Here is a 570,096-nt window from a genome sequence, read left to right as displayed (position 1 = left end):
GCTTTCCCAGGGCATGGGGGCTGGGGAGGGAGCGAGGGCAGGCAGGCACCAACCCCAGGGATTGCCTGTTTGCCCCAGGGATTGCCCGTCCGCCCTAGGGATTGCCTGTCTGCCCCAGGGATTGCCCGTCCGCCCCAGGGATTGCCCTCCGCCCCAGGGATTGCCCGTCCGCCCCAGGGATTGCCTGTCTGCCCCAGGGATTGCCCGTCCGCCCTAGGGATTGCCTGTCTGCCCCAGGGATTGCCCGTCCGCCCCAGGGATTGCCCTCCGCCCCAGGGATTGCCCGTCCGCCCCAGGGATTGCCTGTCTGCCCCAGGGATTGCCCGTCCGCCCCAGGGATTGCCCTCCGCCCCAGGGATTGCCCTCCGCCCCAGGGATTGCTCATCCGCCCCAGGGATTGCCCGCCCATCCCAGGGATTGCTCATCCACCCCAGGGATTGCCCGTCTGCCCCAGGGATTGCTCATCCGCCCCAGGGATTGCCCGTCCGCCCCAGCGGGGACTGGTGCATTGTGCTGGAATTTGCTTTTCCTCTCCTCGTTTATGTTGGCAGAGCAGCCTGGCGGGCTCAGCAGGGGGAGCGGAGCAGAGGGAGGTGTTCGGAGCTGACCGGGCCGGGGTGGGTGCCCCTTCAGGGTGTGCTGCAGTGGCAGAGCCAGCCGAGGGCACTGCCCACCCCTCCCTGGGATGTGCCTGGCTGCCATTAAGAAGCATTCCTGCAGGGTTTAGAAGATCTCTGCCTCCACAGAGCCTCGGGGATGCCACTACTACGGAACTCTGTGTGGGGAAACAGGTTTTCTTTCCCCCTTGAGGCCCTTCACTTGTTTTACCATGGTGGGAGTTGGGCTCTGCTCCCAGGGAACAAGGGGCAGGATCAGAGGACATAGTCTCAGGCTATGCCAGAGAAGGTTCAGGCTGGACATTAGGAGGAATTGCTTCACAGAAGGGGTGATAAAACACTGGAGACACTGCCCAGGGAGGTGGTGGAGTCTCCATCCCTGGAGGTGCTCATGGAATGACTGGATGTGACACTCAGTGCTCTGGTCTAGGTGACAAGATGGTGATGGGTCACAGATTGGACCTGATGATCTCAGAGATCTTTTCCAATCTAACTGATTCTATGATTTTGCAGTTCCTCCTTCTGCCATAAATTTTGCTGAGCCAGTGTCCCAGCAGATACAGAGACATCTGTATTCTTGCCTCTGAGTCCAGCTGCTGTCCTTGAAATGTGCCAGAATCAGCTGGGACTGAGGGGATAAAATGCTTTTGCTATGCTCAGTGCCTTGTATTTGAAAGTTCTGGGCTCACTTTAGAGCCCAAGGAAAAGAACATGCAGGAACCCAGTGCCTGGGCAGAAAATGCCTGACTTACTCTGAACTTCAGGACAGATCACAGCCTTTCTCAGGAATGAGCAGGAAGCATCCTTTGCAGTTATCACAAATTTCCTCCCTCACATTACATAAAAAATTCAGGGCTGCCAAGGACAAGTGGGTTGTGTGAAACAGTGGCTGTTTTCTTCATCTCTGGAGCTGGTAAAGGAGCAACACTGCCCTGGTTATGTGGGAGCCATCTCCAGAGATAAACCGAGATCTCTGCTCCATCTCTCTTGAGTAGTTATTTCTAAAACTCCATGGTTATTTAGTTATTTCTAAAACTCCCCAGTGAAATCAGGATTGCAGCTCTTCAGCAGGAATTGTACAAGGGTTTTGGTGCGAGGAACCTTGGTCAAATTTCATTATTTGATTTTAAATGTTTCAAAAATTAAAACTTCCCAGCTGTGACAACTGCCTCATGGAAAATCTAAACTTTCTGGCATGATTTTTATTAAAATAATGGGAATCTGGGAGCTGTGTCTGTCATGGCCATTCAAGGCTGCTCAAAGTGTGGAAACACTGCTGGAAGCAACCAGAACTGTTCAGAGACTGTCTAATCCCCAGAGAGCAAGGTTTAGTGTCTCCTCTGAAATATGCTGTTTTGCAGTTCAACACCACTCAGTGACCATGGTATCCCTTAAAATAAACAGCTGGGTGAGTAAGTATGACTGTTCTGCTGATTTTCAGAAAAGACAGTTGCTTATTACCTTATCCTCAGATCCCACAGCTGCTCACAGATGAAAGTTAAGGATTTGGACCACATTAGGCACATGTGAAGATTCTGTCAGGAAAACAACTTTAACAGATAAAGTGAGATTTATTAATTTAAAATTAAATTTACTTACTCAAAGGGATAGTTATTACTTAACCTACCAGAGAGTTACACATGTGTAAAAATTAAAGTTTTGTGTTATGCCCCATCTTCATGAGGAGGCAAGTGAACACAATTTATTGTAGGACTCACAGGTGAAAGTGGACAGGCAGGAGGTTCCTGTGCCATTTCAGCTCCACAAACTGCCAGTCTGGTTTAAAGCTGCCCCTGCTATGAAGTTCAGTGCTGTCTTTCCTTCTGCTAGGCTAAACTCTGGAATACTGTGACATGGCTGCAGGAACATAGAAGTGCCTTAGTTGACACCCTAGAAGACCTTCAGAGAAGTGAGTCTCAGCTCAAGGTTGGTACCCAGATCATCACTAATTCAGAGCACCTTTTCTTCACAACTTTCCAGCAGTAAGTGATGGCAACTATGCTGTTAGAAGCAGATGAATAGAAAGTGATACAGTCCAAAAAAGGGAAAACAAGTGATGTAAGTAACTGCCAGAAGCCAGGCTTTCTCCCAGCCTCCCAGCATAGCTCCACAGGAGGAACCAGCTGGGGGATTCCACCCGTCATTATGGTTGCACAGACCAGGTTACAGGAGTGGCAGACCACAGATTGTACATATCACTAGGTATTTTTAAAGTTTTCTACCCATTAAAAAAAATTTTGTGTCTCCAGGTGGGGTTTTCAGTGTGTACAGATACAGTTCTCATATTGGTAGCTGAATATTATCTGGTTTTTTTTCTGTATCAGGATTAATTTTCATAAGCTTCTGTTTAATCAGATATTATAAGAAAATGCTTATTGTCTGCTTCCTTCTAAAGCCAGTGCAATGGATAGTTACAATCCTAATTGACAGAGAGAGGCAGTAAGTGTGGAGTTCCTGAGCCAGTGCCCCATTTTCTTATCTCTTCATTTAGTCCAATACAAATACAGTGAGTTTCCAACTACGAAAGCTGTTTGATGAGACAAAGACAGAGTTCATTCAGAAAGAAAAGAAGATCCTGAATGACATTCAGTCTGATGAGAAAAAACAACTGGCAGAGATTACCAAAGTGAAGAAGGAAACGGAACAGAGGAAAGAGGAGGTTGATCAGATTATTCAATCTTTGCATAAGATGAGCAAAGAAGAAGATATTTTCCTCTTCTTGAAGGTAAGCAGTGGTATTCTGTTTGTCTTCATGGATATGCCTATTTCAGCCAGCTGCCCTTTCTGATAATCACATTAACAATTTTTTTTATGCCAATTCTCTTTGTAGGAATTTAAACTGGCCAAAGAGAGGTATGTTCCACCTGAAAACACTTGTTTTATTCTTTTAAAAAATATGGTGTTGATAACTGGGATCAGACACTACTACCTGTGCCCTCCAGTCCTGCCACCCTGTACTGCAAAGCAGCACTGAAGGCCCCAGATGCATGAAGGGCTGGCTCAAACATCTTACCTGAATTTTACGATATCTCTGTAACTTGTACAGATTAAAGCTGAGTTTGAACTTGGATTGTAAGGATAGCTTGGAATCATCATGTACCTTGGAGCTGTGCTGGCAGCAGCACAGTCTGTGACTTAGAGCTGTGCTGCAAGTCAAATTCTAGCCTGTGGGATCAAAGTCATTTTCCAGAAACCTGGACACCATTTAGTATGTTTGGCATTTTTGTTCTATCACAGCAGCAGTTGTGCTACAACAGCAAGCCAAAGCACTGTTCACACATGGGTATTATCAAAATGCCTCCCCCTTTCTCACTATCAGCATTTGAAAGTTCCCATCCAGCTTTGGTAAGCAAAAGACATTGCCAAATAAATAACAATATATAACAATTGTAACTCCCTTAACCTTAGCAGAGAGCTGTTTACCCAATACTTCATGTTGTCAGAGCGTTCTCCTCTGTAGAATCTGTCCTAGTGAAGAAGTCTGTTACCTTTTAATGCTAAATGGTTTTCCTTGGTGAAATGACTGACTGTGCCGTAGGATTGTGAGTCAGAATTCGAGCATTGTCAGGGCAGATGTGGTGCCACTGCACATGGATCAGAACAGAACTGCCCGCTACCAAAGCCTGATAAAGTACTCCATGGTGGAACTGGACGGTATCCTGCAGAATGTGCAAGGTGAGCTGCCCCACCCTGCATGGCTGTCCCACTGGAAAACAGAGATCCATGGGGCCCACAGTCCTGGCTGATGGCCACCGACAGGCATCGCCTTTAACCAAGGCATGTACATGGCCTTGAGGGACTGGTAGGGATTCATGTGGGATGTTAGGAGTGTTGGAGAGGGGAGGGGAAAGGGGGCAGAAAGACTGTTTCTGTGGGTAACAAGGAAGAAGTCTGTTCCAAAGCAGTGTAAGGCCAGTTTCTCCTGTGTCTGATGTGGTTCCCGAATCCCACCAATTTCCCAAGTCTTTAGGTGCTTCAGTATGCTTTCAAGAAATGTCCTCTTCATTTGGCCACCTCTGTCCCCACCTAGTTTATCTCTGACCATGAAATCCAGGGGTACAGTACCAGCCCTAAACTTGAATTGTTGCCAGCTTTGTTAAACATTCTTCTCCATCTTTTTTTTTTTTTTTTTTTTTTTAGATAAACTGGCCAACCAAATTATGTGGACCAGGTAAATTCTTTTCTTTGCTTAAAAAACATTCCCTGCAAATTTCTCCAGCAGTTTTTCATTTCAGGACTGTATGTCCTGTGCTTCTCTGCTTCAGTTTCAAAGAGTTTTCAAGCAGAGTCTGGAAGGCTGTCCTTCATTTCATAAGAGGAGGGTCAGATCTATTCACATCTCTTAATCCACTGTTAACAAGATGTGGTTTGTGTTTCATGAGGCACTAACATTCAACACCATTTCTTTGCAGCAGGACTTCAGTTCCTAGTACCTCTTCAAACTTCAAAAAAGTGTTAAAAAATACTATTTATTCCCCAGGACTCTGATCTGGGGCTCTGAGACTTTCAGACAAAATCACCCAGAAATGTGAACAGCATTTTGTTGCATGCATCTCATCTCCTTTCCATAGGTGAACTGGCAGATGTGCAGCCTCAGGTCACAGCTCTCAAAATCTGCACTGGGCAGAAATCTCTGGGAATTCACCAGAGAAATTATTTATCTTCAGCCTGAGGGAGACACTGGGTTTGCTTCAGCACTCAGTGAAAGTCTGAGCCTGTTCCAAGGAAGGCCACAGAGGGGTTCCCACCAACTGAGCAAAAGCTGGAGCAAACCCAGTTCCTGAAAGGATTCCCAGACAAATCCAAATGCTGCAGAAGAAATAAAATGTGTGAACAGTATTTCTCTTCAGATAGCACTAGTCCAGTGCTCAAATATATTTCTGCTTGGCACAGTGGTGCATCTTTTCTACAAGCTTTTTTGAATAAATGTTATTTAGAAGTTATATGAAATATTTTTTTATATATATTTCTATGACTAAAGTTCAGTTTGCAAAAATATTTTTCTTAATTCATAAATTCAAAAGAAAACTACTTTCTTCACCACTTTTTAATTTTTTGAACAAATTTAGAAGTATATTTTTTAATCACTGTACATGTCAATTTATTTTTTCTGTGAGCTCAGTCTCTACAGACATTCCAATTGTGCTGCTCTAATTGGAATGAGACAGTTACTCAAAATGGGAGGGAAAAGAAATATTTCCTGGGGCAGTGCAAAGCTTTACTTGGAAGCAACTTCTCAAATATGTTATTAGCATAGCAATAAAATATGACTTTATTATTACAGTAAGTGAAGCTTTTCCATCTTGTGTATCCCTACAGCACAGAACCAAACTAAAGGACAAACATGTGACAGAATTAAACCAAATTTTTGATTCACATGTGGCCAGAAGAAAAAGAGAGGTGAAAACCAAACGTCAGAACTGAGATGGAAAGAAAAAGTTAAATATTGTTAAAAACTCTGTCTAATAATAAGAACCTGCTAAGTGTCTTCTTGACCTTCCTTGTATACATTCCATTCAAATCAATGCTGTAGCATATGCAAATTTAAAAAGAAGTGCTAAGAATTAACATGAACATAAATCTCCAGCTGGTGTTGACTTCCAGACTATGGACTGTATCATCTCTTGGTTCTCATCATACTTTTGAACTATTTGTGGTAATTTTCTTGTCATTAAGTGGTTGGATAAGCAAATAAATGGTGCAGGTAAGCAAGGCTGGGTAATTTCATACCATTACCAGGAACTAGTTCCTGAGAGCATTGTTTGTAGATGGCTGCAGTAGAAAGCTGTTAAGGACCATGCCATTATTTGGATTATTACATTCAACACAAGTGATCTTTGTAGCAATGTATTACCTTTGTATGGGTCAACCTCTAGGCAGCATTTTAACGCTTCCACAGAGAGCTCAAAGAGCCACAGAAACCACTGTGGTCAGTGGCATACAAAGGTGCTTTACTAGCTGCACCTCCATGGGTACAGGTCCTAGAACCACAGAATATCCTGAGCTGGAAGGGACCACAAAGATCATCCAAGTCCAACTCCTGGCCCTGCACAGGCACCCCAACAATCCCACCCTGTCCCTGAGAGTGTTGTCCAAATGCTTCTGGAGCTCTGGCAGATTTGGGGCTGTGCCCACTGCCCTGGGGAGCCTGTTCAATGCCCAACCACCCTCTGGGGGAAGAACCTTTTCCTAATATTCAGCATAACCCTTCCCAAGACACAGCTCCAGCTGCTCCCTCAGATCCTGTCCCTGGTCACAGAGAGCGAGATGGGAGCTGCCCCTCCACTGCTCTCAGGAGGATAGTAAAGACCATAGTGAGGTCTCTGCTCAGTCTCCTCCACTGAACAAGCCAACCGACATCAGCTACTCCTCATATGGTCCCTCTGGACCCTTCACCATGTTTTTGTCCCTCCTTTGGATGCTCTCTAAGAGCTTTAGATCTTTTTTATATTGTGGTGCACACAGGGCTTGAGGTGAGGCCGCACCAGTGCAGAGCAGAGCAGAGCACAGCAGGACAATCGCCTCTCTCAACTAGCTGGGGATGTTCTTTCCTGTGTTTTCCTGATGTAGCCTTTTCTGCACATGTCAACTCCAAAAAGGGATTTCATGGATGTGTCCAGGCAGATGGGCTCCTTCTTTGTTGCTGGACGCTGCTCTGTGCCTAGCTGTGGTTCAGATCCCACATGTAGATTCACAACCTGGGTGTTTCTGCTCTAAATGATAAAAATGCTCTACTGCAAAACAGGGTTCCCAAGAAAAGCATCTTTGAGAAACAAAGGCTAGAGCTCTGTGTGCTTTTGTTCTGTCACTTGTGATAATCAACATATACCTCATTGCAGGGATTAAAACTAAATGCAGCAAAATCTGTCTCAGATTTAGAGTAACATCTTTTATGGTTTAGATGGACTGGCCAAGGTGTAATGTATCCTCAGTGCTTGCTCTGCTGCTCACATCAATTGTCAGCATAACAGAAAGTGCGTGGCCAGATTTTGGTAGCTCAGCAGTAGCTCAAGGTGACTTTGCAGGTGTTCCTTACTGTTTGAAGCCAGCAAGACACAAAGGACAGCTGCTCTCAACCACTCAAATGAGGCAAAAGAAATGAGCCTGTCCTTCAGCGCTTTCATTACCTGGGCTTCTCTCTGGCTGCCAGGCAGTTACTGCTTTCACCCCAGATGAAGGAGCCGTGACCAGCCAATGCAGTTCAGTGCTGCTGCTGCAGACTGAGTTACTGCACTGCTGCAAAGCGCTACAGAGAGACTGACTCAAACATGGTATTTTAAGTCACTCTCTCCCCTCCATCTCACTTAGGAAACATCAGCACCTCTGTAACATCTTCTGAAATACTAGTTGAGCATTTCCTCAGCAAAACTGGCATTACAAATATATATTCCTGTGTCTCCAGCCACAGGTTATAGTGGGAGGATCGGAATTCGCTCTTCCCATCGCTAGCAGAAGGAAAGGGCAACTGGCAGCTGGGGGCTGAGCAGTTCCTGTACTTCTGGCAGCTGCCCTCAGCAGCATTTTCTGGATATGTAGCTACCTTCTTGCCTGCAAGCAATTCACATTTCTTAACACCATGATATTATTTGCTTTTCCCAGGGAAAGAATGAGGTACTAACTTCACCTTTCCCCCAATGCCAGGCATCAGCTCCCTGAATCTCTGAGCGCCTGCCAGAAATGTCTGTGACCTGTTTAGTGAAGGGTCCTCCCAGAAACCTGAACGATCCAGTTGTCACAAGTGGAGTCACATTCACAGAATGCTTTTGGAGGGGTTGGGGGCAGTTTGGGAAGGGAGTATGTTTGCAGTGGGGTGGGTAAAGGCCATTCGTGCTTTCAACAAGAGCTTGGCAGTCCTTACTACTAGATGACAAAGTCAAAGGATTTCATTTCAAGTATATTGGAATAAATAACAATTTCAATACTGCTGCTGGCTTACAAAGCTTTTGGATGAAAATTAATACACAGAAAGGTAGAATTTCTGAGTTAGATACTAAGCTGATGGTGCAGTTTATTCTCCCATATATTTGCCTTTATGCAAAGAGACTCTTCAGAATTTGAGACTTGTACTTTTAATACTCCATGCATCACATCAGCCTTGAGGAAGCACAGGTGAAAGACTAGATAAAAGCAATGTAAGAAAACAAACTGGAGTCCAGTAGTTCTTTAACTAAGCTTTCTAAAACAACAGCACTGAAAATTGTATCACCTAATTAGTTTTTGACTCTGAGTGACAATATTGGACCACAACATACACTGGGAATGTGGCAATCCTGCACAGATACTTGTGCAAAACATATCCATGTAACTGAGATACATGGTCCTGAGATATGGACAGAGCTTATTTCTTTTTTAATATCTTTATGGTTTAAATATTTTTATTATCTAAGGACTCTGATTCATTGCATCTTTAATTTTTTATTATGCCCTACTTAATTTTTACTTGGCATTTGTCTCATCCTTGATGAAAGCCTTTGGAGGGGAGGGAAATAACTCATTTTATGGCTCTTCTTTTTGGTTTTGCCAAGCATTGAATGACATGACTGAATTAAATGCATTTTAAACACTAGAATAGGCCTCTTCCTGTTACTTATTCTGATGGGTTTTCTAAACAAGGCAGACCTGCCACATCTAGACCTCTGTGTGGCCTTCTAAGCCAAGCAGGTCTGGGTGACCAGATGCCTGGATGGGGAGGAAGGTTTGTCCCAGCTTTGACAGACAGATTCCACAGATGGGAACCAGGCAGTTCCCATCTCCACCTCCAAACCTAACGCAACATTATGCAAATGCAGGCCCAAATCTCAGTGAACTGCAAGTTGCACAGGGAACAAAGGGCAAGGAGAGAAAATAACATGTTTTTGGGCACTTCCACCATAGCTCCCCCATGGAGCTGCACCAAGCAGGACCAGGGCACTGGGCAGGGAACAATCAGGAGGACAAGACTGAAAACAAGAGGCTCTATGCAAGGCTGGGGGCCAGGTGGCATAAACCAGCTGAGAGCTGGGGGAAATCAGAGAAGACTGAGAAGAACCAGGGAGAGCCACTGCACATAGGGCTTATTGTCAAAGAGGGATGATAACAGCATCCCAATTTGCTGGCTGGGACCAGGACACAGTGGGGCTGTGCAAGAGCTGCGGGGCAAAAGGTGAGGTGGGAGGGTTTCCCTGGGCTGCCCAGGAGTGTGTGCTTGGTGGAACAAAATGGAGCATTTTCTAAGATTATTTTGCATTCTGAGAAACTGGTCTCTGGAGAGTGGATATTATAAAGATGATGGGGATCTGGAGAACCGGAGGCAGTGGGTTTTCTGGGCAGACTGAGTGGGATGGGCAGATGGCACATGCTGGCATTTGTGTGTCAGCAAGCCCCAGCTCACCACTCCCTGGCAGATTCTGGAGCATGAGGAGCCCAGGGGCACATTTCTCCAAAGGCAAAGGTTCCCTTTGCACAGAAGTATTAACCATAAAGCTTAATATATCTCAAGAAAACGAAAGCAGTTGGAAGTTAAATTTTTTGATTATCTTAAACATTTGCTTGGATTTTTGTCCCATTTTTTAGCAAATCAGTGTAAAAGTAAAAAGAAAAAACCCATGATGATATCAGTGGTTTGGGAAAAAATTAATGCTTGGGACTTTTTTATATCATGTTCAGAGAAGATATTATTTCCCTGTTTTGTCCATGAAGACATGATGTGTTGGATCATCCATGTTGTTCCATAGCTTACGCCTCTAGAATGAAAATGCTGTAATGCCTGTTCCTTGGGTTTCTGATTTCTTTCCATGATTCTGTAGAGTCCCTACACAAAAGGCTCCTCTTAATGCTTTTGTCATAGATGTCACTCTTCCCAAGGATTCGCTCTGGTTGTTTTGGAGTCACCATATACTTCAAACTCAATTAAAACTCCTGTGGAAGTCCCTAAGGGGATTGGGAAGTCACAGTCAGTCATGCTTTTGACAGTAGATAGTCAGGGAAGCGGGAGGGAGCTCTTCCATTTCCTTTCCAACTTGCCTATTCCAGTTACCATGACATCTAGTTAATCCCTCATGGAGAGTGTAAATGTTTCCTATGGAAATATTTGGTATTTCTACAGCAAGATTTACAGCATTGGCCTAACACTTAAAGGCATGAGCATGGATTATGCAGGCTTGAATCTGGCCTCCCTTTCTCCAACTGTGTATTGATGGGCTTTTTGACAGCTCAAGGTTCCACCTGGAATGCAAATATTGGGCAATGTTTGATTTCAGATCAAATGTCTGCTTTTCTGTGCAAACGGCGAAGAAAAGGCAGGCAAGGCCGGTCATGGTCCCTCCGACCTTGAACCTCCAGCCTGGAGTAAAAACGGAGTCCAGAACAAAAATCTGGTGTTTTTAATACCCACATTGTCAGGGATACAGCTGGAAGTACCTCCCAGGCAGACCGCGGCACCAGCGCAAACACTTGTTTAAAACTTGTTTTTTATGAATGCTGCTGAAACCTCAGAGCAAAAAGGGGCCGTTTCCTCTGTCACAAACTGTTGCGGTTTCTCTCCCTGCGGAAAGTTTCAGCTCACTTTACTGGGTTACCAACCCTGCTCCACATTTCGACTTGAAAGCGGGAGCGCCTTCCTGCCCAGACCGGGGGCTGCTCCAAGCGGAGCGCGTCCCTCGGGCTCGTCCATCGCTTCAGGACGGGTTTTTTCCCGGTTAAAGGAACAGGAACAGCACCAGGGAGCCCCTGTGTGCATCGGCCTCTCCGGGCCGCCCCTGACGCGGTGCACACTAGAATGCAGGGCTCGGAGCACACTGGAATCCAGCGGGAAGCGCAGGGCGGGCGGAGGGCGCGGCCGGGGGCGGTGCTGTCGGAGCGGCCGCGCTCGGCCCGCCCGTCGGTCCGGCTGTCCGTGTGTCCGTCGGGCCCGCCCGCCCGTCGGTCCGGCTGTCCGTGTGTCCGTCGGGCCCGCCCGCCCGTCGGTCCGGCTGTCCGTGTGTCCGTCGGGCCCGCCCGCCCGAGGTCTGCAGGAGCCGGCGGTGAGTGGCGAGGGACGGGGCGGGCTGGGCCGGGCCGGCCGGGCCGGGCCGGGCAGGGCAGGGGGTCGGGGGGCAGCGGAGCCTCCTGCGCTCCCACTCTTAGCCCCACGGGGGGAGGTGGAAGTCCGTAAGGAGCGCTCCTGTCGAGGAGCTGGATGTGGAGGCAGTGGGACCCTGAGGGTGAACGTGAGTGTTGCACTACAAGCTAAAATGCTGCTGTAGCTCCCCTTTGGCTCTCCCGGCAGCAGCGTAAGTGCTGGTTTGGCTTCTAAGGCGACACAGGAGCTCTGGGCAGAACTCCGCGATTTCAGGAGTATAAGCAGCGTGCGGAGTTCCTCCTGGTGTCTCTGCTTCTTGCAGTTTTTTGGTAGTAATAATAAAAAAACCCCAACCAACTCAATAGCCAGCATTGTTTTAGGCACGCCGTTATCCAGCACAATCCCAGCGCGTGGGATTCCCTGAGAGCCGGTCAGGCTATCCCCCTGCATCCCTGAGGATGCAGCCGGGCTCGGGCCGTGGTGGCAGCGGGGTCTGACCTGCCCTGGGCTGGGCACTGACAGAGGAAACCCCTTTGGGCAGCTCTTCACCGCCCATTCCCTCTGCCCAACACAGCCCTTCGATGTTCCGCCTTCGGAAGGAGAAGGGCCGGAGCCTAGGAAGGACTCATGGAAGTCCTGAGCAAACTCTGCCTGACAAGTGCAGGTGGGATGGGACCTGCTGGAGCTGCTTCAGACAGGGCAGAGCACCCGACACACACTCGTACAGCTGCCCCCCGAGGTGGGAGGACTTTCCTGGAGGGGTTGGCTGCCGATTCCATGGGATCTTCCCTAGAGAGTCCGGGAGCTTGGCTTCACTGCTCGGGAGCACTGACATTTGGAGCAGGAGGAGATCACACATTTCACACAAGCAAGGTTTTATTGTCTGGCTTTGCAGGTTTTCCCGCATGGTTGAATGGATGGTGGTTATTGTGCCAGAAGTAAAGTAGTTCTGTTCTCAAATGTATTTCTTAAACGGGATATGTCTTTTTTGGTATGCACATTATTTTAAGTCCTTTGTTGAAGTAAATGTTTGTGGGTTGAATGTTTTGTTGGAGGATGTTAAGGATTTTGTCAAATTCCAAGGTGCATAGAGTGCTGTTCCAGTGCTTATCTCGGTGTTATCATGGCAATATTGAATTTCCTTGTTGCTCCACAACAATTAAGACATTATTTGAAAATGGTTGTTGTCAACAAAAGTAAGGTCAAAGATTTAGCTGTCAAAATGTTGTTATATGCTCTCCTTTTATACTCTTAGGGGGAGATTTTCCAAGGACCCAGAGGTAGTAGCCCAGCTCTGGGTCAGTTCATATGGAATTTGGTTTTATGATTCACCTGCTTCTCCTTTACAGCTCTTCAGAAACTGTTCATGTCTCTTTAGATCATGTATTTATGTGTAGATACATTTAACTTCTCATGTCTAGAAAAGCAGGTACACGAGGGTGGATAGTGATCACATACAGTGTCAACTCATGCACATGAAATGTAGAGAAATAATCTGGAAAATTGAGATGGGTGTTACAGAAAGAATATTTCTGATTGACTTTTGATTTAGTTTCCACTCTTAAATGCTCACATCCTCGGTTTAAGCTTGTGGTACATTCTTTTGGCAGGTGAATGGGCTTCACTGTCAAGTGACTGTGATCTGTGACAGAGGAGTGACGTGCAGGCCAGCCCTGTGCTGCAGGCTGTGTTCCCCCAAAGACAGATGCCAGGCAGATGGTAGCTCACCTCTGCCATGGCATGGGATCAGAAAGAAAGGCCCAGATGGACTCCAGAGTCTGTAAAAGTCATCAGATCTCCTGAACTGCAAGACCTCCTCATATTTTTAGTCACTGATAACAGTGACTGGCAGTCGCTTATAACAGAGATACTGGAAAGTCCCTCAGTTCTGTGTTGTAGTCTTTTTATCTTAAGTCAAGTTTGTGGCAACAGACACACCCTGAAGATGTTTCTCAAGCCAAAAGGAACTGATAAAAGTGAATTCTAGGCATACAAAATTGTACATAAAAAGCAGCTTTCAAAATAAAAACCACTGGAGTTCCTTTTCCAACTTAAAGGTACAGAATATCCTTCAGTGTCCTATCCGCTGAACCAAAGGGGTTTTCTCCTTTTTTTATGTTTAGGAACACAATCCAGTTTTCTTTGGCAAGCTTGGGCTAACAGTTACAAAAATAACACAGAGCAACACTGTGAGGCAGAAGAGGGTGAAATGGGAGTTAGAAATTGTGTCATTTCCTTGTATCCTGACCCGGGGAGAGGCAGGGACTGAGTGATGAAAGGCCCTTTTCATACCACGTAGAGAAAGCTGTCATGCAAGTCAACACAAAGACCCAGTATATGCTCAGAGGTTTGTAGCCAAAAAGATTTTTACTTAGAACATTTCTCTGCTGTCTGGACACGACCTAAACCCAGGCATCATCTACCATGCAGATGTTTTACAGCAGAACTACACTGGGCTCTCTGGATTTCTTGTTGGAGTTCCCTGGCACATTAGAAAACTCCAGGTCTGAGAGAGCTGACTACAAGTCCGAGATGAGGGAGAGTGGAATCAGGAGGATTTTCATTACTAAAATCTCAGAAAACAAACTCACCCAAGTAATTTGCTACACATAAAAAGTGGTGTGAGGTGATTTTTTCCCCCTCAGTTTTTACAGTATTGAATTGTTGAACTTTGGGCAAGTGAAAAGCATTGTGATTTGTAACTCTGTGCTTGTAAAATGGATGAAACTTCTTGAGCAAATATAACTCTGGAATGTGCTTAGGCAGAGTAGAGCAGACACAGGCTTTTGTAATACTCATTCTCACCATGTAGTATTTGGGGATGGTTTTGTGGGTGTTATAAATTATCCCTGAGCACACTCTGTAGTCCTGTACAGGTGGGTGAGATTAGATACCTGAAAGGTAAGGGTGGGGTCTCCTCCAAGCATGGTCATTCTGTCATCTTGACCATGTAACTTCTTGCAGTGCGTTTCCTCCTTGTAAAGATCCTGATTCTTCATATGGGTCTTCTGAGCCCATAATTAGTCTAAAACACCCTTAAGTAACTGAATTGGAAAGCATTAGACAAGGGAAGTTAGTTTGAGCACCACACAAACTCATGTCACTTCTCCCCTGACATGTTTTTGAGAGACTCACTGAATTGATAGTAACAGTGAGCATTAGGAGCTATTTCTTTACTGAAAGGATTGTCCAGCCCTGGCACGGCTGCCTGGGAAGTGGTGGAGTCAGCATCCCTGGAGGGATTTAAAAGATGTGTAGATGTACTTGGGGGCATGAGTTAGTGGTGCACTTGGTCGTGCTGGAGGAATGGCTGGACTTGATGATCTTAGAGGGATTGTCCAACCTGAATGACTACAATTCTGTGATTTTACAGCTATTTGTGAAATGGTGATTAAGTGGACACAATTTTAAGCAGACTCTTCCTGGCATCCTCAGCACTGCTACTTCCAGGAGCAATTTGGTAATTAATTCAGTGGTGAACATTGCACAGACAGTAGTTTGTTTGATGTCTGCCCTGCACAGAGAAGGTGAATGTAGCACGTAAGAGCTATGTTGCTGTTGGCACTCTGGAACTGCAGTGGTCCAAAGGGAAGCCTGGCAGTGAGTCTTTAGGGTTCTCCTGCTGTCTCTCAACTTGACTCCACTGCAGCACCAGGCCAGTGGGTTTCTGGCTGTAACTTACCAACCTCCATGTACTGGTTGTAGCAGGTGTTATGGCTGAAAGAGTTTTCTGGAGGATTCTGGATGTTTTCTGGAACTGGGAGTGCTGTATAAATGCTGACAGTCACTTGTGATTTTCAAGTTTCATTATGACTTGTGTCATCAAGACTTTGCTCTTTCTGGCAGTATGTTTCCAGTATTAAATGTGCTTTGGTATAATCAGCCTGTTTACTACTTGTGGGCAGTTTGGAGAGAGCACAAGTTCCAGCAGAAGTGTTTCACCTACCTTTCATTGTTCCCTTTAGTATGTTTTCAACTTATGTATATTGTTGTAGTCAGTTGTAATTTACTTGAAAAACCAGCTTTTAAAAGACCTGAAGAACATTTTTTCCCCCAGTGTGTCATTGGTTGACATATTGCCACTTCTTAGGTAACAAATGTTTACAGTATTTGGCAGGTGTATCACTGCATGAAAAAACCCCAAACCATAAGCTATTTAGACCAAGCTGTGCAATGCTAGAAATGTATCACTTATAGTTAATTTTCAGCAACTGAATTGAAATGACTGTTGGACCGTAATAAACCCTGTGTCTGTCTTTGCATGGTAAAACAGACTGCAGATAGAGGTTTTCTCAAGGAAGCCTCCCAAACAGTCAGTGCCCCACTGCATTCCTTTCCATTTCACAACATTGCCAGCAGCAGGTGTATTGTATGGGATATCAGCTTCCCTCTTAGGAAAGATCATTCCTTGCTTAACCGGGATGTAATGGGGAGGCACTTTCCCAGTTAGCTTGGAATTGTTTTCTCTCTGGTGAGCTAGCACTTTCAGCCCTTATTTTTCATAAATACTGTGTTCAGTCTCTGAAAAAGTCCCAGAGTGTACATTCATTTATGGTTTAATGCAGGTGGTCCTTCTTTGTGTTTTAGTAAGTCCTTGTGATGGCAGCAATGACCGAAACCAACAACGTCCATGCAGTGACTGAAGGGCCAGAAGGAGATGATGCCAAATGCAGTTTCCATCATAGAATGTTCCTGGAACCCCAAGAGAAGAAGAGGAGCATGAAGGCTCTGGTGGTTAAGCAAGCAAAGAAAACCTGCAGCTGCACTCCAACCAAAGTTAAAGACTGTGTTTTTGGTTTCTTTCCCATCTTACAGTGGCTTCCTAAATACAAACTAAGGGAGTATCTCTTGGGAGATTTAATGTCTGGGGTGATTGTGGGGGTCTTGCTAGTCCCACAGTCAATTGCCTATTCTCTCTTGGCTGGAGTGGAGCCTATTTATGGCCTCTATACCTCCTTTTTTGCGAGCCTTATTTATTGCATATTTGGAACCTCCCGCCATATCTCAGTTAGCATCTTTGGTGTGGTTTGCCTGATGATGGGCCAAGTGGTGGATCGTGAAATAGAGAGAGCTGGCTATGACTTGGAGCCAGCTGTGCTCAGCATCCCCCCCAGTACAGCAGCACATGTGAACACCACCCTTTCACCAGTGAATGGGACATCGCAGCAGGTGCTCTGTGATAAAAGCTGCCATGCAATTTCAGTGGCAGCCACCCTGACCTTCATATCTGGAGTTTACCAGGTAAGAGGAGGTGGACAGACAGGTATGATGTGGAAATAGTTATAATTCTTCTTTAGGTGATTGTCCCCATGAACACCCTGCTGGGTTTGCACGTCCTCATCTGCATTTCAGGGCAGTGCATGCAGGGAGGCCTGGAGTTGCTGTGGTCCAGGAAACTCCTCTGGATGCTCTTCATTTTTTAACAGCATTTTGTGCTTTCATTCATTCTCTGCTGTCTACTGTACAGACCTGCACACACCACTTACTCCTCTCACAGGCTGCTCACCACCTTCCTTGCTGTGGCCTGAAGTTTAATTTTTTTTTCTAGTTTATAGCTTAGCCCCCAATTTTACTGGGCTGAAATGGGGTGCATCAGCTCTTAATTCCAGACTTCAATCATTTGCCTTTTAACAAAAAAATTTGGATCTCCAGTTTCTTTTTATTTATCATTGTGTTTGTAAAACTTTGCTCTTTGCCCATTTAAAGCCAAAACAATGCCATTGTATGAAAAGGACACTACTGAGAGGATACAATGTATTTGAAATGACAATTATTACAGTATTAAAATACATTATTCAGCATTATCTTACCAGTCCATCTCCACTTACTTCCTAGAATTCACTGCTTGCTAAAATGAAAGCAGATATATTTGTTTTAAGACGTCATGCATTAACCAGAATAAGATTAGTTTTAATGGTACTGCAGAGCTGTGGTATTTGAGTTTGTGAGTTCACATTCATTTGTTCTTAAATGTCCAGAGGGCCAGCTAAACTGTATGGGAAAGGAAAAGAAACATACCTGTGAAACTCTAAAACACTGGTTTTTAGACATAACCTGGAACTTTTTCTTGTACTACAAATTCACGTTGAGCAATTTCAGAAATATTCTGGGCCTCCTGATCTGCACTGGTAGGATGGATGCAGTTTTGGAGTTATGATTTGCACTTAATATTCTTTGCAAGTGCAAGTACAATTAAGTTTATATGAAGAACTTAGATTACTTTATCTTCAGTCCCTCTGAATGTCAGGCATATTCTATTTGCTGTCTCTGCAGGCCAATCAAGAGGTCTTTACACCCTCAATTTTTTTGTTTTTGAAGCTGCAACCAAAATCACATGTTTTTTGTAGCAGAAACTTTATAATCATAAAAATCAAGTCTTCTCACACCAGTTGCCTACAGCATAACTAGGTTATGCCAATTATTGTTAATGTTTTACACTTAGAAACGTGAATTAACTTAATTACTAAGGCTGTAAGGGATGGGGTTTTTTTTCGACCTTGGCTCTGAGCTGATTTCAAGTCAGTCAAGGTCCTGCTTTCTCTTCTGTAGTACTTTGAGGTTCTCATGGAGTTCCCAGCCATGATCCCAGCCTTCTTTATTTTGCGTTAACTACCTAAGGGTATATATCAAATTGACACCTCTGAAAGTTTAATATCTATAAGTTCTGGCCTGCAGTCTTGAGATAACAGTGGAGACAGCCCTGCTGGCCAGCACAGGGAATTTTTTTCTATGAAACTTCTGTAAGAAGGTCCTTGCAAGAATGTCCTTGCTCCATTTGGCATGAAGTTTGATGGGGAGGAAGGCACATTTACCAGGTATGAAGAGGCACATGTAGAGTAGGTATACATAAAACCAGTCATTCCCATGAAAGATACTTGTCCAGTCAAATAGCATGAATAAAAATTAATGGCAAGACACAGGAAAAATTATCTCTGTTTATATGATCTGCAGCACAGGAGTTTTCAGCTCATATACCTTCTGAGTCAGATGCACCAAACTTTATGCAGTGCAAAGGACAGCTGTTACACCATAAGCTGTGGTTTTATTGCAGACTGTGAACTCCAGTGTAAGACAGACAAAGGCCACCAGAAAAGTTTTAGATCCCTGCAAAGTTCACAGAGATTATAAAAACTGACAGAGAAATGAAAAAAGCAGCCAGTATTTCAAACATGGGGTTTTTTGTCAGCCTTTCTTTTTTCCCCACCAGGATAACTAGCAGCTACAGCTGAACCAATGTGCAAACAACAAACACAGATTCAGAGTATGAAGACCCTCAAAAACAACCTGCTCTGAGTGCTGGAGACTCTTTTCTCCTTGCTCAGACCATGCCTTGTCCCCCAGGGTCATGCACAGTGGGTTTATTTTATCCCAGCTATTTCTATAGCCCCACACTGACAAAATCTAGAAGATTTGTATCCTAATCTGTTGTGTGTGATTGATTCCTTCCAGGTGGCCATGGGTTTCTTTCAAGTGGGCTTTGTCTCAGTGTACCTCTCTGATTCATTGCTGAGTGGATTTGTCACAGGTGCCTCCTTCACTGTCCTCACCTCACAAGTCAAGTATCTCCTGGGCCTGGACATTCCACGGACCGGAGGCATTGGCTCTCTCATAGTCACCTGGATAAACATCTTCAAAAACATACACAAGACCAACATCTGTGATCTCATCACCAGCTTCTTGTGCTTTCTTGTGCTTATCCCAGCCAAAGAGCTTAATGAACATTTTAAATCCAAGCTCAAGGCTCCAATACCAATTGAACTGGTTGTGGTTGTGGCAGCTACTCTGGCATCTCACTTTGGGAAGTTGAAAGAGACTTACGGCTCGAGCATTTCTGGGCACATCCCAACTGGGTTTCTGCCACCCCGCCCTCCAGACTGGACCCTGATTCCTAACGTGGCTTTGGATGCTATTCCCATCGCTATTATTGGCTTTGCCATCACTGTCTCCCTCTCGGAGATGTTTGCCAAGAAGCATGGTTACTCTGTGAAGGCCAACCAGGAGATGTACGCCATTGGCTTCTGCAACATCATTCCCTCCTTCTTCCATTGCTTCACAACCAGCGCAGCTCTTGCCAAGACTCTTGTCAAGGAGTCCACAGGCTGTAGGACGCAAATCTCTGGCCTGGTGACTAGTTTGGTAATCCTGTTAGTCCTCCTTGTGATTGCACCTTTATTTTACTCCCTTCAGAAATGTGTCCTTGCTGTCATAACCATCGTAAACCTCAGAGGAGCCCTGCGGAAGTTCAAGGACCTGCCAAAAATGTGGCACCTGAACAGAGTGGACACGGTGATCTGGGGAGTTACTATGGCAGCCACTGCATTTATCAGCACTGAGATTGGTCTTTTGGTTGGGGTTTGCTTCTCCATGCTCTGCGTCATTTTCCGAACTCAGAGGCCAGAGGCACCTCTGCTTGGCTGGGTGGCAGAGTCTGAGACCTATGAATCCCTGTCTGCTTACAAGAACCTGCAAACCAAGCCAGGAATTGTGGTGTTCCGTTTCGAAGCCCCCCTCTACTACATCAACAAGGAGTGCTTCAAATCCACCCTGTACAAGCAAACTGGGGTCAACCCAGTCTGGGTGAAGGCAGCAAAGAAAAAGGCAGCAAAAAGAATGCTTAGAGAGAAAGAGGTGGGTTCTGGTGACAACCAGACCAGCATCTCCATGGATTTTGTGTCTGAACCTTTGGAGTTTCACACAATAGTGATTGACTGTTGTGCAGTGCAGTTTCTGGACACGGCAGGAATACGCACACTCAAGGAAGTCTGCAAGGACTACAGGGAGATAGATGTCCATGTGCTACTGGCCCAGTGCAATCCTTCAGTGAGGAGTTCCCTGATTCGAGGGGAATTCTTTAAAGAGGGGGAGGATCACCTTCTCTTCCACAGTGTGCACCAGGCTGTGGACTTTGCATTGGCCACCCAAGGACGCAGTGGGACCAGTGCTTCTAAGAACTAGCTGTGGAAAGACAGCCAGTTGGAACAAAGCCTGGGAAAAAATGTCTGTGGGTCTGTATGTCTATGCAATCAATATATATGCACTGAGATCAAAAGGGCAGGGTGGTTCTTAGCATACTGGTTACTGTGCAATCTGGTTGGATGCTTTAAATTTGCCTGCCAGGTGTAGTGATTAAATAGGTGGTACTGAATTAAGGCAATTCTTAATTTGATCATGGCTAGTCTGTGAATCTACCAGTTTTCATATGGCTGTTCATCTCATTTCTCTTCTCTCTTGAATTTTCAGTCTCAGTTCCCCTCTAACTTTCGATCATCAGCACTGATGTCTTCCTTGCAACACTGTCATGGGTGGAGCAGGATTTTGAAATAGTCTGGTCATCCTGTCCAGCTGAAGAACGAGGCACTAATTTCTTGTCTCTCTTTCTGGCATTGCTTTTCCATCACCACACCCTCATGTTTGCTAAGGCATGGCTGACAGGGACTGTTTGTTCTGTTCTTTACTGTGCAGTGTTTGATTTTGTAACCTTCTTTAATTTGAGACAGGTAGATAAATCTAAACATACATGAAAGATCGTAATTATTAGCTTCTAACCAACCGCTGGTCACCTCCAGAGGCTTTGGCACTGTCTCCTAATGCAGGCAGGCCACAGGGGCCATGGTGATCTTATTTTTCCAGGCCTTTATGTGCCTGTTCATGTGGAAATGTTGCCTCTTTATGTTGATTTTAATGATTTTTATTCAGAGGTGATTCTTTAGAAAGTCTGGTTCATTCTTATGGTTAGTCAGTTGTTTTCCTAATATTTAGGAGCATTTTGCATTTGTGGACATTGGAGATGGAAAATATCTACTTCTTGAGTTTCAACAGAAAACAGTCCCTTACGGGCAGCTTTATATGCCAGGCAAACAGAATCACAGGCACCAAAGTGAAAAGGGGCAAATAGATTGTCCAGCATCTGTCTAAATGTGTCCATGTCACGCAGACTTCGTGTGTGAATGCAGGTTTTATTGACCATAGACCTTAGCCCATGGTCTGCCATGGACTTTATGCAATGGGGATGCACTGACCAAGAAATACAGTTACTGGAAAAGGAGCCAAGAAAATTCTTTGCTGAACCTTAGTTCACCAGGTCAGTGTAAATAAAACTTTTTACTTGGATTTTAAATGATACAGGACAATGAAGAGTGCCTGTTCTTCATGCTGAAATACAAGCACTGGGTAGGAAGAGGTTCTCCTTCCTAACAGCAATACAATACAATTATGAAGGCAGAATGGAGGGATTAACAGTTTTTGCTGAGTACCAGCTATTCATAGCACACAGTACATCCTTGGAAGATGGTACTTTCTCCCAGAGGAGCTTACAGACTGAATTGCAGGTGCTTCACAACTTTTAAAAGGGAAAGGTGCTATATACAGACAATATTCTCATCCATAATTGTTCAAAAATAATGAGTCAAGAGTCAAAAGGACATAAAATGCAATATGAGTTATGAAATGTTTACTGAATAGAAATATATTTTGAGTTTAGACTTTTTTTATTCTTTTTTTCTAATCAAGGACTAGTAACTATTCTTTCTATGAAAGCTGAATGTCACGTAGCACTTCACTCTAGTAGCTGGGACCTCAAGAGAAGGACAAGATAGCAGGAAGATGAGTCCTTTATATATTAACTGAACATGCTACATTTTTTAGAACTCATAGCAGTGTATAGAAATACTGGGGGAGGTGGAGGGGGCTGTAGCACATATTGAGAAGGAGCATATAACTGAGTTCTGTGTATTCCATGTCCTAGATCTGGCATTGTTAAGGAAAGAAGTCCCTGTGTATCAGAGAGAAAATGATAAAGCTTCTGCAGTATTCAAACCCCACAAATATTGTTCTGTTCAAGGCTTGTTTATAAGCAGATGTATCCCAAATTCTGCTGATTTTTTTCCTTTTCTGCATGAACTTTTTTATTCTGGGCTAAGAATCCTTTATGCGGTTTGGATAACTGTAATTACTGAATTGGCATTACCAGAGTGGATTAGCCTGAGCTGTATAAAAGCAGTGAGCAGGGTTAGTGCAGGATGGAAGTTGTGCTTTAGTTCCTTACCAAACCTGTTTTGTGTTGAGTTGCCATTTGGAGCCTCTGCATGGGAAGGTTTGTCCCCACAGGGGTGTCAGTGCCTTGGCCTGGAGGAGTCTCATTTCAGCACAATTTGTTCACATTATCAGAAAGAATCTCTGGAACTGTGAACAAAAAACTCAATGTAATTTCTAAATGCTGATTTTAATTACTGTTTTGCAAGGAGGCAGAGCTGTGCTAGAAACACTTAAAGCCCTAATGAAAAAATTACAGCATGTTGTTATAGTAAATTTTCTGCCTACCTGCAGCTACTTGTTCTCACCCCTTTTTCCCTCAGGCGTGGGCAAGAGAGAGGGTGAGAAGGAAGAAGCAGCTGGCCAGGAGACTTCAAGGCAGGTCAGCCACGACTGAGACAGAAGTCAAGTAGAAATTGCTCTGGGTGATTCTTTCCTCTTTCCCTCTCTCCCATACTCTTTCCATGCTGCCCAGGTGGAGATATTTTGACTTATAACTGTGCACAGGTTTGTGAAGCCAAATTCTAACTGAGAAGGGGAAAACCTTTATTTATTAAAGTGATGTGTTTTCAAATCCATTTTGATCTGTGCCAGGAAGAGAGAAATAGCAATGTTAATTCTGAGAAGTACATACTTTCCATAGCTAGCAGAATGGGTATTTGTAGCACCTGGGTGTTTATTTACATGAAAGTACAATAAAACAGCCATAAGTTGATTTTCCCACTAATTAAATTAGACTATAGCTGAAAGATGTACCAAAGTGATTTATGTTTAACTAGAGCACATATTATTTGGTCTCAGTGCTGTTTTCACAGCCATGACTGGCAATGCAGCCTCCAAATTCCACTTCAAGGAAAACACAAGAATTACAATGAAACAGCAGAAACAGCCAGGCAAGCAGAAGAAAAACTTCTAAGGTTCTCATTTAAGATAACATTCAGAGGTCATAGTATTAATAACTCTGTATTAATGCACACTGGCCTGTTTAAAAGGGAACCAAAATAAGTGCCATTTGCCAGAGAGTTCAGTGTAATAGAATCCTTTGGAATTAACTGAAGATTAGAGCTTATGGCTGGAATTTCTTAGAACTGTGGGTTTCAGCCATTTTCCTTTTAGGCTTAGAACAGCTTTTTAGCAGTGACATGAATTTGATTTAAGCCTGCTGGCAAGATGCACATTGTGCTTGATTATGTTTATAGACCCTTTAAAGTAATCCAGTTTCATCTTTAGGAATCTGAGAGCAGTGATTGAAAGCTGTTGCCCTAAAGAATTTGTTTTATAAAGAAATTTCATATATATATATATATATATATATATATATATATATATAATGTAAGTAATATATACACACACATCTCTATGTATATATGTGTGTGTACATAAATATAGATCTTTTGCTGCTGTGTGATGATTGTAGTAGCTGTTTGTATCCAGTTATGCTTTTGTGGTACTCCAGCTTCTGTCCTGGAAAGGGCTCTTCTGCCTTCTGCTGTTCCAAATGAACAGTACTAGATTTTTTAAGGGGAGATCTGTCATATTCACTGCCTGCTGTGCCTTCTCTCCTCCCTACCTCACAGCTGAATTTGTAAACTATAGGAAGAGAGACTCTCAGAACAATTGTTTTTGGATTTATGCATCTGTCCAAAACAGGAATGTTTCTCCCAAGTGCAAACTTCAGAACCCCAAGCTACACTGGGAGACAGTATAAATCATTTTATCTCCATTCCCAAATGTACTAATCAGCAATTATCAGTCTAAATGAAGAATTAAGAGATCATTAGCACATTCATTAATGACAACAACACTGCATTATGGAAATTAACACTCACAGCTCAGCTATACTAAAGACTCCTAGAAATGTCTTTAGCAATCTCCTGGTAAATGTCAGGCTCTTTTTTCCCACGTGTGTTGCTGCTATAAATAGCAGTGTCAGTTCCTCCTTACCTGGCAGCTGCACTAATAAATGTTTCACTTGTGTGAGTGTTTTGACATGGAAACCGTTTTAGGTTCAATTCACAAAACAGGGAAAGGCATTGTAGTGGTGCTTACTTTTGGATTCATAATGCCATTGCTAACCTTAGTCTTATGCAATTTAGTGATCCTGATTTACTTGTGAGCCATTGGAGCTCCACCTGCTCCTAATTCAGTGGAAGACCCACCTCTACCTTCTTGCATTTCTTTCTGTGTTTTGCTGAAAGACATTGCATGTGATTGACTGTAAATAGAAGAACCATTGGTTTTGTGTATGTTGCTGTTACATGTGACCTGCTGCTCGGTTTTCATGACAGATCTTTTGATAAGGCTAAAGCTTCTGAGCACAGAGAGGAAAACAACCCCAAACCCCACTCTGGGATGCTGGGACTGGGATAAAGAGGGCTGTGGGCATCTGATAGGGGAGCACCATTGTGTGTGTCCCCATGCTGGTGCCTTAGCCTGGTTTGGGGCTTGGAGAGGGTTTGTGTAACTTTGTGCTGCCCAGGAATGACAGATCAAACTGGAGATGTCTTTATTATGGGGCTACTGGGACACGAAGTTGTGCAGCCCTCTGTGTTTCTCCACAGTGAGCATAATAACAGTACAGGACCTGATCCCTTCTCAGTGCTCTGCTCAGTTCCTCCTCAGTCACTGTCCTGAGATATGTGTGTAAGGGATTTCTGGTTTTATGGTTATTTATTTTTGTCTAATTTTAATCTCAGTTTCTCCCAGGAAGGGCAGCAGAGCTGCCATGACTGTGCTCCATGCCTGTGGAAGGTTCTCTCTGTTGGGAGAAAACCCACAGCCATGCTTTTGTCTGTGCTCATTCCTGCTGGCTTTTGCCAAGAAACATTAAAATCCGCTGATGATGGGTTTGAAAAGCTGAGGTGAGGTATTGCAGGCAGGAAAATATCCTGGGTGCTACACCAGGACTTTAAACTGGTCCACACCCACCTTCCTCCCACAGCCTTGTGCTGAGGTCGGCCCTGAGCTCTGCCTGTGCTTGGTCCTAGATATAGCTGAGAGTGAAACTCTTCAGCCAAATAGTCTGTTTCAGGGCATTATCTTCTCTTGTGGGTTAGTTTTTTCTTTCATATGCTTTAGAAAAGTGATTAAATGCTTGAGGTGATTTACATTTTTTTTTCACTGACATGGCTAAGCCAATGAAGCTGTGACACAAATATCCTTCTGCTGCTCATGCCATACAAGGTGTATCTGTGTGTGTCTGTGTTGAGTGTCAATGAAGGATGCTGTTGTGGGACTAAGTATTGATGTAACTCTCCACACTAGAAGGGCTTTGCATTTCTCTGCTGGCACAGCCAAAAGGAGTCATGTCTTTAGTGCAGACTTTGCACTGTGAATGACCTTAGTAAATCCCAAGAATTACTTGCACTGGGTCATCATGTTTATAAGCCTTTGTAGGATCAACTGCTCATGTGAAAATGAACCTGATCTTTGCAATTTCAGTCAAATTTTGCCTGAAGTAGAAATAATTCTGAGTCTTGCTTTTTCTTTTGAGATAATTTCAACACTAAAAATGAAGCCTCTGGTTAGGTAAAGTGGCAATTATTTAATATATATATATATTTAGTTCATAGGATAATTAGTACCTTTCTGGTTTTTTCTAGAGATTCTATAAGCTAAGGCATATTGGTATTCTTTAATGTCCAAATACACAAAATATTTCAGCATTGAATGGAGAATCCAATCGCCATTGAGGTAAATTTATTGCTAAATATGTTTGAATTGCAGCACTTGCCAGCAATGAAAGCACTTGGCTCTTAGTCCAGCTCCCAAATGATCTCAAGACTACACATGAAGATAGGAAACACATTTTGCTGAACTTGGGTCCAACTTTTTTATGTTTGATTTTTTCACTTAAGTAAATTTTATGTATATTTGAAATGCATCTGAAATGTGGTTAACCAGAGGTAAAATCTCACTTTTTGTGAAAAGCTCATGATGCTTTCAGTCATCAGTCTTGTATTCCTGACCATCATCTCTAGTACCTTGGTATGCTCTGAGGTATAATTTTTTGAATTATTTTAAATTCAGAATAATTCTGGATATTTGTGACATAATCTTTTGCAGAGCAAGCAAAATGGCAAACTTTGCTTGGAGTTTGTTGTAGAATCAGTTTAACCAAACAGCATCTCAGGAACTGGAATAGATTACATTGGTCAGCTGACCTGACCAGTTTACAAAATAGTTTATGAGTTATTTGAATAATATGTAGGAAAGTCATATAGTATGTGCAAAGAATCACCTAATTTGGTGGCATCAGTTTTATTTTGTCAGAGATATTCTGGTGTCTGTCCTCTGCATGGTGTTGGCTCTCCCTTACACTGTCTCTGTCTGAGCTGTATCAATTGTTATTTTAAATGCTAATGTGCCTTATTGTCATTGTAGATTTGTTAGCATGAAAAATTTTCTATTAAATATGGTAAAATCATTGGGATTTCTTTAGCACAATTAAAAGATGGTATTTATGTTTTTTTTTTCTGTTGCTGGACATATACTTGGTCACAGAGTCACAGGACGGGGCAGGTTGGAAGGGACCACAGTGGGCCATCTGGTCCAACCTCCCTGCTCATCCCAGAGAACATGGCACAGGACTGTCTCCAGACAGTTCTGGAATATCCCCTGGAATATCCCCAGTGAGGGAGACTCCACTCCCTCTCTGTGCAATCTGTCACTCACACAGTAAAGAAGTTCTTCCTCCTGTTCAGGTGGAACTTTCTGTGCACCAATTCCTGCCCTTTGCCTCTTGTCCCATTGCTGGGCACCCCCAAGCAGAGCCTGGTCCATCCTCTGACACCTCCCTGCAGTCACTGACATTGTTCAGGTCCCCTCTCAGTGTCTGCTCTCAAGGCTGAACAGCCCCAGCTCCCTCAGCCTTTCCTCATAAAGGAGATGCTCCAGTCCCTTCATCATCTCCACAGCCTCTGCTCAACCAGCTCCAGGAGCTCCATGTTTCTTGTACTGAGGAACCCAAAACTGGACACAGCACTCCACCTGTGCCTCACCAGGGCTGAGCAGAGGGTCAGGATCCCCTACCTGACCTACTGGCATTGCCCTTCCCAGTGCACCCCAGGATACCATCAGCCTCCTGTTCCCCAGCTGGCTCAGGGACAGCTTGTTGTCTACCAGGACCCCCAAGTCCTCTTCAGAACTGCTCTCCAGCAGGTCAGCCCCCAACTTGCACCAGTGCCCAGGGTTGTTCCTCCCCAGGTGCAGGACCTGCATTTGCCTTTGTTGAATTCCAGATGGTTTCTCTCTGCCCATCTTTCTGACCTCTGGAGTCCCTCTGAAGGGCTGCACAGCACTCTGGGGGATCAGACACTTCTCACAGCCTTGTCTCAGTGAACTTACTGAGCAGACACCTGCCCCTTCTTCTGAGTCATTGATGAGTAAGTTAAACAATGCTGGGCCCAGTAACGAATCCTGGGGGACACCACTAGTGACAGGCCTCCAACTCACCCCTGTGCCACTGATTACAATCCTCTGAGATCTGCCATTCAGCCAATTCTCAGTCCACCTCCCTGTCCATTCACCGAGCCCACATTGCCTGAGTTTGCTCAGGAGGATGTTGTGAGTAACAGTGTCAAAAGCCTTATTAAAGCCGAGTTAGAGCAGTGAGTACTGCCTACCTGTGAAGATGCTGCAGCCATAAATTTTGGAAAGAAGAGCCACATGTGTTTGAGCAGTGAGTCCCCAGCCTCTGTTTCCCCCGACAGGGTCCCTTTTGCAACACACAGTGTACACTCAGCTGTGTGCACACACATAGGCACTCAGACAAGTTCTCTGCCCATGTAAACCAGGGCACAGATTGATGGCACATGGCCTTGACCTTGTTCTGACCCTGCTGCTCTGTGCAACCCGGCTGTGGTTTGTCTCAGGATTAAAAACAAGTAATCAGCAACGTGGTGACAATGATGTGCCATGTGCCAGGGAGCAGCACCCTCCTGTGGGCCAGGACCATATTCCTAAAACGCAAGAAATGACAGTGTTGGTCAGGTTTGGTGCTACTTATCCTTTACAAAATGTGTAGTTACAGCCTGTGATGTTACATACTCAGCCTTATGAAATTGCTGCCATCTATTTCAGTGTTACATGACATACATATGAAGCTGTCTCAGGGGAGGTTTGGGCTGGATATTAGGGAAAGATTTTTCACCCAGAGGGTGGTTGGGCACTGAACAGGCTCCCCAGGGCAGTAGTCATGGCCTCAAACCTGCCAGAGCTCCAGGAATGTTTGGACAATGCTCTCAGAGACATGGTGGGATTGTTGGGGTGTCCTGTGCAGGGCCAGGAGCTGGACTTTCGTGAACCTCGTGGGTCCCTTTCCTTTGATTCTGTGATTCTATAACAGGTTTTATGACTTGTTCAGGTCATGGCCAGTAAGAGTCAGGGCAAAACTGAGAGCAGCTCTGTGTGCAGTTCTGGGCAGTTACTGTGAACATTATGTCTTGCATACTTGTCCTTGAATTATGGAAAAGATTTTCCTGACCCAGCATGGCTCAGCTTTTACCTGAGGATATCTTTTACCTTAGGAGACCTCAGTGCACATGCTGCAATTTTTGTGTTGGTGCCAACAGAGTGGTAGGAGCACTCAGTTTCGTGGAATGCCTGCAGGAGCTTTCTCTTGAAAAGCACAGGACAGCCATTGCCTTGAGCAAAATGAGTCTGGTTCCCTCTGATACAGAGCTGAGATAACCAGATTCAGTCAGCAGCACCTTTTACCTGTGCTGTTTAAGGCTCTGCCTTACCTGAGATTACCTAATTCTTGCCATACAGGAGCTCCCCAACCCCATCTCCAAGTAGACGGTGGAGGCTCCTTTGGAAAAGTGTCCCAGGGGTCCAGCCCATGCAGAGTCCTCCCAGCACCTGGAAAGCCACAGGTTAGAAACTTGCTGAGCGCCAAGACCTTTGTTACAGCTACAGCTTTTTCAGCACATCTTCATGAAGCTTCCTTAGCTCCTTTTCTTGAACTTACTGACTCCCACCACACCCTGGGACAGTCTGTCCCGACCTTTGAGTTGTGGCAAAAAGCTTCTCCTTCTGTTTCAAGTATCATAGCAGATCCAATCTTGTCACATGGCAGATAGTTGGAGATAAGATGAGGTATTAGGAAAAAATTCTTTACCGGGTTGGAAGGGGTCCCAGTCCCAACCCCTGCAATGAACAAGGAAACTTTCAACTAGGCCAGGTTACTCAGAGCTCCATCCAGGCTGGCCTTGAACACTTCCCAGGTTGGGGCAGCCACAGCTTCTCTGGCAACCTGTGCCAGGGCCTTACCACCCTAAATGATGCCAAATAGCCTGGGCTGAATGCCAATTCAGTATGAGAGAAATGTGTCTCCATGTTTTTATTCCACTGTATTCATCTGTAATCAATTTAATCTGTTTGCAGAGCCGTTATAGCATTTTCAGTGATTAGCTTGATAATTTGGAAAAGGATCAGAAGCACTAGACATGTGTCATGCAGGGAAAAACATGGAGACAGCAGCAAAATGCTGCAAAGTTGGCAAGGAATTTTTTTGTCCTTGTTATATAAATGGGGAGTGCTCCTTGAATTCCAAGCTGATGTGCTTGGAAGTGCTCGTCCCATACTTTAGGAGTGAAGATGCTCTTTATCAAAGTTTATTTGTAGGTTCCTTGGTCCCTCTCAAATGTCAGAGTGGTGTGACTGCATTTCCACATGCAGTCAAAGGGTCAGTGACACTTTTAGTCTCACAGTATTTGTGTTTTCTTTGCCCTGCAAGCTCTGCTTTCACCCCTCTGTGGTAGCACAAACTGCCCTGCCAAATAACAGGAGACTGCAAAAGCTGCTCTGTTTTCTGGGATGTCGTAAGGAATATAATTGCTTTCCAAGAAACCACTGGAGAGGTTCTGTTCAGCTTTTTTGTCCTCGCGTGCTTTTGTTGCATTTTGCCATGTCTCAGCAGTGGGACCAATTCTGGGTTTGTCTCATTTTCCTGGTTTTTCCCTTAAAAAAGATGATTTTTTCAGGTATCTACATGTTGAAAATACATTTCCAAGTGGAACTGAACCATCAGTCATCTGAAAATTCTGTCAAGTCCCAAATCTGAAGGTAAGGAAAAGCATCTCTCTTAGATACCTGGCACCATTACCTGGCTAATTTGCTTTTTTTTTTTTTAATAAAATTGCAGGCAATCTAAGTAATGGGGGGCAGTGAGGTGCAACCATGTGCTAGGCCAGGCTGGCCTGTTTATGGAGCCAAGACATAGGATGTTACTTCAAAGGCTTTCAGAAGTCAAATAGTCATAAGGGTATTTACAAACCCTAAATCAAATTTAAAAATCCTTGTGCAGTGCAGTTAGCTCTGTTCCAAAGAAAACAAGATGCCAGCTTGTCCTGTAAAACAAAACTGATGTATTGACACAGCACCAGAGACTTGAATTTGCTACCTTTACCCACTGAAAAATACTTGAATAACAATCACAGACCCAGAAAAAAAATTATTTTGAATTTTAGGATCAAAAATTGCAATAGGCCACTACTACATTTTCCCTGTACCTGGAGGTGATTTCCACTGCTCTGTTTCTAGCTGGCTGCAGTGGCTGTGGATGATGTTAAACTGGTCACTTTGGATGTGATGCTTTCTGTTTGTCTGAAAACTGCAGGGAACGTCCTGTCTACACTTGCATTGTTCAGTATAAAACCATCTGTCCAGCCCAGCCTTGCCCAGGATGGAGCATAATGGTTAAGTGAGTTTATAGTGACAATAAAGAACAACTCTTGAAGATGCATTTGAAAACAAACAGTTTCAGCAGTCAGCTGTAGTGACCTTGCATTTGGGAGGCACCACAGCCTTGGCCAGCCCAAGGTCACCTAAAGTTCTGCTGTGGGTTTCTTTTTTTAAGCTTTCTGCTACACATTTTGCAGAGCAAATGTGAAATGTTTGCAGTTTCTGCCCTTGCATCACTTTATACAGTAAAAGTAATTTCAGAGATGTGCACAGTGTCACCAAGTGTGTTCTTACACCCTCTCTGCCAGGATGGAGAAGAGAAAGTGGCCTCTCCTCGGTGCCCACAGCGGGAATTTCCAGCACAGAGAGGACCACACAGAGAACCAAGCACTGGGACAAGGAGCTTCAGAATTGCAGGGAAAGTGGAATATTTTAAAGCTGGTTATACAAAAGCAGTGGGGAGTTTGCACACAAGAAGAGGGAGGAAAAAAATTGGAGGGAAGGATGGCTGGCAAGGTTTGGAGACGGAAGGAATGGGAAAAAGAGCTGCTTACCAAATTGGAGATGTGGAAGAGCATGGTGATATCAAGGCTTGACAAGCTGTATCAGGTGGTAAAGGAAATTGTAACAAACAAAAGAGTTGCAGAATATGTAAGAGAAGATGGAATTTGGAAGGAAAAGCAGCAGCAACCTGTGATGGCAGGGTGGAAGTTAAAGGTAACCCAGATACCGTCAAAAATAGAAAAAGTGCTTTGTCCCATTTTCATGGTGGACAGATCAGAGTCCAGAACTGGATTTTCCTAAATAAGATCAAATTCCAAAGATGGATTGTGTTCAGATGTGTTTCATCCTGGTGAATGAGCCAGCTTAAAAGACCAGAACTGGATTTTCCTAAATAAGATCAAATTCCAAAGATGGATTGTGTTCAGATGTGTTTCATCCTGGTGAATGAGCCAGCTTAAAAGACCAGCCTGGCCAGCCCTGCCCTGACTGACTCATCAGTTCTACAGTGACTGAATTTCAAGATGAAGGATTCATACAGAAAATGGAAATTTGGGTAATTTGCAAAGGAAGAAGATGGAAATTGAGTGAGCAGAGACCACATCATCCAGGCCAAGACACAAAATGAGCTGTAACTAGGAACAATGATAAAGTGTATAAAAGGATCATCCTCTAAGGACAGCAGGAATGACAAGGCTGAGGAAAGATACAGTTTGTTACTGAGAGAAGGGGAAGGGAAAGGTGAGCTATCAGAAATGCACCTGAAAATGCATGAGCTGGGGAGGAATGGCAGAAAATAAAGAATTTATATAAATAGATAAATACATGGAGCAGCTGCCTCCCTACCACGTGCTCTCATTTTCTCCTGCTGCCAGAGAGCACGGATGTTTCTTGTTTATTTACTTCTAATTACTGAGATACAGACTTCCACTGATAAGATAAATGTAGCTCAGAATGCTGGTCTTCCCCTTCTCTTCCCTTAGGGTATCTCCCCAGCCTCTAAATCAAAACCTTGTGAAAATTCCACCTCTCCAGAGCCCACACCATCTCTCCAAATGCCATGGGCTCTCAGCCCTCTCCCCAGTCCCAGAATGGTCAGTGCCATGAGCAGAGGCAGAGGCCAAGCTGCCTGACTGCCAGGCATTTATCCAGCTACATGGGGCAATGGCACATCCAGCAAAATCTAAGAGACCAAGTCAGTGGAAAAGAGATGGAAAAGGCATGGGGGAGAATGAGGGGAATGAGAGTGTGCTGAGAGGTCTGATGTAGGTTGTTGGCAGGGATCACAAGGGCAGAACTGTTACAGCTGATATTTATGAGGCTGCTATTTCCATTCAGGATGATGGAACATTCCCTTTTTTCCTGCCTGCTAGTGCAATTGCTCACCTTTACCTGCAAAAAAAAAATCCAACCCTGCACTTTACTGAATTATACTTATTTTGTGCAGCAAAATCCCTTGTTATCTGTGCTGGTCTCTAAAAGGCACATGCAAATGTGGATTGTGTAGATTTGACATATACTGAGTTCTCTGTCTACCTGGAAATAACCTGTGTCATCACACCTTTGCTGTTTGTGCAGACAAACCTCTGTTTTACAGAGCCTCTGTGGAAAAACTACCAGGAAAGAAAAGTAATTCTGGAGCAAGGGTTGCTTTTGGTGTTTTGGCACAAAAGCTTGTCCAGAATAAATGAAAACCTGAGTGGAGAAGCCCAGCAGGATTTGTGCTCACTCAGTTCAGAGAGGGGAAGAGCAGGAAGGTTTCTTTGTGTTGTTCCCCTTGCTTAGCAAACACTTCTCCAAATACCGGCAATATTATTAATCTGGCAGGAGCACTTCTGTCAACCCCTTCAATCATTCTTCATGTCCAGAGAAAGTTTGCATCAAAAATACTCTCTCAGAATAATGTTTGTTTTCAAAATACAGCTCTGTTCATCTGGCTGCCCTGTGTTCATCAGCTGGAGCAAGATAAAAGGGCCAATGGCTTGGCTAACTCAGATCTCAGGGAAGCAGTACATGGTCCAGGTTTGCAGTTGTCACCTTTGTGCTTCCTCTGTTCAGGGTCTTAAGGGTGTTCTGTGAGGTGGAGACAGGTCTGTCCACAGGAGAGAAGCTCCAGGTAGTGAGGAAACACCCAGTGTGTCTCCTGGCAGCCAGAGGTAAGAGGTTTGGGTTGGTGTGAAATGAAGGTATAGTGCACGGTAATGGGATTTCTCATTATCCCACTTCAATTTCTGAATTGCAATCACTCTCTATCTCCTCTCAGGAGCATTTTTCTCTGTGTATACTGTTCAGTTTTGACAAAAAGATATGTTTTGTTGTAGCTGCATTTTGGCTGGCAAGCTTGGAGTAGCTCTGGAAAGTGTCTCTGTTACCAGAGTCAACCAGACTGAAAAAGTAGGATGGTTTAATTCTGCAGATGGGAGGCCCTGTATGTGCATATTTGATGCAAGCCAGCAATGTAATTTACAACTTTTTAATGTTCAAAGAAAATTTATTTTGCAAATTACTTCCCTTACCCACATGCTGCATTCCTAAAAGTATCACTTGGAATATCTCAACATATTCAACATAGTTTTTTCTTAAGTAGAAGTGCCATTAAGAAACAGAAGAGTTCCTGAAGTTTTATTTCAGTGAAATAATATTGTCTGATCTAAACCCATTCTGCTGTCCTGTTTCAAAACAAAAGGGATGTTAGGAAAGAGCACGGGGTTCTTTGTAGTTCTGCCCCTGATATGGGCACCTCTGCCAGTGTGAATGCAGTTTAAACCATGGGCTTGGGTTTGTGGTTTATCAGGTCCATAAACAACAAACAAATTGATCAATACCACAGGAAAGTGCTTTTCTGTTTGGTTTGTCTGAGGCTATTTTCCTTTATTTATTTATTTATTTATCCATGCAATCTGCATGAGCCCTGGAGTTAAGCAGAGCACACTGTATGCATGACTGCAGTCCTTCATGACTGCCTGTTCTCCTGCCTTAGCTCTCCTGGTGCCATGGAGGACACGTCCAGTCAGAAGTCTGGACCAAGCAAAGACACACTGGGCTCCCCAATGCCACAAAAAACTCCTGCCAATTTGATCCATGTCAAGCTGGAGGAGTATGAGCTCACAGACTTCAGCACCAAGGAACTCATCCTAAAGAAAGCCAGAGAGGTCTGCACATGGAATCATGAAACCATCATCACCTTCCTGTGCCGGCTGTTCCCAGTGCTGGACTGGCTCCCCCACTACAACATCAAGACACAGTTGCCTGGGGACATCATATCTGGGCTCCTGGTGGGGATAGTCACCATCCCTCAGTCCGTCTCCTACTCCCTCTTAGCCAGCCAGGACCCCATCTACGGCATCTACACCAACTTCTTCTGCAACATCATCTATGTTGCCATGGCCACCTCGCGGCACAACTGTGTGGGCTCCTTCGGGGTGCTGTGCCTGATGGTGGGGCAGTGTGTGAACCGGCACCTCCAGCTCGCAGGGTACGGTGATGGCAGCGCCTCACTGCTGGGCAATGCCACCTCTGCCAGCAATGGGACAGGTGCCTGTGACAGGAGCTGCTATGCCATCACTGTGGCCCTTTCCTTAAGCTTTCTGGTTGGTCTTTACCAGGTACGACTGTTCACTCTTGTGCTGTTTCCTCTCTGTCCTTTCCCTGCTAGGAATTGCTCTGACTTAAAGATCTCTAAGCTCCAGTCTTTGTTCAGACTTGTAAGTAATTTCCTGGTGGGATTAGACCCCAACATCCTTGAATCCCTGTGAATGTAGTGATTTTAAAAAGTGAAAACATGGGAGGAGAAGGAACTGTGAACCCAGTTCCCATCACCCCAGTTCTGGAGCTGGGCAGATTAGAGCAGATTTGGGGCTGACAAAAACCACCCTCAAGGACCCTGCCATTCTCCCTGGCAGTATCCCCACTGCCTGGGCATAGCTGTCTCTGAACAACTCCAAACTTTTTCACTGGGACAACTAAAATGCAGAGCATAACAATGTTTTTATGCCACCAAGTGATACTCAGAGCTGCTTTGGTGGGGCTGCTGCCTTGGACTATCAGTGTTAACCATGTGTCCTTATTGCTTCTAAGGAGGCAGCAGCAAGGACCTTGTAGGCTTCTTTGTATGCCATCCCTATAGCCACAGACAGGCATTAATAGGTAGGTCTCTTTAGTTTTTCATACCCCAGGTTAACTACTGAAGACAAAGTCCTCTGCCTTACAGTGAATGCTCATCAGACAGAGTAGCCAGAACTGCTAAAGGGACATAAATCACCAGGAACCTCTTCCAGCTCTTTTCATCCATGCTAAAGGTATGGCTGGTTTGCTTTTCAGATCCTGCTGGGGGTTTTACAGCTGGGATTTCTGGCTGTCTACCTGTCAGAACCTCTCCTTGGTGGCTTCGTGACTGGCTCCAGCCTCACCATTATCACCTCCCAGATGAAGTATCTCCTGGGACTGAAAATCCCTCGTCATGAAGGGGTGGGGTCCTTCATCCTGACCTGGGTTGACCTTTTCAGATACATTCAGAACACCAACATCTGTGACCTGGTCACCAGCCTGGTTGCTTTGGCTATTATAGTGCCGGTCAAGGAGATCAATGACTGGTACAAGGAGAAGATGAAGGCCCCATTCCCCATAGAGCTGCTGGTGGTCATTGTAGCCACAGTGATATCTCACTACTTCAACTTCGAAGAGCGATACAACTCTGCTGTTTGTGGGGATATTCCCACTGGTTTCAGGAAACCCACTCTACCAGATGTAAGCCTATTTTCCAGCCTGGCAGTTGATGCTCTGCCCATTGCTGTTATTGGCTTTGCCATGACTGTCTCCCTAGCAGAAATCTTTGGCAAAAAGCATGGCTACACTGTCCGTGCCAATCAAGAGATGATTGCCATTGGCATGTGCAACCTGATCCCTTCCTTCTTCTACTGCTTTGCCAGCTCTGCAGCCCTGACCAAGACTCTGCTGAAGGAGTCCACGGGAACCCAGACGCAGGTCTCTGGCCTGGTCACCTCCCTGGTGCTGCTGCTGGTGCTGTTGTGGATTTCCCCACTCTTCTACTCGCTGCAAACCTCCATCCTGGGGGTGGTCACCATTGTCAACCTGCGGGGGGGCCTGAGGAAGTTTCGTGACACCCCCCGGATGTGGCGGCTCAGCAAGCTGGACACTCTGGTGTGGTGGATGACCATGCTGTCCTCCACCCTGATCACCACTGAGATTGGGCTCCTCGTGGGCGTCTGCTTCGCTCTGCTCTGCGTCATCTTCCGCACACAGAGACCCAGGGCCACACTGCTGGGCAGGGTCAGCAGCACGGACATCTATGAGGACCAGTCCACTTACAAGCAGCTCAGCAGCATCACCGATGTCAAAATCTTCCGCTTTGAGTCATCCCTCTACTACGCCAATAAGGACTATTTCAAGACTGTTCTCTACCAGAAAACTGGGGTAAATCCTGTTCTGCTTGCTGCTAAACACCAAAGGGTGGGGGCCCAAGCAAACACAGAGACAGGCAAGAGCAAGAGCTTTTTGGGCACTGGGTTTGACTGCCTGAAACAGGCCAAAAAAAGGACTGGGAAGTGTCCAGCAGATGCCCGTCTTCCCTCCATAGATATGCACACCTTAATCCTTGACTGTGGGGCAATGCAGTTCATAGACACTGTGGGTCTCTCTGTGCTAAAGGAGACATATCACGACTATAAGAAGATTGGAGTCCAAGTGCTCCTGGCCAACTGCAACCCTTCCATCCGCCACCAGCTCCGGGAGGGAGGCTGGGCTAGCGAGACAGGCAGTGAGGGTCAGCTGGCTTTCCACAGCATCCACAATGCAGTGCAGTTTGCTGAACGGTGGTACCATGTGCACCAGGAGGAAAGCAAGGAGAAACAGGATGCTCTTCTTGACCCTGAAGACCTGAACTTCCAGGTGTCTTTGTAGACCCGTGTGTGAGGAATGATTTCTAACAGGGAAGCGCTTGGTACGTACTTGAGAGCAGTTTCAGTCTTTGTGCAGGCAGAGCGCGCAGGGGAGACTGCGATGATCTGTCAGCACCGGCATGGGGCAGAAGAGTTGGGGGAGAGAGTTGAGGGGAGATTGACAACAGGTAAATCCTCCGGGAGGCATTCCGAGGTCGGTCGTGCCGGTGGGAGCCTGGACGGCGCTTCCCCCTCTGCCGCACTGCACTGCCCCGCGTGGGCGCGGGGGGGCGCGAGTGAGACGCGCTGCGGGGCCGCCTCCCGCAACTGCTGCGGGGTGCGGGAATCCCGGGCTGATTTGGCTGGGAAGGGACCGTGAAGCTCATCTCGTTCCATCCCCCTGCCATGGGCAGGGACACCTTCCACTAGAACAGTTTGCTCCATGCCCCGTCCAACATGACCTTGAACACTTCCAGGGATGGGGCAGCCACAGCTCCTCTGGGCAACCTGTGCCAGGGCCTCACCATCCTCACAGGAAAGAATTTCTACCTAAAATCGTATCTGACCCTGCCCTCTGTCAGTGTGAGGACATTTCCCCTTATCCTATCACTCCAGGCCCTTGTAAAGTCTCCACCTTTGTCAGTTTCCTTCAGGTACTGAGAGGCCACAATTAGGTCACCCCAACACTTCTTCTTTCCTGTTCCCCAATCCCAATGCTCTCAGTTGTTCTCTGTTACAGGTGCTCGCACCCCGCTAGGCTGCAGCTTCCATTGTTCTCCTGCGACATCAGTCTCAGGAGGAGGTTTTGCACGGGTTTATCCCCAAAGGTCTGTGAGTGACATGAGCTCTATGCCTGAAATCCTATTCCCTCTGGTTCCCTGGCATTAACTACCATCTTACAGCTTTTTGGGGAGAGGGAGGGTCAAGATGGGACACTAAGGCAAAGGAAAGAAGAGCTGCCAGCAAGGTCAAGAGAGACACAGAGTTCCTGGAGCTGATCCAGCAGAGACTACAGAGATGATGAAGGGACTAGAGCATCTCCCTTACAAGGAAAGGCTGAGGGAGATCAGGCTGTTCAGCCTCAAGAGGAGACAGTGAGATAGGACCTAAACAATGTCTGTCAGTATTTCATGGTTGAAATTACAGTTTTTCTCCCCCTCAAAAAGGTCCCAATGATCACCAGTCGCTCTTCATTAAACCGTGAATCAGCACACCAGTGCCATAGCCTGCAAGGGGCACAGTTCTCCCAGTGTCTGGCAGAGTCTGTACTACCTGAACCACATGTCCACATATGTATTTGGATCCTACCTGCAGTTGCAGATCTGGTGCTGTCACTCCCAGCAGTGGGGCAGGGCTGTCCCACACCTGCAGCACTTCCAAATATGCACCTGGAGGACCCTCAGCTCCATACTGGACATGGGGACCTGTCCTTTCTGCTGCACTGGGACAGAGACAGGCAGCATCCTGCTGGCCCTGCTTCTGCATCCCCAGGGTGAGCCTGTGTTCTGAACTTAGCATTGCAAAGTCCAAAAATAGCTTTGCTTCCACTAACTCCATCTGTACAAACACCTTCTCTGTTGCATATTTGATATGTGACTATTCCCCTGGCTTCATCCAAGTAACCCAGCACCAAAGACATCCCACTGAAGGGAACTGTAGCTTGGAAGCCCCGGGACTGTTGTAAATAAAGTGTATGGAAAAGGAATCCTATGTGTCTGCTCAGGAAAATGTCTTCTTGTGCTCAAAAAAACTATTTTGAATGGATCAAGGAGCTTGGTGTGCCCAGCTGCTTGCAGGTCCTTGGGAAAAGGCAGTGTCAAGTGGAGCTGAATTGTCGGAAAATCTCGGTGCAAACCTTGCAGGGAGGGACTGGCAGGTGAGCTGAGCCTGCTCTAGGTGCTGGTGCAAGTGGGGCGCAGCTCTCAAGAGCTGTAGCACCTCTCTCCAACAGTTCTCTCACGCCCTCAGAGCATGTGGCAACTCCCCAGGGAGGTTACATTAGCCATGAGTAATGGGGCAGTTTTGTGGCTGAACAGCAAGTTAGTAAAGAAGTCTTGTTACCTGCAAAGATTATGACCATCCTTCCCCTTTGGAATAGCATTGCCATAATTTTCTTTATAAGACTGTTTATGGAGAAATGAATTTGTTTTAGTTAGACTTTAGATGCATTTATGGTCTCAGTGGGGTCATAAAGCCATAGCAGGAAATCAAATCAGCACTGATAATTCCTGGGCACAGCCTGGTGCAATTCAGAGCAGATGAGATTACAGTAAGAGCAGCAGGTCCTGCAGCCCCTTGCAATGGGACCTGGCTGTTTATGTGAGCCAAAGAGATACACAGCAGTTTTTATGGGATGCCTTCCCTTGGAAAGGAGAGCTGAGCTGGCAACTTCCTTCCTGCTCCTTTCCAGCCCAGAGCAGCTGGGATCTTGCAGGCAGTCCTTGCCCTGTCTGCTTGCCCACCTCTCACATCCCATCAGTTCCAACATTGCCTTCCAGCCCACAATTCCAACATCCCAGGGATCCAGCATTCCTCCATTCCCCACAGATTGCCAAGGGAGCTCAAGGATAATTGCTATTTTTATAACAGTTTCTGTGAAGAGGCCCAGGGTTGAAAATGACACAGAAGAGAGATGAGAAGGGACAAATGACATAGTCTAAGGTCAGTTTATAGTCACTGTCATGGAAGATCAGACTGGTCTCTCATCACCTGCAGCTCCAGGTGTAGGCAGATGTGAGTAGGAAGGGCCAATTTCTGGTGATGAAAGGGCTCCTGGTGTGGACACAGGGCACCTGTGTGCCCCAGCACCCCACTGCAACAGCCCAAGTCCCCCCATTTGCCAAAGGCCCTCAACATCTCAGCTGTGGACTGACCCCCCACATCTCCCACCTGAGGACCTGCCTCTGTGTCCCACTGACAACAGGCTGCACTCCAGGCATCCCATGTGCCTGGCCCTCCTATAGCTTCACCAGGGGCCAAGGAAATGCCATGCAGCTGAAAGCAAATGTTATCCCCCCTAGTAAGCAGCTCACCTGTTATTCTCCTCCTTTCTCTCCCCCATGCTTTGCTGTGGATCTATAAATACTCCAGGAGTGTGATAAACAGAGGATTGCTGCTAAGGCTTTGTCAGCTGCAGTTGGAGCTGACTGTGCAACTGTTAATTATGTCTCAGCAGCAGCTGGACAGGTTTAAATCCTTTTGATGCTTTGAAATGTTCCCCCTGGGGAAGTTTAAGGAGTAAAGGTTGTGGCTGGTGCTGATTGCTTCCCCTTCTAGAAAGCGTTGGAGACACTGATTGCTGCAAGGGGGGCTGTTCTCGCTCCCAGTGCCTGTTCCTGGAAACACATACCTTGTATAATGGCAGGAAGTTGCTTCTGCAGATCTCTAACTGCAGTAAAGCAGTTACTGTTCTGCCAGCACGTGCTTATCTACCCATGTACACTTTCCCTAGCAGACAAAACTCAGTTGGAAAGAGAAAGGAGTGAGCTGTGGGTGATAAAAAAATGTTAGGGCCAGCATTAATCACTGGAGATAGCCTGGTGATGGAGAACTCAGCAGGCTTGGGCTAACCTGGTCTGGGTGTGGGTGAAAATCTCCTGGGGAATTCAGCACAGTTCAGGGATCCTGCTGGCCCTGTTTCTTCCCCAGCTGCCCAGGAGTTTACCAGACTCATTGCACAGCCCAGGCTGGCTGCAGGTAGGGAGAGGGTGTCCTTGTACATCCCTGAAAGGGAAAACTGTGCCATCACACACCCCCACCTCCCACCCCCCCTCTGCTCCACGGGGAACAGCCTCGATCCCATAAGGAATAACACCACTCCAAAGGGAGATGCTGTCAGCTTTCATGGAGGGAAGGAAAAAGAGAAAGGACAGGATGAAATTATCTGAAAAGGAAAATTACTCTGGGCAAAATTCTTGCAGTACTCACAAGCAGCCGTAGCTGCTGGTCTCTGTGATCTCCTACAAAATAGTGGAGTCAGCCCAGTGTCTGGGAAACCTTTCTGCATTTGCTGTTTTGCTATTGAACTACTTTTTGCCCTTTTTTTTTCCTTGTCTGGATGGAGACAATTTACTCCACTTTGTCTCTGAAAATTTTCTGCCTTTTAATCAGAAAGTCTGTCAGAGAGAAGAGACAGATCAAAGTCCCTCCTTTTCACTGCAGGCCATGGGCCCTGTGCTGCCCAGCCAAGGATCTTGTGCCACAAATCCTGTTGACCCAGGAGTATCTGCTGCCCCTGGCATCTGTGGCAAAATCCTGCCGTTTTGTCATGTTTCTCAGTTTTAGGAATCCTTGGTGGGTGCCTGAACAGCCCTGGCTCCTGGAAATCAATAAAATTCATGGAGAGAGCTGTTGCATCTTTAAAAAATGTATATGGGCCACATAGTTATGAAAAAAAAGGTACAGAAAAGGTGCTTTTTTAAGTCTAAAGGCTGAAAAAAGTGTCCAACGATAGAAAATGTTTCTTTTGTTTTCTTTCTTTAGTGACTGGGAAGTGTGTTTCAGCAGGTACAACTGTAGTTTCTATATAAAGTGGAGACAAGATTAAATGTATTGTAAAATATCTGCCAAGCCAGACAACAGCTGAGACTCACAAAGCAAGCAATGGATAACAGATACTAAAGTTCACTAAAGTAAAGGAGAAATAACAGTGGTGAATGCTGACAGTTCAAAGTTGTTTCTATTTCAGACCATTCTTGCCAAGGAATCTGTTAATCACTTTTTTATGTTGCATTGATTTATTATTTTTTAAAAAAGAACATTTAATTGCATCTTTCAACTTCCAGCAAATGATTGCCCTCTCTTCTAAGCCCTTGTTTACTCTAAATGTGACAGCTGGCGGTGTCATGTCCCCTGCCACCACTCCCCTGCCCGGTGAGTAAGTGGGCAGAGCGTGGGCGCCAGGCAGATCCTTGGGCCGGGGTCTCACAGGGAGAGGGCAGCTCTGCTGGTGTCAAAAATAAACAGCCAAACCCAAGGCGGGTAAAGGTTGTGTGAATGTGCTAAGGGGAGCGCAGGCTCACCAGCCACTGGATGGCATCGTTGTTTCACATGGATCGGAGCTCTCACTGCCCTGGCCCCTGTCCTGGAGCCGCTGCTGGAGGCGGGGCACAGGTTTTTGGGAGACTCTCTTGTTCCCTGGGCGGTGATGTGACAGTTCATGGCCTGAGTGACACCGTGCATTTGCAGATCTGTTCCTGCGGGGCAGAGGGCATTGGAAGACCCTGGTCTGTGCCATGCTCGGCTGTCCTCATGGGTGCCACCACTGCAGTTCCAGCTCCCTGAAACTCAGAGACTGGCTGGAGGGTGACACAAGCTTGGATCCCCTTCAGTGGGGCACCCAGGGGTGACAGATGTGCCACTTTTCTGCATGCCCTCTGTCATCCTGACACAGATCAAAGGGAGCTGACACCACTGCTGAAGTTCCCCCCGTGTGGTGCGCTTGGGAAGAGGGAGGACTTGAGACCTGGGAGGTGAGCAGCTGGCTCAGGTCAGTCAGGGGCCAGGGGCTGGCGGTATCCACATGAGATGTACAGGCATGCTGTAGCTCTACGTGTTTACTCAGGTCCTGTACTCACGTCATTTCACCTTTCCTTCCACCCACACCTGGCCAGACCACCATGCCTTGAAAGCAATGGGGTCATTCCTGCTCATGGTCCATGGATGGGAAGGGAACATCTCCATGGGGAAGAGTCAGGTCAGGCGGAGCAGAGGGAAGTGCCCAGCAGGCGGAAGGTGCCTACTGAGGATGTGAAGGCCCCTGAAGCAGTAGGTGCAGCAGAGGATGCCAAGCAGGTAACAACTAAAGGAAAGGAGACCTGCTCCTCTCAGTGCATTGCAGAGGATGGAGGCACACAGCTCACACCTTCAAGTGAAGATTGGGATAAAGTAATATTTGAAAAGAAAATGTTAGACCAAAGAGGTTGGTGATGCTTCCTTGGAGCGTGTAGGCAGCCCTGCTGCTAATGCTACTTTTTAACTACCTTCATAAGCAGCTCCTGCCTCTCCAGCTAAGACATACACCTGTTTATAGGCTCTTGGAGCTGTCAAGCTCCCCACACTGAGTGCAGATGAAAACAGGAGCATTAGTACCTCTGTGTGTGTGTGCAAGTGGGAAGGACCATTCCTGCTTCTTTCCAACAAGGAGCAGAAAGCACTCGCTGAAACGGGCCAGTGGCAAGCTCCAGAAATGCAGAAGGGCACATGAGACAAGAGAATTAAAACAGGAACCCCTTGCTGCAGGATGCCAAAACTGTGTTCATAATGCAGTGGGAGTAATTAATGGAAGAACAATGAATTGAGGCAGCAGTGTCCTCTCTGACTAAGGGATTTGTTTAACTGCACAACACTAGAGGCTTGGAGGGTGTCCCAGGGATGCCTATGCTTGCCTGACCCTAAATGCCCAACTCCCTCTTAACCTTTACCTTAGGTATCCACTAGTAGCCATTACAGAGATAAAATATGGGATTAGACAGACCACTTTTATTCCTCAAGCACTACAGTAAGTGGGCTGACTCCTGCTGGGATGCCTCAGGCTCCCGTGGCCAGACCACAGGCAGTCAATTCTTTCTTGTCTTCTAATTTTTCATCTTTTTTTCCCCTAGAAAACTGTGTTCATGCAAATAGCTATGTGTGGCCTCTGTGAGAGGTCCAGCAGCTGCTGCTGGTAAAAGGTGATTTCCTCTTGCTGAGCCCTCCCACCCCTGTGCCCAGCCTGCCTTCCTGTGCCCCTTTTTTAGCTGTAAAACTCTGCTGAGTTTGGGAAGCTGCAGAATGAATTTCCCTTCAAGGCTTTGAATGTGGTGCAATGCATTTTGCCAAAACCAGTGTGGAAACTGTAAAAAGGAAATGTGAAAGTGGCTGAAGGTTAAATATGGCACAACAGGTGAATTAAATTTGGGTGGGGAATTATTGTTTGTTTCTTGGAAGGAAAAATGCTTAGTTGTCTTCTGCATTTATAGGACCCCAGGTAGTTCTGCAAATACCAGATGTGCCTTTTGGTCCAAGCCATAGAGAAGGACAAGCCACATGTCTGTCTTGTCAAAGCCCAGACCAAACACGGGGGTATCACACTCTGAGATGGGCAGCTCTAGCTTAACTTTTGTTCTGCTGAGCTTCTGCAGATCACTGTCATCCTGTAAACATAAAAGGAATGTTTGAAAGCATCATTTGGGGAAGTGCCAGCCCAAACACGGGGTGCTGGAGCACGGGAAGCTGCCAGAGGCTCAGGCACCTACTGCCCTGGGGCACAGGATTTGTTGTCAGTGTGTGCTGATTGCCCATGAGATTGCCAGAAAGGGTTTGCAAACCCCCGGCAGACTCCAGTCTGTTCTCATCTCTGTGAACAGCTCTGAATACAGAATCTCCTTCTTTTTCCTTTTGTATTGTAGGATTTTTGATGGGGAATTAATGGTCAGAAATAAAGTTGATCCACCAAGCAGGTAAAGGACTTAGGAAATCAGTTTTGCATCTCCAAGAAAGGCATCAGTTTTCCTTCCTGAGTAGTCAAGGGCATTCCAGAGTCCCACCCTCTCCACGGGGACCAGCCTCCACTTACTAAATGACCTTGGCTCTGGTGGGCTCCTGTCTCATGCTGACCTGACCTGACCTGGCTGAGTGGCTGAGGCTGTGCAGTGCCCCAAACACCATTGCCACTGCTCACACAGCTCCAGCAGGAAAATCCCTAGGAAAGTCACAGTGTCAGCCTGTGGTTTCAGCATGGAACCAAGGGTGAAGGCTCCTGAGAGGCCACGGAGTGGGAAGGAAGAAGTCACTCTGCAGGGTTATTTTCGTTTGTATTTTAGTAGTGGTGCTGCTCACAAGTGGAATCATCTACGTGCTGCCATGGAAACAGCAGCTTTGGTCCCCAGCATGGTTTGCAGCCATCTATAAGGAACAATAGTTGGCCTGTTTGTGTAAAATCATCTGGGGTGATGCCACATAGCCGAGGAAAAGCCATGCTCAGACATGACAAGATGTGTTTGTCAGACCAAATGATGGGACATACAAACACCTGCAGACAGGAGTGGGGATGTCCTGTCTGGAGATGTGCAAAGCCAGTGTGAATCCAGTGGGTTTGAGGGTTTGATTCCCAGCGGCTGCAGCACTTTGTCTGTGATGCTTTTCAGTTCATGGGAACATGAGGATCTCCATGCAGGAGGATGTTGTCCTTCCTCTGCTGGAACAGCTGAGGGTAGACCTATGTCCAGTTCTGGGCTCCTCAGTACAGGAGAGACATGGAGCTCCTCGAGCCAGTCCAGCAGAGACTGCGGAGATGCTGAAGGGACTGGAGCATCTCCTTTACGAGAAAAGGCTGAGGCAGCTGAGGCTGTTCGGCCTCAAGAGGAGACACTGAGAGGGGACCTGAACAATGTCTGTCAGTGCCTGCAGGGAGGGGTCAGGGGATGGACCAGGCTCTGCTTGAGGTTGCCCAGCAATAGGACAAGAGGCAACAGGCAGAAACTGATGCTCAGGAAATTCCACCTGAACAGGAGGAAGATCTTCTTTCCTGTGCAGGGACTAAGCACTGGAACAGACTGTCCAGAGAGGGTGTGGAATCTTCCTCACTGGGGATATTCCAGAACCATCTGGAAACAATCCTGTGCCCTGTGCTCTGGGATGACCCTGCTTGAGCAGAGAGGTGGGATCAGTGACCCACTGTGGTCCCTTCTCCAACCTGACCCATTCTATACCTGCTGCCAGTGGAGGCCAACACTACTGTCCAACCTTTAGAGGCCCTTCAGCACCACCAGTACTCAGACCTGGGCGGTGTTGGGTTTCTGCGTCTTTGGGATCTATGTGCCTGGAAGGCCCACACAGGCAGTGTAGTCTCAGGAATTCACCTAAAGAGTCCACAGAGAAGCTTATTTCTCCCTGTTGGCAGGAAAAGCAGCTCAAACAGCCTCCTAACATGTGTGCACTGAACCTCCTGAGCTGAGCTTGCACACCTGTCGTCCTTCCCCAACCACTCCGACAGCCATGCACAACCCTGTCCAAGCCCTGTCTGATGGTCATGCATTTGAACAAACTCCTGAAACCCCTTCATTTCTGCCTGTCCTCCTTTTTTGAGCTCATTTTCCTGTGAGATACCCATGATTATCCCTTATATATGTGAATGTTCAGGAGGAAAGATTTTGAAGCTCCTGAGCTCAGATCCCAGAAGAGATGACACTCACCTTCTGGGAGAGTTTGCAAGGGTTAACCTGATTGCAAACGCCTCATTCAGCCAAGCAAAGAGGAGAAAAATTACTTGGCTTTAATCTACTCTGTCTTCAGAAAAGAGGGGAAAATAAATTCAGGGGGGCTTGTGGGCATCCTGAGAGCAGAAAAAGAGGTAAAATTAATCCTATCAATAATCCATGATGAATGATTCACTCAGCTTTCTTATTCAGAGTTGCATATATTTATCCTTATTCATGCGGAGATGCAGAACTCATGGAATTACATACAGGCTCATATGCATATAAATGAGGAAGCCCAGCAAGGGCTCTGTATCCCAGCGATTCATCCATGTGCTCTGTCAGAGGTAAGGAAAGGAAGGGGCTTGTGTTGCCCTCCCTCCTGGCAAGGGACACTGATAGGAAGAAGGCTTTCAAAGCCAGCCTGTCCTGGTGTCCGGTGTGCTCTGTTCTGCCTGTGGGAGTGGTGACACTGATGTCCCCAGCCCTCAGCTGCCTCTGTGCAGCTCACCTGCACTGAGGCTTCCCTCTCTTTTGCCAGATTATACTGGAATCTTTTCTCTGGTTTCAGTGGTGTGATCCCAGCCTCCTGACAACAGCGGCCAGTCTTCTGCAGTGCAGAAGGACAAACCCCCACTGGCCTCTCTCAGCACTGGGGCATGGCAGGAGGCAGGAGGTGGATTTCTACCTCCTACACAGGTCTTTTTCTTCCAAAACTTCTCTGTAGGAGAAAAGAAACAAGTGGAAAATTTTCATTAGAAATAGGGCTTTTAAAAAACAGTTAAAAGAAAATGATGCTGTTCTGTCACTCTTCTGTGGCCTACGGAGAGAGGATTGAAATGACCTCTCCCAGATGGAGTCTCATCCTTAAATTTCTGATGGATTGTTTAGTAGTTTCCAGCCCATGGACTGTAAATGTGTAATTTGCCTCCAGCTCTAACTCTCCAGCTGTGCTGCCATGGTTGCCCCTTGCTTGGATTTTATCTCAAGATTATAAATATCTCTAAAGGTCACTCTGAGAGGGTGTTTCAATGCCTGCAAAACAGTTTTGTGACCCTCACATGAAACCTGAACTATATCAGCGTTATCAACAGTGAGAGTTACACTGTTAAAAATGAATGCAAATATTACTCTTAAAAGCTAAAAGTCAGACCTGCCTTAAACTGAATTTTAAATTTGTGTATCCAGATAGTATTATAAATAACATAAGGTGAATAGATCAAAGCGTTCTGCAAATAGTGATATTCCATACCATAGATGACAGAGTTTGATTATTTAAAGGCCTGTCTGTTTAGGTAGGGTCACCAAGGTGACCCTCTTTTTGATTGCTTCACATTTGACCTGCTTCCCATCTTTGCCCAGCTGAGCAGTTTTACCAGGAGTCCAGGAACCTGGATTCATGGCACTGCTGTGGCATCCAGAGCACTCCCTTGGCCAAATAATGAATAATGTGAAGAAACAAGCTGGTGAAAACAGAGAGACATAACTCTTGTAAGGATGAGCATCAACTCAGCTAATGCTGTAAATCAGATACAGACCAGAATTTCCTTCTGCCTCACCTCTTCACAATGATTTCCCTCACAAAATGAACTGGAAAATCCCAGGTGTTCATTGCAGCATCCAGACTTTTTTAGCTTAGCTCTGGGTACCCGTAGATGCCGTGGCCCAGGCAGAGTGCCTCTTTCAGGGTCAACCTCTGAGTGAGAGCAGGTAAGCTTGCATTTAAAATGGAATAGAAAGAAAGAAGTTCTTTCCCAGTGGAGTGGGAGGGCTGCATGATCTAAGGGCAGGTATAACCCTAAGAAACTTAGTTTATTCAAGCTCTCTTTTTAATAAAATCCACCCCACGCAGCTGGGCAAAGGAAACCATGCCGTGCTCAAAGGGAACACACTGTGCACACCAAAAAGCTTCTCTGTTAAGTTGGTTTTATCTCCCTCTCTGTGCCTGAAAGCGCAGGCACTGATCTAAAGCAGCAATGGAGTTACACTCGCAGAAGTGAAGGCAGCGAATTCCACTGCAGAGTGACTGTGATTCAGTCCCGATGAATCACTCAGCCACCTTTTTTCTCAACTAGATCTTTGGATTTATCATTGTTAGAGATGGGTAAAAAGGGAGGAAGATGGAAAAAGAGGAAAAAACTCACTGCTTTATCTACCTCTCTAATCCTTTTCAATTTTCCTTTTTAAAAATTTAATTAGATTTTTTTAGGCATCCCATTCAGGTTGAATAAACCTTTGATAATCCTGGAGGGGAATCTGCATTAAAGAGAATGGGGATGGAATATGACCAAAAGTGATGATAGCACTGAGGTTCAGCATGACCTGTTCTCAGGCTCAGAACACGCAGCAGTGGAACTGCCTTGGACTCTCCTTTCTCCGTGCTTCAAATTCCTTTCCTACTACATGATTTGTGCCTGTTAAAGAGTGTGCCTGGATCCTGAGGTCAGGACTGCACAGGTGCAGTGCCAGGCAACCTCGCTTTGCTAAGGCACTGCCCACTCTTGAGGATCTTTATGCAAGGGGCTCCCTTTTGTTCCAGCTTCTCCCTTGGATCTTGATCCACCCAGACCATGCTGCAGACAGCAAAACACTCTGCTATTCTAGGTTTTGCCTGGATGGAGAGATGGCTCTGTTTGCACCTGGTACTCATGGTGTAGAATATTACTCTCCCCAAATATTGGCAATACAGACACCCCAAAGGGTCAAGAGGGGAGGAACTGAGTGGGACCTGGTGCTCATCTTAGGGCTCCACACTCTGATGTCTTCCCTTTTGTGCCATCAGGCTCATTAGTAGCTGCTGCTGGAGATCCCGACTGACATCTGTGAAGACAAGTGAGCAGCTACTCTGAGGACTCAAATCTTGTCAGGAAGAGCTACAACTGCTAGCTCCTGGAAGAGACATCAAGCCACATTTATATAAATTCAGCATTAAAGCTAGAGGGTATACTAACAGTATCTATTATTAGTAGATACCAATAATGTCCAGAAAGGTCACATTAGTAATATGGAGGGGAAAATTAAGGCAAAACAAATTGTTTCAGTAAATTTAGCTGCCAGTTTTAATATGACCCATCTCAGCTCCACCCAGACCAGCTTCATCCCCTTTGCTCTCAGTTGCGCAAGTCTGAGAAAATGCAAACTATGGCAAAAGTTGTTTCTTTATGGATCTGATAAATTTTGCTTTTCTTAATGTTATTCTTTCTCTGTCTTTCAGTTACTATAGTGATGGACAAGCACATGAATGAACATGAGGCCTGGCAGCCTGGGAGGGTGTGTTTGCCTGTAATGGCTGTAAATACTGCCAATTTTTTGATCAATCCACTGAGAATCTTTGCCCAAACCCCACAGATCTTCAAAAAATGGGTCCTATCAAATTGATAATGAGATGTGTTTAATATACCTTTTCTAAAAAAACTTGATGTATTTTGTCAGCAAGCAATATGCATTGCAAATCTGTGGGTGCTCTGGTTTCTCCTGCATGTACACACTGTTGGAGATGCCCCTTTTCCAGGTGCAAGGAAAGGTGTTGTGGTTAAAGGAGATGGGATTAATAGCTCCAAACCAAATTACTTCTCTGAACTTCTGTGTACTCTGGATTACCTGTTAGAGTGCAGTTCTGCTCTGAGAAATCCCACCCTGAATATCTCTCAGTGACATCCCTCAGAGTGACTCCCAAAGCACCAGAGGTGTTGTATGAGTGCAGCAATCTGCCTGAATCCATGCCATGGAACTCAACAGAGTCAGATCTGCCCACATTTACAGTCAGAAGCTACATCAGGATGGAGAGGCCAAGCTGAACAGCTTTGCCCTGTGAGCTGGATTTCAGTTTGGGAGTTACCCATCCCAGCAGTGGTTGGTGGGCACAGCATGGAACCCGAATAGTTACAGAGAAGGAGGGAGGACCCAAGTCTCATGCAGACCTGGAGATACTGGTGGTCGAGGAAATCCAGCAAGGCCCCGGAGCTGGAGCTGACATTGCTGCTGAGTGCTGGTGGTTGGAAAAATATCACTGCATCTCCAAAAGCGGGGCTGGTCAGAAACCCTCCCTGCAGCTGTGAGTACCAAGCCTCATGTTTACATGAGATGGTCACAGCCACTTTCCAAAGGAGAAACTGCACAAAGGCACCATAGCTTGAAACCCCAAAATGCAGCTCTAGAAGTGACAGGTGAGCACACCTGGAGATGGAGCTGTTCAGATCTTGTGTTTGTGCTCAGTCTGATATTTCAATGGGTATTTTAAAAATTCAGATGATGAGCTGGTTGTGCTGTCCTCCTCTGCAAAGACAGGTTTGTTAAAGATCTCAGGACCAGATTTCAGCTGCCAAAGCTCTAATAATGTTAAGAGGGCTGGCCTGACACTGCAAGTGAAAAAGCACTTGCAGTATGCTTGGAAATGTTGTCAGTTTTTTGAGAAATACATTTGACACTTTACCAAAAAACCCTCAGATCTTTAAAAAATCAGTCCTAACAAACAAGTTGATAATAAGATGGGCTTGCTCTGCTTCCCTTCTGCACACAAGCAAACCGGCAAAAACACAGATCCCCGAGAAGTTGCTTTGAAAGCGGGAGAGCGAATCATCAGTATTTGCCGGGGTGAAAGGAGATGTGCCCTACCCACAGCGCTCACGTGAAACGTGGGGAACACGGGCCGGGGCGAGAGAAGAGATTCAGCTGCCGTGGGGACGAACCCGACTTTCCCCCGGCGGGGCGGGGACGGGGACGGGCATCCCCCGCTCTCCGCGGGGCGGACCGGGGGCGGGCGCTCCCCGCGGCCGCGGAGCGCCGGGGCGGGAGTGCAGCCCCGCACCTGGGCAGGACCCACCGCAGCCCCCCACCTGGGCAGGATTCACCTCGGCCCCGCACCCGGGCAGAACCCACCGCAGCCCCGCACCCGGGCAGGACCCACCGCGGCCCCCCACCCAGGCAGGACCCACCGCAGCCCCGCGGGCGGACAGCGCGGACGCCCCGTCCTGCCCCGCCGCCAAGATGAGGAGCCGCACCAGGGGAACCGCGCCGAGCGCCGCGGGGCTCTGGCCCGGCCATGGTAAGGAAGGGTAGGCGATGAGAAGGGGCAAGGCGGGGGTTCCGGTGACATATGTGACAAAGTCGACCGAGCTCCTTCGCCCCGTGTGCGCCCGTGGGCAGCACCCCGGGGCTGCGCGGGGGGCGCGGGTGCGGGTGTAGTGGGTGTAGTGCGCGGGTGTGCCGCGGATCCAGGGTCTGCCGGTGCCCTTGGAGGCAGCCGGAGGGAAGGCTGGTGCGTGATGTACAAACAGGTACAGGTGGAGCGGTTCTGTGTGAGCGGGCAGCATCCGCGACCGCGACCGCCGCCGCCGGTGCCGCTGGGCTGCGCGACTCAGCACAGTGTTGGAATGATCGGTCCTGACCGGCAGGAAGGCGAGAACCATAATTGCGGCTGTGAGAGAGCAGGAGCCCGGGGTCATAGGGAAAGTCACCGGGTGGAGAGGCTGGTCGGGCTCTGCAGGAGTAGGAAACTTTACTTAAGTGAGGATGAATGGCTGTCCCTGGAAGTGTTCAGAAAACGTGTAGTGTGGCACTTGGGGACATGGTTATTGGTGGCCTTGGCAGTGCTAGGGGAGTGGATGGACTCGACGATCTTAAGAGATCTTTTCCAACCTTAACAATTCTATGATTCTGTGATAGAGGAAGGTGTTTTCCAGGACTAGAGCAATGGGGATTCAGGCAGCTCTCTGCTCTGACAGTTGTGTCACAGGGTCCATACTGGAAAGTGGTCTGGTCATATCTGAGCTCTCCAAGCTCAGTATCCGTTCCAAGCTCGCTGAGGTCAAGCATTTTGTTGCTGCTGAACCTTGCTCAGACTTACTCCAAAGCTGAGAGAAGTTTGGGGGAGTCCAGCTCATGTCTATGTGCTTGGTTCAGATGCTGGGAGTGGAGCCAGTTTGTGGATCCGACACCAGGACAGAGCTGTGTCTGTGAGTGAGAAACTGGTGTCACTTCCTCTAACCCCCCAAGGCATCTTTCCTTGCTCCAAAACAAACTTCACCCTTGGAAACTTGAAAGGAGGGTGAGTAATTAAAGCATTACACAGCTGCAAGTTTCTGCTGCTTGAGGAAGGCAAGAGAGGAGTCAGGTCCTGGTTTGCCAGCTTTAAGTTCCCAGACAGTGGTGGCAGTTGGCTTGGACTATGCTTTGATGTGTGTGATGTCATTATGACTTAATTTCTTCTTAAAAATAAAATGCTTTTCTTTAATGGGAATATTTCCCTGTGTTTCTTGAAGGAGAATGATTTTCTCTGTCCCCTGGTACTGCAGTTGACTATTTTCACTTGGCAATGGCAAGGTGAAGTTTTTTAGGAAATTACTTGGCTTTTTTTGTTGTAGCAGCAGATGATGGATAGCCTGGCTTAGGTCAGTCTCTGGGGAAGGCAGCTTGGAATGTGCACCAGTCTGTGCAGTACCACTCTTTGGGAGAAGAGCAGTAATGCAGGAGCCATAGGTTCATCCACCCCTGCTCCCAGGCAAAGGGAACTCTGGGATCTGGCTCCCTATGTCATTCCCACCAGGAAGGGGGACTGCTGTGGTGGGCAAGGAGCAGCAGCAGCATTCCTCTCCTCTGAAGAGATCTTCAGTGCTGCTTCTTTCCTCTCCCAGCCTGACCTTGGCACTGTCAGCACTGTCCAATAATGCCGTTGAAAAACAAACATATGAGTCAATGTGTGTTCTTGCTCAAATAATAAGTACTTATACACCAAGGTATGTTTAACTTATTTCCTTAAACAAGCTTTGACTGGAGATAGACATAAATAGTTTAGTTTCCCCAGGACTTTGTAAACACTGATTTAAAAGTAAGAGGAGCAAGTGCTCTGACTGCACTTCTTGGCTCATTAAAGCCTTCTAGGAAGTCTCCAAATCGTACATGCAGCTCCTGTGCGCCAACTGTGTTCCTGTGAGTGCCATCAGTGGTTCTCCCCCACCACCTCCTCCCAATCATCTGGAGCCAGCTGGCGTGCCTGGAGTTTTCCCCATTTGCTTCTCTTTTCCAGGTATTTCCTATCTCCAGGAAGTCTGAGGCAGGACAAAGAGTAAAGTATGGGTGCCTGCCAACATGGGTCTAAGCCTTTGGGTGACACCTGTCTGGACCTGGTGGAAGGGGTTGGCAGATGAATGCAGGGGAGATACAGCTTGACATGGGACAGAGGGTGCAGGAACCTGTGTTATGAGTGGGGCTGAAGAAGAGGAGATGGGAATTTTCCACTTCTCCTATAAGAACTCCTCAGGTCTGTCCTGCTTTCCACACTTCTCTGCTCCTGGAGACAGCAAGACGCAGTGCCTGGGGGGATGTGGAGGACAAGATGAGGACCACAGTGTCCCTTGTGGGCTTCCTACTGTCTCCCACATTGTAGAAGCAGCAAGTGAAGGGTATGGAATGTGTGCCAAGAAGGTGCGAGGAAGTAAAATATTGCTTTGCACATCCAACTGTCACACCACACAATATGGAAATATTCTTTGTGGGTTTGTGTTTGAAACCGCAGCTGTCATTTGAGGGAAACGCAGGAGAGTGTCATTCTTCCAACACTTGCTGGGGTGCAGAACAGAGAAGCAGAGTAGAGTTGCCTTGTGCTTGAATTGGTTCACAAAGGCACAAGTGAAAGTAATCTGAGTAATATCTGGGGTGACAGTGTGCCTAGACAATAGAACTCTTGTGTCAGGGCTTGCTGATCACTAAGCTCCTGAGGGCTAAAGATTTTCCCTCATGGGAAGACTACTCATCAGTTATCCACTTAGACCTTCCCTAGCCCGTTTGCTAAAAAATGCCGTGATGATTGTTCAGTTAGAGACCATCCTATGTTCTGATGTTGTCATTTTTGTACTTCACTCCTCAGATAGCCTCTCAAAAAATTTCTAAATCTGAAAAGACAAATTAAATGGTATTGATGTTTCTTTGTAAGCCCAATTAGTTGCTCTAGGAGGCAGAGTTTGTTTTATGCTGGCTGTAAGGATGCTAAGGAGCAGGGGCACCTTTTCTACTTGCTCTGCACTGACCCCTAAGATTTGCACTTTACTAGGCTTAGCAGATGATGGCAGCTTCTACCTTCAGGCCCAAACTTGTGGTCTGCACTTGCCCTCAGCTGCTGTATTATCTCATTCCTGCGCTGATGTAGGAAAAAAAAGTGTGGTATCATTTCTTGCCATGAATTACCAAGGTCTTGGGTAGGAAAGGAGGGCAGTTCTTTCAGGCCTCCAGAGGACTGAATGCCAGCGTATTTTCTGTGTCTGCCTCCCACGTGTTTGTAGGAATTCAGCCACAGGAAAGGTAACATGCACATGCAGGTTAGGGCCAGCTGTGTGTGTGGGCACGTGTGGCCGTAGGTATTTGTCTGGGCAGGTGGCATTTAGTTGTGAAGGACCTTGTGATGCAGTTTATGGACAACAGTGGGGCAGTGCTTTGTGGCTTTTGGATTTAACCTCCTTGCACTTCTGTTTCCTGGGATTCTCTGGTTTCTTTGCTGCATTTTTTTTTTGTGGGCCTGCCTTTATTCTGAAGGAGCTGGTGGTTGTCAGCATGATCTAACCTTTGCCTCAGCTGGGGCAGAGAGCAGATTACCTTCCACTGAAACCTTGATGTTTGGATCAGGAGATGGGAGAGGGGTGAGCCAGATGCTTGTTCTCTCAGCTAACATGAAACCAAACCAAGTATTTTCAAAGCAGATGACTTTAATCTGGTCTTGTTGTGTAATTCCATTTATTAGAACAAATAATCTAATTCAGGCCCCCCTCAACCCTCATGCCTTTGAGTGGCTGCAGACACAGCAGTTACAGTGAGAGAAACAGCCAGCAGTGCACAGGGGAAACAAATTACTCTGTAAGAAGACAAATGGAACTTTGGCAATTTTATGTGGTTAGGGAAACAATTAGAGAAAATAACTTGAGGTGCATTTGCCCAGTGGTTCATGGCTGGTCGAGATGGGTGGTGTGGTGGCAGTTGCTTTCCAGAGTGAGAGTCATCCCTGAGCACAGGGCAAGGTGGTGTCAGGGTGCAGCAAAAGCTCAGCTGTGTCCTGTTGCCACACTGGAATGGGGAGTAAGTGTGACAAGCTGCTTTCTCCCCTTCTCTCTGTGCATGGATGATGCTGTGGTGTTTTGCCATGTTCTGGTGCAGATAAAAGGGTTTGTTTAGTCACAAATGGGTTTTACTGAGCTGTGATTTGGTATTGTCTAATGCAGCAGGAATCGCATCTGGACCTGTTGTACAAAGTTGAGCAGGGAGGTCATTTTCTTCTGGGTTCTCCCCTTTGCTCCCAAGATGACTGGATCCGTATTTCACAGAGCTGAGGCAGCGGTTCAGAGCCCTGCCTTCAGTATATCTCATCCCCACCTACTCCACCCTGCCCTCATCCCTTCCATCTGTAAAGGTTCTCACCCCCACAGTATTGTTTAAAGTTGGTGAGCTTCACGTGGGCTCAACACCTCTAAAAACAGGGCTTGCTTGGTTCCTGTCCCACATGCACCCATTCCCACTGCACCCCACGCTCCTGCTGCCTCCCTCCCTCCCTTGGTTCCTGCCTTCTGATCCCTGGCTGGGCAAGAGCCGAGTTCTGCCACATGCTCAGTTCAGTGGCGGTGGTGGCATGACTTACAGCACAAGCACAGGGCTGCTGCTGGTGACAGCAGAGCAACAGGGTCAGGGCTCTGTCCCAGCTCAAGGCCAGCGTGGGGTGAGAGCAGGGCACCCCCTCAGCCATCTGCTCAGGCTCCATCCGCTCAGAATCACGTTGCTGTGAGGCTCGTTATTGCTGTGACTTTTCTCCCCCATTTGGTTTGAGATGGCACAGACAAGTTCTCCCCTTATTGTAGTTCCCATGGAGACAGATTGGATGCTGTACATTAGGGGGGTGAGGCACAGTCAGCTCTTGCCTGGGCCAGCAGCTCCCCCCATTCATCTGCACAGCATCTTTCCCAGTGGGAACCCAGGCACAGGCGCTTTGTCTTCTGAAACAAGCCCCTAAACCACATCCTCCTCTCTTATTCTTTGTGCATGGAGTGTCTGACACTTGCTGCTGCTGGGCTCTGGGGACACCTGCACTGTGGCTAGCCCTGCCTGAGGGTTTCCACCTTTATGCTTGAAAGTCCTCAAAATGAGTAAAATTTGACATTACCCCTTTCAGCATCTGAGCAGTCACCCTGAGAGCATCCATGAAAAACTTGCAATACAATCTTCAAATGCAGAAGGGTTAATTTGGACTGATGATTCCGTCTATTTTATGGTGTGCCATGGCTGCTTTATTGTTAGGAAGGTCACATGTGCCACCATTAAAGCCTTTCTCAGAGGTCTTCCTGACTGGGTCGTCGTGGTGAAGTGATTGGCAAGGTGAGATCCAGGCTGGTTTCATACAGACAAGAAAAGTTTGAGGAGAATGTTTGTGGTGATCTGCCTCTTTTTTGGTGGCCATGGCTGCTTTAACATCCGTGAAGTCAAAGCTGCCACCACTAGAGCTCTTCTCAGAGGTCTGTCTGAGAGAGCTGAAAGGCTGCAGCTGATTTTAGATGAGCCAAAGCAGTGGAACATCCTTCCCTTTCATGGGCCTTCCATGGGGTTGTTACAAAAACATGTATTTCCCTAACGGGAAAACCTACAAAGCAAAATTTTTATCATTCAGCAGAGAAGGGAAAAAGGAAATAAAATAGAAACCCAAAACCAGTCAACACTGTCCCAGGAAAAATAAGGGAAGGTTGTAGCAATGAATATAAATTAGGAGTTGGAACATGTAGGTGTCTGATAAGGGAGGCTAAAAGAGTCAGTGAAATAGTAATGAGCAGGAGGGTTAAGGATGAAGGGAAAGCATCTTCCAAGAACATTCAGGATCAACAGAATATTCCATTCGGAGTAACTGCTTTGCTGGGTTCAAATGGTAGAGTCATAACAGGAAAAGACAGATTGAAATCCAGCATAAAGGTTATTCTCTAAATCACCCTTTTCTCTGGCAAGAAGTACCATCTGCCATTGCTATCACCAAACTTCCAGGTGAGAAAAAGTACTGGCCATGTAGTCAAGGGGCAAAATTCTTATTATTATAATACTTTGCTCTTAACCTAGTGCATTTTTACTCAGTACACTTTACTGAAGGCAGCAATGTCATTATTTCATCCTTTTAGAAAGGGTGCTGAGAGAAAAGGGGATTTGTCTAAATCAGTGTTTGTGTTTAGGACCAGGTATAAACCCTGTTCTGCAGAGCCCCAGCTGCTTGTCTGTGCTCTATATCCATGGCACAGGTCATACAACCTGTGTTACTGCAGCACTGATTTATGCCAGTGAAAGGGGACTCATAGAAAAACAGATTGCACAGTTGAAAATCATGCCCATCTTGAAGCTGACAGTAATATTATCACTTATTTAATCTGTGTATTTTTAAAACCAGAAAAAGGCTTTTCTGATTGTCTCATCTGCTCCCCTACCTACAAATGAAAAACCATAGCTAAGGAAATATCTTCATGATCAATTCCAGAAATATCACACGGGGAATAATAAAAAAGAAGTAAACCAGTTGTTTTCTTTAATAATGAAAGAAGACAAAACTCCCCCACAAATCCTGTGTAAATTCTCGCTTGACTCTGTGAATTTGGAAGGTCTGGAAGGACAGGATGAAAGGAAATTTTTCCAGGCAGTGGTTTAACCCCCTCACTGGGGGATGATGAATGCTGGACACATGACCTTCATGACACAGCAGGATATCTCAGGTCTGTCCTGGCTGACTTTAGGTAAAGAACTGGTGCCCTGCTACTGCCAGCAAGAAGACATAGGAGAACTTCGATGTTTCAGTTTCTTGCTTGAATTGTGTCAGGAATTGCACAGCAGCTCTCCAGGAGTGGTGAGAGCTGCTTGTCCTTCAAGGACTCTGATGTGCACAGCCTTTGTGCCTGGAGGGGCAGAGGAGGGATAAAGTCAGGGGCTTGTATTGCCCTTCTTTATTTTAGGAGATTTCTAGGAAAAGAAAAGTGGTTTGCTTTGGGTTTTTTTGAGAAGGAAAAGTACAGTCAGTACACTGTGGGACACTTGTACAAGAGAGTCTTTAGAGCTGGATTTGCTTCTGATACGCAGTGCGTGGGTCTGGATGTCACGCTTTTGCCCTTGAGCTGAGGACAGGGGATGAGAATTTAAAAGTAAAACAGGACCTGTGGCAAGCACATAAGAGCCAGTTGCTGCTGGTGGAGGATTAAGGTCCCTTTCCCTCCTCCTCTTTACCTTCGTCCACTTTATTCTGGAGGTATCTGTGTTCTCAGATCTGACTTTCAGGTAACACTGCACATGGACCCACTCTCAGAGGCACAGCAAATTCAGCACCTGCAACTTCCAAAATCTTTCAGTAGGAACGAGGCTAAATAATCCGCCCCATCTTGTACCATAGGGACCTGTCAGAGAAGTGCAGAGTAAGCATCTCGTTGCTGGTATGAGTTTAGGAGTGCCCAATTTTCCATGTGCTCTGCTTGGCTGCATTATTTTATCGATCAGATCCCTTCTATTATGGCTCATGGAAGAAAACAACCAGCCTTCTGCACTTCTGTTTACATTTAATAAAACACCGCAAGCGGAACCTGCGCTGTGATGATTAAAACACAACCAGGGAAGCTGGAACAGGAGGAACAAGGGGATTGCGGTTTTGCTTCCCATTCAGTTCAGGATTTCCCTGATCCATTGAATAACCACTACCACTGGAGAAAGTAACTGCTGAAAAGAGGAGAAAGCTGGATTCTTCATGAGAGACCCCACAGTGTGAGAGCTGGGGGTGACGGTCTGTTGTGAAGTCAGGGCAATGTGAGCACACATATCTGTGAAGATGGAAGTGCAAAGGGAAATTATTAGCTCAGAGAAGAAAAGCGTGCCAGCCAGACAGCACAGAAAGGCTTGGGGCAGATGAAGGTTACCAGGAGCTAAGCATTCCCGCTGCATGGAATTTTGACCATTAGGAGGACTGTGGTCTGTGAGCACACTCCGTTGTTTGTTATTAGCAAGAATGATAATGGTGGCAAGCAGATTGATTGCCCCTCTCTGGCTCATCTGTGTTTATCTACATCCCAAGAACTCCCTGTCTTCCCCTCTTGGCATCATCATCTGACAGATGAGCTGTGAGGTGTTCTGGGATGTTTGGCTCTGCAGTGTTTCTCAGTTAGTTCCTTTCTTTTCCACTGCCACATCCCTCTTCTTTAGCGAACATCAGATCCTTCACTACTCTTTGGGTCTCTGGATATTTATTATTACAGCTTTTGTTTATTTAAAAACAAACACACAAAAATTAACAAGAGCCCAGATCAGGGATCCAAAAATGGGAACCCAGGAGAGACTGAAAGCTCTAATCTTGGCACATGAAAACGTTTTTAGGTGATGAAAACTTAACAAAGCCCAGCTAAAAGCAAGAAGAGCAGGAAAAGCACCCCAAAGACATCTGGAAAGAGAAATGGCAAACACAGTGGCACTGATTACCATCCTTCACTGGAGCTCAAACCCCAGACCACACAGTGCCAGGCAGGAACACTGCTGCACAGCTGGCACTGCACCAGGTAGCCCATGGCAAGGCTTTCCCAGTCATACATCCAGGCCTGATTATAAACACAGACAGTTTTCCTAAACAGATCACATTGTCTCAGGGATTCTGCTGAGGATTCCCTAGCATGTGGCAGGGCTTTTCTCTGGGAAGTCAACAGTGCCTGGAAACCAGTGCCTCCACTGGCATGTTGGCCATTCCATGGCATCTACAGTGGGATCCACTCCACTGGAATTCAGTCATCAACCATGAAAATTTGCAGGAAGTCACTGTGAGCACATAGTTCTTGGTGACAAGTTTTCACATCCCAGTGTGTCCAGTGTCAGGAACTGGTTGCAGAGGGTCTGCTTCCTGTCAGGTGGGAGTCAACCCTATCCCACCTGAGTGCCTACATCTCCTGAGTGAGTGGTTGGGAAGGTGGATTGAGTGCTAAACTCAAATCTCTCTCCTGAGACTTTCTCTAGGAGTCTGTATTCATCCCCAAGTAACTGGTGGGGGAGGATCTTCACATGAAGGTTGATGGAGCTGATGAGGATGAGCTGTGCTTAGGCAAGAATCACTGACTGCAAAAGAAGTGGATGGAGAAAAGGCTAAGAGAATTAGGAAAAGCTAAGAGATTTGGGATTGTTCAGCTTGGAAAAGAGAAGGCTCAGGGTGACCTAATTGTGGCTTTCTAGTACCTGAAAGGAGCCTACAGGAAAGATGGAGAGAGACTATTTACAAGGACTTGGAGTGACAGGACAAGGGGGAATGGCTTCAGACTGACACAGAGTAGGCTTGAATTGGGTATTAGGAACAAATTCCAGGGAAGCTGTGGCTGCCCCATCCCTGGGAGTGTTCAGGGCCAGGTTAGAGTGGGCTTGGAGCAACCTGGTCTAGTGGAAGATGTCCCTGCCCATGTCAAGGGGGGCAAACAGGGTGATCTTTAAGGTCCCTTCCAACCCAAACCTGTCTGTGATTCTATGATCAGTTTGGAAGGTATTGCATAGGAAATGACATAGAAGTTATACACAGAAAACAATGAATCAACCAAACGCACCAACTGATGTTGAATAGGAGCAAATACAGGAGCAGTGCTCAGAAAGGGCAGTGTGGTGTGGAAGGCAGGGGAAGGAGTCTTTCCTCTCAGTGCTCTTTTGAGGTTTGGTAATTGCACTTCAGGAAAGCTGTGAGAAAGATCAGAAAGTGCTCTCGGGAATCAGCAGGAGGGCAGAGCAGAGCTGGACAGGTAGATTTCAGAGTCTGTAGAGAGTAGAAAAAGAAGTAGCAGCAATAAAATGCAGCAAGAAATATTTAGGATAGATCCTGGAATAATCCCTACATGTTCTTCCCCTGGGAGACTGCATAAAGAGAATGTGGAATCTCCATCTTCAAATGTCATCTGCAGCAGGTTAAAATATAGTTGCGTCCGATCAAACAGCTCCTCCGGGTCTCTCCCAGCCCTTTTTCTCCATCTGATTTTCATCTTCATGGCCTAAGTATGTTTTACAGTCTGAAAAAAAAATGAAGCTGGAACAACTAAATGACAGACACAGCAGATTTTCTTGGTAGTGGTTTTTTTTTCCCAGTGCCAAATGGAAACTTCCTGTGGAAAAAGTCTGATTTCAGTGTTATCTGATTTTCTGTGAAAAAGCAAGGATCACAAAGAAAACTTGTTTAATGTGTGGATCTGCTGACTTGATGGTGTTCAGAGGCTTTATTGGATCTGCAAAGTTGGTGCTGACAAACAAGTTTGATGTTGGTTTCTGTTAGGACATTCTTCCTTCAGATCAAAAACGTGTTTAAATATAATAAACCAAAGGTACAGATAACAGGGGAGGAGATTATCTCGGTCCAGTGTTTCCTGCTTCTCTGTAATTAGACACTTCATGCTTGTTGCCAGCACTGTTTCTAAAAGGTATGTCGTAAGCACAGGTACTCCTGCCCTCTTCCCAAGTGCATCCAGGATGCACACCCAGGTATCTCTTGGTTTCCCAGCACCTTCCCCCTTCCTGTGAACCCAGACCTACCTGTCAGATAGAGAAACAAGCTCAGCACTTGACAAGATTTAGTCCAAAGGGACCTGACAAGAGAGATGGGGAGGAACTATGTACAAGGGCCTGGAGTGACAGGACAAAGCGGAAATGGCTTCAGACTGGCAGTAGGTTTAGGAAAAAATGAGGGTGGTGAGGCCCTGGCACAGGTTGCCCAGAGACACTGTGGCTACCCCACTGCTGGAAGTGTTCAAGGCCAGGCTGGACAGGGCTTGGAGCAACCTGGTCTAGTGGAAGGTGTCCCTGCCCATGTCTGGGGGGTGGAATGAGATGTTCTTTAGAGTCCCTTCCAATGCAAATGATTCTGTGATTCTCTGATCCTCTGATTTGTGCTGCTTCTTTTCATAGTGGGCTTTGGCAAGGCCATTCCTCATCCTGTGCATCCAGTGCCAAGTCAGGGGGAGACACTGGCTCCTGTGGGAACAGGCAGCTGGGAAGAGCTGGGGGCTGCATGCACATGGGACTGGTGCAGGGAAAAACTGGGCAGCAGAGCCTGGACATTCATTCATCTGAGAGAAATGCCATGACAAATTTCTTTCCACTCTCTATCTCCCTGTAAAATGGATTTTTTTATTTTATGTTCACTATCGTTCACTAAATGGGGGACTTTTATGAGAACACATCTCTAATTACTATCCTTAGCAATGTATGTGCAGAGTAAGGTTTTGGGCAGTCACCAATCACACCACTTACTGCTCATTGTGATGTCTCCACACTTTCCCTCTTCCCTCACTGTCCCAAAGCAATTAACAAGAAACTCAGCTGCTTGCCTGAATGGACACATTTTCAGCAATCTTCCCTAATTCTTTATTTACTGTAAAATAAGCAGGAAAAAAATGCAACATCAGTTCCTCTTCCAAGGATGGATTAGTTCTCTCATCTCAGACTCTCTCTCCCCTGCCCTCTCACAACTCTGTCCCAGTTTCTGATGAGTTGTGATGGAAAGCAGGGGGAAAACATCTGATTGCTGCCCATGAATTCCTCGAGTGAACACATTTCTGAGGTAACTAGTGTGGCAAAAGCTGAGCTATTCTGAGCCAGCACTTGGAACTGAGTGTCCTTTTCTGCATTAGACAAGGACTTGTACTAAGTGAGCTGAAATTTCACTTCTGGATCATTTGTAGCAGGACCTGATGTCATTTCCTGCCAAGCAAAGAGAAAATTAAATATCTGTTGCTTTTAATAAGGAAGGTGTTTGGTAATGGAGATGAATATTGTGAAGCAGCAGAGGGACTGGCTGAGGCAGGAGGAAAGAGGAGATTGGAGAGAGTGAAGTGAGTTTGTGTCTGACCTGTGCCTCCCTCTTTAAACAGAGCCTTGAACAACTGCTTCACCAATAAAGTACTTTCTGCAGTGAGCACAGATATCAAAACTTGGCCTCACAGGGAGGGGATCTCAGACATACCACTGATGTTTCTTTTTGATGCTCTGCACAGTTGAACAAACAGTTCACAGGTCTGTGCAGCCTCGGGGTTACACCTGAGGGAGCACCTCTCCCTGCTTTGGAAATCAAAGGAGGTGGGAAGGAAGATGTCTGTGTTGCTGAAAAGCTTTAAGCCAGCTCTGGATAAATGAAAGGCTCAGAGGGCTTTCCCAGGCTTTCAGTCTGCCCTTGTTCCTGTCCACCAGCTGGAGCTCAGCCTGGAGCAGGAGCAGGAGGAAGAGGAGGGGAAGAAAAGGAGGAGAAGAGCTGCACCACTGCACAGGGCTGCACCAGAGCTGGGCTGCAGCTGGCACTGCAGGCTCCCCAAGGGCTCCTGGGGGAAAATGAGGGCCATGCTTGTAATTCAGAAAGGCACCTCTGGCTGTCTCTGCTGAACAGAGGAGAGCATCAGCTCCAAATGTCATCTCTCAGTTGGAATCTGAAGCATACAGAAATTATTAAAAAAAAAAGTGATGGAAGCATGGTGCACTGCCCGGGGTACTGCCCACTGGTGCTTCAGCCCATAGTTGGAGTCCTCTTCACCTCCCTCCGCTTTCCCTGCTTGTTTTATATTTGCCTTTAGACATGAAGAAGGTTATGTCCTTATTCCTGAGGCAGGGAAGAGTTGTTTTTCTGAACAAAATGTGCAATTTGGGGTTGAGCAGCTCTGGTTTATCCTCCCAACTCTGTCTCAACCTCCATCTCTGAAGCACACACACTGCTGACCACCCTTTTGCTCCCTGTTTGGCCAGTTCAGCAGAGTGCTCTGAGCTGTCAGTCAGGGGTTGCTCTTGTCACTTACAGCTGAATAAAACCTCCCAAAAGAATATTTCCTTTGTTACAGAAATGCAAATAGGCAGGAATTTTGATTAGCTGTTCTCTGCTCGCTGGTGGCTGTTTGCAGGGTTGTCTTGTATGTTTTCTGATGCGTGTAACAGATCCAGGTGGGACTTCCTGGGGGACTTCCTGAGGAGTTATTCCTGGGCATGTTGTCATTTGCTGGGAGGGTGGTGAGGCCCTGGCACAGGTTGCCTAGAGGACCTGTGGCTGCTCCACCCCTGGAAGTGTCCAAGGCCAGGTTGGATGGGCTTGGAAAAACCTGGTCTAGTGAAAGGTGTCCCTGCCCAAGGCAGAGGGGTTGGAACGAGATGGGCTTTAAGGTCCCTTCCAACCCAAACCATCCCATGATTCTGTGTTCCTAACCCTCCACCAAATCAAGAGTTCGTGTCCCTATAATTAGAGTAGCTGAGAGAATGGTATGAAAAAAGAGGTAAATGGGTTAAAAAAGAGACAGCACAGAATGCTGAAGCTCAGACCATTCATGTCTTTGACATTCTTTCGGTCACAGCTGTAAAACAGCTGGATAACTTTCTATATATTAATACTTTAAGGATCTTATGCCCTATGCCTCGTGGTCCCCATGTAAAGACTGGGGGAGTAATTACCTAATGCCTGTTACTTGCATGCCTTTTGCTTGTTCACAAGAGCCACATGAACCTTCAGAGGTGCTGCAGAAGTGGAACTGGCTTGGGGAAGTTAGTTCAAACTATGCCAACACATCTGGGATCTCCAAGGTCAAGGACAGGATGGATGTGGTCTGAGGTCCAAAATCCCAGTGAAACACCTGCACAGACCATGATATTCATAAATTCATAGTCCATGTGGCTCTCGATCACAGTGGAAAGCCCTACACCCATAACAGGCTTCTCTGCAAGTGATGTAGTGACCTTGATGAGCCATTGTACTGTTTTAACAAATCCTGCAAAAATGCTTTTGTGCATCAGTGAGGATATTAGAAAAGATCTCAGAAGTCAGGTGTGCAGGCAGGTTTATTATAGAAGATCCAATCAGTTATAAATCCACATATAACTTCAACAGCAAAGTGCAGAACAGACCTTGCCTGTCCCTTCTCTGCTATAAACCATATGCTCCACAGTCTTTTTTTTTATGTCATTATTTGTCCTTTCTCACAGTTGTTTTACATCCTATTGTGTCTGCAGGAGCTTTCAGAGATAGAGGAGAATGGTGGGATTGTTTTAAAGCAGCACCATTGTGCAGCAACGTACCAGGAGGGCAATTTTCTGCACCCCAGGCAGGAGGCAGCTGGTGAGCAGGGCAGGCAGTGCATCCCCTGAGAGGGCAAAGGGCTACAGGCTGCAGCAGGAAGATGTCCCTGAGGCAGCTGAGAGCAACATCCCTGTCTTTTCTCTGTCCCTAAAGGTCAGTGAAGAGCAATTTTGCTAATACAATAAACAGAAGCATCTGATTCAGTTCCCTGTAATGACAAGGGTTGTTCTTCATGAGCATCTTCCAAAAATCTGGAAGTTTTATGTATTAGGAAGGAACTTAAAGGACTGGGGAGAGCAAACAGCTCGTGTGCTGCCTAGGGACAGAGTTGATGGGAGGTTTCAGAGAAGCATAATTAAACTTTCCTTGAATCCATCTGGAGAAAAAGACAAGTCTCACCCTGAAGAGTTTTTCCAAGAATGACAGATAGGAGTGAAAAAAAGAGCAAAATGACAAATCATTAGTTTTGAGCGACTGTGAAGGTTTCCTTGGGTTGGGAGGCTGCCACATCACTTTGGGGACTAGCAGCCTTGACTGGTTTCTCTCCCAGCCATGGGAAACCGTTCCAGGGATTGTGAAAGAAATGTCTCTCAAGCTGTCATCAGTTTTTGTTTCAAGAGCAGTGACAGTTTTCCTCATATCCAGGCTGCTTTGAGGACCCATAAGTGCTGCAGTTTTGGGTGGAAGGAGCCTGAGACACACCTAGAACTTGTTTCCCAACAAGAACTTTACTTTTGACTAGTTTAGTACTTTGCAACATCTTAAGACAAGTAGGTTTTTTTTTTAATTTAATTTATGATGGACTGTGTAAGTAGGAATAAAACTCGGATGTTTCACTAGCAGGGAATAAAATAAAATATATGAGAAATAGATCCTTTGGCAAACACCCACATCAAAGTTTTTAAAAGCAGTCTCAAAATACTAAACTGCATCTGTAGGCTGCAGCTACTCCCCCACCACTGTGTATCCCTGTATTCCATAAAAGGAGTAGAAAACGACAGAAAATCACAATAGCAACTTTTAAAGCCACTTTTTGGTTTTATATAAATAGCTACACAATTTGCAGAGAGTGCTGTATTGTCCCTGTGCATCACTGTATTGGCTGTGCTGCCATGGGTGTGCCTGGAAACAACAAGGAGGAAACTGTGCAGGCTGGAACATCTACAGATGTGCTGGGCAAGGGGTGAATTCCCCTCTGCATCTTGTTTAAGAAAAACTTGCCAAATTTTGCTTTCTTGTCCTTATGGCACAATTTGGAGTCTCTGCAGTTGTTCAGAGCTGGTCACACTCAGTCCTCATTACAAGGGTTTAGCATAAGTACTGAGACCATGAAAGAAAGGAGCTTAAACAGGTGAAAGTAAGGTAATATTAGTGAAAAATACCCGACAGTAGCTTGTGAATTAAGAGGATTTATGACCCTGCTGGCCAGCAGAAGCTTTTGCCCTGCGTCAATTTCTGTCCCAAAATGAACCCATGAAGGACATCTTCTATTTCATACTTTCAGAGACAAAAGCTGAGAAATTTGAGGCCTGTCTAAATCTGGTTTATCTGATTGTGACCAAACCTTTTTGTTGTTTAAAACTACAGAATTTCAAAATAAAGACCTTCCTCAATGCTGTTTGTGCCCTGATGCCAAAATCCCTTTCCAGTGTCACAGGCCATCCTATCCAACTATCCCTGCATTCTGAGCATGTCGCCACCTCCAGGCTAATTTAGCACAGGAGGAACATACCATGAGTCCAGGTGAGCTCAAGAATAAGGAATATCTCACTCCCAATAACTATGGAGGGTTGATGACTGAATACTGATATTTATACTGGAGAATTTTAGATGTGTATTCATTTTAGATTAAAAAATATGAACTGTAAACTTTGCTGACACCATTCAGATTATTTTCTATACTTACTTGTGGACCATTCATTGCAGTTTTTTTGGTTGCTGTAGCTATTTTTGTTAAGTTCCATGGGGCATACAAGTCACACGCTGTTGATTCCTTTGTGTAACTGAATTATCTTAATGACTAACCCAGATTTTCATTGCTAGTCCTTGCCATTGTAAATTCAGAACTCATTATTAAGTAGTGCCCAATATTCAGTTAAAAATCTGCTGTTCCCATGAGCTTTCTTACCAGTTAATTTGTTTGCTTGGAATATTTACTGCCAGAAAGTCAGAGATTCTTTGTATGTGGGAATAAAAAAGCAGAAATTTCCAATCTTCTCATGAGCAGCGTGAGAATTGCAAAATGCTTTCAAGATGATTTTTAGAAATCTCTTTTTGAAGGTTTCAGAATGGAGTGGGGCAGTTACCCCTGCTTGGGTGGTAAGGGACTGGGAGACTGGGCCTGAAGAAGCAGTGGCCAAGTGGAGCCAGGGATTTAAGGCCACCTGGCAGTGTCAGTTCCAGAGGGGCTGGATGTGAGCTGCACCTTCCAGTCTGCACAGGAGGCAGTCCAGAGAGGCTGTGATTCTTCAGTCTTTGCAGGGCACCAGGGAAAGGGACTAGAAAGCATGCAGGGACAGACCCACCAGAGATATTTTTTTCCAAAATGCGTATGGTGGGATGAAACATCTGGTGTTTGGTGGTATTGGTTCACTGCCTCAAAAATGTTGTGTGCAGAACAACCCCCCAGGCTTCTCCCAGACCTCCAGAGAGTGTGTGTGTCCCAGTACCTCCATTTTGGCTACCTCAGTCCATACTTTCAGCTCTGAGGATCTCAGCTGAGCTCATGGTTTGGCCAAGGCAGTGGCTGTCCATCAGCTCAGCACCCCTGTCCGTCACTCACTGTTACAGAATCACAGAATTGTTTAGGTTGTAAAAGACCCCCAAGATCATCAAGTCCACTCTGTGACTGATCCCCACCTTGTCACCCAGACCAAAGCATTGAGTGCCACGTCCAGTCATTCCTTGAACACCTCCAGGGATGGGGACTCCACCACCTTCCTGGGCAGCCCCTTCCAATGCCTGACAACCCTTCCCATGTGGAAATTCCTCCTGATGTCCAGGGTCTGAGTGGAGCAGCTGGTGACACTGGGGACTGCTCACACCTTTGAGTCGAGGCTGAATTGGAAATCAGTTCTGTAAACACAGCCAGAGGAGGGTGGATATTATTTATTTAGTGTGATAATGCAACAGCAGTCAGTTAATCCAACAGTCATTAGCAACAGGTCATGCTATAATTAGAGAGTGTGTTGCAGTTGGCTACCTCTTACTGTATGCCACCAGTAGGACATCAAGTGTCTGGGGTAAATAGGACTGCATGCAGATCTTTTTATTTGCTTCCCTTTATCCCAGCAATTAACATAACACAGGCTCTGAAGTGGCACTTGCTGCTCCCTGAGTTGCATGAAATCTTGAACAAAAGCTCCAAACAGCTCTCTTGAGTAATTAAATCTCATCTGAAGGAGCTTGAAGTCTCAGGAGGTACAAAGGAGTAGTTCTTTTCTCTCCTTTTACAGGAGGGGGAAAGGAAAGTTCTGCTGCTTAAGCACAGATTTATATTTCACATGGATATTTTTTTTCCTTCTTCGTGCTATTTTAAGAAACAAACTTCCACAATTCTATTGTCTGAACATCAGAAGTTTCTTTTCCTTAGACAGGCAGTGAGATTCTGGCACCTCATATGTGAGAGGGAAGAAAATGCCTCAATCAGTTAACTGCATTCAGGGGTTTCTGTTGAATCTTCCACTGAATGATTTGCTGTCTTTAAAGAATGAAGGACTGAAATCAGAGACTAGAGGTGGCAGGTAACTACTGGATAAGTGCCACACACATCACTCAGAATACAGCACTCAGCCTTCACACCCTTGGATGCTCCTGCAATGCCTTCACTTGGCAATTCATCTTTTCAGTCATAACTTTCTCCCAGTTCTTCTTTCTGTTCATCAAATCAGCCCACAGAACATCAACTCAGAGAATCACAGAATCATAGAATGGTTTCTTTCAATACCTCTGCCCAAGAATCCTGTATAGAGTTGCTGTTGTCCTGTATCAAAACCTCACAAAATAGCAGATCAGATGCATCTCTGAAATCAGGGAATACAGCAACTTATTACAACAATATTGTTTATGTCACTGAAAATATCAAGATGGCAAATCTATTCCCCTCTAATTCCCACTGATTCACCCAATTCTATTCCCCATCTTTAATTCTTGATGAATTTTATTCTTTAGGAGCTATTTTATTATTGTGCTGGATTCCATCTTGGATTGATGGGTGTATAATTACCTAGATTATCCACTTTCTTCTTTCAAAATATTGTCAAAGGTTGGACTCAATGATTTTGGAGGTATTTTCCAACCTCAATCAATCTGTGATGTCCTTGTAGAAACTTTGGCTAAATGCACTCACACTCATTCTTTCTCCTACATGATACATCTGCTGAGGGAATAACCCTAAACCTGTGGAGTGGATGCCTGGTCCAGGGTAACTGCCTGCATTTTCCAGCAATAGAAAGCAGGATTCCATTGCCATCCTTTCCTCTTGAGGGAAGCAGTGGCACTGGGTACATGGTAGACAGCCTGACAGAAAGCAGCCTACAGACATTCAGGGAGTAGCAGCCTGAAATGATCAGAATTTGAAAAATGCACTTGTGCAAAGTATGTGTGCTGTTAGAAAGAACTGTTCTCTGTGAAACCATTCAAAATGATCCACACGGCATCTCACTGATGCCAGGTGCCTGGTGCCAGGCACAATTAGTGTCTGGACAGCTTGTTTTACCTGGAGAGTCTGACTGATGAGATCTCACAGCCCACCTAAGCATGTCCTGTCATTCTTGCTTTGGAAATAACCATTTGCAAGCAGCTTGTCCCATGAGCTCATTTGTCCTTTCCCCCCTTCCCATCAGGAGCTCCATAAGGCTCCCAGCCTCGGCCCACCCAAACACAACCTTCAGGGTCACAGCATCAAGTTTATTTTAGTTTCTTCACTTTTAATAACTGGATAAGGATTCAGTAATTTGTTAATTTAAAAGAGGTTGAAAACATCAGCAGCATCTTGGAAGGTTCTGAGGTCAGCATAGTTTGACAAGGAAAGAGAATGCCTTCACATCCGTGCTTTTTAAACAGGGAAGGATCAGACCCATCTTCTGCTCAAACCCTGCCCACACAGCTGCCCTGACTTACAAATACCTGCTCTGTGATGGGATCACTTATTACTCCCACCTGGGATGATGAACTGGCAAAGTCTGCAGCAGGGATACAGGCTCTTGTTTGGGTGCCCTTGTCCTGCACTCAACTGCTTTCTCTCACTAGAAGTTGCGCACGGCAGTTGTTCCTCTCTGGCCATCACCAGAACAAGTCACTGCTTTATTGCCGCAGTTTGTAGGTACGTACAATCATCTTTTAAGTTCTTCCTGTGAGGATGGGCAGGCCCTGGCACAGGCTGCCCAGAGAAGCTGTGGCTGCCACATCCCTGGAAGTGTCCAAGGCCAGGTTGGATGGGGCTTGGAACAACCTGCTCTAGTGGAAGGTGTCTCTGCCCATGGCAGGGCTTGGAACAAGATGAGCTTCAAGGTCCCTTCAAACCCAAACAATTCTGTGATTCTGTTATCTCAAAGTAGTTCTCTTCTTGTCATGAAATACTTGGAGCAGCCTCTTCTGTAGGTAACATCAGAGCCCGTGTGGAGGGAATGTATTGTAGCACATTCCCTCTTGCATCGTCTCAGTCTCTTTAAAAAGGAATTAATTAATTAGCCTTTTGACTTTCCTTGATGGCATCAGCTTCTTAACCAGAAATGATGACGGCTGTGCACTTTATGTGTTTTGTACGCATCTGGAGAATCACGTGGTCTCTTGGGGACTGTGATTATTTTAACTTGATGCTCAACTCACTGATTTTTGAAGTGAGCCAGAGGAAGCTCAGGTTTAAGATGAGCACTCTCAGCCAGTTTTCTTCTCAGAAGCTGTCACCCTCTAATGGAGTGTGAAAAAGTGGCAGCAGAGGCATGAGTCAGTTGGGTTGGTTACAAGTATCTGCAGCCCAGAGCCCTGAGGATTTTGTCTCTGCTTCATTTTCTGAAGTGTCCTGTGGATCCACAGCATTTCCATCCCAGCAACAGGGGCAGCAGAAACCTCCTGTCTCTGGTCTGCCTGTGGCAGCCAGGAAAGGGGATGAGAAAAGCTGAACGTGATGCAGTGTGTTAAACTGGGTGGGACCAGCACCTTCATCACACGTGTGTAAGTTTATGTCTTAACCCCCCACTGCAGAGAGTTTTGGGGCAAGTTTTGTGTTGCTTGTGCTTGTGACAGCTTTGAAAATGCTCCTGTGGGAGCCGGTCTGTTAGCACCTTTGGACAGGAGCAGGGGAGGTCTGTGCCTGGAGGCTTTCACACCATGGGTTATAGTTCCAGCTAAGCCCCTGTGACAAGTTCTCTGCTGTATTTAGAGAGATGCTTCCCAAAGCTTCCCATCAATAGCGAGTTTGGTCAGACAACAGTAACAAAGCATCTTTAGTGCCTGAGATTTGAACCTTCACCTAAACCTTTTGCACAGCTGATGTCACAGAAGGTGTAATTCAGCATAGTCTGATTTCTTAGTCATAGTTAACAGCAAAACAAGATAACTGTGGCAGGAGATACTCTTGTTTCTACTGAAGTCCAGGGGTTGGAGAACCATAAACACAGCGACTGGTGTGACTTGGCACTGGGCTTCAAACAGGAGCTTATTTCCTGCTTGCATTTCACAGGCTACAAAACCAGCTTATGGCAGCAATAAAAATGAAACAGAGGATTTTTATTCCAGCACAATAAAGTTAAAGTTGTGCATGGCCTTCAGATGGGGAGTGAAACACACACACCACACAACAACCTGTGTAGGAAAATGGGCAGGAGTTGAAGGTAGTGCAGAAGATGGGTTTTACTTGAGTCCTCCCATTGTGCTATGGGTGAATCCCTGTGCCCATAGTGTGGTGGCAACCCCTCTGCAGTGAGGAGACTTTCCTGGCTTGCTCAGCCACTGTGGCTCACATTCCCCTCCTGGGCCATGCAGTGCTACCCAAGTGGGTTTGCAGCAGGACAGGGACCCAAACAAGGGACAGAAATGGGTGCAAAAAGTTCGTCTGCACAGCTGGCAAAGCAGGGAATTCCTGTATTGAAATGTGGTTTCTGGGAGGGACTCCAGGCTCTCCCTGTGATGTTTCAGCCCACTGCCCAGGAGGGAGATGGTTCCTTTCACTGCTCTTTCGCTTGGCTGTCTCAAGGTGGTAAGTGCTGGCTTTTGCTCATTAGCAGAGCTTGGAACAGCACAGCAGTGTAACCCTGTGTTAGGATGGATGTCCATGGCAATGTGCATCTTCCACAGATCATTTTCTGCTTGCTTTTGGAGTAGGGCAGTTTTTTAAACAAGAAGCTGGGGCCTGAGGCTACTGGAACTAGAGAGTTGCCACTAAGTGTTCTGGTCTAGTTGGCAAGGTTGTGATCAGTTAAAGGTTGGACTGGATGATCTTGGAGATCTTTTCTGAGAGCCATGGTCACTGCCCATCACTGCCTGTGGCAGCCTTGCTGGGGTGTGAGCTGCCCACTGCCAGGGAACCACCAGGACTTGCCCCTGAAGTTTGTTTGAGGTAGGATGGAATTATTCTGGTTAGTGATTTAGTAGAGCCTTGGTAAAAGCACAGATGCTGGGCCAAGTGTAGACCTGCTCTCAGGGTGTGTGCAGCCTCTGCAGAGGCAGAGGTGAGTTGGGGATGGTGCTGAGCATCCCATAGCTCCTGCAGTGAGCTGTGAGTTACCATCAACACCACCACACCATGTCAAAGCTGAAGAATTTCCATGTTTATTGGCATTTACAGTCTACGTTTCTCTACTGTGTAAACAACAACAGTTTATTTGACTGCAGGCACAGAAAGCACAGCTGGTGCCTTTCTGGGGCAGTGGTTTCCATACCCTGTGCTGGTGCTGGTGTGAGAAGAAGAGCAGCTGGAGACTGAGTTTTTAGGAAGGGAAAATCTACAGTGAGTTATGGGGAAGTTTTATGACATGAGCAAGAAAGGGACATGGTACCCCTGCACAAATCCCCATCAAACACAGGTGGTGACAAAGGGCTAGATGCACTCACTGACCTCAACCATCCCTCTTGCCTTTAGTCGTTGAGTGGTATCTCTTCCTGTATTATCTCTCTTTTAAGAGACCCAGGATCCCACGTGGGATATTTCCCTTGGCTTCCTATGCTGAGATTTGATAGTGCAGTTGAACACTTGGAGCGCTTTGGTTACCAACTGACAGTAATTGCTAAAGGTGAAAGCAGTGAGCTGTGAAATTTCATAACACCACTGTCATAGCAAATAACCCCTCAGGTTTTATGACTGCTTTCTCTCCTCAGACCTCTTAGACAAACATAGCATGGTATAGTCAAGGATCTTGTACAGATGTCTCTGCTTTGGAACAAAGTCACCCTTGAGCAACCCATAGAAACTTTATTGCTGTAAATATTTGATCCAAGAGAACAGGTAGGTATTGCTGCTTCCCCGTGCTCTTTCAAAGGGAACAGCCCTTAGATTGTGTGGTCTGTTAGTACTTCTTTGTTACTCAGAGATGGAATTTGACAGCATAGAATACCTTGGTGCAGGGTTGAAAAGGCACAGAGGTTACAGCTGAGAGCTGCGAGGGCCAGACTAGCGTGAATAAAAGCCCATCTGTCCATACACAAGGTGCTGCTGTGACTCAGGTGCCACCCATGGCTTCTGCATCCCTTGGAAGCATGAATCCATTAAACTCAGTGGCTGTGGTTTGGGTTGTCAAGAAAGAGACTTTGTCTTTGAGTTCAAGGAGCTGTTTTTGAAAAATAACCCTTCAGTGAAAAGATGTTTCTTCTGCATATTCTATTTAAAGCTGGACTCCATTTTATTTTTCAGGTGATGTGTCACGTCTATCTTTTAATATTTCTATTTAAGTGAAGTGCTACATTTTAACCTGCTGGAATGATGTTTGATTAAAATCAGGCCAGCAATCTGTCTCTGCTGACAACTGAGGGACTTCTTATCAGCTTTGTCCTTCATGAGGAGAAAAGAGGCAGCAGTGACAGAGGACAGAGAAGGCAAGAAGTGCTGTGGGAGTGGGCAGTACCTTTGCCAGAAATGTATGGTGGGAATGGAGCCATTTTATCTGGGAACGAATAAAATGAATCACTCTGGTAATTCTTGTTCCTCAAGTGTTGTCATGGGCAGGATATTCTCTTACAACACTTGGAGGGGTTTGGGCTGCTTTGCAGTGATGATCAAGAATTTATCTTTGGATTGGGGTGACTGTAACTTCACAGCATCAGTTTAATGTGGGCTGGGAAAATCTTTTCCAGGTAGCCTTTGCTAACAATTTCTTTTTCTGTGATAATGATGAAGATGGAGTTATAAGAAAAATCACAACCCCACCAAATGTGAAATGTGTGAAGCAAGCAACTGTTTTTTTTATTCGGTCCCAGCTTCAAACTGGCAGATGTTCACTACAGGCAGTGAGAAGCCTCTTGAAATCACAGATGTAGATAGTAGTAGTATTTATTTATGTTAGAATGATTCTTCTGGCCTCAATCAGGAATCACAGATACTGGGTAAGAGCTAAATGACTCCCTGCCCTTCCAAGAACTCACACTCTCAGATGTGGATCACTGTAATTTCCAGGGGAAGGCTAAACAGGCTTTCTCAATGTCTGCAACATCTTTTGCTCTGTGTTAGTAGCAACGTGTGTCTGCTAGGCAGCTCCACTGAAATCAGAGGCTGCACCAGGTCATCATCTCTGCACACCACACTCTGCTCTAAAAAGACAAATCTGGCAGGAAGGCAGGAATGTTTGGGCTTTTTTCTTTTTTACTATATATTTATAAAGAGAAGAGTGAAGTCAGAGAACTTTCCTTCGTAGTGCAGTTCTTCACAGAGAGCATGAGAGACTCAGAAATTGAATTTACTTTGTTTTTATATCCCCCTCCCTCCTCTGTGGTGCAGCAGAGCATGTCATGAATGGGTAATTTAGGTCACTTATAGAGTCATTGTACCAAAGGTATTAGCAAAAGTGGGTTTGATACAATGCTGTAGAAGTGCAACTAAACAAAGTTCAGTGGCAAGGTTCACTCTATTCCTTACCACAGGGATGAAATATCCAAAGGAAAATTGAGTAAAAATTGAGTTAAAATTGAGCTGTAATTATGTACACAGTAATCGGAGACACAGAAGGGTAAGGGAGACCGTCCCATGGAGTTGGGATGTTCAGGGTAGACCCCCTTGCTCTCTGAACTCCTGGGAGAGCTTAGATGTGGCTGGGTCCAATCTTATTCTCATACTTGGACAAAGGTTTATGTCTAATGGAACTGGCTACATGGATTTCATTAGTATTAGTTCGGCAACTGGCAGTCACTCGCCAAGAGTCTGTGATGAACAAGGGGTCTCTCAGCCTTGGGTAAGGAAGGATCTCTTAGGCTCAGTAAGGAATCTCAAGCCTTGAGAGTGTCCCAGCTCAAGGGGAGATCACCTCAAGGCAAGGCTCAGAGAAGCCTCACTTAAGCTGTTGTATTTAAGGAATAAAGTGTTTGACTGATAGTCAAATTGCGTACAATGGGAAAGGTAGGCATGAGACTCCATGTACCCACCACGTTCTTTGTTCCTTGATAAATGAGTCTTGGAAAAGCCACCCGCTATTCATGTGTTAATTGCACGATTGGTGTTCCAGGCTGATACACATCAATGCTCTGACATATGCTCATATGTCACTGTTCTCCTTTGTGGGTTTCCTGGAGGAGTTCTTGGCCCAGCTCCTGCTCAGTCCTTTACCTCCTCTGGAGCCTGTACCAACCTGTTGCTGGTTTGGGTAAGGGTTAGGATGCATCTGTCACAGAGCAGAAGGAACACTGTGATATATGTAGGTGAAATGAAGTGGGCTTTTCAGAGTGCTCAGTCCACCTCAGATGTGGCTTCACTTAGGGTGTCAGAAGTGGTGAAGCAACACAATCCAGCACTGCAGGAAATGGGGGTGTAAGTTTTTCAGAATGACTCAACACTTCTGTTGTCACCAGCTCAGCAGTGACAGAGAGTGGAACTTGATGGGAGTTGAGTGGGATGGAAATAAATTGGATGAAGAATGTGTCAGTGTCTCGGTTAATTGGTGCTCGCAGGGAAGATGGTGTGGCCACTGCTGTCATCTGGTGGGACATTTTCATCTCTACAGAGCAGAGCAAGGCCAGCACATAGAGCAGGGGAGTTTGTGATCCCTTTGAAGCCAAGTAACCACAATGGCATTATTTGCATCTGAGTTGATATTAATAGTGCCATGGTGGTGGCATTATCCTTGGCTCTCTAGAGACACAACACATGGGGCAATCAACAGCTTGAAGGGCTCAGAAATGGAGCCTGTTGTCTCCACTAGATTAACAGCAGCAAATGCACAAACTCATTATTAAGATGGTGCATTCATTTCTTTGGAGTCATGATGGAATCTTGATGGAGTTAAAAGTCCCATTAATATTTACATGTTACTGGAAGTAAGTCCATTTATTTTAACTTGAGCTGCAAATGGTTAGTTCTTTGTAATTACAGTACTGTTATTAATTATGTATAAGACTGTACAATATAGTGTCACAGGAAACCTGTTTTAATTTAGTGGTAAGTCAATGTTTTCATTTCGTGTAAAAGCAGAAACTAATTTACCACATCTTCTTGCTTCTTGTTTCCCAGCTGGACTTTGCAAACCTTCTTCAGCTGGTTTATTTAAACTACTTTTTGTAGCTTTGAAAGTTTGGAAGTTACTGGGAAAGTCTTAGGTGCAGTTTACACATATGCAGGTAATTTTAAATGGTCACAACAACCCTCTGGAGTGCCCAGGCTTCTCCATGGATAAGTGGCTGGAAAATTACCTGATGGAAAAGGGTGCTGGTTGACAGCTGGGATAGATGTACGTCTGTGAGAGATCCTGTAACTTACAGCTGTCCTTTCTAACTCTCTCCCCTGCAGGATGAGGTCTCTTCTGTGGACACTGAACTCCCAGCTACCCATGCCTATTGCCTGTGATGGAAGAACTGGATGTTAATGTGAGGTAGGATAAATGGCACCTCTCCTTTTGTACCACATCTTGTACAGCTGCTGAGCTGCAGAGGGGAAGAGTGTGTTTGCAAAGCTGTGGGATGGTATTTTCTGTTTTCCTGGAGATTAAGGTCTCTGCTTATGCAGCAATGGCTGGTTTGGGGATTCCTGGAGCTTCTGTGAGGATGTGGTGTCATCCTGGTATGTGTATAAGTGTCAGGTGTGACATAGACAAGTCAAGGATTTCCTTGCAGTAGGAAATGTTATGAAGAGAGACATTCCTGGAAATTTTTTACAGTTCAGTTTGAGACTTATATTTATCATAGCTGAAGGGGGTGGCAGACCTCATTTTCTCTAATTCTAGAATAGAAAGATAAATGACCCACAAGTATTTCCTCTTTATATTTTATTGAATTTTTTAATTTCATGTGACTTGTTGATTGTTATTGGGCCCATTTATTATAGGCAGTAGGTTAATGAGATACTGTCAAGTAGTTTGAAATGAAAACTCGAAACCTTAAATTGGTTAGAACAATCTGGAGAGGCCAAACTCCACTTCTCTTGGGCACTTGCCAGTGTAGGTTGCAATTCTGCTGTGCACATGGCATGACCAATGGCCTTGTGAAAGACGAGTAAAGCCTTCTTAGACCTTTGGTAACACTTTCACTGTCTCCCTACAGAGTATTTCCTATAGCCAGGAATGAAGTTGAGTGTCCTAGTTGGCATGGCAGCCCCTCCTTATAGCAGCTAAATTTGACTCCCTTACACTGTTGTAGCACAAGTGACTCTTATTTACACCAGTCCTGAAAGGCATTGTTGGCCATTCTTGTGCATTTTGCCTCTCCTTTCTTGCCTTTCCTTCCTATTTACTGCAATGCAACAGGTTGGGAAGTTGCAGTTGCCTGATGAGTCTGTTGCTCAGGAGTTTCGGGCTGATTTTCATGGACTGGCTCATGTTTCCATTGGACAAGTACCTTTACTTAAGAACTAGACTTTGAAAACAGTAGTTTTCTAATTCTCTCACTATACTCTTTGTAGGTCCTTGGGCAAATCTTTGCAAGGCTGATGGATTCTCCCCACTCTGACACCTGCAGTCCCATACACGCTTCAGCACTGGCAGCTCTTGTTGCTTTTCTGGTCCACAGTTGGGAGGGGAGAAGTGGAAGAGACAGCACGACACCCTGGCATTTACAGCCAGGACTGGGTGGGCAGAGCTGTGGTTCTGTGACTCGAGCTCTTCTCATGTTCTCGGGCAACAAGGGGAAACCTCTGCTATGTGAGTAGGTGCTTCTGAGTGTGGTCAGAGCTGTCCTGAGTACTTCGCACTGTACAAGGGTTCTTACTTCCTTAGATGTTGGGCAGAGGTTGTTCTCCTCTTGAGAAAAAAACTTTTGAAAAAATCATAAGCGTATTCAGTGCAGGTAAATAGCTTTTGTAAACCCCTTCCTACTGGAGCTGCTGGTGGAGGTAGAATCCCTTTCCTAAATCAACTGTGAGAAACAATGTATTATTTGAGTTTGTCACAGCAGTAATTGCCTTTTATTTTTAAGCTGAGCCCCTAAACCAGCTGAATTTTAGATTGATGTTAATGGCTTCCAATCTTGGCTTTATCAGCTTTAGTTTTCTCAGTTTGTTGCTGGAGGTATTTTTGTGGCTTGAAAACCTCTGGAAAGCTCAGAGCCCTCCTGCAGTACTTGTGTGGGGCTCATTAATCTTACCTTGACTTTGAGAAATGAGAAGCAAAGTGATGGAACAAGGAATCAGATTGGTTGAATTAGTTGTGTTTGTTTTGAAGCAAAGATCCCATTTTTTTAATCCAGCCACTGTTCTGAAAGCCCTTGTGCAGAGGGGCAGTGAACACTACTAGTTCTGACCACAGACCATCTTGATCATATGCTGTCTTGAGTCAAGCTGTATGTTTGAGTGAGTCCCAAATCTGAAACGCTGCTGTGTTGGTCCAAGAGGCTCCTTTCCCTGTGGATTGCAAGAAGTGGAGCTGTTTGTGGCTGTCTCTAAGATGGATTTATTACCTGAAGGTGGTACAGTGGCAGGAGGGCTGCTGGCAGAAAGAGGCAGAGAGGGTCTTAGGTCTCCTCTCCCCATCCAAACCTGGAGGGAAACAGGAACAACAGTCACAGTGGGAGAGAGAGGGTCCCAAAGACCCATCTCTGAAGCTCCAGGAGTGTCCTAGGTGAGGAATCCATGTGTGCCCTCACTCTCCCCTTGCTTGCAACACTGGCAGAGCTGGGCTGGGAGGCAGGACAGGCAGAAAACTGGGGTGAAGGCAGATGGGACTGTTTGAGGAAGGGGGAACTTGTGCTGCGTGACTGCAACAAAATAAGCATCAGATTTAATGAGACAAAACATAGAAAATGGAAGGGGTTTAGGAAGAAACTTTTGTGCTACAAGTGTCTGGTCAGTGGGGATTCATGGAAAGAAAACAGCTTAAGATTCCTCTAAGAGGTTGCAATAGAAGTGTTTATTCTAAGATATACACAAGCTCTTTTCAAAACCTCTCCAGCTTCTACACTTTGAGTCATTAAATCATTGTTTATCTCAACTTCTTTAATGACATTTTTGTTTGGATGAGAAATAGCAGGCTATAAAATGTCATTTTAGAGGTCAGAATCAGCCTAGAGCTCTCTTCCTAAGTCCCCTTTCCAAGGGAAGGTCAGATCTAATCCTCCTGTAATATCTGCAACATCCATCCAGAAAGGGATTTGCTCTTGCATTTCTGCAGACAAATGTACTGATTGAGAAGATTTTTGAGCCCTGTCTCCTCCACCTGGTCCCCCCAGCAGGGACGGTGCAGTGATCAGAGGAGCACGTAGGTGGGAGCTGACTGCTTTCATCCCTTGGTGCATAAGTGATACAACATCCTGATTCACTTACTGAGCTGATGTGGATGAGTGCACCTGCTCCTGAGGATAATGGCAGACAGTGCCAGAAAAAAAGTAAAACCTTACAGATCCTCTATGAGGCAAGATTTAACAGTATTGATTTACATCAGCTGTAGATATGACCACATATAAGTTAAATGGAATAGGGCCCAGTTCTGGTCCCATCCCTGCAAGAAAGACATTGAGGGGCTGGAGTGTGTCCAGAGAAGGGAATGGAGCTGGGGAATGGTCTGGAGAGTCCATTCTGTGGGGAGAAGCTGAGGAGCTGGAGGGGCTCAGCCTGGAGAAAAGGGGGCTCAGGACAGTCCTTCTCTCTCTACAAGTCCTGGATGGGAGAGTGGAGCCAGGAAGAATTCCTTCATTGAAAGGATTGTCAGACGTTGGAAGGGGCTGCCCAAGGAGGTAGTGGAGTCCCCATCCCTGGAGGTGTTCAAGGAACTACTGGATGTGGCACTCAGTGCTCTGATCTGGGTGACAAGGTGGGGATCAGTCACAGAGTGTGCTCCAATGATCTTGGGGGTCTTTTCCAACCTGTATGATTCTGTGATATGTTGTAAGGAACCAGTTGAAAGACAGCTTCTGGGTTTGCCAGATTTATCCTCTGCATGCTTGGGTGTTTTGGAATGGTCAGGCACAACAGGGGTGCTTCCGAAGGAATCCTCAAGCTGGGAGCACTAACACACACATGGGGCATTTCTGAATCTGCAGCCACAGACTTCACAGAGCATTTCCAACCTGCCAGTGCTGGGCACAAGGAGAGGGGCAGAGCAGGGGGCACAGAGAAGCAAGGCATAGTATAGAGGCTCACTTTCCCAGTATGGTGCTACCAGCCACAAACCCTCAGCAGCAAAGAAGTTCTCTTTGCTGAATGCTCCCTATAGCCCAGGCACTGATCCACGGGAGCAATAGCTGTTATCAGTCTGGGTACTTTTCATATTGTTCAACTTTCTCTCAGTTTCTAGGGAAACACTTTAAAGCACTATATTTATCAGAACATCTTTCCAAGCACCTCCACCAACACTTAATAATGGAACTTTTAAGTCTGGCTCCAGCTTCTACAAATTAATAGTGTGCTCCCTTACAGTAGGTGTGGAGCAAGTGAGACATGGATACTCCCACAAATAAGTTGGAGGGTGCAGAGGCAGAGGGCCAGCTCCTGTCTGTCTGAGTGTGCTCAGCACCCCCAGGGAGGTAAGGCCATCACACACTTTTGTCAAGTCTCATCTTTTTTATTAGTGTGCCCTGCGGAATCTGTGCAGATGAAAATGTCCTGGATAAAAAGCTGGCCATAAAAATGAATTTCTTGGTGTCTTTCATCACATCCTTAGCATCAGTGTCTCTGCACAGAGTGGCAGCTAGTGAAGAACTGGAAAAGGCTATGAAAGGGTGTGAAAACCATCCTAAAGACTGGGATATCCTGGACCAGACATGGGTGTATGGTTCTTTTCTAGAAACACTGTCTGGGGAACAGGGTTGTGGTGCTGAGTGCTGTGGTGAGTTGTCACCTGCTCCAGGTGGAATAGTATGTGCAGCTGCAGACTGAGACCTTTCAGTCAAGGGCATGTAAAATCACTGATCTGTGGCACCCAGGAAATTGGGGTGTAATTTATTTACAAGTCATCAGTTTTCAAACTTAAACAGATTTTTTAGAATCAGGCCACACTGAGACAGCTGGGAGAGGCAGAGCTGGTTTCCAGCTGTGGATCAGACCTGAAGCTCACAGAACCTGTGAGTGGAGTGTCCATACCTGATGCCACCAAGAAATATCTAGGTAATTTTATTTTCTATTGGAAAGAACTTCTCTCTCTGTGCATCTCTCTCTTCTCCAGAAAAGACTGTTTCTAGGAATCTTTGTCTAGGGTTTCTGCAGATGAGCACGGCAAGACATTCCTCCTGGAAGCTCTTGCACTTGTTAGCCACAAGCTAAACAAAATGAACAAACACTTCCAGAGTTCTTAGCCTGGCCTGAGAGAAATGTGCTGGTAGTGACTCCTGGGTGGGATCTGGCTTCCATCTGGGCTGAGTGTCTGCACTTAACACCCTCAAAGGAGTCCTTTGTCCTGCTGGTTGCCCAGGTTGACCTCCTCCTTTGTTTATTTGAAGCGAGAAATGTGATGAGGCTTTTGTGGAGAGTATTCAGAACATGCACTTAGCTGGAGATGAAGAAGGAGGTTTAAATAAAACAGGAAATTTAAGTGCTCTGCTCTTGAATCAAGGACTTTCCACGTCCTTGATTAGAAAGGACATCTATCTGGAGCCTCAGAACATGAGCGAGGGTCATACAAAATGAGCTGGTGAACACGTACTCAGGGGCTGGAAGGCTTCTGGCTGCCATCTCTGGAATTATCTTTAAAAAAGTTGGTCTTTATGGCAGAGTTGGAAATACATAACATCTCAAAAGTGACTTTCGTCCCGCCTGACTGGTATGTCTTGTGTCAGGGTACAGTGAACTGGTTGGGCAGTTCAGAGGCTGTTGCACCAGAGGAGAGGTTGAGGAGACACAGCATTCCCTGGGGCCACAAGGCACTGCTCAGTCAAGTATTCAGGGTGCACACACTGTGGGAGCTGAACCGCCCAAACTCCTTGGGACATACAGTCCTGTGTTGTCTTCAGAAAAGGAGTGAAAGAACCTCCTGTCTGATAATGAATGAGCTGGGAATGGGTTTTGTGTGGGGTGTCTCAAATAAAATGTGTTCCAGAAATCAGTGGATTAACTGGTCTGTGCCAAGCCTTCCATTAGCAAGGGTAACAGCAAGAAACTCTCTCATTCCTCTAGAGTCTTGAAACTGGGAAATTATCCAGGAAATATTAGAAGTTAGACAGCCAATAGCTGTATTTGTCTTTTATTGTCCAAGGTGTAAACAAGCAGTGGGAAAAGTGCACAGCCTGGGTATTTTTATATACTGCCTGATGCCAGGACTCTTCCATCAGTCTTAACTAAATGCTTCTCATTTAATAATATTTCCCTGACTACAAATAGTGCTTGAAAAAGGAGAGCAGGACCTTCAAGCTCTCTGATTTGAAAATCCTGCAACTTCACAGGCTTTCAGCAAAGAACGGGAACAAAGGTTTTCCCTGGTTCGAAAAGGGGATCTCAATACAAGAATGCTGATAAAAAATTGCCATTATGGTGTTTTGATAAAGAGTTATCTTTAGGGAAACAAATCTGTGGACATAGCGTGCACTTTTTGGTTTGTTGTTTTGGTTTTTTTTACAGGAAAATTTATAATAAGACAGGGCAACAAATGCTTTTAGCCCAGGAGCAGCAACTGCCTTGAAGAATCATGGCCTTGAAGGGTCAGTCTTAGTCTACCCCAGTTTTGCAATTGGTTATTGCAGGAGATGTCACACTGATTTCTCTGAGAAATCTGGATATTTGGAGTATGTTTAGCATGAGTATAAACCTTGATTTTTTCACATTTGTCTGCATCAAGTTACTCCCTGTTTCTAAATTACTCAGGTAAAACTCAAGAGTGTCATGTGTCTGTGTAATGGTGATCTTTCTTATGCTTCTGTAAAGTAAAATTATTTTATACAATAACCAAATTACAAATACTCTTCTTCAAAAGTACATATTTGATCCTGCTTTCAACTTCGATGGAATATGGAGGGGAGATTAATGACAATTAAGGAGAATACTGCTGGGAAACAAGGTGCTTCCATCAGCTCTCCTGAGCATTCCTGTGTAGTGTTTGTCATTGAACATGCAGCCTTCTGTATGACATGAGCTAGGAAAAAGCCACTTAGAAAATAGAGGATAATCACACTATAATTATGTAATATGCGCCAAAAGTCAGGATTGTTTTTGTGCTGTTTCCATCATCCTCTGTTTGTCACTAAACTGACATGTGGTCTGGTAGATGCAGTGGGTTTACATCTGAGTAGCAATTCTAATTAGGAACTGATCAAGACATTTCTGATTAAAAGCATGTTTGATCTTTGGTTTTATTCAGCATTTACAAAGGACAAATGATGGTTACAACTTCCCTACTGCACTTGTAGCATGCCTAAATCCCCAACTAGGCCTAAGTCAGAGGTTGGTTTTTTTCATCATTGTAGAGTATTTGGTAATTCCATTAAAATACTCTGGCCCTGCAGAGAATCACAGAATCTGTGAATGGTTTGAGTTGGAAGGGGCCTTAAAGCTCATCTTGTTCCAAGCCCCTGCCATAGGCAGGAACACTTTCTGCTATCCCAGGTTGCTCCAAGCCCTGTCCAACCTGGCCTTGGACACTTCCAGGGATGGGACAGCCACAGCTTCTCTGGGCAACCTGTGGCAGGGCCTCACCACCCTCACCAGAAGAATTTCTTCTAATATCCTGTCTAACCCTGCTTTCTGTCATTGTCAATCCATTCCCCATTGTCCTGTCACTCCAAGCCCTTGTTCATAGTCTCTCTCCATCTTTCTTGTCAGTTCCTTTCAGGTTACTGGAAGGCTACAATTAGGTCACCCTAAAGCCTTCTCTTTTCCTGGCTGAACAACCCCATTTTTTTCAGTCCCTCCTCATACAGAGGTGCTCCATCCCTCTAATCATCTTGGTGGCCTCCTCTGGACTCCTCTGGTAAATGTCCTTCCTGTGCTGCATATCTGAAAAGCATTATGTTTATGTGAAAATAAAAGGGGAATATTCAGCATGTGAAGGGGACAGTTGGAATAAAATTTGAAGACTTGAAAGTATATTATAAGTAGCAAAGCACAGTGCCAAGGTGCTGCAGACTCCAGGTGGATGTGTAAGGGTGTGATTTGTGGTTGCACAAGAGTTCTCCTGTGGTAGTTGCTCAGTGATGCAAAGCAAAGTAGTCGCAGCAGGTGCCCTTCCTTCATGTAAATGCTATGATCTTAATCTAATGCTAATTTCAGAAGTTAATTTTAGCTTATATTTTAGGTGACAGTCTAATGGGTTTTGAGGATTGTACTTACATACATCAGCCCTGCAGCGGTATCTGTTCATATGTGGGTGTAAATTATGTAACATTTGATCTGCTGCCTGGGAAAGAGCAGAGCCAGGGTTTTATCCTTCCCTGTAGGAAAAGTAGAGACAGTATTGTCTGCTGAACTGCTTCACTTCCCTGCAAAGGGAGAGGCCCAAAGGCTTAGGCAGTTCCCAGAGGCTCACCAGGGCTGGGTTTATGTCCTACCTCATTTCCCACCTAACTGTGCACACTGCTGTCCTCTATCCGTGTCAGACCTTCATCTGTAGGAAAAGCATTATAAAGCATCACATTGTCCAGGACTAGTTTTCAGCCCCAGAAGGGATTTCCATTCAGCAAAGGGAAGAACTGCTGCTGCTGTCAGATAAGGAGAGTGCATGATCCAGCTGAAAGCTCATTTATTTCCTCATTTATTTACCTGGAGCCCCTCATGCCCTGTGTGTCAGCCTGTTTCTGGGGCAGTCTCGGACACCACAATGCCAAAAAGGTCTAAAGCTATTAGAGGGTGTCCAAAGGAGGGACAGGACGATGGTGAAGGATCAGGAGGGGAAGCTGTAGGAGGAGTGACTGAGGGCACTTGGCTTGTTCAGCTGGAGAAGAGGAGACTGAGGTCAGACCTCACCAGGATCTGCAGCTTCCTCATGAGGGGCAGTTCTGGTCTCTGTGACCAGTGACAGGACCTGAGGCAACAGCTGAAGCTGTATCAGGGGAGGTTTAGGTTGGATATTAGGAAAAGGCTCTTCTCCCAGAGGGTGGTCAAGCACTGAACATGCTCCCCAGGGCAGTGGGCACATCCCCAAAGCTGTCAGAGCTCCAGGAGTGTTTGGGCAACACTCTCAGGGACAGGGTGAGATTGTTGGAGTGTCCTGTTCAGGGCCCAGGGCTGGACTTGGATGATCCCTGTGGGTCTCTTCCAGCTCAGGATATTCCATGATTCAGTCTCAGGTACATGCAGAGATGGAGCCATTGCTCTGTCTCCGTGTCCCTGAGGTCCCACAGTGTCTGACAGCTCCAGCACACACCTGCTTCCAAATGGGAGAGCTCCGAGCATGTACTGATTGACTGTGCAGCCCACACATAGCAATTTTTAAAACATTTAAATAGCCTGTCTTCATGGCTTCATCTTGACAATTGGTTTTAATCAGTGTTATCAGCTACTTTAAACACTTAATTCTCTCAAGCACTATAACATTCAGCCTCCAGCAGATATGGGGAGCGGAGGTGCAGCATTGGGGATGTTATCAGGAGTTTTGTTTCAAACCAACATAAAAGGAGAAAAATGTCATCTCTTCCCTCCTGCCCCATTGCCAAGATTTATCTGGGGAAAAAAAAAGACGCACTCAAACAAATTAATCATATGACTGAGTTATTTTGATATGTGGAATGCTGTTTATTTCTGGCTTGTCAATACTTCAATTAATTTCAATCTGTTTCTAAAGCAGAAGTGAAGTGCATGATTGACTGGAATCTGTTAGGAGTTGTCCTGCCATCTGCACAGTCTGAAGTGAAGCAGCACAGGCAGTGTAGCATTTAAAGGCATTAAAGGAAATTACATGCTTCTGGATTAATGCTGATTTCTGATTAATATTTTTAGGTGGCAGTAGAAAAAGTATGGTAACAGCTGGAAAGCCATAGATTGAATAATATCTTTTCTATTGTCATGTTTCTATATTGAGACACACATTGTCAGGTTTACTCATAAAATAGCTTATTTGGATTTTAAGTGTTTAAGACTCAACCTCTGATTTTATGCCTAGGAATAATCAGTGGAGTGGAAAAGAGAAGAGGCAAATGACAGCTTGTTTGTAGTTAAAGACCTCCATGAAATATCATGTCAGCTGGAGTTACAGAGGGAAAAGCCATGGCTTGGTTGAAAACGAAGTGAATCAAATCTTCCATGTATTCCCTGTACACAGAGGGCACTGTTAAATCAAGAAGAAAGCTCTTTTCAGGCTACCCCTGCTCTCAGCTTTTAATCTTCTTCAGTGAGAATTGGGCACATCCCTTGTTAGGAAGTGCTCACTACAGTCCCTGGCTCCCTCCAGGAGATGCTCCAGGTTACCTGTGTGGCAATTATTCCCCTCCAGTTCAGGCAAGGACCATCCAGCCACTTTTTTATCAGTTGTGCTTCTCTGCCCTCACAAGCAAAGCATTATTTGTCCAACTCTGACTTTCCCATCTCTTGCTCCCATTGGAGTGTCTGTGCAGTGCCCAAGGTGCTCCCAGCACTGAGCTGTTGATCAGTGATTTTTCCTGCTGTGGTGGTGACGATGTCAGGTTGTGATGTGTGATGACAACCAGAGCTATGTGCCTGGTCTGACCAACATGACTGATCTATGCTGTTTAATCACTTCACAAAATATGCAAAAGCACTGGAGTTCATTTAGGAAAGTTGGAGTGTTTACAGGAAAGTGAAAATTGAGCTTCAAAAAAATAATTACCTCTTTTTTCCTTCACATTAATGACTATGCAGAAGAGCCTTTTAAATATGTCCATATGTGGGTTTTAAGCATTCATTCCACATCAGTATTTCACCTTTTTCCTTAAGTGATTTCTATATGCCTACTAACCAGCAATCATTTTGCCTGAATCTCATTTCCTCATAATAGCAAACCCATCAATCTCTGCTTTATTAAACAGAGAAGCAAGCTTGGAAGCCAGAGCACTCAGATTTGATAAAAGATGTTATGCAAACCATTGATTTTAATTTACAGCAATATCCACTTCTTCCATTATTAACAACTTTGAATTACTAAGACTGAATAATTAACAAGTATTTCTGCTTGATGATAGATTATCCAAAAGGCAGATGTACAGAAACACAGCCCAGATGAACATCCCTTCTGCACCCCCAGTGATGCATATGCCTGTTTAATGTTCCCCAGGGAGCAATGCAGCATGGCAAGCAAGAAATACTCTCTCTGCTTCCAAAACTGTTATCAGAGCAAATGTTCAACTGACAAGTGTGCCAGGGTGTGTTCCTGACCTGCTGGTCTCTGCTCAGAGCCCTGGGCTGTGGCCAGCCAAGTCAAGTGATGCCAGCAGGATGCCACCACCCTGAAGGCAGGATCATCTGTGTCCACAGGATAGGAAATGTGGGCTTAAGACATTGCCCTGTTCCTGGCTGAAGCCAAAGAACCCCTCAGTCTTCAAGCAGGGCAACATGTGGTGAGATGGCTGGGCTCCTTTGGCATTTCCAGAGATTGGTTTTGATGAGGGGGGTAATTCTCTTCAGTGTCTGTTTACATGCACAGATCTTGGCAGCTGATGAGGCTGGAAGGGAGGGAGGTCTCTGGAGGGCAATAGGCCTGTTCACTGGGGAGGGTGTCCCCTCCCACGGCACTGCATGGTGGAGGCAGAAGCCCCATCCACACCTGATGGCAGATCAGCCCTGGTGTGGCTCAGGGATGAGGGAGATGTCTCCCCACTCTGCACACGCTGCAGATATAGATACAAGGTGCTCAAATAACACAGCAATGAGAATTGTTTGGGAACAGCAGAAGGACAGGCAAAGCCAGATAAGACAAAATATAAATCTAACTCAGCCTGGCTCTGTATAAACTAAACTCTCATCATCCTCTTTGCTGCTGTGCCAGCATGTACGTGCTGCCATGCTCACCTGGGAGGAAGAGGAACATCTTATGTGGGTGCTATTCAGTATGGTTTGACATTCTGTTTCACAGAGGCAGCCAGGCAGCAGCGTCAGCCTATTGTGAAGGTTATTTGGGCAGGTACAATTCCAGCTCTCAGTGAAGGTGCCTTTGATCCTGCCATCCCCATTGTTCCTGAGGCTTTTCATTCTACCTGGTACCCAGCTGGAAGGGCTGTGGCTGAGAACTGACTTTGAAATTGTTTCTTTTCCATTTCCTTTCAATTTTCATGCTGTCTTCTGCTGATGGACATCATTAATGAAGGCTTTGACATTCAGTTGTGCCTGAAATACTGATGCTTGGCCAGCATCTGACCCTCCCAAGATGTGCAGCAGCCCCTTGCAGAGGAGGGCACAAAGTGAGCCCTGGGTGATCAGTGCATCCTGCTGTGCATGGTGCCCACCAGCTGTTCCTCCTTTTCCAAAGGACTTTGCTGTAGTGCAGGTTCATGTGTCAGCAGCTTCCAGCTTCCTCCCTCCCCAAATCTACAATGCTGAACTTTTGCTTCTGAGGAAATGAGGTCTTTCAGGTTGGATGTGTGTGGAGGTGGATGGGAGAGAGTGATTTTTAGTGAGGGAAAGGAATGGCATCCTATTTCAGGAGCAGCTGCGTGGCCAGTGGCCAGTTCTGTTGGGTGCAAACCTTGCAGAGAGGTGGGATACATCCAGCTGGCAACTCTACGTAACATTCATTAATCCCTTAGTTTTGACACAGGAGATTATCTGGAATTAAAAGGTACCTCTGCTCTCACAAGTGAGAAAGTCTGCCAGAGTTAAAAGTGCTTGGGCAGCGCTCTCAGGCACATGGTGGGATTTTGGGGGCTGTTCTGTGCAGGGACAAGAGTTGGATTTCCATGATCCTTATGGGTCCCTTCCAACTCAGGATATTATATGATTCTCTTTCTTATTATACCCATATAATTGCATGCGGTTTGGAGCCTGCAAATATCTGCCTAGTGCTGTTTTTTTTTCTGTAAAACTGGTGTGAATCCAGGACATCTCCTTTCCTCTTCATTTTTTCGCTCATGAACATCCTCATCTACGTGGATGAACCTATACCCAGTGATGTATTACCTTGTAAAACATCAGAAATCAAGGAACTACTACGATATTGTTCATATTCCACATGCAGAGTCCAACATCAGTAGGCTGCAATCTGCCCCACTGGGGCAACTGGCAGTGGGAGAAAAAGTTATACTCGAGTGGCTTTTAGGGACAAAACTGGAGATTGTGATTAAGTGTGTGTTCTGCAATGCAGGCTTGGGGTAAAGCCATTCTCTACAACCTTCTTAACATGGTGCATGTGGTGGAGACAGGACTTCAGCAGTCTCTAATCATTTTAGCTTTGCCCAAATCAGGAGAGTTCAGTGAGATAAAGTGTAAAAGCCTGGAATGTTATTTAGTAAATAAAAAGTGACCCCAGAGACAGTCGAAGTAAAACAGAATAACAGTTCAAGTTTTCAATTACCTGAACAATCTCTCAACATTAATCCTGGGTGTCGAATATCAGCTCTGTATGCTGAGAAGAAATTCCCCTCCTGAATTAGTGTCAAGTGCTGCTCTTAATGCTAGTTTGTTTCTGGCCACACTTGATAAGATGAACAAACACCCCTTCTCACCTCTGTAATGTAATGGGGAAAGTTTCACAAGCAGGTGAAGGTCTAGGATGCATTTTATTCTGGATACATAACTAGAAACAGTTTTAAAGGTAAAGCAGCTCAACTATTGTAATAAAACCAATTTTATGAGGAATTAGACACTTTTTATTGCATGCTGTTTATTACCTTCCTGCTTTGCAGGCTCTGAAAAAAAACCACTAATACTTTATTTGAAACATTTAACAAGCATTTTAAGAAAGCATTTAACAAGCATTTGTACAAATGCAGACCGAAAATATGTCTGACATTTTGCTTTCATGTTATTTTTCTTTTTTCTTGTCTTCATTAAATGAAAGAATTTTTTGATCCTACGGTAGGGGGAAATTGGGCACGCACTTTTAAAACATTTTATTTCTTTTCCTCAATTCTGAAAAGGTTACCAAGTGAAAAAGAGGAAAAAGGGTGCAAGACTGCCTCTTGTTTTGTGGCAAAGTAAAGGAAAGAGAGAACAAGGGGAAAGATTATGTAGAAGATTTCAAAATTCAAGATATAAAATGCTCGCTTGAGGAAAGTTTGAACCCAGTAGTCCTTGTCCTATCGCCTCAGGAACAGAGTGACAGAACAAGGAGTGATGGGTTCAAACTAAAAGGGTGTAAATTCAGGTGTGATATACAGAAGAAATTCTTCCCTGTGAAGGTAGCACAGGTTGCCCAGAGAAACTGTGGCTGCCCCATCCCTGGCAATGTCCAAGGCCAGGTTGGACAGGGCTTGGAGCAACCTGGGCTAGTGGAAGGTGTTCTGCTGTGCATGGTGCCCACCAGCTGCTCATCCTTTTCTGAAGGAAGAGTGGAACGAGATGGTCTTTAAGGTCCTTCCCAGCCCAAACTATTTTGTGATTCCCTGGGTTAAAAATGGAAAACTGACAGAAAAGGAAACCAAAATACTTCTGCGAGGAAAATAAGATTATTTTTTGGGGTGAAAAGAGAATGAAAACATTCTTGTCCAGAGGCTCTGAACTGAACTGCCAGAAATCAGGCACATCTCACTCCTGATCTCATAAATGGACTCCTCCACTGGTATGGCTCATCCACCTCTGGGCAGCTGTGGGCACTGCAGGCATCCTCCACCTGTAGCCTTTGTGCTGGTGGATGAAAATGGATAGAAATGGACACGGGCAGAAATACTTTCTGTTCTGGATCTTGGTGGGAAGGTCTCACTGTGACAGGTGTGGGAGGCTGTGCTGTGCTCACCAACACCTGTGCCTGTGACTGGCACTGCCCAGGCCATCCCTCCCAGTGCCGCTGCAGCTCCTTCTCTTTTCTCTCTGTGTGCTCCCCAGTTCGAGTGAGGGCTTCAGCGTAGCGGAGAAGATCGTGCTGCTCACCTTCATCTCCGCTGTTATTCTGATGGCCATCCTGGGAAACCTGCTGGTGATGGTGGCCGTGTGCCGGGACAGGCAGCTCAGGTGAGCCCACACAGCTGGCCACCACTTGGCCCTTCCACGGGCAGGAATGGGGAAATGTCCCACCTAGAACACCCTATGCCTGCAGCTGAGGGCAGGAACTGCAGCCACGAGGGCTGTCTGGCCATGCATTGCCCACGGTGGTGTCAGACTCACTCTGGCCTCGCGCACCCCCTCTCATGTTTGCACCGTGGTGGTGGGATCATTTTATTTTCCATCCTCTACATTTTTACCAGTGTAGAAAACCAGGTAGATCAGTGGAAAGCAGAGCAAAGCAGCAATTCCTTGAGAAGCAGGTTGGCCTCTACCTCTTTTTTCCATCTCAAATTTCCTAAGAAACCTGTCAGAAACTGGATCAAGGTCCAGTTGCAATTGTTCTTCACTGCCTCAGCTTGGCAAATGTTGCCTGTGATTTTAGCGGGGGTGTCACAGGCAAAATTCCTGTTTTGAGGCTGCTGCTAACCCTGGGAATTGTCAGACCAGGCTCAGGAGCAGAGTGAGGTATTTAACAGCCTCTGATCGTGTTCTGCGTGGGATTTTTAATGGATTTAATTCTATTTTATTGTTGTGATTTAAAAAGTACTCTTCAAGTTAAAATTACAGCTTCAGTCTAGATTATTCTCAGTGCTTTCTGGAAGGATTTTCTCAATTTACAAGTTAAAATGAAGTCCCCCTCCTCCACCCCAAACTCATCAGTGCAAACCGTGAGACTGAGCCACATGCAGAGACCTGTGAGCATCTATTTGCCTCCCTTGTGTGAGCAGAAAGATGTGTTTGTATGGGAAGCATGGTGCAGATTTAGCTGTAAAGACCAGGAACAAGCTGGGGTGACCACATAAAGCGAGGAGCATGTTAGAGAAGACCTTTTAGTGTGATGGAGCAAATAAGCCACAAACTCAATATGAAATCTCAGAGCAGAGGCTGCTGCACTGAAGTTATCCCGCCCTAATTTTGTGATCTGTCTTACAGGAAAATCAAGACCAATTATTTCATTGTTTCCCTCGCCTTTGCGGACCTGCTGGTGTCAGTGCTGGTGATGCCCTTTGGAGCCATTGAGTTGGTTCAGGACAACTGGATCTATGGGGAGATGTTCTGCCTGGTCCGGACGTCCCTCGATGTCCTGCTCACCACGGCGTCCATCCTGCACCTGTGCTGTATCTCGCTGGACAGGTATGAACCAGAGAGCACAGGGAATGGTTACAGTGCTTTAGGTCTCTGTAGTGCTGTTGGTTATCTGGAGTAGCCAAAGGGCGAAGATGAACCTGCTGGACATTGTAGAGCAATAAATCTCTCAGTGGCTGATTTTGGAGAGCGGTGTCTGAGCCTTGATGAGTGCAGAGTAACTTGGAAAGGAATGAGATTTGTGCTGAGATTGAGCCAGGGTTCCTTTGAACACAGGGCTGCTTATGTTACTTACCAGATGTGGCACCATTCCTTCGTTAAAATAGAGAAGACTCCTTAAATATGTATTCAAAGGTGAGACTTCATAACACTTGCTTCAGCAGGGACACTGCTTTCCCTTCCTCTTCTCCCAGGCAACAGGTGGCAGGATGAGAGGAAATGGCCTCAGGCTGTGCCAGGGGAGGTCCAGGCTGGACATCAGGAAGAATTTCCCCATGGAAAGGGTTGTCAGCTTTGGAAGAGGCTGCCCAGGGAGGTGGTGGAGTCACCTTCCCTGGAGGTGTTCAAGGAATGACAGGACGTGACAGTCAGTGCTCTGGTCTGGGTGACAAGGTGGTTACAGGTTGAACTTGATGATCTCAGAGGTCTTTTCCAGCCATAATGATTCTGTAAATCTGTTCCAGGTGTTGCTCACTGCTAGGGGCTGCAGGGAAGGCTTGGCTGGGGAATGGCTTGATGTGTAATGCTGAGACCCAGAGACTGAAACACTTAAATTATCCAGCTTCATTTCTCTTGTCAAAAAAATATTTGCCTTATCTTTCAAGTACTATCAGAACTGCTGGTGCTGCTGGAAGCAGCCATGCAGGCAGATAAGCTTATATGACTGAATGCCCCATTGTGATATCCATTGCTAGATTATTGTGATATACATTACTAGAGTTTATGGAGAAAGAGCAAAAACAACAAACCCCTTGCAATTTTATGGGCTGTTTTTCTAAGGCATCCATTTGCACGTCTCCACTGGTGAAGGGTGACAATGAGGTAAATAAAGCTGGTGGAAAGAGTGCACAGGCTTTGTTGGAGATCCTAGAAACTTTATTTTCTTTCAAACTTTCCTTGCAACCTAAAAATAAAACCAAAAGCCTAAACAGTTTATGCCAAACAATTCTGTCTTACTGTTGTCGGAATTTTTTTCAGGGTAAATGACAGAACTCACCATGCAGAATAGCAAGAACTTTTCACAAGATAAATACTTAGTAAAAAACATTTTGACTGGCTATTCTAAGAATATTTAGAGCTTTTGTTTGAATTCTGTGTGGAGATTTCAGTATCTTTAAAAATACTGTTGCTTAGTATTACTAATATGGCTAAAATAACCATAATCATTCTTGTCATTGTGACAGCTGATATTCAAAGAGCATCTTTTATTCTGAGAGTCTGTGGAGCCAGACTTCAAAAGATAGTTGATTAACCTGACGTTGATGGGCAGCACAGCTCTGTGGTGGCAGAGGGGGCACCAGCATGGGCAGTTTTGTGTCCAGAGAGGAGCTGATGTCGAGCAGCTCCAGCTTCTTTCCTTATCTGGAAGTTTAGATGTCTGGGGCACAAATGGGAAGCTCGTTATCTTAAAAACGTTCACAAATTGCAACTCTCAGCCAATTACCAGGAAAGCAGATGTTGGGCACTGTGCTCTGGATGTGACCTAGCTCTGTAAAATGGTGGAGTTTGATTCTCCAGGCTCTTAATTAACTGGATGAGGTTGTGTAGAGAAGGGGGCATGAAGGGAAAATGTTACTTCACCCCCTGATCTCCCACACCTGCAGGGGATGAGGCACCTCCCCCTTTCTCCTACCCATGCCACCCTCTTGCAGATCCCCCCACCACATCATGAGCTCCTGCTGCCTGTACCTACTGGTCCCATGATCCTGAGAAAGCTTTGTCTGTGACCGCAAAAGGGTTGGGACAGCCTTGGCATTCAGAATGTGTGGCTCGGATACAGACCCCAGAGCCCAGACCTGGGGTTTAAAGCTTGCTGACGAAACTTGAATTTCTTTGGCAATTTTTAGTTGTTTTGGGATTGGTTTTTTTCCACACTGAGAACCCAAAAAGTGCTGAGAGGACAGAATAGATGGAGAGGTAGAGGTGGATGGCCCTGAGAAGAGCAGAGCAGGTAGATGAATGACTGGATGTCTGTGAAGGGAAGGATGACTCAGCCTATCATCAAGCTGTTCCCCATCCCCAGTGCTTCCCTGCTCCTGGCAGCTGGAGTAGCACTGGCAGCTCTGCTTCCTTCACAGGGTTTGATTTAATTTTTGCTGGCTGTTGCCCTTGTGTTCATTCAGACTTTATGGCACTGTGCTGCTTCTAGTTGGTATTTTTTTATGTGATTCATCTGTTTCCTGCCTTCTGTTTTATTTCAGGGCATACAACTGTGAGTTTGGGGTTTTTTTAAAGAAAACTGGGTGCTTAATGTAATCCTCAGGATGCAGTTTGGAAGTCATTCCCCTCAACATTTGCACAAAGTGTTGCTTGAAAATACTTTTATCTGATAATATCTTATATCTATTTCCATTGCTGCCTCTGGAAAAGAAACAAGCCAACATTCTCACTTTAATTCTCAAAGGTATTTGAGAAAATCTGAAGAATCCACCACAGGATAAACTGATTTTACTGCTCAGAGAGCAAAGAACTGCAAAGACTCAGAGCCACTTTCAGTCTCAGCTGAAAAAGGGTTTTTCCAAGGGAGCAGAGGTATCTCAGGGCTCACTGAATCCAAAGTTTCCTGCCCACGTGTTATACTTTTTCATCATCTCTTTGATATTCTAGTATAATAGAAAGATTTATCCTTGAATTATTTATTTATTGCATGTTTTATGCATACATGTCCATTCTTTGTGCCTGTGCAATAAAAATGATTGCACTGCATATACACAGACCAAGAAGCTCTGATAGTCTCCAATACAGTTAACTTCTCAGGAAAGGCAATTTTCTTCTCCAATATTTGCAGTACAATTTGCAATATAATTACTTCTCAAAGTCTTGGGGAGGGTGGGAAGCAACAGAGAAACAAACAAGTCCTGAATGTCTCGGTTGGTCTTGGAGGCACATCTAGCACCTCTGCCCTTCATGCAACCAGAGCATCCTCCCTCTGCTTCCTCCACCCTCCTGGCTGTGCCCCAGCCTGGGAAGTTCCCCCCAAAGGCTGTGTCTCTGCTGGACAGTTTGCCTGGTGCACTCCAAACATTTGCACACAACAAACCAGCCCTGCCTGTTGTGTGTTTGTACCTCCAACGCTCCTCTTACCAGAATTCAAACATCCCCCATAATCACTGCTAAATAAGGCCTAAAGCAAAGCAGATGTATCCACAGAGTGTTGGAGCACCAGAGTGACAGATGCTCATTGCGCCGTTTACAAACATTAATTAACATTAATGTACTGTTCAGACATTAAATTAGCACAATCCCTTGAGAGAGATGATGATTTAGAGACTCCCAAGCTCTGATGCCCTGCAGTGTGCAGAAGGAGCCCTCTCCCTGTGCCAGGGGAAACAGAGCCTGGCCAAAGGGGCACATCAAGGGGCAGTGGGTGGTCACTCCCTTTGCCTGCTTCTCCTGCTCGCAGGGCTCCAGCACATCCCTCTACTCATCTCTTTTGCACCATGTCACAGACAAGGCACAAGGGATTGATTTCACACAATCACAGAATATGCTGAGTTGGAAGGGACCCACAAGGATTGAGTCCAGCTCTTAGCCCTACATAGGACTATCCCTAAGAGTCATTTGCTCCCCAAAGGATGTCCAGGGCATGGTGGGGCTTAAACTGAGGAGCATGATGTCTTTTTCCAGTACAGAGAGAAGCAGCTGTGCCAGCGAAACATCTGCTGGCTATCCAGGGGAACGGGGAGGTTGATAGTGGGGAGACTTACTAGGCTTTAAATAGCTGTCAGTAAGTAATGATTAGGCCGTTGGCAATCTGATTATATGACACAAATTCCAGCTGAAGTTTGAACCAGGCTACAAGTCCCCCGTGCCTGTTTTGGTAAAAAGGCATCTGCTCTTGTGCACTCCCAGGTGCTCAGGTGGAGGAACAGAGAGGCAGTACAGGAAGGGACTGAACAAGGGCAAATGGGGACTGTCCACAAGGGCTCTGATGACACATAACTACAGTTATCTCTGTTAGCCAGAAATCTCACCCAGAGTTTGCAGAATTCAGGTCTGAGAGCATTAAGAAAAATACCAGAGCAGATGGCCATGGCACAGTCTGAGGGATGCACTGTCCTTTATTAATCTTTACAAACCCTCTAGAAATCTGGTAATTTATTTTGCCACTGTTGCTGCCAATAACCCTCCATACACACCAACCACACAGAGACCATGGAGGAGGCCTCTGTCTTCATTTGGCAACATACGTTTGTTTGTATTCCTAGCTAAATTTACCCAGTTCCAATTAACTGTTCTCTTTAGCATTTTTCTCAGTGTAATTATCTCAACACCAGCAGGCCGTTGTTTTTCTAATAAGAATTTAATTTTGTTAGATATAATAATTTTAGGACATTTTCTGGACTGGCGATGCATAACTTTGTTTTATTTGGCACAGTGAGAGCCCAAAGCTTATTTGCTCAGTGGGAAAAAGGAAAACAGAAAAAGCTGTTCTCTCAAAATATGTTAAAATCTGGCTATACAGAGGCCAGAACCTGGTGTCACTGAAATATCATCAACACCAGTAGTGCTGTTTTAATTTCACAGAGGCACAAATAAATTGAGACTGTGGCTCCCAAGGTTCATCACTTGGGCAGGTGTCAGCTGGAGGCTCTGTCCCAGTCTGGGTGCCTGTATGGGCATGGCTGTTGCACCATGACTTTGGGAGAGAGCCAATGGCACCCACAGTTTTCCCATCCTTTTGTGTAGTTTTTCCTGTATTATTTAAGGGAGATAAGCTAATAATCAGTATGAGTGTTCAGTAAATGTTCTTTGGCTCATTTTGGCCTCAGTGATGATAAAACATATGGTATGTATATAATTTTATATATATACCCATGACACCAAATCGTTTTAATTGTGGGCCACCCCCAGAGCCAGTCTGTTTAGTAAAGATGGGGGTGTATTTGTCTGTCTGTGATATTTAAAGAGCTTTTTGCAGGGTAGTATCTACTTGCCTGTAGCTCAAACAAAATTGCATTGCAAACCAGGGAGATACTTACAGATTTCTCCCAGGGCAAGGAATTATCTAATGCAGCTCAGTAATTATGTTTCTGTAATGTCCAGAAGGCAAAGAAAGAGCAGTGATGTGGTTGGAGCATCACTGTCCCTGAGGCAGAAGCTGAACACTCCAGGACCTCTGGAGAGGTGCCCAGGGCAGTTTTTCCACTGCCATGGGATTGAGGAGGTGCTTGAATAAATAAATAACCATCCTTGCCATGGACCACAGCTTAATTATGCTGCTGTCAGTCAGATCCAGGTCACCTGTGTGTTGAACTGCAGTGCTGGTTCTAATTGTGGCCCAAAGGGAGCCAACAAAAAAGATGGAGAGAGACTGTTTACAAGGATCTGGAGTGACAGGACAAGGGGGAATGACTTCAAACTGACGGAGAGTAGGTTGGGATTAGGTATCAGGAAGAAATTCTTGGCAGTGAGGGTGGTGAGGCCCTGGCACAGGTTGCCCAGAGAAGCTGTGGTTGCCCCATCACTGGAAGTGTCCAAGGCCAGGTTGGATGGGGCTTGGAGCAACCTGGTCTAATGGAAGGTGTCCCTGGCCATGGCATGGTCTTTAAGGTCTCTTCCAATGTTCCTTCCCTGTGACTCTGTGATATCTGCAGTGGTCATAAGAACCTTAAGTAAGGCCATAGGAGCCATGGAATTCTCCTTTTAAACCATCTGTAAAATGTGAGCACTTGATTCATTCATGTGGCAAATGTCTGGTAGAGGAAAAGTATTATAATAACCTTTGCTTTGTGGTGCTACTTGGAATATCTACAGCTCCAGGAAGGGCTTCTTGTATTTCCCTTCAGCAAAGAATGTCATTGCAGAGGCAAAGGAGAGGATGTGTTTCATTTCATCTGCTCTGCTGTAGGTAACAGGGAAGTTAACATTTTTAAGGACCTGCAGAAACGTGAGTCTTGACTGATAATAGTAAGAATTAATATTTAATTGAACCTGGTCATTATATTAATCACATGTATGTATTGCATTTTGTATTCATCCATCACACTGTCATACCAACACATAACAGATATTCTTTATGAGCCCAGGAAAACAGCTTTAGCATGAAAGGTATCAGAAATATATAGTATGTCTTTATTTCAGCCTTTGACTAAAACTATTGATAATATTAAAGATATAATTACTTTTCTCCCAGTCAATAAATAGCTGCTCAAATGCTCAGGCCATCACATACATCAAATCACCAGGTACTGCAATAATTGGTGTGACTTCAAAGACTTCTGTTGACATACAAAGATGTCTATTATCTGACTCCCGGGCTGCTGGAGGGAAATCCTGCTGGGCTCTGCAGAAGTGCATGTTGTGCTTCTCTTCCTCCCTCCTCATCAGCAAAATTGTCACCCACACCCTGAGAACGGTGCCTTGTAACCCATAACAGTGACAGGAGCAGCCCTGCTCCACTTGCTGCACACAGGGAAGCTCTGGTGGCAGCACTAGTGAAGATGAAATGAAATAAAATCTTTTGACATGTAAGTGGAGGAAAATTGCTGCTGAATCACTGGGAGGGAAGAAATATGAGAGCTTAAGATGTCATTTTTACAGGCATAATTTTTACTCTAATGACCTTTAATAGCATGAACAATTCAGTGTAAGGCTGTCAGCTGCAGAAGAGAGAGAGGTACAGAAATGTGGTAATTCAAACTGCTCAGAAGAATTGTTTTCCTGCTGTAGTTAATTAGCAATGTATTGCGGTTTTGCTTTTCTGTTTGGTTATCCAACTAGTGAGAGGGTAACTGGTGTCTTGGCTGTTCTTATTATTTTATTTATTGGGTTTCTTCTTTTGCCCTTTCTGCAAATAAATTGAGTCTCTTGTGACTTGCAGTAACTTGCCTTTGATGTCCAGCACTGGGCAGACCTTTCCAGTAGGTGACTTGCAGATAACAATTAAATGTGCCAGATATAACTCCCTTGTGTTTGGAGTCAGAGGAGCAGCAGCTGCACATAATGCCAAGGAAAGCACCATCTGTCCTAATAAACATTACTGAAAATACCTGTTTGAATTCAAAGGTCAGTTTGTTTCCTGGAAAAAGGAAATCAGAGGTGCAGGGGGAAATCCAGACGCAATAAGCTGTAGTGACAGAGGGCAAGGTTACACAAACACATTGTGGCTGTCACAGGAAGGGTTGTTAGGCCAGGAACAAAGGAAATAATTATTCTATTCCCTGAAATCATTAGATACTGAAATCTGATTGTGATGGTCCTCAGTGCCTGATAGACTGAGAAGAACATAGGTTGGGAAAGGACCACTGGAGGTCTCTGATCCAGCCCCTCCTCTCAAAACAGGGCAAACTCAGATGCATCTTCCCTCAGGGATGTCACTCAGTGCACAGCTGAGCTTTGCAAATCTTCAGTCTTGTGAGCCAGTGAAGTTCCAAAACTAAATCCTATTCCTATAAATTATCCAGCTTTTCTTCCTCCCTCGAGGGAGGGATGTGAAGGATCAGCCCCACTGGCTGCTGTGGGTGAGCCTTAAGAGAGGAACATTTCACCCACTGATCTAAAAGAACAGTTCCTGTCAAGCCCATCATTTCTTTGGAAGTGAAATTTTTCAGAGGAACAGGCTGATTTTCATGCACACGCAAAAACAGAAGAGAATGTAGGAATTATCAAATTGCAATAGTTGAATGCTTGTTTCAACATTTTTCCCCTGTGACATTTTGAATCTTGTTTCAGAGAGACTTTTAAAAATGTTTTCTTTTGACACTTTGATTTTATTTAAACCCTTTGTGTGGAATATATCACCTGATTTTATCAAAATAAAGCGAGTCAGTTGACTCCACATGACTTAAAAAAAAGTCTTAGGAAAAAATAGAAATTCTTGTATTTTTGTGCCTGTTTAGGACAAAACTCTTGGTTCCCACTCAGATCTTGATGGAATAAACTGCACATCTCAAAGGGACTCTCTCTAATAAACACTCATAAACTGTGTTATATGTGCATTCACATATGTCTTATTTTAATATGCTGCTGGCACTTAGAAAATCTCCCAGGCATTTCCTGAAGTTCATAGTCCAGCTTTAGTGTGTGGTTATTAATTTAATTTCTCTAATTCATGAATCTGCTGACCTCATGAAATTGACTTTTATGGCCATTCAACACCAAGCCTCTCTCTATATACACATTATACCTTGATGTTGAGGCTTGACTCAAAAAAAAAAAAATCTCTGACAGATCATTCATTCCCTTTAGAAACAGTTATTGAAACTGTGGCTACTTCAATGTTCGTATCCTTTGAGGCACCAAACTGCATTGTTTGTTTGCTTCCCAAACGTGGCAAATACACTTTCCAATAAGTGACTTTCAGATAATAAACAGTTCAATATCCCAGATACAGCTCCCTTGTGTTGAGATGATCATCATGTCTGAGATGATCATTATTTGTTTGCTAAGAAAATGTGTTCCTCAAGCGTATTGCTGAGTGATATATTTAGTTATTTAGAAAATCTGAGAATTTATGGGCACTTCCTGTCTCTCTCGACCCCAGTGTCCTGTGCAGGTCTGAAGACATTAAAAATCTAAAGATCAAAAAATACTTCATTGGGAACCTGAAAAAGGCTGTCAGCTCGGAACCACCAAAATTCTGCAATAGGATGATATTTGCTGATCTGGTCTGCTTATACATATATAGTATTTTCAGAGCAATGAGATTTCCAGTTATAGGTTTGCTGCACCTTCCTGATGTAGAAATCCACCTGCAAGTGGTTGGCACACGGACCAAACAAAGAGAAGAGATGGTTTCTTACCTCTTTGAGAAAACATTTTGAGTTCATAGCTAGCTGTTGTTTTAGGAGCAGGGATTTGTTGTACTTTGAGTATGAATGGATCAGGAGGAGGAAGGAGAGTGCAGGGAACATCCCTCTGATGATGCAAAGACTAGAAGCCCCATGCAGATATTTGCCCTGTTCTTGTGGCAAAACGTTAAAGCCCAGCCAGACAAGAGGTGGATTTCTGGGAGGTAGAAAGGGAGCTTGGATATGGAAAAACACACTTGATTTTACTGACATTTTCACAGCTTTGACAGACTTTACAGTAACAGCTCTTAAAGCCTTGTCAAAATAAATGTCCATTGCAGTTAGGAAAGCCCCAACAGTGGCTCAGTTAATGCTGAATGGAAGGAAGGGAAATTCATCCATCACAGTATGGACTCAGTGACTCAGGGCAGGAGGAGAGAAGGGCAGAATATGGACTCACTCCCTTGCCTTGCAGCCTCAGACAAACCACTGCATTAACCTGTGTCTAATTTTTCCTGGCTGGAAAACAGAAAACACTGGCTTTTCCTTGCAAGTCCCTCTGAAACCTTATTTACTCATGCTGTGGAAATTTCCTGAACTCCTTATGTGAGAGGCAATCGATGCAAATAGACTATAGACTCCTTTTTTCCTCTATTTTGAAAGGCAGGAGAAATGAGCTGGAGAAAAGTCTTTGCAATTTTATTTTTAGAGGACATGAAAGACTCTTTTGATGACAGTGGCTCTCTCCCTTTTCTCCTTGCAGGTACTATGCTATTTGCTGCCAGCCTCTGGTTTACAGGAACAAGATGACCCCACTGCGCATTGCTGTGATGCTCGGAGGGTGCTGGGTAATCCCAACATTTATTTCTTTCCTCCCTATCATGCAAGGCTGGAATAGCATTGGCATCATTGATCTGGTGAGTAGCTAAGGAGATACACTGATCAGCTATGTTTGGTACTGTGTATTCTTCTTTAAAAAGCAATATTCAGGGAGAGGAAGGAAAGGGAAACTGAAGGAGAAACCTTGTTATCAGTGACAGAGGGGCTGCTAAATTTCTAGAGGATATCTTTAAGGAGGTTTGAAATGACTCTGTCTGAAAACACTGACACAGGGACAGTGGTGACTCTGGGAGAGGATTTTACCCACATCTACTAATCAGTTCAGTGAATAGTCCTTTGAAAACATGCCAAACCCTAGCTGGCCCCTGACAAACACCTCAGGAATCCTTGGTTCCCCATGGCCTTTGCAGCTCTCAGGAAGTTCTGGCCACTGCCATCACAGTCCAAGGGATATTTGGAGAGCCAGGAATCCCAGACTGCCCCAGAAGGGATAGCGCTTTGGGCCAATCCCGCCAACATTCCCTGTGTTGCTGTGAGCCTTGATGGGAGAAAAAGATCAAGTTCCTCTGTGTAAGTAATTTCAGCAGGAATCCATTTTCCCCACTGCAGTCTGGCTTCACTTGCCGGTTTCTGTCTGCAGGGAAAGGATTTAAGAGTGGCAAATCTGCTCTTTTCCCGATGTAGAGTTGTAGGAATTAAAAATGGCAAACTGTGAAAACACCCTCTTTAGAAGAGCTTGTTTAAAGAGATGTGGCACCTTCTCTGTCAAATCAAGGAGCTATGAATACCTTTTGGCTCATGGACAATAACAGGTGCAAGCTGCTGAGCCTCTACACTGTGTAACAAAGCCAAAATAGCTTCCCATCAAGCACCTTGAGGTCGGGCAGCTGGTAGAAAAGGGAGGTGCATTTTGCTTTTTTAACCATATCAGGTATCTGATTTCTTCCACTGGTGTCTTGCTCCACCCTTCCGTAAAAGACACCCAGCTGTCTGTACCAGCTTTTTTTAACACCAGTGCAAGCCCTGCCCTTCCTTCTAACTTGCTGTCATTCACAGATACCAGAAGCTGCATGTTGAGAGGGAGTGCAGGGTTCCAACACCAACTAGTGTTTACTTCAGGTAAACTTCCTTACATGCCCAATTAAATAATTTTGATATTCTAATTTTAAATAGGAGATGGGATTATTCTCTTTTTATAACAAACAAGAGCAAACAGTGACAGGACAAGGGGAAACGGCTTCAAAATGACAGAGTAGGTTTACATTAGATATTAGGAAGAAATTTTTTACTGGGAGGTTGGTACAGGACTGGCACAGGCTGCCCAGAGAAGCTGTGGCTGCCCCATCCCTGGAAGTGTCCAAGGTCAGGTTGAATGGGGTTTTGGGCAGTGTGGTCTAGTGGAAGATGTCCCTGCCCATGGCAGGGGGGTTGGAGCTCAATGACCTTTAACGTCACTTACAACCCAAACCATTCTCTGAGCCCATGATTCTAACTTTTTTCCTTCTTCCTTGTCCTTCCTCCTCCTGCCTCAGATTCAGCAAAGACAGTTCAACAAAGCTTCCAACTCCACCTATTGCATATTCATGGTCAACAAGCCATATGCCATTACCTGCTCCGTGGTGGCCTTCTACATCCCCTTCTTCCTGATGGTGCTGGCCTACTACCGCATCTACGTCACGGCGCGGGAGCACGCGCGGCAGATCCAGGTGCTGCAGCGCGCGGGGGCCCCTGCGGATGGCCGGCAGCACCCGCCCGACCAGCACAGCACCCACCGCATGAAGACTGAGACCAAAGCTGCCAAGACCCTGTGCATCATCATGGGGTGCTTCTGCCTGTGCTGGGCCCCCTTCTTTGTCACAAACATAGTGGACCCTTTCATAAACTACACGGTGCCAGGGAAGCTGTGGACGGCTTTCCTGTGGCTGGGCTATATCAATTCAGGGTTGAACCCTTTCCTCTACGCCTTCCTGAACAAGTCTTTCAGACGTGCCTTCCTCATCATCCTGTGCTGTGGTGATGAGCGATACCGAAGGCCTTCCATCCTGGGGCAGACAGTGCCCTGTTCCACCACCACAATAAATGGATCCACACACGTGCTGAGGTGAGTGTTTCTTGAATGCTGCAAAATGCCTGGAGGCACTAGAAAGAGGACTTTGCTAGAGCTTTTGTACAGGATTGGCATGACTTTGAAATATCTTGATGGATTAAATGTTTAGAAAGGGAGAGGGCAAGAGAAATCCTTAGGGTGCTCGGACAAAGTGTATTTGTTGGTAAGAGGAATATGCTGACATGCAGTTTCTGCAGGGTTGTACTCAGGAAAGAACTGAGAGAATCCAGGAGTCAGATGTGCGTTTTGGTGGTGCTGTTTGGTCCGAGGGGGAACAACTTGACCCTACAGGGAGCACCTTGGAAAGGCTGCCTACTCCGTCTTCTCTAGGAAAGGGATCACAACATGCCCCATTGCCCATTCTCAGGTTCTGCCTTTGTAGGCCCTCCAGCCACTGCTGCATTCTCTGAACTGAAAAAAGGCAAAGTATGAACTTCTGCAAGCACCCTGACCCTGCTGGGGCACTTGCATGGCTGTCTTCAAGGAGGGATGTTACCACTCTGTCTCAGCAGCTTGGAAAGTGCCTTTTGCTGTAGTCGAGTCCCAGCCCACCCATCCCTGAGGGAGCCCAGGGGGCTGAGCATGCCATGGTACATAGTCCTGGGGATTGGCATTTGGGGTTCCAATGAGTTTGAAGCCCACACCTCACTACCTTGTCTGACTACCTTGGTGTGTTCACTGCAAGAGCAGAGTGTGTGAACTGTGCCCTGGGTGGGACAGAGGGGCTTGGAGGGCTCTGTGGGATGGGACACTGCTGCCTTCTCATTGAGCAGAGAGGTGGGAGGCAAAGTATGGGAGGAGGGGAAGGAAGTACAGTCAAATCCTGTAATGTCAGAACAAACTGCAGTCTTGAACAGAACCAGAGGTGTTTCTATGCAGCTGTCTAGAGGAGATTTTGTTCTTTTGGTTGATGGGTACATGAGTCTTCACACACAGATACGGACTTGGTAACCGTATTAGTGTTCAGAGCTGAACCCTCCCGGAGACTAAACCATGCACAGAGCACTTCCCAGCTGGATCTGGTCTGCTGGTTTGCCCCACGCTCCCTTTGCACTGATCTCTGAAGTTTTGGAAAGAGTCCTGAGCCATATAATGGATGGGAGATGTGGCAGGGCTTGTCACAACCTTGAGACAGGCCTCTCAAGCTTTCTAAGTCATGAAGGACATTACAATGAATTTGTCTTCTGCTGATTAAAAACTGATTGGTGACCATGGTCCCAGAGCCCTCTGTCAGGGATGGATGTGTGGCAGCATGCCATGCTCAGCCCATATCTCTGTCAGGGGACAAGCCAGATGCTCTTCTGCTGCAGTAAGGAGTGAGAGAGCAGCCCTTGTTGGGGACAGCTCTCCACCCCACAGCGAGTGAGCTGGTCCCCCTGGCTGGGGAGCTGCAGGTGTGAAGGCTGAAAACACATCCCTGCAGGGGGGGAGAGGGCTTGCTCCCAACTCTGGTTCCCTGGGATAGCACTGTGGTCTCAGGACTGCTCCCATTTGGTACAGTGACCAGCACGGTGGCTTAGGCACAGAGAAAGAGGGAGTGGTGTCTCTTTTGGATGGCAAACACAGCAACAGGATGGTTTTTATTTAGTAGACAAAGCAGAGAGAGCACAGGCAGCCTCTCTTATATGAGGGTTGGAGACGTAGAGGGTGGGATCATGTCAGCCCAGAAGGTGAATTGCTTCGGTCTGTGCTAACATTTGACCTCTAAATGTTGCAGATGACAATGCTGGTGACTTCTCATGTCTTCAGGTTGTCTCATTGCTTTTGCACTATTGCCTCTCTTTGATACCTCATTGTCCTGTCTGTGTACTGGGAACCGACAGGCTCAGGCCAGCAGTGAGAGATGGGCTCCAGAGTAGAAAATAGGGAAAGGATTTCCTGTCACCCATGTTGTTCTTGAACTCTCCATCAGCTGGTGTGAGAGACACTCACTCCTTGAATAGTACAAGACATGGTGCAAAATGTGTTTTGAGGATGTCAGAAACAGCCAGGAGACAGATCTTGATTACAGCTGTATCTGTGTGTGCAATGGGAAAGTGTATAAGAATGAAATACTCAGCTTCAAAAGAAGATTTTGATTTGCCTGGTTTCTAGGTTTGCTTTCTGAAAATGTAGAAATCGCCAGACCCCTATTTTTATCCATGGATATTCATCTATTTTAATTCTGATCTGTACCATCAGAGTTCAGGCAGGACACGTGCAAATGTTGAATTGAGATCTGCAGGGGTGGCTACAATCTGAAATTTATGCCCAATTCATTTTTCAATGGCTGAGATTGCAACTCACATGTCATAGACAAAGATTTGTTTCTCTGGCTGCAGCACAAATTGCATAATTCATTATAAATATTTGCAATTCATAGTTATAATAACCTATGGTTTGGATTATCATTCACTGAAAAGACTTGGGTATAATTCTGGAGAATGAGTGAATAGGAGAATTTACAATGAGCACTCAACTAATGTATGGCAAAAATTAGTACGATAATGACCTGCAGTGGATGCGGTTTCTCCATGGCTGTACCATGTGCTCAGGGGCTCTGTGCACCACAAGACTGAAAGCAAAACGCCAGAATCATCTGAAAAATGCTCTCTTCCCCTGTAAACAGCTTGTTTGCATATCTTTTGTCATGTGTGGATATTTATTCAACACAAACCAACAAACTTGTGCCTTTGTTGAACTCTGTACTGCACAAATGGAACCCAGGTCAGCATTGCTTGAGTTCTTGGACAAAACAAGTTTTGAAATTTTGTCACAGCAAAGAGGATGACTTTGGGTAAAATGTATTTGAGCCATGATCAGAGCAGACAACCTCTGGCACATTTGGGTCAAGGAGGTCACTTTGGTGTGTTCCCCATTTCCTCTCAGAACTGCACTGCTCAGCACAGAGCACTGGATTAGTCTCTTCAGGGAAAGCTCTAGTGAGAGGTTTATTTACCACTCATTTTCCATCACAGAGAGGTCGTCTCAAAATGTCAATTTTATTTCTCCAAAGTAAAACACATTCTGATTTTTCTCTTAAAAGAGCCAAGAGAAACGGAGTGGAAAAAAAAAAGAAACATGCACCTTGGGCTGGAGGTTCATTGTCTTCATAAATACAAAATCGGATAAATAACCCCATCGGCCCACAACCATGTCAGCACTCTGGAGGGGCAAAAACCCTGGGAGAAGTGTGCAGTAAATCCTGGTGTACAGCTGGAGCACTGCTGTGCAGGGTTATTGGTCCCTATAGGGAACATGAGTAATTGTGCCAGTAAATCTCCTGAACTGCAGCGAGCTCCGGTGTTTCCCTGCTGCCGCTGGAACAGGCACCACAGCAGCTCAGGTCTCTGCTGTTTAGAAATTCAGCAACTCCACAGATCTGCTAAAATAAAAATAAATCCATTGTGGTTGTAGGAAAAGAGAAGGTCAGAGCTGCTGTGGAGCAAAAGGATAACTGATTATAGAATAAGAGAATGATTTGTGGTTTGTGGCTCTCAGCCATCCTTCCCCAACAGTAGTGCAGAGAGGTGGTCCTGGGGATAGGGCAGTGATCACTTCCCACTTGCCATGGTGGGATTTCGTGGGCTCCAGTTGTGCCTTAGCTCAGAAAACACAGAGACTGGTTACTCAGAAGATACAGAGGTTGGTTACTCAGAGCTGGCAAGTCTCTCTCAAGGATCTGGGGTTTCAGGTGAAATACCTCATCCTGTTCTATCTCCTCCTATTCCTGTTCTCTCTGCTCCTTCCTTAGGCCCTAAGACAGAGACTGCAGAGCTTCCTGAGGCAGAATAACATGCTTGCTGCTGGGGGTCGGAAAGCCCCACCAGCTCCCACTTACCCTCCTCTTCCTCCTCCACAGCTCTGATCTGGTGCCAGTGGTGGGGCTCTCCTGCTCCAGCCCAGCCCAGTCCAGCCCAGCTGAGCCTCCAGCCTGGCCTGTCCTCTGCTACCCTGCATCTCCTCCATCTCTCCAAAGGCAGGGCCATCCCATGGTGTTTGACAAGCCAAAAGCTCTCCCAGCACAGATTTGTCTTTGGTAAAGGTGCATTTGGCCTCAAACAGGGAGGAACACGTCCCTTAGGTCTTGCATTTTCCTGTAGGAAAGAGTGGTGGCCACTGGCACCTGCAGAGATGTTTTGGAGGAAGGAAGGACCACAGCAGTGACCACGGCAAGCTCAGCTCTCCCTGCTGAAGTCCCTGAAAACCATTTCAGGAGCATCAGGGATGAATCTGAGCCAGAGCTGCTGCTGTTCTATGATGGGAAATAGTTGTCTCTGCTCTGCTGTTTTTTCTCTTTCTCTCACACACATGCAGGTATTCACAGAAATAGCTGGTTTTGTTAAGGCAGAGGGAAGTTATTCCTGGAAAGGTGATGTTTACAGGCTGTGTTATCAGGGAGGTGTTACACCTGCTCTGCTTGGAATGTTGAAAAGAGTGCAGTGCCCCAGGGGTGCACTGATCACCTGGAATTTGGCTCCAGGCTGCAGCAGGAAAGGGCTTCAGGGCTGCTGTGAAAAAAGAAAAACAACCAAGAAATGAAAGAAAATGAGATATTCCAGAACATGCACAACTTCTCTTGGACAAACTTGCAAAAGACTCGAAACTTCAGCTGGCCCAGAGGTGAAAGATTCAGGTTTGGATTCAAACTCTGGGTGTCCAGACCGCCCTTAACTTCAATGCCAGTTATTTGTATTCCTCATTCACTCTGCCAGGCTTCCTGAAGAGTCCTCCAAATTAGTTGAAAGGTAAAACCCAATATTTATTGGTTCTTCCAGAGTTTCTGTAAGGTGTTTTTTTTTTTTTAGTTTTGCTCTTAAGGAGAAATAAGGAAGCAGCAGGTGTGCACCTGGGTGCACAAAACTCACAAACATGCCCAGCAAGGGAACAAAACCCATCAATAACAAACATGCTGTTTGAGCTTGGTCTGACCAAATTTGAAATTGGAAGTGAATCTTTACTGTTGACTCAGTTTTTAAACACAAAGGATGCATATCTGTGGTTTAATTTGTTTCTTTATTTTAGCAGTAACTGCAGAATGCATGTGCTTCCAACAGGTTTTTTCCTATTACAGAAACTGTAGATTCTCTGTGATTTTTTTTCTTATCATTGAGGTATCTTTTAGAAAAGAATTTCATTGACAGGGTGCTACTGCCCAAAGCTATAAAGTTATTTATGACAAAACCAGAACATTGGGGTGAAAATTTCTGACTGGTAGGAACTGCCTGGGAATTTTAATGATCCTGCAAGATGGATCAGAGCTCTGATAAGTATTATGTCTTCTTTACTGCAACTTCACTAACCCCAAGACAGGTCATTTGGACTTGGTCTGCTCTTCCCTTCATTGCCTCAGCGCTCACTGGTTCACACTGGATTTGTACAGGTCATTTTTCAAGGCATTTTAGAGGCAAGTATGGATTGATGTGCTTGTGAGACTCGGAGCAGGGCCTGGCAGCTGAGGTTTAGGGTCTGTGTTGTTCTTTCTCCAGCAGTTGCCTTATTAATTGGACTAATAGACAGGAACTGCTGGCCTTTGTGAAGGTGCAGATAGAGCACATGCCCACTAAGCTCTTTTGGGGAAGTTTCTGAGCAAAGCTTGAGAAACACGGTAAATGATGCCCATTTAAAAGTGGGGATTTCAGTGTTGTTTCATTCATTTTGCCACAGCCCCAGGGCTGAGCCTTCTGGTCAGTGCAACCAGAGGTTGCTCAAGATGTGTTTTCCACTCTGGTGGTTTCGGTTCAGGTTCAGTTCCCTGTGCCAGGAGAAGCAGCTCAGCACCCCAGTCCGAGCACAGCTGGCTGCTTTCATCTGGCACAGGGAGGCTGGGAGATGATCTGATGGCTGCCTGTAAATGCTAATGTTGTTAAGCTTAGTCAAGACATAATTTGGTTTTCACTTAAATTTCATCAACTGCAAACCTGAAAAGGGATTCTGTAAAAATATAGGAGATAATTAGACTCAATAACAGCTAAAAAAAGAGTTTTGTTTCATGTATTTTTTTGTGAAACTTTGCCAGTATTTACAATCAAAATTATGTTCCAACTTCCCTGGCATGATTTTACAACTTGGCATCAGTCTTCTCCACAGTGACAGCCTTGTAACATTCCCAGACACTGTGACTGGAAGCTGTGAAGGATCCTGAGCAGGGCACAGAGAGCTATAAACATCAGGGGGTACATGATAGGAGATATGGGCTGAGTCAGGGAGTGCAGGGGGCCATTATACAACCTCCTGTGCAGGATCCAAGAGCAGAGGAGCCCTCGGGTCTGGGAATGTAGATGTTCCACAACAGTCCAAGTTACAACCATAAAAATAGAGTTGCACATGTTGCAAAGGGCTTGGCTGTGTGTTGTTCTGTGCAGCATCAAACCACCTACAAACTAAAAGATGGAACATGATCCCTTTTGCAAAACTGTCTTCTTCCCTTCCCCTCTCCCTCATGCACAGAAAGCTGTGTATTTGTGTCTCCAGACTTCTACAAGTATGTAGAAGGCACCCTGAGTCAGCTGGTGGCACATGAAACTCCTCCAGGTATCTGATGTGGTGCCCACAGAGGCTGAATCCACCCCGGTCAAAAGCATTTGCAATGGTCAGGATGTATTTCCAGTCTGGCAGCACACATGGAAATGTGCAGAGTGGACCAGCCACAGCTGGGCGGGTGGGAAGCTGCAGAAAAAGTCCTTTCCCTTCCCTTCCCTGATTTCCTGTTTTTACCTTCCATGTCCAGTAGTTCCTTGAACACCCTCAGGGATGGGGACTCCACCACTTCCCTGGGCAGCCCATTCCAGTGCCTGACAGCCCTTTCCATGAAGATATTTTCTGATGTCCAACCTGAACCTTCTCTGGCAGCTTGAGGCCACCTCCTCTTGCCCTGTCCCTTGTTTCCTCACTACAGCCTTAAGGGAGTTATAGAGAATGAGAAGGTCCCCCCTGAGCCTCCTTTTCTCCAGGCTGAGCCCCCCCAGCTCCTCAGCTGCTCCTCACATGACTTACAAGGAGGGGAGGCTCCATCACAGTCTGGCAAATAAAGAGCAGAATTTACACTATTAGTTGAAGCAGAGAAGCCTTGGATGGGGTGGGAGCTGATGGCAAGACATGCCAGTGGGGAGGTGCTGCCTGAGATGCAGCCCCTGTTCTGCCCCTGTGGTGGCTCTGGGAAGGCAGAGCCTCTCTGTGCTCACAGAACCCACACACTGCACCTCCAGCTTGTATGTGGGAGGACTGTTTTTTCTATTGTGGGTGTTTGCTGAAGGTATTGCTGAAGCCTTTCTTTGTATTTGTAAATGCAATCGGCTCATTGTCGAGCCTGGGTGATCCCCAGGGTAGAAGTCGAGACACTAATTATTTGTCTCTCATCTGACATCTGAGAGGTTTGGGGAAAGGTTTTTCTTCACGCCCCTTCCCTGCTTTTTCTTTCCTAGGGATCTGTGCTAAATATAAGAGCTGAGCAGTTTAATGACTTTTCTTTTGAGACTTCAAAATTCTTCTCACAAAAAGGTGAGTAGTAGAAAAAGGACATGGGGTAACCTTGACTCCCCTGCCTTGCTCGGCATCCCTTCAGCTCCCTGGGACACTGAGGCACTGCCAGCACCTCTCTGGGCTGTGTGTCTGGGCTGCACCCTGTGTCACAGGAGCCTGGTACCTTCCTTCACCCCAAACCTGCCTGCCAATAACCAGGACACTGCTAAAGCCTTGTACACAGCGCAAGAAATGCCTCACCAGAGGAAAGCGAGAACTTCTGATAAGAGAAAAGCTTTTTGTAATTTTAGTGAGTGAAATCAAGATATTTATCTTATCTCCTACAAAGGAAAGAGGGGATTAGGATTTTAAAATACCATGGTTTCCTTCAATTTTAGTAAGATAATCTTTTTCAATATCTCTGTATATTGGAAAAAGAGATTAGAGTTAAGCTAAACCCCTTTTTGTTATTTGGACTAATACAAGATTCAAGATCAGAACTTCTCTTCTGCATCAGCTTGTTTCTGGTAGGGAAGCCAAGGCACTAAAGGGCACCTTGAGCTTGGAATCTACTGAAATATCAACTAATTTTTGTCTATTTTTAATTGCATGCCTTGTGCTTTGGGTAACAAAGGCAATTGGTGTGTTCTGGTGGGGCAGGATCCCAGTCAAGGCTTTTTTTCTGATCTGAGATATACCTTTGATGTTGGTTGCCCTGTTTTCTCTCTCCCTGTGGACTGCCTGACCCCTGGTTTGGTACCTCCCTGTTTATGGTATAATTTGGAGGTTTCCATGAAAGCCCTTTCTGCAGGAAGCAGTGGGGATTCTGCACTCCATGGGCTGTCCAGGGAAGTTGGGCTCAGTCCAGCCACCCCAGGAACTGCCTGCCTGTGCCACCCTGTGTCCTGCTCAGTCTTTGTATTACTGTGTATGAAAAATGGAAAGCAATCTGGTTTACAGAAGTTAGAGGTAGTCCAGGTCCTTGTAGCCCCTCACATGCTGTCAGAGGATAGTGCTGGAAGGAAGGATTCTGTTAGAAAAGCAGAAGAAGGGAAGAAACACAGAGGTGGGATGACTAGTCCTGCTGCAGGACAAACACTCCTTCTCTGTGCAATTATTGTTGGGTTTCACTTCACTGTCTTTCTGTTTCAAATGGAAACTTTAAGTAACTTACATTAATTGTTGTCTTTTCCAATTAAACCTCTCTGGTCTTTGACATGCACGACTATTTCTTATTTCCCTCTGCTGTGCATAATGAACAGCATGTCCCCAGCTCTGTGCTGGCCTAGAACGGGAACAAGGTTTCCACAGGCAGCTCTGGAGAGCTCCCACTGTGCTCTCAAGGGCTTCAGATACACCTCCCTTGCTGGGATGCCTCAGCACTACTGCCTTTCTCCCACCTGCTTCCCTCTGCTCCAGCATCTGCTGCTTTCCTCAGTTTCCTTTCCTTGCCCCTGCAAAAAGGAGTGCAGAGAAACAGGAAAGAGAATGTGTGACAGAAGCAGGGAATTCATCTGCCTGGTGGGACTCACTCAGTAAAGATGAGCTCGGTTTCCACATGTACTTTTTCATCCATCAGGTCTCCTGACAGTAAAAGCAAACAGCTCCTGCACAGTGTTATCTGAATGGTGTTTTTCATTGCTTTGGAGGCTACAGTGAAAAAGCAGGACATTATCTGTTGGGAAAAGCTCTAAACCAATTTCACTGGAGTCCTTATCGATATGGAGCACTGTTACTGGCCTGGCTAATCTTCCTGAATCAATGAGACAATGCCAGATACTTACTCAGGTTCATACACCTCAAGTGGAAAGTATCTGCTAGAAAAATAATTCTCTCTCATGTAATGATATTTAGCCAAGCTTCTCCCGGTGTCCTGTGTTGGGAATATGGGACAGGCTGGTGCTGGGAGTGGTGTCATGAGATGGGCAAAGAGGTGAGTCGATTCTCTGCCTTCCAGCTGTAATTAGGAGTCCCATTGCCCAGAGCAGAGCATTACTGGCCAAAGCACCACGTTCTCTGCAGCTGGAATGTCTGACATCTCCCCCTGTCACATGACAAACCCCAGACCTATTGGAAACACCACATAAATAATGGCATGCAACTTAAGCAGTTGCATTTACATAAATAAACACATCCCTTGTAATACATGTCAACATACAGAATCTGTTTCCAAGTCCTTTGGAACTCTCTCCGTTCATTCCAGAGGTCCAAAATAGGGTTTAAAACTAATTTTGGTACCTGAATAAACTCTATTATGGATAGCAATTTGCTATCCACCTACTTCCCTTCTGTTTCAGCTGACCTTTGCACAGCTTTGATGAATGTGTTCGCTGTTTCTCTCCTCTCCAGAAATTAATATGTTTTATCAGTCAAAGTGTTTTCAGACAATGCAAATCAGCATTTGCAGAGAGCTCCATGTGCCTTAGGGCTAGAAATGCTATAGAAACCTAAGCCATTATTGTCATGTTCTATTATCCATTGTGGCAGCAGACATCTCCAACTCAGAGCTAATTGTTTAGGTGCATTTTAATTTTAGCTTAACCTCTTTGTTATTTTTCCTTTTTCAATATCTCTTTTCCTTTCTGCTTGCTGTAGAAGAATTTATTTAAACATTATATGCACTACCTGTTCCTCTGTAAACTCACACTGTGGAGAAGCTTCCTCACTGCTGTAGTTAAAACTGTTTCTAAAGCTGTTGGAGTGCCTGTGGCACAGAAAAGGCTGGTTTTCCTTGAGGAATTTTGGCCAGCTCTTTGGGATTTCCAGGGAAGTGTCAAGGACTTCCAGTACATCTGCTGGGATTTGATTGTCTTTTACCAAATTGCCACTCTTTGGATTCTTATTTCCAATTGCTGGGTGGCTGCTGGTGCCACCCTGCCTGATTCACAGGCTTCAGCAAATGTATGTGCCTTCTAACCCTGGTGTGGCCGTGTCTGCAGTGCTCACCCACTTGGGATATCAGTCCTTAGTGTCAGCTCTAGGCATCTTTTCATCTTAAACTGCCCATTTCAAAACAGAAAATTGACCATTTTGAGGGGCTTGGTTTTATTTCTTTGGCATAGCAAAGGTTATCCTTGCTAACATCTGCTGCTCAGTGTAAATATGTGCATCTTAAAGAGATGACCAGACCTGGAAAGTGATACAGACACAGTTTTGGCTTGGTTTTGCCACCAGGAAAGATGCATTATTGCTTTAGGGATGCCTTTGGGAATATATCCTGCCTTGGAAATACTCCATCCCCCATTATATACAGCTGAGTGAGGCTATTCCTGCATTAGCTGGTGATTTCCAGGCCTTACTTCTGTGTTACTCTTTCTATTCTCTGGCCATGACAGACAACTTCAGCCTTACTATCACCCAGCACAGAACACAACATTTTTAAGATTCAGGTAGTGAGATTTTGGAACTCACCAGCGACTCCTATCATGGTCATCTGCTGGACTGCCTTTTAATTAGATTTCAGAAAATACAGATACATCACAGTCACAGGTTTTGCAATGAGCTTTGCACAACAGAGCACTCCTTAGGATACAGCTTGACTGTACTACCTTTCCTTGTTTGGGAGGGAGGAACATTGCTGTGGTCCATCCTGCATTCTTCCTTTTCTTTGATGCTGCTTTCAGTCATAGAAGTCAAGACAACCACCTTGCTTTATTCAACCTTTCTTGGCAGTGACTGAACCCGTAGTTTCAAAGTCAGTCATGTCCCTAAAGGAAGTGTGTGGATTCTGTCTAACACTTGGTGTCACTGTGACTAACAGACTTTGCAGAGGTGTTCTTGCAGGCTTAGCAGAAGGGATGTCAATTAGGCTGTTGATCTGTGTTATTCCATAGGCCCATCAAGGCACAGCACAGCCCTTCAGTAACTGAAGAGGCACATGGTACTAAAGAGCATTTATCTTTATAAAGTACTTATGTTGTCATAGAATCATTTAGGTTGTAAAAGACCTTCAAAACCACTGAGTCCAACCATCACCAGCTTGTCAACCAGACCAGAGCACTGAGTGCCTACACCTCTAGGGATGGGGACTCCACCATTTCCCATTTTTTATGCTTTGCCTTGGTATTACATCACACGTCAAATAATGTGACAGCCACACAGGAGCATTAAAATACTCTGAAATCCTTACCTCTCTCAAAATGAACTATAGCAAGTCCTTTAGCCCCAAGTCTTCCAAGGTCTGAGTCCTGACAGCTCTTCTTCCTCCACTGAAGTGAAACCACCTCTGGAAAGATGTGTAACAGCTGTTTAAATGTCCACAGTAATATGGTTTTGGTTTGTGTTCTTCTAAGAATTGAAGGAAACACAACATGAATTTGTCACTTTGGAAGGCTGCAGTATAGAGATGAGTCAAACAGGCAAACTCAAGTACTAGTACCAGAGAAAAGAAAAATCAAGAAAAGTGGTCATGTATTATGTTAATGTTATGTATAAGTAATTTTATCACTGATTGATCTGTCACCTGCCTGGCAGAAACAGTCACAGTTTACACTGATATATTAAAGGCACTTGTCATGTATTTAGTGAGGTTCATGCCCTATGGTGCTTTTTTGACAAGTTTTTGTAGCACTGTAGTTAGTATTTATTAGCAGTGAAAGCACTCTGTAACACTCTGATACAACGTCTGAGACAGGAACTGCACAGAGCAACTACTTCAGAGGCAAGAAAGCAATTAGGAATGACACTTCCAGAAGTGTTACCAAGAGATCTTCAAAGAGCTCCATTCTGTACCATCAGCAGCATGGTGCTGTCAGCATGGAATATGGGAACATTTGCTTGGCTTCACCCCAGCAGGAGTGTCACATCCACCTCCCCAGCAAGAAGAAGCACCTTCTGCAGCACCTCGGCATCCCTGGAGCTCCCTCATTAGGCACAGCCCGTTCAGGTTCCATGATCATATGGGAGGAGGAAAACCAGGCACCAATTTCTGCTCTCTGTGACCAGCACAGGATCCAGGGAGCAGCTGGAGCTGTGTCAGGGGTGGGTCAGGCTGGATATCAGGAAAAGGTTCTTCCCCCAGAGTGTGTCTGGGCACTGAACAGGCTCCCCAGGGCAGTGGGCACAGCCCCAAGGCTGCCAGAGCTCAAGTAGTGTTTGAACAACACTCTCAGGGACAGGGTGGGATTGCTGGAGTGTCCTGTGCAGGGCCAGAGGTTGGACTTGATGTTCCTTGTGGGTCCCTTCCAGCTCAGGATATTCTGTAATTCTATTCTATAAAAACAGGTTGCAAGAGAGTAGTCCATAAAAAAACATCCCAAAGACCTCAGGGAAATGATGCACTTCAGTGACATATAATTTCTTTTTCTGTTTCTGAAAGCATCTTTGTCCTTGATGAATTTAAACCAAGCCCATAAAAATCCTTTAAAATAAGTTGTAGGCTACATTAATTTCCTTAAAAACCTCTTTCCCCCGTGCATGGGTTCATGTGGGCTTGCCTGGGAAGTTTTGGCTGTAAAACTGTGTATGCTCACCTTGGGCTTCTTACTGTCACATAATTACTGGTTGAGCAGCAAAGGCTCCTGGAGTTACCTGCTCCTCTGCCCTGCCTCGTGGGCACATCTTGTTTGTAGTCACAGGGCACACACAGACACACAGGAGTTTTATGTGGAAATATTTCAGAGCACCCCAGACTCAACAGAAGGGCTTTGATTTTTCAACAGTGCTTCTCCCCTTGGCTTCCAGGGCAGATCTGGGTGCTGAGAATTTTGGAGGCAATTAGATTCTCATGATCCACAAAATCCATACATGCATGTATTGGGAAGCAGCAAAGAGGTGGTTGGACAGAGCCTGGTCTATGGAATATCACTCAGAAATATCAGACACATTTCAGGACAATTCTAATTTATACCCTTACAATGTAAAGAAAGTTGTCTAGCTCAGATAAATTTTTAGATACCTGAAATTTGATTTCTTCACCAATCCAAATTCTCAGTTGTAGTTGCCACAGTTTTTGTCCAGCTATGACAGAGATCACACAAGGTCAGAGACAGCCCATGTGGTTAAATTAGCCTTACAAAGCTTTCATGCCCAAGCAGGACAATTTTCAGCTGTTAATTATGTTGTCACTACCATGATGCTACTTAACACCACTTCTGCAGCCTCTTCAGGCAATTCAGTGGCTTTTAGGAGAGGAAAAACAGCCTCCACATCAGAACTGATGCTGTTTATACAGGAACATTTTCATATTCATTTACTGTATCAGGCTCTTGTTGGCTGGTCAGGAAAAAAAATGCAGGGCAAGGGAGAGGGTTACAGCTGGTCAGTGCATTAAGAGGCACTGGCAATTCTCTGTTACACTTCAGAGGGTTGGTGAGAGACCAGTAGCACCTTGTTCACAGCCAAGAGTGGTATATTTTAAAAGTTCATACCAGGTGCTGGCTTGTAGCCAGGTACAATTCCAGCTTTATCGAAGATTAAATAGTAACTGCTGTACTCCTGCACTGCAGTCTGACAAAGTCAGGGAGCTCAACTATTGCTCCCCACTCTGTACTTAAAAACCCAAACCAACATTTCCAGCACACTAGAGCTGTCAAAAGGCTCAAAGATCACAAGCTAGGGATCTACAGTGGCTCTGCATTGCCTTCATAAATTATAAATTCTTAGCAATGAACATGTCAGTTAGTACATGTAGAAATTAAGTGGCCTAGTTGCTACTCCCTGGACTTTTCTTTAAGTGGTATATGTGGGTTCTTCAAAAGAGGGCTCTCAGTCAGACCAAAGGAGCTTGTTGATTCTTACAAAACTAGCAGGAGGAAGGCAGTGTCTGGGAACCAAATCCCTTCCTGGAGCAATACTGAGGAGATATTGGAAAATAGGCTCAGCTGCCTCAAACCTTATCAGTGACACAGGGAAAAAAGTATATTCTTGAAAAGCAGAATGATTCCCCAAAGGGTGTATGAAAAAGTGCACTGCACCTGATGGCTCATATGGTTCTAATCCAGTTACCAACACTCCTCTAGAAATCAGGTAGTGGGAGGTTTGGGGATGTAGCTCTAACTGTAACAGTGCTGGAATATAAGTGCTCAGTGTTTGATGTTGGGCTAGTGGGAAAGCATTTTCCGATTAACCATCTCTGTGTTTTTCTTTTCCCCCCTTAACCACCTCACTGTGTCTGTCTTTCCTCCTTTCTGCACTAAAAGTGGCTGTTCCTCTGTCTCCAAGCTCCTCCTGCTCTTCTGCAGCAGACCAGCTCCTGTCTAACCATGAACATGCTCTGTAAGTCCTTTCTTTTATTACTGCAGCTCTGTGTCTGTTCGCTATTTATTGCAACACAATTTAAAGCCTCATTTGATTTTTATCTGAAGATTTGTGGGGTAGAGGCAGAAGCCGCAGCTGAATGGGGATGTTTCACCCCAGGACATTGAGGGTGGCCTCCTGGCTGCAGAATGCTGTGGACAGCAGGGATGTTGCCTTTTGGGAGTGGTTGTTCTCAGGATGGTTGTTCTCACTCCAGGGACTGTAGTGCAACACTACAGAGTCTCGTCAGTGAGCAACACACAGAGTAAAACAAGATAGAGAAAGTTGAGATTAGATATTAGAAAAAAAATTCTTCCCTGTGAGTGTGGTGAGGCCCTGGCACAGGTTGCCCAGGGAATCTGTGGCTGCCCCATCACTGGAAGTGTTCAAGACCAGGCTGGACAGGACTTGGAGCAACCTGTTCTAGTGGAAGGTGTCCCTGCCCATGGCAGAAAGTGGAAAGAAGAGATCTTTAAGGTTCCTTCCAACCCAAACCAGTCTTTGATTCTATGACAATAACAAGCTGGGATTAGTTTCACATTAGAGCAGCACAACGCCCTCCTTACATTACAGACTGTGCTCAGGACAGGAGAGCTCTCTGTGGCCCTTGTCCAGACCACGCCTGATCCATGCATACAGGACTTTTAATAATTCACAGAATATTTGGAGTTGGAAGGGACTCACAAGAATCATCAAGTCCAACTCCTGACCCTGCACAGGACACCCCAACAATCCCACCCTGTCCCTGAGAGCACTGTCCTTGAGCTCTGGCAGCCTCGGGGCTGTGCCCACCGCCCTGGGGTGCCCAAACACACTCTGTTTTGTCTCAACCACCCTCTGTTATTCCTAGAGTTTAGATACAGCCATGAGAGGTTTGCACAGGGACGTGGAAAAGTCCAGTACCTGTCTTTAGTCAGTTAAAACTTCTGACAGCCCTTAGGCTCCCTCTTCCCTCAGATGGTGTGCAGAGCTCCAGCTGGGTTCCTGCCACCACGGGACAAGCATCATGGGAATGTTTCAGGGGCCAGGCACTTCCAGACATGCAGCTTCAACATTAAAAAGAAAAAGGAAGTAAGTGTGAAATTGGCTTCCTACTCAAGATGTTTCTGGAAAGAGGACAGGGAAAAGGAGCAGTGCTCATTTCAAGACCCAGAAGATCCTGGTTCTGACAGTGACAGTCTCCTTATCTTGAAACTGGGATGAGAAGTCACAGGGACTGATATGACCAGCCTTTTGCATCTTCCATGGGGAAACACACAGAAGGCATTATGGCCCTTTCACTTCGCCCCCACAACAGCTCCAGCATCCCAATGTACCAATCCCTTCACCTGTGCCACAGTCCTTGGCATCCAGCTGACAAAGCCACAGACCCTGAGGAGATTGCACAGTACCCACAAACCCTCCAATTGTCCCAACAGATTTGTGGCAGGCAGGGGGTTTCCTCTCCTTTTTCCCTTCAGTGCTTTTGTTTATTCCTCATTATGACACTCACATTTTGAAGAGAGGCAGCAGCTCTCAACAGTTGCTGTAAGACAGCAGAGTTCAAAGCAGAGAACACAGTTTCTGTTTCCACCATCTGTAATGTTCCATGGCCACGTTCCCTTGGTGGGATGGAGCATACACGGAGTCAGAGCTATGATCAGGCTGCAATCTGCTCCCTGTATCAGCACTCAACCTGCTTTTGAAGTTTTGCACTGCAGAACACCCAACCACTGATGGAGAATTGGCACCATTCCTTCAAACACTGGAGGAAATCATAGAATCCCAGACTGGTTTGAGCTGGAAGCTTAAAGCTCATTTCGTTCCACCCTCATGCCATGGGCAGGGACACCTCCCACTAGACCAGGTTTCTCAGAGCTCCAGCCAACCTGGCCTTAAATACTTCCAGGGATTGGGTATAAAGAACATTTCCTAGTGTCAAGGGGTTGCCAAAATATCTTTTTGAAAGCAGCCAGTGGGAGTGCATAAGCTACTAATTTGAGGTAGACAAGCACAAGTAGAGATCTCAGACACAGCGAGGGCATCCCTGGCTAAACAGGAAGGGAACACTGAGCACTTCTTAGAGAGCAAATTACTGGAAGAGAATAAACCCCACAGTAATTTCCAGCATCTGATGCTTATTGGCCATCACTGAAACTTGAAGGATTAGGAAACTGGGGTGTTTCAGAGATGGTTGGTTTGTGCCTTGGATACACTTGCATGTACAAAAGCACCCATAAAGCAGAGCTCCTCAAAGGAGAGACCTTTTGGACCTTTGCAGTGTCCAGGGCAGGGAGAGCAGTTTCCCACCATCACCCCACACCATCCCACATGGACTCAGTTCCTGCATCTCGGGAGCTGTGAACAGCAACTCTGCACTTCAGCAATATTCAGAACCATCCCCCATGTTCTGTCACCTTCTGGAAGGCCCCTGGGCTCCTTCAGGGGTGAGAAGTCAAGATCAATTTCAGCTCACTAAGCTGCTGTCACCAGTGCCAGCCTGCCTGAGCTGATGGGATGGGGATGGACAGCTCAGACAGACTCAGGTTAGGAGGCTCTTGAGGTTTTTGCATGAGGCTGGTTCACAGCTCTTCTGGGTTTTTCACTTTGAGGGATCTAAGGGGCTTCACTGAACACTCTAAGCACAAAGGTCTGAATTTCAGTTAGAAGTGTCTAACATGTCTGTTATTCCTTCAGTCCTTTGTGTCAGGTATTTGTGAAATGTCCTCCTGTGAGTGTTTTTGTCTGCTTTCCTCCCACTGGCAATTTCTCCAGTGTCATTTCCCATCATATGACCACATGCTCTTACTCCTACAACATCCCTATGTCCATCACTTTATGTAGTTCATCTTGGTTGCAGTTTTTCCAAAAATCTCAACTGAAGAGAGGATGCAAATGTGACCTACAGTCTCCAGCTCTGTGTGCTGCTGTCTCTGCTCTTCAGTGAAATTATTACCTCTGCCTTGAACAGTCCAAACTGAGGTGCTGCCAAATCCTGTGACCTGCTAACCCTTGAGCATAACACCTTTCCCCTTCTTCAGCTAATCACAGAGAGGAACGTCTTGATTTTCCATTGTATCTATGCTGAAAAGTTATAAAACCTTACCAGTCTGGTCTTAGAGGACTTTTACATGGTCTAGAAACAGAACTGAGGTGATAAAATGGTTGTTCTATTATTTGGCCTTGTTTATGTCCCCCAGTTGATTTCATCACAGTTGTTATTGATGAGATACTCAGTGAGGCTGCAGAAAAGTTATTTGAGATCATGCTGAGGTTTTTCTAAGGCTTAAAAGCACTGAGAGGAGAGCTGTCAGTGCCTGTTGTAGGAACACAGCTGATGCAAACACTCCAGGCATCAGAAAAAGTATTTTCAACTCATAACTGAAACCTTTTCCCAGAATCATCCTTGGTGACTGCAGGGTGTCACTGCCAAGGGGAAGGAAAAGCTCCTTTTTATCTTTTTTCCTATTTTAGTAGAATAGTGTGATAAGGATAATTAGTGTGATAAGGAAAGATGTTTCAGCAACAGAAATGAGGGGCTGCACAATTTTCCAAAGCGTAAGTCTCTCAGCTTTGAAGACTGGTCTCAAAGAACAACTGGAAATAGTGACCCTACAACAGCTTCCATCAGGAAAGGGCAATAAGAACGATCAGTGCTTCCTTGCAAGCATCACACCAGGATTAACTGGGAAGTGGATATCTGGCAGTTTGTGAGATAGGTGCAGCCCATCCTCCCCTGAGAATGCCACGTGCTTTTCTCCAGGAGAAATGAACTCCAGTGCTGTGCAGTATTGCCAGACTAACCCTGGAGGGGAGGGCAGTGCACCAGCTCAGCTTGAATCCAAAGTGAAGGAAAGAAACTGTGACATGGGGGGAATCAGGAAAGAGAGGAAGGATTCCTTTTTTTTCCTGAGTAAAAGAGCAAACCAGCACATGTGTGTGCTCATGTCACTGGATTCCACTTGCACCACTGCAGCAGCTTCCTTGGCCCATGCAGGAAATACCATGAAGGGCTGGTGCTTTCCCACTGCCAGGAGCAAAAAACTGTGGAGCGAGCACCTCCAAAGGCTTCTCCTCCAGACAACCTCCATGGGACCTGCAAGGGTGTTTTTCCTTAAGATGGCAGGGATTTCTCAACTGAAGTTGCACCTCCATCCTCATGTATTCCAGCCAAAGACCCGGGAGTTGTGTCATGTTTTAGCAGGACATTTGAGCACATGGAAGAGCAGGGCAGGGCCAGGCCCTGCAGAGCCCTGTCCTGGGATGAGCCGCTGCACCGTGGTGCAGATGGCAGCGCCATTTCCAGAGCTATAAACAGTATCATTGTCATAGCTCTTTGAATGGTACTGCCATATGTACTGGACAACCAGCATTTATGCTTGTAAGGGCTTTGGGCCAGCTGGATTTTCCCTCCATTGGGATGAAGCCAGTTCCTGAAGTATGAATGAAAGTAACATGTTTCTCTGGAGCAATTTCCCCTCAGTACTTATGTTTGAGCCTCCAAGGATCATCACTCTCTCTCATCAGCCTCTTAACTCACAAATCCAAAGTGTCCTGCACGTGGAGAAATTGGTGATGCATCAAAACCTCCCTGAACTGGTCCAGGAAGAAGCAGAAAGTTTGTGGAAATTTTGAGAGCAAACCAGTCAGGCTCTGCATGTTTGTCTTTAACAAGTACTGTCCTTGAAAGTGAAGTGTATTTGACTGAGTGTGGGGGAGTGGAAAGTGTTCATCTTAAACAGTCCATCTGAGGGGTTGTGTGCCTCTCTGTGCTCCCCTCTATTTGCATTGCTGAAGGAATAACAGCCATTTGCAGCAAAGAGAGAAGATCATGACAACTCGAGTCATCACAAGGCAACTTGACAAACAGAGCAGAACTCAAGGAACATCAGGGCCATGCTGACCTGGGAGCTTGGGGGCCACAGCAGGCTCAGGGCAGGCCCTGCCTTTGCTCCCCTCTGTCCTTGCTGCAAAAGTTCTGCTGCAATGTCCCAGCTCTGGGCTTTGCTGAGCAAAGAAACCAGTATGGATGTGTGAAGAAACACAGGCAGGTGTGAGAGGAGGGAGTTCCCTGTTTCCCATGAAGCCCTCACAAATATGGAGATGCTTTCCCAGGAGCAGTGGTCCTGTTGGTGTGCCCATTTCCCTGGGGTGTCAGTGCCTTTGGAGGGCTGGCTCAGACCACAGGCCATGCCTGGGGAGGCAGAGAAGGGCCGATCACAGGGGGTAAATATTTGTGGACCCACAACAGAGCTGTAAACTCTGCTGGGCTGTGGCTGAGCCTCTCACATGAAAAATGCTATATACCTCTGTCAACTTCAGAATAGCCCACAGAGATGTGAAAGCCCAGCACCAGGAAAGGTGTTTCTGAGTCTATGTGTGCAATATCAGTAATAGATTCTGGTGACTAACGAGTCTCTGACAAACATTCAGTTTACTTGGCCACTCATTTGGAGACATATTCTAAGAACTAATTAATTCTTTCAGCTTCTGGATTAAACTATTGTGCAAAACAGCCCATCAAAGAGAGAACATTATATGGTATGTTACTGTAATTAAATAAATAGATAACTGAGCTCTAGAGATGCCCACAACACTTAACTGGGGAAGATAGAAACTGAGCAATTCAAAACTGGCTTGGCAAAGTGGCTGTGATGTACTGGATTCATGAAGGCACACATTTTGTTTTTCAGAAGCATTGTGAAGGCAGCATCCACAACCAAGTTTATTTAGAGGTTGGGTTTAGCCCCTGGCAGGGACACCTTCCACTATCCCAGGTTGCTCCAAGCCCCATCCAACCTGGCTTGGAACATTTCCAGGGATGAGGCAGCCACAATTTCTCTGGGCAACCTGTGCTAGGGCCTCACTGCCCTCACAGGGAAGAATTTCTTCCCAATATCCAGTCTGAACTTACTCTCAGTTTGAAGCCATTTGCTAAATCATTGGGCAAAGTGCATCTTAGGTTGCCTCAAAGTAATCCACAGCATTGTAGGTACAAAACGGGGTTGATTTTGTAAGAGGATGGACTTGTCATTGTTGCAGTAGAGCCAAAACTTAAGTCAGTTACATTTGAAACTTGATGGCTGAAAAGCAATTTTCTGTTCCATTTGCTACATGTATCATTGCTTTGCTTTTCCTCAAGAAGGCACAAACATAAATCTGAGCAGCATTTATTTACCAAAGCAGAGTAAGGTGGAGATTTATAGACTATGTCATCTCCTCTGAAGCAGAAAATAGAGAGGCCCAGGGGCAACTGAGGAAAGGGGATCCACAACCTTCAGAAATTTGAGCTCTTTTGTTTGCTTTTGCACTTCCAGTTTGAAGGCAATATGTAATGCAATGGACAGGGAGAGTCTGCCAATTGTGGTGGCCCTGAAAGATATTCATATCTGCAGAGGGACTGGAGGAAAGCACAAAATAGCAAAGTAGCCTCATGTTAACAGTAGGTATATACAAACAGAAAGAGAAACAGAGTGGTGGGTTCAATAGTGTATCTGAGTTACTGCACAGCCTAGAACTGTGGTACTGTGGGCATCAGGTCTGTAGGTCGAAGAGCTGGGGCCACCAGTGAGAGATTGAGTATGTGTGAGGGTAAAGAAATCACCTCTGTGGTCAGCCTGGCCGAGGAAAACAGCTCTGCCTGAGGGAATTGACCTCCCAGGCAGCACATACAGATATTCTCAACTGCAAACAGTACAAAAAGGCACAATCTGATCTCAAAAAAAAGTTGAAGTCCTTACCTGGATATCTCAAGTGTTTTCATAGCTGTGTTTGACTGTCAGAGCAGCATTTTTCTCTTTAAACATCCTCCTTGAGCCTGGGAATCCCTCGGGCAGCAAAAGGCTCTAAGATGTAATTAGGAACAGATGGGCAGAGCTCAGCCAGGTGAGCAGGTGTTGTCAGGGAAAATCCTGCAAGGACATGGGCGAGGTCTCACCCTGTAAAGCAAACCTGACCAAGACAACCTTACTGGCCAAGCCTGAAGGACCTAAACCAGCATAAAATGAGGAAAAACACAGGTGGGGTTTTGCTTTATTTCTGGTTGTTTTCAGTTTTACATTTTAAACATTCCTTGTTTAAATAAAAACTGCTATTTGTTGTGCTGGGTATACTCTAAGGAAATTCTAGTAAGAATTTTCATGGAGGGAGTTTTATCTATGGATCAAACAGAGATTCTGTACCTGGGGCTTGTTGGGACAGCCCCTCTTCCCAGGCACCTATGCTGGGCTCATGGACTTTCTGAACTGCTTGTGCTGTGAGTGGTTGCACCTGTGCTAAGGAGTGAGATTTTGAAAAAGCTGATCTTACAGAACAGAGTTTTGCACAAGATTTGGTGACTTTGTGCTTATTTGTCTTATCTGAGCATATTACTCTCTAGATTTGGAATCATGATATTTAAATCATACAATGACTTTTGTCACAGCACAAATGACAAGTGTATTTATGATCTGTCTTGCCAGCATTCAGATTTAGGTACCCACTGTTGGGGTTGTTCTCTGTCACTTGCAGGTGTAACTATGATATATGACTTGAATGCCAGTGAAAATACATACTCTAAAGTCCCATTCCAACAAACTCCAGAGCTTCACGTAGGTTTAAAGGACTCAAAGTTGGCTGAGTCAAGCCAAAGACTCAATATTCATAAAATATTTTTTATTGTTTTCTGCCAGCATTTCACTTCATGTCAAGTAGAATAAATGACTGGTTTCTTCTGAAACCTAATTTCCCCACCTTGTATTTCTGCAAGGAAACTGCAAACTTAATTGTGTCAGCAGCGGAAGGAATATGACTTGATCAGTGATTATTGTGTGCATTTCTCCCTGGTGATTGCCAGGTATTTGGATTGCACTAGTTACCTCCTCCTGTGATCAAAATCAATACATCGATCTATGCAGCTCTTAAGTGTCATGTTCCAATCTACAAGGCATTTCTCTGGGGAACCATCTCAAAAGGAATTGCTGAGGGCTATTTTTACTCTGTGAAACCCACCAGAGAATAAATATGATCACTTGTTTCTTGGGTTTCCCTCATCCCCCCCCAAAATATAAGCTGTTTGCAGCTACACAAATCCTTGGATTTTTGCCTCTCCTGACACTTGGAGAAGCATTTTTGGACATTGTGTATTAAAATGTTCAGACTGAGCTTGGCATTTTTCTTTTGGACATCTTCAGGAGAGATGAAGTTCTGCTCATTGGGATGCTCTGATGAGAAACCATTTTCCTTAGGTCCTTGTTGCACACAGAAGTTCAGAGGGTCCCTGAGCCTGGAGGGGACCAGTAAGTGGCATCACTTGTATGAGATCCTCATGAGCAGATGTCCAGGCACAACTCCTGCTGAGACTGGAAAGGCTGAAGTCAGATAACAGGCTATTAGCACAGGATATTTGGGGATATAGCTAACAGAAAATGGGGACCTAGCAACTTCTGAATCAGCAAAATGAAGAAGCTGTCAAAGGCACCTCCTGTCCTTCCCAGCACACTCCTTAAGTTGATCCAACCTCAATGTGAAATAGCTCTTGGCAGGGAAGGTGGATGAGCAAAGGAAGCATCATCCTTCCTGAAGAACAGGGGAATGAAAACAGCCACCCAGCAGTATATACTGACTGGCTTGGCTTGGTACCTGCTTTAACCAAGCTGAAAACAAGAAGAAACTGTCTATGAAAGTGATGCAGGGACTTGGTGTTTGCAGGTGGGGTCAGTGTGGGGAAGCAGCAGGATGGGGAACACGGAGGGTCTGCTGCCCTCAGTGCACTGAAAGGAAACCTGGTGTGCACTGATCCAGCCAGGGCTGTGCAGAGCAGAGCGGGGAGATTTTACTCAAATTAAGCACCAATTAACACCCACTTCCCATGTCCCCATCTGTGGTATGACTTTTATTACCAATAGAATGCTTGCAAAATATGACTAGTTAAGACTTTGCCATGTTAATGTTTTTCATAATATGATGTATAAAGTTTTAGGAGTTTGTACCCAGTGGGTTGTAAGAGAGAAACGGTCTAAAGTCAGGAATGTGCTGCTTAATGCATATCATAGAAATATTACTGGAAAAACCTGGAGAGACAGGGAAAGAGGAGAGGCAACTTCCACTCAACACAACATGATGTTTGCTCTCCAGGAGCAGGTTGGTGAGCTGAGGAAAGGCAGCCCAATAAACTTTTCCTTAAGTTTGTAAGACTTACTACAACTTAACCTAAAACAGGTATTAGTCGAAATGTTAAAGGTACCAACAAGGTCATTTGCTTTAACTGTGATTAAATTATATGTTATTTAACAGGAGTTTTTTATTATTTAATTTCTGTCCCATTACTCCATTACCAGAAAATATAATTTTCAGCTCTTACCCTTAGGTGCCTTAAGATATGAACATTGCACAAGGAAACAACTCTAAGTGGTTTTGCCACTATTTCATTCCACAGCTTTGACAAATGGCTTGTGAGGTTTTTTCCTAGCAGATGAAAGGTCTTATTATGACAGTTGTGAGACCTCCATTAAAAAAAATCTTCCATTTGAATATTATTAATTGATCCTGTTCATATTTCAGTAATTGAAACACCTCACTTAAAGCCAGAAGCCTATTATGAGTCATCCCATCTGTGGGTAGTTATGAACTGCTCTTAATGTGCTGCTGTGTTTTTCTGATGCAACTGAGCACTTCCAAGTGCTCTCCTAATTATCAGATTTGAGACTCTTATGAATGTTGCATTAATTATGGTGCAAAAAATGAACTGTAGGCCAAAATCTGTAGCTAATTAGAGCATATAATGTAGTGCCAAGCTTAACATTAATGAGAGAGAAGTGGAAATAGAGAGTTAATGTGAGAAAAAGGGGAAAATGTTCATCTCCCACAACATGACACTGAATGGCCTCACTCATTTGCTTACTTGTTTACCCTGGTGTTTATAATTAGCAAATAGATTTTGCTCACTGAAAACAAATAGTTCCTTCATTGATTTTAAAGTTAGTTTAGTTTCCCTCCTTTGGTGCCCAGGTTGCTGTTTCTGTCGTGGAAACACCAACTTTTACAACATTAACAAGGAAATCTATAATGGAAGAAGTCAGCAGCTCTGGACTGATTTCATCAGCCTGGTTGCCCTGCGGGTCTGGTGTTTTTCGTCACCAGTTGTTGTCACATATATGTTCATAATACCCAAAGTCCAAGGCCTCTAACTAGAGTTGGGCAGTACATCCTGCACTGGAAAACAAGAAACATTATAAACATCATCCAGGTCAAGCAGTTGAAAGGCAGAAGCATAAGGAGTCTGGGAAAAGAGAAAACAGTGGTCAAATTCAGCAGTTGAGGTGAGGGGATTGGAAGGGACCACAGTGGACAATCCGTGAAATTCTTAATGGAGTCTGGCAATAAAAAGAATTTAAAAAAAGAAAGATGTAAATGAACACTTGCAGCTCCAAGGAAACAAATTGATTGGGTCAAATTCAGCAAATGATTTCAGCAGGAGGAAACAAAAAGGAAACAAGATGCTGAAGTGTTTTGACATTTCATTTCAAAATAATTGTCCAGGTTATTATTTGCCTGCACTTTTAAACATCCTCCTTAAAAAAGATCTTCATCTGCTGTAAACACAAAAATAAATGAACTGGAGGGGATTTCAGCCTTGGTGTGCCAGAAGAAAAGATGAAACATTAGTTTGGTACATCAGCCTAAAGCAACAGTGCTGGTGTGTCGGTGCAGTCACATTCCCTCCAGGCACTGGTGGATTCATCCCTTGTGTAGCTCCAGTGACTTCCCTGGAACTGTATGGGGAATGCCTTGGCCATGTCTGACTGGGATGATCTGGGAATGTGTCCTGGAGCTGCAGGGCATTACAAGTGGCAGCCAGAGCTGGTTTGTAAGAGTGGGAGAATAGGTGAGCTACATCCTTCAAGGATGATGGAACAATGGAAAAAGAAAGGAGAGAAACAAACATTGATAGATGCTTTCTGTGTTTCCTGTGACTTGTCAGAGACAAAGTTTTATTTATTTTGCTTTGCCTAATTTTTTATACCCCAGTGTTATGTTTCTCTCATTCATGGGCTTTGCTTACTTGGAGAACTGGCTGCTAATTTTAAATCTGAGGATGCACACAGAAGTCTTACAAAATATACTGAAGGCTGCATTATGTGGGCTGGAGACAGAGGCTTTTAAAACCTCTAACTGATACTTAGTAAAGAATGATGAGGGCTTAATTCCATCTCACAAGGTCTGAACAGCATTATTTCATTTAAAGATAATTAAGATATTCAGTATAGCTGCTCAAGAGTGGAAAAAAAATAAACACTTGTCATGAGGCAGAGGCATATTTGTATTTAGATTTGACTGCAAAGGACTTTAAATCAACATTGTTGTCAGAGCCATATAAATAATTTAGCAATCCAAATGTTTTTCCCAAGATCTGGATTTTTACCTTCCAGCTGCAATGGGAAAATTGAACTTTTGATAGTATTTCTGTGGATTTTACCCATCTCTTCCCCAAGAACTGCAGAGGTCCATGGATATTTGCTCCTCTTTATGACACGCTGGTCACCTCTGGCTTGCAGGTCAATCTGATGCAGCAAAAGGAAGATACACCTGGTGCTTGGAAGCACCTTGCTCGTGTCTCTGAATGTCTGAGAAACCCACAAACAAACACCAGGAGCTCTTTGTCCTTAAAAGATTAGATCTGTTGTTAGTTTTGCAGCACTGCATAGGAAATTGGTTTATGTTGTTCAGCAGTGTTGATACACATCAACCAAAAGACCCAATGAGTTTCTGATTTCTGCTGTATTTTCCCCCAGGAATTATGGTGAGTAGGTAGAGACTATTCTTCTTATCCTGCTATAATGATTTTTTGCTGATGGCCAAATGCAGAAGTTCACTTTAGAGCCTGGAATCATGACTCATTTAGACCAGAGATTACGGAGTTACTGGAAAGCTTTTAATTTTATGGAGTCTCTGAACCTCATAATTGGAAGAAAGGGACAATTCTACACTCATCTTGTGAAAATTTAATATCCAGCTGTATTAAAAGCAAGTGTTTTGTGAAATTACATTTAATTTGGCCTTCATGTATTCCTTTTTTTAAAACAAAAAATGAAAATAGGACAACGTATTTTTCACATTTCCTTTTGACATTTTGTGTATTTCAGATTTTAAAGATTTGTTTGCTTCTTTCAAAGTGAAAAAATATCAAAGACTAAAATAGGGAATTCCAGAGATTCTTGGATTTTATGCTTACACTCTTCTCAATTTTCTCTTTCCCAAGACTTCACAGTTTACCAAAATGTCAAAAGTGTCTTTTCAGGGAGACAATAAGATTGTTATCTTTACCCTGAACCCCTGAATCCCTGGAGGCCACTCAAGGCTCTTTCCTGAGTTCTGAAAAACATACTCAAATTTTGTTCCTGGACCACTGGAATTCAATCTGTGTGATCGTTCCTGGTGGTTCCATCATAGACATGGGGAAATAATGATGCCAACCAGACACTGCCCTGCACCAAATGGCACCTCCATCATCTACAGGTGATGGTTTACCGGGGTTAGTGCCTGCATAAAATACAGAATTAAAAGACTTTCTGCCTGCTCCTGAAACAGGAATAAAGCAAGCAGTTGCATCACTGTCTGGGATAACTAACAAACAGGTTCTCTCTTCCCCTCTCTTTTATAGTGCATTTATGAATTATGTTGTTTGCATTTGTAATTATGGGACTGAACAGATGGTAAAAGGCTTATTTCAGAGTGATGTGTTCATTGAAATAACCTGATCTGCTCAGCCAAGTGGTTGTTAACCCTAATCCCAATTTGATATCAAAGAGAATTATTTGTTCTTTCTCTTCTAAGTCTGTCTGAAAGAAATGGAGCTTTGAGAAATGGACACGATATTGAGTGTGGAGCCACGATAGTGGTGTTGCCTGTATTCCATTCCAGAGGGAAAACCACTGAGAAGCTTTGCAGCTGTGAAAACAAAATGTAGGGAAAGATAAATGGTGGACCAATGCAATGGCAAATCTAAGAAAAGTGTAAATTCTTTGTTCAGTGTGGAAGCTGCTCAGTTCCACTAAAAACATGGCTCCAGCCAACTTCTGCCTGTGTGCAAACTCTTTCTACATTCTGCCATCTCAAGTGGTCCAGCATAATAATGGTAAATCCTATTATTAAAAATGGGACTCTTCTCTCCTCACAGTTTATTACATGTTACAAAATAACATCATCTTCTATTCCCCACAAGTGTTTACTGGGTGCTCCTGCAAATAACAGCAGTTATGACAAAGAAAAACAAGAGTTGCAAATAGCAGCTGTCTCAAATTTGGGAAAACTTTAAGTGCCACTAAACCTTCAGATTTATTTCTTATTAGTCCAAATTTGTGAGAATGTCATAGTTAAAACTTCCTCCTTGGCTGACTCTTCCCTGCACAGGTTCCTTTCATCAGTCCCGTAAGGTGCCACCAATGAATTGCCAACAACCAACCCCAAATGCCAGGACAGGGATGTCCAAGGATCACAGTTTCATTTCAGTTAAGATTAATTTTCCTGAACTGTGTGAGCATGGGGCCAGGAGGAGACTCTCACAGTCCAGCTCATCCATAAGGTCGCTGTTGCAGCCAGTTCTGCAGTCTGTAACAGGGTTCTAACAATGCAATGTGAACAGCTAAGAGCAGCACAGAATTTGATACAAGGATTTTCTCTTCTATTCTTGCATTACCATGGTTATTTATAAACTATAGCAGTAATTATTTTGCATTTATAATATAAAATTTTAAAAAAATTTGCAAATATAATGAAACTTGATGCTTATCAGCTTTTTGTACAGTTCATGTCTAAACTTCCTGAGACTTTGCAGCCATTTGTGCACCCAGCTCAGACCCAAGATACCCCTGACACCACCAGTAACAGACATAGACACCATAAACACACCCACCCACCCCTTCTTCTGTGGCAACAATGCTGAACCTATTGATAGTGAGACCTTCATTTTTGGAGCAGAGGGGGAATGGCTATAGTGTCAAAAGTCCCAGGGAATAGAACATAAACAGCTCTTGTACCTCCCCTGCACAAACCCCAGCCCAGGGACAGCTGCAAAACATCACCTCTGTCTCCAGTGAATGTCAGGACAGCAGGAACCACCTTCTGCCAGTCCAGAAATGGAAGCAATTATTAATGTAAACAGGTGTACTGAGAAAGGATTATTAAAAATGAGAGCAAAGGCAGCTGTGCACCTACAGCAGGTTTGGAATGGCTGGGGCTTCCTCCCTTAGCTGCTGAAAGCTTTGCCCTGCTGGGACAGTTGTGGGAATTCAGTTTATTTGTGAGACCTTCCTACTGCCTACAGCTCCCTGAAAGGAGGTTGGAGCCAGGTGGGGGCCAGGCTCTTCTCCCCTGTAACAAGCTCATAGGGAGACCTCAGGCTCTGGGTAGTGGTGGCTGGTTTTCATTACAGCTGGGCAAGCCAGAGACCAGCAATCTTTTGGCTTTGTTTTCTTAGCAAATTGTGCACATTGGTGTGAGGGATAGCTCTGCAGAGAATGAAAGTGGGAAGACCATAAGCAGCCACTGCATTCCCTTGGTGTTTTCTCTTTGGTTTTTGCCAAGCTCGCAGAATAATGCTGGAGCTCCTTGTTCTGGTCATGGGACTACAGAGGGTAAAACCTCCTGTGCTGTGAGCTAATTCAACAAGTTAATTAAAGAGTCCATTGGACTTTCAGAAACAGTGGGAGATGCAGAGGCAATTATCTCCAAATTGGCCATCATCACAATTACAGTGCCATTTGGCGAGCAGGGAATAACCTCCAGCAGGTCCCTTTAGGGGTGGCAATGCCTTTCCATTGCTGGGCTGTACTGCTGGGTGCTGGTTGTGATCTGAGTAAAGCTGTTGTGGAACTGACAAGAACACTGTCCTCAGTTCTGGGAGGAGGCAGGTGCAGAAGGCAGGGGCCTCAATTTGTAATTGAGCTCGGGGGCTTTATGTGCCACTGTGTACAAATCCCACTGAAGGAATCCATTAGGGGCAGGAAAGCTGAACAACTAATTTGCTCCAGATAATTTATTTAATGCATTTAAACCCTTTAATTTTTTTTCCTGCTCACATACTAGGACTTCTTCAGATGTATTCATTACTCAGACCTACCTTGTTGTTTCCCTTGAACCATTCAGCCCACACATGGAGGGTTTGAGTGCTGTTGTCTCCCTGCATTATAAATAAATCCTTGGAATCTCCATGGGGTGAGAGCTGAGGCACATCAGGTGTGTGTTCCTGGAGTGAGGCAACACCAAGTTGCAGGTACAGCTGTGCCTTTTCTCTGAAACTTGCTCTTCATAGGTGCTGACACCTGAAGAATGAATTGTATTTTCAGAGAGCAGATCAGTTAAGTCACAGGGGTGTGAACAAAAGCAGGGCTGTTATAATCCCTTCTTTTATCCAACACTCTGCAACTGGCAGGTAGCTTTGAACTTCTGTTTGAAGGTGAAAACTTTCCCTAGTAACACAAAAGCCCATCACCAGAGGACTCCTTTAACAGATTCTTGGAGACATTGGTAATATTTTAGGAATAATGTGCCAGTACCTGAGTAAACCATCACCCTGCTGTGCAGCTTTTCCCTCTCTGTGTAGGAATGCTCTTTCCTCCTCTCCTACCAGTCCTCTTTCCCCACAGGGTAAACAGCTGGAAGTGTTGAGCTAACAACTGCCAGAGGCTTCAGACAGACACTTTGTGCCACACGAGATCCCAGGACACCTTAATGACTTCTCTTTAGCTTAATGCATCTCTGTAACAAACAGCATCACCTGCTATTGCTGATCTTGCACCACTTTCTGACTGCTGCAGAGGAAGAAGGAAGGTTTGGATCTTTGGATATCCTGTATGAAGTGAGCTTTCAGTCCCTGTCTGTTGTGCTGCTGAGCAAGTCCCAAGTTGCTCCAAGCTATGTCTGCCCTGCTGATGGAGCAGGGGTTCTCCTGGCTCTCATGCTCTGTATCCCCATTTGCAGCAGATACTTTGCTGCGCCAGAGGTCTCCTTGGTGGATCATCTCACACCGTGTCCCGTGTCTGACTTGGTACATCAAGCTAAAACTATGTAATGACTTGTTTTTTCATGGTCATCTCATTGGAGTGTTTGTTCAGTGTTAGATGCAAAATGTCTTTTCTTGTTTCTTACATCAAGTCTCTAACTTGTTGGGAGAATGAATGATTTTTAAAATTTATTATCCTTGTTTAAAATGGATGTATAAATTTATTATCCTTTTTAAAAATGGAGTATTAAGGGTGTTTGTTCAGTGGATACATCTGCACAAACAGTGACCTGCAATAAGGCAATCGAGCGTGCCCATGTTGAAAACCAGCACCTGGAACATTAAAGGGTAAATTCCTGCAGGAATGTCGACCAGGGCAAACACAGACAGGCAGTACACTTTATACCCTGGCTTTCATGTGGAGGCCATGGGTGCTCTCCTGGAACTAACGGATACATCATTTGTAGGATATTTAGATCATCTACTTCAGACATTTCAGTGACATTGCAAGCACCTCAATTTGGAGTCTAAGTCCCAAAAATGCTCAGTGATAGAGACGCATCCTGAATAATAACACCCCCTAAACTGATGTCACAGTATCAGTTTATGACCACATAGACAAAGTTTCTGACTTTTTATAGTGATTATTCAAACAAACCCTGAGACTGCTCGCACTCTACTGTGCTAACAGAAAGAGTACTGATATATTCTCCTTTTTAGGCTTTTTTCTTTTTAATCTTTATTGGGATATAGATGTTTCAGGTATGTTCTGGATATTTGTAACTAAGAGGAATAACATGTGTACATGTCTAAACATTCAGGAGAAAAGTCTTAACAGAGACCTGGTTTCCCTGGTACCCTTTTGAACTATGTTTTTACAGTTATTTTTGCAGCTTCTTCCTTCTGGATCTACACAGAGGATGGTTTTGTTCAGCTTTAGTTTAAATTAAATGGACTACCAAGGGAAGATACCTGGCTTGGTCTGTACCCTTCAGAGGGGCTGAGAGCAAAAATGTTTAGATGTAAAATTCCAGACAGATATGCTAAATTAATTCTACTCCGGTTAGCCAACATTTTGCTATCACTTCAGCTTTGCTTATTCCTACAAAGCACTGCACACTACTTAGGGAAAATAGCTGCATGTCACCAGCAAACTCAATCAACAGTCCTGTTCAGAGAGCGATGTTGGGATGAGCACCAGGAGATGGGCTGGTAGATGAGGCACGGGGTAAGAGATATCATGGAATTCTTACAACAGAATTCTGGTTTTCCATATCTGGTCCAAAGCCTGGAGAAATATCATAAAGGTCATGATACCACCAAAGGACATAACACCTGAACAGCACGGGGTTTGATAAGACATACCAGAATTGGCACCAGACTGAGATGACTTTCTTTTGTAAGTGGAAATGCCCTGGAAGTTGGTCTTGGTTTCATCTTAAGCAGCATTCACTTCCCAAGCAAGTCTCAAATGAATCCTTAAATGCTTGAACTAAAGACATTAACTGAAGTGCCTTCAGCTTAGTCTGCCCACAGGTGATCAGTGTTTCTTAGTTGCTTGGTCTGGATTCCTCTCATCCACCTTCCCTTATACACATGAACACCAGAGATTCTTGGTTTTCAGGGATTGCCTTGACTGCTTCAAACCAAAGATTTGGTTTCCTGTCATAGAGCAAAGCAGGGATTTGCTTTGCTTTATGTGGGATCTGGATATTTGGAAGATGGTCTGTCTTAAGATGTACTTTGGGATTTTCAGGAACTCATTTTACATAAGCAGGTACATAATGGGCACTAACAAACCTCTGTGTCCCTCCACTCTCAGGTACACTGTTTTACGCAATGGGCATCATCAGGAACATGAGAAGCTTCCCATCCACAATGACCCTGAATCCCAAGAATCCTGTTTCTAATCATGGTCCTAGAAGAAGAATGGTCCAGCTGAAAGAACCTTTTAGGATATCCAAAGGATTCACAGACAGCAGGACTTGTTGAAAAATCATTCATCTGCATTGTCATGGTGCCTCCTGCTCTGACTTCACATGGATGTCCAGCTGTGAGATGTCCAGCTGGATGGGACACAGGAAGGTACAGGACTCCTGTAGCTGCATGGACAGTTGGACCATGGCTGTGCCAGAGCTTTACTCCAGGAGTGAGTGGTACCTGTCAATGTAAGGACACAAAAGGATACAAACCACTCGGTGCAGGGATGTCTGCTGTTCCTTTCCAGCTGCCATCTGCGTACAAGTCATCTCTCTGTCCTGCAATCTCAGAGATCACAAGGTCTGGCTGAAGCCCTGAACTGGATGTGAGACTAAAGCCCTGCTTTGTCAGTGCGAGGTCCTGCCCATGGTGACTGATGGCCAGGGGAGAAACAGCATCATGTTTTCTCCAGCAAAATAAGGGGAAACACTTGCCCTTTGATTGTAGCTACTGGTGAAAGGTCAGCATGGGCTGCTGGTTCCCCCAACCCTGCAGAGCTTTGTAAATGCTTTTATTGTGTTTCCTGGCCAGGTTCATTGGTGGAAGACTCCTGGGGTGTATGAGAGCCTGACAAGCTGGAGTGGGACCTGGAGAGACATCTCACCTCTGGCAGGGCTGGGTCAGCACTACTCCAGTCCAGCCCACTGGCCCAAAGCCACAGCCATCCTCTGCCATTTGGAAGCCAAAAGACAGGATATGACCCTCAAACACAGGCAAGCTGCCAGTGCTGAGCTCATCTGAGCAAACTTTGGGCATTCTGACCCAGGAGAAAGTCTGGCCAAGAGACAGTCAGTCTGTAATAGATCACTAAGTGCCATCTTGAAAAATATATCATCTAATAAACTTTTCTAGCTACATTAAGAAAAGAGACTTCTACTTACATTTTCCACCTTTATTTTTCTATTTCTTTCTGTTCTCTTCCAGTTGAGGCAAGAAGTTTCAAGACTTTCAGATACCACCACATGCACATCTGCTTGCAAAGACCTCAGTCCTCAGCTGCTTCCTGCATGTAGATGTTGCCATGTTCCTTGTGAGCTGCTTCCACCTTTGCATGGAAAGGGTGGGCAAGGCTGTAGACTTCACAACTTTGGGAAAATGATTTTCATGCAGTAGGAATATGCAGGATCAAAACTATGAGACTCTACCCTTTTTAGATGAAGATCTAACCCAGAGCCACGCTGAGCCTAGAAAATAAAATTGTACTTTGTTATATTGTGTAATGATGTACAGATATTTTTAATGTAAAAAGGTGACATTATTTATTATTTTTTATCAGGAATATGTGTTTTTTTCATTAAAAGCTTCTAGACCCAGGAGCTTAACATTATATGTATTATTATTTAGTAATATTTCTGTTGCTATGTGACAGGTATTTACTATCAACAGACAAATCCTGCTTTGAACAAACAAAAATGTTGCTCAGTAGGAAAAAATTTGTGCATGATAAGAACAACTGGCTTCCTGCCATGGTGTCTGACTTCTTTAAATACTTACTCCACATAAAAGTCACTGATAAAGCTTCACAGCATTTTCCTTTAGGAAAAAAGACTCTGGGCAGGAAGAGCCCTAAGTAGAAGACCAGACAGCTACCAAAGTAGAAAATTTCTGGAAGTTAGAAAAACTGTTGATGTTTGTGGTGGAAGGTGCTCCTGGTTCATCATTAGGACCTGTTTGGCAATGAACTGTTTTTATAGGGCTTTGTTTCCAAAATAACTCATTTAACTCTACCAAAACAGAGCAGTGAGTGAAAATAAAAAAGGCCATTATTGAAAGTTTGGAAAAAAATCTATCCAGGGCTGCTTCATTTCAATGATCCTCACCCTTTATGGGACTGCTCACATGGGGTGTGTCAGGATTTGGGTACACAAGGCTCCAGAACAGGGTGTCTTGGTTTCAACTCAAGTGTCAAATTTCTTAGGGAAACCCTAAAAAAACTTTTCTTTGTCCCCATTAAAAGTCATCAAAATATTGGTGTGAAATTTCCCAGAGTGATCTGGAACCAGCAGCATGGGGATGCTACAGTAATGGTGGGGTTTGTTTCTGCTGTTGTCCTTGAAGTGTTGTTTTCTCTTATATTTTTATGTCCATTAGTAATATATCTCTTTTTAATTTAAAGGGAACTCCTCAACATGGCAATTTCCTCACGGGCAACATTCTGAAGGCTCTATCAATGGAAGCAGTGGCTCACTAGCCAAAATGGTCAACAGCTGTGATGGGAAAAAATTCCAAACCCTGTATTTGAATGAAATACCAAACATGAAATGTCCATGTTCTGTGCCATTTCTGACAAGCTGCTCACAGGACTCAGCAAACCTGTCATGAACCACCTGGCAGCTCCTGCTCAGTAAGACAATAATCTCAGCAAAGCTTTGGTGAACCCAGCAAGTAACATTGTCATTAGTAAGGGCAGAATTTCTCTGGAAAAGGAGCTGTCTCATGGAAAGGACCCAGACTCAGTTTCCTTTGCTAAAGGTGGCTGCTCCTGTAGTCTCTCAGTTCAGCTTCCCCTTGACCATCTTGGCTAGCGGTGTCCAGAGTCTTTGCCTGTGCTGAGTAATGTGTAGTGCTTTGGCTGTTTCTAAAAATAAAAAATCTTCTGTGTACACTGTAGTGAACTTCAGCTCATGCTCATTTCTTGTGCTGTTTTCACTCAAAACATGTGATATGACCAAGTTACGCTTTCTTGCCTCCCAAGACAGTTGAACAGCCAGAACAGCGAGGGAAAATCCAGCCCCTCTTTGCTTTTTCTACGACTCCCTGACAGGAGTGGAGGGCCAGGGGTGGGCTGGGCTCTGCTCCCAGGGAACAAGGGACAAGACTGGAGGACACAGTCTGAAGTTGAGCCAAGGGAGGCTCAGGTTGGATATCAGGAGGAATTTCCACATGGAAAGGGTTGTCAGGCATTGGAAGGGGCTGCCCAGGGAGGTGGTGGAGTCCCCATGCCTGGAGGTGTTCGAGGAATGACTGGATGTGGCACTCAGTGCTCTGGTCTGGGTGACAAGGTGGGGATCAGTCACATATTAGACTTGATGGTCTTGCAGGTCTTTTTGAACCTTAATGATTCTGTGGAATTACTGATGAGCTCTTGGCTTGTAATACACATTCCTAATTCTTATCTATCAGAACAATCCTGCCTCCTGCACCAAGTTTTCATGCACTGGCTCTTTCTGCCCACTGATTTTTTCTGAGCCCTCCCTCTCTCACCCTGACCTGTGCTGTGCCCACCTCATCTCTCACATCTGCCCTGACAGCTCTCAGTGCTCTGGGCACCATGCTCAGACAGACCTTTACAAACAGGGAGTCAAACATCACTTTGTGCATCTCTGAAAAAGAAAGCCTTTCTTCCTTTCCATCTCTTTCCTGCCACCTCTCACATATTCACTCTTAATAACCACAGATTTATTTCTTCACATAAATATGCTAGTACTCATCAGCGAGTAATCACACCACCACTTTATGGTCTGGGAACACTTTACATGTTTTGGAACACTGCAAGCCTTGGAATCATGAAGGATGATGCCTGATGGAGCTGTTTTCTTGGATTACAGCTCATGACACTCCTCCTTGCCAGAGGTAATGTGCTGGCAGAACAGAGAGTTAATGAGAAATTGGCTGGGCCTTTGCTAAACTCTCTTCAGAAGGCTGATCTGTCAACATAGTCGTATTCCCATATTTCTGCACATTTCTAGGCTCCAGAAGCAGAAGCATTTCTGGGATCTTGCATGACAAGGGCATGGGCCCAGACAAGCAAATCCAAAGAAGCATTGAGGTTACTTGTGCTGAAAGAGGGAAGCAGAGCAACAGGCTGGCCCCTTCCAGAGGCAGATTGAAAATGTACCCTAAGGTTAAATCTGTGTGCCAGGGGCCTTGGGCAGTGTCAGGGTGCATAACCCCATGAGCTGAACCATCCTTCCTACTGCCCAGATTCCCATATCTCCAACCCTGAGTTTACTCAGACAGAAACTAAGTTACAGATGTGCTGCAAAGTAAAATTCAGAGCTGTAATAAACAAGACACCAATGAGAAGCTGCACTCACCAAACAGAAGCTCCAAGGAAGGGTGCAGAAGAGGCCATACACTTTAATTAGCTGATGTTTAAGACTGTCTGGAGGGATGTGAAGCAATAACTGGATGATACACACTCTGTAAATGTCAGTGCTTGAGGCAGGCAGCAGCTGTGTTGCTTAGTGAGATGTATGGAGATATGGCTGCAGCCCAAGAGCACCAGCAGGTCATGCTCATAAACACTATGCAGGCAGATGAATCCTTATGGGGAAATGTCCCTTCACATTTATCCTTCAGTTCTTTCAACACTGAATATATCTTCAGTTTCTTGGAGAGGGTAATGAAGAAAAAGGAGAAACTATCTCAGCAGAACAATTAGCAAAGTGTTTCCAGTAAATTCCCAAATTCCTTTTAATTCAGAAATGTACAATGTGACCTGCTCTTATTTCAGGATCTGATGCTGGTGTACACACGGTAAGAAATCAAAATATTTACCACAGTGGCTTAAAAATTAAGGTAACAGCTTCCATCTGCATTGCACACCAGTACAGTGTGAGCAGAGCTGAGAAGGGGCTCACAGTCGGAACTGAGGGACTGGTAGTGTTGGAGCTGAGGGATAGTTGTAGAGGTGTGGGGGAAGTCCTTACTCAGAATCACAGAATAATTACAATTGGAAAAGACCTCTAAGATCATCAAGTCCAACCTCTGACTGATTCCCACCTTGTCACCCAGACCAGAGCACTAAGTGCCACATCCAGTCGTTCCTCAAACACCTCCAGGGATGGGGGACTCCACCACCTCCCTGGGCAACCCCTGCCAATGCCTGCCAACCCCTTCTGTGAAGAAATTTCTCCTGATGTCCAACCTGAACCTGCCCTGGCTTAACTCAAGGCTGTGTCCTCCAGTCCTGTCCCTTGTTCCTGGAGCAGAGCCTGACCCCCACTTGGCTCCCTCCTCCTGTCAGGGAGTTGGAGAGAGCGAGAAGGTCCCCCCTGAGCCTCCTTTTCTCCCAGCTCCCTCAGCTGCTCCTTGCTCTCCAGACCCTTCTTCAGTTTCATTCCCTTCCCCAACCATGCTCCAGCCCTTGAGGGTCCCAGAACTGGACACAGCCCTCGAGGTGTGGCCTCATCAGTGCCCAGAACAGGGGAAAAAAATCACTGCCCTGGTCCTGACTGGCCCTCTGCTCGTGCTTGTTTTGTCATATTAAGCTTATTTAATTTCTAGTTATGATTTATTTGCAGTTACAGGAGCCCTACCTTGGCCTGGCACATTACCTGAAAGCGTCTCAGATTGGAGAGGCACTGTGGTGCTGGTCTGGTTTACAGGATCAGTGCAATGCAGATGGACTCCTGTGAGCCATGAGAACCATTGTTAGGGTCACCTTGGTGTTGAATAGTACAAATCTCTTGCTGCAGAGTCTCTTTTAGCGAACTCTGGTCCTCCACAAGTCTCTGTTGTAACAAAGGACACTTGGGGGAGAATGTACATTGGAAATGTGTTAGGTAACCACAGAAAACCTCAATATGAGTCAGAGCTGAGAAAGCTGAATTATACTCACCTCACCTTTGACTTCAGTACATTTCAAAATGGCTTTTATTTTACTCTACATTCTCCCACTGTCCCCTAAATGGGATCAAGAGCTCTGTGAGGAATCAGTAATAGTGTATTAGTTGTACTTAAATGCTTTTGCACATCCCAAAATACCTCACAATTTAGGTATTACTAACAAATATCTTCAGCCTAAATATCATCTCAGCAAAGAATTGTGGCTTTCAGAACAGAATGCATTCCAAAATGGCTTTGCTCAGCAAAGATAAGGAATAATCAAAAGGTATTTAAGGCATTTATTGACGTCAGCCTGACTTAATAGTGTGCAACAGAACCAACCAATTGGGTCCAAATCATGTCCATTTAATTCTTAGCACAGATGAAAAATACAGAACAGCTCCAGTCAAATGATGGTTTCTTTGAGTAGGCAGCCCACACATGGCAGACTCTGAGTCATTCTGAAGAGATTTCCTCACCCGTGTTTGTAAATGCTGAAGCCAAGGGGAGCATTTTCGCTCTCTAACTGTCAGCTGTAAATCCTTCCATGGTTTAGGATCCCATCTTTTTCTCCACATTCAATTTCCTGCGCCATCTCTGAGTCCTACCATGCCAATAGGCAAGAAATACATTGTTTTATTCTACTAATATGAACTCAATAAAAATATACAAAAGCTTTTAATTCTTTCCATTTTTTTAGAGCTTAAATCTTTCTAAATAAACTCAGTTAATCTCCTCTCAACACCCAGTGACTGTTAATGAGCTGATGGAAACTCCAGTTGATGGGCACTGGTTCTGGCTGTCCTGCTCTCACATGCAGTGCACACGTGTCCATATGATTTCTCTGTTAGTCCCCTAACAAGGGATTAAGTTTGAATTGCTTGAACTAGCAGAAATCATGGGCTAGGTATGTAGTTTACAGCTGTTTGTAACACAATGAAAAGCTTAGAGACCAGAGTGAGGGTAGAGGCAGCATTCCTGTTTCTACCATCAACTCCTTATAGCTTTTCCTCGAATAAAAACACACTTTCAAAATCCTTTTCTTTTAAAAACCCAAACAGTGATTTGTCTTTCTCCTAAATCAGAGAAAAAAAGCAAGATCTCACAGAGTGCTCACATCTGAACACAATGTTTCGTGCTCCTCTCTACCATCCCAAGCACATTTTCTCCTTTATCTATTTACCTTCTGTACTCTCTATTTAGATGACATTTCTCAGGCACTTGAGCATCTCCCAGCTGGGATCACTGCATCCTCCTTCAGGAGGAGCTGTTAACCCTCCTTTACTGCAGGCAAAGCAGTTCAAGCCCTTGCCTGCAGTGGCACAAGTCACCTCAGACTCACTCCCCATTAGTGGAGAGCTAATCAATACCTGCCTTTGCCAGCTGAATTAAACCCTGGAAGTGCTCATTTCTCCTCACTGACTGTAAGAGGAGACCCCTCTGACTGGTTCACCTGCACTAGAGGTACATAAATCCAGCAAAGATATAACCTACCCAGGAAAAGTGTTGTTGAATCAGACCTAACCTAGGGAAGATAATCCTTCCTGTTTAATCCTTACCCCAAAGGCACACAAATGCAAATGCAAAGCACATGAAGGAAACAGGGGACAGAAGTGATGCAACCATATCAGAGTTTCCTTTGTCATTTTCCTTACCTATCAGATTAAATGATTGCAAAGCTGCCTTTGAACTCCAGCAAACAGCTTCCTTAGATATCCAGATGCAAATATCACTGTTTGTTAAGTGGGCTGTCAGTGCAAAGCTTAAAGCCCCAGCTGGAGTTTCTGCATTGTAGAAAAAATAGCAGAGCAGTATCACTCAGTCACCTTATCTGCAGTGACAGCAGCCTGTCCTCCTGCCAAAGGTGTCAGGCCAGACTCCAGTGTGAGGAGGGAAGCCTGTGAAGAGGGAAGCCTGTCACATGCAGAGAGAAGACATCTGGGATGCTCCCTGAGGAAAGTTTAACAGCTGGGCAGACCCATAGTAACCCTCCCTCACCATGGCAATTGAATAACAGACTGCCCAAAACAAACAAAATCAGACAGAGAGAAGCTCAGACATGAAAGATCAAATCCCTTTACAACCTAGAAGATGAAAACCACAATTTCTCAAGCCTGGTATCTCTATCTGCTTCTGTACATGTGGTGACAGTTTTTCAAATGGTATATGGGAGATTTTGGAAATTTTCTGACCCTGGCACAGGTTGCCCAGAGGAGCTGTGGCTGCCCCATCCCTGGAAGTGTCCAAGGCCAGGTCGGATGGGGCTTGGAGCAACCTAATCTAGTGGAAGGTGTCCCTGCCCATGGCAGGGGCCTGGAACAAGATGAGGTCTAAGGTCTCTTCCAACCTAAACCTGTCTGGGGCTCTATGATTCCATAAGTAGGACTTCTGTGAAATGGACATGAAGTATCACCTTTTCTAGATTGTTTAAGCACTGTGGTATGCCAGAGATTAGGTATGGTCAATAAATAATACTTTTAGATGCCTAAATATACTCTATTGTACTTTTTGTGACCTTCTGCAATCAAGTTGCTTAAGCCCCCAAACCCAAAGGAAGTGACTGATTTCTACTTAATTTACCCAAGGCATTTCTTTCTTTCTCTTACCTGGGTTTTGTTGATTGTAGCTCAAGGAAGGGTAATGAACCCATCGCATGAAAAGGACTTTCATCTCACATGTGACAGTGTTTCAGAAAGAAAGGAAGAAACAGAAGGTATTGGCCATAAACCAAAACGTAAGTTCCACATCAACAGGAGGAAGAACAACTTTCCATTGAGGGTGGCAGAGCACTGGAACAGGTACCCAGGGAGGTTGTGAAGTCTCCCTCTCTGGAGACATTCCAAACCCACCATTCCTGTGTCACCTACTCCAGGGGTTAAGAGTGGATGATCTCCAGAGGTCCCTTCCAACTCAACAACAATTCTGTGATTCTACAAAAACAACCAAGTTCTATTTAACGAAAAAACAAAGAAAACAATTATTAACTGACTTCATTCTAGGCCTCCATTACCCAGGAATGGTCATTAAATTTATGCCTGAATTCCATAAAACTCTAGTACCAGTAACTTTCCAAAAGAGATCATATTATACAGGAATTGTTTCTGGAAGAGCCTTTGCACAACAACCCACCTTGCAGGATGCTGGATTTGAGCCGGGAGGCGGGTCCAGGCATAGCCAGGGCGGTGTGTTGGGACCACCTTTGTCCCCTCGGGGTGACTCCAGGTGCCCGGCCCGGGAGCGCCCTCTGCCGCCCGCCGGGGGATTCGCATCCCTGTGCGGGCCCTTCCCGAGGGATCGGGCGGGAGAACGAGCAGAAAATTCAAAACCGAGGAACCCAGTCCTGCACAGAAGGGATGTGGGATCCATTTCTCGCGTTGGAAATGATGGGATATCATGGAAAAACGCGAGACAAGCACGTGCTCGGTACCTGGTTTGGGTGCCCCAGCTCTTTGCTGACACTTCTCTGATGCAGCTTAAGCCCCCGCAGTTGGTAAAATCAAGAGGTGCAGAGGAGGTCACTAAGTACAAAAGGGGACTGAAGATAGGCTGAGAGAGTTGGGGCTGTTCAGCCTGGAGAAGATTGTGTGCAGAGCTCAGAGCCCCTTCCAGTATCTGAAAGGTCCTACAAGGAAGTTGGAAAGAGACTCTGCATCAGGAACTGTAATGACAGTACCAAGGGGAATGGTTCACACTGAAAGAGTAGGTTTGGATTAGATATTGAGAAGAAATTCTGCCCTGTGAGGGTAGTGAGGCCCTGGCGCAGGTTGCCCAGAGAAGCTGTGACTGTCCCATCCCTGGAAGCGTTTAAGATCAGGCTGGATGGAGCTTGGAGCAACCTGGTCTGGCGGAAGGTGTCCCTCCCTACCCATGGCAGGGCATGAAACTGGATGATCTTTAAGGTCCCTTCCAACTCAAAACTGTTCTATGGCTCTCTAAGAACCTGCAAAAAAACCCCACTCAAACACCCACACACCCACCAGCAAACTGTGGCTGATGTTAGTGCCAGCTCCTGGTGCAGGATCCACAGAAGAACCAACCAGAAACCCAAACAGCAAATGCAACCTCTGTTCTTCAGGGCAGAAAACAACCAAAGACATTTCCAGCCCCTACCCCTGGGGCAGCATTTCACTGAGTTGGCAGAGCCCATCCCCAGTACTACACAAACACTGAAGTCAAATTTGTGAGCAAATTATAGTACTGTGTAAGAGGTTAAAACTACTGCAAGGTTCAACTGCTTACAGAAATATTGAATATAAATAAACATATTATTTGTATAAATACTTCTTCAAAATGCTGAAGTAAAGAGATACCAGATGGAGATCTGGTGCAATACTCCAGAAACTCTGTAACATTTTCCTGTATTAAAATGGTAAACATGACTGAATCGATGACTCAGATTACTTGAAACATTCCTAGAACGGGTCACAATTATGTTTTGTCTCAGTATAATTGCATGTATTATCTATAGTTAAATATGCTGTAACTTAGCTATTAACTTTGATCCTGCATTAAAGTAAATTTAACAACATTCACATCACTATCTGGTATTTAGTGCTCCAACTGCAGTTAGAGTAGAGAGCAGGCGTGAGAAAATGCCACTATCCCAAATCTCTTGCTGCTCCCATAAGGCACCATTCTCTTCCTCTTATCCCATGTATTTCAAGTTTCATGTTACCTCAAGAACTTCCACAGAGGGACAGATGCAGAGAAAACCAACACTGGTTTGGCTGTGTTAAGCAGTTTTGCCTCTTCAATTCTAGAGTTAAATGTCACAAAAATCCCCATTAGTCACATTTACACCACGGTTCAGAGAATCACAATCATTAAGATGCGCAAAATTGCATAATGGTATAAATCAACCTGCTCTAAGGTTTTTACCATAGAAAGCATAATTTTTAAGGCTGGCAACTCTGCAACTTTATAAAAACATGGATGAGAGATCAGCCCAGAGTGGATGGCCTGGCAAAGCCAAGCTGCCTTTGTGTAGTCACCACTGGGAATTCAAGGAGAACTTGCACAGGAGAGCTTTTCAGAGGTCTTCCACCCCCCTGGACATACACACTGCCAACAGCACAGCCCAGCTAGTTCAGCAGTAATTTGTGCATTTTTATACCTGGACTCGTAGCAAATTCTAGGCATACACAGAAAACACCTGTGGGACTGTGGGAACCAGAAGCGTTTTCAATACACAACAAACACACATAATCAGGGGCAAATAGCAGCAGTTTTTACTGACCATATGGAAAATCTGCAATCACGAGTGAGCACGACCCAGACCAAGAGCTCACGGTTGTGTCAGATGGATCCTGTGCTGATACAGCTGTAACCAAACAATTACACATCCCTTTTTCTCCCTGCCTGAAGGGAAAATTCAGCTTACAGCCAGCCAGTATGTGCAGATTTATGTTAAAGAGAGTGGAACGAACAATTAGCAACTGACTTTTCATAGTACAGAGTCAAATACACTATTAAAATGAAATCTAACAGTACAAAATGCTTTAGAACATATCTTCTGTTTCCAAGGTGCTAAACATGGGGATTTTTCTTTCCCCAAAAATGTATTTGATAATTCTAGAAACTACCACATATCACCAACTTTGCTACATTTTTTCCTGCTTCTGGCCTTCTTTGCAACAGCTGTAGAATATTCTGTCCCTTTGAAAAATGCACACAAGACACAAAGATTGTGCTCAACAGGTTTACTCAGACTGGACTCTTAAATGCTCAAGAAAAAGGCACAGATTAAAAGAGACTCTGATGACTCTTTTGAACACAGCAAATGGAATTTTTTTTTATAAGGAAAAAAATACTGCTATGAATTGCATGGGCTGCAAAGTTCAAATATTCTTCCCTGTTCCTAATTATTGGCCTTCATTAAAATGAAATTTAAATTAAATTGTATAAACATATGAAATAAAGTCTCAGTATTAGGAAGTTTTTTTCTTTTGTTTCCTCTATGTACAAATCTTAGTATACAATTTTTACTTTTCATTATACATTTAACTACAGAATCTTTTTCCGAAATGAGTGAAGAGCAACTGCAAAGTATGTGTTTCAAGAAAATGCTTTGCATTCGGGAAGGATCCACCTGCTTTCTGGGCCAGCAGTGCCAATCAGACGGGGGGGGTGCCAGGCCAGGGGAGCAGCCCTCAGATGTAGTCGTCCTCCACGGGCTCCCCGTTGACGTCACAGTAGTGGATGAAAATGGCCACGACGCGCTGGAAAACACCTTTCTTCATCTGCCGCAGCTCCGAGATCTCCTCCCCGATGGTCTCCATGCAGATGTCTGCAGACAACTGGCCCTTCCTCCGGGGGGCATAGATGGTAGCTGGGAAGGCACACAAGAATAAAAGCTGGAATGTTTCCTATAAAGAAATTCGCAATCTGCTTTGCATTAGGTGTTGAAAAGCAAAACAAACAGAAAGATGTTCCACTGAGGAGCCCCATTTAAGGAATATTATCTAAGAAGAGGTATTCTGCCTTCCTTATATTAAAACCTTTCAGTAGCTCCAATACTTATTTAATGTATGTCAATACCATATGTCTGTGAGTGAAGGGAATCCCAGAGCAACACAAACCCTTCCCTGAGGCCTCTCTGACATCTTTCCAGGTTATCCATTCCAGTGATCACTTAAATGGTTTATAAACAAGAGCAATTAAGGATAAAGCAGAAGTCTTGCGTTTATTTTTAGGGCTTTAACATAATGTTTAACCTAATTACTCTTCTAAATCAAATACATATAATCTTTTTTTGGTAATCCACCCTGCATGCTGAACTACAAGCATTAAGTCTATGAATCAGTCTAAAATAAAATTTAAAAAATAAAACCAAAGAAAGGTATAGCAGAAAAAAACCCTCATCCTCATCCTCTTGAGATTCCTGCCCTTGAAATGGAGCTAGATAAGAATATCCGAAACAATGTCAATTAAAAATACCTCTAAGGAACTAGATTCCAAGATGTTCCTAATTAAGTACTGTAAGAACGTATTTTTCTCTGCTGCCAAGCAAGGTGTGTTCAGTTAAGCCCTAGGAAGTGCCTACTGTAATACTTGAGAAGACAAGCTCCTAAATAGAAAGAGGCATATCTATAACAAACACTAACCCACATCATCTGTTTCAGAGTTTTCAAGTCCAGTTCTTCCCTCTTTTATCCCAGGTTTCTGAGTTTTCTCACTTCTCTCTGCAGGACTCTCTTCAGCCTACCTTAACAACCTTCACAGAGCAAAGCCAGGGCAGCAGTTCAGCTGAGCTTTTAGCAGTAATGCCAATAATCTCCATAGAATATGAACTGCTGGGACTGCACACCACAGAATTATTTTTGTACATGTTTTAAATGCACCCAGATGTGACAAACCTATCACGCTTTCAGGCTGAGCATCAGACTGGCTCTGACTTTGTCAACATTAGGGGTCCCCAGCTGTCATTATACTGCTGTAGTATTGTGGCCTTCTCCTCTGCTGGACTCACCCAGTTCCCAACACAGTCTACCAAAAATAGCCCAAGAACTAGAAAACTAAAAAATAAAGGAATGCATTCAGATTACGCACTTCTTTCATCATCCTCAAAGTCATATCTGGCATAGCTGTTGGGCTCTGCTGTTCTCAGGGACCTCAGCCATGGGAAGTCAGTAATCATGGAGTAAGGAGCACCATCCACAATGCCTAGAAGACAGACAGGATGAGAATCCAAAGAGGACAATGTCACTCCTGCAACATAATCACTCTTCATCAAGTAAACCTGATTATCACACAGACTGGTCACTCTAATGCAGGAAAAGCACCTCCTCACTTCATTCCCCCACTGTGCAAAAGTCCCTCCACTTTCCTCACAACAATTATTATCCATGTCTCTTGTAATGATGCAAAGCTACTTCTCTCAACAAGAGACAGATCATCAGCTTTCAGCCCTCTATAAACACTCACCTTCTAGAGTGTAAATATCTCGTCCCCAAGGGTACTTAGTGTATTTCTTCAGGTCTTCTTCCGTTCGTGTAGCTTCAGGGAAGAACTCGTATTTAATTAGCTCTCTAGAGAGAAGGAGGAAGAGATTATAGCCAGAGTGATAGGAAATGGGAAGGTGGGAAGGAGGAAAACCAAGAGGGAAATCTTATTATACAACCTTTCCTTTAATGAGTCTGAATACATAGAAACATTTCTCTAAGACCCTCACACCAACTCAGTATCAATCCCTTCAATTTGGAGAACAATCTCAGCCAACAGGAATAGTTTGGGTGAGAAACCAAAGAGGATACCTTTGAGCACACCTTCCTATCACGATCCAGCATGGCTGCAACTAAACCAACTTCAAAAGTAAATTTGCTCTCCTAGTAATTTTAGTGAAAAGCCAGCACAACACAAGCACTGGTTTGAAAGAGCTGGATTAGAGACCTCTATACAATTCCTGGCTGCTGGGAATTCTAAGGAGCTGATACTGATTGAGTATCACCTTCCACAGAAACTAATACTATTTCTTGGAGCAAACCACTGTTTTTTAAAAGTCACTTATTTTCAGATTTGAAGATACTTCTCAGCCACTCCAATTATATCAATGTGCAATTGCATTATTGCTGGATGAATTATATGGTTATTGCCAGAGAATTTCTAGTATTTTCCATACGGGGAGGTTTATGGTCTGTAGTTTGTATTAGATGCATTTTAACACAGAAATTCTACACTGCACTATCTAGAATTCTACCTTTACTAGTCACAAAACCTTTTTTTTCTTTGATTTGGCTGCCAGAATCCAGCAGGTCTGACTGAAGCTGCAGCTGCTCAGTGAGCAGCAAACAACTCTTCTGCACAGTCACTGAAGGGCAGGTACTCACTGGTTGATATTCGCTATCGTGTCCATCCAGCTCCGAACTCGCACCTTGTTGCGGACATTGGGGGGGTTACTGAACTCATGAATGATGCAAATGTGGTAGGGATAAGGGCCACTAAAGATCTTCTGCTCCAGAGTCAGTGTATCAACCTGGGAAAAGCACCAAAGACTTTTGACCAACAGAAACAAAGAGATATGATTTGAGAGTCAAAAACAGAGAGGCATGCAGCAAATCCCCCAATTTGTGGGGGAACGTGCCCAATAAAAAGACATAATTAAACACATGACTAAAACCCTCCTAAGTGCAGCTTTTTCAATGAATCTTCTCGAATAGGGGAATAGGATAGGAAATGTCTATTTCCTGACGTGTTTCACAACTCCAATATGCAAGTAAACTTAGTAAAATCACATAATGATCTAAAGCTACATTCACTTCTCAGAATTTGTCTCTTGCTTAGCGTGATGGGTTGGTGGTTTGGTTTTTGGTTTTTCTTATCCCCTCATGTTTTTAGCACTGTCCTCTAAGACCTAAAGTAACAGATCTGGTTTCAAACAAAAGCTGGCTTTTATGTCCAATCTGCCTTCCCTCATTGGCAAACTAAGGCAGAAAAAGCAGGAGAGAAGCAGCACTGCAGTCCTACACAGAATGCTCTGGTTAGAGTGATAAAGTTAAAAAACCCCACATTCCAGATCTTAAATTAAACACTCTTAAATATTTGTGAAATGACCTAAACAATGTCACTGCTTACAGCTCCCATTACCACAACTGCCTTGCAACCCTGTTTAGCACCACAAGAGGAGGCTGCCTTCGGCACAGTGTCTGCTCCAACTCTGCTGTTACTGACTCTGATTTCAGATACCCGTGCCTACGTCCTGCTTCTGCCTATGGATAGGTACAAACTGGCTTAGGAGTAGTTACTTTTAGTAAGTTCCTTTTAGTTTACAGCTCCTTTTAGTTTTTACAGTTTCTTTTAGTTACTCAGTTTGAAATTAATTCAATGCATCACAGTATTTTACAGCACCTTCTAAGGCAATAAATACTGGAGACAGTAAGATTAAATCTCAAAACTCACTACCATCCAAGTTCCAGATTCTGCAATAAAAGTATTGATGGGCTAAGCTTTAATCAGCAAGTTTCTCGAGTTGTGTTACTGTAACATTTATATTTCTTGCACCAGTTGAAAACCACAGGCAGAACTTCAGGTCTGTTCACAATGAAATCCAAGTTGTGTGTACCTGCTGCATTGGGCGAAGATAAATGATCCTGTTTCTTTCTGGTGGCATCCTGAGAATCTGATCCAGAACCTGATCGATGTTTAACTTCTTGCACTGGGCATAGTCAAACCTATTGACAACTGGTGCATTCTCTACTTTTAAGTGCTTCAACACACGGCATCTTGTAGCTATAAAAGAGCAAACAAAATTGTTAAAAGAAATGATACTGAAAAGACCTTAAGAGCCTCCATCAGATATTTTCAAGGCTGACAGTTTCAAAAGAAGGCAAACAAGTACCAGAGAATAACTGAAGTTAAGCTGGCAAATTAATTGTATCAGAGAAATACACCAGCTGTTCATTTCTTCCATATTATGATCAAACTTTTAATTTAGAACTTGTAAGAAGAATCCTTTTAAAAGGCCATGTAAAATTTCTTCTAACAATAACCTTTTTCTCCCTTTGTTTCCTTTCACAAAGCCTCCTGAAATGGTCTGTGGACTGCCACAATTAAAAACCACTGACTTCAAAATCAGATCAAATATAAAGTATTGTGAACCCACACAATGGAAAATAATGCTATTTCCTTTCTAGCAACACTGCTCATTTAACCAAAATTTAGTTCAAAATCAATGTATGTTCTGAGAAGTATTCTGGAATAAAGACTTAATTTCTTTATTCTCTGCTAAGTAGATATATCTCATGTCAGAAGAAAAGGTCTTATTAAGTGTAGCTGTTGCAGAAAACAGAGAATGATCCAATAGTTCAGTAGAGCACCAGTCACACACCCTGGCATGTGAATGCAATGCAACCTAAATGCCATAATTGAGAACAGATTTTTATCATGTCAAGGAGTAAAGTATCATCATGTCAGCTAAATAATCTATGGAAGCATGAAGAAATGAGAGAAAAAAACAAGCTACTCTGAAACTCATTTCATCAACTTCCAATTATTGTATTATCACTCTCCAATAAACATCTCATCTTCCTAATTGTCAGATAATTTCATCTGTTGATTTTCAGATATTAATCTTCATTAAACCTGTTATAAGGAAAGGAATTCAGACTAAGCAGCAACAATATTTGGTGTTCTAAGCATCAGCCTGACAAGCAGCAGTGCAGCTGATGAATACAAAATAAGCAGTGGACTGACTTTAATTGTTTCAGGAATTTCTAATAATGTCACGTGGAGGAGACAGGCACAAAATGAACTACATACCATGTATGAACATCATTTTGGGACAGTCTTTCAGTACCAAATCTGTTATTCCACAATTGGTCAATGTGATTCCTACAAGGTTTTTGGATTTCAAAGTCAATACCTGGTGAAAACAAAACAAAAAAAAAGAATAAAGAAAAAAATGTATGAAAGGGTAAAAAAAAAGAAAAACTGAATTTTAAAAGATACTGCCAGATACAGCAGGATAATAACTGGATACTAATCAATATAATACAGCTTCAGTTCACAACAGGTTCTTGGAATTACAGACTAGGCTACTGGTGATTTATCAGCTACAGCTGAGAAACGTGTAGGAAGTAAAGAAAAAGACCTTACTTGAATATGATCATCTTCAATAACTGGGTCACTTGTACTTGTGGACTTGTCAGCTGTCCTTTTCCGCTTCGTGGTTTGCCGTGGCTTTGGCTTGGCTACTTCTGGAAACAAAAACATGGAAAAATCTTTCCTCTATTACATTTCAGGGGAACAATCAATGCAGTCCCTGGCCAATCAGAACATACATTTCTTACAGATCAAAACACCTGTGTGGCTTGAAAACAACTCTGTACCTTCTTTCACGAAACCCACTTTCAGGTTTGTGCTCAGAATCATTCACACTAAATAAATAACTTGGGGCAGGGAGGTGGGTTGTTTATAGACGAAAACACAGGAATGCTGAACCTACAAGTTCAACATCACTAAAGATAACGAGCCAAAAAAAGAAGATCAATTATTAGGTTACACTTGATTCTCTGCAGCAAACAGAACATCCTTGACAAATCGAAGAACCAAAATAGCTTTAATGTTTAAATAGTAGAAATAATCTCAAAATAGTGACAGTTATAAAAAGCAGACTGACAAGTAAGTTTTTCCTAATAGTGCAGAGGATGTCCAGGTATAAAACACTTAATGTTCCCAAGCTTCTTCTTACTCCATTTCATGGACCAATAATATCAAATTCCTGCCTGATTTAAAGGATGAGTCTTTGAAGACTAATGACCACCACCATTAGTTCAAATAGTAAGAGAAAAAAATGCCCTAGAATTAATTTTCTGTGATTAACACATCAAAATGAGAAATTATTCTACTAAAAATAAGCCTCCTTTGACTATTTGTTAGAACTTACAGCATGTCCACCAAGATTACCAGTCAAGGCAGGTGTGCAAAATATTAAAGTCTATACAAACTACTCATAGAAACATGGAATGGTTTGTGTCAGAAGGAAATTTTAGGCTCAACTCATTCCACTTCCCTGCCATGGGCAAGGGCACCTTCCACCAGACCAGGCTGCTTCAACCCCCATCCAACCTGGCCTTGGACACTTCCAGGGATGGAGTAGCCACAGCTTCTCTGGGCAACCTGGAAAGGCACTGGAATGTGCTTTACCACCTTCATATACTTCATACTAAACTACCATTAACATTGAAAAAAGTCTTTTCCAACTTATCATAAAATTCCATCAATACATGGTAAGCTGTTATGTGGCATCCAGTGGGCTGTGAGCTGCAGAATTCTGGCTTCTGCTTTAGGGCAGCAGGTTGAAAGACAGAATATTAAGTATTCAACTTGTGGCACCTGTGAATCATCATCCGCAGGGAACTTTCTGACAGTTCCTGGAGTATGTTCAGACAGTGAAATACTTCGTAGCCTGATTCTAGGAAAAACTTTCTGATTTTGTGTAGAATTGTTTGAGATGCAGCCCTGGGCCAAGAAACTTTTGCAGAAGGTTTAATGTATCACGCAATTTAAAATGTGAAAAGCTTCCTTCACTACAAATACAAACTAAAATAAGTTACAAAAACCCCACGACATTGCAAGTGTGGCTTACATTTTGACTAAAGTAAAAACCAAAATTACATGCGAGTCATCCTTTAGCCAGTTAGTCTGTGGGGATAATGCTTTTAAAATTTCACAGGCTTTAATATTTGGCTAAAAGCACCATTTAGCAGGAGTTAATAATGAGTTTAGAGAAAGCAAAAATTACTTTTACTATTAAACATGGCTTGTTACAGATGCTGAGAACCACAATGCCCTTTATGTTAGAATAATAAAAAGCTGTCATATTCAAGGCACAATTTTAGACCATTTATGGAAAAAATATTTCCAACCATGCAACAAAACATTTTTAGATTATACTCCAAGGAGTTGTATGTCCTGTCCTAGTAAAGAAAAGCCCTGGTACAGCCAGGCAGAAGCAGACTCACTGTCCCATGTGTTAAACATAGGTTTAAAAGATAAAAAATGGCATATCAAGTCTCATGCTCTGCCTCAGGCATCAGCTGATACCTGATGCTTCAAGGAGGAAAAGTGCATAAAGACACACATATTTGGATGGAGCTAGAAAAGCAATTCTTCTTATATACACTAAATACAAGGAATACTGAGACATTTTTCTGTACAAGCAGAACAGATCTTTTTCCTGACTAACAAAAGAAACATGAAAAGAGATACTCTCAGAAAGATATTCCAATTTAATACTTAGATCTGACAGACTTCACTTTGTGTGCTGGGAATAGCTGAGGACAGAGAAGAAATATTTTCTTCTGATTTTTGTGGATTAATTATTACCCATAATAGAGCAAGGCAGAAAACAGACATTTTAAATTTAACAGCAAGATCATCTCTTCAAACTGAGATGTGTCTAGCTACAGAACAACATCCCAGGTGATTTAGGTTTCGTTAACACTTGGGAACATGAAGATAAACTGGAAAAACACCAGCACATACTGTGTTTGAATCATTCCCTGTTAGCAGAGGTACAAATTTGCTATCAATCTTTTCTACCTCCAACACACACAGATTTTTCAGCTTCATTTTACTTGCCAGATATTCTCAACAAAGAATCCTGGATATATGAGATGGTGACAGACTAAGATGATTATTTTGGAACCAAGTATACTTGAAAGAAACAGCAAGTTCCCATCTTGCATCTATTCTTTTCTCCCAACATTTCTCCCTTCATTTCAGCCCTTCACATTTTTATTTTATGTAAAATGTACAAACCAATAATGTGAAGGATGAACCTATTTAACAAAAGGATCATTTTCAACAAATGATCACTATGCTTTATACACTTGTAAGCAGAACCGAATATGCAGGGCCAATATGCTTGGCTCAATCACAATTATTGGTTGATAAAGTACCTTTGCCCTCTTGCCAAGATTTAAGTGTACCTGTGATGTCTTTTTCCTTTTGAAGGGAGGATTTTAATGGGGCCGATAGACTTATGTTTCAATGAATAACAGCCTTCACAGGAAGACAGAGCTATCAAAAGAAGTTGCAACTGCTTTTCAAATAAGTAAATCAAATACTGTTTAGAATGTATGGGTAACACACACAGAAAGACTTGCATGAAGAAAAAAAAAGTCACTGGTACTTTCAGGGAAATCTCTTATTTTTACCTGGTTATGGCAGTCAGTCATTTCTGCTCCATCAATATTCTGACCCTTTGACAAGCCACTTGGTTTGAAATGATTAACTAACAAAGTTCATCTTTAACATCAACACTACCTGTGGGTGTTGCAGTTGCTCAGCACCGTCTCATGGCAGCACTGCATCTTACTCAGACATTACTATCTGTGTGTAAGTCCTACCTGGCTCCGACACCAGAGGGACGTGGGACAGCTTGCTCCTAGCTCTGGTTAGTGGTCGGCGAGGATACTCTTCCTTGTGCTGCAGCTCACAGCTCCTTGGCTGTGTGCCCACGCTCTCCTCCTCAGGGGCAGCCCCGCAGGTACTCCCACTAGTCCTCTCCTCCCCTGTTTCTCCCGCAGCCCCACAGTGTGGCCGTGTCCTAAGTGCAAAATCTGCCCCAGCGCTGCCTGGTCCGTTCCTGCAGGCTCCGCTCGTGGATGGACATTCCCCATCACAACCCCCACTAGTCCTCTGCTGCGTGTCCTGAGGCTTGTAGGAGGAACACCTGGAACAAACAGAGCTCTCCTCAGTGTCTCTCTCGCTGGAACCTTCCTGTTTACACGGCGAGCAGACACACTGCCTGGATTCCTCTCCAGCTGCTGGGCTGGCGCCAGCACAGTGGCTGTGAGCTGTCTGTGCACAGTCAGGGCTAGGAGAAGCAGCACTGCAGGAGCTGGATGTTCCCGTTGATCCTGTAGCATTACTGCAGCTTGCATAAGGATCTTTGCTTTTGTTCCTTTCAGGCATGTCACTTGCGGCTTTCATGTCTGCTTTAATCTGCTCACTGGTTACTTGACAGCCTTTTTCACAGCTGCTTTCCTCTGTGTGGAACTGCTTTGTCTGGCCCCCTTGGCTGGCAATGCATCTCTTCCGCAGGGGTGTCTTGCCTTTACCACTCACTGTGAGAGTCAAGAAAGGGAGAACAACGAGACAAACTAAAACACAGCTTAAATAAATGCTGAGTGCTATTCTGTTAAAGACTACTTAAAACAAGGCAGCCTAGAGGCCAATGACAAATCTCATCAGGACCAAGCTATGTTATGGGAATTATTAGTATTTCTACTAGTTTCTGAATCTTGGTAATGTCTTGCAGCTATTTTTGTAGTGATTTGCTGAGGTGTTTGTCAGTAAATGAGATACAAATCTGCCAGAGAGGCTCATATTGTCACAGAGCAGCTCACTACTTAAATAGGCCAAAGCACAAGAATAGGAAAGAAATGCTAATAATAGAACCACAGAATGGCTCTAAGGGACGTTAGAGATCATTTATTTCCAACCCCTGTCACGGGCAGGGACACCTTCCACTATACTGGGGTGATCCAAGCCCCATCCAACCCGGCCTTGGACACTTCCAGGGATGGGCCAGCCCCAGCTTCCCTGGGCAACCTGTGCCAGGGCCTCACCACCCTCACAGGGAAGAACTGTTCTCTAGTATCTAATCTAAATACACTTCTGTTTTCTTAAATAGGAGGAATACATCTGAGGAATCAAATAGTATCAGAGACAGTGCTAAGGTTCATGCTTTCAGCAGCAATCCTCAGCGCCCCCTCCTGGGCATGGGGAGTGGTGTCAGTAGGTAAGAGAAGCCTCAGTTCACAGACGGATACAAAGCCTTACCAAACCAGAGTACAAAATATAACAGGAACTTAATCACAGAATCATTCAGGTTGGAAAAAATCTCCAAGACCATTGAGTCCAACCTGTGGCCCATTCCCACCTTGTCAACTAAACCAGGGCACTGAGTGCCACATCCAGTCATTCCTGGAACACCTCCAGGTATGGGAACTCCACCACCTCCCTGGACAGCCCCTGCCAATGCCTGACAACCGTCTCAGTGAAGAAATTCTTCCTGAACATCTACTGTCTTAATCCTCTCTGCTAATTTCACTAACCCAAGCCCCAAATCCCCATTACTGGCCATACAAAAGTTTATGCAAATTCTGTCCAAAACCAGGTTATTTCAACCCACCAGCAAGAACTGACATTCACACTACAGGCACAGCACTCTACAGATTCCCAAGATGGAACTGCCAGTCTTGCTGAAATGTACTAAATGGGAGAGGGACTGACGTGTATGGAGTATGCCAGTTACAGCAGGAAGGTACTTGATCCAGTCCTGCTTGGTATGTCCTAGGCTTTGCAGAAATTAAACCAGTACTAGACCAGTATATTTCTCAGTCCTTCACAAAGCTAGATTTTTCTGTTAATTGCTTAGCTAAATTTTCCTTAAGGCTTAACACTGTATGTACTTCATCAGACAACACAGCTGCAAATTTGGCTTCACAGACATGGTAAATGCTGGCCACTTGGAAATCCCAAAGAAGAGCTGCAGGTTTCTTGTCTGTGCAGCATCACTATTCCTTTGTTTCCACATAGCACCCGTGATCAGAGTTCAGAGAAATATGTCCTTACATCTTCAATCTGGATTCATAACAAAGCTAGAAATAAAACTAAACAAGATGGAAAGACAGAAGCTTAAGAATAAATGTTACTTAAGAGTGCACAGGAAGCCTTTTGTTCCACACCTGAAGGTTCTCTAGTTTCCACTGGATCTCTGCTTTTCTCTTCTCCATCTGAGTAATTCTGTGCAATGCTGTTGGAGATGCAGGCTCTTGAAGTCCCCATGTTTTCCTCCTCATCCTCACTGTCTGAATCATGGATAGTAATAGGTGTTGCTTTTACAACAGGTTGAATGCCACTTGGTCCTGAAAAGTAGAATACCAACACTTCATGTAAAAATGACCAGTATGGATTAAAGGGCTGAAGAACTTACAGAAATGCTTCGAAAATTGTAAGAAATTAATTTACTTCAATTTAACGCCCCATTCAGTAGCTGCCCCATTAAAAGGTAAATAGCAGAAGAGCATTTCAGCACTAAAGCATTCTAGTTTGGAAGGGTAAGAGTGTCACAATGGAACAGAAAACACAGTTTTCTGTAATGTTTCTCTGCTTCAGAACAGCTTAAAGGTTCTTCCACAACTGTATGAGTAAACAACATACTATAAACAGTCTCTAAAACCTCCGCCACAGAGACAGAAATGTTGGTCAGAACATTGGCATTTACCCTTCTAAATCTTGAAAAACCTGAACAGATCCAGCATACATGAATACTACTTCATGTTGTTGGCTTATTCAGTAGAAAATTATGCTGTGCAGCAAATAATGGCTAAAAAAGAAATCAAGACTGCCTCATGTCACTAACACAATTAAAATTAACACTAGAACAAGCTGTCCTGGCTTAAAAAAAAAGCAAAACAGAATCCACATGCTGCTGTGAAAGAAGTAAGGCCATCAACACCAGAGGCACAAGATAAGCTCATTCAGACCTTCTAACTCTTATACTGAGCACAGAAACCAGACTAAGATCAAGGGATTTCACTTCATATGCAAAGAGAACTCTGGACTGTAAAACAGACTTTAAAACAGAACAATTTCTTTACAGAAGTAAGCTGTGCTAGCATCATTATTCCAAATATAGCAGACAACTCAGCCAAAGAAAAACTAGACTTATATTGAAAAATTTAACCCTTGGAGAAGGAGATACCAAAAGGTTCTTTCTTTCTAAAGCCAGTTACCTGCTTGCTCTTCATCCACCTCCATAGGAACAACGGCCTGGCTGGGAGCTGGGAGCTCATTTGGGCCCTGCCCAGCAGCCAACCCTTCTTCCTGTGCAACCTCCTCCATCTCATTCAGTGCTGGAAAGATGAAGATGAGGTCAAGAATAGGAACAGAATGAACAGAGCCCACCAGCACCCACAGCCAGAATCATCAAGAAATAAATAACTAACAGCTGCCTTGATTGCTTTGGGGAGTCTCTGAGTTGTATAAAGCCTCTCACATATTTGTCCAACACCTCTTTAGCCAAAGCCCAAGCCTTAATTTTTGAGTTTAGTTCACCCAAATTTTCCACTCCTCCTCAAAAGTCTTGTTCTATCACAGTGAGCAGCATAACCAGGATTTGCATATTCACTCTCTCCAATGACTTTTGCCTTTGCTGGGAAATATTAAAACTATACCATAACCACTGTGATGTTCTCCCAGCCCTGACCAGTCTAGAAAACATTCAGCACTTCCACAAGAGGGTATCACACAGACTCTGCCTTGCCAACACCTGTACTGACACACATCACTGCACTGTAATGTACCTCTAATACCACACAGTGACAGCTTTTATCACAGGTATCAGGGACATGCAGAGAACACTTAGGAAAGATTAAAGCTACATACTAGAAACTGAGAGGGCAACAAGCTTTCCATATATATCTTCTCCAGGACCCTCCCTACGTATGTCAAAGCAAATGAAATCACTCCCTACACAAGTTCACCAAGATTACCCTCAGCTGCAATCTGCTGCTCCTCAGCTTGACCATCTTGCCGTAGCTCATTCTCCTCATTCTGGTCATTTGCGTGTTGGTGATTGTTGTGGTGGATGTCTGGGTTATTGTTATTCTGGTGGTTATTGTTGTTGTCATTGTCATTGTTAGAGTTCTGATTGCTGACTAGGGCAGAGGAGACCCCAATTCCTGTGCCTGCACTTAGGCCCACACGAGCACAACCCTGAGAACAAAGAGCAGGTATTAAGATTTGAAAACACAGATAAATTATCTGAACAACATTCCCTAACACCAACAGAAAAAGCACTCTGATGGTAATGTCTGGGATAGCACATAATAAGAGGGAGACTGTCCCTCATACTTCTTCATGCATTGCAGAGGTCCATCTTTGGGTTGATAACACAGAAAACTTACACTCAAACTCCTAATGAAAGGGAACTCCACAAAGGACATGATTTTACTTTATTGAATTGTGTTCCATTTGCTATGGGATCACATGACACCAACAGAGAGAGCAGATTATCTACACAGTCTTCCCAGAACATAACAGCCTCAAGACAGAATGACCAAAGGAAGCAGGTTTGTATGTAGGCAGTTTTCATTGCATTACAGCAGCTTAACAAAGATTTGTTTTACATTGTGAGAGGGGACAACATGAAGAAAAAATACATAAGCTTTGAAACCACTCCAAGAGTGGAACAGTACCCTCATTTCACCCACTACAAAATCATAAAAACCTCCCAGCATTGTAAACAGATTGTGAAAAAATTGTATAAAAAGCAGCGGCAAAATGAAGCATCAGCACAAACCTCAACAGAAACAACACGAGTTTTATCTTCTGGTCACATATGCATAAAAAAAATCATACCTTACCACTGCTCCCATTTGCAGAAGCATCATTCTCCCCAACATATCATGATAATAGCAACAGCAAACCAGAGTAATTTATTACCAATCTATTTAATTAATGACAACTTTTAAAAGAATGCACAACAGCTGGAGCACACTGTATCTTCAATAAACTAGCAACAATAAAAAGCAAAACAACTCTCTGAAACTCACCTTAGGAGGTTCTCTAAACATCTGGTCCAGAGAAATGAATTCTAAGCTTGGCAACAACTCGATGAACTGACTAAAAGAATCCAGCTTTATGGCGTGGCATCGCACCAGGGTGAGGTCAACCAGGCGGGTCCACCTCGAATGATCTGCGGGAGAGAAGGGAAGCATTTCCTGAAGGATTCCCATCTCACTTGATTTTCATTATACCCCTTTCAGATTTGAGAGCAGCATCCTCTATATCTCCATTCTGACTGTTACCAGCATCATTATGGTTTCAAACCAAGCATCATCTACTGTACTTACTAAGAAATAGAACAAGCAGTACTATGATCAGAGAAATTCTGGTTTACTAGCACAGTAATTCATATAATAGCTCTAAAATTTCAAAGGTGTGCAATACCTGTGATCCAATTATTTGGGTTATGTAGATGTGGGCAGTTGTAAATGACCAGATACTTGATGAAAGAAAAAACTTCATTTACAGCTTTCATACCAATATCTGTAATAATTCCTGGATTTTCAACCACATCAGCCAAGCCGTACCTCACCAAGTCCGTACTCGTCATTTTACCTAAGAAAGAGACAGCAGCAAACACAGCAGTAAATTTGCCTTTTAGAGCATTATCTTCTAACTCCCTATTTTAATCCCATTTTGCAAAATTGATCAGATTATTTCTTAAGTTCAACAAAGCTGAAACTTTCCCAATTTTACTAAGAGTTTCAGGAAGTGAGGAAAAATACATTTGGCTGTATGAAATCACGAGCCTCAATACAGGCAACACTAACATTCTTTTTAATCACTCAGCACATGATTAAAAACACATCAACTCATGTAATCCTTATGTTTGTAAATAATTTATGTATATAAAAAAATGTCATACACTGTAGTAAAAACTCATCAACGTATCCTAGATGAAGAGTTTCAAACTGTGGAAATTCCAGTTCAGCCATCTTCAAAGCAGAAAAAACACCATCTTTGGTCAAGGAAGGCTGGATCCGCACTTCGTGCAACCTGAATGTAATTAAAAATTGTTAATTGTAAGAATTGTTCCTATTAAACGCAGACCAAAACACAATTGCCACAGAAAACACTCAAGGAGGTGACCTGTCATAATAAAATGAAAGAATTCTTTCAACCACGGCAGGATTCAGAGGTTGTATCTTTATGGCAGTATTTGACAGTTATTTGTGTGTATATACACATATATATATAAAATATATATAATATAAATTATTATTTGCAAAATACAATATGACACATGTTTAATATATAGTAATATATTGTGAGACCAACAGCACCACACTTTTCAGACATAGTTGTAAGGTGGCGGATTATGACACAAAGGGATTCAGAAACAGACATAATCCAGTTATTTTATTCTCAGAACACCCCTGTTACATAAACTTTAAATGTGCATTCCTTAAACTTTTGACAGTTGTTCTGCTTCTTGGACTTCATTACTAAGTCACTTATTTTGAAAAAGGAGAAGGGGGGCCAAGGAGATCTGAGGGCTGGTACCTTCGTGCAGCAGTTATGATGAGGTAGCCAAGATCCACTTCAAGTGCATTCTTGCAAGCTCCCAGAACTATAGTGTGCAAATTCCTAAAACCACCTAGCAAATAAAAAACAATCTTCTTTCACTTCAGTCATGTCTCACAACCTTAAGGCTTATACATTTCCATCAGTGTTGTCTTGACAAGTGAAGGAACAAAACACTTTTTTTTTTTAGATAATCAATAAAACCAATTATTTGCACCCAGCTCCCCTCCAGTCCTGATAGTTCTATTCACCAATAATCGCCTCCGGAAGGCAGCTCATTAGTCAAGAGTTAATTGCAGTTGGAACACCAAAACAATACCAAATAAAAAGCATATTTAGCACCATAGCAATGGTGCTAACCATTCCAAACTTGGAAATAAGTATCAAGAAAGGATATGGTACAGCTAAGCTTCACAGGCCTCCACATTCTAGTACTTTTATTTATTTACTTATTTTTGTTTAAGTATGAGGGATAAGAAGTTTCATACCTGATCTCCAGCTATCTTCTACCACGTGCTGGATAAGCCCTCCAAGAAATGGAACACGAACCAGTTCTAAGTGCTCCAAATTTCGAGCAGAAGCCAGGCCTGTCACCAGGGGAACGTACTTCAGAGAATTTGTGGGTCCTACACAGAAAGAGCCAAAGGCAAATCAGGCTGTTCACTTGCCATCCCTGAATGTGTCACATGAAAGAATTTAAAAATATCCACATATATCCACCTATATCAGGAAGTCAACAGAACCACACAGCACCAAATAACATACAGGACAGGGATACATTTCTGTCCAACACCACGATTAAAACAACAACTGTTTTCACTATCTTGAATTCTAAGACTGCCATTTACAGTTGGTGCCTGAACAGCTTTAACAGAATCAGGTTTCTTACATGCTCTAACATCCCCTTCATGTATGAATCCCTCTTACCAGCACAGTTCCTCATGACAAAAGCACGTAAGCTGATACAAAGGAAATCTTTAAAAGGCTGTGGTTTGGTGAGTCTCACCCACTTCAAATAAAGGTGCCTCAGCATTGGAATACAAGGAATCTCAGGGACATTCACCCCTAATAACACATAAACAAAACAAACAAATATTTTAAACAAACTTTAAACCATAAATTGCATGACAAATTTCTGGCTTCAGAAAGGAAGTCTTTGCTATGTGGCATGTGAGAAAAGCTGTAAACACTTTAGACAAGTGCTTCGCCTGGGTTTGCCAACACAGTTTTTCAGAACTTGCCCTTTGGACCTGCTATCACATATATAGCAACTAGTATCTCGAAAATGCCACAGCCCAAAGTCCCTTTCTTAAAAAGAATTACAATCTTGCAGTTTCAAAGCCTTTAAATTCATCTGTGGTGAAGCCAACTACTTCATCATTACCACACTCACCTACTAAGTGCAAAGTCTGAATTTTAGCTCCTATAGGTATTTTCAGCTTGTTCTCGGGTGGAATTGGAAAAGCACCATTACGATTACGAAACTTCCCTAAAATGTGAACTTGTGGCATGTATGTCCAAATAGCTTCCACCAGCTCTAAATGAGAGGTCTCAACACCCTGGATAAAAGGAAGCAAAGCAAATGCTCTAACACCAGTTCAAGCAACAACATCCTCTTAACCACATAAACTTCTCAATAACACACTATATATAATGCAAGGTGTTATTTCACTTTTAATTTCTAGCAAGACTTGTCTTTTTAAAAGCAGAAGGATCAGTTTTAATTCATTTCTGGACTTAAGAGCACCCATGACTCCCACTGGTGCAACTAAAAATAGTACTAATTAGTAAACAGGGTCACAATTAACTGCTCCTCTGTATGGCCAGGTCTGAAAACAAAGCCATGTAAGAGATAAGTCCCCATCACATTTCTCGTGCTCTGTTAACATGCACCATCTCTGCTGCTGAAGGAGGTTGTCTCTCGAGTCCAACCACTCACCAGCAAATTTGGACAGGCCTGCAAAGCCTCTAAAACTCCAGGAATGCTGAAAGCTTCATGGCCACGGACTCTGCGTCTTTCAAGATACCTGGGATGAAGACCATAAAGCTGTTCAATGTCTGGCATCTTCCTCAGCAGCGTTAGGAAACTGGAATCAGTGAAACCTAAGATGACAACAACAGATTTAATATTTGTGTGACAGGAGACACTGAGCTGTAAAGGGAAAGCCAAATACACTGTTCTCTTTTTGTGGCAGTGTAAGTTCTAAGGTGTTGATATATGTACTCAGTGAAGCAATGGCTTGTCATTTACTTCCACTTTTTAGAAATTAGGGCCTACATATTCTTTGCCTTGAATTCTGCAGGCTTGTTGCAGGTTTCCCTCAGTGGAACACCAGGCAAACCATACTCTCTCCCTTTTCAGATTAAGCACCTCTGCAGAGTGTCAGGTTTTGTGTCTCTACTTTTCATGGAATTCCGTTTATCAACTACATGGCTCAAAAAAGCCCCAACTGCATCAGTTACATCAGTTCCTCACTATTCACCACAGCTCACATTTCTCATAGAAACAAGATGGCTTCTTAAAGCAAAGATTTATTTTATTCTAATCTAAGACAACACAAAAGGATTTTAAACAGCTAAGTTACCTGTATTTACACTGATCTTAGGCTAGGTCTGACCTACCTGGTATCAGCCCTAATAAAACTCAATTTGTAACTCCTCCAACTTTCAGAACTCATTTATTTTAGCTCTCTCCCCCAACAAATACCAGACCTTAATTTAAATCCAACAGAAATGCTACTACTCACTGGGTTCACCTAGATTGACAAATGTATCTATTGATCTGAAAATGACTTAAGGTGTGACATTAAAACTTATTCTTACATTGTTAAGTGTTGGCAGATGAGTTGCTCTCTCATTCCATTGTATTTTTTCCTGCCTGCATGCAAACAGCCTCTTCATGGAATAACCCTTGGATAAACTCCCTTACAACAATCAGACAAACACAGATTGTATTTACAGATGGCTACAGAGAATCCCCATTTCTGCTACAGCAATACCCAATATTTGTATTATACACACAGCAACAGAAACTTTCCAAACCACATACTCAAGGAAGCCACCCAAATAAGCCAAATAAGCATCCAAGTACTCTTACTGGTGGTGGATTCCCCATCCCTGGAGGTTTTTAAACTGAGATTGGCTGTGGCACTGAGTGCCATGATCTGGTAAAGGGACTGGAGTTGGACCAAGGGTTGGACTTGATGATCTCAGAGGTCTTTTCCAACCCAATCCATTCTATGATTCTATGATACTGCTTTTGAAGTTTAGTTTGCATATATAAACGTCCCTGCAGGTGCCAGGAGAGCAGCGGGTGGTGCTCAGGGTGTCTCTCACCTGTGGGCATGTACTCCCACCACCGGCCGGCACACAGATCCACGACCTTCACCACGCGCAGGTACAGCGTCACCGCCTCCTTCAGCTTCCGGGACAGGCACTCCATGCACATGATATCCTGCAAGGGAAGGTACCTTTGGGAGAGGAAAAAACACCCCTCTGATTTATTGAAGCTGGATTCTCTTGGGTATTTATTTTTTTTAAACTAAAGCACATCCCAAGCCTGACTACAAAAATTCATGTATTTCTTACATGCAATAACACTCAAATAGAATTTTCAGACTGTACTCAGATAAAATGTGAAATTTTGCTACACAGAATGATTCATCAGCTTTTGACACTGAATATAGAATATTCAAGGTACAAATAATTTTGAAATGGAAAGATGCCTTAGTTCTCTAATAAATCATAAATCACCTTAAAGCTCATCTCGTTCCACCCCTTGCCATGGGCAGGGACACCTTCCACTATCCCAGGTTCTCCAAGCCCTGTCCAGCCTGGCCTGGGACACTTTCAGGGATGGGGCAACCACAGCTTCTCTGGGCAACCTGTGCCAGGGCCCCACCACTCTCACAAGGGAGAATTTCTTCCTGATATCTAATTTCAGCCAAACCAAATACTGTTGACCAAGCCATTCCCATCAGTAGTTGCTACGTGGTTTAACTAAAGGTACTTTCATTTTCTAGCACATTCTACATGCTCAATTTGCAAATATTTTTGAAGGGCTGCTGTTTTCAAAGAACTTGTTGGGAAGGCATTATGTTTCGGATGTAACAGAGATGAGTGAACATCTTGGAGAAGGACTGTGCAGTAGGAAAGATAAATACTCATCCCACTTCCTTCTGCCCACTATGAAGCAGATGCAACAATTCCAAAACAAGCATCTCAACTGTGCACTACCCCTGATGTATTTCTGCTGTAAAAGTCACTGTCCATACAATGGGGAACAGAATTAAATCAGTGATTTATCAGTTCTTTGTTCTACCATTCATGCCACTCACATAAATTAATTTTGAAAGTATCAAAATGAATTCTGGAACTGAAAAAAAAACATTTCTCATCCCTTTTTATCTCCCAGCTCACTTGTGGTACAGCCACACTTTCTGAATACCAGACTCAATGCAGGCAACACTGGAGAAATAATAGACAACTACATAATAATAAACAATAAATTGACTTCTGATGAGCAGCTCACCTAAAGATGTGGCACAGCACTTCATGAGAGAGCTGGTTCATGTAATCTTTTGGCTCATCAGCTTTGGTGGACTCAGCACCTTCCCTGTTTACTGAGCTTGGTTTCACATTTTTCCGCCGGGGACCCATCTTTGCACCGAGTTCTGATGGAAGGAAATGCTCACAATGTTATGAAATTCAGTGCAACTGGAAGAGAAAAGGACAGAGAGTAGAGGAGGACACACCAGTTACGCTCCAAAAACCCAAGTTGTAGTTTGTTTAGCACAGGTCTCAGGCATAACCTGGTGATCACCACACAAACGAGACAGTTCCTCCAAGTGAAGGGAAATTGGACAAAGAGGAAAATTGCCACAAGTTGAACCAGAAATCAATTCTTTTGCATGAATAAAAGGTCTTCAGAGATATCACCCTGTGATCAAGATAAATCACAGGAAAGCTGAGCAAATACTACTGAGGTCACCAAGCCAACACCAACCTGAACATTCCAGTGAAAAGAAAGCCTAAAGTCTCCGTCTAGTAGAAAAATTATTTTCTTTTGGAAAAAATCAGCTCTTAAAATGCCCTCTCAAAAAATGCCCTATTAAAAGTCCTCAAACTGGCTCCTCTTCGAGGTCAGAACACCAGATAAAACATTCAGGTTGCTTACTTAAAGATCAAAGCTGCAGAAAAACTGAAAGTCATTGCCTCAGCAGCAACGTGCAGGAAATCTTGTCCTCCTTCCCTTCACTGCTCTAATATGTTCATGGCTACACCGTCCCTGCAGCACACGGGCTGAAACAGTAATGGTCCATTTAGAAACATACAAAATTATTAGAAGTAGCAAAGAAGAAACTAAAGTAAATATAAACTTAACGCTGACGTGAGAGTAAGGTGTTATGCAGATGATGAGAAACATTCTCACAAGTGTAACTAGCAGAGATTTATTTTGGTCTAACGTAAGACAACACAGAGCAATGCAAGACAAGAACAAAAATGCTCCCTGGTGAGGAGGGCAAAGCATCACTAACTCAGTACACCTGTTTGACAGGTTGAATGCCAAAATTCAGCAAATGAGGAAAAACAACTTGCTAAAAACCAGAGATTTTGGAAAACTTATCAGCAAGGGATTTGGTACAGCCTCCACTGTGACGCAAACACACCTCATTGTTTGCACATTATGTGGAAGTGGAAATTCAGGAGAAAAACAAAGTATCCCATGGATTTGGAAAAGAAAAGATTTCCCCTTCTCCAGCACAAATGCTTTATATGTTGGCACAAAATCTGAAGCACTGACAGCTTCAGTGTGATTTAACTACTGAAAAACACGTGATTTCACACATTTTTGTATGTGTTTTAAGTTAACAACTGTATGCTGTCATGAATTTATTTTAAATGGTGATATTGAAATAAATAAATTACCACCTTCTGCCCATGAAGAGCATGAAATTTATCTCTGTTCCTCTGGATTGGTGGGAATTCTCTAGCCAGAAGCAGAGACAGGGAGTTTGTTGCCTGTTCATACTCTGCCCTTTTTGGTGCTCGCTGGAAGGGGCCAGTTTGTAATCCTGTGTTGTCATGTTGATCAGCTTCATGCAGCCCAAAACTGACTAATTCTGAGGCTGGATTCCAAGGTAAAGAATTACATGGATTCCCAGTCACCTGGGAAGACTCAGTTTGAACAAAGGACAGGATATAACCTAAAAAATTCTAGATTGATGCAGCCACATGCTGGGGTGCAGTACAGCAATAAAGAAGAACAGTAAAGGGATGTGACATCAGGCAGAGAAGTAAAGATATTACCCAATGGAGCAGGAAGAATCCTGTAAGACACAAAAGCAACGAGCACAACCTGCCCCAAGTTTGGCCCCTGCCATCAAATAAAGGGGAGAAAGAACGACCTCGTGTCTCTACGAGGCTGCAGTCTGGGCACAATAAAAGCCCCTCCTGGCACTATTTTGAGCTCATGAGCACAGCTTTAAGATCTCACTGCATATTAGCAAGCTGACCCCATTTAAAAATTTAAAAAAAAAATCAGAATAGTGCACGACAAAAAACGTTTATACATTCAATAAAGCGGGCAACCAGAATTTTGCTGCCCTCACCAAAGTTACCCCACGAGAACGAGTAATGTACGAAATAACAGCTCGCCGTGCCATATTGTACTACACTGAGCTCAAAAAGCTTAAAATACCGTGGGGAGGCCGCACAGTCACGACAAACTCGGGGAGAGGCGGCCGGGCCGGGCCAGCGGGCACCGATAAGGAGGACAGACCTGTGCCTGCTGAGACAGGCGACACAACAGCACCTTCCCCAGCCACGGAGGTCCCTCTCGGCTCCCCCCGCGCCTCTCAGGGCCCGGCACGGCGGGCACGGCCCGAGGGGCACGGCAGCCTCCGGGTCCCCGCCCACCGCCCCGCGGGGGCTCCGCGCGGCTCGTCCCGCCCGTGCACGTGCCGTCCCCGCCCCGCTGCCCCTCACCTGCCCCTCGCAGCCCCGGTGTTGTGGCCCCGGCCGAGCCCCGGCAGCCGCTTCCTGCGCGGCCCTTTCCGCCTCCGCTTCCCCCGCCGCTCCCACCGCCCCTTCCGGGAGCGCCGCGCCCGCCCCGCCGCCATCTTGGGTGTGGCAGGGCATCCGCCTTCTTTTCTACGCCCCGCCATCTTGGCAGTGGCAGCCACTGTCGCCATCTTGGGTGTGGCAACCATGTCCCCTCTTGGGTGTGGCAGAACGTCCTCCTTCTTTCCTACCCCCGCCATCTTGAGAGTGGCAGACCCGCCGCCATGTCGAGGGTGGCGGAGCCCTGAGGGCGGGGACGTCCCGCCGGGGCAGTGGGACGCGGGGTGGGCGCTCCGGGAGGAGCGAGTGGAGGCCCAGGAGCTGGGTGGGGTGGGCAGCTGTAGCACGGCAGCAAGAACACCCGTGGTGGTGTGGCCTTGGCGTGCTGCGGGTTAAAGCAGTTCGCAGGCTGAGGGAGAGGAGTGTAGTTTATAAAAATTATATCCCGAACCAGTGTTGTAGAATCGTAGTATGGCCTGAGCTGGGAGGGACCCACAAGAATCGCAATGGGTGGAGCTCTGAGCAGCCTGATTTAGGGAAAGGTGTCCCTGCTCATGGCCAGGGTGGAATGAGAAAGGCTTTAAGGTCTCTTCCAGTCCAAACCATTCTGGACTTCTGTGGTCATCCAGTCCAACCCCTGGCCCTGCACAGATACCCCAACAATCCCACCCTGTCCCGAGATCACTGTCCAAACACTCCTGGAGCTCTGGCAGCTTTGGGGCTGTGCCCACTGCCCTGGGGAGCCTGTTCTGTGCCCGACCACCCTTTGGGGGGAGAACCTTTTCCTGATATCCAGCCCAACCCTCGCCTGACACAGCTCCAGCTGCTCCCTCAGGTCTTGTCATGGTCACACAGCGCAGAGATTGGAGCTGCCCCTCAGGAGGAACCTGCAGACCCCAGTGAGGTCTGACCTCAGTCTCCTCCCAGAACAAGCCAAGTGCCCTCAGCTGTTCTTCATAGGGCCCCTCCAGACCCTTCACCATCCTCGTGTCCCTCCTTTGGATGCTCTCTAAGTGATACATCACCTCGAGAGGCTTTAACCTGGCCCCAAGAGCCCTGAGAGTTGCCTTTGCCAGGGTGTATTTAGCATTATATGGGTCTGTACTTAGGCCATTGATCTTCTGCAAAACAGAGAGGAAATTGTGCTTCTTTCACAATGTTTTGCAAGGAAATTTGTAGTATTTGAAATTGAGGAAAGATAAAAAAAAACAGGCAAAAATATATTCGTTAAATTTGTTCAGGTATGAGTCCAAAAAACCCAAAAGTCATCAGGTGCATTAGCACAAGTAAGGAAGGTGTCATGACTTAACCCCAACTGGCATTTTCTTTTTCAGAAATTCAACTATCTGATTTTCAGGCCTGTATTTCATTACATCTTGTCTTAGAAGAGAAAACAAAAATTTTATAAAACCTTACTGTGAAAACCCTTTCTTGTCCTCCACATATAAATACATCAGATATATACATCATATATACAGATACATCAGTGATATAAGTACCTTTTCTGTGCAGAGTTTTGAAAACTCTAATCCTCCATGAGTGCAAGATTTGTTCTATTTTCCATTCAACACCAATGTCTGACTTCCTCTATTTTATTTTCTAGCAAACAGGACCTGAGCTTGTTTCATTAACTCAGGCTACATACATTTTTCCTTCCCCATATTTCCATGTCATTACTCCATCACACAAACTTGACTGTCCAGATTGTCGAGCCACTTCAGCATTTTCTTCAGCTGTCATCTGAAGCAATTTTCAAATCCTGTTCTTTGCTCTGGTATGTGGCAGGAGCTGCTTCTCTCATTATCTGCAGCCACGGGCCAGCAGGAGCTCATGAAAAGCACTCCATGTGGGAAAGTCTTTGCTCTCAGCTGCTCTTGTCTCACTTCATTTCAGGTCAGAAATTATCAGAAGCAAATTAGACTCCCAGAGGTGTAGTTTAGACCTCCGACTTACAGGTTCTTGAATCATTCTTGAGGATGTGCATAGGAAATTTTGTGTCTTGGGTTTGGTCCACGAGCACAGTCAGTTAAATATCTCAATGTACTGAAACAGAGGGTGTGAACATCCACTCACACTGTAACAAACCACCTACAGGGCAGAAAATATGCACAAATTGCCTCCTGGATTTTCTGACGTCATGATGAAACCTCAGTTTGCCTTTGTGTTCTCAGTTTGATCTTTCTTTTCTTATGTTTTTTCTTTTTCGGTCGAGATGACCTGTTGAGAGACCCTCTACATTGACTGTCCAGAGCCACCTGCCTCTGAGCTCTGAGAAACTTTTATGATATTACCTTGCTAATTTGCATTCCTGCTGCCTAATTGCTGGGACCTGGTTTTCAGATAAACAGAATTCATGATAGGTATGGCTTTATTCTGTGGCCAACAGTTCCAAAATTTTCTTCCTGTGTAGGCCCAGTGAAGTTAGTAATTCACCAGTTTTCATTCTGGAAAAATGCATTCCCCTGATCAACTATTTAAGTGTAAAAGACACAAATTGGCTTGCTAATCAAGAAAATAAGGATGTAAGAACAGATCAGAATCTTTAGGTCTGAAAGCCACCAATTTATCAGAAGTGAAGAGAATCACTAATGATTACATTTAAATTACAGAATTTAACAAAGACGCTGCTCTGAAGCTTATACAGTCTAAAAGTGTGCCAGATATCTTTAATTTGAAGTTAAAGAGAGACATATTGTAAGGTAAATTTCTGTAATGTGAAGCCTTCTAGTGGAATAAAACTTTTGTTTTCCAGGCTTTGATTTTTTTAACCTCTGGACTTAGGACCTGCTCCACAATAGTTTTCTGTAACTTGGGAAATACTTGTTACTAATGGACACAATAAACTTATTCTCTAGAAAGTTCACCACGGACAAAACCAAAAGAGTTAACATTTATTTTTATAAACATACTAAACAACATACATGAATGAGAATTGCACAAAGATAAAGGAAAAAATAAGCATTTAAAATTTAGCTACAAAACTGGGAGAGTCAAACCACTGCCAAGGAAATCTGAAACCTTTGGGAAAAAGTATCTGGTGAAGTTTATGGATAAATGAAGGAAAACACTTAATCAAGGGGAAGAGAGGCCATGCCTGCACTGACTCGTGTCCACTCAGATCAGGTGGCACTGTCACAAGATTTGAACTTTAACTGTGTAGACCAATATATAGTGAAGGGCTCATGTGAAACCAACTTTCCTGCTACAGTAACAGGAATTCTCCTGAGAATCCCAAGGAAGTGTTTTTCAGGGAGGACAGAAGTGTCAATCCCAACACTCTGGAGCAGAGGTAAGCAGCCAATGAGGGAACACAGGCAAAAAGCTGAGTTTGTGCCAGTGCCATGGTCAGCACAGGCAGGGTGAGCAGAATCCAGTTAAGAGGCTGTGGTGGGGCAGTGTGGAGCTGTTCTCAACACGCTCTGTCATGCAGAGCTCCTTCAGCAGACCCCTGCTTGCTTCACATGTAAGGCACCTCTGCTTCTCCTGCAAAGGAAGGGAAGAACATCGAGACTGCAGACAGAAAGCTCGACATTATGCACTAAAATCTCTCTGAAGCCCCTTGCTAACAGAGAAGACACTATAAACATTTGTAGCAGACATGAGGATGCTTATCTGTAAACAAATTCCCCTTGAAAATTATTTATTTTATCCATAATAAGCAATTCATGTACCACTTGTGAATTATATGACCCAAGTTGGGTCCAGGTACCATGTTAGGCCTGTGTTGCTCATTGGATTTCTCTCCTTACTGTCCAACTTCTACAGTTTCTGCTACAATAGGAAGTTGCTCACACAAACATCAAGGTCATTTCTTTAGATCAGTTGGACCTTATTGGCAGGAGAAAAAATTAATCTGTAAAGATTAAGCAAAGGAACAGAGAATTAGCGACCCTGAAAAAAAATTATAGCACTAAGTGAAATGGAAATCCCAGTTAATGCAGCTAACCTCAGCCTTTGGCTAATTCAGCAGTAATTAGTGTTGTACTTACAGGACTGCTTTGCAGAAAGAGCATTTGTTGTTGTATGTTTTCCCATCGGAGCCACAAAAGGGTTGATAGAGCCTTTCACAGTAAATGGGTCTTCCTCTCTCTAACCTCCTGTATTCACTGCAGTCCACCTGCAAATACAGTGTCATTTCTCTTTGAATCCATCTTTCTCACATTCTCCATTAACCTACAGAAATAATGAATATATGACATTTTTGGACACACTTGTCAGCTGCTCTAGAGCAGCACAGTCAATGAGGCTTCGCCATCTCGATTAGCTCAGCCTAAGCCCCAAAAAAGAAACATTCCTTATCCAAGGTGTGTGTGATGCTGCCTGTGACAGGTACTGAGCACCTTTAAGGACTGTGCTCTCCATCTGACCAGGAATACAGTCACTGGAAAGAATATACCCCCTTTCCAGCTAACTTCAATGTCAGTATTTTTTTCCTACCTGACTGCAATGGTCAGTAAATTCAGGTCAGATTACTTCTTAAGGGTTTCTTCTTCCTTATTGCACAGTATCGGCTCATGATGCTTTTTACACTGGGTAAGGTTCTATCTAGGTGAAATTAAAGTCCTATTTAAGTATTGGCATGAAAATGAATTGTTGGAGGCCTTATCTGCTACTGGGGCTGTATTTGTTCCAGACTTGAACATGAAAATGGGACTACAAATGTCCAGTCATTTCTTGAATGTCTTTGGGGATGGTGACTCCACCATCTCTCTGGGCAGCCCCTTCTGATGTTTGACATCCCTTTCCATGAAGGCATCTCTCCTGAGTTGTGCTAATAAAGACCCAGCTCTGTGTGCAGGTGAATTTTCACTCCCCACTGCTCATCACTGGACTCTGAAAGGTCTTGTCCCTGCTCATCCAAGTAAGGATTTTTCTTGCTTGGTGCCTCATTTCTTTCAGAAGTTGACTCCAGCATGATTTAGGACATGAAAGTCATCAAGAAAGCCTTATAGTATTTATCATCAGATAAATATTTTTAAAAAATCTATATTTCTCTGACTTAAAATTTGCCCTTGCCCAATTTCTTGCCCAGAATGCAGAAGAGATAAAAACATCTGGAAGTTTTCAGAGCAGCTGTATGAGAACCACATATCTCAGACTTGGGGATTTCTCACTAAAATCTCAATACATTGTTAGCAATTAATTAAAGTTTAACATGGTTTTTTTCCAGACCTCATATTGTCACAAACTATATAGTTTTATCCAGATATAAAGAAAATTACTCACCTCATTGTCTTTGTCAGCATCTGCAATAAAACAGAATCACAAAAGATAAAATAAAAACCACAGTTAATGAAAACTTAGTTTCAAACCAGGATGATTTAGTTAGTCCCAGCCCTTCCAGCAACACTGAGTCTTTTAACTCCTTGAAAGTAAATACTGACAGAGCTTTTCAGTGTTTAATAAGACACAGGTGTCAGAACCTATTAAACAAGTGGACATTATTGTATTATGTACCTTAGAAGACTCTGTTGTCTGCCAGAACAGCCTCTGTGGTAGGAGAGACTGGAGTTATTGTTCCCCCTTTCACCACAAAAAGATTGAAGCGTCAGAAGTCAACATTATATTAAATGGCCAGTCTGTTCAGAATCAACTGATTGTTGAGCATGACTGAGTTTTAATTCCTAAGTTTATAAAAAAAGTTGCATGTGGCTGTAAGAAAATCACATGTTCCTTTTATATTTTGATTTTCTGTCAATAGTGAGGATAATATCTTCATTAAAATAAAACATTTGGTATATAGAAAAATGATAATCCAGTTTATATTGTAATACCACTTTAAAAAGTGATTTTCCTTGCTGTTCAATGTGGAGTCTGAACTGATTTGCTCCTGTTTTGTACACACATGGCATCTCATGGAATGGAACCCTGTTCCCAGGTGGGGCTTCAAGGACCTGCTTCAAAACAATGCTAATTACACCTCCCAGAAAGTAATCAAGTGCCATTGGCGTGTCTCCATTATGATGACACATTTGTTACTTTCTTTAGGAATGTATTTGTTCTCCTGTCCTGTAATTGTCATCCTGGGGCTTCCAAGGGGTAAAAGTTATCAGGCAAAGGCTTCTGTGCAGAAGGAGCAGGAGGAAAATGTGTTATGGCAGTACAGCTCTAGCACTTGTCTTTTGGACTAAATGTGGCTCTTTTTTTTTTTTTACCTTTGAAGCCATCAAACTTTCCACTGGAAGTTCCTTTCATGGAGCTGTTTACATTTCCTCATCAAATAAAGTTGTTCAGCATCAAGAAAACTATCATAAATAGTCCTCCTTGGCAAGTTTCAGTCTGAGTCACCAGAAATTTGACTGAGTTTTCATTATTCTGGAATTGGATTAGATTTAATCCACTTCCATGTTTTTTTTTCTACAACCTTTTTGTAACCTTTTTGTAGCCACTATGTATATGGGAGCGAATGCAAAACAGATGCAGCTCAGAGAGTATTGATTTGTAAGGTTTTAAAGCAGACAAGACAAACTAGAAAGTTCAAAGAAGAGATTTCCTGGAATTCTTATGAAAGTGAGCTTTTTTTTCTGCAGTTATTGAAATATTGAAAGAATGGATTGTTTCCTTCAAATCATGCCATTTCATTTAAAATGTCATTTTTCACAAGAATTTTGGTTTCGAGACAATTTTCAAAGCAACTTTTTCAGAGCTATTCAAAATAGAAAAAGTCTTTTGTTTCATACTTTTAATTTTAATATTTTCATTATGTAGCTTTTTTAATTATAGACATTCTTTTAAACTTCTATACTACTAGCAGAGATGTGGACTGTGTCAGTTATTTTAAATGTACTTGTTTATATATATATTTTTTTCTCCTAGTTTTAAGTAAAAGTAAAATTACCAAGTAAAGGCTCAATAAATTCCTCTCAGCTCCTTGTTTTATCAGAGAGTAACCTGCCCCTCAAAACTCTCTGCAGCCTGACAAACTAACAGTATAGAGAGCTGATTCACTGCCATAGTGTGTGTCCTTTTCATATCAACTGCCCCCTGCCTGGTCAGTTTGGCAGGAGAAGTTGCTCATCAGCTCCAAGCTCCCTTCTCAGACAGAAATTTAAAATTAAGTAGGTAAAACCAGCAGTAGTTCTGAGGGTTTACAGTTCTGTTTGATCACAGTGCAGAATGCAGCTCTGGTTCACACCACCACCAAGGAATAGGTTTCGTCCACTCAAGTCAGCAACTGGACGGCTGGTACAATAGTGTTTGATAAACAGAACACAAGCATAAAATTTTTCTTTCCCTATCCCAGCCAGGTCCAGAAACCATTGCTCCCTGTCCCAGTACACTGAGAAACTTGCAGTGTTTGCACATAAGAACTATAATGTACCAGAAATTGCAGAAGATTACTCACTTGCCAAGCAAAGAATGGCCAGAGCGAGGAGCACGAAAACTCCTGAGATCTTCATGGCAAACAGGGGTTCTGGGCCTGTTTCACAGCTGGTCTGTCCTCCAAGTATTCCAGCACGTTTAGCTCCAGTGTGTGTCCATGTGTCTGTGGGAACAGATATTTATATACACACGCACAGGGAGCAGGAACCCTGGTGATGAAATCCCCTCACACAGAACATAATTAGAAGAAGGTGTTGCCCATGTAGTGTCAATAGAATGTCTTCTGTACAATGTGAAGGTCATAAGTACAGGGCAAAGATGAGTATCCCAGCATGGATTGTGTTGATAGAGCAGATATATTGTTCCTTGGCTAAGCCCCTTGCCTAATTAACTGTTCCATCTCCATCAGCGAGTCCAAGGAGTGACTCAGTAAGGTGGTTACCTATTCCTGGCCTGTAATTGCCATATCGACTCTTAGAGCTGAATATAATTCCCAAGGAAAAAATAATTCCTACTGGGTGTGTTCCAAAAGATTCATCCCAGTAGAGCTGAAGGGCTTGATTCCTTTTCTCATGACATTTTGGAGCTGCTTGTGAGCTCTGTTTAAGGGCAATGCTGGTTACTATGGCTGTGCACTGAGCCCTTCCAGGCTGCTCCAGAAAAAACCTCTTTCATTTGAACACCCTCAACTTCACACACAGCCCAGAGGATCCTTCAGTGTTCCAGTGCTCTTCCTTTACAATTCCACCAGTTTAGAGATCAGAGCCAACATTTTGTGAAAGAAAGAGTGAAGACACCACATGGCACTGCCTGGGAAAGAGCAGGGACATGTTCACAGCCACTGGGCATCCTGCTGAGTTACTGCCTGGTCTGCTGTCATGGAGATATGAACAAGATTCCTCTGCTGTCCTTCTCTTATTTTCCTATTTCCAGCACAAGAGGAGGAATTCTTTAAACAAATCCAGCATACCAGTGTGTCAGTGACTTAATCAATAGGCATCACTTTCTGTCTTTCATAATACAGCTCAGGGGGTGAATCACAAGGGGTCACTCAGCTTGGATTCTTAATTTTCATAAAGTTCAAAGTAATGTGGAGTTTTGAGCTGATAGTTTGGTTTGAACTTATGCCTCCAGAATGGTCTTGTCTTAGTGATTTGCAATGTAATTCTCTCAATAGGAAATATCCATACAATTCACAGTATTTTGGTGATCACCTTCCCTCATATCAAGGAGTTGGGGCCGTATGTGCTAAATCCAGCAAAACAGATGGACTGAAAGTTCTTACAGAAAAGGTTTTAAAAGGTCAAGTAGACCTTGGGTCCCTCTAACTCATCCCAAGAGGGATAAGTATAATCTTGCCTGTAAGGATTATAGGTAATGAATAAATGACTAATTTCTCATCACTTAATGGGATGAAAAATATCAATACCATCAAACTCAAGTTCCAGGATAGGTAAAGATCTGATTTGAGCTGGAGCCCTGTAATTTTTTTTTTAATGCCTTTACTTCAGTGATTTAATATTTAATTTTCCTTTGTTCTTAACTTGGACATCTGTGCATGTTCCTGTGAGATTGAGATCACAAAAGGCTGTGGTTTACACTGGGTTTGGTCTGGATTCTTCTGCTTTGGGATGTACTGAAGAGCCCAAAACGTTTCTGAAGAGCCTGGCAAAGAGCATGTACAAACTCGTGGAGAGTACTCAGGACATGTTCATTGGTTGATGGACAATTACCAACATTAGGCAACAAGAACAAAACCCAAAACAAGCCGGAAGTTACTCCTAAATCTGAATAGTTTTGAGCAAACGAGACTGTTGAGGATATCTTGAAACTGTAAAACTGCAGCTTGACAGAACACGCCAGTTGCTTGACACTGGTATGAGGAAATCTGCCACTCTGGTTGTGCTTTCTTGCCTTAATACAGTGCTCCAAGGCAACTAAATGCCTCCCTGATGCCCGATCTCATCAGATCTTGGAAGCTCAGCAGGGTCAGCCCCGGTTAGTACTTGGATGGGAGACCTCCAGGGAATACCAGCGGCTGTAGGTTCTAGTCCTGAGGACTTCACTGTCACCATCCAAGCCCACTCAGCCATGGCAGATGAACCTCAGGAGTTAAAGGGTGGGGCCAGTTCCGCACATGCTGTGCCTCACCTGAAAAATCCACTGCGCAGGCTCGAAGGACACACCCACGTGGGGAGAGCCCTTCCCAAAATCTTCATTCGCAAAGCCTGGCCATGATAATGATGATGATGATGGACAGTGCTCCAGAGTGTCCTGTCTGATGCAACCTCAATTTCTACGCCATCCCTCCAGCAGAAGAGTATAAACATCTGCCTGAAGTCTGTTAAGTTGATGTGGGAAGATTTTCTGAGACTAGTGCAGAAAGAGATGACTTTTGGAGGTGGGAGGGCCCCAAAAAGGGAGGCAGATTTTAAATGAGATTTTTCTCAGCATTTGAAAGTTACCTTTCTATTGGAAGGATTCCTGATGTTTATTCTGTGCCCTATATAAAGCTACAGGATGAATGTTTTATTTCTCCTAATGTTTAGGTGTTTTGATTAGAGCTTTTGAATCAAATAAAGATTTGATTCCTGAACAGGGGACCATCAGCTTTGTAGGGCTTGGGCAGACCACTCAGATAGGAGGAACATAGTTGTGATGAGAGGCTGTGACATATCATAGGGTGTGCAAACAGCAGCTCACTCACAGCAGGGGTGCAGCTGAAGTCTTGGAGATTTTTGTGTTTTGAAATATCAAAGCTGTCTTAGAGCTTTGAGAAGAAAAATACCCTACTCAGAGAGCAACAGTCTGTTTCACTTTCTGCAGTGAGGTATTACTCACACGCAGAATCTCAAACTGAAACTTAGTAAAGAGTAATGCCACAGTAAACTTACTGCAACTCCAGTTTAAAAGGAGACCAAAGTCCCTGGATCTCTATTCCTTGCTTTGAGAGTGGGCAGGATTCACATCAGCCAACTGGAGAAAATAGTCACTATTTGAAAAAAAATGCTTTATCTGAGGCATCTTTCTTGTCCAAACTTGTTGCTTGTCCTGGTAGCTCTTCATATTGAGCTGGTCTGACAACCTGGAGCTTGTCATCCCCAGGCAGACTGAAGGCTCACTTAGATCAGAGTACTGTGTTCAAGAACATTCAGTGGCAGATTAAGGAAAGAGACCAGTTTTTGTGGTGTTTAAGTGGGCCATGAGTCAGTGGTTTGCCGCTATTGTGAAGAAGGCCAGCTCTGCATGCAGGGCTATATTAGTAAGAGTGTAATTATCAAGTTCAGCACAGATGAGGTTGCATCTGGCATTCTGGGTACAGTTCTGGGCTCCCTGGAACAAGAAAGGCACTGGATCAGAACCAGCAAAGACCACCAAGGTGTTTATAGAGATGAAGCACGTGGCGTGCTAGGAAAGTTTAGAGAAGTGGTTTGCTCAGTTGGGAGAAAGACAGCAAAGTCTTGTTGTCTTCAGCTACTCTTTCAGGACATACAGAGGAGACAGGAGCCAGAGTCTTCTTAGAGGTGTATAGTGAAAGGAAAAGAGAGAACAGTGCAAATTGCAGCAAGAGAAATTCTAATTAGATGTGAGGAAAACCAATTTCATAATGAGAGTAGTCAAGTATAGGAACAGGTTATCCAGAGATCACTGGAGATACTAAAAGATGGATCTGTTCTAAACTGGCCATCTAAACTGGATCCAGTGATGGGTGTGGAGTGTGAGCAACCAGGTAATCTCCAGCAGTCCATTCCAAGGGAACTGTGATTCCCACAGGTGGATGTCAAGTGTTGCTGGGGGGCAGCTGCTTGGGGACTTTGTGGCTTATTTGTCCTTATGAATCAATGTTTGATAAAGCAGACATGACAGTAGAGTAGCACAGTTTTACCTACCTGAAAAACATGTTGTTCACTGGAAAACAAATGTTCAGATCTGTTTAGGAATAGCTGCTTCCCAAAGCCAGGTAAGCAAGGCTTCTTCATCATACCTAAAACTGATTCTGAAATTTATATGAAATATTCTGTACTGAAGAACTGTGAGTGAAATGTTGACCTAGTCAGCAAACTCATGAATACATGTAGGTTAATTGTGGGCCTCCCATAGTTTTCTACCTTTATCTTCATATCTTGTCTTTTCCCAACTTTTTCTCTCTCTTAGTTGATCTTTTGAAGAAGAAAAAGTAATTACATGGTGCTACATCTGGTAAAATCTTAGTGCATATTTTTCTGAAAGCAGGACAATTTTTTACTATTATTCATGTTTTGCTTTTAGTTTTGGAGTGCTGAACGGAGCATGAATGGGATGCCAAATATGCTGCTGCAGCACATCATTACTTAAGTGCCTCCTTTATTCTGCATGGGAGGGTGTTCTGTGGCTGCATTCCAGAACAGTAACCTGTTCCCATTCATCTGGTGGAGTGCCTCCCACTGAGGCCATCAACAGTGCCAAAAAAATGGCACGTGGAATAGCAAAAACCCATATTCTCACATACTCCATGTAAACCTTTGAAGAATGTACAAGCCAAGGCAGATGGTTCCCCCCCTCAGGGGTTCCAGTGCGTGCTTATTCGGGACACGGTTCATGGGCTCTCTCAGTCCTGCTCTGGGTGGGTGGGTTGGGTTGTCCGCCCATGTGCAATTAACGTATCAGACTTTTGAAGTCTTGCTCAATGGAAGATTTGAGGATCAAGTGATGTATTTGTTAAGGCATCAAACTGGTCCAAAACAGTATTTGCCTGAAGGAAGGTGAGTTTCCCATTTCCCACACCTTAGGAGAGATCAAAGAAGCCTTTCTTTAACACTGCAGGTGTCAAGCCAGGACAGATTCCTGCTGAAGGTTTTGTGTGTTATTTCAGAAAGTAAAAAATAAACCCAACACTGCTTTGCAAAGGCTGAGCTGAGCTTTATGTTTTCCTTTGTATCTTCTGATGCCTCTAAGATACAACGCAAGGCTGTAATAGCTGTTATCCTGCAAGGAACTTGTGGATCCTTTGAGTTACTTGGTGTCATACCATTGACGGTTCTAAATTGATTCCTCAGGTAGAAACAACACAAGCATTAACAGCTTAACACTTAAGCTGAATGTATTGGACAGGGAGCATTGAATAGGACCTATTTTAAATTGCCTTAAGATGCAATTTCCAGGTGTTCAGCACTTTGTAGTTCTATCACACTGCAATGAAATTGAAATATCTGAAGAAAGGTTTCTTTTAAGGTTGTTTCTTGTCTTAGAATGAGGTTGGAGGATATCCATTGGGTTTCCCTTTATAAAAAATACTATTCTTTTTATAAAAGGGAATCTACAATTTATAGAGAAGAGGGATAGAATGAAGGCCAACATTGAAGAAGAGGTGGATATGAAGCATTTGGACCTAAAGTCTGCATTCTCCCACAGAATCCCTAGACATAAGCCTTTTTTCCCCCTTGCTGTAAGCAAGTGCCTGCTTGCCCAGCTGAAGCACTTAGAGGATAGCAAGTTCCTACTGTAACCTATTAGTGCCTCATTAAGAACATCAACTATTTGTCAAGCATTCCTTAAGATGAGGAGCACCCACAAAAAGCCCTGAAGGGAATTAGTCAGTCTCTGTTCAGTGCAGACTTAGGGAGGTGTGGTAGGCAAAACCTAAAGCCACAAGTCGAGTGATGAGTGAGAATAGAAAGCTGAAGGAGCTGCCCCTTCCCAGAAAACAGTGGGAGTCAGGAGTGGGTCCAGTATAAGACTGTTATGTATCTATACAATTAAGGACTCTCATACCTCAGGAATGAATTTAGTTCTATAATTTTATTTCAGAAGTTTTGATTTTGCAATCTAAAGTTTTGGGGGCAGTTTTGTACATTGTGCAACCTGACCGTCCATGCATTGTGACATTTATCAGAAGGTTTCCAGATTACTTGCAGTGCAAGAAGAGGAATTAAGAAAGAGAAGTCCAAGGACTAACTGACACATCAACTATTATTTTTCTGAATGGATGGAGTATGATAGAAAATTACCTCCAATATATGGAGCCGCCATAGGGAATATTTCAGCTGTGATTTTGACACCTTTCTATACAATCTAGACAGTCACTCAGAGGTGGGAGACTGAAAATTCTTAGAGGAGATATTCACAGGCATTTGGTTCCATATAAGGCCCAGGAAATGGATAATCAAGGATTAAAGCCAACTTTATGTCTTAGAGAGCAGCCAATTGACTTGATTTCTACAGAAAAAGGGATAGTTTCAAGCTAGGCTTTATTATTTTCCTGAAGAATCTTAGCCAATGACTTTCCTCACTGGCTCCTCATTACACCATAATCCATACCAGAAAAGTTTCCTGTAGGGAGCTTTAACTCACCTTATAGCATTGTGGCACAGAAAGGCAGAGTCCTGTGAAAGCAATAAATCAATGTAATCTTTCTCAGGATACTCATAAATTCAGCCTGACTACTCCAGAGAATGGGACCTGCCCTGGACCCAAGCGAATGAGAGGTTTCAGTGGTGGGTTCCAATAGTGCCAAGTTTTCAACCCACAAGTCTGAAGAACAGGAAGGTCCTATGAATTCTGAACACTGTACCGACCGGATCAGAGAGAAACCTCAAAGACCTCAACATCTGTGTCAAGTGGTTTCAGTTGCAAACCTCCTGACCACAAAGGCCAGAGAACCTGTGTTCTCTTTGCCTGCAGAAGAGGGTTTAGGGGATTCTGCTGTCTCACTGTTGTCACTTTGCTGGGTTGTCCTGCACAGTTTTATGGGCCATGAATTTGTTAGCATTAATCAGTAATAATTACTTTGCCCTATAAACATTGTCGCAGGAGTAGTGTATAACATTCTGGTAGGAAAGGGAAGAGTAACACTTCTTTAAAAAATCACAAGTAAACCAAACTTTCTTGTTTTCAGATGTATTTATTATTAGCTCTTAAAAACAAGACCAATAAATTACATTTATAGCAAAATAAGACACATAAAATAAATATTAATAAATATTACCAGCACTTGTAGGTAGATTGTAAACAGTTTTCTAAAACATCAGATACCGCACACATTTCAATATTTAAATATCTTAAATTACCACCTCAACTAAGAAGGGAAAAAAAAGGAAGCATGGTCGCAATGAAAGTCTTTCTTTAATTTCACTGATTCTTTATCAGGGATTTAAGTCTGAATCATAAAAGATATTTCACTATTTTGGTCTCCTGTAAATCAGAACTCAGATATTTTGACAAATGTTGCCCTATATCTGGAAGTGTTCAAGGCCAGGCTGGACAGGGCTTGTAGCAACCTGGTCTAGGGGAAGGTCTCCCTGCACATGGCAGAGGGTGGAATGGGGTGATCTTCAAGGTCACTTCTGACCCAAACCATTGCATGATTCTGTGAAAAATACAGAAGCTTCAATATCTGCTTCTGCCTCTTTCCAGTCCTGGGGACTTTGTGAGCAGCTCAGAACCAGGACTTGAGGTAGTTTACCCAAGGTTCTGTGTAGACACCAACACATGTTACAGTAGCAGGGAAATACTTTCAAAATGAACTATAAAAATCTGCTTTCTAAAACTGTAACTTTAATTAGATGTTTAACATCCACATATAAGACCTGTTAAGAACTGGTCTCTGAAGTACAGATACAGTACAGGTGTAATTTCAGCTGCCTTGGTTGTAGTCGCAGATTCCTGATTCCTGTGCCCTGTGCCTATGGCACAGCAGCTTGGAATTCATTTTATTGTCAGTAAATTCCACTGCAGGAGTTGCACTGGACACATGTGAAACCCTGAATAAAGGGCCTCCAGTGACCACAAGCATGGGAGGAAAAGGAGGTTGTTTAGGAGGGGTTAAAGTCAGGGAGATGCTCCCAGTGCATTCATGTTCATGAGAGGTGGGAAGAGGAGTCTTAACCAAAGCAGTCAAGCAGCCAAGGCTTTCTATGTGTACACATGCCAACAAAAATAAATAAAAATAAATTAAAAAATAGACAATTAATCAAACAATTAAATAATGGAATACTGAAACAATTCTTTCAGGAAGTTACTTTACAAATAACATATGAAATGGTTCGAATAGTAACTGCCATCAACTGCCCTTGCAAGCCATGTCAATAAATAAATAAATATTCAGATAAATAAATAAATAACAAATAAATATTGAATAAATAAGTGCAACATAATAATATGCAGGAGCTACAATAATAGCTGACAGCAGCATATCACAATCATGTTAATGTAACATGGTATATGCTAAAGGTGTTACTCTTATCTCAGGAATTTAAGAGCTGCCAAAAATCAGGAACATATTCATCTCTTACAAAAAAAAGATATGCTATGGCTTCTTAATAATCTCAAATGCAGAAGTTTCTTCAAATTATGCTTATATTCTTGTGATACTTCATTGTTTGCTTTCTTTAGGAGCATTGTTCCATCCTTCTGGAATCTCTTACTGGTTATCTGCAAAACAAGAGAAAGCAGATTTACATAAGAATTATCTTCATTCTCCTCAGACCCAAAGTTTCAGTCCACAGGACTCAGGACTGGTCTGATGGGGACTGGGGATTCAGCTTCCACTGATGCACGTGAGGCACTATAACCCAACCCATGTCCATGAACCTACATCCATCGATTCCCCTCTGATTTAAATGGATTCTAATTGTCTCCTCAATTACTTCTGTAAGAGAATCACCAACTCATTTATTCTCTTACAGATATTTCATGAAAAAAAATGAACAGGAGACAAAAATGTTTACGGGGAAATGTAAAATCAATGATAATTTCAGAATTAGAAAAAAAACATAGACACTGTACTCTTCTAGATAAGCAATCATCCCTTCTTCTCCAGCAGAAGGTTGTTTAAGCCTTACCTGCAGAGTGAAGACCAGTCGCTCCAGGATGAGTGGTAATAACGATCCCTGGCCTGCACAGAGATCTCATCTTTCGGCCCAGAGTTTGGAAGGTGCATTGACTGTTCATCAGTATCATAGACCTGTGAACAGGACCCAGCTCCTTCAGTGGGTTGTAAAGGTTGAGAAGAACATACAGTACAGTGCCAGAAAAGTTCCAGCAAGCCCATGTCACTCAACCCCCACTGGCAATGGGATGTTTCACAGGCACCAGCGTCACCCACAGGTGGCAAAGTCCTGAGGGCTTGTGACAACTTTAGCCTCAGCAGAAACCAACTGAACAGCCCTTGTGAGAAGTGGAGTTTCAGCAGAAACCAGCTTAATAGCTCATGTTCCACTGAAGCTGGTGTTCTAAAGTGATCCAAACCCCAAACTGAAACACTCATTGAAACAAAGGGGATATTTGCTTGTCTGGGTTTTTCTCTTTTTTATTCTTCTCCCTAGGGGAACCCTAAAACACAGGGGTTACTTCTTTTCAATGTGGTCGGAATTCCCACTGAGGACTTGTGGCTGCTACAAGAAGCATCTGCAGACCCTGTAGTTTCTCTCCCAAGGGTATTGCAGGAGCCAACGCTCTCAAAATCAATGAATCAGCACGGGGGAAATGGCCCCATCTGCTGGTACGGGAGGGTGGATTCCATTCACGGAGGAATCCACATCCTCTGCTGTCGTTGGATTAAACCCCTGACGAACTGGGATGATCATTACTTTTGTTTGCTTTTCTGATTGCTGGACCAAGGAAGAGCAGCACTGCAGTTCAGGTCCTGCCCTGTGGTCAGCTGGTCTTTCCAGTTGTTTGCCAGGCCAGGCAAGACACCATCACCATTGTGTGTCCATGAGCAAGGAAAGTGAAACCATTTGTGATTTAAAACTGACAGGGAGGAGCAATATTTAGATAACAACTAACTAGAAATCGAGTGGCAAAGACTACAGGCTGCACAGAAATGCTTCCAAATGGACAACTGATCCCTTGTTTACCATTCTTCTATAAAGTCTGAACTACTCTGGTACAATCTCATACAAGGAAATCTGTGTAACAGATCTGAGGCTTCTTGATTTGGAAATTGAGATTTTCACACATTAGGACGCCTGCAGCCTACTAATGAATTGGTAAATACTTTTCTCATGCTAGCACAGCTATGCAATGCTGACCAGGATTTTCTCTCCTCAATTACATCAGAGATCTTACTGCTCACAGAACTGGGAAGGTCTTTTACTGCCAGGACAGAACTTGCCACAGTTGGGGCTCAGCATCATTTTTTTCTGTTTAATTTTAGTTGGTCATTCTTGCATATTAAGCTTATATTATTTATACTGTCTGTTTAAGCAGGAAAATTGTGTTTCAAATGTTGTATTTCTACCTGGATTATTTTGCGTTTCTTTGTGCTTTTAACTTTGACCTTGAAAGTCAAAGGGAAGTAGGATTTCGGGGTGCTCCATGATTGGGGATATTTCCAGGTCACTGTTCCATTTGTGGCCACATACTGACATTGGGGGGGGTCAGGTTTTACTGCAAGAGAAAATACAGAGGTAATTAATTCACAATAGTGACATAATATTGGATGCTGGTGTCCTACTGTTGATAGTTTTATAGGAAGGAGCTTTGGGAGACTCCAGGAGACTGAGGAGTAGATACAATGTATGAGAACTGCCTTGTGCTTCTCAGCGAACATTAAGCACACTCTCAGATTATCTCTGCCTAAGATCCTGTGTTTTTTTCACCTGAAGAGTTACAAAGGGCTCTGTTGGACACAGAGGGCTATCTCCAACCCCTGCTGACTATTAAGACCTTTACCTAACATTTCTTTCTTTAGGATGCTGAATCATTTTCCTATGCCCTGTGGCATCATGATCACAATCTATAGTCCTCTTATTCCTGTCCATTTCTATTAACCTGCCCTGGATGCCCATCTGTAGAAATAGATCAGGAGGGAAGCATCCATAGCATTAACATGTTCTCAAAGAAGAGCCTGCTGGGTTATTGGCTGTTCTCTGACTTTTTCCACATACCCCTTCTAAAAACATGCCTGTCTATTAGAGAAGGCTACAGACACTTCTGGGACATGTGGGCATGAGAGGGTTGAGGTCACAAGCCAGGAATATATTGCTTCTTCACTTCCTCATCCTCCTCCAGGCTGCTGCTCTGGCATGTTTTCCCCTGTTCCAGTAACTGGGGGCTCCATGCCGATTTACAGAACAATAGGGCAGGGATTCCCAAGGCTGGTGTGATCAGCTACCCTTAGTTTCACAGCTAGCAGACAAATAAAGCTAAGAATTCATCATGATTCCTGGTCTACTTACTGATGTCTCTGATGAAGAAGCTGCTGGTGTAGTTCTCATATTCCACCTCATCAATGACCTCCAGGAATATGTCAATGGGATGATGCTCTTCAGCAAAGGGACAGTAGTTTGTTTTGTGGCACTGGGCTGTGTATTTGGTCACCAATCCATCGATGTGAGCCACAGGGGTGCTGCAGGTCACATCTCCCTGGGGGCTGGACACAAAACAGAGAAAAGGACTGAGAATGCTGGTTGGTCCTGGGAATGTGTTGCCAGGTCATGTTGTAGGTTAGGTAAGGTAATGTTTTGATGTTTTTTGTATCATTTAATGGCTACCCTTCATCTACTGCAGAAAAAGCTCAGTAGGAGCTCTTACATTTTCAGTGCTGTAGGACATATTAATGTAAAATCACAACCACACCACATCCCCTGCCTTAGCAGAAGGAACTAGTGTTTAAATCTAAAGCTGGGCATCTCAGTTCTTATTACCACCATCCCATAGCAAGCTCTAGTATCTTACTTTGTTAATTCACCCTTGCCTAACTTGAAGAAACTGGGGAAGGTTGAGAAATAAATACCAAAACCCATCTATAAAGTACTATCTGAATCTGCTTCTAGTTTTGCATTCAGCAAAATAAAATACTGTGCAGTTGTTTTTTCTTTAATGAACTGAAGTGACTTTTGCTGCAGCACTCCAAGTTTTGGAGAAACCCCCAGGAGTGGTGGGAGGCAGGAAATCCCCCCATGGTTCCCGTCACAATTTCCCTCACAGGTTTCTGCCACGTTCCTCAGCAGAGACTTGTCAGTGGGCATGTGGTCTCTGTCGTGGGTGCAGCCTCCCACTCCCTTCATTCTGCAGAGAGGGGACTTGGGGCTGTGGTTCTTTCTGCTTTTGGCTCAACTTCCTCTCTCCCCTCCACAAACTGTTTTGCTATTGCTTAAGTTATTCTGTGGCTGAAAAAGCCCAGTGGGGGCCATTCCATTTTCAAGCTTTTTATTAATTTCTGAGAGGTTTCCATGCCATTATTAGTTACTAAGTCCCCATGATGGCTCAGAATATTTTGCAGATGTTCAGACTCTGGAAGAGAAATTTCTTCCCTTCTTCATGTCCTAAACATCCTAAAATCTGGGATCTCCTACACAGAGTAACACAAAGGGCTGCTCTGGCCTTAAGAGTTTGTTAAGGAAAGTACAAGCTCTTACCCTTTTAGACTTCTGATGGTGAACTTCACATTTGGACTCTCATTTTCTGTCATCCATGAACACATGAAAATTCCAGAGTAGTTCTTTGCCTCACATTTTAAAAATGTCCACTTTGGCTCTAGATGGAAAAAGAAAGAAAACATAATTTATTTACTCTTTTTGCTGAAATGGTCAAAGCTGAGAGAAAACAGTAATTCAATGGACTTATATCTACTTTGGCAGGTGAGTTCATAGACAGGCACAGTCTGAGGCTTCCCCGTGGGCAGCCATGTGTAGTTGCAGAGCCAAATAACCACAGGTGGTGGCCAAAGGCTGGTTCACGTGGCACCACATTGACATGGCATTGACAGGAGCCAGAGCACACCCAGGCTGTGGCAAAGAGCTGTCAGGAAGAGATTTACACAGACAAATCCACTGTTCTTCCACATCCTTCCTGCAGCTGTTCAGTTGGCAAATTCCTGTGTTTGTTACCACAGAGCCACTGAAGGAATTTTTTGCCTTCCACTGTCAATAAAGCATTTAAGAGAACCCATTTTAAAATGGGTATTTCACACATATTTCCAGAGAGCTCCCTCTGGCCCTCTGCCCAAAGCTGAGTAAAGAACACCTCATTATCTTCCGTACCTTTAAAGCTTTTCAGAATCGACCTTATCATTTGCCCCTCAGAGTCAATTTTACTTATGAGGAAGAAATTATAGCTGAGGATTTCATGGGTATTCGCTGTCAGACAGGTGTAGTTTCCAGCATCTGGGAACTCCTTCACTTCAACAATCAGAGTCTTTCCTTTTCCTTTCCATTCAGAGTCCTTTTTCCAGTAAACTTCTTCATCAGACGTGTCACAGGTGAGCTCCACTCTCGTAGCTGGTGTCTGAGCATTCCACTCAGACTCTATGACATACACTGGAATAGCAAAGAAAGAAATTAGCAGCTACTCACACATACCAGTGGGAAGGTTGGACTGAGCCCTTTTCTTCAGCTCTGCTGTCCAGGAGCTCAACACTCCAGTGAGCTGGGAGTGAGTTCCAGTGAGCTCTCGGACCTTCTCACCAGAGCATTTCACCAACACAACAAGCTTTAAGACTTTACCACAAAGGGGAAACACTAAGAAATACCTGTCAAACACAGAATCCAAATGGCAGAAAACATTCAGCTCTAGGAAGTTTGGAAGTCTCCCAAACTGCTTATGGACATGTGAGACACAGGCAAGGTGAGTCTTACAGACTTCAAACACAAAGTTTACTCCCACTGCTGACAAACAGATTTGCAGTTTTCAGCACTGTGGTACTGCCCAGAGAACCCACAGGGCAAAGAAATTTTCTTAAAGTAAATATATGGGGGAAAATAATTTAATTCCTTTTTAGAATTGGAACACAATCAGATCGAGGATGGTTTTTTCATGTTGATCTGGGTCCTTCTTTTTGGACATTAATCCTTCTTGGGTTATGGAGCTATACTGAGTGAATAAGAACAGCAAATTAAGTTACCTGAATTTAGCCCAATTTTCTACTAAATTATTCAAAAGAATTGCTTGTTTACTATTGACCCCGTATTTTTACAAATATATTTACATTTGAGTTATTTACCACCAAAGTTGATAAACTATTTCTAGGTTTTAAGTTTTATTCAGATTTTTTTCCCCACAATTAATTCTTTTCTTGTTTGTTTTTGGACTGTGGCCTAAGCCACAAGAGGCTGTTTCTGCATACAGGCTCCATGACTGACAAGGAGAAGGAACAGGAAACAAGACAGTTGCTAGTGCAAATATTGCACATATGGTGTTGTATGCCATTTTAGGACTTCTAAATATTTCTTCCATTAACTCCAATTAATTGACTAGTTATTGACAAACAAACAAACAGATAGGAAGAACCTTGGCCTGAGATACTATGATTAGCAATTTCTCTGTGTGTGGCCACAATTACAATTCTGAAAAGCCCGTCCTGCAGGTCTCAGGAGGTGAAGTCTTGCTTACCATTTTCCTGAAGTTTCCACTGCACAGCTTCTAGTAGGGCAGCAAAGGAAAACAATGAAAGTAAGGCACAGAGTAGGTGAGACATCTGGAAGGAGAAAGTAAATTACTAAACTTCACAGAGGTTGCCTGAGTGTGCACTCAAATCAGGCTCATGCCAGACAACAAGCCAGGGTCAGTCCCACTGAACTAAGAAACATTCTCCTGTTCTAAGAACTCTTGGACTACATAAAAATTTATTAACAGGTTTATAACCCAAGATTTTGATCCACTTGTAATTTTCACCACAAGCCAATTTAGAGAAGCAATCATGGAGCTTAGAGGAAATTGTTGTGTGCATTGATCTGATTTGATCAGGAGATCAGAAATGTCCTCAGATCCCTTGGTTAAATATTCCTAGTGCAAGAAAAATCCTGCTGATGCCAGTGAGGACAATTGTATGAACAAGGCACTGAACTAAAAGATATCAGGATGCACAGGTGGGTGGTGGAGTCCCCATCCCTGGACATGTTCAAGGAACTACTGGATGTGGCACTCAGTGCTCTGGTCTGACTAACAAGGTGGTGATGGGTCACAGGGTGGACTCTGTGATCTTGGAAGTCTTTTCCAACCTTAATGATTCCAGGATTCTGTATGAGCAAGGCCTGGACTAAAGGATCAATGGACATTAAATTTCATTCATACAAAGCTTGTCCTTTGTTAAACCCTTCAGCAGTCTTATTAAAACAAAAGATTGTCAATAAAACTAAGAATCTGCTGAAGGGCTTTGCTGGACTGTTGTCTCCATCATCTTGATGACAACAGGATCAATAATGCAGTGTAGAGCTGATCTCAACACTGACTTTTGCCTAACTGTTCAAGTGTTCACCTCAGGTTGCACATTCTAATTAATTTTTCAAGCAATTTCAGGCAAAATTCTTAGAGGTTCAGTGCCACAGTTCTATTTGCAGAAAGAGCTGGATACATGGATCATTGTTTCTGTGCAAGTGTGTAGCTGTATTTACAATATATAAATGCATATTTATCCTGAACTTATTCAAAATACTATCAGAGCTCTTCACAAAACACCAAACACATTTGTCAAATATTGTAGTAACCCCTGGGTGCATAAGCTTTAACAAGAGTTATTTAGATACACTTCATACCTTTTTTAACTGGAGATTAAGCCACATGAATAGAAAAATTACTTGGAAAAAGAGACTTGTGAATACAGCTTTCAAAGCCTATTCTGACTACAGTGGGAGTCCAAACACATCAAAAACACAAAACTAAGTGGTCTGGTTTTTTTCCTCCAAACCCAGTCTTTTTTAATTAAAAGTTAGTAACCCTCCTGATTTCTTGAGAGTGTGTGCTGATGTGTGCACTGAATGTGTTCCTCACTGGCAACTCCTGCTGTTATGAGCAGTCCTTACCCTTGGTCAGAAATCAGCTGTCCCTGGGCCAGTGCCCTTTGGATTTGTGTATAGCCATTAATGGGGTCCGAAGCTACAAGGAAAGTATCTGCGGGTATTTAGGAGAGGAACCAGCTCCCATTGCAGCTGCACTGAGAGGGTCACAAGCCCCAGTGAAATACCAGTTACTATTGAGCAACCAGTTACAGAATCATTTAGGTTGGAGAACACTACTATTAGCAGTGTATTGCTTCGTTAGAAGCCAAGCACTCTCAGCTGATAGTTTCATGCTGCTCAAGGGTTATCCAGAATTTCCAAAAGAAAACTACACTTTGCTACCTTCTGAAAAGAGGCTGATTTCTGTCACTGGGACATGACGTGACCTGACATGACATGGCATGATGTGACATATGACCTGTCTCACTGCCCTCGCAGGGGAGAATTTCTTCACATATATATAATCTAAACATCCTCTCTTTCAGTTTGAAGCCAATCCCCCACGTTCTGTCACACCACACCCTTGTTCAAAGTCCCTCTCAGCCCTCTTGGAGCTCCTTTAGGCACTGTGGAGCCTTCTCTCCTGCAGTCTCAGCTCCAGGCATGGCCAAGTCAATGGAACAGCCTGACCATAAACACATATTTGTCAAAGTTCGTACCCCAGCAACACCAGTAATGGTGAGATAAAGAGATTATTATCTGATGATGTAGATAACAATTTTGTGAGCTGTGTACATTATGTGTTAAACTTCAGAGACAAGAACATATAAATACTGTCCTGAGAAAAATGACACAAAAACTATTTAAATACACTTTAAAATAAATAATTATAAGTTCTCATTAGTTTTATCTGAAGCAGCTGGTACCAGAGTAAGAGAATAAAGGAATTCTCACCTTTTGCTGTGATGCCTTTAGTGGAGCTGTCAAGCAGGTTGGTTTTGTAATCTGAAGGAAGCAAAGTGCTGGCTGTCTTATAAATACTAAACTCTGAAAGGAAAGGGATGCTCCATTTCACCACAATACCACAGAATTGCAACACGTGGTTTGAGTTCCTTTTTTGCATAGTGGCACAGCTAAAGCAAAAAAAAAAAAAAGGGACTCCCAGGTAAACTTCAATGAGGAAATGAGATTATGAGATTATGAGATTGTTCAAATGACATTTATGGTTTGAGCATTTCCTTTCCTGCCTGATTCTCTGTCTCTCTCATATGGCCTGTTCATCATCTGAGGAAGAGTAAATGCAGGCCAAATAAACTTCCAAAACTGTCTGATAGGAAATACATTACGAAGACAGAAAGAGAAAGTTCAATAAACTAAAGCAATTTCTACCTGATAAGCATGAAAGAAATAATTACATGAAATACAATCACAGCTACCACATCAAACAAAAATAAAAGGAATATGTATAATTTTTAAGAAGTGTTTTAGAATTGTATTTTTTCTAAGAATTGAGACTTAGATCAACCAAAAAAAAAAAAACCAATTAGCTCCATCTTAGAAATAAAACCTGATATTCACATATTGTTTTAGATTGCAACTTTGAAATATAATCTAAACCTGATGTTCCTTTTAAGCCTCAGGTATAAGAAGAGCCCCATGCTCAACATGGGTGTTGAAAAATAAAGAAAAAGTTTCCATTATTTTTTTCCTATTATTTGTAAAATAATAGAATACAATTCTCATTATTTGTCAGGTAAACCAAAATACATTGCTTATAAAAGCAAAAAAAAGGTTTAAAATTCAGCCTGTTTAGGAATGCATGAAGAGCCACAACTCCATCCCGTGTGCTTTCCAGTGACAGCATTCCCACAGCCCGGCAGTCAAAGCCACAGTGCCGTAATTCAGCAGGAAAAAGATGGCGTCAGTCCCTTCTGCTGGAGAGTCATGGAATGGTTTGGATTGGAAAGGACCTTAAAGCCCATCCAGTTCCACGCCCTGCCATGGGCAGGGACACCTTTCACTAGCCCAGGTTGCTCCAAGCCCTGTCCAACCTGTTCTTGGACACTTCGAGGGATGGAGCAGCTACAGCTTCTCTGGGCAACCTGTGCCAAAGCCTCACCACCCTCACAGGGTGGAATTTCTTCTTTCCAATATCCCATCTAACCCTGCCCTCTGTCAGTCTGAAGCCATTCCCCTTGTCCTATCACTCCAGGCCCTTGTAAATAGTCTCTCTCCATCTCTCTTGCAGGTTCCCTGCAGGTTCTGGAAGGCCACAATTAGGTCACCCCAAAACTCATTTTCTCCAGGCTGAATAATCCCAACTCTCTCAGCTTTTCCTCACAGCAAAGATGCTCTATCCCTCTGATCATCTTGGTGCCTCCTCTGGACTTGCTCCAATAGGTTCGTGTCCTTCGTGTGCTGGGGCCCCAGAGCTGGAGACAGCACTGCAATGGTCTTTCAGAAGTCCTCCACATGGATGAAACAGCACAAGCGCCCTTGATATGTTGCATATTTGGTGCCCCCAAATATGGCAAGTACACAAAACAAATGGAGGAACAACGCAAATTAGGAGGGAGATAAACTTCTTGTGAACCCCAGCAGCTGCAGTGCATGGGGTCCTGTTTATTGCCACACACCTGGGAGGCAACCAGAAGAGAGGGTAGAATCCCCTGACTGGAGAGAGGGCAGTTTTAGGATTCTGGATTAACTGTGTTGAAAGATTCACACAAATGTAAGTAGTGCCAGTGGACTGTCCTTGGCCATCTTCTTCCAAGAAATATGACTTCAGTAGGATCACATACACCTTTGGCAGCTGAGCTGGAATTCCCTCCAATCTGACAGGACACAAAACTCAGGCACTGCAATCTCAGGTGGCCCTGACAACTCCCTGCTGATCTCAAGGTGCCCAACCTGCTCCTCAAACACTGACCTCAGAATTCCCTTTGCCAGAGCTGGGCAGGCAGAGCGTGAGAACTCCAGGTGGGAGGGCAGCTCTTGGAAGCAGGTTTGAAATGGTGCCTCTGGCACAGAGAAAAACTGTTCCCTTCATGTCCTGAATGCTGAATCCAGATCAAAGTGGTTTATTGATTTTTCCTGATACAGAATTGACCAGCAACTAATGAACTGTTCATTTGAGAGCCCTATCAGTTAATATAACAGAGAAGCCAGAGTTTGACACTTCCAGAATGTTATTAATAACTACAGCTCTCCACCCTCCACTTATCACAGGGAGCTCCAATCTCTCTCTCCCATACATACACACATCTTACCTGCACACACTGAGAGGACATGTGGGTTACCATGCACCACCTTTGATCTGACTGGCGTTTGTCTTCCCCTCTCCCAAAATCATGTCTTCTTGGGCAGTTTTGGGTCCTCCATCCACATGCACTGTTTATATTCCCACTCCTGTCTGGATGGCTGCTGTCATCCAGGCCGTTTACAGGGAGTGGGCCATGGGGACACTGATGCTGCTCCTGCCACTGGTTTTCCCTGTTTAGGAGAAAACATTGTCTGGGAAAGTGTGTGGAGAAAGTTGGGGCAGGAGCACCTGGGGCACATGTGAGTAAAAGGTATCCAAACCATTCCAGGTGAGAAAATTGTCTCCTCATCCTGATCCCTGACTAGCTGTGAATGCAAGTCAGCAGGAGGCTGGGCTGGGCACCACTGTCCCATTCATTGGCTTCTGCTTCCAGGGGATACCTTGGAATGGGGGCTGGGAGGAAGCCTTAGGGAACAAGGACACTCTTTCCTCTCGTGGCCTCAGCCTGTTGTAGCTGCAGCCTTGGTCAGCACTTGGGGCAGCTCTCCTTGCACAAAGGACAAAGAGCCCAGCCCGAATCAACACTCAGCAAGCTGATTCCCATTTAAGTCCATTTCCAATTTCCAAAATTCCCTTTGGTGATAACACACAAGTTTTAATACCAGTGTCCGGGGAAGATGGAGAGCTCCATTCAGTCACTGAGCAGAGAAATAAGGGCACAATGTGTACTCCTTCCTCAGCCCATCCCAGTTTGGCTGTTTGCTTATGTCAGCCATGCATCCAACTTTTGCTTTTTGACTGGAATGTTACTACTGCAAAGCTTAAGCATCTGCCCAGTCTGATGGTCATCTTTAAGCGCCTGCTTGTTCTGAAACATGAATAGGTAATAATTTATATAAATAAATACACATTTTCAGAGTGTGTGCTTGCAGAAACACCTAATTCCCTTAGCTCAGTTCTTGTCACAAGGCAAATGCAGTAAGATGGACCCAAGTCTTATGCCAAGAATCCTAGATATGAGCTATGGAGCACAGACATCTGTGTGGAACTTCCATAATGGGATAGTTTGCTATGATCCATCAGAGGAATTTTTAAATATTAAAACATAGAGATTGTGAAAATGTCTTCAATGACAGCCTGGTTTTCCATTATGAGCTCATATATTCTAAAGGGGAAATTTGGAGGAGCGCAGCTTCTCTCCCGCCTTTTTATTCTACTTCCCCTATGACACTGAAAGACAGTGGTAGAAACTCTATGGCCATGTCTTGCTTTCCTCTAATCCCAAGGAAACACTTCTTTTTGACAGATATGGACCATTTGAAAAAGGGCTTCCTACCTTATGAAGGACAGATAATTTTTGCTTTGTGAAATGACAAAAGGTTTTTTACCCCAATCCAGGGAAAAAAATGTGTAACAATAGGAAAAGGACCATTTCTATAAAGTGTATAATCAGTATGATCCTTTATATGTAATTTCCTTCAGCATCTGGCTAGTTTTTCATGGATGCCAAAGATCAAGTTTTATTACTGTTATTTCTGCTGCAGTAGCAGTGAGACAGGAACTTTCTTCTTTATCTATGATTCACTAATTAGTGATTTATGTGACTTCATCAGGAAATACTCTGTAACATTATTGTATCGATGAATTTTCCTAAAACATTCCTGTCGCAAGACAGTACATGGAATCACCAAACAAAGATCCAAGCTTGAGAGAAATGCACAATACAGGGGGAAATACTTCTATTAAAAGTCAAAAAGCTCTGTACACCAGTGATTCATTTGCATTCTGGTAGAACTAGAAGATGCCAAGGATGGTAACCAAGATTGGGTATCTCTCCCTCCTTAGGTGGAGAGGACAAGAAGATGGTTACCTCATTTACAGGAGCATTACTGAGGCCTGACCTGTCATGTAAATGTAGTTACTCAACCTTGACATTACAGCTGAGTGTTGTTCAGCGTAGGGCTGGATCTGAAATCATTGTAGACACAGAACATGAGCTGGTGCTGCCTAAGAGAAGTGGAAAGGAGGGGATTTCATCTCTTAGCCCTTCTCCCTTCTGCCCCAGTAGATCCACATCTGCCCATTCAACTTGTAACTCATGATGTGCTGAGTGTCTCTACATAGATGCCATCACACCTACAGCCTATGTTTGCAGACAATATTAGAAAGGTAAAAAGATAACACCATCCTGCCTAAGGATTTTAAAAAAGCCAAAAGAAGGTATGACAATTCCAGAGGGTTTTAAGAACCAAATCACATTTTCTGCAGTAGAGGACTCTCTAGAGTCAGTCCCTGATCTGCTTTTGCAAATCTTCATAGGTGCTCAGAGGATATGGAGCACAGATACAAACCAAACTCTATGTCTGTTAGATTTATCACAGAACTATAGAGGCACCAGCCCTCTGACCCAGGAAACACAGAAGTTCCTCCCCCAGGACATGAATGTGAAGATGGTTCATTGCTTTTTTTAAATGCAGTACAAATCAATGCTCCCTATGACATCAACCCTCTGTTTCCATCACAAATCTGACATGTACATTGATAAATCTGACAGACTACAACCAACTGCAGGAGATAAATGCAAGTTCACTTTACTTGAAGTTCACTCATTTCTTGAGTGTGATGTTGCAACTATTTGAAACCCACTGTCACCCTTACTTAGGCCAGGATTCGGTGCTGGGGGTGGGGAAATAACATAAAAACTGAAAGTAAAGGGAAAAGCCCAGTAATAACTTATTGACTTAAATTCAAGAGGCATTTTCTTCTTTGTCAGAGAACTTCTATAGAAGAAGACTTTCCAACCCAGGCCATTTAAGTCCAAGAAGGGTTTGGACAGTGCTCTCAGGCACATGGTGGGATTGCTGAGGTGCCCTGTGCAGGAGCTGGACTTGATGATCCCTGTGAGTCCCTCCCAAATCAGGATATTCTATGATTCTATAATTACTCAGACATATACCTGGAAGAAAAAGGAAATCATGACAACTTCCTATTTTGCAATGCAATTATTAATGTGTAGATACTTATTTAATGCTTAAGCCTAGAGACCCAAATTAAGAATGGGACCCCATCCTATAAGAGATACAGGAACTCAAAGTAAGATTCAATGCCCAGCCCTGATCTAGGCATCTTGTTGCATGAGTTTTTTACCTGTCAGAAAATTCCTGGTTCCTGAAGGTGGTGAAAAGATATTTTAAATGATGTAATAAGAGCTTTGACACCTCCCATGACTGTTAAGGAATGAGATCATATTTGGAAAGCAAAGATGTTTCACAAATAAACCACTGAAGTGTCCTTGAATTTCTGAGACTTAAAGGAAATTCCTGAAATTACTCCAGTGGTTGCTTTGTGACATGACAGTTGCTCCTGTAACTTCTTTGCTGAAGTCATGTTGTAATATGTGGGACTACAGCATTGCCAACCCTGAATGTTTAGAATTCAGGAGCTCTGCTCTGCGAGGGTTTCCAGCAACCACAGTGGAAGGGAGAGACTGGGGACTGGCAAATCCTCCTGGCTGTGGCACTAGCTGACCTTTGGAATAACTGTGCCCAGGAGGCACAGCCTTGCACAGTCTCAGATAGTACCTACTTTTGTAAGCACTATTTCCTGTGCCCTGCTGGTCATTGCCATTCAGGGAGGAGCCAGGCCCCATTGCTCAGCTGGTCTTTGCACCCACAGTTTCTAGACACTGATTATAGAAAAAAAAATGTAAGCTGAAAATTCAACTTCATGTGTTGTCATGTAAATCCAAGCCTTAACACTTATGTCAAGGAAAGGTGCATCCCTGTAAAATTCTGAATGTTATTAATACTGTCATTAGGAAAAAAATAAGGTTGTTTCATACTAATCTAGGACTAATTAAAACTATGTAATTCAAAACTTTATATAGGCTCTGTGTCAAACTGCAAAAGGGAATCTGTGAGCAGTTTCTGGAAATCCGCCGCTCACTCCTACAAGAAAGGTGAAAGAAATGCCCTTTATTTTTCTTTAATTTTCTATTCCTAATAGCAGACAAACTTTATAGAATTTCTACAGTGAAAAAAGGAATGTTCCATGTTTAAAGACCAAACAGTACAGGCTTAATCTTCCTCCCTCGGATTCAATGGGTGTCTCAGCATCACTGAAACAGACTTTGCACCAGTGTTCACCACAGCCTCTTGGGCACTAAAGCTACAAAGCCAGACAGGAAAACTTATTTCAGACTTCTCTGAAGGGCCAAGGTGCCTGTGAAAAGGCTTTGGCTGAAACAGAACCACTGGACTCAAGGGTAGGAAAAAACTTCCACTGTTTTTAAATGGATCATGATCAGACCTGAAGTGTGGTCCCTGCCTCCTCAGAGGGTGGATTAGGACACCCAGGTCTATCCTCCAGCTTATTTAGGGAATGAATGCACATGTCAGTCTTTTAAAATATATTCTGTGCAACAGAGGTTTGCAAACTGGCCCAGGACCCATTCTAAGATGATTCTAAGTGAGCTTTTGAAAGAGTGAGTCCACCACAGTAGTCTAAAATTCTCAACACATTTGAAATTCCACTGGAAAATTTGAAGAAATGTGAAACTCAGGTTTTCAATATCCACTTGAGTCATATATCACAGAATTTCAAGGACAGAAAATGAATATATTCTGTTCTCATCTGTAGTTGGTTTCATACAGGGAATCGTGCAGCAAACCACAGGGCCCAGCAACTTCAGCTGGAAATGTGGCACAGCATTCACCTTCCTGAACTTTATCCATTTAAAAGGTGTTCAGAGTAGATCTGAGTATAGATAGGTAAAGTATAAAATATTTCAATATTTTCTTTGCAATTTAAAGAATGGAAGCACAAAAAGTTAACTTTGCAGTGTCACTTTTTTTCAGTGCAACCTCACACTTTCTGTAGGACTGAAATTTTTTTATAGTGCTGTAATTCTGCATTGCATTTTCTTGCTTTTAAAAATTATTGTCCCAGTCCTTTATTTCAGTTGTTAATTGAAGCCATGGAACAGGAGATCCACATGGTATCCTGTTCTCTTCTCACCAAGCACCCACTCTCTTAGTCAACTTTTAAACTGCTAGACAGTTGTTACAATGTTTGTGATATGAAGCAGTTCACTGAATTTACCTTGAAAGGGTTGAAGGCTTCAAAAGATTTATCTTGTCATTAATAAGATGTCTCTGCAGCCAAAAATCATTAAACAGGGAAAGAGACATAAGAGAGTCATTGATGTTTAACTATATTTTGGCAGTCCCATTCCCAGCTGCATTGATATATGGACTATTTCAAAATTAATGGGAATTAAACAATAAATAGGCATCGTTTCCCACTTAACCACAGCAACTCAATTTCTTGTTACCACCCATTTCCAACAGAGATCTTTGTAGAAATCTTGTTCAAGGACAGAGGCGAGTTTGGGTGCTGATACACCATATCCAGAATGGGATAACAATGCCCATCTGTAGGTGCATCTCTCCATGGTCCCTGTCCTGAGCTCTCCCATTGCTCTCCCACCTCTCTTCCTGACCAGGAGTACGTTCCTGTTCATGCCAGCTCAGTGGCATCTGGGTAGGTAAATGCCTGTCACCAAACAATTCAGATGTCAGTGAGGAGAAAGCCCTGCATGAGGGAACTTCCACTAAGGACTTTCCCAAAAGAATGATGAAACTGCTTGCCTGGAGTGAACACATTTGTTTCTGCTTACCATCACACCATGGAGGATGAGGATGTGCCCTTAATTGCTCATACTGGGAATTGTGCTCCCCTGCTCCTCCCTTGGTTCTGACATCATTCTGATTAAATGCACCACAACAGGCCCATAGAAAAAGCATCTGTCACCCAGTTGAAATTATTGACCAATGTCAGTAAACTCCTGGACCTGAGCAGGAATGAAATCTCTCTTAAATTTGCCTGAGGAGATATAGGAAGTTAAAAAAGGGAAGGAAAATGTTATGCATTTAAAATTCTCATGGATTTGTACTTAGAGTTGAGGTTTTGCTGAAAACAGAACATGGGACCTTTTTGGAGGGTCATCCTCTACACAGGACTATTCAGAGCTGTGAGTGGACTATGGATATTCCATTCAAGTTAAAATGACTGGGTATTGCACATGTGAGACCTCATTTGATCTTGTGCCAAAAGAGGAGAGTTTCTGCTGAGTTCTGCACTCATTATGGACAGAAAGTATAAAGGTATAAAACCAGGACCTTCTGGATTACAGGGTGGAGAGGATGTTACCCTGGTCAGTAAATAATCACCCCTGCAGCTCTCACACAATGATTGTTTACTCTTCTGTGTCCTTTGCTAACTCTGCTCTCTGAAGTTCGCTGTGATTTGGGGGGACAGTCCTCTCTCTGTGTAGCTGGAGACTGAACAAGCAGGATGGAAATTAAACTCAGCCTCCAAACCCACAGGGCAGAGCTGCAGAGCATAAAGATTCCTTGGCCCCCAAATCCGACTTGACTTTATAAACAGTTGTAACCAAAAGTGCATCACTCTGTTTTTAACCTTACGTTTTAATTGGCATTTCCTGTTGCCTCTTTCTACAGGCAAAATCCCCTAAGTCACTCCTGAGAGTAATGGAAACAAGAATTCAATTCTTCTATGCAAAGCTCAGTGAAGATGCATTGACATGACCAACACATTGTGAAGTTTCTTCCTACAGCACCAAACCTTTCCCCAGCACTCAAGAGTCAGTCAAATGTGGTTCCAGCCACAATGGAATTACTTCCTTGCCGCAGTAAAAGCAGCTGCAGGGAAGCCCATCTGGAACAGAACACCTGAAACTGCTTATCTCAGACTTCCAGGGACTGATAAAGGGTTTGCTTGCACTTGTGACTTCCCACAATGTAAATTCCTTTGCTATTGTGAGGCAAAGCCAACTTCCAATTAGTTATGGAATTTCTAAGGCAAGTGAGAAACAGCAGGAGAATGCCCTGCATTGCAGAATCTCTTCTGTAATCACACATCTGACTACCTCAGAAGTTAAACATGAATATCCTCTGCAACACTAGTTTGTATGTGCAATAACGATAATACCAATATTAGGTGTTTCAGTTTCCTCCACCTATAATTAATATCTGAGAGTAAGAATCACTTGGGAGCTTTAGTCTGAGAACGGTACCAAAAAATTCCTTTGTCAAAGGAACTATTGTTTTCCCAAATCAAACAAGCTGTCAGTCATGTTTCATAGAATCCCTGGATTGGAAGGGATCCACAAGGGTCATCAAGGTCCAACTCCTGGCCCTGCATAGGACACCCACAACCGTCTCACCATGTCTGGAACTTTTGAGAGATTTTTTTAAAAAGAGAGCATTTTACTAATGCCAACTAAAACAGCCCAGTCTGAGATCCTCATTTTGAGAATAAAACATCTGTTGGCATCAGTTAATGATACCCAGTTGTAATTAATTTGTCACTGACGTGCTGAGTAGAACTAGCATTCATGTGCTTGTTTTCTTGTAAAGAAATAGGTCTCCAATGAATGGTGTGCTAAAGATTTAGAGAGTTCAGCAGAAAACCACTTCCATCACAGAGAGCAGCCCGGAACGGGTCAGTTAATGGTGTACAGAGATTGGATGGAAGAGAAATTTTGCAGTGGCACAACTTTTTTTTTCTTTCCCAACCAGCTGAATTTAATGAACAGACTACTGAAGTGTTCCGAGCATTCTCATGGAAGAACACTTCCATCCAGATCTGCAGGGAGCTTCCTGCTGGCTGAAGGGACCAGTCATATTGCAGGTTGTGGTCAGCACTGGCACTTTTCCAGGGGGCTGGCACTGCTCCATGGGCCTGGCACTGCATCATGGGGCTGGCACTGCTCTGTGGGGCTGGCAGGGACACCACAGACACAGGATGTGGTCCAAAGGCAGCGAGTCCCTGAAGTCACACACAACCCTACGCCGAGCTCTGCAATGAAGGGTGTTGTTCTAAGAAAACAGGAACCTTCTGATCTGCAGCAGAACTATAAATAACGGCAGGCAAAGTTTATTCGCAGCTGGTAGAGGGGATGTGGCTGGGTACAGCCATGGTTTGGGTCATCAGAGCTAAAATCCTGAGCAGCCCTGAGTTTCCATTGCACTGTCCCTACAGTTCCATTACAGGGGCATTTGCATTGCCCCATCCTTACAGTTAATTGTTCATGTCGAGGAACAAATGAGGAGAAAACTTGTTCAAGTCAATTTGGGTTTGGACAGCTTGTGGGAGCTGCGATGGCCATAGAGAGATAAGAGGGTTTTTAGATTTCTTAGGAATCAGTTTAAAGTCTTACTGTAATTATTAGGAAAACATTAGACACTCAGAAAGTTGACTTGATAGACTGGGGGAGATGGGTGGCAGAAAAAGAGAAAGAAACAAAATCAGAGAAACAAGGAAGGAAACAGAAGGAACGATAATTGGAAGTATATAAAGTGAAATTTCAAAATCTAGTTCTGGGGAATCTTAGTGTTGAGGAATTAGAAAAAAAACACTAATAAACTCCAGTAAGTCCATTTTGTCTGTGGTTCCAGACTTTCTTGTTTAGTTTTGATTAAAAATTCTTCCAAAATTTTTGGATATCTTTCTTCCTCACTGATAACTTTTTGAGGTAATGGAATTTGGTAAAAAAGAAAATTCCACCTTCATTCCCAATTTCACTGAAAAGAAACTCACTCACTTTGAGTTTCGGTAACACTTTATTTTGTTTGTACAAACCTGTTATAGATGTAAGAACTGTGGTGAAACCACAGAGGGAAAGAGGAAGGCTGGAAACCCAGTATTTCCCAGGTAACTTCAGCATTTTCTCATTAAGAAACAGCTGAAAGATGTCTATGGCTTGTCAGTGTAAAAGGTGCCAGTAGTTACAGGATGACTGAGGTTGGAAAAGAATTCCAAGATCGAGTCCAACCTGTGCCCCATCCCCAGCTTGTCAACCAGACCAGAGCACTGAGTGCCATATCCAGTCATTCCTTGAACACCTCCAGGGATGGGGACTCCACTACCTCCCTGTGCAGCCCCTGCCAATGCCTGACAACTCCTTCTGCAAAGAAATCCTCCTGAATACATGTTGCTTCTCAAAGGCTGGAGGGTGGGATTGCAGTGTGGACAGGGGTATGTGTGGGTTCTGTGTAGTGCACAGTGGACTTGTTTGTGTGAGACCCCTTTCTCAGCACAGCTCTCCCCGGTACCGACTCAGTCCCCTCTGTTTCCAGACTTTCAGCTTTGAAATTCCGAGACAGTTTTGTTACGCTAAAGCTCTGCTGTTTCCTCCTGAGCCGGCTGCGGTGGAGTCGCACTCACTCATTTGCATGACCTCCTCCTCTGGCAAAGCTTCCAGTTGCTAAGTGGTTATCGAGGGATGTAAGAACCAGCTCCAGTCAAAACAACTCTGTGGTTTCATTTACATATTAGGGGAAATAGAACAATATGATGAGTCAGAAGTGGAGCTCTCTATTATGTAAGACAGTAGTGAGCCTTCCAAAGAAGATGTAGTCTGTGTTTGCTGTACTGCTTCCCCCAGAACTGGCTGTAAGACCCAATTTGACCTCAGAACCCAGAAGCCTGAAACTGGCACTTTGTTGTGACAGGAAAGTGAGGCGCCATCACCAGCTGTGAGTTTCCTGAGGAGGCTACCAAGAATGGAGCACCTCTGCCATCACAGAATCACAGGATTATTTAGGTTGGAAATGACCTCCAAGATCATCAAGTCCAATCGGTGACCCATCCCCACTTTGTCAACCAGACCAGAGCACTGAGTGCCACGTCCAGTCATTCCTTGAACACCTTGAAGGATTGTGACTCCACCATCTCCCTGGGCAGCCCCTTCCGATGTTTGACAGCCCTTTCCATGAAGAAATTCCCCTTGATGTCCAACCTAAACCATATTTCACATCGAAAATGCATTGCCACCTATTTCAGATCATTATAAAGAAGATAATTTCCTTTATTTGCTAAGGAAACCTTTTCAAATATAAATTTCTAATGCTTTTCTCTGATACAAAATCCTCCCACATTATACTGGACATTAATCAATTCTTGTGTCACATATTTTCCATGTCAATATACAGTCCTGTAGCTATGGATGATGACTTTACACAATTTAGAAGTCAGGATTTGGCTGATGGTTTCCAGGTGCTTTAAAACAGTAATTATATCTCAGAACAAAATATTTAACTCAGAATGAAAAAACCCACTTGTGTTCAATTCCTTGGACCAGGATTTCACTCCTGGTATTTATAGGTGATGCCAGGGAAATGGCAGTAGGAATTAAAGTGGAGATTAAATAGAAACAATGAGCATTTTAATTTAATACTTCAGGTGCTGCCAAGTAAGAAGAAAAGCTAAATGGACACAACTCAAAAATACTAATCAGTGTTTAGCTGTTGCCAAGTAAAACACCAGAATAAAGTATGAAGATCATTTTTGTCAATAGAATTTCTGATTTGATAGAAAGACACTGATCCTGTGATACAAATCCCATATCCAGCACCCACATCAGTTGTAGAGGGGTAGACATATCCCCAGCACTCCCTTTGAATGGAATTTATTCCTCTGGGCTCCTACACAGCTCTTAGTAACTGACTTGTCAGTAATTTTTTTGTGGCTATTCTGTCAGTATTTTCAGTCCCTACAAAAGGCAAAACCAAACTCAAAACACAGAAGTCCCACCATGTCTTGTCATGTTGTCACTGTGTAGGTCCTCAGGAGCCTTCGACCCACAGTCGAGGTAAAGGCGGGCATGGGGAGAGGAGGGAGGGCAAGGAGGAGATGTGACCCACAATTTGAGGAGCAGGCTTTGTCCCTGTATGGGACAAACAGGGAGTTATGTTGACCATTAGAAGCCCTGAGTCTCTTGTTTATTCCTGACAAGAACCTGCTCTAACAACTGGATCATGGTTGGCATCATTCCTTCTCGACCTTCTGCCCCACACTCCCCACCCAGTCCCCCTTCTCTCTCCCCTGCAGTGTCCCAGCTGCCTTCCCTACCTGCCAGTTCCTGTGACTCCCTCTCCTCCACATCTTTCTCATCACAGATAATCTGAGTTTTGTTCTCCAGACACCCTGTGGAATAGCTGAAATTCTCAGCCACACTGAGTCTCTCTTCCCTTTTCATTCCCTTCATCCTCTGTTCCCTCAGGTCCATTTCAGCAGAACGTCTTCTGCTTTGAAGGTGATAAAAATAAAGTTACATGACATGCGTACTCATGTATGTTGCCTGGAGTTTATATATTCCAGTTTGTATTGTTATACCCATCTACTTTTCCTTGTGTTTAGGTCCAGGCTTTAATTTGTCCTTTCTTTTTTTTTTTTTTAATTCAGGGAATCATCTGAAGTGTTTAAGCTTTATCTTCTTGACACAGTGATTTTTAAAAAGACCTCATTAGAAACTGCAGTCAATTTTAACTTCATGAACATTTTTCCTAAACTCACACCTTGTTAACACTTCTGAGAGCACATCAGAAACTTCATTTGTGTTGGTGACATTCAAATTGGGCAACTAATGTATTTTCCAATGTGACTACAAGTCTCACTTCTGGTGTGCCAACAAAGTTCATATGACCTATGCAAGTATGCAATGAGATGCCATCAAAACAAAATCTTACCAATGGCTTTTTTTGGGAAATGAAAAACTGTTCAAGCTGAAAGCTTGGCCAACTTCAGACCAGAAGAACTGCTGCAAAACAAACTGGTAAAATACAAATCAGGAACCTGTCCTGAGTATTTGCTTTGGACAACCCTGCAAAGGGCAGACAGTAGTTTATATTATGAGTTACACTGGTCTCTGCATCACACTTCTCCTTGTGCCGCTACTCAGCTCCAAGATCGACCAGTGATGGTGGAGATGCCCTTGGGGTAACAGATTTAGGAAGGAAGGGAAAACCTGCTGCAGAACAGCAGACAGAGAGTAAGACTGTGAGAGAAACAGCTCTGTAGACACCGAGATCAGTGTAGAAGGAGGGCCAGGACATCCTCCAAGCACTGGAACTGAGATTCCCCTACAGCCCGCAGTGAGACAGCTGTGCCCCTGTGGCCCATGTCGATCCAGAGGAAGCAGAAACCTTGTCAGTGAATGTTACTCCCCTGAAACAACCACCACATTGCGAAAACAGAATTAAATTTTACGTCACTGTTGCATGTGTGTTGTTTTGGAAGAAAATGCAAAAATTATGAGAGTAATGGAGAGGACGAGAAAAGAAAGGAGAGAAGGAAATCAAAAGGCAAAGGTAAGGAAAATTAGGATCTTATGCAGAATTGTGTGGCAGGTATTTTAAAGAAAAATAAAACATGAGGTAATGGGATTTTGAGCTGTGAGATAATGTGAAAGCAAATGACAGTGTGAAAGTAGTTTTTTTAAGTGAAATATAGTGCTGTACTCCACATTCTTTAAAACTGTTGTCTGACATTCAGGTGCACTCAAAGCATCTGCACTGTCAAAGTTCAGTCCACCAAGAACTAGTTCATGACAGAAAATGTTATCTGATGCATCTTTCCCTTTCAACTTACTAATTTGCAACTGCCTTCATTATTTTAATAATATTATACAAGCATTTTCACCCTCCCTCCAATAATTTCATGCACACTGATAGCCTTGGCTGTTCCTATGGAACTCACACAGTCTCAGTGGGGATTTACCATGGTGTCTGATATTGGAAAATTAATATACTGAAAGATGAAGTTACTTGACTAAACTAACACAAGCACACATAATCTGTTTCTGCCATGTGCTTCAATTACAAGTCCTCTTCTCCTTTTAGGCAAATAACTTAAAAAGGGAAAAGAAATTGTATAAAGAATTTCCAACATAGAGGATGACAATGTGTCTTGTACCTATGAGTCAGAAATTCACTCCCAACCTTAATCTACAGTGGCTGAGCTGCCATGGGGAGCTTCATAGAAAGTTGAGTAGTTTCAGTCCACTTTCTGATACATAAATCCCCATTAAAGACTCATTCCAAGGATGATCTCACTTGCAAAACTGATGCTCACAATTAATCTCAGAATTAACAAGCTCAAAAAAGATTCCTTAAAAAATGTACAGTCAATGATTTTCTTCAGTCTACTTCCTTTTTATTATTTTCCCCTATACTCAGTTCATGTTTTTGGCCGAATCAGACACCTTTGATCAGCTGTGCCCATTCCTAAGGCCCTGCAGCTCTTCCATGTCCAGAGTCAAAGGGCTTCCAGGACCTGCAGCCAAAACATGAGAAACTTTGCTTTCATCCTCCTCCCTGAGACTCATATTGCTAATTAGGGGAGATTCAGACTGGGCATCAAGAATTTCTTCACGGAAAGGTTTGTCAGGCATTGGAAGGGGCTGCCCAGGAAGGTGGTGGAGTCCCCAACTCTGAAGAGGTTCAAAGAATGACTGGATGTGGCACTCAGTGCCCTGGTCTGGGTGACAAGGTGGGAATTGGGCACAGGTCAGACTTGATGGCCTTGGAGGACTTTTCCAACCCTCATGATTCTGCAAATTGGCTTAACACCAAATATGTGAGCAAAATATGTTCTTAACTTAGTTTCTCTAAGAGAAACCAAGAGAACAAACCAAAAAGTCAGAAAACACCAGCATCTCCTCAGTCTTCCAGAGACTTTTCTCAGTAACTGCAATGGTACAAGGGCAGAGCAAGTACTATCATCACCCCTCAAAACAGAGGGCTTGGGTGGGGAGGGTTGTTGAAAGCAGGGCAGACATTCTGAGGTCAGAGTACTCTATTGGGGTACTCTGTGTGCTGTTTGCTGTGGGTGGCTGCTCCCAGCCATGGTGGGTTGCATAAAGGACTCCTCCTGCAGCAGGTCAGACGAACCCCAAGCAGATCAGGCCCAGGATAAAAAAATTGCAGATTCAGATGTTTGAGTTACATTTCACTGGTGCTACTCCTGACATTAAACTGTGTCCTGTGGACACAAAGTCTTCAAGGGCTTGTTCAGAGAACAATTCTGAATTCTGCATGGTGAGGGGTGGGGGGGAGTCGGTCTCCCTACATCTCTGCTTCCTGTTCACAGATTTTATCACTTTGGTTAAAAAAACACCCAAAAAGAAAAACTGGCCTTTATTTGCAAACCCCTGTGTCAGGAGCTGTTTGACTTTTCTAATCACCCCAGCAGCAGTAGCAGCTTATCACAAACAAACATGCCTGAGGCATATCACCAACTCCACAATCCTCTTACCCTGAATCTCAACCTTTATCTCTCATCTTGGCAAACATGAACCCACAAGTTTCCCTGGAGGTTTCACGGCTGCTGGAGAGGAGCTGGTTTGTGGATCCCCTTGTTAAAGTGCTGTCAGATCACTGCTGACACAGTATTCCCAAATCACGCTCTCAGTTCTGCAATATTCTCTCTGTAGTTTTTCACAGTCAGACAGTTTTGACAACATCAGTGTGGTTCAAGAAAAAAGCCACACACACATGTGCAAACCCGTATTTGGGACAGAGAAATGGTATCATCTTCTTGAGGTAAACAAAAATTCCATATTTGCTGCTAAGTATTTATGAGAAAGAGATCCTTTTCATTGAAAAAGGCTTCCTTATTCTTGTGGAGACTTGTTTCAAATTTACATAGTGAAATAAGCTCTCACCTACTTAACCCTCAGAACTGGGATTTTATCCCATAAAATTTTCCACCTTGGAGATGATTCTCCAAGGCACAGCATGTCCTGAACCACACCTTTCAGTCTCAGTATTGCTTTATTTGGGGTCCCACAGGGTTCAGACATTGGCATTATACATCCTCTCTGCCCCTATCAGACTTTGATTAATAGGTGTAACAACCAAAAATGCCTTTAAAATATCAGAATAGTTTATTTAATAGGCTATCTTTTTTAAAGCCTAATTTTCTTCACATTATTGGCATGACTATGTTGCCATGAAGTGGATAAACAAGACGAGAGAGCATTGCTGAAACTTTTCCCTTAAATCTTTGTTTGCTTCTTTGTATTGAAACCATCCAGTCTTACCTGTTTCACATACACAGTTTGGAAGTACAGCCTAAAAAGCCCCAAACAGGTACCTTCCAAAGGCTAAACAAAACCAGGAAAGAAACAAGCCCTGCTATTTCCTCTGTTCCTAAGGATTTCTTAAAGGGTTGGGGGATATTCCCACCACGAGGCAATACCTTTCACAGGCTCCTAACAAGTTTCCCTTATTGGTAGATTCTAAGAACTGAGGGTGCTTTTCCAAAGCAGCCTCTGTCCTGTCCCTCACCAGCTCAGGGCCAGAAATGACGTGATTTCTATTTGACAGGAGAGATGAAGGGTAAAGAAAAGCATCACCATTTTGGTGGTGAAAGAAAAGCTGCAGTTTTAGCAGTGGTAGGTCATATTATCCCATCTGGGATGCCCAGGATTGTTCCTTTCATAACTGAAGCACTCAAATTTATCAAGAAAAGCACTGCTTCTGTTAATATGCCCAAATCTGTCTGCAGGACAGGCCATTAAAGCAGAAACTAATTGCATTTTAAGAGCTTTGATTAAAGGTATCTGGGAGACATCATTAGCTTTGTTCCGTGTTTGGTTAATCAGGTTGGTGAAAAGGCCAAAGGTCCACAAAGCTCCATTCAAGTGTTTCTGAAATCTCATCTGAAAGACACTTTGCAGCACGAAATGGAGTGGTGAGACCCAAAAATGATACCTCAAAAACCAGAGATGAAAACATTAAAACCAGAACATGCACACGATTCTCCTTAGGCTCCCAAAGGATCAACCTCCCCTTATGCCTGACTAAGTTCTGCAGCTTCTAATTATTGAAGTTTTGCCTTTGAAACCCATGGGAGTGTGTAATTAAAGATTATAGAATTTGGGACCTTGTAGGAGCATTTTCAAGGAAACAGAAACTGTTTGCTCAGAAATTTCCTATCTCTACTTGTTTCTAGGCTCCAGTAGCAACCTATGAAATTTTAATTTGGTAGAGTGGCAAACTTAGTTATATGTGAACATATACACTTGAGGTTGCAGAAGAAGGTAGGTTGCCAAGAAACAAACATCTATTTCTTTAATCATCTTTGAAAATTAAAAAGAAGTATAACTCACACTATAAAAAATGTGGCCTGTTGAGGAATAATATTATGAAAATAAGGAAATTGTCTATAAAATGAACTTTATAGACTTCATGTATAAAATAGAACTGCTACCGCAGCCAGAAACAAATTCAGGTTGACTTTATTGAGGCCTATACAACCAGAACTACATTTATGGGTTTGTGCAGATCTGAGTCCCAGGACAGCCCTACAACCAAAGCAACTCCTCTGCACCCTCCCCATTAATCTCTCCTTTGCCCTACAAAGCTGGGAGTCACAGTAATTCATACCTTCTGACAAAATGGTGTGTTTAGGAGGGTGTGAGGACCTGTGTCCTGTTATCTCTGAATCTTAGAAGGAGGATTAGCACATCTGTCTTCATACAAGACAAAGCAAGGCAAGCAGGATACAGTGACAGCAAAGAGAAATATCTTACTAAAAAAAATTCCATTTCTAAGAAATATTAGTCTTCAGTGGAGTTTCATCAAGGGAATCAAAATGGTTTCATAATCAGAATCTGAACTCAAGGGACATCAGGGCACCAGATTATGCAGCTCTTGAGGATTAGTGGTAATTCCCTCACTGACTCTAAGGCCAAAATCAAAAGGAATAGTAAAATCAGAGTTCAGGCCTCTTCTACACCAGCTCTGTCTGACCTTATTGTGGGGGGGAAAGTTTGAACCTCATGGTGACATTCTCAGCAGTTTCATATTCTCAATAGCTCTGCTTTATGTGGCTTTAACATACAAAAGGGCTTCAGGTATTCCTGTACTTAAAATGTGACGTGATCATTCTCTGCATTGAGAAATTGAGATACATATGCTTGGAGTTCCAGGCCCCAGTAAACCTTGGATGAATTGCTAATATTATACATTTATATGAAAATTCTTAGTCAAGAAATGCCTGAGGTTGTTTTGCTGTGTAGTTCTCATGGAAAGATTTCCTGGAGGAAAATAGTGGTGTTTAATCGATCACCTGCCAGGTCTAACTGTGGAGCAGTTTTGCAAATGTGATTGGATTGTTTCTTTTAATTACAATAAACAACACAATCACACTGAAACAATGTCACTTCAAACTGAATGTTCTGTTCTTATGTTCCCAATAAAGTCATGGTTATTTACACGAATGCTTCTGCCAGCACAGAGCTGATATCACATCACTCATTGCCATGACAGTGCAAGCAGCACATCATCTATTCCCTGAGCATTCCTAGGACAATCCATGTCAGAGAAATACAAAATTTAATGTCATTGCTCTGAAGGAAATACGTGCCTGAATCTCTCTGGTCCTTTCTGCTTTCTAGACGTTGTTTGTACTCTTAAAAGTTACCCAACTGCTTTAAGACTTTCTTTATTGCTTTGAGTGGAATGAAGTGAATGAGGGCCTGTTGATTTGCTAGAGAACAAACACACTGTTCTGACTCTTTGATAAATTTAGAATAATAATTGAGAAAGAACTAGCTGAACAATTGCAAGATGTTTCAGTTATTGTATTGGCTAATCCCTCGAGATCAAAATATGGATCAATTTATCTTACATAAATCACAGAATCACAGAATCATTTAAGTTGGAAAAGACCTCTGAGATCATGAAGTCCAATCTGGGACCCATCACCTCCTTGTCACCCAGACAAGTGCACTGAGTGCCACGTCCTTGAACACCTCCAGGGATGGGGACTCCACCACCTTCCCTGGGCAGCTCCTTCCAATGCCTGACAACACTTTCCATTAAGAAATTCTTCCTGAAATCCTTCTAAACCCTTAAAAGAATTTGAAATTAGGAAGAGAGGCTGAAATTTAAAACAGTTTTATTCATCAGGAACTTTGAATGATTGTTCCTGCATGACCACAAGTAAAAATGGAAGTTTTTAATATACTACTCTTTTCCTTAGTATTTAATATTTAAACCCGTTGCCTTTTTGCCTTTTCCATTCCTTATCTAGTCTGGAAAGATGTCAGGGAAGATAAAAATGGCCCTCTAGCCATTTTTAGGGTCTATTTTTATCTGCACAGTGTGTGTTCAGTGTTGAAGAGCATTTTTTCTGATTTGACAAGAAGATACTGTTTCTCACATCCGTTTCCTTCGAAGATAAAAGGATTTGGATTGTTTTTCCAAGTTTTCTATTATTTTGAAATTTTTTTTTAATAAAAGGTAAAACTTATTATGAATGTAGAGATCGAGTAGGGTCAGTCAAAGGGCAAACCATAACAACCTCTAAGTTTCTTACTTTACATGCTCAAGGACTCAGCCACTAGAGGGTAATGTAAGATAAGGAAAAAGGGAACTTACCCTCCAACTTGAGCTAAGGCTTGTTTCCAAAACTGCAAAGATCAGATTTTAGTGACAAAATTTATTCAGCTATTTTCTAAGACTGCGTGATCACAGTAAAGAGCTGCTGCTCCCACAATGAGGTGCCACTGGTGCAAATGGAGAAGGAGTTCTTGGGAGAAGGAACATAACCTGGCAGTTTCTCTGCTTAAAAAGCAACACAGACAAAAGAAATGCTTTGTAAACTCAAATGAATTTAGAAGTGTTGATACAACTGCAGAAAGGCAGGTGAGCCCAAATCCCCCCAAAGCTGTTTTTTTTCTAAAGTGAAATTTGGCCTAATGGAAATTGGAATGATAAATGAGCTTTCTAATGTAATCCAGAAAGTAATGTTAGAAAAGACTGCCCTATTTGGGCCTAAATAAATGCATCCAAAAGCCCTGGGAACTTTTCTGTGACCTTTACAGGCAGATGGAAGGGCAACTGAATGTTTCCCAGACACCAAGAACCAGGTCAGGGCTACAACCCACAGTACAGAACTTACTGACAGAGTTTGTGATCTGAAGTGCGTCGTCCTCTTCGCTTTCAAAGGACTCAAGAATTAAGGTTTCTGTGAATTCCTTGGCCATAAATCCCCTGCACTGGCTCACATGGGAAATTGCTGAGTGACACGTTCTTACATTCTCAAACCTTCTGCACAAAGCCAGCAAAAATTGTTCTGGGCACTATACCATGCAAGCTGTTTGATTTTGCTGGGATTTAATTTCTCCTTCTTTTAATTCCTTCCATTTCTGCAGTGCAAATGATATTAGAGATATGGCTGATGCCAATAGGGTCGGTACCAAGAGCTGTGAGCTGACCAAGAATGTCTGTGAGCACCACACCTGACTGTCCTGTGTTGGATTCAGATCAAAGGCACTGGCAAGAAAACAAATCCATGTAATGTAGCCATGGGCAGGGACACTTTCCACTAGATCAGGTTGCTCCAAACCCTGTCCAAGATGGCCTTGGACACTTCCAGGGATGGGGCAGCCACAGCTTCTCTGGGCAATCTGTGCCAGAGCCTGCCCACCCCCACAGCCAAGAATTTCTCTCCAGTATCTAATCTAACCCTTCCTCTGTCAGTGGGAAGCCATTCCCCCTAGTCCTGGCACCCCAGGCCCTTAAATCTGGCTCTGGCCAGAGATCTGGCTTGAGATGTGGCTCTCCAGAGAATCTCATGTGATTTATGTCATTTTTACCATGATTTTTCCTAAAAAAACCCAGCACAGTTATAACAGGACTCTGCCACATTTGTGAAATAAATGGAAATATTATCCCTTTGATTTACAGGTCCTAGCAAAATGAAGAAAAGACAGACTTGGAAAAGCAAGTTCAAAACTGGAAGTAGGGCAGAAAGGAAAAATTAGAGGGAAAGGGGTGGTATAGTCAGAGCAATTTATCTTTAAATTTTGCTTTTCAAAGTGAAGAAAGATAAAGGACTTGTGTTACATTAATCTTGCCAAACCCTGACAAGACTTAAAATAGTTGCAGAGATGGTCCAGCCAAACCCTTTGGATGATCTAACAAGTAAATTTTCTTGGCACAGTTAGGAAATAATCATCAGAAGAGAATCAGTGAAAACAAAGAAGGGGGGAAAATCTATTCACGGATAGGTCTCACCCACAATGTAGGAAGAGACAAGTAGTGCAGTTACCTGGGTCTCAGTTTAACAAGGGACCTGAAGATGGCAATGAAATGTAACACCTGCTCTGTTTGACTTTGTAATAAAGACAAAACACAGCATGGCCCTTTCCCAGCTATGGCCATGGGAGAGACAACACTAATTGAAACTCCTAAGGACCTTTTTCCAATCTGTGATATGATTCAATAAATATAATAAGTAGCTTTTAATAACTTGTTTCAACATCACTAATGATACTAATCTGGGAGGTTCACGTCACTGATGTTTATTTGCATACCAGCCTTCAGCTGAATTTGGCACAATTCCTGTTGTACAGACAAAACACCAAAAAAAGTGTGCGCTGATGAAGATGCACATTTTTGCATGACTTCAGTACAGTTTTCTCCCCCAATCACCACCGAATCCACAGCATCAGCATCGCTCCAGCTGCACTTCCAGCACTGCTACAAAATGTATCCTGGTGCTGCACATTGGAATTTCAGATACCACAAAATTGATGACACAATTAGCAACCACCTGAGGGGTTTGATTTCAGGGGACTTGCTCAGCTCTTCTGTCCCTCAGGGCAGATCACCGACTGACTCAGTCTGTGGCTCTTCCTCCCTCCAAACCAGTGCCTTGCTGTGCAGCTGATTTATCCCACAAAGTTCCCCATGGGCAGTGCTTGAGACAGATCCTCCATCAACATGGTGTGTAATCAAGTAATTAAGGATTGTACTGTAATGCATAAACGTAAGATGGCTGATTTAACGTTCATCAGACAAGCAGCTGTAGGGTTGCCTTGCTTTTGACAGCCTTATGAATGATTGCATTGCTTCCAGTAGTTCACATAAAGTGTACTCACCCATCCCAAATATTGTGGTCCAAGATTGCTGCAGACCATCTCCAGAAGTTCTGTTCCATTTCAGTTCTCTCCCTGAGGGCGGCCCATGACGCCAGTTCCAGCTCTGAGACGGTTTCTGATGGATCACTGCTCCCCCATCTCTTGCACTTCCACCAATTATGTGATTCACCAATCCTGGGTTTGGAGATTGCAAAATTTGTGTTTTAAAAGCCACAAAAATGTTATTTTTACACTTATTGAGTATGGTGTCTTCTGTATATAACAGCTGCCATGGGGAGGCTATGAGATGTTGTTTCAGCTCCTCTTATCAGAGAACTGGTTTTTGGTCTAATTTGGATTCCAAATCAGCCACAGGAGAACAGAATCTTTATGCTGGCCTTATAGTCCCTAAACTCCATCATGCCAGGACCTTTGAAGTGATTGTGTTTTCTCTATTCCCCCCTGGACCTGTCATATTCATATGCTGGAACTAATAATACAAAGGAGCATATGGGGAGCACTCCTTCCTGTGTCACTCACAGCAGTGACTCAGCCTCTTACCAAAGCCAGCTGCTTCTGGCAGTGAGGGCCTTGTAAGCAAATGCAGTGTGCAGGAGGTCTCATCCAATGCTGAGAAGTGAAGTTTTACTGCCTAATTCTGTCCATAAAGTCACATTTTCCTTGAGAAGAAATCCTTCACTGAAAGGGTGATTAGGTATTGGCAGAGGCTGCCCAGGGAGGTGGTGGAGTCCCCATCCCTGCAGGGGTTCAGGGAATGACTGGACGTGGCACTCAGTGCTCTGGTCTGGGTGACAAGATCAGGCTCTCCAGATTGCCTTTCAGGAGAGCTTTTTTCCAGCACAGCCTGTGGAGGGAAAGTTGGAAATCAGTCACCATAACTCAGCCATTTAAAGTATTTAACTCCCCAAAGCACCATCCACAAAAAATCAGTATAGCAAAGTCCCTACTGAATGGCACAGAGCGTCCAGCTGTTCCTTTCAGGATAACACTTCTGCTCAGAATTGCATTGTATTGTTAATCAAATTTAGTTGATCTCCTGGGGGGCTGCTAAAGAAAATCTGAGAGCAACTTCGACCCCAGAGAATGTTTGTACTGAAGTGTAATGCCAGAACTGCCTGGATGGCTCTGGGCTCACAGAATGGGCTCAGGAAGATTGCTCTGAATGTGCCATCCCTAAGACAAGCACAAGAAAAATCCCTACAGCAAATGACAGAATTTCTCCTTACCTAATTAGTCTGTGCAGCCAAAACACAATGAAAATCCATCTTTAAGACTGAATCAATTAAAACCCTAAACAGGCCGACTGTTGATGAGTTGGCTCAGCCCTCAACTTTCCCATGTATGTAAGGAATGGGAAACCCATAATCTGTTCTCCCTTAGTCCCACTGAGAGTCTCCCTGTGCCGGAAGGATGTCCAGTGCCACACTGAGGCCCTCCAGAACCTCAGTCCCTGTCAAGTGTGAGCACAATCTGCCCCACAGGCAGTGGCAGCAGCTCACATCGGATCAGGAGGGGGAGAAAGTTATTTTTGACATATTTTAGAAGAAAAACAAGAGAAATGTCAATGGCACTAAAGCTGTGAATGACTCATGAAACTTCATCCCATGGAAATGGTTTCTTCTCTAGAGCTGGGGAGGTATGGTCACAGACACCCCCACAGTAGCCAGGTCCAGCAGCCCTGGACAGTTGTACCCACCAGGGCCAGAGGATAAAGCCATGCCAGGTGGGATGATGCCTGGATAATGGTGAGAAACAAGAACTCCTTCATTAGCTCCAGCTTTTACAGGACTTGCTTCCTTCTCTCCCTGTTATGCAGTCCTGGGCTGGGGGAGGCACCTCGGGCAGCAGAGGCTCTTGAGGCAGGAAGAGGTGTGTGCTGGAGTTCAGGTGCTTTTCTGTGGTCTCTTTTTACTACCCCAAGGTTGGGATAAGAGGCTTCTGGACCTACATGGAGAAAAGATGTCTCTAATTTGTGTGAAATACAGCCTTTCTGTGCCACAGCCTCCTTGCCCCTTGGAGTGGCAGTGAGGAGGGAATGAAGGCACTACATGCATTGATACATTAAGGAAATTATCCTCCTGTGGCCCTGAGGTAGGGCTGAGATGTGTTTATTGGGACCAGCACTGCTCCTGACACCTCCAGACATGCCACACACAGTTAATAAACAGAGCTTCAAGTAGTTATGAAGAAAATTGTCCAGACCCCAGCACTGCCTGTCAGAGCTGACTCCATCAGGAGTGTGTTGGGACAGATAAGACCTCATTTCCATATGAGTGCAATCCATTCATATAACACTGTTGGCAGAAAATTCAACTTAATAAGCCTAAAAATATAATTTCTTTCCTCAAACAAGTTCAATCAGAAGATTAAATTGGAGACTGTAACTGATGACTGTTTAAAGGGCAGTTTGAGCTTGTTGCATCTCTACAAGCCTAGGGCTCAAAGCACTGCGAATGGTTTGCCATGAGTGAGATCCCCCAGGACTTCTGCCCATAAAGCCTCTCTGCCAGCACATAGCTGGAAGTGCTGTTTGATGTCTAATCCCAATGTCAGTTAGGAATTTCTTGACCTCTGGGACAAACTTCATTAAAAGAATTAAAAATCCTCAGCAAGAGATTGAAGGTCTGGGGAAATGGTCCATTACTGCATTGCTATTTAGATTATCTTCTACTCAATTGTTTCTCAGCAACCTGAGGGAGAGCTCCAATAGGACTTGGTGCCTCAGGGACCTCAGCTTTGTGTCAATTAATGTCCTGACTGACAGCAAAGACTGTTCCAGTTTAAATGTCTGCAACTGCAAGAACAGACAAGCCCCTCAAACCCCACAGGCTGCTCCTCATGCCACTTCTTCCTGAGCCAAGCTGTTACCAATTTGCACTCCAATAGTGAATTTCTAAAATGTAATCACCACTAAAAGGGAACTGGTCAGCTGGGCAAGAATTTGGATCATTTGTTTTACAAATGTGATCTCACTGGCTGTTTTTTAACCAAAATCTTCAAAATGATCTGTCAGAAGTTTGGGAATTGGGACAGGATGTTCAATAATTCTCACAAGGTTGTTGGTGACTGCAGACATGTGGGCTTCAGGAAAGGAGAAATCACAATACTCTGTTCATACATTTTGTGCCCCAGCCCCAAGCAACAAAGGCTGTCCAAGTCTTGATCCAGGTCACCTCCACTCTGGAGTTTGTACCTTCATCCCCTCTCCATACCTTACTGCTGCATTTTCATTGAACTTCTCCTGGAATACCAATGGCTTGAGTTGAAGAACACATTGTTGTGGACCTGTTATTCCTCTTCACAGACAGGTCTTTCCTTTTGACTGTGACTATGACACCGTTCACTGTTGTTACTGTGGATTGGTACCTTTTTCTGATACTCAAAACCCTTTGGGGCTGAAGAATTTTTTAAAGTCTTTGCACCTTCTCCTTCTTAGAAGGCCAGAATAACATGTAAGCCTCTGGGAGAATTTGTCTCTTGGTCAAAAGGGAGTAGAGTATAAACCCTGAGCACATTTCCCTGGCTGAGATCGGAAGAAAAGCTTTGGCACCAAGCTCAAGACCCTTCAAGTCCATCCTCAGCACTTTATATCACAGGGTCGTGAAAATGTTTAGTTAAATATGTTCTGGAGAAAAACCTGGCCTTGTTTCTCAATATACAGAGGAGTTACAACTTCAGTAGAGCTGCACCATCCCTTCCCCTACACCCTTCCCTTTGTGCTTAACAGGAAGGGACTTGTGGAGTGTAGTAGGACTTTCTAAAACAAAAGTGATGTCCAAGAGCAGAGACTACCCAAAATAATGCTACTTGCTCCATGACAGTTTCCCTTTGAAGGAAACGTCTTTGGTCAAACTATGAGCGATCCATAACTGAACAGAGCGGAAAGAGTGCCTTGTTTCCTCATGCTCCCCAGAGAGCTTGTGTGCAAGCCAGATTCTGCCAAAATCTCACAGCCATCTGTTTTGTCTGTACATCAGTTCCTGTGCTTTTTGATATCCCAGGAGGAGGGTGGAGTGTTACAGTTTGAGTTGTCTTCAGTAAAGTTCTCTAAAGTATCCTATCCACCTCTGTATTTCAGAGGGAATAAATCTAAAATTCCCATAGATACAATTAAAATCTCAGGCTTCATTAATGCAGAACTGGTTCTCTTACTTGAAGACATTTTATGGCTTAGCATTGCCCCACAAAGTTTTTAAGGAGTCTTGTCTCAGTTTTCTTTCCACTGCTCTCCAGAAAACTAGAAATAAATGTATGAAAGTGTTTCTCTGCTGCTCTGCTTCACCCAAGGAAGAGGCAGGAGCAAGGATGTTTCTTCTCGTGGCTCCCTGGGTAAGACGAAGAGCCCTAAAGTTGCTTTGTTGACAAAAAGCTGGCCAAGAACAGGCAAAACACGGCCTCAGTCTCTGCACTGAAACACCCTGGGGGAGGAAAAGATGCTGCAGGGAAGGTTGTCTGGCCTTACTGTGAAGAGCAGAAAGTTATCTTGTGCTGGGCCATTCCCTGGGAGGAACTCCCACCAGGTTAGGTGTCTTTTTCATGCAAAAGAGGTGGTATGAGGGAATCAGAGTTCCAGAGCGTTTCCTCATTAGTCTTTAAAGGCACAAAGCTCTGAGGATGACATGTGAAGGCAGGTGTGTTTTCTCCTGTGCTCACAGTGCTCTGTGAAGAGTTCCTCTGTCAGAAAGCAAGAATGGTTCATTTCCCTGCGAAGCAATAAAGCCCTGGATAAATAGCCCACCATGAACTGAGGACTCTCTTCCCTTTTCTTGTAAACAGAGAACTAGTTCAGAACTGGCAGCTGGCTCTGTAGGAAGGGGGGGACCTGCAGCAGGACAGAACTAATTTGCATTATCTGAACAGGAGAAGAAGTCCCAGCTGGATGAGTTCGATTCAGCAGTTGCTGTCCCCACAGGGCAGAGCTGCTGAAATGTCTCTCGCCTGCTGGTCGCCTGCCAAAGTACTTCTCATGCAGTGCAGTTCAACAAAACCGACAGTGCGGAGTGTGGGAAGGCCAAAGACGAATGTTAATGTCACAAGATCTAAAACCCACTTGGAGCTGTTGAATTCCGCCCCAAGGAAAGAAGGGAAAGCTGCTTCTGCTTATTCCAGTTGCTTTGGTTCCATTCTTCATCTTTTTTCCCTCAAAAGCTGCATTCTATTCCAAGGCAAAACTGCAGAAATTGGAGGTGGTGATAAGCAATTCCTCTGCACTCCTTCTTGGGCTCATTTCACTTGCTTATTGTTATCTCCCTCAGCCTGTGTCAGCCTCAAAGAGAGCAAATGTATTGCCATTTTTTAATTTCCTCACAGGTGTACACCAGCCCAGACACTCACCCTCCTCTTCCTAAACAACAAACAGCAGCTTGGATTTTAGGGACAGAAATGGGAATTAATTATAAATAGCAGAAAGTGACTTCTGCCTGGATACAGTTGGGGTGGATCAGCAGAGCCCAAACATGTTGTGGGTTCTGCTTTTGTACCATCCCTATAGTGACCTAGTTCTGATTAGGAGTGGTTATTATATGCTCTAACATTCTCCCTAACACTCCCCTCCTTCTTCACCAGCCCCTGTAGACTATTTTCCCTTGTCCTATTTTATTGGAAAGGCTTTATACTATTCCTAGTCACTTGAGAAAATAGTTTGTGTATTTTGGGCATTGAAGTAAAAGTGATGTGCATTTTCCATCTCTCCATTAACCCACACCCTCATCTTAGAGTCATACAAGGATTGTTGGCTCTGTCCTTTCTTCCTCTGCTGTTTATGGAGTAGTCTGAATTTTTTATTTCAGTGAAGGATGGTGATTCCACTCCAAAAGCATAATTAAGGAACAGATCTTGAGCTTGCCTGGCGCAGCCCCAGCAGTCCTTGGGCACCTCTGCCCCCTTACAGCCTTTGTAATCATGGTTTAGTGAGTGCAGACTCTACACACAGGAAGTTTTATACGGGTGGATCATGAAACTGAAACCTATTGGGCTTTTGTGTGTCGTACAGGAGCAGAGCACATGTCTTGTCATGGCCAAGAAATTGTCCAAATAAAGCTGGGGCTGATAAGTGGGATCTTAACTGTCTTCGTGACTTAAACATGGAAGGACTCCCGCCCTATTAGATTCCAGGGAAACAGTTCTAGCAGGAATCTTTCCAACACATGCAAATTGTTACATCTTTCTATGCAGCCTCATTGCCTCTTTTTTTCATTTCCTCAATATAAACTCCTTACAGACTACAAATGCCCAGAAATGACTCTCATTAAAGCAGCAGATAAAAAGTTTTAGAAAATACAAAGTCCTGAGATCCAGGACAGCTCTTGGCACAAACGGACAGAAAGACCAGGGGAAGGCAGAGATGGAAATTGAAGCTGAAGGTGGAGAAAGAACTGGCAGCAGTTGGCTACACCAGTGAGAACTGATGGGAAGGATATGCAAGGAGGATAATGATAGGAGACAGTGTCCATTATACAGATTTGCAGCAACAATCCTTACTGGAAGCACTGACATACCCAGCACCAGCTGCCATTCTTTGCAGCCGGGACAGGACAGACATTCTCTGAACAGACATATCCAGCTGGATGCAGCTTTTGAGTTATGGCTTTCTTCATAGTTTCAACAAGATTTGCAGTCACATTGCTCAAGTCCATTAATAACTCTTTCTCTTTCCCAGAACCTTTCCCCTCCTGCTGTAAAGTGACATTTTGGTGCAAAATTTTGTCAAGCAAATGCCACTTTAGGCTGAAAATATGATTTATTTGCTTTGTTCATTTGCAGCAAACACATACAGTGTTTATCCCTCTGCAAGAGATCCTTTCCCAAGGTATCTGTGGAGTCTCTCACTAGTCAACCACAGGTTATTAAATACTTTTTATTCAAGGGATGTTCTGTTTGGTAGAATCCCAGCTCCACATCTCATCCTTGTGTCAGTGCTTCCACACACAAGGGATCACAGTTTGACAAACCTTAACAAGTAATTTTCTCTCAAGAAATGAGGCAGAACTGTAGTTTTTCAGGTTTATTCAGAATCAAAATATATTTTTTTCTACTCAATAAAACTGTGCACAAATGACAGAATAATTTCGGTTCGTCACTAATGTGCTATAAATTCAAAGAGCTGTACTCTGGGCTCTGGCCCAAGTGACATGGCCGTGCCAGTGCTATTGCAGTTCCTTCTGCCATTGGACTGGAGTGGCTGTGATGGTACCAAGTGGAACAGAGACCATGGCTCAGTATAAACACAGACCATCTACCTACATTCCAGGGTCAGGATTAGACCTGTTCAGCAGTTTCTCTCTATTTAATGATTTCTGTGGCCTGAGCCTTAATCAGAGCAATGCCAAAAATGAGGGGTAACCATCACTCAAAGATTTACAAAACAGTGAAGAAAAAACAGATTTTGCCTAACATTCTTCTCACCAAAGAGATTGGTTTCCCTCTATATAGGAGCTAAAAATAGCAGGATATTGTGATAAAACCCAAAGTATTTGTTCATAGGCACAGCAGTCAGCCTGCAGAGAAGGGGATCACACACCTTGGCTCAGCCTGATCACACTCCAGCCACTCCAACCTTCCACTCCACAAGGAACTCCTCTTTACCTCCACACAGGGAATATCATCCTTCACCCCTAAAACCTGCCTTTCCTCCAACCAAAGCTAAAAGCAATAATCGAAGAAATATGCATTTAAATAGATACACATGCACTTAATCCAGCAGGAATTAAAATTCTGCTCATGTTGCTGGAGCAGCTTCACTGTGAGCACCTTGAAATTGCTGCTCAGATCTGGTAAAACACTCTGAGAGCAGAAACCAGCCAGTGCTACACGTTGTTTTACTCAGGGGTGAAAGCTGTCCGTGCTGAAGTCCATGTTGGAGCTCCAGGTTGGAGGCAGTGACTGATGTCCTGCTGCTGTCAACTGGAATTACGTCCTGTGGGGAGTAATCTCACACTCCATTACTCCGTCCTGCACGGGAGCAGCGTTGGCAAAGGCTGATGGACAGGATTAAAGTGCTGGGTGAGCAAAGCCTTGTGCAGCAGCTAAACCAGCACCTTCCCAGGATCTGGCCACACTACCTTTCACCCTCCTGATAAAGTTGTTATTGTTAAAAGAAATAACAGTATTTAAAGCAGTGTGTTTTGTTTGCACGCTTAGAAGATAATGCTCTGCTAATGTGTGTCTCTGTTGCTCCAAGTACAATGCTACTTCTTTCACAATGACAGCCAGCAAGGTAATAAAACCCAAATTGAACCTTTCTGCTACAAATTCACCAACAAATCCTGTTTTAGTGGATGCTGTGCTCTTTCTGTCTGCCTAATTGCGGCTATTAAATTACCACTCTGACTGGAACTTATGCAAGTGTTCCACTATGGGATCTCAGTTTCAAAGTAGAATGTAGGAAAAATATCTGATTTTTTTTCCCACTGGGAAGTATCTTGTCAAATCCAGTGTTATTTTGATGGGATGGAACTTCGTAGAGTGAAAATGGCACTTCCCCCTCTTTTTAAATTTTCTTGTTCAATTTTCCTACATCTCATGAAATATTCACTTATTCACAAAGTGTGGAGAGATGAAAAATGCTGTAAAAACTGAAAGATATGAAGCATTTTGAACCTCCTTTTAAAATCTGCTGAACACTGAAGTCTCAGTTGAATTAAGAGAAAATTGAGATGCTCTGAGAATTAAGCCCATTTATATTCCATTTGTTTCTTCTAGCCTGCCTTCCAATTCAGAAACAAAGGTTGAACACCTCTAATCATCAGTGGATTGGAAATTTCCCACCTTGACCTATTTCAATCATCTTTAACTGTGTAAGCCATATACCAAAATTCAGTGTGTTCATATATCAGGCTCAATGGTGCTTGATTGAAGTCTGTGCTTAAATGCTTTGCTGGATCAAGGTGTATCTTGAGAGATTATATGGCCTCATAGTCAAACCACTTGGTGCTGTTGGACCCACTGGGATTTATATTCATAATCCCTCCTAACCACCATCCAGTGAAATTTCAGCATTGAGCTGTTCCATCTCCTTTTACAAAGATTTCAATTTTGTGCATTAGCCTTTAAATTTAATGGATAATGTCTCATTTCAGAACATTACTTTGTGTGGAAATACACAACATCAAAAAGAGAGAGGTTGACAAACATTCAAAGAAAAAGTGATTCAGCATGGGATTAAATCCAGATGGTAATCCCTCATCTCCACACACTGTATTGGCCCTAAGGGCTGTTTACTAATTGCTAATTAGTAACTGGTCTTTGAAATGAAGAGCACTTGGAGACTTCGTGGGACACAGGAGTTCCCACTTCGCAGGTGGCCCTAGGAAATCACAGAGTGCTGCTGGTGGGAAAGCCTGAATTCCCCCTCCCTTCTCACCACCAACTTGGAAAACCACTGTCTCAATCCTGTCTGCTCCAAGCCCTCTGCACACTCAGGGTGGTGCCTCTGTAATCCAGAGCATCCCAGGGAAGAGAGGTCAAACACTCTCTCATCTCAAACTGCTGCCTGAGGCTCACTGTAAAATGACACTGTCAGGGGAGGGTCAAGAGCAAAACATTTTTTCTTACAAAATCAAGAAGTCACTTGACCTCTATGACAGATTCTTTTTCCCACAATTTGACAATAGTCCACTGTAACTAAAAATAAGTCAGAAAAAAAGAAAGAAAATCAATAACTAAATGTGCAAGGCCTTAGTGGCAGTTGTGTACAGCCCTTAAATACAGATGAGACCTGCAATGCAGGAGTGCTGGTATGTTTTTCCTACTAAATTGAGAAGTACAAAAAGCTCACTGAGGAGGAAAAGCTGAATTGCTTTGCCTGTGTTGGGGCATTCATCCAATCATCTATGAAAATAAAAAAATATGACAACGTGTAAAGCCACAAGGGAACATTTGCATTACAGGTGAAACATACTTTCACATATACAGAAATCAAATTAATCTCCACTTCACCTCTTTCTTTTTTTGACAATATTCATAATTTCTGAAAACTCTTATTGTTTCTCATTTTTAAATAGATGGCAATTTCACGGCTCTGGCTACAAAGATTATCTCTGAAGATCCTCAAAATATCTTGTGCACTACACTGGAAATTAGAAATATCTCTGCACACTGGATCATTAGAAACATTGGGCTCGAGAAAATGCCAGAGAAAATCTATTCTGCCTTTTCCTCATTCTCTAAGTGAAAGATCTATTTGGTGGCAAGTGCCCTTCCCATTAGCTTTGCCTGTTTGCAGGCAGCAATTCTATCAAAGGGGGGTCTCCAGAGAACACTTGGGCCACATTCTTTTAGCACAGACAAAAATGTACTTCAGGGGGAGAGAATATTTGAAAAGAACTTATGTCTAGTGGAAAGCTATGGGAAGGACAAGGATGTCTTTCCCAGCTTTGGAGTCAGGAGGAGATGGTGTTAATACCAAACTTTTTAATTCTTCATTAATACAGGATGATGTATGACGTGCTGAAAAATCTGAGCATCTGAATTTGGAGGTGGCTAAGCAGTTTACCTACAACAGCACTGCAAGTAACTGAAGCAGAGACTCATCAAAAAGAACAAACAAACAAAAAATAAAGAGAAAAAACATCACTAGCACTGAGAAAAGGGGTGTAGTGTCCTTCAAAATCTATCACTTGACCTCAGCCTGTGTCACAGGCACATCCAGGAAAGGAAGGCACATCACAGCACCATCAAGAACAGCTATATCAGTCCAGCTCAGCATCTGGCCTCAGTGATGTACCACACCAAATTACTAGAGAAAAGAACACAAGCAATCTCCAAGCTCATCTTTGCACCTTGCTGTCCATTTAGATGTTGCAGATCACTCTTAGAAAGTAAGGAACTTCATCTGGAACCTGAGATGCTCAATTACTCCTCTTTACCTTACCTTGACCATCAGCCCTTGCTGAAGGTCACTTCCAGACTCCCTGCTGTGAGGTATAAAACAGGGCTATGAATAATATGTCTGAATATGTTCAGACATTCCCAATATGTCCAAGATATAATATTAAAGCATCCTGACTTTTTTACTCCCTCTGTTGTCTCCTGCTCGCTGCAATAAAATTGTAGTTACTCAGTGCTTTCCTCCAGGGAGATGAGATGCCAAAAGAGAGAAGGTGATTTTTAGAAGAAAAATGAGAAAGGTTGAATAAATGTCTCATTTAGGGCCTAATTGTGCTAATGTTATTCATGAAGAATCATTGTTTACTCCCACCAGGACCTACTTTTGGATTAGCCTTGGCCTTAGCAAAGGATGCAAAAAAGGCCTTAAAAAATGGCCTTTTGGCAGAAGAGCTGGCCCAGCACAAGGGCCCCGTCTGCAGTGCGGCAGAGCCTCCCTGGGCACGGCCAGAAGCTGCTGCACAGGGAACAGGGCAAGCCTGGGCTGTCAGAATTGGACTGAGAGCTCACTGCATGGCCTGGCACCTCCAAGAGCAATATAATGTCTCAAAAACTCAAAAGGAAAATGAAAGGAGTTGATCAACCTACCATTTCCCCCAATGCAGCCTGAGTCATTATTGCAGTTACTAAGCCATATCTTCTTGCTTCAGTCAAGTGATTGCTCCCATCATCTATTACCTTAAAATCTATCACTGTTAGGGAAGGAAAGCTGGAAATTCAGGCTCCTCATTATCTCCAAATGCCTCTGCGTGAAGTAAAAAAAAGAAACATTTCTCTTTTCCTGAGCACAAGACTGGGAAACTTTATCAAGTAGCAAAGTCTACTGCAGCAGCTCTCATAGAGCCCAGGCAGGCAACCACTCCATGGTTTTCCTGAAAGCAAGGAAGCTGTGAAATACCCAGGGAAATGCAAAGCCCACCTTGCAAACACATCAACCCCAGTGTGAATAGATCTCATGCACATGGAGGGTGGAGCCAGGTGAGGGTCGAGCTCTTCTCACATGGAACCAGTAACAGGACAAGAGGAAACATCCTCAAACTATGTCAGGGGAGGCTCAGGTTTGACACCAGGAAGAATTCTTTCATGTAAAGGGCTATCAAGAACTGGAGGGGCTGCCCAGAGAGGTGGTGGAGTCTCCATTCCTGGAGGTGTTCAAGGAACGACTGGATGTGACACTCAGTGCTCTGGTCTAGTTGACAAGGTGGTGATGGGTCACAGATTGAACTCAATGAACTTGGAGGACTTTTCTGACTTCAGTGATCCTGTGATTTTGTTATTCATCAAAAACAAAGAGGAGTCTACATTGAGCAAAATTCTCTGGGTGTGTGGCCTGGAAAATGTGTGTGTGTGTGATCCCATGTCCTATCCCTGAACCATGGATATTGACTCATCACTGGTTCGTCCATAATAACATTTTGCCAACACATTCCAGGTTTGCTGTCAGACCTACTGGATGTGGACAGTCTTTGACTACTGCTGGGAAACTTCGATAAGGAATTTGGAAGAGATTACCCCAGGACTTTACAGCTGTGTGGAGTCTCCCTCACTGGAGATATTCCTGAACTGTGTGGACACAATTATGTGCCATATGCTCTGGGATGGCCCTGCTTGAGCAGGGATGCTGGACAAGGTGACCCACTGTGGTTCATTCCAAACAGAACCACTGTGTGATTCTGTGGCTAGAGAGAAACATACTGATGTACAAAATGTTTTGGAGAAGATTTGAGCAGGTAGGGCTCCAGAGAGACAGGGACCAAAGACTGTCAACAGTTGTTGAAAGGCTTTTCCATTCATTGCAGACTTAAAAAAACAACAAAAAACTCACCACAAAAAACATACACACACCACAAAAACAAAGGCTAGAAAGACGTTTTTCACAGTGTGTTTTCTTTGTTTCCTCTGCTGCTGCTCTGCTGTGACTTAAGAAGTTTTTAATCTCATCTCCTCACTCTTCTCAGAGCCACAGCTGTGGCCCATGACAAAAACAGTCTGCTCCCATGAAAATACCTGTGACTGGAAAGCAGAGTCAGTCCAAGCCCAGCAGGAGCAGGGAAGGACTTACAAAGGCTGTGAGAGAAATCCCTGGTTCATGATTTGCTAATTAATTCACTTCACTTTAATATCCTAATTAGCAAGAGGGATGGAAAAAAGAAAAGCCAACACCAGCCAAGATTCTGAGTCTTGATGCTCTTTAGGGAACAGATAATTGTTTGCTGTTTGGTTTGATAAAAGTAACAATTACTCTGCGGTTGCTGACCTGAATTTCAGAGTTATGGGTCAAATTACTTGAGCAAGTCCATTCTAAATTATCCATCATGCAAAATCCTTTTTAAGGTCTCCAAAGTTATCACTAACTGTGCAATAAAATATTCGTTTTATTTTGGTCAGACAGCAACAACTAGAGACACACTTCCCTCTTGTGAAGCAGCTCTGCTTTCCTGGGAGATGGGCTGCTCAAGGAACCTCAATAGCCCCAGTCCTGGGCAGACCAAAGAACACCTTGAATAATTCCTTAAGGAGAAAAAAAAATGAGCTAATTTGCAGATTACAAGAGAACACAGGACACAACTAATAATCTCTGTACATTAATAAGGAAATTTTAGTCCTGTAGGTGTTCAGAGGTAACCAGCTCCAAATGAACTCTGTTACCTCCAAGTAGAGTCTTGACTAAGCTGGACAAGCAGGAGGTGCCTTTCCTCCCATAACTGTTCAGTGCTTCACTGTCACTGTGAAACCCACTGTGTGCCTGAGCCAGCTGGACATGTGTTTCCAAACTCACTTCAGAGGAACACTCATGCAGGTTTTGTTTTCCAAATCTGTCTCGAGCTCGTCCAAAGGGACAAACTTCGTGCAGGGGAGAAGGCTGGACTGCAATCAGAGCACCCTTGTTTACTGGTAAATCCCACACAAGGAGGAGTGCAGGAACATGTCTTTGAAGGATAAAGCACTAATCTCTGTCAGTACTCCCTGCCAACAAAATTAGGACTAAGTTACTTATTGACTTAGTCACTAAGCAGACTGAGGGTTTAAAACGTTTTCCTATTCTTAGATGGAAACTGTCTTATAAACTCCAAATATTTTTTACTTAGGTGATAAAATAGGTTTTCTTAATAATTAGTCCAGCAGAGATAACTTTATACTGTCACTCATTGTAACATTATGAAGTCCAGTTGCTTGACCTCTTGTTAAAAATTGTTTTTTCTTGTAAAGGAGAGAATTTAAAGAGCTCAAAATTGCATGTGATGAATCACACAACTTTGACCATTTTAATCCTAAATAAAAAAATACAGGGCCACATCATGGCATTGATGGAACTGTGCTGATGATGCCATGGCAGAAAGTGATTCATGGTTTCATTTTTTACCCTTTCATTCCCACTGTGCTTGTTTATTGACATTAAAATGTGGACTCATTTAGATAAAAATGCAGCTGAAACACACAACAGAGGCAGTGGTCATTTTCCTAACTCCAGCAGAAGAGCAGTTCCTGAATGAGCTCTGTGGAGCTGAAAGTACTGCATGGCACTCAAGATATGACACAAGTGATCAGAAAAGCAAAGTTGTCCTTTGGATGCATCATAAATTAAACATGGAGTAGTGTCACTGAATGTGAGGAGGGAGGCAGAGCTGTTACCACAATTAAGCACTGGATCATGATGCCCAGAGAGCATGTAGAGTGTCTGTCCCTGATGGCTGCTTGGTCTTGTCTGAACAAAACCCTGAGCAACCTGATCTGAAGCCAACATTGACCCCACTGTGAGCAGGAGACTGGACCTGAGACCTTGGGAGGTCCCTTCCCACCACAGGACTTCTCTAATACTGCCAGGCATGGTCAGGCTTTGCTGTTTGTATTTGTTTTTAAAAATAAAGCCAGAGAAAATGGGTAACTCCTCCACTGAGAATTTAAAGTATCTTAATATAGTTATTAAAATTTCAGTTCAATGGTTTTGACATTTTATCTAGTTAAGAACAAACACAGCAAGGATGTTCAGGATATTCTATTGTGAACCCATTTAAAGGTGGTTTTTTCCCTCCATAGGCTCTTGCCTAGAGGAAGAAAAAGGAACATCTGCTCTCTTGGCTCCAGTTAAGGGTTTAAGTCTTCCCAGTCTTGAGGAGAGCTTCATAAACAAAGCCTGGATCACTGAATATTCCCACAAAGTGTTTGTGCAATCAGATTGTGATAGTGGCACAAGCAGCAGCTCTGACTCTGCTGTGGTAAGAAAACCCTCACCAAGCACAGCCAGTCACCTCAGAGATTTACCTTTTAGCTCCTGAGAGGTCTGCAGACACTCAGGACTCTAAATCAGCCCTAGACTGATTTTTTGTTTGAAAAGTAGATTCCAAATTTCACATCACAATTGCACAAGAATTGCCATTCACCAGTGGCAAACTTCCTATATATAATCTAGTGGTAATAGCTACAATATTAACAATTAAGAAGACAGGTACTGGAAGAGAAAAGCTTTCTAACTTTCCAAAAGAAATTAATAGTTTTATTTTTATTTGGGTATTGCAATTTCCACACACACACACTTCACTCCAATTTTCCCTAAGACAAATTTTGTAGGCACTTGCAAGTTTTCAAGTCTGGGAAGATCCATTTCAGTTGCAATAACTAGTAGCCAGTTAATTACAAAGTGATCCTATCTGGGAGAAAACCCAAGTGCAAGTTCATAATAAAAAGCCATTATTTCCTCAGCATGTGCCAGAACACTCCTGGACTCTGTAACTAAAAGACCACCCATCCTTCCTGAAAAAGTAGCAGAGAAAAAGGCCACCCTATATTTCCCTATGAGCTGGGAGATGGTAATGACACAGTTCAGCACATCGATAGTAACATTTTAATGCTTGTTACTTCCAACATTTTCACTTAGGATACAAGCCAGTTCCCACCTGTCCCCAGGGACCAGCAGGAGATGGAATTCCACCTTTTTCTGTCTTCCAGATGGTGGCCACAGACTGTGATATTGGAAGTTCTTGGTTCTGTTTTCACTCCTTTAACACCCAGTTTCTCTGATACAGAAAGGACAGACTCACCTATTGTGGCTCTGAGTTACTGCTCCAAAGAAGGACCCTCCCCTTCCCAGAAGAGCTGGGCATCACTTGGCCATGGCAGAGTTAAGAAGGTTCCTTTCTTGGTGGTCATTGTGAGCAACCATGAGCCACATCCTTTCCTTCCCCAGCAAACAAACTCTCTGAGCCGAGCTCTGGCTGGGGGTGCAGGGGTAACACAGAATTACTCTCATGTGCCCCCAGAGACAGACACTGCCCTTGCACTGAGTCACCTGGAAATAAAACTAAGCTGAGTTCACAGCTTTGGTGGCAAGAGAAGAAAATCTGTAGTTCAGATAAAGAAGAAAGGGAGGGGAGCTGATTCAATGGAACATTATTAACCTCCCTTTTTTAACCAGCAATGTTTGAAATTGAGTTAACAATTCCCCGGCTGTTCTAATATTAAATATTTCCTTTACATCACTGAAAAGAATTCAAAACTTGCATTTAGCAAATCCAGTGAAAGGTCCTCTGGGCTGGTATTAAGACTTTGGAAGTTGCAGAAATCAGCCCGTAAAAAGACAGTCCCTGGCTCCATTAATGTGCAGTGTCTCTTCAAAAGGGAAAGCTGACTTGGCTACAGGAAAGTAATTCCTTCTCTTGCTCAGATGAGACTTTGATCTTTTAATTCCAATCATAACCTTACAAAGCCATTCATAGTAATTGCAATCCTTGAACTGTACACTGGCCTTTCATAATTTAAAGGTGTAGCCCTAAAAATAACTTCAATTTTGGAAGCAGGAGCGTTTGCAGTGCTGTGACACTAACCATGTGTTTTCTCACTTTGCAGTTCCAAAAGTTTCCAAGATGAAGGTGGCTGAAGGGGGAGAGAAGGACTGTTTGTTTCTCTGTTTCATAACTATTTCTGTGTTTTATTTATTAACTGACAATGGGTTAATACAGAAATGTAAGACTTCATTTGAAACTCAGATGAATTTTCACTCTTTGGAGTGTGACTTGGTTTTGAAAACTGATAAACTATGACTTCAAAAGCCCAGATTCCTTGTAAAATTGTATTGATTTCAAGATTCATTAACAACTTGCAAGATCTGCAGATCCTGTTTGAACAGCTGTGATCAGTAACTGAAGATGCAAGTATTTTCATTAAAACTGTGTAGTGTTTCAAAAAGGCTGTGAACAATGGTAATTGCAAATACTTTACAGTCATGACAATGGAAAAATAATAATAGTGTTGAACAGAAATGTCTCTTTCTGTAAGGAGCCATTCAGTAATTTTTTGTAGTGGCAATCATTTATCTTGCTGATGAAATGAAGTCATTTTGGACAGGGACAAAGGAGACAGAGTTTCATGTCTTGTGTGTAACCCTGAGTTTGCTAATGCAAAGCCAAGAGATATTTTGGCAAAAATCTCTGTGTTTGTGTAGAAAAAGCTTTCAGAGAGAAGGTCTATATCAAATTCTCAAGGACTTTTTGCCTGGAGATTATGCTGATTGCATTTATGGCTGTTACTGTCAAGAAAGAAAATCATTTGAACACGAGGAGGAGCTGAACTGAGCCCAGATGGAAGAAGGGCAGTTTCCAGTCCAAGGCACAGCCTGTCTGTGCTGTGGGACTGACACCCTGATGGGATGGGGAGCCTGCACAGACCTCACAGAGACAAAGAAATGCTGAATGGAGACTCATTCCTCTCAGGCACTTCCAAAAGGAAAAGCTTCACATCTCTTGCCACACAGTGAATGTATCAGAGGCATCACTGTGCTTGGGAAGGGAGCCCAAACCCCTCCTGCTGCAGCGGGATCTGTGCCCCTGCAGAGCCCAGTCTGCTCTCACCCCCTTCCCAGGAAACTGCTGCATGTCCTCAGCTTGCTCCTGCTGCTCCTCCCTGCAGCTCCCTGTGCTGAGGGCGGGACAGCCCTGTCAAGGTTTGACAGAAGTACAACGAGGAGAAAACATTTGCTGCATTTCCAACGGCAATAAAAAGGACACATGCAGGGATGAGAGGCTGGGGAAGAAAGCAGAGACATGGAAACCACCAGGTCAACTCCTGACTCAGAGAACTGCTGGATCCAGGCAATGACAACCCTGATGCTGCAGGTGTCCAGACTCCAGCTCTCACCTCTCTGCCTGAGGCCCCAGCCACAGCTAACACTGCTGCTTCTGCAGGGGGGTTAACATGACAGCCACAAGCCACTCTTACCAAAAAGCCACCTGAGTGAGACCCGGGGATAAGAAAACAGGGCATGAAATAGAAAAACAGCACAAGCAAAGCGCTGTGTCAGGTTTTCCTCTGCATCTGAAAGAGAGTAACTGAAATAAGATGTTTCTTGTACCTTCCAGTGGCTTAGGTGGTTTAAATAACCTTCCCAAAAAAAATGAGAATCATAAAGGCTTTGGCCTTGTCGTCCAAAAACCTGTGGTGTTACTGAAGAGCTTTCTTTCCCCTTGGGTGCCCTGCTGCTTCCTAGGGATGCCCATATCACTGGGAAAAGACTCAATCACATCTGGAACAGTCTCATTTTCTGCAGACTAACAAGATTTACTTGCTGTCTCATAAAACAGCCTGTAATAATGAGACTTGAACCACAGCCTTCTCAGAATGACAATATATGGCTTTTCCAGATGTGTTTTGATATCCCCTGATGAACTCTACCTAAGCCCTGGTGTTACAGGATTAAGCTATTTCTTCTATACAGAATTACCTGCCTGCTTTGGGTTAGTTTGTGTGCTGACTGTTGCCAGGAGGCACAGTTCAGTAATGCCTCTATAGAAGCAATAATTCTAATTGTCAACATTTGGTGTTTTTTTAATCGTGACTGAGGCTCACTCAGGAGCTCTGTCATAAACCACAGCCAAAATATCCCCTGTATTTCCAAAAGAATATTCCTTGCCTCAAATACTTTTTTCTGTTACCAATGTGGAAATAATGACTGTAGAATATTTACTATTGATAGTGAAACATAAAGGCTGAACTGATTGTTCAGTGTGAAAAGGTAAAAATGCACTTTGTTCATTTTCACCAGCTTTTTTTTCTATTCTTTTATATGAATCAAATAACATTCAAAAGTTCATTGACGTTCTATAGTCTCCTGCTTTGATTCTACTCCCCAGTGTCAGATGGCTCTGAGGGCTGTGATTTTAACATACAAAGAATCATCTTAAAGCAAACAAATCTGGGACTTGAAAGAACAAGATTGAGACAAAATTTGCCTTGGAAAAAAGTAGTAAACTAAACTTATTTTATGCACAATTAAAACCGCCTTTCCCCATGACTACACCAGAAAGAAAATGCCATGCAAGAAAAACAAGTTACAGAAAGCTGAAAAACATCACCATGTGGCTGACAGCAATATCAATTATCCCTAAACAGTGATAATTCAGATGGGGACAGCAGCCTGTGTGAGCCAGAAGAGTTTTATCTGAATACATCCAAAAGAGGGAAAAAAACAATTAAATATGAATAACAGGGAACTTATGAGATAGAGCAAAGTCATCTGATCACTTCCAAACTTCGGGGATATTTAAACCAGTTACAAAGTTCTGGACAACGTCCACCTTCACACTTGTGTCATAAATCTTCATGGGACCAGAAGAGAATTAAGATATTCTGAAATTTTGGGACAGAAAATCAAACCAGTGTAACTGACTGAAGGAAAGTTCAAAAGCCCAAATCTTAACTGTCAGCCAGACAAGAAAATGATAGTAGGGCAACCAGATAATCAGAAAGGCTCAGGATTATAGAAATGCCATCTGCTAACACCATCCTTTCCTTGGGACTGGAAGACAATGACTACCATTGAACTCTAATCCCAAAATGGCAAAAACATTGCAACTTAAAATCATTCCAGGTTCACACATTTCAAGCATAAGAATAGTTTCAGTTTGAACAACTTCACTGAAGGTTCTCACACAGATGGCTAAAAGAGACATATTTTGTTCAGAATGGGTTAAGTTTTGTTCCCTGGGTGAGCTGCTCAAAGTCACCACTCCTGTGGATTTGGGATTCCTGAGGTCACAGCACAGGACAAAAATTGCATAGATCAGTTAGAAAGTTCATTAATCATTTGAATTCATTTAAAGCAATTCATATGAATGAAACCATCTGCAGGAGAAACACACCCACAAACCACAGACAGGTCAGCAGGGAGTTGTATTGAGCCCCACGCTTCCCACAGAGTCTTGTTGGATGACAATTGTAACAGATCTTTAAAGCCTAACAAATACCAATCATTGAGCTACAAACAATTAGGATTCTTCAAGATTAGTGAGAGTTTAAGGCACCATAGTGAAGCTGCCTACAAGCTGATCTTTTCTAGGACAGTAGACCTTCATTAATTCAGTCAATTATCCTCATCTGACTTTCATTCCAACTTTTTTAATCTGCTTTTGCTACTCTCTCATCTTTTCTGACCCAAAGTCTGTGGCAGGTCATGCACATGGGTATGAAAACACCATGGAGAACTTCTGAAAAGTTACACCCTACTCTGCTCTTTAGAGATGGGGGCAACTGACTGGGTTGTAACAGTCTTTAATTACTAGGTAATGAATATATTTTGTTCCACTCAGGTGTGCTGTGAGATCCTTTTAAACACACAAGTATTAGCATCCTGCACAATCCAGTCAGAGAAGGCTGGTGGATACAATGGGAGCCTTAATCCCTAATTAGAGACATAATTTTTTGCTGTGGAAGGGTCCTCTGACCTTCAGCAAGCAACTCTTTGTTCCCTTTTGTAAGGAGAACACAATGGCACTTCCCTACCTCAAAGGGGTGCTCTAAGTATCCAAACATTAACCAGTAGAGCTACACTGTAAGTACAGCCAAGGGAGTATCATCCACGTTATAGTCCCATCACTCAGAAACATTGCTATTGAAGCAATATTCTGTCAATTATGTAGATTTAGTTTACTGTTTTCTGCTCTTCTGATATTGTCCTTTTTATTCTAGCAGACCATGTCAAAAAGAATTTGACTGTAACATATTTCCATAGTTTGAGATCATGACAGATGTGATTTCTGCAATTTCCTAAAAGTGCCAAAATATTTTTTAATCTTCCCTTTCTACAGAAAGAACACATAAAATATTATCTCTTTCTGTACAAAAATCTCCTCAGGTACTTTCAGTGAAAATGACTATTTCTCTCCAGGGCACAGAATAAAAGAGGAAAAAAAGCAACACAAGTTTTCATATTAATGCAGTGCAGGCTGTGTTTCAGTGCATTTACTCAACTCTTAGATTGAATTATCTGTTCCATGAACTACTCAAGAATGAAGGATTTAAAAATGTAAGTGACAATACAGACAAAGCAAAACCTCAGACACAGCAGCTCTTTTGTCACCCTATAAAAGCAGAGAGAAGGTCAAGGTGTCAAGATGATGGTGATGCTCAGCAGAAGCCAAGGGAGCTCCTTAAGCCAAGTCACAGCCCTGCCTCAAATCCCAGACACCTACAGGAGTCCCTGCATGGCCAGCCCAGGGATCAGGAAACTGGGGTCACACACAGTCATTAATGTCACTGCCTACTTTTGTAATCATCATCTGCTTTTGAACAGGGTCATGGAAGCCCATGGAAGGATTGGAGCTGGAAGAGCTTCAAGGTGCCTTCCAACCCAAACCGTTCTCTGATTGTATGATATGGAAACACTGATTAGGTACAAACATGACTTTGTGAAGCCATGATGGAAAACAAGATATTTAATTCATTTTTCCCTTCCTCCCTATGGATTTTCAACACCACCCCCACACTTACCCACTCCCCCTAAAGCTGGGAACTCCAGCCTGCAGCACCCAGAGGGTGGTCAGGTCCTGGAATAGGCTCCCCAGGACAGTGGGTTGGGGCGTCCAGTGCAGGGCCAGGAGTTGGATTAGATAATCCTTTGGGTTCCTCCCAACTCAGGATATTCCATGATTCTATAACGGCAGTAGAAGAGCAGCATCCTCAGTGCCCTGTGTGAGGCAGATGCTGCAGAATTCATTGATTCTAAGATCAAGAAATGGTCAGTAAAGATAAAAAAAACATACAAAACTTTTCTAGCTTGTTTGGACCACTATGGAAACAGACTAAAAATAACTTCAAAATGTTATACAATGTACTTATGTCTTTAGTTCTAACTCCACAACAATGTCTCAACAGATGGAAATTAGATACAGGTTAATGAAATAAGTCAGAGACAAGGAATTCTAGAGACAATATAGATGCGTCTGGTTATCCCAGCCAGAATTAATTCTCTTGTTTTACTTTGATTGATTGGTTTTTTTCCCTGATCACAATTGAAGTATAGAATATGTTAGATTGAAATTAGAATACATTGGCTTGAAACATCCATCAGTTCATTGTCAGTGAATGAGATTGTTAGCCACTTATTCTGATTGATAGGTTTGCAGCAGAACCTGCTGCAGCAAGGATAGAAAGAGGGAAAATAAGAAACAATTTTAAAAGGAAAGCATTTCTTCTAGGCAGCACAGCAGACAATACAGAAATAATTTAAATTGTCCTGTAATTTGGAATTTATGTTCCCTTGTAGTGCTATTAAGAAAAAATGACAAGAAGTGCTAAATTGATTTTAATTTCTGAAGTGTCCCATTGAGGATGTGATCTCCACAAAGCACACACTCAACACTCAGACAATCAGACATTGCCATGAGCCTTCTGTGAATGACAGTCTGGAGACAGACATTTCTTGCAAGTGGACTTTTTTAAGCCAAGTTTTCTAGCAGTGTCCCACAGTTTTGTCTGTTTCTGTTTCTCATCCCAGTGATAAAAAGAGCAATAAATTAAAAATAAAAATCACCTCCCTCGACCTCTGTTCCAGTGTTGTTTAACAAACACTTCCCAGTATTCCTTCCAGTATTTCTTTATGCCAATACTGTGGATGCACTTCCTGAATGACAGAATTTACATTATCTGCCTTGTTTGTTTCTTTGCTCTTCCCTACATGTGGCACTAATTGGGCCAGCACATGTTGCTCACTCAGGGGGCACAGGACACAGCACATCCCAAACACTCAGGGCTGCTCAGCTCTTGGCACTGAAAAACAAAATGAGAAACCCCATTTCTTGCACCCCACAGCCAAACCCAGAGCAAACAGCCTGAAGGTTGGTAGTGCTCATGGGGTGCACATAAATCAGCTGAACAAAAGCTGTCCCTGTGTTGTTGTTAGATTTGCTGCAGTTTGGAAGTTCACTGAGTCATAATTTGATAAAGATTGAGAAGTCAGTCTCATGGAAGTGAACTTGGCCAGGATTTGAGCAGTGTATACTTGGGTTTCACAGCAGCATGCTCAGAATTGGAGTATGTGGGAAATAATAATGCTTCAAGAGAAAATAATCTCCCAGTAGTTGATTACTCAAACACAGACTCTCCTGCTCCACCACAACCACTCTCAGTTTGGAAGCTGTGTCTCAGCAGTCAGAAAAACTCTGGTCTTACAGACAAACCAAAATCCTTACATGTCTTTTTTTGCCTTTATAGAAAGCACAGCCAGAAAAACTCCAAAGCAGTTCCCATCCAGGTTTGCAAGTTGTCATAATTAACAAGAGTGTTGATGTGTGAACAGTCACAGACTGTAGTTTTATCATGTCTTGGCAGCATCTTCCTCACATGGATGTTCTCTGTGGTCAGGACAAGGCACTGACATGTCTGTGTGTGTGGTACTTTAGCAGGAAAACACGATATCCAGAGCACAGGGACATTATTCCAGCTCATGCGTTTTAAGGGCAAATATTCTTTTCCATGCATAGTCTTGTAAATGTTAAATAGTCTTATAATTATAGACTCACAAAATCCATGCTCTCATTCCTTTCCAGTTCTTTCTTGGTGGAGCTGATACAAAACCCAGGGTAAGGGAAAGATCAGGGTGGGTCAGGTTTGAATTTCCAGCTTTAGTGGCTGGAAAACAGCAGAGTGAAGCCAAACTAAGGCAAAGGATCAGCTATGAAAATGATGAAGATTTCTGGGATGATTTCCTGAAGATTTTGCTCACCTGTGAAATTCCCTGGTATCAAACATTCCAGGACTCCTTACACTCATGGTAAGGGAAAGTCTAAGCCTTTCATCTTTCAAGATACCTAATGATGTAAAAATTAGCAGTTTGCTTCCACATCATCTTCATCTGGAGTTCTCCAGACACTCTGAACAGCTGGCGTGGAATAAGCAGTGTCTCACCTCAGGGAAAACATCATTTCAACTCCTCTTCAAGCTGTTGATTCAGTATGAGTCTGTCTTATACTTTCATTAAAAAACAAAGCTTCTGGGGCCTCCAACAAAGAACAGCATGTTTGTGTCAGCTTTTCATGCTGTAAGATCCCCAGATAAGTGGTGGCTGGAGGCAAGAGACCTCAGCCCAGCCTTCACATCCTTCTCAGTGTTAATCTGTGCATGGAATGGAGAGGGTTTTACAGCACAGCCAAATACTTGACAAATCAGCTGTCAGAGTGCAGTGCTAATGTGTGACCTGGCTCTGGTTCTGTTTTCTCCTTTGTCAAAGGCCACACACAACTATCACTGCTTGCAAAATGTCACAGAAGATTTCCAGTTGGAGGAGCAAGGAGTTTGGTTTAGACAGTCAGATTACTCAGGTCATGTTTTGAAAGTAAAATCTCCAAGCTGCATATCTCCAGGAAATGTTAAAAGTTATCATGTTCACACTCTGTCTCAGTGTTTCACCACTGAGAATTCGTGGGCTTTCTGTTGCAGTTTTGTCTTATTTGAGTTTTGCTTTTTCTTTTACTTCCAGTAGGAAAGACAACAATTCTCCATCCAGGCACAGAACCACCCAACACACTGAAATGGGATGATGGCAGAAAATTTCCTCTCTGTGCCTTCCCTGTGTTTGCTTATGCTCCCTGAAAAAATCATTCCCACTGGAATTTGATGTATTTGTGCTCAGACACACTTTGAGTGATACAGAAAAGGCCCAGACAGCACAGAATGCTGAGGCACTTACATTTAAGATACACCAACCTTCAACAGATGCACCACCAGACAGGTCTAAGTGCCAGTGGGCAGCTCAAAGAGGCATAAAAAGGTCTGTGCCTTTTCAAACCAACACTTTGGATGGGCAGATATTTCCCTAATTTTAGTTATTTTATGTTTATCTGGCATGAATTGTCCAGTTTATGTTACATATAGTATATTTCTCTTATTAACGCAGCATGAGGCTTTTTATTTATAGAACTGTCCTTTGCAGTGTGCTCCAACAAATACTTGTGGCAGTGAGTTCTCAGAGTTAATCTCATGCTGGGTAATCATGAGATTTGAAATTCAATTAATGCTTCATTCCATTGACTGTCCTGTGACTGTCCCATCAATCTTATGTTACTGCTGTCTGTAAAATATATACTTCTATTATTTTTAAATCCTTCTAAAGAAGTTTGTTCTGTTCTCTCTTTTCAGCTGCTGTGAAGCTCAAGCAGAGAAGGGAAGAGGGACAGACCCTGTGTCAGAAGAACTACTCTAGGGATTGTTTCTTACAAAAAAAAATCAGAAATAGCTAAGTTACCTTTCCCCTTTCTTTCACGAAATGTTTCCTAGAGCCAGAAAACTAAAAAAAATCCCAAAACAAAACAAAACCTACAAATGCCCTAGGAAAGCCTGTTTAAGAAACGTTCTACCTCATGGATAGTATTAAAAATTAATTTCTCCAGTCATTCCTTGTGTGTTTGAAAAGCAGCACAAGAACTGTAGTGCACAGAAACTGTTCCAGCCCATGATGCTGCCTGTGCCTTTCTGTGCACAGCCTATGGGGGAGTTTTACAGGAAAGGGTCAACTTGGCTGTGGTTGTGGCACAACTCAGTGCCTCATGTCTGTATCTTAGCTTTCATTTCACTTCATTTACTCAACAGGCACAAATCTGTTTTATCTTTAAGAGATCTGTTAACTTTAACAGATACAAATAAATAACATTAATAAGCGAACTAAAAAATGGAAGACTAATTCCCCAGAGTCAATTGGTTCTGCGGCTTTGTACTCCCTGACTCTGCCTCCTTTAAAACCAACCAAAACTGACTGAAAACTTCCCACTCTTTTTGCTTTTTCCACCTGCCCTTCTACAGAGCATTATTGGTATGCTCTGAAGCAAAAATAACCTGCCTGGGCTACCGAATCCTGCTGCAACTGCAAAACTAAACTGTACAACCTGTGATTGCCAAATTGTGTACAGGTTTTGCAGTCCTGCTCTATCTGACCCAAACCATTTACTGCATTTCAACACAGAAAGCAGGGAAGGGCATTGCCATGGAACTGGGGCTGACACATAAACATGGTTTAACCTCTGTGACCCCTGGGCACTGCAGAGGAGCAGGGAGGACAGCTGAGCACGGCACCCCATCCCTCTCTGCCTTTGCGTTAGTTGGGATACACAGAAAACCAAATGTGGAATGGGATCCATTGATAACTAGAGGGTGGGAAAACTACCAGGAACACAATGCTGTGTGTAAATACACAGACCTGCTCCAGTCTGAGTTTGTCTGATCCAAGGCAGTCCTTGGTGACTCAGGATCTGGAGTTAAAAACAAAACATCTGCTCCAGCCAAAGGACAAGCCTCAGTATCACTTTTGCTATGAACTACAGTGGAAATAGAGCTGAAACCTCCTTTTTGCAATCAAGAAGGGATATTAATGCCAGTGCATTATCACAATTATGGTACCATTAATGTCCCTGTTGTCCCACTCAGTCCTAGTCCCTGTTAGCACTACAAAATTGAAGAAATTAGCACATCCAAATCTAATATTCCAAGTTCCTAAGCAACTTTGGTACAGTGTTGCTGATGTTTTCACAAAGGACAGATGTTGTGCCTTAGATTTTGGTAGTGGGAGGAGTAATTCCAAAACCATCTGGATGAATCTGGCAAAACCTTTTGAAACCACTAATCTGGCTAAAAGTCAAAATATTTGGCTTCATCTCTTGCACCACAGAATGAATCTGAATTTTTTTTTTTTAACAATCTGTATGTTGGGCCTTACCATTGAAAATGTTGATCTATATACTTCTTAAGTAAAACATGGAAACTTTTGTAGAGTTAGGCTGACAGTCCATCCTTGCATGTCTAACTATGGATTTAAAAGCCAATTTCAGATCTGTTTCAATGTGAAAGCAGATAGACCTTCTAGAACAAAATGAGCAGCTTTGCTTACAGGCAAACACCACATCAGAGGCTTGTACATCCAGTTATTCCCCCTCTCTTCTACCTCTCTAACCTCAGGAACTCACTCATTAATGAAATGCAGGAAGAAGGGAAAAGTTACTCTTATCCAAATAGTAAACATCTGTTTTGCTTATTACCTTAGCAATTCTCACTAATATTATCCAGTAACCGTTCCCAGAAGAATAAGATTTAAAATGTTTTACTTCCTAATAATCTTTTATTTTCCATCTAAAAATTGTGTTAATGGATTAAAGCCCAATAAATAAATTCTACTGAAAGCAGTGACTAATTAGTTGCTCAGACCTTTTGGTTGAACCATGGAATCATGGGATAATTTAAGTTGGAAAAGACCTCCAAGACCATCCTGTCCAACCTGTGATCAATCCTCACCTTGTCACCCAGACCAGAGCACTGAGTGCCACATCCAGTTGTTCCTTGAACACCTCCAGGGATGGGGACTCCACCACCTCCCTGGGCAGCCCCTTCCAGTACCTGACAATGCTTTACATGAAGAAATTCTCCCTACCAAAGTCCAGTATTTTTTGTATTCCTCCTACAGAGCAGTTCACCATCAGCCTGGGTGAGCTGAGGTGATAATTTTCATTAAACTGTGATCACTTTGCAATAGTTTTCCTGATCTCTACCACACCTGGGACATGGGCATGAAAAAGAAAGATACTTCAATGTGGGAACAGGTAGCAAAATGTGGGAACAGGCTCCTGGCACAGGTCCCGCTGACTTGGAAAGACACTCTGCGGCCAGGATGGTTCATGCTGTGGCTGGAGAATGATACAGTTGGATGAAGCTGGACCTCATTTCTTTCTCTAGAGTTGCCAGCAGCACACGGCACATCTCCCCGTTCTGTCATGAGAGGAATGTATCTCCAAATCTGGATCAGTGCTGACCCTCAGCTTTACCACCTCCAGCAGACTGTTCTGTCTCCATCCCTTCTCTGCTGCCTCACAACTTCCTCATGGTACTGCTGATTGCAGCTGTCAATATTTTGGGCTGACAAAATTATATGAGGACAGGCAGGCTGTCCCAAAATGCATCAGAAAGCAATCCATAAAAGTCTACTTTCAAAGGCAAAAGCTCTGAAGGATGAGCATCACACAACTTACAGAGGTATGAGGTGGACACAGGCACTCAGGGTCTCTCACAGAAAAGCCACTTGGACAGGTGAAGAACATCACTTAGTTCACATGACAAGCCTTAGTGATGCCCACCTACCAGTGCAGATACATCCTAAATATTAGGTGAAATCCATGATCCTGTGTCAAAAAATCCCCCACAAACACATGCACAAAGCCAGTTTTCTAAATCGTTGCATTCCTCTTCTGATCAGCAGGGAAAGGGGCTGATTAAAGTTATTGAACAGAATACACCACATAAATGCACCAAGTTCTGTCAAAGGCAGAATGATTAATGTGTTACACATGTTGGCTCACCCTCATGATTTGCTTTACAAGATAAACTTCCAGGACTTACAGAATTCACCCTCTGTTTTCCATTCAGCACAGGAGTCAGAGAAGTGATATATTTTCTATTGCTTTTAGATGTTTTGCCGTTATATGTTTATATATATCCACTGAATACAGGAATTACTTTGAACAACAGTAACATTTAATCACTGAAGACAATAAAAATGCAGTTTTCATTAAGTGTTATCTGTCACCCTTCTTGCTGCATAGAAATTAGAATTGGAAAGAACTTTAAAGTCAATGAGTTTCTCTCCTTTACATCAATTAATTGAGACCCTTGCCCTTTCAGGACTTTTTCAGCATAATATTTACTACCATTTTCTCCAAAAAGAGATAAAGGCATCATAAATTACAGAGCCCCAGCACTTAGTCTGGGGGATAATTGCTGAAGTCTCCTATTGTCGGGAAGTTTTTCACAGATCCTGTGCCGAAATGTCTGTGGAATTAATCATTAATCTGCACAGCAAATACTTCAAATAGAAACACACCAAGCAGCTTTATTCCTTCTTTTACTATTTCTGTTGATACTGCAAATGAATTGAGATCAGACTGTTTTACAGACACTGATTCTTCCATAATCCCTTGGGGTTGTTATGGATCAGTATTCCCAAATAAAGACTCCAAGACAAATATGAAGGTTGGATCTCTCAGGAAAGGCCTCGCATCCTTCTCACTTGCCTCTGGCTTCCCTCTATCCACATCAGCAGTAAATGTATCAGATTTCCTTAGTGCACACTGAAAACAAACAGTCTTGGGATTTTAAAAGACCATTTGATTTCTGTTTATGATCTAAACATCCAAACCCTTTATTGAAAATCTCAGTGTACATGAAATTCTTTCTGATCCAACTTTAAATAGAGGGGGGAAAATCCCTAAGGGAGAAATATTTAACAGAAAATTAAAGTTGAAACCCAGCAGAAGACAGGTTGGTGGAAATCACGATGAAGTTTCTCTCTTACTGTTCCATTTAAAATCTTTGCTTTTTACTATTAAACCCTGAAAAATAAATTCTTTAGCAGAAGGAGGGATGAAGGTGATTCCACAGAAAGCCAGAGGTTTTTTGCAGAAGAAATTCAAGTGTGCTGTTGTGTTGTCCATCTAAATCATGCTGACACCCCTGTGCTGTGATCACAGCTGCACTTAGAGTGCTGAAATCTCACTTCAGCCACTCCAAACCATGAATGACCTGCAGGGCTTTCCTTCACAGTGGGAAGTGGCCCAGGTCACAGAACCTGCTGAGTGGGAAGGGACCCACGAGGATCATCAAGTCCAACTCTTACTCCTGCACAGGACCATCCCCAAGAGTGACACCATGTGTCTGAGAGAATCCAGACACGACTGATCCCACCATCAGACTCCCAGCATTTCTGGCCTGAGAAATAAGAGATAAACTTTATCAGAAGACCTACAGTAACTTCAGACAACGGTATTCAACCTGAACTACACAGCCATTCCTCTATTCCTGGCTCAAAACGTTAATCTCTGTACAGTGAAGACTCCCTGTCACATCCAAACTCTCTGCATTATGCCCAGCTTTGCTCTTTGCTAAGCTTATAAAACCTCAAGTTTGATCTCTCTTGAAGCAACAAGAGAGGTGCCAGATGGGGGCAAGCACCAAGGGGAGGCTGGGGCTTAAGAAGGGATGTTCTGGTGGCTGTTCAGTTCCATCTCACTGAGACAAAGATCCGCTCACTGCTGTCCTGGCAACACGGCGACAGCACCAAGCCCTGAGCAGAGCCCTCCAGACTCCAGAGGAAAAGGCTCATCATCATGTCTAATGTAATTACACCACTCTGGAATAAAGCAATTTTTTCTGTTTGAGTAAAATGTATAATCAATAATCATCAGTCTTTGAGCTCACAGCTCCCCACCACCCACACTGTACTAGAGAATAACAATGATGTTCCACTGCAATAGCTCCAGGCAACACGCTGAAATGCAGTTTGATAACATAACTTCTTCTGCTAATCTTATTTTTGGAGGATTAGTATATTTGCAGGTTTTCCTCAGTATGAAATTAAATATACTTATTGTATGGACTCAGGTTTCATATCCAGGGTCTTACCAAGTGTTAAATCTTGGAATATTTACATATGCAAAAATAGCAAAAATAGTGCAAAAATTATACTATGTACACTTGTCCTCCTTTGTACTGTGAGATTAGGCATAGTCTCATGAACCAGGATTATTTGAAAGACAGAAAATTTAAACCATCCCTCTAGTAAATACAAGCTCATTTATTTGATGATTTTTCAAAGTATGTAACACGTTTTATTTGAAGGAATCAAAACTCAAAACTTGATTAGTTATAATCTTGACTATTAAAGTATAGCTGGTATTGTTTGGCATCAAGTATCTGATGAAAATGCACAGTCAAGTTGAATAAATCCTGGAATCAATGATCATATTTGAGAGCACCTTTTGAAATGCACATTTTGTATTTGTATATATTGATTTCTGGAGTGCTTCAGGCAAAAAAAGGCTACAGCTCAGTATTTAAATTTTAAATCACTGCTGCTTTTTTATGATTTTAAAGTTTTTGTCATATACAAGATAAAAATTATGATAAATTAAGCACAGTAAATACTTTAAAACTAGTTCAAGTCTATGCTCGGTAGTCTTGGAGGTATTTTTCAACCTTAATGAGTCTGTGATAAAACAGAACTATTGAAGCATGTGAGTCCTACATGCACAGAAGGAATAGTATAAAAAAGATGCCTGAATAATACTCTTGCTCAAATAAATGCAAACCAGTTCTCATTTATTTTGCAAATCTCTGTCAGGAACATGCACTCCCAACAGTTTCTCCACTTTTATGAATTTGACCCTGGAGCTTGGGATGAGAACTCCTGACTTGCCGATTCCACAGTCATACATCTGTCTCTTTCATTGTGCCGCTTTAGGAAACGGATGGATCTGTGCAGGAGCAAATGTGTCAGTAGAAATTCTGCAGGAGAAATCGTGTTCTGATTCCAAGGCAGTTTGAAGCCATTCCCACAGGGCAGCTCAATCCCCCAGTTCTGTGTTTCCCAACTGTGCCCTGAGTTTTAGGAATGTGACTACTTTTTACTTTCCCTGTGGAATTTATACATAACCAGACTGCACAGTAAATAGAAGTGCCCATCGGGGGGTCTGTGCTGTCAGACATCATCACTTGGACACTATTAGTGTCAGGTCTGCTTTTTGTGAGCATTCCTACATATAAGCAGCTCAGTGACAGTGAAAGGCAGGGATCAGGACAACCAAAAGAGGAGCTCAATCAATTATACTTGTTGTATTGAACAGAGCATTGCACTGAGTGGCTGAGCTTCCTCAGGTGAGGCAGCTCATCCTCACAGCACCAGCAGTACTCTTGCTACACCTGCAGAGCAGCTCCACAGAGGATTATCCCATTCTTCCCTCTCATGCCTGAGAGCTTTAAACTTGTAATGTTAAATTAAATGTGTTACAAAATTTGCAGAGTACAGGTAATCCCTCAGTACCCCCTGAGCAAAGCAGGTTGAGAGACTCTCAGCAATGGACTCTGATTATTAACTCTGAATAAAATACCTACATAATATCTTATCTCTAGGCTGAAACCAAAACCTAATGCACTGAGAGAAATCATCTCTTTTTTTTTTTTTCATTAAAGGGGCATATTCACCCTGTTAATTGAAGAGCAGACACAGGAAATAAACAGGTAATTGGTTCTGGCTGTAAATGATTTATCAGGTATTGTAATAAAGGTAACAGCTCTTTCTGCTCTCGGGCCCCAGTTTTCCTCACCCAGCTGCTACTGCCAGGATAATTGGCCTTGCTAGCAAATATATTTGTATTGTATGGGGCCTTCTGTTAATGGTTGGAGATTAAATGTAATAAAATTAGATGTGTTTAACAGTAACACTTGAAAATGTAGTACCTGAAGTGCTGCAGTGGTGCAGCTGTAAACATGAGATGTTGCCCTGAAGAGCAAGGCTGAAATTTTTTTATTGATCCTAAAAGCTTCCACGGGGTTCAAAGTTAAGTGTTACAACATCAAGATTCAACAAAAGATTTCACCCTAGATCACTTACATCTACAAATAGTGCCAGAAAATGACCACAAACATATGTTACCTGGATCAAGATGAACCACAGTACACATATAAATATAAGTAAATATAAATGCTCATGCGTAACAGCTTGTCATATTTAAATTGCTGGTTTTCAACTGCACTGCTTTGTACTCCCTTAAAACAGATAAGAGAGGTGAAAATGGATCTTGTCTCCATAACGCATTTAGCAAATGTCTTTGCAGCTGAAAAACCGCAGTGTTATCTGCTAAATTCAGTGCAGCTCTTCCAGGGAGACAGTCGAATTCTGTGTGCTGCAGGAAAGGACCATCTATTCAGGAGGGGAAAGAAGGGGTGAAAACATGTTTATAGTATTATCCTGGGCCTTTTTCACTCATCTTTTCACATGTTTTCATGGGCCCCTAGTAAGCTAATGGGAAGTAGGGCACAGGGGGACATAAAGAGACCACTCAGACAAGAGAGAAACATCCACGAGGAGACTGAGGTCTCCACGGGCCAGTATTCCTATAAATACCATCTGGGACACAAATCTCAGTGCCCATCACACCCTGAGGGACCCCAAACACTTGGCAGGGACTTGGAGCTTGCCTGAACCTGCTCTCCCATGTGGCGCCTTCCCCGAACAGTTCCCTTGCTCACTGCCTGACCACAACTCTCCAGAACTGTTTTCCAGCTGTTCTAAAACTTTTTGGTTGTGTAACTTCAGGATAAAAGATTAACAGATATTGTTATGAATCAGTAATTCTGTGAAGCCCTGACCAAACCTCTGTTGGAGCACGACCTTGTTTCTCAGCCCAAGAAACAATACTTGTCAGCTGAATTATTTCATCGGAAACAGGAATACAAATATCCCATTACCAGGGAAGCAGATGGATTTGGTGTAATTGCTGACAATCCTACAGCTGTAAATGAGAGTCCTGTAATGTGATGTTTTTTCAATTGCTCCAATTACTGCTTCCAGATATTGAAAACTGCTGGTTTGCACTTGGATAATCACCAAACCTGAAAGACAATCTTTCTATCAAACTCCTTTTTTCCTTCTCTCGTATTTTTAAAATATATTTAAGGATTCAGATCAATCACAGTGGAAAGCAAATCCTTCTGTGTCCCCCAAACCCACAGATGGAGCAGCAGTACTCAAGGGCATATATCCATCCTGAGGGAAGAAAATGCTTCATCCTGGTCTGGGAGCTCATGTCAATGGAGACTCCTTCAAGATCTATGATCTGATGATAGTCCCAAAAATGGTCCTAACTTTGCTTGTTTTTCATGGACTGAATCACACAGCTGAAATCATCTCTTCTTTCTCTGCCAGATAGAGAAATCACCTCGAGGCCATCTATCCCTAATCTCACTGATTATACTTCAGTTCCAAATCAGTTAATAAAAAAACAATAAAAGGATAGGAACAGGACGGAATGCTGGCCCAGAAAACTATAAATCTATGAAAAATAGCACTGCTTAACAGCTGTCCAGATTTAATTTTAGAATAAACAGTAGAACACATCACCTCTTGTTCTGCTTAGCATTGATTTAATACTTGCAGTACTAATTTAAATCATTTAATTTACAGAACTTTTAGGTCCATCATCTGTTCCTACAGCTCAGTCAATACTGAGGCTCAGCTCACACAAGAATTGATCTGGAGGCCACTCTACAAAACAGATTAATTTCTTGACAATTGATTGATTGGCCTCTGTCCGCTACACATACAAATTCTGGGCCACTTAGAGCTCATAAGGCTTTATATTGAGATTCATTGATTTCACAGAGTAATAAAATGGTGACTGGGTGTTCAGCCAAGAGCAGACAACAGATGCAGGCAAGGAGAGAGACCAAAATAGTGGCAACAGAGTGGGAAGTGCAGAGTTGCAATGCCACCCCCCCACCCCCCCCGGTTCTGCTTAGATTTTCCTCAGGTTACCTTCAGCTTACACTGTTAAAAAGTGTGAATTGTCTCTTCAGTTTGGTCCTTGTGGCTTGGCAGTTTGTGTTTTACAAACTGAAACATGTAATAACAACCATTCTCTTGTCAGCATTCCACAGTATTTTAAAATACAAAATCTGGATGCCCAGAAAACAAGCATCATCACACTTAAGTAGTAAACATATGAATGTGGAATATCAACCAGACCCTGGACACAGGAAGTTTGTGAAGCAGAGGGAAACCATCCACCTCACTCTCTCTTGGACTTTGTGGAATTATTTAGTTTGGGGGAACCTGAACCAAAACCTCTCTTGTGCTGCAGGTTGTAGGTCAGGGTTGATTTTCAGAGAGCCTGTTAAATGCTCTGTCTGCTCTTCACAGAAACCTTCTGGGAGGTGATTTCTCTTTACACACAGTTCTTATGGGTATGACTGATTCACACAGCTCTCCACAACACGCTGCTTCAGTTTCAGCTTCCTGGACCACATGTTTTTTGAACTACCACTTCAGCCCACTCCAAATCCCATCAAATGGCTGTAAAGGAGATGATAAATGGCCAAGGAGAAAAAGCACTTCTGTTCTGAGATACAGTTTGGAAACTCTTCTGATTTCATTGTAATTAACTCCGATTTCTACACCAGCATAACTATCTGGCTCTTTATTTTCCTCTTCCATCCAAAAGTTTTGTATTTAGAGACTGTGTCATGCAGAAAGATATCACTTCCACAATATTTCGTGCTGGTTGGAATTAATTTGAAATGGAACTTATTAACAGGCACACCATTGGACTGCAGCCCTTCCAATTAGACAGCCATTGCTACTCCACTTGAACTGCTAATTGATGTCACAGCCCCCAAATTACAGCTTTCTGTAGATACAAATAAAAAGGAAAAACGCAGAAGATTCAGAATTAATAAAAAATAGCAGCAGGTTTCCATTTTCAGCCTGGTGTTTGTATCCTTTTAGGACAACTATACTACACTGACTGAGTGCCCCACAAATATATGCATTTATTTATTATAGTAATGATTCCATTGTCTCTGTGGTGCTCTGAAATTAGGATACTTTCTCAAACAAAGGCTGTACAACTGAGTATTAACAGGACTCTTGAGTCTGCCTCAGAATCTGGAGCTAGAATTTCTTAAAGTCTGGCAAAAAGGAATGTTTCTCAACCTCTTACTATTAAAAAAATCCTCTTTGAAGGAAAAAAAAATTGTCCTGTGCACCATCATCTTCAGGGTACTCATTTAGAAGCCAGTAAAAATTATTTTCCTTCTCTGATTTATCAGGTTTATTGTTACCCATCTTGTTTCTCTGGTGGCTGCATGTCCGGGAATGCAGGGAATACCAAGAACAAGTTGGACAGTGGATATGGATCATAAAAGAAGGTCCAAGACAAAGACTTCTTTAATTGCATACATGTGCTTTAGAATTAAGTTTCCAGAAAATGTTAAAACTGATTTAGCACACAGACTGTAGTTGTACATCAGGGTGTGTACAAATAGCTCAGGATCCTGCTGGGAAAATGTCCGAAGAGATTGGAGCAAAGGCAACATTGTGGTTCCCACCACAGGGCTTGGGGAAGCTCTGCTCTCCCACCCTGCCTTTGCCTCTTGGCCTCTCCAATCCTGTGAGTACAGTTCCCTACTTTAAAAGGAGGATATTTAATTATAGCTGGATATTTTAAGTTCAGGAGAGAGGAAGGAGGGGAGAAGCAAACAGTTTTATAGATAAAACAATGCCTTTTTGTTTATTTTTTTAATATGGGAATTCTACTGCCCTGCTCTTAGTTCCTCTTACTCTAACTTACAGTCCTATCTGCTCTAAAGCAAACCAGCAAAAAAGAATCTGTAAACCAAACACTGAGAAAATAAAAAAGATGCAGACTAACAAGACCTTCCCAAAGTACTGTCACAGACTGGGCAATTGCTGGAACTCAGAGCTCGTGATTTGCATCCATTCATGCCACTGTTTTCCCAAGGGAACACATGGAAGCTGAGGTAGCACTGCTGACCTATCCAGTGAATCACTTAGAGACCAGTGGATGAACAGCAGGTGAGAGCAGGAATATAATTAAAGAAGGCTCCAGCACCCTCCTTGTTCCCTTCCCCAGCTCTCACGGCAGGATGATTTGGCATTAGGCAAACAGAGGAGCTCTCACTCTAAATTCCTGGTCAGACAGAATAAACCAACAGCTGCAAACCATGTGATAGACCCAACACTCCCAAAACATCCCTCCTTCACACGGGGGTGTGCAGAGTAACCTGCAGGGGGCTGGGGATTCCTTTTAGAAGGGACTGAAGTTCAGATTGAACACTTTAATGTCAAAATCTGTAAAAGAGCTATCATGGAAACGCATGTATTACTGTAGTAGAGTGGAAATCACCCAAAGTTCCTGCTGCTTTTCTCTTTTCTATGAAATTACTGTGAGGAGTTCCCTGTACGAGACTTTCCTCAATCACTTCAACAGCATCCCACGACAGAGGTTACTCTGCTGGAATCCACGAACCTGCCCCTGGGTTTGAATGCTGCTTAGTAAGTGGCATGACCTGAAGTTAGGTGAGTTTCAGCGTGGTAAAAATGCTTTTCTTGGGTACAAACCTGCAGCACTGGAGAGTTACAGGCTGGGGACATAACATAATACAGCTGTTGTTCCAAAACCATAAAACTATTATTAAAATTTTATCTGGATAGTTCTATTCTACTTTTCTTTCACCTCTCCCACAAATGCATCAGAAGCAGATGCAATAAACCAGGAAAAACATTTATCACCTTCATTCATTTAACAAGATCTGGACATCAGTCTTTTCTAATAAAATTACAATACAAATGTGATTAAGACTCAAGATATAAAATTATGGAAACAGTGAGTGATATGTACACAATGCTGTACCAGATAAGATGGGGAGAACTTAACGTCTCAGACCGTAACCTGCATTTTATCCAAAATTAATTTCCTCTAATCATACTCCCAGCAACTATAGTTGTGTTTCTCTAAAGCTGGAAGGCTTTGTTAGCCTAAAAAAGGCTCTTGTATTGAAAGAGTGAAACTGGGCAGCTTCCTGTACTAATATCAGAGCAAAGAACTGGAAAAGCTGTACATCAGGCTTTTTATAGTCAGAACTTTTCATGGTGTCATCAGAATCTGGGCTGAATAGAAATTGCAATTAAGGAAACAGGGGAACCAAAATACAACGTTGCCATATTAAAAGGTGCCTTCAGTATTGCAGTTTTCAAAGACATTTGCAAGATTGTGAGCCAGAAGCTAAATTTTGAAAACACACTATTAAATGGGAGCAATAATAAAAAGTTTTCTTTCTTGAAAACATTAAAAAATCATATATATCAGAGGTGTTCAAGTGAAAAGAAAACTATAGTATAACTAATCATTAGATTAACATTTATTTCTCATTGAAATATACTATGTCTAGCTTACCACAACCTCTAAAAATAAGAGAAATAGAGACCGAATGCATTTGAAGGAAGGTTAAATTCTTGGGTGTCTTTAGTTGTGCCACTAACAGCTGGTTTATCTCCACACTGAAAGCCCATTCATCTGGTCCATATTTAGAAGCTGGCAATCAGATGTCAACATCTGAGTGAGTTATCCAGGCTCCCTTCAGCACCAGAGCAGAGAAACTGGCATTCCTAGAAGCAAATTCATTCCATTTTAGATTTCTGCTTTAGGAGAGGAATCATCCCATAAAGGTGCTGCTTTGCCAGGGAGGAAAACCTGGACAGAGAGCTCAGAGCTGATGGAACACGACGGATACCTCAAGTTAGAGGAGATGAATTCCATCATAAACCTCCATGTCCCACATCTCCCTAGTACAGGAGATGATGAACTCTCCTTAAGGGCAGCAGCAGGGAGTCCAACACAGTGTTTATGTACAGACACTACTCAGAGAAGGGAACAGGACAAAGATCAGCTCTGTGCATCTCACGTTTCCCTGTTCTGTGCTGCCCCTACATAACATTTCACAAAACTCATCCCAAGGTCTCCTGAGACCACAATCTGCATTTTGGGCTGGAACAGTTCAATACAGAGAGAAGGAATCTGATTCTCAGCAAACATAGGCTCAGATTTGGCTCAGGGGCACCGGAGCTCTGGGATGCTGAGAAGCAGCACATCGTTGCCTCTGGAATCTGGCAGGTGTCACTCAGGATGGAAACAAAGAAATGCTCGGGATCTGCTGGTTTTGACAGGCAGAGGGTTCAGCAGAGCTGCCCCTTGGGCTCAGCTTATAGGAGGTTACAAATAGTAAAGGGCAGCCTAAGAAGAGCAGTCTCCTCTGGGAAAAGCCTTCTGAGGATGCTTTCATCAACACAGAACGTGGTTTTCTCTATGCTTCAGTCCCTCTGCTTATTATTCTATGGAACTTTGTTGCCAAAAATAACCAGAGAAGGGTCAGAAGTTAAGCCAGAGGTTCATTTAAGCACAGCTAACATTTACTTGTGCACAAAGTTTTCAAAAACATGTACAGCACCAACATGGCTCTGACAGTAAAACTTCAACATATGGAAAAGAAACTCCACTTTTCTGACCTAAAAATAAACACAAGATGTTTCACTGCTTAATTTAACTGCCTGGCTCTTTCCTTTTGCATTCTGTAAACACATATCTTAAATTTAGAACAAGGGTGACAGATAGATCAGGCTGGAGAAAAGGGAGGTCCCACATCTCCTCCTCAACTTTGCCTCACATAGTTCCAGAAAGCAGCCCCAGCAGCTGTTCCTGTGGGTAAATATGGGATCCAGGCAGCACTGACACGATATAAAGTGTCCCTGCAGACACGTGGCCAATTTCCTGCACTGCAAAATGCCAATAAAATTTTGGATTTCTCTTGCAAGACCTGGGACCTTCATAAACCTCACCTGAAGTACAAGGGGTGAGTGTGGGATGAGTCCTATCACGATCTTTGTCTTTGCAACACACTCTTCCAGTAGAAAAAAAAAAAACCCAAACAACCCATTGAGGAAGGCAGTAGAAAATACTAAAGCTGCTGATTTTGTGCTGCAGTTTGTCTCTATCAGAATAAAATGTTATTTTACAGCTGGATGCACTTGCTGAGTGCAGTTGAACTCAATGATCTTGGAGGTCTTTTCCAACCTAAACAATTCTGTGACCAAGAAAGCAGCATATTCCATATTGTTCTACCCCAAAGGACACGCTCTGGTCACATCTCCCTGCTTGGAAGGTGGAAATAAGTTTTCCAGTAGCAAATCTTTGAGCAGTGACACTTATGACCTAATCAATGAAATGACACTGCCCATAAACAGGAAAGTTTTGAGAAGTTCAGGATATTAGTCAGATTTGAACAGCAAAAGAAGAATGGAATAAAAGTTATAATTTCTGAAACACTGCATAGATTTATAACACTCATCCCGTTGTGATGGGGACTGTGGCCAAAAGATTTTCATAACAATTCCTGTTGCCTCAGAGACAGTAACATCAGAAAAGTAAAGTTAAATCCCTATAATATTAATGGAATTATTTTATTTCTTAGTCTCTTAAAGCAATCTTGAACTACTTAACCCTGAAATGTCTCTGAAAGTAGCTAGAAAATCTATGCTTACATATTTTGACAATGTAATTATATTTAAAAGTCATCATTAATAATGTTTCTAATTGTATAAGTATTATGTCAAATCATGAAACAAAATTATTATTATTGAGTATTTCAATTTTAACAGCATAAATTAAGAAAAATGAAGTATCTCTTAGAAGCAGTTCTGGAGATAATTTTGGCAACCATTAATTAATTATCACAGATTGCCTTAATCAGGTTTAAAGTAGGGGGTGAGTCTGTACCAATAGATTGTTTTTTATTAAATACTCATGTAGGCACAAAACTAATTCCAACAAGATGATGATTTAAGCCTTTCTCAGTATTCAGATTAATACAGAATTTCTACAGAAACATTTGAAGCATCTAAAGGATAGCAGGACATACTTTGCTTTTATCCAAAACTCTTTATAACTGTCATTTACAAATACTCAAACTCATTTCAGGAGTGGGAGGGGAAATTCTTTCACTGCTGTAATGGTGGATGAAAAATGTACGTGGTTCAGGGCAAAGGAAATAGTTCTAAAATGCACGAAGGCATCTGAGGACAAGGGCAGGGGAGAGCAGGGGCTGTTTGTGGCCAAGCATTTCATAGAAAACAACATCTATAAACAAGCTGGGTCTGAAAACACAAAAAATAAGGTTGGAAAGAGTAGGAAAAAAACACTTTGGGTAGTCAGATACAGAGTTCATCTGATATTTGGCAAATACATCCCATCAAGAATTTTGTGCCAGAGATACAATTTCTATCACGTAGCACGTGGCATTGCAGCAAATCCAGGGCCCTCAAAACCGGTAAAAGGTCCTTCTATCAGAAGGTATTTCAAAGAGAGGTGAGTCTTCCCAAGAGAAAATACACTGTTTAATGGAACAGCCACCCATGTCATAGAATGGACATCCCTGTGCACAGAACAAACCTGGATGTGACACTATTTGAGAATCGCTGCACCTTTTGGGTTGGGAAGAAGCTCTGGATGTCTTTGGCCCAACCCCATCACTCCAAGCAGGACCAGCCCTGGCTTTGAGGTCAGAACACAACTCTCAGGGCTATGCCTGTTTTGGGGGTGATTCTCCTTCCTCTTTGGGCAAAGAGTTCTGATTGAAATAACAGTTCTATGCAGTTGTGTCTATCTGCACATCTCAGGAAGAGAGAAAATCCAGTGCTGTGGGACAGTGGAGCAGCTCCATAGTTGTAACTATGAACATGGAGAAGCTCAGGAGTTGGGATGTCCTGACAGGCATCTGTGGGAAGGGGAATGGCCATCTGTGGCTTACCCTTGCAACGGAAGGCTCTGGCTTTCTTCAGTCCTTGCACTTTCCAGCTCCATCTGTGTCAGGAGACCTGGGACAAATAGACATCTCTCAGATGGGCACATTTAGCAATTAATGAGTGGGCAGCATGTTTTAGTTAATGTAATATTAATTCTATTAATATTATTTTAATTAATGTAATATTAATGTACAAACTAGCAAACTGCTTAACAGAAGAAAATCCAAATAAAGCTTATTTGGTTTGTATAATAAATAATTTCATATTTTATGGTCTACCCAGTCCTCGAAGGCTAAAGTTAAACAGTGCACTATCCCTAAACTGACAGGTCCTTCCAGCCCCACATACAACAAATCCACTGTTATTTTATGCTCCACCTGTGCTGAAAACCAGGAAGGTAAATCCAAAGAGCAAACAGAAAGATTTATGAAGACAAGCCAATAACAAACTTTTATCAGAATAGCAGGTAAAGAAACAGCTACAATGACTGGCAACTTCATTGCTACTCCATTTATTTTTTTTACTTTTTAGACAATAGAGAAGTGGAGCAAGTGATCTGTAAATTAAGTACATTTATTTTAGAAAATTAATTACAAAAATCATTTTCAAATGGGACTATAGGTAGGTGGAGGTTTATCTGATTGAGACAGAGGAAACAAAAGCACAGGGATCATTCACAAATCCCCTTAGATTTAATTAAATTAAGACTGTGAACAAATATGCCAGGAAGAATGTTGAGATTTTGGCTTTTGTCCCAGTAGTTTTCCTGGGGGCTTTCCTGTAGAGCAATGTTTGTGTCTCTCTTCTGTTGACTGACTTTGAAAAAGTCAGGTTTTTCAGTGACCCTACACCCTCATATTTACTATAAAAGAAAAAAACAAGCTCATGTACAGCTGATAAAAACAACAAAACCACGGCATTTATTTTTGTGTCTGACTTCTGAGGTTAACAGAAAATAGTTAACCTGGAGACAAACAGTGGGAGGATGAAGAAGGGAGAGATTTTTTTCTGCTCTAAAGTGAAGCACAATTTATGGTGACTCCTTCCAGGGCCAGCCGCCTCTTATCCCACCCTTTGGGCGTTACCTCTCACACTCGTTGTGAAACAACTCCAGGGGTCATTTTGTTAATATGTAAACTCCTTTGGGTATGTATTGCCTCAGAAATTTTAAAAATAGGAAATACTATTCAGCTCATACACTCAAACTCCAGCCCAGTCAAGTTCATTGTATTTTATCCACTAATTCCTAAACACAACCCCACAGATGGGTCTGAATTCAAGGCTCTAGACAAAGAGCAATTTGTAATTAACAACATTTAAGGATGAAGAAACCACCAGCTCACTCAGAAGCTGTTTCAGCACCTCATTACTCTCACTGATAACATTATTTGCACTTCTTCACTTCTTGATCCTTTGTTACACGGTTGAGGAGGGAAAAAACAATATTTTATTTGGGCCAAAGGTTACACAAGTCGTTCTGGAGTCACTGGCAAAGTTACCTCTCAGATTTCTGCCACACTTGTAAAGAGTGAATCATGGCCTGGGAGCCTCCAGTTGGCTTTGACTTTCCAGACAACACTTACTATCTGACAGAGTAACCGAAGAGGTGCTGAGGGAGAAGGATTTGTTCTAAAAATAGGTTTTTAATAATCTGTGAGCTGATCAAACTCTCATGTTACTGTAGAGAAAGGTGCAAGAAATCTTAATATGAACGATTTTCTTCTTCCAGGGATAATTTACACCATGAAGCACAAGGGTTAACTGCTTTTTCAGACCTATATTATTTTTTTAGTAGGATGATATCATTAGTAGTATCAAATATATTAATACAAGTCAAACCTTTGGGTGCTGAGTCTGATAGTGCTAAAGTTCTGAGACAGCTGTATGGGCTGTGGGGAATAAAACAACCCAGCAAGTCCAAACCTTTTCCATTAGATAACCAGAATAATATGTGCATAATACGCTTCTTTCATCAAAAACAGTGACATGATGATCTTGTTTTTAACTCTGTGCTTAGCCAGATGTGAGCACACAATAAAGGACAATATGGAAAACTCTTTATGTTCCCTTTTATGAGCTCAGCTTTGTTTCTAATTGAGCGATCCTGTCCCAGGGGTAACAAAGATACAAACATCATCAGACCTCCGGAAATTCCCAGAATGCAGCTCTTTACTGGATAGCAGCTTATTCTGCCTTCACTGGCTCGTGAAAAACAGCAGTACAGGCTGTCCTGATTGACTTCCAGTTTAAATTAAGAAGAGTTAGCATTTCCTGGGGTTTAGATCTAACCTGGAAACTTCTGAATGAGCTGCAGCTTTGTGTGTAGGATGTGTTAGGATGTGTTTGGGATCTGGACTCTTCAGCAATGGTACATCCCCAGTTTTCCTGCCCTGCTTCTGACATCCCAACACAGTGACCCCAAAGAGCTCCTGAGGGAGTCAGGGAGGTGGAAGAAGTGGAGCTTCTCTGTGAAAATTTTTTAATTAGTAATGACCAAAATGAGATTGCAGGGGTTTCCATGACACCTGCTGGTACCACTTAGTATCTTTAATCTATAAAACCCACAATAAATATTTCATAGTGCTTAATTTACACAGGCATTTTCATGGAAAGTGGTGGTATTTGAGTATCTTACCCTGCAGTTCTGCAAACAGTTCAAGGTACAATCAGATTAACTGCACAGGATGTCTGGAACTCACTTTGTACTCACCCAGCAGCTCTTTTTGCTTTCAAAATGTGTGTTCTTTCTCTTTCATTGATTGCTGCCCTAAAACAACCTGCAATATTCTCAGAGCTCTTCTTTGCCATTGAGCACAACTAAAGTTGATTTATTCTTCCACCTTTGATCTACTTCTGTAGATCATTTTTCTGTGTTTGTTCTGGGCTCCTGACAGGAAAATTATTTGTTTGTACCTTGTGCTCTGTGGCACAGGGACACCAGGCCAGGTATGTGGAAATCCCACTGGGCAAAGCTACATACTTCAGGGGGTTTTTGGTCAACAATGTCCTACATGCATGGTTAGGAAATTAAAGAAATTGGGAAGAATCAGACTAGGGTATAATTAGTGCCAGCATCCCATATTTCAATACAGAATATTTCTATTAGATCAAATACCTGAGCACAGGTGAGGTTGGTGTTTCAAGAACAAACTTACTCTTGTTTAGTGTCCACAGGGGGCCCAACAGGAGCAGGTTTGTGACTGCAGGCAGGATGGAGGGAGATGGTTTGGAAGCAGGAATCCCATCCCACTGCCAGAGAGCAGTAGGTGCAGCTCAGCTCAGTGCTCATCCCAACCAGGGGCAGGGGACCCTCCAGGCTACAGCTGACAGTACAAAACTCCACTCTGAAATGGCTTGGGAATGTGGTAAAGTGTGTGCTGGGTCACCACTTCCATTACGTGGGAAAGTTCATGGGGTGCTTTGAGCACAGAACTGGGACATCTGAGCTGCTCAGCCCCCTTTGAACAACCAGGTCTTCACCTGCACAGAGGCACTTTCAGCACAAGCACTTGCAAACTATCAGATTCTGGACCCTTTTTCTGACTCCCTGTAACATTCAGCTTCACTGATCCATGGCTACATCACTTGTTTCCTCTTGCTGCTTTTTCATTTCAAGTCCACATATTCTGCTTGCCATAAATGCCATAAAAATTAGCACTTTTAATTTTTCTTAGAAAATAAAGTATAGGCTCAAATTTACAAGGTTCTCGTGTTCCTGTAACTGTGGCAGGAAATGAATGCAACAAAGCAGTGTTTGGGCTTCATCAGGATCAAGCTGATTTTAATGGCACAAACTCCCTTCCCTGACACCAGCCCCAAATACTCAGAAACCTCTTCAGAGGAGAGAAAAATACGGATGTTTTCTCAAGAGCAGCACTCAAATCTTTGCTGTTCACAACAATATTTATGATTTTTGAAAGATTCACTGGAAAATAGGTGTTGTGTATTTTGGTCATTCACTTGACTTTAAACAGGGGACTCTTTCATAAATCCCTGGTTTAGGCTTCAAGCTTGTTGGTAAAGCATCAAACATTATTTTCCAGGCAGTCTTTCTTCTGTAAGGGTACAAGAGTGACTGAAGAGGTGTTGAAAGACACTGATTGAGCAGCAAAAAGCTGTGTTTGGCCCTGCATGTTCCCAGGTTGTCTGTGAGCTGCTGTATCAGCACGGGAAGGGCTTACCCAGAGCAGCACATGGTCCCAGCTCTGCCGCAGGACACGAGCTCTCCAGTCCCTGGGTTTCCTCCTCCAGCACAGATTTGCCTGAAAAATTAAAACAAAAGTTGAAAAAAACCACCACGATCCAAAAATATTTAACCCTCATTGCCTCAGCATTTAATTACTAATTGACCTTGCTTTAAAAGCAAAGAACTCATCATGTTTTTAGCATGTCCTGGGACATGCTGGGATAATGTCCTGGGATTGGACCATGGGAAGATGAAAATAAAGCAAAGAGGTAATTATTTAAAAATATATTAATAATGCTGTAAATTTAAATACCCAGCACACTGGATTCAGAGTGAAAAAGTCACTCATTAGCAGAAAAAAAGAGGATTTAAAAGAGGTTAATTTGCCATGAAAACAAGGAATGGAATATCTATCAGTGATGTTATTTCATTTTTGTAGTTTATATCTTGCATATTTTAAAAATGTAGTTTACCTGTATTAATGTACCCAGCTTTGAGGGAATGTTTTTTCAGCTAAACTTTATTAATATGTAATTAAAAAAATACCTCTACAATTTCCAAAGCCACCTCCACAGCTGAGATGTTTAGTGACACTAATTTTAATGAAAAAAGAAAACAAACCCCAGCCCTACAAAATATACAGTTTCACTACGAAAAATTAGATTGTGAAATTGAACTTATCATTACATTAAGCTGCAGTTTTATGGAAATATTAATAAGTTGCAGCACTATTTTTCATCTTTGATAATTTTTGTTCCCAGCACCAGTAACTGTGGCTCAGGCTCAGGCGGCTCCTGCACACGGAGCCCTTGGGGTGTTCACCTTTAGGGAGTCATTACATTTGGATTGATTTCCCCCTCTGCAAATTTTTCACCAAAATTGATTTTTTAATATCATTGAGTGCACTGTGCATTTTAACAGACTTGCATTTTCTGGTTGAAAACATCACTTGTGCCGGTTATTTCTCAATCAGGAAAATAAAATAAGAACAATTGCATTGGTAAAAGCTTTACAGGACTCGTATCAAACACTGCTGAGTATGACTTGTTAATGAACTGTTTGTTTCCACACAATCTGCTGGAAAATGTACATTTCCTCTTAAGTTTTGGGAGTATTTGTTTTCTCCTGAAAAAAAAAGTGAAATAAACCCAGAAAATTTGCCATTTTTGTGTCCATGTTCAGCCTCAAATTCCTGTATTATTAAACTTGGTATTTGTCAGGTCTTTCTCAAGTCCTTTGTACTTCAGGTCCCTGATGGGTCAGAACCTTTTGGTAGGTTTCTATTCCTGCTTTCAGGCAGGCTCACAGCACTACAAGAATATTTTTTCACCCCCTAATTTACTTGAGAAAAGCCAGAACCTTAGAGGCACAAGCAGGAAGAGACAGTAAGGGAACGGAAAAAATTAATTTTAAAAATATAATAAAATCACTTATCAGTGATTACTTATGAGTAATTATCCTGTCACTCACAGAAACCTGGCCATAAATTTGAGGATGCAAATGGAATTCTGGGGTGGTTTAACAGGACTGTGTTACCATCAGATCAGAAGGGTGTGTTGACGAGGGCACATTCAAGTGCTGCTCACAGGAACCCCAGGCCAAACTGACATTCAAAGCACCTGTCCAAGATCTCCAGGGGTTATATCCAATCACCCTTCTGTCCATATTTATGCCTACCCACCATTTATCCCACCTCCTTTCTGCTCTGGCCCCAGGATGTTTAAAAGGCAGCTGAGAAGGAAATATGGTTGGGCTCTGGGTCTTCCTGGCACAGCTGGTTCTCACTCCCCTGCATTAAAGAGGGGCTTTGGCTGCAGAGCCAAATCAAGTTATTCTCTTACAAGCTGCACATTCCTCCTTAAGTCCCCAACTGTGCAATTTTGCAAAAAAACCAGCAGCAGTTGACAAGAATGTTTCTAGGCTACATGTTTGTGGCAAAAGATTTGAAAACATGAGGAGCTCATACCCTAAGACTCCAAAAAAGTCAAAGCAAAAAACATGCTACGCTGTTTTCTTTTTGCTGCATGACTTAAGTTCATTTCGTGAATTTTCTGGGCTCTGAACTCACTTTTCAAGGCATGGGTTTGGCATTGCTAATGTAAATACTCAGTAATTAGCACAAAGTGTCCCTTTATTTTGGGATCCAATAAGTCACTATGTTATGAGAAGTATTTCCCCATGTGAAAGTCTTTGTGTACTATTGCACTTGATGCTGTATCAGTACTGCAGGCTCTCAAATAAGTTCAGTCTTATAAATTTTCAGTTCTCTATATAGTTTATATATAGTTATACATATAGTTTTCAGCACTATATTAAAATAATTAAGGCAGATGATGCTTAAATATCCATGGTGGCCAAGAGTTTTTTCCAATTTCTAGAAACTAGTCTCAAACACTGATGTATTGTTATTGTCCCTATTTTGTTTGTAATATTGGTTAGTAAGCAGAGAAATTGCAATTCCCATTACCATGTAATTGTAATTCTAAGATACGAACTGCTTTTTATTGCAGACTGAGCTGAAATAATTGACCTGATTCTGCACAGTCTTGTATTTTGCAAGCTGGAAATAATCTGCTTTATCTCCTCTGCATGGCAGGACCAAGAGTGCTGGCAGCATACAAGGGAAGCTCAGAGAGGAATCTCCCCTCTCAGTTTACCCCCCACCTTATCTTACATCTGCCAACATTATCCTTCCCAGATTTATCCTGGAAAATGCACAATAATTCAAATCAATTTTCAGGCTGGTTTTTGGCACCAGGTACATAGCTTTGTGTATGGATTTGAGCAAAGAAAGTCAACCCTATGTACATTTTTGTGTCTAGAACTTTCTTGTTGGTGGGCACTGCACTGACTGAGGGTTCAGCATTTCCAAATCTGAATCTGATTTATTGCTTTGGCTCATACTGATTTCTTTGTGCACAACCCCCATTCCTGTGGCAGTGAACTTTGTGCCTGAGCACAGCACAAGATGAAAGTTCATTGAGCACTGGCAGGACAGGGAGTCTCCCTCACCAAGGTCTCTTAACCTTTATCCATGACACAAGCGGAAACCCACAAGCACACAACCTGAATTACACAGAAAATGAATGCTTTGACTTGCTTGAATTACATGTTTCTGAAATCATAGGAGACCAAGGAGGGTAAACTCATTTTGTGAGTTGCCACATCCACATCAAACCAGCCTGGGGTGACACACAGGAGCACACAGAGACACTGAGTATATTCATTAGGAGTTCCCACGTAACACCCAGAATGAACAACCCCCTGTTATACATCACATCCTGGTCATGCCCAGGCAATGTTCATCAAGTTGCACTTAATTATAACAGATTTTAGTAATATCACCATTAATTAGCCTGTCTTAACTAATTATTGATTTGTTTACTGTTTCTCCCCCAAGACACAGCTCCTTATGGCTGGAATACAGGCCTTCCTATAAAATCAATTGAAATGCTGAAATCTAGGCATGGCTCCTCCTGGCTGACCAACACCAGCAACCAGACCTGGTTAAAAACAAGCCTTCAGCTCCAGTGCACTTTGGAGGGCAGGTTTAACCATTTAAAGTTGGTTATCTGAATTTCTAAATGGAGCTCACTGTCTGGACACCCTGGACAGGACACCTCTCATCCTGCAAGTCAGGATGGGCTCTCACCCCAGTGCTTGGTGTCCAGTTATGGCTCTTCAGTGGGCAAATGCTCTTCCCAAGGTTAAATCTGTGAATTGTATGTGGCCAACTTCAGTCACAGAGAGGTCACTCTGACTTCAGCTCTTCACTTAATGAAAATAGAAATATTAATTTTGTAGTAATGTCAATTCCTTACACATAAAACACCAAAAGAGGATTTTAAATGAAGTAGAAACCCCATCCATTTCAGCTGAGACAGTAATTTGGGTTTAGAATCACACCTCATACTGAAATTGAAACCACTGTGCTTTCACAGATATCAACTTGAATTATGAGCTGCAACTGAAAGTTCCCTTTGCATTCACAGGACCAATTACACTTAATCCACTCACATCCCATTACACCTTCGCCAGCCCTTTCCCTCCTTCAGGGGTCTTTCCCTAAGACTGATGGAGACCTGGGCAGGTGAGCACAAGGCAGGGATATCTCAATATGCCAGCACAGATCCAGTCACCAAGACAGACTCGAGTCTCATGTTCATGGCAGAAGGCAGGAACACACACAGAGGGAAGTTTACCCAGATGAGGGTAGCCTGTGCCAAGAGGAATATCTTATTCCACCATTTCAAGGCACTCACAGAAGTTATTCTGATTCACAGAGCAAATTATGGAAGAAAGGTCTTACTACCATATATGGAAGGTATATATGAACAGTAAGGCTTTAGCCCTTGACCTGTATCTTGGGAAATTTCTTGCCTGGCTCTGTAGGATTTAAAGAAAGGGAAATGTGCACCCTTCTAAATGTACAAAAGCACACTCCTTGCTATCCTCTGCTCCTTAGTGAAATTGTGGTTGATGGTCATCCCAAAGCAAAATGGGACCCTGTGGGTATGAACATTATCTACCAGGCCCCAGATAATTCCAAGACAAGATGTATTTGTTGAAATGTAAAAGGATGAGTTGTCAGGGGGGGCTGGGGAAGGTCTTTTGCACTGTAGGGTGTAACAGAACTCAACAGTTTCAAAGCATTTTGCATCACTTAAAGAAACCAATTTGTGTTGCTGCAAACAGAGCCTTTCCCTGCCTTACAGGACATGGATGGTTCACACAAGCAGACAAGCTCAAGGCAGTTTTTTTAAAAGTTGTTTCATTCAAAGTACATCATGTCTCTGCTTTATGCCAATGGCAGTAAAATATTCCACTCATTTTAACAGTCCTCCACTCCAATTCACCCTCCCTTCTTCCTTATGTCCAGCTGTCACTCAGTTCAGATGACATTGTTTTTCTAGTTGTTTTAGGAGGTTTTCTAGTTATTTTAGTAGGACAATACCAAAAAAGGTATTTGGGTTGGAAAATATATTATGTGTTCTTGGAACTGCATATAAGTGGTGACCTCATGACTTTAAATACAGACTCTGAAACCTAAGAATTTATGCAAAGAAATGATAAGATTCCATACTCATTTTGTTAATCCTGCTCATTTAGAGGGATTTGAGAAGATTTCTCATTTTGTTCCTATTTTCTAAGGATTTGTTTCTGGTCAGGGTTGAAGGCAGTGGGTAAGTGCCCACAGGATTCTCTGCTGAGGCTCTGACCCATCCCCAGCTCAGAGCAGCTCTGCCAAAATGCTTCACTCCCCACCTGCAGCTCCTGACTCCAAACTTCTCCTTCTCTACCTGTCCTTAGGCCTTGGCACTCACTCTGCTTTTGGGACACTGTCCAGGGCCACAGACAGACCTGTAACAGGGACACACAAGACGTACCTGGATGAATTCCCATAATGAGCAAGACCAAAGGTCAGCCACATCCAACACCTCCCAGCAACAGCCTCCAGCACAGCTTAGGAAAGACTGTCAGCAGAGCAGGCAGAGGAAGGCTCCTCCTAGTCCAGAACCACTCTCAGCATCCTGTGCACTGTCTTTAGCTCCTGTGCAGCTACACATTTCCTCCTTTCCATATACTCTTAGTACAAGTGGAATGAGAAGCAAGTTGTGACAGGGCAGCTTTCCATTACACCTGTTCCCAGACTGTCACTGCCTGCAACAGCACACATGGAGAGGAGAGGGAATGGATTGCACTTTATTTAGACTGAGCTGGGGAGGTTTTCTTGTCTTATCAGCACTGGATGAAATAAATCCCTGCTGTGCCTATGACAACACATCCCAATAAAGGCTTTCCTGGTCCGTCCAGTAACCACTGTGTGGTATTACCTTTAAATATTTACTATCTCCTTGTGTTTCCTGACTGGATTATTCTCTTTCCAGTTTGCAGTTGTTCAGTAAGTGAAACACACTCCTTTAAAAAAAATCTGACTACTTTGAGACAATTTTTCTTTCATTGCTCGGTTTCTTTGGTTCCTTTTGTCTTGTGTTTTTTTAATTTGTAATTTCATTTCCCGTTTCTTGTTTATGGTGTTTAGTACAGAGTCCCTGAACTATGCTTTGCCTTTTGATGAATGTTCCCTCTGGTAAAAACAGTGGGACAACAGCCCAAGCAGCCACTCTCAGCCAGACTGATCCTGTGGCTGGAAGCAGAGCCTCTCTTATTAGTGTAATTAACTTTGGTAGCATAAAAGAACATGCACCCTCACTGATCTACAGCATGCAGCTGGTGGTTAAATTCCAAAAAATTCATTTCACTGAGACATTTTGTTCTATTTAATTCTCCTGGGATGATCACATGATCATTCAAAAATTGTTGATATGCACTGTGCTGTCACTAAAAGGAGCTGAGAAAGCTCCTAATACAGAGACAGATTATTTCTTTTGAAGCAGAATACAGCAGACATTGTAAAAATAGCTGAGTAGAAAATAAATGTCTTAACAGCCAAAAAAGTAAGCAATAGATAAACCTAGCAGAGAAGAGAAAACAACACATGAAAAAAAAATTCAAAAATTCCCCTCAAACTACCAAAAAACCCAACCAAAGAGTGGAAAACAGAATTGCAAAGTGTCACTGGAGGCAATCATGAGGGATGGTGATGGCAGAAGAGCACAACACCACATACAGAACAATGTCTTTGACTCTCTGCAGAGACTTCACTACAGGCTTTTTGACAGTTCACTCCAGGCCTTCTTCTGCAAATCTTTGTTTTGCCTCTGTGCCTCTTAGGTTGGAAATTCTTCAACAGGCTAAAAGAACACTCTTACTCTACTTCATCCATGGTATATTGCTATGTGTGTTGAGATTTATGGCACAAAAGTACTGAGCAACCAGAAATTGTAATTACAGTTCATGGTATATTCCTTGTTTCATTGCATTATCAATGTAATTGCATTATGTTATCAATGAAATATGTGTCTTGCTGAAATTAAATACTACGTGTTTTTGGAAACTCTCACCTGTAGCCAAATATCAGTCATGGTGGAATGCTGGCTTGGAAGATGGAAAGACCAGCAAAGCCAACAGAAATATTCTACCCCTTGCTGAGAAGTAAAATAAAAAACCTGGTTGCCTTAAAACTGAAACAATAAAATACATTTTCTGCTCCCCTAAACCCTGTCTAAACCTCAAAAAATGTTCACTCTTCATGTGTCAAAAGGGTTATTTATGAAACCATATCTTTGTCAGATCCTGCAGTACATTCTGTCCCTTTGCTAAAATACTGTAAATTCATGAATGGTGAGTAAAAGTCTTAATTTGGCTGAAATATCTATATTTATCTGAAAAAGGAAATTATCAGCTTGCTTCAATGCTTAGACAGCCTTTCACTGACTGGCAGCATGAATAATAATAATAATGCACTCCCCCCCGTGCCAGGTCTCCAATTTGTAGAAAACTCTTAGTTCAGTGGAGGATTTTAGTTTCACTGAAGCAAATTTTCTTCCTTAACAGCTTCAAATTTTATTTCTTGTGTTAAACCTCCAGGTTTTGTGCTCTTGCTTTCTGATGCTTCAGCTTGTTAACTGTTCATTTCCTCCTGTGGGGAGAGCTGAGTCTTAAAACCACTCTCACCATCAGAGAGAAAAGAGAACTCCCTGCCCCACGTGGTGGTTTCACAGTGCACCAGGATGGTTTGTGCCAGTTATGCCTCTCCGTGAGCTGGAAGGTGGATGGTGTCTGGGAGGTGACAGGAAGAGTGAACAGGCTCCAAAAACCTACCTCCAAATAAACCAGTCTCACAGATGTTTTCACTAAGCCAAAGTATGTTTTGTTTTCTTCTCCAAGTTGTAAAACAAGCATTTTATTGCTTAGGGGACTGACGATCTGACACCAGATAAGTTTCTGCAGCCAGTGTTGGATTGGAGATTGCACTCAAAGATCTAACTGTCCATCTGTCTCTTAAAGCTACAGCTCTATGAAACACAACAGGTTTACAGAGAGAGAATGAACAACTTCCACAGGAGGGGCAGCTCCGATCTCTGCTCTGTGTGACCATGACAGGACCTGAGGGAGCAGCTGGAGCTGTGTCAGGGGAGGGCTGGGCTGGATATCAGGAAAATGGTCTTCCCCAGAGGGTGGTCAGGCACAGAACAGGCTCCACAGGGCAGTGGTCACGGCCCCAAAACTGCCAGAGCTCCAGGAGCGTTTGGACAGGGTGGGATTGTTGGGGTGTCTGTGCAGGGCCATGAGCTGGACTGGATGATCCTTGTGGGTCCCTTTACTTCAAGATATTCCATGGTTCTATAAAAAAGCTGCTGTTGGAGAAGGGCTGTACAGGGCTCTCCTCATATCACTCTGAAGAGATCAAGCAGAAGGGACAAGAGGACACCTTTTTTCTGCATCCCAAACCTCTCTCTGGGCACAGCAGAGTCCAGAGCCAGCTTCCCCACAGCAAATCTCCTTCACATTTTGGAGACATCAGAACTGGACTTTAATTTTGTCCATTTTTCTTTTAAACCAGAGCATAGGACTAGTGTTTGGTGTCCATAAAAGCCAAATTGCAACAACCTTGAACAGGTCCCTGCAGCAATTCACCCTGAGGGGCAGATCCTCCTGGGCTTGCACAGACCCACAACCATCATCAGATGAGCTGCCTTCATGAAGCTCCAACACTTCCTGCCCCAGAAAGTGGGGCTCAGCCAGCAAGGGTGGTCTCCTCCCTGGAACCTCTTGTGACCAAACTGGTGTGCACTTGAGAATGGAATGGGAGAAGTTGATATAATTGAGTTTCCATTAATGGAATGTTAACCTCCCTGCTCATCTGAAAGAATGTGGATCATGTCTTTATAAATACATGTCTGTAATCATAATCATGATGTCTTGTGAAAAAGAACAACCATTCTGGCTGGAAAGTAGCCGTAAATTTCCACACAAACCTGAAATCTATTTTAAGCAAAATGCAGTATGTGACTCAACAAATGTCAATTTGATACATGGTTGCAAGAAATCAGACATAAATTTGGGTAATGCTTTCAAGTATTCATTTGCTAGCAATTAATAAAATTTTTTTTAAAAAATAGGGATTAAAAAAAATGCTCTCCCTGTGACTGACCACAATTCCAGCTCATTAAATTCTCTTTTTTAATGCAATGTTTGTCCTCACTATTTATCTTCATTTCATAACACAATACTCAGAACACTTGTTCTCATGAAAACATAACTGTTCTCACATCCCTTCACAGTACATGCCAATCTTTGTTTCTGACATAGTTTTGCTGGTATTCCACTACAACTTGGAAAAACTAGTTACTGAATGACATGGGGGAGCCATAAACTTGAGCACAAAATGCTCATGACGCCAACAAGTTCTCTGTAGGATCTTTTACAGAGTCTTCTGAGCCTTTGAAAAACAACCAGGGGTGAAACTCTTCAAACCCACAGCAGCAAATATTTACTGTTATTAGAAAGCCTTTACTTTTTAGACAGGGAAGCAACTTCAGATTTATCAGCATTTTCTCACTGTGCAGACTTTCCATTAACAAAACCACATCTGTAACTTAGAACAGGTCTACTTATAAACACAATTTATACTGATCATAACAACTCTGTGTTCATGGAACCCCCATTAAAAGTTTATGTGTTTTAGGAGGAGGGGGATGGAATTAAACCTTAATGATCATTTCCCAAAAGAAAACTGGCAGTTCGGTTTATCCAACCCTGAGTTTTGTAGGTCAGTATGAAGAGCACCTTTTCTGGCACTCCCAAGGTCAAATTCTAAGAAGTTGTCTCTGAGAACCTCAGTTTTCACTGCTCTTCCCAGTGTTGTTGTTGCTGCTTTTTACTATTTGACAAATTTAGCCTCTTTTCACTTATTTATGGATTTTGAGCAAACAAGACCTCACCCACGCACTGCAATGCCCAGGAGATACAACTGAGGCGAGTGATTAAGATAAGCAAATCCAACCAATACATCATTCCTGACCTCCCATACATTAAACAAAACAAACAAGTAAAAAAACTCTACGCAAGCTAAAACTAAGCACAGCAACTTTCAGAGGCTTCACAGAGCCTTACTTTGCTATTTCAGTGTTCCTTCTAAATATATTTTTATGTCATTTTGTAGCAGGAAAAGGAAAAGCAGCAATGAAGGTACTTCAAGAATTATCCTAAGTGTCCCATGTACCTGGAAGTACAAATAGCTTTGCTCTGCTGCCCTAATTCCATGGCACAGGGATGCAGAGCAGTTGTGCAACTGGAGAAACATCCATTATTTCTTCTAGTCAGAAATAAACACAAGGGGGCTGAGCCAAACTCTTACTGCCAAGTACTGCTGCTCCAGACTTGAATTCCTCACTGCCCTTTTTCCTCCCCCTCTTTATCTGAATCCAGAAGATGAATACAAACTCTTTGCTCCCTAAAATTTGATATGTTTAAAATTCAAGTCTCATTCTTGTGTCTCAGCCCATTTCTAATTAATTTCTGGTTTGCTGTTTTGATGTTTTCCATTTCACTGAGCAAAACAGGCTGCTGAGCTGTCCATCTCCTTCAGAAACAGATATGAAGCTGAAAAACAATATGATCTCTCATTTATTCAGTCACCTGAAAAAATAGGGCTCTGCACCCCATCTTTAGACTACCATTGAATTTTATTCTGGTTGGAGCATTTTAATAACAAAAGATATTGAGATTCCTATAATCAGTGAATATTCATTAATGCAAAATCACATAGCAATTCCTTATAATTACATGAAGTGTCCAAAGCATTGACCATTGAAAAGAATTATAATTAAAGTTATTAAAATTAATTAGAAAAGGAGATAGTAATTAAACTCCCATTGCTGGAATGTAAAACTGCTCTGAAATTAAATAATACAGATGACTCCTCCAGAAAGAGGAATGCTTGTAACAATTCTTTTCTTATAGTTAGGCAAAATTGAAGCTAATTTTTATGGTAAGATTTCTTTAATCAAAATACTTAAATAGTAATTCTTTACCCAATGAAGCTTTTCTAAGATGATTATCCTGCTATTTGCTCTCCCCCAAAAAAGCAATGTTGTCCTTCTGTCCAGCAACCCCTCATGTGGAACAAGGTGGAAGCAAAGCAGAGCTTGGCTGCCTTGGAGGACACAAACCCAACATTCCTGCTGTCACACTCTACCAGCTGACCAATGGCTCTAGAAAGCCTGGAAAAAGTACTGAGGCTGACCCTGTTCAGGAGGAATTCATTTATGTAGCGTTAATGTCCAGAAAGACACCCACTGCCTTTTTTATGTCTGTGTGCCCAAATTATGTTTCTTTTGTTGGGATTGTCTTTTAAACTCTCTTACTTCAGCTACTTTCAATGCGTGCACAAGACTGACTCTTCTTAGCAATGCTATACTTTCAGAAAAAAATACCAGCAAGGAAGGGGAACCCTCGAATTGGACAGATCACACATGAAATTGTATGTGGAAAGCAGCAGAAATGGCTCCTTTTGCAACCAGAAATCCCCACAACTTCTCCAGGAAGAGTGCTGTGCTTGCTGAGATGCCACATGGGTGCTCCCAGTGGTTCCCCAACAAGCCAGCCTGGCACAAGCCTGGAGTTACTCTCTGGACACACTCCCCCTCTTCACCCCTACCCTGCAGCCAGAGAAAAGGCACTCAAACACTACAGGTGGTTATTGGTTACCCATCCCTGGAACATCAGCTCAAAGAACAAAAAAAGGGAAGAAGTTTTCTTGGCTTCTGGATGCCAGCGGTGGTTCCTCAGCAGCTCAGCTTGTTTTGGAACAGAGAGAGGTTGTTCTCATCTCCCCCAGTGAAACCGGCCTCTGAGTGCTCTGCAGTGCCTCTGCTCAGGATGGGAAGAACAACCAGTTTTCTTGACAGCTCAGTGCACACAGGAGACTTCTGGAAAGCTTTTCCTGTGCCTGGCATATGTTGCAACTCCCCTGGTTTTGCTTTAAAGTCAGCAACATGTTTAGTAATTCTGGTGGCAGCTGACAGTGTCAGCCTCAGTATTGAACTATTATGGAAAACTGTTTCATCCTCCTTAAAGATGGATTTCCTACAGGCTGATAATGAAAATCTGAGCACATGGTTTCTAGTGCTATTACAAACATCTTGGTAGAATCCTTTCTCTCCTGGGAAAAAAGGGATTCTCTCACTTCTGTTGTTATTTCATATTATTCCATTTTGAAAAATTATGTGTAGCTCAGTTAGTTTATATAAAATTCTTCCGTGAAACCAAATGGTCCCTACAGCTGTAGAAACATTCCTGCTTGAAACAAGACATGCCTGAATGATAATATACTTTCACCACACATGGATTAAAGACCCTAAAGCTGATGTAACAACGGTGTAAAAAAGCAGCCTGGCTACTCCAATGTCATAATCAACTCATGCTTTGAGCCTGTTAATTTACATTGTTCCCATTCTTTGGGGAACACAACTGTTTCAGTCTTTGGGGACACTAAATCAGCATCTATGAACACAAAGACAAATAACTTTCACATGGTACTTTGCCAGCAAGACTTTCCTAATAGGTTTTATATTCCTGCAAGTAGCTGGTTTCAAAACTCTAGCACAGTCATAATACATCTGACTCAGAATACTGAACAATAGGTCTTGATTAGTTTGCAAACCAAATAATTCTTGCTGTGATAGTTTCCCTGATCCAGCCCCATGACCTCATCCTGATATTCAAAATACTGCTTTTCCCACAGGTCGGGGGGAATAAATGTAATAAAATAAATAAATTAAATAAATGTAGTTCCCCAGATGCAATTTGAAACCCTTTCGGTGACTGCACCTCACTTAGAGATGTGCTTTGACAGGAATTTGTACCAACCACTGAAACAAAGCAAAGACACTGGAGGTGTTTTCAACTGCTGGGGGAACAAACGCAAACTCCTGCCTCAGGTGAACTGGAGCAGCAGACACAGCACTGGAGAAACAACTATCATTTCACAAGATGGAAAAAAAAAGCTTTTGACTCTCCAGGTGACTTCATGTTCCCAGAACTATTTCTGGCATATGTTATTCAGGTCTGGGTAAAGAAAACATTAGGCTTACTCATTATTCCCTCACAATGACCAGAAGCATCTCCAATTGAGCTGAGATACAAAAGCAGGTATTTTACTCTTTGGCTTATTTGTTAGACACAATATTGTTGGAATGTGGTAAAATTGCAAAGTTTCCCTCTTAGCAGCATTTGAATCTGCTTTACCAAGGTAACAGATGATTTTCCTGCTCAGCTCCATCGAAAGCACAACAGTGTGAAAAATAAAGTGATATTATGTGCCTTATCATAAGCAGTGAGCCCTTCCCCTGAAGGGAGAGGTGAAGGTTTGGAAGCAGCATTGCACTGAAACACATCCTCAGCAGAGCTTCTGCAGGTCCCCTGATGCCACTGGGTCCAAGAAATAGCACTTAGGCAATGCATTTCCACAAAGGTCATGAGATATCTGTGAGTTCACAGCCCAAAACCTGCTTCTCTTCCAATTCCGTGAGGGTCCAGCAGATCCCAAAGGAAGTGACTGACATGCTCTCCCTGCAGCTATTTACTTGTACTATTAATCCACATCTAGATGTATCCTTTCTCCCACATAGCCTCCCCATTTTAGACAGAGTTTTTATAGTATTTTAATCTCTGGGGATTTAATTCATTCAAATAAAGCCAGACTGAGGGCAGACAGCTCTGCTGGATAAGGAAGAAACATCCAGTAACCCTCAGCCACCAAGAGGAACTGGGTTAGGAGTTTTCCTTTCTTCCATCTAGATTCCATTTAAAAACTTAGGCATGACTGGACCTTGGGACTTTGGCACTTTAAGCATAGTTTTTGAATCTCATAGCAAACATACAGGGGAAAGATAGATACAGGCAAAAAGTTCTGGCAGAGTAGCAACAAATTAGCCAAAAAACCCTCACCCTGTTTGCACTCCTTGATAACATGAGAAATGCATTCCTTGATAACCCTAAAAGTTCACAATCCTGCAGCAAGTTTGTCCTGTTCATGCCAGCTCAGGCCCCCCAAGCCAGCAGGTCTCTCTGCTGCCTGTGGGAAGCATTACAGGATCCCCTAATCACCCTCTCCAGCATCCATTATCCCAGGGTACCCCCATCCTTCACTCAGCTCCTACAGAAAGTGAGATCAGCCTTGCAAGACCTCCAAGCAGGAACACATGAAATGCTTTGAACACACACTGTGCACTCAAACCAAAAGGAGACAAGACTTACCCTTCCCCATGAGAGGGTAAATCCACCCAGGCTGACAACAACCCCAACCACCCAACTGACTCCTCACAGGGAGTGAATTGGAGGAAAATATCACCAGACTTTAATTGACACCTCAGGTGAAGCAAATTTGAGGCAAATATTGCCAGACTTTAATTGACTCCTCAGGTGAAGTGAATTTGAGGCAAATATTGCCAGACCTTCAGTTGACTCACCGGGTGGAGCAAATATGAAGAAAATCTTCTGTAATCCCCACTTGGGCTGTGGTGTGAGCCGGAGGTTGTAGTCTCCCAGATCTCTGCTTTTTCCTTCCAGTGCTTACTACCATTTTCTCATTTCCTATTTTTATTACACTCCATGTGTAAACATTGGCTAAAATCTCATCCACACTGCTCTCATGTTTCAAAGATGTGAAAACTGCACATGGGAAAAACAACAGTGTGTGTCTGCTCTCAGCCCTCTCCTCAGTTTCTTGTTACATATAGAGGAGAATCCCATTTCTTGCTGTCACTCTTGGCCCCTTATCTTGGTTGCCAGTGGAGTCAGCACAAAACACAACTTGGTTCTCACAGCCTGAGAGCTTCACTTCACATCCTTTGACACAGATGCTGTTTTATCACTATGGAAAGCTCAACATCTACTAAACTGAAGTACAGAGAAATGTGGGGACTTTCCTTACAGCTGCAAACAGCTTTTTAGTTTGGGCTACAGGTTTGATCCCAGACCTGACTCCAAGTCCTTCACAACAATTAGTAGTCTGTTTTTCCTCAGCTTATCACAGATACAGTTCAAAATTTCAGGAGATGAGGTTATATGCTAAAATAAAATGTAGTTGCTGCCACAGAATAATGATAGACTGATAACTCCCACTAGGACTGCTGGAACTGCGTATGAGACACATTAAAGGGAAAAATCATCCCACTTCACCCTCCTTAATTCTTTCTTCCCAGGAACCCCTACTTTCTCTTTGCAGTTATCAGCCTGCCAATATTGTCCTGGAAATTTTAATTGTCAGAAGAATTTGTGGGGTTTTCTACTGTTGGTAACACAGAACTGCCTGGAAGGTGGGAAGGTGCAAGGGCTTTCCATCCTGTTGAATGTCAAACCTCATATTCAAACAATGGAGATGTAGGAAAAGCTTTTAAAAACAAATCAATTTGCCAAAACTTTCTATAATCGGCACTGTGAGAGTCCCCAAGATGAGGGGCAGTGTAGCTGTCACTTGGATCAGTTCCTCTGGGATATCCATTCCAGCTTGGACAGGGGGAAAGTCTGATTATAAACCAGACACCTCTGTTCACAGAGGGCAAAATACACCCTCTGCCCTCCCACAAAGTGCAGTCCTGCATCCCCAATAAACTGCCTCCCTTCAACACCAACTTCTACTCAGGTCATTTCTGAGAGTCTCAAAATCTTGGAATCTTTTCCACTTGTCTCAGAAACTGTCTTGGCATCAACACAAGATTTCAGTGTGCTGAAATTTAATTTATCATTCTTAACTGATCCACAGTAGATACCAAATATTATTCCTCAAAATTGGCTACAACTGTGCACTATATTCTCACTTAACTAGATATGTATCCTCTGGCCTTATGTCATGGTGCTGAGAAAAAGGATCCTATTCTAGGAACAGGAAATTTGCAATGAGCTTTAAGATATCCTGACCGCAAATTTGTAGACACTTGCTGCTCCATACAAAGATGAACCAAGTTTATTTTAATAAAATGTTCATTAAATTGCTGTTAGATGTAACCCAGAACATCCACACCTCTGTGAAAATAGGTGTTGTAAGTCTGCTGAAAACTCATTCAAGTGAAAACCCATCGTAGTCATTACTCAATCCATAAATGTCTGGATAAAAAGTGGAGGAGAATGATGACTCAGAACCAGAAGTGTGCAGAAATAGCAGTGCTCAAGCCGTGAGTTGCAGCACCAGCCTCCTCATCAAACGTAAATCACTGCTGTGTTAAACCAGCTTGATGTAGCCATGACTTGACTGAAGTCATAGGAAAGAGAACAGGAGTCATTAGAGCACAGAGTGGGTAAAACACACAAATGAAACAATGTCTGGAGAAGTTCAACCTCGGGGGCGTAATAAACTTGAACTAATTTCATTAGAGTTTGAAGCTTTAGGAAAGGGAAGCAAGAGGCAGCTTATAATTTACAAGAACGGAGGGTTGAAATGACACTTTCGAGGTGTTTTTCTGGCACTAGTTCCCAAACAACCTCAGTGTGTGCCAACACCAGCACTCCCAGCTCTCCTGGTTCCAGGACCTGCTGAGTCTCTTTGATGATTTCGTCCAAAGCACATCTGATTTTGTTGGCTGCCACAACACCAGTGTGTTCACAGGCTCACAGGGCAGCCCAGGGATCCCATTTTTCCCTGTGGAGTTTGGCACACCTTGGTCTGGCCTAGACATACAGAACCAGGTCAGGGGAATGGGCACAACTCAGGAGGAGACACAGGTGGCATTTGCAGAGGATCACATCCTTTCAGGGCACCGACCTGTGCACATGCCAAGCTCCTCTCTATCCCAGTGTTCTGTGTCAGAAGTGCTACATTAATGTCTTACAGCCTGTGAACCAGAATTCCGAACGCCTTTGCAAGGCACCTCTCCCAGCAGCATTGGCAAAGCTCTGGAAAATACTTGTCATTTTTGGCTGCCTTTCTCTGCAGCTCTAGGGGTCAAGTAGCTGAAATCCCCAGCTTAGCAAAACCCCTGACATGTGGAATGGTCCATGCACAGCCTGAATCACAGTCTTTGGGTGAACACAAAGGAAATGGACCATTTTGGAGATATCCAGTCCATAATTTCTGTTTCTGTCCAACCAGGTGAGGTGAACAGCATGGCCACAGGTGACACAGCACGTTAGTGTTGCTCATACCTCCATGAAACCAGGGACAGCTGGCACAGTGCTTAAGAAAATAAATACTATGTCATGAAATTCTACCTTTGCTCCTTACCTAGGAACATTGTTTTGCACATATTCATCCAAGTCTAGAAGGCAGGAAATAAATATTTATTTCTGCTAGAGGATGAAACTAATTTTACCTATACAGAACTAAACTCATTATTTTCAATAAACAGGCAAAATCCATTTACCATGGAAAACTATTTTCTTTCTAAAACATGAAAACATACTAATAAGATCCATTTCTCCTATGAAAGTGTTCCCAGCTAACATCCAAAAGATCAAAGATGTGTAGGGAAGCTTTGTGTCTTCTGAAACAAAGGCTGAGTCCGACATGGGAAGTGTTGTTATGGATGAAAGGAAAAACAACACTGAAATGAGTGTAATGAGCACCACAGCAACGAGAGAATAGCTGATAGAAAATTCTGCAGAGGAGAACTAAAGGGTTCACTTATTTCTGACCCCATTAGGGTTTTTTCTCAATAAATTAAAACATTAATTACACTTGATTTCCATGCACTTAAAGGGCCAAAATTTTTCATGTAAAACTGGAGTTAGATTTTGTAGATGGAAAAGTCCTAAGAAAGACAAAGAATGTATTTTATGCTGGGTGTCCATAACCCTGAGATTAAGGAATGCACAGGCTCTGATGTAAATTCTCTAAATACAACTCCACATCTCAAAGCAAAATTAGCACTATGGAATTGTCCTGCTATCTGTGGCAATGCCAGGAACTGAAGACACATCTTGTCATTTTTGGAAGATCATTTTGGGTCAGACTGCTCTAAATCATCACTGCCACAGCTCAAGATCTCCATGTCCCTATGACTTATCCAGTAGCTAAACAAACAGCTTCAGCCTTTGAGCTGAACCTTCACTCACCAAAGAGGGAAGAGCAGTAATTCTTACCTGGACTGACCACTCCAGTATCATCTTAGCAGTGCAATCAGTCCAGTTCTGAATAACTGCCAGCATGGAGAGTCTTACCAAAGGATTGTTCCTTTTACTTTCACCTGAATAGAATAAATACCAAGCCAAGCATAGTAAGTACACAATGCTCTCCTGTGAGCCTCTGTTCCTGTTCCTGCATCCCAGAGTATTATTTCCCTTCTAAACCTGTATTAACTTCAGGCTAATGGAGTCCTGTATATACAGAATATGTTTAATTTGGCCATTTTCACTTGTGTGAATTAAAGAAGCCTTCTCTCAAAAATATTTATTTAAGATAATGTTTTGTGAATATATTCTTATTAATGTTTGCAAAATAGTTTCAAACTCTTCACTAATAATGGCAAGTAAGAACTTGGGAGATGCAAAGAGTCAGAAAATTGCAATATGCCTTAAGTCATGAAAATTTAATGAGGTTCCTAATTACCACTTAACAGAAATCTCTAAGTCAATAAGGTTCATAGTGTTATATTTAATGATCTTTTATGTTACTGTTTTTTAATGTAAGTTCTGACATGGATCTGCAAATAATAAAGTTTCTACAATTTCTTCAGTGTAAAAGGAAAACAAAGCCCTACTTTTTACTCCTAAATGTTGAACTAACCCACATCAACTTGTGACTCCAGCATTTATCTCAGCCTTCTGCTGGAAGGTGCATCTACCAGCCCAGCACCAGTCTGAAAGAGTTCAAAATAACAAAGCCAGCCAGGAATGGGCAGGGAACAGAGAAAACTGGTGGATGGCAAAATCTCTTGAGAACCATGGGAAAGGAGTGAAATATGAGTCATATCGGTGATCAGTTGGGTGTCCCACCTTGGGATGGGTGGAGGAGGTTTTGACTCAGAACTTCGATGAATAACTTTGTAAAGAGCTGTCTCATGATAGGCCTTTACCTCTCTGGTATGAGTCACAATTTCCATCCTGCCACATAATAGTAAGTGAAAATATAGCAAAATCTCCATGTTCCTATGGAAAGCTGGGATTGCAAAAATCTTCACAAGTTCTTTTAAAATGAAAATTTAAAAGCATTTGTAAAGATTTCAGAGAAATCAATGAAAATCTGTTTCACCTGAAAATTTTGATCCACATCTCTACAATATTTGCTTACCAGAGGCACAGTTTATATTTCAGGCATTTGGAAGCCTCTTGTGGTGCAAACCAGCAATAAAGAGTAAAAAAATTGCTATCAGAGCCTACTTGGGAGGTACCTTCATTCCTTCTCTGGCACTTTACATTCCCCATGCAGCTGCTGCAAGCCAGGCTTGCAGTTGGAGATGCATCACAAATTCGGCAGCACTGAGATCACAGTGACGTGCGAGGCGAGGCAGGAGAATCACCCCTTCCAAATGATCCTTTCCAAAAATACTCTGTCACAGCCAGCGGAGCACGCGCTGCAGCCGCTCGGCCACCACCAAAACACCCAACTTGTAATGCCAACCGCTCCGTGTCTCCAAAGCTGAAGGACATCACAGCGCCAGGTACAACCCTCAAGTTCTCAGTTGCTCATTTGTTTGTAAGCATTGGTGGTTTTTCTCTCTGTAACAGCCTCAGTCACACCCCAGCAGAGCTCACCCTGTTAGTATGCGTAAAGGCTACAGAGGCGCTGTGAAAAATGCACTCCAGCAGGAGCACAGACACAGGAATCGTGATTGTAAGTATGAACAGAAGAAAATCACACTTGTGCTGAAGTGGCTCTGAATATATCAATGTACTGAAGTGGCTGTGATTATATCAATGTATATGTATGCATGTGGGAAGGGGGAAAGCTTGGCTGTTCACAATATTATATTTGCCTCGCAGCTAGTAATGATATTTTCTGATATATTGCTTTTCAGCTAAATATCTGAAGGTGTTTTGTTTAAAGGACAGGTGTCATCATTTCCTTGAAAGGCAAAGAAACTCAGGCAGTTTCTGGGAGAGTGTCTAAATTCACCCAGTAGCCCATTAGAGGAGCTCAGATTTCAATTCCCACCTCCTCAGGCTCAGGACAGTGCCCTGCCCAGTGCCAGCACTGCAGCTCCCACTGGACCTGAGATGGGCAGGGAATTAGTCTGAGCAGAGGAAATCACAGCCCAAGGGCTGAGCAAGGGGGTGGCATTTGGGATATTCTCCGTGTACACTGTACTGCTCTTACCTTTCTGTTACATATAGGCACAGGCAAATCATTCACATGAATCATGTGAGTCTCTGTTTCCATTAAATAACATCCGTGACAGGAACTTTTCCCTCTTCCATCAGCTCTGGCGAAGTCCAGTACCTATTTTCTGGCTGCAGTTACTTATGATCGTAGTCAAGATAAAAGTGACACACATTACATTAAGTCAGTCTGATTTTATCCTTGCAATTATAAATACTTTCTGTCCTTGAATATATTTCATTTATGGCAATATCACACTCTGAGATAGGAGCATTTCAGACACAAAGGTGAGATGCAGACCATGGTATTATTTTGAATATTCTCCAGATCTGTAGCAGTTTTTGTCCTAGACAGAACCTACTGCACTGCTCAGATGGGGAAAAAGGCAACATGTGAAAGGAAACCTTTTCTCCAACATATATTCTGAAGAGTCTTTCAGTGCTCCACAGAATTAAAACTGTCTGAGCTCTTTTGCAGCTTTACTACCATAATGTGCTCACTTAATTTGTGATGGAAATGGCATGTTCGAGCGAGTTATCATCATCCATTACTTCAGTTGCTTCTACAGTTTCATTTGTCCTCCTGCAACTCTCTGTTGAGTTTACTCAGGCTATAAATAAAGGTCTCTTGGGATCCTGGATCCTTTTGCCTTCTGAACAAAAATTTCAGTGACTCATTCTCATACATATTTTCTTCCATTATCTTCATCACGGGTGAATGCTCATGCTCATTCCAAAGGGTCAGAAGGAACGAAGCTCTGACTGCCTTCTTGTCAGAAGTAGGTCAGGATGCTCTTTCCTTAGGTGCCCTTAAAGGTGAGTTATTTTTTAGCCAACTACTGTTGCAGTAGTTTCCCATTAAAACCAAACCTCCTTAAGGCTCAGAGATGTTGTGTGATTCCTACCCAAAAAAGGAAAGTTTCTAATCAGAAGAGTGGTGCCATTAGACTGACTGGCAAGTCTAATGACTTCATTTGGCATCACTAACTTGTGAGCCCGTCACCGCCTTCCTGAGTTGTTTTTTCTGGTGGATATCTGTGGTGCCAGAGTCATAAATGTCATTCTTAATTGCAACAAATGTTGACCTCAGTAATGGACTTGGAATGGACAAAGTCTGCAGAAGCCTGGTGGGGACCCAAATTATCCAAAGGACATCCCACATATCAGTTCACCAAAAGATTCTTTCTAAAGGATCATTTCCTATTTGTTTGAAATGTCCATTCTCTATAACTAAAAAACTCAGGGACTGGAAATCATAGGCAATATCTCAAAATATGAATTTCTGAGGGTGCCCAGTCCTTCTTCATACACTGCAATGCACCATATCCATTGGTGCATTCAGCTTTTCCAAAGGATTGTCCCACCCCATAATTCTGACAGATTCATGCACAGCTCTCAGGTATTTCTCTGCTCCTCCCTTGGGCACAGTTACTCATAGTACTCCTTTGTCATTTAGTCCTTTATGCCACAGATGGTAAGATTTTCTCCAGGACAGGTGCTCATGACTGGACATGGATCAAGGACTGCCTGGTGCTGGTGGGAAGCAGCTAATTAAATGATCTTGTTAAAGATTTTGCAAAACCTCTCTGAAAGTGAAACTACTCCTGAGAGGTCAAAACTGCTGCCTTTAGGTCACTTTTATTTCTGACTCATGGTGACTTTTGACACTTTCAAGGGTATCTTTTGCAATGAGCATGTAAAAAATCTGAATTCCATCAAAATCCTACTGTTATCTCAGTTAAGCCAAGGCTTGGAGCAGCTGCATTCCACTGTCCCACTGTGCTTGGCTCTTGGCAAAGGGTTAGCTCAGTTGGTTAAAACTTGGTTGTAATAACTCCAAGGTCATGGATTCAATCCCCTGTATGGACCACTGACTTAAGAGTTGGACTCGATGATCCATGTGGGTCCCTTCCAACTCAGAATGGTCTGGGATTCTGGGACTCTGAGGGTGGGTACGCGGGGTTTTAGGTCTTTTCAGGTAAAGGCCCTTATCTTGTATGCCTTGAGCTACATCTGGGTTGTTTGTGTAAGGCAAAGGCCAATCAATAGTTGTGTTTGATGAGCCCCTGCTGGCCCTGGGAGGGCTCTGAGCTGGAGGCTCCCGAGAGTGCAGTCCCTGCTCTCCCTGCTGCCAGCAAACCTCCAGGGCAGAGCCACAGTGCTGCTCACTGACTGTAAAGTTCCCAATGGCTTGGGTTCCATCAGCCTCCCTCCCTGTCCTGCTGCACCCATCAAAACCCACAATGAACATTCACACTGCTTAGTCAGAGTGGTTGAATAATCAAAGCGGGACCCACAGAGGTGGTTTGCAGGTTTTCTGCTTTCTGCCCTTTGCAATATGCAGGGATCAGGTGATTTCCTGGCTTGAACCCCTTTATGCAGTGATTCCATAACGACCTGCACTCTCCTGCTTTGCACTGCCATGGGACACGTGGAAAACCAGCAGCCACTTCTCACACGTCCCCCTGCTAAACCCTGGGAATATGGAAAGCAGCAGAGATCATTTCAGTTCTACAAATTAAAGCTGTTCCCACTGTTCTCTTACACTGCCATCAGCTCTCAGGCAATACACAACGCAGTTCACTTTCATACCTAATGCACACTTAATCAGAATTAAATAGAATGAAGTCTTTTCCAGTTGCTTAAATAGTTGATATAATTATTCCAAATCTTGACAGGAAAAAGACAGAAACAGATGTTTCCTCTCACCTAATTTTTCCCTGGAGAAATAAAGACTGGTTATAGATTTTTATAGCTTCTCACAAGAACAAAATATGGAAAAAAATAAACAGATTCATGAATATTTAACATTGATTCAAAGAAGAGTTCAATGTTCATTTGAACAAAAAATACAAACCAAATTCTAATTCTTTCCTTTGATGTTCTCACAGTTCCACCTGTAGGAATGTGTTCTGGCTGATGCACTGGGTAATGCTGAAAAATTCATTTATATTTTGAATTAAAAGTAAAAAAAATTATTTATGTCTCCTCTTACACTCATCTCTAGAAGATAGGGTAGCAAGAACTTCTTTAATTTACTCTGAGTAGTGTGAAACCACTAGTGCATAATTTAAAGTATTAAGAAATGTTTATATGCATTCTAAACAGTGCTGTGAAGGAGGATCATTAACACTTAAATACCTGGCTCACAAACTGGGTCCTAACAGAGTCCTGTGGAAGAGGGAACATCTTGGTTCCCCCCTTAAACAAGAGGCTTGAATTGTCCTTAGAAGAAAAGACACAAAGGAGACACTTCATTCCATCAACTTCCAGACTTCAGGATCACCGAAATTTTTCTCCCTCCTGTTTCAATAACAGACCATTAGAACTGCCACATTTGGAGATATGACAGAAGTCACTGTTTGGGTTCTTTTTGCTGTGTTTTCCCAAAAGTTCTTTATGTGTCATTCCCTTCTTTTACAGCAAAGATCTCATCTTCATCCTCTGCTTCTTTATTATCTTGATGTTTTCAACCCTGCACCAAAAGCAACTTTCTATCCAATTGCAAACCTTCTCCAAGGGATTCTGCCCTTTAACATCCTTATTTTTACTGCAATTTAGCAAAGGAATGGCTGGATAATTATTGAGATATGGTGGGGAAATACAAGTTTCCAGCTTCTCTCAGAGCAGAGAAGCAATAAGACAGGAAGTCTAGACTTGCTTCCTTTTCTCAGAGATACCAATATTTTAACAAAATTAAGTATCAAAAATACTTCAAGATTAGAAAATTTCTCGATTCAAATAAAGATATCCTGAAACTATATCTAAATACAGATTTATGAAAAGGAACAGATCAAATTAGATGATAGATTGACATAAATTTCTTTGAAAGCAGATTTTGGCCCATATTTTAAGGCTTGTATTATGGCATATATAAAATTCAGTCACTGCCTCTCCCAGGTATTTTCATCAAGGCAAAAACATCAGAATGAGTTCATATATCACCTTAGCAAGATGCATTTCAGTGTTTATCAGCAGTGAGTTCCCATCCATTTACTGGCAATAAGATATTTATGCTGCAATTGCAAATTCTAAATGTCATAAAGATGAAATGGAGTGCTGTGCACACCGTGATCAGAACTCAGTTACATGGAGAGAGGCAAAAACCAAGTTTATGTTAATTTTTTAACAGGAAATATACTAGTCTTTCATGAAAATGTCCAACCTGGAATATAAAGTTTGGATTTCAATGTCCCATTACTTTGGGATCCAAATTGCTATGACTGCAAGAGGCAGCATAAACCATCTGGATGTTTAAAACAAAGGAAGGGCTGTCACTAACTACAGAAATAATCCTGGGTCTGGTGGACAGATCAGGAGGGAGTTTGCAGAAGTTTCTAAGGGCCAACAAAGTATCTGGTGCCTAAAGATGAAGGTCAAAAATACCAAGACAGCAAAATTTCCACTCAGTGCAACTACAGTTCTGAGCCAGTCCAGATAACTTTGAAAAATCCCTTTCCCAGCCACATTTCTATTCTGTTAAAATGTTACTGTACCTGATTCTGAGAGTGAAGAAATGATCCATAAGAAGGCACAGAAATCAGACTAATTACTTATGACATCATCCGCCAGTATGAGGAGCTCCTATCCAGCCTGAACTTCCCTTCAAGTTTATTTCTCAAGGCATGGAGATTTATGACACTGTGGTCACCTCAGCCAGTTTATCAGTGATTGCTTCATTAGCCACATAAACCTCTAATCTACTCCTAATCTTGCACAGCCCGTGGCACAATGTTATTTTATGACAGTGAGTAACATGAGTTATGTGTTGTTTAAAATGGTTTTCATTTTTCAGCAGTTAATTACTGTCCTTTTAATGTCACATCAAATATTTTCAATTACTTGTTTAATGTAAATAAATAAAAAAATCCATGTGCCTTTAAAAAAAGACTGTGCAATCTGTACTAATTTTCATTTCTAAGATCTAGAACAGATTATAATATGCAGATTAAAACTTCAAGTTCATTCCATTGAAAATCTATTCTGAAAGAGTCAAGTTATGGGATAGTTTAAATGCATAGGGCAGGAAAGGATCCTTTCAGGAGAGCCTGGTATCCCCGTCCAGCCACACCACCACAATTCAACTGCTTTACCTCATCTGGTTCCCTTAAATGTCCCCAATTTGGATTTAAATTCTGAAAGATGGCATAGTCAAAGAGTTTGTCCAGGCTTAGGACTCATCTCTGTGTGGGATCAGGAAGAAATCCCCTTTCCTCAGTGCAGCTCAGCCCAGCTTTCCAAGGGTTTTACACTCCCTCTGGGCAGCTCCTGGCCAGGATATCCCTGTGGATGGGACAGAGCCCAGCCAGGACAGCCAACCCTCCCCACAGAGACCTGCCCTCCTCCTCCTGCTGAGAGGGGCTCTGCTGTTTCCTGTCTCCTTAAGGCAGGCACAGATTTTTCCAGACTTCCAAATACTGGTTTTTCTACCCCACCTAAATACATGGTCCATTATCCTCTGCCCAAAATAGTGAACTGGCATCATCCTCATGAAATGTGTTTCTGAGATAGTCTGTTTCAGTAAATGGTCGTTTTGGGAGTCTCTGGCAAAGCTTTAGCAGAAATGCACAGATAAAGGAGTTAAAACACAGTTTAGTGTGGGCAATGAGCCCACAAAACCTAAATGTGGGAGAGGATTTAAGAGGCAGTGACAACACAAAAGTATTAGCACTTTATTTAATTAACTGCATTTTACTAGAAAATGCTCTCTAAATTATATTTACATAGAAACAACAAGCACTGAATCACCACAGAAAAAAAAAGTGTATTCAAAATTGCAAGTGTTTGCAGTCTTGGTTTGGCAAGTTCAAGCTAATAACCTGAGCTGTTAACACAAAACCTTGAGGTACTTTTCTTACATTGAAAATATACCCACAAGGCTTTAAATATCATTATTGGGCCACTGCAAATTAACATTTGAAATGCATTTTTTCTCCTCTCACCATGGAAATTCCCTTTCCCAAGGTTCAGAATTTGTGTGCACATATTCAATGGAAATGTGTTTTTACTTAATCCTGGAATGTAAGGAAACTCTAATTCTATGTGTTTCCAATGTCTGTGGGAAGTTTTTACAACTCTGGCTAAGCCAAAGAAGTCTTCCCTGAAGGACAAAGGTCTGCTCAGCGGCAGGAATGGAAATGAAAGGAATACATTTTGTGGATCACACTCTCTGTGATTTTTAGTGTTGCCTGGTGGTGCTTAGAGAAAGAACAACTTCAGAAAAGACTTTGTATGGTACCAGCAGTACGATGGTACAGTAGCAACATCTTGCACCATCTATAATTAATAAACAAGCAATAAAGTGCAGCTCTGTAACTAACATGGAAGTTCCTGAAAAAGCAGACAAGAATTTCATCTCTGAAACTTCTGAATTTCAGTTTTGAATCTTTTGAATCTGTATGGTTTTAACAGCCCCATCTACAGAGCTGTGTTATGAAGATGATCTAGTGCCAAACAGCCTCATTTTCTCTGAGCCACAGAAACACTTATTTATCACAAGAGTCTAAATACCCACCTACAATCATAGAAAAAAAATCCTTCCCCAAGCCCATGTCCTCATTCAACTTCTTGGTAACGTTTTAGTTATCAGACATAGTAGCAGAGAAGTGAGACAGAAATAATTTAAATGAATTATGTAAAACTGTATGTAGATATATTCATTTAAATCCTTTATCAGCTCATACTTCCACATCCAATTAGGAGCAGTGTTGCAAAAGTATCCTGGAAGTGTTTCTGCTGTTTCAGAAATCAGATCAAAATGCCAGTACATATTTTTACCATCCCTTTGCAAATGAAGAAGAGGAACACACCCCTTTAAAAAACTGAGCCATGCAAAAGGACTCCTTTTCCATTTGTCTGCTTTCACAAAATACATTTTAGAAATTCACATATTTGAAAATTTGAACTCGTCTGAGAACACATGAAGGTGTTCTCCACATTTCCTCCATGGCATGTTCCACATCCAGTCTTTCTCAGCAGGTTCTCAGCAGGTGCACATTGAACAGCTAAAGGGCATCCTGCTTTGCTGTACATAATTATTGAAATATTATTGATTAGAATCTTCAAGCCATTAAATTTATTTTTTCATTGAAAACTATGATTCATCTGAAGGAAAGTAACTCTGCAATGAGTACAATCCACACTTCTCTGTGCAGATGTTTCCAATTGCACTACCTTGAAGTGCCACCTTGAACTTGGCAGAAAAAGGAGTTTATTCTCCCAGTCCCTGTTCTATCACACATCCCAAGGCAGGTAAATAGTTAATGTTCATGGCTGGGTTTCAATACACTCGGCTTTATTACAGCACCTGCTGCTGAAGATCTCAAAGCAATTTGTGAACATTAATCAGCTGAGTCTCATGACTATTCAGCCAGTATGTTATTACACAGACTGGTAAACAGGGATGTGAAAACACATCAGACTTCTCAGTAGGGCTGTGTGAGATGAGCAGTAGCTTTGTCTTCCTTTAACCCACAGAACAAGATTTTTCTGTCTGTGGTTTCACCTCGATGGGCACAGAAAGCACTAGTAAGGGATGCAGACTGGTCCCAGTACTGAGCAAAGAAATGTTTCAGTGCAATCACTACCAGTTGGAGTATCTGTTCCCTTCCCTTCTGCTCTTTCCTGTCCCTGCTGCTGGCACAGTGTCCTGGACCTTCCAAGAAAGCTGGAACCAGCTGACTCGTGGAAGTGGCTGTTGAAAGGCTATTGAAAGATCTGGTTCCTTGGACCTACAAAGTAGTGTGGCCAAAGCCAGGGAGGATTTACAGGCCACTCTGTTACTCTTTGCAGGCTGGGCCTGTCCCATGTGATGCCAGCTGAAAAACCAAAGCAGAGTAGTTTACACTCTCACTGACCTTTTCTTATCCAAGCACTCCACATTTTGCAGGGATTATATTTTCTTATGTGCCAAAGGCTGAAACATCATTATATCTGGACCTAATGATCTAATCAAATGGGCTTTAACCCATGTGGTTCAAACACCAAGAGTGGGAAGATGCAGCAGCTCTCCGTACTCTGTGACACCACAATTCTACTGAGAGTGGTACCAAGTCCTTGCCTTGGCCAGGCACACTTTTATCACACCCCTGACAGCTGGGTCAGCACCTTCAGAGCCCCCAGGCTGAGGAATTCACAGCAAAAACAGAACAAGGCAGAGAAACAAAATCAGAAAACACAAACAGAACTGGGTGGTTCCATGGAGTCCAGCAATGGTGTGAAGGATAAATGCCCAAAGCCACAGGCTGGTAACTACTTCTATTAGCACTGACACTGTGTTTAGAGAGAACAGAGGCAGAAAAGCTGAGGTTAATCTCACAAACTTTGTGTTTGTTCTTCTTCCCTTCAGTGACTCCATGACATGTTATCGTGGCATTCCTGTAGATGTTTCAAAGGAAAGGTTTTGAGCAGTGGTGCTGTGCCATAGTCCCACTGTGGGAAGGGCTACACAAACATCTGCCATGCACTCCTCGAGGAAAACTCAACCAGAGCTTGTATTTACTTGGTCCTTAAAACCAGCAGTCAGCTGCAACTTTCGGCCATAGCTGCCTTATTAAAAATGAACCTTTTATTTTAAACACAGTATGTCTTGTAACAGGCAAATCAATGTACAGTAACCCAGAGAACTGCAAGCAGCAGCTGAAGGACATACCCTGATGACAGAAAGTTGAGAACAGTATTTTGGCAGTCATATGTTCAGCAAATCCTGCCCTTTTTGTTATTAATGGCACTGAGCTACAAAATCCTGAAATTTTTCCCCACCTGGTAACACAAAATGAAGAAGCCAAGAAACCACTGCTTTCAACATTAAAGGTTAATATCTAAATATATATCAGCTGTTACATAGTTTTTGCTTTACAGGCTACTGTAAGAGGATAACTCTTCCTAGAGCTGCAGTGAGTTAACAACCATCTCAGTGGCCTCAGACCTCTTAGTAAACATTCATGCTTAAGCATAAAAAGCACCTAGAAAAGGTCCTAAATACTTCTCTCTGCCTTCTCTTGGGCTCTAGGTCGGGGTGCTCAGCTCCCTTCAAGGCTGGGATTCACAATACACCCATGCTTAGGGGAGTTACACATGCAGAAAGGAGATGAAGCCACAGATGCGCCTGTTACACAGGAGTATAGAACAAACAAAGATCTGTTACGACTTTTTATTATTAACAGAATTTTTACTGTTAGAAACAAACTTTATGCAATCATTAAATACTGAATTTACAAATAAACCAGGGGTTTTTTTGAATCAAGCTATATGTTCTTAGAAGATGATTAGTTGTCTAAAATGACACGTTTCAGTTCAATTACAAAATAAACACGTTTTCTCAGTGAGCAAAAGGGCAACAGATCATTTTGTACCGAAATTGCTGTTTTCACCACATCCCAACAAGCATAACTTCCCTCAGATAGCGAAAGTGGTTTTTAAATGTTTCCACTCCAGATTTGTGCGGCAAATGCATTAATTAAGAGTGATAGATTCCATTTGCTCGGCGGTGCCTGGTGGGAGCTGAATGTTGGCCTGCATTGCCCTCTAGCGCTGCCGGCCCCGCCGCAGTGATGTCACTGCACAGTGAGTGACATCGGAGCCAGCGCACGCAGCGCTGGAAATGCTGACAAACCCTCCTGGAGCCTCACAGGGACATCCCTCCAACACAGCCACACATGCTCCAGGGAAAACTCTAAACCTGCGTTCTGTTCCAGGGACGCCGTGATCGAAACTGCTGCTTTCCGGCTTCAGCCAAGATTTCTGCCTGTTATTCCTCTTTCAACGAGTCTGTCTGAGAAATTAGGCAAGTTTGAGCAGCCCTCTATTTCTGACAGGCGTCCGAGGACTCCACGCCGGGCAAGTTTTACGTGCTCAGAGCTGACAGCTCCCAGGGGAGATGAGTTCTCCACCTAACACTGGTCAGAGCTTTGCAGGAACTTCTTGGGTCCAGAGATGACTTTGAACTGAGTCAAACCATCGGTGCGTTGTGTGAGGGACCCAATCATAACTTGCTATGGAGGATGATTTTTAAGATGAATACCTACCTTGGCGACAAATCCAATACATCAGTACCTGGATATTTGAAAGTGTCTGTGCTAAATAATGGCAATTTCTCTGCAAACAACTCCAATGAGACAGCAACTAACCTGGATTCACCTGCCTTGGCTACCAGTAGGGCAATAATTGTGGGGCTGATCCTCGGTGCCTTTATCCTCTTTGCTATCATAGGTAATATCCTGGTAATTCTCTCTGTTGCTTGCAATAGACATTTAAGAATCCCTACAAACTATTTCATCATTAACCTCGCAATAGCAGATTTGCTGCTGAGTTTCACTGTTCTTCCTTTCTCTGCTACACTGGAAGTCCTTGGCTACTGGGTATTGGGGAGGATATTTTGTGATATCTGGGCAGCAGTTGATGTGCTGTGCTGCACTGCCTCCATTTTAAGTCTATGTGCAATTTCTATTGATAGATATATAGGGGTACGTTATTCCCTGCAGTACCCAACACTGGTAACAAGAAGAAGGGCCATTTTAGCTCTCCTGGGTGTTTGGGTCCTTTCCATGGTGATTTCCATTGGGCCTCTCCTGGGCTGGAAAGAGCCAGCTCCCAAGGATGACAAGGAGTGCCGTATCACTGAGGAACCATTCTATGCTTTGTTTTCTTCCTTGGGGTCATTTTACATTCCTTTAATCGTCATCCTTGTGATGTACTGTCGGGTCTACATCGTGGCCAAAAGGACTACTAAAAACCTGGAAGCCGGGATGATGAAAGAAATGTCCAACTCCAAGGAGCTGACGTTACGGATTCATTACAAGAACGTTCATGAGGACACACTAAACCACACCAAATCCAAGGGTCACAATCCCAGAAACTCCTTAGCTTTCAAACTTTTAAAATTCTCTAGAGAAAAGAAGGCAGCCAAGACGCTGGGAATTGTGGTTGGCATGTTTATCCTGTGCTGGCTACCTTTCTTCATTGTTCTGCCTCTAGGTAAGTTCGTAATCAGGGGTTGTGAGGGGAGGAGGAGGAAAGTGGGTGAGTTGGGTACTGCAGAAATATCATAGACAAAAATCATATGAATGAGAAATAGTTACTGTTGTGAGAACTGAAAAGAAGGGAAGGGATCTCTGGTGTTGGCTTTGGCAAAGAGTCCTGCTGAAGCTTTGTGAAGTGTGCAGCCTGCAGAAAGCTGGTCACCTGGAGTCCTCAGTGATGTCAAACCAGGGAACAATATTGACAGGTTTATATATTAAATCCCCCTTTATGTTTTTCCCTTGAGCTGGATTAGGTCTCAGAAACATTATCACAGGATGCTTTACCAAAAATCCTAGGCAAGAACAGAGAGAGTTTCAGCACTGAAACGTTCTTGGTTCAGTTCACTGTTCAGTGTCTGGGCTATAACAGGACTTCTGGCATTATTCCATGCCTTAAATGAAAATGAACCTGATCTAGTAATGAGGTGGAAAACTCCCCTGAGCTTTGGGAAGCTGGAAAAGTTCTGGTTCAAAGATTATTGATCAAATCCCCGAAGCAAAGATATGAAGAACCCCACAGATCCACACAGAAAGGTTCTCATTGGTTTCTGTAGGTCTAAGTTCAGCATTTTGGGACATTGTCATGTGAACTTTTGGCATCCACTTTTGCACTTTCAACTATAAGATACTATTAAAGTATTTGATTTAGCCTTAATACTTTGCTCTGCATTCCCAAATCCTTGTGACATTTGCTGGTATTGTTTTTAATACTAGCACTGCCTCTGAAGTGGAGTATCTCAAGACATTCAGTTACTGAGCTCTCAGAAATATCTGTCCAAAATTCATTTCTCTGAGACTGAGACAATCTGGCAGCCTAAATATGGAAAAAGTCAGGAAAAGAAAAAAGGGAGAAAAAGACCTTATTAGTGTTCTATATTTGTGTTTACTTAGTTACCCTACCAAAACATTTCTGATTGAGTGGCAAGCACATATTTTTAGACAGTCTTTTAAAAACTAAACTGAGTTCAGCAACCTGGTCCTGCTGAAGTGTTACAAAATTATAATTTCAGTGGATGTGTAATGTCATTTCGATTAGAATCCTTACTGCAGGACAACTACTTTGGCTACTGCAGGGCAACTTTGTCATCTCTAGTTTATTGTATTATAGACTTCAAAATCTTTACAATTCAAGGTCTGCATAAAGATAGTGTTAAGGATGTGAACAGAAGGAAAATTGTGAGCAAAGCTGTCTTTGGCTACTGACATTTAAGTCCTTGTGTTGGCTCTTAAAGAAAGTTTATTACATAGAGCAAGTTTCCAACTACTGCAAAAATACCTGCAGATAGAAATATATTTCCACCATATGGTATCAGTGGTAGCGGTAGATTTGTAGCTAGTTGGTCATGGTCCCCTGATAATGTAGATTCCCTCCTTGATTTTGCATTATTGAAGAAAAAAAATGCAAATGTGAATGCAGCACAGCATGTCTGTACCTACCAGGAGCCAGCACAGCTCCTGACACCTCACTAAACACAGATGCAGAGCAGTCCACTGGAAGCATTATGGTCACAGGGCAGAAGCAACATGAGACACAATCAAGTTTCTTGAAAGACTGTCAGTTTTCCCTTTGAGAAGTTATGCCAGAACTCCTGGGCTTCCCTGGCAGGTTTACTGAGTTGTTGTTTAAGACACCCGAGTGGACCATTTATTGCTTGACAGAATACGATTTTATCTCCCTCATAAACTGTGTCCAGTGGGAGCCTCCAGCACAGCACGGTGTGTCTAGCAGAGGGGCTGGGTGGGCTGGGGGTTAAACCCACTGCTGGGAGCTCTGACCCAATACACACCGAGTGCTGCAACCCCAACACACTCGTGTCAGTGCTGGGAGCGCTTGGCACCCACAGAGCTGAGGGGCAGGAATTGCTGAGGGGTGTGTGTCACTCAGAGGAGTGAAAAATTCAGCCTCTTGGCATTGCAATGCAGGCTGCTGGCTTTCCTGGCCCCTGTCTAGAAATCCACTATCTAAAAAAGGGGTGAAAGGTACCCATAATATCCAACACAGCATAAAAATGCATTTCAATAGGGAGTATTTTGTCTTTGTTCTGCAGACTAGGAATAGAGATGGGTTTGTTCCTTGTCCCTGATCTCTTTTTTTTTATTATTTTTTATTATCCAGCACATTCCAGAATCCAATATTTTTTATCTCTGTGTATCAGTACAGATTTAATTAATGATGTTAGGGATGACTAAAGCATTGCTCACTAAAACTGGTGGGGAAAAGCCTTTTTCTTGACTTGCATAATGCAGCTGTCCTTAAAGAATCCTTAAGGATCTTTCTGTGTGCTGCATTCTTCATACAAGAAACATTTTGCTTTGCATCTTGAAGACACAAAATTAAATGAAATGCCATTAAAAATCCCTTCAAAAAGCACCCAAGGGTATGAAATCAATTTCTGTGATAGGCAAAGTGTAGAAATCAAAAGGTATTGATGGCTTCCCAAGCTCTCCATGGTGTCCTGGACTGCCCAGACTACTCAGCTCGACTTACTGCAAGGATAAGCTTCTTCTTTAGCTTCCATTTCTCCTACCTTATATTTGCACCATTAACCCAAATCACACCCTCACACCTGCATCTTCACTATTTATTTTTTTTCTGCTCCTTATCACCCTCAGTAATGCCCTGACTCTGCAGAATGGTGTTACAGAGCACCTCTGGATTTCTGGGGGTCCAACTACAAAACATTTGACAAGTTGGTAAATGTTATTTCCGCAGCATCCCTGACTCATGTCTTACCAAAACTGCTTATATGTAGTGGAGTTTCCTTCACATTAAAAGCATTCTCAGCTCTTCAACTGGCTTCCCAGACAAAATTATTATTCTTCCACTCTGGCATTTCAATATATTCCACAGCTGCATGTTTTGGTATTCCAGGCAAAGGTCTATTGCATCAGGTGGCAGGTCTGTACTGGGAACAGCCGTGGTGCTGAAAGCAGCCATGCTGCTTGAATAAATATTCTGTGACAAATGAAAAAGAAATAATATTAACGCTTACAGAGGGTTTTTCAAGCAAAAATCCAAAGGCTTTGCAAGGCAGGCTCTGGCAGGGCTCTGTACACACTGCAGGGAGGAATTGCAGCGCTGACACCGTGATGGACTGAGCACATTAAACGATCAGCACGAAGAATTACCCCAGTCTGGTTTTGTAGCACTGAACCATTCTGTCTTCAATGTTAAGCACCTGATGATGCAGCAAAATTGGTAGCAAAGAGAATCATGTGAGAAATTTGTTTTTAATCCTGTAGCTTCTGGATATTCTTTCCAGATAGCAGTGGAGCTACAGAACATCCTTGTTGCACACATTTATAAACACTCCATGGCTTTGTAAACAGTTATCTTGCCATTCAAAATTATTTGTGATACAACATAAAAAATAAACTAAAGACATATGTATCTTTGAAAGAACTTCTTGTGCCATAAATTCAGTGACTCAGCTTTGAAGAATGAATATCTTGCTTCTTTAAAATAAATGTTTGTTTTCATCCCTCTCATACAAATCCTTTCTTAGGCATCAGGACTAGATTAAACATGCATTGCTGAAAAATGCTGAGTAAAATAAATTTTTTTCTTAATGTCTGGAGCCCTGCAGAAATAAGGCAACACTCGTTAAAACATCCTCCTTTAAACAATGGAGTATCCAATTTTATGACAATACCTTTATTAAAAACATAATCTATAATGACAAAGCATATATTTGCCCCTGGCTACTAAGTAAAGGTTTAGTCTTATTCCTGTTAATTGAGAAATGGGCTTGTCAATCTTCTCTCAGACACATACCCCCATAAACTTACCATCTCCATCACCTCAATCAGAGTACATTAACTTCCCCAGGTACTGCTTAACTGCAGTGGAGATCAGCAAAGCAGTATTCACTTCCCAGTCCAGAGCCTAAGTCCTCCTGCTCCCATAAAACCTGGATCTTATCCACTGCAATCAGAAACCAAATTCTTGTAAATTAACTGGCAGTGGGATAAGGTCCCAAGAGCCCCAGGATGAAGACACAAATTATTTTACTACCTTTATGTATTAAGATTTTGAAACCTCTCCACAAAATAATAAAAAAGAACATAAAAACATTCTGCATGCTACAGGTCAGCCCACACAAAGTTATTCTTAAAATAAAATGTTAAAGTACAAAATGTAGATTTATGTTACATGAGGCCAACCTCTGCATCTCTGTGCCATGAATACCAAATTAGACCCCTCACTTTCCCATGGGAAACACTTCCAGGCATTAGGTCTGGTGCTGTCAATGCTACTGGGTTCTGCTTTCAGCAAGGCTTTAAGCCTGGTTTGTTTTCCACCTTGTTTTAGTCGTGACTCCTCTTCCCCTCCCTAACTGGTCCACACCTGATGTCCTCAAGTTAATGGTTACACAGAATTCATACAAATCACTGATGGATGTGGCAATCTGCCCCTCTGCCCACTGCAAAGTTTAATGGCACAGGTGACAGCAGGAATTGTACATTTAAACATCAGAATGGCATTTACTGACCATGTTTTGTCACATGGGGAGGACCAGATTATTTCAAGATGATGCTTCTTCCTACTGAAAAAGCCTCCCCAAAGCCCTGGTTTAAGCCTGTTGTTTTGCAAAGGATGTCAATAACCAGTCACTTACAGACCTCTGGTTTTTAGAATGGAGTTGTTTGGTACCAAAGCAGGTGAAACCACCCAAATTCCAGGGGACTTCCTCTGCAGGCTTTTGATTTGCATGTCACAAGATTAAGGGGGGATGTCACAGTGTACTGTTTTACAAACACAAAGCAATACATACAAAAATCCACAGAGAAATCAGTTCACTTTGGCTATTCAGCCTCAGGGACGGCAGTAACTCCTGTCTCAAGGGATCAGAGAGCTCCAAGGAAAAAACAAAGCAGAGCTGAGCCAGTGGGCAAAAATAGGAAATCTCAAAACTGTTGAAATCAAAGACAGGAGAGAAGGGATAATTTCAGGGGAAACGTTGCTTTCAGCAAGGCAGATGGACACAAGATCCTTATGCCAGAGGTGTTTGCAAACATTCGTGCTATTGCTCAGGTTGGTGGCCATGGGGAAAGCCCTGAGTAAAGTTATGCAGGTCCTAAAGCATCAAGGACACACCTCGGGGTCTCAGGTCCTTTAGGGCAGCTACCTGTGAAATACTGGCATGAACAAAATGTGACCTTTTTCACATCTTTACTAAAGTTCCCCTCCACAGACCACTGCAAGATTTTGAGCTGTTTTGTGATGGGTTTTCAGGTGATCTCTAGAAACTGGAAAGCAAATACATGTCTCTGAGTGACAAAAGAGAAAAGCCACAGTGGAAGCTCATACACTGCCTTTGCAACTGTGTCATTCAGTTCCATGCTAGAGCCTATCAGCTACTAACAATGGCCAAGAGAGATGTCTCAGTTATAAGTCAGAAGGGGAGAAAACAACACCAAAATATATTCAATGGTTGCAGATATTTAAGTATAATAATACATTAAATGTCAGCAGACTCAGATTAGCTTTTCTAGACTCCCTCAATCAGTTAATGTTTGGCAAAACAAGAATAAGCTTGGCCAGTATTCTGTCTAGCTGGGAAGCTGCAGAAGTCTGTCATTCTTTTGGACAAAATAATAACAAAAATAGTGCCATGTTTCTGTCCCTCTCTACTGTCAGTTTTAGGTACCAAGCAAGATTGTTACCAAAACAAATCCTGATTTTACATTATTTATCTGAAGGCAACACAATTTAAGCACAAGTGAACTCTCTCAACAGTGTAAGTCAGCACAGCTATCCTGGACTGAGAGCTGGTGCCCCTGTTAGTTCTGGGGTTAAATACACAGGCACTGTCTCCTTAGAAATGCAAATACAGCTGCTCTGCCTTGTGATTGCTTGTAATATAAGAACGTGTAGCAACTCTGGGGTTTAGTAGAAAGATCTGACCCCTGTCTGTATTCCTTTAAAGAAGGCAAAGTCCTGGTTTTATTTTGGACCTTCTAGATAAGTTTGTATTTTTGAAGCCTTTAAAAGGCTTTCAAATTTGAGCCATTCTGAATGAAGTTCATGCTGGTCTCATGCAAGTGATTGTTCATGTGACATATGGAGACACTGCTATAGGTTGTCAGTTCTAGTACAGAAATTCCTCACAAACAGGACACTTTGGAGCACTGAACAACCTGCTCTAGTGGGAGATGTCCCCTCCCACGGCGGGGTGTTGGAATGAAATGAGCTTTAAGGTGCCTTCCAACCCAAACCATTTTGTAATTCTATGACGTATGTAATGTCCCTATTACTCCAATGAAGAATAACAACTGCTGGACTGGCAACACCATCCTATTTGTATTTCTATTTCTCCCACTGTATTCTCTGCAATATCATTGTTCAGTCAGTTATTCCTTATTTCATATTTCTTCTTCTTCAAAAGCAAAGTGCTCCACACACACACAAGATACCCACAAGCACAGAGGGTGTGTTGGTGACTGCCAGGTTCCTGGGATTGTCCTCCAGACCAGGCACAGCTGGGATGTGCAGTCCAAGACATCACACGGAGACACCAAAGACTCAAAACCCATAACCAAACACGACGCAGTTATTTATTTGTAGTAGTTATAACTTAATGATCTTTCCTTTCATTTTCTTTATTGAATTTTATTTTGTTGATTTTGGGTGCTTTCCTATTTCTTGAGATCTTTTTTCACTGTTTTCCAACTGTTTTCACTCTTTTCCTAATCCTCTTCTCCAGAAGGCCTGCACTCCCTCCTGACTTGATCAACTTGTAATTTCATAACCATACTCTCTATTCCATCCTCTACTGTTTGTAAACTGTGGGAGTTTTTTCCTATATTAAATAAGTCCAGGGGAATGTAAACAAACACTGAATGCTGGAAGGGAAGGAATCAGGAGCTCTAGAAATCCAAGTAGCTTTAAAACCTTGGCACGCTGACTTGACTAAGCATGTGGTGAAAAGGACTGCAAAAGCTTAAATAAAAGACGACCACATCCTTTCTCTAAACTCATAACAACTCTGGGCAGAGGCAGATTATTACTTGTACAGCGAGAATTTTACTAGCTGTGCACACAGTGGCTGTAACTCAGCCCTGAGCAGCTTCCAGCAGCAATCCCAGCAGGAACACGGGAGGAGAGGAGGCTCCCAGCCAGACCCTCCGCAGCCGCCCACAGCCAAGCACTGGGAATGGCTCTGCTTGATCACAGCACAAATCTCACCAAGTCATTTTTCATAGGAAGGCCGAGTTCCATCATAAAACAGATTTCTTGCAAAGCAATACTCATTTTTGCACAAGCTGTGTTCTGGAGGACAGATTGAGACAGGGTTTGATATTGGTAAAGCTTCCTGTTTTTCATGTTTCAGAACTCATCTGTTATCACTTGGTATTTCACAATGCTTTAACTCATTACAGTGATTTTTAAAACATTTGAATTTTTTTTCTGTGGAGAATGTTGAAAATCTGAGATTTCACTCCAGTCAGAATGGCTCTAACCTGCAACAAAATGAAATCTCTTCTAAAATAAGAGGATATGTTTGCCTTCCAAGGTTTCCTTAACTATTTGAATCTGATCAGACTCTATAATGAAACTTCCAAATATCCATTACTAATTCTCAAACTATTTCTACTTTATGGTGTTCAAACAAGAAGGAGATTTTTTCTCCAGAATACCCCTACTCAGTGTTCAATTTTGGATGCATTTTATTTTCTACCTTTTATCAGTAGAGACAAGGAGTTTCAAATTCTGTGGCTTTTCTTTCACCTTCAGACAGTGACCAAGCCCTGCAGTGGAGCTCTCCTGTCACTGCCACTGGAGTGGCCACTGACAACAGCAAAGCACTTTAACAACTCCAGAGCAGTGTATGGCAGTAAAACCAGATGTTGTGTTTGTTCCAGAAAACAGAGCACACACTTCCCCCAGGCTGGCTCTCATCTTAAGGAAAACTGGATTTAGAGCATTTGGAAATGTGATTCTTTTGTAACATGCAGAGAACAGCACCTGACAACCCAAAACTCCTCGATAGTGACTTGTTCTCCTTAAATCCGTGGAATTCACAGTACTCCTGCCCATTATTATGTAATCTAAGCATAAATACTTAATTCTGAACAGAATTGATGGTTCTATGAGTAATTATAGGTCTCTTTCCAGGTCCACTGAAGTCCTTATGAGCCTTTCAAAGGCTTCCACTGCCTCCAGTGGACTCTGAATTTTAATGTCTCAGTGATGCTCTGCAGAGTATGTGAGGACAGTTAATATGCCAAATTGTTTCCCACTATGTTCCCTAATTTTATTAGGATGCTTTACTTACTTTCTCTGTAATAAAACATTCATTATAAAGAAACAGTCAGACCCTAAATGAAATTAGCTTATACTGATTAAAATACCACTTAATTTCTTTCTATGATATTTGCTATTGCTCAGTGTATTTCCAATCTGAACAGCTCTATCAAGTCAGATGAGTGTGGTCAAAAAACTGATCAGTCAAAACTCATCAAGTTGATTGATTTTCTGATATATTTCCTGTTCTCCATTTGTGCCAGACACAGGCTTTGCAAACACTTCATTGGTGTCTGTGGCAGTGGTGCCACCAGAAGTAAGATTGTGGTTTATGTTTAATAAATCACAGGGGTTACTACGGAGAAATAAAAGTGAAGAGAAAATATCCATCCCCTTAAAGCAAAGCTGTGAAATAGGAGACATGGGGAGAGCAATCAGATTGAGTGGGGAAGTCACTCTGGCTACCCTGGCACAAATAAATCACTGAGGAGACATTAATATGCAAATGTTTCCAGGCATTTTGAAGAGCAATCTAAATCAGTATGGGGAAATATTTAATCTGTTTATCAGACTGCGGTGGGAAAGTAGTTGGAGATTAGAGCAGGAAATACTCGTCTGATGTTTTGAGTCTGTCTAGAATGCTTTGCTTTATCATTTTATCAAAAGAACCCACAGTTGTTTGCTCCTGGCAGGTTAGTGAAGCTACAGAAAAGGTATTGTTGTTAGTATAAATAAAAAACAAAACCCAAACCAAAACAACAACAACCCCCAGCATTTATCTACAATAGTAGAAAAGTTTGGAAACCAAGAAGTTCAAGAGTAAGTGTTGGTTCTTGTGCAATTATACAGATTATACAGGCACAACTCATTTATCTGCTTTGGTTCCCAGTTTTTCTTTCTAGAACTTCACTGATTTTGTTTGCTCTTAGAGAATTTCACAACATTTCCCAGTAAAATTCCTTACTTAGTTATTTTATTTTATTTTAATTAAAACTATTTTGTTGAAGACAGTTTCTCTGTCCACATTTAAGCTGCCTGAAAATACTTAAATTCGATCCAGGAATGTCCTGCAGATTTTCAGTTGTTACAGTATGAGGGAAAAGCAAACCAACTGAACTGGAAAAATTCACCACTGTGCATTCAACTTTCACACATAAGAAATAATATGGGCTTTTGAGCCACTTCACAAGTTTTACTGGACTTTAAAAGCTAAAAATCAGTTCTATTTTAAAGAAGCTTCAGAAAACAATTTAAGAAATTTATCAGTATGCCCTCCAAAATGTTCTTTGTTGTACATTATAGTGGTTTTACTTGTTTTGTACCGTCATAAACCTTCTCTTTTCCCTAAACTGAAGGGAAAATATTAGCAATTATCATTTACAAAATTAATCCTGAAAAGGTGTGCAGCTGTACATGTGGAAAATTCTGTAGCATCTCCCTCATCGTGGCTGCATTACAAACTTAGATCAACTTTTCCTAAAGTTTATAGGAATGTGGCACCTATTGAACGGCTCATTCCATAGAATCACATGAGTTGTCACTAAACCGTCCATCAAGGAGTATGTAACATTCATGAGACAGGGTTTTAGGTGCTTGCATTGATTTGATTTATCTGTTGAAAATCTGTCAAAGGCACTCCATGGTTTCTCTGATGTTGGATATGTTGTACTCTGCACTTCCTGCAGTACCAATGGGGACAGAGGGAGGATCTCCATCAGCTGGAGAGAAAAGGCATCACTCAAACCCTACAAATCATTATCAGCAACAAAGCCATGGGGACAAGGGTTCAACTGGCAACTTAACCATAAGGGCCAGCATGTTCCTTAGCTTCGAGGCAATGGGCAGAGCTTGTTCTAGCTGGCACCATTCCCAAACACTGCCAGGGAAAAATCGATGGTTCTGGATTGACGGGACCTTTCCTGACTCCTATTCATGAGGGAGAGTCTCTCCAGAGAGCTCATGCCAGCTCAGCATCTTGTTTTGTCTCCTGAGCCAGCTCAGGGAGCAGCTGGCACCCTGAGGAGGGCAGTGGGTGTGTGAGGAGGGGCACTCAGTGCCCTGTGGATTGCTGTGGGCTGCGGAGGCGCCGAGCCCTGCACAGGGAGCACCAGCCCCGCTGCCCCCCAGACACCCCACACTGGAGCTGCTGTGCCATGGAGGAGCTGCTTACCCAGGAGGATAGCAAGTGCTTTTGCATAGCTTTGAGGCCCGAGCCGTGACCTCTACATTGCTGTGAGATGGGAAATATGCCCAGAATCACATCCCTCCCCACTCAGGCATCTGACAGCCACAACTGACTCAGCTGCTTTCACAGCCCAGCAAATCTGAAAACACTCCAGTGGAAAAGGTCACGATGTGACATCCAGGCTGGGGTGTCACCTCCCATTTGAAAAAATCTTCAAATCAAACTCCAGTTCTTGACATAAGAATTCTCCCCTGAATCCCCATTCCTTGATTACTTGAGCCAGACACAAAGGTGTTTACCCAGCTGGGTAACTTCTGAATGCCTGCTTTGCTTTAAAAACGTCACACATTCTTTTCTACAGCCCCATTTGCTAAATTTAGCTGATCAATTGCCTGCTTTTAACACTAAAAGTACAGGAAATGGATTTCCCAGTAGGAGTTTTTCATTTGGGCAGCCTTTTTAGGGAAATTATTTGGTTGTGAACAGAAGGGGAAGCATTCATAAAATAACCTCTTATTCTGGGTTACACCATTTTTATGAATGCCTCAGATATGGGAAGTTCCTCAACTAACTTCAGGTTTCAAGAGGTTTGTACTGCAATAACAACCTGAAAAACAGGAGGTATGTTTGGGAGCTGACAGAGAATATATTAGAAGGGATGTCTGGCCACACTCCTCCTAATAGGCCTGGGAACATTTAGATCTTTTCCTTCAAAAATGACCCTCAAAAGTCCCCTGCAGAGTATTCCATGTGTGCCTTGTCCAACAGCTTGGACAACAGAGGTTTGATGTGTCATTGGGATTAGTGCAGCAGGTGTGCACCTATAAACTGCTTTTTAGCTTTAAATCCTACACTCAATGCTCCTTTAACTTTCAGATGACAAAAAGCATTCCTTTATTAGCTTTTAAAATAACAAAAATAACATTTTAGTAGCAAAAGGCCAAAAATGAAAGCAACACACACAAAAGATTTTTTAATACACAGGTTCTAACAGTGATCTGATGGAACATTTACCCTTCCTAAAGGCAGACAAACCAATTATCTCAGATATTGTTTCTGCTTCTTTCCTGTGGACAGGATCTCTGTTTTCAGCTCTGAAGCCTCCTGAAACAATCTTCAAGGTGATTTTTTGGCTTGGCTACTTTAACAGCTGCTTGAATCCCATCATCTACCCTTGCTCAAGCAAAGAGTTCAAGAGGGCTTTTATACAGATCCTGAAATGCCAGTGCCACCGTCGCAAGCAGCTGGGCTGGTGGCCCTACAGCTACAGAAACTGGAATCGGTGCTCCTTTGAACACCATAGGAAAGACTCTCTGGAGGACAGCGGGAGTTTCCTGAGTGGCAGCCAGAGGACATTGTCCTCAGCATCTCCCAGCCCCGGGTATGTGAGCAAAATCACTCACCCACACCTGGAGATGTGCACGTTCCAGGAATGGAGGAACTCCGGCTCCCTGCTGAGTCCTCTGCAGGATGGCAGCCGGCAAAAGGAGCCCTGCCAGTTCTTCACCTTCCACCTCTTCTCGGAGCGCAATGGCCACGTTCCTGCTGGTGGCCAGGGCTGTGGCAGCACAGCCCACGGGGCCACCTGTGGCACCCTGAGCTGTGGCACTGCCTGTGGAGCCAACACCACGCTGGAATGAACCGATTCCCGCCAGTCTGTTTCCTTTGGACACACACCTGTCTCACGGCAGGCCAGGGGAAGAAATGGACCTGTGCACGATTTCTCGGGACAGCACGAGAAGGAAACCAGGGAGGAACAGGCACATTTATGTCACAGGAGTGGCCACGTGCAGGGACTACCCATATTCCCAGTCAGTTCCCAGAGAAACTACTGAAGCATGAAGAGAATGCAGGGAAAGGGCTGCATAAACCCAGGGAGGGGCACATCCAGTTACTGAGCTGTTATGGAAATGCTGTGGAACGGCCAAACACACCTGTACATAGAAAGAATGTATAACTAGGGGGGTGGGCAGGGGCCATGTGTGAGGGGTGGGTGGGTGTCCAGGTGTGCCAGCTGTGTGGGTGGGTGTCTGGGAGTGGCACTGAGCGATGCAGTCCTGGTTGTCCCCTCCAGGTTGCCCTGACTTTGCCTGTAATGCCATATTGTTGCTGTACATCACTGTACATTCGCACTTTAGGGATCAAAAACAATGTCAATGATTAAAGTAATTTCTCAACAATTTGAACACTTGCACCTATTACTGTAGGACTGGAATTAAGCCAACTTCCCCTATCACCATTGTCAATTCAAAATAAAACACTCAAAGCCATTAAGTTTGCCACTGTGACTCCTGGGATGCAGTTGCTTCCCTGATCACCAACATTTATAACTCCTCTATCCTTTAGCAAGCTCTTCTTTGAAAGTTTGAAAATACCAGAAGTGGTGAGAGCTCATAATCTACATTTCAGCACATCAGTAAGTGTCTTATAAACACACAGTCTATCAGAGGATCTGATTTCTAAAAGCAACACTCATAAATCACTCCAAATACTTCATGAACAGTGTCGTGGGCACAGCAGAGAAGAGCAGTGACCACTGGAGGCCCAGAAGGAGCCCCAGGACAAATATGCTGAGCACTTGGTTCTTTGAGCAGACTTTGAAAACAGTACTGGACATGTAGAGGCTTCACTTTGCCTCTCAGCTAAGAAGAGTCAAAACAGTGGAGTAGTGTAAGGGTCACTTCATTAATATTTTCCAGCTCAGTAATACAGTTCTTTGAGATAATTCCTGACAATATCTCCTGGGACATTCTAGGTCATGTTTAGAAGCTATTTTCATCTCTTGCAATTAAGTATGAATCACAGAACTAATGACCGATATTTTTCACATGAAGTGGTACAAACCATGAAAATTGGTATTCACTGCTTTCTCCAACCAAGCCTTTCCTTACTAGGAATTGTAGTGCCCTTTTTTTAAAGCTTGAAACAGGGAATGAACCGTAAACTGATGTACTAAAACTGCCTGGGGACAATTTAACAATGCTATGTTCCAAAGGAGAACCTTTTCCTTAATTTCTGTTTCTTTACATGCGTATTCTTTTGTTAAATAGCCAGGGATGGATGTGACACATCCCCCAGCTCAGTGACAGGAAAGTCATGTTCCAGCATCTTCCCGTGGTCCCATGTTATAGTAAGGATCACACAAATATATTTTAAGTCCTACCCTGTTGTAGTATAGTCAATTTCCTACTTTAATAATTCCATTTTGATTGTGGGAAATCCAGTAATTTCCTCTTAAAAGGGCAATGCTTATAAAATCTAAAACTATTATAAAACAATTAACAAACCCTTGTTGCTCATAGACTGAGGCTGCCACAAGGAATATCACACCTGGCTGTGATACACCAGTAGGAATCTGTGCCCTTTGAGGCTCCAAAAGGCAGAGAACTCTATTTCTGGTCTATTGGCATTATTTTTTAAGGGAATCTACAGTTGTCTGTCAAACACTTTATAAAACTTCTTCAAAACCACAGCTAATTGGAAATTAATTTATTTAATCCAATCACCTGGCACCACAATTCAGCTACATTTTGAGTCATACAACTTGTATAGTGTAAAGCAAATTCAATATCCATATTTGAGAATGAAGTGATACTGCAAAGTTTCAGAATAAAGAGTATTTGATTACTTTACACTGTTTAACTATACAGCTCTGAGAGACTAATAATTCTTTTAATTAGTTTCTAGTCCTAACAAAGGATGTTTAATCTCTGATCATCATTTAAGCTCTTTAAACAATTATATAATACTCTAATTATGAATGAAATCAGAAAGGCTTTTATCCCATACTGAAGTGACCTGTAAGTACTTAACCATCTTTGTGCATTTTACATGTAATGTTACAAAACCATAAGGAAAGTTCCCTTACTGCTTCTTTCAAATCTATAAAAAGAGAATTTCAGCCATTTAACTACTGAAAAAACCAGCTTTCTGTAAACACTGTAACTGATCAGAAGGAGAAGATATACCTTAAAAACATGCCAGAATATTCAGTGCCTCAAAACACATAAACCATATCCCAAAACCACCAGAAAGCAAAAAACTCCGAGACGCATGTCCTGCAATACCAGATATATACTTCAAATAGAATTTTAACAAACTTTGTCTCCTTGTTAAAATTAAAATTTAAAACTGGAGAGCCCACAGCTTGAGGGTGTAACAAAAATTCCCATTTTGGTACAGCAACACTGTACCAGTGGGATTCCATCCATGCAAATGTGGTAAACTATGGAAGACTTCAAAAGCCCTGTCACATTTGCTCATAAGTTGCCAACAACATCTGCTTCACCTCCAGTCGCAGCTTCACTGGCAATAAAACTGATTGGATCAAATGGGAAAACCCCCACATGGATCTGAAGGAGGGACTTTGAAGAATACAGAGGAGGAAGTCTCATATGCCACCTTAAAAATGAAACTTTTGCAGGACCACCTGACTTCTCCAGAACTAATCCATTCTAAATGTCTTTATTTTTATCACTGGAATCTTCTACAACCTTCACCAGGCAAAGCCAGCCCAAACGAGGCCATACAAGTCACCCTCTTCCTTTTGTTAGTCCTTCATTTGTTGCAATGTTTCCCTTTAAAGGAAAAACTATTTGGACCAGGGCATGATCATAAACCCTTGTGGGACAAGCCCATATTAGCCCATAGTTTAGTACAGCCAAAATTAATTTGCCAAGCAGAACATCCAGTGGCACACAAGGATGGTCTGCCCAATGCAACCACACTCCATCATGGGGACTTTTTATGCTTATTAACAGGCCTTCTGATGAACCCCAAAGAGATTTGCCTCCAAAGAGGAGTTGCTGCCATTTACCACAGGAAGTGTTCATAAAACACTAAATTTCTCCAGGTTAAGCTACATATGGAGCTGCATCCCTACCCAGGAGCTTGGCCAGAGCCACTCAGCAGAGAGGCACAGCTGCAATGGCTCAGGGAGCTTTGTTACAGCCCAGCTGCACACAAATTAAACCCATTAGGCTTCAATGCACTCTGCTAACAAAAAAGTGCTGCTTATTTTTGAAAAGTGTTATGGTAAGATCAATCCAGCTGAATGAGAGTGAAAATGCAGAGCATTCTACATTCTTTACTCTCTGGAAACACAGTTTTCTATTATCTTTCCAAATGTGACAGGGAGAGAAGAGGGGGTATTAATATTATAAAGTACAGACAAAACAGCAACTTTCTGTTCAACAGATGAGCTCTGTGCTCTCAGTTTCTGCACTTGACTTTCCCCTCACACAGATGAGCATAAAATTGCACAGCACAAAACATAATCATCCACAGGACTGTTGGTACACTCACACCTTATTGCACCTTAGTCCTTATTGCACAAATTAACCAGCCTGTTCCCATGAGAATACACTGGATTCTGTTTTGGTATGGCCAATAACAGACTTGGCCACCTTCTCCCTACCCCTGCAGGGCTGTGGCTCACACAGTCCATAGATGGTGCATCCCACAAACACCATTTTCACCCTGAAGTGGTCTAAAATATCTCAGAACAAGGAGACACATCCAGCTGGTTTATGGCACTTTAAAGGAACCCAAAAATATTTCCACCCACCTTGATTTTTTGGGGATTGGAAGTGGTCTTAGTTATCAGTGTAACAGGTAAGTCATGATGCCCAAGAGCAGCAAAAACACCCAAAGGAGTGACATAAAGTCAGGGCAGCAGCCTGGGAAAATCCTTCCTCTGCCTTCATGGGTTTGTGTTTCACCCCACTGGATGGAGGGAAGGGACCCAAATTAGAGCCTTCTCTCAGGACACCTTCCTGAGGCTCTCCCTTGGTCAAACGCAAAGGCTGCTGGCTACCAACCTGCACATGTGGACTAGTGAGTCAGCACACACAGCCCAGAGCCAGCCACGCCACATGGGCAGCTGCCTACTAAGATTTGCCCATGTGGAACACTGGGACATGTGGGAGGATAATGTGGGAGACAAATGAGAGTGCTGAAAACACCAAGAAAAAGGGAGAGGTGTTGAAAGATAAGTGTTGTAAATCCATAAATCAGCATTTATTCATCTTAATGGCATGACAACTTGTTGTACTGTGTTTATCTGATTGGCTGGTAACTAAAATGGGGAGATAAACAAAGTGTCTCTGTAGAAAAAGCACAGCTCTTATGGCAATTTATGCCCCCACAACAGGGGCAGGTGCCCCTGCACCACCCTGTGCTGCTGTCTGGGTTGTAAAACCTGAACACTCGGTCCCATTTCTACTCAGGTATGATCTATGCCTTCATTTTTTCCTAGAATAGCCAAAATTTCATTAATTAAAGTTGTATTTTTAATTTGTTCCTCCAAGGAGATTACAGACTCGTCTCACTCACTTCACTTTTCCACCAGCATCACTGAGAGTGGAAGGAGCAGCAAGGCCCAAGTGAAAGGCATGGGTAGAGCATGGAATCCCACCCAGTGAACCAGTGACATCCCCATGGCACATCCTGTTCTGGATAACCTAATGATGTGGTTGGCACAGTTTAGAGCTCAAATGAGGCAAATTCATTTACACTTGCTGAATAACGAGCCTCTTGCCTCTGCAAAATACATAAAGAGTGATAAAGGCAAAGAAATGTCTTAATGAATAGGTTAGACCATGATTTTATACCCTGTGAACTTGAGTCAAAACAATGAAAACAATGAAAATCTTAAGAAAACTGTGGTTGTTCAGGTAAGTGGAAGGTGACAGGAAAATGAAGTCTGGAGTTGTTATTGGACATTTCTTATGTCAAAACGTATGAGCTTGACCAGTGAAGAATATGCTCCCTGTCTAGTAATCCCCACAGTCTTTCCAGGAGTCCAGCCAAGGCGTGGAGAAGAGAAAGGACATTCAAAGTTAATAAGAGTCGTTCACAATTTCTTTAATAAGTCAGCCTGAAAAGCGGATATAGTAAAACTTTAATTTATAGCTGTGATTAAAAAGCCTTTAATTGCCTATTTCACAATTTCCTTTCAAATGTTCTTGGGGAAGCACAATAATCTGATTCCACTGAGACTTGTGTGCAAATGTTTAATTCTAGAGAAGAACCTGAACTTTCCATGACCTCTGGAAAATGGTAATTATTTTTTTCTGTGCTTGATTTGTTGAGCTTTGCCTTCTACGCTGTGAAGATCAAAAAGGCTGTACTGAGAAGTAAATGTAACAGATGGTCTGCAGCCCGAGGTAATTGTGCAACAGTTCATCCCTCTCCTGGTCAGCTCAGAGCCCAGTCCCACAGCACTGCAACAGGGGAGATCCAGCCCTGATTTCACTCAACTGGATCCGTTTTACAAGGAAATTGGAAAATCCAATATCGCCATCTATTGGATTTCTATTGTGCAGGAGAGTCACAAACATTCTCACCCAGCAAAGGGTTCCCTCGATTTTACACTCCACAAATCCAAACTCTTCAGCAGTAAAACTTTTCCCTCAGGCAGCAAGAAAACTTAAATGTCCTGCCTTCAGTTTCTATTGTCTCTTTCAGAATCTCTTTCAATTTCTATTGTCTCTTTCAATTTCTATTCTCTTTCAGTTTGCTTTGTCATAACACTGGTTTTTTTACAGTAAAACCCATAGGCAGTAAAACCAACTGGCAGGTTTAGAGAAAAGCAAGTTAACCAACTATATTGTGCTGCTGCCTTTAAAAATCCCCCCCTTAGACTTGTAAGTACTAAAAGTGGCAATTTCCACTGAAATTATGTGTCTTGAAGTTTTGTTCTATTTTTTTAAAGAGAGGCAAAGCTGCTCACACAACTCAGGACTAGAACTTGTTAAAAAAAGCTCCTCTTCCTTTGCCTGAAAGTTTCCAGGTATAACATGTATTCTTCAAGTGGAAACTCTTTTACTTGGTGTTCATTTCTAAAATAATTTACCTCTTCAGCAAAACACACAAGATTAACAACATCAATAATAATAATTTGATAGAATGCTGAGTTTTGGCAACACGGATTATTACAAGGTTCAGTCCATGGGCCTCACGTTGGCTCTACCTTATGGATCTTCTGCTCTAAATATTAATATTTAAGAATGTCTAAAGTACAAAACTCAGGTGCACAACCTCCTAAGTCTCTCGCTGTTTGAATCCAAGGGTTTTGTTCCATCTACTGGCAAAATTTAAACTTCCACTCATGGCCTTATTTGAAACAGAGACACTGATGTTCGTTGGTTCCAAGTCATACAATTCTCTTCATTTAATCAGTACTCCATCCTTTAATGGCTAATTTGATCTCCATTTTTTGGTTCTCATGTTCTTCCTTAGCGCTTCCAGCTTCCAGGCCCGTGTATCCTTCCTCCCTGTGCATCCCTCCTCCCTGTGCATCCCTTCTCCCTGTGTATCCTTCCTCCCTGAGCATCCCTGGCTGTTCCCGTGTGTTTAAGGACCACACATGGCCCCTCCCGGGTGTCCCACATCCGGCTCCCTCGAGCTTCCTTTATTGGAGCGTCCCAGAGCCGGCCCAGAGAAACTCAGAGTTCAAACCGACACGAGTCCCCGCCAAGAAACCCAACCACGTGTTATCGCTAATTAAAAACATGGGAAAGTTTTGTCGTTTCCAATCCCCTCCCGGCCCGCCCCAGCCGGACTACAATCCCCGGCAGCCCCCGCGCGTCGCCCCCTCGCCCATTGGCTGTGACGACCGGAAGCGGCTCCAGCGGGTACAGGGGGCGGGGCGGCCGCCGGAAGCCGGAAGCGCGGCCGGCGCAGGTGAGTCCCGGCCCGGGGGCTCGGAGGGGTCTGGGGGGCGATGGCCGGGCCGGGAGAGGAGAGGACGGGACAGGACGGGACGGGACGGGACAGGACGGGACGGGACTGGACTGGACTGGATAGGACAGGACAGGACAGGACAGCACCTCGGGGCTGGGACGGCGCCTCAGCACGCCCGGGAGCCGGGCACGGCGCCCCGCGGGGCAGGCGGGGGTCGCGGAGGGCTCGGGGCGCTGTGTGGTCTCCCTCGGGAATGTGAGCTCGGGAATTCACTTCCCCATGGCCGCGGTGCCCCGGCCACGGTGCGTGGAGTCCCCCTCCCCTCGGAAATCGCAGTTTTCCTCGGGGGATGTCAAAAGTAGTTTTAAGCACTGCAGAGATTTAGAAAGGTGTATAAAACAAATAATGGGATTAAATAAATGTAGACGTGTGTAAATATCTAAAGAGGAGGGGGCAGGGGATGGACGAGGCTGTGCTTGGGGTGCCCAGCAATGGGACACAAGGAAGGGGCAGGAAGGGATGCCCAGAAGTTCCAGCTGAGCACGGCAAAGAACTGCTTTGCTGTGCAGTGACCGAGCGCTGGAACAGACTGTCCAGAGAGGGTGTGGAGTCTCCCTCCCTGGGGATATTCCAGAACCATCCTGGGCCATGTCCTCTGGGATGACCCTGCTGGAGCAGGAGGTGGGACCAGATGACTCTGTGGTCCCTTCCAGCCAGACCCAACCTGTGATTTGTTTGCTGTCAGGTCTTTCATATGCTGCATATTGGGGGTTATTCCTTTCTCATTTCTGACATCCCTTCCCAGGAGTCCAGCATGGAAAAATTTAAAGATGCAACTACACCTGAAGAGTCACTCAGTCACTTGAAGCTTTCTGACCAGAAATCTGCAGAGACTGACCCCAGAGCTGCCCAGAACCCCCAGAGCACTGGGACTGGGTGTCCCCCCACCTCAGGGCAGGATCCCCCAGCAGAGGAGTGTTTCCATGACTGTCACGACTCCTTTGAGGCAGAAGAGCCTGTGCTGGATGACGAAGGGAATGTACAGAATGGTGGGAGTAGCTCGAGGAAGCAGACAGAGCTAGATGAAGAATACTTACTAGAACTAGAGAAAGATATGCCAGAGGAAGAAAAACAGGTAATCCAAAGCACCAGTGCTGACTGTAAAAAGAGAGATTTTCAGTGCAGAGTTTTTGAATGGTCTGTGACTGACATGAAAATGGACCTTTAGAGCCTTCCTGTGTCTGTCTTTACTGTTCTCTGTTTCCTCTTTTAGGTAACAAATATTTCTGTAGCTTTCCTTGCTGGTCTTAATCATCACGTTGCATTGCAGATTTTTGTCTGCTTTGAGCAGTGAGTGAAGTGACTGTGACTCAGAGATCAGGAGAAAGACAGATCTCCCTGTTCCATGTTCTTTAGTGTCTGTGCATCCAGTTTCCCCCTGATCAGCTGCAAGGGGCTTTTCCAAAACTCACAGCAGGTTTCAGGATGGTTTTTCTCAAAGGCTGGTTTATGGAATCCAGTTAACTGGGATTAAATTTGAATGTATTCCTGTAGATCACTTGAGTTTTAATCAAACAAAACACATGAACTGTGTGGTTTTGTTCACTTTCAGTGCAGTTACCTTGGACAAAATGTTTGAGTAATGTGGATAATGTTGTGGAGAGTAAGGAATTAGGGAAGTCCAGCAGCCTTTGGAATGGTGTTTACTCTTCTGTGAGTCTGTGTGAACCAGTTTTTTGACTCTCAGGGGTGTCACTTGACAGCAGGTGGATTTCAGGGTTCTGAGATATGGTCATCAAGTACTTAGGAAAAAGGAACATTTTTGTTCTGACTTTGAGAAAACTTGTTAAATCACTTTCAGGATTAAGACTGTTCATGTGAGTAATACAGTGAATTTCTGCTTGTCATTATTCTTGTTGCAAATGGCTTTCTACTGATTTATGATTTTTTCTGGGTTTTTTCAACTTTGTTGCAAATATTTGGAGAGTAAAGACGTTAAATTAAAAATCGTGTCCCAACATACAACTCCCCTCTGGCTCCCTGTCCTCGTGTTTAATTACACTCATACTGGAAACTTCTGTCCTGTATTTAATTAGCATTTCTTTTATTGAAGCTCCAGGGTCCTGACGATCTTGGGCTCCCTCTGGGAAGTCAGTTCTTGTTGTAGGAGATGCTTTGTTTAATTTGGGGGGATGTTTTGTGGGGGGAGGACACACCAAAACAGGGCACTCTCCAAATGCAGCAATAGGCACTTTCCTTGACCTGCTCACTGCACAAAAAAAAACATCTCCTTGCCCTTGTGTCTTTTCCAGCTGAGACGGAACAGTCCCTTTTTTCTCCTTGTATTTACTGCTGGTCCAAGGAGCGTTGTCATCCTGAGTCAGGCTGAGGCTGCTACAGCAGCCTGGAACCTGAAGGCAGCTTGAGAAGTTCATAGAAAAAAATGCTAAAAACTGGGGGGAAATTATGTCATAGAATTAAACCCCAGAAATTCTAGAGCAGCAGGCCTGGAAATTTGGTGTCTTAACTTTTGTGTTGCTCTTGTTTCCATTGTATTGTTGGATAATCATTTAATTTTGCACCTCAGTCTTTGCCTTCTGTCAGATTGACAAAAGATTGGCAGTGTTGAATCGTTGCATTCAGCTTTGAGGAACGACTCTGAAAAGTGCTATGGGAGTGAGTGCAAAATAGTAACTGATGAAAGCTGGAAGGATTTCCTTAGAGAAAGTATTGAGGCAGCTGCAGCTCTCATCTTCCTGTAGGTTTAGTTCCAGTGGTATTGAGCAACTCTGCCCTTCAGCTTTTGGCTTGTGATTATATCCAACCAAACAGGGGGTTCTGTCTCTCACTATCACAGTAAGTTCATTAGATTGGCAATTCTTTATGTTCCATGGAGAGCTTTCTGAATGGATTATGTGAACAGTCTTCCAATGTAGCTGTTTTTTTCTCTTAACAAAATATTGTTGGTATCTCTTACAAGCAGAGTTTGAGAAATCCTGAATCCAGAGGAGAATTAGAAGCTTACACAGTTGTTACAACCATCCTGCCCTGCACCACCTCACATTCCCACAGGGATGGGTCATTCCTGAATTGCTGCTCCAGCTGTTCTCACTGTGCTTGGCACTGATGGCTACAAATTTATTTTTAAAAGTGAAAGATTCTAAATAGTCTAGTGAAACATATTCTGATTATTAAATTATCTGTTAAATGATGCAGCTTTTAAGAAAAAATACTAGTCATAGTCTGAAAACAGTGCTGTGCATCATTTGTTCAGATCTTTTAAACCTCCTTCCAGTTACTCAAAAGGTCTTTTTTGAGAAGAAGGGCAAAGTGATTTTGTTTTTTTAATTACAGCTGCAGAAAATGAGGCAGAAATATCCAGAAGTGTTTATTTGGCTGCTCAGGTTGTGGCAGACACTCAGCAGTGCTGTGTTTGCTCCTCAGGCAGTCCTTGATGGGTTGTTCTCATCCCTGCATGGCCTCCTGTGTTGTGCTGACCCCACCTCTGTGTGAGTGTGCACTGAGCCACTCAGGGGAGTGATTCACACGAAAAATAAAGCTGTATTTTTAGATCAAGGGCAGAGCTGGTAAAAGCTGACATCAAACAGCAGCCTGTGCTGGTGCAGGGGGAGATGGATTCCATTAGAGTGCTTTCTAAATAAGAAACACTCCCCATGATGTTGCAGCCCCAGCCACAAACTGCACTCAGGTCACAAGGAGAGAGCTGGATGTGAGCCCTGCTCTGACCACATTTATGGAGCTACACCTTCCTAGGTTGTTGGGGTTTTGATAAACTAAGATCATTGATATGTTTTAGCAGCTTTAGTAAACAAGTTCTGTTGAGTGTTGTTCTCCCATAACAGGCTGTGGGAAAAGTCTCTGATTTATTCTGGAGATGGAAAGGCAGATTCTGGTTCTTGCTCTGTGTATTTATGTGTGTCCTGTGTGCACTTCCACAACAGCAGCTCTGAGTAGAAATATTCACCTGTGCAGAAGCTGCTGCAGGGGTCAGAGTGAAGGCTGTGTCCTTACTCCAGTTGTATTTCAAGAGTCCCATACAGTGAGATTTCTAATTTTAAGGACCAGGAATTCTTCCCAGGGAAACAGTTCTGATCCTGTAAGAAGTCCTCTCTGCTCAATGAAGCAAAATAAGAACTTGAAGGGATATTAAGACACAACCTGCAAGAAATATTCTTAAAAACAGATGCAGCCTCAAGCGTGGGTACTTGGCTGGGCTTGCAACTCTGAGCTTTTTAAGAATTAAAACCAAAATTGACTTTTGTTTTGTTGCTGTTTCAAAAGCACCGTGATTGCTGCCTCAGCAGAGGCACTGAGCAGTAAATTGCTTTTGATGCATTACAAACAGATTTTTCTGGTTAGTTGTCACTGACAGTGATGGCTTTGACGTTGGTCTGGTCTGCAGGATTAATCCGAGGACACCCAACAGCTGTTCCATGGTAATTGTTCCAGCCCACCCCGCGCTCCTCTGGGGGGACACCCATTAATTAGGAGTTTATCCAGAGCAGCATTCTGAACCCTCATGCTCCTCCATTGTGACAGATGTTGGCCTGTTCTTTGGGCCCTGTCTGGCAAGGGCTCAAGCACCTGGCCTGGGAAGCTCTTACTTTGGATGTAATACACTGGAATAAATAATTTTCCTCCAAGGCACTTCCCTTCTCTGGGCTGTTCCGTGTGCATTGACCTCCAGCTGGCTGGAATCACACTCCATGTCTGTTCTAACAGCAGGAAATGTGTCAGCAGGACAAGGCACACAGTTCTGGTACAGAGCATTCTGCATTAGTATCTTGTTGCCGCTTTGTAAGAATTAAGTGAAACTGATTTCGAGAAATAGCATTTTTGAGTTAAAGCTGAGATTGTTTCTGGGCTAAACAGTAAAATGTCCTTTTTCTCCCCCATTTTCTGCAGAAGCTCAAGGATACATTATAGAACATTGTCTTAATGAAGAAATGTCCTTTAAGCTGCCCCTCTCCTCACCCTTGCTTTCTTCCCTGAGCCTTCAGGTTCTTCCCATTGTTCTCCACAAATAAAAGCTTCTCTATAGAATTGGCTTTTCCAGGGGTTGAACTGCTCTGGGATTTCTTCTCCAATGTAGGTGATCCATTTCAGCATTTGGTGTTTTCCTAGTTCCATCTGTCTAATATAATGTAACCTTGTTGTGTTAGAGTTGCTGTTTTTTCCACGGTGTTTACAAAATAAAAGCAAAGGTAGAGAATGGAGGATGGGATAGAGCACAGTGAGGTGTATTTTGGAACAGTCCTCAGGTGTTGATCACCTGGAGATGGTCTCGGAGCTCTTTCCAGGAAGAATTATGTTGTGGGAACAAAAAAGACAGATCATTAATACATGAGACAACCCAAGTAACTGTGTAAAACTTACTACATAAATTACTGACAAATAAGGAAGGCATTTTTTATTAACAGTTCCCATCAACACTCACAATTATTTTGTAAAGCAATAGAACTTGCAAGACAACTTGAAGGTGACACAGTGCAATCTTATGAACTGTAATAAAGGATGATCCCTTTATTCAAATTACCTGCTTTAATAACCTGAATCCAATCAACAGTACAGCACCTACACTAAATATTTATTGTTTTGGTCAAATTGGAGGAACAGATGCATTGCTGGGCTAAAACTGCCCTGTCCTTTGGCTTTAAAATAGAATATAACATCCTTTTACATTTTCTGAGTTAATCCAGGCTTGGAGAAGAACATTTCAGAAGTGTATCTGTATCTGCTAGAGTAATAAACTCCAAAAGCTGGTGAGAAGAATTTTAATAAATTCTGGAATTAAAATCTCCCTGTGTGATTTATAACTCGTGGAGTTACATTTTTAAACAAACATACAAGTCTTTTGCTGGATGGCAATTTAATGGAAAGAGTGAAGTATATAATTGTCTTCCTTTGATTGCTGCTGTCTGATTTTAATCCCATATTCAGTTTTGCATTGCTCTGGAAGATGCTGATCCTGACAAATTCAGCCCTTTTCCACTTGTGGGGATGGATTCAGGGGTCAGCTCCACTTTTTCTGCCTGAGGCTGTTGCCTCTGGAGCAGGATGAGTGAATGGCACATATTGTTCCTCAGGAATAGTCAGTCTGGCATGTTAACTTAAGCTTCAGGGAGGGCTCTGACCTCCTTCCTTGTGTCTGGAAGTGCTGGTTGCAGTTTTGGGAAAGGATGGTGATCTGGCCGTAGAAAGGCTGATGTGTCTTTGCCATGGATTCCATGGAGCAGGGACAGGCCAGGTCTGTCACTGCCCTTTGCTCTGTGACCTCTGGAGTGTCCAGGGCAGGTTTGGCACTTTTCAAGATGTGAAAAAGGGTTTTTTTGGTGACTCCTACCTTAAATTGAAATTCCAACCCTTGAATGCCGGATGCAGCAGTAGCTTCCCAAAACTGCAGGGGGAAGCAGATGACTGCTAATGAACGACTTAGAATTGGTGTTTTGAACCTGAAAAATATATTCCTTGTCTGATTAAATTTCTTATTTCTGTGCCCCATTTGAACTCCAGTAATTTTAAATTCACAGCTTCTTGGTGACCTTCCAGAAGGGAGTGTGAGGTGCAGGTGTGCATTGTCACTGTGCAAACAGAGCAGAGAGCACAGTTTGCTGCTCCTGCCGGAACTGGAGCCAAGAATAGTTCCCTGGCAAAGGTAAATCAATGGATCAAACAAAATGCATAGGAACAGCCAGAGGAAAGATGGTTGGAATCATTACAAACTGAGGGTGTTTGTCCTTCAGCTCCCACTGGCTTTGGTTAAGGATTTCACTTCCAGCCCTTCCATTGTAGTGGTTATTTCCCATCCGAACAGTGAAAACGTGTTGGTTGCTTTCTTTGCTGATAGCACAATAATGCTTTAAATGCCTTTATTTTTAACCCTGGCAGAGTAGCTGAGGTGTGATGGCCTTTCTTTGGAATTGCCCTTTATTATCAGGAAGCCAAGCTGTCCTTTTCCATGACTTCAGACCTTTCTTCAGGACCTCTGGCTTGCCAGGCAGGTTTGTGTTAACATGCTAATTTCAACAAAAAATAGTGGCTGCCACTTGGAATTTGTCATCTTTGTGTTAATAAAATTTGAAAAAAAATTAAAAACACCCCAGACCTTAAGATTTTGCTGACTTGGAATAGCAGAAAATCATAGAATGGAAGATCATGGAATTGGGGAAGTTGTGCCTGACCCCAGTGTTGTCCATGAGCAGCCCACAGGGAATGGAGCAGGGAGATGGCTTTTCCTTAGGCAGAGCATTCCAGGAGTTCAGGCTGACCTACTTCCCTGCTGAGGAAAGGGCAGCCTGCCCTGCAGCTACTGAAATGTTCCCCTGAAAAATGAGTGGGTGGGGACACCAAAGTGACATTGTGCAAAATTTGTCCCAGGGACAAGTCACTTGCAATTTTTTCCCTCCGGACTGACGTGATCACAGCAAAGTGATGACCAGTCACTCTGCAGTTCCTGTGGAAGCTGGAAATGGAACATCCTGAGTGAAGAGTTCTGTCCTCTCACAGGGGTTTGGTTGTTTGGGTTTTTTACCCTGAATTTAAATAGAACACAAGTTCTCCCCTGAGCAGTCCTTTCAGCCCAAATGTACATTCAGTAGAATAGTTGACTTTCTGCTGTTTTGTGTTAGGATTTCCTGTAAAAGAAATGTATTATGGAGGAGTAAATAATGTATTCATTTCACAATCACACAGCCTGCTTTTGGGGGCAGTGCCTTTAGGATGTGAGGGGCTGATACATTTTTTATGCTTTTACATTTTGTGGAAAAGCCGGAGGAAGTTGCTTTTATATGTTGCTTATTGGTCACTCATACTTTAATGCACACCCAGAGAGGGGCATGAGGTATCCCATAGGCTTCACCTTTTTAAAAAATACTTTGAAAACTCAGACAATTCGGAACTGAAACCCTTTAATACAGGGATATCTTGAAAATGCTGGTCAGGCTCTAACAGCAGTACAGGTTTGAGCCAGGACTGCATTGCTGCTTTGCAGGGAGCTGAGTAAATTGCTGAACCATAGACAGTGCTCTTAAAAATGCTGCTTTGTTTCTTTGTTGTTGTTCCTTTTACTCTTCTTTTTTAAATACAAAGCTGATTCTTCTGAAGCTTTTTTGCTGCAAATAATTGTTTAGATTATAGGGTGAAAATTTAATATTTTGTAATAATTTTAATAAAATGAAATAAAATATTGATAATCCAGGTAAAACTTTTCATCCTGTATTCCTTGATTTTAGGGCTTCTGCCTCAGGAATAGTGTGACCATGCTGCAATTCTGTTTATAAAAAAAATTCTTTAATTCTTGTAGAGCTGTAACTCAACCCTCTGCAGCAGTGAATCAGCTGATGGCACTGAAAGGCCACTTCTAAATAGGTCATGAGCAATGAAGTCAGTAGGGCTTGTGTTTCAGGCATTTCTTTTCTTGAATGAGGGTTGTCTATGGAGATCTTTCCAGTAGGATCATCATCTCCAGACCTGTTCTGTGCTGGGATCTGGCTGCTTTGTTCACTGGTATGAAAATGTTGTGCCAACTTTCACTTCTGTGTGTTTTGAAGATGTTTTAAAAAGCCCTTTCTGTGGAGGCCCAGCTGTGTGTGACAGTGACTTTGCTGGAGCTGTTCTGTCCTCCGAAAATTTATGTGTAGCAGTTCCATATTCCCTGTGCTGAACAGCAAAGTCCTGCATGTACACAAAGAATCTGAGCCTGAAATGTTGAATTTGTGTGCTCATATTTAGAAAGCTCATGGACATTGGGGCATTGTGGAAGGGTTTGGGTGGGTTTGTCAGCCCACCCCGAGGAAAGGCAGTTTCTAAATATGGGGACATGTTTTCTCTGCCCTGTGTTTTGTTTTTTGTTTTTTTAATGTGAGGAGCAATGAGTATGAGAAAACATTTAAGGGGCAATAAGAACACATTTCATGATCTGGGTATGGAAATAGTGAGATGAGATTTTGCTGTGTAATTTTCTGTGTCCCAACTGAGTGCTCTTCCACTGAGCCTGCTCTGCAGAGCATTATGAGCACCACGATGGTGACAATGGTCAGGTGAATTAATTCCCCAAACCAATGCAAGCAGGAGGAGAGAGCTCTGATTGTGCATTGTTTGTCAGCTCCTTGGCAGAGCTGTGAGTGGTGCAGTGCTCCTCACACAGGACTATATTTAGCTGTTTCCAAGGAGATGTTCTGTGCGATATTGATAATTGCATTAATCCTTGATTCACACAATCTGCAGGAAAGGAAACTGCTCCTTTCCCTAGTGTTGGCTTTTTAATTGCTCGATGATCTGTAATTTACAGACACCTTGATTTAAGTCCTTTGTGTGTTGGGAGGAAAATCAGTGGTCAAATGATCAGTTTTCTACCACAGAAATGACTCGTGACCATGAGCATTGCTGTTTCATGTCCCTGTCTCTTACAGTGCTTTGTTTTCCCTGGTGTGAGGAATGTCTGCCTGTGGAACACTCCCACTGTCAGTGGGTTGAAGGGATGGCTCAGTGACATCCTGTGTTTTCTGTGTCAAAGGCGAAGAGCCCCCTCGTCAACTCCACTTGTGCCAAGATATTCATGGTTGAAAGCACAACTCTGGTCAGCATGTGCAGTTCTCACTGTACAGCAGAACAATCCTCCTGTCTCTGGTTCTGATGGTTCAGCCACTCTCTGCATAAGAAATCTTTCAGTGCAGTATCAGCCACGGACCTTTTCTAGTGCAGTGAGCTCAACATGCCTTGTACATCCCTGAAAGTAACTGGGAATTGCTGAGGTGGAATTATTTCAAGCAAAACTTTACATTTAAAATATATTCTACATAGTTGACCTGCAGTGATTGAATTAAATTCACTTGGAAAGGAGAAGCAAACAGTCAGCTAAAATGCCAACAGATTGGTTTAAAACATGTAATTCACTGTGGATGCTCTCCAAACACACTGGTGTCCATGAACTGGAGCTTTTTAATTGCCTTGTTTTTACACTCCAGTGTTTCATGGAAGTGTAAAGTAAATCATGTCACAGTGGCTACAGGCAAGCAATCTTGGTACTACTTAAAATTCTTCAGGTTATGTTTTTTTCTGATTTCCATTCATACTTTATTTGGAACTGCAGCTGACCTACTTGTTCATTTCAATTAAATACTTTGAGACATTGTCTTTTCTTTTGTAGAGAAGGAGAAAGGAGAGCACAATGCTGAAGGAGAAAGGAAATGAGCAGTTCAAGAAAGGAGGTGGGTTGATAATCTTTTAATTCTGTATGGATGTTAGAGAATCTTGGATTAATAGTCAGCCATATGGAGATGTTGCAGAAAACCCATAGGAAGATTTCCCACCTATCCTTGTTCAGTTTTATCACATAATTCATTTATCATCCAGCTCTAGAGAAGAGATACCAGACCTCTTTTTGAGTTGTTTAAATCACAAAGACTTGGATTACTAAAGCAGGATTCCCACAAAAGCTGTTTAATCCAGGAACATGGTACAGAACTGCCTTCCAAATGCTGGGGTTTCTTTTACTGATCAGAAAAGGCTTCCCCTGGACTCTGAGTCTGGCTGATGTGTGTGCCTAGAAGTGATGCAGGGCTGGGGCTCTGTAGCTCTCCCAGGCCTTTGTACATTGCTTTTTATTAAAAAGCATAAAGGGTGAAGTGGTTCTGACACCAGCCTCTCATTTAATGTTCTGGTGGGTGGAGAATTCATGAAGAAACAGGAAATGCAGATTCCTACTTTCCTCAGTCAGCAGGGACACGACCAAGGAACTGGTGTACCCTGACAACCAGACAGTGGCCTTCCTGCTGAGGGTGAGAACAGGATTCCTGGGGAATGAGGTACCAATCCCGGGAAGCATCAGAGAGGCAGAAGGAAACTGCCCAGCCCAGGAAAGCCCCAAGCCTGCAGGGCTGGCTGAGTCATCTTGTGAAGGGTCATCCACAGCCTTTGCTTGATAAATTCTTTGGCAGATCTTCTCAGTGTGCTTGTCCCTGCCAAAGCACTTCCTCATCACAAACACTCAGCCTTTGAAGCACCTGTGTGGCAATAAAATACCCCTCCAGCTGCTTTGAACAGGTACCAGTGCAGTGACATGTTTGAGCACACACTTCCCTCTGGATCAAGGATACACTTCATCTGAGGAGATTCTGCCTGTAAGGCTGGTACTCAAATAGAAGGAAACGATTTCAGGGCTGGGAATTACGTACACATCATGCTGCACTTGTCACATTGAGTTCAGGACTGTATTTCTGCTTTTATAAGGGTGTGAATTTTAAAGTAATTGTGTTTGATCTATGTACTACTTAGTAATGTGCTTAGAGATCAGCTACTGATTCTGGTTTAATACTGTATCATATAGGGAGAAATGTTTCCAAAGAAATCTCACCCATGTGGTTTATGGATTTGACATAAATGGTCTGGTTTGGGTTTGTTTGTTTTTTCTGTTGCATCTGCAGATTATGGAGAGGCAGAAGACTCTTACACAAAGGCTCTGCAGATTTGCCCAGCCTGCTTCCAGAAAGATAGGGCTGTTCTGTTTTCAAACAGAGCTGCAGCAAAAATGAAACAGGTGAGCGTTCTTTTTATTCTGTGTGACACTGTGTTGGTTCTATGACAAGTGCAATAATGAAGTGATTAGGGGTGCAGAAAGGAGGGCAAAGGATAAAGCTGTTTGCAGGATTTGCTCAGTCTATTCTGCTCCCAGCAGAATTCCTGGTACATGTGGTTTTACTGAGGATGAATACAAACCTGGAAGTTGCTCTTGGAACAGAAAAATAGCACAGGAACTCCTGTTCTCAGTTTATGCTCCTGCAAAGGGAACTTTCATGAAGTGTTTCCTCCGGGACTGAGATGTTGCTCTGTTTAGAAATGTACCTTGCAGCCATACTTAGGCATAAATAAATAAATTCTTACTCAACAGAGAATACTTCTGACTTGCTGTTGGGATACTGAACTGTTTGAGCAGGCAAGAAAAAATAGAATAAAATCTGTATTAACAGATGCAGGTGTATCTTTCAAATATGAAAGCTGGAAACTGCAAAACCTCCTCATGATCCAGATGTTAACTATTTGTCCCCAAAGGAGCCCAAGATGATACAAGAACTGTGCATATACTTGTGTATCTCACAATACAGATCAGTGGAACCTCAAAGACCAACACATTGCTCTGAAAATCAATTCATATAATTAATAACTTCCCCAGAAGTTTGTTCTTCCCTACCTGCCTGCTACTCCTGTTTTAACTTGTGAGGCATTCTTCCCTGAGACAGCTGCTGTTTATGGAGGAGCAAATATTGAGAGCAGAAAGACTCCTATTACTTAGATCAACAGTACCAGTTCAGAACAGTTTGATTTTTGTTAAAAAAGCCTTTTAGTTTAGATGAAAACAGGATCCTTACACAAACATCTGGGTCCCTTGGATGCCACACAAAGCTGCTTCTTTGCAATGTAAATAAACTGTTTCCCAAGAATCCCAGAATCATTTAGGTTGGAAAAGGTCTCCATGACCATCGAGTCCAACTTGTGACCGATGCCTTGTCACCCAGACCAGAGCACTGGGTGCTACATCCAGTGGTTCCTTGAGCTCCTTCAGAATGGGGACTCCACCACCATCATGAAGAAATATGACTTAAATCTAACAAAACTGTTGTGTTCTTTCTAGGACAAGACAGAAGCTGCCCTGAGTGACTGCACCAAAGGTACCACTTTTTTTTTTTCTCTGCACTGCACTTGTGCCAGATCTTTCCTGCATAAATTATGCCATTTAGTGCCTTACTGCAGAGCTGTAATTTTGGGCATAAGAGTCTTTAAAGAATTTAATGGAAAGCTGTGATGGAAGACACCTGATTTGTATTATCTCTTTTGTGAAATGCCTATCAAACTTTTCCCATCTGGAATAATTCTCTTATACCAATAATGCTGCTCTTTGTACTTCTTTTTAATAGGAAAGTCTTTTTACTATGGAAACTGTTTCTTTACACCTACTATTTAAAACCCACTTCCACTTGCCATTCTCTGCCAAATCTTGGTTTGATCCCAGACTCCAAAGAACTGTGAGGCCTTACAGAGTTAAAAGCATTATCGAGTCCCTTTTCTGCACAGCTTTTGCTTTGTCACAAGGGCTTGTGCTCTCCCATTCTTGCCCTGCATAGTTTTCTCTCTTCACCTTCTGGTGGAATAATCTCAGCTGTGCTTTGCTTTATTGCTTCCACCCACTCACCCACACTGAATATTTGTTAAACTCCCCATGACAGCTGGGGAAAAAAAGCCCAAATTACCAATCAGAAAACTAATCCAGTGGCTCTGTGCCAGTACTGCTTGTACAGTAAATAGGAATTTGTACATGCTAAAAGTACTCTTGAAGGTACCAAATCCCATCTGGCCTTTGTCACTGGGGGGGTTTGGTGGTGGTGCAGTTTGAAAAACACTTCTAATTTTGTAGTGGCTGAAAGGGAATCAATCTGCTCTGCAGCAGAGAGACTTAAACTGCCAGTGCCTGGCACTCCCCAGGGACTTACAGACTGCAGTGCAACACTTGGAGCACAGCAGAGCAATTCACACTAACCTGCACTTGCTGACTGTAGCACGGCCTTTGTCCTTCCAGAGGAAATAACCTAAAATATTTAGGTAGATAATCCTGACTTTAATTGTCCCTAGAACCATTTTAATAGGTTAGTAATTATAAAATGGACAGACCTTTCATACTCCCTCTCTCTGTCATGAAAAATCTTTCATACTCCCTCTTTTTTGTGATGAAAAAGGGATGAAGGAATTCTTGAGGAATTACCATTTGGAGGTTACTGTTAAGTTTAGCATTCAGTCTGAACTGCTACTGCAAACTGCCATGGCTGCCAAGGGAATGAGGAGAGGGAAAGCTTAAACTCAGTTAGGATGCCCCTCTGCTGGCTTGTAGAGCTCAAATAACTCTGGATTCCCAATTTTGACAGTTTGATACTAAATTCAGAAGAGCACCAGTAATTCTTCTGGAGTTTGTCTCAACTTGAATTGATATAAGCATGGAAATGCTTCCTTTCCCTGCCATGTGTATCTTTAGGTATATTTAACTTTAGCTGTCAACCAATAATATACTTTTTAAATACACAGAAGCTGAAATATCTTACAGATCCTTAAACTTTCTGAAACATCACTGAGAATCTCTACATATAATAGTATTTAAAATAAATGTTTGTGCATTATAAATCACTTCCATCTGTGATAGATTATGGACATTAAATGAAATATGATCATTTGCATGAGACTTTCCCAGGCAGCTGTTTGCCCTTCTGAATTCTGACTTAGCTTTTAAGCTCTGCTGGATTCTAAGTTACATTACAAAGGTAACTTCAGAATTTAATACACACTTAACTCATTTGAGGGGTGCAGAAATGTTGCAAGTAAAATACTGTGCTTTGGTTTTGTTTTCCAGCTGTGGAATTAGACCCTCACTATATTAGAGCTTTGCTGAGGAGAGCAGAACTATATGAAAAAACAGAAAAACTAGATGAAGCTCTGGAAGATTATAAGGCAGTCCTAGAAAGAGACCCATCAGTTCATCAAGCCAGAGAAGCTTGCATGGTAAGCCTTTTGTACTTTGGCCTGACTTTAGACCTAATTTTGACTTCTTTTCCTGTTCTAAATATCCAATGCTGTTTGTTTAAGGAGCTTCCTATGCAGTGGTATAACTTTTTTCCAAGTTTTAAAAGAGTAGTGGTTTTCTCACCTGGTTTTACATAAGATTGAATGATCTTCCACAAATTCCATGACAAGTCTCAGGTCCACAAAGCAGAATCCTTTGTAAAATGAATGAAAGCAAATGTGTTCTGAGCTCTGAGCATCTGATGACCTGTTGAGCTGCTGAACAGCTCACACACCCTTTCCAATTCTCTGATCAAGGCTGTTAATTGTATTTCTGCATGTGCTAGAACAGGTTGCCTGAACCTGCTGCATTTTAGTGCCATCATTTCAATACAGATCTGCAGTTTGGAGATCAGAGTAGAGGCTCCCTGTAATGCAGGCCTTGCTGGCTGGTTCATTTATGACAGTCTGTTTCTCTTTCAGAGGAATTATTTTTCTGACTGGTTAAAATGCAGTCAAATGCCTTTATGGCATAATTACTTTTTTGATGATTTGATCATATAATTTTGAGAATGGCAAAAAGACAGGATTCTCTCAGTCTGTATGTTTGTATCTACTTTAAAATGTTGGTATTTTGATTCTTGTTTTAGGTGTTTTCTCTTCTTATTCTCTCCTGTGCCTTCTGTGTCTATTGGGCAGTTTGAGATATTTTACTGATGGTGACTGAAGTTTGCATTAAACTTCAAATCCTCAGCCTTTTCCTGCAGGAAAATGCATGTGGTGGCTGCAAACAGCCTCTTCTGAATCAGCTGCTCAATTCTAATATATAAAAATTCTGCAGCTCAGTCCAGTGTCCACTTTCAATCAAATTACTTCAGAATGAAAGATTTCCTGTAAAATCTTGGCTATATCTCTGTAAGTTAAGGAAGTGCTTTAAAAGCTTCCTTGGCCTTTAGGATGTGTCAGCTTGGATGAAAAAAAGATAAACCCCTGGCACTTGCTGAAACCCCAGCCTAACATGTAAATAATCCCTCCTCAGTGGGGATTTGGAGTCACTGCCACAACCTGCTGATTGGAGCTTGAAGTAACTCTTCGTGCAAAGCACCAGCAGGAAGTGATTTTTCCAGGGGTATTTAGTATGGTCACACTCAGTGTGGGAACAGTTCTGGGTGTGACAAGCTCAGAGGGGCTTTTCACAGGGAAGGGAAGGGGCTCAGAGGGCTGCAAGAAGGGAAGTCTCTCCTGCAAAGTTCTCTTCCAGGCTGCTGCTCTGGTTTTTGGAAAGAAGTTAGGAAGGCTGTGGTGAAAGGACAAGTGTGGCAGAGGTGCAGCCATCCAGGTGTGGTTTTGAAGGAACATGTGCTGATGAAAGGCAGCCTCTCTAAAAAGTGCTGGGGTTGTAATTGTTTATCCAAGTGGAAGCCGCAGGGGAATGGTTTGTGGGCACCAGAGAGCCTGGGAATGGCTGAGCATCTTCTGCAGGGAAAACAACAGCCAAACTGTTCCTTATTTCAGTATATGTTAAAAAACATTAATAAAGATAAATAGGTGCAATTTGAAAATGTAATTCTTAGTTAGGCACCCAAATCTGTGACAATACTTGATTTTATTTATAGCTGGTTAAATTTTTAAAAGGCATAATTATTTTAGTTCAGCTTTGCATCAGTGAACCTGCAATGGATTCTACCCCAGAAAGAAAAAAAGTCATTTGCATAACCTGCAAATTCATCTCTAAACCACTTTCAGTGTGTTGTTACAAAAATATTTTTGAAAGGCTTAATTGTTTTAACTCTCTAATTGAGAAAATAAATCATTAGCAGTGAGTCTCCCCCCCTCCTCCCCATACTGTGGTGCTGTAAGTGACAGATTAGAAATGGTCTTTATGGCATATTAGGCAAGAAATCTTGCCTGAAATGATTTCCTTTGGGACTGGATCAGTTGCACTGATGGCAGAAAAATATTCTGCTTAACTGTGTAACTCCTGCTTTTGGTAAGGGTGTGATTGCACAAACCAGCTGAACTGACCTACAAACCTTGGCTGCCTGCAGGGCCTTGCCCTGTGCCAGGGCTGGAGCAGCTCGAGGCTGAACAGGCTCCCCAGGGCAGTGGGCACGGCCCCAGGGCTGCCACAGCTCAGGGAGCGTTTGGACAACGCTCTCAGGGACAGGGTGGGATTGCTGGAGTGTCCTGTGCAGGGCCAGGAGCTGGATTTAATCCCTGTGGGTCCCTTCCACCTCAGGATTTTCTGTGATTCCCAGTCTGCCCCTCGGCAGTGGCTGGATCTGTTTAGGCTGGTTGGAACCCCCTGACAGTGCAGACACTGCCCTTTCTACCTCAAGCACAACCATCATTTTCTCTCAGTGACTGTGCCTCTGATAATCTCACAAAAGAGCCCTTGCTCAGTCCCCAGTGAATCATAAGTGCTGCTGTTCCTCCTGGCCATCTTCCAGGAATATTTTAGGACAATCAGTAATTTATTCTTATTTTTTGTGGCTGGCAGTGCAGAGTTTGACTGTTACATGTACCTTCTGCTCCTTGACCTCATTTTTCCAGGCAGAGGCTTTGGCCTTATATGTGGTGCAGAACACTTTGTGCAAATTGCCCTCACTTTACACAGCAGTGGGATTTAGGATGTTCTGCCCTGAGCTGGTCCCTCTCCTTGTCAAGTGTCAGGGGAGAATGGATATATTGAGGCTGAAGCTTAAAACTCCCCCTTGAAAAATTGTTAAGGAAATCCTGACAGTTCTACACTTCTTAAAATATTCATCATAAATCTCTAAATTTCATAATAAACCAGTTTCAGCTGTAATGTGGACTCCACATATGTGGCTGATGCATCTGACATGCAGGAGCTTTGCTTTACTGGAAGGTAAAATGCCTCTGCTTTGCAGAAATCCCACAGCAGATTTTCCCCCTCTCTGACGATGAAAATGATGCATCAAGAGAATCTGCCAGTTTGCCCATTCACTGTTAGAGCAAATCTTCCTCTTTTCTGTATCTGGAAATGATTCCACATACTGCTTTAGGGAGTGTCATGATCTTGTTAAATGACAGTTTAAAATATTAAATACACAGCAGTTCTTTGCTAAGATTCCTGATCTGGTACCTGCTCTGGTATTTCAACTGTTTACACTTCAGGAGTGCAGTGCTGGTGTTCTGATTTCAATCCTGGTCTTGCCACTTCACAAACTAAATGCTTTGAAATTATCATCTTTCATGGTCAAATAATCCCTATTGCTGCTTTCCCAGAAAGTTTAATTCTATGGACTCAATGTTTAGGTTTTGTTTTTAAGAGGTTTGTAAGCGCTGTGTGAATTTTTAGCTTCCCCACAGTAGTTTTGGAGGGATTGGCAGGGCAGATAAACTGCTTTCCCAAAAGAAGCTGCACTTGGAGATACGTATCACAGACACCAGGTAAACAGGTGTCCACAGGCACATACAAATATTCCAGAGTGAGAAATGTATCCTGGATATGTGTATGAAAATTCCAGTGGCTCACCCTGCTGCATTATTGAAAGGATGGGTCTGATTCCAGCTTTTCTCTCTCTCCACAGCGATTACCAAGACAAATTGAAGAGAGGAATGAAAAATTAAAGAAAGAAATGTTGGGTAAGTAGCATGGACATGTAACTTCCATAGTAATCCTCATAGTCTACTAGAAAAAAAAAGGCATTAATAGAATCTCTTGTATAAAATTTAAAGAGAGTAAATCTTAACGGAAATATTTGTTCTGTGTTCAACAAAACTCCTGATTTCTTTGTAGTTCTCAATAGTTTTGGTTTCACCTACAGTAAGTACTGGCCAAATAATTCTCCCATGAAGAAAGTTACATTTAAAGAAAGAATACTTAAGACCTTCTAAAACAATTTCATATTGATACATGTAAAAGCTGGGAAAATGATTTGACAGACCAACTGCTCTGCCCTTTCTCCCTCCAATAAACCTTCAAAGCAAACATTCCCATGAAAGGCATAAACCAGGGGTTTCACCAAACCTTTAAGTAAAAGAAGTCACCCAGCTGTAATAACTGAGGGTGTTTGGCCTTGGTCTGAAGAAATAAATGTGGTCCTTTCTGTGGCATTTGCAACCCACAGACCTCCAGGTCTTCATGTTTACCTTGATTTATACAGTATTTCATTACTGTTTGTTTGGAGTCTGAATTAGACCTACCCAGTGTTACAAACAGGCCTTGTTAGAAGAGGAGTCACATTTCCTAATGGCACAGTTCATTGTGTCTGGACTCTTTACAATTCTGTACCAAAGGACTTCTTTGTAGAGAACATAATTTAATTAATACAACTCATCTGAATGTCCATGCCCCATCACCAAGTTGTATGATATTCCTTGGATAACACCTTAACTGGACTGATGGATTTCAAAAGGATAACTACTTACATGAGACTGCCCAAGCAAGGCTGGGTTTTCTGTGTAGCATCATGTGTAAATCAAATATATATATATATATATACATAACAGAACTATTAAATGGTTAAACTAATGTTTTTGAAGGGAACCTCTTGCCAAACAAAGGCTGCTGTCAACACTGTCTCCTCATTAACAGGTTAGTTAATTCTTACAGGCTCAGGCATCCTTGTGCTTTTCCAAGTGAGTTATTTTTATATAAACTTTTCATTTTCACTGTTTAGAAAAGCCACACAGAAGAGCAATGGCAAGTGACAGTGTGAGAGAGGCTGTACCTGCCCTGGTTCAGAAATAGCTCTCAGTGGCTCTGCTCATTCTGGGCGTGACAGGCAGGAGATGAAATGCTGTTCTGAGTAGGCTTGGAGGGTTTGTGATGGCAAGGGGAAGGCAGGGGTTTGCTGCTCTGCAGAGAATCAGGGTAAATAAACTCAGCCTGTCCAACTCTGGCACTGATTCTTAATATATTTGGGAAGAAGGGCTTGTTTCAAGGGCTTGTGTTTAAGCTGATATTTTTCTGTAATTTCTTTTCTTGCTCTGCAGATTCTGATTTGCTCTTGCTTTGTACGTGCTCTGACCTGGCAAAGTGACAGTGAGGCTTTCTGGGGCTTTACAGGATCAGATTCTGTGTCCACCATTGTACTTGAAATGAGCCATAAATAAGGAAGGTTTATAGTGCTCTAAATAAATGAGAAATGCAGAAAATCTCCAGAAGGATCAGACCCATTTGTAGGACATGGGATGGGTTTCAGCACAAAATAATATGAAAATTTGTCATCTTTTTTGAACTCTAAAGGGCCTCACTAATCACAAGGGATTTTACTGAAACAATAAATTCAAACCTAGTTCTATACTGCTAATTTTTGGCCTGGATTTCAGACTAGATATGATGTTTTTTTAAAGGGTTAATACTTTAAAAGTGACAGGTTCACAGAACTGAACTGGTCCTTTGGGAACCAGTTCAGAATATTTATATTTGGGTTCTTGAGAAAGAAATCCCTTTTAAAGGATGTTACAAACAGCCTGGAGAACCAGACTCAGAGTGTGCAGTACAACATATTGTGTTCATCCACACCCTTTGTGTGTGACAGGGTACATTAAATTGTCACCTGTGTTGCTAAATTATATGGTGTCAGTGGGGCAAGTGATTTTATAGTCTTAGCACTGCTTGTGGTCACCCGTGTAACACAGACTGAGGGGGTTTCTGTAACAGTCTCTGAATAGAACATTGGAAATTCTCAGGAATATGGACAGCTCATTTTCTTAAGTGTTTTCAGATTCCCTATATCTTGTAGTTAAGAGAGACAGCAGTGATGTCATGGATCTGTCCATGGAGACCTGGGAAGGAAATACTTCCCAAGGTTTACAAACTGCTGCTGTTCTGTCTGAGGTCAGGGAAAAACCCTTACATTGAAGAACAGGGTTTGGAGCAGAGTTCTGGAAGGAATAGAAGAGGACAAACTTGATGTAGTGTGCTGGTTACAAGATTCCTTTGGATTGTTTTAGTTTTACAGTGTATTTGTTTGAGCTGTTTCTCTTTAGGACCTTTGTTAATGCTGTTCCCCAGGGGGGGTCCTGTGTCAGGGTGGACAATGGTTGTGGCAATGTCAGGAGATGGACTGAGGGTTCAGTAGTGCCACGTACATTCTTGCCTTCTCACATGCCAGCTCAGGTGTCTGGGTTGTATTCCAGATACTGTGGTTCCAGGAAGGCAAATCAGATGCATCCCAATAGTTCCAGGCTAGGCCTGCTCCAGGAGCACTGACACTAAACTGAAATGACCAAAAAAATCCTTAGAAAGAATGTCCCAGTTCATGCTTTGGCTCCTTTGAACTCTGAGTATTGAATTGATCCTTGTCTTAGTCAATGACTCAGCCAGTGCTGGTTTTGCAAAGCTTTTATTCTTTCACTAAAACAAATCCTGGGCTACCCAACTAACTCCCACTGTCCTGAAAACTGGAGCTGTGTATAAACAAACCAAAATAAATGGAGTGCATCTTCCTCCCTCCCTCCCTCCCTCCCCAAGTGTGTTTCCTGTTTTCCAGTGCTACAGCTCGTTAGCACATAGTTTGTCAGGAGCAGAAACCACTTCTGAAGTGATTGTGTGTAAGTAAGTCAGAGTACACATTCTTGGCTGGATTTTCCTTCTTGGCTACCTAAGGAGGAATTCTTGTGTGCAAGTGTGCTGCATGTGACTGATGAAGTCGATGTCTCCAGAAAAATCCTATTTTGTGGCCAAACCAAGTCCATCTGAGCAGCATGTTCTGCAAGGCAGGCTCTTACTTCTCCAAAGCTGATGTCTGTATTATTTTCATGTTTTCCACTCAGCCTTTGCAGGTCAGTTCACTTGCCACTGAAGTTTACTCAGGATGAAGTGACCTCTGAGTTTCACATCAAAGAAAGTTTGACTTAGAGCACACTTGGGAAGTGCTTGGAAATCCACCTGCATCTTTCCCTTTGTGCTCTCATAGCATGAGCATCCCCTGCCTCAGTGACTGTCCAAGGATGTGAACATACAGTGACCATTTCCTGTCTTCTTTTGTATTTCTCTTCTGACCTCAAAGCCAGTGATTTCCAGCTCTGGTGCAACAAGCAAGTCTTCTTTAGAGAAACTGTAATTACTGTGATAACTGGACCACCTCTCTGGGGAGAGGGAGTGAGGAGAGGGGAAGTTTGGAATAGTTTTAGGAGCTTGGGGGCTGACAGTGGATACAAACCCCTGGGATGGAACATGCCCATTATGTGTAACCCATCATACACACACAGAGTTCATCAAATAGAATTAAAAACTGGAGGTACAAATGAGTGCCTTGCAGTAAATAGGCAATTGTACTGGATTTTCAGTGTATTACTGGGAAGGCTCTCAGAGCACATGACCTGGGCCTTCCTGACAAAAAGAGATTTTCCAGCTACCTGAGATCAGCAGATATGTATTAGGCTTCATGGCTAGAGAATTATGTTTTCTGGGTTTTTTAGGCTACTGAAGGTTGTGTTGTATTTGCAATTAAGCTGCTAAACCCCAATACTGCATATAGGGAGGTTACTTTAAATAGTTAAACCAGAGCTGTTATACAGTTTCCTACAGTTCAGTCCCCAGCATTTAGGGAAAGATTTACCCTTGGTCTTACTGCTTTAAAAATGTTGGTAATACAGAAAGTTACACAGAGAGGAGACCTCCTCAGGAAATCTGTCTTTTATCCAAAAGAAATCTTAACACAAATAATATGTATCTTTCCAACTTCCAAACACCATATTAACACCAGCAACTAAACTACAATTATTGCCAGAAAGACTGAATAGTGATCAATTTTGGCTGTTACATCCTAATGTAAATTGTGAGGAATCTTTTTCTGCATTTGGCTTTTTCCATGAGGTATTAAATTGCAGTTCAGGTGAGTGATGAATCACAGACTTCTGAGGTCCAAGTTGATTTTTACCTATTAAGTTTTCTTGTCAACCCCTGAATATTGCTTTGTTGAAGAAACTTAACATGCTGGAATTGCAGGTGAAAAGTAGACATGGTCTCTCTATATTAAAAAGAACAAAATTTATGGAAATAAGGTCTCAGGAGAGGAGAGTGTGACCCTGCTTGGGGACAAGAGTGTGTGATGGGTGGGAACTTTCTGCAGCTCAGTTCAAGCCCCACGTGCCTTTTCCTTCCCCCAAGCACAGGCTCTGTGCTGAGAGAGCTTTTCTTAACTGCAGATCCTAATTTAGGGATGAAAGGAGGTGGGGGAGGAGGAAACAGCTTCCCTACAATGCTGGGTTTATGTGTGCCAGGACAGCAGGAGCAGCTCTGGGCTGGTGTTCCCGGAAAAGCCAAGGCTTTCTTCTGCCTCATTAACAATTTATATTCAGTGTGGCTGCCCCAGAGCCATTGCTGTCTGTGGAATGAAGTGATAGAACAGGAACGTGACCTGTGACTGTGTTGTTTGAATTATTCAGTCGCAGTGAGATGAAGAATAAAGTCCTAAATCTATCCTAGGTCCTGGTTCTCCCAGAGAGCTGCCCCAGCTGCAGGATCCCGAGGCATCTGGGCTGTTTATTGGCTCTGGAGTGCCTGGAAGGAGCGTGGTGCTCCCTGCAATTAGAAAAGGCCTTTCACAGTTTCCTGACCCAGCAAACCAGCTGCAGGGCCTGGGGCACTCCAGCCCTGCCAGACTCTGCCAGGATTCTCCCCGCACACAAAGTCACTTCTCACCCCAAACCTAAAGCTCAGCAATGACCAAATATTTGTTCAGAAGTACAACAACACCTATTCATGTCACTCACAGAGATGCTACCAAACAACTTCATGGGTTTATAAACAAAATGCTTTTAGGGTGCAGCATAAAGGTATGAGGTTAATAGTTCACTTACCTTAAACAGAGTGTATCTTAAAAAAACCACCACCAGTACAAAGAAGTTAACCCTACCTGAGCTGCTCACTGGAGTGACTTTGGTCAGATCCCTGAACCACCTCATCTGTTAATCCTCACAGGAAAAAAACAACAAGTTGATTTCTACTTCCTGTTAAAAGCCTAAATACTAACAAAATGCAGAAATTTCCACAACATTTACCTGAAATTAATATATAAATCAGTAGAGCTGGACTGTAGTTGAGCAAAATTCAATGGCAGGTTTCTCTCTGCTCAGCTCTCACTGTGTTCTCTTGGCTTTTCCTTGCAGGCAAACTGAAGGATCTTGGGAATTTGGTTCTCCGCCCCTTTGGCCTGTCAACAGAAAACTTCCAGATAAAACAGGATTCATCAACTGGCTCATACTCCATCAATTTTGTGCAAAACCCAAACAACAACAGATAACATGGATTCAGTCTGGCTCTGCCCATGTTCTTGCACGTCCCAGTGACAGGATCCCAAACACCCTTCACCCTCCCAGGGGAAGATGAGACTCAGTATATTAATTTTCCTGCTTGTGAAATTATTTGCAATGTGGATGTAAAGCAAGTCATTTGACTTCTTGTAGTGATAACTGTGTCCAGTGTGTGATTTATTATTTTTTTAAATACTTGTCCCTTCCCATGCGGTGTTTGGCTCATCCAACAGGGAGGTTCCTTGTTTTGGTCCACTCGGTGCTGGCAACAAAATTGTAGGATGCAGTTCAGGTGAATCCAGACACTCACCCACGTGAAGCCAGGAACAAAGGCTGCTGGTCTCCTGGGAATTAGGGAATCCACTCAGCAGGTGGGTGGGACTGACAGCACAACGGCCACAAGCTCTGGGATCCTGGTTCTTTGTAATAAAGGCTTGGTGGTGGTTTGGTTTGTGAGGTTCTTGCCTTGTTTGAGTTTTTCTCAGGGTGGTTTTGTTGTTCCTGCCACCCCCAAATAATAATACACTTGCAAGATATTAATTGGAAGCATTTGATTTTTGGCCTTGCTTAGAGCAATATTGATAATTTAACCTCAGGCCACCCTCACAGCACAGTTTGTATACTTGTTATTAATTTTTCTGAAGGCAACAATGAATTTTGTGCCTCTTTACACACTTTGTAATGGTACCATAAAATTAAATTTGCTTGTGTGAGATTCATTTATGTTGCAGATCTCCCCAGTGGCAAACATGAGTTGATTGAAAAAGGTCTTCACAGTATCCTGGACCTTGAAGAGTTTCAAATATTTATAGAATGAGATCCCTTTGAGGTCCCTCCCAGCCCAAACCAGTCTGTGATTTATAAATAGGTTCTGCTGAGATGGTTTGTTCAGATTTTGGAGAAGGTGCCTTTTGTAATTCCTGCTTCCTTGGTTTCATCAGTGCTGAAGTGTTTACATTGGAGGCAGATTCTTCAGTTGTCTCCATGCAGGTTTCAATACATGATTTAATTAAATAATTAGCAGTGGCTGTCTTGGCTATTGGGTGTCATCTTGAATTCATTCCAGGAAGTCTCTCTGTGTGTTTGAAATCCTTTCACTAACAAGCCTGAAAGGAAAAGCCTTTCCAGCTGTGGTGGGTTTGGTGCTTTATTGTCACTTTTGTTTCTGCAGCTCTGGAGGGTTTTTTTCAATTTTTTAACTGTCCTGCTGCATGTTTAGTTTACTACCTGTTTATGAACCCTCTCAAGTCTGCAGTGAGTATTAAGTCTGCGTGAATTAAAATGTCACTGTCGGAAGAGGAGAGAAGCCCTAATTGGCAGCGGGGCCTGTGCAGCTCCAACATCTTCTGCATAATTAAAATGTCACTTAAGTAAATAACAACCACAGGCCTCTGGGATTTCCCTGTGCTGTGAGACTGAGACTTAGTGGAGTAAAGTTTCTGTGCAAGGCTGAATTTCCTGCATTGCTGAATTTGGGGCAAATGGTTCGGTGTGTGCATGGGAGGTTTTCAAGCAAGATTTTGCCCCTCAGAGCTGCTGGAAAGGGGATTGCCAGGCAGAGGCTGAGCTGGCCAGGCCTGTGCAGGGTCAGGGGAGCTGATCAGCTGGGGAACCCCTCTGCTGCCTCAGTTGAGCTCTTCAGCTTCAGGGAAGGTTTAGATGCTTGGCATTAGTATAAATGTTAATAATCTTCCCTAAAACCTGGACCGCTACAGATCAAAGGTTTCCAAGCTGCTGCAGTGGAGCCCTGGGTAGGGCTGGGCTGGGCTGAAACTCCTAAGCCTGACTTATGCCCAGACTGAGGCACTCAGGGATGTGTGAATGAACTTCTCTCAAGCTCCTGGTGCAGCAGAGCTGGGCAGGGGGGTCAGTTCCTGCTTCCTCCAGAGTGGGAAAGCAGCTGGCCCTGGAGGCAGCTCAGTCTGTCCCTGGAGGGTGGCAGAGGGGCCACCTGAGCTTTGTCAGGTACCAGCCCCAGTCCTGCATCACTGACTGAGCAGGGCAAGTCTGGGCCCTGGGCTTCACCCCCCTGCAACATCTGTGCACACCTTTGGAACAAACAAAAATGGAACCACTTGGGAACTACTCTGCATGCTCCAAATTTTCTGTATCTCATTGCTATGACCAGTGAATTTCTATCTTTACCCACTGTGTGCAGCTGTTACTCACCCCTGTGTGGTTGCTGTGCAAAGTTACAAGTTGGCTTTTGGCAACCTCCTGCTTCTCTTACAAACAAGTTCAGTGACAGATTCTGTTCATTCCGTCCTGTTCCTGCTTCATCTCTTTAAAGGACTGGAGGGCTGCAAATATCCCTTCTTGGCTGGATGCTGGGTAACTTCTGGAAAATAAAAGCATAACAAAACTTTTGAAATTCTTACCTGCTGTGCAAACACATCCTCAAATCAGCACACCTTCCCTGCCTGATATGTCCCTGCAGTTTTCCAATGAAGGGAAGAGCAAACAAAGCAGGATTGCAGCTGATTTGCTTCCACACTTGTGTTTGTAGTTTAACTGGATTGTGTGAAAGAGTCACAGGGAATTGCGCACATGGTTACTGAGGACTGGAACCTACAGGTCATCCCTGCTCAGTGCCCCTCTCCAGCTGGACCAGAAACCTCTGGCATGTGTTATCTGCCACCACAGCAAGTTCTCCTCTAGGTAAAAATCCAGTTAATTGCCTGAAAATCCCTTTGCCTTGTCCAAATCCCGAACAAGTGCATATATTTTGCCTTTTAAGGCTTTTTTTTCTATGTCTAAACTAGTCCTCACTGCTGCCTCCAGTAAGATAACTGGTACTTCCTCCTGGTGCCACTGGCCAGAACTCCAGTGCGGTGCCAGGGAGTTGTGAGTCACACATGTTAGACTTACAACCTCTAATAGGAAAAAAAACATTTTATGAAACACAATCTTTTAAATATAAGGGCTCTTAAACCAACAAGTCCCTTGTTCATTTGTTCCAACAGTTACTCATCCTCACTGTAACCAGCGTGAGCCTCTTTTCCACTCAGAGTTGTCCGTGCTCAGCTCCCGCCTTTGTTCCTTTTTCCTTTGCCTGCCAAATACACAACCTTTTTATACCTGGGCTGTTCCCCCTGAATGTGTGACTAAAGAGACCTGTTGGTCTTGTCCTGGAGCTGAAGATACAGGGCTAGGTTAAGAGTCTCCCTACAAAGAACCTTCTCCAGGATTTCTGTAACACTTGTGGCTCAGACCTTCCATTTTTGACATCAGAACTGACACTGGGATTTGCCTCCCTTCTGCTTTATGCACGTTTAGACCTCAGAGAATCCCAGAATGGTTTGGGTTGGAAGGGACATTGAGACCATCCAGTCCCATCTCCTGCCATGGGCAGGGACACCTTCTACTAGACCAGGTCTGTCCAAGCCCTGTCCAGCCTGGCCTTGGACAGCTAATTCTGGACTTTGAATCCAAGACCTGCCCTCAGAGGAGCTGAACACCTGCAGTTCCCACAATCTCACCAAAGATTTGGGGGATTCAGCATCTCTCGAAGGATTAGAAGAGAAAGGCCACTCCCTAGTTTGCATCTTAGGCTCTGTCTCCCAGAACACCAGCCCCAAGGGAGGCAGCAGGAGCCCAGAGTCCAGGACTTGGGAAGAGGCCTGGGATTGACACAGCTGATTCCCTCCCGCCCAGCGGGATCCAAAATCCCTCTCAGCTCATCTCGTTGGGATGTTTAGGACTTAACAGAGCACTAAGCTTTGAAGCCGAATCCTTCCCCCCTGATTAGCACATTTCAGCACAAAACTTCCAGCAGATCTCCCTACCTCTGATTAGCACAGACACAGCCGGGGAGAAAGGAGAAGCTGCTGGCCACCAGTTCCTAGGCTTTAATTAGCTGTGATATTCCCACGGGATTACTGCACCAGCCAAGCTCTGCTGCAGCCAAGAACCAATTACATCCAAGTGCCTCCTCTCTTTAGAGTGGGTAAAGATTCGTTGGGGCACATTTAATGTGCAGCATTAACACGTTCATTCACAAGCTTTCCCTGTTTGGAAGAATCCCAGCATTTTCTTGTTCACCACCTTCATTCTTTCACACCTGTGCAAGGCTGTGGCTGCTGGGGAGTCGCTGCTGTTGGGGGGCCCTGGGCTGCCCAGGCACTGGGAGTTGTGGCATTAAGGCAGAGTCATCACTGCCCACCCTGACAAAGACTAAATGTCCTAAATCAACTGAAAACTAAAATAAATCACTTCTTTCCTGATTCTGCATGTTCAGTGGGAATCCCCCAGGCAGAAACCATCTGCAGCTCCAGCTCCAGCCTGGAGTCCCCAGAACTGTGATTTTCTCACCCACTGGTTCTGGAGAAGACCATTTACAAATCCAGTATTCCCTAAGTGGACAAAGCAGAAACAGATTTGCCATTCCAGCCTGGGTGGGAACAGAGCTCTGTTCCTGGCTCCCAGGACTGCCTGCCAGGCATCCATCAGCTCCAGGCAGTGACTGAATGCCGGTCCCTGGGAGCACGAGTGGGGCCCCCCAGCCACAGCACAGGAGACTGGCAGGATCCAGGCATGAGCTATGCCTGTTCCTCTGGGATAAGCACACACAGGCCACAGGGTTTTTCTGTTTCTGGCTCTGGTGTGTGAACTGAGCCTGTCCCTGACAGAGCCCCGAGTGTGGTCAGTGCTCCTGAGCAACACCCTCCCTGCACACACATCAGGGAAGGGGGAGGTCAGGAAGGGGGATGTCAGGAAGAGGGGGGAAATGTTGTTATCTAGTCTGGGCGGTGGCTGCTGGAATAGCTTCCTAAATGTATTCCTGAGTGCTGCTGGCGAGTGCCCAACAATGCAGCAGGTCCCTGGAGAGGCAGGGGGGCTGGGAGCTCAGCTCACCTAATTGCATTTGTCATATTTCCATGAGCTCCTTTGGCTGTGACGCTCCATTGAGGGCATTTCTCTGCCTGAGGAAGGAAGAATTGCAGTATTTGAGAACTTTTGGAAGGAGGAGGCTGGAAGCTCACAGATTTACTGCCTAAGGCTCCAGCCCTGACCACCCTGGAAGTGGCAGTTCTCACTGTGCCCCAGTGTATGTTTGTGTCCCTGCTCCAAGCTGGAAAGCAGCTGAGGCCATGGAACCTGCAGCCAGCAGTAAGTTTTCTAAGCCAAGATGCACCTGATGGCTCCTGATTCGATTTTGCAGTGTTAATGCAGAGGGGTGTGAGTCTGGCCACCCCAGTTCTGGTCTCACAGCTCATCCCGTGTTGTCTCTTTAAAGGCAAACAGAGCAAAGTGAGTGAATCACAGAAGGACTATCCACATCAGCCTGAGCAGTAATAGTATTTCTGGGATCTCATCCTTGACGTGGTCCAGTATCACCCCTGGACACTCTGGAGCCCCTTCAGCGCCTTCAGTGCTTGGCTGAGCCCTCCAGGAGACGCAGCCTCACTTTAAATATTTAATGACTAAGACAACCACACTTGGAAATTCCATTCCCTAAGCTCAGCTGAAAATCTGGAATTCAAAATTAGAACTACCCCTCCTGGGCTTGGAATATTTACCCCAAATTCAGCACAAGCTAAACACATCTGCAGGGCTGTCCAGTGGAGCACCCACAGCTTGTGCTCCAAACCAGCAAGGGAGGAAGAACAAAAACCTCAGAAGAAAAGCTGGAGCAGAACCATAAAAACCAGGTATGGAATGTGAATAAAACCCACGGTGTGAAACAGCAAACATGATCCTTTCCCTACGACCATCCTGCACTCACTGTGGAATGTGTGGCCAACACAGTCCCTCCCAGCACCAACAGAGAGAACAACAAATCCACTGCAGTGACTTGAGCGAGCACATGTGAGCAAGAGAAACAATGGCAGTGAGTGGTGGTTGATGCCAAGGCCACGTGCATGGGGCTGGTCTCTGCCCCAGCCCCTCCATGTGCTTGGCACTGGCACTGCTTCACTTGGAGCAGAGGGATGAGCTTTTCCCAGAACCCTCGGGGTCTCTGAGCACCAGGGATGCTCCTCACAATACTCAAACACAGCTCACAGCCAGGGGCATTCCCAGCTTTCCATGAAGTCCCAAAGCAGAAGGGCTGCCGCATGCAGCTCTCGGCAGCCCTGGAGGACACTTGAGCAGTGAGATGATCCCAGGGAGCACAGAGGGAAAGGGATGGGAGAGTGAGAGAGTCCCTCCTGTGATTCCCTGAACCACAGCCGAGGCCTTGGGCCCGGCAGCCGCACACAGAATGAGTGTGACAGTGCCTGAGCTCACACCTCTGTCACTGATCCACGACTTCCTTCACTAACAGGCCTGTTGGCCTCTCCCTGCAAGATCTAACTCTGTGCTGATCCCTCACACTTCAGCTGGGAATCTCTCCAAACCTCCCGTGCCAGAGCAGCCCCAGCCACTTTTGCCCTCATTAAGTGTCACCCTTTTGATGCTCCAGGGCAGCAGCAAACCCCATTACGGGCATTGTGCAGGCTTGGCTTTGCCACTGAGGGCTGGGGCACCTTCATCCTTTTGCCACCGAACCACTGGAGTGCAGATTAATGCACAGAGTAATTGCAGAGCCTGCCCAGCCTCTCACGGGCTGCCCAGCAAAGGCAGCAGCTCCAAGCGCTGCTGCCAACACCGTGTCACAAAGGAAAAGCCATTAGCGAGCAATTACATTGCAGCAGGATCTCCCCTCCTAATGAGGATCACCAATTCAAGGGGAACTGCTGCAAGAATGAATGAATAACGAGAGAAAGGGGATGGGAGTTTCTGTAAACCCGACGAAATAAGAAAAGACCGTGTGAAAGAAAAGACAAACATATGCTGGAGCTCTGCTCCTACTACAGCCAGATGTGGGTGTTGCCACAGTTACAGGAGGCACCAGCTGCTTCCAAGAGCATCCCAGATCCCCGGGCTGAGCCAAGTCCCTCCAGGCGAGTGTCCATCTACACCAGCACTTCACTCCAGGAGTTAATTTGATTTGGGGGGAAAATTTCTCACTAGCAACAAGTCACTGCAACAAAAAACCTCCCAGCAGGGTCAGTGCCTCTTGGTCACCACAGCTCCTGGAGGGCCACAAAGAAATTGCTTCCTTGAAATAAGAATGTCCTAGAAACCAAGTTTACTCGAGCAGCACATTTTTTGTTTAGGCCAGGAACTCAACTCAAATTAGGTTGTCTTCCTTTACAGTAACAAAAATGCAAGTGGAAAAAACATGTATAAATGCTGCCTTCTGTTTAATGGGAGAGTGGAATTCTACAGTCTGCTATTTCATAGAATCATGGAATCATTAAGATTGGAAAAGACCTTTAAGTCATCAAATTCCGACCATCAACCCAACATCACATTTTGAAGAAATAACTTGCTGGCATGGCCCTCCTTGGCCAAGTGCCCAGATGGAGCTCTGGAACAGGAACCACCTGCTTCAGCACCCCCTGCTCCAGGGCAGCATAGCAAGGAAACACAGACCAGGGCGAGGCAATGCCTCCCTGGATGGAGAAATACTCTGTTACACTTACCTGAGAAGGCCAGACTTGTCTGAAACAGAGTAATCTGTAAACCAGATGAAGGACCACGTGTGCCGCAGCAGGAACCCCTTCCCCCTCCTCCTCCACTGGGACTGTGACCTGGGGCTGCATCTCAGCCACAACCACAGGACAGAGGTAGCCGGGCTTCTCTGGATCTGTCTTTACCACATAAAATCATCTTTTCTTGCTCCAACTGGCTGAGCATGGCTTGGGATCTTTTAGCCACTGCACCAAAGGAGACCTGTCCACATGATGCACTTCCAGCAGGGACCAGCAACCTCAGTTTAATCATAGTTTAATCCACAAAAACCACTTATAACATAAATCAAAGGCTTTGGGGTCAAAGACTAATAAAGCAAGAAAGTTAAGACATTAAAACATTATTTCCCTTCAAAAGAGCACTGAAAAAAAATCAAGGCTTTATTTGAATAAATGTTACACAACATTCTTTATCATTTACTTCTCAGCAAACCTTAAACGGTGAATCATATTTTCCTCATTCAAGTCTACAAAATGAAAGAGGCATAGTGACCATTCAATATACAGACAAGAAGGTAGCATGGAGCAAAGCTTAAATATTAAGCAACTAAAGCAAAAAAGTGAAAAGCAATACATTACTGTAACTCTCTATCATTAGAATATCCCTGACAATTTCACTTCCAAATGAAAATCTGTTTTCAAAGCAATGGCTGCGATTCTTGCTGTGAAAACCAACACAAACACATCAGCTACCTTGTCTGTTTGATGCTATTTCTATATACCCATATTCTCCAATGCAGACCTGCATCTCTCTCAAATGAATTTCTTCTATCTCAGCTGCTGTGCACAAGAGCTCCCGGAGGGGAGGAAACGAGAGCCCTGGTGAGATCAGGTGTCACACAGACAGGCACTACTGGCTTCCACTTACATCAATCACTTCTCCATCCAATGTGCAATAACCCTGCTGGGACAGTCCTGGGCCTTTTTCCTGAGCAGAAACTGGTTTGTGCCATGTTTGGTGGCTTCTCTTCTGTTTGGTTTTTGGGGGGTTGGGAAAATGGACTTGATTAGGCCAAGGCCCCCAGTCATTGTCAATCCAATTGGGGTTGGGTCCCTGGAGGTGAAAGGCTGGCACATACCTGGCAACAAATCTCCCCTTTCCTCATGTCACAAGTCCTAATTTTTCAGCTGTAGTCAAATCTCAGGCCTTGAACAGGAACAGATTCCTGATCCTCTTCAATTAGTGAAAAGGAAAAGCACTGTAGGAGAAATACTCATTTCAAATGAAAAACCAAATTTATAGTTTATGACGAAATGATGTAAAAATTGTACAATTTGAACCTACTGTACAGCATTATACAACCAGTTTTTACAGAGCAGGTAGTGAGTATCCAATATCTGGATTTGTAGATGTAGAGTTTACCTCTGAAAAGAAGAAACTGAACCAGCTTGAGGCAGGAGCTGACACACACTGTGTGGATCCTCACTGGGTCTGCCCAGGGCTTGGGTGCCTGTGCCAGCCTCTCACTTCCCCCTCTCCGATTGTTTAACAAGTATAAACCTGTTGCCAATGATAGAGTTGTCCTAACTTCAAATACCATGTGATTAATTCAGGCTCCAGACACAAAGAACCTGTCTTTGTGCTGACCCAGAGGCATCTCAAAAAGGTCTCTCTGGTTTTAAACAATCCAGACAAAGACACTTTATTTTCTCCAACTGAATCAGGATATTAGTAAAGAGGAAAAGACTTGACTTCAAGTCTTTTCATCTCTACAGAAACACAAATTTGACTTTTAGTAGATTATGTGCACATTTTCATTTCTTCAAAACAAATATATATTTTCCCAGGTTAAACCACAAATCCCCTCCTCAGAATTTTAAAGAAATGATTCTGCCAAGACAGTGTGCACACAATGGAAATGATTAGTGACAAATAAATTATTATTTAATAACTCCAGATTTCAGCAGCGTGTCCAGCATTCCCACACCCCATTGAAGTAAGTCTTACCCAAGATTTACCCAAGACCTTTGAGGGAGGGGGAAAAAATGGATAAACCCCACTGGGTTTCTTTTTTTGATTTACAGCTTTTCAACGAAGTCAACGCAACTCGGAACAACCACCATCAGAAAGACTAACAAAACCTTTGCTCTCTACTAGTTACCTATCTGAAAAATATTTATGTCAAAAGGAAACAATAACCCATGATCTGAAATAGAAATGCCATCCCATTTAATCACTCTCCAACCATTATTCCCATCTTGTTAATAGGATTATAAGCTGCTCTCTGCCTTCTAGCCCTTCTCAATGTTATTCCACAATCCTCAATTCCCTACGTGTTACAACAGCATAACTAAAATGCAACCATATTCACACAGAAGGCGCTTTCCCATAAAACAGAGATCCATGGAGTTTGTGGTCACTGTCCTTTCCATCAGCTCTATGGGAAATGTTGGTCTCAAATAGCAGGACTGTTCATATTTCACAATACAACTGGGTTTGGACATGCTTTGATCACAGATCACAGCTCTGCTAACACCTGCACTAAATACTAACTAAGCCTCAGAGAATGGAAAATTGCAATGCTAAAGTCAAGAATTAAAAGAAAAAAGTTGAAAAATTACAGTCAACTTCCCAGGCAATTGGCTCTGTCACTGGCACCTCTCAAAACATACAAATGTGACTGTCACATTACAAAAAACCCAGTTATCTGCACTGAGTCTTCAAACTAAGAATTCAAGTGGTTCCTTGCATGTAAGTGTCATATAGTCTTTAATAGTTTCATGTGTCAATTATTGCAAAAAAGTTTTATAAAATATTTCCTAACATCTTTTTAAACTTTAAGGAAAATGTACATTAGGTACAGGTGCCCTAACAGGGTGTGATGGGGAGCTTTAACATCTTTACCCCCTTTCCCCTTCAAAAAATGTTTACTACTTGGTGAAGATTTCTGAGGAAAAATAGGACAACTCAGTCTCAGATTTCTTTCAGTCCTGATGAGCTGGTGCTCTTCGTGGCAGTGTAGTGAGGTTCCATAAAAACAGCAGATTAGTGTCTCTGAGCTGAAAAAGGGAGAGAAAGGGAAAATGGTTAAATGTCTTCCAGTACATATTGCAGAAGTAGGTAAAGCAAATCTGAGGTGGCCAGAAAAGTTACTGGTTCACCTGCTTTGTGCATTGTGTGCAGAAGACAAAAAAATAGATTTACACCATCACCAGACATACACGAGTGAACAAACTCCTCCGCTGGCTGGAGTTTGAGGAGGAGCGACTGTACCAGTCTGTGTTCAATCTCACCCCGTTTCAGCATCCAGAGAGAATTCCAATTGTAAAGACACTTACAGGCAGCTCAGGAGGGAGGGAGATTAATTCACCAAATCCATACATCGATATGTAGTTCACAGCACAAGGCTAAACCTGACCCTGCAGTGCCCTGCAAGACCCAAGTGTGTGTGGGAGCACTGAAGTATAAGCCTGCTGGTGTGTGTTTCTGTTCCATGACTGCTTATGTTTTCCCATTTAATCCACAGAACTGGGATAAATTATGACAAACCCGATGGGAACAGTCCAAGTGTTATGTACTGTCACCACCAGTCAGCCATCACTTCCTGCAGTGAGGGTGGTGAGGCCCTGGCACAGGTTGCCCAGAGAAGCTGTTCAAGGCCAGGTTGGACAGGGCTTGGAGCAACCTGGGATAGTGGAAGGTGTCCCTGCCCGTGGAATGTGATGGGCTTTAAGGTCCCTCCCAGCCTTTGGGAGACTGTGGGATTCTGTGAAGATTACATTCCTCAGATACAGTGACTGAAAACCAAGCTGCCCATGAGCAGTCACGTGTCTTGTTCTGGTATTGTGGAGGGATGTTTCTTATCCTGCAGATTTCCCTGGGGGGAACCACATGGGACTGGCAACCCAGAGACCAACAGGGACAAAGAGCAGAGTTCCCACAACAGCTGGAGTGTCCCTGGGTGCTCACAGACTGTGCTGCTGCACTTGCAAAGCTGTCTGTGTCAGCTCAGTATGTGTGTCACCGAATTCCCTGCCCCTCCTGAGTGCAGCTCATTGTCTGTGTTATCAATCAGTCCGTGGGGTGGTTCACTCCACCGTGTAATCCGGGGTTTGTAGGGCAGTGACAGCTTTGCTGTGATGGACAGGGAGCTCACAGCAGCCTGGACTCTGCTTTGAAGCAGTTTCATCCAACTGCTGGAGGCACAATCGCAGAATCATTAAGGCTGGAAAAAACCTCCAGGATTGTCCAGTCCAACCTGTGCCCGATCCCCGCCTTGTCACCCAGATCAGAGCACTGAGTGCCACATCCAGTCATTCCTTGAACACCTCCAGGGATGGGGACTCCACCTCCCTGGGCAGTCCCTGCCAATGCCTGACAACCCTTTCCATGAGGAACTTCTTCCTGATGTCCAACCTGAAGGTCCCCTGGTACAGCCTGGGCCATGTCCTTTTGTCCTGTCCCTTGTTCCCTGGGAGCAGAGCCCGACCCCTGCCTGGCTCCCCTCTCCTCTCAGGGAGCTGTAGAGAGAGAACAACCCCCCTGAGCCCCCTTATATCCAGTCTGAGCCCCTCAGCTTCTCAGCCTCTCCTCACAGGGCTGACTCTCCAGACCCTTCCCCATGGAGTCATCACAAGAACAATCCCCAGGAACAAAGGTGAGAATACGTGTGTCAGGACAAGCACTGACAGGACTTACACCTTTCCCTGCTGATGTACCACTGAACTCATTTCATGGCCACTTCACTGGGAGCCACCACTGGAACAGGGATTCTGATAGTTAATGTGAAAATTTGTCTCAGTCCTGTGTATTCACTGCTGTCCAAAGAGAAGTCCTGCCTTTGAAACTATTTTGCTTTTCTCTCCAAAGGAAAAGCATAAGGACAAGAGGCAGCCCAGAAGAGGGAGAAAGGGCAGCCCAGAAAGACAAGGAAAGCAAAAATAGCAGCACATCTCAACAAATCCTATGAGGAAAACAAAGCTCAAAGCCATGATCCCAAATTTAAATAGTTGCAGTAACATCTATGCAACTTCCTACGGGACTAATGTTGTGTCTGCATCAAACCCATGGAACAGAACACCAACTGTGATTTCACTGCTGCAGATTCCATTTGTAACCAGTGGAGAGGAGTTAAACCAAGATTCCCTTTCAGATAATGAGCTACTAAAAGCAACCAGAACTGTTGCATTCTTTTACAGCCCCAGACAACCTTCAACAGCAGGGCCTCAGCTACGAGGACCACCAAGAACAGCAACACATTCTTCTGCGTACGTGCCTAATTCCCCAAAATATAAATATATAACACAGCATCAAGAATTTCTAAAATGTGGCCAAAGTTTTTTCATTTAAATTTACCAGAAGAGATTACCCCTAAATCCCTGAACACTTGAAAAATCTCAAGGAAAAAGGTTTGGGGATTTTTTTTGCATTAACTAAACTTCTAACTAAACCAAAACTCTTTGAGAAATCCAGTTTGCATGATTTAGTTCCTTTTCACTAGAGCTATCAATTACCAAAACTGGCATTTTAAAATCCTGAACCACTGCTGAGGCACAATTAAAGACCAGTGTTTCCTAAAGCCAAACAAACATCATACACTTTGCTAAATAAGAAATGATGCAAAATTAGCATTTATGTAAATATTTGCTCAGAATTGCATCTGCTCGCTCTACTGACAAAGCCAGTCCCCTCTTTCCCTTTTTGCACCTGTTAAAAGAAGGCAAGGACAATTCTGTCACCTGAATTGTGCTGTGCTTCTACTACAGAATTCCTTAGTGCTGGTAACTACCTCATGAGCACAATTTGGCCTTACAAATCATGGACTCATAGCACATGCCTGGCATGTGTAGGGATATTTCCTATTCATGTTGCATATCTGACATCAAAACCATCAGTAAACAAACATGAAAACTGACCTAGATCTGTTTTTTTTTAAAAAACAACCTAATTTAAAGTTGCTCTGTTATATAAATTCCATCATCCAAGTAGGACTTTGCACTGAGGCCCCTGGCAGGAGGTGCAGTGCAGGTTCCCTCCATGGGGCAGCTCAGACTCCAACTTATATTACACCAAGTGTGACTCCTGCAGGACTGTAACCAGGACAGGGCACACTCTTCATTAGAGGTGTATTTCTACACAGATTCTGTTTTTCCAAAACCAGGACTGCTAATAACAAAATGACAGGGGCAGACAGATCACCTGTTCTCTCCCACTCCCTGCATTTGGCCTGTTCCTGACAGAGCCTGGGCTGATTCACTGTTTTTAAAAACCATGGAATAACAAAAAGAGCACCCAGAGTTTCACTATAACAAATGCAATAAATATTTTAGTGCTTAATTTTAACTCCCTGTCTTATTGCCAGTAATATTTCCTGTTCTAGCTGCAATTCAACAGGACTGTGTTTCCCTCTGCACCAATCCCACAGGTATTTACAGACCTGGAATATCCTCCGTTCCCATAGTCCCTTCTTCCTCCTCTCGACTAAGGAATGAAATCACTGGTATAGAAACTGACTTACAGTTGTTCAAAATATGCCTAGTCCTGATTTGGGAAACAACTTGTCAAATATGTAGCCCAAATAAATCCCAAGGATCTGTTTGTCTTCACGTACTGAACGAGCAAAGCCTGAATTTAAACTCGCTCCAGGGGATCCTCATTTGTTCCTGAGCCAGCTCCTACCTGCAGACTGTTGTTAACATTATCCCCTCGGGCCATGGCAGGAAGAGATCAAAGATGACACATCCCATCGGCACAGCAGTCACAGTTCCCAGCCCTGGGCAGGTTATTCTGCACACACGACCATCAGAGTGGCCTCCCTCTCAGATGTGCTCAGGTCTCCTGAAGTACAAAAGCCCTGACCTATCAACAACATCCATTTTCCAGCCCCTGCTATTCCTACCTTACACCAAGAGCACCAATTGCTGTTTTCTGGGGAAAACAAAGAGCCCTGGATCCGAGTTCCCTTCAGCAATCAGTACTTGGCACTAAGGTTGCTCCTGTTGCTCCAGGGAGTTATCCCAAACTGCCCCATCTGGAAGCAACAACAAAACTGTGCAGAGAAAAGTACAATAATAAGCAAGGCACCAACTCCCTGTCACTATAGTCATGCTGGGGAACTGCTTTTTGCCTCGTGTTCACACAAGGGCAGTTTTGTCACAGTTACATTTAAGAAAAAAAATCATAAATTAATTTGAATTAAAAGTCTGGATTGGTACCCATATCCCAGGTAATACAGAAGACTGAAATGTGTATCATAGGAAACTATAACCTGGTATCAGGATCTAACAATTAAACCCCAATAATTAAGAGGTATTTCTGACTTGGGGAGGAACTGCTGCTGTTTGGCAAAACCCACCTACATCACCATGAACAATCCTTGCCACTGAGGTCAGAAACAGCTGAGTTCAGAGCAGAACAAGTGTCTGGAAATCCTGGGAGGATGAGCAGGAAAAAAACACCTTACAGGGGGATCTTATTTATCCAAACAGCCACAGTATGAATGCACTGACAGGGTGACACTGTGGGAGGGATCTATTTAAACTAAATATAAACTTGTCAGAGAGAACAGCATCTCGCAGGGTTTAATTGTTTAGTAGGAACCTGCTGTCATAATTGTTAAGGACACGGATCATAACAGAGGTTCTTTCTCCATTAGGGATTAGGAATAAAATGAGGGCGGATATTACATCTCCATCTCACTATTCTGAATCGAATGGATCTTTAGGTAACTTGTAGCTACAGAAGTTTCCAGTGTTACAGACCTTTTCCTGTCCTGATGTTAAATATGGACGATCCCTGACCACATCAGAAGCTTTGTTAGTTATACTAAACTTTCCTTTTTAAATAGTCAGTCATTTTACTGAATGGATTGTGACACAACACACTGCCATCCCTCTAAGCATGAGCTCATTCCACTTACCTTCCAGCTCAGTCTGTATCTAGTGGAGTGGTCCCACTGCACTGACTGAATTTCCTGTAGGCATTTACTGGAATACAACTATAAAGAAAAAGATGGACTGAAATAGCCTTTCCCTGATTATCAGTCTCCTCCTTGCCAGAATTCCTCAGCCAAGGAGGCAGCTCTATTTTTTTACTGTACTTCACAGAACAGGCATAAGGACAGATGATAATGCTGAGAAGCAGCTACTGAGATTTACTTTCCAAAATTCATGTTCCTGTTCTACTCTGACAACTTGGAGGATGCAAATGGGAATCAGTTTCAGGATTTAAGAGAGTTAACCAGAACCAAGCCTGAGGCTAGCAGTGCAGAAAGCAGCCCTTATCCCTTCCTCACTTGGGCTATTCTTAATCCTAATCACAGTTAGAAACTACTTGGAAAAAAAATATTTACAACATATTCTGGGAAAAAAAAGTCTTTTCAGCCTTGCACAGAATTGAATCACCCCCATTAAATCCCACTCCTGGGCAGGGAGCGGGTGGCTCTGTAGGTTTCAAACTAAACATCATCAGAGATGATTATCTCACTGAAGTGTTGACATAAAATTACAACTCTAATTAGAAAAATAACAAATATTTGTTCAAGTTCCTCCATGACTCCAGAGATATACAAGCATCTCCCATTGCTTCCAGCTTCACTCCTGAAGCTCTCACACCTTCAAACACTCCTGGGAAAGGAAATCTGTCTAAGTTTCAGAGTAACTACTCTCTCCCAAAGCATTTTAACTGAAGCTGAAGATCTTCAGAGGAGCAGAACGCTTGTACCAGAAACTCATCACCCCCTGTCACACTTTCCCCCTGAACTGAAAAGCCATACATATTCAACAGCTCCACTGGGGAACTTCATTAAGCCAAAAAGGCATCATGTGCAATTTATTCTATTAAGCTGATAGAAAAGTAACAGTCACCCTTTCTACTGCTGTTTGCCTTCTCCAGGCAGAGTCACAGCATCAGTTGGGTTGGGAAAGACCTCCAGAATCAGAGTCCAACCTGTGCCCGATCCCGTCCTTGTCACCCAGCCCAGAGCATGGAGTGCCATGTCCAGTTGTTCCTTGAACATCTCCAGGGACTGGGACTCCACCACCATCCTGGGCAGCCCCTTAAAATGCCTGACCACCTTTTCCACCTTTTCTTGCTGATGTCCAACGTGAAGCTTCCCTGGCACAGCTTGAGGTTGTTTGCACCCTTTGCTCAGCTTCCTCACACAGACTGGGCACAGGCAGCTCCTGGAGGGAGTTCACGTAAGTCACTGTAAGTCATTTAAAGAGTCACTCCAACTTGGAGCTGTGTCCCAGCTCCAGCACCAGCATTCCACACCCTGTCGGCAGTGCTGGGAGCACACAGGCACACAAAAGTGGGGGTTTTTGCAGTTTGCAGTTAACCAGCACCACACTTTGTCTAAGCCTTTAAGGCTCATCTCACACTGCCAGAGCCACGGACACAAACTGCAACCAGGCTTTGCCTTAAACCCAACACTTCACCCACTGCAAACTCTGTTACCTCCAGAGCATTTGCTAACTTGGAGTGAGAGGAAAATCATGGACGAGTATGAAGAGGGTATTCTCAACCTAACGTAACATGGAGTTGTAAATAAAATAATTTATTTCAACAAATCTATTTATTTTGAGACCTGTTAAGTCTGAAGCAACACAGAATTTACACTATAAAACTACTTAAAACTGATTGACTACTGACTCTTTAAATACCTTTCATAAACAGTTCTTTTGAACATAATCTAAAGAAAGCCCTCTCATACGTATTGCTCCCCCAGTGAACACCTGAGCAAACTTTGCCTAGTGCTGCTCTAATTTTATATAAATTAAGAGTACAAAGCTTCCAGGACTTCTAATAAAAAAAACCAATGCAAATATTGATTTTGTCACTACTTGGTTCAGAACAACTAAATTAAAACCAGTTCACTTGAACTTTTAAACCTCAAGGAACTGGTGTATACATCTGACCCACCTTTTATGGGCTCTCAATCTAAAAAGCAGTTTGCTTTAAAAACAAAATATGGCTTCTTTACTTAAATAAACTGTTTCTGTTTGCAGGAGAGAATAGATAAAAGTGAAACAGATTTTTTTCTTTTTTTTTTTAACATTATGAAATTTATTGTGTGTTTATCACATTCAAAAAGCATTGACCAGTGGAGTTTTTTGGGAACTGTTAGAATGCCAAGGTAAAACTGGTAGATTTGGAAGCTTAATTGACACCTAATGACTGTCACCTTGAGGAAAATTTGAACAGCCATGTGTTTAGAGTTTCAATAGTTCTGTGGGCACAACAGAATAATTTAAAAAGGTAAAAAAAACCTGAATGTTTTGGGAAGACCAGATGGTATCATGAACACATGAAATTAAATTAAAAATATTTTAAGGGTTTGATGATTAAATCCTTACCCCCATTTTCATGTCTGGTTAAAATCTGATTTCAGCTTAAGTTTTTTACATCTGTCATGACTGCCTACATTGGGCAATTCTGGAAAATCCAGGATGAATATTGCTTTGGGATGAACGGTGGAAGACTCTTCAGAAGGCTCTGCAAGGCTGAGGCAGGAGTGGGGTGGAGGCGAGACAGGAATTCACATGGTCAGATAAGGACCAAAACTCAAAGGAAAAAAAATAGTCAAGTCAATTGCATGAAAGTGCCCCAACACTGAGCAAAAAACATGCAAGCAAAGCTGAGGTGGCAGCAGAGAGTGGGTCTGACTGGGCTGCATAGATGGAAAACTGAAAACGCTTCCCCACTGTACAAGTGACCTTATCCAGTCTCTGTCCAAACAGATCAAAGCCAATTAAGGGAGAAATCTGATAAACTTTACAGAAAGCCCTCTACAGAGCTGGTTCTGAAACAAACGGGACAGATAATTGCTTAAGCTCCAAATTAAGACTGAAGTATACCAATAGCATTTACATCAAGCAGTTATCTTTAAGAATGCATGAAAAAGGACAATTTACTTTTTTAAGGGTGTCCTCTAAATCCGGCATACAGATAAAGTACTCTGACATCCTGGATTTGTTTCAAAGCTTTTTGAGAAACACACACAAATAACTGAGATTTAGTCAATTTTATTTACAGTTTGTTTTTTTACATTTCAGAGCATTACACAATTACATATTCTCATTTTCTGACCTGCAAACAGATACCTTAAACGGAAATATTAAAAAAAAAAATGAAGTTAGATACATCCAAAATGCAACAATTACACATCTGACAATTCACAAAGTGTAATTTACTAGGATGTATCCTAAGAATTTAGGAACAACCAGTCAGGAGAAAATCTGACCAATTTCAGCAATCGATTATTTACACATTCAAAACAAAGCCTCTCTTAATCTAAACCTCCAGGCAAATGGCCTGAAAGATTTCTTCAGGAAGAAAGACCAGTATGATTCACACCTATGCAGCATTAACAGCCCTTGATCCCAAACACTGAGCGACTCCTCAGCTTTGTCTTAGAGCTACAGGCATCCCTCGACTTCTCAGACCCTGAAGTGATATAGTTGTGCCCCATGTGCATAGAAAGGTTGAGTGTTCAAGTGGTCACTACAATAAAACCCTATTTAATCTGGTCTTTAAGTCACATGAATTCTTCTTCCTTAAAAATTTCAGCACATCTCTAATGCCATTTAACCCGGCCTGTGTGGATCAGGACACGCCTCCAGATGTTCAAGCTTGGAAGGCTTTGAACCCATTTAGACTGGCCAGAATAAATCCATTAGAGACTAGTTAAAATAATCTTTAAAGACCATTTAGACAAGGCTTACACTTCTACACGTCCCTGATGGGCCACCTAATAAAACAAAAAAGTCACAGCTACTACTTCCATCCCTTGTGTCAACCCTTTGCCACACAGCAACTAGTTATATACTGGGTAGAAACTACTAAAAAATTCCCTGCAAATCAGCTGCCTTTCAGCTGAGGCTATGGCTCCTATGCATCAGGTGGTTGAGGAGGGTTTTTCTTCTCTTAAAAAAAAATTCTCACTTGAAAAATGCTGAAGTCCTCACTTTAGGCTAATTTTGATTGCATGTTCAATTTGCTGAACTGTCAAGAAACCGCTACAAATGGAACGAGTTTAGTATAAAAAGAGCAGTCAACTGAGTGCAACTTCTGACTCGCCAAGTCCTTCATGGTAGTTCCCTAACTATGCTATGGATTTGGTGGAGCCTCCAGGTTTCTTGCCTACCTTACCTTCCTCCAGGTTTCTTGCCTACCTTCCTTGCCATGTTCACGTTTCAAACTGCGTCAGCAGGGCCCGAACCTCGGGGGTGAGCTGCTTGGCAGCCTTGGCTGCCTCTGTGACGGCCTTGCGGTACAGACCCTTTCTCTTCTTATTAAAGCGCAACTGGAAGCTTTCTAAAAAGGGGGAGAGCTGTGCAAGAGCAAGGAAGGATGTTGTAGTGGAGCCGAACCAGGAGATCCGAGCCTCCTGCCGCACTAAGAGGCCGTTATCCTTGCGGCTCACCGTTATGGTGAGGATCCGGGCCGGCCACCAAGGGAAGCCATAGATCTTAGCCCAAACAATGTCCCCTACACATACGGTCCTGCCATCTGGTGTGACACATTTAGAGACATTTTTGGAAAAGACTTCTGTTTTCAAGGACTTACTGAGCTTTTTTTCTTCCTTCGAAGAGAAGGAGGAGGAGGAAGGTGCATGCATGCTGCCTGGGGGAAAATCAAAGCTTTCAGTAGAGCTACACTCGGAGTTGGTGGATTTCAAATCATCTGTGCTATCACTACTACAAACTGATGCACTGGAAGAATCAGATTTCTTTTGATTAAGGGTCATGTAAACCGTTATATTGCTTTTGCTGCCTCTCTTGCCCAGTGTCTGGTGCTCATCCTGATCAACAGTTACATGCACTTCACTCGTGACCTCACTGCTGGCCTCTTCGGGGCCTTCTGAGGGGCTCTGATTTTCTGAAGGGGCCTCACCTGCTGAGCGGGTGGAGGAGCAGCGAGACTGGGGCTTAGTTGCCATCTTGCCACTCTGTATTTTCTCAAGTCCTGTCTTGAGAGAAGAGGAATTTTCTTCATTCCGATACCTTTGTGGTTTTAAACGCAATCGGGGTGGGAGGGAACCTGAGCTGGTGTTCTGGAGACACTGTGTGAAGTGGACCTTTGAATGTGCATTTTTGGAAGAGGAGGTTGCACTCTGCTTCTTTTGTGCCTTTTCTTTGGCCATTTTCAAGACTTCCCGAGCTTTTGCATGATCCATGTTTTTGCTCTGGAGAACTTCTTTTGTATTTAACTGCACTTTTGAAGTATTTGCTTGTGCGGAAACTTTAACTACTCTGCTTCTGCCATGGGCAATATTTGAAACCTTGACCACAGCGTTCCTTTTCTGGCTTTCATTTTGGCTTTTTCCATCCACCTTATGGTCAGTCTTAAGTTTTTTATTCACAGTAGTCACACTCTCGTTTCTTCGCTTTTTACTGTCCTCATATTTTGAAGAGTCACTTGCATTGCCACCCTTTTTGATTTCCTTTTTTTCTGGAACAACACTGTTTTTGCACTTGTCACACAAGACCAGCCGGGGCCGCAGTCTGATCGCGTTCATGATCGAGGTGGGCTCCTCCCTGCACATTTTACGCTTGGGCCGCTTGATTTTGCGGGGTGGAGGTTGAGGTATTGACTGGTTATACGTGTCCCTGATAAACAAAGGAGGAGGGTACGGTGCTCCCTCGTGGAAGAGGGGAGGTGGTTTAGAAGTCCATAGGCTCTTAGCTATGCTGGGCTCTGCTGGCTGTGTGAGGGGGGAGTCGTCAGGGACTGCAGCGTCAGGCTCGCACTTCACCGGCGCCTCGTCTTGGAATGGTTTGCTTTGGAGCTGCATGGCTTCAGGTTTGTCCTTGTATTCCCTTTTAGGAAATATGGTCACAGGGATTCCATGGGGTCCAAATCTTAAAGAGAGGAAAAAAAAGAAATTTAATGTTTTGAGAGAACTTTTCCTGTGTGTGTTACAAAGCATTGGAAGAGCTGACTGTGTTAGGTAGCCGGCATTTGGAAGACAGGGATCCCAGGAAAATTCATATCCAGCCTTAGGGGAAGCTCTGAAAAAGCAGGACACCAAAATAAAGTCAGTAGAGAACCAGAAACAAACAACTTCCCTTATCACTTTCTCTTGTATCAACAAGATGCTTTGAAAATGTAACAAAAATGTCCCCTAAACAGCAGTAAAAGAATTAACTTTATACCTTTAGAAAATGCTTATAAAGATACAAACTCATCCCATCGACTCCAAATCTATCCAAGATTATTTTCCATACCAAGTCAACTTTATGTGAAGCCATTTTCAGTGACCTTTACAAAATCCTTCCATTTTTAGCATAGCAGAAAAGGATGAATGTTTCAGGTTTCACTGAGACTGCACTGCATAAATCTTTGCATTGCACAGAGAGTGCCATCACTCTTCATCCACCAAAGCTCAGCCCTTGGATCGTCTGATGCATTACAGCTCACAACTCGCCAGCCTACTAGTTTTGAGTTTCTCCCAGGAAAACCACCCTATTTCAACTCAATACAAACCATTCCTCTCTGTTCTGTGAGCAAACAAGATTTTAAACCTTTCCCTGCTTTTCTCCAGACTAGAATTGCTCCTGCCCCATTGACTCACACAGAACTTCCCTCCACCCTCATCTCTCTTTTCCAGGTTTTTGTTCTACTGCCTCACAAGCCAAGTCAGCACAATTACCACTGCAGAGGCATAAAAAACCTGATGGAAAGTTCAGCACATGGCTGACACTATGAAGTCAAAGATGAGAACTGCACCTTACTGTCACTTCCTTCAAGTACCTGCACAATACACAAGCTGAAGAACAGAACAAACAAAGTGGAATTTTTATCTAAGACACAAATTTGCTTTACTAAGACACAAAACCAATCCAGACAATCTCTGAAGGCAGAGTCTGCCTCCCAGAAGGTACTGTTTGAAGAGATGAACCAGAATCTCCCACCTCTGTCTACCTACAAATGGCTGAACTGGGGAATCAGAGAACATTCATGGACATTGTCTGGTGCCAGTTACGTACCACACTTCTCCTGAAAATGGTGTGTCAATACATAAAGGCACGACAAGTCAACACAGTCCACCTGCAGCACGAGACAAATTTGGTAAAAGCCAAGAGACTGTGCATGATTTCCAACAGCTCAGTGTGTGGTTCCCTCTCTTTGGCCTCACCCAACAGCACATTGCATCCATACACATGCAGTTTTTAGATTATCTCTGTTTCCTTCTCGGAGAATCAAGTTCTCCAAGTTACACAACTTGGAAGAATTACATGAAAATTAAGGAGAGAAAACAATGGCAGAAAAGCTTTCATGAAACAGTAAATTATACAGAAGACAATGAAGACAAAGAACAAGGTAAGAAAATAAGAATTTGTTTTTCTTAAGAGAAACAGCAGGATGAAGACATGAGCTTAAACCTGGTTCAAGACAAGGCATGACACAGCACCCAACTACTTCAACAGCAAGCACAAGGATTTATTGCATGTACCAGAATTTCAAGCCCTATTCTCACAAGTCTAGTTGGTGGACCTTGAAGATAAATGATTCTCATACAACCACAATAATAAATTCTGCTACACCAAGTACAGGGTTGAAATAGTAGTGCCACATGTTCATAGGCTAGACATAAAACTGCAAAGGTATTTGGTTCATCTGCTACAGAGATGAAGGACTTAAAAGGCCACTATACAAAAAAAGGTTAAAAAAATTCAAGCAACACAATGCACTTGTACCATGACATTTACTGATCTTCACATCAGTCAATGACTGGTCTGTAGGTCACCTCTGAAGAGAAACCATTTCAGTCACTACATCACTGAGACGACCCACATATTTTGTTTGTCACCTGCTGCATGTTTAAGTACTATAAGGAACTGCCTTGTCTTTATCCTAAGAACAAATTAAAGGCTGTTTTTATAAATATATACTTAATTACTGTTTGCTTAAAAAAAATCCCTTGGTGCCCAAGTTTCAGTTGCTCCTTGTAGAGCCTCAGTCCTGACTAACACTGACCTCTCACCATCACACTCCATGCAAGGAGTCACTGACAGAGGACCTAAAAGTGAAGTGTTAGAAAAAATAAACTAAGGAATAGGAATTTCAGTGCAATTCAAGGCAGTTCTGCAAAGCAGTGCACTGCTGCTTTGTACTTATGCCAAATCAGAACCATCTTCCATGCTGCCAATTCCTCTCCTATAAAGGTGTCCCAGCACCTTTTCCTTTGAAAATGCACCTCTAAGAGGGGATGGTGTAAAAAACTGATCTGTAAGAGCCGTCTCCAAGTACCCAGAGCAATCAGCAGGATGCAATCATGTATCACTGTGATATACATATTCATTGAAGGTATTAATAGCAACAGAGTACCAGGACTCTTTAAATAAGAGGCTAATGGGGTAGACGAGATCAATTCTGGCAGTTCACTGATACTTACAATGAAAAGAACTTTCAATTGACCACGATGTGCAGACAGAAATATGGCAAAATGAGGCTTTATTTCCACAGTTTGTCAATTAACAGCAGCCACGGCATCTAAAAGCCAGTTTGGACACCCAACCCAGAAGTCTGTCATTTAAAGCCATGTAGTTCTGTATGACAGACACGTAAACTTAAGTACTTCAAGGAAAGTAAAACCACTTTTTTCAAATCTCAATCCTACAGCAGAATTACTACAATGAACACGTATTACTATTCAATTTGTATGTAAAATAGCACAGTTAAAGAGTATTTTTAAAGAAATAAACATGAGATAAGGAACAAATCCCATTTAAACCTCTAACTGTATGTACATAAACATCTAAACAATACACCCTGGGGCAAAGTGGTTTTACTTTACTATGTTTAAGTCTTAAGTTCTCCTCTTTAGCCTTCGATGCCTGACTTTTAGTTGGCTATTAAAAGAAACAGAAATGAAAAAGCACCTTGTTCTGCCAATGAGAGCCAAAGGGGAGAACCCACTGAACCAGTTCAGAACTATTTCCCATTTGTCTGTGGATACACTGAATTAACACCAACAAAGCACAGTAACTTCCAGTGTTTAAGTGTTAAATGAAGTCTGTTGTAAATGACTATGATCAAAACTCATCTTCCCCACTGTCAGGACTGCAGCAATCTCCTATTGCCTATTCCTGCATTGCTCTGGCACTCAGTACCACCCTTAGTGTTCTGCAAAACCCAAGACAAGCAACAGCTGAGGCCATTTTTCTGGCATGGATCAAAGCTCCAAGACTGAATGCTGGGAGTGTAATAATGTGAAATAACGTAGAGCTAAAGATATATATGTCATGTATCTAAACTGAGGGTTTACATTATAATATTCAATGTAATATACACTTAGATCACAGCTCTTTGAACACAAAGTATTGCAGAACTCCTCAAAATATTCCGTATTCACAACATATGTTATGCAACAATCTATTTTTAATGAAGGATTTACTTGGTGTGATAAAGCACAACATGGAAGACGTTGCTTTAGGTGGCCGGCACCTTCCTGAGAAAAGCATTCCCACAAACCAAGCACTCCATGTTTTACTCACCTCCTGAGCAACGCAACCCCAGGGTAAATAGACTAGAAAATGGGTATTTCACTCAGAGCTCTAAAAACGTGAGAGCTCTAAAAGGACTGCAGTGTGAGGGACTCTGGGAAACAGCATGACATAAAGAAGAGATGTCGCCTCATCAGCACAAACTCTCAGCACCAAGGAAAGTCTGATTAAAGGTATCATGGTGCAAATCAACTGACGTGTGACAACCCACACCTAAACACACCAGTGGGAAGCTCCCCCAGGGAAAGGCACAAGTTTTCAGCCAGATGCTCTGTCCTGAAATCCAAGCTCTTGTTTCTGGCAGTTTCAAGACAAGAGCAAGGCATGCACAGAACTTCAGCTTTTCAGAGTGACTCACAGAAGTCCACGTAGTCAGGATGCTGAGGCAAGCTCTGAAAAATTATCCAGTGTGCAGACAGAAGCTCTGGCAAGAGAGCTTATAAGACTGAAGGCAACACACACCTTTCCATCAGAAAGGATTTACAAGTGAATTCACAAAATTTCCTTTTTTTTTGGTAATCTGAAGTTCTATCAAGAATGTAAAAGTAAACTTTGAAAGATAAAATGCTTTGAGTTTAAGCTTTCCACTACCTACCATAATTTTACTGGCACCCCTGTAAAGCTGAAGGTCTGTTTAAACTGAAATTATCTTTTAATTTTAATATCTATTGCATTTTAGACACTTTGCTGATATATATGTTGATCTCTTTTACAGCATTACACAACTGCAAAATATTATTAGTAAGATAAAATACCTTGAATACACACCATGCACATCCCAGTCAGGCCCAAGACACACAGAAGAGAAGGACTCCATTGATTAATGGATGAACTTAAAGTCAATTCAGTGCCAAGACTGACAAGATTCATCAGTCCCACAACTGAAAGTAAAAATGAAAGCAGATGGAAAATTTCATCTCTGACCTGTCTCTCAATACCTTGAGCCAAACCAAGGAACCCTTGGAAAGCCAGGACAGGTCACGCTGCTGGAATACAGGGAGGAACACTCTATTACATCCCAGTGCCACAGAGAACAGTTGTAGACTACGGATACTTCAGGAAAGGAAAGTTTGAGGCACAATCCAGAAGCCAAATTTACCAGGAAGGGCTTCCTGGTTTGAGAAAGGGAAAAGTCACACTCCTTGTACTGGCTCAAAACCAGCAGTGGGACGGCCGTGTTTGCAGCATTGAGGTGCTTCATAACAATACCAGCAAAACACTAGGCCAGTTTGGCAGCTATTTCCACTTCCCAAGAAGAAAGTGGGAAATGAGAAAGCCTTTAAAAAAAGCATTTCATAAGTAACCACAAGTAACATTTAAAGTTTTGGATGCAGATACATGAGAAACACTTTTCACAGGGAAGCTGAAAAGCTACAAAATCAAAGAAAATGTTGAGTTGAGTTGAAAGAAACATCACAAAATCACCTGATCCAACACTTCATGGAGGGCCAAGAAGTTCGAGGCCAGGCTGGACATGGCTTGGAGTAACCTGGGCTGGTGGAAGGTGCTCCTGGAACAGGATGAGCTTTAAGATCCCACCAAGCCCAACCATTGGGGTGTTTAGCCTGGAGAAGAGGAGGCTCAGAGGTGACCGCAGCACTGTCTGGAACTCCCTGAAGGGAAGTTCCAGCCAGGTGGGGGTTGGTCTCTTCTCCCAGGCACTCAGCAATAGGACAAGGGGGCACAGGCTCAAGCTCTGCCAGGGGAAATTTAAGTTGGAGATCAGAAAAAACTTCTTTGCAGAGAGAGTGCTCAGGCACTGGAATGGGCTGCCCAGAGAGGGGGTGGATTCCCCATCCCTGGAGGTTTTTAAACTGAGATTGGCCGTGGCACTGAGTGCCATGATCTGGTAAAGGGACTGGAGTTGGACTTGATGATCTCAGAAGTCTTTTCCAACCCAATCCATTCTATGATTCTGTGATTCTCTGACTCATTCTAACCCCATCACTAAGGGAGGCTCCATCTGACACCTCATTCAATAAAACCTCTGTCAGTCAAGTACAACAGTGTAAAACACTCTCTTACGCCCCGCCCACACTCACATCACACCCACGGCTTCCAGTGCTCTGGGGATCATAAAAACAAATGTCAAACAAGTGCTATGGCTGCCCCTTAAATGCCAGAATCTCACCAAGCTCCTTTATGCTTCTGAGAAGCTACAAACGAGAGCAGGTGAGGAGTGCAGAACACCTTGCAAACCGAGTGTAAGTTTTAAACCAAATCAAACCAAACTCAGCCCCCACACAGCTCTGAGCCACAGACATTTCTTTACTGCTGAGAATGCGCATCACAGAACATCAGGACTTCTATAAAACTTAGACCTTCCCTAGACAAAGATGACCAAATGTTGTCCCTGTTTGTTAAATTTAAGAGCAGGGAGAAATGTGCCACATTTTTTTCCAATGAGACTTGTGCTGTTTCCTTCTCACATCACCTTATTCTTTTGCAGGAGAAAGCTCAAGGAATAAACTGGGAAAAGCACAGGATTCAAGAGTCACCAAGAAAGAATGCTGTAACTGAAAACAGCTTCTAGGATTGTAGGAATTGGAAGCTGCCTATAAAAGTTTATTTTCATCACAGAGTTCATGCATACCTTGCTGCAAAAATCCTTCCCTGTATTCCACAACCAAGCCCCAATAAACATATAATTTCAAACACCTGCCTACCAGGAATACACTGGACATCTTTTGGATATCTAAGGCTTTTAGGTCACAAAACAACTTTTTGCTGGTTTTCTCCCTCAAGAACTATTATGAACACACAAAAGTCAGACGAGAACTTGCTTGAGAAAAAGACAAAACACTTATTCATCCCCTCTTTAGGATTAGAAGAAAAATTTTAGTCAACTGATAAAGCAATAATAAGTCCAAGTCCTGACTGTTGCCAAAGCAACAGAATATAAATTTAATCCCCCCCTCCCCTAATCTTTGGGAAGTGAAAAAAGACATGAAGAAATAATTACCCTCTCTCCAGAAAAACAAACTAAAACCAGGACTTGCTAATCCTACATTTTAAGATTTACAAATGCTCACCAGGGGTTTCCTTACCACCTCCTTACACTAATTCTGAGCCAGCAGGTGGGATGAACATCTCCTGTCCCCTGAGCAACCAGTGTCAGGCAAATACCAGATACAGACAGATTGCAAGGACTTCCAAATCCCATAGAAACATGGATTGATTTGAGTTGAAGGAACACTGAAGCTCATCCAGTTACAACCCCCCTGGGCAGGGACCCCTTCCACCATCCCAGGTTGCTCCAAGCCCCATCCAGCTTGGCCTTGAACACTTCCAGGGATGGGGCAGCCACAGCTCCTCTGGGCAACCTGTGCCAGGGCCTCACCACCCTCACAGCGGAGGATTTCTTCCCAATATCCCATCTAACTCTGCCCTCTGGCAGTGGGAATCCATTCCCCTTGTCCTGCCACTCCAGTTCCTGATTAAGATTCCCTCCCCAGCTTCCTCAAAGGCCCCTTCAGACACTGGAAGGTGCTCTGAGGTCTCACTTCAACCTTCTCTTATCCCATTTTCTGCTGATTTTCAAAACTTCCTGTGCAGCAGTTTCACAAACCTGCCATTAGTACAGCCAGAGAAAACAGCTCCTTAACTCAAATCATGTGGGAATAAAATCCACTGAACACTGAAGGGCTGGTGTTGTAAACTCCTGAATGGACATCCTGTGTACAAGGGGTAGGAGAGGCAATCAGGCCTTTTATCACTGACTTCACAACAAAGTCTGCAAGAATAAAATGCAGTCAGTGCAACATCTCAACACTGAAAAAGAATTTAAGAAGAAAAACGGCAAAAAACTTTAAAACCAGAAATATATGGGGCCACTTTTGCTTTTCTTTCACTGCAAAGTTCAGGTCATTCAGAACATGACTCAAAAAGACCTTTTAAAAAGAGTCCAATGAACAGGTTTTTAAAACAGTCATTTAAATTTGTTCTTCTTAGCACTGTATGGAAGTAGCACCTTCACTGCTCTGGAGAGGAATGAGAAAGTAAGATCCAAAAAAGGAGCAGGAATTATTTTCTCCTGAGTATGCAAACATTATTAGCATGTGCAGAGAACACATCAGCCACTTTTCCAAGCTTCTGAATGAGTAAATTGTAACACAAATTTTCAGCTTTACTTAATAAGAACTGTCAGTCTCAAAATGTTGATCCCTTTGGCATTAGGGAAGTTTGTACTATTATTCCCGTGAATGAGGCAGATTTCAGGAACTACCCATCTTCCAAAATCCCAGAGTTGTCATGTAAATGCATGCTGGAATTTAGGAATGCTGGAATTCTTTTTTCTTTTTGGTCCAGGGGAAAAACTTTTACAAGAATTTCAGGACCTGCCACAGATACAGAAGGACGTTCCTGAAATTCGTTCATGTTCTGCAATTCCACATTCTGCTACACCAAACAAAAATAAACAGCTATAAGAAAAAACTGACCTCTACAGTACCATCCTTTAGTCACCTCTGGAAATCTTGGCCACTCAGATAACACCTGTCTTTTAATATTTCAATTTCTTACAGGCAGCAACTTCTTGGACTACAGAAAATAGTCCAGTAGAAACAGAGCTCGTTTTCCACTGCATTTCCTGCTCTGAGGTGTCTGAACAGAGGCTTCTGTTGTCTACCAATTTTTAGTTGTCACCAGACAAATATTACAGACCTTATGTCTCAAAACTGTTCTTCTTGTCCAGTCCCTCTGTAGAGCTTGGCCTTTAGAATTTACATTTCACCTCCTGGATTCCCAGGTAACCTCTGAAGGAAGATCATATGAATGGAGAGAAAGGAGTAAGTGGTTCCACTGCAAAGAGAGTCTGGAAGGAACAGCCCAAGCCTTCCCTTACGGCTTTCCCACAGTTCTCACTGCAAAGGATTGTCCCAGGAGCTGTTCCTGGAACCAGGAAGAATGGAGATGCTTCCACCAAGGCACTGGAGCAGCAGCCACTCTGCAAACCTCCTTCTGCTGCAAAGGGTGACAGACCTGCTGCGTGACAGGAGGACCCTCAGTGCAAAATAACCTCGGGAAACGGGGGATGTTTGTGGTCAGTGTGTGTTTGGGAAGGCCCAGTCCCTGTCAGCAGGAAGGGAGAACTGGCATCTTCCCTCCCCTCTGGAAGCACAAACCATGTGCCTCACCCACCTGACCAGGGCAAGAGTGTCATTTTGCTGGTGTAACTTCAAATCTACAAAAGAATTAATGTTACCACGACTGTGACTTAATTTCTATCCCCACCTGCCCCGCCCTGAAACGTTGTTTCACACTGAAAGGAGTGCAGTTTGCAGACCACATTGGGTACTTGGCTTCAAAAGACAAGTGGGTAGCTTAGCATTTCATACCTCAACAACCTGACAAATTTAAAACTTAATTCCATGATATCATCCAAAACCTGAGTGTCAGGAAAGGCCTTGGGTGACGACCCAACCACACAGTGACACCCAGGCCAGAAGTGCTGGTCCTCAACATTTTCCTTTTAAGAAGCACTGACAATATTGATATTGTTGGACATTATTAAACATGTAAAAAGGAGTGATAAAAGACGTATGTCTACGCATGCAGCTTAAATGTGGGGGAGAAAAGTGCTGCACATTTTGTATACCGATTATTTTAAATAATAACCTTGGTCAGATATCACTTTTCTCTCATGTCTTGCAGTCCTTACACGTCTATGAAACAAGCACTAAGATGAAGAGATATTTTCACCTGTAAATAGTCATTAAATTGTTCATCAGACACAATGATTTCTGGCCTCCCAAGAACCCCTTGCTAAAGGCAGGCAATGAAAGGCAGGCAAGCCCCAAACCCAACAGTCTGATAAGGCTGTCTGGTAACTTACTTGGTGATACATAACAATTCCCCTGTCCAAAAGGGTATTTAAGAACCATTAAACTTCAACTCATTCTTTGCATACAAGGAGCAATTAGTACTAATTAGTAACTGCAACAGCCTGGCTTGAAAATTCGGAGAAAAAGTAACTACTGAAAAATAAGGTTACCCAGGCAATGTAAGGAAGAAGGAAAGGAGAAACTAATCCCTGGGTCTGTTTCGTACAAAGACTGGAATAAACGCCAACATCTGTAGCTCGGGTGCTTTTCCCAGCCACCCAGGGATGCTGCTGCGAGCACGATGGAAACCCAGCCAAGCCCAAAGGCTGTGACCATGTGCTCCCCCTCGCCCATCTTTCCATTCCCACTCCCCGGGCCATGCCCACCCCCGACTGGAAGGGTCGAGGAGAAGGAGGAGGATGCCCGGGAAATGATGCTCCGCTCCCCGGGGAGGACGCGAGGGCAGGAACCGCTCGGTCCCAGGCGGGCCGGGGCCAGGGATGGGAAAGGATGAGAAGGGATGAGAAGGGATGGGATGGGAAGGGATGGGAAGAGATGGGAAGGGAAGGGAAGGGAAGGGAAGGGAAGGGAAGGGAAGGGAAGGGAAGGGAAGGGAAGGGAAGGGAAGGGAAGGGAAGGGAAGGGAAGGGATGAGAAGGGAAGGGATGGGATGAGAAGGGAAGGGATGGGATGAGAAGGGAAGGGATGGGATGAGAAGGGAAGGGATGGGATGAGAAGGGAAGGGATGGGATGAGAAGGGAAGGGATGGGATGAGAAGGGATGAGAAGGGAAGGGAAGGGATGAGAAGGGAAGGGAAGGGATGAGAAGGGAAGGGAAGGGATGAGAAGGGAAGAGAAGGGAAGGGAAGGGATGAGAAGGGAAGGGAAGGGATGGGAAGGGATGAGAAGGGAAGGGAAGGGATGAGAAGGGAAGGGAAGGGATGAGAAGGGAAGGGAAGGGATGAGAAGGGAAGGGAAAGGATGAGAAGGGAAGGGAAGGGATGGGAGCACAGCAGAGGCTGCAGCCGCCGCGCCCCTCGGTCCCTGCCCGGGCAGAGCCCACGAGGGTGCCGGGGGGCTCCGGGTGGGGGGCTCAGCCGGCTCCCCCCCGAGCTCTCACCTTTTCGAGAGGTCCATGAGGACCCCGGAAAAAAGCTTCTCTCCTAGCCGGAACGAGACCACCACCGCGTCCTCGATGACGTGGTCCAGGGTGACCCGCACCTCGGAGCCGGGCAGCAGCGCCGGCGCCTCCGGGGCCGCGGCCACCGGCGGATCGGGCTGCACGGCGGCGGCAGCATCCGGCTCCTCCTCCTCCGGCCGGGCCGGCTCCTCCCCGGGCCCCGCGGAGCCCTCGGCAGCGGGCGGGCCGGGCAGCGGCGGCTCCCGGGCCGGCCCGGGCGGGCAGGGCTGCGGCGGCCCCGAGCACTCCGGCCCGGGTGCCGTAAGGGGCTCGGCCCGCGGCGACTCCGCCCCGGGGCTGCGGGGCGGCGGCGACTCCTCCGTCCGCCCCGCGTCTGGCTCCCGAGTCCCGCCGGGGCTCCGGGCGCGCTGCACCGGCGGCGGCTCCTCGGCCTTGCCGCCGTCGGCCTCCTCGCCATCCGGCACCGCCGACTCCACGGCCTCGCTGACGGCGGGTGGAGGGTCCGCGCCGGCCTCGCTGCCCGGGATCGGCTCCATCTCGGGCTCGGCCTCGCCGGCACCGCCGTCCCCCGGCACCGCCGCAGTCGCCGCCGCCTCCGCAGCCATGGCCGCCATTTTCTCCACCGCCTCCCTCCAGCAGCGGGAGCGACGGCCACGGCCCGCGGGGAGGGAGAGCCCGCCCCCCGCGCCCGCAGGTGGCGCCCTATTGGTGGGCGCGCCGCGATATCGCGCTCCTACTGGGCAGCGCAGCTGTCCGTCAAGCCCCGCGGGAACTTCTCGTTGGCCGGCGGGGGCCTCATTCAGCGCGGAGCCGGGACGAGGGAGGGGGCGTGGCTTAGTCCTTTATAGGCCGCCGAGTGGTGGAGGGGCGGGGCTTGAGGGGGTGCCCTGCCATCTCATTGGTGGAGAGAGGCGCCGCTCCCGAGGGAGGGCGGTGATTGGCGGTGCCAAGTGTCTGTCGCGGGGCGGGAAGCGCGCGCGGGGCAAGATGGCGGGGGCGGGAGGGAGGGCGGCCATGAGGGGGTTTAGCGCGCCCCTCTGAGAGGGATGGCTCGTTTCTCACGGGGACGGACTCGCCCCTCAGCGGGGATGGACTCGCCCCTCGGGGGAACGGAGTCGCCCCTCAGTGGGGCCAGCTCGCCCCTCGGCGTAGTCAGTTCGCCCCTCGGTGATTTCAGTTCTCCCCTTGGAGGGGATCAATTCATCCCCTGGGGCATCCAGTCTTGTACCTTTTGAGGGGTAAATCAGCACTTTAAAGTGTTAACCAGCATGTTTGAGTACACGGAGTAAAGTGGGAAACGCAGTGTTGCAAAGGATTTAATATTTTCCCGTAAGATCATGGAATGGTTTGGGTGGGTGGGGATGTGACAGCCCATCCCGGGCCAACCCCTGCCGTGGGCAGGGACACCTTCCACTGTCGCGGGTTGTCCCAAGCCCTGTCCAGCCTGGCCTTGGACACTTCAGGGATCCGAGGGCAGCCACAGCCTCTGTGTGTTCTATTTCTAAAGCTTGAAACAGTCGCACCCAGAACTTTGCAGAAGCGAAGCCGCCAGGCAGGGAGCGCAGGAGGGTCGCGGTGCTCGCCACTAACCAGAAATGTTTTTTCTTGTGTGGATATTCTGCACCTTTGGCGTTTAACTGTGGGCAGCTGGGGCTGCTGAGCCAGGCACAGAACAGGGGCAATAAATCCTGAGCCTACAAGAAATTCCCAACTAACACAAAGAAACTACTCAGCCCTTGAGCTGATTGGACTTTCAGATCCAACAGCTCAGCCCAGCAGGCTCTTTGTTATGTTAAACTCAGATTTATGTAAAGGATGGGCATAAAATGGAAGGTTTCCTCTTGCAAGTCTTGTGCTGGAATCCACCTTTTCAGCAGGTGTTGCTTGTGGCAGACATTGGCCGTTAAAATGCAGACTGGTGTCTTTTACACCCGTGGAGTCCCCAACAACCCTTGTGCTCCACATGGGAAACCAATGTGGGTGTAGGGCTTGCTCATGCTCAGTTGCAAAAAACAGAGGAGATGATGTGCTTGACGCTACCGTGGGCTCTTAAAATACAACAAAACCAGCTCATTTGAGTGTTGGATGGTGCTGTACGTGCTTTAAAAAAGATGTAAATAAGAACATTTATGTGCCAGTCTAAGGGCCCACAGAAATATGATACCACAGGCAACCCTTAAATCCAGGCATGCTGACAGAAGGCATGTGGATGTAGGATGAAACCTGTAAATTTAACAAAAAAGCCCTCACTCTGTAATTTTTTTTTCCATCCCAGATTCCTTTGATCACCATTTAATTTCTATTTATTTTAAATCTAACCTGTAATCTCCTTAAGACAGGATTTGTCTTACAGTGACTGGTCTGCATAGAGAGTGGCATAGCTGGAGTCTTGTTTCTATCCTGGAACCTTTAGAAACTGCCAAAATAAAACGAATTAAGTTAATGAAACAGATTGCACCAACACACTCTCTGTAAATTAAAACAAATTTATGTTCAGCAAGAGACAGGAAGGACAGAAGTGGAAAGAAGAAACTATAAATTAGAGAGAGGAACTGAGACAATTGGAGAGAATAAAGCAATTAATATGAAGGCAGGGAAAATGCAAAGCTGCACAAAGATGTGTCACAGCAAATAGGCAGGATGGGCAGATGAGGAAGGTGGAATTTTGGGTGGGGGGAGTGAAGGGATGTGTGGCAGCTCCTGAGGCCTGTGATCTGCAGGTCTGGTTGGATCTGTGTGTACAGGGACAGAATTGTTTGTGTGGGCAAGATGGGATGTGATGAGGACCTGGGACAGAAAAGAGTCTTTAAACTGGACTGTGTGCTCAGTGATATTGATTTGGTCTGTCCCAAAATCACATCTGGATGTCTGTGAACACTCCCAGCATGTCTGTGCTGCACTCAGTGATTGCACTGGGTTAGGGTGGGTGTAGTTTTTGGGGTGCTGTGTAGATTAAGACAACCACCATTCTCTGGGCATCAAGTACCCTGGGAGTGCACTGCCTGGAGAGAGCCAACACACAGTGCAGGGTTCTAAGGAACGATATTCATAAATGAGGAATAAACAGGGTTAAAGTGAGATCAGCTCAGCTGGTTAAAACTCGGTTGTAACAATGCCAAGGTCATGGGTTCAATCCCCTGTGTGGGCCATTGACTTAAGAGTTGGACTCGATGATCCTTGTGGGTCCCTTCCAACTCAAATAGTCTGTGATTCTGTGATTCAAACTGCAGCTTCCCTCAGCCTCCTTGGAGCTGATTTGGCTGCCGCAGCAGTGAAGCTTTATTAGAGTTTCCAGAAGGAGCTGCACCCTGGTGATTGCCTGTGGCTGGAATTTGTGGTGTCACTGGATATGTATAAACTCCCTGTGCCTGTTCTTGCTGCAGGTGGTCCCAGGGTGGGCACATGAGAGCTCTGAAGATGTGTGTGGATGTACAGGGGGAGTTGGTAGCAGGTAGGACAGGAGATCCCTCTCCTAATATAATATCCAGGCTAATGTCTCAGAGGCTTTCAAGCTGAAGTTCTGACAGTCTCGCTGAGACTTTGGGACTGCACATTCAGGGGGTTGTGGTTCGTGTCAGTGCAGAGGCTGCAGCCCTTGCTGCCTGCTCTGCAAACACAAACACTGTGCCACAGGAAGCCTCGAGCTTTGCTCCCTGCTCGCTCTGAATTGCAGTGACAATGGCTTCCTGTGGCTGTGACAGTGACAGCAATTTCCTGTGACCCTGGGGAAGGCCTGAGGCGCTCACAAAAACCTCCACAGAGATGAGTGTTCACAGTTTTATACAGTGTTAATAAATCCATTATTCAGCGTTTGCAAGGCACAATCTGCTCTTGTGAAATTTTCAAGGCTTTCCTCTACTTAAAAAGTAACCAACGAAACCCAAAGGGTGTAAGCAAAGCAGAGAAATACAGGCAACAAACCTGAAAGTAAAGATTGAGGTGTGATTGTATGCTGCAAACAGCTTAGGAAAGAAAGGATCTTAAAACAATTGTTAATTATATTTAAGCTGGGTTGAAACTCTGTTAGTGAATTATTACAGATAATTGGTATGGCGTGAAAAAATCATCAGTCGTTCCTGTAATGTTTGGTAACTGATTTCTGTAGCTAAATGAACACAGAGCTCACTTTGCTGAATGATCATTAAAGGATTTGTGAAATCTCACGTGCCCCAGAAGCCTACCTTGCAATTTGAAGAGTTAATTATATGCTAAATTTCTTGTGAACAAGAGATGAAGTCAACAATGGGGACCTTACCTGGTGTCCATATGCAGAGTTGATTTAAATGAATTTCCATACTGGGAGTGCCCTCAGTGAGCCCTTGGGGTGAAGTACTGCTATTGGCTCATTGCTGACACATCTCAGACTTTATCATTATAGGGAAATGTGAGTCTGAAGCTACTTCCTGTCTTACCTTGTAATCTGACTGGCTTCTGCTTCCTTCTGAGGTCTGTGCAGCCCTAGGTATGGTGGTATCCTGTTGTATCTCCATGGGTTTTTCCATTTGGGTTAAATAAAACAACTTTGAGGATGCAAATTTCTAGTCTAATTTTGCATCTATACAAAGTAACTGTCTTTTACTAAAATTTCATTAAAAAACTTCATTTGGGAAGTTATTTCTTGATTGATTAAGTCAAGAAATCTGGTTACTTCAGCATCTTTATAAGAAGTAACTTAGCTCTGTAGTGTTTCAAAACTTGAGAGGACAAAAAAATCATAGAATCATAGAATGGATTGGGTTGGAAAATACCTCCAAGATCATCAAGTTCAACCCTTGGTCCAACTCCAGTCCCTTTACCAGATCATGGCACTCAGTGCCACGGCCAAGATCAGTTTAAAAACCTCCAGGGATGGGGAATCCACCCCCTCTCTGGGCAGCCCGTTCCAATGTCTGAGCACTCTCTCTCTGGAATTTTGAAGTAAAAGAGCCTTTTGGGGGTTTAAAGTCTTTGCCTGTTTTATTTAGTTTTTTTTCTGACCTGTTTCCTCATCCTGTTATTTCCAGGTACATGCTAGTTAATATCACCAATGACTGAAGGAGAAGAAACTTGTGCACCAGCCTTTGTTTTATCTGTAAACTTGTTCCTAAGTGTTTTCTGCAGCATTTTCCATGTACTTGTCCAGGAATCGTGTAGTGGAAATGTTTATTTGGGTAGTGCATTGTCCAAGTTGGGGATTTCGTGTTTTGAAGGGGGGGGTGTTTTTGTTGTTTAATTAATTTTTAATTTTTCTTCTGATTAAAGTACTTTTGAAAATACAGATTGCAAGTTACATGGAAGTCTCTGTATGTTTCTATAGAGCACAAAACAATTGGGTAAAACATCCATTACCACCTCAAACCAATCAGGTCCAACCCTGGCTTCTACCTTTACCTGCCACCCCAATATAAATACTGCAGCTTTTCCTGCAGTACCAGGAGGGCTGTTTGTATCCCACCTAAGTGTGTTGCATTTTATTCCCAGCCCATTTTATAACTGCTGTGTAGTTCCTGTCCTGATCCCTGCCTGCCTCAGTGAGAAAATACTCAAATTCCTGGCTGTTTTGTTCAAGAATGACTTGGTTTGGCATTACCACTGAAGCCAATAAACTGGGGCCTAACCCAACTATAGGTAAGGCAGCATGGTGATTAATTCAGAATTTTTCATAGAACTTTTATAGGCAAATTACAGAAGTCTCTTTAGCCATAAATAATCTGTCAAAGCAACTTTTTTGTTCCTTGTAGTGTTTCTGGGGTTATTCTCCATCTGCAGACAACCTCTGTTCTCATCAGGAGAATGTCCATCTGTGGAGATGTGGCTTCTCCTTACCTGTGGTCCCTGGAGATAAATCTTATGTTAAATAGGAGTAACAGGAATTGTAAAATACTGACCTTAGTTACTCAGTGGCAATCCTACATAATCTGTTCTCGTTTAGGTTTGGTGCTGACAGAGCTCAAGGAGATGGGACAATAGAGGAAATGGAATTGACTGGTAATCATTTGGATCCATTGTACTTCCCGAGCTGAAGCAGCTGCCAACGTGTCTGTGTCGCTGTGTCCTTCTCTTTGTCACTTATTTGGAGCCTCAGCTTTGCTGGCTGTGAAAAATGAACAATAACTTTTCACTCCCAGAAGTGTAATGTGCTTTAATTATAGAGAATGTTTAAAAACAACTTGAGGATTGAGCATTGTGTAAGTGCTAAATGTCATCCTTGACAATGATACAACAACCAGATCATTAGTCTTTCAGATGCATCTCGTTATTCCATAAATTGCAAATTCATGTCTCTCCTTCAATGAAGAGTTACTGATACATTCAGCTTTCTTCCTAATTGTTTTACTTATCCAATTGAATGTATTCAAGTAGAGTGTCTGGTGGAGACAAATGTGTTTCCCATCTAGACATTGTCTTCCATGCAACAATTATATATGGATTGGCTGCAAACCAGAGCTAAGCCCTGCAGTGTGGGCACCGAAATAGAACAAATATTGGGATTTTCTGGGTGGATTTCCAAAGTGCTGGTAATAGGCTGGGCCTCCTGAACCCAACTTGCCTTCCTGGTTTACCCAAGTAAGACCAAGTAACTCGTCTCACATCCTTGTCTAATTTTCCACATGTCATTCATAACTTGCATGTTTTGTAACTGGATCTTCCTTTAAGTTCACTGTCTCACCAGTGTTTCAAAAACCATAAAATGGAGACATTTTGGAGCCTGGGATTCCACACTAACGTGGTTCCTTCTGCCTCTCCTGTGATAGTTTTGAAACTGTTCAAAAGGGAGGCAGGAGTGGGGCATAAATGACAATGCATTCAAGTTTTTCAAGCCTTTCCCCATACTTCAGAAGGCCAGACAAAGGTATTGAAAGCTCAGCCTTGCCATGCAGTTGAGTTCTCTGTTAAAAAACAAACAAACCAAACCAAACTCAAAAACAAATCCCAGCTTGCCCTGAGCTTTGCAGCTCTTGTGTGGGAATTTCCCACAGCATATGATCAGATCAATATAAAAATATTCAGGGTAATATTAATTTCAGGGTAATATTAGTGTAATTCCACTGACTTTTTAATCCAGTTCCACTGAGGATGAATTTGTCCCTCCCGATGGCTGCAAACACACACACACAAAGGCACTGACAACAGTTGGAGAGGTCATGGCCCATTTGTGTATGTTAATGTCTCTGTGCCTGACATGCACATTTCATCTCTTTATCAGATGCTCTGTTCTCTGACTAAAATTAGAATAAAAACTTGCAGTTAGCAATTTTCAATGCCAGACTTTTTTTTTCCCTGAGATTTTTTGGTAACATTTTGCTGGATGATTGGTTCTCACTCTTTTATCTATCTGTTTCATTTTTCTTTCTGTCTTTCCACAGGGTTCCCTTTTATCCACCCTCTTACTTCCTCAGGCATCATCTGACGTGCTTGGTTTACCAAGTCAAGAAGTGCTGTCATCCCAGACAAGTATTTTCAGCTTTTCTGATTTTGAAAGTAAATCTTGGGCTGTTTCTGCTTTGTGTATTTTGCATTCTTGCTAAAAGTATTGAATGGATCCTAATGCTTAATAAAAATGAAAAGTTTATTGTTAATTTTAAAATATCCTAGGTATTGAGGGGGAATATATAAGTAAATAAACTACAGAGGTACCTCCCAATCAGCCTTTTGGGGAGGGGGAGTAGAAGGGGAGAGTGGTTGTGTCCTTATGTCCCTACTTTGTCTGGAAGACAGCACAAATTTTTAGCTGTTTAAGGTCATTCCACCACATCTCTTACAGATCTTTGTTCTTGTCAGTGTCTCATGTTGTGTTTTCTTAGGGACTTTCCGTTGTGGAACCTGTTGTTCCAAGTGCATTTCAAATCAAGGAAAAGTGTATCTCTGTGTTTTGTGCATATCTGACAGACACGTTTTCTTACCCTTGCCTAATCTAATTCCAGGTAGGATCAATATATGGAGTCATCAGGCTCAACCTGATTCCTGCCACAGCTCATCAGCAATACCCAGCAGGGTCCTTTGCAATCCCCATCTTTGGATAAGGTCGGGTCAGTTCTTTATTACTCTTACCAGGTAATCTTGTAACTTCTGACCCTGAGAAAACACAAGTTGGAATGAGTTTGGACATTAAGAGAAATAATCCTTCAAGATAAGAATTTGCTCTGTTACCTTTCAAGTTTGTGCTTGACTGGCAATGGTTGGGAAATTCTGGTGCCTTCATTCAGAGACTCTTTAACTCAAGACCTACAGCCATGGAAACAACATTCCATCATGTCCAGAACCAAACAAGCTGTGGCCCTGATACCACAATCAATAAACCACCATGTTTGTTGTGCCAGGGTTAGTGGTTGGCAGCTGATTCACAAAACCATGTCAGAGGTGATTGACATGAGAGAGTTGATAAGGACATGAGGGGATCTGTGGAAAAACATGATAAATGTTGCTTGTCCAAGAGTTTTGGGGAATGTAGAGCTGGAGTGGTGCAGTCAGAAAGGGAACTCTAAGAAATCCTTTCCCTTGGTCCTATCATAGACTAGTCCATAAAGTGACAAATGCCAAGGTACAATAACTGCTCTGTCATGTGTCACTCAGCCTGTGACTTCTGCGTGTGTGTCTATTCATGACTCCAAAGGCAGAAGACTCATGTAATTAAAACTAATCTTGACAATCTGAAAAGCATGGTGCCTTTTAACTGCATTCCTTGGGATCACAGTGGCTGGATCTGGTGTTTTTGCTCCTGCATTTTTTGTTTGTCATGATCTTTGTGTCCCACTTGCCTGCTGAAGTCAGTGTAAGATTTGCCACAGCACAATATGAGCACTGGGCACTTGTTTATATTCAGAGGGTTGTTTTTTCTCCAGGGCTCCATGAAGGGCTTTAACAGGCAATTTTGAGACATGGAGCAGGGTTTGGAGCATTTGAATGGAATTTGAACTGTTGTGTTCCAGGGGTGGGCAGTTCAAAGCCCTAAGCAGGAAGGCAGTGTTGTCTCTCAGAATGCTTTTACCCACGTCACAGCTGCGCAGCCCGTGGAGTCTGGCTGAACTCAGGGCTTTATGAATGTGCCTCTGTCAGAAAGCTGGAATGGTGTGGTTCAGATGTTTGCAATTCTTCCATTTGTCAAGTGACTTCTGAAGCTGCAAAAGCCCAATCTTTTTATAGTTGAGGTTCTCAGGATTATTTGCAGATTTGTCATGTAACAAGGTCCTGACTTTTTCTATCTGGTTAATATCAACAGTTATATCAGTTTTGGGTGCCACAATATAAGAAAGATCTAAAGCTCTTAGAGAATGTCCAAAGGAGTGACGTGGGGATGCTGAAGGGTCAGGAGGGGAAGCTGTAGGAGGAGTGACTGAGGACACTTGGCTTGTTCAGCTGGAGGAGACTGAGGTCAGACCTCACTGGGGTCTGCAGGTTCCTCATGAGGGGCAGCTCCAATCTCTGCTCTCTGTGACCATGACAGGACCTGAGGGAGCAGCTGGAGCTGTGTTAGGGGAGCGTTGGGCTGGGCATTAGGAAAAGGTTCTTCCCCCAGAGGGTGGTCAGGCACTGAACAGGCTCCACAGGACAGTGGGCACGGCCCCAAAGCTGCCAGAGCTCCAGGAGAGTTTGGACAGTGATCTTGGGACAGGGTGGGATTGTTGAGGTGTCTGTACAGGGCCAGGAGCTGGACTGGATGATCCTTATGGGTCCTTTCCAATGCTTATTCCATGATTCTATAATACTGTGGAATCTACTGAGGCTGTACAGTATCTACTACAATACATCCTGTGTTACCTGTAGGCCAGGAGTTTCAAGGCTGTAATTAAAGCATAGAATGTATTGTCTGGGCAAATGCTCAGTATCACCACACATTTTATTTGTTTTGATATGGACTAGTTTAAATACTAGAGAATAGGTGGCAAAGTAAAGTAATATGTCTGCCTCAGGGAAGGAAACTTGAATAGTGATGTTCAGCAGGTACTGCAGATTCTTAAATGGGAGAAAACATGAAAACAGAGTGTTTAAACACTGTTATTTCACTGGTGTCACAGCTGTAATGTCTGATCTTGAATTACATATGAAGGATGATGCAGTATCAGTATCTTTAATAAAAAGAAAATGTGAGCCTTCAACAACTGTTTCCCCAAACTTTTGAGGAAATATGTTGGTGTATCTACATTGCATTTCTCTAGAGCTGTGCTAATCTAATTCCCCATGTGGGGCTTATCACAGACCAAGGGCCAAGCCTGCAGGACCAAGGATACGCTCATGGAGCTGGATAGCACTTTATTTTCTAACAGATATTCTTTCCCCACTATAGCTGAAACCGCCATTCTGAGCAGCACAAACTCTACTGGGAAAAGATACCTTTGCCAGTCTAAATTTATTTCTATTCACTAGAACAATTGGTTAGAAGTGTGTGGTTGTTTCTCTTCCTGCTTGTAGCAGGCATTTTTAGGCTCCCATAACATCAAGACGTGCTTTAAAAATGCGCTTTCCAGGCATAGTTCATCCTAGTTTAAAAATGAAACCACAAGAGATACTTCATGCTGAAAAGGAAGGACCCAGTAATGACTGCTTTGTTGCAGGATTATAGGGTTCCTCTATTAGGCTCAGCCTAACTTTCCAAGTAAAAGAGATTGAATACTGTTAGAAAAACAAATGAACTGTGCCATGTCATTGTATGTATTATGGGGAAAAGATTGAGAATGATTTAAAACTCTTTCCAACCAATCTGCCCTTCACACAGGATTCGTTCCTTGTGGGTTTGAGGTCTGCACTCTGGATAAATCATGTCAGAGCACCACTGGCACTTGGAATTGCTTTTACCAACCCTTGTTGCCGATTCCAGTGTCAGCTGGGTGTTTACTGCACATTCCATCACCGGTTCTTGTGCTTCAGTCCAGCACATATCTGGGGGTGGTCAGTTTGTTCTGCTTTGGCATCCACTGCAGTGACAAAAATGTTCTGAAATCTGGAATTTCATGATGTGCCTGTTGAGTGACACATTTCGGTAGTAAATGAGTGTGGGGGAATCACACAATGCAGGGTCTGGGTCCCAAAAGAATTAATAGAATTCAATCATGTTATCTCTTAATGAGAATGCAGTTGGGATTCTGCATAAAAGCTGAAGCAGCCAAACATCTTCCCCAGTGCAGGGGAAGGAGCAGAAGGAGAAAGGGGGAAATCTCTTATCCTCTCTGAGATGAAGAATGAAAGATATAAAAATCAGTGTTGTTTAAAATTTGATAAATGGAATATAATCAGTCATCATAAAGCATCCTCTGTACCTCAACTGCTTGCAGGCACAGAACAGACTTTGCAACTGCCTCCTGTGTGAAATATGAAAGGTTTAAATGCTTGTGTAAGCCATGCTGAAAACAAAGTAGTATTTTACAGTTCAAATCACTGTTCTCTAATGTGTCATAATTAGGGAAATGTGATAGTATTTCTCTGTTTTTTCATCATGGGTTCATATACATGTGTGAGCGGGTTTTGGAAATTTTTTATCTTGGTGGTGCAGTGGATTTTTTGTAATTGTAAGAGGATTTTCCTCTATGGCATAAATTTAATATAAAAGGGATTCATGATACTCATTATTTTTTTCCCTCAGAATAAAATCAAATTGGTTGGTTGATGCAGGCTTGAACCAGTGATAGAGCAGATAAATCCTGCTCTGCCTGCAGATGGAGGCCAGGAATTCCTTGTCACATCACAGAGAGGCCGTAGTTACAATTTGACTATAGTTCTGTTTTGCCTACACTAATCTCAATTTGATTTTAATTTCTGAAATTGCCCAGAGTGAGTCAGATCTGGTGAGGCCAAAGGAAGTTCTTGAATCATTCCCAAATGATAGAAAACATGAGTCAATGCAGAGAATTAAGCACATAGAGACAGTCATTATAGGCATAGAACACCCACAAAGATTTACATGGTGGGAGAGAGGGCCAAGGTTGGATATTCTGCATTTTGGGGCTCCTGTGTCAGCAGAGCTGGTGAGTGGCTGGAAGAGAGGAATGAGAGCAATGGATGGGGGTGGAAAATGGACCAGTATTTCTGTTACACGACTGGTTTTGGATTAATGCAAAGCAACACACCCAGAAGGAATAGGTTTGAGCCATGGCTTGGGGCTTGTACCTTCTTTTGAGGGGACACCAGGAAAATTAACAATGTGGAAACAGGCAGAGGACTTGGAACTGTGAAGGCAGAAGATGAGACTGTGACATGTTTTACACAGTGAGGACACAGTTCCTTGCATGCATTAGCATTTCTGTCACCAGCTGTATCAGCCTGGGTGCACATATTGCAATTAATAACTGTGCTTCCTCAGTCGTTGTGGGGAAATCTGTGCTCCTGTCAGGGGCCACAGGGAACAGCCACTACTGAGCACCCAGGCTGTTAAGCTGTGGGAAAACTGCTCATGCAGAGACCCAGGAAACAGAACTTGATACAACACAGTGACACATCAGAAGTCAAGTTCAAATATGCTTTAGTTTTGGAGAGTCGTGCCTGCTGGCTGTTCATCATCACAGGCAAAACCCAGTGCATGTGCTGAGTCAAGAGGAGCTGTGATAATATGGGCCCTTGGAATGGGGTTACAAAATTTGGTGAAAATTAGAAGGCAAGACCTCAATGATATTTTAATTTACAGTCAGATATGTACCAAGACAAAATCCTTTTAGCTCTTTTCTCCTCCTTTGTAGCCTCTTACTACTAACTCATCTCTACACTGCTCCTTGTAGTGCAGTAAATCTGGAGACCTAATGTTTAAACCCTTGGAGGACAGCACTGGCTTTTAAAATATTCATTTTTATGCAGATCAGGGATATCCCAGTCTGGCTGTAATCAGAGAAAGAAGGAAGGAGAGAAATAACCACTGAATGTGACTGTTTAGGGAGCAATTCCTGTCAAAAAGAATAGTCAGCAGCAAAGGTGATGCGAGCTGGCCTTGCACCCCAAGCACCAGTGAGAGGGATGTGGGTCTGTTTGACACCCATAACAGTGTAATTGCTTCTCTCTCTTCCTTCATCCCCTCACCAGCTGCTTCTCCCTCGCTGGGCTCAAGTGCCTGTTGTTCTCTCAAACTGCTGGGCAATTTGGGGCTCCTGGAAGGTGCCAGACTGTGGGAGCTGCAAGTTCTTTGTGCAGGTATTTCAGAGCCCTGACCCCCAGGGACAAGGTACAAAGCAGAGGAACCCTGAGGGCACTTCAGTCGTTGGTTATTTTTTTTGTTTGTCAAAATGGTACAACTCTGCTTCCAGACAGACACTGGCCCAGAGCCTGGGTTATTCCAAATGGAACAGACCTTTGTGCTATGAAATCAGTTTGCCGGAAGTTTCCAGCCACTGGGAGTTGAACTGATACCAAATTTCTCTCATCCAGTCTTAATGAGTAGTGGTCAGGCAGTCATGGTCCCACCAATCTTGATTTAAATGGAACTTACAGCAGGGGTTGGATTCCATATCCCCAGAGTAATTTCTTGTGCCACTCAAACCTCATCGAAGTGTCTTGGTGAAATGATTTAAACTCACCTGTTGTGTGTTGGCACAGGAAGCTGTGCCTCACTCACTGGGGCTCAGTGGGAGTGTGTGAAGTCCCAGGAACTTCACTGTGTGCTCAGTCCTGTCTTTTATTCAGAGACAAAACTTCAGATGTTTTTTCTTTGTAGTACCAGGATAACAGCACTAGCGAGGGTGAGTCCATCAGTGGGTAAACTCTATGTTTTTCTTGAAGAGAAATACTTAAACATTTATATGATAATGAAATTAAAAAAACCCAACCAACCAAAATTTACATAAACTCATATCTGACCCTATGTAAACAAATAATACAAAGGCCACAGCAGCTCCAGGGCTGGCTCAGCCAAGCAGTGTCACACAGGGCTCTCTCTCTTTAATTTTTTATTTGGATCATGTCTGTATGTAGGTCACAAATACTGAAACATGAAGGCACTGACCAGACAAAACTAAACCTTTCAAAAAATGCCACTGTTGTAGAAGAAGGATTCTTTTTCAAACATGACCATAAATTAGTACAGAAGGATTTCAGTGTTCCCTGTGTTTGGGTCCATTGTGATTCCTGTCCCCAGGAAGGGCAGAGGCAGAGCTGCAGAGCTGTGTGCTCAGCTGGGCTGGAACTGCACAGCACAGGGGCCATGGAGCTGCTCCAGGCCATTTCTCCTCCTGGCTCTTTGTGCTGTGATGATCTCATACAGATCAATCCTGCTTGATTGTCCTTCCTCAGCAATAAAGAAGGGACGTGAAACCCCTCACTGCAGTTCCCTATCCAGTACCTTTCTGCTTTCCTCCACTCCTTAATCACAGGGACCGGACAAACATCTCTCCTGCTGCTTCCACCCTTGTGAGCATCACTCCAGGGCCAGTTGCCACCACAGGGATTCCCTGCTTCTCTGCAGGAATTCCTCCTTTGTGCGGGGGCATCCACACATCTTCCCTGAGCACTCAACTCCAGCTTTGAGGAGCCCGAGCAGGGAAGGGAAAGCAGATCTGCAGTTCCTCCCTGTGGTGAGCCTTGTGCAAGCACAAGAACAGCAGCGTGGAACAATCACCTCTCAAGCTTCTCTCCTCGGAGAGGAAGGGGCAGCTGTGGAGAGCTGGGGCACAGAAACTCTCAGTGGCTCTGAACAAAAAGCTCTTGGTGACACTTGGATTGCAAATAGTAATTCTGGGTGGCAAAAGTGCAGATAAAAAGCCCCAAGACGCTGAGGTATAAACTGGGCCCAAGAGTGCAAATTACTGGAAGAAAAGCTGTGTAGAAATGCAGGTTGATAGTTCTGAGATCAAAGAATGGTGATCAGAGAAACCAGTTGATCCCCTTTGGCTGTAAAATCCACATTACACATACAGACTCTGCATCACAGTCTGTGCCTGCGTGAGGAGGTGGTGGAAGGTGTCCCTGCCCACGGTGGGGGTTGGAAATAGATTCTTTAGGGTTTCTTCTAATCCAAACCAGTCTGTGGTTATGTGATTCTGTGATCTTGAATTTTGTAAATACAACAAAAATTCCAGTGGGATGCAGGAAGAGCTGAACTATTTTGGCTTCTTTTCCCCTCCTGCCTTTTAGGACAGAAGCTGCAGCCATGGCTTTATAAAGCACAGACTTTGGCCCCAGCCCTGCCCGTGGCACAGGGAAGGGTCACCCAGCTCAGAGGCAGCACAAAGCTCTGTCACTGGAGGGTGCTGTGAGCCAGGCACAGGTGACCTCACCTGGAGGGCACACACAGCCTGCGTGGGGAAACACTCACAGGAATCCTGGCTGCTTTTGGAGCGACGGGGGGAGTCACAGGGATAATCCTGCCCTCTGGAATCCTGCATTATTGCTGGATAACGCCCAGGCACTCAGCAATAGGATAAGGGGGCACAGGCTCAAACTCTGCCAGGGGAAATTTAAGTTGGAGATCAGAAAAAAATCCTTTCCAGAGAGAGTGCTCAGTCATTGGAATGGGCTGCCCAGAGAGGGGGTGGATTCACCGTCCCTGGAGGTTTTTAAACTGAGATTGGCCGTGGCACTGAGTGCCATGATCTGGTAAAGGGACTGGAGCTGGACCAAGGGTTGGACTTGATGATCTCAGAGGTCTTTTCCAACGAAATCGATTCTGTTCTATGATTCTATGATGCAACTGCTCTTTAGACTGCAAATTTTATCAGAGCCTTTTCTGCCTGAGGAACCAGAATACTGTGAAGTTGGCTCTCCAGTCACTTAACTAAGCATTTGAAGCACCCTGAGAATTAGTGATCTGTGTATGTTACCAATCTGAGCCATTCAAAAAGGCAAGTTTAGATTAAAAATCAGGTTTTAAAAAAATAAACAAATTTGTCACTGTTTAGGTTTTTTACCCCCTGATGCTTTCCTTGCTATTTAGGAGAGAAACAGCTGTTGTTTGGTAATATGAGGTAAAGAAACTTCAAGTGGAATTTCAGATTTCGAAGTGTTTTGCAGATTTTTCTTCTGATTCTGGAAGGAGTCTTGAAGAGAAGTATGACTTAGTCCAGGGTTTGAGAAAATCACAGCTGTTATCAACACAGTCTCATTTTCCTACTTTTACATCAATGCTCTTTGATTAATAACAGCCAATTTATTGCTGAGCAACTCAAGAATAAATAAAACCATTGAAGAGGGACACTAGATGTAATACAAGTAGTTAGTTACTAGAACAGGCAGCAAAGATCTGCTTGTTTTGGAGATGGGGAAGAAATGGCACGTGAAATGTATGCATTTTCTCTGCCATAAAAGTATATTTATTTCTTCTTTTAAATGTATCTAAGGCAATATAAACAATTTCAAATAGTTGTAAAATATGCAGTGAGATGTTACTGTGAATCACACACATATCAAAGCAATAGTTAAAGCTCAAAAAGTCCTTTTGTGCAAAGAAAACTGGCTTTTCTTGTATTTCAAGAAAAGAAGTGGATCCTTCTCTGCTTCCCACATTTTCAAGCCCTCTCTGTTCCTGCACAGTTGAATTGCATCAGTATTTTCAGTGGGGCACTTTATAAACACTGCACTAACATAAGAAAAATTCACTCAAGCACTGGTTTCTCTTGTCTGCCTTTGAGATTCTTTTAAGACAAATTCCTTCTCTGGGTGGTTTCCTGGGGTAGAAATAACTTCTCCCCATCACCAGGCAGGTGTTCTGTTTCACCTAACTCTTCTCCCAGGTGAGATGCACGAAAAGGGAATGAAGGAAAATCTTGAGAGAGGGCAATAGATGGGAGGGAGCTTGTAAACAGGATTTTAAAATATAAGAAAAGGTCAACTGCAAAACAGATGTGCCTTCAGAAAAAAAAACAGAAAGAAAAAAGAAGTATCTAAATGTAATGTTCCCTTTGACAGAACTTCAGGAACTGCAGCTGAGGGAATGCCCTGGAATAGCAGGATTTCCCTGTGTGTGTGGCTGATGTGCACAAGTAAACATCAGGGTTTACAAGTGCAACAGATGGAGCAATATTTTTGTAGCAGCCATAGTGTGATGGCAGGACCAGGGCAGGAATTGTCCCTCTGTGCTGGGCACTGGAGAGGCCCCTCAAGTGCTGTGTCCAGTTCTGGGCCACTCATAGCAAGAAGGACGTTCAGGAGCTGGAAGGACCTGGAGCACAAGGAGTGGCTGAGGGATCTGGAGGGGCTCAGCCTGGAGAAAAGGAGGCTCAGGGAGGACCTTCTCACTCTCTACAACTCCCTGACAGGAGAGGGGAGTCAGGTGGGGATCGGGCTCTGCTCCCAGGGAACAAGGGACAGGACAAGAGGAAATGACCTCAAGCTGTGCCAGGAGAGGTTTAAGTTGGATATGAGGAAGAATTTCTTCATGGAAAGGGTTGTCAGGCATTGGCAGGGGCTGCCTGGGGAGGTTTGGAGTCCCCATCCCTGGAGATGTTCAAGGAATGACTGGATGTGGCACTCGGTGCTCTGGTCTGAGTGACAAGGTGGGGATCGGGCACAGGTTGGACTTGATGACCTTGGAGGTCTTTTCCAACCTCAATGATTTCGTGATTCTGTGGAGTTTCTGGTTTCACTTCAGTAAAACTGATGGAGATACAGGGCCATGTTCTGGAGAAACCATTGTGTCTCAGAGGTGGGGAAGTGTCCATGGATGTTTTAACAGGCAACACTGAGTCAGGATTTCCGGCTGTTAATCCCATCTCTCATGACCTGGGACAAACTACCTGATCTGCATTTAGAGCACAGGGCTGGTGCTGTACCGAGTGAGGCTGGAGAGCAGGATGATCATGTGTGGGTTTATTCCATGCGTTCTGAACTCTGAGTAACCCTTGCAGTGGAAGGAGTTCCTCTGGCAGCCAAGTGGGGGATTTGGCCTTTCTTTAGCTCTGCAGCTTTGTGTGTTTGCTTCAGTAACCACTGATAGTCCAGACACAAAGATGTTGACATCACATAAGTAAAGATGCATGAAAATAAGTTGTGAAACTGCAATGTCTTAAAAATTTTATTTTTATTTTTTCTTATGCCTTCCACATTGGGAACAAGAAAACCTCATGTTGACATTTGCAATAGAAACAGTCTGGTTCAAAATCAAAAGATACATATCCATGTATTGAATGACCTAGAAAGTTTTCTTTGGAGACACACAAAATGCATATCTGTGTTTTTAAATGGGGAATTGTCTTATTGAAGCTGAAATTTAACCCCTTGCTTGCCTGAATTTCTCATCATACGTGTCATGGAGTAAACTCTCCAATATATTGAAGAAAATGCTCTGAGTATTCCAGACTAGAGGGAAAGGGTGAAGGGAGCATGACTGTTGTCAAGGTATGGTTATAAAGGGGGTATTTAACCATTCAGAGATTTCAGATGTTTTAAAAATATGTTAGAGCAAATTAAAAACTAATTTGTGGGTTTTCTTCTAGTATTAACTGTGATTAAAATAAAAACCAGAAGCTGCCTGGTATGCAAAAGTATTATTCCAATTAAAAAACCCCAGTTGTTTTTATATGTAAGCTCTGTATCAGCTTGGATGTTGAATAGAGAGAATGGAATTCAGCATCTACTCCACAAGGTAGAAGTGTTTTCTTTATTTATTTTAATATTTTTAGTTACACATTGGACGTGACTTGTTTGGCTGTGGACATGGGAGCTTGTCCTAGACATGGTGCTGAGGATATTGGGGCACTCACAGGTGTCTCTGGGCTGCTGTCACTCCCTCAGCACACTGACTCCTAAAATAAAGGAAAGACAAGCCAAAGACAGAAGCTCTTCAGGTCTTTGTTCTTCCTTGAAACAGTGCTTAAAACAAATGAGTTTTTCTTTAAACAGTGTAGGGCAGAAACAGAGACAAGCGGAAAAGTTGTCAGTCCCTGGGCTCCAAAACGTCATTTTTTTACACAAGCCTTCAGCAGCACAAAGAAATGGTTTGTGTTAAATAATTGTGGGTGTTCTTCAAAATCCTGAGCACCTTCAGTTCCTGGTAGATCCTCAATTAATACAACAGAATACATTGTCTTGCAAGAATAAATAATGGTGTTTTATTAAGTAGATAATGTTTGTTGTTAGAAGTCCATCATTCCTTCCTTTTATCCATAAGCTACACACCAGGAGCCTGTGCCTAATAAGTCAATAGCGTCAGTAAAAAAGGCAAATAATTTCTTACTTTCCATTTTAAATTATCCTTATATCTCTGTAGATTTTCAAAACCCTCTCTTCTGTAAAGCACCTAAAACACACACAGAATCACAGAATCACTGAGGTTGGAAAAGACCTCCAAGATCAGAGTCCAATCTGTGCCTGATCCCCCCTTGTCACCCAGCCCAGAGCACTGAGTGCCACATCCAGTCACTCCTTGAACACCTCCAGGGATGGAGACTCCCCCACTTCCCCCTTCCAATGCCTGACAACCCTTTCCATGGGGGAATCCCTCCTGATGTCCAGCACTCCTGTGGTGCACATTTATTTTGTATTGGTATGTAGATTTTGTGGTGGCTGAGGATGGTGAGGACACCACAGCCATGTGAGGGAAGGCTCCAAATTAGATCACCTTGAAGATAAGCTCCCATTTGGAGCTGTGTTGTCCTCATGTGTCAGCAAGTACAATCATATAGATGTTATCAAGTAATAAAATCTTTACAACACATCCCATGAACTGTGTAGATAAAGGGGAGATGGTTATTGGGTTTTGGTCAGAAAAGTCCAGAAGAGGGGTTGTAATGATTCGTATCTTTAGGGCTGTAAGTTATTAACTTCATTAGAACTGTAGGTACTTTCCAAATAAGAAATCTATAGGAGTATCTTTATCTCAGTTTTTTGGCCAGAATAAGGTTGAATTATATCATCCATTTTAACAACCTTTTAAATATTGTCTGTATTAGACTAAAAACATTGAGCTTCAAAATATTCCATAGTGGGTCTTAATCCAAAGATGGTATTTCAGACAAACCAGACTAGTCTTGTAGGACTCAAACTGAGAGTAGCCAAAATTAGTTTTACTGTGCATTTTCAGGTTACGTGAGTAAAAACTGATATTAAAAAAATTCAAGTCTTCTGTTGTAGCTGTTATTAAATTTAAAAATCAAGATAGCCTCCAATTTCTGCTCTCTGTCCCCATTCCATTTCATTGGATACAACCAATAACATTTAGTGTGGGATAACTAATTAAAAGAAAGAATCCTGAAGAAAGAAAAGAAGAATGAAATCCTCAAGAATCTGCTGGTACCAGGTCTGATTTTCCTTTGGTTTAATTGCCCAGCCCAGCCCAGCCCTCAGCATTCCCACCAGAGTACCCCTCGGAGACTGGGAACACTGGACAGAACCGAACACTTCCTGCAGGAGCTGTGGCAGCTTGTACAGCTCCAATGAATCATTTGGTTGTTGCTTTCTGGAAAAATCCCTTTCTGGAGGTCCAAACAGATGAAGGGTTTCCTGATAGAGTGTTTCTGCAGGAAACAACTGAATTTTCTTTTAGGGAGTCCCCAGAAATACTGGATTTTTGGAGGATCTGTACCTTCCTCCTCTGTAAATGTTTCTGTCTATGGTAGGATCCTTTTTCTTCCGTTTTTTTTTTAATGTAGATCCTTGGGGCAAGGACAGAATCTGGGATGTGTCACCTGTAGAGCTGGCAGGTGGATTCCTGCTAAATATTTGGACTCTGCACAAGCTGTTCAATTACTCAGCCACATCTTGTTGGTAATTACTTTGCTGCTTATGGCTTAAGAATAGTAACACCTCAGACGAGACTAAATGGGTGCTTAATAAGGCAGCAGAGTAACAGGATGCCCTGGAATCGCACATTGCATTAACACCAGATGAGTTCATTCTGAATTTGTTATGAATGATTGCTCTGAATACCAGAGGAATTAATAATCATTAGCCATTTACTAAGGAGGGTTGTTGAATAATTGCCAGATACAGCTGTTTTAAGCCTTTACAGGCTTTCCTGAGCAAGTTTCGTTCTGAAAGAGTCATTAAATGTAACTTTCTGTTCACTGGAGGGTTCCTACTTATATTTTGAATGTGTACTCCCAGTTCAGTTGCATTCCAGTTCTCAAATCACTTCAAAGGCATCACTGAGCCCAGTTCATTCACTGATGGAATTCCCTTATCTCCATTCTGTCTCCCAGTGTCTCTCATTGGCTCTGTGCAGCACATTTGAAAGGTTAATAAACTTTAAAGGATGCTGGGAGACATTCAAGGGCAGGGTAACTCCAGCAGACAAAAGGAATGCAAAAGCGTTATATTTATGACTTTGTGGCAAGTAAATTCTCAAAGTAAAGATATCCAGGGCCTTTGATTTGGTTCCTTAAAGCTCCCTCTGTTCCCAGCAGCATTTGAAGACTCAGCTGATTTGCATATCAGAGGTAGATGACTTGGGAGACACAGGGAATTAACTGCTCACTTTAGATGACCTTTTCCTTTGGGAATGAGCTTCCACATGAGTTTTACTTCTTTGACAACTTATTCATGTTAGCTGTCTACAACAGCAGCACATTTGGAATTTGCATCATCCTGATAAATTCAAATACAGTGTTGAGCTTTACTGCATAACATCTGATTGTAATCAGTGAATCATATCATAGAATCGTGGAATATCCTGAGCTGGAAAGGACCCACAGGGATTATCTAGGCCAACATCTGGCCCTGCACAGACACCCCAACTCTGCCTCCCTGTCCCTGAGAGCTTTGTCCAAACACTCCTGGAGCTCTGGCAGCCTTGGGGCTGTGCCCACTGCCCTGGGGAGCCTGTTCAGTGCCCGACCACCCTTTGGGGGAAGAACCTTTTCCTGATATCCAGCCCAACCCTCGCCTGGCACAGTTCCAGCTGCTCTCTCAGGTCCTGTCATGGTCACAGAGAGCAGAGATTGGAGCTGCCCCTCAGGAGAAGCTGCAGGTCCTGATGAGGTCTGACCTCAGTGTCCTCTTCTCCAGGATGAACAAGTGTTGGGACACGTTTCCTGCCCCTCAGGAACTGGCAGGTGCCCACCAGACAGACCAGGCTGCCATGGAATAATGAGTTTAGGGTTGACCTACACAAAGCACCTCTGTGAATGGAAAGGACAGGTAGTGCCCAGTTTTCTGAAGAAAATGGCCAGTTTCTGAAAGGTTGTTTTTTCAGCTTTTACACCTGATGCGTTTTATTCCTTTGCATTTCTCTGTTACTCATCTTTGCCAGGGAAATGTCTTTATTTTTCTACTAGATTTAATTACAGCTGTTAATTCAGTAGGATTTGAACTGAGTTCTATTAAGCAGGAGTAGGACATAACCAGGGTTGTTTGCAGTGAGCAAGCCCCACACTGTAGTAGCTGGAGTGGGTTTAATGCACATACTGCATTTAAAATGCCTGTATACCTAGATAATTCTGTTTTAGTTCTCTTTTAAGTAGATAGTTCTGGAGTTCTCTGCACCATTTAGCTCAATGACCTGCCCACCTGCTGTACAGGTGTGCAAAAGCTACTTCATGTGCTCACAGCTCTGAAGAGGAAGGAAAATTAGGAATATTGTAAATGCAAAGTGGAAGATCATTAAATGGGTACTGGTTTTAGCTGAAACTGAAGAGATAGAGGCTTGAGTGAGTAACCTGATCCATTGTGCAAGTGACTGTAACTTTAGTAAAGTCAGAGGGACTCAATTTCATTTATTCTTGGCATAAACATTGTCCTAACTCAGTATTTGTAGACTGCCTAATGACATTCTGCATTCTGCAATACACTATTGAATTTCATTACATTTTATAACCAAAATAGCAGGAGTGAAAATATGGATTTATTTCAGAATGAGTGAGCAGAAACATAGGTGCAAATTCACAGTGTATGTTAAAAACTCCTCTGCACAGACAGGTACAGGTGGCGGCATCTTTACCCAAAACCTGTTGTGGAGTGGTGTGACCCTGAGCAGCCTGGCAGAGCAGCACATTTATGGTTTGGATGGGTGCTTGTGACCTGCTCTGGAACTGCCGTGCACAGTGTACAACCCCTTGGAGGTGAATAAACTCATATTCAGAGTGGCAAGAGCCACCCACCCAGGCAAATAATTATTCATTGATAATGTCCTGCACTGCACACTCACACAGTGGCTCCATGCCCACCACATTCCCACAATTCCAGGTGTTGCAGAGTTGTGTAGATGTCAGCAATTTTATATTGCAGCACAAGGCAGCTATCAGTAAAATCTGATCTTTATAGAGAGAGAATATAAAAGCTCAAGTACTGTTCATATAATCTGATTATCTCTTTCCTTTTACACAGAGCTGGGTTGTTCTCCTTATCCAGTCTGATCTATCTCCCAAGGTCCATGTGGAGTTACCACTCCAGGGGTATTGTCCCCTGAGAAGTTTTACATGAACAGAAGAGTTTATGATTGAGTTCATGGACGTTCTTCCCAGGGTTGTGCAGGTCCTCTGGAACACTCAGAGCCCAGTGCAAGAGGGTTTTGGTGCTCACCTGAGGACAATCTTCCCAGTCCCCCACACTCCAGCTGGGGCTGTACCCTGGGGAGCTTTGGTGAACATTTGAAATACACAGGGCCACAGAAATCTTAACCAGGAACTTGCTCAGCCAGTTGTGCTGAGCAACTGGAAAGTCCCATTAGAAGTCCCCTTCTTCCTGGATTCAGGCTCTTCACCCCTCAGCCAGTGTGTTACCCTTGAAATTGTTCCATTTTTCCCCTGTAAAAATAACTTTTGAAACTTCAAAAGTTTTCCTGTGGCAGGAAATGTTTCCCCATTCAAACCTCAAACCCATAATCCCGTCATTGCCCATACCCTACCAGAATTACTTAATAAATTTGGGAAGCTTGTTTCTTATTTTCATATTTTAATTAACATAGGGTATGCTTCCAAACAGAGCAAGGCTGTGATCCCAGGACACTGCTTTGAAGCAATTTTTTCCCTGTTTCATTATAACTTCTTTTACCTTTATTTCATCCTGAATGCAAAATTAGTGGAATCTTGAAAGTAAAAATGTATCACTTTGTTTAAATATGCAATAAAATGAAAAATGAGCTTTTGGCCTTGATTTCTGCTGATCTCCAGATTATTCTCCAGGATGTTTAATTGCATGATAACCTTGATTTTCACACAGGTCAATGGCATTGATGCAAGTGACTCACATGGGCCATAAAAGTGTATTTCCAAGGGGTGTGGGCACAGGTGGGCTGAGCAGCTTGGGCTGGTTTATAAAACCCAGGGCCTCAGCTCACCTGCACTGATCCATTCTGGTCATTCCAGCTGCGGTTCCGCTCTCCCAGCCACATCCAAGGGAAACATGGCATTCACGGGCAAATACGAGTTTGAAGGCGATGAGAACTATGATGACTTTGTGAAGGCGATTGGTAAGTCTGGCTTGGGCTGTCAGCCCCAGGGTGTACATCAGTTAAAAATACTTCTGTTTGAAAAAGGGGTTTATACTGAAATGATTAGAAGGATGGAGCACCTCTCCTATGAGGAAAGGCTGAGAGAATCAGGCTTGTTCAGCCTGGAGAAGACAAGGCTCTGGGTGACCTAATTGTGGCCTTCAGTACATGAAGGGAACTGACAAGAAAGATGGAGAAAGACTATTTACAAGGAACGAGAGTGACAGGACAAGGGGAATGGCTTCCTACTGACAGAGGGCAGGGTTAGATGGGATATTGGGAAGAAATTCTTCCCTGTGAGGGTGGTGAGGCCCTGGCACAGGTTGCCCAGAGAAGCTGTGGCTGCTCCATCCCCAGAAGTATCCAAGGCCAGGTTGGATGGAGTTTGGAGCAAACTGGTCTAGTGGAAGGTGTCCCTCCCATTGCAGGGGTTGGAACTGGATGAGCTTTAGTGTCCCTTCCAATCCAAACCATTCCATTATCCTATGATTCCATGTGCTGAGATCAACCAGGGCTAACCCTGGTAGAGAGCTCTGCACTTCCACAAGGAGATGCAGTTTTTGTTGTTATCACAGTCAGCTGCAGGAAACAATCCTGTTCCACAGAAGGAATGTTCCCTTTCAGTGGCAGCAGGAGGAAGGGACAAGATGTTTGAAAAATTATGATTGTGAAGGTCCCTGATATTCATTAGTGGGATTATAAAAGTAGTGTGACTATACTTGTCAAAATCTTACACAGGGACAGGTTTCGGTGCTTTCAGGGCTGTCCCAGAGGTTACCCCTACAAAGCTCTTTGGGACACTGAGCTGTGCACACAAGTTCAGTGCTCGTGCCCATGTATTTAAAGAGCAATTACAAACATAAAAATAGGTATGTGCAGCTAAACAGCAAAGGCACAAAAGATCCCATGCATTAAATTCCATCTTGCATGTGTAGGTTAAGTAGAAGGGAATATTCACATGAACTGTGTATCTATACATTTATCCTATGTATTGTTTCTCAGGCAAAAGAGTACAAGATTATTATTTTAGCAAATGCATTGATATCCCAGTATCTTTCTTTATACCAGTAATTTCAACTCAGAGCTTTGATATTGTAAAAAAAATAAAAAAGAAATCAATAGGAAATCAGATGCTCAGACATCAACATCTGAGAACAAACACACCACTACCACTCTTCAGTTCCAGTCCAGCTGGTAGGCTTTAAGGTTTGATAACCTGGATGTTTTTATTGATTAAGGTCTTCCCAGTGACAAGATTGAAATGGGAAGGAATTGCAAAATAGTGACTGAGGTGGTGCAGAATGGCAATGACTTCACCTGGACACAGCACTTCCCAGGCGGCCGCACCACGACCAACACGTTCTCAGTTGGCGTAGAAGCAGACATGGAGACCATGGGGGGCAGAAAGTTCAAGGTAAATTCATTTGGCCCTTAAGATCTACAGTCTCAGTTGGTTTTGAGTTTAGGGTAAACAGCAAACCTGTCTGGGGTCTGGTGGAAGGTGTCCCTGCGCATGGCAGAGGTTGGAACAAGATGAGCTTTAGGTCCCTTCCAACATAAACAATTCTGTGATTTTCTGGTTTTGTGGTCACTTGTCCACTCTGATTTCTGGGCTGTTTGCTGGCAGGTTATTTGAGTGTCTGAGTTTGCTGCCTCAAATTAACACTTACAATCCTGCCATTTACTTCTCTGTCAAAGCAAAAGAACCACATAAATCCCTGAAGACGGAATGAGAAGCACAGCCTGGGGTTTGATCATTTTCAGAGCTATCAATGAATAGTGTGTAGATGTGGAACCTGCAGGTATTGTTGGAGGCACATTTTTCTATTTAAACTGTAAAGCACAAGGATTTCAGTCCTATTTGTGAGGCTGAATGTGCAACACAAACAAAACTTCTACCTTTATAAAAGTAAAAACTTTCAGCATCAGGTATACAGATGTTTACAGAGTATCTGATAATAGAAATTCCAGCAGCCCCAGGAACATTAACCTTTCTCTATTACAGGCTGCTGTTAAAATGGAAGATGGAAAACTGGTAGCTGATTTTCCCAACTACCATCACACTGCAGAGATTTGTGGAGGAAAACTGGTAGAGGTGAGTGCTCAAATATCCAGAGTAGTTTATAAAAAACAAAACCCTCAACAGCACCAGGACTAAAATTTTTAAGTTTAGGAAAAAGTCTTTAGAAAGTAAAGCAAAACTATGAAATAACTTTCTCCTTCTCTCTAAATAATCTACAATTTTGTTGAGGTTTAATTCAAAAATTAAATGAACAAACTTTTCATCTTACATTTTTTGTTCACTTGAAATGTAGATCTTGCATCTCAGGCAATTTTATAACTGTAAGACTGGAATGTTCAGACTGAAATATTCCCAAGCTGCCATGAATTTGACTGTATTCACTGTGCCTATGCCTCAAGAATACAAAATAGTACATATATAACTATTCACCTACATATTTCGATGAAGTTTTTGACTTTCTTTCTTAGAAAACTATCTTCCTGCAACTCCTCACAGAATTTCTCTAGAACCCTATTTCCTTAGTCTTAGCAAAGGTAAAAAAAAACCCCTAAACTCCAAAACAAAACACCAAAGAGGTTGGATTTCAAGTATTATCCTGTATTGGAAAAAATTGGCAATGCGGCTTTGGAAAATTACTGAAACCTCAACACTAATAGTAAAGCTTGTAAGACAGATTGGATTGTCAAACATTATGATTTCTGATTCTCACAAATTTTCCTGAATGGACTTGTGTCTGTGCCAGTTCCGTGTGTCTGAGTGTGCCTTCAATAGGGGTGAGTCACCCTGTGGAACAGGAAAGGGCCCTCACCTTCCCCGAGAGTGTGTCAGTCCTCTACTGCTTTTGGAGAACAATTCTCTCACTTGTCTAAAACCCTGACAACTTGGAGTTGTGAATCTACATCCAACCCAGGACACACTGAAGTTTTCCCTAGACCCCTGTTTAGAAGCTGTGCCTTTTGTGTAAGGATGTGTTTGTACAGTCTATCTCAGACCTGGCAAGGATATTCAGCTTGTTTTCTAGATATATCTTCTACCCAAGGGTAAATGTAAAGGGCAGCTCTGAATCCATCTCCAGGGCTGATCACCTTTGACACTGAAACTCTAATTACACCCTTCAACTTAATTTTTGGTTTGTTTTTTCTTCCAGATTTCCACTTCTTCTGGTGTAGTCTACAAAAGGACCAGCAAAAAGATTGCTTAAGGCAGCAAAGCCTGTCTGTTCCAGTGCACTGAAAACCAACAATAAAATAAATAAAGTGCTGATTGTCTTTCTCTCTGTATTACAAGCATGAAGAATTTTCAGAGTAGTGTTATCCTCACGTTAATGCTCATTCACTCTTAAATATCTGACAAATACTTAGAAAATCAGAACACAAAAATCAGAAGATGCAGTAAAGCACTTAATGATGTCGCCCAAGTATTTCAGGATATGATACAAACTCAGCATATTCCAGTATTTCCCACCTATCACCTACTTAACAGGAGTTCTATTCAGCTTCTGCCTGGAGAATGGGACAATTCTCTGCCTGACCTGTACATCACAATGCAAGGCCTGATGAAAATCTTTTGCCTCACTGCTGGCTGGAGAGCAGTTTAGGGGCTTAGAAGCAAAAGAAGGTCAGTTTATCACTCACTAGAAGACAAGTTTCACACTGCCAGCATGGTTTGCTCATTCTGTCAGTATCTGCCCTTGACCCAACCTCTTAGAAGACATTCAAGGTTTTACAGACAGACTCCTGTGGGAAAACCTGGCATTGACTTTTCTCACTGTAATCCTGGTTTTTGCACAGGGACGTGTTTCTGGAGGGAAGGTTTGTGCTTCCACACTGGAGTCTCCCTTGTGAGGCTTATCCCCTGCTGTCGCTCAGAGCCCCACAGGTGTTTGTTTAAGCCCAGCCAAGCTCCTCACAGCTGCTCCCTCATTCCCCACTAGTGGGGCCAGAGAGGGAATTGGGAGGGTAAAAGTGAGAAAACTTGTGGGTTGAGACAGAAACACTTTAATGGGGAAAGCAAAAGCCACGCACACAAGCAAAGCAAACCAAAGAATTAATTCACCCCTTCCCATGAAGGTGTTCAACCATCACCAAGAAAGCCAGACTTCATCACGTGTGATGGTGACTTGAAAAGTTGCTCCAAACGTCTCCTTTTTCCTCCTTCTTCCCTTCACTTGATATACTGAGTGTGATGTCATATGGTCTGGAATATCCCTTGGGTCAGTTGGGGTCACCTGCCTTGCTGTGTCCCCTCCCAGCTCCCCATTCACCCCCCAATGCCCTCCCCAGCCTGTCCCTGCAAGGGGCAGGAAAGGCCTTGGCTCTGAGCAAGCTGAGCAGTAACAAAACCATCTCTGTGTTATCATCACTGTGTTCATCCCAAACCCAAACCACAGCCCCATTCCAGCCATGGGGAAGAAAACTAACACTACCTTGGCCCAAACCAGCACAGACTTGCACAGTCCAACTTAGGCTGTGGTTTTGTTGGTTTCCATGCTTTATTATAATAATGTAATAATCAAAGTATTCTGCATCAGTATTTGAGTTACATGTCCATGGCACATTGGAATAATCATGGAAAACACAATGGATGGCTTTGAGATGGAGATATTCATGAGGCTGCCTTAAGTCCTGGTACCCTGGGGTCTTGCTGATGACATCAAGTAAGTATCTAAATAGTCAATACAGGCTGTTAGTGCCAAAGCTGTGGAATCCTGTGGTAATCCCAGACATGGCCACACTTTGCTGGATGGAGGTCTCACACATTTCCTGTTTTTTCCTACAGGCTGATTTCTCATCCTATATTTCATTGAGATAATCTTGATCGGGATATATCAGGAATCCAGTAAATAAGCTGTCTGTCCAGTAGGGATCATAGAAGAGCCCGTTTTGTTCTGAGTAAAAGATTTGCAGCCATACCTCATCCTCCTGCTTCAGGGAAAGGATGGTTGATCCAGAGGCAACATCGTGGTTCCCAGTGTTGGCATCGAAAGTCTTGATCCGGTACTGCCCGTTGTGGACCAAGCCAATGGCCAAATGTTTGTTGGCCAAAGTGATGTCATAAGTGAAGTAGTAAATACCTGGGATGCTGCACACAAATTTCCCACTGGAAGCATTATAATGTCCTCCCTCATTCATCAGGATCCTGTCAAATTTGATGGGCAGCCTTTCCCTTGGGTAGCTCTTGGAGACTGCCACGGAGAAGGCAGATTTGGCTTTGTTGCCATTACAGGTGCAGGGTCCTGGCATCCCAATCTCGCCCTTGTTCCCTTTGGGCCCCTTCTTTCCTGGTGCCCCGTTTTTCCCAGGATTACCCTTTAAACCCTTGGGCCCTCGTGGGCCTGCCTTGCCAATAGCTCCTGCTTTCCCCTTTGGTCCTGGCTTGCCAGGGTTTCCTGTTCTGCCTTGTGGACCTAGAAGACAAATAGCCTCAATTTTTCAGTGCAATATGGCAGGTGGAAATGCATCATAGCATTGCAGCAGGTAATTCATTTAGGAGGAGAACCTTGCTGGTGTAAGAATCCTGATGAAACAGCACCTGGATCTGGAGATCTGCCTGGACTGACTATCCAGGTAGTTGGTGTGATAACAGTGGAACTCGGGAGCAGGACAGTCTGTCCCTTTAAGGCTGGTTCTATTCTCTGCCTCGCTTGAGAAAAATGAGGAATTAAAGAACAAGCTTTAAATATTTGGGTGTTACAGGAGTGAGGCAGGTTTGTGAAACTTTCGGAAGCTCACTTTAGCAGGTAATTAATCTCCTGTCTCTGTTTTGGTTTCTTTTGGTTTTTTTACATTTAAAATGGAACTGTTTTAAAAACTAATTGAAAATAAATGTAGGTGTAGTAAAAGACCAGCCCAGCAAACACCAGGGGCAGGGACTGGCATGAGATGGGCAATGGGAAGTGAGTTGGGCTGTCACAGTGATTCTGATACAGTAGTATCTGATATAAACAAATTCATGAAGATTTATGCACTATCTTGACCTGCTGTAGCAAGACTGGATTTAAATGCAGCCGTAGGTGGAAATGTGTTCTCCAGATTCCTGGTTTTGGGGGTGGGAGAAGGGAGTGAAACACAGGTTGGGTTCGCTGGTGTTGGCTGAGGCAGGAGTGCACTCTAGTGTGGCAATGGGAAATCACTGCTCTCCACACAGCCCGTCCTGCTGCCTCCTGACTCTAAGGCTGGATCCAAAGGGCAGCCTCACCTCAGGATTAAAGAAGGGCTGTTGTTTGCTTTGATTTAGGTCCAGCATGGCCAGAGCAGGGCCTGTCCCCTGGATACAGTGCTATGGGCAGGCAGCAAGTACTTCATTTTTTCACCTTGCTCTGTTTAGCCTGAGAGCAAGAATGAGAGAACAGCACTTTGTCTTGTCTAGGGAGCCTCTATCAGAACAGAGCAAACCTCACTTTGTAACAAAACATAGCCAATAGAAATTGCACACAGTGGGACATGATGTGAGCCTGGAACCACGCTGAAAAGTGAGCTAAGTTTGAGGGGGGAGAGTGGAAATTTCAGGAAGAGTTTCCCCTGAGATGTTGCCTGTCCTTGGGCTCAGCTGTGGGTGGCAGGTTGCTGTGAACAGGGCTGTTGCACCATGGCTCTTACATATCCCCCTCGCTGTGCTGAGCACTTTCCCCTTACCTTCATCTCCGTGCTCGCCCTTGTCCCCGTCCTGGCCGTCCTTGCCATCCTTGCCCGGGAAGCCCATCCTGCCCACCGTCCCTGGAGTGCCGGGCACGCCAGGGGGTCCAGGGGGCCCAGGGGGGCCGGGCAGGCTGCAGGCCAGCTGGGCACCGTCCTCCAGTTCCCTCTTGGCAAAGCCCCCCAGGATGTGGTTTGCCACACAGGGCACAGTCCAGAGGAGCAGCACAGCAGAGATCATGGCACAGCCTGTGAGGAGGAGATGGGATGTGGCAGCAGCACATGGGTTTGGCACCAGAGGGATGGGGTGAAAGACTTGCATGAAACTGGGAGAGAATTGGGCTTTTTTTGGCAGGCTGGGGAAGCTGTTTGTTTTGGTGTGACATGAATTCAAAGATCTGGCTCATGGAGTTTTCCAGGTCAGACCAGTATATTTTTCAAGCTTACTCTCCTCTAAGTCTGTATCTGTGGCCACTCCTCATTTTGTTTTGCTCCCTGGGTCTCTTTTCCCCCGAAACACAAGGAGCAATGCCAGAGGGGTGCAGAAAGCAACTGCTTGGGATGAGGGGAGTGGAGGAAGGAGAAGGGGTTTGGTGTGGCCATCCCCAGTATGCCCTGCCCTTTGGTTGGGTCACTGGGGTTTCTGCCCAAGCACAGATGCAGAGCAGGATTCAGGAGAGGCTGGGCAGGCTTTGGGCCAGTCCTTACTGCCTTCTGCCTGTCAGAACGAGCTGAGCCTCACAGCCAGCATCCCATCCCCCAGTGCAGCTTGGCTGATAGGAAGCTTTAGCAACTCCACAGTAGTAACTCCTGCTGTGGAAATAAGATGCTTAAAATAGTGGATATATCCCATGTTGGCCTTGGTGTTCTCATCCTGGTATTGGCTTCAGAAGGGGTTTAAATGCATATTTAGATGCTCTATATCCAGGGAGCTGATGTTCAGTGGGAGCCCCCAGTTCTGCAATATTATAATTAAGAACATGCAGAGGAGTTGGAAATGCAAACCAGATCTCTGGGCTGGTTTTGGCTGCTAAACCATTTTGTTTTTCAGCTCTCTCTTGATACTCTTATACCTAAATTTATTTGCTGCTGGTGAAAGGTGTCGGTTTAACAGGTTCATGAGATGGAAAACACCAACCAGTATTCGTGTGGAGAGTTCCACAAAGGCGTCTCAGCTTATGGAAAGGAAAAAAAATGTTAAAATGCCTGTGAAGTGGGGAGATCACAAGGAAAGCTACATCGCTGCTTCCCAAGAACCACCTCACACAAGGCAGAAGTGAGAGGCATCTGGAGGTGGATGACGCTAACAAGTTGAGGCAAGAAAAAATGTCATTGTGGAGCATAACCTGGAAAAAAGCTGGGAATGCTTCATGTGGAGAAGAAATATGTGAGCGGGAGCATAAGGGGGAGGGCAGCTCCTTCTCTCAAAGTTTCTTACCGTAAGTACTTCTATTACCTTGAGACAACCCAGCTCTTGACCTGATGGGATAAAAAGTGGGAAATAAAACACCCTGAGGCTGTGAGGTCAGTAGTACCAGTGCTTGGATAGATGGGGAATATCCAGCTACCTGGAGCCACACTCTGGCACAGCTCCTGACTTGGTGTTAATTAAGGGTTCCACAGGAACGCTTCATCCCATGTCACAGCAACATGTGTGGGATGCAAAGCACAATCACATTCACAAGAGCATCTAAAAATAACCTCTTAAAGAAATCTTTTTGAAAGAAAACAAACCTCATGCTGTTCCACCTTAAAAGGAAAATTGCTCCTCGATGTAGAAGGTACTATGAGCTCCAAAAAGCAAATTGGAAACAGATCAGCATCTTCCCTCTCCACAGTATGGGCAGCTGGCCCGGCATTGGAGGCCAATGCAGCATGAGGACTTATTTTTCTAATGACATTTTAATTCATGTCTTTGTTAAAAGGGTTAGAGACCTTTTGGCAACAACCAATGCCTGTTGTACATAAAAGAGGTGTTTCTGTAAGAAAAGATTTTGCCTATAAGAGTCAGGACCAGTTGTTCTTTCTGCTGTTTCTGGCTGAAATCCTAGGGGGAAAATCCCTGAGGGCTGCCAGATGTGGGGTGGTTTGGTGGCACGTGCAGTGGCTGGAGGGCGGGTTTTGGCTACAGAAGTCACCCTGTGCCATGTGATGGTGAGAAGAGTCTGGGGGAATTGCTGCTCAGAGGGAGGGAGAGAGAAAGGAACAGGATGGCCTGAGAGGGGACCCAGCAGGAACAGACACTGTGACTTTCTACTCTGTTTCCTTTCAATACTTGAGGCTTTCTCAAACAGAACAACCATCTTGCTGCTTCACAACTTCCTAGTGCACCTCAAGGTGTCTTAATTAGTCTTCAAAGTAATCATTATCCCTGTGAGCCCAATTCTCAGCTCTGGTGGTTGCCCTGCAGCGTTCCCAGGATGGGAGCAAACGGAGCCAGTGGGTGTGCAGGGCTAATTTAGGTAAAATAAGGTATGTCACCAGTGACAGCAGCTGAAATGTGAGGATTTAACTTCTGATATAAGCCAGCGAGGTAGTTATACCAACAGGAACTTGAGCTGCTGCTGTACAAAGCAAGGTCAAAGGAGAGTGATGCACCCTCTGTCCTGAACCTGCATTGCAGCCTTGGCTTTGGGCAGCCAAGGATTCCTGCGGCAAACCTGCCCTGGCCCCGAGCAAAGCCCCAACCACAGAAGCTGCTGATCAAAGGAGAGCACAGGGATGAGGTGGGTGCTTACAGAAAAAGGCTGGGCAGCCTTTCCCTCGTGGTGTATTTCTTTAACTGGCAGCTGTTGCCTCTATGGATTCCTGTGCAGGCTTTGGAAACCTGAGTGCTCAGTGACTTAGACCTTATTTGGGAAGTTTTCAAAGTTAAGGTTAAGAGGAGGGAGAGGAAAAAAAAGGAAAAGTGAATCGACTCACCACGACTAATCTCCTCAGTGAGATCTTGACGGGCGCTGGCAACCAACCCCTCGGGCAGATGTTTTGCTGCAGATCCTGTCACATGCAGAGCCCCAGCCCCGTCCTGCTGCAGCAGCGCCCCGAGGGCTGTGCAGGATTGACTTTGGTCCTTCTTTTTATGATTGTTTTACTCTTTTTGTGCGTATTTTTAGTTTCCTGCAGCAGCTCCACTTTGGCTCCACGTTGCCAAAGGCATATTTTTATTATTGTGTAATGGATCTGCGCCTCTTCCTCAGTCACGTGGCACGGGAAGAAATTTTTACACACATGTGGCTGGAAAGCTCTTGATGCTGGGGGAGCTTTTCCCTTTCTCCCTCTCCCTTGCAGTCTTGTAGGAAAGGTTCAGGAGTTGCCTGGATCATTTCTGACTGATGCTGCCCCTCTCTGATGTAGTTGCTGCCCAGGAAAGCAAGAGATGGGTAATGCAGATCCAACTAGGGAAAAACTTTGACACTTTATCCTGGAGCGATAAAGTAAGGGAAGAAAATCTTGTCCCGACGGTGGAAGTTCATTTCTAATCACTCCAGGTTTGAATTAAAGACACAGTCCCGAAGTAGCAGCTTTGCAAATGCAAATTTTGAGAGGAAACTGCTTGTACCTCAGCACTGCTTCAGGTGGATGTGCAAGACAAACACGACTTTGCATAGGGGTGGTAGGGCAGGAATGCTTCTGTCTTGGGAAAAGGTTAGGATTTTGTTTTAAGCTTGCAGAGTTATTACAAACCCCCAGCAATTACTTCAGGTAAGGCAGGAACACCAGAAGCAGTGGCTAAAGCCAGAGCAGGATGCTCTGGGGCAATGCCAGCGTTGACCAGACCCATCTTTTTGTTGTGGATTCCTGTTCCTGCCCAGCCAGGATCCTGCACAGGGCTTGGGACAGGTGTGTGCTTGGTGGTAGGGCTCCAGATCCTGCCCTACAGCTCTCCAGCCAGTAAATAATTTCTGCTCAGTGCAGAGTATCAGCTGACTGGGGACATGCTGGAATTGTCATTCCTTAACTCTGCCTGAATTCATCCTTCTCAGAGCTGTTGTGGTTTATTTTTAAGCTTTCCCCTGTGCTTGCTTTTGGAACGTGGTGGGAACAGATATAAAAATGAAGTACATACACAGTTTGCTTTGTGAGCTGGGACTAGTTCAGATGCTCATGGGAGGAGTGGGAATGTTCGGCTGAGGAAGCACAGGGCTGTTTTTGTACTTGCCAATAGTCCTGCAGAGCCAGCGCCTCAGCTCCCTGCCACTCTGTGATGTCCCCTGCCATTGAACAACCTCCAGGAGAACCACCCCCCTTCCCAAACCCACAGTCAGCACCTGAAATTTCACTGGGAAAAGGGCTGTTTTAGGAAAGCTGCCATAGGTAGAGATAGGCCTGGACACTACTTCAGTGGCTGCTCTTCCCTGGAGCAGCTCTGGTGATGGGTCAAATATGAATTAACACTTTTTACCTGTTTCCATAGTTTGGAGGAACCCAATTCTTGTGGAGGGTTTCTCCTGCCTTCACATGGACCAAAAGGCTCCAGGCATTGCAGGTGCACAGGTCTGGCCTCAAGGTTCTTATGAAATCAGATGAAAACTTCCTATGGGCTTTGCCATGGTGCCAGTCAGATTGGCCTGGGAAGCCACAGTGTTTTCCTTAGACATTAATGGTGTTGGAAAGAAAAATACCATTTACTTTTGCTATTTCTGCCCCATGGCAACTGTGCTGGGACACCAGGGCTTTGGGATGGATGTAAAACAGGCGAGGGATGACATAATCCTTGATCACAGCAGTCCTGCCAGGCCCCTCCAGGTGTGACCACGGAATTCACAGTTCTGGGTGATTTTGAGCCCAGATCCACAGCATGTTGAAGGCAGCAAGAGCCTGACCTAATTCGTCAGCGTGGGGAGAGGCAGTGCTGGGAAGCTCCTGCCAGGCAGATGGAAAACATGTCTGTGCTGCATGGCCAAGCTGAGCTGCGCCAGGTCCCAGACAGCTCTGCCAGAGAACATGCTTGGCAGCACACTGTGTTAAATAAACACACCACCCGTGCACAGGGAGTCAGAGCAGCCCTGAGACTCGTTTCTCAGTGCATTTTGTTGCAGTGAGACATTGCAGGGAAGCACTAGGGCAGATCACATCCCAGCTGTGCTGCTCGTTAGCAGAAGCCTCCCTGCCGTGGGTCTCACAAGGATCCTGGGGAAGGCTCTTTGCTGCAGCCCAGGGAGCAGGCTCAGGCTGACAGCCCTACCTGCAAAGCTCTCAGGGGGGCACGGAGAGGGTGGGGGTCAGACCACTTTTGGGTCTGAACAATGCTGAAAACAGCCAAACTCATCAATCCCAAAGTTAAACATCGTGAGAGTGAGGTGAAGATGTGGCAGATGGTAAAGTACCCCATAAAGGAACCAAAAAGTGATACCCCTGACAATTTGCCCCAAACTGCAGAGCTGGCACAGCTGTCCTGGGCATATCTGACTGACAGCCCAGCACTTTATACTCTAAAAGCTCAGTCCCACTTTTTAATGGAGGGTCTTTTAACACAGCCCTTTTTGGAGTGTGTGTGAACGTTCCTCCCTGGAGTGGGGACACTCCGTAAGGCTCAGCCAAACAGATTTGCCCACAGTCACTGGTCTGGGTCAGTAACATCAATCTCTGCTTAATAGTGGGTTTTGGTAGCTTTAGTATAATTCATGCAATATAATTCCATTAATATAATTGCTTCAATTTTGCTTCAAAAATAGTGCACATATAGTAGTTATAGCTACCAATACTATGTAGTAAATAATTCTGATTAAGATCTTTTAATCTAATCATTATCCTAATAAATTGCTTATTTTGATATAAATATATTTACCATCCTTAATCCTGTGGGACAAAGTTGTATAAATGTTCGATTACACCTGTATAATCCTTTGGGCATAAACTGTAGACAAAGTCCAGGGCTAACACTGGATCCAGCTGCACCCAGGCTCCTCTCTGAGGAGTTTAGGAAGCCAGGGGGCCCTTTCTGCACGTCATGACTCAACAGGATCTTCTCTAATCAACTTTGTCTGAAGCTCCCACTGTGCCCATGACAGTCCCCACTGCCTACAGGGTGGGTGAGTGCCCCAGGGCAGCAGGTCTGTGTCCCAGTGAGGAAGGATTCTCCCTTGTTTACTTTCTGAGCACTAACTCCCTTCCATTGCTGAGCTTGCAGCAACTTTGTAACCAAGTAAAATGATTCAGCAAATGCTAAAACAGCTGCAGTTCACCCGGAGGCTGAAGGCCTCCGAAAACCAGCCTTCCCATGGCACTGGGCAATAGCACTGGAAATGCACCCTCATCAAAGATGAGTGTTGGTGCTTTGCTTTTTTTGGGGATAATAATCAGAGGGAAGAAGCATTTTTCTACCCAACAGACCTCCAGTCTTAGTGTGGAATGGTGATTTGAGTAGTTTTTATTGCCCTGCCTAAAAGGAGTTTGGAATTCTGTAATCAGTCTACAGAGAGTGATTGTCCCTCTCCAAAAGCCCCCATAAAAATGAGTCAAATCTCTGTTTAAATTTAAAGGGTGCCCTTGAGACCATTATCTCTGCTTAGGAACTGCAGCCCTAACCCATTAAGATAAAAATAAATAGAGCTTATTTTAGGAAGACGGAAGTGGGAACCAGCCCAAGCACCAGAGAGCCACTGCCAGCACAGAGCAGAGGATGTGTAAAGGTTGGGGCTTTTTCTTCTGTTCCAGACACCTTCTAATTCAAAGTGAAATGCAGCAACCTTTTTCACTCTCCACAGCTGGCTCCTGCCCACATGTTGAGTAAGGGATTTAAACAAGAAAAAGCTTCTGAAAATGCCTTGTATTTACTAAAAATACAAAAACCTCCAGACCTTCTGCTCTGGAGTCTGTAGCAGCAGCAGCAACCCCAGTCCCTGGGGACATGGGCAGCATTTGCCCAAGCCAGGAAAGCCCATAATTAATGTGTGAACAAGTAACTCACATCTGGTGTACAGCAGGTTACCTGCCCTGTTTGCTGCCTGAGGCAAGACTTGAGGTAACAGCAGCAGGCTCTCCATTTTTCACAGTTCTTACTCTTCAGGGCTTTCTTTGCTCTCCAGCTTGTAAACGAGACCTTTGCAGGCAGGAAAATACACCAGGAAAGCTGAAAGAGATAATAACAACTTTGGTAAATTCAGCTCTCTACACCAACACACCAGGGCAAGAGGAAGAACATCCAGTATAAGACTCCAATTTCCCAGTTTTTAAATTAGCTGGCTCCAGATACCTTTTACCTCCCTTCTAGAAAAGGGAAAGGGAGAACTCCTGCAATCCTACCTGAGTGTTTCTGAAAATGAGGGGGAAAAAAACTCAACAAAACAAACAAAAGCCCAGCTAAGTTCTACCTACTCATTTATGACTTTTCACTGAATCTTTCTAGACATCTACAGTATCTCAAATTTATTTGAATATAGCATTGTATAGCTTCAAATCACACCTAAATTAAGCTAACTGTAGGATGTTCTTAAAGCATCAAGTCACTACCTCCAACCCTCTTTGTAAATAAAAAGCACATATAAGGCTTCACCACAACTTTATATCAAGTGAACAGCTGGGGAATGGGTCCTTCTGCTCAGAGCAGGTGACAACTATTCCACCAGCACACAGAGAAAGGCCCAAGGCTACAAACAGTAATATTTAGCCTTAAATATTCCTGCAAATAAACAAGGATTAATTAGATAAGGCAAGACTAGGGCCTCCCTAGCTCCCTCTGTGGGCTGGCACTCACTCCTATCCTGTAACTTCCCATGTGAAAGAAGTTAACTCAGAATTAGGGTCTCGTTTATAATAAGGTTTCACAGGCCAAGGCTCCCAGCCAACTGCAGAACCTGTGATTTCAGGAGCCACCTGCAGATCTTTCTCTCTGCCTTCTAATCAGAAAGAAACCTCCATCCCATTCCACAGCTGCAACATATTTAAGGGCTCAGGCACAAGCACTCTTATTTTCCCTTGAACGTGTTGGAGGGGTGTATTTTTGGCTGTAGCCCTGGGGAATATGGAGAGCACTTGGAGAATTTGTGTTTGTTTCTGCTGCTGCCTGCCCTGGCTCTCTGCTGGCACCCAGTGCTCCCCCCACTCCAGAGGCCGTGGGGGCTTGGAAAAGGCCCCTGGGTTTTTGGCAGCTCCTGAGGATGTTGCCAGTGAGCTCAGTCCAGCGTTGCAGCTGCCCAAAGGTGCGAGGCGAGGCCATGCCCTGCTGCCTCCCCTCCTCAAGGTGCTGTCTGAGCGCAGTGCCCGGAGCTGGCACAGTGAGGTGCCCAGGCTGCAGCCAGACTCCAGGGCCCTCCGGTTCATGAAGAGGCTGTACAAGATGTCAGCCACCAGGGAGGGGATCCCCAAGGCCCACAAAGGCCACCTCTATAACACTGTCCGACTCTTCACTCCGTGTTCGGAACGCAGGCACCGCCACAGGGACCTGGTGAAAGGTGAGTGTGCAGTGACTTGGGCTGCAAAGGTTAAATGGGGTTTTCAGTGTGTTCTGTGCTTGCAGTGTGATGTAAAAATACCTTACTTCCTTAGAATTGCTGCTATTTTAATCCTGAGGGCTCTTCTCCTAAACTGTAGGAGTTTTTCATAACCTATTTCTCCTTGAATGGCATTAAGTACAGACTCCATAGTTTGGGAAACACCACACAGATGGTATGTGCAAGACGACACTGGTGTTTCAGGCTGACTCATCTCATTATGAGTCACAGAAAGCCACAATCAGATTTAAGTAAAGTAAGAAAAATGGAAAAAATGCTTGGGCATAACGGGCAGCACATTTCCTTCTACTGCCTGTTCTTGTTTTGCTTTTTTTCAAAAAATCCACAGTACTGGAATGAGACTTGTACCAAACTGCCAGAACCCATTGCCAGGGGATTGGTCTCTGTGTCTTGTATATTTGCTATGAAAGAATCACAACTGAAATCTGTGAATAACCTGAAGGAAAGAATAGAATTACTTGCAAATCAGGCTCAGGACTGAAACTAGGATGGCTGGGCATCCTGTAACTTATCCTTTCATGGTTTTCTTAAATGTGGGCTGGTCACAACAACAGCACATAGAAGTCCTTGGGCATTAATTCTACTTTGGTGACTGCTGATAGGTGATCTGAGTTGTCCTGACTTGGATTCTGTGCTAGACAGACAAGCACAGAAAACCAGGTAAACACAAGCACCATATTCATCCCAGTTTTGCACAGGAACAGTGCTTGGGGATGGAGTTCATGGTTTGTATCATTTGGAGTGTCTAGGTCCTGTCTCCCCATACTGTCACGAAACAGACAACTGCTAAATTCCTCTTGTACTGTTTCTTTTCATGAAATGAATCATAATAGTTCTTAAAACCATTGGTTTTCTTGGGTTTGTTTGTAATTTCTTCACTTTTATGTCCCTGCCCAAAGTAGAAATTCCATATAATAAATGTGAGAGAGGGCATCTAAATTGGTTACTTCTGCTGCTGAATAATTTCTGCTTATCCACTGGTATAGTATTTAGGTGGAAAATTAAGGCACACTAACTCTACAGGATTCTGTTTCCCTTCCCAGGAGACGTTCACTCGGTGGATTTACTCTTCAACGTGGATCATGTTACTGCTCTGGAGCACTTGCTCAAGTCTGTCTTGCTTTATTCCTTTGACACATCCGTTCCCGCTTCCTCTTCCATTAGCTTCATATGCCAATTATCCATTAAGGAACATGATTTTTCCAGCCAAGTTTGTCCCAGCATTTCCCACTCTCTAGCTTTTAGCCTGCACTTTGGAGTTAGAAAACGCAAGTGGGTGGAGATTGATGTGACTTCTTTCCTTCAGCCTCTAATTGCTGCAAACAGGAGGAATATCCATATGGCTGTAAACTTCACTTGTCTCATGGGTGATGCACAAAGGAGCACTAAACTGGAAAATCCTGTTAATGTGACACTGGTTCCCCCTTCCCTTCTTCTGTATCTGAATGACACCAGTGAACAAGCTTATCACGGGTGGAACCTACTTAGGAACGGGAGGAAGAGCCCAGTGCGGGCCAGGCAAAGGAACAGCCCACTTGTGGATCCAACGGGTGACAAAGGAAAAGGGAATTCCCAGGGCAAAAGGGCCTCTCGACAGCGAAGGAATGAGAGACCGAAAGCAGCACCAGCAACTTCACCTTATAACTTGAGTGAATATTTCAAACAGTTTGTGTTCCCTCAAAACGAGTGTGAGCTTCACAACTTCCGCCTCAGCTTTAGCCAGCTAAAATGGGACAAGTGGATCATCGCCCCGCACAGGTACAGCCCCCAGTACTGCCAGGGGGACTGTCCCCGGGCCATGGGGCACAGGTACGGCTCTCCCGTGCACACCATGGTGCAGAACCTCATCTCCGAGCAGCTGGACCCCTCTGTCCCCAGGCCCTCCTGTGTCCCGGCCGAGTACAGCCCCCTCAGCGTCCTCACCATCGAGCCCGATGGCTCCATCGTCTACAAGGAGTACGAGGACATGATCGCCACCAAGTGCACCTGTCGGTAGTGGTGTGCTCTGCTTGTACTGCAGTTCTGGGTGTTTATGCATTCTCAGAGTATCTGTAGCTACAATCCACTGAACAGCATCGGTGTAACCTCACTGGGATTTAGCACTGAGTTAGCAGAAGGTGTTCACATCATAGCACTTATTTTTGTAGTCACTCAGCCTTTCTAGAATGTGCAATTAAATGTAAACAGTATCTTTTTATTGGAATAATTATGCATTTAAAATGTGGAAAATATTTCAACTATTAAATGTCTATTTTAAGCTGCTTTCTTATAGATTTTTTAAAATAGAGAGAAATAAATGTCTATCACTCATCCCCGACAACCTTCTAGTCTGCCTCTCTGCAGAAATCTTGTGTGTGTCACCTCCAGCAAATGTCTAGGAGGAGAAGAAAGTCTTTAATGTTCAAATTACTTCCTAAGTTTAATGTTCTTTTTCCCTACCACAATCCAGCTCTTCCAAGCAAGAAGACATAAGTTTTCCTCACAATTCTGTAGAGTTACCAGGTTGTTTCTTGCTTTTCTTTTGTTGCACTTTTGGGGCTTTCTCAACAAAAAGGAGGGTAAGAATTTAAGGGAAGCTGTGGGATGACTTATGAATACTTAAAACACTGAACTATTTCAGGAAGAACTGGCACCAGCTGACAGGTGAGCTGCTAAAACCAGGAAGGCTTCATCTGGTTCAACAAGAAACAGCTGTCCTTGGGGTGAGGGCACAGGATTGTCCATGTGGAGCCACAACTGCCACTGGTTTCTGAACTATGAAGGAATATTAAAAAGCTTAAAAAGACCCTCATGCTTCTAAAAGCCTTAAATGAGTTTCTGTAAATGCTGTTCAATTGGTTAAGTATTCTGAAATGTGGGGCCACTGCCTCGTTTCCTTTTGCAATGAAACTGTAGGTAACAGGGCCTCAATTCTTGCTGTGATTTATCTCCTCCTAGGGTTTTCTAGTTTATTGTCAAAAAGGCTGGTTTCATGCAGAGTACCCAAGCTAGGAGAGATTTAGGTGGGGTTCACACACAAAGCTCCCAGGTTTGGTTTGGTTGCTGTTTGGGTTTTTGTTAATTAAAGGCTGTGGAGCAGAACTGTCCTGTAAATTGCGTTCAGAATAGCCTTTAAATTTGACTTGCTAAAACAGATACATAAATGCTGTAATTTTCTCTGCTAAGTCACCCAGCCAGCCCCTAACCTTAGATCCCAGCCTGTGCAATTCTGGAGGGCTGGGAATTCAGCCTGGCAGGGAAGGGATGTTTCCCTGAGGGGCTGTTGTGTATGATGTTGCTCTGATGGTTCACCAGGTCACTGTGATCCTGCTGATGTCAGAGTGATGCTTCCCCAAACCTGGAGTGCTCTGGGGAGGTGCAGCAGACACAAATCTGCTGGAAAAGTGAGGTTCCCGCTGCAGGTTTCACCCTGCAACTGCTGAACTCAAAGTTTGGTTGAATACCAAAAGCTCAGAGCAAGTACCTTTGTCACACAAAAATCATCCTGGCCCCACCAGCACTGTGGGTGGTTGGGTGAATTTGGGTTGTGTCACACCCCCTGATCCCTTCAAACTCTGGGAATTCGGCTGTCAGGGGGGAAAGTTAATTCAATTCTTTCCTGACACCAATGGAAAAGGCTATTTCAGACAGAGAAATTTGAGTCAACTGCAGAGAAGCAGAACCTCAGCAATGGGGTGAAGATCAAGAACTGCTCTCTGGCAAGGATTTTGGGAGCTGCAGCACTTCAGTTTGCAGGGATACACAGGCTGGTAATTCCACTGTCTAATATATTCCAATAATCCTAATAAATTCTGGTAATTTCATTAATGTGATTTTTTTATATATTCTATCAAATGTGTATAATATGCCACTAATTGTAATATATTCCAATAATGTTGATGTCTAACATATTCTGTGATAATAGTCTAACAATTCTAATGTATGTTCATATTAGTTCAAATAACATTAAATATGTCTAATTTAGTCTAATAATTCTAATATATTCTAACAATAAATCTAATTATGTGGAAGATGGTTAATATATTCTAATAATTCTTCCAATAATGTGGAAGATGACTAATATATTGTAATAGTCCTAAAATATTATAATTCTAGTATTGTTGAATGTATGCAGTATATTCTACTAATAATTTCAATATTGAAGATGTCTAATATTTTAATAATTCTAATAATAATTTCAATATTATTGAAGATGTCTAATATTTTAATAATTCCAATTTCAATGATTATGGTGTCTAATATAATTTAGTAATAATTAAAATATTAAATATATCTAATATTGTCTCATAATTCTAATATATTTTAATAATTTCAGTGACATGGAGGTTTATTAATGTATTCTAATAGTTCTAATAGTACAGTAATGTGGAAGTGGTCTAATATATTCTTATAATTCTAATATATTCTCATTAAAAAATCAATAAGGTTGATATCCAATATATTAATAATTCGAATAATATGAAATATGTCTAATATAGTTTAATATTTCTAATATATTCTATTAATAATTCCAGTAGAATTGAAGATGTCTAACAGTAATTTCAGTGATGTGGAAGATCTCACACATCCCAACAACTCCAGCAGTGTTTATGCTGCTCACTGCAGGTGCGTGTGCCCTGTCCCCTTTTCCACCCCAAACTATTCCCTAATCCCACCATGTCACGCCCCAAACCCTCTCTCCGCAGCAGCAGAACAGCACAATCCACACACACAAGTGTCCTTTGCTCCCACAACTCTTTATTAATTCGGTCCAGGAGCGTTTTCGGTCCAATTCCCTCAGGCGCCGGGACCGCGATGTGTCACCGACACACGGAACTTGGGCCCGTAAATTGTCACAAACACACGTACCTTGGGTCCGGAATTTATTACAAACACACTTAACTTGGGCCGGTAAATTGTCACAAACACACGTACTTTGGGCTTATAATTTGTCCCTAACACACTTAACCTGGGTCCGTAATTTGTCCCGAACACACGGAACTTGGGTCCGTAATTTGTCACAGACACACTTAACCTGGGCCGGGAATCTGTCCCACACACACGTAGCCTGGGCCCGTACCGTGTCCCCAGCCCGCACACCCACACCCACACCCGCACACACACACCCCCCATCCCCACCGTGTTCCCCGCCCCGTGCCCCCAGCCCCGCACGCCCGACCCGTGCCAGCCCCGCACGCCCGACCCGTGCCAGCCCCGCACGCCCGACCCGTGCCAGCCCCGCACGCCCGACCCGTGCCAGCCCCGCACGCCCGACCCGTGCCAGCCCCGCACGCCCGACCCGTGCCAGCCCCGCCCCAGCGGCCCCGGCGGAGGCACCGCCCCGGAAGGCGCTGCCGCAGTTCCGGGTCGGTCGCGGCCATCGCGGTGACCGCAGGGACAGGGATAGACATGGGGAAACATTTCGGGGAGCTGGCGCGGGTGCGCCATGTCATCACCTACAGCCTGTCGCCCTTCGAGCAGCGCGCAGTGCCCAACATCTTCTCGCACGGCCTCCCCAACGTGATGCGCCGGTTCAGGTCGCAGGTGTTGAAGGTGGTGCCCCGTGAGTACAGCGGGGGGTTCCCCCCTTCGGTGCCCCCTCCGCAGCCGAAATATGGGAACGGGAATGTGGGGCTGGAGGAGGTGATGGGTGTGTGGGACGCGGTGTTTTGTCGCAGGAGTTCAGTGCAGTGTCCTCATGGCAGTGTCCCCATATTGTGAATATCCCCGTATTTCAGTGTCCCCTCATGGCAGTGTCCATATTGGGAATGTTCCCTTATTTCAGTCCCCTCATTGCAGTGTCCCCACACTGGGAATGTCCCCTTATTCCAGTATCCCCATATTGTGAATTCCCCCATATTTCAGTGTCCTCTCATTGCAGTGTCTCTGTATTGTAAATATCCCCTTATTCCAGTGTACCCTCATTACTGTGCCTCCTAAATGTCTTATTACTCGTGTCCCCATACTGTGAATGTCCCCTTACAGCAGTGTCCCCTCACTGCAATGACAGGTCCCCTGTTGTGAATGTCCCCCTCTTGCAGTGTCCCCTCATTCCAAGTCTCCCCATATTAGAGTGTCCTGCCATTGCAGTGACCCCTCATTTTAGTGTCCCCTTATTCCAGTGTCCCTTTATTGTGATTGTCCCCCAGTAGCAATGTCCCCTCATTCCCATGTCCCCTGATCATGCCTGTCCTCTCTCCCTCCCAGCCTTTGCCATCGCATACCTCATTTATTCCTGGGGAACGCAGGAGTTTGAGCGGCTGAAGAGGAAGAATCCAGCTGACTACGAGCACGACCAGTGACCACGTGGCTCCAGGGCCTGTTCCAGCACTGTTACAGACCTGCTGTGCTTGTTCCCGTGGCCAGGGGGGATTAACAGGGAGATAAGTCATGTCTAATAAATTGTAACTTTGCCCCATGACTGTGTGTGAAATCCGTGTCTTGAGCTGTTTAAGTTGAGGAGCATCAAATCCCTTGTCTGGTTCTCTCTGTACAGGCAGATAATCAGGCTGCAGATCCGGATGCTCGGATGTTTTTATTGTACACCACTTCCAGCCTTTGTGACTCCTGTTTCTTTGAAATATTCCTCAATATAAAGTTCAGCAAAGGCTGGTTTGCAATGACAGTTCCTTGTTCTGTTTATTTTCCCATCACTGTCTGCCGTTTTTTCTCCAGCCTTGAGATCTGTGAAAACAAACATTCCCTGATTTGGCATTGATTAAAGCTGGATGAGCTGGACAGTGGCTCGGGATTGGGGATGGACCCTGACCTCTCTCTCCATGGGAGCCCTGGTCAGAAGACAAGGGGGAACAGGAACAAGCTGCACTGGGAGAGGTTTCACCTCTGTGTAACAAAGGAATTTTTTTTCCAGTGAGAACAATCAGTCCCTGGAACACCCTGCCCCGGGAAGTGGGGGAGGCCCAAGGGAGGATTTCAGGAGGTGACTGGACAGGGTGCCAGGTAACCTCATCTGGACTCCCTTCCCACAAAAAGCTGGACTAGTTGGATCTTTCAAGGTCTCTTCCAACCTGTGCTGTTCTCTGATCCCGTGATTCTAATTACCTAGTTATAATAATGTTAATTGGGTGATTGCACTCATATCTGATAATTATTAATGGGCCGCATTAGAACCTTCTTGAAAACTACTAGGAGAAACTCGACTGATTAATGCCTGAAGATGATTAAAAAGCAGCTGCTAGTAGTGAAGTCACTTAAACACATGACAAATCCACCCTGTGGCCCTCAGGATAGAAACAGGATCCACTGTTTGAAGTTCAGGACAGTTGGCTGGTTCCTTTATCCTAATTTTCTTCCTTCCAGTGTTCCAATGACTGCCTTAAGCTCCCGCCCTACGCAGAGCAACACGCTTGTCTCCCTGCTGTGCTATTCCTGTCACTGTACTGGGAGTTTATCTTATCTGCAGGGCAGAAATGACGTTTCCCTGTGTGAGTTTCTCTGCTTGCTCAGAGCTGGGAGACAAAGATGCTCAGGTGCTCACTTCAGGAAGCTGCAGGGATGCAATTTTAATAGGTCAGTGCTTGAGTATTTGGGGACTCTTAACATACACTTAAAAATCACACAAGACTAAGCTCAGTCTCTTGTATTTCCTCCAAGCCCAGCCTGAGACTGGCATAAACAGCAGAAAATGAGACAGTTCTGCAGGTTTTGCCAAAAATACTCTGTGCTAAAATTTACCTGCATTTTGATTCACTGGTATTTTCTAGGCAGCTTAAGCAAGCAGGGGGCAACTGGCTGTTTGTGAGAGCTGGCAGAAATGTCTAGGAGCAGATTTACAGAATCATAGAATAGCCTGGGTTGGCAGGGACCTTAAGCTCATCTCATTCCACCCACCTGCCATGGGCAGGGACACCTTCCACTAGAACAGGTTGCTCCAAGTCCCATCCAACCTGGCCTTGAACAGTTCCAGGGATGGGGCAGCCACAGCTTCTCTGTGCCAGGGCCTCACCACCCTCCCCGGGAAGAATTTCTTCCTAACATCCAGTGCAACCCTGCATGGTCAGTTTGAAGCCATTCCCCCTTGTCCTGTCACCATCTGCCTGTATAAAAGGTCCCTCTCCTTCCTTTTTACAAGCCCCCTTAGAGCACTGGAAGGAGATAGTTCATTCAGACCTTGATGTCCTGCTCATTTTGCCTCTGGGAGCCCCCAGAGCAGCTGCTGGGTGGCCTCAGTGACAGCCCCCGGGAAGCTCTGCATTGGCAGCTCAGTAAATGGTTTTCACTGGGTTTTGTCTCCCAGCTCTGCTAAAGGCTGGCACTCCCCAAGGCTCTCAGGAGGTCCCTGCCCTGCTCACAGACAGCTGAACTGTGTTTGGACCAGGTGCCAGACTAATGTAAACGGGGGCACCGGCACCGCGGCCACGCGTCGGCCCTGGGGCGGCAGCAGGGTCAGCCCAGAGCTGCAGGGTCAGCCGGAGCTGCCGGCCAGGCCTCTGCACCTGCTGCTCCTCTGCCTGTTGCCACCCTGCCCAGCCATCCTCTGACCCCTCCAAGCCAACCTCCCCCTCGGCTGCAGGCCTTGTTCCCTGCTGGGATGGTTCCCCTGGATCCGTGGCATTGGCAGTTCACCCCATGTTCATTTCAGAATCTAAACAATGTGCTCAAAAGTTTTTCAGTCATTAGTTTATTTTTGTTCTCCCTTTGGTAACTATTAGAAGTGGCAACTGAGCAACATCTCTTTTCTCACATCTCTGCTGTGGGTTCTTGCCAGCCTTCAGGACTTAAGGCATGGAAACAACTGGCTCAATTTTGTCCTTTTTTCTCCACTTTCTTGCAGAAACAGTTTGCTTCCTGACAGGCACATGCTGATGCTATTAGTGACCCAGAAGGACTCACAACAATTTTGATGTATCAACACAAAGTACCAGCCTTACCCAGCCAGACTTAGAGAGGGCTCTGCTGTCATTCCAAGTCCTGTGCTCTATGGATGAACTCAGGGTGCTGCTGCTGCCTTGTTCTCCTTTCTCTGTTCTACACTAGTGCCTGGTGGAAATAGCAGAAATTATAACTCAGATGCTCGTAAAGGATTTCATGGGGAAAAATAATTGAGAAATTACAAGCCAAATCTAAAAGAAGCTTTTAAGTTCAGCTACTTGACATGCTATGATTTACTGTCCCATTTCCTTCCCATCATAAGATCCAGGAAGGTGAAATAATTAAAAACTTTGCTTCCTCCAACCAGAGATGTGAGACAAACAGGGCAGAGGAAAGAGTGTAAGAACCACCCTAGGAAAGGAAAAAATAATCTAATAGTGGTTGCAGACAATATGCTGGTTTTAAATTAAAAAAGGGCTTTAAATTATTTACTTATTTATAGAAAACTGGTAAGGTTTTTTATTTAATCCCAGTGAAATTTGGGCTAAGGAGTAATCATCTGACAACATGGCATTATCTTAATCTAAGTCACTTGCCCTCCACGCTGGCACTTATGCCTTCACATTAAGCAATCACAGAAATAGAACCTGTAACATCCAGATCTGCATTTACAATTTAGCTAAAAGATAATTCACTATTTTACACTGTATCTTCCTACTTGAAATAATTTGTAACATAATGCATTTCAAAACTCACATACACTGACACAATTAAGTTGGCATTCTCTTTCTGTCAGCCTGCAATGTCAAATCGTACATGGGACAGATGTGAGAGCCAGACAGAACCACACACTGATTTGGGTTGGAAGGGACCTTAAACTGATCCAGTTCCACCCCCTGTCATAGGCAGGGACACCTTCCACTAGCCCAGCTTGCTCCAAGATACACAAGATCTCACAGATGAGGAGATACAAACATTGGGACAAGTGGGAGAATTGTGCAAGTGGAGGATGACGGAGGAGATGAGAGGTAACAGTTCTGCTCAAACACTCTTCTCTGCTGCTGCAATCTCAGTCCACAATGGAAAAAAAAATGAGATTCCTCTTAATAACAAACAGCCCATCCATATCCATGGGAGCTGCTTAGCACTGTTTGGAAGCCTGATGGTGAGTGACATGGCACAGAGACAGCGGCAGCTCATCCAATCCTGCCACATGGAGCACTTCAGCTCCAGACAACCCCTGGGCAGTGGCTTCCAGTATCTGTGCAGAGATGCTTATCTTTAACAACACCTTAGGATGCCTGGGAAGAGCTCTGTGAGTTATCACACATTTTACACTCCCAAACCTATCTGAAGTGTTACACCTGCTTTTTGAGCACAGTGTGCTTGGAAAGGGAGACTCAGTAATTTCCTTACAGTTCTTTCATGCACCGAGTGAGAAGCAGAGGCAAAAGCATCATTCTCTGCTACAAATAAGCTTGGCAAGACAACACTTACCCCTGGCTGGCAAACTCAGAGCTGCACACACTGTGAGTGGCATAGAAGTTAAACAAGGTTATGGCTTTTGATCTTGACCATAATAATTTAGGCCAACCCCCCCTTTTGCTTGCAAATAGACCACGCTGTTCTGGTAACAGGTTAGGTGGGCTTTAAAAAAGGAACAGTTGGCATGACAGGTAAGGTGACCAGACAAAGTACAATTGGAAGGAGAGTAAATCATTAGCTCAAGAGACAGGCCTTGAACCAGATCACTTCAGCAGATGTAGACTTAGCAATTCCCTCTTGCTCCAAACCGAACTTTGTTCCTGTAATAGCTGGCAGCTGATGCAATGATAAGAGAATGAAGTCTATAAAAATCTAGCTGAAATCCTGGGAAGTTCTCACTGGAGCTTTTTCTGCCTCCTCCGCCCACGGCTGGTGGAAGTGACAGCTCACGCTGGGAAGATGCATGGGTGGAAAATGATTGCAGTCCTTTTGCTCTGCTCTCTGCTGCTCAGCCAGGTAAACAGAGACAACTATTGAAAAATAACTGTTGAAATAAACAACTAGAAATGAACTATTTAAAGCGCTAAATTCAAACTGACAGTATTTAATGAAAGCTGCTGTGATTTGGATGGAGAACTGGCAGCAGTTAGAGGTGACAGCAGGATTCAATGTCATAAAAATGTAGAGTAACTGCCTAGTGAATACTGGGCTACTCTGAGCTGTAACTCAGCAAGGGATTCTGCTTTCCCTCCCAAGATTACAAAACATTGTAATTTCTGTACTTAGTTCTTTGGGGTTGGGCTACAAGCAATACTTTTAACAGAGCCCTCTACGGTCTGAAAACCAGAAAGATTTCAAGTGCTTCACTTAATTTTTAAGACTCCTGACGTCAGCATCAGAGCAACCAGCTGCAGCTGCCCCGTGTGCTGACGGTCCCCCCGGTCTGTTTCAGACACACGGCGTGTCCCTGTCCCTGCCCCAGCCCCGGGCGCCTCGGCAGCGCAGGATGACGCCCTTCTGGAGAGGAGTGTCCCTGAGACCCATCGGAGCCTCCTGCAGGGACAACAGCGAGTGCATCACCATGCTCTGCAGGTAACCCGGCCTGGGCGAGGCAACCCCTTACATTCTGTGATGTAAAGCAAGTTCCCATTTCAGTCTCATCCAAAGGGGATCCAGAGTTCATACGAAAAGATACCAGGAACAGGGATGGGGCAATAGACTCAGACTCTTTTGTAGGCATTGCAAACAGAGCAGAGTCCAAGTAAGATTGCCAGCCTTAGTCCTTTCACTGCAACCCCAAATAACCTGCTTTGCAAAAAGGAACAGAGGACTCCAGACAGTTTTCAGGTAATCACAGACCTTAAAGTTAATCCTTCCTGAAGGCAACGCTGTTCACTTTAAAGCATTCATTAATTAAAAGCAAAAAAGCAGGTATTAATCAGTATCTTACCCTAAATTAACCACTTTAAGGTGCTTACTGAGCTCATAGTTTGAAAAACAACTACACTATCAAATGCCATTTAGTTCTCATGAACATGAGATGTGAGCGAGTTGTCAAACTACATATAGTTAAATATATATAGTTAAATTGCTTAGTTAGAATTCCTTCTTAGTGACTGAGAGGTAATTTTGTGTGGAACCTGCTGTACAAATGTACCAGGAATCAGACAGGATAGAACATAGCCATTTTCTACTATTTGCAAAGAGCAGAAATGGGTACGTATATCCTATTATTAATAAATATAAGATTATTTCATATTGTATTATAAATAAATAGGATAAATAAGTATATAGGACAGGGTGGTTGGGCTGCTGTCCTGCACTTGAAATGAATAATTGGGTTCTCCTGATTCCCAGAGCTGAGCTGGAACAACTCAGGAAAGTACAGACAGAACAGGACTCTGGACAGGACTGCAGTTTCTTACCATTTCTGCACTGCACCTGAACATAGAGCCTGGAAAACACATATTTTGGTTATTATGTAGAGAAAGAAGAGAAAATGAATCAAGACAAACTGAGCACAGTTGGAGGTGAATACAGCAAGTACAGGGCTACCTGAGCTGGGCTCCACACCTGGGCACGAGCAGCACTGCCAGGGACACACCTGGGATATCTGTCTGAGCCCAGCTCAGTGGCAGTCCCAGCTCTCAGTGCCTCATGATGGTTTTTTTTCCAGGAAGAATCGCTGCCTCCTCACCACGGCCTCAGCGTGAGCTCACGATGACAACACCCCTCACTGTTACTGCTGACGCTGCTCCACACACTTGGGACATATTTATTGACTGCCAGAAGCTGGACAGTGACTCGAGCAATCAGGGTATTTAATATTTCTGTCACATGTGCTGATAAAAGGACTACAAAGAGCTCAAGACCATCTCCTCCCGTGGCTGCACTCTGGGCCTCAGGATGCCTCTGGCCAAGCTCAATAAAAGGGCTCTGCATCTCCTGCTCGTTTGGGTTTTTTTGTAATGGTTCCTATTATTTATTTGAAAATGTGAATTAAAATATATGTTCAGCAAACCACCTTGGTTTTCTTTGTCTCCTGTGAGCAGAGTGGATGGTGAGTGCAGAGCTGGTGCTCGAACTCCAGGCATTTATCCTTCCACCTGGCAGGAGCATAAGGTAGCTCAGGCTCCATCTCCTCAGTCTGACAGCTGAACTCTTATCAGTCCTCAGATAAAGTCCTGTTAGAAAGAGGGAGCCAAACTGATAATACTGATAGCAATTTCAATATCCCAAATATATCCAGCGATAACTGGAAAGTAAACTATTTAGTTCTAATTACTTCTAATCAAATTTACTTAAATACGTGTCCTAGACTGACTTTTGCCACTGACCTTATCTCCTGTTTTAAAATAAATTGATGAAAATGCTGTGTTGAGCAGTTGGTTGTTAATTCAGAGGGCTGAAACACAAAGCAAAGCATTTTGGATTAAATACCAACATAGTGGATGCTGCTTTCCTTTTGTTGTACAGAGCACTAGGATCAAAAAAAGAGAGTTCTGCCTAAAAATGCACTTCCCTGGAGAACACCCACAAAACAGATACGAGCACAGGGGATTGGAAGTTTAATACAGAAAATCTATTTGATATTTATTAAACTTAGTTTCTCCAGTTACAGTTTTGCATTGTACAAAGCATTTTAATGACACAGTAGTTAAAAAGATCTTTACAAATTGAAATGTGATACCCTTTTCTCCAAATATTTTAATTGCCATAAATTTGTTTAAAAATACACATTAAACGCATGTTTCAGACACTAAACTTTCTATAATCTCAATACCACAAAATACATAGAATATACTATACAGATGTGGAAAAAATCTAGTTAGTATATAATACTTTGCTCACCATTAACAGCTTTATTACGTGAAATGCACATACTGACTTAGAAATCCTAATTTTGAGCCCCAAAGTACCCTTTGAAATTTCAAATGTATTGCAACAAATAAAATCACAGTTTGTTTATTTTTCTCAGGTTTTGGTTGAAGACAGATACCCAAATCTTTTGATAGAAAACAAAATGTAACACATGGACTTGTCATGTACAAAGCATAAAACAGAGACATCCCATTAGTAACTAACAGTACCTTTCTGTAGGATTTATCAGGGCTTCATTCATAAGTGACAGGTTAAAATTTACCTTCCCCCCCAGCCCTCCCCTAAAAGAAAAACCCCTTCTTCACCAAATAATAATTTCAAATAAGATAAAGGATTTTTAATAAATATATAAGCACTTTATCCTCCATATACAAAATTTTTTTAAAACAATTTAAAAGGGGACCAGATACAAATGTCAGGAACTGTGCTTGAAGAGTCATTCCTGGTCCTTAGAGTTGAGTTTGGGATGTGGAATGCCAAGGCAGCCCCAAGGAGCTGCTGCAGCAGCACTGTGCCCCCAGCTCCACCACAGGAGGGTTGCATATAAAACTGAAGACAGGGAACGCTGCATTCCCATTTTCCTATATCTGCTGGATTCTGTATCACCAGGAATGGGCACATTTCCATGAAGTTTCCAGGTGACACAAACAGGTGAAGCATGGACACACAGACAGCCCAGCTCATTCCAGGCTGCAGCACGGCAGCTGGAACTGCTGACAGTGGATTGAGAGACACTCGGCTGAGCCGGAGGGACCGAGGGGAGCCCAGCTCTGCCACGCTCCCCCTGAGAACAATTCCTAATGGCACAGGTGCCCCTTCCTTCCCTGCCTCCCCCTCCCAAACGGCACCACAGACTGAGTCCTCAAACAGTACTGGGAGCTGAACACACCACAACTTTCCTGCTTGGGAAACCCTCTCCTGGAATAGCTCTGGCTCTGTGTGAGTTGGCGAGCAGAAGCTCTGGCTCCTCTGCACTTTAAGATGTCTGGCACTAACTTTGTTGCTTGGAAACACAGGGTTTTCTGTAACACTGACACATCAGCTGGAGAAATTTAAACCCCGACCAAAGATTTGTCGGAAAGGTAAGAATTTGGAAGTTGTTTATTCCCCAATGGGTAATTCAAACTTGACTTGCTCAGGCCCTTGTGGATCTGCCTCAATACAAACACTGCAGTGACAGTAAAGATCTGTTCAGAAAGGACATTAAATACAGCAAAGGTAGTTTCTCTCTCTTTCCAGCAGTTTGCCATCTGGGCAAACTCCATAATTCTCTGCCTACGGCTTTATTTTACTTGCCCCAGGCAAGTGCTACATCATTCCCATAAATTCTGACTCTCTGTGTGTAGGGGCCATTCATAAATACATTTCAGGGCATTTTTTGTTACCACAGCAATCAAGCCTCAGCAATCTAAAGGAATATACATTGCACTCCTGGATAATATGCAATATTTATCACCAATAAGATGGTGACTCAGCACTCAATAAATAATATATCAATATAGTCAGTTGCACCATAATCTAAAAACAAGAATAACATATACTTTGGACAGACTGAGTCATATTTATATACATATATATTAAAAGACACATACAATACAAATTGCATACTGCCATCGAAAGCCAAGGAGAGCCATCCACCCGCTCTGCTTTATGGCTACGAGATTCAAATCAAAACAAAACTCTCGGGCTGGTTTACTCTGGTGTCCTGAAGATTTGTTTGGAATTAGAAAAGGTTGCACCTTATCACCTGGAACCTGCAAGTCTGAGAGCAAAGTCAAACAGCTGAGCAAGCCTAGTCTGATTGAGCCAGTCTTAAGATTCACCAACTGGGACCATGATCAGTAAGGGAATTAAAATTACGGTACTGATATGTATTAATACACAGCTGTCCAGGGAATCACTTGGGAAGCCAGGAGCTGGGAGTCCCTTCTCAGTCACCACTGAGAGGGGTGTTGGTGCTGCAGTGAGCTGCACTCCCACTGTGGTGCTGGAGGTGCAGGACAGGGACAGACCCTCCCCTGCATGTGAGCAGAGGGATGGAAACCTAGGACATACTTGTATTTTTTTTTTTTTTGCAAGAAAATCTGACAAAGTACAGTAACTTTCCTCTTGGAAACAATGGTAAATCACCAATTAAGATATGCTTTTGGGATTGCAACAGCCCCAGATGCACAAGGCATTTCTGATCAATAACCAAGCCCACTGCAGACCTCCCGCACCTGGGACAGCACTCCAGAGGGTATTCCCCCACGGAGCACACCGTGCAGCTGGGACACTTCCAACCAGCTCAGTTCCACATTTTGACATGATGCAAAAAGTCTTCTGCTCATTTGAAGACAATTTCTAAGATCCGCTGATCTGGGGATAAGCGATGCACTTTTAAGAGACCAATTTAGTGCAACACCAAAAGGTATTTGTGGGACTCTAGTTAAGGAAAAAAAATTCCCAGAGATGAGACCATTCCTGCTGAGAGCAATGGTGACTGTGCACAAAGGAGCAAGCCAAGAACAGCCATGCTGGCTAGTGCAGCACTACACACAAAACCAACCATGAATGCAACTTCTACAAAGGTATTTCTACAGCGTCAGAGGTGTGCGAGGCACTTCAGAGTAGGAAAGGAAACACAGCTGACAGTGTCCCATGCCCACGGCGGGGAGTTTGAGGGTACAGAGTTCTGTCTCCAACAGCAAAGACTAACAGAAACGTGACCTTGCACAGTGATTCCATAAAAAGGATGCTCCAACAGACCTGAAGAGTCGATTCAGAGACCAGGGAAAACCACAGGTCTGTTACTCAATGTATCAATCCGGATGTAGCAAAGCTTTTCTGGAAGTACAAAACACGCTGGGACGCAAAGGAAGCTCTACGAATATGCAGCTACCTTGTAGTAGGTTACTAATTTGCAAAACTTCTAAACTCTTAAAGCCCATAGGACATACTGCAGTACTAAGGAGCGTAGAATTCTATTCCTTCTCTCGAGGTTGCCGTGATTTTGGCACTTAACTACACCTACACAAAAAATTTAGTGCAATAATTTTCCTGAACATGCACGTTCATATCTGGTACAGAATAAAGGGTTCAATGGGAGAGAAAACAAAGCAGCATTCCACAATCTCACTCCAAAGGATTCAGAGTTGGACTCTTGGAAAGGAGACCACCGCGATGAGTTGGTTTGTGTGACAGACACTGGGACTTGGAAAAAGGAAATGGAATTTTACCCAAGTACTGCAGAAGACCACTGCATACAGTATACCTGGTCCTGCTGTAAAACATCTTGTAAACAGTTCATAAAATCTTCATCTAAAAGTAAGGCATAAGGCACACCAGACATGTTGGGGGCACTAAGCAATACTGAAAGCAGTAGCATTTGAAACCTTTTACTCAGACAAGCACCTCACGTGAAAGGTACTTTGGTTTGTACTGAGAGCAGCCAACTGCAACTCCAGAACCACTTGTGTTGCACCGAGTGAATGTTATGCTCCATCAAATGTTAACGGGACCTTCATCACCATGGGGTAAAGCCAAGTTTTAGATCCAATCTGCACCAGAACAGTCATTTCCCTGCAGGAGCAGGTGAGCTCCCACCCCACGGGGGCTGCAGCACTGCAGCCTGTAGTGTCCATTACCCAGCAGACCCTAAGAAGACAAAATGGACCTCAAGTTCTACTAAAGATTCCTGGTTTCTCAGTCAATGGAAAAGATGCAAATGACAGTTCTGGTAGGGAACCACTGTTAGGTTTTTAACCACAAAGTTCACCCATTTTGTAAATGTCAAAAAGTGATAAGCACAGAAACAAAAGGTATTTTAAATGAAGAGATGCAAAAAAGCACAAGATTGTCCTTTTCCAAAGCCTTTCCTGTTTGCATCGCACCCATCAGACTGAAGGTCATTCCTACACCATTACTTGGATGTTACATTAAATTCAAATTACTGTAATGTTTTGTGATTGTTATAGTGTTAATCGATGGCTTGAAACTGCCTTGAAAACAATCCAAGTCAGAGTCAGCTAAATATTTCTCCATATAAATTTCTTTATAATTCATTTAAATGAAGTATCTCAATACGTAGAAGAATATCTGGAACTTTTCTATTTAGTACAAATTCTGCAATAATAAATCTGTAGTTGTCATTTATTAGTTGACTCATAGGCATTAGGCATGAGAAGTATGGTGTTCCTACACGTTAGAACCTATCAATTCTAGTTCCTTTTACAGGCTCTATCACCACAAGACATTACAGAGTAACAAAGCTCACAAAGTACTTAAATAAAGTGTCTAGGTTTAATTCTAAGTACTCAAAAGGGAAAATTTAGGGAAGAAATAGCTAAAACCAGCCCCAAACAGGGCTTTTCAAAATTAAAATTACAAAAATTAAAATAAATAGGATTTAAACTGACTATTCGTGTATTGTGACTGGAATTCCAATGATCGATTCATGACAGATCAGCAAAACTACAAGTTGCATGTAGCAAATTTAAAATATTTAAATAACTTAACCCGGGAATACTGAAGAAGTCCATGAACCAGCTGACTTGGGGTTAAACACAAAACACAAATGAGGATGGGAAACATGGGAAAGCATTCCTTGCTCTTAGTGTCAACTAAGCAATGTGTTATGGCAGTCTTCCTTATTGACATGACACAGTGTTGTGGAGAGAAATCAGAGGCAGCGAGAAAAATGGGTTTGATTTTGGGTTCCTTCAGTTCCAGCCTCACTTGGCATCGAGGCGCAGCCAGTGCAGGCCCTGGCGGGTGTAACGCACCAGCTCCGTCATGATGCTCGTGTTAAACACCAGAGGGCCCATAACTTTATCCAGTTCAGCAAAGAACTCTAAAACAACAGAAACACGAGTTAAAAAAGCACATTGTGGGATATGGGAAATACGACACCAAACCCCTCGGATTTTCAGCGTGGAGCTTTTGCATTAAGAGGTACAGGAGTGATCAGAGATGGCAGAAGAGTACAGGAAAAAAGTTCTTTCCTAATAGATTTTTTTACTCTTTTTTGCAGAAGACTGGTTTGAAATTTAGACTATTAAACTATTGCCAAACTTCTTGGCTTCCCCCCTCAAGCATGTATTTCACTTCAGAATTCAGAAAGGGAAATACACCAAGTTCCTCTTCCTACACTGAACATTTTACAGGAAATGCAACTAAGATTTTTATGTTACACCTCCAACACCACCTTGACAACCACAACACCCAGCTCAGGTTATCTCTGTGATCCAAGGTGTCACTTTGCACCTTATTTTCCAGAGGACCTGGTTCAGCATCCTGGGCACCATGAATTGCCAATCCAAAACTGAAAACTAGTGAGTGTTGCACCCTCTGAAACACCTGAAGTTACAAAGCACCTGTGCCAACCCTTACCTTTCTGTTCTCTCGACAGCTGTTCAGCTTGTTCCCAAATTTCAGTGGCATAGAGGAAGTTGGACGTGACCTGGACGTAGCTGGCAGCCATCTGATGGATCCTCTGCGGGATCGTCACCGAGGACCCGCTCCCTGAAGGATTGGCTGCCCCAGAAGAGTAATTTCCTGAATTCCCTGGAGACAGCTTTGGAGACACTGGAGACGGCATCCCAACAGGTTTGCTGCTCACCCAGACGAAAAGATTAAATTTGAAATGCATGAATACAGGAACCTTAAACACATCATGCTGTGAGACCTCTATGCCCACACTCAGGGTGTGGGATGACCGAACATTCCCCCTTTACACATCAAGAATCAGGATGTGCCCTACAACAAATTAAATGCTTGAGGTGGTAACTGCTGAGGATCCTCCAGCTGTGACCTTTAGCTTACAAAACCCAATTACCACACAGCATCATCTCTTAATTCAATAAAATTTAAGTCCATTGCTTAAATAACATGAACTTTAAAGAACGAAAAAATTACAGCTACCTGGTAACCACCCTGCCACAATACACATTATATAGTATTATTGCAGATAACACAATGGACATCTGAAACACCCTCCTAAAATACATTGCATAATTTACCAAAGGTCCATTTCTGGGTTTAAAAGAAGTAGATTGCTAAACTAGGGGACAGACAACCCTGCAAGTATTTGTAACCATTTGGGCTTGTAGCACAAATAAAATTCTTGTTTGGGGGAGGGAAAGCACTCAATTAAACAACAAAACTCACTGAGACAAGTAACTTGTGGGTTAGTGACCCTTTTTTGGCCTGACAAACCCTGCAGAGCAGCGTCACCAACGACAGCCTCCCTTCTCAGAATAATTACACAAAAAATCAATCAAAATCCACACCCTTAAAACTATTACCAAAAGCTGCTCTCTGAGCACCCCAGGCACGCAGCAAATGTGGACAATGTGCTGTAAGTCCAGAAATACAAGCAACAGTTTCTAATACTCACCTTCCCATACCAGGTGATGGTGCTTGAGAATTATTGTAGGAATTCTGTTTGGGGAAAAAGACATTTGTCACTGATTTATGTTTCTACTTTATCTAGTTACATTTTATCTGGTTATTTACTTGGTTATTTTTTACCAAATTAATTTTTGTAGTTTTTCTTTTAAGCAACATTCTCAGTAATATCATAGTAAACTGAAATTTGGGAAAAGATCCTTTTTTACTGATGACAAAAAACACGAATTAAGGGATTATTTTAGCAACATAAAGAAGGATTGGAGTGGTCCTCTGCTCTAACCATTAGATCCCATTGTCCCTTATGGGAACATTTTTGTTTTTCAGACTGTTAATAGAAAGAAATTTGTTACTACTGGCATTGAACAACAGAAGATCTCCCAAATCTGAGGAGTCTGGCATGTGACAAGCCTGTTTGCTCTCAGCATGGACAGCAGGAATTTCAGAGGAACCCAATGACATCCATTATCCATCCCCAAGTGTTCCTTTGAAAAATCTCTGCCTAGTTTAAGGACTGACTAACATTACAGAGGTATCACAACTGGTTTTCTCATCTGCAACATCTTGATTCAAATAAACTCATCCAATGGATATGTCCCTTGATCTCCTTTCCTTGACAGCACTTTTAAATCAGTTGCACAGGAATTCAGACAAATTCATGGGGAATTTACCTAAACCCAGCAAACACCCCACAGCAAACAATCTCCTCCTTGAAGCCTACTAAATTTATTAAAGAAGATAAAATACAGATCAAATTAATAGAGTTGTCATGCCAGGACCAGCAGGGTTATGACATCCAAGCTGTCTCTGCCCAGCTTTAAAGTACTCAACTTTAATATACTTTCAAGGTTCAGTTCGAAAAGGGTGTATTCCAAGTTCACATGTAGCAGTCTGAAAACTGGATCTAGGAATCTGAAGTGATGTAGAGCTTTAATATTGTTTGGTTTTAATATTCTAAGAAAATACAGATGTAATTACCTTCAGATGTTCGGTCAGAGTTTTTGAGTATTTCAATGCACTTTCCTTTTTCAGCTTGAAAAGCCTCAGGTACAGCAGAGCTTGGCACCGAAGGCTGACCAAAGACAGGACAAGAAACAGTCAAAGTCAGGTTTATCACAACTCAGTGAATTTCAAAAATCCAATAGCTGTGTTTTTAGAGTTTTTTGTGCCAACTCAACCAAAAAAATCTACAGCCACCTTTAAATTCTCGGGGAAACCGAAACAGCTTTGTGTGCCTCAAGCTGAAATGTTAACTCTCAGTGATCTTGCTGGTATGATGATCTTTAGAGACAACACAAAGTGACTTCCTAGACAAGGGTTTCCTTTGTTTTTCACCTGTGTCAGGACATCTTGAGCTCTCTGCCATGGCCTCCCCTTTCCTTTCCCCCTGAACCAAGGGGTTCTGGTCCTCCACACCTCCTGCAGCCATTCCATTAACAGCTACAGGATTACTGACACTTCTTAGAGCCAACCCAAATGGTGACTTCTCTCTGGAAGTGCACAGGATGGACCCCCATCCTTTCTGCTGCTACTCCTTAGTGTTTCAAAGACCTGATCCTTGTCAGCATCCCCTCTGCCCCCATTTACACAGCATTAATCTTTATGTACAGCCAAGTGAAAGCCTCATGTGTTTGGCTCAGAGAGACCCCAGAGCTCAGTGTAACACAGCACTTCATGCAGATAAAACATGTGAAACCCATCAGTGCACTGTATGAAGCTCAGAACACACGTACCAAAGCACTGCCAGCCTTTTGTCCGCAGCCGTCGCATCCGGTGCCAAGTAGTTCTTCAGTTTCATAGTGTATCTGCAAACAAAGGCAGAATGAACCACAAAACAAAAATTACAGTTCCGTTTGTCAACACAAAACACTGAGGCTCTTATGAATTTCTGATTTCAACTGTCTTCACCATTTCGGGAACCTCTCTCAGACTCTGAACAAAACACTGACTGAGCAGTAACTGGAATTATTTTGCTTCTCATTGTAGGGAGAATTCAAGAGCCTTAGCAGAAACCATCTCAACCTTCATGGGAACACTTTAAACTTCAGCAACTGGAACGAACTGGTCAGTGATCCAGTTTTAGTGGAGAATGACAACAGATCTCAAAAGCTGGTGGCCAAGGCTCAGTCCATTTGGCAGCTCTGATTCCCAGACCCCTTCCCCACCCACTTGCCTTTGGATGTGCTTTGCAATGCTTACTTGATTAATTCCACAGTTTCTGAATACATAGGGAACGGGGACTTGGATTCCTGAGCATTTTTCTCCAATGCATTCCCACACTCGATGAAGGACACGACAGCATCCAGGTAGTACACGGCCTTCTCGAACCTGTCCGACTGCGGAGAGGGGAGAGACATTTTTAGGGACAAAAGCAGAGAGAAGGACAGGAAAGTTCCAGTACAGACGGACAGGAAAATAGCAAAGGCAGCAAACCAACCCCAGGATAATATGGAAACATTGGGTGATACTGGAGGTGCACTCACCAAAGCATCCGCATTGTGTTTCAACTTCTTGGCTTCCTGCAAGTAATGATCAGCTGAGTAAGTCCTGCAAGAGAGGACGTGGATTCAGGGACTCAGCCCCACCCATATTTCATGACCTTTTATTACTGAAGCTTCTTAGTATTCCCAAATTTCAGATTTTCTTCTCTTCCTAATTCAAGCAACACTATGATAAAACTATTAAAAATAATTTCAAGTCAGGTCTAGTTTCAAGCAACACAAAACAGTATTTCAGGCACATTGATTACCACACATGAATTGGTTTAATTTACTGTAGTTGGTAGCCAAGCAAACCAAACACCTGACCAAGAACAGAGGCAGAGGAAGGAAAAACCCACAAAATCTGAGGACAGATTAAACCAGCACCTCCAGGACTTACGTAAGGGTGTGAAATACATAAAATTATGACGGAATGAATCAAGCTGCATTCCGGTGTTGTCTTTGCTTTGCCACCTAAGACAATCAATGCTAAATGATTCCCTTGACTAGATGAGCACAAGGAATAATAAAAGTGTAATGATACATTTCAATATATTAACATATTACCTACAAGTTGATTAAAGTTTGCAATAAATTATCCCATCCATCCTATCTTATTGTGAAAGAAGTAAAGATATTTCAAATCAACATTTTTACCAGTCCACTTATAGGAAATTGATGCCATTACAAAGACAACAGTTAATATTAAAAAGATTATGTAACTACAAAATTACTGAAATCAGTTCTAATCCCAAGACATCCTAAAATGGTTCAGTTATAACCACAAGGTTATAACATGTCACAATTGCTGCTCCTTGCAGTGGGCTCTCCTTATGGCTTCCTGTACTTCCACATGAATTCAGGTTTTAATTTTTTAATAAGGTTGATCTTAATTTCTTGAGTCTATTTTCCCTTGGGATAATTACAAAATTCCCGTACAACTGTTTTGTCCTAAATGATGGATAGTGTACTCTAATCATCAAATTTGCTTGACTTTTTTCTATTTCTAAAGAGCTTTGAACCAGAAAGATCTGAATTAGCACAAGTGAAAACTAAAGTCTGCAAAAGATGGTGAAATATTTGTTTTCTTTTCAAGGTATTTTCTTTGACAAAGAGCTTTCATGTAAGATCTTTTGTGAAGCAAAATGACAATTCTTCTCCATGGGGAGCTGGCTGTCCCTGAGATCTGCAGCCACAGAGGGAAAGGCAATTTTCTGCTCTTACCTATCATCAAAAACAAGCTTTGCTCTCCTCGACTTCGCACTTTCTGCAGCCTGAGCAGAGGCAGGAGGGCAGCTGGAGGAATTGTTCACAATCTTTTCCTGAAAGGGAAATCAATGGCAAATAATACACTTGAAAAACAGTTACATGTTCTCTGCCTTCAAGAAAAGCATTTGTTGTATAAATTTCTCCCATGACTTCACACATTCTGTGCTACAAGGACAGTCTGCAGCTGCCTGAGCTGCCACTGAGCACAATAATCAGCTCCCAGGGGGCTCCCACCTAATGCTGGCACAGAGCAGACACAGGGCTGGGCTGGGGCTCCCGACTCCAACCCTCTCCATCAGAGGGAAGGATGCAGCCAAGGCTTTCTAGACACACATGGATCCAGGAAATGCCTCCCTCAATCTCCCATGTCACTGTTTCTAAACACTGTTTTTCCACTCTAACAAAGAGATGATGAGGATTTTGATTTCTCATTTCTATCAACAGCACATTCTGCTGAATGCATTTGCCTTAACAAAAAACCCACAGAAGAAGCAGGTACTACTCTGAGAAAGGCATTTCTAAGCACAGCTGAAGAATAAAATGATGAACATAGCACAAATTAACAAGTGGCTTAGGGACATCTGTATTTTTAAGCTCCATCACATCTAAATATCTTCCCAACCCAAATCTCTTAAAAACCATTTCCTGCACCATCTTCATAACCATGTTTTTTTCCCCTCCAACTACACAGAGCTCTGTAATATCCTGAGCTGGAGTTAAAATTATCTTTCTGAGCTCTTACAATGTCATAAAATGAGAGCTAGAGCTTCCCATCCCAGGCACTGAGCATGGATCAAGCTCCTGTTCCTTGAAACCAGGACAAGTTCAGTACCTGCTCCAAGGAGACAAGGGCAATCTCACTGCTCCATTTGCCAGTGTGTAGACAGCTTTCTAGTGATATTTCTTTTTAACCAATTGAACAACAAGCAGGCAGCATCAGTCACCAGGAGATGACTAAGACTAAACCCATTTCACTAATTAACAGAAGAATTTGGCAGAATAATCATTAGTATTCCTCTCCCAGGGTATTTTCTAACTTACAGACTTCCAAGCCACTGAAGCACTATGGCATGAAACAATCCATATCTAATATTAACTACATTTTAACTTCAGCTAAAATGGTTGTTTAGATCAAACTGCAAAGCAAAGAAGGAGGTTGAAGGCATGTACAGAGTCAGCCCTTTACCTTGGCTTCCTTGGCACTGCTGGAACCCTTCCCTTCTGTCTTCTTCTGCTTGGAGGAGGAGCTGCTTTTGCTGCCACTGCTGCTCTCCTTGCCTGGGTTGCTGCTGGATTTTAAGGATGACGACTGACTGACTGTCCTCTTCCGGGACCCGTGTTCCTGCTTGGAATCTTTCTGCAGGACTGGGGCAGCAGGGGATGGCAGTAAATCCTTCTCTTTAACAGCACTTGGCTTTGAGGACCTGGACAAAAGGAACAAATTCAGGGTTAGGGTTTCCTTCTGTGAAAAACAAACCAACAAAAATAACCCCAAAAAACAACACACAAAACTTCGATTTTTAACTTGGTTTTAAACAAGATTTTTATCATTAGACCTGGCAAACCAGCTATGGAGAAAAGAGGAATAATTTGGAGAGTAAGTTTCCCCAAAGCCAAATTGAACTCGTTTTCACCATTTCATTTGTTCTGACCTGAAAACACAGGCAAAACCAGACAAGTTCTAACCATGAAACCACACCCCTACACAAGTCCTTAAAAAAAACCACCCTGAGCACTCACAATTTCAGCACAGGAAGCCAATGCCAGCGCCAGGCTGTCTGCACAGACCAGCCAGCCAACAGCTCCAGGGAAAGATGCTCCAGATAAATCTCTGGAACCCAGAGAATGGGAAAACTTCCTCAGTGCAGCCTTCCTCTTACCTTGGCAGCTGAGGGATGCTGTTAGTTATTCCTGGCTTCCCATAATTTTTATTTCTACACATTATTCCTATAAAATCATAGTTTCATTTAATTAAATGTCCTTCAGAGAACTGCACTGGCAAGCAAGGAAGTATCAGAAGTAACAGGTAAAAAAGCAGAATCAAGCTAGAAGTGCATCCCCTCCCTCCATATCTGTTTCCTAACAAACAGTAAGACACTGTTTAATTCAGGAGGGGCAAACAAGAGTTGCAGCATCAGATGTGCTGCAGCTTCTCACTTATTTGTAATTTGGCAATTACTCACTACAAGTATTTTCCATGACACAATTATACCAGTTTTCAGTTGCTTGAACTGAAAGAGCAGTTTTAAAGGCAGTGGAAAAAAACTTACTCTTCTCTGTGAATTAACACCGACCAAGAAACAAGCAAAAAGCATGGGAAATTCAGAAATAGCATATTAAACAGTGTTGCTGATTTGCTAATTCTCTATTACTTTGCTTTTGGGTCGCTCTCACTTTTCTTTAGCTGAAGTTGAAGCTGCATTGATACATGTGAGGCTAAATCCATGGATCCAAAGCTCAGTACCATCAGCTTCCCAGACAAAGCCAGCTGTGTCATTTATTCTCAGCTTACAAACTTGCTAAATGAAGAATTATCAGACGGGGTTAATATAAAATCACAGAATTTGCAAGATCAAAAAGCCAGCTGCAGAGCTGATTTCTAAACCAACCCCAAACCCCACTGTGTATTCAAGAAAACCAGGAAGCAGATAATCCCTGCTACACCAGCCCTTCAGGAGGGGTCACCTGACTTCTGTTAAGTAACACAATTATCCTTGGCCAATGTTTTTGGTGTGGAAATGGATTTCCACCAACTAATTCTAGAAGCTCTAAAATAAATTTGTTTGAAGTGTAAGAAATAATGAAATGTTACTAAATGATTGAGGAAACATTCAGGATGGTGGAGAGGAGAAGAGGGTGCAGAGAGGCAGCATCCCCTCCGTGATGACCCTGAGCCTTCAGTGCTGGGACAGCCACAATACTCACTCCCTGCTGCTGGAAGTCTTGTGTCCTGATGGAGCTTTTTCTTCCAGTTTCGTTTTCTTGCTTTCACTGGCTCTGTTTTCATCCTCATTCTGAGTAAAGCAAACAAGAAATACATCCAGCAAACCACCACATTTACAATTTCACTGACAGTGGCAATATTTCACATTGAGACCTCATTTAGCAGGTGTTTTGCAGTGTACAGAGTACAACACATACAGACCACAAAAACATGTCCTACAGCATCTAATCCTTATCAAATGTTTGACCAGACCCCGATATTGGAACAAAATGAGAAACCAAGTTTGGCTACTAAATTACAACCTGCACAAAAGCAGTAGCAGCCAAGTTGCTCATTTCAGCACAAATATAATGTCATCATGAAACACCAGGAAAATCTGCCAAAGGCTTTGGCAAAGATCATGAGTCAGATTTTATGTTGTGGGGTCTAAAGAGTGTTTTCTGAATTCCAGGAAAAGGTAAAAATCTAATCCATCTATTAAAGTAAGCTCAGAGATGTTGAAGACCATATATTTATACAATTTGATCCTGAAGTCAAGGATCTGGAAAGCAAGGTTTCCCAAATGTCTTCAGAGAGCACTGGAGGGATTAATACAGTGAATAAAATGGAAAATGGGGCCTCGCAGAGAAAATACTCTGGTTACACTCCCCAGACTCAAACCCAAAAGTTTTAGGTTTTGTTACACTGATGCTGCAACCCTGAGCCTTGTGAGCAAGGAAACACAGGGCAAACAATGAGCAGAAACCAAGTGGTGCCAGTTGTGTTTGGAGCACTCAAACCTAAAACTGGAGGGGTGGGGAAAAGGAGTTCTTTAGTTGCCTCACACAGAATTCCATCCTCTCTGGTGACACCAAGAAGCATCAAAGTGATCAGAGCCTTCACAACAATGACCCACCAGACTGTTCCCTGGGATAAAGCCTAAATTAATTGGCGTTAACAAAGCTTTCCGATTCAGATGTAAGAGCACAGATCTTTAATGCTCTGTCTCCAAATGTGTAGTGAAAGGCATAACTGGCCAAAGAGAGAAGTCAGTGAATTCAGACCTATTGGGAGTATGTGAGTGCATTCCCAGGAATATCAGGAATTATACAGCAACACTTGCAAAAAGTAATTATTCACTGTACTGGTCAGTTACCCCCTTTTTACAAAAATGAGCTCATTTTCTCACTTCATTTCCTTATCCAGAGAAGACAGGAAGCTTAGTTAGGAACAATACAGGACAAATCTCTGTCTGCAGTTACATGTCAAGTCTCCTGGATTAAATTAATTTCAGCAAGTGATCAAGTGTACTTAGTTTGCTCAGTAGGAAAACTGGTTTAACTGAAATTATCTATCAAATGACTCCATGAATGATTTCACAGAATCTTTGGATTGCAGATGTCAACAAAGTCTCACAATCACTGCCAAATCCCTGTCAAAATCAGAGTGAAATTCAGAGTAGCACAAGGATTTTTGAATCCCTGACTCAGGGCTTCGTAGTCCTAAATTCATGGAAACCAGACATGAATAAAAACTGAGAATGGATCACTGAATCCATCTGACAGTCCCAGGTTTGCTGTGTCCTTGTGTTGATGTTTCTAAAAGCAGTTTAAAATTACACCATTAACTACTTCTCATATCCCCAAGACTGCTATTTCTCCCCCGATTCCTCCCCATTTTACTGTCCCCCAGCCATTCCTGCTTTTTAGTTATAGTTGAAAAGATTAAATGTTTTTTTGGGAAAGATTAAATATTCCTATGAGGAGATCCCCTGTAAAGCAGCACCCCGAGACCATGTTTGCCGCTGCTGCTGCCATTCCCAGGTGCAGTCCTGCCTCACCCCTTATCCTGGCAATGGCAATTTCATGGTTCAGGGACCTGATCCACCTGAAAACTGACTTTTTGGGGTTTTTCCCCCAGATGGATCTTCCACTGGATCAGTTGCCTGTGCTGGCCTGCAGAAGACCAGGAGCTGGTGCCAGGTCAAGGGGAGAGGGCTGGATGCAGAGCTCAGAGGCACAGAATGTGTGTCACCTCCAAGAGCTATGACTACAGAGCTAACACTGCTACAGGTGTGTCCTTCCTCCCAAAGAAAATCCCAACAGTCTCCCCTATGACAGCACACGAATGATCCATGTGTTCTACACAAACAAGTAGCAAAGCCACTCCCAAATTGCTCAGTCACACTGAGGTGTGATCTGAATTCTGGGATACACACAGGCCACTCTGGGCTGAGATAACAGGTCAATCTCTCTACAAAATGATCACCTGTTTGTGTTTCCTTTTGCCTTTTGTAGAACTTTTGTCCGACGGCTGTTTCTGGGATTCCCTGGGGTGCTTCTCTGGGGCGCTTTTCTTCTCCACTTTGGGTGCATCAGCATCCTTGTAAGGCTTCCCTGGTATTCGGGATAAGAGGCTCAGGTCAATCTTCACAATGAGTGGGTACCTTTCATCAGGATCACTGAGTGGTGAAAGAAGCTCTTTCTCTTCCATAGGAGAGAACATTCTTTGTCGAAAAAAGCTGTCATCCTCCTCCATGGAAGATTTAACAGGAGTCCTATTGCTCTCAGAGTATTTGGGTGTTTGTGATGAAGGAGGCAGACTCTCATTTTCATCTGAATCAGAGGATGAGGTATCTGTTTCGATGAATTCCCTGGATTTCTGGGCAGGTTTGCTTGAAGCCTTGTATTTCTTTTTCTCTGTTGTAGGCCGAGGGGAAGACTTGGGCTCTTTCTTTATATTGGGTTTTCTGGAGCCTTTTGTGGCTGCCTTATGCCTGTTTGAAGGGATATTTGTTGCCATGTCTACTGGGGTTTCACTTTCTATTTTAAGACCTCCTCTAGGCTCTTCCACAGATGTCTTTTCTGCTTTCTTGGGCTGTTTTTTGCCCACAGTCCTCCTCTGTGCTGAGCTGTCACTCTGGGCAGGTGACTTCTGCCTGCCCCGACTGCCCTCCGAGCCCTTCTGTGTGGGTTTGGAATCTCGCCCTGGTGTAGAGGAAACGGAGTCCTTGGATCCACCTTGATCAGTGTACCCACTCCCTGTGCCCTGATCCCGTCCCTCTTTTTTGTAGCCTTGGGAGGATGGGATATTGCTGTCCACGGAAGAAGCTGGTGACACTTTATGGGAATTAACCTTGTTCAACCAGTTATCCAGTTGCCACTTGTTTGTTGGCGGTGGCTCTGGCTAAAAACAAATGAAAAAACAGAGTCAGACAAAATACTGCATTTCTCATTACACTTCTTCCATCTTTTCCCTGGGACAGCTGTGTGATGGTACATGCAAAAGCAAGAGGTATACCCAAAAACCTGAGATAAATCACAAATGAAATATAGGCTCAATTTTCCCTTCATCTGGAGCAGCTGCTATCAACAGGCAATATTTGATGTCACAGTTTTTTAAGGTACTGTTACCATATTTAACTTCTGCTTTGCAACAGACAACTGGCAGTAAAAACTACTTCAAATTCAAACATCAAGTGTGTGTTTATATAGAGAATTCTCATATCCAACTACAGGTACTTTGGCAGAAGAACAGTCCAGCTTGAAAAAGAATCCATGTTGGTCTGTTTACTTTTTTCCAACTGATTATCCTTCCTATCTGTGTTAAAGCTGAGGATTAATGCCAAACACAGGTCAAACCCTACCTCGGGGGATGCACTCTGGGATGGTTCATTGGCTTCACTGTCACTGGAACTGCTTTCGCTCTCCGAGTCAGACCCGGAGCTGCTTTCAGAGCCACTGTGGCTGCTCGAGTCATCCCTGGAGTTATCTGCTCCTTCACTGTTATGCTGGGAAGGTTCAGAATTGCTGAAAGAGAAATGGTGAAAAACGAACATTACCCAAGGCCCAAATATATCATAGAAATCCTTTCATTAGAAATTACAGAATGTAACATTTTAATTAACATTCACTAGAAAATTCAACCTAACTGAACACAGCACACCCTGGAAACAACCAACCTTTGGTTCTTTCCCCCCTTCCTGAAGTGGTCAGTTTAATTTGCAGGACAGACTAGAATTTAATCAGTGATTTAATTCTAATTACCTTTCACCTTAACAGAAGACAAAGGACAAAAATTCATTTTGGAAATGAGCTCCAGCCAAGAGTGCTGACTGAGCTGAACATGCCCCTCTCCTTCCTATGCTGCAATCCCCCAGGAATTCCTACCTTCCAGGTGTGCTCCTTGGCACTGTCTTATCGCAGTCCTGCAATTAAGAAAAACACCATGAAGCCTCCAGAAGTTATTTTAGGCTTGTATATACAATTAAGTTGCAAAACATCTATTTAGAGCCTTTAAAGTTTTTAATACAGCATCTTCATTCAGTATTTGCAGCAGTTTAAATTTATCTGCATTTCCCTTACACAGAAAGGAAATCAGAGTTATTTTCTCCAGGGTTTCACCACCAATCTCTATATTCTGACTACAGTTGTGAGAGATCCCATTTCTACCACTAATTAATATTGTGTTTCCATCTTTTGAATCAGATGATTCAGCATTTCCCAATTATATGCCTGAGATGCCATGGGTACGTGGAGTTAACTGACTAAATGTATTATCTCCAAGTTTTCCACACAAAGAAAATCAAGTACTGGAACTGGGAACAGGAATAAAACAAACACCAGAGGAGTGAAGTCACTGCTGGGTAGCACAGAGATACAGATATTTTTATTTCACATGCTAAGGGCCTTTTCTGGCAGAAGCTGCACAAAGTTAATACTAAAAAGAGTAAAAAAGAGACTTTTTGATAAAAATAAAGATGCTGCTGTACTCCCAGTGACATAAACAGCACTCCTCATGATCCCAAACACTCTCCCAAGGTACCAAAGCACAGAGATGTTCACACCATGAACTCTTTAGCTGGAATGGCAGAACATGAGGGTTCTATCTTAAACAATGAGCTGTTATTTATGTTTTAAAGTACACTATTGCCACTGAATGTTCAGAGAAAGCCCATGTGAAATCAGTAAACAAGAATTTCTAGATAAAAGCATAATGTTTTCACAAAACAAACTTCCCCCAAGATTACATTTAGGAATATCTGAGGTTTGTCTAAAACCATTCCACTAGATTTTAGTTCCTCAATCCCAAATCTCCTGTTGAGCTGCCCAGTTTGCTACAGGACTGAACCACGAATGAATTCCGTGTTTTTCTGGAACTGTGATTTAAGGCACATACCTGCTCTCCATCGCTGTCTTCACTACTGCTGAGTTTTAGGTCATCTTTCAACATACTAAGTAAAAGAGAGAAAGTGAGACAAGTTTTTCCAGGTACTTTAATTACTTTCAAAGCATTCTGGTAGATTTCAACACACCGCTGTTTATCCTACAGAGAGGCTGCGTGGGTGAAAGCCACCAGATACCATTCACACATTTCATGTTTAAGAATGGTGAGTTGAGTCATTCTTTAGAGAAGAATAAGGATTCAGGTACTTTGACTCCTTAGTCCATTCTGTTAAATTTAGAAAGGAAATTTGACACAATTTACTGATGTGGGAGGAGATAATTTGTATAAGTCTAACTTGTTACACACAATGGCTAAGAACAGTGTTTAAATGGAATAAAGAAAGCCAACACCAATGGCTGCTTCCTGTCATGTGGTAACAGGGCAACTGTCCTAAGCCATAATTAATTATTATTATTATTCCAAGCAATAATTACTTATGGTAGTCTTACATACACATACTACTTCACAAGACTGAAAATACATGAGCACAATGAAAACACAGAACAGGATTTTTATGATTATTGAGAAATATATTTGATTACAAAAATAAAACATCTTACTCTGTCTGGTTCGATTCACATCTGTGGAAAGAAAATAAGAAAGGATTACAAGTTTAATACTTCAGAGTTGCACAGCAGAGCTGTCCTACTGATGATCTGGAAAGAAACACCAGCCTCTAGGACCTTGTTCCTGAAATATTTGTTACTGCTCCCCTTTTCCAAAAGATGCATTTATCTTTTTAAAGGTTTTTTTTACCAGATCATAATCATTTAAAAATATTTAAAGCGGCATTGTCACAGTAAACATCATCTAAACCTTTTTTCCAATGCATCCCAGCTCAGCATGTGTCCAGTGTTGCCTCTTCTCAGATGTTCTCACATTCCCCAGCTTTGGAAATAGCACAGCTCCTCCTCAGCATCTTCTTAAACTGCATGTTTTGGGGAAACTTAGTGGGGTTCTTTTTGTTCTATTTCTTTCCCACAGGTCACGTGCTTTTTAACCTTTCCAATTCAGTGTCAGAAAAGCCAGACTTTATTCTGTGATTGCATCCCCACAAATGGCAGCTGACAGTAAGTTTTCAGATTCTACAACCACTTTAACATACAATCAGCCAGAAAACATTTATTTTTATGGGCATATTTGTTTGGAAACAATCTTTTAACTGCATGTAACTGATTTTTAGGTATGAGAAAGGTGGACTATGACCATCTAGAATATTCCAGCTGCTTTTGATTTTTATTGTGTTGCTGTGTCTGTGTCTATAACTAACAGACACATTCACCAGTTAATTAGAAGACTGTGCAAAACAAACTCCTCAAGATCCCAGACACAGTTCTCTGCCTCCTCCAATCCAACCCCTTTCCTTATCCTGTATCTGTGACACCTGCAGGTTCCTTCCAGCTGACAGCTCTGCAAGGCACAGGTTTGGTAAGTCCTGTCCTGTCCACTCTTAGATGCTGATCCTTCTTTTGTCAGCCCAGGAGAGGATGCTGAAGTGTCTGTGCCAGCACTGGCACATTCTACTAAACAGCTATTTCCCAAATCTCTTTTAAAATACAGCTATTGTTTGTGGAATGCTTTCTCAACAGGTACTTACGATTTGGATTGATGACCATTGGATGTTTTGGATGAAGGATTGTATCGTTCTAGAAGAAGGAAAAAAGAAATGCACAGTTGAAAACTCAGGCAGCAAAAGAAGCCACTCCAAAGCTGCCCCAAGGACACAGTGATGGATAAAACCATGAACAGCTGAGGGGACAGGAGGGAGCAGTAACCAGGTGACACGAGGTACAGCCTCCCACAGACTGCAGGAGGAAGGGAATGCAGAGGCAAAGTACTAAATGCAGCAAGTAATTTAATCAAGAAAATCTAGAAAATCGTTTAAATCATTGTTGTCTAAACCAACACACACTTAGTTTGTTACTAATGTTGTGAAATCTGTTTGAACTATTGCCCTCCACATGCAGGATTTGGGACATGGATCTGTCTGTTGAGCTCTGACTGTTCCAGCATCCCCACACAGCTCTGGAGTGGATGAGCAACCTCCACATCCCACAATTTGACTCAGACACCAATTGTGACAACAGGAATATACACTGATATAATCTGCTTTTCAGTTTGGTTTTTTCTCCTCTCCTTTTCTTTAATCCTGGCAAAAACTGACTGTAGCTCAACAGAAATAAGAACAAAGTTCTTTAAAGCTTTCCAGAAAATCCAAACAGGAGTTGAAAACTGGCTCTGTGCTTTAATTAACCTTCCCCTTTCTTTCCACACCTAAAGATCAGCTGCTCCTATAACGTGAGCCTATGGTTTAGCATCATGGAATTAAGCTTTAATTTGTTTCCTTAATTCCCCACTGTATCAGGTGTTCACATTAAGCTGCTTGCGAATATCTAAGAATAAACCATTCTTCTTTTACTATTTAAGCTGTTTAATCACTTCAAGAGGGAGTGGAAAGACTTTTGGAAGGTAACAACACAAATCTAATTCAATTTTAGCTGGTTTGTTACCTGTGTTAAGTGTTACTTTCAGAGATATTTAAAATAATGACACAGTTAAAAGAAATAAAAGCTGCTTTTGTCTAAAATCCAAAAACACATTCTGAGGCAAGAAATTCAAGGATATTACTGAGCATATTATATGAGATCTTGACCAGTTCTCTCTCTTGATTTCAAAATGTAAAAGTGAAAATGAACAGTGAAAACTGAAATGTGTTTTTTCCACTAAATACAAGCAAAAGCACTATTTTGGTTTCTAACATGTCCCCAAGCCAAGAATTGGGTTTTTTAAGTGTTTTGTTTTAGTACTCAGGTATTTTTAATTCAATAAACCATAGAGGCATTTTTTAAAGAATTAGAAAATGTGATCAATTAAAAATACCTATTTTTTCCTAGAAAACTCCACCCTTTCAACTCAGTGATAACTTTCTGTATCTGAACAAGAAATGTGAAAGAAAATCAAGCAATAGTTTTATAGCTTTAAACTTGAGAAAGCAGAGAAAATCTTAACTCAGACTCCATCTTATGACCAGCCTGGAAAATCTCATTCCCTACAAAACATGACATCTTAGAAGATGCTGAGAATACTGAAGGCAACCAAAGCATTAAACATATTCCAGGAAGTTTAATGTACTCACTCTGTTCTCCAGTGCCAAAACTGGACTGCTGAGATTCCTGAGGGAAGAAAAGATCACAAGTGGGTTTTTTTACAGTGGGAAATTTATCATACTAACAACCAGGCTGTAAGGAAGATATTCTTTCCACTTCAAGGACAGCACCTAACCTTGAAAGAGGGGAAAAAACTGACCACAACCAGCCAGGGGGATTACTTATCCGGGCCCCAGAGCAGCCCAGGTGAGGAGCTTCCCCTGCTCTTCCTCAGCCCAGCTCCCCCACGTCCTTGCTGTGCAGCTGCACTGCATCGTGCCTCAAACTCCCAAATCCATCTGGGACTTCCATAAATCCCATCTCCCTTTATGTTTAGCATGAAGAGGAACGTTCAGGATGTTTGTTTATCCTCCTCATACACAAACTCTGCTGCTTGTTTGAAGTGTTTTCCTTCAAACCCTTTTCTCCTCATTCTCCTCCTCCAGGCACACAAAGCACCGTGAGGGACAACCAATGAGGGCAGGAAAAACCTCACAGCAAAAAATTTCTCAGCCATAAAGGAGCCTGAGGGACAACAGGAGATTAAACCAGGACCAACTCTGCACACTCTGCCCAGCAGACTCCACGTGGGTCCCTGGTAAATCCAGCCAGGCTCGTGTGGCCAACACAGCGTTCCCAGAACAGCCAGAACTCCATGGAATCACACAACTCCCTTGTCCAAAAGCCAAGAAGGAATATTACAGATTCACAGAATGGTTTGGGCTGGAAAAGACCTTAAAGTTCACCTTGTCCCACCCTTTGCCCTGGGCAGGGACACCTTCCACTATCCCAGGTTGCTCCAAGCCCCATCCAACCTGGCCTTGAATGCTTCCAGGGATGGGGCAGCCACAGATTCTCTGCCCAACCTGTGCCAGGGACTCACCTCCCTCATAGGGAAGAATTTCTTCCCAATATCCTATAAAACTAACTGTGAGAGATGAAGCCTTGCAAATGTTACCACTTGTATCACCTTCAGTATTCCCATATCAGAACCCCAATTCTGACTCACAAGACACAGCAGATCATAAACTTTTTTGAAACCCTAAAACACTGTTTTAACAAACACACAGAGGTTCCTGAGGTACTGAAAACCCAGTTCCAGGCTGGAGTGCCTTTTTAAAATAGGACTTTCCTGACCTCATTTTAAAATGAGGACAACTGCTGGCCCTAGAAATACAATATTGAGTCAAACACTTTCAATTTTTAGTTATATACACACATATTTTACTCAAATGGCAAACCAGAACTACAATAAAACAAGGAATTTCATTTTTTCTGGTACACCTGTGAACCAGTTTTCCCACACAGCCAAATCGGTGCCAGACAATTTACAAGATGGAAGTTTTTAAACACACAAAGGCTTTAACACAGCAAAGCACAGTTGTTTTCAATTTCTCCTAATGTTGTCCTTCTAAAGTGGAAGCAGTTGCAATAATGCACTGAACAAGTACTGTATAGATGGGGAACTTGATAAGGAACTTTCCTTGGAAGGTGTTTTGAATGCCTCTGATCTTTACTAATTGAAAGAAAGGGACAATAAAACTAAAATTAACCCCTGTTTAATGGAGAGAAGTCCTGTGACTTCAACAGAAAGCAGCTGCCACACTTCCTTCAAAATAAAAGCTGGTTTTCATCTTTTACACAGGCAGGAGGAGGGCAAGGGTGATTCCCTGATTCCTTTTTGCCACTGGCAACAAACCAAGTCAAAAAAGAAGTGATGACCACACAAAAATGGAACAGCACCCTCAGAGCCACTGCACCAGAGGGAGCACAGGATGGGGAACTGGCACCCCTTCACCAGCACATGGGTGAGGAATTCTGCAGAACACCTGCCTAATTCCTTGCTTTAGTCAACCTCTTTCTTGGAAGGCAAAGCACAGGCTCTCAGCTAAGTGTATTTTAATGAGGTGTTACAGTTAAATGTGCAACTTTTTCCAGCTCTCTTGCCATCTATTGAATACAAATTTCTTTAAGAAACTCAGAGATGAAAATAAAAAAAAGCTCTACTTTCAACTCTGAAGATATTTACAGCAGCAGCTTCTAAAGCTCTGCTTCAGAAAGAAATTCAAAACAACAGAAAGGAAGGAAACCCTTTTAACCAAAATATAATACACTGCTGAGGTTACACAGAGAAGACACTTAAGCAGGAAACAAAAAGTATGACAAAAAAAAGTGGAGGTTGGAACTCTCCAACTGGGCAGGACAGCACCAGGGGCAGGACTCCCATCTCACAGACCTGGCTGGGGTGAACGGGACCCATTTCCATTTAATATCTGAAATCTCAGGTCAGACCTCAGTTCTATCTCTCAGGAGGAAGTTTCTGTATTACAGCAGATCAAGGGACCGACCGTGGCCCCGGCGGCTCCAGCACAGGGCAGGAATGGAGGCACCAGGAGGCAGGAGCTGCCTCTCCAGAGATGCCCTCGGGCTCTAGCGCAGGTACAAACACTGCCAAGCCTCCCATGGTGATGAGAAACAAAAACCTTCCCCCCTCCAAGAAACAGCTGGAGTTTTTTAATATATTTTATAAACATGCCAGTATTTTTGGAGTTTTTGACTGTGAGCCCATGGATAAAATTACAGAGTGTTAGGTCACAGGATAATATTTTTTTATCAGGACTCAGGAATCTACATTTTTGTCATAGCATCCATAAAACTTTCCCTGACCTATTTTCATGGAGTTTTATCTTCTGATTCAAAGACTTCCTAGTAACTATTAGATATATTTATAGTAATCAGAGGCCCCAATCAGGAGTTTGGGTTCCTTTGAGTTACTCTCTACTCACAGGGAAAGTGATCCCATCCCAACAGTCTGACAAATAAAATCAAGTGGTCCACCAAAGGGAGGATAATTCTGTGTGAGCAGGAGAAACATCCCAACTTCTGCACACAAGAGGAATGCTGTGAAACACTTCAGCATATGACTTGCAATAAATGGAGCACAGTATTAAAGAGAAGGAGCTTTCCTGCAACAGAACTGCTTGATTAAAGTAAACCACTGTTTTGTTTTGTTTGGTGAATTCTGCTCTGGGCCCAGACTGCTCAAGCCTATGGCTCAGTAACTCACTGGAATTCTGCAGAGCTGCTGCTGCCAAGAATGACAGAGGGGAGAAGGCAGAGGAAATTATAGGCTTTGGATGCAGAGAGAGAATTTGACAGAGTTCCATGGCTAAGATGTGCAGCCACAGAATAAAAAAGCTGGCAGAAAGTCAAGAGACTCAGAGCAGCCATAAATGGAATTTTTTGCAAACTGGGTGAAGAAACGCAATCCAGGTTGAGAGGTTCACAAAGCTGTACAACCCAACTTTTTGTTCAAACAGTAACACAACTGTGCAGTTCTACGTCGTTTCTCTCTCTCTCACAAACATGTGGATTTTTGCCCACCTTCCTGCTCCCCAAATGGAGTGCAATGCCAGGGAAACAGAAACAAGCACTTCCAGCAACCCCACAGCCAAGTGTGCTCAGAGTGTCTCCTCAGAGGTTCAGAAGTAAATATTCAAAGCAGTGGAATAAGGACTTTTGTTGATGAGAAAAGGTGTGGAATTTCTTTCTTTATGAGAAAAGGTACAAATCATTTCCAGGCTGACAGTTTTATATAACACAGCAAATAAACCCTGACTAAAAGCAGTGTATGCAAGACTAATATTGATGTAATGTTAAGAAAACAGACAACAGGATTTATTTTCTAGATATGCCTTCCAAAGTAAAGTTGAGAACTGAGTGGCATGTTCTGCATTTTTTGATCACTGGAGAGAAGCAAAATGCAGTGAGACAGGAACATGCTACACAGAGGGTGGTGACAGCAGGACTGCCCTGAACTCACACCAGTCTGTGGCATTTCTGTGGACATGCACTTCCAACATGGACCTGGAACCTTTGGCTGACAGAAGGTAATGTCAAATCATTCACATAAGGTGATGGTTTAGACAGATTACTTAGAGACCTCAGTGAGAAAGTTCTCTTAAAATTACTCACTCAATTGTTCTGTTTTGGGGAGCAATTTGGATTGAACAGGAGAATGAGAGCTGTAAGTGGTGCTCTAGAACAGCAGCAGGTCAAAGGAATAGTAGTCTCAGTTATTGCAATGGTAACTTTTAAAAGACAAACAGTGTGATTTCGTCAGTCTGAAGCCATGCCAAGTTAGGGGTGGAGCACTCCAACTCCTCCCAGAGATATGTTGAGCCTGGAGAAAAATCCTATTGTTGAGCTGACTCTTTTACTGGTTAATCAGCAGATACAGGAAGCAAAGCCTGAATTCCTGGATGAGTCAGGAATCTCCAAGCTGGGTTTTACCCACAGCTATCCCCCCTGCCTATCCATGGGCTTCCAGGATACTGCAGACTGCAGAGCTGCTCTTCCAGGCTCACAGTTCCCAGTGCCAGTGCCCCAACACTGCAGCCAGGGCTGCCAGCCCCAGCCCCAGGGGAAGGAGCAAGAGAACTCTTTCCTCAGAGGTGTCAGCTCCACCAGGTCTCCTGAAAATGTGCCCTGTGCTGTCAACAGCAGCAAAGAGGTGGATTTCTCTTTAGAATTAACAGCTTAAATCCCTCAGTGGTTATTAAGCACGCAGGAGGCTGGGAAGAGGATCTTTTGGAACAAGTGGTCCCAACATTTCTTTAGCAAAACATTTGATTTTTAAAAGGCTTTAATACTTCTGTGATTGAAAATGTAAAAATCTCTTAGAAATGGACTTCAAAATTAAGAGGAAAATTCAGTTTATGCGTAAAAATACATTTAAATTTCTCAGCATTTACCAGCCAGACTCTGTTTGCTACATGGAGGGGAATGTACTTGGTTCCACCGTAAGTGATACAAAGCATTTCCCTAATAGGGAAAAGGCTCAAAGGCATTTTCAAGATTCAAAAGTATCCTGAAAGTTTGAATTTATGAAAAAAAAGAAAAGGAAAGTTTTTTATGGACAAGTTTGCAAACTTCTGCTTGCACAAACCAGAGGAAAATGGAGGACATTCCTCACAAGGCTCTGCTGACAAGTGGTGTGAAGCAAAATGAAGAGATACAAAGCACTGAAACAAACCCAGATTACACAGAATTGAATGTAAGAGTTCCAAAATCCTGATCTTTAACAGGAGTCACTTTTACAACAGCATTCAGTCTTTGACTACAGCACTGACCTTTGTTGGAAAGGGGAATTTGGAGGGTTCGGTTTTGCACGGTGTGTGGATTGCAGTCAGTGGAGGGGGCCAGGAGTGGGTCATCTCCTACAATCACAACAACAAAATGTTAATAAAATTAAAGCAAAGATTGTATTAAATCTGAGTTTCAATGGTAACCCTGTCTCTCAATTCTCAGTTCACTGTTCACCCTTCACTAAGATTTGTATTTAAACCTTTATTTCCCAAATGTGCAAAGATCCTACATGTAAACAATTTAAAATTCAGGTTATCCATGAGAAAAGACATTGCACATAAACCTGAGTTTTAAATTGTTGTCCTTGAGAACAGTTAAGACATAATAACAAAGAGAAAGGCAGAAATCAATAACCTTGGCTGGCCTGAACATAAACTGCAGTACAAGTCAGAGTCTGATAATTTCAAACTGTGAAGAGCGTGTGTGGGGCACAGGGGCAGAAAGAAGAATCCTGGGAAAGGGAAGCCTACAGAGTTTAAGGAAAAAGGGGAAAATCAAATGCCTGAAGCCAGAAAGAAAGTGCCTTGTATTCTTTCAGAGAATCTCCAAGGACTGTGGAGTACTGAAGGTCAGAGGAGGTGGCAAGGCATGGAAATATTCAAGGGGGACCTGATGATGCTTTTCTGAGAGCAGACACAGGGACAGGGGACCACAGGAGGGGTAAAAGGACTCGGGAAAATAACCCAAGTAGGAGAGAGGGAAAGTTCTGACATGGGGAAGCAAAACACTTACTGTACTTCAGAAAGGTATCAGAATTAAAGACTGTGTTCTGGTGGAAGAAATGAGTAGTTCTGATTCCCAGGGAGGAGGCACAAAGAGCAGGAATGCAGTGAGGATACCCAGGAGATGGTGTGCACACCCACAACACCCAGTGCCCAGCTCTGCTCCCAGTTTTCCCCAGTCTCCCTGTGCTAGAGGAGCCCTCCTGTAACAATCTGCAGCCAAGGCAGTTTGAAAGGCACTGATAACTGCAGAGTCCTTCCAGCTCCTCAGGAATGTTTGTATTTTCAACAGGTAAGTGATGAAGAAGAGTGAAGGGAACTTACTTTGAGGATCTCATCCACGCAGCTCACCTCACCAGATGCTGATGCCTACAAATCAAAACTTAAGGTTAACATCTCCCAAACCAAATTTTGCAGGGAGTAGAAACAGTTAAAACCAAACTTCAATCCTTATCATGACTCATGGACTCTACATAGATACAAACAGCCCTTGCTAATTCTTTTCATCAGTTTTAATATCAGATAGATCCACGTTTTTATGGCATGAGTCACATCCAGTTATGAAAAGCAAATACATGAGATCTGTAAATCTGTGACAATGATCTCTTACTTTTCACTCCACAGTTAAAGTGATCACAGGCAGTCAGTGATATTAAAAACTTCGAGAGAGGGGAAAGAGAGATGCAGCTTTCAATAATTTCCTGGAATAAGCCACAGGATAATATCTTGAATTCAAGTGCAGGACCATGAATGCACAGGAATGACAAACTGCATTCCCAAGTAAAACACACATTACACACTGATTCCAGAAGCAGCAGTAATTACCAAACTCTGAATCTCCTGCATCCCTGACTGCCACAAGCAGAAAGAAGTGAAGCTGCTACAGGACTCACTGCATCAGCTTTGACATGGCAAGATTTCAGAAATAAAACCATTCCTAATTTCCTTACCTGTGTGCTGAATCTTACTTTGCCACTTCTTGAAATCCCAGGAACAAGGACTTTTCTCTGGCTACCATGATTCAAGCAGTTAAATAGGAGATGCAACGAGATTTGATTACTAGGAAGCTCCTTGTCAGTGAGCAGGAGTCAGAGTCTGTGCCTTAATGAGTCAAGAATTACCAAACTCCTAAAAGCTGTTAACCCAATAGTATTTTATAACCAGCATGACCGATAAAAGTTCTGACCCTGCTCAACTTGGTGCTTTAGGGTGAGCTTCGTTTCCCCAGGTAAAGGTATAATAATCACATCTAGTAATTGCTACACACTTCAAAAGAAATTCTGATACAAGCAGATAATACCAACAAATCTAAGTCAACTGGGCTCCCAGTAACAATGTCAGTATCCAGCTCGTCAAAGTGTCTGTGAATGTCCTACTACTTCTCTAACTACAGAAATACGCCATGGAAATTGGCCACTCTGGGTTATCTCAGCCTTCCCTTAATAAAAATCCCAGTACCCATATGGAGGAAGCAGAAGAAAAAAACCCTACTACTTTTGCATGTTCCCCACTGAAAATACAGCTTTGACTGCTTAAGGTGCTTTGTGCAACAAAAAACACAGTGTTTACTAAAAACTCAATTTTGGTTAGGCAGATTGGGATTTTAAAGAAGCTGGAAAATCCCAGCCCAAATGGATTTACATTTCAGAAGCCAGGAAACAGCCAGCAACTTACATCCAGTGGTTGAGAGGGAATTTTCAGCTTGGTTAGGTGTGCTTTGCTGCTGGGCTTCAGCTCGTTCACGGCACTGCTGTGGGTCTGACTGCTGTAGTGTTCCGAGGATAACTTTGGTTCCATGGATTCCTGCCCATCCATCGGCCTGACGTACGCCGTGGGCTTCTGTAACATTGAACTGGACTTGGACATTAGTGACGGTGGGAAAGACTGATTAGAGTGTTGTCCACTTGAAAATGAGGGTACACGGGAGGGAGAGTCCCAGTTGGCATCAGGATCCCGGGGCGACTTTGACCGTTGATGTTCTTTGCTGTGGTGATCATTCCCATGAGATCTCGAGTGGCTGGAGCTCAGCGAGGAGACAGCAGGTGGTTTTCCAGGGCTGGAAGAACGTGGTTTGGAGTGTTCAGACCCATGCTGGCTTTTTTTCCTGCTGCTGCTGCCGTAGGAGTCGCGGTCGTGCCTCTGGCCGGTGCTGCCCGTGGTGGTGCCCCCGGAGCGCTGCCCATGCCCGGCCAGGCCCCCGGAGCGCTTCTGGGACTGGGAGGAAGTGCTGGGAGCCGGCCCCACTGGAGTCCATTTGCTGCTCTGGTGGGAGCCTGTGCTGTGCCTCTGATCACCAAAGAAGCTTTGGTTTGATTTCTCGTCGGGTGCTGCTGGAACGGTCGGTTTGGGAATTGCCACGAGCTTTTGGAGCGGTCTGTCTCCGATGAGATCCGTCATTTCATCATAGTTACCGAGCATGCTCTGGATGCGACTGGACAACTTGTCTTCTTTGCTGGTCTGGGAAAACAATTTTAAAAATAGTAATGATTTAAAAACCATCACAACTTGACTTTCAGTTAATTGATTTGATAACTAGTGCACTTAATTTCATGGCTAGAATCCATGTCTCTTTCACCACTGTTTCCAATTCCCAATTTTAGTTCTTAAAGCAGTAATTTAACTCACTAAAACATATGAAAGGGAAGTACTTCAGCAGCAGGAGCAGGTAAAACAGCAGTAATCAGTGCTTCAAATTATGCACTGGTGAGCTGGATGCAAGTTTAAAAGCTGTAAATGCCTCCTGTCACCTTAAACATTATTTCTTGAACTCAGAATGCATCAGTCCTAAAAAGTTTTAATTAGCAGTAAAATAAAATCAGCTTAACCTCACCCCTGTATGTCATTTTTAATTGGTATTTATATTGGCACTATGTTGCCCACAGTTAAAAGGGTTCTTTCTTCTGTAACCATTTTATTTTCCAAATTAGGTCTGTTGGATCATTCCCCACACATCCCAACAAGCTCCAGTTAACTTCATAAAGGTGGGATTTGGTTATCAAGCCCAGGAAAGTGATGGGAGGACAGGAATAAAAAGAACACCAAATATTCCTCAACTTTCTCCCTGCAGGAAGACAGTTTTCAGTCACAACATTTTACTTCTTGCAAACTAGCTGGAATTGGAATAAGGTAACAGGTTTGCTTTTGAAGTGAGTTCTGAGCTACATAATTAAAATCTTAAATGGTATTTTATTAGTTATCCAGAATTAGGTTATTTTTTTCCCATTCTGCTCAGCAAAGCAAACCTGGCAGGAAACCCAGCACAGGCTTAAAGCTGTGCAAGATCACAAACAAAATCAACTCCTTCAAAACAAACTAAAAAAGTCAGATACAAACTACTGGAGTACTAGAGCTGGTAATTCCACCATACCAGTCATTTCAGCATTTAAAATTAACCTCCTATCTAAACATTGTCTTTCAGAACTTGCCCAGATCTTGATTACACTGATTAAAGGTTAGAAAGTTTAGCAACCAGCTAAAACACCCCAGAAATGGCAACTTGGCATCACACAACAGACAGTTTAATTGTTTTGAGTCATTGTACAGAAGGTGAAGGAAGGAAAAAAAAGTGTGGTTTATTTTTCCTTTTCTCACTCCCTTCAAAGCTTTCCTTCCCTCCTAAGCCCTATAAATCTGCTGGTGGAGCTAGTTAGTGACGGTCAAGCCTTATTTTCAAGATGTCCTTAAATACCTGGTTGCCGTAAAAGCTTTGGATCTAAAAAGAATGCAGATAAAAATATATTTGGGATATGATTTCTGTTACAAAACCTGCATTTGCAGGAGATGCAGGAACTCACCACTTTGTAAGGTTCAGCAAAGAGAGGGGAGTTGGGTGGAAAGGCTTCGTCACCCTGCTGAATTTCCTGATTTCGCCTTTCCCTTTCTTTCATACGCAGCACATTCCGGTCTTCACGGTTCATGTTGCTACGGGCAAAGCAGATAATTTCTGATCACAGAAGGAAAGGAGGAGGGATGTGAGTGCACAGAGGGATGTGAGTGCACAGAGTCAGCCTCTGGCCCAGATTGGCAAAAGAATGAGGACCACAACTACTGAAAACCCAGATGTTTGTCCAATTTCAGCCACCTCCCCCTCCATCCAAAGAGCTGTAACCTCCAATCCACAGTTGCTTTAACAGGGAAACTTTACGCAGTATTAAAAAAAAAACAAACCTGAAAAAAATCCACAAAGTCCTCAGGCAAGTAACTATTTCAAACCACTTCACCCGCTCGACTCCTTTCACTGTCTCAGCCCACGCTGCACATCTCCCATTCATTTCTAAAATACCTTTTCTCCCCCACATCCCCCAGATGTTCTCTAACCCCCCACCCATCCAGTGCCTGATTTTTCCTGTAGGTTTGGGTTTATTTTTGGTGCTGACATATCTTTTCTTGGCACCCATCTCAAATATATTCTAACCTCAAGCTTTGATGTGGTTTCCAGGTCTCCGTTCCTCCCTGACTCCCAAAAGGCATTTCTACTCCAAGCAGTAATTTCACTGAGTTCTGGCAATATTGCACCTTCTGCCTTGGACCACATTCTCCTACTGCAAAAATGCAGATAAAAAACCTGCTAATACCACTTCTCACAAATGTTACTTTGCAGTTTGGTCTTGCTGCTTCTGTTAATAGAAATATGTCAAATTGTTGCAACACACACACAAACACACACGTTGGAAAAGATTCCTCTGAGCTGGATAAAGCACTGGAACTTAAATGAGCAAACAAAGTAAGGTGATAACTAAGGCAGTACTAATCCCTTTAACATTTAATTCCAGAATGGTTTGGGTTGGAAGGGACTCATCTATTCCACCCCTGCCATGGGCAGGGACACCTTCCACTATCCCAGGTTGCTCCAAGCCCTGTCCAGCCTGGCCTTGGACACTTCCAGGGATGGGGCAGCCACAACATGTGCTGAACTTTCTATCGAGTGATTTAGAAATGAGCTTCACTGATCTGCACAAAGTACAGTAGGTGGTTCTCCAGGAATGGATGTGATGTTCTTCCACATAATCCGCAGTCTAAAATGAAAATGTTGGCTGATTAGAAAACCATTATTTCACATTTCTAGACAGCTGCCTGATTATTAAAAAGGAAAAAACCAACCTGCTACAGCATGACTGTGAAAGCTGTGCTAATCCATTCTCAACAAGGAAACTTCAACCCACCACTCAGTGTTTAAAATACAAATCTTTTCACCTCAATAACATTTTAGCCTCTGACATTTCTTACATATTTGGCTTCATTTTGTCTATTACTCCAAAACCAGTGAAGTCTAAGAGGATGCCCAAACCAGATGAACCCAAGGTGTAAGTTTAGACCTTTAATTCTTTTTAAGGCGATGGGTTTGTTATATTTCTCTGTGCTGCAAACAAGGTACAAACACCAGTTTAATTCAATCAATGATGACATCAAGCCTAGGAATAAATTAATTTTAAACTTAATGTTAAAAAAAATCATTTTTCTCTCCAGTTCTCGTGTAATCAGCTGAACTCATGTAACTGCAGGTGACATCAAGGCCGAGAGCGGGATCTGTGCCCAGGAATGTGGCCAGCAGAGCCCTTGGATAATTTTGGCATTGATGACAAATTTGTTTTAAAAGTTTGAGGTGTAAAAAGCTCCTTCTTCAGACTGCAGCCCAATTTCTTACACATGTAAGATTCAAACACAGACAAAAAATGGATTTAACTATAGACACTGATCAGTTAAAGCCAAGCAGAACAGTCCCAGTCTACAGCATTTGCCACTGAAGGCAAATTGTGGGGCAGGGAATAGAAGTGCCCTGTTTGGGGTGGTTCATTCCCATTAAAACACCAAGACTGGCAATTATATACAGCTGTACATTCTGAGCATTATAACCTTAATGAAGAATTTTGCATCTATGATTTCCAAATAGAGGGTGTAAATATTAACAAAGGCCTTCACTATTTTTTAAAGAGATGAGGATCATCTTTTAAAATTTTATCAACATTCACTATAACTCTTGGGAATGAAGAAGATTTGTAACAACACTGTTACACAAAAAGAACATTACAGCAAAGATCCATTTGAGATCTGAGCTGGAGCAAACCCAGAACTGATCTGGCTGTACCTGCTCAGGTCAATGTAAAATTAGTCATCAGAGATGCACCAGTTAATCACACTGTTAACCACTCCTCCCCAGTCTTTGGTTGTGTAGTAAATGGTGAAATGCCCTCATGGGTAGTCACCTTGACTGGAAGGGGATTCGGTTTAGTTTGTTTTAAATTCTTTTACATTTTTTATTAAAGCAAATAGTTTGAATGTGCTTCAAGTTAGACTTGTTTGTATCTAATCATCTAATCTCTACACTGAGCTATTTTAAGTTCCTGTAATGTGTATGAAGCTATTAAAATCACACTACCACTAAATGTGTAAATAAAGGAAGTCAGTGAGGCTTCCTTAGCTCTGAACTTCAGACAACTTCCCATTAACTCTGTATCTTGCTCAGCCATGAGATGGACCAGAAAATAAAGTGTCCATGGTCAGGAAAAGCCAGGAGAGGTACTTTGAAAAGATGACACCCAAGGCCTGTCTACTGATCAACATCACCAGCAATTACCTTCAGTGTGAAGGAAATTGCAAAACTAAGTTTTCAAAACACTTGAATAATAACAACCCTTTAAAATCCACTACATAAAATGTGTTGGTATGACCAAAGTTCTGCACTATTTTCCTGCTCTCAGGTTTTTTCCCCAAGCTGGAGTGAACACCAGTTCCGTCTCCTGTTCTCTCTCAGGTTGGATTCTGACTGGGGGGAAGGAGCTCTGCCCCATCCCTGCTCCCACCAACAGTGCTGTGTCAGAGCTGCTCAGAGGCAGAACTGCTTCTCCCTCTCCCACATTTAAACCTTCTCCCACAGGACGGAATTGCTGGGAGCAGCCAAGCTCCCAAGGCTCCTGACCCATCCTCTGGGCATGAGGACAGCACCTCTGCTCCTCCCTCTCTGCACACCAGGCCTGCAAGGGGAAGGTGAACGTCTTGTTGCCTTGTACCTGCTGCTACCAAGAAGATCCTGCTATAATTTCCCTTTCTCCAGGAGTCCTGAACAAAGTGTGAAGGAGAAGCAGAGCCAGGCTAAGAGAGACATAATTGACATCCCTGCAGCAAGGACCAAAGTCACCTTAATTTTTGCATCTAGGAAAAGAGAAGTTCAAAAAATAAAAGAAATTAGGAAACAGGCCTAAAGCACAGCACAGTACTTGCATTTTTAGGGGGTTTAACTCCACGTATTTTGAGTCATCACTTGTGCTCAGCATGTCCTGCTGAACTCTGCACAGTCCCTGTGTGTGTGACTGCACAGCCGACTTCAGATCTCATGTCTGCTCCAGCTCAAAAGGAAGAGTTGAAAGAAAGCAGGAAAACCAGCAGGGAATTCACAGAAACTTCTGACACAACATTCCCTTGTGTATATTCTTTAATTGTCGTTAACTGCTGCTCGAGGTCCACGGAGTACAACAACTGCTTGAGTATCACCTGCACCAGAAACACAACCTTAACTTCTCCTTCCAACATCTTCCTAAATCCTCTTTGGTATTTCTGTTCATTCTTAATCCAACAAGGGCATGATCATTTTGGATTTTATAACCAGAGCTGTGAAATGGCAGTGCTGGTGCTGTGCTCTCCTGCTTCCCACCTCCCACTCCCCCAGCTCCAGACAGGGACACATCCCAGCTCTGGGACTTTGGGACCACAATTTCAGACAAAAAGTAAAGCCCAGCCAACACACCCACGTTGCCAAAGTTTTCCTGGCAATGCTGCTAAAGAAGAGAGGACCTTGGCCAAACCTGAGTACAGGCACAGGTCTGACAGCCTCTTCTCACCCCCCCGAACCACATCAGGCACCCAAGCTCCTGCCCTGATCCCAGTTCACCACCAGCACTATCTCTCCATCTTCCCAGACACCGTAAGGAAAACCATCAAAGGCAAAGGTTGGCCTGAGGACACTGCAAGGGCAGCCTGTCAAAAGGGATCCAAACCCACATCTCGACCAGGTCTATGGGTCTTCAAAGCCTGTTCACAACACCTCCACTTCCTTCAAGACATCCTCATTTAACTCCGGGGTTTCTTCAATCTCAATTGGTTTCGTAAGCAAGAGGAATCAAACAGTTCATTTATCCAGTGCTGGTTAATTGGCAGTGATGAAACACAAATTTTGTTTGACAACATTTGGCCACAAACGATAAACATGTTCAGAGAACTCTGAGCAGCGCAGGCTCTGTGTGGGGCACACCCAGCTGTGGGGGCACACACAGCTCCCACTGCTGTATTCTTTTTTTTCTTAAAAGGAGGGGAAGAAAGAGCTGGAAACCCTGTTCACACGAAGGAATTATGTTTTAAGAAGGCATTTAAAAATACCTGAAGCTGCCTTAATGCTGCACCCAATTCCCTCCCAAAGATGCCTGCTAATTATTTCACATATTTTTCTTACTTGTACCACGAATAGCAAGGGGCATCTCAGGAGCTGGCATGGCAAGCTCCCAGCTCAGGGGTGGAACGTGGCATCGCCACAAATCCTGCACTAAAATCACACACACAATCCTGAAGTGCCACTCTGTCAGCTTTTAACACACGTGCACTCAGAGAAGAGCTCTTTAAAAAGTGGGAAATGAAAAATAACAAAACACCATTGCCCCAGGAAGAAGAACGTGCTCTGATGTCACCAAGAGCTACTTAACACCCATCACATAAAAGTGAACGTGTCAGCTTAACTTCCAGCTTTCTGTTATGGCAAAGAAGAAAAATGCAGAAAAAAAATCCATTTCCTACTAAAATGTTACAGCTTGCCCAAAAAAGCACAAACAGGATGATTCTCCAGGACAAGTTTAAAAGGTAATCACAATGCTGCAAACACAGAAGAAGCACAAAGTCATCTTCATAGTTTTGTAACTGCAATAAGGAACAAAAATAAAAACAAGAGCTTACAAAGAATCAAGTAATACTCATATGTGTCCAGAAACAGGCAAAAACCACCTCAAAATGATGAAGTTTTCTGTTTCTCTCCCTCACACCTTCTGACACAAAGGCTGCAGCAGAGCTCTGTGCCAAGGGAGGGGGATTTGGTTTGGGAGGGCTCCAGCTGCACATGGAATCTGCAGAGTATGTTGGTGATACCAGCAAAATTATGGCTCAGTAACTCAGCACCACACACTAAGGCTGCACAGCTGAACACAGGAAAGGCTGAGCCATAATTCCATTCAGGTGTTCTGATCAGGACAAACTTCCACAGCTCTGCCAAGGCTTCATTTGAGCTCTGGGAACACCATTCAAATACAATTGTATTGGTAATATGATATAAATCAGTGATTCACCACTAACTGAAACACGAATGTTCTCATTTCCATAATACAAACACAAATGTTTGTATCCCACCCTTCATGTAAGGGATTCCTGCTGCACATTCAGCGGGGAACACAAAGTGCCCTAAGAGCCGGCCCGGAACACCTTTGTATGGTGGTGAGGCTGGGAGAGCTTTAAATAAAAATAATAAAAAAGCAGGTCGGCCTAGGTCAGGTTAATGTTTGACAGAACTCCCAGGAGGGCAGAGCCAGCAGTTTGCTGCAGGCACTTCTCTTCCCACTCAGCTCCAAAGCACGGCAGAAATCCCCACGGAGCACGATGTGCCTGGACTTGCCGCAGCTCCTCAGACAGATGAGCACAAATCCCTCACCACCGTTAGCTGAGAAAAATCCCACAGCCCTTCTGTAGGAGCACGTTGTTAATTCCAGTGTCTCACTCAAATGCTGATGCAGGTAATTACATCCTGCTCTGGAGTTTTATCTGCCACAGTCCCCCTCCGTCCACGAAGTATCAGGTTGCCCAAGGATCATTCAGCATCTTCCACCTGAGGAGCCAACACAAGGCAATGATGGATAAAAGAATTAAAGGGATCATTTGTAACTCAACACTAACCACTGGAAAAGGACTTGGGAATCTTTTAGAACTCTGCAAGTGTAACATTTCATTAAAGAAGTTCAGATGAGAACCAGTGTATCTTTCATCATACCTGAGATCCTGCACACAGAAGTAAGGCAGAACCACAGGACAGTCTGGGTTGGAATCGACCTTAAAGATCATCCAGTTCCACTCCCCCTTCCAAGGTAAAGTAAAAGAACTAAGGTAAAAGTGAACACTCAGCAACCAGATTTTAGAAGCCAAGTTAGGAAGAAATTTCCACCTTCAGCACTTGCAATACAGCTCGTTCAAAACCCAGTTTTAAGCCTCTTTCTAAAACATACTGCTGAAACAGTCTCAAATTGTTTATTTCAGTAAGAATTCGGTGTAATTCACTCAAGGGACCTTAAAAAATGCACAACAACCAATCCTTTAAAATGTCTTTTTTCTGCCTAAGTATTACACAGTAGATAAAATGTCTGGTTACCTCCTCCCTGAAGAACCTCACAAAGAAATAAATTCCCAACTCTTTTCCTTCATAAAGAGCTGAGCTGCTCACAGGATATTAACTTCAGTCCCTCCTTTCTGCCCTGTCTCTTCAGAAATGGCAGAGAAACAGGAAAGTCTGGGGAATGACAGCTCAGCTTCACACCCTCCTCTCCTTTCCTGGTGGACAGAGAGCAGAGGAAGGTTCATGTCTCTATCCCAAAGGTCCATCCCAGCTCACAGCACAGACCCCACAGCAGATAGTGCTGGTTCTGACTCAGAGGGGAGCACGTTTGTAGGACTGAACAACATCCAACAGAGCCAGGACCTACTCAAATGGTCATTTTCTGCACCTGCCACAACACCCAGTCAGGATTCCAGGTCACATAAGACACAGAAGCCTCAACAAAGTCCTGTCACAAGAGCCAAGCCCGAGCCAGGAGAGAGAAGTGAAGCTCAGCAAAGCTCAGTTACAACTTTGCCTTATCAAGCTTTGGCCTTTCTGTTTGTCTCGTCCTGCAATACCAAAACAACTTTCAGGAACAGGAAACTCTCTTAACCAGGCAATGATATTCTCTCTATCAGCATCCACAGCTCAAGCCATGACATCCTACAGCTCAGATCACAAAACCAACCACACAGACTGAACCCAGAGCTTGGCCATCCACAATTTTGGTTCTCACACTCAGCAAACTTGAGTCCAATTCCACCTCCCAGCCAACCAACAACATCCTCACCATCCTTTCCATACTCCATCGCTGGGAAAGTCCATAATTCACCCAGTGCACAGATGGACCATCACAAACACAACGTTTTTACATGCACTCCTTTCATGTCCACACAGGCAAACCAAGGCATATTCCAATACTGTTTCCCAACAAATTTCTGCCCTTTAATTGGGCAGAAACTTAATAACCCAATCCTTGTGCCTACATGTTCTTCTGCTTAAACTTTGAAGCCAAGACAATTGGTGTTTAAATTTATTAAGCAATAGTTATTCAGACATCTAACATTAATCTATTATCATTCTGACTTCCTCACATTAATTTACTTTCAAAAAAGACATCATTACATTTGAGTGTTATGAACTCTGTGGCATCAGGATTAAGAAAGGAGTCACTTGACAGAAATTCTTTGATAAATCTGCTCTGCAAAAGATTTGAAACAGCAGACAAGGTTTTAATGAGGCGTCATCTAAACTAAGAGTGAAAAGGCAAAAGGGAAAATCACATTCAAGGTTCACATCATTCCCCCATCTTAACTACAGAAAAAGGAGAGAAAAAGTTTATCAAATACTTTACCCTGGTTTAACTGTCATTTCCTCCAGCTTTACTCAAATATCATCTGCCTGCACTGTCTCACAAGACATTTATCTTGGACTTCTTATCGTGACCAAGGTTCACACATTCTGCTGCACCACACACTGAAATGAGAACCGGGGTTTGAGGCCATGAATTCTGCCACTCTCCAAACCACCTAGGACTTGTGTCACTGCTGGCAGGAGTGAGGTCTGCCCAGTGCACACCCACAGCACCTCTGCCCCTCCCTCACTGCCTCCAGCACAGCTGGTTTTCCAAACACACCTTTCATTTGATGCATCTTCACAACACAAGCACCAGCAATAAAACCTTTCAGGGCTGTTAATACATCCCGTGCCCAGCTCTACTTGGTTCTTACAGCAAAAGGGAAATTTTACAATTCCAGAGGTTGGTTGGGTTTGGGTCCAGCCCCACCCAGGGCAGATGTTCACAGCAGCTCCCAGTCCATGCTGTGCCTCTGCCCTGCCCGTTCTCCTGGCTGTGCTCACACAGGAATTTATTGGAGCTGGTTATGCTGAACTTGGGAATCTGTGCAGGTTCAAAATATGTGTTTGGGGAGTTGAGTTACTTTTAAATACAGGCAAGTTGAATGTTCCACAGCCCCCCAAACAGTCTTATCAGCATTAGAGAGCAGGAATAACTAACCTGATTAAAACCTGTTTAACAACAAAACCAACCAACAAACAAAACACAACAAAATCCCACAGAAGTCTCATTAAGTTACTGCCTGTTTTTTGCATCAGACTGTCACAGGTGAACTTTGTAACAGGCAACAAGAAATGTGGTTATGATGGCTGGAAGAGCAAAAGGATGCTGAGGAGCTTGTCAGCAGAGCAGACAGACTTTAAAACTTCATTGTATGATTTAACTCTCCTCAGTCCCCTGGGAAAAAACATGGGATATGTCACAGAAAGACCTGGAGACCCAAAGAGAACTGTACTTCCAGGCTGTTCCCAGAACAACTGAAGGGGGTGGAAGAGAAACATCAAAACCACCTGAGCTGATGAACATCAGCATCAACATATTTTCAAAATTATTATCAATATATTTCCAAAAGGGGTGGGTTGAAGTCTCTCAGCACTGGTGCTCACCACTGGCAGCTGCAGCAGTGCCAGGATTGCTTCAAGCTTCAGGCAGACTTTGTAAAATCCACAATTTTGAGCACCAGAAAAGAGAGAATACAGACTTTTCCCTCCCTGTTTTCAGCCCTACCTTGCATGCAAAGAATTTACCAAACTCATCACCATTTTCTACCTGTCTAAAATCATCTGTTGGTACGTGAATGATGTGACAGCTCTGAGACCTGGGACGCTTTCTGTTAACTTAAAACTTTTCTTTTTAAATTTAAATACACTAAAAAAAGAGAGCACATAGTAGTTACACTCTGGAAAAATCCACTGGGGAAGAGGAGCATTTAAGATTTGCAGACAAAGCAAAAAAAAATTTGGAAGTGAGAGGAAGGGACCAGAACTATCTACAGAGGGAAGCTGAAATGCAGCAGGAAAACCACAGCTTTGATGTGCTGTGCTTCCAAACAAACACTGCTTAAAAAACTTGGAAAGTTTTAACCTTTCATCTTACCTACTAAATGCCACCTGTACTTTATAACTCCCTTAAGCAGACTGAGACAAAGATTAACATTTCAGCTGCCACAGTATCAAGGCTTTCAGTGTACCATCTGTTACTTCAGAGAGACAGTTGATAAATGTTAATTTATCACAGAATATAGAGGTATATAAACTCTTTTAACCAAATGACATGACCTCATTTTCTCATAGTGATGATGTTTGGGTTCCCCCCTCCACAGTTCTTACAGCTTTTCCACTTTTCTGGATGTGGCCTTAAAACAAAGTCATGCTGTTAACAGGCATTTAAGCACCAAAAGGAAACTGAGGGACCAAACACAGCCTGGACAGCCCAAGTCCCAGGCAGGGCAGTTGGGATCACTCTGTGCCACAGAGGGGATCATTATCAATAATAATAATTAAGAATCATAGAATGGATTGGTTTGGAAAAGACCTCCGAGATCATCAAGTCCAACCCTTGGTCCAACTCCAGTCCCTTTACCAGATCATGGCACTCAGTGCCACGGCCAAGCTCAGTTTAAAAACGTCCAGGGATGGGGAATCCACCCCCTCTCTGGGCAGCCCATTCCAATCCCTGAGCACTCTCTCTGCATAGAATTTTTTTCTGATCTCCAACTTAAATTTCCCCTGGCAGAGCTTGAGCCCATCGTGCCCCCTTGTCCTATTGCTGAGTGCCTGGGAGAAGAGACCAACCCCCACCTGGCCAGAACTTCCCTTCAGGCAGTTCCAGACAGTGCTGAGGTCACCTCTGAGCCTCCTCTTCTCCAGGCTAAACACCCCCAGCTCCCTCAGCCTCTCCCCACAGCACTTGTGCTCCAGTCCCTTCTCCAGCCTCGTTGCTCTTCTCTGGCCCCGCTCCAGCCCCTCAATCTCTTTCCTGAACTGAGGGACCCAGAACTGAACACAACACTCAAGGTGTGGCCTCACCAAGAACTCTCATCCTCAGAAGACAAATAAACAGTTTTTGGTCTAACCACACCAAAAACGTAACTTTTGAATTTGACACAGGAGTCGAGGAGCTGTGCCAGCTGGTGAGGAGCTGCTGCTCCCCACGGGAGGTGGAACAGGAGCTCAAAGACCTGACAGGCACAAAACTGCAGGGCACAGAATCCCAACAACGTTTCCAATTCACAGCCAGAGAAACTCTGACTTTTGCCACCAGAGAAGGGAGTTCAGCCTTTTGCCGCATGGAGTTAAAACAAACATTGCAAAAGCCACGTCAGACCCAGCTGAATTTCCAAACCCCTCCTGCAAGAGCCCAGTGCAGCTCACACAGTCTGGGGCAGGGCTGGAGCCTGGAAACACCTCTGGAACAGCCCAAGCTGCTCCAAGGGCCACGGGAATTACACGGCAAGAAATGCTCCTCATTCCCAAAGCTCCCTGGGATGTGTCGGACTGAGCAGCTCCAGGGAAACAGTTTGTACCCTTCTCAGGCACCCAGCACTGGGGGCAACTCTTTGGGGGTGAATGAACTGAATTCTACTAACTACAAGATAACATTAATTTGTTAAAATGTAACTCACCATTTATAGTGAAAGTCACATGTAATAATGCTTTTTACATTTTCCAGGTTTATATATAAAATTGAATAGCAAGAAATCAGCATATTAGACCAGCCAACAAGACCAAATTTTGTACTCTTAAATAGAAATGAACATCAAACCACGCCCATTTCTGACCATTTTTAGCTTTTGAGTCTGTCAGTAAATCTTGACATATTTCAACAGGCCTCTGAATAAACAAAACAAACAAACAAAACCCAACAACAAACAAAAAAACAAACCAAAACCAATAACAACGGCAAAAACAACAACAATAAAAACAAACAAATAAAATGAAAACAAAAAACAAACCCCAGACCAAACAAAAACCTCCCAAACAAACAAAAAAATCAACGCAAACCATTGGGGTCATTAGGTATGTGAAGAGGCTGCTGTGAAAACACCTCTGACTGTCAATTCAGCACAGATCTTACTTCATGTGTTCAGGAAATAATGCAATTTTTTCCACTAAAAGGAGAAAACCTGAAGAAAAAAAAGAAGGAAAACATGAAGAAAGCTGGATTTCAGGGGGTTATTAGTGATTAACAAATTTAAGCTGAAGACTACTTGTTAAAACTCTCCTATTAAAACATATTTCTGGTAATTATTGGCTAAGAATGTGTCACACTGCAAACTCCTTACTTGTATTTTTTGCTCATTAAATATAATTAGTGCAGCTCTTTCAGCACAAGTAATCATTGCTCCAGGAAAAACCTTCTCACCCTTTATCTTTTAAAAGCTTTTTTACACCAAAGCCCAGAGTTTTCATCCTGTCAGATCAAGGCCTTAATATGATGCTAATTTATCCTACTGGCATCAGAAGGATAAAATTAAATATCAATTAATTAAATTGAAATGTATTAATTAAATATAAATCCAGAACTTCATCAGGCCATTTAAAGCAATATTCCAAACAGGAACAGTGTAAGAAAGACTCACAAACCACAAATGAACTGGAGGGTTTAATGGTAAATCTCAAACACAACATCTCGGCCACTCAAAGATACAAAAACCTCCTCAAAGCACATGAACAAAACTATCAGCGACCTCCGTTCCACACAGGACCACCCAGGGACACAAAAATACCACTGTATCCATCCATTTTATCTCCTCTTGGGCAATCTTTGTGCTCCAAGGCCTGTGAAGTTACAAGAATAAAATAATATTAAGACATCTTTGTAAAATTGAGTATTTTTCACTCACAGCAATTTCCATTAGGTCAATTTGCTTATTTATGCCAAAGCACAGAACGACTTGCTGACATGTCCCTCCCTTAAGTCCTTTAACCTGCTTCCCACATTGAATTCTTCTGAAATTTTCATCTTAATGGCTCATTTTTTTCAAATTTGGATTTTGACCAAACATTTTTTTAATTATCTTTAAATAAGGAACTGCTTTTGTGAATAGTAATGCAATGCTGGAAAACTAAAATTGGAAGATCTCTGACTCTTTTTCCCTGCAGAACCGCCAGTTACTCCTCTGCCCACGAAACACACAACACACAAACTAAATCCCAATTCTGATGGAGCTTTTTGGGTTTGCTGTCAGCCTTCCCTACAGGAAAAACAACATTTCAGGAGGGTTTAGGTTGGAAAAGCCCTCCAAGACTATGGAGTCCAACACTGCCCATGTATCCCCAGAGACACATCCACACATCTGTTCAAGCCCTCAGGGATGGGACTCCAGCCCTGTCCTGGGCAACTCTGCCAGGGCTGCACAGCCCTTTCCATGAAGGAATTTTTCCACTATCCAACCTAAACCTCCCCTGGCACAGCTTGAGGGCTTTTCCTCTTGTCCTGCCCCTTGTTCCCTGGGACAGCCCAAGCTGCTCCTTTGGGATTTCCTTCTTAACATTTCCTTCCTACTCCATTATTTCCTCTGCAGCCAAACTACACAAAGAGAATTGTGGACTCTTATCTCTTCATCCTCCTCGCTTTAATGATTTGTGCACATCAAAGCCTGATTAAAACCATTTAAGCACTTCCATCACTGAAATCTCTTTAACGTCTTTTGGAAATTAAATTAAATGCAGAATCAAAAAAACCCTCCATGTGAATGTACCAAGCTGGACAATTATGATCAGATTTGAGCTTCTATAGTGATGTCAGCACAGGTGGGGACCCTTGTGGAAATACACAGTATTTTGCAGCACAATTTATATAAAAATCCAGCAGACAACCAATATAAATATTAACTTGCAACAGGATTACACTGAGGAAAGTGAACACCAGGAATTTCAAAGGAAAATTAAGTGAAATATTGAATGACTGTTCAGTGATGTGAAATTTCCACAGGAACCAGCTGTTGGGGAAAATAATCTACTATGGAGCATTTTACCTCTGTGAAATCTTGGAATCCAAGCTAAGGACAAGTGTAAACAATTTTTCCTGTCTCAAGAGTTTCACTGGTCTCAAGTTTTTAGCTGGTCACTGATTAGAAAGAGTATTTTCCCAATGTTTGGTTGTGAAAATAAAACATACTACTATTTTACCTTAAGACTGGAAAATGTGTGTAAATAAAAGGATGTTGGATCCAGTCATAGTGAGATAAGTCCTTGCTTACTTTTCCAGGAGATGCCAAAGTGACACCAAAACCAAATAATTTCAATATCAAATACAGCAAAGGTTACAGAGTTTTAAAAGCTCCAAGTTTAGGGATCCCCTTTGGTTTGACACATTCCCTGACACTCTTCCCAATCCAGCAGCCACCCCTGGGAGCTCCACGAGGGGCACAAACATCCCAGGGCTCATTTCTGCCCCTCCACGAAAAACTCACTAAACCAAAAAGCTGAACAAAGTTTCCAGTCCAAACAACTTAAAGCCGTACTTGGAAATGGCAGACAATGAGGGCACATCAATCCTTCAGAAACAAACACACTGAGGGGAACCACACCATTATCCTGCATCCTCTCCTACCTCCAGTTTGATGTTCCCAGTGTAGCAATGGGAATAAATAGTGGAAAACTGCTGTGGGGCTGTAGAGGACACACATATCCACAGGGAGAGATTTGGAATGATAACACAGTCTCTCCTGGAAAACATGATCACTACAGGATTACAACATTAGTTAAAGTACACTCCGTATTTGTTTAATTATAAAACATGAAAGCAGCACGTTCAAGTAATTTATCAATAAATGTTATGACATGAATAAAAACTAAGATGGACTGTTAAAAAACCCCTAATCAATAAAAGGGGACTCTGAGCTGCCTTGTGAGGCAGAAAGGAGTGCTGGAAAATTTCTCTTAATGAGCTGTTAACAGAAGAAAATTAGTTCAAGACTTCAGGGCAAGAACTTCCTTTATCCCACGTTTGTAAAGTACAAGAGCACAAGGAGATTTTTTTTTCCTGCTGGTACCTGGTGCTACTGGCAGTTAATAACCTGGGCTTTACATTCATCAGCAAGAATTAATGAACCAAGTAAGAACAAGAGACACAACAACCTGAAGAACTACAAACACTCTGGGAGAAAAGACAGAGCACTGAGTCAGGGAAAAGAGAGACTTGAAACACCAAGCTGGAGAAAGAAACTTGGAAAGTGGTAAGAACCTGAGAGCCTGGGGAGATGGCAGACACCAAATCAGACACGAGTGCATGAGGCAAACGACCTCAGAGCTCCGGGGAGCTTGGAATTTTGGCCGGCACGTCCGAGGCTGGCACAGCCCCAGCACAGGAAGTCACGGCCGTGCCGTGCTGGGCTCGGTGCTGGGCTCGGCAGGGACCGCGGCACGGGGGGCCTCAGAGAGCACCAGCCTGCCCACAGCGGGAAGGGTTAATGCAGCTGGAATATGCACAGCTGGTCCAAGGATCTAAGTAAAGAAGAAACGTGGATTTGTAGGAGAAAGCTCCAGAGCCAGAGCCCAGCACAGCTCTCAGCCCAGGGTGACGCCACCGGCTCACGAGAACAGCTCCGTGACAGGAAGGAGCAGGAGCCTGTGCAGTTGTGTGTCCCAAGCAGTGACAGAAGCCCTGTCATTTCACAAGCTGGAGCACATCTCCTTAGTCATTAGTGACTGCAGAGAGGGAACGATCCTGCAAAAGAAGAGTAACTGCCAGAGAAGTTCTTTCATCTCCAGTTTTGCAATTCTATGAACTTGATTTCTTATTTTCTTACTCTAACACAGTTAGCAATAGATTTTACATACATCTAACCCTGCTCTGTCTAAATGTGTTCTGTTAAACTCTCCTGACTCGTTTCCAGACACTCCCCCTTTATCCCAGGACTCTCCACCTCCCCACGCCTTGGTGTGTTCTGTTCTCTCAGTCAAGATGACACCAACACTGCTTCGTTCTTGGTACAACCTCTGAGACAGACACAAAACCAAATGGTCTCACAGAACAGTCTGGGTTGGAAGGGACCTTCAGGATCAGGCAGTTCCACCCCTTGCCATGGGGCACCTTCCACTCGTTTCTCTGGGCAACCTGTGCCAGGGCCTCACCACCGTCACAGGGAAGGATTTCTTGTTAATCTCTAATCTAAACTCAAACTCAGTTATCTGATCTCCAGTTTGGTTATTTCTAAGCCTCTGCTGAAGGTAACTGTGAGACTGTAGTAAAGTGAGAGAGAAAGGAAATACGGCTGTAGAACAAACCACATGTGAGTAACAAACTGAAATTACGTGGCCAAGAACAGTTATTGCCACAGAAAAGAGACCTCAGAGTCACCAAAATCTCCAGACTGTTCTGACACCCTCACACAAGTAGACCCCAAACACGACACTGCAACAAACAACTCCCAACTCTGCACACGTTGCTGGAGCCTCTCGGAAGCTGCTCATGCTCTTTTCAGGTGCCCAAGAAAGGCCAAATCTGCCCATGGGAAAGGTGCTGCTCTCATGATTCAACCCTCAGTATTTCCACCCTCAATGCTCTTAAATTTCTGTTGGTCCGGGGCAAAGAATAAGAGCAGTAAAAAAACTCACAAACCAAGAAGATGAGCAGGAAGGAAAGCAAGGGAGGCAAGGCATCAGAAACAGTCACAGGCAGTTGTGGCACCTCTCACAGAATATGAAATTATGGGAGGGGGACATGATGGCGGCAGATTCACCCTCACCTGGCACAGAGTGCCTTTTCTGCTTCAGAGATCCGAGAGCTGCTCCCTCACTCGCCAGGGCACGAGTCACATCTGCCCTGTCCCATCTGACATCCAGGAGCACCTACGCTGGAAAATGACGTGCAGCAGAACGTCCATGCCAGAAGCCACAGAGAGAGGGAAGGAGGAACTGGTGTGCACAAGCCACACGGACCAACTGGAGCCTCAGGACAGATTTCTGCCCCAGCTACTTACCTACAAATCCCCCAAAACACAAACTCTATGGCTTGTGCAGATAAAAACCTGTGGCACCTTCTCATTAAAGTGGTGGGTCATGACCATCCCAAATCATCTGCACACTCCAGCTTCCTCAAAAGACATCCTAGAAATCCAAGTAATATTTCACAGGGAGTTTATCATGTTTTATCAAGTTCAGATTGTTAGAACTAGGAAGAATGCAGATCATACAAATATAAATGATTTTTAGGTTCCTGTGTGGCTTCTTGCACAAAAACTTACCCCAGGGGCTCAGTCTCACTCTCTCAGTGTTTGAGACAAGAAGAAAAGTCATAAAACAAGGAACTGCAGAGATGGTTAAAGGACGTATCGGGAACCTGACACAGTTTTGAGACTAGAGTTGAAATTTGCTGCTTTCTTTCATCACAGTTAAAACTGTCCTGGAGTCATGGGAGCAGTTTTGGGTGTCACAGTATCAAAAAGATCTAAAGTTTCTAGAGAGCATCCAAAGAAGGGACACAAAGATGGTGAAGGGTCTGGAGGGGCCCTATGAAGAACAGCTGAGGGCACTTGGCTTGTTCTGGGAGGAGACTGAGGTCAGACCTCACTGGGGTCTGCAGGTTCCTCCTGAGGGGCAGCTCCAATCTCTGCTCTGTGTGACCATGACAGGACCTGAGAGAGCAGCTGGAGCTGTGTCAGGGGAGGGCTGGGCTGGATATCAGGAAAAGGTTCTTCCCCCAAAGGGTGGTCGGGCACAGAACAGGCTCCCCAGGGCAGTGGGCACAGCCCCAAAGCTGCCAGAGCTCCAGGAGAGTTTGGACAGTGATCTCAGGGACAGGGTGGGATTGTTGGGGTGTCTGTGCAGGGCCAGGGGTTGGACTGGATGATCCCTGTGGGTCCCTTCCAGCTCAGGATATTCCATGATTCTGTGACTCCAGCTGGTGAACAGAGGAGAGTTTGCTCTCGCACAGAGCTGCAGATACACTGTACAGCAGCCAGGAAATTCAAATTTGACATTGATACATGAACAAAGCAAAGATACTGATAATGCCAAAAGGTAACATTTTCTTTTTTGCTCCTGACCAACAAGACCTGCCTCAGTCCCAGTGTAGCTCCAGTGCAACCCCCTTTGCTGGGACTGTCACACCTGCCAAGGCCACAACAGCAGCCCCGGGAGCTTAATCACATTTCTCTCATTAGAGGAGACAACCAAATGACAAATCCAGTGCACAACCACTCCCTCAAAGCACTTCACTGGACCCTGTTCTGCAGTAACACCCCCAGGCTGCAAATCCCCCGTGCCAGGGACCCAAGAGTAGAATTCAGGAGTTTTAAAGGAATGCCAGGAACTGGAAAAACACCTGAGAATTCAGCAGCTGGGAGGGAGCTGGCAATAAGGTGACAAATGCATGTCCAGGCATAAGGAGAACAAATTCATTTCAAAGAGTGATGCTGAGGAAGGGCTTGTTCAGCCCCACAGGTGCAGGGGGGGTCTGACTGCCATCACTGGAGACATGGCAATGTTCAAAATCATCACTCTTCCTAAGAATATCATCAAACAAGGCTGTATAAGGCAAGGAGATGGGATGGTGGGGCAAGGGGGTCCCACACTGCCCCTTTCCCGGCCCCCATTCCATTGTACGTCAATTCCCCAGGCTGTACATGAGACATGGGTACAAAACTCAGTTTTCCCCCAAAATTAAGTTTTTCACTCGCTCATTTCAAGAAGAGACTCAAAGAAACAACACTGAAAGCACCAATACCTGGGTTACTCATCTCAGCACTCTCTTGCTTTGTTTCGTTCATTGGAAAAGGGGAAAGACTCAGCCAAGGCTCACGGAATGTCAGAGCGACTGCTCTTCTGATCCCCGAGTACAACAAAACCCCGCCAGGGACGAGCTTTATGTAACAACCCTCCCTTCACTCAGCCCCGGGCCGTCGTTGTGGCCACAACCCCCTGCCCTGCCCTGTCCTGCCCGGGACAGCCCCTGCCCCGACACCCCTGCCCTGCCCCGGGCAGCGCCAGATCCCCCCAGACCTCCCAGGGCTCCCCCGGTCCTCCCGCTCCATCCACAGGCCCCAACCCGCGCAGAGCAAGGGGAAGGAACAAAGCCCTGACGTCAATTACCGGAACAGCCTCAAACCCATCGCCGGGCACGGAGCGCCGGCCCCGCCGCGCCGGGACCCCCCGAGCCCCGTCCCGATGGACACCCGGGCAGCGCCCCCGGAGGGGCACGGCGGGACCCCCCGCGCCCCGGGGAGGCGCTGCGGGGCCCGGGCGCGGGGAGCCCCGCGGTTCCCGGAGGGAGACACGCCATGAAGCGGCCGGTGCCCGCCCCGGTGCCGCCGGTCCGGGGGGTGCGGGACCCCGGGGGTGCGCGGGGCGGGGGCGGCCGGAGCCCCGGGGCCGGCGGGAGCCCCGGCCTGGCCGCGCTCACCTGCGCGGGCCGCTCCGCTAGGCCCGGACCATCTCCCGGCGCTGCCACCGGCGAAAGAAGAGGCCCGAGGAGCCCCCGGCGAATCCCGGAGCGCCCGGGGCGGGCCCGGCCCGGCGGGGGGGGGGGGGCGGCTCACAGCCGGGCGGCGGTTCCGCGGCGGTCCCGGCGGTCCATGGCGGGCCGGGGCCGGGCTGGCGGCTCGCAGGGGTCGGGCAAGGGCCGCGGGCTGCGCTGGGCCGGGCCTGGGGCCGGTCCCGGTCCCGATCCCGATCCCGCCTGGCGCTTCCCGGCGGCCCCCGCGCGCCGCCGCCGCCCCGATCACGTGACACGCGGGGGCCGCCCACGTGACCACAGCGGAGGGCGCGGGGGGCGTGGCGTGCGCGCCGGCCACGCCCCCTCCGCGCCACAGTCACGTGGCACAGCGCGAGAGTGCGGGCGCCCCCTGGCGGAGGCGGCGCCGCGGGAACCCCCGGGAACATCCCGGGGCTGGAGGGGACACCGGGAACATCCCGGGAACATCCCGGCGCTGGAGGGGACACCGGGAACATCCCGGGAACATCCCGAGGCTGGAGGGGACACCGGGAACATCCCGGGAACATCCCGGGGCTGGAGGGGACACCGGGAACATCCCGGGGCTGGAGGGGACACTGGGAACATCCCGGGAACATCCCGGGGCTGGAGGGGACACTGGGAACATCCCGGGGCTGGAGGGGACACTGGGAATAGTCTGTCCTGTGGGGTGGGCAGGACCTGGTAGAGGCGGCCCAGAGAAGCTGTGGCTGCCCCATCCCTAGAAGTGTCCAAGGCCAGGTTGGATGGGGCTTGGAGAACCTGGGATAGTGGAAGGTGTCCCTGCCCATGGAACTGGATGGGTTTTAACATCCCTTCCAACCCAAACTGTTCCGGGATTCTGACACTGGTGGTGGTTTGTGCCACACATCTGGTTGAACAAACCAGGCTGTGAAGATCCACCTCACACACAAATCTCCTCTCGGGGCCTGTCACAAGCAAATTAAACCCACAGGGTTTAGTTACATTGAATAATTTCTTTATAAACCCAATCCCTTTGATTGTGAAACTCCTGTTTATTGAGGACTCCTCCCTAAGAACATACATGAATCCACTAATCCACCTGAGACTGTACAATGCACTTCCCTTGTGAGAATCTCTTCCTGACTGGCAGATGTTTGGTTTAATAAAGGCCCAGACTCCAAGACTGGGTTGTCTCTCCTTTCTCCTGCCCTGCCCTCTGTTCCCGGTGTTTCTCCTTGAAAGGTGATGCCTTTCCCTGGAGCTGTTTTCCTGCCAGGCTGCATCAATTGCTTCCCTTCAATGAGCAAAGGCAGCTTTGCTTGGAATGGGAGGGACTGAAAGCCAGAGCTGTGCAGGGTCTGTCACTGCTGAGTAAATGTAGAAGTTTCTAGTTAGCAGCATTTAATAAAATTAATTATCTTTTAGAGCTTTGGGAGACAGTCCTGAAAGAAGTAGTTCTCCCTTGGAAAAACAATTTGAATCAAAGCATCCAGCAGGAGATGAGGAAGTGATCCAGTGGCACATGAACCAGGGAAAGGCTCTGGCCAAGCTGGTGAGTTTAGTAAGAAGAGGTAAAGACAAAGCAAACAGAAAGGGCAAGTAAAAAAACCCCAAAACAATAAAAATATTGTATATTAATATTTCTTTAAAAAGACCCTGAGTAGAGAGGGATTTCTGGCTGGACAACTCAAGGGGAGCAGTGCTACCCCTCTGTCAGCAGTGCAAAGGCAACTCCAGATGAAACCATCTGCACAAACACCACAAATATTCCACATATTTGCAGGAATCATCAGCTTAGCAACTACTCTTTAATAATTTATTAACTTTTCCCATTAAATTGTATATCCACTCAACAAGACAAACAATTTTCTGGTAGTTTTATTTACAGTCTGCAGCTTGTTCTGTAAAACACAGGAGTGGTCACAGACAGACACACAAAGATTTCCAAACATTTAAATATGTACAGTTTATTCCAAAGTAATTCTACACACTACTTTTCCCCATAAAAATATAAAAAATAGTTTAGTTACTGTATTTTACCTAAAGCAAGATATTTAAGAATTTAAGAATTCTTCCACATGTGATGTCCCCTCCCCAAAAAGGGCACTCCAACAATAAGAAATTTAGGAGATTGCATCACCAGGAAAAACAGGTCACTCCCAATCTGCAACCAGCAATCTCTCTCTGCAGTGTGTTTGGATTCTGCTTTTCTTGGTTCTGTGGGGGTTTTGCACTACTTTGCTTCTCCCCTGGCAGTCCCCAGATCTGCACACGCTGTCACAGACAGTGCCTGATTCCACTGCACTGTAACTCACCACGTGCCCAACAGCACGGGCTGGGGATCCTGCATTACACACATTTCTTGGGAAAAATACCAAAAGGGGAACACTTTCCTTTGGGAATTTAAATTCTTTTCTGCTTTTCTTATTAAGCATCCAATGAAACAGCCCTTTCCCCACCTCCTTGAAAATAGTGCCCAGCTTTGTTACTATTTCTCTGGTTTACTGACCATGTTCTGTATGGGAAGCTGATGGAGTCCTGAAAAACACCCACTCAAGCCCTTGTCTCACTGGGATACGTTTAGTTTACAAAAAAAAGGCACAAGGATGAAACTCCAAAGCAGCATCAGCCCTAATTCACTGCACTGCTGCTTTCTGACACAGACCCCGTGTCTCAGAAAACACTACAAATACACCAGCCAAGGACACAGGAGTGAAGAGCCCTCTGGGCTTGACAAGCACTACATTGATCAGTAACAAATCAACACTAGTTAAATTTCATGTTGCAGTTAAGACTTGACCTGGAAGCATCAGGAAAAGCCATCAGAACACAAGCTCAGCAGCACAGAATCCATTTGTCACCAGCGAGATGGAAGGCCCTGTGTGTGACACATTGTGCATTCAGGTCCAACAATGCACAGCAGCACTGTAAAACTTCTGCTTTTAACAGTTTAGAGGGGTTTTCTCAATGGAAGTGAAGCTGTCATTAACAGAAGAACAGCACATGATGCACAGCATAATCTGCAATAAAAAGCTCTTGCTTTCCAGCATGTAAACATCGAGGTTACTGCACCTTAGCTCGTATAACAAATCTGATGATAGAATTTTTTAGAACTAAAAAAGTAAAATCTTCCATAAAAGGATAAACCACAAAAATACTCTTTCAGTAAGTCTCACGTGCCATTTGATACCTTCCATTTCCTACGAACAACTATGCAAAACACTTAAGAAAGTTTCAGCAGTAGAAATGTTGACCACTGAGCTGTTTGGCCACCGTGTGCTCGACACCTCCGAGCGCTGTCGCTGCCTCCTCTCCAGTCCTGCCCCACCCCAGGCTATTTCTTCTTCCTCTTCTTTGGGGGCTCCTCATCAGAGCTGCTGTCGCTGCTGCTGCTGCTGCTGCTGCTGGAGGAGCTGGAATCTGAGTCGAACTCGGAAGAGGAGGAAGCGCTACTGGAGGAAGGGGAAGATGAGGAGGAAGAGGAGCTCTCGTCACTGTCGCTGTCAGAGGAGGAGGAGGAGGTAGAAGAGTCCTCACTGTCAGAGGATGAGTCACTGGCTGAGCTGTCGCTGCTGCTGCTGCTGGAACTGGTCACGCTTTTGGACCTGGGAGAAAAGACCAGCTGAGAACAGCCCTGCCAGAGCAGCCCCCATCACAGTGTTCTCTGCTGTGTTGCAACCCAAAGATCAATTATCTGGCCTGAGCATTTCCAATCTAAGACAAACTCCTGTGCCCTTCCCTCCCCTTTTCCAACCCTGGACAAAAGGATTTTTCCCAATTCAGCCATGGCAGAGGGACACCACAGACATGACATAATCCAGCAGGACTGCAGAGAGAGGGTAAGTGAGAAAGCTGGCCAGAATCGTGTTCCTAGCAATGACCAGGGGCTTTACTGACCTGGCTGCAGGAGAATCTGAATGTCCTGTACTACCAAAGCCTCGGGGAGAATTAGCCCAGCTCAGTTCTGTGCTCACCACTGCAACACAGAGTGAAATTCTGGCCCTGTAAGAGTCACTGGAGGTTTCAACAGTGATTTCACCAAGGTCAGAAGTGTTCCTGATGAAAACTGTTCTTAGATTACAAATTAGATTGGCCAAAGAGCCCAAATTACCTGCCACTACAGGATGCTTTTGTTTCCCAGGTGGAGAAGAGGTGGAAACAATCCAAGACACAGACAGAATGATGAACACAGCAAAGAGCATTTCTGTATGGTCTGCACATTTTTTTTCATGTTTAGTCCTTGCTGAGGCCGTTTGTTCTCAAGATCAACACCTCTGATTAAGTGAGGCAACATGAACTCCAAGCAAGTACAATTCAATTCTCACATAGATCTTTCTCCTCCTTCCCAAAGTCAGCCAAAGAACATGCAAAATGTAACTTACAATAATGCAGAATCTGCTTTCCATTAGAAAATTAACATAGTATTTTTTTACCAGAGAGCTGTTTAACTGTAACAACTCACGACATGCCCAAGTTAAGGATATTACAGAGAGACTGATACGTTTTTATCATACCAGCCATGTCAGCTGACAGGTGGGTGTGTGTCAAGCTACAACCATGGAAGTTTTATAATGCATCCATAACCTGCTATCTCTCTGTGTGCAGACACAACTGCTGTTTATCTGTTTATTACAGATAAATCTATAAGGGCTGGTTAAATACTTATTGCTTGGGAAAAACTAGTTTTAAGATGAGGAAAACAAAACAAAAAAACTAAACCAAACCAAAAAAAAAAAGGAGGAGTATTTTCAATGGTAATTGAAATAGTAACAACTGAACATCTTTTTCCTAATCACCTCTCACAGCATCCACAGCAGCAGCCCATGGACATCCAGTGTTTAGGTTACAATCCAAACCCCAATCACAGAAACATCAGAATATTGCACTTGAAGCTGTTTCTCTTGGAGAAAAGCAATAGCTGGATCTGGGAGAGGAAACAGGCAGGGACTTGTTTTCAGGTGATGTAACCTGTGGCCTGTTGGCACTTCCAGGAGGACGGAGATGGCAAATACAAAATGTAATGTGAAGTGGGTAACGTGACAATGCAGATTCTACAGGTTGGTGACTGTAAGATCTTGGATCTACCACACCATTGTCAAAGTACAGAATTCCTCCAGCAGGTAACACTCCTCCTCCTCAAAACAAGTTTCCCAGAGCAAACCCCTCATCTGTTGCTGTGCCCCAGAGGCAGGACAAGAGCTGGTGTAACCCAGGCTGTCACCCTGCTCTGTCCAACATCCTTGGCGTCTGAAACCCTCACAGGTGCCACTCACACCCAGCCACAGCTGGGCCTGAGGAAACACGTGAATTAGAACAGATCCCACCCTTCAGACAGGTGGATTCATGTGCGATCCAGTACCAAGTGGGCTTTCCATGGATAGGCAGAGTGTGCCAGGTGGGAATGCTGAAGGACACGTGCACCTGGAAGGCAGCTCTGTGTCACCTGAGGTCATGAGACTCTGCAGCAGCTGCTTTGCCTGAGCCTGTTTTTCTGGTTGAGCCTGAGCTCACCTATTACTGTTTATATCAAAACAAACACACTCTGTGTAAAAGGTTTGTGCTCCTCCTGCCAGAACCCAAACTTTTGTGTAGTTTTATTTTAAATCTGGAACATACATATTCAGTGGTAACTCTCTGCTGAATTGTCCTCATTTAATGCTTCCCATATAATAAAAATATAACTAGTGAACTATTAGTAAAGGAGTTTATATTCATGGATTTGGGGCTTGCATGAAAACAGGAGAATAATTCAAATCTGAAAGTGTTTTAAAATTTCGAAGAAAAAGTGACCAAGAACCCTTTTGCTCTCTTTATTTTGCACTGGTTTGGAGCTACAATACTGTGAAAATAATTCTGCCAGTAGAGGCTGCAGCAGCTGAGGAAGTTGAGGTAGGAAAGGGCCTGTTACACTGTTTAGAAATCAGTCAATTTATGATCTCACCAGTCCGAAGTAACTCCAACAATAAATGGGCACTACTGAAAAAGGAGCCTGTGATAAAACACTCTCTGAAAGCCAAACATCCCAAAAAGCCTCACTCCACACAGCAGCCTGAAATAGGCACGTTTTAAAGATCTGCTGTGCCTTATTCCCTGACTGCCACACACAGCAAGAGGCCTCCTGAAAACTGGTTTTAGATCAGACTTAGAGAACTGACATTTAGATGGGAGGAGATACTGAAGCTGTTTCTGGACAGACATTCCCCCCTGGAGTAAAACTCGACCAGCAGGAATGTTACAGCCACAGTTCTGGCTGCTCCTCTGCTAATAAAGCAAATTCCCAAGCAAACATTAATGCAAAGTGAAGTACAAACAATGTCAAGAGAGTTCTCGGCTCCAACTAATACTTGAAGCAGAGGAAGGTTTATTCCCTGGATATTGGGTTGGGATTGAGGTGGTTTTATTTGGTTTTGGGGTTGGGTTTTTGGTTTTTAGATGCTTTACTTCATTCTCTAGGCAAGGCTGCAGAGAGGGAGAGGCAGCTGGCAAGAGGGATTGAAAACAACAAAAGACAGAGCAGGATGGGCAGGTGGAGCAATGACAGACCAGGACACACCGTGCCAGTCTTGCACAGCTGTTTCAGAGACACTTGATGGACTTTGAGGCAGAAATAAAAGTATTTTTATCATTAAAGCAAGAACATGCAGAGGTAGGACAATCAGGAGGAAGCAAAGCAGAGAACAAGGAGTTTGGAGTTTTTGGGCAGGGAGGAATAGAACTTCTCCAAATGTCTGTCAGACAAAAGCCTGTAACAGGCTCAGAGCAGTAAAACCAACACTTATTTGCAATGTTGACTTTCCCCACCCTCTCCCAAGCTCCTGATGCAACACCCAGGGCAGGAGCCCAGCCTGGAACAGCTGCACCATTTGCCATCAGTCCCACATACCTTTTTTTCTTGGTCTTCTTTTCTACTGCACTTTCTCCAGCACTAATTAAGGGGGGAAAAATAATGGCTTTGATTAATGCAGTAGGAAAATGAAATCAATAACAGCATAGAGGGGCCGAGTTTAGTACGAGCAGAGTGGTGTCCCCCTGGCAGAGCCACAAGGGCACCAGGCAGCTCCTCTGAGTCCTCTGCAAACCAGAGCAACAACGACAAGGCAGGGGAGAAAAAATCCCAAACAGCAAATCACCTCTAATTTCCTGTGTTATGGATGCTTTACTCTAATCTTTGCTCCATTTTATATGGACAACAGCATTTAGGGATAGGAAAGGCACAGGAGAAAAGGACAAAAAAATTGTATATAACTACATTTAGCAATAACTGAATTGATTGAAACGATGGGTAAAACACTAATTAGCTGCAGTTCTCACATTTGTCAAGTACAAAAAGAAACAGGAAAATTTATTTATATTGATGCTTTTCACATATGTGTCTTTCAGATTTCCACTTTTCATCCACTCACATGCAGTTTTAAAGGTGACAGAGAAGAAAGTTTCTTTTAACAAAACACAGGGAATTTTTCAGTTTTTTTAAAGCAATCTTCACTGCTGGATTTTCTTTTTCTAAAGAAAACAAAATTCTTTCAGTCAAACATACCAGTCAGGTGCTGTTTCCAATCCATTGCAGATAAACAGCACATAATTCAATGTGGAATGTACCTGTGTGATTCAAGGATTCCCTCATCACATCCTTACAACACAACCTGCCACTGACCTATGAGGAAGGTGTACATTGTCATGGGCCAGGACACCTTTTTTGCTCAACTGAAACCTGTTATTAGAAGGCATTTTAAATACATAAAAAGAGAAGTGAAAACTAAAAATGTATTTCATTCAGACACCAGGAACCAGTAAGTGCTGATAAAGACTCCAGAAAGGGTAGAAATAAGACAGTGTTAACTGTAACTTACAATGTATTTCAATAAAAGTTCAGTGCTCTTTGTATGCAAGAAAAATGAGATTTTTCCAATTTTTTTATTTTCACATATGAAAATAAAACAGTATCATCACACAGATGAGTTTTTCACGCTCCCTGTGGGCAAGAGGAAGATTCCCTGATATTCAAATTCCAATCCAAGCTACAATCTCTCCTGCCCACATTTACATTCCTAAGGTCACCAGGTGTCCACAGGTAAGAGAAGTCACTGAGAACCAGAATTAAACCCCAAAGCACCTTTGAGAAGACAGGACCTAACTGAGTGTGTGAGCAGTCCAGGCACAGGGTGTGCCCCCCGTGGTGTGCAAGGTGGGGGTTATCACAGGAGCCTCTGCAGGTGAGAGAGCTCAGGCCCTGCAGCCAGACCCACTCTGGGCACTCCCCGTGGCCCCCACTGCCCTCAGAGCCAGAAATCACCCTCTGGGGCAGGAACAGTGCTCAGGAATGAGCATTTCCCACCTTTACTCCCCTCCCAACTCCTGCTCCAGGCTGGGCAGGCAGTGAGGGGTTCACTGACACCTCCAGAGTGTCCATCGGCATCGGGGGGGTCAACACTGAGCAAACAGAGGGATCCTGGGACAACCACGAAATGAGTTCATGCTGAAAGAGCTTGGATGTGGTTGTCAAAAGTAAATATTGACCTTATTAGGCCGTGTTTGCCTTCTGGTTAATGATTCCTGTGTGGATCTTTAAAGGTGGTGACACAAGTGCTCCGAAGCAGAGCTGTGGGAGACACAACTTCCCCTGATAAGGAAGAACCTTCCAACACAAGTGATATAAAAAGCAAAAGTGGGACCCAGGAAGTTGTTTGTCCACGAATTAAAAACCTTCATCCTTGAAGTGTAACACTGGCACCCAAGGAACAGGATCCCTCGTGGCACAGCTAAGGAGCTTATGGTTATACAACCCCTGTGAACCAGCCCAATTTAACCAGGATTAAACTCTGCTCCCACCTAAGGATTACTCATCTTCCATTTACAAGATGACTTTTCCCAGCTCATGCCCCTCACACTGGGGACTGTTACAGCCCAAAACCTCCCTTTGTGACAGACTGGACAGCCCCAGAATTCCTACACAAAATTATCCCACTCTCAGGCTCAAGCACAAGGACCAGGCTACAAGGAATGTCACCCTTGACCATCCTTCAGTGCCAGCCTGCAGAATTCACCAGAAATGGGGCAGGAAAGGAACAAGGGAAAAATCTGAGTCTTAAACTTTGCCTAAAAACCTGAGTCTCTGAAGAAGTCACTCAAACTCTGTCTCCAAGAGGAGCAAATTCAGAGCCCAAGCACTCCTGATGTCTGTCTACAGCACTGGGTGATTCTAATTACTTCAGAATTACTCACTGGATCAAAATTAATTTCAAAATCAAACATTTTAAGCCGCTCTGATCACAGGCTGATGAGCCTCCACTTCAGGCAGGGTTTCAGCCTGTGACTCACAATTTCTGCCTGAGCTGGAAGTGCTGGCAGAGCCAAAGCAGCCCCATCTGCCAGGGGTGCCACCCTTCCCTCCCCCACTGGCACAGCAGCAACAGGTGGGAATACTCCATAACTCACATCCTGGCACTGGGATGACTCACACAGTGGCACTGACTGAGGGCACAGCTCCAAACCCTCAGCAGTTCCAGCTGCAAGGGCTGGAGGGACCCCACACTGTCCCTGTGGGGCTGAGGCAGCACCTCTCCAGCTGCCAAAGCCAGACTGGAGTTGCAGTGGAAGGAATGACCCTCACACACAGGAATTCCACAGAAAACTGGTGTGTTACAGTATGTCTTGTTAAAACAATTACTAACCTTGGGGGGAGAACTAAAGTGAACTCAGAGCAAAGCACACAGGAAATCACACACCACATACAGAGTTTCATTTAAATTCCTCTGTTTATCTGCATCTTCCACTTTCTCAGATGTCAAAACAGGAAATAATTATGCAATTGAGTGAGATGTTGTTACTTTGTGCTTGAGAGTTAAAACCACCTGAGCTGTTTCAGCAGAGCAGCTCCCAGGGAGCAGCAGGAGCTGGGCTGGCACTGACACTCTCAGGTTGTGCCCACAAAACCAGGTTTAGCTCCACATCCCACCAGCAAACCTGAACAGAAGGGCAAGAATTGCCTCTCTGTCACAAACACATTTACATCTCCACACCAGCTGTACCAGCACGTGAACAGGACACCAAGTAACCAAGAAATCCAGGAAACTGTTCCATCAAAAAATGGCTCCCATTATTTCACCTTGGGCTTAGTGGATGTATTTTGGCTACAGACAGACCAGAATATTTATAAGTGTATTTCAGAGGAGCAGGTGTTAATGAAAGACTTTAGTTAATTAAATGTTAACTTTAATTCTGTGGGACCTGAGTGTACATATTCCACCTGACACACAAATCAGCTCTAACATTAAGCAAACATCACATTCTGGAGGAAAAGATCACAGAAGATGGTCTGGGACACCATCTTTGCTTTTATTTCCTTAATAAACCAGACATTTAATCCTGTCAATCTTACCTCTGTTGTAGCAATAGTTGTTTTTCTTTCTCTTTCAGGATTTTGGCCAGTTGAGCTGTCCTTGAAGGCCTGTGCAGGTACTTCCTCTTCCCTGTACATTCATATGTCCAGTGGCCAAACTCCAGACACTTCTGACATCTCACATGCTGCTTGTTTGCCTCCCTAGGAAAGGGCACAGTAGCTTAAGTGACTCATTCCAAGCCTGTTCTACCCAGAGTAAAAACATTTACTTTTTATCATGTGATTTTTAACAGCATCAAAGGATGATTGAACCAGATGTTAGAGGAGCTTCAGCTCTTCCCTTAGGGAAGGACCCCAACAGTGACAGCAGGAACAGACAGAACTGAAACAGATCTTCCTTTATGGAAACATTTCACATGGCAACAACTACACTGCATACAATTTGCAGGTGGTTGTAATTACTTCAGGTAAATAATTGAAATTGTGGTAAAAATAAAATGAAATTATGAAATTTTGGCTAACACAGCCAAAAGCAGCAGGTGTTTTTGGGGTTTTTTTCTCAAATGTTAGAATTTAACACTCGGGTACCAAACTGCCCAATTCCCACAAACAGCCTGGAACTCTCAGAGGTGCTCCTGGTTGTAGTTTATTTGGATTTACTAAGGTTCCTTAAAGCCTGGAAGAAGGTTTATCTCAGGAACAACCAGATTCCTGCTCTCTTTGTGCATAATAACCCAGCCAGACCCCCCTGTACCCTCCAACACCTGCACTGTCAGTGACATTTCACATCCACGTTTCAGTGTGTAAAACCCTGTGGGTATTTTTAGAAATCCAGGAAGGGAAAACACTCCTATTTCCATACTCGAGCTCTTAAGCTGCTGTTGTGCAGCTTTGCAAAGCCATTTCCCCTCCTCCTTTACAAATAAGGAAACTCACACACAGCCAAGGGACTGCTCAAGGTCAGGGTTAAAATTAGTTCAGCAGCAGGACTGGCACTCCTGTTCAGCTCCTGGGCACTGCTGCCACCTCTTGCCACTTTCTGGTGTTTTCCCAAGCACCAAAACACATTTTTTCCAAGGCCAGCCTATCTAAACTGTCTGTAATTACAGCCTGGCTGTACCAGGAGGCTCCCAGTCTGCTCATTTAGTGAGAATAAAGGGACAGACCAGCAGTGAACACTCTTCCCTCAGCAGGAGTGTTGCACTTCCAGCCAAGGTGACCTCAGCACTGTCTGGAACTGCCTGAAGGGAAGTTCTGGCCAGGTGGGGGTTGGTCTCTTCTCCCAGGCACTCAGCAACAGGACAAGGGGGCACAGGCTCAAGCTCTGCCAGGGGAAATTCAAGTTGGAGATCAGAAAAAAATTCTTTGCAGAGAGAGTGCTCAGGCATTGGAATGGGCTGCCCAGAGAGGGGGTGGATTCCCCATCCCTGGAGGTTTCTAACCTGAGATTGGCCGTGGCACTGAGTGCCATGATCTGGTAAAGGGACTGGAGTTGGACCAAGGGTTGGACTTGATGATCTCGGAGGTCTTTTCCAACCCAATCCATTCTGTGGTAATTCCTTCTCCCTCAGCCTCAGCCACCTGTTGTGGCAGTTCCTGTGGGGAACCTTGTTCTGAACATCCATCACTCCTCCCATGCAAAGAGCCTTGGAAATATTCAGCTAAAACTGCACTTAAAAACGAATTAAACTCCCACCCTGCACAGCACAATGGACTTGACTTGGGCAGGAATGTCTGGGAGGGAACAAACCCAACAGCTCTGAGTGATTTGTTTGTCCTTGTCCTGCCTGGCCCTTCTGGCTCTGCCGGGGCAGCCACACAAAGGCAGGGACGACCCTCCCTCCTCTTCATCCACACACCCCCCAAAGTCAGTTCTTCTCTCTCACACCAGCCCAGACAGGAACAACATGGAAGTTCAAAGCAACAACAACATAACCTGATGTTTCCAGGGCTTTGGTTCTGCTCCCACGAGCAGAGCAGAGAATTCCATGGAGGCTAAAAAGGCCCTCAAAGAACGTAAGTAATGACCAGAACACCAGACCTGCTCAACAGCTGCAGATCTACAAACACATCAGCACTAACGAGTTTAACACTAAGGAGAGCACAAAACTTTTAGCAGAGGATCAGTGATCCCAACCCAGGAGCAAAGGCTGCAGAGGGACAGCTCGGAACCCACCAAGCACATAAAAACACCAAATCTGAGAAACAATCCCTTGACTCAAATAAAACAGCAACTTAAGAGAGCAAGTATTCCATCAGTACTTTAAAATCTCAAGTTACTTTCCAGTGGAAAATAGAAAAAAGATTATTACTAAATCATGGGAAAAAAGGGGAAGAATGCAGGAACCATCCACATTCTGCCCAACTCTTGTGAACAGGCAAAAAAACCCCCAAATCACAGTCAAAAAGCTGAAACACGAGAAATAAATTAATCTAAGGTAGAAAAAAAATCAAACCCCAACATCCAAACTTCCAAACAACTGCAAGGCCGAGGTCGGCAGCACGTGGGAGTGAGACACTTTTCAAACAAGCACAAACGTGTTTTCCCTCATCTCATTGCGGGGGGAACGACTTGACCGCAACATCCGCGCTGAACGTCCCTTGCCTTTTCCCCCCACTCTGTAACTGTGTCACAACACGACCCCGCAGCCTGTTCCCCTCCCCTGCCCTGCCCTGCCCTGCCGGGCGATGCGGGACAGCCCCCGGGCCGCTCCCGTCCCTTTCCCCGGCTCTGGAGCCGCGGGATGCCCCGGGCCGGACCGGGCGCACGGGGAACCCCCAGCCCAGCGCTGCCCGCGCGCGGGACACCCCAGCTCCCCATCGTTCCACCCCAGGAATGCTCCAGGACTTTGGGGGGTTCCCTGAGCCGAGCAGCGCGGGCGGGGAGCGCTCTGAGCTCCCTGGGCCACTCACGCCTGTCTGCGGGCGATCAGCCGGTGCATGGGCGTCGCCATCTTAGCGCCCGGGACGGAAGTGAGGGCGCCGTGGGGAGTGCCGGGAAGTGTGGCGGGAGCGGGGCATGCCGGGACAGGCCGCCCGCCGCCATAGAGAGCGAGCCCTGCGCGGCCAGAGCGGCCCCGCCCGCGCGCTGCGCTCTCGTGCGCCCCCTGCCGGCCCCGCCCGCCACTGCCGCGCCCGACCCGGTCCCTGTTCTGGTCCCGGTCCCTGTTCTGGTCCCTGTTCTATCCCTGTCCCTGTTCTGATCCAGGTCCCTGTTCTGGTCCCGGTCCCTGTTCTATCCCTGTCCCTGTTCTGGTCCCGGTCCCCGTTCTGGTCCCTGTCCCTGTTCTGGTCCCTGTCTCTGTTCTGGTCCCTGTTCTGATCCTGGTCCCTGTTCTGATTGCTGTTCGTGTCCTATCCCTGTCCCTGTCCCAGTCCCTATCCCTCTCCCTATTCCAGTCCTCGTGCCTGCCTTAGCCCTGTTCCTGTCCTTATTAATGTTCCTGTCTCTATCCCTGCCCCATCCCTGTCCTTGTCCCTATCCCTGTCCCTGTCCCAACCCCACCTCAGCCCCACGCTCTCCCCTCTCCCAAGTCCCCGCTGTCCTCTCCGTTCACTCCGCCCTCATTATCCCTCCTAAACATTTACTAACACGTTAATTTTTAGCCACTCACATTTTTACCCCACACTGAGAAAAAGAAATCTCAGTTTACTCGAGAACGTCAGTTCTGGTCCAGGTGCAAAGCCCCAGCTCGATGATCCCTTAAACCTCCTCAGGGTCTGAGGATGTGATAAATCATGGAACATCCCGAGCTGGATGCACAAGGATGCTGAGTCCAATCCTGGCCCTGCATGGGACAGTCCCAAAAACCCCACTATGTCACATTCGTGTCAACAAAATGCATCCCAAACTGGATTGTAAGGAAATACAGCTCAGATGGATCTGGGATTTGTAAGGCAAACCTTCCTTCCCCCCGTCAGCCCAGGCTGCAGCCCCCAGAAATTCCAGCCGCAGGAATCCTGGCTCCCACATCATCCCCCTTGTCTCTGGCAGGACAGGAGAGATTTTGGCACAGAGAAGAGCAGGAGGAGCAGCAGGAGCTCTCTGGCACCTGGCAGGCACTCCTCGGGAATGTGTGCCAGCTGGAACGAGCAGGGCAGCCAAGGAAGGGCCACAAGGAATGTGGCTCCATGTATTGGCTTTGTCAAAAGTCATTGTTCTCTCACAGGATCAGTTTTAAAATGATATCTTAATTTTTGTGAAAAAAATCATCAGGAAAGTATTTTTAATGCTGAATTGTGATTATTCCTCCTGTTAGTACCCTGGAAGTACTTTATATCCCATTAATATCCTGGGGGTACTTTGTATCCCACCATTTTCAGTATTAATTCAGAACTATCCTGTCACTGGCACAAGAGGCAATAAACAGGCACTGAGTGAAATAAATGAACTGTTACCCATTTGCCAAGTTGAAGTTCAAGTTGGACACAGATATAATTAATTAATAATTAAAAAGATGAAAATAAATAAAATTAACCACACAGACACAATGTAAGATATCAGAAAGTATCAAATAAAATATCTGAAAGGAATGATATTACCAAACCAGGTTTTATGTCTCTAATTAAAGCTTTTCCCAATGCAATTCTCTTGCCAGCACACCTGGAGTTTGAATTTCCAGGTAAGAACCTCATATTTCCCAGGAAACAATGGCACACCTGTAGCTCCAGAGGGAAACCCAAGAGCAGGGCAGGGTGTTGGGGGCAGTGGAGCTGCACAACAGGACCCGAGGGAAAGGGTTACTGGGAAGTCTGGAACAGCTCTGGGCTGTTGTGTGTTCCATCTAGGGCTGAATCCAGCTGGGGTTACTGAACCAAATACTGAAAACATTCAAAGGAGGTTTTTCTCAAAGCTTTTCTCCCTTTTCCAAACACTGATTGGCCTAATGGAACATCTCACCTACAGAGCCTTCCTTAAAAACCCATCAACTTAAAAACATGAAAATCCCACTGTTCCTCTTCTTTCCAATGTTCTTCACCACAAAACAAACCCAGAACAGGCAAGTGAAAGGAGCACCCTCTGCAGTGCCCCTGGGCATGGACAGGGTCCCTGCTGGGCCCTGAGCAAAACTCCCACCTCCCACTGCCTGGACACCATTTCTGTGATGGTTCCCCACGTTGTGATGGAGATTTCAGGGATCAGCATCTTTTAGAACATCAGGGGAGGGAACCCCACGTAAGATCCCATCTGTTGGGATATTTCAGATGACTTGCTTATGAGAAGCAGAAATATGGGAATCCCTGCCTAGGCATAAAATAAAGCAACACAAGTTCAAAATCTTTATGTTTTAATGCCTCAGGTTCCCAAGCAAGATGGGCTCCCCCATTCCCTCCTCTGTGCATTTTCCTTGCAGCATAAATTGCTGAACACTCTTGTTCATTGCTGACATGATATTTGTGTGGTGAAAAGGGTCTCCTCTTCCAGCAGAGTCCCAAAAAGGATTTGTTTCAACTACTTAGTAGATAAGGGAAGATCTGGCAAAAATAAAAGTATTTATAATACATCTAAAGTTAATACCAGTCTGGATGTAGGTCTGTTCTAGTAAAATCAATGCAGACACTCAATGTTTGTATCAGTAACTAAAAGCAGACATAGTTCTATGTATTAAAATTCCAGGCTTGCATAATTCCAGACTCTGTTGGCATCCACCATATAAACAGACAGTTAAAGGATGGTACAGCTGAAAGGAAAAGGATAGAACTGATTTGAACCATTACTTGGTGTTCTCTTGAAGGAACCTTGTGGAGCCTGAAACCAGATTAGTCTTCACTAGGTCAGCTGTTGTAAAAGTAATGTGAGGTATAATGAACCCCCAAAATCTGTAATCTCTGTGGACACTCCATCACGTCTCTCTTTGAAATTAAAAGAAAAAAATAGGCTTTGCTATTAGAATGTATTTAAGTTAATTAAATTGATGAGCTGTGAGGTTGGCACGTACACCCCTGTCCAAGAGGGGGGAGCTTTGCTATGGGCTGGTTATCCTGACTGTGCCCTCAGCCAGTGCCTGCTGGGCACTGTTCCTTGCTCCAGCCTGGAAAGCTCTGCCCTATTTTTGGATCCTCAGCTCACATTTGGCAAACACTGAGCACATCCCTGTGTCACCAGATCCCAAATGTCTCCCAGTGGAGTGTAAATCACATTGAAGTAGCAGGGACGTCACCTGTGTGCGGTTTGTGGCAGGTCACATCACTAAGTGTGTCACTGGAATGGGTGATGTGGATCCAGAGCTAATTCCAATGTTTCCCATTCCCGGGCACAGCGCCAGCAGCCTCTGTGTTCACAGGAGCCTCAGCCACAGATGGTGGATGTGGGATGGGGCTCCCAATCCAAATGCAAGGAGAGGGAAAGGCTGTCACCAACACCACACGTGTGTGCACAGCACACAAAACTCTGGAACTTTTAGGAGGCTTGTGGAGAGTCTGCAAGGAGAAAATCGGGGCTGAGCTCCCATGCACAGCCTTTCACCCATCTGAGATGGGCTCATGGCCCCAGCTCTCCGTCCATGAGCAGCACAAGCACTGCCCCCATGGAAAAGGGCACAGCAAGGACAGACTGTGGCCTCAGTCCTGCCTCTGTTGGGATCTGCGTGCTCTGGGATGACAGAGCTCAGAGTTACCCCTTGGGTGCTGCTGCTGCCTCCAGTTATGTGGGAACTGTTTCACAGAATCCCAGCTTAAGCTGATCTACATTTAACTCTGCTTCCTTCTCCCAGCTCTCCTTGGCAGACCTTCCAGAGCTTGATTGCTCCAATTGCTCCAGGATACCCCTGCTTTCTGGTTTAATTTATGGGTGATCAGCTGATTTATCCATTTGTTACCAGCTGCTCCTTGGTTTAATTACTTATTCCCCTCCTCATGTGTTTGCTTTCCACTCCTGACCAGCCACGTCAGGTGCAGGTCAATCTCCTCTGTCATTATTTCCTACTGAAGTGCTTCCAGCTTTTTGCTCTTAGTCCAGGTGTCCATGACGTTAATCTTTGTGTCACTGAACTTAATTGCAGCCTCACTACTCCATTCGCTGGGATCACACAGTCTTTCACTGATAATTGTTTGTCACATGAATAAATGTAATCACAAGTCAAAAATTGCTCTCCTAAAGTCTTGCACTCTGTGAAGGGCTGTACACTCACATGGAGTGTTTATAGTGTTACTTTCTTTAACACACACACTTTCTTTAACATACACAAATACCTTGAAATCAGATGAACCCACCTTTACTTCATCAATAAGTTTCAAATTCTGTCTATGGACTCACAGCTCCACTCAGTGCCCCAGAATTCCACAGGGAGGCTGACACAGGAATTACACCCTGTCCAAATGAAGCCTTTCACATTTTCCTGCCACATTCCATGGTCCCACAGGCTGAGGAGGATCTCACATGCTCAAACCCCATTCAGACAGGCTGCCCCAGGGCACTAATTTCCAGTGTTAGGAAATACATGAAAATTATGAACTAGCCCTAATTATCCAGTGATGATGTGTGTGTAATACACAACATCCAGGAGCAAAGCATTATTTCAAATAATTTATATATTCCTTAGACTTATGCCTTTGTTGTTACAACAGCCATCACTTTCCAACATTGTTTTTGTAGCCGTTTTTCTCCTTTTTTTCTATTTGCTTTTATTATGTTTCTTTGGGAATGTTCAGTTGGCTGGTTTGGGGTTGGTTTGATGGGCAGACATCCAGCTCTGATGGCTTAATTTGTAAACACAGGAAATCTAATTATCTTTCAAGTTCGATGGAAAATTATGGAAGGCAGAATAAAAGGGAGATTTACCTTTTCAGCACTTATTTCCCTGCAAATTCTGGAGGTAACAGAACTGGTGGAACTCGACTCCCAGGGAACCTTTGGAGGCACAGAGAGGTGGGATTTCAGAGAACTGGGTTATGTGCAGCACGATTCATATCCGAGCTCTGGGAAACTTTATATCCCAGATCCCTCAGCTGAGGGGATCACAAAGCCCATTTCTATTTGAATATCCCAGAATAGCCAATGAACCACACACTGGGTGATGTGCAAGGGCTATTTCCAGCAGCCCAAAGAATAGCCTGTGACAGGCACCAGCCAGGGGTTATTTTAAGCCCATATTTGTGGTCGTGCTTGGCCCTTCATTAATGAATTGCAAGACTGACCTGGAGTTGGGATGAACTGTAAACTGAGGCTGGAGGTGCTGGGGGAACTGGGACACCCTGTGGTGGGAGATTTGCAGCAAGCAGGCACTGAAATGATGTACCTGTTTTGCTTAGAGATCATAAAGGAGGATGTGAAATGTGCCAGGCAAGGATTTATTTGTGAAGCTCCCTGGATGAGTAAGTTTTGGGAAAGTCTTGGGGCTACAAATTGAGATCAGGACAAACCAAGGCACAGGTTGAGCAAAGCACTGAAAAAAGCACGAAGTGGATACTCTGAAAAACAAATAAAATCACTCATAGCGCACAAATTAACATCAGTCTTTACCCGTTTTTTATTCCCCTGGTTTTTGAGGGTGACAAACCTGTAACACCTGCCAGGCCACAGGACACCCCTTTGCAGCTCTGAGTACTGGGATGGTGTCACAGACATCAACACCAACTTATTCCTACTTTAAAAACAGCCATGAGTTTTGGACCACATTATCATCACAGTTTGAGTACATTCCCTGAGCTGAGTTACCCCTGAGGGTGCTTTGCTGTTCCATTCACAGTTGCTCTCTCTCTGCAAATCACTCTTCACCAGGGAAGGAAAGATAAAGCTTATTAAAGAATATATATTACAGAAGTTCAGGATAAGCTGCGTGTCTTTCAGCTGTCATCAAATCCTAATTATTGCTTAGAAATAGATACAACAGTCTGCTCATGTTTTGTACACTAGAAGTCTCACTTCTTACAAGAAAAAACGTTCAGAAAATAGAGTGGGGAGAACTGTGGGACCTGCTTCACTTTGATGACTACATCACAACTCCTCAGGGTTTGGGTTGATTTATTTATTTTTAGCCTGGCTGAAGGCTGTATGTGGTGACCAGAACTGTCTGGGCTGGCAGGGCCTCTCTCCCCCACCTCCCTCCTGAGGGCAGAATCCCTGGCAAAGTCCCAGGGCCGTGTCCCAGCCCAGGGTCAGCGGTCACATCGGGGCACCCAGACACAGATCCCCTCTGGCTCCAGACTCTGCCTCCTGGCTCTGCCTTTCAAAAGGAAAGTGAAAAATGTAAGAGCAGACTGGGTTCCTGGTGCTGTGGGTTGTACAATATTCCCACACGGAGCAGCGGCCAATTCCTCTCCTTGGCACCTCGCCCTGTGCTCAAGGACGGCCGAGGTCAAACACCTCATTAATATCCTGTCATTAGCACCGTGATGCAATTCCCAGCCCACCAGCAGCTGCCAGAGCCGCTCTGGGGCGAGTCCTTCCTGCCTGGAAGATTGGATTTCTCCACCACGTGTTTTCTGTGTCACTAAAACAAGGAGCAGGGATGTAAATACAGCACTGGGAACTTGGTAACGTGCTGTTTATAACACACGGCACTGACGTACTCTTGGCATGTTTTATATCAGAATTTAAAGCATTCCCAAGCATTCCATTGCACCAGATCCACGGATGGAAGTCTCAGAATTAGGTTTGTGTTAGGAGGAATCCACCATTCCCCCGTGGTTTCATCCCAAAACATTCCCCTCGGCAGAGCCTTCCCTGAGCTGGGTGTCCATTTCTCCCACCACCACTGGGACCATGGAATGTGCTGGAACTTCTTTTTTTTTTTTTTTTTTAATTTTATTTAGCTTTTTAGGAATTCCTGATCCATAAAAGGACTTTTCTTCAGCACACCCACAAAGCACTTGGTGGCCAAACACTGCCCTGGAAAACACGATGCAGCTACACACATCCAAACTACAGGGAGAGTGGCCCAATGAGATATAATAATATTAAAATTTTATGTGTTGATTACAGGCTGACTTTACTGTAAATCCCACTGGGTATAAAAAAATCATGTGCCAGATTTTACTGGCAGCAGCTGAAGCTGCATAGTTGGAACCACAATGACTTTTAAACACATTCTCAAACTATGAAACAATGAACCCAGCCTTGGATTTTCTTCTGTAATTCAGGAAACACCAGAACACAGAATGGCAGAATGGTCTGGGTTGGAAAGGACCTTAAAGCTCATCCCAGACACTCAGCAATAGGACAAGGGGGCACGATGGGCTCAAGCTCTGCCAGGGGGAGTTGAAGTTGGAGATCAGAAAAAAATTCTTTCCATGGAGAGTGCTCAGGCATTGGAATGGGCTGCCCAGAGAGGGGGTGGATTCCCCATCCCTGGAGGTTTTTCAACTGAGCTTGGCCGTGGCCCTGAGTGCCATGATCTGGTAAAGGGACTGGAGTTGGACCCAGGGTTGGACTTGATGATCTCGGAGGTCTTTTCCAACCCAATCCATTCCATGATTCTATTTAGCCCAGCCCTGCCCTGGGTGGGAACACCTTCCACCAGGCCAGGCTGCCCAGCCCCTCCAACCTGGCCTTGGACACCTGTCTGGACTGCAAGAGATGATTATTCAGGACTAGTTTAAGTCCTTTTCTGCAAAAGCTGCCTTTCAATAAACTGTAATTTTATTATTATTACATCTCATGGAGAGCTGTTTCCATCCATCCCCATCCGTCACCCTCAGGTCGTTACACCACGAGGGGGGGAAAAGCTTCACTGAACGGCTTTCCTGCGGCACCCCCAGCCTCAGAGCCACAGGGGAATAACTCAGCAACCTCTGCAGCGCTGCCAAGTCGTGACTCTACGGCCTTTGTGTCCCATTCCTGGAATACTTTGCAAGGGAACAACTTTTCAAGGGAACAACTTTCCCTGGATGGAACAGGCGGTCCCTCAGCCCGCCCCCCCCGGCCCCCGCGCGCAGCTCTCGCGAGATTTGCGCCGCCCTCAGCGCCGCCCGGCGCGGCCCGACGGGATCTTTCGAGAATTGCGGCCCGCGCGCTCCCCCCTCAGCGCCGCCGCCATGTCCGTGGTGGGCATCGACCTGGGCTTCCAGAGCTGCTACGTGGCCGTGGCCCGAGCCGGCGGCATCGAGACCGTCGCCAACGAGTACAGCGACCGCAGCACGCCGTGAGTGAGCCGGGGAGCCGCGCTGAGGCGGCGGGGAGGCGCCCACGGGGCCCGGCGCGGCGGGGCCGGGGAGGGAGGGAAGCGGCGGGCCCGTGAGGAGCGGAGTGTGAAGGGCTTAGAGACAAGCGGCAAAGCATTGCAGATACGGGGCACCCGCTCTGCTCCCTGCCTTTCACGGAATCGCAGAGACGGTGTTAAGGGCTTGGAATGGACCTTTAAGCTCATCTAGTTTCACCGCCTGCCCATGGGCAGGGACACCTTCCAGTGGAAGAAAAGGCTGAGAGAGTCGGGGCTGTTCAGCCGGGAGAGAAGAAGGTTGTGTGGAGACCTCAGAGCCTTTTCCAGTGTCTGAAGGCACCTACAAGGAAGCCGGAGAGGGATTCTTCATCAGGAATAAGCAGGATAATATTCTTCAGCAGGATAAGGTTCAAACTGACAGAAGGGAATTTTAGGTGAGGTAAATGAAGAAATTCTCTGTGAGGGCAGTGAGACCCTGGCAGAGGTTGCTCAGGGAAGCTGTGACTGCCCCATCCCAAGGCAAGGCTGGACAGGGCTTGGAGCAACCTGGCAGAGTGAAAGGTGTTCCTGCCCAGGGCAGGGGGTGGAACTGGATGGGCTTTAAGTCCTTTCCAACCCAAACCATTCTCTGATCCCACTATTCGATGTGGTCACTGTATCCAAACCCTGCTCATACGATGAGCCCTCCCAGCACGTTTCTGGAGAAGATTGTCCATTGCCTCTGTTGAATAAAACTTCCGAAGGAGGAGAGAACTGGGACGAAACTCTTCTACAAATTAATGGCAAAATAAAACTGGGAGTGGAACTGTTGGGAGAGGTGTCTTAGAAGTGTTTCTGCAGCTTTCCCTGTTGTAGTATGGCTTTGTTTAAGCAGACCCTGAAGTAAATCGCTGTCTTGGGGAGACAGTTGCATTATCTTGGCGTGTTTGAGGTTTTTTTTAGATCCCTCACATCCCTTCAGAAAGCCCCGAGGCAGAGAGTGACCTTGCTGCTGGTGAGACAATGCCAGCTCTGTTTGCTCTTGTGTCTGAGCAGTGAACAAACCGAGAAGGAAATTCTGAATTCAGCACATGTGCTCAAGTATCTGGAGGTCTCAGAAGTGTTCTCAGTCATGTGGAACTTTAAAGGTTGGATGTGCTGGGGAAACTTCAGTGTAGAGAATGTCAAAGCTGCCCTCCAATAGCTCCAGATATTTGGCCCTCAGGGGGTTGAAATTCTGCTGATAAATGTAAATATATTTGAGATATGAGCACAAATTCCCACACTGAGGGAGATGAGCTACATAAAATAACTCACACAGTGCATCTCTTGGGAAATAATTGAGTTATGGGAGGCTGAAGTGAAATTGGAAGAAATGACCATAATGACAATGAGGGGGTTTTAATGGGCCTTAATCTCCAGGTGCTGTTCTGAGGAATGCAGAGAACCACTCTGTAAGCAGAGCTGTCTGTTAAAAGAAATTCTGGGTGATTTTTGAGTGCTTTGGAAACAGAAACTTGGTTCAAAAAGTCAGTGCTGGGCAGTTCTTGGAGTAGGAGAAGTCCCCAGAGACTGGCCCAGGATTAAACACTGTTTTCTGTGGCGACTTCCACATTTTGGGAAGGTTTGGCTCATTTGTGTTATTGCAGTAATTTGTATTATTAAAGTAAAGCCCACGGAGTGCATTGTATGAGCTCAGTGGCACAGGTGATTCCCAGCTCTCAGCTCTGGGACTTGAAATTGGAACTTTTACATCCCAAAGCTGAGCAAAACATGTTTGCTTTTGAGTACGGAAAAGTGGTAGAGAAAAAGCTACTGAAAATGGAGAGGAAAAAATCAGGTGGTTTATTTCCAAAAGGATGAGGGGACTTGGATGAAATGGAAGCATTGGGACCGACCTGGGGCTGGTGCTGATTGTCAGTGCAGAGAAAATGAGCTGGGAGGGGACAGAGGATCTGCCCAGGAAGTGACGGTGGGAGGGAGGGTGAGGTGGTGCCCGCAGGTGTGCTGAGCAGAGATTTTGAGCTTTCCAAAATAGTTCCATTAGTCCTCTGATGACCTTCACTGTGATGGTTTCTACTTAAAATGCAGTGGTGAGTTATTCAGCCTCCAGAAGTTGTGTAATGGTGTAATTTGTATTTAATGAGTTAACTCTGGTTCCTGTGAACTGATTTGAGGAATAGCCTGTCTGGAAATTCTTCCCTCCCTCCCTCCCTCTCCCCAGTTTCACTCCCCTCAGTGCTGGGTCCCTCATCCCTCCCCAGGGCTCTGATCCAAAGTGCTGGATCTGTGTTGGTGAGGGGCTGTTCCTTTGTGAATTTACGGGGAAGGAGCTGGATATTTTGTTTTGTCCAGGAGAAAGGCAATAGTTCATGTCCATGTCCATAATTCCTTTCAGGAGACCAGAGTAAATTCATAATCAACTTCCTGCTTTGGGGTTTCTTCAGTTTTTGCCCCCTGTTCCCTTGCTGTGGGTCTGGGGTGTGCAGAGCACAAACTTCCCACTTTCTATTAATCTAAATTGTTGTTTCAAACAACAACAGATTTGCTCAGAAATGTTAATTCTGTTGCAACACACGCTTTGGGGCAGGCATTGTTTCATTTATTATGTTATTAGTAAATTGGAAGAAGATACAAATCCAATGCAATTATATCACCCCAATCTTCAGTTATGGTTTTGATGGTTCCTGCTTGGAACACCCAATTCCAAAGCTCAGGCTGAGCTGGAATGTGTTTCCTGTGGCAGCCCTGTGGCATCCCCCTGCTGTACAGCAGATTCTTGCCCTGCTGCGTGGGGAGCAGTTTAATGACACTGCTGGGGTGTTGTGTGAATGGCAAAGACCTGCTCGCTAATGGCAGGTTTGCCCCACTCAGTTTGCCTCAGTGGTGTGAGGAACTTGGGTTAGAGGGCTGGATTTCACTTTGTCAGGGCTCCTACAGTTTGTTAAATATGTAAATCAAGAGGCTTAATCAGCCCAAGAATTTTTCCAGGACAGAGGATTTCTTTATCCAGGACTGCAGGCTGCCACCCAGCAGTGGGGAGTAAAGTGGGATTGTTCTTTCTGTAATCCACATTATTTCAGTGGGTACAGATGGAACTCAAACACCAACCTGTTTCTCCAGGCTTTTTGTTCCTACCTTGAAGGGTTTGCCTTAAAATTGGAAAGCTTAGTTAGCATCTGCTACAGACGTGTAGGAATGATTTCCTTAATATCTGATTTAATTCATGTTTGCCCTCTGCACAGTCAAATATTTGCTGTGTTATCAGCAACCAGCTTATCTTTGGGTGGCTGAGATACACGGGTGATTAGTGAGGTAAGGGCTGTCTGCCCAGGTAGCGCTGGGATGGAAACCGTCAATGAGCACGAACAGGCTTGGGAATGGTGCTGTTCTGTGATGGGGAGCGTTGCTGTTCCAACTGGAATTAGAGTGCCTGGTTTTCCACAATCCACGGAACACTACAGGGTTACATTGCAGGGAGACCAACTCTCTAAATGGACCAAATGATATTAGTTGGACCAGTGATATTCTCAGCAGTATCAGCACCTTGTACCAAAGTGATGTGCAGAGCAGCCGTGCCAGTCCCTGACCGAGCTCTTTCCTCCCCTTGCAGGTCCTGCATATCCTTTGGGCCCAAGAACCGCTCCATTGGGGCTGCAGCCAAAAGCCAGGTGAGCGTGTGCTGTGGGTCAGAGCAGCTTGGGCGGCCGAGAACCAGCTCAGCAGGACGTGGGTTGTGCCCCTGCAGAGCACAGATGTCTCTGAGCTGTGTCCTGGTGTGCCCATAACTCAGGAACAGCTGAGCTCCCTTCAGCTGTTCAGCGTGTGCTGCCGCTTTGTCATCTGTGACAGAAATCTCAGCCTTGGTCCTTGCACCAATGAAATGTACCAAATCTGTGCCTCTTGAGAAATTGTGATAAATACTGAAATTTTTTAAGTTGCAAATGTAAATTCTGAAGCTCAGTGGTGGTGTTTCACCCTGCCTTGGCTTCTTCCAGTCCCTGTGCTTGTGTTGGCTTTTAATTATGTGACTACATTCTATAGAATTCTCTTAAGTCCATGATTTTGGCAGAAAAGGGACATACTACAGTGTAAATAAATACCGTTTTCTTGACTCTCTGTGGTTGAATTGCAACCTAAATTGCACCCGTGGGGCGTTCTTGCCCATAGTTTGAGTTTCTGCTGCAGTAGGCAGGTACATGTGATTTAAAGGCTGAGGAGAAGTTAACCTGGCTGGATTGGCTTGTGTGATTTAAGTCCTGCTGTATCATATTTTATGTTGCTGTGAAACCCCTATAAAAGTTATTTTTTTTTCAAGTCTTCCACAGGAAGTGAGTAGTCAAAGAGTTGGTTTTTCTTAGCCGAAAAGCCTAGAGATACATGAAGATTCATTGTATAGAATTCAGAAACCCCTGGACACAGCCATGTTATTCAAGAACAGCACAACTGCACTAGAACCAAACACAGCTGTTTTTTTCTGGAATTGAGTGTCTGCTTAGCTTAACAAAATCCATTGGCACAGAGCCCAATAGAGGTGAGGTATGTCCTGCAGAAACTAAACCTAGAGAACATCAAACCCAGGTTAGGAAATAGACCCCTGGCTGAAACTGAATCCAGGTAAATGCTGTGTGGAACGTGCTTGTCTGCTGTCAGTGACTGTGGTTTTCTTGCTCTTGATGTCAGTGAAAGAATTCATTTTGCTTGAACTACATGAAACAATCTGTGATGACTTTTAACTTCCCCGTTTGCGCTGATCTCTGCTATGAATAAAAGACAATCTGCCCTCTGTCAGTTAAGTTACGTTGGGAGTGTCATCTTGGGGCCCTCCTGACTTTTTAAAGCTTCATGTTCATGCCGAGGTCCTTGAGCTGTTTTGTGGGAGTGTCTGTGCTGATTGTCCTGTGCACGTGGGGTGAGCTGGAGTTCACATCCATGTGCTTGTTGTACTTGGGGAATAACTGACTGGGCACCAGGGACACGTATGGGCAGGAAACTGGTAAATGGGAAAGAGACTTTGCTGACAGCTGTAAAGACTGAACTGTGAAAACTGAGTGCCCCTGTAATCAATATTTCATAGACTCTTGGCTCAGTTTTTAGCATACATTTACTTTGCATCTCAAATTCCTGTAGGTTCCCTGAGCAACCAGAGGGAAGTTGCCTCCCAGCACCTGCCCTGGTACTATTGAGATACAAATGAGAAAATATTCTGGAAAGAGAAGCATGAGAACAAAACCCTGTCTTCTGTTTGCAATTCAGATGTTCCCCTGCCACGTTGTATTAAAGATTTCTTTTCCTCTAGGTTATTTCAAATGCAAAGAATACAGTACAAAGTTTTAAAAGATTTCATGGTCGTGCATTCTCAGATCCCTTTGTTCAAGCTGAAAAAGCAAGCCTTGCCTATGAACTTGTCCAGCTGCCAACAGGCTCAACTGGCATCAAGGTAAGTCTGGCATGTTTGAGAAAGAGCCAGAGGAGGAAACTGATAAAGTTTCCTTTTATCTTTTTATTTTGAATCTGCTCACTGTAGTTTCTGTTCTCTTTTCAATAGAAAGTCTTAATAGGGAATGAAAGGCTGATAATGGGAATGGTGCATGGGCTTTACTGCAGTTTAATGTGTGTGCACAATTTTATTTGAAGGCCATGTATATGGAAGAAGAAAGAAACTTTACTATTGAGCAGGTGACAGGAATGCTTCTTACCAAGTTAAAGGAGACCGCTGAGAATGCGCTTAAGAAGCCTGTGGTTGACTGTGTTGTTTCTGTAAGTATGTGATACAACAGAACATGTAAGACTTACTATCATAAACTGATTGCACTATTAAATTAACTCTGATTAAATTGCCCATTAAACGTGACTATCCGGGTGTCTTTTCTGTTTAAACTGAATCTTACATCTCTTCTTCAAAACTAGTCTTATGTCATTAATGGTCTTACTTATGCTGCTAATTAGCACCATAAATAATACTTGTTACCTATTTCTGGTTATTTTCTCTGAGGTGAGTGGCTTGTGATATGGAATGAAAAAAGATTCACAAAAAGTAACTTTGTAATATTATTTTCCTTTTTCTCTACCACACCTGAAATGGACACTGAGTTTGAATGATGCAGCCCTGCTCTGCCAACTGACTGTGCTCACCTGTGCCTGTTCACTGAGGGTGTCCCTGGTGAATGTTAATGTTGGCACTCTGATCCCCTTGCAGGTTCCTTGTTTCTACACAGATGCAGAGAGGAGGTCTGTGATGGATGCTACACAGATTGCTGGTCTCAACTGTCTGAGACTAATAAATGAAACAACTGCAGGTAATTCCTTCCTCGCCCTCTCTCAGTGTTGTGGTTGTATTGGATAAAGGGGCTGTTTCTCTGCCAGAGATCCTTGCTCTCTGGAATTAGAATTAAAACAGATGAGTTGATAATAAAGTTTCTTAAGCTCTCCACTGCTTTTTCATTGCTTTATAGAGATATAAAGCTGTTACTTGAATATCTGTTTTAATGCAGCCAAAGGAAGGGCTGATACTGTTTAATGTTCTTCCATGTTTCTTTAGCATTGGGAATCTTGTTTAATAAGATCAGTGTCTGTAGCTTGAGAGTTACATCAGTAAACAGTATTAGTATTTCATTGTACCACTTCTTGAGCAATCACAAAACTGAATGTCCTAACTGTACTTTTATTTCTGTAGTTGCCCTTGCCTATGGGATCTATAAGCAAGACCTGCCTGCCTTGGAAGAGAAGCCACGGAATGTTGTTTTTGTGGATATGGGGCATTCTGCGTATCAAGTTTCTGTTTGTGCATTCAACAAAGGCAAACTGAAAGTAAACAATCTGTTACACTTGCATTTAAATTACCTGTAGCACGTTTCATCAGCACATCAGGGACTGTGGCAGGCAAGCCTGCCTGGCTTCACAGGAGTGTGTCCAGACAGCTCCATTCATGTTCTTAAAATTGCACTTTGTCTGGAGTGAAAAGTAGGGCAGGGAACTAGAGAGCTTTTGAGCATTGTGTGGAGGAAGTAAGTATGCCTTAATCAGCAGGCTTTGGCAAAGAATAAAAAACCTGGATTAAATGGTTTATTCAGAAATTGCCATATCTGACTGCATGGTGCTTTCAAAAATACTCCAGTCATGAGATACAGCATTAATAATGCAGGGATTCCTAGAATAAGGTGTGACAGACATTTTTTACCTCATGTAAAAGAGTAAAAACATTTTAATTGCTTTAGGCTGCCAGTGGAAGCTGAGCAAGTGGCAATGCACGTCTGGTGTGTGTTGCCAAAGCATTGCTGTTTTCCAGCAAATGCTGACATTCCTTAGTGGCTTTTGGACTTGGCAGTTCCAGTAACTTCCTCTTGGCTGACCAGAGAAACAGGTGCAAATTTTAAAGCATGGGGTAGCAAAATGAGAAGTGTTCTGAAAACGTTAGTTTTGTAGTAGCTGTTTTGTGAGGAAAGGTGTCCTACTTTGTGTTACTTGGATTTGTCCTTTAAACTTGGAGACTGTTCTGGGTGTAGAACAGAGGGCTGGGCAGCCAGGCAGTTGGACAGTGTGGAGACCAAAGCCATTCTCAGGGTGAACTGAGGGTAATGTGATACTTGACTGATTTCTGCTCCTTAAAAAATCAGTTCCCAGCATGTTTCTAAAGCAGAGTCAGCTGAGGTGGATGGGCTGAAGGTGCTCTTTGCAAATAACTCCTCCATCAAAAGCAAGGACCTCTTTGCAAACGTTAATACCATTTATTCTCTTCCTGTTTTATTTTTAGCGTGGTGTGAGCATGTTCCAGCCTTATGAGGCACCAGATATTAAACTGGAATATGATTCAAACTGACAGTGCCTAAGCAGAATTTAGAAACGGATGGTCTGCTCAGGGCAATAGTTACTGAACAGACTGAACTGTTAAGCCTTTTCAGATCTTCCTAAATGTCTTTTAGAAGCAATTATCACCTCATTCCAGGAGAGGGAGGTGGGGCTGGGGGGCCAGGCCAGTTTAGCTTTTGAGACAACGATGTTGTGATCCTTGCTTTGCTTCAGAGTTGAACTGTATTTGAAACAAAGCAACGCTTTGATGTTAATTGCTAATTGGTTTCGCTGAGTGATGTTGCATCATACTATCACTGAAGGGTTCCATTTCTTTAAGGTTCTTGCTACATCGTTTGATACAACGCTTGGAGGCAGGAAGTTTGATCAGGTGTTAGTTGAATACTTTTGTGAAGAATTTGGAAAGAAATACAAACTAGACATAAAGTCCAAGATTCGGGCGCTGCTGAGGCTGTACCAGGAGTGTGAGAAGCTGAAAAAGCTGATGAGCGCCAATGCCTCTGATCTGCCCATGAACATCGAGTGCTTCATGAACGACATAGATGTGTCTGGAATGATGAACAGGTAATGGTTGAACCTCTAGAAAGCCAAGCTTTAGAGTGCCTTTCAGTCAGGAAAGAAGCTTGTTACTAAGTAGCTCTTAGGACTGGAGATTGGTAGGAGATCAAAAGAACAGTATGTGCAGGAACGTTGCTCAGAATGAAAATGTTTATAGAGACTGGTCAGTGGCCTTGAGTTAGGAGGGAGGGCTGTGAATGTTGGAAAGGTGCCTGGATTACTGGGACCAGCTGTGTGGGAGAACATACTAAGGTGTAAAGCTGGGACTGGGGGAGAGAAAACCACGCAGTGCACAGTTGAAGTGGCATTCCTTCAGTTTGGGCACCCTGTTGTGTTGGCAGTGTTGCTCATGGTGTGTTAAATCTTTGTGTCTTCCAACAGAAGCAAATTTTTAGAGATGTGTGAAGGCCTCCTTGCAAGAGTGGAGCCGCCCCTCCGCAGCGTGCTGGAGCAAGCCAGTAAGTGTGTGTGCTCTGTGCTCTGCATGCAGCAAAGAGACAGCAGAGGGCAAACTTCCTTTGGGTCTTGGACAAATGCACTGAGCACAAACAACAGTTTCTTGCTTAGTATTTAGGAGTTTAAAAAACTTTCACACAAGCTAAGATCTGAAATTCTTACTGCTTAGAAACTTACAGAACAAGTTTAGAGTAATGGTTGGTCTAAAACCTTCTAGTTTATGATGTCATTGTGTTCATGTGAAACAGACACATTTAATCTGTAAAAACCCTTGTCTGACTCCTTTCTAGAGTTAAAGAAGGAGGATATTTATGCAGTAGAGATAGTTGGTGGTACCACAAGAATCCCTGCTGTAAAAGAGAAGATCAGTAAATTTTTTGGCAAAGAAGTCAGTACAACTCTGAATGCAGATGAGGCTGTGGCACGAGGTTGTGCACTGCAGGTAAAAAGTGGTTTGTTTTAGTTGTATTTTCATTGAAAGCAATAAGTGTTTGAGCCAGTCCACAGGTAACATGAAAGATACTTCATGTGTATTGCAGAATAAATGCAAGTAAGCTTTGGGAGAGCAGCTGTGAGAATGAGAACAGCAGCTTTAAGCAATTCCTCTGTACTGTTTATCTGAGCCAAATCAGTGGATCAGTGAAACTTGTTGAAATGTGTCTTTAACTTCTGCTGTGGCTGGGAGCCAGGAGTCTGATAAAGCTCATCCGAGGTTCTCTCTTCCAGAGTCCTTTGGGGGGCTGGGTTAAACCGGGGAAATTAGTTTTTTATGGCAGTACTGGTAAACTTGAGATATGGCAATTGCTTGGTGTCATGGGTGGAAATGAAAGTTCAGGTTCTTGCTAATGGGAAATCTGTGTCCTAAGCTGGACTTGGCCATTGTTGAATGGCTTAAGCAGTAGTAAATACTCTGTGGTTACTAGTGCTGCCATCTGTTGAATGTACCTGATTTTTGCTCTCATCCCCTGTAATATGTGCCCACAGCTCTGTCCATCAGGGATATGAACTACCTGTTGGGAGCTGCTTAAAAAGAGAACTTGATGTTCTAACATGCAGAAGTCCTGGTACTGTGTCACTCTAAAAAAGTAACTTTAATTAAATTTCATTTCTGATTTCTTACATTGGCACGGAAAATTCAGTAGCCCAATGGTAGCAAATCAAACACAATTACTCTAAAGAAAAACTTGTGTATTTTGATGTTTGGAGTGAGCAGATTGTCACAGCTGCCTGAGAAGGAAGGGTGCTGAGGGCTTCCTGTGCTTGTTACGCATGTCCCAAGTCCATCAGTATTAGTCTTCCTCAACACAGAGTAAATCTACATATTAAGCAGCATAAATAGCTACTTGCAGAATTAAATTACTATTCATCTCAAGTCTGAATGTTTGTAATGTGGCTCTTGTGCTCTTGCAGTGTGCTATTTTATCCCCGGCTTTCAAAGTGAGAGAGTTTTCTATCACAGATTTGATACCGTATCCTATTTCTTTGCGATGGAATTCGCCGGCAGAGGAAGGGTTAAGGTAAAATAAGTTCAATGTTCTTGCATGTTGCACCTTAAAACTAGATGGTGATGACTAGATTAAATAACACAGTAAGAGTAAATACCCTTAGAACAGTGCCCATGTGACAGTTCAGATTTTGATACTTCTGAAGTTCATGACAGTAGAAAACAAAATCAAGGCTGAGTGGCAGTTTGGCACTTCCTACATGGCTGCTGGTCTTACTTAATCTGAAAGGTCAGGACAGTCTTTGGTTACTTCATAAAGAAGCTTTTCCTTAAGGTATAAGAGTATCTAGAGACATGTTGTTAACTTACCAGCTGCATTGTCACACATATTGAGCAGGTGCTCTGCTTTCTCTTGCAGTGACTGCGAGGTCTTTCCCAAGAACCATCCTGCTCCGTTTTCCAAGGTCCTCACTTTCTACAGAAAGGAGCCCTTCACTCTGGAGGCATACTACAGTTCCCCCAAGGACCTGCCTTACCCAGACAGTGCTATAGGTTAGGACCATTCTGTGGCTTACAGCTTTATTCATAATTTTGTCTATGTTTCAGGACCTTGCTGTATAATTATTTAATCTGGAAGTGCATCTCACTACAAATTCTGTAGGGACAGGTTTCCAAATGAATGTTCAATAAAAAAGTGGAGTAACATGAAGTTTGTGGACAAGGAGAGCATTTTAGTGTTGGAGCAAACCTGAAAGGGGAACACTGAGAGTTGTGCAGTCTTTTGGCTCTGTTAAAAGTAACCCCAGCTTTTACAGCATACCTTAGAGAATTCCTAATAACTGTGTGTCCCAGCATTGCTGAGTAAAACCTGGATTGTCTGACCTGAGTAGGACTGGATATCCCCTGAGCGCATTGCAGTGAACTGTGTCAGCAACAGTCAGGTTTTACTTTGCCTTCAGCACTTAGATTTATCAAATCTGTTTGGTTTTTTCTCTCTGGGATTCTTTAGCTCACTTCTTGGTTCAGAAGGTCACTCCTCAAACAGATGGATCCAGTTCCAAAGTGAAAGTCAAAGTCAGAGTAAATATCCACGGCATCTTCAGTGTCTCAAGCGCATCTTTAGTGGAGGTTCATAAATCTGATGAGAACGAGGAGCCCATGGAGACAGATCAGCATGCAAAGGAGGAAGAGGTACCAGACTTCATTTCTCTCATCTTAGAATTCTGGTGGGCAAGTGGCTAAGTTCTAGGGAGAGTCTAAGGCTTGTGTAGTGATTAGTAGACATGTCCAGCAACTAAAATATGAGATTAAGTACTAATTGTAGCGTGTTACACCAGTGACACATCTCTTGAAATCAGGACTGTGAGGTGTGGATGAAATGGTTAATCATGAAGCTGTTTCTTGCCTCAGCAAAGACTGGGAGCTCACAGTTTATGCCTTGAGACTCTCCTTCAGTTTCCAGTCTGTTTCTTTTGCCCAGAAGAGCATCAGAGGTGTAACTAAAGTGATCAGCCTAGTACTGAAAGTGATCTGCATTTGCTTAATGTGTGAAATTCGGTCTCTCTGATTTTCAGAAGATGCAAGTAGATGAGGAGCAACAAAAGGCTGAAGAACAACAGCAGACCCAACCTGAAAATAAGGCAGAGTCTGAAGAAATGGAGGTAATGTGAGCATTTGAGCCTTCATTTTCATGAGATTCCTGAGAATATGCAGAGTGTGAGCATATCTGCTGCCTTTGTCATAGTTCTGGAAGCTGAACTTTTATTTCAGTGCACTGGTAGTCTATTGTGATTAGAGCTTTAGAAAGGACATAAATGGCGCTGGTAACTGCAGACCTGTCAAGTGACCTGGTACTGATAAAATGGGGGAACTCTCCTGTTCATGGAAGAAATAATCATCTAGTTTTCAATACCAGAAAAGTGTTCTCCAATGAGCACCATGACCCACGAATGTAGACAGTGTGCCCAGGAAAGGTTAGTGGTTGCACTGATTGTCCCAGACTTCAGTGGCTTCAGTCTGAATGACAGGGAGTGTTTAGTTCTCATGCTGAGATGCACTAACTCAGTTTTTCTAATGTAAGTCTTAACTGGTCACCTTGAACTGATTGATGTTGTTGTTTACTGTGAATATGTTTTTAATGCAGACTTGTCAGGCTGACTCAAAAGACAAGAAAGTGGATCAACCACCTCAAGCCAAGAAGGCCAAAGTGAAGACGACAACAGTGGACCTTCCCATTGAGAACCAGTTGGTGTGGCAGATAGGGAAGGATATGCTCAACTTATTCATTGAAAATGAGGTAAACTCTTACTTGCCCAAGATAAAAATGTTAATAGTTGGTCTCCAGAAATGTTGGTGTTCATTAAACAAGGTTAAGGATGGTCAAGGAAAGGAAAAGCAGTAAAACATGCAGTTAGAATTCTGAAGTGAACAAGTGCCCCATAGAGGCAGAATACATTCCTCTTGTGTAGTGATGCTGTAACTCTCACTGAAGAGGTTTCTGCAGGAAACCTCCAAAATTACCTGCAGTTGCAAGGTTCAGGTGACCCATCAGGGTGAAGGTCCCTCAGCTGGGGCAAGATGGTTCTCTGATGTTTTGGATATCGCACCAAAACTCAAATTGGTGTTTATTCATGTGCTGTGTTAGAACAGTTCTGTAAATCACAGTATTGCAAAGTCTTTTTGAAACTTAAGCATTTGTTAACAAGGTGTCCTGGCAGTAAATGTTAAATAATTAACTTTTTAGCCAACTAATTTGACAACCTTTTCACAGGGTAAGATGATAATGCAGGACAAGCTGGAGAAGGAGCGGAACGATGCCAAGAATGCAGTGGAAGAGTATGTATATGAAATGAGAGATAAACTCTGCGGTGTTTATGAGAAATTCATCAGTGAAGATGTGAGTATTGCTGCTGGTTTGTCCTCTGATACATTGTATTACAAGGAACAGTTGTAGTTGAAAACTTTTGACCTGCATCACATACTATGCTTACTTAGATTATATATTCAGACTTTAAATTTGAAGAAATAACTTCTAAACTTTCTGGCTCTGAAGATAATCTGGTAACTGTGGCCCAGGCACAAACTGCTGGTTCTCTTCCAAAACAGTTGCAGCAATTCAGATGGTATCAGGGCATGTTTCCAGACTAGGAGTGCTTGCACAGTCATTTTAAGATAACCTGTTCTGTTTTGGCTCTTTGTCAGTATTTAGGATATTTTTAATGTTAAAAGAATAATGACAGAACAGCCCTACCCAGGAACATAATAGGTGAGATTAGTCTGACTAAATGTGGGTATTTGTATCTGGACTGGTTGCCTAAAAATCTCTTGGCATTATTAATCAACTTTCCCTGTTGTACTGGGGGAGCTTTGTGTGTAATTAATATAATTCTGGTGGGATGAATGACTCTGGAGTCCTGACTGGATCTCTGTTGATTACAGTGGAGCCCAATACCCTCATCAGAGCCCAAACTGGGACATGTCAGGTGACATTTATGGCACCTTAGCTAAGGTTAAGTTTCACTCTGTTCTCAGACTTTCTCATATAGTGATGATGAAAATGGGAAGGGAAAAAAACAAGCCCTTTATGTGACAATATTGATCTGAACTGTGGGTGTCAGGTGGTTCTTCCTTAGGCCTGGTCTCCATCACAAAGCCATACACAGGAATATTTTATTTCTTTAGGATAAAGAGTTTCAGACAGAGTTGTTTGTGTTCTAAAATACAACTCTTCCAGAAAGGTTCCAAGTATCATTTAATGCTGTCTGTCATCTAATAAATTATCTCACTGTCTATTTTTTGTGGATTGCTTCAGGATCGGAATAGCTTCACACTGAAGTTGGAAGATACAGAAAATTGGCTTTATGAAGATGGGGAAGACCAGCCCAAACAAATATACATTGATAAATTGACAGAACTGAAGGTAAGTGGTTCTTACATTCCCATGGGAATGTACTGGAGCTGGAGAACTTTGTTCCAGTGAGGAGCTGTCTGGGGTCTGTTTTTTAATTATGTGAGGGGCAGATCTCTCACAGACTGGTAACAACACAGCGTTGAGGGATGCTCAGTTTTTCCTGTGTGGAAAAAGGGTGAAGAGTCAGAGTTTCAAGGAGTTTAGAAATATTGGTGTATCCTGTCAAACCTTGCGGGAACCCACAGTAATGCTCCATGGGGTTTCATATCTTTTGTGCTTTGTTTCAGGCTCTGGGTCAGCCCATTCAGGCAAGATTCCAAGAATCGGAGGAAAGACCAAAAGCATTTGAGGAGCTGGGGAAGCAAATCCAACAGTACATGAAAGCTGTTCATGCATTCAAAGTAAAGGTATTTCCATACTTAATTTCTGGAAAATATAAGGAAAAGGTAGAGATCTCGCCTGAATTATAGGTAAGCTGCTTCAGACAAAAGGCTGATGCAACTTCCCTGTGAGCTAATGAGTGTTTAATAGATTATTCTTCAGTGGATGTTGGCTTGCAAGCCTGAGTCTCTCTTTTTTTAATGAGGTGTTGATTTCCTCATGGAGGGAGAATGCCATCAGCAGTAGAGCTTTGGGTCTCTGGTTACAGAGCTGCGGGGGATCAGCACAGTTTCTCTGCTAACCAGAACAGCCTCCTGGCTCAATGGTCTTTAGTATTTTGCAGCTGAAATTTGAAGAAATAAGAGTGCAGTTTGTGCTCAAACATTCACAGAGCTGCTCCTGCTTTGGCTGTTTCAGGATGAACAGTACGAGCATCTCGATGAAGCCGACGTGGCAAAGGTGGAGAAGAATGCGAATGAAGCCATGGAGTGGATGAACAATAACCTCAATCTTCAGAACAAAAGAAGTCTTACCTTGGACCCTGTTATAAAAGCAAAAGACATACAGGCTAAAGCTAAAGTAAGTTTTTCTATTGTATTTCCATGAAGTTTTCTGCTTATTGGTCTAGTTTTTTGAGCTCAGAGAATACTGAGATAGGAAATCTCAAACGTATTGGGGAACATCACCTCTCAACTTGAGTATCCCACTGATGCTGTCAAAAGGTAAAGAACAACTATGGGGAGGTAAAAACATTTCTAACACAGCTTTATTTCTGTGTTTTGTAGGAATTGGCAAGTATTTGTAATCCCATAGTCAACAAACCCAAACCCAAGGTGGAACTGCCGAAGGAGGAGCAGAAGCCGACGGAACCCAACGGACCACTGGAAGGGCAGGGAGATGCCAGGAGCGGCACCCACCCCCCCGAGCAGGGCACTGCCCCCACAGCCACCGAGAAGAAGCTTCCAGAAATGGACATTGACTGAATTTCAGCTCTTGTTTATACTATTGCAAACTACAATAAAGCTTTAAGTTGTCAACTTCGTATGTTCTGAATCCAAACTGAAGCAAGCGAATCCCACAGCGCTCTTGGTAACTCTTGGAGATGTTTGGGCAGGGCAGCAGGTCAGGACACAGAGGTGGCGAAGGACTCGCTCAGCTCAGCAGTGTTTGCCATTTTTGATTGTATTTAGAAGTTTTGGTAGTTCAGCTAGGCCTGTAGGAACAGCCATAAGCTGCTTCTCCATTTTTAATGTCCAAGTGAGTCAATCTTCCTTTGAAGGACAGAGAGCAACACATGAATTCTGATGTTCACGTTGCTCTTACCTTTCCTTGGGGATTCCAGCAGCTGGGACTGCAGGGAGGGAAAGGGAGAGCCCAAGGCAGAGTCTTCCATTGCCCTTGTTTTACTGTTAACGCCTGCTCTGGACTCGCTCTGATTTGCACTGGAACAGTTGATGGTTACAGGAGGTTTGCAGAGCAGTGAGTGGTTCATCAGCACCTTTATTCCTTAGCCCAGACTATGGATAAAACTGAGTGTGCTCCTGGACATGGAAGTGGGTTTCTGGCAAACTCCCTGGCTAATTAGGCCCTGTAAACTCTTTGTCTGTAGTTAAATTAGCAGCTTGTAGAAAGAGTGAATACTTGTAATTCAGCTGCCTATGCTGATAGTTGATTCTGACTTGTTCCTAACTTTTTCTGGCAGGGGTATGCTTGCTTCCACGAGGCCTTCATTTGGAATGCTTGGGTTTTTAGTTTGGTTTTTTTTTCCAGGAAAACCAAGAACTGATGGATTTGGCTTTTTTTCCTATGAGCTTTATACAATGATTTGCTTCTAGTACTGATTGTTATTAAACCTGCAAACTTTAATTTGTATGTGTTAAAATCCAAAGCTGAAAAAACACCCATTCAGATATTGCAAGAAATAAATGCACTGGATTCTACTGGATCACCTTCTCCAGCTGTTGATTCCAATAGAGAGAGAATGGTGTCGGGGTGGATGGATGGGCTGTGTCCCTCACTGGAGTGTGCAGGGAGCTCTGCGGGGCTGCACCGGGGGCCAGGGGAGCGGCAGCGTGTGATGGGTGTCAGTTCAAGCCCACTGTAATCACAGAATCACGGAAGGGCTCGGGTGGGAAGGGACCTCTGGCCATCACCCAGCGCAACCCCTGCCCAGGCAGGGTCACCTGAAGCAGGTGACACAGGAACGCAAATGTGCCATTGCTCTGCCACCCTCCATGGAAAGCAGTTCTTCCTCCTGTTGAACTTGAATGCACAGAAGTGCTGCCGATGGGTCGGGTGCCCGCCCGGTCTGTGTCGGGGCGGAACTGCGGGGCCGTTCCCTGCGCCCTCCGGGCTGGCCCGGCCCGGCCCGGCCCTCCCGGCCGCCGGGGGAGCTGCGGGGCCGGCCGGGGCTGCTCCGCCCGGCAGCGCTTCCCGTCCCTTCCCGTTCCTGCGCTGCCCTCCCCTCCGCGCCGCCGCGCCGCCAGGGGCTGGGCCGGGCCTCGCTCGCCGTCCGGGGCCCGCTGCGGGTGAGGGAGCGGGTAAGCCGGGCCGGGCCGGGGCTCCCTCCGCGTCCCGCTGTCCCGCGGGGGCCGCCGCAGCAACCGCGGGGCCGGCAGCGCCAGACATGGCCTGGAATTCGGGGCTTATCCCGGAGCTCCTGCCGCCCCCACAGCGTGGGGAGCCCCCGAGCCGCGCGGCGCCGTCACCGCTGCTCCAGCTGGGAATAAACATCCCTTCGGGCACAGACATCCCGCCGGGGCGCGCTGCTGGGGGCCCTGGGCACGGCGGGGCTGCAGCCCCTGAGCGTCTGCTGTTTGTTTGTCCCCAGGGCCGCCGTGTCCCTCCTGCGCAGTGTCCGGCGGCGGCTCCAGGCGGGGATGGCCCCGGGTTCCCTCGGCCCCGCGCCAGGCTCGGCCTGAAGGGAACCCCCAAATGTGGCTGCACTGCCCCAAACCTAGAGCTGCCATACCCTAGGAGAGCATCTGCAAGGTACCTGTGCAGGGCTTGAACGGTTTTAATTGATACTTTTAATGACTAATCGCAAATGGGGCGGTTTCCTTGTTTGCTTTATAACACTGGACAAGAGCTGTTGTTACTAATTCCTTTCTCATGTGTTTTATTTGGGGTCTATTTTCTCTTTCAAACATCAGTGAAATGTCCCTGTTTCCCTTGTGCCATCTCTATATTTCATTACTTTCCTCCTTACATCTGTCTTTAACACGGTTTGCTTTCTGAATTTTTAATATTCTATGGGGTTTTTTGTACATTTATTTTATAAAGCTACCAATATTGTTTCAGCCTATAAAAACCCCTTAATTATATTTCACATTGTTTTAGATCATTTATTTGGGTTTCTAAGTCTTTCAGTAGTATAAAATAGATATCCCAAATTAATAATTGGAATAGGACATGTTAACTCAGTTGATGTTGCAGAGTGGTGGTCACTCCACAGGAAAGTTAAATGTCTTCAGAGGACAAGGAAGCCCAGGAGGATGAGCTGCTGGCTCTGGCCAGCATCTATGATGAAGATGAGTTTAAGAGAGCTGAGTCTGCCCAAGGAGGAGAGACAAGAATTTGTCTGGAGTTGCCTCAAGACTTCAAAATTTTTGTGGGTGGTAAGTTGAGTGTTATCTCCAAGCTTGTTTGCTGTTTGTGGAGTGACCTGCAGGAACAGTGACTGGACTAAGCCATGGCTCACACTGGGCTGTGCTTGGGGTAGTGCTGGGGTTTGTATTTGAGTAGTTTAATCCTCATGCACATAACTCCTTTAGTAAACTTTAAAATGACAGATGAGTAATAGTATTCTTCAGAATAATTAAGTTCATTTATTGGCTTTTTATTCCCTTGAGGGTATGTCTTTCCAGGTTCCTGGTTTGTGCAGGATCTGATATTTCACAGTGCTGGTGTTTAACTGCTTTAATCACAGAGCCACAACCCCATGACATTTTACTGCACTGGGTTTTGTTATTTAGGGCCGAGCAAATAATTTTAACTGCAGAAATGTATCAAATTAAAAGTCACTGGGTGCTGTCATCAACAGCAACTGTTAAACTAGTGTTCATTTTCCTGTTATTTCCCAAACTGCCTCTGTTGTCTCTGGTTCAGGCAGTGCCACAGAAGGCCTCCAGAGCAATGAGTTTGAGTACTCTGTGTGCTTCCTGCCTCCCCTCGTGCTGAATTTTGAGCTCCCACCTGACTACCCTTCGAAGTCTCCACCAGTGTTCACCCTCAGTGGGAAGTGGCTCTCCCAGGCCCAGGTTTGCAGATTTTTAACATTTTGACAGATCTAAGTTAATAATTAACAGTGTTCTGGGGAATGTTAATGAAAGTAAAAGAATAATGACATTTCTCTTCAGTTGGCTCTTCTGTCTCCTGCTTGTTTTCATTTGGTCACTGTTCCGAGGAAGTAGAGTTTACATCTATGATAACTATTTCATATGTGTTTAATGGATAGATTAAAAACTGGTGAATCTGAAACTGAAGTGTGCACTGTGGACTGTGGGAGGAGAGGAACCCAGTAAAGAGTTGTCAGAAAACCCAGGAATTGTTTGTTCTTTTCCAGCTCAGCGCTCTTTGCAAACACTTGGACAATGTGTGGGAAGAGAATCGAGGCTGTGTGGTCCTATTTGCTTGGATGCAGTTCCTGAAGGAAGAAACATTGAGTTACCTGAATATTTCATCCCCCTATGAGCTAAAAATGTGCCCTCAAGGGAAGGGGCAGAGTCGGACACCGCTGGGGCCTCTGGATGCTGGGAAGGACTGTGGGGGTGCAGCAGGCTCTGCCACAGCTGAGGAGGAAATCATGGATGCCAGAGCTGTGCAGGACGTGGAGTCGTTGTCAAGTCTCATCAGGGAAATCTTGGACTTTGACCAGGCCCAGAGGAGGAAGTGCTTTAACAGTAAGATGTATTTGTGCAATATCTGCTTCTGTGAGAAGCTGGGCAGTGAGTGCATGCACTTCACCGACTGCAGCCACGTGTACTGCAAAGCCTGCCTGAAGGACTACTTTGAGATTCAGATCAGGGATGGGCAGGTCCACTGCCTCAACTGCCCTGAGCCCAAGTGTTCTTCTGTCGCCACTCCTGGCCAGGTAATACACGTGCACACAGGGCTGGGGATTCTGCTGACTCACCCTAAATCACAGGGACAGGGTGTGGCTGTGCATCATCAGCACTGGGAATCTCAGTCGCTGAGCGTGGAAAAGACGTGTAAGGTCATCAAGTCCACCTTGTGACTGATCTCCACCTTGTCACCCAGACCAGAGCACTGAGTCCCACGTCCAGTCATTCCTTGAACACCTCCAGGGATGGGGACTCCACCACCTCCTTGGGCAGCCCCTTCCCATGCCTGACAACCCTTTCCATGTGGAAATTCCTCCTGATGTCCAACCTGAACCTCCCCTGGCACAGCTTGAGGCCATTTGCTCTTGTAGTCTCCCTTGTTCCATTTTGCTGCCTAAGATCAAAGATTACAGAAGCCCAGGATGGTTTGGGTTGAACGGGACCTTAAAGCTTACCTTATTCCAACCCCCTGCCATGGGCAGGGACTCCTTCAGTAGCCCAGGTTGCTCCAAGCTCCGTCCAACCTGGCCTTGAACACTTCCAGGGATGGGGCAGCCACAGTTTCTAGGGGCAACTGAGCCAGGGCCTCACCACCCTCACAGGGAAAACGTTTGCTGACATCTCCCTGTGCTCTTTAGGTGAAGGAGCTGGTTGGAGAGGAGCTGTTTGCCCGCTATGACCGGCTGCTCCTGCAGTCCAGCCTGGACCTGATGGCCGATGTGGTGTATTGCCCTCGCCCGGGCTGCCAGACCCCGGTGATGCAGGAGCCAGGCTGCACCATGGGCATCTGCTCCTGCTGCAACTATGCCTTCTGCACCCTCTGCAAGATGACCTACCATGGGGTGTCCCCCTGTAAGGTCACTGCAGGTGAGTCACCCCACCTTCTGTTCCGAAAATGCATTGAGAGGCAGTTATGTCAAATAGTCAGAAATTCAGCAAGGAAACTCCTCACCATCAGCTTTCTAAAAAACCACACACATTCATTTGGAGTAGGTCTGTTGCTGGCAGTTAAATATTATTCCTTTGATGACACTCCACGGCTTAGGAGGTCCCTAAACTGCTGCCTGTCAAATGCTGAGAGGCCATAGCAGGGAAATGTGTGTGTTCTTTACCCTTTCTTTACCCTTTCCTGTGAATCCACTACTTTCTGTAATCAGAGTTGATACTGAAATCAGGTGGAGGCTTCTCTCTTTGTTTGCCCTTAAAATCCTGTGGCAGAGTTTCACTAAATGTATGTTCAGAAAAAATTTCCATTTTTGAGTTTATTTTACACTGTAGACTTGTTCTAATTCCATTGATAGGTCTATTTTATAATTCAACAGTGTAAAACTTCAATTTTGGGCAGAGAGGTTTGTATTTTTCTTGCTTTTTAATGAATGATGTTAGTTTCCTTTGAGAATTTCTATGCTGCATTTAGCTGGACTTCTTTATATAATACATTACAAAAGTTGTTTGGTTTGCTTTGGTTTTGTTCCCCAGAGAAATTAATGGATTTACGAAATAGCTATCTGGAAGCAGACGAGGCAACTAAAAGATTTTTGGAACAACGTTATGGCAAGCGAGTGATTCAGAAAGCCCTTGAGGAGATGGAGAGCAAGGAATGGCTGGAAAAGAACTCCAAGTCCTGTCCTTGTTGTGGGACTCACATAGAGGTGAGAATGGAGGGAAAAGCTGCAGAAAATAATAGGAACAGAAAATAACAGAAATTAAGGCAGTTCTGTGTTTAGGCTGGGACAGAGGTGTGTGTGTAGACTCCAGATTCACCAGGTAAAGGAAATTTCTAGGAAATAGTAAGAGAACTTTCCATTTCTGTCTGTCTGACATGGAAAAGGAGGTGAAGTGATGTTTGTGGAGCTCAGGGATTTGAGTTCACCCAGCAACTGGTGGTGTTCAGGCTCCAGTACTAAACAGATCCAGGCTGACTGTGGATCTGAATGAATCCTTTTATTTTCTGTGTGTTTCAGGTTACTATACTATTATAGTGAATATAGTGAATCCTTTTATTTTCTGTGTGTTTTAGGTTTCCTCTATAGCAAGGAAATAAAACTAGCTTCAGAAAAATTCTGATTTCCATTATTTTTAGTAGTACAGCCAATTTACAATGCTGGAATTACAGCTCCCAGTTCTTTTGAACAGTGAAAAATAATCAGTGTGTGATGGAATCAGGGTTGAATGTATTAATTTGCTGTACTTTTGAGGGCTGTTGTCATAGAGAGACTGAAGCCTGATGCAGTAAGATTCTGATATTGCTGTTTCTTGGTTTTTTGCCCCCAGAAACTGGATGGCTGTAACAAAATGACGTGCACAGGGTGCATGCAGTACTTCTGCTGGCTCTGCATGGGCTCTCTGTCCCGGGCCAACCCCTACCGGCACTTCAACGATCCTTCTTCCCCCTGCTTTAACAGGTTGGTGCTTACTGCTGTTTCCACTCATTTTCTACTTTTTCTTACAGTCTCTCCAAAATTCTTACCTTGAAATATGTAGTTATAGTTAAAGACGTTTTTTTCTCAGAAGGACCCAAGACTAACAAAAAAAAATCAGGAATGACTCAGGATGTGCTTTTGCTTTTTAAGATTTTTTGTTTTAAAATTCTGGGGGAGTCTTCTGGGCCTATTCCTGATATTTTTGGTCAGGGTCATGACCCCATCCTTTCCGTGCTGCCTCTGCATGACACACAGCCTGCAGGGAAACGTTTCCCTGGAGATGCTCAAGTGCAGTACAAGGTTTTGGGTCAGAAAGCTGCTTTTAAACAGCTGCAGATTTGCCTCACATCATCCCTGCTGGGGAAGGATCAAGGAACAGAAGGTGCTGCTGCTGTCGGGACAGGGGAAAGGCAGCTCAGAGGGATGTGACAATGGCAGTCTCTCAGCTTTGTGCATTCCACGGGGATGTGTGCCCATTGCTGGGATAGTAGTGCCTGGATCCACAGTCAAAATCCCAATGGTTTTCTCAATCCTCCACTATCTGTTCTGCTGTAATAGATGTGGCTGACAGGATTTTTCTTGTTCTTGACCCCTTTTCAGCATTCCCTCTTCTCCCAACAGTATTTTTTTCAGTTCCTACTGTTTTCCTTTCTCTTTTTCTCCTGTTGTCCTTTTTTACTTTTAGTTGAGCTTAACCTCCCCCTGTCTTGACTAAGCTCGTGTGCTTCATAAAGAATAATTTAGAATCAGAAAATTGCAGAACCACTTAGGTTGGAAAAGATCTAAAACCATCTAGTCCAGCCCTTACCCCAGCACTGCCAAGTGCCATTTTGTCCCCCCTGTGCCCCACTAATGCTCATATGTTATTGTTTGCCCAATTCCATGTGTCTCATGAGATTGAGTTGTCTGGTGCAGGCAGCTTTGGCTGCTGATTATATCCTGCCTAAAGGCCAACTAGGAACAGCAGCCTGCTGGGTAACTTTAATATGGTTTGGATTATTAATATTTTCAGGGATTTCTTGGGACATCATGTGTGTAAGGTACCAGCAAACCTTCTGGTGTAATGAGCTGCAGAATTGCAGAGTCCCTTACTTTAATTGACACTGACAGCATGAGTGCTTTGTGGTACTGAAAAAAATAGTGGAACTTGTTTCTTTTGTACTTTTTGTCACATTTAGATGGACTTTTTTAACATACTTGACATTTTTACACTGTGGTATCATTAATTTTCTGTCTTGCAGATTGTTTCAAGCCATGCACATTGATGATGGGGAGTACTGGGAAGTTGAAGATGATGACCAGTAGCTTTCTCCAGCAACAAAAGGTGAACAAACCAGAGAGAGATGCTTTGTGTCCTTTGTTTGCTTTTCACTTCCATTGTGTGATAGAAGAGCAGTAACTACCCTGCGCTGCAGGATACTCACACCTCAGAGCCTGTTGCCAAAACCAAAGGAGACTGTGTTACCCATCCTGGGGCCAGTATCACCATGGAATGCCCTAACAATCACATAAATTATTAAAGACAAATACAACCAGTCAGCAGTTGGAAAATTACTGGAAAAATATGTACCAAAAGATGCCTCTTTTTAAAAAAAACCTGAGGCCTCAAGTCATGGAAATAGTTGAGTGTTTCATTTAGGGAGACCCACCTTTGGAGAGTCTTGGATCATGAATTTTGTGGGGGTTTGGGAGGTCTGTTAGAGCTGTAAAGCTCTTTCTGGAGCTATTTAGTGGTGCTGCTTGGACTGGGGAAATTTTCTGATACAATACAGAAAAGTTCTTCTATATTCAGCAACAAAGTTTGGGGGTTTTTTGAATTTCCTGACGGGTTTCTCTGAAAAACAGCTCGTGGCTCTGTCACTGTTACTTTCTAATGACATTAAAGCTGATTATCCCCAACCCCCTTCTCACTGACTGTTGTGCCTGGGCCTTTACATCCATGAGTGCTTGGGCAGAAAATGACCAACAGCCTTTTGCAGATATTTCTGTCAGGTTGGTGACTGTTCCTGGTGTTCTTGTTGGATTCACTCTCCTTTTTTTTTCCAGGGAAGTGAGATGAGGATGTGAGAGGGTAAAGAGTATCAGGCAGAGATGATTTTTCTAGATACTGACAATTACTGTGTATTCTCAGAGGCTGAAGTCATTATTTTTAACTAACTCTTCACATAAGAAATTTGACAGTTGATACTGTTGTTTCCGGACTAGATTCCGTATTTCCACTAGTTTTACTCTTTAAATTATTTCAGAAACCAAATTGTGACCCCTAAAATCTCATCAAGTAGTTTTATGAAGGTGAAGGTAATCACTGGAGGAAACTACTAACTTTTTATAAATTTTTCCACTTGCAGAACTGTCTAAAAGTTTGTTTGGAAATCAAAGCTGCATGTGCTGTGTTCAAAAGTAGCAGGGCCTGGATGGGTAGGTCAGGAGCTGGAAGACTCTTCAGAAACTCAAGGTGATCACCTCTCACTCAGTTTTGACTGATAGTTAATAAATTTATATTGGTGTGTGTGGCCAAAATGAATGCTGCTTTAGTTTCTTTCACAGAGGATGAGAGTCTGTACTGTCAGAAGTGGCAGATACTAAAAAGGTGAGATGGTGAGTCTCACCTCGGTTTAGCCTATAAGTCAGTGTGTAGGAAAAGTTTGTGTGTGGTTTGAGTTGTATTTCCTGCACCTTTCACATGCACTAAATTCACTTTAAGATGGTAAGCACAGTTGTCTTCCTCTTTGTCTGGCATGGATTTGGGCAGTGCAGGTCAGTGTCCAGGTGGCCACTGGCTCTGGTGCTCCTGTACCGTGGGGCTGTGGAATGGGACAGCCAAGAGCTGGGCTCACAGCTCCCAAGGGAAGCTGGCACAGGATGTTCTGCTCATGGAATTTTGGACATTTACATATGCAGAGTGCCCTCCCACCCAAAGGGCCCCAGTTTTCCCTTAGAGGTACAGCCCCTGACTGTTGACTGTTGGGACACTGCTCTGGGATCACCCTGTTGGATGCAGCCAGGTCTGAGCTATTTCCCCTCTGGCCACAGTTCTAACTCTCCAGGCTGTATCCCAAAGCTGTCTGCTTTTGAGAGGGACTTTCTTCCTGCTCAGCTGTGTATGTGAGCATGGGGAATGTTTGTGACAGGGAGAAGAATGTGCTTAAACCCCTTTGTCCTGCTTGGATGGAGAAGGTGATGTTGGATCCCTTAAAGCAGGACAAAGGTGGGCTGAGGGCAGGGCTGGGATGCCAAAGGGTACCTTGGGATGAAGATCCATGGCTGGGGATATGCCAGCACTACCAGAGCACAAAGAGTGAAGTATTGGAAGATGTAGGAATGAACCACCCCTGATTTCAAGAACTGTGTGTGGAGGAAGGAGGAGCAGCGATGCAGCCACCACACAGTCTATGAATTTGGGTACTCCTGGTCTGGAGCTTCTGAATCCTGCAGCGAGGCAGAGGAGGACAGACCCTCTGGGGAGGGGATGAGCCGGTGACTCCACTTGTAAGACAGTCAGCTGGTGTTGCAAAGGCAGGACAGTTAAACCAGACCCTGCCTGTCCAGAGAGCAAAGCAGCAGCTCTGGGGCACAGGGCATTGAGTTTCTCCCTCAGTCTTTTCCACTCTTGAAAACCTCACTTTCACCATTTTTGTGCATGCAATTAAATTATTTGCAGAAACTCTGTGGTACCAGGTAGAGCTGTGGCCTCCTCCTTTCTCCTTTAAAGTCTCCCACTTTTTCATGTGATGTGACCACTGCCTGGCAGGACAAAACCATAGCAGATGCCTGGTGGAAACCTGCCAGCAAACACTGGGCAAGGAAGTAGGGAGCAGCAGGAGCTATCCCTACCAAACTGCTTCCAGGACACCCTTGGTTTCATGAGCACAGATACAGTCAATGCCACCATTTAGAAAAAAATTAAAGACATTTAGTGTAGAAAGTTGCATTACAGGTCAACAGTTTACAAAATTTCTGCATAAAGAAAATAAATGTTGCCCAGTTTTCTTGCCCCTTGCATGGTAGCATTGGATGGGAATCCCAGGAATCGTATTTCAGCATTGGTGGAGTCTTGCCAGTACAGGCTGTTGTTGACCTGTGTGGGGCTTCAGTAATTAAACAGAGGCTGAAGCCAGTGGGAACAGTGTTTTCTTTGAGGATGGTTTGGCATTTCCTCAGAGCAATGGAAGGTTCTGGAGTGAACACACTGCTTCAGGCTCTGCACTGATACAATGATCAGTGCTGAGCACACAGAGGTCACTTCTGCTTCATCTGAACCCTCCTGAATACTTCATAAAGCACCAGGGTATGGAAAATTATACCTGGTACTGAACATGAAGGGTTTCTTGCATGACACCAGTGACATCCTCAGCTGCATAACCTGCATGATTAACCCCAGGTGGGTGAATGCTGCTGTAGCCTCTTGTGCTGAGGTGATCTCCAACTTCCGTCTCAAAGTGAGGCTCAGGCAGGGCTTTATCCAGTCAGATCTTGGAGACCTTCTAAGGACAGAGCCTGCACAGCTTCTGGGGAATCTGCACCACTGCTTGGCAGTCCCCATGGGGAGGTTTTATCTTTCTATCCAGTCTGAGTATCATGTGTCTACTCAGATCCCACTGTCTCTTCTCATCTTCCTGTTGGCTTCTTGTTGCTGATCCCTTCCTGGCTGTAGGGCGGCTCTGAGGACATGTGAAGCTCTCCCTTCTCCAGCTGGACAAGTTCACTTCCCACTTTCCAAGATTCCAATGCAAGACTTTGTTTCATGGAGAAGGAATGACACGTGAGGTGCTTGTCCTAATTGCAAAGAATGCACCCCAAAAGGATTACCCACTGGGTTTGTGTTGTACTTTCACTTATCCTCACATTTGTTTCACAGTCTTCAGTCCACAATTACTTCATGGATCAAACAACTTCATTGACTTTACCTTTAGAGAATGAGTTAGTGGCAGAAGCTTGTGGAACACAGTACACTGCATCCATCCTCATTTGACTAATTAAGGCAGGTGTTTGGCATCTGTCTCTTTAATGGAGAGAAGCAAACACATGATCATTCTGCTAATTTAAGAACAAGTATGAGATCAGTTTCTGCAGCAATTTGCTTTTTTCCCAGCTGGTTTAAGCAGCTGGTTCAGCACTGCCCCAAGCAGATCAATCACTGTATGGCTTCTTAGACTGGCTTCTCTCTGCTCCTGTCTCCTTCATGCTGTACAGGGGCTCCACGAGCTTGTTGTGAACCAGCATTAAACCTGATGGAAAAAGTAGAAAGATGATGTAATAGACAAAATTCTCATTCATTGGATGCTGATGAAATTAGACATCATTGGTGTCCTTGTTCCTTTGCCCCCACACCCAAGCACTTAAGCATTTACCTTCACATTGATTATTGTGTATGTTTAAGGAATATACTCCTTTGGGAGTTGATTGAACAGAAACATCTAATGCAAAGCATGGCTTGTACCTCTTAAAAACTAACAAAACGTCTGCCTGGCCTGGACAAACACTTGCCTTTAAAGTACTTCACTGTCTTGACTTTGAGCTCCAGTGTGGCATCCTCGTCACACACGAACACAGTGTTGGGGTGCTGCTGGAAGGCAGACACTGTCCACATGTGGTTGACACCTTCCTCAATGGCTTTGTACAAAGCAAAGGCTTTGTGGGCTCCTGTGATCAGAATCATCACCTGCACACCAAGACACAGGGAAGGGCAGTCAGGGTGGTTGTTCCAAAGCAGGATAACATTTAGCTGCTCCACAGCTACTGTAGGAACCAACTGGTTTTTTTCCTAACCTCTCTGGCATCCATGACAGTGCCTACTCCAACTGTCAAGGCCATCGTGGGGACTTTGGAGAGGTCACCATCAAAGAACCTGGCATTAGCCAATATGGTGTCCATAGCCAAGGTCTTCACTCGTGTCCTGGACACCAGACTTGATCCCGGCTCGTTGAAGGCAATATGACCATCCGGGCCAATACCTGGGACAGAGACATGGGAGAAAAGGTCAGCTGTAGGAGCCAACAGCTCTCCCATGAGGAGGACAGTCAGTGCTTCCAGGAACACAGACCTCAGAAAAACATCTGCAATTCTTCTAGTCCAGCTCAAATTGGTGTCTGGTAGGAATGACAGCAAAAGTCTCCTCTGAAGCCAACAGACTCTGCCCTACCTGTGCTGGGACAGCAATGAAGCAAAGTAGCTGGCAGAATCTCAAGGCAAACTGATGGGAAAAGCTTGTGTTGAGCTCCTGTTGTATCAGAGGACTCTTGACTACTCCCAGGAGTTTTCTGTCAGCACTGACAACTGCAATATATTTTGTATGATTCTAGCTCCTCCCATTTCTCCTGCTAATCATTTTCTGAACAATTTACTGACTGGATTGAAAGACCTAAAGCTGTGGGAGCAGTACATTGGGAGACAAGGCTGCCAGCACACAACAGTGCCCAAGGGAGTGGACTCTGGGGTGGCTTTCACTGCATATCCACTGAAGGACTCTGGGAATGAACAATCCTGACAATTTTCACCTCCAACAAAGAGCTCGATTCCTCCAGCTGCTTTGATTTTCTTCTCAAACGCATCACACTCTGCCTGAAGGTCCGGTGCATTTCCATCCAAAATGTGGACATTCTCTGGTGAGATGTCAATGTGCTTAAAGAAGTTATTCCACATGAAAGAATGGTAACTTTCCGGGTGATCCCTTGGCAGACCTGGTAACAGAGCACACACAGCACTAAGACCAACTGGAAAAATATCATAACATAAACACTTCTATACCCTTGGAGTGGCTTTGGTAACAGAGCACAGTCCTTTGTCACTCCCTCAACTTTCACCAGTTGTTTTTATTTCCCTAAATAGCAGAATTAAAATCAATCACAACAGCTCCTGTAAGGCATGTGCCCATATTAACATGCAACAGCTCTTCAGAAAAGCAGGTGGGCACCATGCAACATCTCTCAGTACCTTTTCAGCCTTCCTCCCAGTTCATATGAGCAAGAGCAGATTAAAAAAAAGTGCAGAAGCCTAAGAAATAATAATAATTATGTCATTATTGCATACTTTTCCCCCTTGAATGCTATAAACCCACACTGACCTGCTCATTCTCTAATGCTGCTTGATTAGGATTGTTCACAGAACAAATTCTTGACCAGGGTAACATTAGTATTAGCAAATATTTAGCCTGGCCATTTTTCACCTTTGGATCTCTCTTTCTTCTGATGAGGCTGTTTCACCACGGCCTCAGAAAAGAAAACAGTCCCTCCTATCTTAGCAGAAGTTACTAAAGGGCACTCAGAACACACTGGTCCTTTCAATGGATCTGAGCTACAGTGACCTTTATAACCCTGGAGCAAAGGATTACAAACATTGCACACTATCTGAGCTTGCATTGATAAGGTGGTTCCTTACCTGGTCAGCACCTGAGTGTAGGTAAAATGCAGTATCTGTAATAGTGTGTGTAATACAAGCCAACACCCGATATCTTTCAGTATCTGTTTTTTTCCACAGGTTTTCAAACCTATGGAAAAATTACAAATTTTTCCCCCAGATTTTTAAACTGTCCCCATCATTGCCTTGGCTAATTCCCTGGAGGTGTTTAAGAAAAGCCTGGACGTGACACTCAGTGCTAGAGTCCAGTTGACAAGTTGGTGTGTTGGGTCATAGGTTGGACTCAATGATCACAGAGGACTTTTCCATCCTGATTCCGTGGTTCTGTCATTCTATGGAATGTTGTTCCACCTTAGCTGGAGCCCTTTGCCAGGTGGATTTCTTGCCCCACCAGGCACTGAGTGGGTGCGTGGCAGCCGCACCAGGTGCAAAGGCAGAGTCAAACCCAGCGGGCAGGGCAGGGCAGGGCAGGGCAGGACAGCCGGGTGCAGGCTACGGGCACTCACCCACGTACTCGTCCATGTTGAATGTCTTCACGTACTTGAAGGAGAGGTCCCCGTTCTGGTAATACTCCACCAGCTTCTTGTAGCATCCCAGCGGGGTGCTGCCTGCGGGGAGCCGCCGCCTTAGCCGGGGCAGGGGCCGGGCTGGACCGCGGCCCCGCTCCCGGCCCCCCGCACCCACCTGTGGGCAGCCCCAGCGTGAAGAACCGCCCGGGGCCCGGCCCGAAGTGCACGATGCGGTTGCGGATGTACTTGGCCGCCCACTCGCTGGCCTGCGAGTACGTCTCCAGGATGATGAGCTTCATGGCGGGGCCGCCCGGGATCGCCTCCTTCTCCCGGGATCGCTTCCCCTGGCCGGGATCACCCGTCCGGGAATGCCGCCTCTGCCCGGGATCGCCCGTCGGGGATCGCTTTCTTCTCCCGGGATCGCCTCCTTCTCCCGGGAGCGCTTCCTCCGCCCGGGGTCGCTTCCGCGGCCGCCCCGCCCCGCCCCGCGCAGGGCGGTGACAGCGGGGCCGGCCCCCAGAGCCGGGAGGTGGCGCGGCCGCGGCTCGGTGGGAGAGTTCAGGGAAGAGGTTAATAGATCCACCCAGGAATGATGCGCCGCGGCTGTTCGGATGAAGCAGCCACCAAGACTTCAAGCGCGCCTGTTGTCCCGACAAAGCTTTGGGAAATCAGCAGTTTTCCCAAATACATTATTAAAAGGGCAGCAGATATTTCAGTGTGGTTCTCCTGGGGTGTCCCTGTCACAGCAGGGATCCACCCGACTCGGTCCTTCAGCCTCTCATCCCTAAAGGAAAGCTCCGAGCCTTGTCACGTCATAACAAGCCGCTATAACGCTTGAACTATTCCATAGGGACCCACCTCAGGGCATGTTGGGGTAGTTCTGGAGAAGGGAGAGGCCATGACCTCCATGTGTCCTGCTGCTCCTGGCACAGTCATATTCCCAAAACACGCTCCTGCTGTTGCTCTGGTTGCCTTCAAGCTCTGACGGGAACGTGCCCGAATTCTCATTGCAAGGCTTGGGTCGTTGTTCTTGCAATGCAAAGCCTTTACTTCAAAGTTGGAAAGCTTTTAACTTTCATTAGAAGAAAGAATAAGATACAAATTGCTTTGTTGGGATCCAGCCCGAGCAGTTCCTTCTCATTTTAATAATTTAAATGACCTGGTTAAAACCAGTGCTCCTGATATTGTCTCATCTTTCTCATCAAGGAAAGACCTTGGTTTGCATTTGGATAGGGAATGATGGGTGTGGCAGGCCATAGCTAGATGGCTGTGGTCCGACAGGGAAGAGTTTTAGGCCACAGAGACTAAATAAATTCCAAGCCCCATGTGTTTCCATGAGCAGGGGTCAGCCAGCAGGCAGGCAGGCAGGTCTCTCGGTGGCTGGTGCTGGGCAAGGAGCTCACAGCAGCAGCATTCCCGGCTTTCCTGCAGTGCAAGGCAGCCTGGGCTTTGGCTCTGTGTGAAACAGCTCTGCCATCAGGATCATATTAGTGTGACAGACCGATTAGTCCCGGGGACACTGGCAGGAATCACTGCATAAGTGGGTTCAGAGACACAGGATCAAGGTGCTGGTCTAAACAGGGGCTGTGCCTCAGCTGGGATGGAGAAGAGGGAGGACCTGGCTGAGATCTGAACCACTCCCATCCTGCGGCTGTTTCAGTCCATCCTCCAGGTGCTGCTGGCCCGAAGGTGAGTGCACTCCTGACCTGCAAGCACACCTGGGAGTTTCCACATCACCGCTATTGCAGCACAGCAGCAGTTTCTGGTGTACAAAGCCAAAACTGCTGCAGGGCTCGGCGGAGAGAGATGCTCCGCCAGCACCTCGAGTCTGCAAATAACCCACACCGGATTCCTCAGCGTTACCATGGAAACGCGGCGAGGGCTCGGAGATTTAGGAAAAGCAAATACTGGAGAGACACAGCCCGCATAGGAATTGATTGCAGGAGACACCGCGGACTTCCCACAGCGGTAGCTGTAGGACAAGAACTGTGCCCGACCTGGGGTGACTTGCAGGTTTTGTGGTTCATCTGCCATCAGAGCAGCCTGTGGACAATGCCACCCCAACCTCTGCCTCCCACTTCACCTGCACTGAGCCCCCTCGGAGGTGTGGAGTGCTGCTGCTTTTGAGGTTTGGCCTCAAACAATCTTAGTGTGGGGATGGGCTCAGTTTCAATCCAAGAGTTTGGGGCTCTTGCTTTCATCCCCCATGCGAGTGGCTTGGGCAGATACAGTGCACAAAGACAGGGAGCAGCCTGCAGCTCCCAGTAAAGGCAAAACATGTTTTGGTGAGAGAAAAAACTGCAGGAGAGCCAGGCACGTGCCTCTGTGCTGCCCACGTCCCACAGATCCACATGCTTGATGTGTCTGCATTATCTGAGTTGCCGTGGGGTTGGGTCATGCATGTGACTTGCATGCAGAGTATTTTTAGGTATGATAATTTCTGCCCCATTATTGTTCCTGTGTTTCCAGCTTGCTGATCCAGTGCTGAAGAACTTCCTGGTGTCTGAACAAGCTGATTTTCCTTACTTGCAAAAGCAGCAGATGGAAGGAAAAAAGCACTTCTCTGCAGGAGAAGCTGAAGTTTAACAGAAGAGTTCTAACAAGCAGAGCATTTTCTTTGCCCCATCTTGAAGAGATCAGAGGCAACAGTGCTCAGAGACCAGGGCCTTTGCTACTGGGAACTGCTTGGGAGCACTGGGATTTTTTCCTATAAAAAGCAACAATTAAATATCTCCATGAAGAACCCACTCTTCAAATCCTGTAAGAGTCTTTTTAATATCCACTATCGGTCACCTTTTCCTGCTCCAGCATGTTCCACTTACCTTCTAATCCTAATTTATAAGAAAAGGAGAAACAACATCCCATGTTGGATAGATCTGGAGGGAAGCTCCTCTTTTCTGCAAGCCCTGCTCACAGATTAGCTATCCCAGCAGCACGTAGATCCCAGTTAGAAGGGTTTTGGGGTGTCACAGCAAGCCAATGTGTAGGGCAGTGCACAAGCAGGCAGCTCCACAGGGCACATGTGTTTTGCAGGCAGGGCTTCACTCCTCACCAGGTTAAAAACTGCCAGCCTAAGCAGTAAGGGATTTAACTTGGATAGCAAGATTAAATTAACCAGGAGTTAATTGTGATTTCTCCAGTAGGCTGAAGAAATAATGGAGTGACAAAGGACACTGGTTAAATCAGTGAGCTGAGGCCCCAAAAATCAGGCTGGACTGACCTGGCAGTGCCAGATGGAGGCAATTTAGAGCTCAGCTCTGCCTTGTCCTGTGCACCGCCTGTCATGTCAGTGCAACTCAGCTGCATCACTCTGTATCTGCCCCTTGGTTCTACTGCTGGATTTCAGGGGAAAAGTCCCGTTGGGAAAGTCTTCCACCTCAATGCTGCTGTTGTTTTCATTGCTCCTCCTTACAAAACTCACGCTTATTGGGGCATAATTTTCTGCACCAGTAAACAAGGCACTGCTTACGTCTGGCTCTGCCCAGGCTAGAGGACGTGTGGCTGTGCTCACTGGGGCTCTCCTTGTTCCAGCAGACCCGATGTGACCGAGTGGCTTTTGTTTTTACAACAAGCACTCTTGGAAAATTGCAGCTCTGTGCGTGTCTAAAGCTGCATACGGAGCCCACACCTGTGTCTACCGTGCTGGGAACCTGCTGCTGCCGAGGCTGGTTGAGGTGTAGGGCAGCTTCTCTGGGCAGGGGCTGTCATAGAATCCCAGAATGGTTTGGGATGGAAGGGACCTTAAAGATCACCTAGTTAAAACCCCCTGCTGTGGGCAGGGACACCTTCCACTAGACCAGGTTGCTCCAAACCCTGTCTAACCTTGTGGGGCAGCCACAGCTTCTCTGTGCCAGGGCCTCACAACCCTCACAGGAAAGAATTTCTTCCATGTCTGTCATCTAAACTCACCTTCTGCTCTTTGTCCTGTTTTTACCTTTTCACTGTTCCAGAAGTCTTCTGTGATGTTTTGGGGAGGAACATCTGTTAGACAGCATTTATTAATCCTTAACGAATCTCTCCAGCCTAATTATACAACTCTAATTCAGGATGTTATTCTACAATGGGAAAACAAGACTTGACATCTATGTATATTCTAACCCTGTTATTCCATTTCTGCACATGAAATGTTTCTGCCTTCAGGGACACAGGAATACTTTATACTGATGACAAAAAAGTTCTTGTCATGTGAACATTTTGTCTTTGCTTTTTTCTTAATTGGGTAATTTAGCACTAAAAGATTGGAAGAAAGATCTAGTTTTAATGTCCTGCTTATGTCTTACTAGTCTAGCTTTAACAAACCCTGCCTTTGAGTTTTATTATTTAGCTTTTAATGTTCAATATTTATGACAAAGTGGAGATTAAGCTTTCCTTTATTGCTCAGTCCTACACAATAATTAAAGGAACACATGTGCAGTGCCAGGATTTCAGAGGACTCACTCCACTGCAATTCTGTCATATTTTCAATTGCTTTCAAAAGCTTTCACAGCACATCCCGTACGGAAGTCACTCAAAGCAATGACTTTGAGCTTCAAGTGTCTCTTGGGAGAAAAGACATTTTGCACTGGAGGAAAAGTCAGAAAACACAGAGGCATGAAATGATTTGCCTAAAACCATGAGGGAAATGAAAGCAGAACTAGTCATGTGCTATAACCACAGCATCATCTTTCTACAGAGCTTCCCCACCTAAGAGAATACAGGGAAAGCAACTGGAAGAAATTGCCATTAACCCCCCGGAATCAGTCATGCTCAGACTAGATGGACTAATTAGGCTGTGATTTGCCTCCACTGGCCCCAAAATGGCTTTGACATAAAGTTTCACCAGTTCTCCAGGATACATTCCAGCTTCTTATCTGGGGATGTGTACACGTTGCGTCTTATTTTAATCTCTATATTGTCCAAATCAGTCACTGTGCTGCTAATTACCACTGTGGCTACAGCCTTACTCAGGGATGTAATCCCACCTCAGTGGCAAGTAAATCCATGCAGGTCATCAGGACAGCTCCTTACTGCAGGGAAATTCTCAGTGCAAATTGTGAATCTGGTGGAAAGGTGAAACCAGAGTTTGTCAGTGCCTGAAGATCCTGTTCCAGCTCCTTCAAAGACACCTGTGTTGCAGGAAACCTGCCTGCTCCTTGTGTCTCCAGCATTTCTCAGGAGTCACTCTTTGAGGTTATTCTTGGCTAAAATCCTTCATGGTTCCTGCCTCTCCTTCAACATGAGAACTGGGATGCTCATTCATCTCACCAAGATATTGATGAAATAGCTATGCCTCAAAGGCAAAATACAGGGAAAAAAGAATCCAAGCTGATTATGGTACGGAATAATGAGCATTAAGGCATGTATTTATGACTGAGTATGCAGTTCAAAACCATGTCCTCAGGCTTAAGCGCTTGCAACTCTGAATATGCAGTTTGGAATCCCAGAGGGGCTGATTCAGCCTTTCTCATCCTAAAGCTAATATATTTAAATCTCATCAACCTTAGGGATTGATGTGGGTGATTTTGTGCAAGCCTGACTGCAGCTGAACTGTGCACTTAGAAAATAAAGGTTACACAAGCTGCAATGTTTCTTAGCCAATGGAACAATGCAAAAACTCCCTGAATAAACTGACTGTGTGGTTTCCTACACATGCTCCTTTTGGAAAGAGATTTCTGAGCTGCAACACCATCTGCTTCATGTGGATATGGAAGAGCTGACGGTGCTTTCGGAGGACTTGGCCAACATCTTGTGTTTGGCTCAGCTGTGGTGCAGCAGTCGCTGCCTCTTCCCTGCCCGCATGGGCACATGTTGGCACTGCCGTGGCGGTGGGACAGGGATAGGTGGGGGGTCATGAACAAGGCTTGGTCAGTGTGGCTCACACAGTGCTGGTTTCTGAGCACTGGCCCCCGTGTGCTGCTGCTGAGGCAGCAGTGTTTGTCAGCGTGGGTTTGTATCAATTTTCTGACTCCACATGTTTTGCTAACAGGTCCCATGGCAGCTTCCACTCTGAATAATTATACTGTGTGTGTTTTATGTGGTGCATGGAGCTCGTGGGGTCACTCCTGCAGCTCCCGCAGTGCCAGGGCTGTGCTGCTGGTCCGCAGCATCCTCATGGGCAGTGAGGGCTCCCTGGCAATCCGGGCTGGCTCTGGGGAGTTTCAGTCACCCTCCAGACTCCAGTGGAACTGCCGTGGAGCTACTCTGGTTGGAAAGCAGCCTAGCAGAGAAGGACCTGGGAGTGCTGTTTGACAGCAGCTGGATATGGGCTTAGGTGTGTCTGGGTGGCCAAGGGGGCTGATGGCACCTGGCCTGTACCAGGGTTAGTGCAGTAGCAGGACCAGAGAAGTGATTCTTCCCCTGTCCTCGGCACTGCTGCTGTGTCCAGTTCTGGGGTGCTGACAGCAAGAAGGACATTGAGGAGCTGGAGCATGTCCAGGGAAGGGAATGGAGCTGGGGAAGGGTCTGGAGAGTCAGTCCTGTGAGGAGAGGCTGCAGGAGCTGGGGAGGCTGATCCTGGAGAAAAGGGGGCTCAGGGGGGACATTCTTGCTCCCTGCAACTCCCTGACAGGAGAGGGGAGCCAGGCAGGGGTCAGGCTCTGCTCTCAGGGAACAAGGGACAGCACAAGAGGAAATGGGCTCAAGCTGTGCCAGGGGATGTTCAGGTTGGACATCAGGAAGAATTTCTTCACAGAAAGGGCTGTCAGGCATTGGCAGGGGCTGCCCGGGGAGGAGTCCCCATCCCTGGGGTTGTTCAAGGAACGCGACACTCAGTGCTCTGGTCCGCTTGACAAGGTGGGGACGGGTCACAGGTTGGGCTCCGATCCCAGGAACCCTCTCCATCCCCGTCGGTTCGGCTGGCGGGGCGGGGCGGGGCGGGGGGCGGTGACGGGGCGGGCGGGGCGGAGCGGCCCCGCAGGAGCAGCGCCCGGGCCGCCCCCGCCTGCGCAGCCCGCACCGAGCCCGGAGCGCCATGGCGGCCGCGGCCGCCGAGCCCAGCACCGGCCGCTACCAGCAGGTGAGGGCGGCGGGGCCGGGCCGGGCGGGTCCCGGGGCGGCGGGTCCGGGAGGGGGGCCTGTGCTGGCGGCAGCGCCCGGGGTGGAGGCCGCGGGTCCCCGAGGGGCCGGGCCGGGCTGGGCTCGGCCGCGGATCCGCTTCTCGCAGGCTCGGGGCGGGCTGTGCCGTGCCCGGGGCCGCCTGTGCCTGTGCCTGTGCCTGTGCCTGTGCCGGGCCGGGCTGTGCTCCCGGCCGGGTGTTCCCTGTCCCGGCGCGGGGCCGACCTTGGCGCAGGGCGGGCCCCCCGCGGGTCGGGGACGCCGCCGGGAACGGGCTCGTTCCGCCTCGACCGCAGGTCACCGTTAGTTTTCTTCCACCTTTTGGGTGTAGCCCCCTCTGAACGCCCCCCAGGCCAGGGGCCGGCCTTGCGGAGCTCCCTCGGGAATTCGGGGTGGTTCCTCCCTCCTGCCTCCCGTTTGTCCGCAGGGCCCGCCCCTCGGGAAGGGTCGGGGCTCGGCGGGGCCCGCGGTGTGACCCAGTTTGCTGGGCGCCTTTCTGACATGGAGAATTCCTTGCTTCAAGTAAGGGAGAATCAGTCCCTCCAAGCAGCTCACAGCTCGCTCGGGCCGCACCGAGGTGCTCACAGGAAATCGCTGTGTTGTGACTTTTCCTCGGTCGCGTTTCCAGCGTGGGTGGGCTCGCTCTCGGCAGAGACCGAGGTGCACCCTCCCAGGGGATGGAATACTTGTCTCATCTGACAGCTGGAGGTCTCGGTGTTTTTACATACTGGAAGGGTGAAAATTAAGTAAAACTTAGGCTTTTTTGTTGTTCTGTGCTGGACGGATATGTTCTGCTTACAATGGCAGATCTCTTTGTGTTGTTCTTGGAACGGGTAGGGACAAATAGCCAGGTCTCTGCACTAATCGCCTTCCCTGGCGCAGTCCTGCTGTTGTTGGCGACCCCGAAGGGTGTCCTCACAAAAGTCCTTTCCCAGGTGATCCAGCAGCGTGTCCCATTGCCTGGAGCCCGTGGGGACAGGGGACGGAATTGCCTTGGCCTTGGGTGACCCTGTGCCTGGCTGGCACACACCCTCCTGCTTTCCCTAAGGAGGGGTATGGAACGCTGTTGTTCCCCGGCTCCTGCTCAGCCCGCAGACAGAGCAGACGCCTCTGTGGAGCACAGCAGAGATTAGGGAGCCAGACTGTGCCAGAGGATTTACACTGCTAAAGACAAGCAGATAATGGAGGCCTGTGAAGCGACTGGTGTAACTGGAGTGCAGTCAGATTCTTATGTGTACATATATTTAGTTTTGTGTAGCTCTTCAGAAATTGCTTTTTCTCCCCTCGCCCTCTGCCAGAACCCAGGAACTCGTATTGTGAAGTGTCAAGTGTCTTATCGCTGAGCTGGCTCCTAATGTTTGTGTTGCTCCAAAAGACCCTGCAAGCTGTAAATATGCAGAGTTGGGATTTAGATGAAGAGGAGAGTGTGGGAGTGTCTCTCTTGCATTGAATTTGTCTGTTTTTCTCCATATTTTGAAACCTACTGTGTGCCTGAATGTGCAATAATGAATGTTGACAGACTGATAGTGAAGTGATGACTGTAAGGGTTGGAGGTGAACACAGCACCCAGTAAGTGGGGGTAGCCTGGAGAAATTCCGGACAAACTCATTTAATTCTTTAAATTATTGGATTGAGGCAGTGGAGGAATTTTTAAAACTTGATCAATCTTGTCAGGTAATGGGGCTAATGGATTAGCGACGTTGGTTACATTTGTAGGTGGTTCCTGGACAGACAAATGTGATTGACTGTCCAAACATGCTGGGGACTTCACTCCAGGAAGGATTACTGGTGTACAACATGTTTGTAGGAGCAATCCTGGTGAGGTCTGGGCACTATTTCAACATGTACAATATGTAAGGTTCCTCAGGTGCCTGTATTTTCAGGGAAGAATAAAGATAGTTAATGGGGATGATCTGAGAACAACAGAAATCGACAAACAAGGTTGAACCTTTGTATTTTCTCTGCCACCCCTTCCTCAGCCCGTGCTGCCCTGTGGATGGGAATTGGGGAGGTGGAAGAGGGGCTATGCCCCCCCATCAGCCCCTGCCCTGCAAACTCACAGCTTGTGTCTGTTCGCCAGGGAGGGCAGTGCTCGAGAGGCGTGCACTGATTTATTTTCCAAAGCCAACTTTCTAGCCCTGGGCTTTGTTCAGGCATTGGATAATCTGATAAAAAATAGCCTGCGATAATGCCCTCGGGCGATTTGCGTCTGACCTCACGGACTGAGGAAGTGCAGCTCGATGCAGAATAAAGCTAAAACTCTGGAGAATGGATTTCGGCTGCCCGGGCCCCTTCCGTGTGGAGCAGGGCTAGGACAGGGTGATGGGGCAGGCGGGAGGGTTTGGATCCTCTGCGGGCGGGATGCCAGGGCTGCACTTGTGGAGGTGCCAGTGGGAGAGGCCTGGGAGGAAGGAGGACTGCAGCCTGCCCTGGGAGTGTTGTTCCCAAAAAGGGACAGTGTATCCTAAAAAGGGACGCTGGGAGGCTGTTGTCCTTTGGACCTACCTTTGGGAAAGTTGCACAGGGGTGTTGTTGGGTTTAGAGGCTTAAAACCTTCTGAGCATCCCCCTGGGTTGTGAGTTCAGTGGCAGAACTGTATTTCATCCTTGGAATAGAAGTTATCCTCCATTCTGGAAAAAAATAACACAGCTTTAACAGGTTTATTTACACTCAGTGTTAGCCAGGCCTGTTTTTCACTTGAAGCATTCGAAAATAAATGTGAGGTGTATGAGTAATGTAAACCCACCTAGGAAATGGTGGGAGTGTTAAATAACGGAGACAGATTCCTTTTTAAGTGCTGTTTCTTCCTGTGCCACTTGTTGAAGGCTTACATGGATCGTGAATCATTCCACAAAGGGAGGTGGCTATTGGAAAAATAGGGAAGAAAGACTTTTCCATTTGTTTGTTTTCCATCCAGTGAAACTGTAGAAGATAGAATAGGAATAGAGTTTAAATCCACAAAGGACCATAATGCTTCCATAGTATCTGGGAGGGCTGCAGTGGAACAGGGAGGCAGATACCAGTTGCTGCTTTGTGGGCACCCTAAATTATATTTAAATTTTTAGCTTAAATAGGCACACAGATCAAAGCTAAAAAATGAGAATATTCCAAATAATTTAATGTCAGCAGTTAGAATTAGAGATGTCAGTGACTGTTTCCTGAGTGAGGTACTTCTAGTGTGCAGATGTGCTGGCTAAAGATAAGAACTTCCAGGGAAGATTGTTTACACATTTATTTTATTTAATAAGTAGAACAAGAGATGTCCATTGACGTAAAACCAGTAAAGAGCAGACAAACATTGCAGAGTGAAATGGCTTGTGCAGTTGCTGCTCTGAGGTTGTGCAGGAGATGCCCATGTCCAGCTCAGGCTGTGCTCAGGGGACTAAAGTCTGGTGGTTTTCTTCTGAAATACCTACCTCTGTAGGCAACATTACCTGTCAGGTGAGTTCTCAAGGTTTTAGTGATTCTGTGTGAAGAGGTAATTATAGAATTAAAATAGATTCCCTCTCTAAAACTCAAAGGACGTGGGAAAGGCAGGAAACAGTAGCAGTCCAGTGTCATCACACAGCTCATGTAACAGGAGAAAAGAGCTTTGCCTGCACACTTTAAAATAAAATATTATCTCAGGCATCAGGATTGTGTTGGACTCTGAGCTGGGCTTTGTTGGTGACTTTACTTTCTTCACTAAAATTCCATGGGGCTCAGTGACTCCATTGGGAAGCAGCTGTAGGAACAGTCTGTGTGAGCTTTGGCTTGTTAAGTGGCTCCCAGGAGATGTGGTACCTCTTTAGATGGGCTTGGTATCATGTCTTAAAAGCAATCATACAGAAAACAGATAGAAAAAGTTCTCTGTGTGTGAATTCTGATCCTTTGTCGTTGGGACTAATGAGAAAAACTCAGTAATGGTGTATCCAGTCATTCTGTTCCTGCCTCTTCTGAATGTCCAAATTTGGTGACACAATCGGATTTTTTTAACTTCCTTCGTATGAGAGTTTTAAAACTTGTGATATTTTAAAATGTTTAAAAGATCCAGAATTCTTTCTATGTGCCTTAATGTCCAGAAAAATACAAGTCTGATCCTAAATACTGTGAGTAGGCCTTATGCTAAGTGTGAGAATTTAATTACAGCTATCTAAGATTAAAGCCTTCTTCTTCCATATTAAGTCCTTGAACACTGAACTCTAAGCCCAGTCTGTGGGTGCAGGTTTGTGCTGGCCCAAGTGCTTGTTTACAGTGTGTCCAGACCAGTCTACTTCCCCACTGGAACAGAAATGAGGGAATTAGATCAGCTGCTTCCCAGGACCGAGCAGTGTTTCTGTGTTGTCAGGCCCTTGGCTGCAGTGAGTCAGAGAAGAGCAGCATCCTTGTGAGCTCAGGTTGTATTTTGATGGAAATAAAACATGCTCTGATCTGTGTTTTCACCTTGGTGGCTCCCAGGGTTGTTGCTGATGTCCCCTCAGGTGGATCCTGTTGGTTTCTGCTCCTTGTGTTCTCGCTGTGTGGCAGGGAGCCGGTCCAGCTGGGGGAAAAAAAAGTGTTTTTTCAGGAGAGGTCACAGAGGCACAGTTTTCAGTCCTTTCTCAAAATGGAGGAGTGTTTCAGAATCACAGAATCCTTGGAAAACTCTTCCAAGTTCAAGTCCAACCTGTGGCCGATCCCCACCTTGTCAATCAGACCAGAGCACTGAGTGCCACGTCCAGTCATTCCTTGAACACCTGCAGGGATGGAAACTCCACCACCTCCCTGGGCAGCCCCTGCCAATGCCTGACAACCCTTTCCATGAAGGAAATCCCAGGTTGGCACAGACCTTGGGCAGTTGCTCCCCAGCACCAGGCTCTGCTCGAGGCCATGGGGAGAAGCGGTTTCCCTGCTGCAGCTCAGGCAGGAGCATCGGCATCTCCGCGGGGCGGGCTGGCTCGGCACGGCTGCCAAGTGTGTCACCAAGATGTGCTCAGCACACCCCGTGCCGGGTGCAGGGAGTGGGGCAGACACGCTCCTCGGGCTGACACAGCTCCGGGAAATCTGCTGGAAGTGCCTCTGGGAGAAAACAGTTATTTGCTCATCACAGAGAGGGCTGGTGGGTGTGGGTTGGCTTGTCTGGTAGCTCATCGTTATTCCTGCTGATTAATAAGCTGATATTAAGTTATAGGAATCTGCAACAGCATCGGGCAAAAGTCAGAGTTTCAAAATGGAGTGTGTTTAGAGTGAAGTGTAAAATCAATAGAATAGTTCTCTTCAGAATTGACAGCAACTTTAATTTGCTTCCAAAAGGCCAGGGTTATGGAAGGGGAAGAATCAGGGATATTGCAATGGGAATGAAGAGTAACGCTGGTTGTGGGCAGGCTGGTGCCTTGCTGGAGGAGTCTCAAGTTTAGTAGCAGTACACATTTCTAGATACTTACTTATTTTAACTTTTGGCTTGCAAAGGTTATGATTGCATCACTCCGAAAAAATCAGTCCTGTCATGTTTTAAAAAAGGTACTGATTTTCTTTCTGTCATTAGCCTAAATATCTGCCTTTTTAATAATCTCAGAGAAACCACAGTAACAACACAACTGAGACGTGGGGAGGGTTGTCTTCAGTCTAGAATTCCTCTGTTGGGTTTCTGTGCAGTTCTGTCCAGCGTGCCAGAACATAAAATAAGAACTGGAATGCAGTAAACATTGATGATAAACGGCTGAGTTAATACGTTACTGTGATATATTGCTTGTAGTAATGCTGATTTTAAAATAAAAATATTTACATGCAGCTTAAGGACTTGGGCAAGGGGAATTAAAAAATAAAGATCCAAAACTATGTCAGCAGCCATATGCTGAGTTTAGGAAATTTTGAAGAATTAACCAGTATATTTATTGGAAATGCTTTCTTCAAAGTTTACATGGAAATGTATCCAAACAGTTTGTAAGTTTTGACCTTTTGTGCTGCTGTGTCCTGTGCATTTACATGGGACATGTCTCTGTCAGGGGGAAGTGGCAGCCAGAGGTGATGTCCTGCTCTGTGCCAGGCTTCTGATGCTGTTTTTTGAAAATAAATATCCCTGGGTATTCTATCAGCCAACTTTCTGTTGCTTTGACAATCACAGCTGCCAAACAGTTCTTTAATAACCGTATCCACGGCTGTAAAGACTGTCTTATCTTTCAGTGCCACAAACATCAGAATCTTGCTTTGAAAACTAAAATCCATCAGTGAACTGAGGCAAGAATTACCCCTGAGCCTCAGCAGAACAGGCTGAAGTCAAACACTGCTTTAACCAGGTTCTGAAGTCTCAGGGGTGGCCCAAGGGGGAATTCCTGGGAACCAAGACTGTACCTGGAGCTGCGCAGGGCAGGTGAGACACAGGAGGCCAGGGCAGCACAGCTCTGCCGGCCCTGTGAGGCCTCCTGAGTCATTCTTCCTGTCACATGAACCCTCCCTGCTCTGCTAAGAGGCACTTAGTTGAATTTTAGATGCCTGGAATCACTAAAACGGCTGGAAGGCATTTGTGTACCTTGTCCATTAGAAGAAAAATCTGTTTTCTATAACTGTAATCTCCTACAGCCTCGAGCTCAACTTTAGAAAGTAGCTGCATTTTTTGTGTTGTTACCCGAATTGTGATTTTGAAGCCAGCAGTGAATTCAGCTGCTTTCTCCCACACGACATTGGTGGAAGAACATGTATTTCTTTTTACTATTGAAAGAAGAACCAGTGGTAGGAGTTAATATTCCACTCAATATCTCTGTCCTCTTTTGTTTCATCTCTTCCAGTGTTGTCACATATAGAGCTTTCCTTCCCCCTCCTTGGTGACTGCACTCTCAGGTTGTACATGTCTTCTTTGTCACAGACGTGAGGGGTTTAATTTCTGCCACCCCCTCACCTGGAGTGCAGGTAACAGAGGCCATGTGGGATCCAGGTGTGCCAGAGCCTTTCCTTCTCCATTAACAGACTGGATCATGCACAGGGAGCAGGAAAAAAGGGGAAAAGTGTTGAATTTTTATGGATAGACTGACAATAAGTATAGTGGAGCATTTTCTGGAAATTCATAGACTACAGAGCTGGGAGAATTACGGAATCATGGAAGGGTTTGGGTTGGAAGAGACCTTAAAGCTCATCTTGTTCCAATCCCCTGCCATGGGCAGGGACACCTTCCACTACCCCAGGTTGCTCCAAACCCTGTCCAGCCTGGCCTTGGACATTTCCAGGGATGGGGCAGCCACAGCTTCTCTGGGGACAGACTCAGTGAAGTAGTTTGTGTGTTTCTCTGTCCCTCGTGCTCTGTGCAGGCTGGTTTTGGATGTCTGCAGTAGTGCTGTCGCTTTTTTTAATTTTTAAAGCATATCTTAATAGGCAATTACTTCACAAGTTAGTTTGCATTTTCTTCTAATGTCTGAGTTCCATGGGGTTTATAAAATCAGGCATTTTTGTTCCCTGGAAAGGGCTCACACTGTGAGCTGGTTTGAGAAGATGAAAATGCATTGCTGTGGTGGGAATTGCTGCAGCTTCTCCTGGCACTGCTCAGTGCCCTGGGGCTCATTAAAGCTGCAGGTGAGGCAGGTCCTTCCACCTCCACCCCCGTGGCCTCACTCCCAGGGCACAGGGAGGGATTATTTGCTGTGGTTCACATCCGGCCAGGGACCAGCATTTCGGATGTCTCCTGCTGGCAGCCACAGCTGCTTCTGCTGTAATGTGGATTAAATTTTCATCCAGATCACTGAATTCCTTCTGCTTCAAGGAAGTGGCTCAGCTTTGTGTCATGTGAGAAGTTACTATCCAGAAAACTTGGGACTGACCAACACTCCTATTTTTTCCCACCTCTCCTGTTTGGAAAGTGTGAATGGGGAGAGGCTGGTGGCTGTGTTAGAGGAGCAGGGTGAGCTCCAGCTGACAGTGAATCAGAGTGCAGGGCTGTGATGTTCTGTTCATACAGCTGGACTGTGCTCCTTATTTTTTTCCAATGCTTCCCAGTATTGTTTCCTCCTCCTTCTCTTGGCCGACCTGTTGGACCTGCCAGCAGAATCACTCGTGTTGTCACCTGCTAAACGCAGTCAAGACTTTCACAGAGGACGTGGTTATGGTCTGATCTGGAACAGGCTATAGATCATAGGCTTTCACTGGCACAGGTTGCCCAGAGAAGCTGTGGCTGCCCCATCCCTGGAAGTGTTCAAGGCCAGGTTGGATGGGGCTTAGAGCAGCCTGGTCTAGTGAAGGTGTCCCTGTCCATGGCAGGGGATTGAAACAAGATAAGGTTTAAGGTCCCTTTCAACCCAAACCATCCTGGGCTTCTGTAATATTTGATCTTAGGCAGCAAATGGAATAAAGCCCCCCAAAACCAGAACAGTTTGGTTCTTCATATCCAAGGCCTGCCTTTAGAAGTGTGAGCTGCTTTGTTTTTTTTTCCCTGATGAGATGTACAAGCAAAATAAGAACATACCCCCAGCTCCTCAACCCCTGGGTTAGGTCTGGAAGGACTTGAATGGCAACATGTTTCTCCAAAGGAAAGAAAGCAAAATAAGATGGATGGCTTTAGGAACATTGGCTGAGGGGGAGGGAAAGCTCAAGGAGGTGTTCAGGGGTGATTGCAAACAAGACCAGTAGTTTGAACCCAAGGTGGTTTTTTGAGGTGAGTTGCATTCTGCAGAAAACCTGAGCAGCTTTGCTGCTGAGATGATGGAAAATGGAAAGAAGTTAAAAATGAGATGTCAGCTGTAGCCTCCTTTCTGGTGTGTTCTGCTTTGAATTGTTGGCCTGGTACTGCTGCTTCCCTGATCAAAGCCAGCCTGGCACACCTGCCTCGTGCAAGTGACACTGTACCCGTGATAGCTCCATGGTTATTTATACTGAGCCTGTGGGAAGCACAGTGCACAAAATAAACCATCTCCTTTTCAGTCATGCAGTGTGAAAGGTTGAAGGGAAATGGCAAGATTCATACTTACGTGCATCATTATGTAATGTATCCATGGAAAAACACTTCCTTAGCAGAGCCACAGGCAGAAATGGAGTCTTTTGTTGGGTATCTCATGGTATTTCTTTAACTAAAAGAGATGCAACTGCAGCTCCTAAGCAGTGGGAGCTGAGGAAGTGCCAGGGAAATGGAAAGGTACTGGAAAGCTGTGCGCTGTGCTTTGTTGGAGTCCAGGTGTGTGAGGAGAGGATTTAAAAACACATTAAAACCGAGATGGCATATTGATCATTCCAAGTGGGAGTGCTTTTGGAGGGAGGCTGAGCAGCTGCTCAGTGTCCTGTGGTGCTGCAGAACAGTCTCCTTCCAGAAGAGTCTGTTGTGTGCAATTAAAGCTGCAGGGGTGATGTGACAGTGCTTGAGAAACCCCCTTAACCTCCTGTGTGTGGGTCTGTTCAGCTGCAGAATGAAGAGGAGCCGGGTGAGACTGCGCCGGTGGTGAGCGATGCCCCTCCGCCCTACAGCAGCATTTCTGCAGAGAACACAGGTAATTCACCTGGAAGGAAAGGGCTGGCCTTGCTCTGCTCCTGTTAATTGCTCTCCTCTTGTCGATGACTGGCACTTCCCAAGCTGCAGGGATCAGAATTGATCCAGAGAGCCTGTTGGTACTTGTGGTTTAGGAGATGCATTTTGGCTGCATTTGCCTGATGTCATCCCATCAAGTGGTGTTCAAGTTACAGTTCACAGTGTTCTCAGTAAATTGAAGGCAGTTAAAAATCAAAGTGCTGTGAGGATTTGTGTTCCCCTCTCATTATTTGGCATTTGGATGATGCTGTGTCCCTTCCCAAAAGGACTTAGGACTTAAAAGCATTTTAAGAATTCACTCTTCCTGCAGTTTTTGCTAACGAAGGACTTGGTCCTAAGCATTGTACTTCTGGATCATCCTCCTGTCATGCCACTAATAACTTTAATAACCACTTTATAACTACTTGGACCTGGAAATACAACTGTTTCTGAGTATGCAAGTCAGGAGAGACAGCAAGTGGTGGTGTTTTAAACTTCAGTGCAGCCAGGCCTGTTCAAGTAATGTTCTGCGGATTGCTTGGCATTAGATAAGGTGCTCCCATGCTTTTCACTGAGTGTTTTGGAATGACAAGAGCCTGGAAGGGTGGGGAGGGGACAGGAGGGGCAGTCTTCAGCAGGCTGGGGCCTTGGGTTGTTTGCAGTCACCTGGAATACTCTTGTTCCCAACACTGTGTTTTTAAGGAACTGACAAGTTACCTTCTGTGTAACTGTTTTTTGTGCAGCTTATTTTGACTACAAGGATGAGTCAGGATTCCCGAAGCCGCCGTCGTACAACGTGGCCACCACACTGCCCACCTACGATGAGGCAGAGAGAACCAAGGCTGAAGCCACCATTCCCTTGGTTCCTGGGAGGGTGAGTGCACTGCCTGGCTGGGTGTCCCTACATTTCCGGGGGGAGGATTTCTTGTCTAACTCCAGCCCATCATGTGCCATGACTTTTTTCTTTTGAGCTGATTTTTTATGTGTGTGTTTTTTAAGCTTTCTGGGACGGTGATATTACACACTCCTAGGAGTTCTGTGGCTATTTTTCTTTCTTTTCAATTTTCCTCTGAATGCTGTGATGATGTCAGACATCTCAGTAATACCAGCATGTGCTATCCAGATTAGCTTGGCAAGCTGACAGAGGGACTGTACTGTAGTCCTAGGCAGTGTCACTGGTTTTTGGGTTTTGTTTTTCTGTTTTTAAAAAGGTTTAGGATTAATTCCTCAGCTGTCTGGCATATCTACCCTTGATACTCTTGCTGCTTACTTAGTTGACTTTTCTGGAGGTCAGTGCAGCTGATACAAGGATGATAAAACCATTCTCTCAGAATTATTTCTTTTTGTTTTTTCAACCTTATCACTTGTTCAGGCCCTTCCTCCACCCCTGCTAGCAGTAGATGTCCACTGCTCATTATACCTCTTCATAGAAGCCAAATTCCTTGCTAAGATGATAATTTTTTGATGAGTACAGGAATTCTTTACAGTGAGAAGGACATGCTGGGTCTTGACTATGTTAAAAATAAATTTCATATTGTGTAGATAATATTTCATGCCCTGCATCGTCTGAGGATGAGAAGCAGGAATTTTTTCCTGCTTGCTTTTGAGGCTTTTGAGATGCAAAATTCCAGCCCTTTCTTGAAGAACCACATGCAGAACTGGGATTGCTGTATGGACTGGACTGACTTAAATTCTCCCCTGTGGTGTTTGCCTCTGATTTGCAGGATGATGACTTTGTGACACGAGATGACTTTGATGACACTGACCAGCTGAGGATAGGAAATGATGGCATTTTCATGCTGACTTTCTTCAGTAAGTACGTGATGGAATGAACTTATTTTCAAGCAGTGATCCAAAATAGTTCAGGTCACACTTATGTTTATGTAGCACCAGGAAAAAACTGTGTGCAAGGGGTTTATGATTTTTTTTTTTTTTGCCTTGGAATATAAAGATGTCTTGACCTACTGCTTTTCTCCTGCTTTCTCAGTGGCATTCCTCTTCAACTGGATTGGATTTTTCCTGTCTTTCTGTCTGACCACTTCAGCTGCAGGACGATACGGGGCCATTTCTGGGTTTGGTCTGTCTCTTATTAAGTGGATCCTTATTGTCAGGGTAAGTTGTGTGGTGCAAAACAACAGACACTGATACTCTTCTCCTCCAGCTTTTTTTATCTCCCTTATATTGAAGTTAGTGATAAATTTAGTTATGTATAATGAAATAATTTTGAGCCACTTATTCACTAAGAACAGAGCTTTTTTGAGGGAGTTGGTAAATTACAAGTTTACAAGTGGATCTGTAGAATGCAGGAGAGGAAGGATTGGGATATTATCACACAATAAAAGGGCTTGGAAAGAATTCATAATTCTATCCTGTTTATGGTGCTGGAATTATTATTGTAGTAAAAGAAAATAAAGATTGCATACCCAGGTATGTGTTGTGGATGTCCGATCCCTGGAAGTGTTCAAGGACAGGTTGGATGGGCCTTGGAGCAACCTGGTCTAGTGGATGGTGTCCCTGCCCATGGCAGGGGGATGGGAAGAGATGAGCTTTAAGGGCCCTTCCAACCCAAACCATTGTGAGGTTCATTCTAAATGTGGCTTTCTCTGATGGCACCATTGGATGCTGAGCAGGAGCAATGATTGATCTGTGCAAGACCTTTACCCGGGTAAAGCCAGCCCTGCCATCGGCACAGGGATGTGCCTCTCCACTCTGATGTTCCTTAGGCTCTGCTCTGGAAATAAGTGAACTCTCTGAAATGTGGGATAGCTGATGAGGAGAGTTGCACTGGGAGAAGCCCTCTGGTGCCCTCTGGTGCGGCGTCCCTGCGGCACAGGGGAAGGGAACCAGGAGGAAGCTGCTCTTCTGTTTGGCTGTGTATTTTTGGAGGGATTAGGAGAAAAGATTTGCATCAGGAAATTACTTGGAGCCCGTGAAATGATGGCACGCAGACATCCCAGGCTGAAAGGCTGAATTTCAAGCAAAGAAGCTTGTTAGCTGTGCATAAGTAGAAGTAAGAGAGCATTGGTGTTGGGCTGTCACTTCATCTTTGGGGGCTGGGAATTCTAATTTGTAAATACAGCACCTATTAAATTTTCTGTACACAGTGAAGCTTTTTGGGGCCATCTTGTATCAGTGGGTTAAGAACTATCTGCTGGATTAAGAGATGTGACAGAAAGAGGTGACAACTTAGATTAAACATGATTTGATGTAAATTTTGATAACAAGTTTATATTTTGTTAGGTCCTTAAACTTGAATAGACTGAAAACAAAGAAATGGTACCCTGTTTACCACTGGCACAGTGAACTTCAGGCTCTAGTAGTGTAGGTGCCTTTCAGTCAATAGCCAGTAATTTTTGCAATAGAAAATCTTGCCAGAGGGTTCCCCAGATCTGACATGTCTTTTTCAATGGCTGTACCATCCAACCTTACAGTGTAATGATTATGATGCACTGCTGCAAGCCTGGTCTTTCCTTTCAGAAACTGTAACTGTGATTGGTTTATGAGCATCAAGGACACAAGTTAAAACAGGAATATTTGCCCAATAGTGTCCTTGTGCTCCACGGATTGCCAGGGTCTGTGACTGTGTACTGAATCTGTCCCATTCCCCTTGTTAGAGTTGCTCTGACGTGTACAGAAAACTAAAAAATAACAGTTTGTGGAGGGAACTTGTTCCCTGCAGTCTGCGCAGCTGGTGAAATGCAGCATTCCATGAGGTCTCCTGTGTGCAGAATTGGTCTGGTTATTGCTGAAATTGGTGGGAATAGATTTGGATTACATGTTCTCTGACCTACATCTCTTTGTTTGTTTGTTTTCCAGTTCTCCACCTACTTTCCTGGTTACTTTGATGGTCAGTATTGGCTTTGGTGGGTCTTCCTTGTACTAGGTGAGTGTTTGTGGGGGAAGATCCTTAAAAAACCTGTAAGTGCAGTTAGGATTTTGTGAGCTCAGCTTTCCTGGCTATTAAATGTGTATGTAGATGTACAGCTGAAATGTAACCCTCATACTCATCTTACTGAATGCCTTCAGGTTTTAAAGGTACATGTAAACACTGTCCTTCTGTTGCCATTTCTTGGTGGCAGCATCCTGATTACCTTGCAGAAGAAGTAAAGAAAAGAACACGGCTTGTAACCAATGATGTATCTTAAATGGAAGACTGGGTTGTTGTCTTCCTGGTTTTATTTTCTTTTTTCTGCTTTGGGAGTGACTGGATCTCATTTGGAGTCAAAAGTTTTGTGATTCCCCAAGGAAAGTTTGGTTTTGAAATTGCCTGAAATGCAAAGATTAGGTGTCATTGCTAACAAAATAATTATTGTATGTAATCAGCTGTTGTGCACCCAGTGATGAGGTCCCTCTGTGCCAGCAAAGGGGATTTCAGCTGCTCCCTCTCTCATGGAAGAAGCAACACCTGTGTTAACTGGACAAATGTATCTCTTCCCTCCAGGTTTTCTGCTGTTTCTCAGAGGCTTTATTAATTATGCAAAGGTTAGGAAGATGCCAGACACTTTTTCCACTCTTCCCAGAACCAGAGTTCTCTTTATTTACTAAAGGTAAACTTTCTGCTTTCCTGAATTTATTCGGTTTTGTTTTTAACTCTATTTAGAAACTCTTTTAGTCTGTAGACTTTTCTTTGCTTTAGTATTTCTAGAACACAAGGCAGCAGGGAACAGTTGTTTCTTGGGATCTCGTACCCCGCTCCTGTGTCTGTGACTTGATGGGGAGCAGAGGAATACTTCACATTTTTCCCTGACGTTTTACTGTGGGGAATTATATATTCATTTGATTCCGTGACTGGATACTGCAAGAACAAAGTCTCTGCCCCTTGGTATTGCACTGTATTCAGCAAGCATTTCTTTTAGAATTAATCACATGCTTGAAACATGTGGTGTGTCCTAAACATGAGTAAAGGTCACAAAATGCTGTTAGAGGGATGTGCCAGTGCCTTTGGCTTTTGGCCCAGAAAGAGCAATTTGTCTGAATTCTGCCTGCTGTTTGAAATTGCTGTCAAGCTCCTGAAGAAATGACACTCCTGCACACCTTTGGTGTCCAAACCCCCCTCCCACCTGAACACACTGTCCTGCCTGAGCATCTTTCAAAAACCTGAATGCCTGGAAGTCTTTTGCTTTAATGCTGAACCTCAGCCTTGCTGCCTTAATGGTGCTTGAAAGGAGGAGGCTTAAGTAGCTGAACCCTTGTAGCACAATTTCCTGCTCACAGCAGATAATGGCCTGGCATTAACTGTCCCTCCCCGAGGGGAAGGAAATCCTGGAATAGGTTGCTTCCCAGCTGGGGAATGCAACATGATGCTCCCTTTAGAAATATCATAATAGCACTCCATTTCCCCAAGACAGAAGCAATTGCAGCTGGGACGGTGGTATAAAGAAACAAAACCAACCCCAGTTTTAAATAGGGGGTTATTAAATTGTTCAGATTCTAAAACTGAGCCTTGGTTTTCCAAATGCACTTTCCTTTTATTAGAAACTGCAAATTGCCTAAGATTCTGCTTCATTTCTAGTCTGTAAGGAGAACCTACAGCACAAAGCAGCCTTTGTGCAGTGTTTTCCACTGGTGATAGTGTGTAAAAATAGTTCAGTCAATTCATTTATGGATTTCAGTTCTGTTTAACAAAGTTCTGGTTTATGACCTCCTCCAGGATTTGTAATATCCTCTCTGATTCCTGCTGAGTCACCAGAGGCTTTATTTCCCTAGTTGTGTGGTCACATAGTGTGAGCATTTAAAATCAGCTTTATCATCTGTAGCTTGTCTCACTGAACAATTTTTTTTTAAATTTTGCTTCATTACCAAAACTTTATTTTTCATTTATTGAAGGAACTGTTTGGTTTCTTTTTGCACAGTCTTTTGCCATGTTTGGAATTTGAAATTAAAACTTTAGAGACTTTGCTTCACTCCCTGCTTGTGAGGATGGAGGTGTAGATTGTTTAATTTCTTATTTATGTGTCATTTTAGAGCTTTCAAAAAGCACTTTCCCTTTTAGATATCCTGAGATAAATGTCCAGAATAATTCATAAATATTACAACTTCGACAATTCCTCTGAAAATAAATCAATATTCCTAAATTCTGAGTGAGGAAAGCACAGAACACATGTCTTTTTAGTGTATTATTGTTCTTAAGATGTGATTTCCTCTGCAGGGCATGATGAGAAGGGCACAATGAATGAGCATTTTAATGTTAGAGCAGGGATCTTTTTTACAAAATTAGGATGGGAATAATTACTGCTAACCACGAAAACAGCCTGGTGAAATGAATCCAATGGAAATCTGTTGTTTGCTATTCCACCCGTGTGTGCAGTAATGGACATGATCCTGGAATTATCCCATAAACTATGCACAGATCCTGAGCATTTGCTGGAGTCATGTCATTCTATGCTGAGATACTCATAAGTCTTAGACATCCTGTGCTCTGTGTGAACGACATCCTTCTGTTTTCCAAAATAACACTCTGACTATAGTTTCGGTGTTCAATATCCTTCTCCAACAGATGTTTTCTGGCAAATGTCTTCCTGCATTAGTGAATTCCCCCCCAAGAAGCAGCAGGACACCTGCAGGAAGTGAATCAAGGCTCTGGAGCAGAAGAATAAATAATCACCTGCTTTAAAATAAATAAATAAAAGTACTCTTGGGAAAAAGAAAAAAGAAGCATTTCTTTCTATTTGTTTTTAGGTGTAAAATTTTAATAATTAACACAGAATTCTGTAATTGTTGAATCATTAGTGGCTAATGTTTGAAACAGCTATTGCAGTCGAGTCTGTGATGTGCTAATAAAGCCTTACAGCGATAGTTTGTTGTGATTTGGTAGCATGAGCCGTCCCGAGGCCAGCAGGGGCCAGGCTTGCTTTATTTCCTCCTCCAGCCTGGGAGCTGCTTGGGCTCTGTGTGTGCTGTACAGCCCGAGTGTGCCGAGTGCCACGTCCTGCTACATAGTCTGGGTCACACCGTGTCCTGTACAGCCACAGAACAGTGTCCTGAGCAGCCCACATAGCACAGTGTCCCTTGCAGCCTGTGTCACACCGTGTCCTGTACAGCCTGTGTCACACCGTGTCCTGTACAGCCCACAGAACACAGTGTCGTGTACAGCCTGTGTCACACAGTGTCCTGTACAGCCCACAGAACACAGTGTCCTGTACAGCCTGTGTCACACAGTGTCCTGTACAGCCCACAGAACACAGTGTCGTGTACAGCCTGTGTCACACAGTGTCCTGTACAGCCCACAGAACACAGTGTCCTGTACAGCCTGTGTCACACAGTGTCCTGTACAGCCCACAGAACACAGTGTCCTGTACAGCCTGTGTCACACAGTGTCCTGTACAGCCTGTGTCACACAGTGTCCTGTACAGCCTGTGTCACACAGTGTCCTGTACAGCCCACAGAACACAGTGTCCTGTACAGCCTGTGTCACACAGTGTCCTGTACAGCCCACAGAACACAGTGTCCTGTACAGCCTGTGTCACACAGTGTCCTGTACAGCCCACAGAACACAGTGTCCTGTACAGCCTGTGTCACACAGTGTCCTGTACAGCCCACAGAACACAGTGTCCTGTACAGCCTGTGTCACACAGTGTCCTGTACAGCCCACAGAACACAGTGTCCTGTACAGCCTGTGTCACACAGTGTCCTGTACAGCCCACAGAACACAGTGTCCTGTACAGCCCGTGTCACACAGTGTCCTGTACAGCCCACAGAACACAGTGTCCTGTACAGCCTGTGTCACACAGTGTCCTGTACAGCCCACAGAACACAGTGTCCTGTACAGCCCACAGAACACAGTGTCCTGTACAGCCTGTGTCACACAGTGTCCTGTACAGCCCACAGAACACAGTGTCCTGTACAGCCTGTGTCACACAGTGTCCTGTACAGCCCACAGAACACAGTGTCCTGTACAGCCTGTGTCACACAGTGTCCTGTACAGCCCACAGAACACAGTGTCCTGTACAGCCTGTGTCACACCGTGTCCTGTACAGCACACAACACTGTATAGCTTGTCATACCGTGTCCTGTACAGCCCACATAGCACAGTGTCCTGTACAGCCTATGTAGAGTGTCTTGTGCAGCCTAACACCATGTCTTGTACAGCCTGTGTGCTCCTTGTCCTGTACAGCCCACAAAACACAGTGCCCTGTACAGCCCACGTGTGCTGTGTCCTGTACAGCCTGTGTAACACCATGATCTATGTAGCCCACATACACCATGTCCTGTGCAGCCCATGTAACACCGTGTCCTGTACAGCCCGTGCAGCACCGTGTCTTGTACAGCCCATGTAATACCACATCCTGTGTACACTGTGTCCTGTCCTGTACAGTCCATGTACCCTGCATATACCATATCCTGTCCATCCCACACACACCACGTCTTGTCCATCTCACGTACACCATGTCCTGTCCATCCTACTTATACCATGTCCAGTCCTGTCCATCCCACGTACACCGTGTCCTGTCCTGTCCAGCCCAGGTACACCATGTCCCGTCCATCCTACATACACCATGCCCTGTCCTGTCCAGCCACATGCACCAGTGGTGAAAGGATGATCTCAGAAGCTGCAACGACAGCACCACAGGGTCTGCACACCTGCATTCCAGCAGCACCTCTGCTGCCTTGGGAGGAAAGGGGTTGCTGGGATCTGAGTTCCAAGGCAGTGCAGGGAGGGAGGATTACTGAGAGGTGGCACAAATATTAATTTTTAACAGTCTGTATTCTCGGTGTTGTAGTAAACTTTCCTTTCGCACTGCACACTTTTTGGCCTACCCAGGGGTTTTCACAGAACATGTCCATAGTGTAAAACTGAAAGATCACATTGCAACTTTCTATAAAAAGTTACCTTGCAAAACAAAGGCCTTTTTTTCCTTTGGCTCGGGACTTTTGAGACAATTCCTAACATACCTGTAATTCATGCTTTTATAATTTGTGTTAGCAGAGACTCTGATGTGTTCAAAATGTAGATTTAATGTGCACTCCTGTGCTTTCTGCCAAGTGGTAATTCACTTCGGAGTTTTACTATGTTCAACCTGTAAATATAGCAGAACATTAATAAATGTCATTTCTGTAGCAATTTTTTGCTGTAGGACAGTGTTTAATTGAGTTTTGATGCATTATTGTACCTGGTTATTGGTGTCAAATGCAGATTATCTGGGGGAATTCCATCACTTTTCCACAGGAGTAACACAAATCTCCCCTTCAAGGTGTCCATAACATTTTTGGAACCAAGCAGTGCCAGCCTGTCAGGAAATTGTGATTCCATTTTGGGGGGTTTGTTGGATGTTTTTGTAGTTTTATGACTTACCTGCCTTGTGAAACTGTGGTTTTGGTTCACAGCTGAACTTCTCAAATGCACAGTCCCCACAGATAAGCAGTAGGGGCTAACAGAGACAGATGGAGGTTCCACATATTTCTCTTCAAACAGGAAAAACTGAACACACAATTAGGAATTTTATCCTGCAAGGCAAAATCTGCAGCTTTGGGGAATTCTGAGTCACATTTGCCCAAACTTGGTCGATCAGCTTTGTGTTTGCTCTCCTGGCATCTGGGCCTTATTTGGGCTTGTGCATTCAAAGAACTGGAATATTTGGCATTCCTGTTTCTCCTCCTTTGGTGGCCTGAAGCTGCAGACACCTACAACTCTGTGTCCCCCCACAGACAGCGGTTCTGGAAGTGCCTGGAGGGCTGGGTGGGTGATGGGATCTGGAGAGCCCACGTTTGGTTCAGCGTGTAACACCAATTCCAAGCTCAAGGAGTTATTTTGGGTCTGTGACAGCTCAGCCACTTTCCACCACCTAAGTGGCAGGTCTGTGGTCACCTGCAGTGACCAAGTGAATGCATTTGGCCTTCCTGCAGGCTCCTTGTCAGCCAGGTTGGCGGATGGAGGCTTTGAGGGCAGACACACCTGTGGAGTGGCTGTGCCATGGTGGGAAAAGAGCTCAGACAGCCACAGGACCATTGAGAAGGGCCTGGAGTGACAGAAAAAGGGGGAATAGCTTTAAATTGACAGCAGACGGGGTATAGGGAAGAAATTCTTCCTTGTGAGGGTGGTGAGGCCCTGGCACAGATTGCCCAGAGGAGCTGTGGCTGCCCCATCCCTGGAAGTGTCCAAGGCCAGGTTGGACAGGGCTTGGAGCAACCTGGGATAGTGGAAGGTGTCCCTGCAGGGTGTGGAACTGGATGAGCTTTAAGGTCCTTTCCAGCCCAAACTAGTAGAAAGCACATCTTGAAATCTTATTTCCAGTTCCCACAAAAGAAGGAAAAGCAACCCAAGGGAAGAAGACTCAGCTAAAGGGAGAACAGCATGTGCTGGAGGAAATCAAATGTGCCTATGGAGAAGGTAGCTCCTCCGCAGAAAGGAGTGCATCTGTCCATTGTTGGTGCTCTTCCACCTGCTCCAGTGGGAACTCCAGTGAAAAGATTGGTACTGTCTGGGGCATCCATGTGAAATAGAGGACTATGCTGAGGAATAAAGCCTTCAGTGGGAGACACTCCATTTACTTAGAAGTTTTTCCCTCTGTTCGTGTCGTAGCTAATAGTTACATTTCCAAGAAGTGAATAAATATTGCTGGCTTTAGGAATGGTTTCTCTAAACTGTTTGACTTTACTGCAGAAGTCTTTTCTCACAAGAGAAACACTCTAATGAATTAATCGCTTTGTGTGTTGGCCACACAAAGCCAAGGACTGCCTCATGTTCAGTGGCTTCATTAGTGGAACTGATTCACAGGCTGGATTTCCTTGACCACTCCTTGGGGCTGGTGCACTCTGCTCCCAGATCCATGTGATGGCCAAGGGGATGGCTGGAGATTCTGGAGCAGAGGCTGGTAAGAAACACCTGAATGAGACGGCCGGAAAACATAACTCAGTCAGAAGCTCAGCCTGGGGGTGCAGCAGCTCCTTGTGCCCAGACTGTGCCCAGGGTGGGACTGTTGGAATTGCTGCCATCTTTTTACATGATGAAGTTCAATTTTCATAGCACCTATTGTTGTTTTAATTGCCTCTTGTTTGAAAGATGGCATTGCTTTCATGGGAAGAAGAGAAACAAATGTGTTTGAAAATACATAGAATATTCGAAACCCTATAGCAGTTGGATTAAAGAACCTATTTAAAAACTCCTTGAACGTGCAATATTTACAAGGGCTGTTTTAGTGGTGATACCTGTTATTCATCAAATAAAACACTTCACAATGTGGGTACTGACAGGCTTGTGCTCCCCCCAGGTCCTGTGAATGCCCAAATCCATTCACTGCTCCAACTGGTTGCTCTTCTGGGCTGTAACTCCATCCCATTTCAGCTCAGGATGGAGGTGCTGTGCTGCTCAGGATGAGGATTTCCATTTTACCTTTTTTTCCCTGCAATTTTTGGGGAATGGACAAAAGCCAGTCAAGAAAGGAAATTACCATAACACAAGGGCTTAGTCACTGTTTAATGTAAAAAATCAATCACAGGTTGAATCCTAGAAAGTAATTTCAAATCATAAGATTTACATCGACACAAACCCTGTTTTGCGAGGCTTAAAATATTTTAATAAAACATCATAGCAATGGATATAACAGTAAAGAAAAAGGCAGGGATCTCTGCCCAGGCTCTGGAGAGTCAGAAAGGATCCGTGTCTGGAACCACAGGGTGCTGTGGTCCCAGGAGTGAAACATGGTCCATGTCCCAGGGTCAAGTGTAGCAAAGTATAGCAGTGCTGTGGACTTGCTTTAAAAAAAATTGACTTAATAGAAGCCATGCTAAATAGGAAATTGGTGTTTTCAAAATATCCATCACATCTCGGTGAGTTCTAATGGGCCACTGAACTGTAACCTCAGGTGTTTTTCACAGGAGCCACCTGGGCACTCATAGAGGGTCCTTGGAGCATCCTCTGGGCAATGGTGGGTGGCGTGTGGGGCAGTGGGTGAGGGCAGAGTGTTTCCTACCCATGGGCATCATCCTGGAGTGGTGTCACTGCTGGGTCTGGAGCCTTGGTGGGCCACAATGCCCCATGCCACAGTCATGCAGCACATGGACAAAGTAGGTGGCAGATTGGAGAATGATGAGAAAAAAACCCCCCATCTTTGACCAGATTTGTGTTTGTTTTTGTTGTTGCTTTAACCAAAGTGACTGGAGCACAGTAATTAAAGGCTCAGTGGCTCTAATTGGAATAAGTTTAAACTCGAGGTCAAAATCCCTTCTGGCACTTCCTCTGCCTAATAACCATCAACAGAAATCAAACAAATCCAACTGGCTCCAGCCCCTAATCTGCAACCAGGAAAGGTCGGGTGGCGATAAGGGAGGCTGCAGCCACAGACAGCCATGGGTGGGAACACGGTCCCCTGGGCTGAGGGACAACAGGGACACAAGGGCACGTGTTGGTGCTGCGGAACAAGTGATGGTGGGGCAGTTCCTGGGTGTGGGTGGTGGATTGTCCCTGGTGCTGTCCAGCTGGGAGATGGAGGGAGGATGGGGCATCTTGTGCACAAGCGAGTGATGCTGGTGCAGCCCGTGGGAATGGGTGCTCAGCATCACCATTTCACCAAAATGCCCATTTCCTTTGAGCAGATGAAGGCACTGAGGCTGTGATGGAGGCCGGAGAAGGAGCTTTTACAACCCAGTGCTGATTCCTGGGCGCCTGGCGGGTGTTGTGCCCCCCCAGCCCACCCACCGCTGCCGCTTCCTGCCACCGCCGAAGGTCACTGCCCTCGCCAGGTCGCCACTTTAACTACTTTGCTAATTATGCCCTAAGCTGGATCTTTAAAGTGATCTGTGAGGAGGAAAAAAAAAAGAAAAAAGGAAAGCAAAGGGGTTGCAGATGTGCAACAGCCCCGGGATGCAGCGGGTGCGGGGGGGGGGGTCGTCCCACCCTGCCACAGGCTGTCCTTGTCGCAACGACTCTGGTACCTTTTGCCTACAGATTGTGTCATTTTAATATTCTTGGGATCTTAGTTCCTGCTTCCCTCTCTGCCAGCCCAGTCTCACACGTGGTACCACCCCGATTAAAGGGATCCGGGTGGGTTACTGTGCTGTGCCCTGGGTCTCATGAAGGGTTTGTTTCCATGCCAAGGCAGCCCCCGTGTTGGGGTTGGCAGGAAGTTGGGGCTGCCCCGAGGTTGCTGCAGTGGCCATTTGGCAAAGAAACCTGCATGGGAGGGACACCCCAGTGAGTGAGGCTGCAGCTGCCCTGGCTGCTCTGGCAGAGTTGTGACACGTGGCTCCTCCTGGGCAGCATCGTCCTGCCCCAAAACCTGCTGATTCTGCTGTGGGTCTCAGGGGATGGAGAAGATGAGGGTGCTCTCCCACTGCCTCTTTGGAAGAGGCTCCAGTGCCAGATGGAGCACGATGTGGTGCAGGGGCTGACGGGCAGTGTTGTCAAAGCAGATGTGACACCTGCCACTGGCTTTGGTGCTTCTAATGGGAACATGGAGCAGCCAAAAAATCATAGAATCCCAGAATGATTGGGTTGAGAGGGAGCTTAGAGCTCATCTTGTTCCATCCCCTGCCATGGGCAGGGACACTTTCCACTAGACCAGGTTGTTCCAAGCCCTGTCCAACCTGGCCTTGAACACTTCCAGGGATGGAGTAAAAATGAAAAGAGTGTGAGAGTGGTACTGCCACACAAGGCTATGCAGTGCCATGGGAGACTGCTGTGCTGCAGGATGCTGTGCTGTGCCGTGCCATGCTGTGCCATGCCATGCCATGCTGTGCCATGCTGCAGGATGCCATAGAAGGCCATGTCATGTCACAACTGAAAGGCAGCAGCTGTAGCCACTTCACCCGCAGTGCTCCTATGGCAGCAGCTCTGTCTGGAGCCCCGGGCAGTGGGCAGGTGTGATGTATCTGCAATCACTGCAGCTCCCTGCTACACCTGTGAGCAGGGTGGTGTGCCCAAAAGCCCTGGCTGTGGCTGGATGTTGTTTGGTCTGGGCCTTCTGAGTTTGTAGTGGGTTATGGGAGCCCTGCTCTGGGAAAACCATCTCCTCTACACTCCAGGTCTGCCCTGGGATCCCAAATAAACTGAAACCTTTGTCATGGGTTGTGCTCCTGGTTCATGTGAGGATATGCCTGTGTTACTGCTTGATTTCTGCACCTTGCAGAGAGGTAAGTGGGAGCAGCATGAAATTCTCTTGACATGGAACACTGTGGGGTTTGTCCTTTTGCATGAGAGCTGGTTTGGGTGATGGAACTATTGATGGGGTTGGACTGGTCCCTCCTCAAACTGGCCCTTGGCTTCAGGGTCAGGTCTGAGGCTGGGCACAGGGGGATGGCAGAGCCTGGAAGAAAATTCTCTTCCAATTGTCAAAGAGGAGAGATAAGTTGGATCTTGCACTGATTAAATGAAGTGACTGTGCAGTATGTTGGAGCACTTTTATCAGGGAATGGGAAGCACATTCAGGCAATTGTGTCATTTCTGTTCTGCAGGACAAAGAGCTGAGGCACAAGCAGAAGTTCTGGTACAGCAAGGCAGGGACAGTCCCACTTTCTCCAGTCACTGCTTCCCTGGCCCAGGACCTGTAGGGCATTGAGGTTGGGAAGCAACAATCCTGGTACTGTTTCCTGTTGCTAGGGTGGTTTGGTGGTTGGGCAGTGAGGTCGGCCAGGGGCTGTCCGGTCCCAGAGGGGACTGTCTGGTTGCCATGGGGCTGCTTCTTGGCCTGGGCAGGTGTTTCAGTTTTGAGTATCTCCTAGGGAGTGGTTTTCCATGGTGTGGGATGCAGAACTCTGTACCGAGGCTTCAGGCTGAGCCCCTTGTGCTTAATTCTTACATTGTGTGTGAATGCTTATGTTGGTGTCATCGTCTTGTTGGCTTTATTTTGTTTGGAGGAAAAGTGCCTGATTTCATGGAGAAATTTTACAGCCCTCTCAATCTGTAACTCAAAGGACGTGAAGTGGCCCCAAAGCACCTGGGATAAACCCAGGTCCAGGTTCATTCTCAGGGCAGTGATGTGGGGAGCAGGAGTGGGGCAGGGGAGTGCTGTCCTTGGCACTGCAGTGCTGCTGGTTTGTAGACAGGCTTTGATCAGACAACCCGGATCTATCACCCCAAACCTCCCAGCTGGAAATGGAGGAAGAAGCACTTTACAGGCCCAAACTTCCCGAAGCTGCTGGGAATGACTCATCCATACCTTAGCAGAGCCTGAGCCAGCTGACAGCAGGCGAGAGCAGGCAGGGCTCTGCTGGGAGGAGGAGGCAGACAAAGTCTCTTCCTGCTGCCTTTCCCCTCAACTATCTCCTCTTTGGCCAAACATGTGTCCTCCTCATTGGGACAGGGCTCAAATCTCAGCAGGAGATTTGAAAAGAAAGATTCTTTCACTCCTTCTCTCCTAAAATGGGCTATGGAAGCACAGAAGTGCCAAGGGATGCAATTAGGAGAGCGGCTTTTTTCGGAGATGCAATGCTCCTATTAAGCCAGTGCTCCGGTTATGTCCCTGCTAATTGAAGTAAATTGCTTTCTGCCATCAAATTGGGAAGTTCCCCTTCCGATCTTAATGTGAGTTGTGCTTTAGAATGTGATTTCCAGTCTTTAGTCTGCTTTTAGTGCTCTCCCTTTAATTAATTCCACGTATCCAGCTGATTCTTGCCATCCTGCAGCAGTGGTGTTTGGAGGAGACTGTTGCCTTTTGAAACCAAAGGGAACAGGAGGGATTTCTGTGCCATGTGTTCCTTTTCCCTGTTCCCATCCTGTGCTCCTGGTACATGGTTGAAGCAGAGCTGGGCTAATTTTGAGACTGGCTTCATCCAGGCAGTGGTTGGTGCTCAGAGTGTGGGCTGCTGGATCTCTGTGGTCATGGGCTCAGTAGGAGGAGAAATATATTTAATCTAGTCCAGCAGAAAATTACTGTTCCAGATTAGAAATGAACACTATGGAGTGAGCATGAGTCACTCTATTTGCTGTGGTCACAGTTTTTCCTCTCATTAATCTTCTGGCCTGTTCTCACTGCCGTGTTCTGAACAGAAGGAGAGATGGAGAAACGGAATGTTGGTGCCATGCCCCCATCCAGCAGTTCTCACCCTCCACAGCTCCTCGGGCCCTGCACAGCCACCAGGATATGTTATTTTTTAATTCTTTCTGTTCAGTAGAGTATTCCAGTGTTGTCCCAAGTTTTGCAATAACTGTGTTGAAAACCAAGGCCTTATCTACAAGCAAACATCCGCTGTTTTAATTTAACGAGTGTAAAGTCACCTTTCATATTATGTAGAATCACAGAATGGTTTGAGTTGGAAGGGATCTGAAATTTCATCTCATTCCACCCCCAGTCATGGGCAGAGAAACCTTCTGTAAGACCAGGTTGCTCCAAGCCCCATCCAGCCTGGCCTTGGACACTTCCAGGGATGGGGCAGCCACAGCTTCTCTGGGCAACCTGTGCCAGGGCCTCACCACCCTCACAGGGAAGAATGTCTTCCTAACACCTGATCTAAATCTTCTTTTCTTTCAGCTTAAGGCCCTTTCCCTTTCTTCTGGTTATTATTAAAATGAATTTATTTGGGTAAGTTTATTTCTAATTGGCATAAAACTTACAGGGAAAGAAAGTTCATCAGACACTTAAGGAGTCAGGTGAACTCTTGACCTTCTTTAGGAGCAGGTGTATGAATGGGGGAGTTTGCCTTTGTCCTGCATTTTCGGAGTGTAAAGCTGAATCCATCCCTGGGACCTCCTGCAGGCATTGGTGCTGAACAGGCACATCCCAGGTTTTCGCTTTCGGTTGTGGTATGAGCAGATTTGGGTCTCTTGTGGTGGCTTGAATTCTTGTCTCTGGATGGGAGTCAGGAGAGGAGCCAGTTGTACTCCGGACTGCAGATCTGTGCTGTAATGATATGATCAAAACATTAAGGATCCTGCTTCTTGGGGAAATGCAGGAATTCAAAACATCTGGGCAGTTTGTTTGTGCGTGTATTGCCTTCCTTCATGCCTTTGTTCATCCCTTCCAATTACTGCTGCTAAGTATAAACTTAAAACAGAGATGAGGCTGAGCTTGTGGGGAACATATGGACAAATGGAAAATAAACAGCATGAGGAATTCCTTGCTAATGAGCTCTTGGATGATAAGATAGGACTGAAAAAAAAACCAAACAAAAAACCCCCAAAAAACAAACCAAAAAAACAAACAAAAAAAAAACCAAAAAAGAGCAAAAGACAGAGGTCTGAGCTTTGCTTTTGTTGTAGCATGAGAAGGAAATTTCCCTAATGATGCCCAACATCTCCCTTATAGTTTACTGGTGCTTCAGCCTGCCAGGAACACGATGGTCTGTTGTCCACACTGGATCCTTGATTGGAGGCTCAATCCAGCCCACAGATGGGTTTGGGCCATAGCATGGTCTGCAGCCACCAGCTCTGCTTGGTGATGGAGGGGATGGAGTTGCTGCCTGTCCCTGCTGCTGTTCTGCTAATCCCAGCCAGTGACACCAGCTCTGTACTGGCTTTCCATGGCCAGCACGTGTGTGTTTCCCAGTTTGGTCTCTCTCACTACATATGCGATTAATTCCTGCAGCTGAACAACAGGAACCTGGTCCTTCCTCCTTGAGTTCAAGGTTTGCGTCTCTTGTTCTTCCTGGCAGAAGAATAGATGTTTCCTTGCACTTGAGGCAAGAGTTGCCCCACCAGCTTTGCAGTTTGTTTGTGGTTAGGAGGCTGCTGGGATTATTTTTGGTGGAAGGGTTTGTAATTAGCAGCTCCACTCTCTGCACTTCAAGGTAGAATCATGGAATTATTTAGGCTGGAAGAGCCCTCTGACATCATGAGTCAACTGTTTCCCCAGCACTGGTAAGGCCACCACTAATCCATGCCCCCATTGCCATATCGGTATGTTTTTCGGAACACTTTAGATGTTTATCCCTGCTCAGCTTTGGCACCCGGATGTGACTGTTGGTGCTGCTTAAACTCCCTCGATGTTCTCTAGTGGCCATCAGGAATTCCTGGAGCATCCTGCAGGATACAGCTTCACCCTGGAGCCTGTGTCTTGTTTTTCAGTGCAGTGATTTATACTGACAGATCCTTTTAAGTTCAAGTGTTTGGATGGAAAATGGTATTTTCCATCCAAACACCACTGGAGACAGTGGAGGGGACAAACAGTGGGGCTGTGTGGGATCTGACCCTGTTTGAGCACATCACCTGGGACTCCTGTGTCCCTCACTTTGCTGGGTGCCACTGGTTTCACTTCAGCTCCTTCTGCTGGTGCCCATAACTTCTGTGGCACATGGTCACAGACACACATGGTAGAGGTGGCTGTCCCTGTGCTGGGTGTTCCACTACAGGACAGGGGACAGCCTGGACACTGCACACAGGCAGAAGAACTGTGAGGAAGGGGATTTTACTTGGGGATCAAAGGGTAGAGAATGTGGACAGGGATGTGAGAGGGAATCCACCAACAGGCAGAGAGTTGGGCAGGGAGATAGGGGAGTCTTGGGGAACAGCAAGGGAAGACCCATGCCCATGCAGCAGGAATCAGGATGGGTGGTAGTACATGTGGAAAAGGCAAATTCACTGAAAATACAAGTGAATAAAATAAAAAAGAATTTTTTTTATAAATGTAGAAAAATATATAGAAAAGAAGAACAGAAATGTTTCCAAGAAGTGTACAAGTGCTAAGGATTTTCTGCCCTGGCAGCTGGTGAAGCACTGTTAGACTGTGCTGGCAGTGGTGGGGACTGGCTGTGGTTTTGGGATGGGGATGTTTTTATTTCAAGCTGCTTCTGTGATCCCAAATAGCTGTGCTCAAGAAATGCAGCACTGGACCGCTTCCTTCCAGAGGGCTGGAATGTAGTTGGAAATGTCTCTGTCATGCTCACCTCTCTGGCTAAAAGGCTATTTAAGCAGTTTTATTTCAACTCAAAACAATTAGTTAAAAATAAAAAAAGAAAATGCATTGTTTGTTACCAGTTCGTGCTTTCTTTTCCAGGGGAAATTGGAATTCTTTAATTGACTCAGCTGGAGCAAAAACCCCAGATCAAACAGTGAGTGAGCTGGAACAACAAAGGAATGTCCTGGTATTTCTTTTTCCAAGTTTAGAAATGGAAGTCAGGCCAGCTTTGGGATTTGTGGAAATTCCTCTGTGCATTGTTGGGAGGTAGAGGAAGTGGTTTCAAGTTGAGCTACTGGATTCTGCATTGCAAAGCAGGAGCCAGTTTCCACTTGCCCAGCTCCGGTTGTCCTGGCTTGGCCGGTGGCTGCTCTTTGCAGCAAGATGTCTTGAACATTTACCCCTGACCACTGTGAACACCTGGGGGCTCACTGTGCCCCTGTGCTGGGCTCTGCCATGGCAGCCGGCCTAGGAAAATACAGGGAAACATTTTTCTGTTCCTGCCAGTATTTCTTTCTTCCAGCTGCTTGGCACAGTCAGGGTTGGAAAAGGTTGTTTTCAGTCCACTATCAGCTCCTGGAAGAGCTGTTCCCATTTCTGTAGGAAGCTGTTCATGTATAGACCACAATTTAAATTCTGATGCCTGTTTTCCTGCAGCCATCAGGGTCATTTGGTAACAAAAAGCTTACAAGACCTGTAGGTAGATCACCAATATATTGGAGGAGGAAGAGAAGAGCACTCCTGGTTTAAAGCATGCGTGCTGTTTGTGTTCCCGTTACAGTAGGGATGTTTTGTTGTAGTTTTTGGTAGTTTTTTGGGTTTTTGTTTTTTTGGACAGCACAGCCATGCAGCTGGAGGGTAGAGCCTGTTCTCTGGCTGGGCTGGAGTTGAGTGAGGCCGAGAGTCAGGACATGAATGGGATGTGCTGTCCCCGCAGCCTCAGGGTCCCTGGGGGGGATGTCCTCCTGCTGGGCAGGAAGCGAGAGCCCCATTGCTCCTGCCAAGAAAAACCTCTCCAGAACATCCTTTCTGCTCTGCTGAGGCCAGATGGCTTTCACCCCATCGTGGCCCCGCTCTACCTCACAGCACCAGGGTTATTTTTCAGCAAGGGCTGGCCCAGAATGGGTATGGGGACAACTCCTTCCCCTCAAGGCCACGCTGCTGCTCTGTGTTGGTGCGGGGAGGGTTACAGCTGTTACCTCTTGCTGATGGGGTGGTGCCAAAGCCCTGGGCAGCTGCTCCTGAAAAATGACCTCTCTGATGGGTCCCAGTGACAGGCTGTGGGTCAGAAAAGGACAATGTCCCTGGCCATGGGGCAGGAGAGGATGAGCTGCAGAAGTTCCAATGGGATGTGCAAAGCTGTGGTGGGAGGGCCCATCTCACCATCACTGCCCTCACTGCCCAATATCTTGTTGGCACCCCAGAATGGGGAGGGACAGCCTCAGGCCCTATCATGGGGACCTTATGCCTTTCCAGTTGTGGTGGCTTCAAAGGCAGGGGTAGATCTTGGATACGCTGAGCTGGCTGGGGCTGAAGCTGCAGCATCCAGCTGCCAGTCATGGGGATGCCCACATGGAGCAGCCCTGGCAGCACCACATTATCCTACCACATATATATTCATATATATATAATCCCCTTTTACACTTATATATATTTTCCATACATGGTTGATTTTTTTTAATTGGTTCTAATCTTTTAATGCAGTTCCTTCCTATAGTCACTGAAGTGCTTTGGATGTTAATAGGAAACAGTATCACATTTTTGTGTGTTTTGGGTTATTTGTCTCAGCTTTTATTAGGCTTGTCATGAAAGTCATCAGGCAGAAATGTAAAAGAAGAAATTGTGTGTTCATACTGGGGACCAAACCCAGGACCCATCAATCCATGGTGCAGGGAATTGTTCTTTGTTTTCCAGGGAAATGGGGTCCTGGCATGAGGAAGCCCTGGGGGTGATGAGTGATACCTATTGTTTTATTCATGGTCTCTGTCAGCACTGCCTTTCCAGTGCCTGCCACATGCTCTGAAGGTGCAGACATGAAGATGTTTCTGATGTTGCGTGTGAGAGAGACTTTGGGACACCAGCAGATCCCAGGAGTCCCACGCCAGTGTGTTTCTGCTGGGTTTTTTGTGATTCTGGGACTTGGGAATGAGTTTTGTTGGGCCAGCACATCCTCCAGGCATGGCCAGGATTTCGTGCTGGCTTAAGGATGGGATAAGCAGCGCAAACTCAACAGCTTGGGTGAGGGTCCCCAGTGATGTCTGTCCAGACAAGGTGCTCTGCTTTTTTTGCAGCCACTTGCAGTGGTACAAAACAGCTGTAAAATCCTTCTTGGTTCCACTCCATCTCCCAGATTTTTAGTTCTGAATTATTTTTGTTGGTGTTTTTAGCCTTGTTGGCAACAGGGTCCCTGCCTGTCCCTGGGCCTGGGGCTGCTCTGGCAGGGAGATGTTATTGATGCTGAAAGGGGCTGCTGAGACATGTCCTCTAGTGCAAACATAACATTATAACACTTGCAGCTGCCATTTCAGGGTTTTTAACTCCCCCGTTTCTTCCAAGGGATGTAATTTTGGGGGTAGCCTTTTTGTTGTAGCATAATCATTGTTATAATAATTTGATTTCCAGTGCCTGTGGTATGGAAACCAAGGAATATGGAGGGAGCAGGAAAAGTGTTTTCTGAGCTGACAGAAGGGATCATGTGCACTGAGCAGAAATGTTAGTGGAGGTGTGCTGCTGAGCACTCCTATTCCCAACACCTTATCCCAGGTTGCTCCAAGCGCCATCCAACCTGGCCTTGAACACTTCCAGGGATGGGGCAGCCACAGCTTCTCTGGGACAACCTGTGCCAGGGCCTCACCACTCTCCCACAGGAGAATTTATTCCTAACCTTACAATCCTGTTTTTATTTTTTATCTCCATGTAAAGCTGGTGCTGAGAGTCCCTAAATGTGCCCATGTGTTTAGCCAGTGTTTTGCTTGCCGCTTGGATGAGCGGCTCAAGGCTGGCCCTGGTCTGAGTGAGCCTGGGTGGCTTCTCTTAAAGCCATCTGGGATGCTGTTGTGTGAGGTTTTCACATAAAAATCCCCAAAAGCTCTCTGTTCCTGGTTCCAGTTAGTGCATTCCAGTTTCAGCCAGGAAGCCCAGGCTGAGCATCCTTCCCTCGGGATACAGAAGGCGTTTGCGCAGACTGTCTGACCAAGGTATGATGATCTTTCCTCCTGGGAGCACCTGGGTGCTTGAGCACCTGCCCTGCCTGACAGTGGGACTCTTGCAAACCTCCATCAACCTGGTGGGAAACCTCAGCTCTGAAGTCAGAGCACAACTTGGGGTGATCATAGAATCACAGAATGGTTTGCATTGGAAGGGATCTTAAAGATCCTCCAGTTTCAAACCCCTGCCATGGACAGGGGCACCTTCCAATAGATGCTGGTGGTCATGAAGGTGTGATGCAACGGTTGGCATCCCAGGATCCTGGCATGGTGGGCCAGTCTGAGTTTGGAGCAGGATAGACATGCTGGAAGAGATTACAAATGCTAAGATTAAAAAACATAGATTTAAGAAGGAAAATCCTCATTTGCTGAGGGAAGAACGGAAGAAGGATGGGGAGAAGCTGTTTGTTAATAATAAAGAATGAGCTTTTACAAAGACCTCGTATCCAAAGCTCTTTAACTTTTCCTGGCATTTCCCATCCATTCCATTGTTAAGCCCTTTGCTGTCGGAAAGCAGCACTGGGCCAAGGCGCTCGATGATCTCATCGTCAAGGCTTCTGCAGTCGCCTCTGTTTACACGCCTTGCAGCATTTGCTCCTCAGATTTGGTTTCCTACTTTGAAGAAAAAAAATAAAAAGGCAAAAGGAAAAAAAAATCTTTCATTTGTGCAGCGGCTGCCCCTGCCCCCGGTGCTGGGCTGCGAGGAAAATAGCACCTCCGTGGTTTCAAGGAGAGGATGGACCACAACGGATTCCCACAATTTATAAGAGGAGACAGGAAGGCTTTAGTGACTCATAAACACTAACAGATTCTGTGTATGAGTTTCTCTTTGTTGTTTGTTATCCTTAATTTCATGGTTTTCCTTCTTTTGAGCGTGTTTGTGTACTTTAGACGATGCCATCATTTTGTCAGGACACTTTGTGTGTGGTTCCCACACAGGAGCAACGTTGTCTGCCTGATGGCTGAGCTCAGAAAAATAAAAAAGCAGCCAGTGGAAAGCCTTGAGGGCTCCATTTGGTGCCACATCCTGACATGTGGACCATGGGACAGCGAGGATGGGTGGGAGGGATGTTTCCCTGGTGTGTGTCAGTTGTTGCTTTGCATGGAAGAGGGTCAGGCCCTCATGAATGGGAGCAGCTCTGAGGGTTGTGCTCAAAGCTCTCTAGTGGAATGACCCTAAATTTGTTACTTATGGTCATTCATGTCGTGCTGGGAGGATCAGGCACCGTGGCCAATGTGATCTGGGCATTGGACTGCCCTTCCTAGGGTGGCTGTGCCCCATCCTGGCTCTTGGTGCTGCACCATGGGCTCTCAGCCCTGACTCTCTGAAAGTTGGGTGCATGTCCATGTGCTGGTTGTCCCAACAAAGGTGGAAGAGTTTCCCAACTTATTTAAAAGCAGTTATTTTTCAGACGTGAGCCTTTCATGAGCAAGGTGGTCTTTGCTGCTTTGTATGGGTCTTTGTGTTGTGGGGGGCATCCTACCTTACACGAAGGGCCTGTTACCCTTTTGCCCTTGACATCCCACCAAAACCTCCCCCCTTTCTGTTGTTGCACTGGGCATGAGTTGGTACCTGTGCTTTGCCTCAGAGCTAGAGATGGGTTAGTCCTGCTGGGAATGTTATGAGGTACACAGAAACTCCTTTTTCGGATGAGGCATTTAATTAATGTAAAGTAATTTTGATTAATCACAGAACACAGAATGGTTTGGGTTGAAAGGGACCTTCAAGATCATCCATTTCCAAACTCCCTGCCATGGGCAGGAACACCTTCCACTAGACCAGGTTTCTCCAAGCCCTGTCCAGCCTGGACTTTTCATTGAATGAAGGGATGTGGCCATCAGCTGTTGGGATCTCTGAGTAGTGACAGTTGGATCCCTGTGTGCCAAGAGCAGTCTTTGGTTGGTGTGTCCCTGTATATGCCGTGATCTCAAGGCCCTCTTCCTGCTCCCCTCTGGATTTGGGGAACAATAACTCAGCTGTTTAAATATGCTCAAAAATTCAGAAGCACACAAGTAAGCACTAGACTTTCCCAAGGTGGCTGAGTAATCTTGTTTGCTTTAGCGTTTTAGTCCCTCAATTACCCAAGCGAAGGATATTGCCTCTCTAAACAGAGTTCAAAAAGCCCAAGAATTTTTTATAAATAGCTCACATCCTCTTGATAACAACCCGGCTGCTATTTATTGCCCACTTCCCCTCAGACAGACAGGTCGGAGGATTTAAAATCGCACTTCTCATGAAATTCAGAGGAACTGGGCTTTTCAGGTTCCTAAAATTGTTTGTCACTCTGGGTTTCCTTTGCAGTTTTATGGTGTTCAGCCAGGCTCACCCTGAAAAGGAGCTGGCTGAGGGATCATTAGGATATGTTGCTGCCTCCCTGGAGTCCTAAACTGTGTTTTCCAAAAGGGACCAGAAGGAAAGCCCATTGCTTCCCAGCAGCATGGGGTCCTTCCAAGTAGTTTTTTTAATCTCCACACCTCAGTGAGCACTCTCTGGCCTTATTTTATGCCCACACCTCCTATTCACTCTGATAATGTGTGGCCAAATTCCCTCCTGGCTGAGAGCAGGTGGGTGCTGCTTCCTGGTGCTCCCTGGCTCTTTTGAGGAGAGGGTGCTGTGGGCAGTAGGGACCTTGCTGCAGGTGTTCTGGTTGTTCCTTGGTAAGCTGGAATTTTTCCTGTCCATAATTCACAGTAACTCAATCCCACTTGGCTAGGCAGGAGTTGTCTGCTGTGTTTCAGTCCCTCTGAAATCATGGAATCATACGATGTTTTGGATTGTCAGAGACCATCTAGTTCCAGCCCCCAACACAGCTGAAGGTTTCTTAGCAGTGGATACACAGACACCCATGTAAAGGAAAAAGTAAACACAGTTGCCTTCCTAGGGATAATTACAGGAATATCGGGAGAGCTGGTTTGTGCCAGCCTGGAAGTTATTTGTGATTGTGGCAGCGTGATGGGCTTGTGGCTGAGGGAAGGGATAGCTGGGGAAAACAAAATTGTAACTCTTCATCCTCAAACACATGAGTTGATAAAAATTTGGTTTTGAAGGGGCCCCAGGCATGTTAGACCATAGAACCCTGTAGGGTTGGAAGTTGAGGATCTGGGATAATAACTCACCTGCTCTGTGAAAAGCAATTATGCAGGTCTGAGAGCTGGATTTGGTCATTGTGGGTCCCTTCCAACTCAGCATATTCTGCGACTCTGTGATATACTGTATCAACAAGGATGGAGTTTTTACTTATACGTTTGTGCTCCAGCAGTGCTTTGAATAAGATGACTCCATTGAAGGGGCAACAGAAAGCATTTCCTTCCCAGCTCAAAGCAGGATGTCTCTTGCTGGAGGATTTTGCTGCTCTGCACATGTCCAGAGGCTCCAGTGCTGTAACAGGACTCAAAGGATGTGGTGCAGAATGTCCCAGTTTCGTGCTCCGAGAATATCGTGTTTGTGATTAGGAAAACCCAGTTACATAATGGCATCCCATAATCACAAACATACCTGGCACTGAGCAGAATGGGGTTTTATGATTTATTCATAAGTTTCTTCATGCATAAACTTCTATTTATTCCCTGTAAAAGAAGAAAAATGTCAGTGGAAGCTGCAGTGGTGTCACATAGTTGGGGAGCACAGGCATCAGCTTTCCCTCTATTCAGGGGTACTGAGAATTAAATTTTTAGGCTTTTTATGGAGAAATTACTGGGTTTTGGGCTTGGAAGCACAAACCCTCCTCCAGTTTGCAGGGCCCAACTCCACTGGGAAGGGAGTGGGAGATGCTGAGGAAACACCTGCCCTGCCTGGTCCCTCACTGCTGGCAGAGGTTGGTGGGGTAAGGGTCTGGCAGAGTGAACAAAAATCTTAGAAACTTGAAACTCTGGCTGGTTCTTGGCTGTTTTATGGGTTTGACAGGCATGGGTGGGGTGCTGGGTGAGGTGAACCCTGGGTCCTGAGCCCTCATCCAGCTCAGGGTGCTGCTGAGCCCACGTGAAATACATGCAGATACTTACACCAGGGAGACCCAAAGTTTTTGGTTTGCTTTTTATTTTTAAAAATGTCTTTTGAAGAATATCTCCTCCAGTCACACCTGTTGTTTCTTGGTTTGCTGATTATTTTCTTACCTGCCATAACAACCCCTGAGCAGCAGCAGAAGCCTCTGTGTGTCCCAGTTGGGTGTCCAGGGCTATGATGATCTTTGGGTGGCCTGGACATAGTCAGAGACTTCTGTGAACCACCCTCACCCCTCTTCTGCCACAAAACCTGATGTCCCTAGATGTTTGAGGTGGCTCTCCCCAAAGCCAGTTGAAACTCAGCCTGGCACTAGTGTGAGGTGCAAGAGGAGGGCTGAGACCTCCCTCTTCTGGCTTTGACCTCTGTAATCATCTTCTTAATTCCCTGAAAAGGGAACATTCACTCAGTGTGGGAGCACAGGTCCTGTCTGAAGGGTCATGGCTGTTCCCAATTCCTTAAGGACATCCCTAAATTTTACAGTGCTCGCTGGGGGCTGCAGGGGCAGCCTGGTGATTCACTGCCTCAACAGGAGGTTGTGGTTGGTATGAAGTAAAGCAAAGTGCAAAGGCAATTTATCCTGGCCATTTGCTGTTCACAAGAGACCAAACTTCATCCCTGGGTGACATGTGCTGACCTGTGGGTCCCTGTGAGGAGCCAGCTCTGCATCCTGCTGGGGCATGAAGCTCTCCCTCCTGGTTCAGCCATCACCACTCCATTCAGACACCACTAATCCCAGGGAGAGGAATTATTTGTTACTGGGAAAGGGGCTCTGTGGGAGGTGGTACTTGTGTGGGAACAGTGCAGTCCTCCAGTACTGCAGCAGCTCCTTGCAGTGCTCACCCCAGCATCACCCCTGCAAATTCAAGAAATAAATGCTTCTGGCTAGCAGTATCATCATGGATATGGATCTGCTGACTTTCAATAACCTTTTTTTTTGTTAAATACAGACCAGACTTTTTAGCTAGTTTCTATGTAAACAGCAGAGCTCCTCGCCGAGAGGAATGGCACCAAATAATCCCACTCTGGCTCCATCTGTGCACCTGTGCACATGGTGGGAACACATATGTATAATTGCAAAGAATTAAAAAAATTCCTTTATGGAAAAGCTTGGGCAGTAAGGGGCATGTTGTGCATTGGTCTGGGGCCGAGAGCCAGTGGTGCCATGCACATGGCCTGGGGGGGGTCCCATCCTGCTGGGTCACTCCTCAGGCTGCTGAGCTCACCCTGCACTGCCAGAGTTCAGTTTCTGAGCTGGGCAGCGCTGTCTGCTGCTGTTACAGCCTTTCCCTGGCTCATGTCATGTCTATTGTTCCCCTCGCTCTTGCAGAGGCGTCTCACCAGGGAAGAATGTGCCCTGCTCTCCAGCCAAAACACCCACCTCAGAGCTGCCAGGGAAGGAGAAATTAGGTTTTATTTTATTTTAATTGGTTTAAAATTTATTTTTCATGTGAAACCATAGTATCACAGTGTTTGCCTTCGAGGGTGGATGCAGCTTCTGCCCAGCATTGCTTGTTTGCTCTCTCCATCCCCTTCTCCTGGCAGCCCTGACAAATCTCATGTCTCATCAAGGGTGTTTCTTAAACCCTTGGGAAAATCCCAGCACATTTATTAAGTACATGTTTGAGCAAAATAATTTTAAAGGAAATTTCAGAATTAGGTTTCTATCTCTTTTCATAGAATCACAGAATGGTTTGGGTTGGAAGGGATCTTAAAGCTCATCTCCTTCCAACCCCCTGGCATGGGTGGAGATGTCACCCACTAGATCAGGTCACTCATGTCTGTAAGTTTCAGCCTATTCTCTTAGAGTTAACACACTGCTTAAAGGATATTTTTGATGCTTTAATTCACTAGAAATTCCCTTTAGTGTCTGATCTCCAGGAGATGGAGCTGGTTTGGAACCTGGGAAGTTGGTTGTACCCTTAGCTCTGTGCATCTCTTTGTGATTCTGTGCTTGTGATGTTGGAGTTGGTTTCCTTTGATGGCCAATTATTGAATGGTGTAAAAAAGAATTTAAAAAAAGGCTGATAATTCTGATTGATTGAAAAAATATTACTTTGACATCTACTAGTGAAATCAACCAGAGTGCTCTGGTTTAATTCCAGAAGAGAGACATTGATATTTTTAAAGCTTTATGTGCAAGACATCAGTTCAGTGTTGCCAAACTCTGAATTAAATTTACACATCCTGGCTCAGCCTGTTTGTTTAAAAAGGAAAAAAAAAAGAAGAAAAAACCACCACCAGCATAACAAATTCAGTATCTTTTCCTTATTACAAATTTTTTGGCCTCAGATGTCGTGATCTGCACAGTGTAGTTATCTTTATCTGATCCAGTGACTAACCCAACATTATTGTTTCAATAATATTATTTCAGGCCAGGTAACATGCTCAGGTTACTTCTGTGATGACACAAAGTATGGCACAGCTTCCAGTGAGTCACAGCTCCACAGTGCGTGCAAATAAATAACAGGAATGGTGAAAAATAACCCGGATCTTTTATTTTTAGAAGCTTAATGTGATA

At 44.1% G+C, this 570,096-nt stretch overlaps 22 protein-coding genes and 1 long non-coding RNA gene across 48 annotated transcripts in view; 14 read left to right on the top strand and 9 right to left on the bottom strand.

The window, feature by feature from the left end:
* LOC139679009 (E3 ubiquitin/ISG15 ligase TRIM25-like) overlaps window positions 1-9,006 on the top strand; it is a 9,812-nt gene extending 806 nt beyond the window's left edge. Inside the window, exons 2-7 of one of the 2 annotated variants that reach the window (XM_071570361.1) lie at window positions 2,448-2,543; window positions 3,109-3,342; window positions 3,448-3,470; window positions 4,156-4,292; window positions 4,758-4,788; window positions 5,937-9,006. In XM_071570361.1, the coding sequence (XP_071426462.1) occupies window positions 2,448-2,543; window positions 3,109-3,342; window positions 3,448-3,470; window positions 4,156-4,292; window positions 4,758-4,788; window positions 5,937-5,952 (537 nt within the window). In that variant the 3' untranslated portion in view covers window positions 5,953-9,006. Of the gene's footprint in view, window positions 1-2,447; window positions 2,544-3,108; window positions 3,343-3,447; window positions 3,471-4,155; window positions 4,293-4,757; window positions 4,789-5,188; window positions 5,561-5,936 lie in introns of those variants that run through there. The other variant, XM_071570362.1, reaches the window with a different exon arrangement.
* Window positions 9,007-11,493: 2,487 nt separating this feature from the next.
* Window positions 11,494-27,138, top strand: SLC26A2 (solute carrier family 26 member 2). The gene is made up of 3 exons (XM_071570240.1): window positions 11,494-11,617; window positions 16,243-16,896; window positions 19,105-27,138. The coding sequence occupies exons 2-3, from the start codon at window positions 16,255-16,257 to the stop codon at window positions 20,608-20,610; spliced, it is 2,148 nt and encodes a 715-aa protein (XP_071426341.1). The 5' UTR covers window positions 11,494-11,617; window positions 16,243-16,254; the 3' UTR covers window positions 20,611-27,138.
* A 7,673-nt stretch (window positions 27,139-34,811) lies between these two features.
* Window positions 34,812-38,034, top strand: LOC139679159 (sulfate transporter-like). The gene is made up of 2 exons (XM_071570590.1): window positions 34,812-35,477; window positions 36,193-38,034. The coding sequence occupies exons 1-2, from the start codon at window positions 34,812-34,814 to the stop codon at window positions 37,789-37,791; spliced, it is 2,265 nt and encodes a 754-aa protein (XP_071426691.1). The 3' UTR covers window positions 37,792-38,034.
* Window positions 38,035-90,510: 52,476 nt separating this feature from the next.
* HTR4 (5-hydroxytryptamine receptor 4) lies at window positions 90,511-140,688 on the top strand. The gene is made up of 6 exons (XM_071570589.1): window positions 90,511-90,728; window positions 92,401-92,526; window positions 93,493-93,693; window positions 103,360-103,513; window positions 104,969-105,537; window positions 138,000-140,688. Exons 1-6 carry the CDS (start codon window positions 90,511-90,513, stop codon window positions 138,085-138,087), a joined length of 1,356 nt encoding a protein of 451 aa, XP_071426690.1. The 3' UTR covers window positions 138,088-140,688.
* FBXO38 (F-box protein 38) lies at window positions 127,297-172,377 on the bottom strand. 16 transcript variants are annotated; one of them, XR_011699090.1, is made up of 32 exons: window positions 172,295-172,377; window positions 169,839-169,980; window positions 168,644-168,777; window positions 167,247-167,410; window positions 166,701-166,866; window positions 166,235-166,372; window positions 165,796-165,933; window positions 165,287-165,380; window positions 164,649-164,779; window positions 164,168-164,338; window positions 163,771-163,913; window positions 162,709-162,931; window positions 161,950-162,069; window positions 160,900-161,079; window positions 158,554-159,273; window positions 155,297-155,397; window positions 154,961-155,063; window positions 153,765-153,931; window positions 152,533-152,678; window positions 151,631-151,734; window positions 151,256-151,369; window positions 149,796-150,035; window positions 148,944-149,027; window positions 148,383-148,463; window positions 147,135-147,329; window positions 143,721-147,047; window positions 143,437-143,613; window positions 142,195-142,489; window positions 139,039-139,341; window positions 137,543-138,337; window positions 135,296-135,497; window positions 127,297-128,546 (listed from the first exon to the last, which is right to left on the bottom strand). XR_011699090.1 is itself a non-coding variant. In XM_071569820.1 (22 exons), the coding sequence occupies exons 2-22, from the start codon at window positions 169,964-169,966 to the stop codon at window positions 149,857-149,859; spliced, it is 3,564 nt and encodes a 1,187-aa protein (XP_071425921.1). In that variant the 5' UTR covers window positions 169,967-169,980; window positions 172,295-172,377; the 3' UTR covers window positions 149,392-149,856. The 16 variants fall into 16 exon arrangements, 5 of the variants coding, with proteins under 5 accessions (XP_071425921.1, XP_071425922.1, XP_071425925.1 ...); XR_011699091.1 differs by having other exon boundaries at window positions 143,437-143,804; window positions 144,187-147,047; XR_011699089.1 differs by having other exon boundaries at window positions 127,299-128,546; window positions 143,437-144,311; window positions 145,363-147,047.
* A 2,870-nt stretch (window positions 172,378-175,247) lies between these two features.
* On the bottom strand, window positions 175,248-179,869 carry SPINK9 (serine peptidase inhibitor Kazal type 9). The gene is made up of 4 exons (XM_071570425.1): window positions 179,715-179,869; window positions 177,596-177,615; window positions 176,359-176,486; window positions 175,248-175,852 (listed from the first exon to the last, which is right to left on the bottom strand). Exons 1-4 carry the CDS (start codon window positions 179,767-179,769, stop codon window positions 175,807-175,809), a joined length of 249 nt encoding a protein of 82 aa, XP_071426526.1. The 5' UTR covers window positions 179,770-179,869; the 3' UTR covers window positions 175,248-175,806.
* A 6,794-nt stretch (window positions 179,870-186,663) lies between these two features.
* On the bottom strand, window positions 186,664-265,458 carry IL12B (interleukin 12B). Its single transcript, XM_071570195.1, has 12 exons — window positions 265,418-265,458; window positions 264,867-264,947; window positions 260,691-260,757; window positions 219,351-219,524; window positions 196,285-196,377; window positions 194,006-194,090; window positions 192,658-192,933; window positions 192,034-192,151; window positions 190,852-191,045; window positions 189,912-190,060; window positions 188,512-188,633; window positions 186,664-188,101 (listed from the first exon to the last, which is right to left on the bottom strand). Exons 4-12 carry the CDS (start codon window positions 219,387-219,389, stop codon window positions 188,098-188,100), a joined length of 1,080 nt encoding a protein of 359 aa, XP_071426296.1. The 5' UTR covers window positions 219,390-219,524; window positions 260,691-260,757; window positions 264,867-264,947; window positions 265,418-265,458; the 3' UTR covers window positions 186,664-188,097.
* Window positions 265,459-294,180: 28,722 nt separating this feature from the next.
* Window positions 294,181-300,314, bottom strand: LOC139679123 (uncharacterized). 3 transcript variants are annotated; one of them, XR_011699145.1, is made up of 4 exons: window positions 300,214-300,314; window positions 299,839-299,974; window positions 298,784-299,005; window positions 294,181-296,863 (listed from the first exon to the last, which is right to left on the bottom strand). It is a non-coding gene; the product is annotated as an uncharacterized lncRNA (long non-coding RNA). The 3 variants fall into 3 exon arrangements; XR_011699146.1 differs by having other exon boundaries at window positions 294,181-296,342; XR_011699144.1 differs by lacking the exon at window positions 294,181-296,863 and having other exon boundaries at window positions 296,907-299,005.
* ADRA1B (adrenoceptor alpha 1B) lies at window positions 294,604-308,752 on the top strand. Its single transcript, XM_071570549.1, has 2 exons — window positions 294,604-296,005; window positions 307,560-308,752. The coding sequence occupies exons 1-2, from the start codon at window positions 295,033-295,035 to the stop codon at window positions 308,120-308,122; spliced, it is 1,536 nt and encodes a 511-aa protein (XP_071426650.1). The 5' UTR covers window positions 294,604-295,032; the 3' UTR covers window positions 308,123-308,752.
* A 6,372-nt stretch (window positions 308,753-315,124) lies between these two features.
* On the top strand, window positions 315,125-339,416 carry TTC1 (tetratricopeptide repeat domain 1). The gene is made up of 8 exons (XM_071570550.1): window positions 315,125-315,167; window positions 315,973-316,302; window positions 325,336-325,396; window positions 326,612-326,724; window positions 327,817-327,853; window positions 329,581-329,729; window positions 333,284-333,338; window positions 338,817-339,416. Exons 2-8 carry the CDS (start codon window positions 315,982-315,984, stop codon window positions 338,948-338,950), a joined length of 870 nt encoding a protein of 289 aa, XP_071426651.1. The 5' UTR covers window positions 315,125-315,167; window positions 315,973-315,981; the 3' UTR covers window positions 338,951-339,416.
* A 1,725-nt stretch (window positions 339,417-341,141) lies between these two features.
* PWWP2A (PWWP domain containing 2A) lies at window positions 341,142-371,563 on the bottom strand. Of its 5 annotated transcripts, none has more exons than XM_071570322.1 (3): window positions 370,870-371,563; window positions 359,313-360,280; window positions 341,142-341,298 (listed from the first exon to the last, which is right to left on the bottom strand). In XM_071570322.1, exons 1-3 carry the CDS (start codon window positions 371,502-371,504, stop codon window positions 341,237-341,239), a joined length of 1,665 nt encoding a protein of 554 aa, XP_071426423.1. In that variant the 5' UTR covers window positions 371,505-371,563; the 3' UTR covers window positions 341,142-341,236. The 5 variants fall into 5 exon arrangements, with proteins under 5 accessions (XP_071426423.1, XP_071426421.1, XP_071426424.1 ...); XM_071570320.1 differs by lacking the exon at window positions 341,142-341,298 and adding an exon at window positions 346,717-349,477 and having other exon boundaries at window positions 358,986-360,280; XM_071570323.1 differs by lacking the exon at window positions 341,142-341,298 and adding an exon at window positions 346,717-349,477 and having other exon boundaries at window positions 370,870-371,562.
* A 23,372-nt stretch (window positions 371,564-394,935) lies between these two features.
* On the top strand, window positions 394,936-398,420 carry FABP6 (fatty acid binding protein 6). The gene is made up of 4 exons (XM_071570368.1): window positions 394,936-395,122; window positions 396,382-396,557; window positions 397,149-397,238; window positions 398,314-398,420. The coding sequence occupies exons 1-4, from the start codon at window positions 395,056-395,058 to the stop codon at window positions 398,365-398,367; spliced, it is 387 nt and encodes a 128-aa protein (XP_071426469.1). The 5' UTR covers window positions 394,936-395,055; the 3' UTR covers window positions 398,368-398,420.
* A 1,025-nt stretch (window positions 398,421-399,445) lies between these two features.
* On the bottom strand, window positions 399,446-405,002 carry C1QTNF2 (C1q and TNF related 2). Its single transcript, XM_071570103.1, has 3 exons — window positions 404,723-405,002; window positions 401,801-402,049; window positions 399,446-400,572 (listed from the first exon to the last, which is right to left on the bottom strand). The coding sequence occupies exons 2-3, from the start codon at window positions 402,039-402,041 to the stop codon at window positions 399,959-399,961; spliced, it is 855 nt and encodes a 284-aa protein (XP_071426204.1). The 5' UTR covers window positions 402,042-402,049; window positions 404,723-405,002; the 3' UTR covers window positions 399,446-399,958.
* Window positions 405,003-409,763: 4,761 nt separating this feature from the next.
* Window positions 409,764-412,249, top strand: GDF9 (growth differentiation factor 9). Its single transcript, XM_071570392.1, has 2 exons — window positions 409,764-410,193; window positions 411,297-412,249. Exons 1-2 carry the CDS (start codon window positions 409,764-409,766, stop codon window positions 412,247-412,249), a joined length of 1,383 nt encoding a protein of 460 aa, XP_071426493.1.
* A 3,325-nt stretch (window positions 412,250-415,574) lies between these two features.
* UQCRQ (ubiquinol-cytochrome c reductase complex III subunit VII) lies at window positions 415,575-416,653 on the top strand. Its single transcript, XM_071570505.1, has 2 exons — window positions 415,575-415,795; window positions 416,440-416,653. Exons 1-2 carry the CDS (start codon window positions 415,642-415,644, stop codon window positions 416,532-416,534), a joined length of 249 nt encoding a protein of 82 aa, XP_071426606.1. The 5' UTR covers window positions 415,575-415,641; the 3' UTR covers window positions 416,535-416,653.
* A 4,269-nt stretch (window positions 416,654-420,922) lies between these two features.
* Window positions 420,923-422,996, top strand: LEAP2 (liver enriched antimicrobial peptide 2). The gene is made up of 3 exons (XM_071570506.1): window positions 420,923-421,065; window positions 421,502-421,641; window positions 422,726-422,996. Exons 1-3 carry the CDS (start codon window positions 421,009-421,011, stop codon window positions 422,760-422,762), a joined length of 234 nt encoding a protein of 77 aa, XP_071426607.1. The 5' UTR covers window positions 420,923-421,008; the 3' UTR covers window positions 422,763-422,996.
* Window positions 422,997-423,602: 606 nt separating this feature from the next.
* On the bottom strand, window positions 423,603-474,094 carry AFF4 (ALF transcription elongation factor 4). Of its 2 annotated transcripts, none has more exons than XM_071570504.1 (22): window positions 473,776-474,094; window positions 455,026-455,152; window positions 452,906-453,688; window positions 451,556-451,600; window positions 450,494-450,580; window positions 445,352-445,388; window positions 443,813-443,861; window positions 442,776-442,796; window positions 442,168-442,222; window positions 441,159-441,196; window positions 440,636-440,798; window positions 439,258-440,175; window positions 436,992-437,080; window positions 435,253-435,490; window positions 434,022-434,119; window positions 432,801-432,864; window positions 432,517-432,653; window positions 432,051-432,122; window positions 431,296-431,389; window positions 430,307-430,350; window positions 429,301-429,521; window positions 423,603-428,761 (listed from the first exon to the last, which is right to left on the bottom strand). In XM_071570504.1, exons 2-22 carry the CDS (start codon window positions 455,146-455,148, stop codon window positions 428,643-428,645), a joined length of 3,495 nt encoding a protein of 1,164 aa, XP_071426605.1. In that variant the 5' UTR covers window positions 455,149-455,152; window positions 473,776-474,094; the 3' UTR covers window positions 423,603-428,642. The 2 variants fall into 2 exon arrangements, with proteins under 2 accessions (XP_071426605.1, XP_071426604.1); XM_071570503.1 differs by lacking the exon at window positions 473,776-474,094 and adding an exon at window positions 455,646-455,781.
* Window positions 474,095-475,597: 1,503 nt separating this feature from the next.
* ZCCHC10 (zinc finger CCHC-type containing 10) lies at window positions 475,598-487,133 on the bottom strand. Its single transcript, XM_071570433.1, has 4 exons — window positions 487,061-487,133; window positions 484,187-484,348; window positions 480,692-480,733; window positions 475,598-477,413 (listed from the first exon to the last, which is right to left on the bottom strand). Exons 1-4 carry the CDS (start codon window positions 487,099-487,101, stop codon window positions 477,143-477,145), a joined length of 516 nt encoding a protein of 171 aa, XP_071426534.1. The 5' UTR covers window positions 487,102-487,133; the 3' UTR covers window positions 475,598-477,142.
* A 7,932-nt stretch (window positions 487,134-495,065) lies between these two features.
* Window positions 495,066-511,728, top strand: HSPA4 (heat shock protein family A (Hsp70) member 4). The gene is made up of 19 exons (XM_071569915.1): window positions 495,066-495,228; window positions 498,839-498,896; window positions 500,525-500,665; window positions 500,863-500,985; window positions 501,425-501,524; window positions 501,902-502,035; window positions 503,354-503,598; window positions 503,974-504,050; window positions 504,339-504,490; window positions 505,459-505,565; window positions 505,911-506,044; window positions 506,502-506,683; window positions 507,067-507,153; window positions 507,636-507,788; window positions 508,263-508,388; window positions 509,304-509,411; window positions 509,690-509,809; window positions 510,201-510,362; window positions 510,569-511,728. Exons 1-19 carry the CDS (start codon window positions 495,122-495,124, stop codon window positions 510,764-510,766), a joined length of 2,514 nt encoding a protein of 837 aa, XP_071426016.1. The 5' UTR covers window positions 495,066-495,121; the 3' UTR covers window positions 510,767-511,728.
* A 508-nt stretch (window positions 511,729-512,236) lies between these two features.
* On the top strand, window positions 512,237-520,018 carry RNF14 (ring finger protein 14). Of its 3 annotated transcripts, XM_071570082.1 has the most exons (10): window positions 512,237-512,323; window positions 512,614-512,774; window positions 513,238-513,400; window positions 513,891-514,042; window positions 514,348-514,875; window positions 515,485-515,713; window positions 516,326-516,498; window positions 517,121-517,251; window positions 518,511-518,593; window positions 519,618-520,018. In XM_071570082.1, exons 3-9 carry the CDS (start codon window positions 513,247-513,249, stop codon window positions 518,572-518,574), a joined length of 1,431 nt encoding a protein of 476 aa, XP_071426183.1. In that variant the 5' UTR covers window positions 512,237-512,323; window positions 512,614-512,774; window positions 513,238-513,246; the 3' UTR covers window positions 518,575-518,593; window positions 519,618-520,018. The 3 variants fall into 3 exon arrangements, with proteins under 3 accessions (XP_071426183.1, XP_071426182.1, XP_071426184.1); XM_071570081.1 differs by lacking the exon at window positions 519,618-520,018 and having other exon boundaries at window positions 518,511-519,168; XM_071570083.1 differs by lacking the exon at window positions 519,618-520,018 and having other exon boundaries at window positions 512,240-512,311; window positions 518,511-519,168.
* Window positions 520,019-522,257: 2,239 nt separating this feature from the next.
* Window positions 522,258-525,608, bottom strand: GNPDA1 (glucosamine-6-phosphate deaminase 1). Its single transcript, XM_071570084.1, has 6 exons — window positions 525,310-525,608; window positions 525,132-525,233; window positions 523,767-523,949; window positions 523,039-523,223; window positions 522,757-522,931; window positions 522,258-522,497 (listed from the first exon to the last, which is right to left on the bottom strand). The coding sequence occupies exons 1-6, from the start codon at window positions 525,431-525,433 to the stop codon at window positions 522,400-522,402; spliced, it is 867 nt and encodes a 288-aa protein (XP_071426185.1). The 5' UTR covers window positions 525,434-525,608; the 3' UTR covers window positions 522,258-522,399.
* Window positions 525,609-532,010: 6,402 nt separating this feature from the next.
* Window positions 532,011-548,400, top strand: NDFIP1 (Nedd4 family interacting protein 1). Its single transcript, XM_071570265.1, has 8 exons — window positions 532,011-532,128; window positions 541,501-541,588; window positions 542,349-542,479; window positions 543,330-543,417; window positions 543,593-543,717; window positions 545,422-545,488; window positions 546,047-546,152; window positions 548,102-548,400. The coding sequence occupies exons 1-7, from the start codon at window positions 532,084-532,086 to the stop codon at window positions 546,148-546,150; spliced, it is 648 nt and encodes a 215-aa protein (XP_071426366.1). The 5' UTR covers window positions 532,011-532,083; the 3' UTR covers window positions 546,151-546,152; window positions 548,102-548,400.
* Window positions 548,401-548,420: 20 nt separating this feature from the next.
* LOC139678964 (uncharacterized) lies at window positions 548,421-550,669 on the top strand. Its single transcript, XM_071570264.1, has 2 exons — window positions 548,421-549,582; window positions 549,624-550,669. The coding sequence occupies exons 1-2, from the start codon at window positions 548,421-548,423 to the stop codon at window positions 549,629-549,631; spliced, it is 1,170 nt and encodes a 389-aa protein (XP_071426365.1). The 3' UTR covers window positions 549,632-550,669.
* The last annotated feature ends 19,427 nt before the right edge of the window (window positions 550,670-570,096 follow it).

This window comes from Pithys albifrons, chromosome 15, assembly GCF_047495875.1.
Source record: "Pithys albifrons albifrons isolate INPA30051 chromosome 15, PitAlb_v1, whole genome shotgun sequence".
Taxonomy (NCBI): domain Eukaryota; kingdom Metazoa; phylum Chordata; class Aves; order Passeriformes; family Thamnophilidae; genus Pithys; species Pithys albifrons.
The sequence above is the reverse complement of the archived record's forward strand: the minus strand, read 5'-3'. Positions and strand labels throughout refer to the sequence as shown.

Bases quoted from the DNA above. Each gene is read 5' to 3' on its own strand.
- TTC1 (XM_071570550.1), top strand. From the start codon at position 315,982: ATGGAAAAATTTAAAGATGCAACTACACCTGAAGAGTCACTCAGTCAC. The intron at 316,303-325,335 runs GTAATCCAAAGC...TTTCTTTTGTAG, and splicing joins TGCCAGAGGAAGAAAAACAG to AGAAGGAGAAAGGAGAGCAC. The intron at 333,339-338,816 runs GTAAGTAGCATG...TTTTCCTTGCAG, and splicing joins ATTAAAGAAAGAAATGTTGG to GCAAACTGAAGGATCTTGGG.
- LOC139678964 (XM_071570264.1), top strand. From the start codon at position 548,421: ATGAGCCGTCCCGAGGCCAGCAGGGGCCAGGCTTGCTTTATTTCCTCC.
- ADRA1B (XM_071570549.1), top strand. From the start codon at position 295,033: ATGATTTTTAAGATGAATACCTACCTTGGCGACAAATCCAATACATCA. The intron at 296,006-307,559 runs GTAAGTTCGTAA...TCCTGTGGACAG, and splicing joins CTTCATTGTTCTGCCTCTAG to GATCTCTGTTTTCAGCTCTG.
- PWWP2A (XM_071570318.1), bottom strand. From the start codon at position 371,504: ATGGCGGCCATGGCTGCGGAGGCGGCGGCGACTGCGGCGGTGCCGGGG. The intron at 360,281-370,869 runs GTGAGAGCTCGG...CCTCTCTTTAAG, and splicing joins CTCATGGACCTCTCGAAAAG to ATTTGGACCCCATGGAATCC.
- C1QTNF2 (XM_071570103.1), bottom strand. From the start codon at position 402,041: ATGATCTCTGCTGTGCTGCTCCTCTGGACTGTGCCCTGTGTGGCAAAC. The intron at 400,573-401,800 runs GTAAGGGGAAAG...TTTGTCTTCTAG, and splicing joins GGGCGAGCACGGAGATGAAG to GTCCACAAGGCAGAACAGGA.
- FBXO38 (XM_071569820.1), bottom strand. From the start codon at position 169,966: ATGGGTCCCCGGCGGAAAAATGTGAAACCAAGCTCAGTAAACAGGGAA. The intron at 166,867-167,246 runs GTGAGTGGTTGG...CCTTTTATCCAG, and splicing joins AGGCCTGTCCAAATTTGCTG to GGTGTTGAGACCTCTCATTT. The intron at 161,080-161,949 runs GTAACTGGCTTT...TCTACTTTTCAG, and splicing joins GGTGGATGAAGAGCAAGCAG to GACCAAGTGGCATTCAACCT.
- IL12B (XM_071570195.1), bottom strand. From the start codon at position 219,389: ATGGTCTGCAGCAATCTTGGACCACAATATTTGGGATGG. The intron at 192,934-194,005 runs GTAAGCAAGACT...TTGCTATTCCAG, and splicing joins GTGGAAACTTCAGGAAAATG to TGTATGTCATAGAGTCTGAG. The intron at 192,152-192,657 runs GTACGGAAGATA...TTTTCCATCTAG, and splicing joins GATTCTGAAAAGCTTTAAAG to AGCCAAAGTGGACATTTTTA.
- SPINK9 (XM_071570425.1), bottom strand. From the start codon at position 179,769: ATGAAGATCTCAGGAGTTTTCGTGCTCCTCGCTCTGGCCATTCTTTGC. The intron at 177,616-179,714 runs GTGAGTAATCTT...GTTTTATTGCAG, and splicing joins GGCCATTCTTTGCTTGGCAA to ATGCTGACAAAGACAATGAG. The intron at 176,487-177,595 runs GTGAGTAATTTT...CTGTATTTGCAG, and splicing joins ATGCTGACAAAGACAATGAG to GTGGACTGCAGTGAATACAG.
- HTR4 (XM_071570589.1), top strand. From the start codon at position 90,511: ATGAACCTATACCCAGTGATGTATTACCTTGTAAAACATCAGAAATCA. The intron at 90,729-92,400 runs GTAAAGCCATTC...TGTGCTCCCCAG, and splicing joins TTCTGCAATGCAGGCTTGGG to TTCGAGTGAGGGCTTCAGCG. The intron at 92,527-93,492 runs GTGAGCCCACAC...TCTGTCTTACAG, and splicing joins TGCCGGGACAGGCAGCTCAG to GAAAATCAAGACCAATTATT.
- RNF14 (XM_071570082.1), top strand. From the start codon at position 513,247: ATGTCTTCAGAGGACAAGGAAGCCCAGGAGGATGAGCTGCTGGCTCTG. The intron at 513,401-513,890 runs GTAAGTTGAGTG...TCTCTGGTTCAG, and splicing joins CTTCAAAATTTTTGTGGGTG to GCAGTGCCACAGAAGGCCTC. The intron at 514,876-515,484 runs GTAATACACGTG...TGTGCTCTTTAG, and splicing joins CTGTCGCCACTCCTGGCCAG to GTGAAGGAGCTGGTTGGAGA.
- GDF9 (XM_071570392.1), top strand. From the start codon at position 409,764: ATGGAGAGCACTTGGAGAATTTGTGTTTGTTTCTGCTGCTGCCTGCCC. The intron at 410,194-411,296 runs GTGAGTGTGCAG...TTCCCTTCCCAG, and splicing joins CCACAGGGACCTGGTGAAAG to GAGACGTTCACTCGGTGGAT.
- LOC139679159 (XM_071570590.1), top strand. From the start codon at position 34,812: ATGACTGCAGTCCTTCATGACTGCCTGTTCTCCTGCCTTAGCTCTCCT. The intron at 35,478-36,192 runs GTACGACTGTTC...TTTGCTTTTCAG, and splicing joins TTCTGGTTGGTCTTTACCAG to ATCCTGCTGGGGGTTTTACA.
- SLC26A2 (XM_071570240.1), top strand. From the start codon at position 16,255: ATGGCAGCAATGACCGAAACCAACAACGTCCATGCAGTGACTGAAGGG. The intron at 16,897-19,104 runs GTAAGAGGAGGT...GATTCCTTCCAG, and splicing joins TCATATCTGGAGTTTACCAG to GTGGCCATGGGTTTCTTTCA.
- NDFIP1 (XM_071570265.1), top strand. From the start codon at position 532,084: ATGGCGGCCGCGGCCGCCGAGCCCAGCACCGGCCGCTACCAGCAG. The intron at 541,589-542,348 runs GTAATTCACCTG...TTTTTTGTGCAG, and splicing joins CATTTCTGCAGAGAACACAG to CTTATTTTGACTACAAGGAT. The intron at 543,718-545,421 runs GTAAGTTGTGTG...TTTGTTTTCCAG, and splicing joins AGTGGATCCTTATTGTCAGG to TTCTCCACCTACTTTCCTGG.
- ZCCHC10 (XM_071570433.1), bottom strand. From the start codon at position 487,101: ATGGCGACGCCCATGCACCGGCTGATCGCCCGCAGACAGGC. The intron at 480,734-484,186 runs GTAAGATTGACA...CCCCTTAATTAG, and splicing joins CAACTATTGCTACAACAGAG to TGCTGGAGAAAGTGCAGTAG. The intron at 477,414-480,691 runs GTATGTGGGACT...CTTTTCTCCCAG, and splicing joins AAGAAGACCAAGAAAAAAAG to GTCCAAAAGCGTGACCAGTT.
- UQCRQ (XM_071570505.1), top strand. From the start codon at position 415,642: ATGGGGAAACATTTCGGGGAGCTGGCGCGGGTGCGCCATGTCATCACC. The intron at 415,796-416,439 runs GTGAGTACAGCG...TCTCCCTCCCAG, and splicing joins GGTGTTGAAGGTGGTGCCCC to CCTTTGCCATCGCATACCTC.
- HSPA4 (XM_071569915.1), top strand. From the start codon at position 495,122: ATGTCCGTGGTGGGCATCGACCTGGGCTTCCAGAGCTGCTACGTGGCC. The intron at 495,229-498,838 runs GTGAGTGAGCCG...CTCCCCTTGCAG, and splicing joins TACAGCGACCGCAGCACGCC to GTCCTGCATATCCTTTGGGC. The intron at 502,036-503,353 runs GTAAACAATCTG...CATTTCTTTAAG, and splicing joins TCAACAAAGGCAAACTGAAA to GTTCTTGCTACATCGTTTGA.
- FABP6 (XM_071570368.1), top strand. From the start codon at position 395,056: ATGGCATTCACGGGCAAATACGAGTTTGAAGGCGATGAGAACTATGAT. The intron at 396,558-397,148 runs GTAAATTCATTT...TCTCTATTACAG, and splicing joins TGGGGGGCAGAAAGTTCAAG to GCTGCTGTTAAAATGGAAGA. The intron at 397,239-398,313 runs GTGAGTGCTCAA...TTTTTCTTCCAG, and splicing joins GTGGAGGAAAACTGGTAGAG to ATTTCCACTTCTTCTGGTGT.
- AFF4 (XM_071570503.1), bottom strand. From the start codon at position 455,701: ATGCCTTTTGGGAGTCAGGGAGGAACGGAGACCTGGAAACCACATCAA. The intron at 442,797-443,812 runs GTAAGTACCTGT...TTCTTTCCACAG, and splicing joins AATGGTCATCAATCCAAATC to ATGTGAATCGAACCAGACAG. The intron at 432,865-434,021 runs GTAAGAGCAGAA...CCTCTCTTGCAG, and splicing joins AAGCTTGTTTTTGATGATAG to GACTTACTCAGCTGATCATT.
- GNPDA1 (XM_071570084.1), bottom strand. From the start codon at position 525,433: ATGAAGCTCATCATCCTGGAGACGTACTCGCAGGCCAGCGAGTGGGCG. The intron at 523,950-525,131 runs GTGAGTGCCCGT...CTCTGTTACCAG, and splicing joins CAACATGGACGAGTACGTGG to GTCTGCCAAGGGATCACCCG. The intron at 523,224-523,766 runs GTGAAAATTGTC...TCTCTGTCCCAG, and splicing joins AATCGAGCTCTTTGTTGGAG to GTATTGGCCCGGATGGTCAT.
- LEAP2 (XM_071570506.1), top strand. From the start codon at position 421,009: ATGCATGGGTGGAAAATGATTGCAGTCCTTTTGCTCTGCTCTCTGCTG. The intron at 421,066-421,501 runs GTAAACAGAGAC...GGTCTGTTTCAG, and splicing joins GCTCTCTGCTGCTCAGCCAG to ACACACGGCGTGTCCCTGTC. The intron at 421,642-422,725 runs GTAACCCGGCCT...TTTTTTTTCCAG, and splicing joins TGCATCACCATGCTCTGCAG to GAAGAATCGCTGCCTCCTCA.